The sequence below is a fragment of the Patagioenas fasciata genome, chromosome 1 (assembly GCF_037038585.1).
Source record: "Patagioenas fasciata isolate bPatFas1 chromosome 1, bPatFas1.hap1, whole genome shotgun sequence".
NCBI lineage: Eukaryota > Metazoa > Chordata > Aves > Columbiformes > Columbidae > Patagioenas > Patagioenas fasciata.
This window is the reverse complement of record NC_092520.1, coordinates 163,828,814-164,405,529: the sequence shown is the minus strand read 5'-3', so window position 1 is coordinate 164,405,529 and position 576,716 is coordinate 163,828,814. Positions and strand designations below refer to the sequence as shown.

The following is a 576,716-nucleotide window of genomic DNA, read 5'->3' as shown; positions in this document are numbered from 1 at the left end:
ATACACTCATTTAACTGTATGTATATGTGTATACACGCACACACACACACACACATATATATATATAATAAAAACTGTGTGTAACCACCCTTTATACATGGAGAGCATGCAAAAGAGTGTAGAGAGTAATACCAGACGCAGCTGTCACTCCATTCCCATGAGATAGCTCAAGCAGTGAGCTAGTATGGCATTAGAATGTAAAACATAACATCTACAGAAAAGCAATGTCTTATATCTTAACTTAAGTGATTTGTAGTATGTATACTTTTTTCCTTTGTGTGACTGTGAGATGGATACCAAATAATTCATTGGCCACGTGCTAGCAATCATCCTGAGGTCCTTGTCAAATTTTGTAATACATTCTTCTTGGTTCAGCACTTGGTTTTGGGTAATTGGAAGTCTGCCAAGTTCTGAAATTTGATTTAAAGCTTTTAGCTAATTCTACTTCTTTTCTATTAGTTTCATTTAACAAATTTGTTGCAGTGAAACTGCAGTTTATGACCTTGTTTTTCTTCTAAAGCAGAATAAGTTGCTACAAAAATATCACAGTAGGGAAGCAGCAATTGTAGCGGCAAAGCTCACACCCCTCAAAATATTAAATCAGGATCTCTTTTTCTAGGTAATGATTGCGGTTCATTATTAAAAATAAACAAATACATAAACTACTGAGATTGTGCCCACATTTCTATTGAAATTTAATTTCACAGGAACCTTGACACAAGAGATTTTTGGAAGTTCTGATGGTTCTAGGAAATAATGAAATTCAGTTTATACAATGTGAGGATATTAGCACTCCTTCTTTGCTTGAACCAATAATCTTTTCTGATTAATTAATGTTGATCAATGACTTGCTTCAAAATAAGAATCCACGGTGGAAAAGGCGACCTCCAAGATGAGAAATCAAGGGGAAGTACAAGTAGAAATATATGTATGGATCAGCTTAACTTCTTGGGAACTCCTGGGACCATCATGCAAAGTTTTGTCAAGATGCAGACTCTACACTGCACATACAACGAGTATGATGTTACTGGAGATGTGATGGAAAGTCTTTTCTGCACCTGAGGAAACTTCAGTGTGATGGGCAGCTTGTCAGTGGGGTGGGTTAAGCTGGGCCTTGGCACTAATGCTTAAAGGCAGCTTTAAGCCAAGTTTAGGCTACTGGTGGGTAGTTTCCGTTGCTGGTACACTATCCTGTACATTTCCTAAATTGCGTTGTCATCATATTAGCCCCAGCTTCTGACAGCTATGATGATAATCTAAATGTAGGTGAACTTTGCTCATTTTCTGCTGAATGTATGTGCAAATAGTTCCTCAGTAACTATTATTCAACATAACATCTAGAAAACTTTAAAAAAAAAAGTATTTTAATTTATTAGTGTGCCTGGGAAATGTTTACAAGGGAAGGTAACTAAATGTTAATTAAGCCATTAATACTTGACAGACTGCACAGTAGTTGATTTTTCTTCCATTTTTTTTTTTTTATCCAAGTCTCATGGTAAAACTTACAGACCAGCTGGCCACGCAGCTACTTTTTCATATGAAAGACCAGGAATGCCAGAATTTAATTCATTTTGTGTCTAGAACTGATGAAAGGGAACCTGCACAGACCTCCTTTTCCAATGCTTTTCACAGCTAAGAAAAAAAATAAGAACAATTCAGTTTCAAAAAAAAAGTGTTGAATGATAGATTGAATCCCAAAGCTTTTATGTCTGTTCTACAGTTGCCTGATACCACTTGCTGTAGTGCAAAAAGGGTCCATGTGATTTAACACATGACAAACTCGTGTCAATCTTTCCATCACTTACTTCAGCTGACAGTATGTTTTCACATATTCAGTTTTTAATATCTGCCCTGGAATTGGATTGTTGATTTTGACACGTCCGTTTATGCTTTCCACTTACTAGATTTTAAGGAAGTGGGAATGTGACGTATGTTACAGGTTTCCTATAGTAACTAACACAAACAGAACCTCATTTGAGGACTTCTCTCTCAGATTCATGCTTTCAGTCCCATGTTTGCAAACCATTCTCATCAGGCAGAAACCATATAGGAGACATTCAGCTTAAAAAGGGAGGGGTAATCTTATGGAAATAAGTTTCAGGCAGAACATAATTTTTATGGACAATAATAAATTATCTCAACTGTAATGTTTCTTTACCAGTTTAAAATAATTGCAACTTCTAGCTGCTACCAATTATTTCCTGGTCCGTGTGAGATACATGAAAAATGCTGAGATTCAGAGGGTCTAAAGAAGTTTGAAGTGATGTAACTTACATCCTTTTCTGGTTGTTCTTAAGAAATTGCTCTGTTGGGTTGTCATCTGTTTATCGCTGAACTCTGCAGGTTCTTATTTCACTGATTTCTTTTAGGCTCTTTTAGACCACTTTTTTTGGTCTCTATTGTACTAATTACAATTTTTAACTGCATATGTACTTAAATCACTGTCAGTTCTACTGAATGCAAATGACCAAACGGGAACTTAAATAATTTACAGCAGAAAACAACAGTTAGGAAGGAAATGTGCATCTTTGGTAAGAAAGCATCATGAAAGATTGAACCTCGAGCAGGACAACACTGCTTTTGATTCTAGCAAACATTTAGTCTGAGGTGTTTGGTATTCTCCAACAATACCAAATATGTGTTAAAATCCTCCAAACCTTCATGATCAAAAATTACTGTGCTTGCTGCTCTAAAGTAAGACTTAATCAAGTTTTAGTTGCTTAGTTAAGTTGAGAGTAATCAGATTAGGAGAAACAGTTGGCACATTCATGCAAGGGGAGAAAACACGCTACTAAAAGTCATTCTCATCCAGTAGTTTTTACTGTTGCCCGCTCTGGCATCGTTTTAAGCATATACATGCATGTTTGATCTCAGTCATTCCTTTGCTGACATAATCTCCTTCCTCCCCTGGGTAAAACAAGTTGTATTATGACAACCCAGGAGTCATAAAATTGCAAAAATTCTGGTACTGTATCAGAAGTTCACACACAATTACTATGCTGTCTTTCATATAAGTACAATCAGGCTCAAAGGTTAGATTAACTGGGATTTCTTAATGTTTGACTGTTTTGTTCAAGTTTTGGTATAACTTCTCAAGTGACTTAATTGGTGCTGGAGTTACTAAAGGTGTAGATGTTAGAGGTCTGCTATTCCAAAGTGTTTCACTGTTCCAGGTCTATCAAGAAATTAAGATACGTAACAGACAATTACCTATTTGTATGCTTACATCATGTCTGATTTATTGTCCTGGTAGACACAGGCCAGTGTAATACTCCTCCCTGTTCCAAATCAGCTCCAGAGGCAAAGGTGAGAGATTTGGGCTTTAAAGGTAGAAAGATGAGACTGGTTATAACAGCTATAAATGTCAGCACTGCATAGAAAACAACCAAACCAAACAAAACCAACAACAACAAAAACAAACAAACAACAAAAAAACAAACCAAAACAAAACACAAAAATCCCCAACAAAAACAAAGCCCCAAACAAAACAAATTAAAAAACCTGACTGTTCTTGTTAGAAAGAAAATTGGAAGTTTGATGAATGAGGGGGAAGAATATCTTCTTAATATGCCTTCCATAAGTCAATTAAATCAAGTAAATAATGATTGAATAAAGATGATGATGTGAATGCAATTGTCTGTCTGTCTGTCTTCTACCTCTGCCTTTTCTATACATCTGTGATAATGTAGTATGTTTTGAATGCCATAAACAGGTGCTTACATTATTTCATTAGCTCTGCTTGAATCAGGTAATTTTAACTAAGCAGATTACCTCAAAATATTATTTATTCAAGGTATGATAAAGCTACCTTGGATATTTTCTCATTTGTAAGGTTGAGTACATTAGTCCTGTCAGTAAAAATAACATTGCACTCCAAAAGCAAGTATTTTTAATGACTAGATTTAAATGATAAAATCCAACTATAAACTAGTTTCAAGCAGCTTCCCTGTCTGTATATAAAATATTTTCCTTTGGCTAACTTGGAGGCAATTCTACATGAAAAAACTTTAAAACAGTGGAACTTTGATTGTCTAGCTGCCAATCTTTTGTTTAAGGATCAGCATCAAAAATGTTACTCACTCCCTGAGCGTTCAGTGAGGGAATCAGCAGTTACATCCTCCTTCTTTAGGAGGAAACAAATGGTTCCTTCATATCTAACAGTATTATCAGGCAGATTGTAAATGTAGTTCATCTAATTATATCGCTCAGAAAACTAGTGTTTTAAGCTAGGAGAGCATGTGTGTCACCATAGTTTGGGAAGGACTCACACAGACCCACTCTTACATTAGTTTTGATATTGCTAGTCACACACCAGCTGAAGGAGGTATGATTATTTTTATACATATATTGGTTTATTTAGGATTTAGCTTTTTTAACAACTGCATAACTTCACTGATGATGAGTAATCTGCAGTGGAACAGAAATCTCAAAGTTTCAGGCTTTGAATCAGTTCAAATACAGATGTGGACCAAGGACAAGGATGTATGTTACATAGCAACAAGTTGTTTTCCAGGCTTGCAGAACTAACCTACTAGTAAAGAACTAAAAGTGCGGTGGTGGTGACACCCAATATAATCTAAAAAACTTTCTAAACACTATGGTCTGGATTTTTAAAAGTTCTGACAACCTGTTATTTTGACAGGAATGAATGGAAGCAGCCTCTTATAAGCTATACAGAACAGAACATCCAAGGGAAGCACTTATTATTCAAGCACACTTTAACAATAAACCACCTTCAACTTCAGTTTCTGCTGCAAAATAGATCTCCATCTTGTAACCCTATGGTTTAAGTAGGCTCTATGTAAATATATACTGCTGAAACAAACAGGCGGAAAGAGAGTAGGAGCTTGGGACCCTCTCACTCCCATGGTGATGCTCCTTCCAATATACTGAAGTTCTGACCTATGACTGCAGCTCCTAAATAAAACAGTAATATAAGTCATAACAAGGCATTGTATCTTGAATAAATGATCATAATCTTTCCTATTGCACTAGCAGCTTCTTCAAAATAATTAGATTCAAATCTCCCAGGATAACGACACTTTGAAAACACTGAGTGTATGACATGCCATGTGAGGAATACTCTCTGAAATTATTTAGTTTTAATTGCATAAGCTTTGATAACTATTCAGAGATGATTTAAGTTGGGCAAAACAAACTGATGACAGATTCACAATTTGTTAAATTAAGAAGTATATATAGTCCTTCACTCTTTACACTCACAAATTTCATTAGGAAAGTACATTGCCTCTACTGTGCTTCACTCAGTCAATTACTTGATCATAATCACATATTTTTGTGAAGCACTGGTACAATTCAGTCTCTTTCAAGAGGAAAATGTGGACATCTTGAATGGCTGTAGCATTACCAGAAACCACTCTCAGTTATTTCCTCATTTAAGGATTTTTTGCTTGGTTCTTTTCTCCTGTTCTGGACTTTGGCTACTTTAGCTGTTACCTTGGCAACTGTTTGGTCATTTATATTGCAAGCACTGTTTGTAAGCTACAAAGAGCTTTTTGAAGAAAAAAGGGAAAGATTAAATAATTATTAAAAATTTTTGTTCTCTTTAGCCTTACTGTTTCTGCGGTCTCTCACTGTTCCATGAACGAAAGCCTTGGGGAACCTACTAGAGCTTGAATTTCTGGTGAGTAGAAAGGAAAGGGATAAGGGAAAAGGATGTGTCTGTGGAGATGCATTTCTGTGATAGTAACAAGGGGGGGAAGAACAATACTGAATGCATACAATCTGGAAACATTGGAATAAAGGAATATCAGTGTTTGAAGACTCTCTAAAACCAATAAAAAATAAAATAAATAATATAATAATGATGGAAAAAAACATATTAGAACTCAGAGAGAAGAAAACTTCTAAAATGGGGTAAAGGCTGTTGCTTATTGTGTACTGTGGTCTGAAATAACACACTACTTCAGCTACTGAGAAGTCATTTCTCTGCACTGACAGTTCTACTCTATTTTAAAGCAAGTTGACAGAGCCAGTGCTGATCCCTCTCCTACTATAGTTAGACAATTTCTACCCTCTTGCTTGTTCAAAGCCGATCATAACCATAGACTATGGGTCAAACAAGTAAAAAATTCCAAACGAGATTTTTTTTACAGACTAAAAGACTAGTACAGTCAAACTCATAATTACTTACGAACCCTAGATAATAGTATTCTGCTGTTTGACATATGCTTAGGAAAGCATGATTTCAGTTGCCTTTGCTCTCCTAGCACAGTAGTTTCTGTTTCTTATCAGGACAAAACTAGTAGACCAGGTATCTCAGATAATTTGGATATCTCAAAAATGCCTTGTAAAAAGAAGAAAAGGCCACTTATGTCCAGCTATGAAGGACATACACATTCATCCCATAGGGTACAGAAGATCTGAAATCTGAATTAGCAGAAAGTGTATGTGGTTAAGATGAAGATGAAGATAACTGAAGATAAAACTGAAGATAAAGAAAATCCACTAGAAAAAAAATAAACAAGAAAATTTATACCAAAAAGCTAGTATATACGAACTCACAGTTACAATTTTGAGTCTACTTAGAAGAATACATAAAACTTGGTTTCAACATATTAAACTGACACAATTCTTTCAGCACCGTAGTATCACAGATGCAGCAAGAGTAGCTGATTATCAGACAAACTGTGCTGTGTGGGTGAAGAAACGTACAATTATATGAAAAGAAATAAATGGAAAAAATGCAAAGATGAATTAGGAAGGAAACAAAATGAAATACAAGGATAATGGTAGCAAAAAAAATCTAAAGAAAAGGCTGAAAGATAGCAAACCCATTGCTAAGTGGTGGGTTCACACTAGTAATAGTGTCTATGAAGATGAAAAAAAAAATGAAAGAGTATAATAAAATGTTTCTAAGAGCTATTTGTAGATTAGTATCAAAAAAACTATAAAGTTGTAATGGAAATTAAACATACACGATTACATAGAACCATCTCTCAGATCACAAATAATTGACACATGCAGAAAAAGGAAATTTGTGGTGACAAACTCACCACTAAAATATTTAATCCTTTTAATGAAATATGAGACTAATAAAAGCTCTCAAAAGGATGTCATTATGGACTAAGAATCAAAGAAGAGTGATTTAAGTTATTCCAATAGCTAGTGAGATATTTTATTTCTTTCAGTGATAACCAGTTTACCATAGCACCGCATTAACTAGCAAAAAAGAAGGCAACTGGTTAAAGATAAGAAGCAGGGATTTTGACCTGAAAGGTCACATATTGACCAGATTTTCAATATAAGCACAGATATCAAAAAGGCCAACAGATTAAAAAAGACATTGAAAATTCTTTAATATGCAACTTTGAGATTTTAATGAAGCATTTGGCATTCCATACTGCAATTCGCTCAAGAACATCTTTAAGTTTAAGATCTACCAACAGAAATAATTAACTTTGAAAAGGTTTCACATTAATATTAAGGTCAAACTGCACAAGTCTATAGTAACAGAAAATCATGTCAGTGAGAATTTATTCTCTTACATCTGTCTGCATTGCCCTTGATTCCAGTATGATAAAAAGCAGAGACTCATACAATACAGACAATGCTTAATTAAAAAAAAAAAATGACAGGAAAAAAAAAAGCCAGCCAGAAGAGAATATTTTCTTCCAGAATTGCACAAAGAGAGTTAATAATTAATAACAAAAAACCCAAACCACTTCTCAGCTCAGGTATTATGGTAGCAGGCAAAAGGATACATGGCATGGACTATTCATTTTCCTCACTAGTAATGTGAATTCTGATAATAACGAAAGAAAAATAATGTCTGAATTGCCACAGAAGCAGTTTCAGTTGATCATAAAAAACCTACAACTTAAGAAAAAGAACCTATGAACATAACTCCTGTGCAATTACTTTAACACAATAAAAGCCAAAGATATGCAAAAAAAGAGATGAAGACACCATGTAGTTAAGGCCAGGTATTTAAAAATGCATTCATTTTCATCAAAATACAAAATACTTTTTCTTTTCTTTTTTTTTTTTTTTTTTTTTTTCTGGAAGCTACAAATGACTAGACATATTTTAAAATTAAATCCAGAAAATCTCTAAGACAGACATGCTGTAGATGGAGGAATGCACAAAAGATAACCTACAGAAGACTGACAAAGATTGTCCTAGGATACAACAATGCTGGAGCCTGCTTTGTCTTCTGTGTCTCACTAGATGACACAGAAATGAATCACAGTTAACATCAAACAAGTGGCATGATCATCAGCTTAGCTGACTACATCACTCACATTTAATATGTACTGTGATTCTTCATGCGGTACCATATCAAATTCAGAATTTACTAACTATCACTTTCAAAATTATGTCTCTCATTGATCATGTGAGGTTTTTATTGCACTAGTGAGCAAACAATTTCATGTCTTCTTCAGAGTATCTTTTATCATTCCTTGCACACTCTACACACTTGCAATTTATAACTTCTTCCCAGATGTTCAAGGCTTTTATTCATTAAAGGCATAAATTCAGCAAGCCTTTAAAGCAAATCCATATATTTAGACATGTATTTAGTTCTATTAAGTCAATACTTCAAAGTGATCTTTAAATGAAGCTCATACCCTAAGGGGTATTTTTGAACCAGAGCTCCAAATCCTGTCAGAAATTCATTTCTCTCATGCAGATTTTGCTCCATTGTGTTTCAAGACTGTACCAGACTAATACATGTCTAAGCTGCATAGCATGTGCTCAACTGACAGTCAGAATTGCCTAACACGCATTCATGTCATTTATACACTAGTAGCATCCACATGCATTGGGAAAGCAGTAAATTTCTTAGGTCAGGAAACTTACTTCCCTTCTGTTCAAAATCAGTAAGTACTCAAGAAATCAAAAAGCTCATTAATTAAAAAAAAAAAAAAAAGTGAAAAAAATAATTTTTCTGCCATTAAGGCAAAGAACTGTGTAGTTTTAAAATGGATATACCTGCTTGAGACATTCACTTCCTCCTTGAAGCCTGAGAAATAAGATAGATTAACTGTCTTTTTAGGATTAGATAAAGCCTGTAAAATTCATCATCTGATCCAGAGTTTTGAACAGTGATCTGAGGAGCCAAGGCTACTCTTGGGGGAAGAAAATCATGGGTCTATATTCTCTTTTAATATTGATGATAAAATTCAAAGTCATTTACCTTTTTGATGTTAGTACAATGTAAATTTGTCTCCACATTTTAAAATTTGTCTGATTAAACTTTTGCAAGTGTATGAGTGGTGGAAACTGATTTGTGAGGACTAGAATTTCCTAGTGGAGCTATAGTGCTGATTTTTTTCTAGCACCAGAGCCACACAAATTTCCCATCATAAGGATAGAATAAAATAAAACCAGAGAGGTTGAAACAGCTTGAGAGAGCTAGATGTGCAAAATTCTGTGCATATTTCATCTGGCTAATGAGAGTAGGCATCGTATGATGGTCCGTATGTTTTTCTGGGCTGACAGACAAAAATTAACTGTTTCTGATTTTAGTTCATTGGAATTCAGGAATTCTATTTTTGCTTGTTAGGGAACCCAAATATGAAACCATGTTCCTAGGAATTCTACTTGTTTTCTAGGAAATGAGAAAGAAATCCAGAAAAAGAAGCTGTGCCTAGCTGTGAAAGAAACTTCTTTTGATCAGAAGTGAAAACTTTTTTTAATATAAGAGTCTTGTCAACAACCTTTTTGGTATGTCACAGAAATGCTCACCAGAGTAACAGTTGTCTGACAGTCGCTCTCTTAAATACTCAGACTAATATCACTGAATGCATTGATACCTATAGTGTTCCACAATGCTGGACTGGATATCCTAACAGGGCATCTTCTCCCCTTGCAATTTTAATTTATGCACTCTGTATTTGGGACCCACCTCAGAGAGGGCAGTGGCAACAATATGCACTCATATCTGAGCTGCATTTCTAGATTCCCCCAAATAATTACAGTTTGGATGATAAATCTATTAACCAATTCAGGAAGAAAGGAAGACAACTTAAAGGCAACTTAAACGCCTCTCTGCAAATGCACGTAGCATGGGGAATAAACAAGAGAGACGTGTGGACACTCCTGCAGGACTATGATCTTATTGGCGTCACGGAGGCATGGTGGGATGGCTCCTATGAATAGAGGGTTGGAATGGAAGGATACAGACTCTTCAGGAAGGACAGGCAAGGGAGATGGGCAGGGGGTGTTGCCTTCCATGTCAATGACAAGCTGGAGTGCAGGGAGTGTAGCTTGGGGATGGATGAGGAGCTGACTGAAAGCTGATGGGTCAGGATTAGAGGGAGGGCAGGGATGGGTGATGCTATAGTGTGGATCTGTTATAGGCCACTCAACCAGGATGACTGGGTGGATGAGACCATCTATAGACAGATAGGAGTAGCCTCATGTTCACAAGCCCTGGTCCTCAGGGGAGAGACTTCAACCACCCAGCCATCTGCTGGAGTGACAACACAGAAGGGTATAAGTAATCCAGGAGGTTCCTGGAATTTATTGATGATAACTTCCTCTCCAAGTGACAGAAGAGCCAATGAGGAGAGGTGCTACGCCAGACCTTGTTCTCACCAACAAGGAGTGGCTGGTGCAGAATGCAAAGCTCAATGGCAGCCTTGACTGCAGTGATCATGTAATGGTGGAGTTCAAGATCCTTAAGCCAGCAAGGAGTACACACAGCAAGCTCACTCCTTGACTTGAGAAGAGCAGAATTTGGCCTCTTAGATAGACAGATAGATGAAATATAATGAAGAAATTCTTCACTATGAGAGTGGTGAGGCACTGGAACAGTCTGCCCAGAGAAGCTGTGGATGCCCCATCCCTGGAAGTGTTCAAGACCAGGCTGGATGGGGCTTTAAACAAGCTGGTCTAGTGGAAGGTGTCCCTGCCCGTGGCAGGGGGTTTGGAACTAGGTGATCTTTAAGGTTCCTTTCAACTCAAAACAGTCTACTAATATTATTCTATGGTTCTGTGATTCTATGATTCCATAATTTATGTGGCTGTTTCTGCACTGAAAAAAAATAGTACCAGAACACCAGAAACTGGGGTGGAACCCTGTTCATCTAGTTGTTTTGTTCTGTCCCACTTCTAACCTCCAAGTTCTAGTGGAATCAGAAATAACCTTATTCTGTATGTATACAGACTGTGACCTCCACAGTTTCGGACTTGCTTTCAGCTCAGCTAACAGCCACCTATTTCATTAGCATGTTATTTCAGGAAAAACAGCACCTTGGACCCAAAATTTTATACACCAGCATCCTTCATCTGTAAAAATAATATCAGCAATTCACTGATGGAAAATATTGTGATACCTTGCCCAGGAGAATTTCGTTTGCTTGCTGCTGGGAATATGCTGCATGCCTGTTTGATTGTCTGTTGCTTTGCCCAAAAATCTGTCTCATGCCTGACCATTTTAATTTCATTTCCATCACAACTTCCTTCTCTGTGCTTTGGTTTAAATTAGGTTTCAGAGGCTACTTAAGCTTTTGCACTTTTTGTATATTGCTACCTTTTACTTTTTTGTCTTTTATCCCCAACAGCAGCACCTTTGGTGCTTTTTTCTTTGGCCTTGAACCAGTGTCTATCTCCTGCCAAGTGCCATAGATCCCAGAAAGTGCTTGTTCTGCAATTGCAATTTTGCTGCTTCATACAAAAGAGCAGAGCTTGCTCTGAAGCCCTTGCTATAAATAGAACAGAATTTTTCTTAGGTCTCCTACTGATTTGCCAGATTGATTGCATCTCTGCTAATCAACCTGAATAATACATTGGCATTCTACTTTTCTCTTAAAATCATACTCTATAAATATTTTGCTTAATGCTTCTGGAAGGTTATTTATATTGTTTTAAATAGAAGAATATTTTTATTAGGCCTACATGTTTTAACCCTTAATTTTATATTGAAAAACTATTATTTGTACACATCAGTTCTGTACAAATAATTGAGCTATTTGAAGGTTAAATTTGATAAGGTGACCTCAAACTACATTTTTTCCCTTCTCTTTCCATCTTTTCCTTCTTTGTGGATGTCAGTCTTCAGAACATGTCAGTAAAACCAGGAAGGTGTTTATCATGTGTTTAGTGTATGAAAAGTTGTTCTCTTCCCCTCATGCTCCCACGTAAATACCTTGAAAATCCTGTTTTAAATTATAGTTTAACATCCTGAAAAATTTTAATATTAAAAAAATCCAGTTTATATATTTCAGTGTTGAAAGGCAGAGAAATTTGGTTAACAAGGCTTTTAACAATATCATTAAGAATCCAGGACATTAAGAGAAAAATTAACAGCTGGTCATTGATATTGTAATTTCATTGTTATGAAAAGAGGAAATCTATAACTCTATTAAAAAAGTGACAGACAATATAGCCTTAAATATTTGCACCGTTTGCAAGTGCATTTACATAGAATGTAATCTAATTTCTTTTGGAAGAAAGAACTTGCACTTACAAAGTCTGCAATGGAAGATAGTTTGCACCTACAGCTGGAATCCAATCCAGTTCAAAAGCAAGTACCTGTCCCTGTACTGAGCTGTTTGAGTATTCAGAATAGATATATCAAATTTTTACCTTCAATTAAATGTCCAAGTGAGTGCAATTATTAAGAAAAGAGCCCAGAAATAGAATATTTATTCCCCATTCCTGCCTCTTCTATGAAATGCTACTTCCATGTATTTAATATGTTTTTTTCAAATTCTTCTGCACATTTAAGAAATCTTTTGAAGTCTCCTTTAGGAGTAGAGAGGAGAGCAGGTATATTTTCTGGATGTACTCAAGACACTTGCTGTTGTGCTGATGTCTCATGACAACCTGAACCATCCCAGAGCAGTTCTGCTCGCACACCTGCAACTGACGCCTGACGCACTGGAAGGCAAACACGGACTGCCTGAGCCTGGCACCAGTACCAATAGAAACCGAAAACAAACATACACAACGAAGGACACACAAGTCCATAATTTATATGCTATTAGCAGGAATATTTCCTCCATTTTGCTACCACTGTCAGATCCTCAGTAATCATTTGAATGTTGAACAGAAGACATGACAACGATATGGACAGGAGGAGGGACTTCACATGCTTTGGCCAAGTGAGGGTAAGCTCAGCATTAACCCTATATTTACTCTTATATATATGTGTATCTCAAGGTATTCCCTATAAATCAATAGGAGCAGAGAGTATCTTTAATAGCAAAAGAAAAAAAATAATCATATTTTTACTGAATCAAGGTGAGAAAGTTAATATTTCTTTTTCAGGGGAGCATAAAGAAGAATATTAATCACAGGGAGAGTATAATGCCTGATGACTCAATCATTAAAAAAGTCCAGTCATTACAATTGCCATCACACTGCAAGAATTTCTGTTATTTTCATGTTATTTACAAAGTTTTAGGATTCCTCGCACTCACTCTAATTATAGATGGGGACTTAGAACGATATGGATGTTCTGGTGCCACTGAATTCAGATATTGAACACATTTCTGAAGTTTTACACAGACAGGTAAAACAGAAAGAAGATACAGAGACAGATGCTCTGAGTTTATAAAGCTTGTCATTAACAGAGACAGGAATAGGCAATGATACTAAGTCCTCTGTGTTAAAGAGCGGACCTCATGAACTGTCTTTGCCAATGCACCTGCTACTAGATGCAGAAGGACTTCATATCATAAGAAGCACTGTCCATACCCCACTGGGAATTTGTCTGTGCAGTTCCTTATTACACAAACAAGCAGCATTAATTATTTAGGCAGCATGTGCTTAAGTTCCAAGGTAGGTCTCTGGAAGGACTGATGTCTGGAGGGATCGAATTTCTCTGTACATTGTACTTGGAACTGTAGGATATTAGACACATCTGATTTTACCTCTTTTGTGTTTACCAGTCATATTCAATATACATCTGGTATATGAAGCAAGTAATACTGCTTAAACCATTTCAATACGAAATCATTCATATGCGACTTATAATGCAGCTTTTGCATGTCAAATGGGAACTTACTGAACAAAAAAGAGTCTTATGGAATGTAGAACTGAGATTTATGCATAAAGTGAGTGAATATTAAATATATGCATGAAGAAACACTGATGGTTTTAAATATAGTTACAGAATTAAATACCTTTTTAAGACAACTTTATGTTCAAACATATTCTGTGTGTGCCCACTAGTATGTATTGAAAGTAATACAACTCAATAACAGTCCACCATAGACATTTGTTATATGTATTTAAAAGGTCTGATTTTGTCATTTAGTATGGATAAAACCTTAGTTTAAAAGATTTCTCATTGAAGTTTAAGCATGTCAACCTGAATCAAAGTTTCAGAATCCATTCAATAGTGATTACCTCAGGAGCATGTGTAAAGGATAACAACATACTCTTTAAATATGATTTGGTAAGTAAATAAACTTTATGTGAACACAAAATATGTATGTACTGAAAAATACAGTTTTAAATTATGTTTGTCAAGAGTGTGAGTCTGTTATTTAAATTGTCATACCATACCACTGATTATTCCCACAACAGTCAAACCCAGGAAAGTTATTTCTAGATTAGAGAGAAATGTCATAAATACATTACTACCTAATTCTGGAGATTACTGAGCTTGTGAAGTTAAAGTTATGTATCTAAATACACCACTGAACATCCCAGCTATCATGCTCCCAAACAGCCACGTACAAAACCAACACTTAGTAGTAGGATTCTTTAGTTGACTTTGCTAGAAGGAAATGATTCATTAGACACTACCAGAATACACCTTGCATTGCCCTGTCTTACCTACTGCAGTGATGTCCATAAGGTAGGCTCCTGAATAACATATGCTGTATAGTTGATGCAAATAAATGATGGTTGAGGTACAAGGAAATACAGGGCAAGCATAGAAAAGGCAGATTGAGAAATTAGAACACACCTGGATATGGGTGAGAAGAGACACAAAATGTTGAAGGACAGGTCAAATTTCCAGTAAGAATGTAAAGGAAAAATCATAGATAGTCAAGAAATGAAAATAAACTTTTTGAAAGAAGTATTAGAGCAAAGATTTAGATGGTCAGCTTCTGGAAATAGAAAGGAGGTAGGGTTTTAAACTTGCAGACTGATGAGTAGGATATTGAACAGTCATGATATGGGTAGTGCAGCTGCTCTTGTTAAGTCAGGATGAGACCCAGAGTGTATCAGCACACAGGTAAACTTGGTTTCTTGAGTGAAACTTCAGACATTTTGCACATAGTGATACAGATTCTGTGACATCTATTAAGGCAACACCACAGCTGGCCTTTTGTGATCTGTCTACATGTACTTATTTTGGAAGATTTTTTTATTGTTATGGTCCAAGAATCCAGTAAATGTACATTGCTTCTGGGACTGCAAGAAGACATTCTCAGCACCAGGGATTATATCCAATTCCCACCTAACCTAACCATACAGATGGAGTTGTTTGCAGGTTTTGCATTACAGAGATTCCAAAGTCCCCAAGATAGATAACACATTTGTCTTGTGCATTCTTCTTTCATTTGACTGGACTGTGAAGAGCTTGTATTTTGTGCCAATCTACAAAATGTTTTATGTTGAAGTTCCATTTAGGAGAAATGACCATTGCTACATCAGAAAATGTGCTGCAAAGTAGGGAAAGGAATACATTTAAGAAGCAAAGCAGATGTGGAGAGAATAAGGTGTTGGGGTACGCAGAAATGCTGAGACTAGAGCAGGAATTAAAATTCATTTCCCATTAGTGAGAAATGGCAATGAATGTTTGTAATCATTAGCTCCTAAAGAGAGTCTGGAGCGTATGAGTAAGGAAGCATGACAATGGTGCTATGGATAAAAAAGCTTTAAGTCACTTACCAACAGCTCTGAGTGAGGCAGTTAAAAAAATTAATGCAATGACTAGAGAGCAATCCAGCTAATCTTGAAATAGGTGTCTGATAGCTGGCCAGCAGAATGATTCTTCATACTCCATTTACTGTATCAAATGCCCATATTGATCCCCTTCTCCTGTAACACCACATTTAACGCGTGCTAGACATCTATGTTTAGACTTAATCTCAGACTGAATCTCACTCATGAAATCAACACATCTGAAAAGATGAGCAGGCCATCTGGGCTCCCCCAGTGAACAGCAGAAGGACTGAATTGGATATAAATCTCTAGAAGAAGCTGCTGAGCTGCTGTTGGAGCTCTCACTGGGGAGAAAGACCTCATGATGTCTGTATCTGGTGTCATAGGTGAAAAAACATCTTTAACTGTGAGATTTTACAGGTGGCAGATAATCAGAGGAAGGTGGTGAATGTCTAAAATTGAACTTTTGTGCTCTCAAAAAGAAACCTGCTACTTGCTAGCTGCAAATGGTACAGGCTGGTTGTAAATTTTGATAACTCCATGAGTAAAACTGAATGTCCTGAATACCCTAATATTTTATTCAAAGAGAAATGAGCCAGAAATACCATTTAGGACACCAATTTTGCATTGTACTTCTGCACAGAGACTATTTAGATTTGGGAAATGGAGGAATCAGGGCACTTGAAAATAGAGAAGGACCAAAAGAAATGTTCATGGAAAGAAGAAGCAGTTTCAGAAAGAAGGGAGTCTTGGAAGAAAAGTATGGCTGGAGAGAGGATCCTAGAAGCCAGGAGATTTCCTGACTCCAGAAGGCTGGAGATCAGGGAGACTTGTGGAGATAAATGCTGGAAGATACTTGGGTACCTTGTCCCAGTAATAATAATAGTGAGTAATGGCACATCAGAAACCAAAGGTACTTTCTGCTCAGCCTTCCCAGACGAGCAGCCATCTCTCTGATAAGAAGTTAAAAAGTGAATGTGACACTGAGGGGGAAGCAAAAGAATGTTTAAAATAAGAAAGTAGAGTAAAACCTCTAATCTGTTTGATTCTCAAATAAACTCCGGTGGTTCCAATAGAGGTTGTTGCTCGATCTGTCTCGATTGTGACAGTCACTCATATACCAGTCAAACATGATTCTCCAGCTTAGCAGGTGTGCCTTGCATGAACTGTCACATCCTGCTATACTGTGATGATCATAAAAGCTTTGCTGTTAATGGATCCCAGTACATCTGTAAGGCTTTAAATTAACTTTTTATCTGTATTTTGGTATTTTTAATGTCAGAGGTTCATTCAAGACAGAGAATGTATACCATTTTACCAAAGCATCTGAGAGATTGAGACATCAGGTTCTAGGAACATCAGCATAGATCAACTGGGTTTACATCAATACATGAAGTGGTTACATCTACTGTAGAATACAGACCCTGGCAGACATTGCTCTTCATTCTGCAGCAAATTTTTTTAGCAAAATGTTTATTTCAGATCAGAACCAGGTACAAACCAATCACAGTCAATGTTAATAATGGAGCATCTTGGATTTAAGAACAAAACAGGAACAACATGACAGTAAATAAGCACCTTTAGTGGGGTACTTTAGAGAACCAGAGTCAGCAACTGTGGTTCCAGTGAAGCTACAGTTGTTTTCTAGATGGGTCAGCATTCAGAAGGAACTGTTTAGTCCCATTGTCCCATGATTAGCCAGGAACCATATGGAAAGAAAACAGCTTAATACAGAGGTCTGCCCACCCGTTTTTTTTATTAGAAAAATGATGGGGCAGAAGAGTGGGTAGTAGTCATCAAAAAGGTAGAAATTGTTTGAAGTGTAGTCTGCTGAAACAGAAGACACAGTAGGGATCGAGAGCTGCTATATAGTAAGATAACAGAAAGTCGAAAGTGTTACATCGTCACCTACACAAGAGCAACTGGTTGCCACACAGACTGTGTGGCTGCTAACTGCCAAGGTGCACAGGTGTCATGTACACACAACAGTGATCTTCAGCCTCTGGATATACTTACTGTGGGGCTTCATCAGCCTTTTCAGTCTGTCAAGCCTCTCAGCACCAATCACAGAAGTCACAAGGAGATCAGACTTGAATATCCAGTTCTGCCCCTGGTTAATCCTCTCTGCTTTCTGGGTCTTTTAAAGCTATGTTCATCCACTATTTCAGCAACATCCCTACTTTGTTTTTGTTTCTGTTGTTCAGGTTTTTGTTTGGGTTTATTTGCCTTTTCTTTTTTCCTTAATACTTTTTTCCTTAATACTTCCCTGGTTATTAACATCTTAATCAGATGCTGGTGCTACTCTAATCTTTTAATCAAGGTCAATTTAAACATTTATTTGTTAGCATATGGTCATATAAAGATGTTAATTACCTCACTTTCATCCTATATGAAACTGGCTGTTCTATTACTATATCTGGTTTGTATTTCAGTTTAAAGATAACGTTTTATCTAAAGCAAAACAAAAAATCATCACAGGTAAGGGTCCACATACTAGGAGAATATATCAAGCAGACTCATTACAAGCCAGGTATATGAAAGTCACTGTGACCTGATAAGGCAAAGATCTGGGACAGCCACACAATAAAAAAATCTTAATATAGCTTGAGACAGCATTACTGATCATTTCACAGGGACAAAAGTGTGGGCATGCTAACTTTCCAGTCCTTGTTTTAGTTTCCCTTCCATGTAGATGCAGATATTAAAGAAAGATTATTATTATTTTTATCTGAGATGTGTAAATTAGTTTTCGTAACATTCCATACCTCTCATGTTTCTGTAGTAATAGGTGAAGGGATTTTCACTTCAAAGTTGGGACATCACAGGAATTTAAGATAAAATTAACATCTGAGCAGCTCCTTCTCAACAGAGACTCTGTGAACAGCCTGTTCTTTCATTTAAGTATATATAGCAGGTATTCATATATATGTGTGTGTGTATAGGTATATTTTAATATATATATATGCGCACATGTATATATATATGACTGGATGCATGGTTGGATAGATAGACAAATAGATAAGTATAATCTGAGGATATATATTCTGCCCTTATTTTCCCTTCATCCATCCAAACCACTATCAAGCCTTACACTTTCCTTTTCTAAGCTAGTCAGCAACCAAATATTTTTTCATGATTTCTAGACTCTTATTCTTCCTAGTTACAGCTCAATGAAGAGAGTGTATGAGCCTTTCCATTTCTCTAGCAGATTTCAATCCTTAGAGTTCAGAGAAGCAGCAAGTCTACAGATAGAGCCTTTTTTTCAGGTTCTTAGTGCAGAAGAAATGGCCAACCATTTCTGTTCTATTCCTCCCTGTTCTGTTCTGCCCTGTTCTTCATGACAGATAGCTCTTCAGCTCTCTTTTAAGAAGGTGCATGGATAAATTACTCTTTTGATTTTCCTTAGAAAGACCTTACTGATTTTCTTCAAGAAAATGTCTCTTTTTGTCTTGTTCTGTGCCACTTAACTCTGCCGATCAGATCCACCTGGGACACACGTTCAAGAACAACTGGAACTGAATCAGATTTGAGGATAGATTAACCCTTGTACAGGTCCTAAAAATGTACCTGGCAGAAAATGACCGATATTACTGTGGAGGGCAAGTGGACTGTAGGTAACATTACATGCTGGTTGTCTTATTTCTGTCTGTAATTTTGTGTCACAGTTTTATCACAAATGAATTTATTGCTCTCTTTCTATCTGTCTGAATTTGCTAGGTGATCCTACCAGTTGTGTTTTAAGTTAAGTGATGATATGCAGAGACAGATTTTTTCTTCATGCTGTTATTCTGAACTTTAGGAGTACCTGTGTATCTTTCTGTTTTGAATAATAGTAAGCACCAGGATACAGGGAGCTTAGTGTTCCTTCTTGAAGCTTACATTGTTGGGGACTAATTTGATAAACTCAGCGTCCTGTTCAGGACACTACTGTTTTGAATTATTTCTTTTTTTCCTCCAAACAATTCTTAGTTGCTGGAAAACAGGCTGGTAGGCAAAGGCTCTTATTGGATCCTACCCTGCAGGAGTGCTTGCTTTCAAGAGTGGGACATTCAGAAGTCAAAAAGAAAACACAAAAGGAAAAGACTTCCTGTGTCTTTCTATATAGTCAGAAGTAGGATTAATAGCAGCTTTTATTGCTACCCAAACAGAAGCAGTTACGCTAGTTATTATACCATTCGAGCTTTTCCCTGAACAGAGTGTGTACTGTCTTGTATTGTTCCTTTTGCAGAGGTTTGCCAAGACACCTCATTTTGAAGGAGCTGAATTAAAGTTGCTGAAGCAAAATGCCTGATTAGGTAGTGGTAAAGTGAATAGCAGGAAAAGAAGTTGAATTTTAGCTTAAGACTTTCAACTTGATAATTTTAGCTTGAAAAAAAAACCTGAGAAGTATGAAGAAGCAAGCTATGGTCTTCAGATGACGTTGTTTTTAGACAAGGAAAGAGATCTCTTTTTAGTTCTTTGACCTACTGTATTAATGAAACAATGGTAGCTATGGGCACAACTGTGAACTCACTGAAGAGTGTGACACCCCATCCCTTGTGTTGTCATTCCCTGTTGCTTGTATTTTATAATCAGCTTTATTAAACTAGTATTTTTCTTAACATCCTGAATTCAAAGATCAAGATAATATGACAGCAATGTGGTTTCTGTGTTTTAAAAGTTCTCCTGTTCTTCTCATCGGATCATTCATCCTCTAAGGAAAAGGTTCAGTTTCATACTTTTAAATCCCACCAGTCAAATAAAGACTGTATGCTTAGCTGTGTAGCTGTCGTTTTTAAATTTTTCTTATGATTTTTGAGCACTGGCATTACAATGATCAAAGAGGTTGTGACATCTCTGGGTACAATGAGAAAGATTTCTTCCTCATCTTTGTGCCGGAATTGCTTATAGAAAAAGTAGTATTGAGCACTCTTTAGAATAATTCCGTTCAAATTTCTCTTCAGATGCTTTCAGTGTTTCTTATCCTAAGTAATATGTCCAGAAGTTCAGCCTTTGCTTCTTTCCCTTGAGAGGGGAATAGTGGTGAGGAACAATCACACAAAGAACAACTAACTGAAATGCCAAGTGCTTTGTCTTCTTTTTATTTTTCATTGAGCCAAACAAAATATAGCCATATATAAAATCTATATAAATCATAGGCTGCCTGAGGCTAGTTTTTTACTTTCCCTTTTTTTTTCCCTGATTTATCTTGCTGTACAATGAGCATGCACGCTTCAAGGGATACCTCAGGAAAGAGAATAATTTTTTCCCCATTATTTCTTTGATTCAGACTACACTATCTTCACTTCTCAGTTTTACTCTTCAGTGGACAAAATGGATGAAGTCTAAATTCCTGAGGAAAGCAGATTAATTGCAAAGATAGTTTGTCTCCATAGTAGTGTTGAATCCTTGTTATTAGAGATGAAAAATCATGGGTAAATAGTGCAGAAAAGTCAAAAGCCTGGACTCTTGTCAATAATAATTCTTAACCATTTCTCCCTATCTGTTCTTATGTTTTCTTTTGAATTAAAATTTTGTATTCTTCAAACAATTATAGAATACTAACAAACTTAGGAGAGTAGCTTGAAATCTAATTGATGGACTTTTTAATTATGGTAAAATATAGTCATGTATTGATAGAAATGAATTTTTTAAAAAACCATTCCCTGGCAGAATAGAACATTTAAGATGAAAACGTAAGTTTAATATACTCTATCTTAGGAAAATAAAAAAGAAGCAACAATACCCACCCTATCAGCCTTGTTATACTTATTATCTGTGCATTACAATCTACCCACTCGTATACATTTACCACTATTGCCCCAGTTGTCTTTTATTTTAACAAAATATGAGTTTGAATGTAGCTTTTTATCGCAAACAAAAAATTTCTGGAAGAATGAGCATAATAAAAGGAAGAGAATTCAATTATTCATTCACATTCACATTTATTGAAGATATGCTTTTGTCTGCTACAAGTGAAAAGAGAAGATTCACACAAAGGGAAGCCACACTTTGCTTAGATATCCAAATTCCTTCCAAGCAGCAGCAAAAGCCATGTGCACTTTCATAACACTACAATACATATAAGTATATATGGGTTTGGTGGGAAGAAATGAAATAAAGATTCAATTTACCATGAAAGCACACTCAACAACTCATCTGAGGATTCACCGCAGACTATTGTTCAGTTTTTTCACTGAACAAAGACAAAAAGTCATGGAAATATACCAGGCTACATATGTGAGGATCTCACTTTGTATTTTTTGCTAATGGATTTCAACAAATTAACAATCACCACAGTAGTTCATACAGTTTCTAAGATCCTTTTAAGCACACACAAATTTCTGGAAGCCGTCTTGTCTGTTTGTTTTTTAACCTGTGTTTTAATGCTTATTTATATCATGTAATTAAAAAAAAATAAATAAAAAAAAAAAAGACAGCATGACATATATCTTCTCTAAGCAAATATCCCTGGTTTTGTTTTTTTTTTTTTTTTTGAAATATTCTCCCATATGTATGTTTTTCATCTTTTTGTGACTATTTTTCTTTCTCATAGCTCTTTGTTGCAGGCTGATGACTATATTACAATAAGGAACATTATGGAAGTTATCACTCATTAAACAGCTGCATGTTGTGAAGGAAACAGAAATATTAAAGAAACTTATCATAAAATGAGTTGTTTATTTTGAAGCAGAGAATGGTAAAAGCTTTTGAATGGTTTGGATTTGTTTGTTGTTTGTTTTTATTCTGTCCACATTCCTCTGGTGATTTTAAGCTACCTGGAAGGTGGTATTTTATTACTGCTTTCTTCCAACCCTGGGAAATAAGTTATTAGATATAATCACTAATCACTTTTTTCTTGATTGTTTATCTTATTCTCTTCCATTCTAAGCTGTTGTTTTTGTTCCTCATCAGCCTAGAGGTCGGCATAGACCTAAATACTATCATTGCACCATAGGGATAAATTTCCTTCTCTCTCGGTAGTTTAAGACAATATCTAGAAATGTTTGAAGAGTTAGGCTTCAAAGAAAAAACAGAGTGTTTGCATTTTATACTACCGGTATTTAATCTTCATAATAGGACACAGAATAAGATCCCCCAGGCAAGATAGTCTGATAATAGTTGATTAATGTGTAGTTTATTCTATAGCGTAGAATGACTATTAACATGTAAAGGTAAAATGAGGAGTTTCCATGTTCTTGCACTTTAAAAAAATATTTTTACTTAAAAATTGCTTGTGAACTCTGCCTATTGCTTTCAGTCTTAGGTGCATATACATAGCTATATAATCTCTAAATAAATAAAATAATTTTTAAAAGTCACTGCCAAAAAAGTGTTTTGATGTCTTCATGCAACAGACATTCTCAGACACAAAGCATGATAATTTGAAGCAAATTTTAGAGAAGAAAAGAAATCTAAAAGTTGTTAATTTTATGTATATACATGCATATATATATATGATTATATTGAACAGGATGTTAAAATGTCAGCATACCAGAATAATTCTGTCTTCTCTCAAATGAAAATAGATTTCCCAAGAAAACTATGCAGTAGTTGTATTTATCTTATGATATTATTCTCCATATTCCTTTTGCCTTTGAGTTCTGAATTATTGCATATATACTGTAAATAGAAATGAACAGCAAGATTCTGATGAAGCTTTTTTGCCCTATGAAGAATTAATTAATTAGAAAGAAAAAAATTTCATGAAAATTTTGTTAGCCTCTTTAGGAAAAGTCTCTTTTGGGAAAATTTTCCAGGGTCCAAGGTGGCACCTAGGGAAGTGTGTCACAGGGCGATGGTCTAACAGACTGATTACAGGGATTTGACCTTTAACCTGAAACCATATGGCAGATCATCTACTAGTGTCATTCTGGACTATTTGGGAAACATGCTGTTAGAAGCCCAGTGAGTTTTTTTCTTCTAAGCATCACTGTATAGTACTCATAATTTACTTATACTAATTTGCCTTATAATGGCTTTTTGCTTTCAGCTACTTGAATGTGATGTGGAACTTGCTCAAATCTCATTAGTAATAAATGCAACAGCTTTATATTAATCAAAAAATGGCAACATATTAAACTTTCTGGGTAGTGTGAAATGTTATTTATGTGTTTCTGAAGTAGTATTCTGTGTTTCTAAAATCATGATGCTAGGTAAGCTCAGTTTGTTCATCTGCTTACCTCAGATGCGTTGCTCTGATAAATAATTAACCATACATACATTTGTCAGGAATAGCCACTATTTTTCATTCTCTCTGCTGTGGTGGGGTTTTCTGTTAAATATTATTTTTCCACTTTTTATGTTCCCAAAAATAACTGAAAGTACCCAAATGCAACTTTATATGTAATATAGTTTTCTATAAAGCCCTATGTTGGAAAACATTTATCAAGAAAAACAGACAAAAAAAGGAGGGCAGAGCTGGACCATCACACGAAACGTGGAAGAAGCCAAGGTGGCACCAGGCTAAGCAGGTAGTGGGCCAAAACCAAAGGCCTATGAGACCCGACACTACTAAATAGAGCTGAACATTTCTTCACCCCATCATACAAGAGCTACACAAAGGAGCATATGGCAGCAGCCCAAGCCATATGGGTGTATCTGCAGGAGCTCCAGCAAAGATCACAGCAAAGACAGGGCACTGCTGGCAGTGTGTGAGCAGGCCCACTAGGAGCTGATGGGCTTATGCATCACAAGAGCAGACACAGAGGAAGCATCACTATCTCATCACCCTCATGTTAGTACCCTCTGACACCATTAATTCAGGAAGTTCATGTTTAAAATTCTCAAAAAGTGCACAGTATTAAAGTAAGAGATCCAGCCATCTGCCCTGATCTTTCACAGGAATGTGTACAAGTCCCAGGAGTGGGAGTTCACAGGAGGTACAAAAAATGTCAATCTGTGCACACCGACAGTCTAAAACTGCAGCCTATCTATTACTAACTCTCTTGAGAAAACAACATGGTGACTTTTGCAAATGCATTTTTTTAAATTTTGTACATTATCTATGAAGCTGATTCAAGGAGTCTTTGCGATAAGGGCTCAAGAGGAGAAGGCAGAGCAAGTGGGTGACTCTGAGTGACTCACCACCTCCACTGAATCGGAGTCCACTTCACCTGCTCGTCTCACATCTGGAATATGGGAAAGAAGGAACTACAAGTTTGGGAGCTGTCAACAGCTCAGTTAGACAGCTCTGAAGAGGCTGTCATCTGGGAAAGACATATCTGCCTGGGATAATGGTACTGTATAACATCAAGTATCTTGTGTGTATTGCTGTTTTCAATAGATTGTCTTCTGGCTTCCATAGGCACTGTTATTCTGTGCCTTATTCTGTAAGTAGGTTTTACATACAGTAATAAATTGTCGAAGTTTCACATGAAAACAAAACAGAAGATATTGTGAAATTAATTTTAAGACTAATTCCTTAATAACATATAAGTGAGTTCATGACTTGTCAAGAAACTCCTACCCAGTACTGTTGATGATAAAAATATAAATGCAATTTTCATCTGTTGCTGTTGAACTAAACACTTCTTTGTTCTGTAAACAAAATTTGAAAGATTTTTCTGAATAACTGGGTGCTTATGAATCCTGTTGCATTCAGCCATAACTACAGTGGTCAGGATCTAAAAAACCTGTCAGTACTATTAGAATCGTTCTCAGGTTTAGAAGGATAAGATTTTATAGCTGATAATCGAATATCTGTGTGCTTCCATATAATTTGACAATAGATATCAGACCTTCTTGCTTTCAGCTCTTTTGCATGTCATTTTTTGAGAATATTTAAAATATTTTGATATATTTTATATGTCACTTTGCTCTTTTTTATTTTTTTTTTTTTCATTAATTGCTTTTAACTTCCATAAATTACAAACATTTTTCTATGGAGTGGTCAAATTCCTGTTTGATCACATTCACAGATCATTGTATAATAATAATCTAAATAAATCCATAGTGTAATTTTAGAGAGTTGTTACTCATTGTCCCTGAAGGACAGTTTGTTCTTCTCATGGAAAATCTGAATTGAAACAAGCTACATGTCCCTGCAACTAATGCCACTTGGCTTGCAAGGGCTCATCTTCTACAGGGAAAAAAGACAGTATTGTAAAATATCAGGTTTCTTACAAAACTGTAATAGAAACTTTATGTATAAAATATAAATTACAGTTATTGTCTTCATACATGTCCATATTATTTACCTGAATCTTAACGTTCCCATTTGAAACACAGAATAGTAGTACATAGTCGCATGTTTCACTATATATAGATACACCAGTGATTTTAGGAAGAAGGACTAGCTCTCTTTCACTAATCCCCGTGATTTATGCATGACACAGAGAGGCTAAGCTCCATATGCCTCCTGTCTTTTCCTGCCAACTTGCTTTTTTCAAGTCGGTAGCATCTTGCGACTGACAGCATCAGAAACTCGTTGCAGGTCTCACGCTCATGCATGGCTGTTTACCCTTTATCCAAAGGCAAAATACTTTGCACTCAAAAATTGACAATAATTTTCCTGAGTTTAGGGACTCTGTTTCTGTAATCCTTGTGGATCTTTGCAAATATAATTAATCAAGGTGAAATGTAGCCTCTTCTATGGGCTGCTCGAGCGGTGATGGGAAGCAGCACATTATAGGGGTACAGTCCCAGGTGCACGCAGGTGAAAGCAGAAGACAACAGCTCGTGTGGCTCAGGTGATCCCTAGGACTGCTGTTCTCTCCCACTTCTTGTCCCAGCACAAACCTACATTAAAAACGTAGTACAATGGGCTGGGCTGAACTGGTCATAGCCTTTGGGGACTTTTCTGATGTAGGCACAAAAATGTAATATGATTTTGGCAACCTAGATCTGCTTAGAGTTGTAACATCATCTAAAGGATCACAAGCATCCTCTGAAATGTCTTTTTGACAAAGAATAAACTACTCAAAATAAACAGTCTACAATGATGATGTTTACACAGTGGATCAAAAGGATGCGTTTTTGCTGCATCAAAGGAGAACATGGCATTAGGCAATGACTTTTCAGGGTGACTGTTTCTAAGATTTCACACTCATTGTCATGGCTTGATACTTTTGCCAGCTGGAATGGAAAATATTTGCACCTCTTGAGCCTGTACAAGTAATTTTGCCAGAGGTTTGGATTTTAATTGTACAGAGCCCTGGCCAGTAGTGCTCACCCCATGGCCTCATTCTGCATATAAAGTTAATGCTGCCTCGCTTTGCATGATCTTGTAAGGAAATGCACAAAGAGCTTTGTCTGACACACATCCACCTTCTGAAATGATTAAAGAGGGAACCTTTTCTAGAGGTGCTGGATGGTTACATGCAGAACTTCTGTGCCATGTGATGCCATTTAAATCTACGATATGGCCAAAATCTCTGACAACTCTTCTGACTACATAGCAAGGTATTCAGAAAGGAGGGCAGTGGGGATCAAGGTGTCAGGAGGAGGCCACTTCAGCAGTGTAAGTACAGAGAAGTAGGAAGCACCCATGCTTAAAGTCCATGAGGACTCTACCTTTCTATCTCAATGTACGTAATGTAATTATAAAAATATTTCTCTGTGCCCTAGACACCTAACACTGGCTGCATTCCCCCAACCTCATTCACTTCTTTCCTTGCTGATAAGTGTCATCAGCCACTCCTGTGGGAATGTAACAGTGCAGGTTTGAGCCAATTCCACAGCTTCTTTTGAAATGGCCCCAGCAGCCATGATTGTCCAGCTTCCAAGAGAGCAATCTGATTTGTGACCAACAGCAATGTTGACACTGTACATGACAATGCACCCTTAGGAGCAACTATTCTTGGCAACTACTGAGAGCAAAACTCAGGCATCTCCACAGTTAAGAACCTCCTGATTTCAGTCTACATTCATGTCACTTAGATGTTGGTTGGTCTTCCTGAAGATGTCCTCAGGCCACTGGGGTCCTGCAGGGAGAACTCCAACATCTCCCATCTGCCTGACATCATTAGTGACAAGACAGATCTGGTAGCCAGAGGCTGTACAAAGTCCAGGTGTGGTCATGCAACAGATAAATATGCCTCAGAGGACACTGTAGGCACTATCTGTGCCCAATGTTCCCTTCCCAAAATGTTAGAGTGGTCTGCATTTAGTCCCAAGGGCCACATGGACAGGTAGCATGTTTAGCCCCCAGCCTGCCTTGTGATACTGCCATCAGTGTTGTGTGACCCTTAGCAAGGACTGTGCCAGTACAGTCTTACACAGAGGCAATTACAGATTTAGCAACAAAACCCTTGTGTACTAAGTACTATACAGAACAAATTAACAAAGAAAATCTTTCCTAACCTCAATGACTTAACAGTCAGGAGAAAGACAAAACTAGCATAAGGGTCAATGAGAAGATGAAGACAGGCTGACAAGGACAGAATTCCTGTCACTGTTTCTGAATATTTAAAAAACACAGACAGTGTTGGATGAATTGTGGATATTTATGAATTGAGCGGATTAAGGTGGTGTGGCTTAAGATGTGAAGCACTGTGCTACTGTTTAAACTCATCAGACCGCATATCTAGAGAGAAAAAAAAAAAAACAACTCACAACCCTAAATTACTTGCTTAAATGAACCTTTTAAAAAGACAGTGATGTACAAGAAACCCTGCAGGATTTAGGAAGCTTATCAGCCTCTATGCAGGCTTGTTTGTTTCTGCTCTGTGTCTCAAGCATCATTCTAAGGGCTGGAAATTCATTTTCTCCTGTTGCACTATGTTTTAACCATAGACTGTTGAAGTTGACAGGTTCAAAATATGTTCCAACCTTGAAAATGCTGCTTCTGTTTTTTTTTTCCTTTCAGAAATGACTTTGATAAGTTTAAATCCATGACCCTGAAATAACTGCATCAAGCTTTAAAACAGCCATGAAATGCTAGCTCCTTGGGCATGGGAAGGCAACCATTCAGCAAATCCAGGGGATCGCCTAATTGCAAGTGACCAAAACATAAGCCTTATGCTTTTTTTTTTTTTTTTCTTTTTAGAATTGGTACTGCCACTATACAGACAAATATGCCACTGGGCACATCAGAAACTGGAAACCTTGCCAGTTTAATTCCCTGTTGTTTCACTAAAATGCAAGGAAGTCCAGACGTGAATATTCATTATGCTGAAGTCACACATTCTAGATAGAGCCCATCTGACCATCGTGCAAATCCCCCAAGCGTTTCAGGGATTGTTTTAGAAGGGCTGAGAGTGAAGAATATTACATGGAACTTCAAAATTATTCCAGAATCTATGGGACCAGATTGTAGTTCAGACGATAAGCCTATGCAAGCAGAAAAAGGAAAGTAAGACATCTCATATGGCTTTCTGTAAATATCTTACTGTGCCGTGGTGTGTGCTGCGTAACTGCTCATTTTTAGGCAAAATATGTAGGAGAGTGAGGAATGGATAGTGTCAACCTTCTGTGTCCCCAGAGTGCTGGATGGCAGAGATGACCTGAGGAATGCATCATAATTAATGACAGTAAAAGTCATGCGCCTGACACGATAAGGAAGCAAAGTGGAATTGAATTTTATGAGTGTGAAACTACTTCTAAGATGGTAGAGCTTTCATACCACATTTTGCTCGGGGCTGTGCCAAAGGGCATACCAAACCTTTAATGATATGTAACAGCTTTCCTAGAGCTAAGCAGAGGTCACTTTCTTGCAGCATACCGATATGAAATGTGAGAAAATAAAAATATGAGAGGAAAAACATAATCCTAATCACCAATTTATTGTGATTCAGGAATAATAACTAACACCCATTGCAATTTATTTTGTCTCTTGACCAAAAGGCTCTTCTTCTTGCTACTGTCTTACATCTTACATCTTTTTATTTTGGAGAGACATTTTGTGTATTTTCACTCTACTCCTGAGAAGGATAAAAGATGTATTGTTTTGATATATATTCACTTAAATTTAATTGGATAGACAGTAATGTTTACACGTGCTATCAATGTCACAGTTGGAAGTCCTAGTTTCTGTGCTTCTTTTAAGGAATGGGATTCTCTGCCCAGATTTTGTCGTGCTCTGTATTCTGCAGATCGCTGTGATTTGCAAGAGCAATCCTGCTGTGCAGCCCCAGTATGGCAGCCCCTCAGAAAGGTAGAGCTTGAATATCAGAATTAAGGTAGATTTCAGTTTGATTCAACACTTAAGAGCAAAATGTTTCAAGCTAGAAATGGTTGAATATAATGGTGTGATGCAATTATTGAAAGAAAAAGAAATTCAGAATATTTATTTTAAAATGTCAGAGACTTGCTGTTCCATAAAAAAAAAAAAAAAAAGAAAAAAAAGTCTAGAAAAAACACACATTTCTGATGCTGTGAAATATGGAAACTATAGCTTTCAAGAGCCTTTGAAGGAAGTAACCATTGTATCACAATGTCCCCATAGCAAACATTCACCAGAAATTTCCCATTAAAATATCCCTATTGAAAAACTGAGTTTCTCTAATCTGATTCTCCCTAATTTATTTTCACTAAATATTTTCTACTAATCTTAACTATAATGTTGAAAGGAAAAGGAACATGGAGATGCTGTTGAAAAGATTATTTATAATTTTTAATACTTTTTACTATTGTGAATATATATTCTGCCTAGAAAATAGGAATAATAGACAACATCTTATAAGCTGTTTGCATTAATGTTAATAGCAAACATTGTTAATATCTTATTATTGAGAAGTTTAATGCAGATTAATCAAAGGAAAAGAGAGTTAACCCATCTATTTCTCCTTTATTTTCTAGATCATATTTCAGTATTCCTGACTGTTAGATGCAGGTGTGATGTTCGGGTTTTTTTTCCTTATGAATTAGGATAGTCAAAGGATCAACAAAGCTTAATGGAAGACAGAAAACAATGGAGAGTTTGAATTTCCTATGGCAAATTAGATTAGTCCTTGCTAAACCTTGTATGTGCTTAGTGTGTTTAGTAGTTTTTCCTCTGCTTTCTTTCACTGAGGACTCCAGGATGGGACCAGAGTGGCATTGTCTAGTCATGGGTGGGAAATGACACTGCCCACCGGCTGGCTGTAGCTGAGCAGTGGGTAACTGGCAGGTTGATTATCAAGCATCCCGCTGATAACTTTCAAATACAAAAGGCAATCAATATTTTCATTATATTTTGTTTCATTATTTTGTTTTGCTTTATTATTTTTGAATTTTTGCTAAGCCTATTGCCTTCTTAATGATGGCAAAGTGTAACAAGAGTTTGCAGTTTTTTAAAGTGTTCTTTCCGCAAAGCATAGACTAAATCAATGTTGAAACTATTTGAATGCATTCCCTGCTCTAATGGCAAGGTAGATGACTTTTTAATCTTCCCTTTCTGTAATTTTACTTTCTTCTGAACAGTGAAATTAGTTTTCCGCTTACCACTTCTGATTATTAATCTTCTGATATGCTGAAAAATGACTTTTCAAGAATAAATATTTGGTAGGAAATTGTAGCATCCTTGCAATCAGTGGTGTGGATGCCACCCTGTAAATCTTGAGTATCTTTGATGCTGAAACTGGCAACAATCATTGTCAACCCCTTGTGCTACATTAACCCATATAATGTGACAGACTTCAGAGGCAGTAGCATTTTAGGTTTTAGTGAAAAATCAATGGCAGAACTCCCTTTACCTGCAACATGGTTGAAATATCTTGGGTATGCATTTTATCTGGCAATAGAAAAACAGGTTGGGAAATTTCTCATCCTACTGGGGAAGCTTAGAGTTTCTGATGAAAGAAAGGCCTTAAATTGACCTTACATGTGCAAAATGTGCTTATTTGTGTTTTTTTTTTTCTATAGGAATTTGATTCTGTATTTATGACTTGCTCTTAATATTTGAGCAACACTAATATTAGAGATTTTCTTTTTGTATATACTGATTAATAAAAATACACAAACAAAATTCTTTCAGAAGTGTCACTTCTGAAACACCTCCTGGTGTATGGCAGAATGTTGAAACTTCCGAAAGTGGCTAAGTGGTGCTATCTTATAAACACAATTTTCTTCTCTGTTACAGAATAATAGATGTATTGTGATGTTTTATAATTACTTAATCCTCTTAGATACACAGACAGTTTCAAACCTGAGTATTTTCTTCTCAACACGTGGCAGATGCAGTATTAGGGAGATTGCTGCAAGCTCAAACAAGGACATGAATATATAAAAAGCTTGAAAAGAATTGTGTCCACATCATAAATATTTTAAAAACCTTTTCAAATTATTTCAAGAATCTTTGTTGGAATAATAATTCTACATTGTAAGACACACCATAATGCTATGCTGAATCAGTTCAGATTGTTGGAAGAAACAATACTATAAACCCCAGGCATCAGATAAAATAATCTCAAAATTTAATTTAGTAGTTATCAAAAGAAAATAAACAATATGTTTAAATAACCAGGAAAGAAATTTGTGATAAATGTTATAGCCAAGTTCATAGACAAGTACTGCTTTCAAAGTTATTCAAATATTTTGCTTTTAAAGTTAGCTTTTACATAAATATTGCAACTTTTAGTATTTAAGCTGTTCTTTTATGTTTTTGGTTAATACAGAAGATGTTTTTATTTCAAATAAACAGTCACTTGACATCTAGCTTGGAATCTGTTGCCAACAAAGTATGCAAAGAGTCTATTTAATATCATCTTACTCTCATTAATATATTTATTGTTCCATTTAAGAATAGTGATTGTAATAAGTTTGAGTGCCATGACAAAATAAAATTATAATTCATATTCTTAGGTTTGAACTCTAGGTCTCTGTGATTTATTTTCTGTATGGTTTGTTGGTTTTGCACTCCTTTTCTCCTTTATAGTGTGTGGGATCCATTATATTGATGGATGTAAGGAAATGAGGATTGTAAAATCTTTATTGAAAGAATTACTGATAGTAAACACTGTAGAGTTTTAGGAAAGTTATGGTGTGCGTGGGAGTTTGTTTGTTTGTTTGTTTGTTTTTTTAATCCTCATGCTTAAAACAAGTTTATCCTAAAAATTTAATTTCAGGATGCAATGTAGGGAGAATATATTTATAATTGTATTTATAACTGTAATTTACATGAAAAGAGACCACCTTTTAAAAATATAATATGTATTTTCTCTGGGAAAAAAAATGCTATTTATTCATACAGACTGGTATAGAATAGTACCCAGCTACTTAAAATAAAAGTGATGCAAATAATAAATATAACTGATGGATCACTTACCTGTAATCTAAAATATTAATTAACAGTTTTATATCAGTTTTGGTTTAAAAAGACCATGTAAGTAGAGATCTAGTTTGAACGTGCAGTTGTCTACCGCATATACATATTGGTTTTCAGAGAGTAGATAGGCAATTTCTCTTCACTGCTCAGTTCATTGGTTAAATTCAAACCAAGCAGTAAAAATGTTCATTTCTTCATGTGAACCAATGTGCAAATCACTGAACTGAAGAAAAGCTGAGTGAGCAATGCAGAAAAGATGGAATTTGTCTTAGAGATGAGAGCTAAGAACAAGGACTCAAGACATACACCATGTATCTTAAAAGTATATGGCAAATTTATGTTATATCGCCCCTTTGCAGTTCCAGTCTGGGGCAAGCTACATCACTTTCACAAGCAGAATTTAAGAGTATTGGAAGGTTTCATCATTGTCTCCTGAAGGTGCAGGGAAGGGATGGATTAGTACAATATAAGTACCACCGATTTCTGTGACAGTGGTGGGGAGTATGAAAGCAGGGACAACAGAGATGGGGGTGTGAGTTAGAGACTGTGCTGACATTAGAGATTGCATCTGTGGTGGGGCAGAAAATGGCCATAAAAAACAGTGCAAACCAAGGCCACAAAATCTTGAGGTTGCGAAAAATTTCTTTGCATGGAGGTGTCAGTGAGGCACCCCGCTTGGAGGGTAAAACCAGCCAGGGACAGCATTCCATTAATAATGTTATAATGATTTTTTTTAGTGTATTAAAAGGAAATGAAGATGCCAGGGATGCCTATAATGGAGCACAGAAAGAATTTCGCCTTTTTACCCTTTTGTGTCAGTGATCTACTTAGTGCAGAAACATGATAAAACCTTGTGCTTAATGGCAGTGCAAGAGGCATTTGCAATAGCACTCTGACATACCCTATTTTAACAACCTGTCTGGTACACTGCATGTAGGGTACTTCAAGGAAAAGCTTGTACTCTATGACATACCTACTTCTAGCGTAAATATGAGTCCAGTATCACCTGGGAAGCCTGTTACCATAAGAAAGGTGTTTGTTTTTTTGTTTTTGTTTTTGGTTTTTTTCCTCACTGTCTTTCTCTAATGAGTCAATAGATCATGCATCTCCTTTGGGATCCTCTTTCCTTTAAAACACCTCTCTCCAGGAGATAATCTCTCTCTGTGTGTCTTCTCAAAAGCATAGGCACAGCCTTCATTCTTTCTAATTTCAGCCTTTTTTTTCTAAAGATTGATTAGTAAAAGAACTAAAATAAGTAACTCACTGATATGACTTTCCCATTACCAGGACCTCCAAAAAAATGATGTATGAGATAAAATCCGAACTCAGCAGCCTGAGTCTCTTTCATGCATTAATCATTTTTATTTGCATTACTATTTGAGAGGATGGTGCAGATAAATTCAAAGGAAATACAGAGCTGAAACTGGCATTAGTCTTAGCTTTACATATTTTCAGCTCTGTAGTGAGTGCTGTTGAGCATAGCTATCTGGGACTCTTCTGAAACAATTAAAAACATCAATTCATTAAGTTATTTTGATGGTCTGATTATAAGGAAAAAAAAAAAATCTTAATCAAAACCAAATGGGGGCAAGAATGTATGCCCACAGACTGCAGCACTCCTTGACAATGGGATCTGAATCCCATCTTCTCCCAACAGCCACTGCCGGCAGGGTGCAGCTTTACCTCTAAATATCAATTTTAGCAATTTTTTTTTTTTTTAAAGTTATTAAATTCTTTACACTAGAATTGCACATGATGTAGTACTGCAAAATAAATTTCATATTCTTGCAGTACTGCTACACAATAGGAAAACAATTTTTATTCCATGAAGATTTCTAAAATATTCACAAACACAATTCCTACTTATGTTGTTCCATAAATTACTGAACACATAATTTATAATGTCCCAGCTACCTATATGATTACTGTATCAAGTATATTGCAAAACTTCAGAAAGTAATGTAAGCACCGTTAATCATGAAGTGCTGGCCTGAATGTTAGCTCTGTTTCTCTTGCCAGCCTCAGTAAACCCCCTTAATTAAGAAAGGAATATAGCATCATTTTAAAAGCTGAGGTACCATTGGCTTAAAACATCAATCACATTTCAAAAACAAATTTTGGTAGTCAGCTTCCACACCGTTGAGAATATTTCTTGCTTAAAGTAATTGTAACAGTGGATATCTGCCCCTGAAGAAGAATATGCTTTCTTTATCACTTCAAAATATTTTTGCTCCTTCCTGAAGTACAATCTTTACAGAGATCAGCTAGAAATTCTTGCCTCCCCATGGCAGTGGAAATATTTAAATTCAATTGTCATCAAAGCTATCCAAGGTCTGAAAAAGCAGTAGAATACTATAGTTAACAGGCTTTGTAAATCTTTTAAATAACTCTGTTTTCAGTAATGTAGTTTTACATTTTTTAAACCCTTGTCCATATATGTTTTCCAGACAAGATCTTGTTCAACACCTGTTATAAAATGCAAAGGTAATCTTTCTTAAGAACAGAAACAGCTTGTAAAAACAAAGCAAAAAACCAAACCCCCAACCCCCAATGAAACCAATCTGCAAAACAACACCAAAACCTAGCAGTTTTATAGTATATTTACATGAAAGGTTTCTGGGGAATAACTACTTAAGCAGAAGTTTAAGATGTTGATGTGCGAGGTGCCAGCAGGTGCAGTGAGGCGCGTGGCAGGACCGACACTGGTTCTTGTCACCCGGATACATGTCCAGAGAATGCCACTCTCCCTGGTGGTCCCTGAGACCTCCTCAGCATTTCAGCAAATAGCCACACATGGCCCATGGGCTCAGCTTTTCCTATGAGCTGTGTTTCAACCTATGCTGGAGGCAACATTCATTTGCAAGAAGCATTTCTGTCCTCTTGGCAGTGCATTTCTGCCACTGTGCTCTTGCTTTCTTTGTGCTGGTACAAGGACTTGTGTAGCCAAGCAGTGAAGTCAAGGGGTGAAATCCTAGGCATTAAAGCAAGCCTCATTAAAAAAAGATGGTTAATTTCTAAGTTTATATCAGAAATTAACAGGTAAATTGATTGACCATCCAAAAGGTTTGTGACTTGTACTATAGAATATCATTGCTGATTTAATTTTATCTTTCTAAATACTGATTCAATCATTCTTTATTTAAACATTTAAATTCTTTTCAGCTCTTACTCAAGTTGTTATATATTGGCCAACCTTATTGCTACTAAAACACCCTAAGAACAGAAAGAATAAGTCAGTGACCCTTTACCTGACCATGCAGAATAAATTAACGAGTATGAGTAGTGGCTTCATTCTGTGTTGGTCACTGCCTCCTTGATAAGAGACCAAGTTTTAAAAGGAGGATTTTTGAATATCCTTGTGCTTTTTCTGACATACAAGAGACAAACCTTCTCCAGTGTAAAAATCCAGGTTGCTGCATTCCTACTGTCAGACTCCATGAAAGCCTCACTGCAAGTCAGCATAATGGTCATGAATGGGAATATGGGAAAACAAACAGTTTGAGAAAAATCTGCAGTTATTCCAACAGTTAGGATTTAAATTGTTGCAGTGATCTAAAATAAAGAAGCATTATATAGTATAGGACAGAATAAACAGCTATTTTTTGTAATTTTAAGGTTATGTATTTAAAAACAAAGCAAATTTAATGCTTTTCAGAAACATCCAAGTCACTCAGAGCAGCCACCGTCAGGACCCCAAGGGATGACTCCAACCTACCTTTCTGATAATGTTTATAAATACCTCTTTGTCTTAACGAAACCTGCAGTCCTGCATGGTTCTCATTTCTTTTCATTGCTTTAGTGTTTAATTCCATTAGGACTAATTATCCTTTTTAGTGCCTTATTTCAGATGGCTAATACTTGCTGTAATGGCAGTCACATAAATTAACTCCCTCCTGAACTGCAAGAGAAGATTGGAAGATTTTTGGGGCAAGAATTATTATTTCTTTTTCTATCTAAACAGTCCCCAAGGGTGACTAGTCTTTCTTATCCTGGCCAAAGACTCATAAGCATTGCTGTAACAGAAACACAAATGCCTGCATGCCATTGCCAATGCGTGATTTAATGCAGCTAACATGGTGCAGAGGGAATTACAAATCCCAAGCTGGGACCACGAGTGATACTACATTGCAACTTGGCTCCTGTAATGATTACAACAACAAATTTTATTGTGCTGCCTTCCTCGGCATTGTTGACCAAAACCCTACAAAAAACCACTATAATTTGTTGACTTTACTACTATGAAATCTAATATAAGAATAATTTAATTCACATTCCTGCATTGACTTATGTTTTACAATTGTAACCCATTCTCTCAAGATTACAAAATAAATGCTTGCATGTAAAATAGGTAAATGTGTTATATTTTACATTTAGCCTCAGAGTAAAGTAAACATGTCAAAACTAACAACTCCCAGTGCCTTCATTGCTAAAACCCACATAATCTGAAAACCCCATATTTTATTTGATTTTGATGAATATTTATGCACAGATCCTTAAAAGTAAGCAACGATAGCAATAATTCCTGAGGATGCATGGTAACAAGCAGTATTAGAGGATTGTTGTATCAGTTTTATCAGAGTTTTATCTTAACCACAGTGCACAGAAAGAATTTATTTCAGCTGATCTGTATAATAGTTATGGGAATGCCCGTCACAGAGCTCCTATCCTTTAATCTCCAGGCACTTAATAATGAATAGAGTAAAAATGTGTTTGCGCACACATGCGTATGCATAAGCGTTGACAACACAGCCATCAATTAATGCTCTGGGAGGACGGCACTAAAGAGAGAAGACTTTCATAACTGTATTTCCCAATAAGTGAAAAAGTAGAAATTAAACACTGCGAAGGAGCCTGGAGCAACAGTGCAAGGGGGAGCATTTTGTATGTTTAAACCTTCAGCCTGGAAATTCAGGTATCATAGTTATATCTGCAGCCATGTATCCCTTTTGTCAGCAGCGAATAAATTGGGCCACGTGTCACAGAGGATTAAGGACAGGCCACAGCACAAAACAGCGACTGGAAAACAAAAGAAAACAATTTGGTACCCATTTGCTCAAACAGAAATAATTTTTCAGGGAGCTGTGCTTACCTCGAGCCTCTGAAAAGCATCTGTAGCAGCTGGCAAGTGGGGTGAAATTCAGTCTGTCCTAAATTTAGGTCTCTGGTGTGTAGGTACTGGCAGGAGTATTAGGGTGCCTGAGCTCCCATTTCGATCAGTTAGCGCAGTTGAGGGAAGTGGGAAATGCTCAGCAGGGTAGAGGGGAAGCTAAAACACCACAGTACCATGGCCACACCACTGCAGTCAATGGCTGGGATGGGATTTGGGTGTCCCTCCAACATCTGGTTGCCCTTCAAGCGGATAGTGTCCCCAAGTCCCACACCAAATCCTCACAGGGAACAAGACGGCTATAATGGCAGCAGGTGCCCATGTCCACCCCGGTGCCCACCCCAGTCACCTGCCCTCGGCCACCAGCCTGCAGAAGCCAGGGTGAATGGCTGACAGACTGGCACCAGGAAACAATAGGAATAGTTTAAATATACACACTAGGGGAGGTCAAAATTTCCCAGTCAAGGGATGCCTTTTAGGAGGGAGTGTCATACATCCATTTTTATGCATTTTTTTCCCCACAGAAATATTACATAGAGTACTCTACCTTAAAAGGATGTTCAGAAGGAAAAGGTAAGCATGCAAATACTAGAAAAATGCCATTATTAATTCCTACCATTAACTGACTCTTCTTTAGCACACACATGCGATGATTCAGTCTTTACTGTGCACATTTTGTCTTGCATGGCTGCTTGCATCATTTGCTAAATAAGTACCTATTCAGTATGTTTTTCTCCTCCTCATTTGACCTATGTTCCCACGGTCCATTTAACACACCCCTTATACTTCACATTTTTTGTTTTAAATGGCTTTGTTCACCTTTCTGGAGAATGCCCTGATGGAGACTGAGCCTAGCTATATTGGAAAATGCTCACAGCCCTAATACTGGGCCTCTGGGAAAAAAGTCTTGAAAAATCTCATAATTCAAGAGAAACTACAATTTTGTGATTCCCTGATTTAGTCATTCCTTAGAATGAATGAATCCTAGGTTTCATCCTCAGATGCCTGACTATTTCTTGTATTTTATCCCATAACCAGCTATTATAAAATGAAAAAACATTTCCAGTAACCTTAGTTCAAAATCTTTATTTATAGTTATTGATCTTGATTTGATAAGTTTTATGGGACTTTTTTAGGTGCTTAAAGTTTTTATTTTGATGATATGTTAATGATCATTATAGTTGTTGTTAGATATGATGACTGTAGACACTGAGACTTGAAGCCATACACGATGTTAGAAATTACAACTGATTTTAACTGTGTGCATGACTACCATTTCTGTTTGTAGGATGGAACACCTAGGACAATGTCTATTTGTGTAGGGAAATAAAAATGTAATAATGACTTTCTCTTAAGAAACAATAAATCCCTCATGAATAAAATTTGTATATAAATATTTTTAGTATATTTTTACCTGCACAAAATTGCTAAATTTTATGCATTTCTAAATCTTTGCTGAAAAGCATGAAAAGATCATTTCTGTATGGTTGCAATCTCCAGTGTATAAGTCCTCATTAGCACTGTTTTACTGTATAACAATAGATCAGTGTAGGAGTGAGAAGGAAGACAAAGACCTCAGCATAAACAGCAAAATATAGTAACAATTGCTTTTTTCATGACACTTGCAATAGTACTTAGCTTTTAAAACCTATGTAAAATGTGTACCTCGGAAGTGTATTTCCCTGCAATATATGCATTTGCTGATGCAAATTTACTGAGATTGACAGGTTTCCAATACTTTTTTGGATGACTAGTACTGGAACAAAAAGTAGAGGCCTGGATTTATTGGAAAGGACTGAGAAATAGCTACAAAGGATCACAAATTAGACTGACTGCAAGAAAATTATATTCAACAACATCCAGTGATTGCACTGAAATGATTCTTCATGAGGCTAAATTTAAAACAGATTTCTTAAGACTCAGGAAATAGCTACAGAAGGGTAAGAATGAGTGCAGGAAAATTATTTTCAGCAATGAGCAATGATTGCACTGGGAAAAAATTAATTGTGACACTAAAGTTTAAGAAAGAACTTGGGTTTTACCTTCAATTTGAGATTGAGAGGCTACTGAATGTCTAATGTGAAAATATTTGGGTCATGAAATTGTTGGGTGTCTCTTTCATTGCTATAAAAAGAATGAGAGCTTTCCTTTGAAGCCCAAATTTCCATACATAATCTATTTAGCATTCAGTGATACCTCATTATCATCACAGACTAAATGAAGCAGAATGGTCTAGTAGCTTGGTTTGCATTATTTTGCTCCATGATTCCTGACCCCAAACTTAATTCATTTGGCATAGCTGCGTTGTTACTGTCTTTTGCAAATTGGGTTGATGTCCTTCCCTTCCTACTTCTTCCAGCACTGATTTATAGCTGTATAGTAAAACATGGCTAATTGACACTTCACCTATCCCCACAACCTGCAGATTGCAAACACACAGAAAACTTATCTTTCCATGCTTTTCAAGAAAGAATTCATGTGGTAGTAAGTCTTCACAGAAAAAAAAAAAAAAAAAAAAAGAAAGAAGGACTTGTGTAGACTATTGTAAATGTAACTTTAAGTTAAATAATGACTTAGGAATCCCCAAAACAACAGGTTGTAGTACTTCTTTTTTTTTTTTTTTTTTTTAATTATTTTTATTTCTACAAAACTATAAAATTCAGAGACTCTCAAGTTATAATTCAGACCTCAATGCACAATAATAAAACTCCACTACTTGGTAAAACATGTTGGTACATATTCTAGTTTCATTTTTCAAAATAACTTGTCTTCTCTTCCATCTTACACATAAAATAATGGGAAGAGCCTATTAATATGAAAACTACACAACAAAAACACACAGATCTCTTTTCTATAAGTAAAATGTTTTCATCTGATTAAAATCTCTTTCAGTAAAGAGTTGTAATTCTTTATGCCCCACCTATCAGTTTTTATACATACACAAGCCATAAGGTGACTGGATGTATTCATTCATAGAATTAAAGCGATGAAAAAATGTTTTAATGCACATAGTAATGAGGTCCAAGACTGTAAAAATAGCTGTGACCTCCAAGGGATTCTGTTAGGACTCATTTTGTGACGGGTATATTTGCACTAATTTTCCATGCAAGAGTAGGGGTATTAACTTTTAGGCAGTTTTGGCAAGGTGTATATTATTTGGCAATTTCATTATAAACATTTATTACATAAACACGCACACACAAACAAAAAAAAAATATTCCTTCCAAGTTAGATAATTTTTTGAACAGATAAAAACCTATCTCACTTTTTTTTTTTTCAAATGAAGATTTTTTTTAAATAAAATTTTCAAATCTATTGAGGTATGAGATGTATGATATTGAAACATACTTCTACCTAAAACTAGGATGTAGTTTTCCTAAAACTAGGAAGGTCAGTATATTTCATAACATTTTTTCTTGTCGTATTTCTCAGGTCATACCTGGTTATTTTTTGCAAAGACAAAGAAGATAAAAATAAACAGTTGTATTTAAACATCTTTTAAAGTGAACATACAGTTAAATGCTTTACTGACACTTTGCATCTAGCAACATTTTCTTTTAAGTCCCAAACAGTAAACACAGGCCAAATTCTGTGCTAATAACTTCCTGTTCCAGTTTACCTAGAATCGAGTTCATTGTCTCATGCAGTTAAAATCTTCTCTCCTTCTTAGCTGGCATGGTCTTCTGTTTGGATTTAATATGAGAATAGTGAAATAACACTGCTTCTTCCCTGGAATAGAGCTAATGCTTTTCTTTCAGCAGTTAGCTGTGGGTTTGGGTTGGTGTGAAGAGAAGGTAAGAACTCCCAGATATTTTGCTGTTGTCAGGGAAACCAAGGACTTTTTCAACTGTCTGATCACAGGTGCAAATTGGTAAGAAGGGGCCACATTGACATCCAGGCTGGTTAATGAAATATTCCTTACCATTAACATCATGCTCAATACAAAATTGGGGATGGTTTTTCCAGCTGTGAGTTCAGATTTTCTGGTGTGTAAGTTCAGTTAGCTCTGCTCAGGAGTTCAGTTCTATTGGGAGTTCAGTGTTAGTTCAGTCTTCTGCTGTTCTGCCATTTTGCAGTTGGCCTTTGGCCCTTTCTGCCTTTTGCCTCTTTGCTTTCTTGCTGTGATAAGGTGTTCAGGACCAGGTTGTTCTCACCAAACTGGCTGTTCAATGTGACTGGAGTTTCGTGAGCGATTGCATTGAGTATCATTTATTTTATTTTTTATATATTAGTATTAGCATGTTATTTTTATTTTGTTGTCTTATTCAACTGTTTTTATCTCCACCCACAAGTTTCTTCCTTTTGTTTCTCTCCTCTACTTGGGGGGTTCTGGGGGGAGACAGAGTGAGTGGTTGTCATGGTCTTAATTGCTAGCTGGGGTTAAATCATGACACTTTCCAAAGTACTTACCGAATCACAGAATCATAGAAATGTTTGGGTTGGAAGGAACCCTAAGGTTCACCTAGTTCCAACCCCCCTGACATGAGCAGGGACACCTTCCACTAAACCGGGTCTCTCAAAACCCCATCCAGCCTGGCTTTGAACACTTCCAAGGATGGGGCATCCACAGCTTCTCTGGGCAGCCTGTTCCAGTGCCTCACCACCCTTACAGTAAAGAATTTCTTCCTTGTATCTCATCTAAATCTACCCTCTTTCAGTTTAAAGCCATTGCTCCTTGTCCTGTCACTACTGGCACTTGTAAAAAGTCTTTCTCCATCTTTCTTGTAGGTCCCCTTTAGGTACTGAAAGGCTGCTATAAGGCCTCCCCAGAGCCTTCTCTTCTCCAGGCTGAACAATGCCAACTCTCTCAGCCTGGCTCTATAGGAGAGGTGCTCCAGTCCTCTCATCATCTCTGCGGCCCTTCTCTGGATGCACTCCACTAGGTCCATGTCCCTTCTATGGTCGTGATCACAGAACTGAACCAGTACTCCAGGTGGGTCCCTTACAGTGACTTGTGTGCTTGAATCTTACTTGGATTACTCATTATATTTGGTAGAGGATTTTTAATTTGATAGGAAACAAGATATTCCTTATAAGAATAACAAGAATGGAAAGGATCAGTTCACTATGACTGTTTTGATTTAAAAAATCTGAAATAAAAAATTCCTTATTAATTAAAATTAGGAGTAGTTCCAACACAGAAGAGTAAGATAGAGAGAAAAAAATGGAGACAAAATGATCAGACACTTTATAAGTAAAGAAGGAATAATACCAAACCAAATTGGTTCAGGTGGTAAAGGGAACGATTCCTCTCATTTATTCTTATTTAACTGTAGTTCAGCTATTAAAAAACAAAAAAAAAGGCTCTTGAAAAGTGTGATTCACCCCACCTTGTTATCTAAAGGAGGTCTTATAAGTAGTAATTTAGAAGCCTTCATTGACCACAGGAACTTCTAGGAAATGTAGAAAAATGACTCAAGCATAAATGCTGACTTAGCAGACATCTTTAGCTAATGTCACTGTGTGGTTCCTTAGGAGGAAGGGCACCTCTACACTGAAATGTGAATGACTGAAACGGATGAAGGGAAATAAGGGGGCAACTTTCTGAAAACAGCTGGATGTGGCACACTTATCAAACATAATTTTAAAAAGTTATAAACAAGCTATTATGTAAACAAGTCTAAATTGTGGCATTATTTTCAATACAAGAATGTGATTATTTTTAAATAAAATTTAATACTTGGTTAGCATTTTTTTCACAATAAAAAAGGTTAATGAATATGCCACAAGATTCCATCAAATAAAAGAACACACACACAAACACACAAAATAAAGTGGAATTCTCTTCAACATAAGACTTTTCATAGCCAGCATTCCCCTCTGTCCATGGCAGATGTGGACACTTCCAAGTTTTGGGTCTGTTCATTACTGTTACCTCCATATGCAGCAAACTTTCCAGTCCATATAAATAAGAGGTAGCACTGGGTAAATCCCCACAAACAACCGACCATTTGTGGCGAAAGCCAGCCTCCATTGTCTGCATAAATAAGGTCCTAAGGAAGACAGTTTTGCTGACTCCTTCACAGAAAACAGGCAAAATAAATGACAAAGAAATGAGGGTACTTTTTTCAGATCCCTCTTCACTCTCCTGGAAAGTTGCAGAAAATTCAGAAAGAGCCAAGAAGGCGGCATTTCTTGTTCATACCCACTATAACAGGAAGCTGTGTATTGTCCCTCTTTCCTTGAGCAAGACCTGCAGATACCTCATGAGAATAAGGTTTCTCGTACTACTCAATAATTTACTGTTGTGCCTCCCGTCCAATTTATGCACCAAATATTATTTTTATTAATAAACAGAAAGGTTCTGACTTCATTGTTTGCACATCCTGCTCCTTGTATGCTTAGAAAGAGAAACAAGAGAAATGACAAGTAAATTAAATAAATGGAAATATTGACTCTGTGAGGGAGATTACATCAGTTTTCTTATTTGATTCATAAAAAATGAAGTAGAAAGTCAATTATCTATCCAATTCCATAGAGAATCTTCTGCCAAAAAAGATACTGGATGTTTCACGGTATGAAAGCAGGCAATGTGTAGTGCTTGTTTCAGCTTTCAAGTCTCTGCCTACGAATCAGTAGGCAGAAAAGTATTTCAGAATCCATGATTGAGATTTGTCATTGCAGCCCTGTCTTCAAAAAAATTACAGAATATAAAAATAAATTTCCTGTAGAAGTACTGATGATCTCTTCTGGGAGAACCTGAAAGAAAACTTTTTTGCTTTCTCTACAAGTAACATCTTCAATACTTTTAAAAGCCACCACTAAAAACCCTTCAAAACAAATCCATGAGTGAAAAAGTGGAAAGCTCACTTACAGCCTTTCAAATGCTCCATTTTCTATGCCATGATCTTTTATTACCTAAAAGAAGAAAGTAGGTAAATTGAAATAATACCTGTTTTGCCATATGCCTGCACAATTTTAAGAAAACCTGTCTTGGACCTTTAGCCACCGAGTTTCTGATGTGCATAGTGGCAGAACCCTTGCTTTGCTTTCAGCCAGCAAACACAGCAACACTGTATATAAAAATATTGGTTCTTACCCAATCACTCTTTGGGGGAAACAGTCTTAGGACTAGCTAACTATCCTCTGGCATGGGTCAGGAAAAACTGCTTATCAGTACAGACAGCAGACCCCATATGAGAGCATGTAGATGGATTCATTTGAATGTCAAGCTCATTTCTCCATTTCAAGTAAATGAATCTTAGGAAATATGGTACATATGTAAGTAATTAAAAGGCAGAAAATAATCAGCACCAGCAGGAGTAGTTGGGAGAAGCCTTGTGGAGGAAATTCAGAATTTGCCTTCTCATGAACAACTTGAGAGCTGAGCTGGTGCAATATGGGCCAGCTGACCTCTGTAGGCATTACAGATTGGAAATTGGTTTTTGTGTTTTACATTGAAATCCAGATGCAAAGTTAAAAGATCTTTATTCCATGAGACATGTAAAAGCAGGGACTGTTTCATAAAGGGGCTAAAGACCTAGCTCACATGTCTCTTCATGACTGAAAGTTAGTAAAAAAGGATTGTGAAGGCACAAGCCTCAGTGACTTCAGCTGTAATCACATTACCCCACAGGTCTTTTTTTTTGGTACTTAATTTAAATGTAATTGAAAACTGTTTTCAGCAACACTTGCTCCTCTCACTTGGAGTATGGTAAAAGCAAAGATGTACTTTTGTTAGAGGTTCCATTATATTCACTAGGGAATAACTAGACCTCTATCCTAGAGTTTTCACAATCTTCCTCACAAACCATGAAACTATGGAACTATGTAGAACAGTGCACAGGGACAGGCTCACATTTAAAGGATTTGCTAGACAAATTTATAAGCAATGATTACACACAAATATATCATTGACAATATTAAAGACAATCGTATTTCTTTATTATTCTACAGGTATGTATATTGAATCAAGTAGTATGCAGGTTTTTTTGAGAGTCACTGACTGCATTAAACATCCAGAAAAATTGCATTGAAAATCACATCATAGTTATCTTTGAGAATTGTAAAACCAGGTAAAATTTCTAAACAAAGAAAGAAATAAACAAACAAACACTACAATAATAAGAAATAAGAGGAAATAAAATGCAGGTACAGACATTGAACTACTTTAATAAGTTATGAATACATCTTCTCTGAGAAGTTCTCTAAGCTGAATTGTTCTCCCTCAGGTTTATTCAAACAACCTTGTTTCTTAGAATGTGAATACCACAGCAGGGAGCACTTTGTAATCATTGCATATTATTGAAAATACCGTTGAAAAGCTTTGCTTTATTGTTTTACGTGTTCATTATAGTTGCATCATTCTGCTTTCAAGTTCTTCCTCCTTTCCTTTCTGTAACTAACAAGCAAAAATAAACAAAGCTTGAAAAAAAAAGTTCGACACGGCCCTCACTACGGAGACTGTTATCCAGTCTTGTTTACCTGAATTCCTGAAATAAATTAATAACTTGTATATAAGAGAGGAAGTGTATATTAAATTAAATTTATAAGTTATATAATTTGAGACAAATTTGTAAATCTAAACATCCGAAGAAAATAAATTGTGTATTTGTCCAGGATCTTCAGGGGATGCTGAATAAGCTATAGATATTCAGTGTCCCATCCTTACTATATAATGCTTTAAAATATCAGCTAGTTTGCAGACGAAAATATTGTATCCAGTTAGGAGGTAAGGTAAAAGTGACTACAGGAACTTCTGTCCTTACATTCCCAGGCACTGGAGAAGCAAAAATCCTCCCTTCTCCAGTGTACCACTTCATACTGAGTACTGAAGAAGAGAGTGACCTAGTTACTCTGTGCTTCCCACAACCCAACTAAGTCAGTCAATGCCTTCCACCCTCTTTACAGATAAACGACCATGTTCCACATTCTGCTGGGATGGCTCAGGGAGGCTCATGGAAGAATTCTGCCATATTGTGAATTTTGTTGTAGATACCAAAACCCTTTCTGAGATTAGTCATCACCTAAACTCTATGTTATTTTCACTCCTGTTTCTTGGCAACTGGATATTATATAGAACATCTAGTTTTTCCACACCAAAGATTTATCAGCTCAAGTTTTAAGTTTGTATTCTACCAAAGACTTAGTGAGGTATGATGATACAAAGAGCACTACATAATATAGCAGTCTCCATACAAGTTCAGTCTATGTGTTTTTTTTCAATTTAAGATGAACAGAAATTGTATTAAAATTGAAACTTGACCTTATTGTATTCTTCTAAGTGTCATTTGAAAGCGTCCTTCAGTGTGCTACATCATTCTGTGAAAGTTATGTCTAAGTATTCCACTTAATGATAACAGTAACCAGTGAACAGAAGCAATAGAATTCTTTAAAATATTTGAAATTGCAGTGGAATAAGTTAATAAAGACTAAAACCATTTTTTTGTCAGCTTGAGGTAGAATAAGAATTTCAGTATCTTATATTAGCCTTTTCAGAGTAGCTTTCCAGTTTCCCAGGGTAACTCATGTAAATTTGGTATTAAAAAAAAATACCAGAATTGCAGATCATATGAATTTTCTAAAGGGGCAATGATAGATGGTACTGGCAATGAAAACTCATAAATCACTAGTTATGTTTTCCAAGTTGTTAAATATTTTTATGTGTTTTTAAATTATTATTTCTTCTCCCCATTCTTTTTAATTGCTAGCTATTTGTGAAAGCTAAGAAATAAGCCAGAAGGTATTGCATATAAAGGCATTAATTTGTCATTTTAATTTAGACACTTGAGGTATGCAATTTATATTGTTGCCATCAATCACTAGCAATGCATGAAGAGTCCAGAATACATGAACTATTGGGTCCTTCAAACATAAGGCAGCATCGCTCACCCAAAGAGTTCAGTAGGGGAAGTACTTAGAGTGCAGTGTGAGCTCTTTTGTTCGATTGTATTTCTTTACATTTTTCCAGGACAGTGATTTGAATAAAAGGGTGCATGGACATGTACTGAAAAGGAATACTTCGGGGTAGTCTATCTTTTCTTTCTGCAGTGCACCAAGAAAGTGAAAAGGGAGAAGACCCAAAGTGTTGAGGCCAGTCTTTTGAAAAACAGCTGAAGTAACAGATTTTACACTTTCTGGTGGAAAACGGCTGAAAATCTCAGCTGACTGCATGCTTCACACTATGAAACTTCATTCCAGAAATTCTAGAAAATTTATTTCTCAATGTGGAATACACTCACCTCCTGGTTACTGAGCAGGATGAACTACTGCTTTAAACACCGCTATTCCCAAGGGTGGCGCAGGAAAATTCCTGTTGTCTTCCGCAGGAGTAAGAAAGGATTTTTCTGTCTTAAGTTGTCTGAGAGAAGATACCCAAACATAATCACACCACCAAATTCACCTATGACATGACATTCTTCCCTATCTAGACTCCCTAGTCAGGAAAGGTAATACAGACTGCCTGAATCATATTTCTGCTTTGAACAGCTTTCTCCTGGAGCTGAACTATCTCCAACAAACGTAGTGAGAGTCTAGGGACTGGTCTGACTGGTCTGCTGTATGGGGCAAAACAGTATTCTGGGCAATTTTGGTTTACTCTCAGTTTTTAGATACAGTAATTGAGCAATTCTGCTTATTTTTTTTTGTTTATGGTTCTGTCAATTGCTTTTTCCCACTCATCATTATGAGGAAATCATGCATGTTTTAGAAAAGATTCATTGGCATTTGAGCTGCATTTCATTTTATTTAAACTATTATTAATTCCAATGAAGACAGAAGGAACAGGTATAGGGAGAAGATTTCTCCCAAACATCCAATGTTTAGATTATTATTTTGTTGCTGCAGTTTCATCTCTCTGTTAGAAAAAAATATTGGGGGGGGGGGAATCTTCTAAGGTAAAGGTTCAGCTGAACGTTGAATACTGTTAAGAAAACACAGTAATGTGGTTCATTGCTTAAATCAGTCCCTAGAACTATGGATTTTCTGTTGCTAACTTCATTAAAATCTTCTTCAGAGGGCAGCTAAAGCGATTGTTGAAATGGTTTTAAATCTTGAATAGAAAGAAGAAATAGTATTGAGAATATTGTAAAGGAAACTACCCAAGCTAAAGCAAAATTCTCTGTCAAACAGTTCAGAAGTTGAGAAACTGCATCTAAATATTTTGAAAACTTACTAGTAAGAAAAAAGTATACTTTTTGAACCTTTATTGTAATAGAAAAATTGACTGTTTCCATGTCCAGTTAGTAGAAAAACATACCAGGTTCATTCAGTAATTTTGTATTGGTTTTGGCATTCAACTAACAATTGCTCAGAGAAAGATACAGACGTGAGTAGGAGTCTTCAGTAAATAAGCTATTCTGCAAAAATCTGTTTCCGATAGTACACATCTACGGTAAAGTTTTAATAACCTTCTTTGTTGATGGAAGCTTCCAATCTTCTGCATTTACTCAAAGTGTAAGTATTCTAAACTGTATCACAGTCAATTCTCTTTCAAAAACTTGTCTTTTATCTAATCTGTAATCTCAATTTCTCTTGTTGGTAAGGAGGTTGTTCCACAGTCTTGTGAAGATGGTGTGAAAAGGTCTTACTGACGTTAGTAAGAACCGAATTGAACTTAGAAACCCCTATGTCTGATTTTTTCCTTCAGCCTTTAGTGTTTGTCAGTGCTTCATCTTCCTTTTTCCAGATAATTGATGATTCCAAAATATTTTCTTAGTGTTAGATACTCCAAAGAAGGTATACAGGACAGAACCTTCTGCTGTAGTACTTCAAAACTAATTTACTCCTGATACTTATATTTGGGTTACTGTTACCTCAGAATCTAAAAGTAAAGAATGTGCTAAAATTACATAAATAGCCTAATTCTTAGGAGACACCCAAGCTTTCTCATTAATTCTATTCCAAAAGTCCTGGAGGAAGACCTAAAAGGACAAGAATCTTTATGGTAATCTTTTCATCTGTCATTATTCAGAAATTGCAACACTTTAAAAATACGTATCTTTATTAAAATGCATACTTTTGAAAGTTTATTGAATCGAGGAGGTGTACAGGGAGGGATATTTAAAATATTGTTTTCATAAAAATAAGGCATCATCAAAATGACTGATGCTCCTTATTCATAGTACTCCATGAGAAAAAAAAAATAGTCTTCCCTGTGCATGATACCTTCATTTTTTTCCAATAAAATAAATTAAAAAATTAAGTCTACTGTATCTGAGATGTGGAGGTTTCAGTTTGCTGGGGAACTTGCTTTCTTGGTATTGGCATCATTATGCAAGAAATCCTGTCCCTCAGCTGACAGAGTGCTTTATTTTGAACTGCTGGCATCTGTGGGAAATTTTTTACCAAATGGTGGCACTCATATTGTCCTTTCTAAAGATGAAGACAGATTTTTTTTTCAGTATGGCTTATTAGCACTTCTACTTGTCATGATTTAACCTCAGTCAGCAGCTACTCCCCACACAACTGCTACCTCACTCCCCCCTGCAGTGGGGTGGGGCGAGAGAATTGGATGGGTAAAAGTGAGAAAACGCATGATTTAACATAAAGACAGTTTAATATTTTAAATAAAATAATAATAATAATAAATCATAATGAAAAGGAAAGTAACAATGAGAAAAAAATAAAACCCAAGAAAGACAACTGATGCAAATGAAAACAATAGCTCATCACCAACTGACTGAAGCCCAGCCAGTTCTCAAGCAGCGGTCCCCCTGCCAAATTCACCCCTAGTTTTGTTGCTGAGTACGATGTCATATGGTACAAAACATCCCTGTGGTCAGCTGGGCTCACCTGTCATCTCCCAAACTCTTGTGCACCCCCGGCCTACTTTCTGGTGTGGTGGTGTGAGAAGCAGAATGGCCTTAATGTTAAGTGAGCACTGCCCAGCAGTGCCAAAAACACCCTTGTGTTACCAGCACTGTTTCCAGCACAAATCCAAATTACAGCCCCTTAGTAACTACTATGAAGAAATGAACTCCATCCCAGCTAAAACCAGGGCACTGCTCTTTCTATTTTGAAAAAAATACAAGAGATAACAGTGCTGATGCTAAGATTCTGCAGAAATGCATGTCCTGATGTGCTTAAAAACGCTTGGCCGAGTTTAAAGCCTGACCAAATGAGTTAGCTTCATGTTGCAACTCACAGAGTTATGATCTGATATTTCCTTTTAAAACTGGAATTTTATTAATATTGGTATTGTAAGCATAAATTATTTTCTTTTTAATGAAATAAACTGAGATCTATGGTAGATGCAAATCTGTGTGACTCCTCAGCACAAGTGAGCAATGTACATGAAGGATCTGGCCTAAGTAGACAGTACAGGCCATACAGTGACCAAAGAAAAATTACCATAACTACAACTTCTGCTATAACATCAGATTTCTTAAAAGTAACAACAAGTTTGCATAACAAGCCTTAATTACTAAAAGTATTCTACTCACTGGAATAATACTTGAAAAAGTCAGAATGGGTTTTTTCCATTAAAGGAATCTTGCAATATATATTCTGTTCTTTTGTTGGGGCCCAACTTTTCTTTTGCTCAAATCTTATCTAAGAAATGTCATTAAACAAGCATTTTGGGCTGGATTTAAAAGCAATCTTCTTCAAGGATATATAGTGGGAAGCAAGGGGATTATGAAGAGAGGAGAACTAGTATTAACAGGATTTACTAATTCTGGAATATGTATTTTATATTTGTGCTTTTGATTAAAAAACTGCTGGCTAATAGGAAAGCCCTTGTTTCTCCATTCCTAACTGCAAGATGATCCATTGAAAAGGAATTCCAGCCGCCACCTTTCTATAGTGAAGTTACCATCATAAAACTTCATCTTTGTGAAAATGGTTTTAGAAACTATACCACTAAGTTACTAACCATTATTTTTGCACTGTTTATGTGAAATATCCAGAATAATTATAAGTTATTATCCCAGAAAACAGAAGATAGTTTTCCACTGTATTTGATTCATGACTGCAAAAGGTTTGGTGGTTTTTTTGTTTTGTGTTTTTTTGTTTTGTTTTTGTTTTGTTTTTATTTTGTGGGTGTTTTTTTGTTTGTTTGTGGGGTTTTGTTGTTGCTGTTGTTGTTTTGTTGTTGTTGTTTTTTAAAATAAAATAGGATATAAAATTCTACCGAGGGATACACCTGATCTGGAAGGAGGCCCATTGAAGTAGAAAAGGAATGGAGAGACACCACATTTATTTGAGAAAGTCATTGACTAAATCATTTATGTCTAACAAATATGAGACTGTACCAGGTGTCATGAAACTCCAGTGAAAGGAAAAACCATTTATTTTGGTTGGAGGAGCAGTTCTATCTCCTGAACAAGGTAGAAGTAAACATGTTTTGAGGAGGAAGATTACTCCTGACCAGTTCCCTTTTAAAGTGTTTGCTGTGGGACGGTCCTTTGATGACCCAGGATGAGTCAGGAAGATCTCTGGCAGTCAGTTCATACAATGAGGACTGTGCCTAGACCCAAACGTTCCTCCAGAATATTGTCACGAAGTAACTCATTATTTCTATACATTTCTCAAAACACTTTCTTTCACTTTGAAAGGACTGCTTTTCAGGGATCTTGACATATTATGGCAAATATTAACATTTACTGAAGTTCTGTATCTCAGCACTTTTAAAGTGTAGATGCATATGCCTTCTGAGAGATATTACAGCTGCCCTGTTTACCCAATTAATTTAGCAACTACTTAACTGCTCATTTTTGTGGACTAGTTAATTAGTCAGCTATCAGATATATTATTTTCTGACATAACATTTGCAATTTCTTCTTCCTTCTAGCTCAGTAGGTAGGTTTCCCTTACTTTTTCCTTCATTTATCCAGCAGTTAAAAAAAAGCCTTGATTAAAATTTAAGAATCTATTTCTATTTTAGATTTACTCTTTTTTTTTTTTTTTTTTTTAATTTGTCTTAATTTAAACTTTTAGATAGATTAAAAAATACTCTGTGGCTATAGAACTCCCTGAGCAGGTGTAATAAAAATCTGGGCTTACTAATACATATTGGGCTGTAATGGGTTGACCTTGGCTGACAGCCAAGCCCTCCTCCAACCACTCATCCACTCCATCTCCCACGGTGAGATAGGACAGAATAGGAAGATGAAAGTGAGGAAACTCATTGGTCAAAATAAAGGCAGTTTAATAGATGAAGGAAAGGAAAGGGAAGGGAAGGGAAGGGAAGGGAAGGGAAGGGAAGGGAAGGGAAGGGAAGGGAAGGGAAGGGAAGGGAAGGGAAGGGAAGGGAAGGGAAGGGAAGGGAAGGGAAGGGAAGGGAAGGGAAGGGAAGGGAAGGAAATACCCAAGTGAAATAAAGAAAATCTTGCACCATCTCCCAGAGACAGGCAGATGCCCAGCCAGACTCTGAGCAATACCCACCTTGAAAGGGAAAACCCCCTCTTCTTCTTCTACTCTAGTTTTTGTTGCCAAGTTATGACGTTATATGCCATTGGAATATCCCTTCGGCCAATTTGGGCCAGGTCTCCCAGCTGTGTCCCCTTCTTCTATCCACCCTTCAGCCTACTCACTGAGGTAGGAACAGAGTGGTAAACAGAAAAGACTTTGAAACTGCACAATCACTATTCAGCAACAGCCAAAACATTGGTATGTTATCAACCTTGTTTTAGTCACAGCACCATAGGGAATGTGAAGAAAACCAACAGCCAGTGGCATATCCCAGGTTCATTCAGCTGTGTAGATTGCTCTTCACCCTGTTTACATATCAAATCATATTGAACTGACCAGCAGAGATAACAGATTTACACATGATTTTCTGGTGTTTTGAAAAAAAAAAAAAAAACAAAAACAAACTGTAAAGGTCACTGACCAAGTCTCAACCTCTTTAGGAATAATGCTGAATATGAAAGGGAAGAGGTTGTGGAGCTGTTTAAATGCCAACAGATTGTCACTGGCTGTTTTTCCTACAAGCTTTACAAGTAGATGATTATATTGTACACAGTTGTACATTCTTTAAACAATATAATTGTTCAAGTGAATTTTGCTGTTTAGGCTACAGCTGTTTCATTCAGTGTATAATCAGTGCTAATAAAACCTAATAATACTGAATAATTGGTCATGCCATAATTAGATTTGACTCAGCATACTTTTGTGTTTTAATATACTCTAGATACAGATTAAGTTTTATTCTCTTGAAACAAGTAATTCAAATGATGAGGCAGGTGCTTTCTCCAGTTTCATTACAATTCCTCTATTTTCAGACTTCGTTTTCTTTTTGTTTCAGTCAGATGATGGCTATAAATCTTTCTATGGACAGAGACAACAGCCATGACTTACTCTTCCAGTCCAAACCTGAGAAAACCAGACTACTTCTTTAGCTAAACTTTAATCTGTAACATAGATCTTCACAGAGATGTTGCAAAGCTCACCTTCATAATACCTCTACAACTGGTAGTTCTGGCAGGTAAAAAGCAATTAATGAAGAATTATTTTAACCATTCATGGAAGAGCAGTTTTGGCACAGGACATTCACATTCACTTATCTTGAAGTTGAATGTTGTAGCCAGTTGTACTGAGCATGTCTTAAATCCCTTAAATGCCCTTCGACTCCAAGCTTTCTCTTTTGAACTTGCTTTTGAAGTTTTGTGATTGTATGTGGCATTTTTGATTCACAACTACTAATCCGGTAGAAGATCACATGTAGACAAGAACTATCTCTGTCAACTTTTAATCACCATTTGTGGTTCATGTTGATATATAGAAAGATTAAAAATCAACAAGAACAACTCATAATAAAAGATGTTTGGGTTCTCTGAATTTACCTATTGCCTCTTTGAAGGACACTAACATTTCCTATTTAAATAACTAGACTAATTATCATATCATCATTTTCTCACAATAAGAACCACGTAGAATCTTTACTACAGGGCAGAGTAACAAAATATGCCCACATTTTAAGACCCCGGAATGAAAATGCTTCAAAATGTATAGAAGGACATATTTTTACTACAGATACTAAGAGAGTATGCTGTGTCTCTAGCCTAGTGACCTCACTGGGAAATACGTGCGCTTCTCTCTGTTAAGCTACACCTTGGGGTGTACACTCAGGTTTTGCCAAAGGATCATGTCCCTGGGGGCTGAGACCTGCCTCGTATTGACAGAGCACTGCTATACCTCCCCTCCGCCCTGCCCCCCTCTCAACTTTAGAGTATCTTTATTCCAATTTTATTTTGTAACCCAAAAATCTGGTGAACTAGAAAATCAGAACCTGTTTGTTTGTTTGTTTGTTTAAAACATGATTCATACTCTGACCTCCAGATATCAAAAGTGGGAATACGCTGTTGTACGTCCTCCTCGGTATGTGCTTACTTATAAATCAGCTCACAGAAGATATTGTCACTGCCTACAGAGACTGCGAAGGGTAGCGTCCTGGTGTTAAATATTTATACTCCAAATACAGTTTGTATTAATATAAAATTATTGCCACAAACTGAAGTATTCACATTTTGAATAGCTATTACAATTTATAGTTAACTTGGTAAATGTACATAAGAGCTACTACCTCTTTTTCCTGTAGCATTTACCAAAACAGGAAAGATTTTTTTTAAGTTCTCCATGAGCTGCAAGATTTGTGACGTGATTTAAAGTATAAAATAATTATTTTGAGGATCTGGGGCTTGGATTTGTCTTTTTTGTTGTTGTTTTTTTCATTTGGGGTGTTTGGTTTTTGGTTTTTTTTGTTTGTTTGTTTGGTTGGTTGGTTGGTTTTTGGTTTTTGTTTTTGGACTGCTACTTCATTCCCAGTATTTTATATTTTAAAGGATGTTAGTGTGTGCCCTAACCAAATATTTCATAAAAGTTTACTTTCTTTGAACAGAATATACTTTGTTCACATGACAAAAAGCAATGCATCCACTGTACAGTACTATCTGAAATCATTATTATGGGTATTGTATTTGTGAAATATGTGAACAATAAAGAGTACTTTTCTGAAGAGCAATTTGGTATAAAAATGGTACTATACAATACAGTTCTGCATGTGGCAATGTATTGAACCCCTTATTAATAGCTGGGGTGTTTCATCTCAAATTTATCTTTTATAAATGTCATTATGTAGGCATTGTTATAGAGAAGAAAAGGAATCTGCTCCATTTTTCTTTCTGTTGTAGTACGAAACATGGTGGATGACAGCTACATTTTTCTAGAGATGGAGAAGCAAGCAAGTACAGAAAGACAAGAAAGATCAGAGTGAGGCTCAAAGCCTCGTCCAGTTGCAGCTGAAAATGGGCTCTTAGGCTGTTTCAAGGCAGTGATGTGCTCAGCGACTGGTTTATGCACAGCAACTCTGGTTCTGTAACCAAATCAAAACCACATGAAAGCTGCTTCTGATAGAAAGTGCTCAGGGCTCCCATCCCTCTTCCTCACTGCCAAAAAGGCGATGTTGCCTGAGGGTTTCTGGAAAAGGCTGGCTCGCGGATTCATCACTGGACGCAGCAAACTCGCTGCCCCATCAGATACAACCTCAACACTCTGTGAAGAAGCAGCAGCTTTCCTGCCCACCTCTCATCAATCTCCATTTCCACTCCACACCTGCTCATTCAGTTCACACAAAAGCTGCAAATTACACAACATGGCCCACAGGGTTAAACTGTGGAAGAAATATGAAACTCTTTAATGTAGCTTCTGAGACCCACTGTGTTATAAAAAGGGAATTATTCTCATTCTAAGATACATTTTAATAAAGGTAATGTTCAAGATGCATAAGACACACCATGTATTATGTTTTATATTTCAAGATCCCAATTCCTTAGTGACAACAACTGTTTTAGAGATGTGACTATGACTTGTGCTCATGCAGATAAGTTTTTTGAGGACTTTCACTTATATTTATTCCACTGCAGTGTTAAGTTACCCTCTGCTAAGTCAAATAATTTCAGTTACATACAGGCACCTTACAGGTCTTTATAAGTAGTTTTTTAATATGATTTCATTTGGGACATCTACCCAAACAAGTGAGATTCAGTGGATCAAAATCAAGACTGGGTACAAACTCCTGTAACATTAGTACTATGAGATTATTTTCTACTGCAAGAACAGTTAATGTAAGCCACATTCTGGAAAGAAAAAGAAGTTTGAAACACAGACTACCATAATATGCAGAATTAAGAAAATATTTTGAAAACAGTATATTCAAAGTCTTTACCTTTATGACAAGTTTTAATGTCAGTTTTCTAGATTAGACTGATAAAATTTAATATAATAATCTTTAAAACTAATGCACTGTAATGTGTATTTTGTGTTGAATTCGGTTTATTAGAAAGGAACTTGATAAGTATATTAAAAAAATCTCACCTTCACTATAATTTATATCCCAAAACATTTCCTGAACACAGGATACACTTCATCATAAAATGAAGTGAACTTATGATTAGAATAGAGGCTAATACTTAGAAAAAAAGCAAAACATAAAAGACATGGTAGAACAAAAAAAAAAAGAAAGAAAAATTAAAGTTTGTTTTAAAGAAGATGCAGGACAGACAATAACTGTTTATAACAATTTTGACTCTGATACAGTACAAATAAATGTCTCTCCCAACAGGAATTAATTTTCCTTTTCCTTTTCCTTTTCCTTTTCCTTTTCCTTTTCCTTTTCCTTTTCCTTTTCCTTTTCCTTTTCCTTTTCCTTTTCCTTTTCCTTTTCCTCTCCCTTTCCCTTTCCCTTTTTCTTCTTTCTCTGGAGGGCTGTAGGGATTAGGAATAAGTCTCTCCACAGACAGAGTGAACATACCTGCTGTTGCAAGCAATGAGAGAATGGATAATAGGAGCTCCCATCTTCCTCATTTTCTGTACAACAGGTGGTGAGACTCCTGACCTGTTTTGCAGATGCACTCAGGAGAACAAAAGCAATTAGTGGAAGCTCTGTTTTGAACCTAGGAAAGTATCACATGCTGCCAAATCTTAGTTATTTTGGCATTATCTGAATACTTCAGTTCCAGGTGTGTAAGTAGGTATAATAATTCCACATTTTTTTGCAGAGGTGGTACTAAAATGCATGCCTTGACATCTGCTATCTATTTAATATTTTGTGGAAACAGAAATCCTAAAAAAAAAACAAGTAGTTAAGTTTTCTGTTCAGGACATAGAGAATATGTTAGCGAAAAGGGCATTTGGCCAAGAACTGATTGATGTTTGTGAAAAGTAACATTGAAAAACTATGCATTCAGTGAAGGAAGTTAGAACACTCTGATGAAAGAATATAATGAGAGCTTGTAGATGAAATCTGGTTTCCATTATCACAGAAGATCCAAATTATTGTTGTATACACAGGAAGAGAAATTATGTGCTTCTTAAAATTTGGCTGCTTGATCCAGCACTTAAAGATCACAAAGTTCTTTCAGAATAGGTAATCTTTTATGTAATATTCATATACCTTAGAGAGCAATTATTCCCACTTATATTGAGTAAGTTGGTGCTGGTTGACAATAAATCTCATGGCAGCACAATTTCTACAAGCTGTGCTCTGCTCCTGAGGGTGCCTGAAAAGCTGAAACTGTAGAAAATTGATATTTTGCCTAGCTGTTGAAAGACATGCTCCTCTACCACTCAGAAGACAACATCTGACAGCCTCACCAAGATTTAGGCATTCATATGAAAGACAAAGTTAATTCAAAGATTCTGTAAAATACTGCCAGGATTTGAACAATGTGTGACAGTGTAAAACAACAATTTATTAATTAGTCATCAGAATCTGCAAACATTTATTCAGGATTATTTCCATACAGCTCTTTCAGGAGTTGCAATTTGGAGTTGCCTATTCATTTCTGTTCACATACTAGCTTCAGAAAAGTATTTTCAAATATGAGACAAAGAATGGATTAATATTTTCTCCTGAGATTCTGTTGAAATTTCTAGGATAAACACCTTTATATTCTACCCATTCACCCTTAAAGGTGAGGTCAGTCTGTGTGTAGGAAGAGCCTTATTAAACTATTTCACAGGTGAAAGGTATTTACTTTCAGAAATCCCCAGTGCACTGACTAGGGGCAAACTTATCTATTGCATATCCTATTAAAAAAAATTCTTAAATTCGTTCACTCCTAATTCCTTAGGTAATTGATTGCATTTCTACCAACCATCTGTAAGTTTTTCCCTTAATAAATCTGACTTCTTGATGCAATGTTGAAAGTTGATGTAGTCAAGAAATACAACAGATCTGCTTTATTTAATATATTATGTAGCTCAATAACGAGGAAAGAGAGACCTGTCTATGTACATCAAACAAGAACATCAGTTATAGCAGAATATATTTTTCCATGTAAAGGTTCCCATGTTGTGCTTCCTGAAGCTATGGTGGCAACCTGTTTGGTGTTGCTTCTTGAGGGCTTGTGCTTCTCACTTCAATGGCCTAGTTGCACCAAAGACTACAGAAGATGGTTAAAAACAGCATTTATTTTATAAGGGATGAGTATTTTATAAAGTCCAAGAACTAAATGTAAAGCGTAGGGGCATTTTAGACACTTTAGATCAGGGGTGTCCAACTCGTTTTCCCTGGGGGCCACATCAGTCTCGCGGTTACCTTCAAAGGGCCGAATGCCATTTGAAGCTGTATAAATGTAACTGGACTGTATAAATGTAACTACTCCTACATTTATGCAGTCCTAAAATTACATTCGGCCCTTTGAAGGCAATTGCGAAACTGATGTGGCCCATGGTGAAAATGAGTTTGACATCCCTGCTTTAGAGTATCTTGCCCATTCTCCAGCATTTTGTTGCAGTGGGCACAAGTTACTCACAGAAGGAGAAGCCTCAGACACTGTTGCGCAGTAAAGGCAGAACTAGACGCAACATCTTTATGTGTGAACTGGTCCAGAGACCTCCAAATTCCTTTAAAATTCTGGCATATGGAAGATGAGGTGTTTTTCTTATTTTCTTCTCAGTTACAGTGTTGAGGTCATGACGCTGATTTATGGTGGAGTAAATGTAAAGAGTCATACAGTCCTACAAAGCACACTGATGTCTTTTATCATTTTTGTGCTCTGCCACTCTTGGAAGTCCCATTTCTAAAAGGCATGTGATATTTCCATCTTTGGTCCTCCTGATAATGTATTTGTTTATAATTTTTTACGTTACAATTGTAGCTATTATCAAGTGTAGCTGGATGCTAATAAAACTTAAATGGATTTAAATAACAAAGACTAGAGATCTGATTACGACCGATACCTTTATTATATTCCCCACAACATTCAATAAAATGTGTATAATTCCATAAGGTTTTAGGAGCAGTAGAATTTGAAGAAAAGATGTAATTTGAGGTGTGTAGGTAGGAAATTGCAGTGCACTTTGCACTTGTAAGGGACAGCAGAAGGGCCGTACCAGAAGAACTCTTTGTCTGCTCTAACTAGCTGGCCTGGAGAGTGCTAATGGCTATGTCTACTTCACTGATTTTGTTCAGAGTAGAAATACAGTTTTGAAGCTAATCCCCTGCTTGTCTCCATTTACCACGTGTTGCTTCACTGCTGAAAGCAGTTTTGGTGTTCTCGAAATAGCTTTTTTTTTTTTTTTTTCAGAGGAAACTAAATCAGATGCTTTGCTCTCTTAAGTGCTTCAGTTCTAATGGGGACATTATGCTCCGAACCAGTGTTCAGGTTGTGCCACCACAAGATCATCCACCATGTACTTAACATTTTTTTTTTTTTTTTTTACAAAAAGATTCCAACCACACGAGTAGCTGAAACACTCAACCCAAAGAATGAGTTAAATTGCTCAATCCAGACTGAATTTAAACTGAAATAACCCCTGCACCATCATATGGTGGGAGTGAGAGTGGGAATAGTCTCAGCTTCAGTTACTTCTGTTTACAGATCCTTTCCCGTTGTGCTGCATTGCCTACTAATCTAGGCATAGAGATAGGTTAAGTTTAACTTTTCAACATTTAAATAAACTTTGATTATTTTAGAAACCCAGGAACAAGCACCCCTATGGCTTTCTCTTTTTAGCAATGACAGGAAATCTGTCAGGAAACGCAGCAGTTCCTTTCCTCGTTCCATCTTGCAATAGATAGAGAAAACTAATCCTATCCTTGCCGTTACAGTTAAGTAGTGTATTGCAAAAACACACGTAAACAAAAACAGAGTAAATTATTAACACTAGTTTCTCAGATATGTTTCAGAATTTCTGACAATTAGAAGGTCTTTTCAGTGTCTCTGATTTCTTATGAAATAAAGATGAGGAATCCAAGCTTCTATGCATGATGGCACAGAGAGTTTATTGTAAAATTTGATATAAATACCTCGAGAAATGCCTTCAATAGTGCTTGAGGAAATCATTCTGAGAGCAGATACTTGGAAAACTCTGGCTATTGCTGATCCAGAAGTTGATTAGAAGATATCTGGTTTATAGAAGTATTGAGTTGCAAGGCACCTCAGCAAAACCAATATCTTTCTATCGATGCAACAGTAAGATCCTACACTGACAATTGTTAGAAATCAGGAAATATAAACATGGAAGTAACTCCTACAAGATTAAGTTCGCTGTCTAGCATCTTCTGTAAGTTCTGGAATATGTATAGACAAGGTTACCCAGAAAGTAAAGCAGCTGTTAGCTTCAGATCTTGAAAAGTGCTGGCACTCCTAGTGATTGTGATATAATTCAGATTCAAGCAAAAAAATTATAATTACTCTACAAGTTTTAAAATAAGACAACAATTATTTTAATTGGTTTAATATTCTGTTTGTTGTAAATATACAGATCAGGTTTTTTTCCTATAGCTTTTTACATATTATTCTTCCTCAAAACGAAAGAAAAAAATTTTTTTTCAAAAGACTAGTCTTTTCTTACATAAAATATTTCAAATCAGTAAAATAACACCTTACAATATTAAAGAGAAGACAGATGATTTCATGAGCAGTAGCTAAATTTTCTCTTCTGCTAGCCCAGCCCACGTTGCTTAGATAAGGATTGCCTATGTTCATGCTCTCATTAAAGTCACTAGGAATTAGCAGCTGAAGTTGATTAGTGCCTCCTAGCAAATGCAAGTCATCGGTCCCTTGGAGCAGTGAATCTGCCTGGCAGAGCTGTGCAGCCACACAAAACAGCCTCAGCTCTTGTGTTGCTGTGGGGGGCTGAGAACTAACTAGCAAGTGTTGCCTGGGTGAGAGATGTGCCTTGAACATCCTCCCTTCTGCCACGACAGGTATGACAGAAACCCACAGCGAGCAGCCGACTGCTTTCACACGGGCAGAGCAAGTCCATTCACAGCTGAGAAAGAAGATTGAGCTTCCAAGAGTTTTCTCATATCTCCTTTGAATTATGAAATATTCTTTTTTTTCTTTTTTTCTTTTTCCTATCCATGAGCACTGTACAATAATAGATGCACTGTAAAGGGATTTATTGTCCTCTGGAACATCTGATGGCCACTTCTGTAGCTAATAATAAGGTCTAGTTGTAGTCAGAGCTTTTCAGTGATAACTCTGAATCCTTTACAAATGAGGCCTCATTATCTCCACTTTATAAACAGAGAAATGGATGTACAAAAATGACTTGTACGAGTCATCACTGTCAAAGCTGGGAAGAGATATAAAATAGAAAATATTCCCCTTGAAGAATGGCTACATAATATGTGCAATACATGCACCTGAGGGCTGAGGCAGCAAAACAATTGTTAGTGGATTTTGCCTTAAATTTAATGGGAAGAATGGGCTTTCTCCTCATCATTTTACGCTTGTTTGGAAGTGGATACTTAGCAGCAGTAGGGAATGAAGGTTTTGTTGAAGAAATAATAGCAGGCTGATGGTAGGCACAGTATGGTCCTTTTCTGGTCTGCATTCAGCCCAGCAGGAGTGCCAGAACTGCACTGCTCACTCACTTATAACTGTGTGTTAAAATATCAGTTAGAGTCTTTAAAATATTTTTATTATATTACTATTTTCAAGTGGTTTTCAATGTGTGGGGCTGTCAGCTGCGTACAAACTCTTTCAGAAAACAATCTTTCCATTTCTGTCACTTCATATATTGCATATTGAAATTTTGTAAAATGCAGGGTACAGTATCTTCCCAACTTGAAAAACAGGAGTTATTTTTCATTGCATCTGTGTGCTGTCATTATAGCATTCAAATGATGTTCAGCAAATCAAAAGCAGGTTGCAAAGTAATGTTTCAATTCTGAAACCTGAGGTTCTTGTGTGTTATATGTTTGATCTGTGTAATCTCTACTTTTTCCTTTGCCTTATGAGCTGACACTACTTCAACACAATTTTAATTAAATCCCATTGCATGTGCAAAACTAAAATACCGGATAAAGGACAGAGGACTCTGCCATTTGTAGACTCGGTTCCCAAGACACTGCAACACTCTTTGCAAATACCAACTGCTTCACAGCTGTCAGTACTCAAACGATGTTTATTTATTAATAACAAGAATGTTTTTAGTTGTATGTCTCTCTAGTATTCTGGAAGCTGTTGTGCTTCCAGTCTAACACGATGCTCCGTGTTTTCATAGTTTATACACCTGGTCATTTATGTAGGAGGAGAAAATTGAAATAACTCTTATAGTGGCATTTGCTTTACATTCATCACCATTCACCATTATTCCAAAATATCTGAGAAGGCATATGCATGGCTGTGTCTGCCCCTCTCTTATTAATTTCTTCTCATTTTATGGTCCCTCTCGATCTTTCAGACTGAGTTTTAAGAAATACTTCATTTGCACCTGACTGTCTTAAATTTCCTATTGAAAATTTAAGATTCTGGCATTTGTAGTTTAAAAGTATACCAATGAATTCACATGGCAGACATAGTGAAACAATATCATAATAAAATAACTTTTCCACTAACATCAGCAGAAAATTTAGTGTTTATTGAAAAAATAAAAATCTGAGAGATAATTAGGGTCTTACAGGCATTAATGCCTGGTGTAACAAACATTTTAAATTCTTTAATTGATGAATAAAACAATGTGACTTTTTTGTGTGTCTTCTAAATACTGTGGGTGACAAATAATTGGAAGAAAAACATGCTCATCCTAGAGAGTATGTACAGGGCACATAAAGTATTGTGGGATATTTAAAGTGTAAAGGCACTCAGATACACAAAAGATGTAATGTTTTCTTGGAACTGAGTACTCAGTGAATCACATAATTAATTTAAATAATGGAATAGAGTGTCTGTAAAATTCTATAGGGAATTAACCAAAATGAAGTATTTCCAAGAGACAATGTTTTCCTGCTGATTTATATACTCAACCTTTGGAGAATTATTACGTTTAATAGTATCAGTCAATATTCCTTCTAATAAATAAAATTGCTAATTCCAGCACAGAAATATTAGAAACAGTGAATTATAATTGCTCGATTGACTACTATAAGTGGTGGCTGTCAGCCAGTCAAAACACATATGTCATCTTATTATTTGAAACAATAATCTAAGGCAGAACTCCAGTAGAAATCATAATACATATTGCTTAATTAAAGAATATGAAAGTGTATTATCATGCAGACAATGGCTCAATGTTAGGACAATAAATGTACTCTTAATGTTAATATTTCCTAACTTTTGAGTGCTTCACTTTGCAGGATTAACATTACAGCAGAAACATTTTCAAGATCGAATTTCGTAGCAAGGTCTGAATGCAAGTTACCATATCAGGTGAGAACAGAGAGCCTCTAATCCATGACGGTGCTCCAGGAGCTGCAAGATCCACCTGAACGACAGGGCTGTGCTTCAAAGCAGACAACTGCTGAGCAACACACACCTTCCCAATCCAGTACTCCAAGAATAGAAAATGCCACGACATCACTGTTTGCATCTCTTCTAACTTTTGACCAGTGTCTCTGGACACTAAATTTGCTGTCCCCAGAAATTATATGCCCTGACTTTATTACAGTTCTGCTAAACTTTGTACTCAGTGTTTTTGTATGGCCATCATTTCACCAGTCCTTTTTTTCTTTTGTGACTAAAGCTACCTAATCACAGTGATTTCAACCCCCTGTTCTTTGTTTATAACATTCTCTGCACAAATTTCAAAACTGCAAGTCAGTCCTTTCATGATTTCACATGCCATTCAAGAGAACTGAACTAAACATCTCCCTGTAGCACAGGGGACCTAAAATCTCTTTGCCACCTTCTCTTTGTGACAGGTTTGAAGGTGTGCAGTTCAGAAGTGTGCTTTCATGAGTGGGGATATCAAAGGCAAATTCATTGCATAAGTCCTAATGCAATGTCAGTGTTACATGCTGTCGGTTAGTACACATTTTAAATGGGTTTTGGTTCAAACCATACCTTATTAATCCCGCTGAAAGCTATGTCCATTTACCAAAACTGGTAATGAATTAGAGGATATGGGGACAAAATCCTCACCTTTGAGGAAGTTTCTTTAGTCTTTTAAAATAGTAAACTTTGGTAGCTGTTGTACAATGAGAATTATCTGTGGAAATTTATATATGTACAGGAAGGAAACACATTACTCAAGTTTTCTTTCAGTAAATGAATCATTAAATCCCATTATTGAAAAAGTGTTATGAAGCCCCTCTCTAATGGAACTTAAGTCCCTTTGTACATCTTTCACCTTCCCATTTCCCTTTTTAGAAGGTGTAGTTGCAGGCTGCAGTTCTCCATGTAGTATGTGCTGACACTGCTTGTGGACCCTGTCCCTCTGACCTTGAAATGTTCAGGCTTTTTGAAAAAATTCCAGGAATTCTAAGGGCTGCAAGTGAGAAAGCAAACAAACAAATGAAACAAAACAAAACAACAAAAACCAGACAATAACAAACAACAGCAACAACAACAAAAACACTGGCTGCTTTGTATCACTTGTAATTGGTAACTTGACCGAGACAAATCTACATGTAAGCTTATTTTTTATAACTTGTAATAACTTGAATGTAGTTACTAACCAATTACTACTTGTTAGTGTAAAAAAAACCTGCATGCTGATACTGGAATGAAGAGGAATCGTTATAACCGAAATTTTTAGGGATTGTAGATTATTAGCTTCTCTTCTAATATCTAATAATTGTCAACTCTACACTTTATTAAGTTATCTGAAATGCATAATGTATATTAAGTATAATATTTTAGGTGGAATTTCTAGCATTTCAGACATTTAACTGACTTTCTACTACATGGCAAACATAGAAGCATCTATAAATATTAGACCTGAAAAATCTTGTTATCAAGGGAAGAGAAAATATACAGGTAACTCAAAGACTCTAAAAAAGTGCAATGGTGCTGTAAAATATAAAAGCAAAAAGTAAAAGAACACATAAACAAAACTTGTTTGTCAAGTACAGATGTTTTTTCTTGTGAGGATACTGTATCTGACTCCCTAGCAGTGAGCGATGCTCTCAGAATGAAGCAGCATTGCAATGCTACCAGCATCAGAGCCTCAGAAGACAGGCAGAACACAAGTACTACAAAAATAAAGAAATAATTGCAATACATAGGTGTATACCTATGATTGGATTGTAAGAAATGATTATGGGTTGCCACAACCGGGTGAAAAGTCATCTTCTGAAAATAAACATTTCAGTAGCAAATTGGCCACTCTGAATTTGTAATGCTCGTTTCCTAGTTCTTTTCTTAGAAAATCTAATTCATAGTGATTTCCTGTAACAAGCAAAACATCCCTAAGGAAAAATATGCTGTTTTAACCTCAAACCATACATTATTTATATGGCTGCTACCATTTTATTGACCATGGCTGCTATTTGTTTTTACTGTGGCATCTGTGTTCCTTTAAAATAAAGCAAGCTTGTTCAATGTGAACAGTGGCTATGAAACACTTTGTTAAAATTTCATCTTCTCATAGAACAGGTTTGCTTTCGAGCATTTCTACTTTCTCTCTGAAACCAGTGACATGATTTTCAGCTGGTGGAAATCAGCAGAGTTCTGTGGCCTTCCCTCAGAGCTGTAAATCAGAGCTACCTGGACAAGTATTAAAAATTGTTTGGTTTGCAGTTCAACATCTACAGAGGTTATTGCATCCTAGTAAACAAGATTTCTTCTTCAAGGTGTTTTTGAAATACTTTTGTAAAGAAACAAGGAAAAAAAAGACCGTGATCTTAGAAAAGATAAAAATACTTTGGGTTTCCCTGCAAGAATTCATATTGTTCACTGAAACACACTTTTTAACTCCTTATGTGCACTTCTACAGGAATATCTGCAGAATGACGATGTTGTCTTGTGTATGTCAGATGTCAGTGTGAATGGAAGCAACTGTTGCACTGACGTTCATGAGAAGTGAAGTGGCAGAGGGTGAATCATGTGTATTGGCAGAAGTGCCTTTTGGTGTCCTCTAGTATGTCACTGCTTGTTGACCTACACTATTGCTTTCTGGAGTAAAATCCAATAAAATGGTGGCAGTGTCTAGTGTTATTATATAATGCTAAGCATGCTGTAGAAATGAATGGTAAAACAGAAAAAAAAAAAAAAAGAAGAAAAACCAAACAAACCTAAGCTGATTTAAAACCGGTGTTTCCTCAGTGCATCTCCAAGTGATGCAAGAGCAGAGGACCTTGTTGTTAAGCTCTGATAGATGACTCAGAAAATGTGGGTGAAATTTCCAGTTTGGCAGATTTTCTGTGACCTTGAGAAAGACCTGCAACACTAATGTCTCTCAACTTCTTCAACTTATTACAGAAATAATACCTTGTTTAAAAAGCTTATGTGGGGAAAAATTCACTGTCTTTTCAAGATTCTGCACAAAAGCGAAGGAATGTACTGTTGTGTGTTAGGATAAAACCTCCTCTGAACTCCTCTGAAATTTCTTTTGGTGGCTTCGGTTTAGATTGAACACGTAGAAACTGTATGTGCAGTGCTGTGCAGTAGAAATACGGGGATCAGAAAAATATTTGACCTCAAGAAAAACGTAAAAAGCGAATGGACTTTCTATATTGTATGTTGAAAGCTTAGTTATATTTCACTGATCTGATGGAATTTTTAAGCATGTAGGGTTCCCAGTAGCTTGCCAGCCCCAAACCATTATTAGAATAAAAGCAATGCCCCACATTTTAGGGAAAGTGTAAAAAAAGAGGTAAAAATGGACACTTCCACTTTGGTGAAGGAGGGAACTCATGAGACCAGTTATGATGCCAACACTGAGCAGGACAGAGGGTTTTATACACACATTTCTCAGAGCCAAAACTCTTCTAAAGATGGCAGTAGCACTCACATGCCACAACACCTGTAGATTGCTTTGACTGAGTACACATCCCACAGCCCTTTGAGCTTGCTCATGCTCCATATACTTCTCTGATATATTTGTTCTCTGTGCAACACTTCGTGTCATAATCCTCATAAAAAAATGTTGCAGTCCTACATATCTTTGGAGTCTCTGCTTATCCATCTCCAAAGCTTGATGTTGCCCGTAGTTGTTGTGAACATAGAGATCACTGCTGCTGCGAGTGCAACCGTCATCTCTTCAGGTAGTAGCCATGGATAAGTCAGCAAATGTTTGATGCAGTTTTCGACCCAACCATGACTATATCACACTCTGCAGCGTGTTACCTTTTTTTCCTTTTGGAAACAGCTTGTGGGATGACCGAGGTGAGATTCGGGGCCTGGAAGTCCAATGTTCAGCAATGGGAAAATGTACTCTGCATACATAGGATAAACAGAAGTTCTGGGTGCACCTGTGAGGCTCTGCAGGCAACTGGTGGCCACTGGGCAGCAGCAGAGTGGCAGCGTCACTTTGCAGTCCCTGGTGCATAACTATGGGCAAAAGGAGACAAGCAGATGACTTCTTGGAGTACAAGACAGATTTGGGCCACAGGTAACTCAGAAATCAGGAAATCCTACTTTATGAACAGCAGAAAATGTTTATTTAAATGACACGTTAGAAACAAATCAACTTTCCAAGTACTATCAAGAAATGTTGATTAATGACTGTATTTTCTACAGCTCATGGGAACCTTTTTCTGTAACAAATGTGGATCTTTATTGGATGTTTCACTGTTATGAAAAGATTAAGAACCAGAAAAATGCAAAAGATGTGGTTTCTATCTTGGATTCACTTCAGTGAAGAGTACAGCTTTATCTAAACACGTGGTCTCTATCTAAATATATAGATCTTTCTCTCAAAAGTAGATTTACAACTATCTTATCTGAATGAGCTAGTCTTACCAGATATCTTTGTTATTTAGTCAATACTTTTTGTGAAGTGAAAATTTTCCTCTGGTGTCTTTGTCTTGAGACTAGCTTTTAAATAGAAGAATATGAATATATTTACTTTTTCAAAAAGATCTCACAGATGTGATGATTAAGAAACTCCAGTGTATCCTTCTTAAACAATCTAGATGTGACTAAGTATTTTCTCAAATGCATATGAAATTTTCTTAGCTGTTTGTTTTTTTCTGAGGTGATGATACGAGAAAAGGGTGGAAGAAGAATGAGGATTATTTCTGGGATCTCTAGGGTACTTCCCTGGAAACATCTGAAATTTGAGCTTTTCTGCATTTGACTGTTTATTTAAATTGTTTGTGTTCCTTGATTAGATGGGTGTGATTGCATTCTGTTGTTTCTTTCACGTTGACAAGTAGTGGCTCCTAGGAGAATTTCAACTAATGTCCCCTGACAGGAAATCTGGCAGGATGGAAAGATGAAAAGCCTTAAAGTTGTAAACATTCCTTTCAGATAGACAGAGCTGTCTATTGTTGTGCAATATGAGGGAAATTTAGAATAATTTTAATCATGATACATTTAGCTTTTCCTCTAGGTAGTCCTTATTCATATTCTTAAAAAAAAATCAAACAACTATGTCACATTAAGATTTGTCAGTAAGTTGAAAAGAATAAAGGATATCTTTTTACATGGCAAGACATTTAACAATATACAAATTGCCCAAAAAAGGATACAATTCTTAACAGTTGAGGTATGAGTATTTCCTTTGACTTTAATGGAGATGTAACCATTTTCCCAATGGAGACCTTGAAGAATCTTTCTTTACATCCATGCCTGGTGAGATTTCTCCAGGATTACTGGATTGCACTTGTCTCTGTTTCTCTGAGACGCAGCTCCAAAGCATGTATTTTCATGAATTTTTGTGCAACACCTGCTTCCAAAGGCTGCGGTGCTGTTTCAAACTTCATTCATTTCACACTGTCTCTTTAATACAATAAGCTATGGGGGTCTTCCCTTGACATCATACAGTCTCATGCAAGTCATGGACCCCATTACTGTAACAGGAGCACTGTGCTTGCTTGGCCACCTGCTCTTTCAGTTTGAACTAAGACCATCTCTCCTCCATTCTATTAAAAAGAATAGAAAACTCTTTCCATTAGTAACAATAGGGACAACAAATGATATGGCATAGTACACTTCATTGGATTTTTTTCTTGCAGTTGTGATCAGGAAACAATACGACAATTATAACAAGGACAAGACAGCACAGAGCAAAGGAAGAAAAGTCTATAAAGGAATACTTCAGTATAAGACTTTATTTGTGGTTTGTATTGAAGTACCAAGTATATAAAAATTAAAGCATTTTTCCTTCTGATTTGTCCTTTAGGACAGAATTCCTATTCAAGATTTAGCAGAAACTCTACTTTCAATTTTTCCCCACAACTTCTGTATCTGTAATCGCTTCTGAGGGCAAGTATATCATTAACTGCAACACACCCCTTGCTTATCACAGTTAAAATTAGATTTGCCCTTTGAACCTCAAATGTACCAAGGTTAAATGTTTCTTTATGAAGAAAGAATTGTTTGCTTCAGAGAACAGATGGAGTGTCAATAATACATCTCTTTGAAATAGCATTGCATATTTTATCTGTTCCCAGCTGTTTGTGTCATTTTGTTTAGGGGAAAATATGAAATATAAATACAATTTATTACCTATGGCTTCTTGCATAGGAATAGGTTTGGAACAAGACTGGTAAGTGGACTGATAGAGATTGTTCACATACTGCTCATCATGCAGCTATTGTCAGGTAACAGACAGAGGCGGATGTTCTCAGCACCGTAATTCCATCATAAATCAAAACTGAAAGCTAAATCAGTCAAGCAATTAAAATTCATGTCATTTTTACACCCCATAATTCCTTGCAGGTGTGCATGGTCTTGCTTAACTGTACACCTCAGGGAGAGTTAAAGTTCTCAATTCTTTTTGAGTCAGATTTTTTATTTCTCAGCTGAAATTGAACAAGACAAAATGTAAGTTCATATTTCTGGAAAATACAATAAAGAAGTGCTAGTTGATTAAAACATTTTTTGGGGCCATGAAAGTAACAATACTCTCCTGAGGTCTCAATGCTATGTATAATTCTGTTCAAGAAAGATCTTAGAATTACATAGGAATAAACTGATAATAAGAATTAATTGTTTCCTATACAGGGACTAAAAAAGGTTAAGTTCTTTCTTTTATTAAATGTAGGTTGAAAAGCGAAGAAAATCTTTGCACTGAGAGCCAGGACTAGCACAAAAGAAAAATGGCACCACAAGAAAAATTTGCTCCAGAAACTAGAAAAATAAACCCATAATAATTCCATTTTGGAACACATATAAAATGGAAGTCGTGGTCCCAAAATTTGTTATTGTTTTGTGGATGAAGGTCATACAGACCTGCTCTCTCTGAGAGCAAGGTGTTGGAATCTGTGACTCAGGAGAGTCATCCTTCTTTCCAACCTCATCAACTGCTAAAAGACATTTCTGGGTTGCTCCCCCTGCCATATCTTTCAAGGTCCATCTGTTTGAACACAACAGTAACTCTTGATTATAGGATTCTAGTGAACTGGGACAAAATTTAAACATGGAGTTTCTCTATGTATTTACTTACAAACAGATTAATTCCTGTGTGTGAGGAGAACAGAGGTTAATAAGGTAAAACTTGCAACAATGTGCACACGTGCACACATGCACACATAACACACATACATTTCTGCATAGTTGCACAGTTCAATACAAACTAATATAATATAATGAGGCAGACACTGTTATTAAATCACAGATAGGTCTCCTAATTTTCTTGTTTCCAAATAAAAAAAAAAAGATTGTTGTTAAAATCAGTTGAGGGCTCTGAATAATTACTACAAATGTACTTGTCAGTCATTTACAAAGAAAGAAAATGCATAATTAAATCTATCATACAGAAATGAATTCACTAAAATTTTCTTAGTTATCAAAAATTAATTCATGTTTCACTGTAGGATCCTTTACTGTGACTGATATACAAAAGCTCCATCAGCCCTGGCAGAAATTTCCCATCCAGAATAAGCAAGCACGAGTCTTTGTGTATTAACACTCTCTAATTTACAGTTCCATTTCGAAAAACAGTAGAAGCAACTGGACCGTGGAATAAATTATCAAGGGAAGTGGTCATGGCAACATCACTTCAGAGAGTGAAGTCTGTGACATTAGCAACAACGGCTTAATGAACTGCTGTGCCAAATGTAGGTCGAGTTGTATCATACAGATAGCTGGATTATCTGACCCTGAAGCCAGAGACTTCAGTTTCTACCACTATCAGCCTGTCCTTTTTCTTTTCCTCATCCTTCCTGTCTCATTCTCAAGTTTTTTTCCAGCTGGACATGGTTGCCAGTGGTGGGGGATGGCTGCGTCTCTGCTGTAGCCCCCACCCCAGGGGTAACCAGCAGTTGGATTGCCTGACTGCCTCCAATGCCTTCCACACCCCTGGAGAATTCTTGTTTCTTGTTTTGCCCCAATGAGAAAGCCACAAACAAACCTCATGAGCACACCAGCCTGACAGCCTGCATCTGCCTGTGCAGTCGAGGAGATGAAGCAGGTGGCATAAGATAGCTCTTCTTCTCAAGGAAAAGGAAAGAAAAGAGATAAGAAAAGAAGAGAAAATGAAAGAAAAAAAAAAGAAAAGAAAGAAAGAAAAGAAAAGAAAAGAAAAGAAAAAAGAAAAGAAAAGAAAAGAAAAGAAAAGAAAAGAAAAGAAAAGAAAAGAAAAGAAAAGAAAAGAAAAGAAAAGAAAAGAAAAGAAAAGAAAAGAAAAGAAAAGAAAAGAAAAGAAAAGAGAAGAGAAGGAGAAAAGACAAGAGAAAAGAGAAGAGAAGAGAAAAGGGAAGAGAAAAGGGAAGAGAAAAGAGAAGAGAAAAGAGAAGAGAAGAGAAAAGAGAGGGAGAAACTGGCTCCTTCAGAAAATAAACAGAGGAGGAAGAACAGCCTTATTTTCATGGCCTCTTAGGGCAAATCCTGGATATATGTTGTTTCAGGAACTTTGTCTGTGCATATTTTAAGCTACTTCTGGTTGCTACGGGCTAGACCTGTGCCAGTGATCATGTTCACAACTAAATAGTAGAGATGATGTCGGAAAAATGCCTGTGCCTACACCATACCCCATTTTGTTAGTGTAGGTCAGCTACACAGGGAAATAGTCTGGCAGGCACGTGTGCTCTTATAGTTTTGACACCATCACCTCACAGTTTTTGTTTCCCTTTCTCTTTTGTATTGCTGTCCCCAATGTCAAATCGATTGAGGAAGGAAAAACAGTGCTTGCAGCTGTCAATGTGGAGTGATAAGCACAGTCTCAGTGCCTGGATGTACCACATGGTGTTATATGGGTGAATATATTCATTGTGAATCTAATTATTCCCTTGGCCCCTTTTCTAAAACCTTGTCTACCAGAATAACTTTCTTTGGACAAGGAAACTCCTCAAAGGAGAAATCTCTCTGGTTTTTGTTTTGTTTTGCTTTGTTTGTTTGTTTTCTTTTCCCTAAGTGTCCATTACTGACTATAGCTGGAGACAAGACAGAGGTTGGGTCAAATTTTGGGTCCTGATCCAGTATTGCCATTTTGTTCCATGGTCTACTCTTACCACAGGATCTTACCATAGGATTCAAGCAGAGTTTAGTTGCTTCCTATTTCTTTAAATGGGTGGGTATTTATAAAAATTGTAGTATTACTAAAGCTGCAAAAGGGTAATTTTAGTGAAGTGTAGTTTCTAAAATAAAGTCTTTGCATGATATTTGCAATAACTTATTTTGTAGCTGAAGACTAATTACTGCACCTCTTGAAGATCCTTAACAAAAACAAACAAACAAACAAAACCCAAACAAACAAAAACACAACCAAACCAACAAACAGAACCAAAACAAAAATGTGTCTGCAAGAATGTGGAAGTGATATTCACAGTTCACTGAAACTGCTTTGATTATTTTCCTTCCAGACTGTCTTTTGTTTTAGTAAGTGTACCACAAGCTCTAGCTATGAAATGTGAAACGTGAAAGGCCAAGGAGAGTTAAACTTTCAATCAAAAAATGTATTTCTCACAATAACAGAAAATATTCATTCACATTAAAGTGAAAAATTAAATATATGTCTTCGAATGTTGTGATAGGTACTGGTAAGAATGAGGTATTAAGAAGGACTGACCGGTCCCAGACTACATGAATTCATGCGAGAGGAGGCCTGATGCATCTATTAGAAATATAAACCAACCAAACTTCTACACCCTATAGTTACCTGAAATGCAGTCATGGCTGTATAATGCAATTTACCTCCTCAGTAACAACAGAGTAGTATTCTGATGACCGAGGACAACTAGAAAGAAAATATTTTGACTTTATTTTTCTTTTGTAATCAATAACACCTTTTCTGTCCACTTCATGACCTTTTATTAGTTTAATGATTGGAACAGGTTGCCTAAAGAGGCTACATATGCTGTTCCCATCCTTGGAGGTTTTCAAGACCTACCTGGATAAAACCCAGAGCAATCTAGTCTGATCTCAGAATTGACCCCACTTTGAGCAGGAGGTTGGCCTAGAGACATCCTAAGGCCCAACCTAAATTATCCTATAATCTTTTGAGTCCTTGGAACTTAAAACTTTATACTGCCTTTAATACATGCTTAGATAACTCCTCTTAATTTTCCTGCTTGTCTTGTTTCATATTCATTACTTTTTATACAATCTAAGAATGTTATTGTATTTTGATTGCAATAAAATTTCAAATATATGTGGTTTTCATACAGTTAATTTTAGGTTTTTACTTCTACATTGATTTGAAGTTTACATATTAGAAAACAATTTTCCTAACTCAGCTACACAATAGCTCATACTTTATAGCTTTGCAATAAATATTATCTATATTACCTAATATAATTTTCCTAAATATAAACTATAAAAATGCAAGCTAATTTCATGAATAACAAAAGCTTATCCATTTATTAAACTGAAAAAGAGTATTTGACTCTAGTAGCTATCCCCCAAGCCATCTGTTTCAGAAGTTTCATTTAGTGAGTAGTAATTTGCGCAAACACAATTCCAAACATCTTCATTAGTTAATCCACAGGTATAGTACCATAAAAGTATCTCTTTTGTGCTTATTAGACTGTGATAAACTCTATAGCTTTTCCTGCAAAATAAATTACTCTTTTGCACAGTGATACACCGTTCAAACGGTACAAACAATTCCTCAAATTACCTTGATCTACAGTTCAGATTTTTTTTTCCTTGTATAATTCAACCTCATTTACTTTGTATCTTCCTTATTCATACACTCGTTTATATTTTTCGTAGATCTTACAGAGTTATATCTGTTACCTGTTTCCCCAACTCTTTGAAAGCACAGTTTCTCCCTCTCCCTGGGACAGGTGTCCTTTTGAAGAAAGAGTGCAAAACATGAGACTTCTCCAAAATAAATAGCTTAGATCAAACGATGACTTCTGCTTATATTGGTGGTGACAGCCACATGTGTGTTGTACAGAAGATTTAGACAAAATGTGGTTTTATTCCTGTTTGAACAAAAAGGCACTTGGAATTAAATTTGGGAAACACACACACACAGACACATATGTCCACCAGATATGTGGACCTCAAAAATGCAAATTCTGGTTTCTCATGTCATCGCTTGTGGATAGAAACTGAATCAAAACCTGAGCTTTTGACCAAAGGAATGACACTAGTTGCCATGCAATATAATAAGCAAACTGCACTCTTCAGAATGGATTCTTTTTTCAGCAGTGAAACCAGTGTGAATGGGCCCTTTTCCTGAATTAGAATCCAGGCTCGCAAAATTATAGGCTGAGGGTTTGCTAGTAGGTGTCATTAACAAGTACATTTATGCAGGGAGTTTCTATAGGCAGTTATCTGCTTTGTGTAGCCCTTATAGGCTGGGAATGCAAACAGCCAGTTGAAGGACAATGAATACCTAAGTGTTGTATAGCTGTAGAGAAGGGAAGGCAAAATCTGGGCAAAAAATTCTCATTGAACTCTTAAGTGCAGACTGCGTGATCTCCGTTATTTATTATAACAAGAATAACTCACAGTCCTTTTAGGTCTCAGTCAAAAGCAGCATATATTTAATGGCATAGCAGGTGGTTTGACAACTCAAGGAAAGATATTCTCTGTAATTCCTGCTAGCATTCAAACCTATGTTTTGAAACTATTTTGTCACTTTGCATTCATACATCATTATTTTTACAGTTAAGTAATACTAGTTCAATTAACTATTTTTGTTACTTAGACCAAGTAATCATGAGGAATGGACCTACTGAATCTTTATCCAGAATTGAGAACAAAGGACTTCAAAAGACACTTTTTGATACATCAACAAGTTACTATGAACTTACTAATGTGAGATACTACTTTCTAGCCCACACAACATGCTTATTGCTAAATTGGAGAGATATGGGTTTGATGGACAGACTATTTGATAGATAAAGAGTAGTCTGGATGGCTGCATCCAAAGAGTTGGATGCAACAGCTCAGTGCCCAAATGGAGATCAAGAACAAGTAGTGTCTCTCAGGGATCTATATTGGGACCAGCACTGTTTAATACCTTTATTGATGACACTGATGGGTGGACTGAAAGTACCATCAGCAAGTTTGCAGATGACACCAAGCTGCACAGTGCAGTTGATGTGCTTGAGGGATGGAATGCCATCCAGAGGAATATTCACAGGCTTGAGAAGTGAGCTAACGTGACCCTCATGAAGCTCAACAACGCCAAATGCAAGGTCCTGCACATGGGCCAGGGAAATGCCCAATATTAGTACAGACTAGTGGATGAATGCACTGAGAACAGCTCTGCAGAGAAGGACATGGGAATACTGGTGCATGAAAAATTGGACATGAGGAGGTAATCTGAGTTTGTAGCCCAGAAGGCCTGCTGTATCCTGAGCTGCATCAAAAGAAGTCTGGCCAGCAGCTTGAGGGAGGAGATTCTCCCCCTCCACTCTGCTCTGTTGAGAACACACCTGGAGTGCTGTGTCCAGCTCTGGTGTTCCCAGTACAAGTAAGATATGGCCCCAGGGGAGGGCCATGAAAATGATAGGAGGGTTGGAACACCTATGAGGACAGGCTGAGAAAGTTGGGGTTGTTCAGTCTGGAGAAGAGAAGGCTCCAGGGAGACCTTGTTGCAGCCTTTCAATGCTTAAAGGGGGCTTATAAGAAAGATGGAGAAAGACTATTTTACCAGGATCTGCACTGACAGGGCAAGGGGCAGTGGTTTTAAACTAAAAGAGAGTAGATTTAGATTTGCTATAAGGAAGACATTTTTTTTCAATAAGGGTGGTGAAACATGGAAATGGGTTGCACTGTGGATGCCCCGTCCCTGGAGGTGTTCCAGGTCAGATTGGATGGGGCTTTGAGGTACCTGATCTAGCTGAAGATGTTCCTGTCTAAGGGGGATTGGACTAGATGATCTTTTAAGGTCCCTTCCAACCCAGACATTCTACAGTTTTGTTTATGTCTATCCATTCATTTATTCATCCAAAACAGTTCAAAATATAATAACATAATTACTTGTCTTGTAGTTTCCTGGTGCCTTTAGAGTGAATAAAGGCAGACAGAAAAAATGTAAAGGAGCATAGTTCAATTATATTTGCTTCTGGCACATGAATATTTTATTGAAGCAAGGCATTTCGGTAGGTCATCATTTTTCAATCTAAGGCATTTTCTTTATCTTTGCCCTCATTCACTGAAGAGAATTAAATGAGAAATCTCAGCATTCCAGTGCAAGTATAATATAAATGTGTCACTATTTTGAATGTGTATGAACTCACGACTCCATATTCTTGTTTTTAACAAAGCAGTAGTACATACTGCAGATTGAATAATGACGGTATTCTTCGCTTTCTCATTTTCTTTTAATATTGTTTCCTTATTATACTGAATTATGTGAATTTGAGTTCTCCAAAAGAATAAAAGAGGACTAGGATTCTCTGCATGCCTGTATCTCCTGTATTCATTTATATCACCATTGGAAAATGGTTGTAAAGCATTCCTGAGAGTAGCAAATGGAATTTTATACTCACACATTTTACCTCAAATGAAAACAGAAGAAGAAGAGCAGTGTGAATCAAACAATTTATGAGGGGTGGCTGTAGTGGTAAAAGCCATTTGCTGATAAACACCTGTCAGCATACAGCTGACTCCAGACCGATTTCTCTCTTGAAAGCATCTTGTGTTCTTTTGGAAACAATTCTAGGAAGTTTAAAATGGTTTTGAATCCTGGACACAGTGTTTAGAAAGATGCTTTCCAGCCTGTCAGGTCTTCAAGGAAACTCAGGGAAAGATATGTTCAGTAACTCCTGCTAGGATCTGAAGTTGTGGTTCGAGAGAATTTTGCAACCTTTTACTTATATATTAGCATTTCATAGTTTGTTTAAACAATTCAGTTAATTAGACCAAAGCCATCCTCACCTTGCCCTTAAAATAATCGACATCTTTTGACACCAATATACTGGTCCTGTAAGGTTATGGCTTTCTTTCATGCCAAGGTAACTTGTGGAAAGTAAAGAGTAAACTGACTTCACCTACATTCTTCTCATCATGAGAGGTGGTCAGCATCCTGTAATAATTGAATAACATGTCTATGGCCACTGTGCAGCTAACAGCAGCAATATTATTAGTGGGAAATTGCTCTGTTATAGTGTTTACTGACAAGCTATCTGTTTCTGTTTGTGTTATTTCAATTGAATATATCTTATTCTAAAAGCATGCAAATAGACTAACAGAACATTTTTCTCTTACTTTCTCCCATTTATTACTAAAAAAACATGTACTTTATTATTAAAAAATGTTTCTAATACTGAAGTTAGAAAATATTGCTTTACGGAGTTTTAAAATGGGTTTACATTGAATCCAATGTGTGCATGATGCAGGAGAAAAATGCAAAAGTTCAAAGTGTTCTAGTGGAACAAATCAGCAACAGATTTGCTTTTCATGCTTATACAATAAAACTGTTTGTTACAGGTGGTGTAAGTACTAAAGCCTGTACTTAAGAATGCCTACTACTTTCCATTAAAAGACTCAGTCTGTAATTACTTTTACTCTTGTCAAACTTAATGTACTGCTCAGACTGGAATTTTCCATGCTATGCCTACTAAAGAGAGAATTTGCTGAGAAAATATCAGTTAAAATACTCTAGCCTTTGCTCAGGAAGAGATAAGGGAAAATATTTTGATTCTTTTTATTAATGACACTTTTAAAGCAGAGATTTGTTTCTTTTGAAAGATGTCATGCTTTCTTTTTATATTAAGTATACCAAAATAACAATAATTTATTGTTTTTCTTAATGTTTTCCCAAACTCGGTCAATTGATAAAACGTTAATATATTACAATGCACAGTTGGCAATTAATGTTCTACTCTGCTTGCTGTGACCCATCCACTCTCAGCTCATTTGTGTATATGAGGTTGGACTGGGAATATAGAATATACCTAGGCTGTTGGCATAGTAATTGATAGCAACAGGGGAAATGTAAGAAGCATCTGACTCCAGAAATTTTGCAGGAAAGCAGGGCTGCTTGGCTTCACAGAGGCCACTGCTGATCCCTTTTGGAAACATGAGTGTATTTGTTTGCTCCTGGGAAGTGGGAGGAGCAGTTGAGGGCTGGAGCTAGTGGGATATCACCATCCTGTCAAGTCACTAAGTGGAAAGGGAAGAGATAGTTACTGGTGAACATGTACAAGGATAAAGATGGCCAGGTTCCCTGAAGGGACAGCACTTGGTGCTCTTCCCTTTTGTTAAGTGCCTCATACCACTTCTACTTCCTTCTTCCTTCAGGAAATGGGCTATGTGCAATTCTTCCTGGAAGGGTCTACTAACTAAACTGATGCAGTTACAGAACCTGAGGGATGGTGATACAACACAATTAAATTAAACACTATTGCCTGAAAGTAAAATAAAGAGTTTCAGAACAAATATGAGGCCTTGGTACTTATTTTTAAAATGTTGTTTGAACTTCAATGATTGTTTGCTGCCATCCTTATCTACAGTCATGTTGAATAAAGCTATAACTAAATGGAAAGTTAAATGTACTCACAAGATGTTAATGTCTACATCTTATTATTTGCAGTCTCTCAGAGAAAGCAAAAGTAACTACAACTAGCGCTATGTCAGAAGTTGGTTTCTTGACCAACAATGTTGCTTCAGAATGCAATGAACCGGACTACAATGTTCCCTCCTGAGAAGCATCAACACTGTTTGACCCAGAAGGGTTTTGAAGTGCCATTGACCAGCAGGAGAGAGGGACGTGCTGAATGGCAAGAGCTGAGTCACCCAGGGGAAAGGAAGAAGAGTTGGATAGCAACAGCAACTGCAGAAGGATTTTGGAGGACAGGATGTAGGAAAACATGCTGGGATGGTCTGGAGATTGAGGGAGGAAGATCGGAAAGAAGAGCTAAGAAGGAACATGAGGGAAAGGAGTTTGGAGTGATACAGGAGGGATGGGCTCAGGAAGGCAAGAGCCTCAGAGGAAGATGGGTTCAGACATGCCCATGGAGAGGGATAAAAAGAGAGTGCTCACAGAAGCATGGTGGTTGCCTCCACCACACCAAAAGAGTGAGACTGAAGATGGAGACAAAAAGGAGAATCTGAGAACAGAGACAGCTCTAGAAGTGTTTTCTCCCCATGAGGACTACATGTTCATGGAATATGTGTCAAACAAATTATTACAGAGTATTTGTTATGCAATACATAATTATGTGATCATGAGCATGATCACCCCTTTCCGCAAGATCCTGATCTTATTTAGTATGAAGAAAAAAAAGAAGGAACTAGTAGGACAGCAGTAGGGCAAGAATAATAATAGGTTTGTGGTCAAAACATCTTTGTTGCATCCACTCAGAAGCTCAGTGACCAAGAAGGTGTGTGTGGGGGGGGAGATGATGCCTTAGAGGAGCGGAGGATATCTTTTTATCTTTTCTTCTGCCACTCAGTGCCTGTGTGAGAGGCTGGACAGTTCATTTAAACCGGACTGTTAACATGTGGTTTTGGATACCTCGAAGAACACACCTTAGCTCTGTTTTGCACAGAAAAACAAGGAGCTCTGCTTTCAGCATGTAAAGATATAAAATGCATACAAATGCTATCAGAGTACTAAGTATTCTGAAAAACTCACCTCTGTGTTTTTCATATTAGCAGCATGAAGAATGGGTACTTTGGATAATTTGGGCCATCAGCTACTTATGGTAATTCCCCACATGTGAAATGGAATTACCTCACAGACAGCCTGTGTAGATAATTTCATTAGCATCTTTAAAAAATGTACTGGATGCACAGGCAAGCGTTTAGAAAAGATCATGACAGAATGAGCAATTCTGTGTTCAGAATGGGTTCAGTAAATAATGGATGATTCCATACACCTAGAATAATGAAGAATAAACAAATTAAATAACATCAAGCTATCCTTTTAAGGAATACTCTATTCTTGTGCTTCAGCAGGCAGTGTTCTGGGAAAAAAAATAGATACATATACATATTTTTCTACTGTTTTATCATATATAGGACCCCTAGTTAATGTAGTCTGAGCCAATTTTGCAATTTCAATGTGGATTTCAGGAGTGAGAGGAAATGTGTTATTATATAGTACTGGAGATTTCAATTACTACTTAATTCTTTGGTGTGAATACAGCAAGTACAGTTCCAGAAAGTTTTTCCTTAGTAGGTAGTTTCATTAAAAGAAAATGTTTTCTTCTGGGCCTCCACTCAGGTGGAGGTAAAGCTCTCATTTAGTTTCATAGATGGGAAGACTGAAGCTATTTACTGTGCTCCTGAGTGTACTGTACTCATCTGAATTTTCTGTCATTGTTATGACTATTTGATAAAAGTCAGACTTTGGAACTTCCCTGCTGTGTAAACATTTTCTGGTGCTTTTTAAATGAATAATGTAATCTGTGTGTATCTTTGGCACACTTTCCAATCTATCTTTTTTAGAAAGGATTGCATTTAGTTACTCCATCTCGAATAATAATAATATATTGAAATATATTGCTGCTTTAGCATGAGGAAAATAAGATAAACCTGAATTTGTTTTCTTATAATTTTTCTGAGTGTTAGACACAACCTTCAATACAGAATTGACAGCATTTGTATGGGTTTTTTTAAGTTTCGATGAATGTAATAAATCACTTGAGCTCAGCTTCTCTACTTGGCAGATTCACCTTGATCCCTTCCTACAAATAAAAGTTTATACTCTGATCTTCAGGGACAGCTTATGTAAATGAAAACACTCTCAAAGCAAAGTGGTGACGTAGTTAGCTGTATCATTAAAACCTTTCTGAAAATAATGATCACTGTCAGGCACATAGGAAATAGAGACTACTGCGCTTCTTTCGGTTTTAAATTATAGTTTCAGAATATGCTGCCGGAAAACCACCACACAGAGTCAGCACTGACCACCTACTCCATAAACTACCTACTCTATCATTTCATTATAATTCAAACAGTAACATCAGTTTGACAGTTCATGAAGGAAGAGTGAAAATTTTTGATATAGGAAAATAATTTATTTACTTTCCATGTCCTGATTCATTGTTAGTGTGAGTGAGTGAGAGCTCAGAAAATAAAGATATGCTCATGTACTTTGTCTTAAGTGTCTGTTTAGATTAGCCATGAGAGTGTTTGGGAAGTACTGACTTGTCACTTATTACTTGTTCATAGAGATGATGTGAATTCAACTCTGTGTTTTGAATAGTTTCATGGATACGGTTACAGAAAGCACAGTATGTACCTGTATACATTGCTTTTATATACTGTGTTAATTTTTTAAGGAGCATGATACCTTTGAAAGTCCCAATGATTGCAGCTATTGAAGAATTTTATAGTGCGTGAACAGCTGTGGCATGTATTTTGGTTTTACACAACATAGTGTGACGTAACAGAAAATAATGAATAACTTCAGATGAACCAAGTGTTGTAAGCACTAATGAAGAAATCAATAAAAGATAATTTGTATGAACTGACCTAATTGTTATTAGCTTAGGGCCACATTCTTAATCAGGATCACCAGTGTTCTGCTTTCTATTTGAAATGAGCTGGTACACTTCAGTTGGTATTTTTGCAGTCAACAAATATTTTCTGCATAGTTCCTTGTACGGAGGGAATCTCTGTTTTCTACTTTGAGAGTAGTTCTTTCACTGAAGAAATATTTAGAGATATGCCAACATGAATGAAATTGCTTATGGTCTTGTAGCACTGTTCCTTATGTTCAGATAATATAGATTGAGGCCCCAAGAACAAAAAAGTGCAATAAATCACCACCTAAACTGCATATATGAAGCAAAGGTAGCTTTTGTAAAAGTAAACATATTTACACTGTAATATGATTTGTAATTCATATACACAATGTAAAATGAAGAAGATAAATGTGGTCAGATTCATTACAGTCTTGGATTGGTTAGTGTGATGCTAATTAATCCTATATTTAGAAACATTTCTACATAGGGGCAAGTATGTATCCTAAATCCTTTATAGTCTTATGCAAGCAACAAATAGTTGAAGAAGAAAAACATTAATCTCTTTGAAAAATAGAAAACTCACATAACATTCTTGTTTTCCTGTTGTTTAGTTGTCTTGATTACAATAAGCTAAAAGTACAAAAAAAATCCTTAGTAAAATACATTACATTAGAAATGCGATAGACAATTATGCTATAGTAAAATTTATAGCAAAATTTTAATAAAATTTCATATTATTAATAATCTTTCAGGCATATTCTAACAAAACAGAATTCCCTTGTCTTTGGAACTGAATGTTACAGTTGAAATATTACTGGAAATCCTGAGAAATGCCACCAGAAAAAAAGCAATAACTGCTTTGACTACAATGCGAAGCATGGAAACATAGAGTATGTAGGTGTCTAAAAATGGGAGTAATCCAGCCATGATACCCATAGACATAGCAATGAGCAGGTTTGATGAATGATCAGCTTTAGCCTAACTTTACTTTCACTGAAATGAGTAACAAAATTGCAGGAAATTCCTTGGGAGTGCTGCTAGTACGGGGCAGAGAGTCTTTGAAAACCATACCCTGGAAATTTGAGAAGTATTCCTGGTAAACGATCCTTTCCATCTACTTAGTGTCTTTTCATCCTCATTATTTGGGCATCTCTAAAATGTGGGATGCAAGCCTACTTCTGACTCTGGAGCTGTGGTGTGTTTCCCACCTGTACCCTCACGCCGTGCTGGGTGCAGCTCAGCACTTCACCGCTCTGCTCCTCACTTTGCTTTCCAAGGAAAAATAACAGCATGAGGCGGAAGACCAGGGAGCTGCAGCAGTCCCTGGAGAGGATCTCATCATGGTGACTGATACCCTCAGCCCATTGTGCTCACCTGCTGGTCAGTTTAGAGGCTGTTTAGGATGAGCCTCTGGCAAGTTGAACATACGAGTAGAGGCAGGACATATAGAAGAAAGTAAAAATGCTTACATGTGTCCACATGTATACACTCGTACACATCCTCTTCCAAGTATCACAGGGAAAGTTTGCATTATTTAATTTTCATTGCTGGTCCATATCTGTTTCTATTTAAAGTGTGTAAGTGATTTCTGCTTCTCCAGATGCCATGGTCCCCTCTTGCAATCCGTCACAGATTTAGGCAAGTCTAATGCAGCTGAATTTCCTTGTAATTATTGTTTATGCAGTAAAGCAGGAAAAAGCTATTTAAATGTTACAGTCTTTCCAGGTTTTATCATCTTGTCTCTGTAGGAGGACTTTTCTGTCCAATCTGGCTCTATTTGATCTAACTGCTTGTATGGGCCCAGATTCAGTGTAGCTACCAAACACTTATTCTTCTTCAAACAGAAAAATCATAGAATCATAGAATGTTTCGGGTTGGAAAGGACCTTAAAGATCGTCTAGTTCCATCCCCCCTGCCATGTGCAGGGACACCTTCCACTAGCCCAGGTTGCTCAAAGCCCCTCCAGCCTGGCCTTGAACAGTTCCAGGGGCCTGTCCTGTGCCTCAATACCCTAGAAAATCCTTCTACCCTCACAAAATGTGATTGCTTTTACATACAAAATGTATGTATGTTTCCTTTTCATACAAAATGAAACTTGTACCTCAATACTCTGTTCACTCAGGATAACTGTCATGTTAGTAAAACACATCCTGCCTGTGATAGCTTTATTGTTGTAGACACACAGTTAGTACTTTAGCTTCCTTCTACTTTGGTTATGTGGTTTTGTTCTCCAAACAACTTCTCATGACTTCCAGAGTCAACAAAAAGTCTTTAAAATAATCCTGACTTTTACCTTGTCTTTACGTAAGAATCTTCTTTCAGAGGTCTAACAAGTCCTTCAGTATGGCTATCATGGCAGCACATTCATTTGAGCCTACAGAGTCCTAATAGAGTTCAGATTCCCTTATTTTTGTGAAGTATAACCTTGGATAAGTTAGGAACCTACCTGTTCTATTTCATAAATATCTTTATTTTTCCTCTACACTAAGTTCTTATACAGTATGCGATGAGGATAATCCTGAGAAGACAACCTATAAACAGCTGTCCACTCTGTGCTTTGTCAAATCACCTTATAAACTCAGGAATGGAAGTGAACAACTACTAAAGTGTCTTCTGGAAATTATGTAATGATTCTTCTTCCTAGTACTACATGTCACCTATTATTCCCAGAGCATATTTGTTGGTCAGCAATTCTTATATTGGGAGTAAAGGTGAACCTCAGAAACATTTTTAGGTTTTTGAGAAAGCTACACATAATTTGGCAAATAAAATGTGGTAGCTTAAAGTATATCTTGGAGCACACCAGTGTGTTGCAGTGTCCTTGGTGCCCTAGTGCCGTTAAGGGTTTTCTATCCTCAGCTCTGTAACCTGCCTTTTTTTTTTTTTCCCTGACAGCCACTGAGGAGTTTTTTTTCACATTTTTTTCTCCCTTTCTCTATCTCCTCTTTTGTTTTCTTGCTTTTCCCAGGAAGTAACTTCCACCATTAAAGTCAATCTATGCCATCAGCTATTGAGACCACTAATAAATCTTCGTACATGTAAACATCCAGTTTGTTCAATGTAAGAAAACAGGAATTAAAGTCTAACACCTCTGAGTTTTAGATTACTGCCTTTTGCACATTTGTTGCTTCCTAAAATTTCTGCAAATTTAGAAAATTTATGAAACACTTGTTGATCCACTTTGAAATGTTCAAAAGGCTTTGATACTTTCTCATGATAGTAGAGGTTAATTACATTATATGAAGTAGAAATTTGTTTACCAAAGAGAAGACTTCATGTGCTGTTTAACAGAATCAAGGAAGTCTGTCAAAAGATAGAGTATATTTTAACACCATCCTTAGATTCTGAAATGCATCTTTCAAAATAAATTCCCATTAGGGTGGAAAGCTTCTCAATTCAAGTACTTTAAGAAATAATAGATAAACCTCATGTTGTCAGAAATAAATTCCAGAAATTAGGTTTTATCTTTAACCACCTGCCAGCTGATTTCTCTGGCAGCAATCGCATTGAATCGTAAGAGCTCTTTTTAAACCTAGGTGAAAAGGTTTTTTACTACTAGCATGAAAATACAAATCCCCAGTGTAGCTAAATAGCACACTTGGAAAGAATAAATATTAGAAACAGTCTCAATGGAATGGTGCAAAACTCAAATGGATTATTACATTCATCACTGTTGCCACCTAATAGTCATATTTACATTAAAATGGGTGGAAAAAGAACTGAAAATTATATCCTGGCATAAACACAAGCAATTATCCAAATGCTAAGAAATGAATTCACATTTGAAAGCTTGATTATCTCAGAGTTAAAATGCATTTTATCTATTTGCTCATTAATCCAAAGAAATAAAGCGACGGGTTTTATATAACATTAGGATTTTTTTCATGATTCCTGTCAAATCTTCAAAACCATTGTAAAGAACAAAAACATTGATAGTGAGCTTCAGAAAGTAAAACTGTAAGTCTAATGCGACGTTCCAGATTTCAGCAAACAAAAAATTTATCTTTTATTGCAAGCTTAAAAAATATGTCTACAATTTTAGTGTTTCAAAAGAGCCCAGGTGACTGTAAAACCAGTGATTAGAATGTTAGGTAGTAGTAGACAGCCAGACTCTTAAAAGTCTTGTAGAATCAATATGCTAACATGAGTCAGAAGATTAATGTGGTCTTTTGGTCAAGGAAATGGATTTGGAATTAAGACATCCGAGTGCAATCAGGGGTCTTTTACATTGAGCTTAAATACATTTGCTGGCTGCCCACAAGTAATTCTTTCATTTCCATGTCCGTTTTCTGTCCCGTACTGTTGTAAACTATTAAGGACAGAGCTCTTGTGAAGAAAGAAATTTCCTGCTTTCCCAGCAAGAGGGAGAAATCAGAGACATCACTCTGCAATGAGATTGTCATGTGGAAAAGGTTATTTGAAAACTAACAGTCATTAAAAAATATACTGGTCTGATATTGGTAAAGAAGGAGTGTGGATGTTAAACACAGACCTTTTTACTTGTTACTGTTTAGCCCTAGACAAAGGCTAAACCAGTAAGCAGCTACTCTCTCTTGCCTTTCTTTCCCCAAAGGGAAAGAAGGGAAAAGGAGGAAAGACTAATGGGTTGAAATGAAAAATAAATGAATGAATGAATGAATGAATAAATAAATAAATAAATAAATAAAAGAAGCGTGAATAATAATACTGTGATTACCATAAGCTATTCCAGAGCAATAAGCCACTGGAACACCCACTCACAGCAATGAATGCCAGAGGACAGACTCTGCTGGCACAGCAAGTCCAGTAAAACAGAGATCAGAATGGGCTCAGGAGCAGGAACAGGAGCAGGAGGAGGAATAAGAGAGGAAGCTCACCCGAACAGTGGCCATCAAGGAAAGGGGGAAGTCCCCAGCAACTTCCCATTTATATGTGAAACATGACGTTTATGATATGGAATACTTCTGTCGGCCAGCTCGGGTCAGCTGTCGTGGATCTGCTCCTCCCTGGTGCTACCTTGTACCTGCAGTTGGGCAGCTGGAAAGCTCTTCATCCCCTTGGCAACAGCCAAGATATCAGTGAATCCTTATATTCTTTTCATACCATATCCCAAACACTGGAAAGCTACTTGGAGAAAACATTATCCCAGGGTGAAAACTTTCTAACTGCATGAAGAAAATTAACCCAATTTCAATCAAACCAGCACAGTATTCAAGTATTCTAAACCCTGAAGCCAGTGAACTCAAAAATAAAGAATTGGTGCTTATGGAAACATGTTATCTGAAACACCCGTGCTTTTTCTAAATGAATGAGGCTTTTAGTCCAATTATTCTAGACTGAGCTGCTAGGAGCTCAGCAGTAGCCAAATTTCAGCTGTAAATTACGTTGCATCTTTTGTTACTTTGGGAATGTAACTCTAAGTAACACAATCATCGATTCTTTTGATTTTATAAAAACTCAATATTTCTAATATTCTTGTTTTCTAGCAAACTTCAAGTTCAGACAAATTATATACTACAGGTCTATTTACAACATTGCTATAACATGAAATGCCCATCCACCTTTGAACTAACCAAAAAATGTCATTGTTGCTATTACCAATGTGTAGTGAAAAAGAAAGACATTCAAATAATCCAATTCCTGGAAAACCCCTTGTTGCTCACTGCACATAACGAGAATGAAAAGGAAATATTTGTGGAATTGAAACAGACAGAGTAATGGATCAGCGTAAAAATTCCCCATTCAAAAGTTATCAGTTTTACCCGTCGATCTCAGTGAGAGGCAAAATGCAGATAAATCACTTAAAATCATCTTGTTTAATCACTTGTGAGGCTAAATATGTTGATAAAAGGATCAACTATTGTATTTAGGTAAAAAATAGCATTGGAAATAAGTACTGTACTCTCTTGAACACAAATATATTAAAATTCTAAATCATATTTCAGTAGCTTGAAAACAGGCTTTGTGTTTGCATAATTTCAGGCAGTATCAACTCCAAGCCATGTTTTGCACACGGTTATGTGCCTATATTTTAAATAATCTACTGTTTTGGTTTATCTATATTTCTCATTTGGGTCACTGTGATTTTATTCTCTTGCAGCGTGACAGAAGGGAAAAATCTTTAACAACCTATTACAAATCAAACTAGTTTGTCTCTGAGCTGTGGTATTCAAAGTGATACACATAAGCAGTTTGATGGAGTTATCTGAAAATCACACAGCAATTGTCATCACTCTAGCTCCTTGAGAACTATTCCTTATTCATACTAATAAAACTATGAAACTTTGTAAAAGAAAATCTCAGTGAGAACTCAGAATTTGTTCAAAAATACTTATGGTTTAAAAAGACATAAATACTCTAAAATTGTTGTGGAGAACTTACAGTTCCACTTAGGTTATTCACATAAGCAACAGCTGAAGATTTAGTGTCTCTTAACCTTAAATGTTTCTACCTGTCATGCCTGTTTGAGAGAACCATCTTATGAATGTCATACTATAAAAATCTCTAAGTGAGCCTTTGGATGTTTTTTTTCCCCCTTTTTTGCCATGTTCTCGGTTTTCTGAAGAGTAGATGTGAGATTCTCTATTTTTTTCAAGACCGTGATACATAGTAAATAACAACTAGTATGTTACTTTAGTTTCCAGTGATTCTAAGGTTTAAAATAGAGGCTGTATCTGAAGTTGAGGTCAATTAATAATGTCGCCCAAGAGAAAAGAAAAAAGAAGATGTATGTATTAAATGAGCTAACTTTTCAAATGTTCTTGATGTGTAAAAATAACATGGTTGCTGTGTTCCAGTTACAGTACTGACATGCAATAAACACAGATGTCTAACAGAGAAAACAGATGTTTTCAAAAATAGGCCAGAAACAAAACACTCTGACAACCTCCAGCAATGACAAAATCTGACAAGACATAGAATGCTCAATTCAGTCAGCTAAATTGAGGTCTCTAGTGCCCTCTGAGATTCTCTTGTGTATCTGAAGCACTTACCTGGGGCTGTCCCCCGTGCATCGCCTAAAGGAGTCCCGTAGCTCTCTTGACTGGCAAAGCTCAAATACGATGCCACAAATGGCGCAATATGTTCTGTGTTTACAATAGAAACTCGTGGACTTGCCCTTAGATCAGCATCTGCCCTATGATCTTGGAAACACTATTAACAAATCAGAAGCTGGATCTGCCTCTCACAAGCCAAAGACAAAGCAAACTAGACTAAACAGGAATCAAGGAAGGGTTTGAACTTAGGTGAGAAGATGCAAGTTTCTGTCTTTGAAGCTGCATACGCTTGAACAAACAATGCTTTGTTTTAGAGGCATCAATTTGATTTGCCTGCATTCTACCTGGTTCTGGAGGAATGATGTCAAATACATTTAGTCTATCCAATCAATGTTATTAGTAAATGTGCCCTAGTCTGAGATTGGTGAAATGATGTGTTTCCATGGAAATGTAGGGGAAGGTAGCCAAATCTGTCCCTACAATAATGTTGTTCTGCATGTGTAAAACAACACAAAAATATAACTCAAACTGCAACCATTGTGCAGGTTGATTAGGACAAATAGCTTTTATTTGCTTTCAAATGAATGTTTCCAGTTTGTGTGAAATAATTGAGCATCTTTCATTCTTTAAGCTGTGGCTCTCAAGATTTCTAAAACTTTTTTTTGCAAACTCATCTGCAAAGTAGCAAACAGTTTGTAGCATGCCTTCTGTGCAAGTTTGCTGCTGCTTCTCTTGCTTTGTCAGGGCTTTCTTTGGTGTAAATTCAACTCTGAATAAATTTGTAGGTCACAGCAGAACTGAAGAGGTAAACCCATACAAAGCTGCAAAGAGACTTGAGAAAAAAAAACTATAAGGAAAGTTGAGATATGCAAAGACATTTTTGTACTACTAACTACCTCCAAATAAGCAATACCTCAGATATACCATAGAAGCATATAACTAACCAAGCAGCTACATTGATCTTTCTGTTCATTGAAAACCTGTTCTTTAAAATATGTGGTGGCTTAATTCAGAGCTTCAGTCTTTTAATTTCTCTTAAGAGAATGCTTTGATGCCAGTTTATCTGACAAGGTAAGACTTCAATAAATCAGGGCAAGAGCTTAGCAGACAGAAGTGTAATCAGTACACAGTGCAATTAGTCAAAGCTCTGTATCTGCTCAAAAAAGCAACTGATAATAATGCAAGAAATACTCATTCTCTTTTCTGCTGTATGGGGACATACCGGAAGATTTGGTGAGGAGGTTAGTTAAATGTAAATGCGCTCAAGTGACTTGCACCTGTTTGTAGAATAAGCACATACATCATACTTATTGTTTTACTGACCTTGTGTGCTTGATGAGTAGGACCTCTGTGTTAGATAACATAGGCCTGTGAGAAACTCCAGGCACCTTATCACTGTGTCTGAGGTTCCTGCTTTGTTGTGAGAAAAAGCGGGAGGCTGCGCCTGCCTGAAGCCTTGAAATACAGGTGAGCTCAGCAGGCCCAGTGATCTTCCAGCAGGGCTGAACTGACCAGCGCCTGCGTCCCCGCTGGTGTCACCTCTGCCTGGGAGCTTAGGTGTGGCTTCGGAGATCCCCCAGTAGAGAGGTAACTAAAATAAAACTTGCTTTTTACAACGCATTCATGGACTCTGGCTCTCCTTGCAACATGCCTGTGTATGTGTACACATCTGCTTTATGAAATTCACACTTTTACTCAACTATACAGGAAAATAAACAAACAAACAAAAATTACTCTGAAATTAGAGTGGAATAACTTCCACATCAGGATCATCTTTATTGAAAGATTGACAGTGTTCTTAAATTGTACATTTCTATATACATAAGATAGTTCTAAGATGGTATTAGACAGTGAGGGTTTGACACACTTTAGGAAATAAGAAGAGATAGCAAAATAGAACAGATTGTTTTTCTCATTCAAAACCATTTTGGAGGAAGATGTAAAAGGGACTCATCTGGATAGCGCTGTTGCAGACCTCCAGGATTGAATATGAATATGAGTAACATTATTAGAGGTATCAAAACTGCCAAGAATATTTTATTATGAGAAACTGTAGCTTCTGATAGGACAAAATCAATATTAGGCTTTTCTGCAATGTGCATAATAATACCTTAGTCACTGAACCAAAGAGAGACTATCTTATTTTAAATATGGTTTTCTTAAATAATGAGGTCATTAAAAAAAGAGCTAGAAGTAAAAGAGCAAACAAAAAAGTCTTAATTGAATATGGTTTGATTGAATTGAATAAAAGTATATCTATAACTTAAGTTTTCCAGGCTGACTGATTTATCATCAAATTTCTCTAGGGAGAATGTCATTTTGCATTAAGAGTTAAATCAGGGTAGCTATTGGTAAGCAAGTGGGAAGGCAAAACAGTGACTCAGAATAACATCCCACAGCAAACATTTGAGGGTAGTTTGAAGATGAGTCACTGAAGAGGCTAGTTCAACCTCCTGAATTCACTGAATTATTTAAAAAAAAAAAAAACAAACCAAAAACAAACCAAACACACACACACACACAAAACCACAAAAAACCAAAACCCCAAACAACAACAACAAAAACACAAATCAAAAACAAAAACAAAAACCAAAAACCAACCACAAGCAAACAAAAACTAAAATCAGGCTGAGAAACAGAAATTCAGTCAAAAGTGAAATTCAAAATGGAAAAGTAATGGAAGGACTATTCAAAGGACTGATAAAGAAGTGGAGAACACAGCTGTCTTTACTGAACAGTGAAGTTCAGAGGTAACTTATATTTGTGTACACACTCTGGTGTTTTAGGTACCTTTTTCTTCAATACAATGTTTGAACCTGTTATTTAGATTAAATAATATTTTAATTTGAAGAAAACTGTCCATTTAGTCTGTATATCACTAATTAGAGCCTCCCAAAGGGAAGAACACAATCATAAATGCTGGCTAAGAACAATTGATCCAGAAGGTATTGTTAACTAGAGTTTTGTTTGAAAACAAGAAGATTGGGTATCACAAGAGATGGAGGATGAAAGGTGGTAGCCAAGATGCTGTCTTCATATTCCTGAAAAATGATCCCGTTGTGCCAGAAGGCCTAGATACTGCTTTTGACACTGAGGTCAGACAGCACTGAGTGGTTGTCTCCACATTACATGGTATTTGGCTTGGGGTATTTCCCCAACCCCCCACCATGAGGAATCCCTGACTTTAGATTAGCATTTTTTGTTTACTCTTTCCAGTTTATGATGTGTGTAACAACGTGAGGAATGTGTTGCACTCCATCAGAATGGTGCTATTTCATACCATGAAACTGTTTATTATCATTTGTATATTTCATTGCACTTCAGAATCACATGTCAAGGACATAAAGGCTTAACGAGATGGAAACTGGTTGTCCTACCCCAGGGCACTGGAAGCCCATGCTAGGAATTCTCATATGTAGCTTAAATTTCTACTGACAACTGGAAAGAAATCATAAGAATAGCTGATTAGAAAGAAGTAATTTTATATGATGATTCTTTTACTCAATGTGCACTCACAGGGAGGAGAAAGACCTGATGCTGACAAGTCATGGAAGTTCTCAGGAAGAGTGGCTGTTGGAAGGCTTCTCTCTGTCATCCAGGTAGAGACTGAAATGGAAAGATTAAGTCAGGAAATGAATCACAAAATTATAGGCAACGAATAGAGAAAAATAAGAAAGAAAAAATAAAAAAAGTAAAAAAAATAGACAAACTAACTGAATACAGTGGAAGTTAACCCACTGCGTGTATGGAAAAGTATGTTACTTGTATGTGAAATACGTGGAAGAGCATCAATTATAATCAGGCATATGCAATAAGTCAGGCTCAGCTTGTTCCCCTCTAGCAGCATCTCTTTTCTATACAGCTGTTTCCATGAAACTTTCAGGAACTTATTATATTTGATATATCTTCCCTCCAGGGGAAACAAACAGACGTACCACATACAGTGTGTAATCATGAAATTTATTATTGCATTTAAAATGAAATATATTTCATTATCACAGTAGTGAAATCTTGTTGATGTCATTAGCACAATGAATTATGGCTGAAGATTTCAACTAAAACAATCAAGATTAGCTAGTAATGAAGGTTTATAGTAGTTATGAAAGAAATCATAGAGCCATAGAACATATTGAGTTGGAAGGGACTGATAAGGATCAAATCCAGTTAGGATTTAGAGAATTTTTCTAACAAAAAAATACTTCAACTCTACTGATAATAAAGCCAGCTCCAGTTATATCAGTGCAACTTTTTCATTTAGAATAGGTCAAAGACCTAAAAATGAAAGATCATGCTTTGCAGAATTGGAAGGAACTGGATTTAGACAAGACACATGGAAGTAAGTAATTTAAATAATCTCATTTTGTTAAAAACTTCAATTACCAGATTTGCTTAAATTACTTGGCAATTAGTAAGAAAATCAGCTGGTAGCTCTGTGAAGCTAATGACCAAAAAACTAATTTAAGTCCACTGATGTCATGAAAAATCAAGGCAAAAAAACCCCTTTCTTGAACCTCTACATTTATTAATGCTTCCAGGGAAAGACTATATTATTCATGTATTCTCAATTAAAAACAAATGTTTCATTGGATTCCCTTGTGTCTACCAAGAAATAAGCTTACTAGCAGTTTTCTCCATGGGAACAGTAATAAGATGTCTTTGCTCTATACAACTATCTATTTTCATAAATCATATATTTCTGATATTCTGAAGAGCCCAGTTTGGCTGAAACTGGTCAATGTGATCCAAAAGTACTGGCTGAAGGCAGAAGAGATGTCTCACACACTCAGACATACACAAAGCTAGGACAAAAATAGATTTGGTAGTGTCTTCACTCAAGTATACATTCTGGTTTCTTACCTTTCATCATGATAGTTTCAAGTTCATTCAATGAAACTATGAGTAAAAGCTCAGAAATGCAATCACACTGTAAAATTTCACACCTCTCTACCCTCAGGGGGCCACATGGGAAATAACTGAAGTTTATCAAAGCCAGGAAGAGGGAAAGTGATAAAGGCTGATGCCAGGCAAGGAATGCAATAATGTTTTCCTCAGAGAAAAACAGGAAACGTTGGAACTTGAGTTTCTCAACAGATGCTCACTGAGATGAGGCTAATGAAAACAACTTGCACAGTGAATTTAGTAGTCAGAAAACTGCATCTGTTTTAAATAAAATCATCTACTCTCAGCTTGTGCAATCATATTGCAACACAAATAAATTCATATCATTTCTGTAAAAAGGTGCCTTTATAGTGGAGCTGAGGATTTTTGCTGTGTATCCAGAAGGCTGAAGATGAGTCTCACTTCACACTGATGTTAAGGTTGACCTTCAGCAGCCCAGCTCTAAGGGATGCAGGTTATCAGGTGGGGAAACAAAGCTGACTGGAATGTCACTCATACACCAACAACTATAGAAACTCTTAGCATTAACTATTCTTACCCAACAAACTGCTGGGGTTTAAGATAGATAATTTTTCATGTGTTCAGAATACCAGTGATGTAATTTTAACCATTATTTTAGAATTTTCTAACTCTTGCGTAGTGGCTTGCAATGCATTTATGAAGTGATTTGTGCTGCCATCATACTGCTCTTCCAAGTCTTCTGGAAAATATTAATTTTTTGTAGCATATAGGACACAGAGTACATGAAGATCCCACTTATACAACAATGCCTTAATACGCCTTCTGTATCACAATATACAAGATATTCCATAAAAACCATGAAAAAGAGGTCCCCAGCCTCAACAGATCTTGCAGTTGACTGTTATATGATCCAATCTTGACTTTGAAGCAATTTTTAGCACTTTTTGTGCTGTTTTGTGACACTGCATGAGAGAAAATGCTGCATACTCAGATCTGTGTGGGGGCAATGTCCCATGCTAGAGACTATGGGAACATCTGTCACTAGCGTAAATGAAGTTGTATAATAAATTAATTGTTTCAGGTACCTTAAAGATGAAAAATGGTATGTGCTATTATTGCTTGCTGATAGTTTATGATAAATGTATTAAATGCAAGTCTTTCTGTTAGTTAATAAAATCTCAGAAGGAATCTTTTGCTAAAAGATTAAGATATTGGAACCTTATTCTACAGGTAAACAAAAAAGAAAAGTAGGTTATTTGTTTTTGGCTTATCATCTGTAAAATGAATATTTTATTTTTTCCTTAAATTCAACAAAAGAAACATGAGTTAAACCAAAATAAAACACTTAGGAATTTTACCTACTGTGCGATATATATTTTTACTTTTTTTTACTCCTAACTGATATGTTTCATTACTAAAAAGTGAAATGGTTTTCATTGATAACTAAATGCACTGTCAACAGTCTTCACTTGAGTTAATTGGTACCAGGGTCAAACACTCTCTGCGACTCTGTGAAATGGCATGGGTAACAACACCCTGACTGGTATAATTACGTGGAATACACAGAATGTGTTGGAAATCTCAACTGCTAGCGCAATTATTTGCTGGATTTCAACAGAAAATAATAAATCGACTATCAGAGCAAAGACAGTCTCTTGCTTCCTCAGATGAGATGTATATTTGAGAAAAGAGCAACTCATTTTTTTTGTGTTGCAACACTGAAGAAAGATCATTTAGTTTCAGAACTCCTAGTTATTAAAAATGGTTATCAGTTATATTGTAAAGTGCATCGATATGTGGAAGAATAATGTATACACAGAAAAGATGCAACATAATTTAATTTTTTTAATTATCTATTTTTTGGGAAAGTGGTATAAAAATGGAATTCATTTCACTTTTATCAAGAAGGGGAAGAAGGGAGACAAATGTTTTTTTTTCATTTTAGGACAAGACCGAGCATTATTTTCCCCAAGGAGCCTCCTCAGAATTAATTTCTAAAATTTCTAAATTTATTTTAACAGTTGCTTTAATTTCAGAGTGTATTAGCTACATTGGTTTGTATGTCTGTTTGTGTATTATCCTACAAAGGCTGTTGATGCACCTATTTAATTTTTTTTCTAGATTTTCTAAGCTTTTGTCTTTTCAATATTCTAATTTTCAATTTTTTTTTCTGGTTCCTTCTCATAGAAGCATCGAGGTCCTACTTCTGGAAATACATGGGAGAAACAAATATGTCTCCATTTTGAAATTAATATCTCTGTCTTTCCACTAGAAATTTCGTGAGTATCTCTGTGTTTCATACCTACAGATGTGAAATGTTTGAAAGTGGAGTTTGGGTGCTGCTTGGCTCTAGCAAAATATGGTTTTTTGCCCATCACATTTTTATTTTGTCTCCCAAGTAGATCAAGCAGACTAGTAAAATCTGTTTCTTAATTTACATCAGTCAAGAATCCTCTGGGGCTGATGACAGTGACTGTAATATTGCACACACACACACACACTCAGCATCAGCCTGTTGTATGGTGAAGTATTTGAGCAATAATAGATTTGATGAGGGCATAAATCTGCTAATGGTGATTTGATGTTCTGCTTCCTTCTCCTAAGAGGGTAATAGGTTAGGGAGGAAAGGGAGGTCATATGGCAGCAGGGAAGACATTTAGAAATGAGATGATCAGAGAGTCAGGTTCCCTGGGGAGACGGGTGTTGTTTAAGCTGGAGTTGTCGCGGGTTGGTGGTTGAGTGCACTCGGACACCCATCAGGAGGCTGAGACAACAACTTACCTGGTGGCCTGAGCAGCGATGCACTGTGCATGCAACTACTCAAATTTCTGAACAGGGATGTTAAATGAAATTATTCACTAACCACGCAAACTGAACTGATGGTAGCAATTATGGAAGTGTCCACATTAGTGAGTGGTAGAGAATTTTTCCACCAGAACTTCCTGCCAAAAGAAAACAAAGTTTTCTTAACTAAGCAGTACCACTGCTTCTCTCAAAAGCATTAAACTTATCCTAGAGGAATAACTATTTTCCAAATAGTTTTTAAATGACATATTAATTCTGATATGTAAAACTAAACATGCGACATATGTAAGGGAGAACCTTTTTAACAAATCGATATTTTTTAAAATGAGAACATACACTCAGAAACTTAACTACTGGTAGGATGTTTGAGGAATGAATGCTTCAGCCAGATAGATTAAAGCAAGTTTAAGTATAGTTACAGTTGCTTCAATCATGCACCCAGTTGCAATGTAGACATAAGGTCTCCTGTGAAGAGAGAAATCAAACTCTGAAAGTCAAATGTATTTGGTTTCTCAGATATATGTTTCATGTAATTTAAAATTGTAAAATTTGCACAGTAGGACTTCTGCTTCAACATGATATTAGCTCTTCTGTTGTGCTACACCAGTTATCTCTACAAAAGGGAAAACAAGGATAAGAAGTTATTTTAAATTAGAAAAAGAGATGCTAAACCAAGAAACTAATCTGAAACAACACTTTCAGACATGCACAGATCAAATCTTCTGTGCAATATTAAATTCTACATTGAAAAGAGAGCTAAGGAAGCATGCTTTTTCTTTCCTCACTTTCTGTCCTCAACAGAAATCTGCATTATTTGACTCAATGATTTTTCATGTCACAAAATGCATAAACACATCTGCTATTATGTTTATAGTTGCATTAATTTGTGCAGTTATACCTATTACTGGTACTAATATAGTGATTTTTAAATTTCCTTTCTCTAATTACTCAGAGAGCAATACAAAACAAGCAAAAAAACCTTTCTGTAATAAATAGAAGAATTTACAACAGAATCTATTAGATTACTTCAATGTTTTCAGTGATCAGTTATAAAATGGTATAATAACTTCATGTTTCATACATTTTTCTTATCCTTGTGACAGACAAAAATGTGAAGCTAGTAAAATATACTAGCGAAGTTCAAAGAACAATAACTTAATTGATAACAGTCTGCTTCTAATTAACTAATAATTAATACAACCGTATGACAGATGTACATTAGCAAAATATATATGTTAGCCCTTCAATGGATTAAACTAGAATACTCTATTCAAAAGTGGATAGTATAGGATATAAAAGCCTTGCGACCTCTTTTGTGAGACAGCACTTCAGGCTACAAGTCTAAAGCATTCATTCATCTTGCTTAAAATCTAAAATACACTCTCTATGTGACAGTCCTTTCCCCCTGACTGCAAAAGTTCACAGTTATTACACATCCAGATCCACCAAAAAGGAAACATGTTTTAACACACACTAATTGACACAGGATTATGAGAAATAATGAATAGCCAAATGAAGACAAAAATATTCCTTACCCAAGCTGATGGACATTTTTATGTCATGATTAGCAGGAGTCTGATCCATTCAGTTTTGAAGGCAGTGGAAATTCTTTGGCTTTGCTGAGACTGACAGACTCTCAGAGCACTATGGACATTTTAATATTCTTTGCTTGGTTGTTAAATTCATAAACAGTCCTCTCACTGTCAGAAAAAAAAAAAAAAAAAGTAATTGGTAAGAAGCATTCTGCTGTTTGAAAGTAATTAGCTTCCTACAGTTACTCAAAGCTATTTATGAGCAATTTTGTGTAGTTTCATGTACTTTCAAACGCCAGCTAAGGCTATATAGGTGTTGCCATCATTATCTTCCACTGGTAAAATATTGTTCTTCACTGTCAATTCTTTTAGAAATGTCAATTCTTTTAAAAATGCTGGTGCTCAATTTAAGCACCAGCAGTAAACACACCACCCCCAGAAGAAGCACTGAAATTGAAATTAGCAAGGGTTGTAGGCAATTTAATGTTGATACTGAAGTATCACCTGTCTGTGGCTTCCTTTGGATCACGTGGATGTTTTGTAAAAAAGCTAAATTTCCACAGAAGACATGACTGGGTTCTCTGTAAAATTATCATACTTCAGTAAAAGAAAGAACTTGGAGTAAATGAACAGCACTGATATTCTGTATTGTTTTCAATTTAAGGGTATGTGTCCATGCAGCTAGATGTAGAATGTGACAGACTCATTGCAATCATGATCTGAGCAAACTGGACCTCACCAGCAAGGTCTGGAAGGCATGGACACCCAACAGCACAGACCTGTGCTGTGAATGAGCTAATCCAGCTAATCCCAAGTAACAAAAGAGGATAAAATGGGGTGGGGGGTTATACAGAGAGGACAGGAGAAGTATATGCATAACCGCACCCCCAAATCCCATGCAGGGTCTGTAGTAGCTTCCAGTACTTTCTGCCTCAGGGGCCTCCAGCTCTCTCAGAACTTCAGACTTTCTGCTCTAGAGCTTATCCCCAAGTTCTTCCTTTCCAGAACTTTCAAATCCCCATTTCCTCTATGCTAACACCTCTCTCATTCAACTTAGTAGTGCCCTAAGTTTATCCTATTTGAGAGCTACTCAGCCATCACCAACCCCTCTCTTATGACTTGTCCTCACAATGAACCATACTATGAAATACTTCTTTCCATATTTGCTTATCCGACCCTTTCCACTGAGAACCTCATGTATCTTCCATTCACATCAACTTCCTGGAGCTTATTCACAGAATTACATTAAACATTATCATTAATTTCTCGTACTAAGTAGACAATTGGGTGTCCTACTGTGTCCTACTGTGATTCCTAAAGAAACGTGCCAGTGATTTAACAAAATATATGGGTCCCAAAACATATTTGATGATACAGGCTCCAATGTTCTATAGGTGACAGAGGAAGTTAATGGCAGGGGTAGAAATTACAGAGGAATACAAACTGCAAAATCATCTTCGTTTTTTTATATAAGTGCCCTAGCTTTAATAATGCATTGCAGAAAATTTATTGTATTCTCAGATATACTTCACTGAGTATTAAACTTTTTCCAACTTTTCAGATGCGTCTTTCCTCCATTCCATGCCTCCTTATTTATCCACCTTCTTCTCTTTGAGTTTCTGTTTTGTCTTTAGACACTTGTAAAAGTACAGTCTCTAGCCTTGCAAAAAATTGTTTTTATGTCTTGTGTACAATAATAGGGCTCAATGTTACAGCATTTCTTCCAAACAGGCTCTGATTTACAGCACTCAGAGAATGGAATTAAAAGTAACAGATCCATGTGTGTATATATTTTTACTGTTGGCTTTCCCTCAAGCCTTACATAGACAGAATTTCATTTTGATGTTTCCAGTTGTCATCAGGACAAAATGATTCTGCTATAGTCTAAATATTTTACTGGGACATCTGTTCATCCTCTCCTTTTTTTTTTTTTTTTAGATTGAATCTTTTTCTCCATTGATTCTTTTGTTCTGCAGATTCTGATTCTAAGCAAAAGAAAATGTAATATTGGGGTTCTGCTGCTTATCAAAGCCATTCTTAAGCTTTTCCTGCTAATAGCCTTTCACTATCCCTACACTAATTTAGCTTAAATAACAACCATAGCTGCTTAAAGTAATATAGATATTTGCTGTTATTCACAATGTTCATCTCATTAGCATCGTAGCATTATGATTTTTAAGCAATGTGTCTAAATTTGAGGTTTAACCAGGAATAGATAAGCCTATCACAAAGTGTCATGTTTCCACTTTATTTTTGTTTTACTGATGAATACAATGACCGAACAGTCTTATCTTCTTTTAGTTGCCATTTAATATTTTTCAGTTATGACTCATACATTAAAAATAAAAAATCAATATTTATGTGTATCCTGAGTGTGCTCTTATAAGGAAAGACAAAGATGTTCTCTCAGAAGATATGAACCATTCTGTAGGCAAGTTATTTTTAAAAAATGACATCTTTTTGTGTAAGTGGAGATCCTGCTGCTGTGGGAATATTTGACTGCATGCAATCTTGGCATTGATTCCACCCACCTCAGGCAGAGTTATTTATTATAATGCTTATCATTGCACAATAGCTAGTTAAGGGCACTGTTTCCTTTTATTTATTTTTTTTTCCAATGCAGCAAAACCCTTTACATCTTCATTTTTGTTTTAATATAGCAATCAGATAACTAAAGAAAGTATGCTTCAGTTCTGGAACCTATAGACGTACGTGAATAGGCCTGTGATGGAGATTCCAACCAAGGCATTTTCTGTCCTGCTACTGAGCAGTTCAAACTCAGTCAGAATATGACAGTAACTTCTATGTAAATGAAACAAAACTGACACTAAGTAATGAGTCATCTTTCAAACCAATTAAATCTCTGTATATACAATCCTTTATCAATTGTATAGATCAACTTGTAAAGATATCAGTCTAATCTGCTCCTTCCATATTAGCAACAGAAGTCAAAAATTCATAGATTTTGTACTGCAATCCAAATGATATGAGAAGAGAAATAATTGTAAGGAGTACTTTTTCTAGTAGTGGATCTATATGCTTTTTAACTTGTGGCTGGCAAGATAAAAACATGTAAAATGAGATTTCTGATGCCATGAGGAGCTTATTTGGCTTCTGTCCTGTGTGCTGGTGAGGACACACCCACACAGCTTGGCTCATTAGCTCTAAGCATGACTGATTCATTTTTGATGGAAAAAATTGCACAACACTACAAATTAGTCAACTGAAGCTATAATTGAAAGAAAGTAGAGCACATGAAAGACTTGCTTTGAATGCCCAGATGAATCCCCTTGACTTCCACTACTAGCATCTGACAAAGCTGGCAAATACTCTGGTGCTATAAAAGCTTAAGACATGCACAAGCCTTTGATGCCTCATTTGTCAGAACAAGTGGTGTAAAATCCCGTTTCAGAGCAGCAAGATGAATGGCCTGAAATGTGATGAGTTTGTTTTGCACAGGTTGTATCTGACTTTTACTTAGTGATTTACAGTCAATACAAGCTCCAGAAATTTTCCTTAACTTCAGCCTAGTACTACCATTTCTGTCCACCACAGGATCCTGGAATATAGGCTGTAGTTTACATTGACTATACTAATTAAGCAACCTCTTAGAATTTACCATGGTACGATATTTTTTATTCAGCATTACAACAAGTAGGTTATTGAGGACGTGACTCACACAAGTAAGACAAAATGTTGGGAAATAAAGTACATTTTGGTACAAAATCATGACAACACAAAAGCACAATAACACTTGACAGAGGAAAAGAATCAATATAAATTATCAGTATCTGTAGATGTACTACAATCTCACCATCTCAAATGTGAACTAATACAGGTAATGTCTCACTACAATTACAGATGACTGCTCCAGGAAAGTATCGATCTAGTTTGCCTGAATTCCCAGTCAACAGAATGAAACAAGCACCTCTGAAGACCTAGAGAGGCAGATCCATTCCATCTAACACAGCTCCTTTCTTTTTTTTTTGGCCACATTGCAGATATACTTGACATGTTTTTTACTTAAATCTCAATCTCAGCAGAACTCTGCTTGTGAGACAGGTGATCACTCTGTCCAAAGCAGCCAGCTTTAAGTATCAACAACGAATGTAAAGTGCCAAGGGAACTATTAAAAAATTAAGGAGAGTTCTGGAAAATAAATGGGCTGCATTGTGATTTGGAACAAAGAAAATTTTGAAATGGACCCAATTTGTAACTTAGGCAGGATTTAGTACGTGACTAAATCTGAATATATACTACCTAGACAATCCTTATGAGGTGTTATATGATGGTAAACAGCATTCTGAAGAATTTTCCTCCCAATGACACTATGCTGAGACATTTCCTTTTCAGAGTCAGTTCTATCTGTACTCCTCTCATTATGAATTTCAGAAGCATTATCTTTTATTACATGTATTTATATGTTATATCTATGCTAACTACATATGATAATTATGCAAATAAAAATGTTAAAAATTATTACAGAAATCTAGGATGTTATGGTACGAGTATTTTTACTGTGATTTACTCTTCTTCCATTAGCAGTTCATCATTTTTCACAATGTCTTAGCAAATCTTCTATATTATTCAGCATTGCAGTAATAATACTAAGTTGTATAAGAAGTATTTGTTAGGTATCTGGCAAACTTGGATTGAATTTCTATCTAATACAGGTCTCCAGGCCTGTTTGCTCTCTGCTCACCATCTAGCCTGGCTGTGTGTAATTAGCTGTGGATGTGATCTAATATCTATTTTCCTAAAAATCAGTGAAAACAGGCCAATATTCAGGCTTTGTCATAAAGGTTTAGTAGCTTTCACTGGAAAATATTTGCTATTAAAGAAACTCACATCTTACACTTAAGCACCCAAAGAAATACAATTATTGCAATTCTGACCATCATGATCTCAAATCTTCTGCTATCTCAGATTTGCCATCTCTAATTTAAGTGTGCAAGCCTGCCAAACTATGCAACAACATGCTTAAAGGGAAAGTCTGGAAGTAATGGTTTATCCGCTTAAGCCAACCACTAATTGGAATGCTGAAAAACTGAGTGGAACTCAAGAATCCACTCTTTATTAGAGATCAACGTCTAAATCTATCCAGGTAGGCAATTCATTCTGACTGAGATAGCTGGAAGGAATCCTCTCTGATTAATTGTCCAGAGATTAGTTTTCAGTTAGGAGGAACACAACATTATGTATAACAGAATAGCCAATACCTTAGCAGTTAAAGCTCCTCAGCTAAGTAATGTAAAAGTCAGTGTCAAAATCCTGTTTGACACAACTTGAAGCAGGAACTTCATCACCAAAATTAGTGGTAAAATTGCTGGATGGGTGCAGCTCTCTTTCAGAGGTCTTTCTTCTTGTACTCTTTTCCATAAATTGAAATTATTGCAGAGGACTTTTTTCCATCTCTTCATCTCTGTTTAGAGTTTGATGAAAGCAATATAAAATACAGTATTAATCAATGCAAATGGTGTTGCCCCACTAGAATATATTAGAACATAAGTAAAATACAGTAAGTTCTATTAAGTTTATTTATACGGGACATATTATGCTCTTCCACTTAATAGACAGCTTCTTTTTTTGATCTTTAAGGGTTCTCCAGGTATGGTCCTGCATGCAACATTTCCCTTAAACATTGCTATATAAATTTAGTTTTGTTTTTTTTTTTTTTTTTTAGTTATTTACCTTTTTGTGGGGGAAAGTCGCAGAACTAATTTAAGCGGAACTGGATTTTTGAATTCCTGTCCACAAAATCAATTTGACTAAGTAGAATTTATAACTTACTCTCAAAATAATGAAATAATAATAATAATAATAATAATGGGAGATTTCTTAAAACCCCTGCGAATTATAAAAGGAGTTTCTTTCAGCTCTACTACCATCCGCTGTTCACATTCCCCAAAGCAACAGAAAATGACAACCAAACACATCCAAATAAACCTTTTATACAATTCAGGAAACAGTGTAGAAAGCAACCTGCTCTTGAAACAAATAACAATTTTTATTTGACTAAAAAATCTACCAAGCAGTTCTGATTTCTGTTCCAGATCACTCCCACACACTTACAAGGAGCCTGCTGTATTTTGTGGACTGCACAAGACAGAAGGATTTGTATTTCTTCCAGTTGCACATCGGCATAAATGACATGGAGCCAAATTTCTTGTTATTGCAATGCTTGCTATTGTAAGGCAGTTATCTACTAAAGAAATGTACATTCGTGCTTCCAATTCTAAAGTATAACAACATGACTAAGAGAATATATATAATTAGTAACGCAACTTACTGAAACCTAAATTAATGTATAGATTTTTTGTTTGTTTCTGAAGCCAGGAAAAAACTTAGAATTAGGGAGTCAAAACATGGAAACATTTTCCTCCTTTAATCCAGGTATTGTTCCTTCTTTGTTTCACATTAATTTCAAACTTTTTTCTTAGATCTAGTCTTGTTACTGCCAGAAGTACAAAGAACCCTTCATATGATCTAATTTTTTATTTGGTTCAGCTGAAGATATAAGATATAATTTTAGTTAAACCAGTGTAAATTTTATATCTAGGCAAGGTCTACATTCTAAATGTTAAATATTTTTCACTGGTAGTAGTATGACTCAAGAGGATGCCACTGCTTGCTTATAATTGCAAGTGAGAACATTCATGCTTTCTCATTTTCCTTCCAGCCATAGCTAACAGGTCTTAGTTTTCAAGCATTGCTCATTCAACACAGGACATTAAGTAGTGACAAGAAATATAATATCAATAATGCTATTTTTGCAGAGGTATTTCTGAGACCATTGGTCATTTCTTAACAGGTGACAAAATTTGGCTGCATTACAGGTTATTAGATCATGTTTTTATTTCTAATAAATTCATTTGCTTTTACATTTCCTTTTATTGTTCTTGTTGGAATTATACTATTTCTGATAAAGGTTTTGTTTTGTTGTTGTTGTTGTTGTTTTTATGAGGCTGTTTTAGTTTTACTGCAATTTGTGTTTGCTATTCTGAATCCATCTTTTTGCAGCTTTGCCAGTGTAAATTCAATATTTACAGATATTCCAAAGATGGAACCTTTCCTTTAGCTCTCTTTCCAAATTATTTTCAGAACTTGAGATCGAATGTTTCCGTGGATGTACAGAGTAGAAAGAGAAATTAAAAAGTCTGTAGATACTTGAGAGATGTTGGGTTTAAAGATGAACAGCATTCTTCACACATCCAACCTAATCATCTATCTTCCTAAGGGAGTAAAACATCACAGAGCAACAGAGGCTGCACTTTTCAGTAGCCATAATGATAACTAGAAAGCTTTTCCTTTGTGTGCAGGAAAAAAAGTCGTATTTTCAGATATAAACACTTCATTTGTGTTAGACTACAGAAAATAAGTAACCCTAAAACAGCCCAGATGGAAAATAAAATAGATTGGACAGCTTTTACCTTTTCTGTATCTGATCAAATTATCTTATCTAAAGATTTATGGTTTTAAAAAGAATGAGCTGGTACTTTCCTGAATTAAAATACCTTAGTTCAGTGCTCACAACTCCTTTATTGCTGATCTGCATTAGGAAACAGGCCTTCTCATGTTGTCCCACTTGTTTCCTCTTTCCTCTGTTAGAGCTTCTTCAAGTTTTCTTTCTTTTTTCCATTCTTACTTCATGACATTTTTAGCTGTGCAACTCACTTCTATATTTTTCATATTCTAATGACTATCCTTTTTATTGTTTTCATCCTGCTTTTCTCCTTTAGTTCTCTTCTCAGTCCATCCTCTAGTCACTGGAAAACTACAGAGTTGGCATGATCCAAAACTGAGTTCTGCAGATGTAGCAACATGGAAGTGCCACTGTTGTCTCCACAGCCCTAGTCAGTACTCATACAATTCTATATACATCAGTACAAAGCAGGAGCTAGAAGAAAAGTTAGACATATTCACACCAGACAGAAAACCTGTTTGCTTTTTTAGCAGACATGAGAAGGATGGATTTGGATGGTTTGTGATTATTTGAAATCAGTTTTCCCAATCAATACTAAAATTTTTCTATTCAGTATGTAATCTGCTTTCCCAAAAGAGAGGACAACAAATTGTTAAATTGTTAAATTTCATTATAAAGTTTCAAAAAGTTAAAAGCATCCAAAATACGGAATGTGTACAAGCCTGCATTTCTGACTCGGTGGTTTTCAGGTGATCAGAATATTTCTAGTGCTATGGTACAGTACAGTGCACAACACTACTCACTAAGGCATGCTGAATAAAGACATGCAATTAAACATACATAATTCCTGCAGGTATAGCAGCACTCTTCAATTCTTCAAAATCCTTTTTGGACAAGTCTGAACTCACCCTTTTCGGGGGGCTCAATAATTCAGGTTTTTTGAGATGAGGAATCTGCTCCATGTAGAGAATATCATCTTTATTTGTCTTGGGAATTTACGGGGTTTTTGTTTGTTTGTTTGTTTGCTTTTGTCTTAGTGTAGTGCATAAACTACATCATTGGGAAAAATATGGTATAACACAAAATTAGAAGTGATAATGAATGCATAGAAATCCCTAAACAGACCACCCTACTCCCAAATTTCTCAAAACTAAAACAAGTTGTTTCTAAAGGACTGAGTTGTGATACCACTACATGTTCTGAATATACCATTAATCTACAATTAGACTCACCATCTTCAAGAGGGATGCCAGAGTAGTTATTAAAAAAGTATGTCCAAGTGTAGTCCAAGAAAGAGGCAAGTGTGCTGTAAAAGTACATGCAAATGAAATTCAAGCCCTGTAGCTGTAAATGTCATCCTGTGTTCAGCAAAATTTGAATATGAAAGATTTCGTTTTCTGCTCTATTTGCTGTCTTGGTGCAGAAGATATAAATATCCTGGGAAGAGATGATTAATTTGTTTTGAAAAGTGATATATCCAATGATTTATTTGCTGACCATCTAGAATCATATTCTAGCACGTTTTAAACTCCTGCTGATTAGTATTTTACTTCGAGAATGGTTTCATTGATTTTTGGTCTGGCCCTGAGTCCAGGGAGAAAAGTGCCTAGCATGTGTCCTGATTTGGTTTTGCTTTACATCAATGATGCAGAAGGAAGGACAACGGATATGTCATCTAAAAAGAAGTGATGTCAAGTCAGCATGTTTCCTTCTTGAAGAGTCACAAGGGCATATTTAGACTTTTGAAGCTTGATAACACTTTCTTTAACTCTTTTTCTCAAAATAAGACCATAGCTAGGTACCTGAATGATATCCCATCCTCTCTTTCTAAATACCAGAGCAACTGCTACTACTTGAGAAGCTGGATACATGCCCGCATTGAAGGACACAACAAAAATGAAAAGAAATTAACAGTGATGCAGTTACAACTTATTTCCACTGTAACCATGGTTTCATCAGTGAGTACTTCTATTGTTAGTGCACCATTTTAAAAGCAAAGAGGAAAGCAGCAGGTCTTTCTGATAGCAAGATAGATTTGAATCCAACATGACAGAATGTCTTACATAAGGAAGACACAAGACTTAGGGGAGTGTATCATAGCTCTCATTAGTGTCAGGACATCCCTGAATTACTGAAAAAAAAATCTCATGCTTGAAAACACTGTATGCCCTAAGTGACTTGCTAATACTCCATAGAATACTCTGAAATTATGAAGATTGCATCATGCAGTGAAAATCTAAAATAGGCCAGTATATGCAGATATTTTCTAGTACGATCATCGGTATTCTATATGCCCATAAAATATTTTCTTTCAGTCATCAGATCTAACAAGCAGTTTTGGATTTAGTGAATTTAAACTACATGCATTCCCAAAAAGACATTTTATAGCAAGTCATATTAACACATTTTAAAGATATTTCTGTTCCTCTTGAAATATTATCTGAAACTCCGAAAACTACATCTTTAATCCCCACAATTGGTATCCACTTCAGATATAATGGCAAGGATTAATGCAATATAGAACGAAAAGCAAAAACCAGTGAGGGAAGTTGTCAGAAGAAAAATACACATGAAGGTGTCACTATTTTCTAGAAATACTGACTATGAAATAATTAAACTTAATATAGTACAAGGGCTGAAACTTCAAGCACTCAGGTGGCAAGAAATTACAGACATCAAGATAAAAACAAGCAAACAAACAAAACCAAACCCAAAGCAACACAGGGAGTATTAGTATAGCTATATTTTACTAGTCTATATTTTAAAAATCCCTTTTATGAGTTATCTATAAATATAATGGGTAAAAAGAATCAACTGTCTGAAAGCAAATAGAGTCAGGGTAGAAACTTAGTAAGAAAGTTTTATCCCTTTATATACATATCAATGAAATAATGACAGACTCTATCAAAGTAATATAAGTTTTTAGAAATTCTGCTATAGGAGTTCCTGTTTGTCACCTGCAGAAGACATCTGGGCTGCAGGACAAACAGCTTACATGGGCCTCAGAACCGCTGACAGACTGTGGTGTCTCCCTTGATTTTAACACTTTCGGAGGTGATGTTTAACAACACATAAATGATGTATGTTTAGGCCAGGCTACCTGCTGTGGGGTTTACTATTTGCATGAAGAAGTTAGGACAAAGACTTAACTATTTGTCATGCTATTTTTACTCTCTTCCCTAATTCTCCCAGGTTGATACCGCGGTTCCATTCTCCTCAGAACTGTTTCATGCAGGTTAAGACGCACTGACCCATGTTTAAAAGGAAAACAAAACAATATGAAAGAAGACAGTTATGTACTAAACATTTTTTTTTTCACAAGCACCACTCTAGTTGTCCTTATTCTGTCTCTTTCTTCCTCTCTACTCAAGAGTCCTAGTTAAACTCCAGGTTTGACATGCCTATCACTTCAAATTCCAGAGTCATAGGATTGCATGAGAGTAAATTTATTTTTAAACTAAACATGAAACTCTCGGCTTCCGTTATGTTGCAAAAGAAGTCTTGAAAACACAACCAAATGTAACAAACACAGCAATATGTGCATAAAACCTGAAACCCAAGTTCTGAAATCTGTCACAATCAGATACAGGCAGAGAGAAGGGCATGGACCTCACAATCCTGTGCCTTCTGCCATGCCACGCTTCTGACAGCGGTCCTGAGAGCTGGAGGCAAAAGGCTACCCCATCCTGCCTCCCTCCTGTGCACACCATGGATGTGCCTCCCTTCAACTCAGTAGATCGTTAATGGGGACCTAGCGACAGTGTGGTAGCAATGACAGGAGAAGATAAGATGTCTCTCTGAAGGTGAACAGCAGAGAAACGTTCCAAAGTGAATGCCTGGCTTGCCCTGAGAGGGATCCTTCAAGACCATTGACTTGTGTTGCGCATCAAGGCCACAGAGGGTTGCCATAACAAAGCACAGGGCACTGGCTGAAAGGATCAGTGCTGGGATCACAGGTTGACATAGACGCTCTGTGACACCTCTCTTATCACCAGCGTACCCACGTACACTGCTCCCTGACAAAGACCAGTCACCTTAGGTGAACCCTTACTTCAAAACAACAAAAAAGCAAGAAAGCTGCATGTACTTCAGTCCATCATGTAGTTTGTTCCTCATTTATGTGGCTCACTATTTAAAGCATTCAGTCTTTGTGTACAGTCAGTATGAAGTTATTTGTAAAAATAATGTGTGGTAAATTGGCAGACAAGTACAGTTTAAAATATAGACAATCTGTTGAGTGCTTTAGGAGAGCTGCCATAAAATTTCATTTCTTACATTATAATATGTTTAACACTTTATGCAACATAGTACTTCAAGAAAAATGACAAAATTAAACAGTAAAGATTCTTTGAAAATGCTCTGTAGCACAGTCACAGCAGAGTGACTGTCAGGGCACATGGGGGGACAGGGCTGGGGGTAGCAGGGACTTTCCAGGGTAGCAGGGCAGGGGTTGGTGTCGGGGCCCGTCCAAGCCCCAGACAGGGGCAGCCGGGGGGCACCAGGGTAGCCCCAGCCCCAGGAGTTGGGCACCTCCCTGGAGATGGGGATCAGCTCAGGCCAGGCCAGGATGTGGGCCCGGCTCAGTGGGGCACATGGCCGGGCAGGGCTGTGGGGAGATGGAGACTGGCCCTGCTGCGGCATCACTGGGGTGGGAACTGATGGCCCCAGGGCGCCAATATGGGGTCCAGGGGTGAGGGGAGGGTGGGAGAGGCCTGGGAGGGATCAGGGACAATCAGGGCTGATGATGCCCTTGGGCAAAAAGTACGATCTTAATCTTTACAAAAAGAAAATCTGTAACTGATATTCTATAATTCACAGAAAAAAATCTCCAGTGTATTTTTTGAGGGTGCAGTTGACAGTATTGTGATCTGATGAGTTTATGAAATAATAGGATTCCAGTATTTGCACTGACCTACAGAAGATTGCAAATATCTTATAATATATTTTGGTCCTGAAGACCCTGACAGTAGCTATTAACAAACACTGGTATCTTCCTACTTAGATTCATCACATGTTAAAATTTCAGAAAGACTCAGAAAACAATAATAATTTTCTACACTCAGAATACATAATATGGTAGTCAACATACCAAGTTGTTCAGACATGTGAAGAAAAGACAATACCAATTGTTTTTGTAATTGTAACTAAAAAATAAACAGGCATGACAAATGACTCATTCAAACATCTAAAGACTTTGGAATCCAAAGTCCACTGAGGCTAAAACCCGTGCCTATGTAGAGCCAGAACTTCACCCCAGTTCTTTACTTCAATATCTAGAATGCAGTGTACTCTTTATGTTGTCATTGTTCTGCACTAAAAACTATCTCAAGAAAAGTAGTGAGTCTACAAAACATTCTTACTTTAGTTAAACTCAGTAGGTTTGATTTTTAAGGAAAGTAAATCATAAATGCAGGGGAGAAGAGTTGTTGGGAAGCTTTCACTGTTTGGACATGGTTTGGCAAAACGCTTGATGTATTTTTAAGTTCAAGACCTGCAGAAACTTTCTCCACGTTTAAGTATGTGATTCGCTATTGGTTTACTACAGTTTTTCTTTCATCAGTAAAATATTTCCTATGCCAAACTCGGTTTTCTTTAATCTCTTTCTTGGCAAGTGTACACTTGAATGCTTTTTACCCATGTGCATCTGTAGCAATGAGGATCCATAGCAGGGAAGTTCTCAGCTTTGTAAGACCTAATTGACCCCACCATATTCTTCGGGTCTGAGTTGTGTTAGGTGATGAGGTATCTTATTGCTTCTAATGGAATTCACGTAAGAACACAAGCTAAGGACAGTTTGTCTATATCAAACAGTAGGAGATGTCTGGAAAGAAAACAGAGTTTAGTCTAGTATTCTAAGCGGTGTAAAGGGTGTAAGTATTCTAACACAGCATCATGGGGTGAGGCCTGTCAATAAATATTTATTAAATCAGGGGATGGGAAAAAAGCATCCTGTACTTTGTTAGAGCTTTGACCACTGAACTCTGATGCTATTGGTAGCCAGAGTCTTACTCTTCTCTCTCTGTCTAGCAAAATGAGGATTATGAGTGTCATCTTTTTAACACAACTTCAACTTAATTGGAAATAACTAATTCTATTAATCACCCTATGAATGATAATGGTTGCTTTTTCTTTCTAAGAAGGCGATGTAAGATATACTCATTCGTCAACTACATATCTCTCTTATTTTCTGGTCTGGTGTTTGAAATCTTATTTGTGCAGAGTTGTGGTTTGGTTTTTTGTTTGTTTTATTTGTTTGTTTACTGCACGTTTCTCCATTGCAAATTTCAGATAGCCTTTTTCCTATCATTTAAAGGATTTTATATTTTGTATAGTTATTTATGTGTATTAGATTTGATTTGCTTTTATCTCGGCAAAAGAAAATACACAGAAATGGGCTACCTGGAAGCAAAAGGTGGACTTGCTTTCTTAAAAAAAGATTAATAATAAATAATAACTCTTAATCTAGACCTGCCTGAAGATTAAGCTTTCCAATAGTATACTGAAAAATTATTCTTACCAAAATGAAACAAATGCTAAAAAAGTAGGAACCAAAAAAAATCTCCAAGATATAAAAGAGACATGAAGAAGTAGAATGTGAATAAAAGATAGTTTCTTACATGTGTAAAGATTTCATTCTAAAATTGAATTTATATCTGTCACATTTTATAGTAAGATTTGCTCATTTTCATATAATTAATATTGCAAAAAATACTTTAAAAATATTTGGGGGTTTGATAAATTTATCTGGTAATTTTCAGGAGAATTCTTACTGCATTGAGATTCAGTAGGCATGATTTTTTTCTTTTTAATTCTCTCGGGGATCTGTTGGTAGGCGTATATGCAAGTGTGTGTATGCATGAAATGTGACAAGTCTCCTTCAGCTGGGATCTTGAGTTCTGCAAACAATGACTTTTTGTTCATCTCTGCTCTTCTTCTTGCCTTTCCTTTCCTCCTTCTGTTAACTAATGGTAGGAGAAGTGTGAAGCTTGTCATGCATACAGATGTTAAGAAATCTTTGCCATGACAGAAAAAGTTTGAAAGTAACAAAATAAATTGCTAGCAGCAATGCGCATAATTAGTGAAAAATATGACTCACTTAGGTAAAACTTAGAAATATTGCAAATACATGCATTTCTCCCTACTACAGAATTTCTAGTCCATTACTATTTTCTACTGTGAATTTTCATTCTGATAATTGAAAAAAGTAGAAACAACATTTTAATATTTTTCATTAAATATAATTGACATTAAATAACACTAAACATTATAAACAGAAGTAACATATTTGACAACGTGTGTTCTAGAATAGCTTATCTTTTGTGTAACGTAATCCATAGCAATCTAACATACAGACAACAAAATAAAGAGCAGTTTCATGTAAATTTAAATTCGTACTGCTTCATGTTTAATGACACCACAAGCACTCATGGTTCTTTGTTCATGGACGACTGATTATTTGTGTTACTGTATAAGCATATAAAGGAGTACAGAAAAAAAGCAAACCCAAGAGCCCTGTGTTGATCTGACAAGGGGAGAAGCTGAAAACTACCAACCCTACTGCAGTTCATGCTGCTTGGGCCACTGTCCTGGTTTTGTTGAAGGGCAAGTTTCTCTTTTAGTGAATTTCCCTGTCAGCTAAAGCCTTCATATTAGCTGCATTTTCCTGGAGAACCAGATACATGTTTTGGTAAACATAACAATGGAATGCAAACTTATTGATAAGAATGGATGGACATCTCGCGAGAGGGACAATGAGAAACAAGTGACCAAGGAACTGACCAACGATGTATAACATTCCACTCACATGAATACTTCATATAAAAGTGGGAGATCACGAGGATCTTGTCCCTTTCCCTTCTTCGTCATGGCTGACATTAGGAGAGGACCTTGCTGGTCGTCCCTGCGAATTGAGGCCTAGTGAGAGACTGAATCCAGCTCCGGTTGACTGCACAGTCCAATCCAGGACTTTGGGTGCTGGCTCTGCAGTTGCTGAGACTTTTCAAGATTGGTTTTGTATATTTTCTATTATTTTCTCTATTCTTATTAGTAGCATTAGTAAAACATTTTTAATTTTTCCAACTCTCTTCTCTCTGTCCTTCTTTTCCCACTCGATCGCCTGTCCTGAGTGGGAAGAGGGGAGAGGGAGGGGCAAATGGGGGAAGGGTGGGGGAGAGGAGGTTAACAATACATCTGCCAGGGTTTGATTGTCACCCCGCAATCCTAACCCTCGACAGCCACATTATGAAATACACTTTTCTGGTTGCAGGAACAGTAGCATTCAAATAACTTTTTTTCTCTCTCCTTTTTTCTCCTTTTTTTTTTTTTTGTTCTTGTCTGTTGTTTGTTTGGGTTTATTTTTTTGGGTTTTTTTTCAATTACTATTCGAGATTCTTTGTCAGGTATATTTTGTAGGCAGCAAACTCAACAGGTACGTAATAAGCGGTTTGTGTATGAAAACAACGTGTGAGTACCTGACCTATCAAAACAAGAAACTACTTTTGGCTTTTTGTACTCCCACACCTTCCAAGTTTTTCTCTTATTGATGACTGTGAACCTAAGCTTGTGCCATAAAGAAGATGTATGGTTCATCTATTAGCTTCTCTTTCTCAGTTGTACAGTAATTAATAAAACACCTTGTACAGGTGGAACTCTTGCAGTCAGTCTGCTTTTCCTGGAAATGAAACTGGAAACCTCTTCGAAGTATCTGTTTATAAACAGGACTGTTAGACTCCACAGTGAATAAAGAATCTGGTTTCTTTTTCTTGTTCTCCTTTTTTCTTTTTTCTTTCTTTTTTTTTTTAATGCCTGATTTCATAGTTGGCTCCATGTACTAAACAAAAGTAATGTACATTGTCCAGAAAGCAAGAAAACTACTTTATTTTGCTTTAATGTAATTCCTTTAACCAACAATTTGCACACAAAAGAGAAGTTTAAAAAAACCAAAAAACAAAAAAACAAAAAAAACCAAACCAACAAAAAAAAACAAAAAACAAACAAACAAAAACAAACAAAAAACAAACAAAAACAAACAAACAAAAAAAACAAACAAAAAACCCAAAAAAACCCAACCAAACAAAAAAAAACAAACCCCAACCTTGAAACAGTGAGAAAGAGACAATATCTGTGTACGGTAAAGCTAAAATAATACTTCGGTGGAGAAAGATTTAAAATTGTATCGCTATTTTGTTTCACTGTAAGCATATGACTTGTTTATTAAAAAAAAAAAAAATTAGAAAGTGTTATTTTGCACATCTTTGAAGATTTCTCAGCCATAACACAGCCCCATAAACAACTCAGCATTCTTTGAAAGTTTTAACACACAGAAGGAATGAACAACAGCAGATATTGGAATGCAGTGCTGGAATCTCCTAATTATTGAATTTGTCTCCTGACAAAGAAAGACTTTATTCTGTTAGTAACCGATAATCTTATTAATTTCTTTCTGAGCATCAGAAGTTACCACTCTCTTAACTGCACGAAAGTGGCAGTGGCCATGCCTTGGCTACATATGAAAGTGAGCGGTTGAGAGGTGGGGAAATATTTTTAAAGTAAACAGATAATTTTTTCTGAAAATCTGTTTAACATTACAAGTAAGGTATTTAACCTGTACAGTTCCTTATATCCCATTCTCTAGCATAACATTCATATACTTTCAAAATAATTCACCAAGCATTTTCAGTAGCATTTTTTTTAGCCAGCATCTTGTGCATTTTTTTTATTTGTCTTGTCACAGGCAGAAGGTGTACAATGAAGTGTCTTACTTCAGCATGTTTTCCTGTGTGTCTTTGTTTTGGCATGTTTATACACTACTACATTCAGCCCAGCAGCTAAGAAAATCCTACGAGAATCCTTCATTTTATTATTTTTGCTGAGCAAACGACATTTTTCTCAATAATGAAACATTCTGTTATAACCAAAGAACATAACTGTCAAACCCCAAACTTTAATTAATCAAAACTACAGACATCCAAAAAAACCTATGGAATATTTGAAAGTAATGCGAATCAGAACATGTTTTAAAATTCCACTTGCCTGTGCTTAAAACCTAGTACCAGAAGTGGATGGTATATTTTGGCTTTCCATGAGTAACCTGCCTAGGTGAGGAGTCATATTGCACCATAGTGGGGTACTTGCAGTTTCCTGATTACAGAAGGATTGAATCAAACTTTTGTAGCAAAACTGAGAGATTACGGAAGTCTAAGTAGTTGATGCTCTCTCATTGACATTACACTGAGATAGAGTTTACCCACAATCTAGTGATGGAAATTCTAATTTGAATACTGCTTCACATGGGTTTAGTGTAAACAGATTTGATTTATTTGTGTGTGAAGGAGCCAGGCATGACCTGAAACACCTGTGAGATGCCTCAATGTCTTGACATTTTCAGATGGAGATGTCCTTGGTCTTTACCTTATTATCTTTTTCATGGTTGTGATGGAGCATGAATCCTAGGGTGAAAAGGTAGACTAAGGGTGTAGTTAGGTTAGTTTGTCATGATGCTGACTATGATGGCTGCTTTATTGCCAATGGCAGTACAGATTGGATGGTTTCTTACTGTTCATCAGCATAGGTTTGGCTCATGTTATTCTTTGCTGATACACTCAGTCAACATCTACTTTGTTGTTCTCATGCTTGACTTTGGATTTAGTTCCTCCTTCTTTAACTGTCGATGTTTGATGAAGTGCAATATGAATTGAATGATCTTTCAGAAATGCATTATGACTACAAACTTTAAAGTGTGTAAAGTTGCTTGTTTTGTTTGTTTGCTTGTTTGTTTGTTTGTTTTTTAATAATGATAAATTGTTTCTTGATCGCAGTTTCTATTTTGGCTGTCTGCATCATTTTACATTTCCATATATGAAAAGGAAGCTCCTTAGCTGAGCAATAACATGAATTTCTCATTTGCCTGGATTTCAGTGACTTTTAAAAACATCACTGTTATCCATTCAGATCTGTTCCATGCCATTCGCAAACACCAGTTTAGAGCAATTTGTAAAAGAATTGAAACTAGACAAATGGAAAAATTATGCCAGAAATGGGAGGATTTTTTCCTTGCCTTCATGCAGTTTGTTGCTGGCACCTATACATTAGAGATAATTAAAAAACAATTACATTGTCATCTGAGAATCTGATAGCACAGCTAGCTACTCTCAGTATGGCTGAATACCATTTTTTATTTTTTTATGGTAACCATGGTAGAGTGAAATTTTCTATTACATGTTAAGTATTTCAATAGCAGACTGAATTATTATAAAATGTTTACTCATATTTTATGCCACGTTAGTTGCAAGCAGCACTTCAGCTGAGTAATATTAGACACAGTGGAAAAAACAAAACAAAAAAACCCAGAAAAACTGCTTTTAGGCAATGTTCCAAATCTCAGATCACCAAAAAATAAGTTCCCCCTCAGTTTACAGGTCTCATATACAACAGTATGTGAGTAACTGGGATTTTCAAGCAGGTCCTTAGCAGCCCTTAAATTACATCTCCAGAAAAAGTATCCTGAAGGGGTGTAATAAGACCAGAAGATTCTGGTCCAATCAACCATTCTGTAGCTGGGAACTAGAGTCTGCTCTGAAGATCAGAGTAACTGAGACAGAAATAAAACCTGTCCTTTCCCAGCTGAGGACTTCCGGTTGTGCTGAAAGGTGTTAACTATGCTATCAAACTCTTGAGCATGACATTCATTGGTCTTTAGTTGGCCTTGAACAATTCACATCTAAGCTAAGGGTATGTTCCCATTCTAAACTTTCTCTCCCCTCATCAAATGTCTGCAATGAGAGATTGTTAAGACTAGCATGATGATTTTTGAGGCCACAAGTGGAATGTTTGCTTTCAGTGAGAAAACCAGATTTATGACACTTCTAGTGAAACACAGCAATCAAATTTTGGAAGGTAAAAGCTACAGCTGAAACAGGTAAGAAATTTAAAGTGAAGAACTACCGAGAAACCCTTAAAGCTATGATAATACACAGAGCACCTTTGGGAAATAAGCATGAATGTAATTGTAAAGTACAATTGGAATTAGAACTCCAATTACATTGGAATGTAATTTATTCACACAATATTACGTTTCTTTTCTTCAGTCTCAGCCAAGATCCTCTGAACATTTTTTTTTTGCACTCTTCTCTTAGTCTCTAATGGCTTCGTCATCAAGTGAAGACTGGCTCTAAATATTGCTGTTTTTTCTTTTTCTTCCTATGTAACATTTCTAAGACAGGTTCTTCTGTCTTCATCTCCATAAAAAACTGATGCAGGCCTGCATCATGCTGCAGTAGCTGCTGGCAGACTTTAACAAATGAAGTGCGGCATCATTCATATCATTCAAAACAAGGCTACAGGAATCACTTGCCTTTCTTATTTATTTGACTACATCACCTATCTTTGCAACTATTACTGGCTCCTCAGTTTGCACTGTATGTCTTGAAACTAAAGGCAAATATTTTCCAAGTTGGTTCTTCACCTCCCTATATGATCAGTTATTCCTTGAGAGTATGGTGGTACCAGTTCCCTCTTTTGCTCTGTTCATAGTAAGAGATTTCATAAATCTCCATTTTCTCTTTCTTGCAGACAGCATGTGAGAAAGACCCATGGCAAGACTTACACAGGGAGGAAGCCAGATTTCAGACATGTCTTTAAAGTATTCTTTCTGTCATAAGATTATATCTTATTTTTTAAAATAACCTGGCAAACAGTAAGGAGGACTTCCTGTTGTAATGAACAGTACAGTCTCAGTGCAGTCTTCCAACCTGTCTTTACTCACTTAATTTATCTCATATGAGTTCCATGTGCTCAAATATCAAATGAAACTGAGCCAGTTGACACAGAGACTTGAAATTTCATACTTTTGGGGAAATTTATAGATTTGGTTGGCATCCTTGGAGTTCAGATAAGCAAAAAAGTATGTTTTGGAGATATGACTGTCAAATTCCATTCAAGGGAAGCTTAAGCTCATAAATGAATAGTACATTCAGTACCTTTCACTACTAAAAGATGCCCCCTACTGTAGGGAGCATTCCCTTACTATGGCAAAGCCCAAAGTACTTGCTCCATCACAGTTTTCATGGTTCTTCCACAGTTCTTCATTTTCCAGTCTTCAGAGTTTTTCCTTCTTCTTCCATTGCATTGACCTCAAAAGCCTACATGCTTGAATAGAAGGAGGCTCCTGATTAAACTGGCACCACAAAGCACAGGTACTAATTGGCACTTTCTGCACTCTGCAGTAAGCTCCGCACTGTGAAACATGATGCTTCAGCCACCTACTCCTCTGTGAATCTGGCACCAGAAAAGCAAAGGGCAGCAGGTCAACTAGGCCAATCCTATGAGGAGCAATAATAGTCTTTCTGTGCTGGATTTTTGCTTTGACGATTGAAAGGCAGTAGGGAGGATGGGCACAAGCAGCTGAGGGGCCAACAGCCTTCCCAAAGTATTCCACAAATGTTTATAAATGAAATTACTGTGAAGGTAGCCTGTCTGCTCTACAGCTCTGCAAATAATGGACTCCTCCAGTCCATGGAACAGGGACTGGAATATTTTCAAAGGTGAGTGCTGAAAACAGCCACCTTGGATCTCCCATGTCCTTGGCAAATGCTTTAATCAGCAAATTGCTGTTTGAAAGAGGGGAAGAAAGAAGGATGTCATCAGCAATACTCATCTTTCTCAATGCTTCGAAAAGAGTGATACTTCCATGCATATAGATATTGTTACAAAAAATAACAGTGCTGAGTTCTAGAGAGTCTGAAGCTGCAAATTCTGATCTGTCCTCCATATCTTATTTTACAGAGAGTAATGTTCTTTAACTAAAAAAAAAATTAAAAAAACCCCTCCAAAACAAACAAACAAACAAACAAAAACACAAAAAACCCAACCCAAACCAACCAACCAACCAAAAAAAGTAGGAGGTAGGGGGGAATTAGATATACCCTTCTTTGAAAAGGTTCATACTAGCTAGGCTACATGGCTGCCTGCTAAGCATGCTTTATGAGCTGTTAGTTTTTCCTCACTTGCCCAATGCAAAGCTCAGACTTATTGTGATAGCCATGTATGCAAGTCTCTGATGGATGATGGATCTTGCCCTCACTTACGCTGTGATTGTCAGGCAACTGGTCTAATGGTTTCTATACTGAAGATAAATTAAGTTAGGATAAGGATCTAGAATAGCCAAGAAATGTGACAAAAAGCCACTTGAAATACTGGCACAGTTGGAGGGAAAGAGATTGTGGGTTTTTTGCCTCTTAACCCGTGCATTGTGCTGAAAGGCCAGGCTCTATCAACAAACTCTGTTGTGGCACCAGTGCTTTCTTTGCACCTATTTTTAAGATGTCTATGTGGTCAACTCTTCTCAGCCACTTGCCTTCTACCATACATGGGCATCCTCTGTGCATTTACATTTCCCACAATAATGTGTTAAACTTACTGGGAAACCACCACAGCAGCACCACTGAGCCTGAACCCACTGCTGGCTGTGGCTCTCCTGTCTCTCCAGCACCTTTCTAAAGCAGATGAAGCCATCAGACACATGGTGTCAATGGTGGGGTTGTCATGTGCAGGGACAGGAGTTGGACTTGATGATCCTTGTGGGTTCCTTACAACTCAGGGCATTCTATGATTCTAAGTGACTTCAGGCTTCTGAAGCAGTAGTCATTCCTGCATGGTCAAAATATTTTTCAATGTGTGGAAGGAATATAAACAAATACTGAGATGTTTCCTGCAAGGGCAAAGTTTGTGTAGTTGATACCAGCACATCATCATCCAACTGGGATGAATTACGAATAAACACTCTGAAACCCCTGACCTCAAATCTTTTTCTGGTACCCATTTATTCACAACGTCAAATTCCTACAGGACATCCCCCGCCACCGTCCAGCTTCCACGTCCCTTTTCCACCCGCCCACCTCGGGCCACACGGACCAGCATTGCCGGGTGAGAAGGAGCAATTTAATTTTTTAATTTTTTTTTTTTTTAAGGAGTGGGTGTGAGGGAATTAGCGCCCTGCGAGCCGCGAAGCAGCAGCTGCATCCGAGGAGCCGTGTGCGTGAGGCAGGGGGAGCAACAGACGTGATTACTTCAGAATTTATTTAAGGACTGGTGGAAACCACTGCAGCGGCTTCCAGGGGAAGTCCCCGCCGAGGAGGAGCAGCGGACCGAGCCCAGCAGCGCCCGTAGCCGCTCCCTTCTCCTCCACCCACGGTGGTGCCGCACTCCGGGGCTTCGGCCCCGGGGAGGGTGCGCTTGCCCACACCCAGCGTTTCCAAATGCGTAATATTAATTACACGCCTGGACTATTCAGATTATAGCAGATTTTTACCACTGCTTTGTCACGGTCGGATTACAGCAGATGATACGTTTTATTACACTGTATATCCGATTAGCCAAGATGTACTGGCGTTTGCCTGGGCTGTTTAAATTACAGAATACGGCAGTTTAGAGCTCCGACACAGCTCTCACACGCGTCCCCCAGCAGTTAGCCGGGACTAGAGCGGTACGGCGGTCTGGGGCGGCAGTCCCAGGCCCCTGGAGGGCGGGGAGCCGGTAGCGGTGCCGCGAGTGCGGCCGGTTCTGCCCCACGGAGCCGCACGGGACGCGCCGGCTGGTGGGCAGCCGTGCTGTGGGTGACCTGCCGGAGCTCTCCTAGCCCCGCGACTACGCCGCCACGGCTAAACCGGCTCTGCTCCGCTGAGATCAGGCTCTGTGCGGTGCCTGCCAGGCAGCGGTGAGATGTGGGTAGAGGATTTCTTTCTGTACAACAGAAAACCGCGTTTGCTTTGGATCATGCCGGCAGTCGGGCGTGCGTGTGGGCTTCAATCACGCACAGAGGCGTAATTAGCCTGGGAGGTATTGAAGAAGCAGGGAAGCCAGATATCGCTCAGTTAAGTTTAACAAAAGGTGAGAAATAAAAGAAAGATGCTTTCGCCTTGGCCCCTCCCCCCTGTAATCGCCTGCCTCCAGCTGCAAAGATGCTGTTGCTCGAAAGGGGCTGCTGGAGCTTTAAGAGCCGCTCCCCCCTCCCTGCTCCTGACAATGGTCTGAGCCGAGCTCTGCTTCCCAAAGCAAAATTTGTAATATGCCATTTTTCCCATGGATGCTTCTCCTCTTGGCTGCTGACGAAGTGACCGAAGAAAATGCTGAGGTGCCAGACAGCCAGTCTTGCCGGAGGACGGGTGCAGGGGCTTGGGGTTCCTCGGAGCAACGCCTGTGTCACCATTGCTAAGAAGATGGTCCAGGAGTGCTCGGCTGTGTGAGTCCCCGCTCGAAGCCGGTGGAGACTGCGGTTGTTATTGATCAAGTGAAACAGAGACGCCGAAATAAAAGCCACTAGGTACTGAACCTTCTATTTCTGAGTTAGACATTGCCTCCTTGGCCCCAATACCCTCCGGGAGGTGAGGTGCAAATGAAAAATCTTGCTGCCTGCCTCTTGCTGTAGTACTTGTGTGGTATTATTTAAATGCATATCTGTAATGGGAGTTGGGGAATTTCAGGCTAAAAACCGTGAAGCCAACTTTTTTTTTTTTTTTTTGTGTGTGTGGTTGAAGGAGATTTGAGGCTGGAAGGGTGACATGAGGACCAAATAGTTGGAAAGAGTCCTTTTTTTAAAGCACAGTGTTGATCACCCCTCCTGTGTGGAAGTAGTGCAGGATGCTTCTGTTAAAGGTGATATCATAGTTTAGTGGAGACTGGCAGGTAAGGAGTTAACTAGGAGGAGGAATATGCATGTAATGCAACTCAGACAATAGGAAGGATTTTCCTTTTGGAATTAAACCATGCTGCCTAAGAGCGATCTTGCTGAGAACATCTGAAAAGACATAATTGCAGTAAGAACTGGTTTTATCAGCCACTGTATTTAACGATTTGCAGAAAAATAGCTTGTAAATGCAAAATATCCGGAATGATCCAATGAAATGAGTTTTCAAGCTGATGTCACTGTTGGACAGGCATAGAATGTATGGCAGTTAGATTTCTACTTCTTTATCCTGCAGCAAAATTACAAGTAACTTGAAATGACACCTCAACCTTGCTGTGCAAATCAAACATCTGAATACACAGAAAACAAGCTTTTAAAACCACTTATGGACAGAAAGGTGAGAGAGTAAAATTAGATTCACATCTAAGGTGGTAGCCTTCAAGGTGAGCAAAATGAGTGCTTGTCTTCAGAGCCTTTGTCAGGCAGAAGCCAAGTAGTATTCTGACCTCTCATTCCCAGAGCTTGCCCAAGAAGTCCAGCTGGTAAATTATTCCCAGGTTACATGAGGTAGCAGAAGTGTTTGTTACAGCATTCACTTTAAAATAAATAATACCAAGACTCTCAGACAAATGAGATAACGGAGGATGTCAAATAGGGTGGGGTCCAATGAGAAGAAAGATGACAACTTTTAAATTTTCTACCTTTATAGTATACATACCACAGAAATTTCAAGTAGTTTTAGAAAAAGTCGGTATTGAGGATGTCAGTATTCACACCCGGTTTGTACAAGATTATCAGCATCTGTAGATAGAAGATACGTAAGACAATTGTTATCAGTGTAGTTGTTAATGGAGGAGCTCCTGAAAAGGAGCTTTATATAACTCTTAACCAAGGGTGGGCATATCGTGTATTGTTTGCTGTGATATTTGTCCGTTCACTCACTGGATGTCTAAACTGAGCTGCAGGCTTCCTAACTGAGCCAATATTTTCATTCTTGATGGAGACATAATGCAGCTAATGCTATAGATTTGCTGTGACATTTTGTTCATACAACCTGAAAAATCTGTAATGCAGTGACAATGAACCACATTCTTTCTCCTTTCATAGAACAGATCACTTTAAACAGTCATTGCTTTTTGCTAGTTAAATGTTGTGTTTAGAGGGGAACCTGTTCATGATTTCTCGTAATATTGTAAGCAATGGTCACATTAAAATCCAGCATGCTCCCTAGTCATGCATAACATACATCTGTGATATTTATGCTCCTGTTTGGAGGTAGTAAAATGACAGGATGTTGATGGCTTGCCTGCACTAGTGACTTTTCCAACCATCCACACTGATTCAAACTCACTGAGGTCCATGATAGAAATTCAATGTTATTGGATTAGGCTCCATGCGAATTATTGGAGAAAACACTGAAATTGGAGCCAATCATCCTGGAATAGATTTTGCAGTAGATACTGTAGTAGATACACAATGGACACAGAGGAGAATGTATTTAGATAACCTCAATGTGCTGCTTCACAAACTGCCATTGTGTATGGCTGTGATACCTGAGCACTTTAGGTCTAGAACTACTATTAAAGTAAGTGCTAAGGCTTTGTTTCAAATTAGAAGAATTCTAAAGTTATTAAATTGCCTAGAAGTCTGTATGTACTACACAGATATTAAGGGAAGCAGGAAATTGTCAGTAACCTGCTCCCCTTTCAGAACCTCTCAGAGAGTTTGGGATAGTCTTTAGGTGCCACAAAGTTCCAGTATCCTTTGCAAGTCCTTGAGAGTTTTGGGCACCTGGTGTGCTCCCTGAGCAAGGAAATTGTAATATCTACTCTGCAGCTTCTGATGAATCTAAGGAACAGTGTTTGTATATTAACAGGAAAATGCTGACGACTGAAAGTAAATGCATATTGAATTTTGCACTTTTCCTTCACTTCTTCCTCTTCTTTTCAGTCCTGGCTGTATGGGGAGTATTGCACAAAATAAGGTACATGAGGTTTTCATGGACCTCTGTGGTCTTGAAGATACAGGACAGAGGTGTTTAATCCACCACTTGCAGTTCCTAACACCCACTGAAAGAAATTTCAGCTCCCTCAATGTTCTTTCTTGGATGATTTCAGTCATATCCTGACAGAGGAAGATAGCTGCCGCTTAGTAGTGGGTTGATGCTGCTGTGAATATCTGGTCTGTTCCTTATCTGCTCCTGAGAAACAGGATAGTTAATGAATGTCTTCATTATATTTTCCCTCTCCTCTTCATTCCTCCCCCAACTCCTTTTCTGACTCAGTTTTCTGGGGGCAACACCCTGCAGTTCTTCTCTAGTGGCACAAAGAGCTGCATGGACTTGCTAGATGCATGGTTGGACACCACTGATATAATTAAGTAGCATTTGAGGCATCAGATTAGGAAACCACATTGGATGCCTGAAGTAGTCCGTCTTTATATTTTTCTCCTTTTTTCATGTGAGCAGAGCCTTGGTACTGAAATCCTTAGTAAATTACTTCTGTGGGAATTTACTCAGACTCTGCAAAGCTGATTCCTGATAACTCGTTACAGATTTCTGAGTTTATTCCATTCAACACCATGTATCTTTCTTTTGAGAAGAAAGTAAGTCTGTGTTTCTTGGTTCTTGGGTTTGTTTGTTTATTTGCTTGTTTATTTTTTGAGAGAGTGGTGTTAGGAAAGCTTTATATTTTCTCCTGATGAGAATATGATGTATTCATATTTTTATTCCTCAATAACTTCCTAAATGTACCAAACTCATCATGGCTTTACATGTATTGTAAACAATGACTTGATAACAGATTATGACCTTGAATAGGAACAAATTCAACATTGGAATTTTGGGGAAAAATATTTATTTATGTATCCTGCTTCTTCTATTGTGATTCTGGGAGGAGCTTAACCTCTTAACTACTGTCATATGATACATGTTACTTTGCCAACTTTGGCTTTAACAGTTTTTCAGTCTCTATTCTAAACATTTTTTTTTTTCATTATTTGCTTTGCTATGATTCATGGGATAGGTGAAAAAAATGAAAAAAATTAAAATCTTTCTTCAAACTTTTCTTTTGTTTAAACCATTTGAATGATAAGTAAAGCCAGCATAGAAGTGAGGCCATAAAAGTTGAGTTGTAAAACTTTTCAAACTTTTTAATTGAAGATGTTCTGAAATGTGACATTTTATCAGCCAGTATAATATTTTAGTTTTTTTTTTTGTGTATATTTTCTGACAATGAGTGATTGCCTACATTTCCAAAAATAAGCATAGATTTTTGTTTAAATTTGAATGTCTAAAAAGCACATGTTAATTTCTCATCCTCGTGTTATGTGTTCAGATTTCTCTGCCTCATGGGTTTTTTGGGCTGATTTTTCTTTTTTTTTTTTTTTAATGTCACTCGGAGATTTATGATATTTAGTGTAAACAGCAATACATGAAAATGTGGCCATACTTGTAATCAAGTATAACTGAGATTTATTTTTTTTTTTTTAATGACAATTTTATTTAATTTTGTAGCAATCTTCTAAGTATATAAAGTCCCATATTCTTCACAGGGCAGGCCATCCTAATAAAATTAATGTGGATTTTTTTTGTATGAATGCAATGAGATGAGCCACAATTTTGTTGGTTGGTTGGGTGTGTTTGGTTTTGTTTGTTGTTGTTGTTTTTTTTTAATTTTTCTTCCGACTGATTTAAATCTATATTAAATTTCAGTGTCTCTGTGGTAAATGAGTGAATTCTTTGAACTTAAAACTTTCTCCAGTCACATGGAATTCACTGTGGAAGGGGTCTTTGGAGGTTATTTGTGCCAACCCCTTGTGCAGTGCTGACACAACAGCAAAATAAGATCAGGTTGCTCAGGGTAGGTTTGGAAAATAAGAGGGAGATTCAGCGATCACTGTAAATTTCTGAAGCTTAAGGCGGATATTTATACACTCCAATTTTGCTTATATTTTGTCACATTACCAGACAATTATAAGAGAAGTTACTTTGCAATTTACAATTGTGGCGATGCAATTCAAGCTTTTGTTTGTAAACTTCAGATAAAGGATTCTGATGCTTTGTGCACATTGTTTTTGGTCTTTGCTAATCCTTCCTTTACTGTTACTGTGAGATCTGAATTATTTTTCCCTAATAGGACTCATCAAAGATATATAACTGTAATTGCCTTGTAGCAGCTGATAGGAATGCATTGATTAGTGAAAGGAATACTACCCTGGGATAACAAAAATCTTAACATAGAAGCTGGCACGTGCAGACCGCATGGAGAGATTAAAATATATATACACAGACTCAATGAAGATATTTTTGCATCTGAATTTCAGTGTGCATGTGGAGTTGAATGAGGAACTAACAGCCTATTACATGGTATAAAACAAATTCAGAAGAGTAGAGGGCTGGGAAACTTCATCCTGATCTTTGACCTTTTGAGAGTGCCTCTGGTTATATAGTTACATACAGTCAATTGTATTATGGGACCAGGATCTCAAATCGTCTAATAAACACAATTAGAAAACATGGAGTATCCAGATGTTGGTTTATGACTGCATTTGGTCTATCCAAAAGTTATGGTTTAAAAAATCAAGCCCTCTGAGCCTAACTAGTCTTTGAAGCAGTAAGAATGGTGGATGAAAAGGAAGGTTAAAGATGGTCCATTATTTTTCCTTCTAAGTTATTCTCTAAAAATTGATTTCTACATAAATTAGTAAGAACTGTATCCTTGAGACAAATACCTGCCACTTGTGTATGGGTCTGTTATTTATGAACTGCATATATATCCAGTAAGTCCAGGATGCATTTGTCTGGTCTATCTGAAAGTTGATTCATGCATATATAGTGAAAGGTATCTAAAATGTATCAAAAGTTTTGTGAAGTCACAGATCAGCTACAACAAGGCATGGTAGGTCTAAAATGTGATAGAAACGGGCCTGCCAACTGCTTTATTCTGAGCCTTTAAGGACTACAGCATTGAATGTGGCTGTCTCTCCCCTATAAATACAGTTGAAAAAGGCATATATTTTTCACAGAAGGAATTACTAATTCAGGTTATTTTACTAGAGAGATCACTTTCAGTGTTTAATGGTCAAAATCCTTCCTCTATAAAGTATACCTAAGCTTAACACAGATTTATGGTCTGTGATTAGTGGGACAAGAGAAGGTAGTTACAGTAATTCCTTTTGATTTTAGTGTATGTAATATTTCAGTGATTATGTTACAAAGCCAGAGTAAAAATTGTTGGGGTTTTGGTGGTTTTTAATCACAAAAATTAGGTTTAAAATTCAAAGTTACAAAGAAGGAAAATCAGAAGTTGCTCTCTTCCCCCATAAGAAATTTTAAAATATAGTTAAAATTACTCAGGGTATGACCACGTTACACCTAATTATTCAGGGCAATGCTATTTTCATTTTATGTTTTAATGTGAATCTCTCACTTGTTTCCATCTGCATTGTGTTGGCTTGGTTCTCTATGTGCTTTTGGTGTCTGCAAACTAAATTCCTTTCAGCTATAATTAAACTGGCAGCTTACTCTTAAAACTAATGTCTTGACCCCTGTGTGAACCACATCATCATGTGGTTAACCAAGGGTTGTCTAATACATGCACACCATCAGAAGGCTCTGGAAACTTCAAGAACTCTTGTAACTCCCCAATGTGTGATTCATTTGCTATATAAAGATCCAAATGCATATGTCCCCTCCAATTTGTCCTCAGCTGCCAATCATCTTCTACTACTAAACTGTGATCAGTCTGTTTGCTGACGTTCTTCCACTGCTTCTGTTGAAGTCCTTTCTCTGTTTTACCTACCCTAGCATTTGTTGCAGCTTCTCTTGGTGAGCCTCCGTTTTCTTTTTTCCCTTTTTTTCTTCCTTTTAAAATTTTTCAGATATTCTCAGTATTTTGGTTCCTTCCTGCTATCAAGCAGAAAATTCATAAAGGGTGCAGTAAGGTCCTGAGGAAGTGGCTTTGTTCTTGAACATGTGTTGGAAGAAGGCCAGCATTTCTTGGGAACAGTGTTAAATGGTGGCAGCCTCAGGACATTGAAAGCATACAATCTTCTGGCAGGTGTAAGAGTGATAAACGCCAGATTCAAATAAAGAAAAGAGAAAGCATGCTTTTCTAAAGACGAGAACACACAAATCAAAGTAAATTGTAACAGTATGGCATATGTCTTTCATGAAGAGCTACAAGAAGTCTTTATTAGTGAACCCCACAACAAACCTGCAGTTGTTCAAAGTTTCCTTCCATTTTTCTCGGTTGCTGACCCAGGAACACCCTGAAAAGCCAGGTTCCCTTCAGAGTTGTTCCAGGGTCCCCATTGCTGGCTCCCACAGAAGATCCATGTGAGGACATGGTCCAGGATTCCCTTTTTCCCTGCTCCTCACTGTTGCAAGTATCAATGCATTCCTTTCTGGCACACCCTACCAGCATTTCTGATCCAGCCCAGGTTAGCATACTCCTTTTCTATATTTGTCTCTGAGCTGAGGGTGGGGAAAGGGAGAGGATGCCTGTGGTTCCAATGGAATAATGGCATTGATCTCCAAACTGCCAGAAAGCAATTTACATCACCAGTCTGACTGCAAGAACAGTTGTACCTTTTAAAGATTCTCCTGGGGCTGTGAGCTGTGGGAGAAAACATCCAAATAGCAACTGCCTACATCAGGAACTTCCCACGTGTTCCCTGCCTTTTCTGTGGTCTTACTCATAGCTCAGGTTTGTTACTTGTGCCGTGTCAGGATAATGCAGCCCAGGTTTTCAAAACAAGTGTGCTGAATGGTCCACTCCACTCCCTGAATGCAGCAGATTAGAGGGAGAAGAGGTTTTAGTAGTGCCGTGAGCATTCAACCTATGTATTCTATTGCTCCTCCACAACCACTTGCATATATGGCTTCCCACATCCCCGTAATGACTATACAAGGAGATTTTCTGTCTAGTTTGAACACGGAGTGCTAAAGTAGCAATAGCTGTCTGCACAGATTTTTCCCTACCTATTGCCACACATACACACCAGCATGAGTGAAAAATTGCACCACTCTCACTCTGCCACCGCCTGTGAGCAGTGGTAATGTGTGCTGTGCCATTCAGACCATAAACTTGATCTGCATGTGCAGGACATCGGAGGTAATTTCTTGATCAAGGTTCACCAAAGAGAATCCCCTGAGGCGGGAAGCATGCCCCATGAGATGTTGATGATCGTGATGCAGGAAAGGTTCAGTGACAATCTGAATTGTTTTCTTTGGTCTTGAAGAATGGGCATGTAGAGACCTTGGTCTCTGGCCACCTGCTGCATACTGAAAAGTTATGATTAAACTGAGCAAGTGGCAGATGGCCTTGGATGTTTTAGTTGTCCCTTTGCTGACTGTGAACTCAGCCGTCTCGAACTGGTTAGCCACAGGTGGAACCTGGGTGGAGACACTCCACAAAGTGATGACCACTTTCTGAGTGAAAATTACTCCCGCAACCTTCTGAGAGGATCGAGGAGGCAAGGCAGTGGCTCCTCCCTGCAGGCAGTCCCACATTTAAAGATATCTGTGGACAGTGGACAACATCAAATCAGATAATTCTGAGTAACTACACCTGACCTAAATATACTGGAGATGTGAGAAACTTTTCACTATCACTTCAAGCTATTAGCTACTTCTCTTGCATCTAATTAATTACTAAGTGGATAGTAGCCATAAACAACCTTTACCTTGCCTCCAGTTCAGACACTTTAAAAATCAGATCAAGACCTACCCGAAATCTCAGCAATGAAGCTATTGCCTATGAAAGCAACACAGCAGTAGCTGATAATTCATGCTGAAATACTAATGCTTGGTGCCAGCTTTGCTACTTATCACATCTGCTGAAAAAGCAAAAATTAGGAAAACTAAATTCTGCCTGAAAATTCAGAATGTGATCAAGGCCAGCTAATCTTAATGAAGCTATGTAATTTTCCCAGTAGATCTTAGCAGTAAGAAGTGTTACTGCAAGGATTGCTTGTGACTTGGTGGTGGTAGTAGGCATTGGTTTTAATGAATTAGGTTCAGGTGTCATAGCTCTTTTGTTCCCTGGTATATGACCTGTTTTCAAGTTACACTCTGTAACAGCCAGATTTTCCTTTTTTTCATAAATTCTACTTTCACAAGTTCCATCTTCCTACTTTGGAAAGCAGACCAGGTTTAAGAATATGTAGAGCTAATCCATCATAGTATTGAGACCAAAATGGTGAGAATTTTAAATGATGGCACACTTAACTGTGGAAGTGTGTCAACCACAGGTACTGTAGACAAAATTCACATCCAGAATATCCACAGCAAACTCCTAAGTAAAATATCTTAACTTCCAGTAGATGAACCAAAAGCACCTTGATTCCCACTTGCTAAGACAGAAGGTTTCCAATCGTTAGTACAATAAAAGAATTTCCAGAAATTAACCCCTAACTATGTATAAGGTTATATCTTCTGTGCTTCTTCAGTTATACTAGAAAAACAATTTCTGATCCTTTGGGTAGATATCATTTATTATTAACACAGCCCTTCCAGGTAAGAAAAAAAAAAAAATAATCTGAGCTTTGAGACCTGTTGGATCTTCTTTTTTTCTCATTTGCTGGACCCAGTATCTCATAGCATAAGCTTGTCCCCATACAGAAACTGAGGTTTTGAGATTTACATGAGAAGCTTCATATCTGAAGAATGAAACTGGGTGATATTATTTGCTTTGCTTAGGACTGTTTTTAGGAAACAAACAACAGGGATTCTGTCCCTGGTAATTCAATTAGCACAAGATATCACAAGGATGGTAATTAGCTGAGAGTTTCTAGTTCTTGACCTCTTACTGAATGAGCTCACTGGAGAATAAGTTCCCCTAAGGGTGGGAATAACCAGATAGAAAAATAGATTAACCTGGCATTGTTAAGGCAGCATGATACTGGATCAATGGTTATCCTGATCTGTACTGTAGAAATGCTTAGAGCACGACCAAATCTGGCAATTAATGGCAGCTATTGGCATCAATACCAACAATTCAACAATGACATGAAGTAAGAGAGGAGAGAAAGTCAACGATAAAGGAGACTACAATTGCAGCGCAAGTATTTTCAGTCATTTTAATAGAGCATTATTTGCAAAGCTATTAATAATTAAAAATATACTGTTACTGTCCATCTCCTTCCAGTCATTCTTCTCTCAGTTTAGGAAGCATATTCAAAGTCTTTGCTGTGTGGAATTAGTCACTGTATTTAATCCCTGTCTATCGACCATCTGATTAACATTGAAAGCACAAAGTTGAAAGAGGGAACAATGCAATAATCTACTGACTGTGTCCATGTGACAGAGTTAATTCCTCTTATGAAATCCCCTCAAATGTTTTTCTACTGAAGAGCTTTTCTTTGATTTGTGTTTCTCTAAAGAAATGATGTGTGAAGTGATGCCAACGATAAACGAGGACACCCCGATGAGTCAACGGGGGTCCCAAAGCAGCGGCTCGGACTCGGATTCTCACTTTGAGCAGCTGATGGTGAACATGCTGGATGAAAGGGACCGTCTCCTTGATACTCTTCGGGAGACGCAGGAAAGCTTGTCACTTGCACAGCAACGCCTACAGGATGTCATCTATGACAGAGATTCCCTCCAGCGACAGCTTAACTCAGCACTGCCTCAGGTATGTACTTAATAAAGAATTTTTTTTTTCAGGTTCACCAATTTTCTACTTTATGGTACCAACTTTTACCTTAGTCAGTATTTATACCTTGAGGCCCAAATTCTGCTCTCATTGAGGTCACCTGCAGAACTCCTATCAATTAAAAAGTACATTTTTAGACCTCTGTGGTACCTGTCTTCAAGGTTACAAGTATGAATAATGCTGTTGACTTCAAGGAGAGCAAGATGAAGACCTGTAGCTACTGGTTCTTTTGGCTGTTGCTCTAACACTTACAACAGATGAGGGATTGTTTAAATTAAAGATCTAATGGTTTCTAAATAGCATTACAACAAATAAAACTAGCTTGTGTAGGTCAAATAAGGAACTATGCACAAAACTAAAACCAAATGATATCTTAGTATATTTATTCATTTTAAAAATAATTATATAAATTTCATTAAAGTTACCTTGGTCTTCTTTTTAGGAACTGAGGAATACATTACTTCAGTTAAAATAATAATACAATATCGTATTTCAGAAATCTATATCAATATAGCATGATCTTTCAGTATACTAGGATTAAAAGCAAAGAAACATCATAATTCAGGATGTGTATCTGGCCAGAGATTTAAAATACTCCATGAGTCAAAACACAGATTTTCTCCATATATTTTCTTTGCATCTCCCAGGTGTCACTTGCAACAGAATTTGATTGTAATTTTGAGTGCCAGGACGTACTTACCCAGGCAAAGTTGCGTACCTGTTAGTTGCTAGAGAGGAAGGAAGACAGATTCAGCTGTGTGAATGGAATAAAGAGATGGTAAGGATGAATCAAATCAGTGAGAAAGTACTTAAAGACAGAAAAGGAAAAAGGCACCCACGGGAGTAGGGAACAGAAGCAGTTGCATAGGATTAACTATGGTTATAGGAATATCCTGGGGTAGGGCTGAAAAAGAGAGAGAGGTGGTAATAATTTGAAGAATAGCATTAGCAACTTCAGCATTAGGTCCAGGCAAAAAGAATGACTACACTTGGCTTGGGTCAAACACAAAGGAGTAGTAATGATCTTGATATACAGTAGAACCAAGTTTGGTGGTGTGATTATTATTTTTTTTTTTTTACTTCTAATTTGTGGGCAGTTGATCTTTTCTGCTGGTGTCTCGTCATAGGAGAGTGTAAAAGAGAAAGACAGCATAGAGCCTTCATTCAAAGATTTATTGCTAGAAATCTGAAGAAGAGAGGAGGTTCTGTACCTGTGAACCCCCATTTGGTGTGCTGCTTAGTACAGAGGCACTCTTCACAGCCTATAGTGAGGTATTTCTGTTGAGCAAGGTTTCCAAGCCTTAATGTTTCTGTGATTCATGTACGCAAAACTCCTGCTAAAATGCAGGAGACTAGCTAAGGGAAGTAATATTCAGCATAAATCTGATAAAGAGCCTAAAAGAAACAGAAATTCTGAGGAGCTGGATCATGATATGATTTTAATATTTACTTCTTCAAGTAAACATTGATGGCGTGTGTTTTTCTGTGATAGCTGTACAACCTCTAAAAGTAATTGATTTGTCAGGAGAAAACTTTACATTACCATGTACCATTGAGAATGTGTATTTCAGGCAGCATTCATCCATCTGTCAAAGTAGAGATGTGGGTTTCCTGTATGAGAAACTGTGTGACATACTGCTTAAACTTTAAAGCGGAACTCGACTTTTTTTTTTTTTTTTTTTTCCTATCAATTAGCTAGTCTAGATCTTCATGTAAGTAATTCAGTTCTGTAGAAATCTGTTTTCACAAGTACAGAACACTGGCCTAGTAATAGAACATTCTAATAATAAAGCCTTCCAAGAACTAACTTCCATATGACTGCCATATTATTTAGCTTCCTTTCTGGACTTGAGATATTCTACATATTATTTTTATAATCTTATTTTTTGTTTACTATTTTATGAATGGCAAGCTTGCATTGCTACCTGCCTGACATAGCCCATGACAAAGTGCTTCCCTGTGGAGAGGAAGAATTCCTTGTTCACTTAATTTTTAAGAGAAGAATACATAAATATACAGTAGCTATACAATGATTATTATTTAGTTATAATGTAACATCTAGTGAGTCTTGTTTTATCAGAATCCAATTTTTTAGCTCTTCATTTCCTGAGTGGTTTTCAAAATTCAATTATTTCTTTGTATTTACATAGCGCTTTGCATGTAGGAAATGTGTATTGATACAGTTACGTTCTGAAGCATTTTTTTGTTAGGACTCTGTTTTTGTTTATTGTCTTAAACAGTTAAAAATAGGATCTGGAAAAGCCATTGAATTTTTCATAAATAGAATCTGAACAAACAGAACCTGCATGAAAACTGAAGTAATGAATGAGCCATTGAAAAATCTTGTCTGATTGGAAATAGGAAATAATTAATAACTCTAAATAGGGAGCTTGAGATATGAATTAATACTGCTACAGCTACAGCTGTTAATGCTGTAACCATAATCCGAAATAAGACTGTCGATGGGTCTAAGTTTTTATACTGATCTATACAATAGAACAGTATATAGTTCACCGTCTTTCGAGTTACAGAAATATAGTTGGTTTGTAATCACTGTCACTGAAGTTATTTTTATGTCCATTAAATTAGCAGTCTTAACTTTATGAAGATCTATGTTTAACTGAACAGCTATGTTTGAAGAAGGAGGGGAAAAGTGAGCAGGCAACTACAGACCCGTTACACGACATGTAACAACAAAGAAGTTTTAAAAACTTATTTTGGAGGAAAAAGTTATAATAAGTCAAAAAGTTAACTTAAGAATATGACAAGGGTTTATCAAAATAATTTTAATAAAGAATGACTCAACATCATTCTTTGATACCAGAATTGTTGGACTGGGGAACTGTGATATCCCTAAAATAGATATCTTTTGAAGTGGCCACATTTAAATTACTAGTAGATGTGACGTGAGTAATGAAAAGTAAGATAATTAGTAAGGTAAGTAATACAAGAGAGAGAGGGAAAAAAACTCAGTTACAGTAGACAGTGACAGGATGGAAGGAGGCTAGTAGTAGCAGGTGATCAAGAATGTGGTTTGGGATCAGTTTTTGATAATTTGAGCATAAGAAGTAGGAGCATGCTAGTGGAAATTTTAGACAACACAAAATTGCATTGAATAGTCAGCTAATGGAACTATTATAATACACAAGAACAAGAGTAACAGAGGTAGGATAATATTGCATGATAAAAAGATGAAGGCCTTATATCTATCAGTTAATAACAAAACCATATGCTTTGACCTTTTAGGTAGCAGTACTAGAGAAGGAAAACATATGTTATAGAGTGCTTGTAGGCAGCCAATGGGATGTGGGTATAAAAAAGACTAATGTCATTCTGAAATGTATTATGTAAGAGATTTGTATTAGAAATAGATAAGTGCTAATGCAGTTAAACCAAAAGGTGTTTTGAACCCTATTGTCTGGATTTTGGCTCAGTAGTGACTGGGAGGCACCCTCAGGTTGGAAGAGATTCAGAAAAGGCCTCCTAGAGCAAAGAGCCAATGACACCTTCTGCATGAGAAGACTAATTGAAGTTTTCTTACTTCTGGGGAAAATGGAGTTGAGAGGGAATGTGAGTGATTTAATTAGTTTTCTTGGAGAGGAAGAAAGATTGAATGACTAAGTAAAGGTGAAAGACATGGTTTAAGCCAAAAGTAATGTTAATAGAAGAAATAATGAATATAAGGTACTATGAATAAAGATATATCACTCACTGGAAGAATGTCTTGAATTATCAAGGAATGACATTCAGAATCCATCTTTCTTAGACAAAGACAGCATCAAAACCTCAAACTGTTCCCAAGATGAACCTGTTGTGAAAGATGTTCTATATCATAATACCTTTGGTTACTCTCTGAACTTGACCCAGAACACCCCTCCCTGTTCTGATGTCAGACTTTACTGTGGGGAGATTCCACTTTGTGTGGGATCATCCACACAAAGGATGAAACATGAGTCTGAGTATTTTTACTAAAACTGTTAGAATTATGTGATAGTACAGTTAAGTTGAGAAGTGTAACTCCTGTTTTGAGTGGTAGAAAGAAGAAAAAGTTCAATTACAACTTTCTCAAGCAAATTTCACCATAATCTTCTTTAAGCTAAATTGTCTAGAAAATGTCACCTATATTAGTTGCCTTCTAAACAAACACTGAAAAAATACTATTTATGTCATTGCAAGACTTATAATGAATCATAAGAATCATAAGAGTTGTAATAATTATAAATGTGCTTTGATAATGCTGAACTAGGCTTGTTTTGTAGTTAATATTTCTCATAGTATTTTAAAAATAAGATAAAATAAGATATGGAAGATGCTGAGTTATTATTTATAAGAAGATGTTCGTAAGTCATCACTCTTTAGTCAAATATGTGTATTTTGTTCATTAATAATGTACTTGCTCAGTGATTTACTTAGAAACTAATCTAATAGTCACAGAGTCACATAATGGTTGAAGTTGGAAGGGACTTCTGAAATAATTTATACTGAGGGGGACTGTTTGAACTCAAGTGGTCCAAACTCCCTGCAAAGCAGTACTAGCACTACCAGCTGTCCAAACCTAGGAAAAGGTCTATTTTTGAAACAGCATCCTCCTCCAAGAAATTGTACAGCAATAATAAACAACTCTGTTAATGGTAGCTAGCAAACAAATGTGCAGCTTTTCATTTGATGAAATGGTTAAAATAATTTACAACTTTATGAAAGACCTTCTAATATTATATGTACAATAGACCAATTGTCTTGCCTGTTTCTATACTAGCCTCTTCAGAATTTTATTTAAAGTATCTTTACTATGGATCTCTACAACAGAAAGGGAAACATCCAGTACTAAAAAATTAAAGTCACCCTTCTTTGTGCTCTTGATAAGGAACATGGAGAAGAAACTGCTTCAGTTTCTTAACCTATTTGTGTTTAATTTTTTTTGTTTCCAGCAACTTCGAGTGTATTGTGATTCGTGTGAATCTCTCTGATGGAGATCCAAACACCCAGTACTAATTAAGTATAAATTCTTCAAGATGTTGCAAAAAATGTTTGTTTTTTTTTTCTCTCTCTAATAAATATTATCATCAGCACTATTTGAATATCTGCTCTTTCTAGATATGGATAGTAGCATTGTTTGGGATGTGGGACTGCAATGCTAAAAAGAATCTTTTGATATCTCCTCTTACCTCATAGATTTTGGCTAAACTCTAATTCTTAGCTACAGTAACTCAGTAATAAAAACAGTAATAGAAATATACTGGCAATCATTAAGGTTTTATTTCATCCAATAAGATACCACTTATTTAGAAATGCTTACTGGAGGCATGATAGAAAGAAAAATCCAAAGAGGGAAATGTAATGACCTTGTTTTATTGAACCAGTTTATGTAATTTGATCAATATTAAGCTTTAATAGGATTGTGATTAGAAAATTTTGTTGATAGCCTTGCAGTTTCTTCCAATACTGATGAATAATGAATGTTTTACTGCCAGGGACAGGGAAGGTACAGGAAGACAACAGTAAGCCAGCAGGGCCTTATCCTGAGGTAGTATTTTCTTTTTAAATGTGTGTGCATATAGTGCATAGGCATAAAATGGTGACATACATATAGATACATGTAGTGACATAGACCAAAACCAAAATAACCCACCAGAAAAAAATAAACACATTTAAAAATAATTGAACAGAAATTTTGTTTATTAAAGACTGGACACTTGCTAAGCAATTTCAGGTGTTTGTTGATTGGGTCCCACAGCACTATTCCTAAAATAGGTCTTGTTCTTGTGATGAAGATTGAATGACGGCTTTTCTCCCCATTTTATTTCTTTCTGGCTATGCTGAAGAAAATAGAGCATTAATGGCATCCTGTATATTTGAATGAATAATCAGTACTTTTTCTGAAGGACTAAAAACCTTCCCTTCTCTTGTATGAAGGGCTTTTTCAAGATCTCCATTAATTTTCTATATATTTCAAGGTAAAATACTTTTAATCACATTTCCACAAAATAATTTAAAAATCATTGTGAGAAGTGGAACAGAGATCCTATCCCATGTGTCTGAGGTGGAAGTTTGAAGTTTTCTGCTAAATATGGACATAAATATTTTCATAAATAATTTGCAATGATGCTTTTTGCTAGGTAACTGTTTACCTCAATATATTAATATTAAGGAAAGCATATTGATATGTATGCAAAAGACTAGAAATTAAACCTATTTTTTTAATTAATTATAAGAGAGTAAATATAAAGGTAAGTACATTTTGTTATAGGATTTTAATGTATGATGGAGACAGTACACCTGGAATTCCAAGGAAATGACATTATTAAGTCACCATGGTTTAAGTGGAACACGGTTGTGAAATATTAGTTGTGTGCAACCTCAGAAACATTTAGGAAAGATTTAAGTGTTATCTTTCTCAGTTACTTAAAGAACATGTATACATGGCTGTTCTTTTTCTACATAAAAGTGAACAGAAGCTGTTTGCATAGTATTAAACACCAATTTTATTAAGGTTGATGACTTCTAACTAATATTATCCATCAAAAACCAGACTGTCTCTGTCAGTGGTATAAGTAGGACAATGTTTTAGCTGGCTCTAGACTCTCTTTTTTAAACTGCCAGCATATTCCTATCAGAGCACAATCATGGGTAAAATTGTATGTACAAGTAATTGAATTGTTTTCAAGTATGAATTGATTTCCTTGCTCTTGAGAAGTTCTCCGTATAAGGAGGAGATTTTCTCTTAAAAGCTGTAGACTTTGTAATAAATACTTGATGACTGACAAAGACTAATATGACAGTCCAGCAGGAGAAAAAGCTGGGATATGAGAAAAAAGACACAAACATAAATATTTAGAGGAGGAGGAACATGTGGTGAATGCCTGAAGCCAGTAACAAGACTATGTACTCCCATTTCAGTCTACATCTTCTTCATAAATATTGCTATCGATTATTTTAGCTTGAGTCAGGCACGTAAACTGTTGCATTAACTATTGATGGCTCATTATCTGAATGTTTATAAAGACACATGACTGAATATGAGATAAAAATACAGTAGTGCTGGTCAAAGAGAATAGAGCAGAGGTGGTTATCTATGTCCTTACAAATTAAGTTGTTGCCATGAAAACTGTAGACACTAGTTTTCATTACAGCAATAGTCATGTTTTTTTCCTAGTTTTGTAATAGTTGTAGTCGTAACAGTTATAGTTATGTCAGATAGTAAGAGGCATTTGGACAGTGGCCTTAATAATATGATATAACTTGGTCAGCCCTAAAGTGGTCAGTCAGCTGGGCTAGATGATTGCTACAGGTCACTTCCAATAGAACTATTCTGTTCTTTTGTGAAGAAAAACTGGAAAAAATAAATCAATGTTATAAATCTTAACTCTGATGGAATACTCCTTGCTTATGTCCTTGAAAGGGGATGGTAGAGGCTCAGACATCATCAAAGAGCAGCACATCAACATAAAAGCTACAAAACAAAAGAATGTAGCTTCTTGAAAATGTGCATTCCTTCCATAATAATTTCTCTATTGAAAACAATGAAAATGTGGGATATTTAAGAATCAGCTTTGAGAAGTGTCTTATTTGGACTATCTTCCATCACAGAATACCAGGCTGAAAGGGACCTCAAGGATCATCTGCTCCAACCTTTCTTGGCAAAAGCTTAGTCTAGACAAGATGGCCCAGCACCCTGTCCAGATGGATCTTAAAATTGTCCAATGCTGGTGAATCCTCCACTTCCCTGGGGAGATTATTCCAATGGCTGATTGTTCTCACAGTGAAAAATTTCCCTCTTGTGTCCAATCAGAATCTCCCCAGGAGCAACTTGTAGCCATTACCTCATATCTTTTCCATGTGACTCCTTGTAAAAAAGGACTCTCCGTCTTCTTTGTAGCCACCCTTTAAATACTGGAATGTGGTGATGAGCTCTCCCCCAAGCCTTCTTTTCTCAAGGCTGAACAAACCCAGTTCTCTCAGCTTTCCCTCATGTGGTGGATTTCCAGTCCTTTGATCAACTTTGTGGCCCTTCTGGACCCTCTCCAGCCTTTACACACTTTTTTCCATAGTGAGGATGGAAATGGAACACGGTATTCTATATTAAGAAATATTTGTCCATATTAACAAGTATTTGCTCAAAAACATTAAATTATTTTAAGGACATGATTTTTTTCCAAAGTATACATGATTTAGCTCTCACTGTTGACTCGGAAGAAAACAGATTTGTTTATATTGTTGGATGTGTATCTTTCACATGACCCCCAGGAATCTGATCTTCTATGGGTAGAAGTTAAGGGCCAGGTGAAGAAGTAACCTTGTTCTATATTATATAACATCTCTACAGTCTACTCAAGAATCTGCTCCAAATAATCATTTGCTGTGTTTATCTTATCCTTTAAATGTGTTTTTTTCCTAGTTAGGATCAGATTCTAATATTGGTTTTGTTTGTTTGTTTTTATTATTGTTGGTCTGCTGCATTCTTTATCATGTATGAGTTCTAAAAGAAAACAAATTATACTGTGACAGTCGATTTGTTATCACAATGTGTTAAAACATACTATATTAAATAAATCTTGGAGACCTACATAAGGTCCTCTATTGGTAGGTTGGTTTATTGGTTTATTTGAAATTATGAAGTAAGCAAAATTACAGATTTTCTTTTCCCAGGGTGTTTTTCATTTTGTTTTGTGAGATACAAAGCAGAAGGGAACATAATGTTAAATAAGGAAAGGAGTAATGATTTGAAAACATAATGAATAAGTAGATAGACTATAATTCTGCATCAAAGTGGTAGAACTCAGTAAGAAGGATAGAATGACGGTCTTCACAGGAATTAAAACCCTACAGCAGAGTTCATGGAAGTCAGTATTGAAGTTTATCCATGTATTTCAATCTGTGATAGAAATAGTCCTTAAAGAACAAGTAGTTAAGAAGCAAAGGGGCAGAGAGTCTGTGAACCTGTTCTCATGTTTTTTTCACTAGCTGTTTCACACTGAAGTTACAATCCTGAAGTTTTATAAGTGGAAATTCATCCTGTCTTGGAACAACTTTCCTGTCTATGATTTTTTTGTATGCTGATCTTCTGCATCAATAGACCATGTCTACAGTTTTGTGGGTTATGTGGAAGACTGGGCACATGCATGAGAGTGCAGTGCTCCTTGAAATCCAAGCAATTACTTCAGGAGTTCTTTGGACAGTGTTTTAGACATATCCTAGTGAGTTAGGGAAGAAATACGCAGGCGCTGCTACAAGGTGTTTTGGTTGGGCAAGACCATTTGTGATTGTTAATGTTTAGCTTGCCTAATGTGAATACTTGTGCTGTCCACACATCAAAAGTGCTCTGACAGTCTTGCTATCGAAACAAGGCTCATGAGCGTATTTGAGTCTGCAGTGCAAAATGCTGATTTTTTTTTTTTCTTCTGTTATTATGACAAATACTGTATAGGGATTGAACTCTCTGAGATAAATACTGTGTTCAGAAAATAGATTTTCTGACCTCATGAAAAAATAGAAATAACTCCTTCTTTAGTTCTGATAACTAAAAGTGCCATCTGGACAAATGTGTTTCAGAGGTGGAATTTGGAGACTTTATTAATACACTAAGTTTGTGTATTGTACTTCTTTTGCTTAATAATATTAAATTCTGCATTAACAATGGAAATAATGAATATCCAAGACACTAAGAAATGCTGAAAATATTTGCAATGTTTTCTTTCCTAAAAGGTGAAGGGTGAATGCTACCTCATATAGTTGGTGCTTGAGCACATAATTGTACATCTTTGGTCAAAAGATGTAGAAGATCATGTTTGTGAAATAATGAACACTGCATAGATAGAATTACCCCTATTCAATTAATTTGTTAGCAGTAAAATCTTGATAACAGAAGCATTCCAAGAAAAAATGAGATATTTTAAGATAGCAAATTTCTTATTATTCAGTAATTTATAGACATTCATAGTAGATCCAGATACCTGACTATTATTTGAGCTGCTATTTCAGTCTGCTATAAACTAACACAAACTTTGTCAAACAAAAATTATTCAAAATTCTAACACTGTCCATGTGGAGTGTAAATTATTTGGCTTGTCTCATTTCTTTATCCCATTTTATTGAATATTCGGCTAAGTTTTGTGGCTTTCCATCTAAGTCTACTTGGGTTCTTAGCTATAATATAAAACAAATTTAATTGTGTCCTGTGTTAAGAAATAAATTAGTATTAATTTTTGTGCAGTCCCACTGATCTATTTTCAGTGTGAACTACTACTGCTTGAGGCCACAACTGTGGCACAGAGTTCTAAGCATATATTAATAACTCATATATTATAAAGGTTGACTACAGACACTCAATTTTTGGATGGTAAGGGTGGATTTGAGGAGATGTTGTTTAGTGAAATTAGTACATTTTTCAAAAAAATGCTTTCAAGAAGAAGCACAAGTTTTCACAAACTTGAAGCTATCTATGCATTTATAAATTCTCAGATTAAGTAGATTAAGTCTTTAGAAATAATACTGTGCATGGGCAGATGTTCGTTGTATTTCTGTGCAAACAGAAACTTCTGCATACTTCATAAGGATCAGTGAAGATTATTTGGAAACCTACATTTAAGTCTGGAAGTTGATAATCTGATTTCCAAAACAAGTAGTTACACAAGATCTCAAGTAACCTGAAACAGACAAGCTAAAATGTGTACATTTGCCACTAGAAATATCACTATGTATTTCTAATTTCTCTATTTCAGCTGGTGACAATTCTTTATAATTAAGTCACACTTGAATCTGAACAATACACTGACAGTTATTTTCTGTTTGAATACATCCTCGATAATTTTGCTTCTTTTGTATTACAGAGCTATGATAGCTAGGATTCCAAAAAGATCAGTAACACTTTAAGGTAATAAAAAAATCAATACTTTGATCTATATTAGAAGATACAGAAAAAGAAAATTATTGTTGATAATCGTTATTTGTATTATCAGACGTTATAGAAAGAAAATTGAGAATGATCATTTTTGCTCTGAACAGTATAAAACCAAAAGCACCTGTCTCCTAAAAGAATACTCACAGATATGTATTAAACATCTGAAATGCTGCTTGTCCTAGCTCGGTGCTGTATTTTTGAGTCCTTCACCATGATGTCTCTTTGTTTTTCGAAGTAACTTTCCTATATTATCTAATTTGCATGGTAGAGATATGCTAATAATCCCCTGAAAGAAGTCACAAAAGTGTTTATTTTATTTATAGTTTAAAAAAGAAAGAGTTTACACATATAATACATATGTTGCTAGGTGTGTTTTAAAGATACCTTCCAGATGAGAATAAAATTCTTGTTTCTTACTGGTTATTTAAACAAACAAAAAAGTACTTTATTTGGAGTCGTATGGTACTAAACTGAATCTAAAGCAGAGTTTTTCTAGGCCTATACATTAAGAACTGTTTTAGCTTTACAGTTTGTTCTTTGTTTTTTCCAGAGATGGGAGAATTACTTCAGGCATAACAGACAGGGAAGTGTTGCCAAGTTCATAACCCCATAGTGCTCATTTCTAGAGTGCACACATACCAGCTGCTCACAAAGAGATGTACTGTTGCCCTAATGCTTTAATGTGGATATCAACTGCTGGAAGATAAAACATGCTCCTATGTTTCCTTTCATGCTGCATCCCTTTGGAAACTTTGCAAGCTTATAAACATTTATCTGATATAGAACAAGCACTTATTACTTTCCTACCTGAATAAAAATCCTTTGCTATTTCTAGAGTACAAGAACTAGGGGAGACCAAAGCTCTGTTTTACCCAGAGTCCTTTCTCCAGCAATGGTTGGAGCAAAGGTCTAACAAGAAGAGTAATGACAGAACAAGAACTGTACTCTGAGATCTCCAGAATGCTTTCCCAAAATTCTATAATTTGCAGCTGAGGGTAGGTTTTCAACTTCAACTTAAGCTTATATGCTGCTTCTAAGATAGAAGTGTTTGTGTTCCAAAACTGGTCTGTTCACTTTTGAACCCATGTAGAATTTTTAAAAAAACATAGCATAGACTTCCACTTGCTTTGTTTGGTTTTTTGGTTTTGGTTTGTTTTTTTTTTTTAACTTATCACTTAGGTTGTCACCAGCTGATATCCTCACTTCCACAAAGACCTAAATGATATGAAAAATCAGCCTTGCTAGCACTTTTTAAAAGAAAGTATTTAGATATTTGTAAACATGCCAGTCTTGTACACTACCGTGCTCATCTGCATGCAAGCAATGAAATAAATAAAAGAATGCATACATTATATTATTAAAGATGAGATCCTGATCCAGATGCAATTAAAAATCTGAAAACAGATGTGACCAAGTCCAGCAGCAAGTTAAATTTAATGGACTAATCAATTCAAGTGTTTTAGCCAAGTAGGAAGCAAAAATTAGCAGGTATGGATATTACTGAATACAAAACACTTCTTGATTTCTCTTCATGACTCTGCTTCTGAGAAGAGCAACATTGTTCTTGCAAAATTGTTCAGTTGTCATTTTCGTACAGAACATATCCTTGAGTAAGAATGTAACCTGCCTGCCTCCTCTTTTTCCATGAGTCAGTTGTGACTCAAGATTGTTGTACATTGTCCTCCAAAAGTGAGTTATTTTATGAGTATGAAATATGCTATGTATGAAGAACTGTGACACAAGTCAAAGTCATAGTAGGTGGTGTTAGAATATGCACACAGAATGTTGTACATTAACAGAATTTTAAATGGCTTGTGACATCATCTGGTTTGGAGAGGATGATGCTCTGTATGCCGAAGTTAAGTAATATATTTGTTTTTCTCACAGGGGGGGTCAGTTTGTAATGTAATAGTGTAAGTTAATACAATTTAATTATGTGGTGCCCTCAGTATTCTTCAGGATCCTTCTTTTCATTTCTAGTAGTGAAATTGATATTGGTATCTATTTAGACTGTTACTGGAGATTTAAATGCCTTTCTTTTATGTCTGACCTTTTTTTCCCCAAAAACTTCTGCACCTTGTTGCTTTTGAGAGCAATTTTTTCACTCATAATATACACAATTGTTGGAAACAGTTTTAATCACTCATGACAGTAGGTTTCCCTGAAATATGGATAAAACATGGACAGCTGCATGTGCCCAGTCTCAGATACACTGCCATTGCTGGTGCTGTTCTGTACTAATAATACACTTGTGCAATTAACTGAGAATTTAGATTAAAATTCTATTGCTACAGCACAAAAATTTCTACTGGTTTTTGTTTAAAAAAAATTCCAAAAGTAATCTGATTGCATAATCATCCAATGACTGTTATTATCTAAAACATTATTTTTAAATCATTATAGTTTGGATTTTCCATGAAAGAAAAACTCTTAAATATTTTTCAGTCTTTATTTCTGCAGTTTTAGAAAAATATTTTGCAACCATTTAATATAAATCAATCATTGAAAAAATAATTTATTGGGGAAAAATGCAATTCTGTATTACCAGAAGAGGTTGTGTTTTACAAAGAAAGAAATGATTCACTAAAAGTTATTGTTTTGACAGCCAGACCTATTTTTCAGAGCATGTATTGACTGGGATATCATTTTTAAGGAAAAAAAAATTAGAAAAGTTGAAGACTTTTTTTTTTACAGACATTGAAGAATTTTTGAACACCTTAGTGAAATCTTTATAGTTTTGATTTAGAAATATTCTTCTGTTTTGAATTTTCCTATTTGAAAAGAGAAATATTAACTTTAGCTGGAATAAAACATCGAAATGAAAAGAAGGTTTTGAGGATTTGTCTGGTTTTTGTTATCAAGGAAATCGGTAAAAAATGCCTCTATAGTGTAGAAGGTTAAAACTTTATTAGAAATTGAATTTTTAAAACAGTTAATTGCTACGTTTTAATTTTAAAGCAGTGAAATTGGCATAAGTACATTTTGTTACTTACCATGCTCTATTTCACTGCACTCTTCTTACTTATGTAAGTATGATGATTTCAGAATGAAGAATGGCTAGGACTCTGCCTAGCCATTGACATTTCACTGTTGGTACTGATTGCTTTAGGAGGATATACTACATATGTGCCGTCTTTTTTTAATGGGACATAAAATAGATTGGTATTTCATGAAGACGTAAAAATTACTATCTGCCCATTTCTCTTCTGTTTTAGTAAAACATGGATGCTGGTTATTTTGCCTTCCACTACCATTTTGTTTGTTACCTTTCTTCCTGAAAAACACTTCCTGGTCAAACATGTTGCTTCCAACTTTACTTGGTATTATTCAATGGCGGAGTTGATTGCCTCTGTTCATAGCTTGAGACAAAAAGAAGAAGAAATACTATGGCTGTGGTCTGATGTTTGTAATTCTACCTTTCTTAAAGGTAAAATATTTAGAAATAAAGGGGGCAGCCTTTTATTTAGTCATTATTCTGTGGTTTGAAATAAAATGTTTCCTCTCTGTTTTTTAATTGAACTCAGCCTATATCCCCTTATGAATTTCCAGTAGTTAAATATTTTGTGCGCGGTTTATTTAAGAAGCTCTCAGTTGATTGTTTAAGGACATTTCTCTGTCCTTTACCATCTAACCAGTCTAGTCTCCCAACCCTTTGTCTTTAAAAGTAATTAATGCACTGCTTTTGACATTAGTGGCTTTATTCTTGAGTCAAATTCTAATTGGAAGTCTTTCCTACAACTAACATGACATATACAAACCTTTTGGCTTGAAAATCTAATTAATATTCTGTTTGGAACTTCAGAGACAGTTGGCCTTTAAGACCTTCAGGAACTGCGTAGGAGCATTTCTTATTAAGCTTTGGATAGACATCTTTTAAAGCTTATTTTAGTGCATTCTTTAAATCTGCAACTCAGTGAACTTAAGCAATACCTTGCAGTTCCTTCCACATTTTGGGCACAGCAGTAACTGATGCCTTTAATTCTCATTTAGTAACTGTGAGGTACTCGGAATTACTGGGTACATGGAGAGAAAGGAAGGAGAACAGACTATAGTTGAGAGGTTTGCAAGTTCAGCAAAGCATTTGGAGAACATTGGGAATAACACTTAAGATGTTCTCTACTTTAAATTCTTGCCTTATGGCATTTTGTAGTGAGTTTGGTTTCAACTAATTGAAACAGGTTGCCAATTTACATCTGAAATATAACATGAAGTTTAGTTTAACAATGTTTCATACTTTTTCAGTGTTCTGTACCAGGGTAAAATGTTACGGAAATCAAAATGTGATATTTCTACAGAGCAGTTTATGTATATATATGTATACATATATATTTCTTTTTAATTGCAACCTGTTTGTTGGCAGGAATGCCCTGAAACAACCAAATTCTTATTTGTCTAGAAGATGGCTCTTTTTCTTCATATTAAACTGTCTGCTCTGGTAAACTGAGAAACTTGTATTTTTTTTCTTTCTTGAACAGATAGAAGTCACTTCCATGCTTACTTTCATTAAAAAAATTTAAAACATTTTGAAAAAGTTAATCTGCATTTATGCAGTAGAACTGAAGAGCAATTGCATCAAAGACTGAGGAGACAACTCATTGTAGATCATTGCTTAATTTTTTTTTCAGGGTCACTCAGATGGTAGAAACATTGCAGGAAAATTGAGGGTCATTTTACAGCTGCATTCAGTCAGTGATGAACAGATTGCCTTTGTAGACGGCAGATATGCCTTTCCTGTTCCAAACTAACTGTATCCTCTCTCTTCCAAAAAGTAAGGCTGAAGACTGTGAGGCAGTGCGTTTTTTTGAGGGAAAAAGGTCTTAAATATCCCAAAGCCTGTATCTCTCGTGCATGAGTAATCAAAGTACTGATTATTGTTGCATAATTTCTAGTTACTTTAAAAATTGTACTGATTTTTAAAGTGCTTTTAACAAAACAGATACCTAATTAGAAAACATAGGGGTTTTTTAATTATAAGTGGCTGCATTTTGAAAGAGCAGCCTTCTTTGGAAGGTATAGCTTGTGCTTACAGGATAAAAGCACACATGCAGTTCTTTCTAGCCAGTTATGGATAATATTACTTTGTACTTCTAACTGCCTACATATGAATTTAAATAGAGCAGTGAAAAATGGCAGTATTCACATTTCCTTCTAATAATTCAGTCTGTGGAAGTAGTTTGAATCTAAGAAAAAAAGTGGGACTATATGCTTGGGAGTCTGTACTTGAAATGTAAGTGCACAGCAAGAAAATAAGTCTTGTAAAACAAGACAGTAGACTGTGATTTAGAAAAGCTCAGAAGTACTTAGTTCTGCCTCTAATGCCCAACAAAACCTAAGTTAGTCACTTAAATTTGCTGGTTTTCATATCTCTGAAATGGTTTCCTTTCTGTTTTACCTTTTCAATGTTTCTCACATGTAGCCCAGGCTTTGATGTAACTGGTCATTCATTTCCTCTGTCACTCAAGAAAACGCAAGCTCTCCATGCACTAAGATGCACATTATTCTAGTTTTTTAATATTGAATTCTATTAAGGTATACAGTCATCTTCCAAAGAGAACAGCAGAGCGCTATCCACATGTACTGTTTGAAAATAGGTTGAAAAAGTATTTTACATAAAACTTTGAGCTGGCTTTTGGAATGAACATAGACTGTATGGGCATACCTATAGCAGATTTAAATACCTTTTCCTGTTCAAACATAGGTGCAAAGTTCTACCAAGAAACCTTTTATAATAAAGCTTTTGAGTTACTTTTGAAAGGGAATATGGGGAGCATGTTAGTGTTAACAACTAGTGAAAGGTGATCTGTGCAAGACCAGGAAGGCTTAATGCCAGTTCTGGGTGACACTAAGTGAAGCTGAAACTTCAGATTTATGCTACAGGCAAATGAGCGCTGTAGGTTTTACATTGTGGAAACTACTCGTGAGATAGCTAAGAAAGCAAGATTTGTATTTCATTGCTTACTCGGTCGGTTCATTGCACATCTGAGTACTTTGAAAGATTTTGGAACATTCAGCTTTCCAGTAAATGGGAATACATGTGTAGCAGTGACTCTCAAGGAATGGAGCTATGTATCATTTATTAACATGTGGCAATGAAATAATTTCAGTATATAAATTAATACACATCTTAAATCCATATTTATAACCAGAGGAAAATTTATACAGCATATAATTCCTACTTCATATTAATACTGATTCAGTCATTGATGCCATTATGGTTTATGATAGGGCCAAATAAGTCTTTGCATTTATACTGTCCCAGTAGGGAAGTGGGTGCTTTTCAGGTTTTCATCATTTCATCAAACTCTCAGAAAAATGCTTCATGTTGAAGACTTTTTGCAAAAGTCTTTTCTTTTTGCATCTTTTATCTGTTCCATTTAGGCGTCTGTTACTTTTCTGCTTATTTTTGGGTTATAGTCTTAAAAAAAGGGAACTGTTTGCTGTCTTTTCTGAACTTCATTTACTTTTAAGTTTAGGTGTGTAAAATCTCTAGCTGCCTTGAAGCAATAAAAAAGAGCCACAGATATGGTGAAATATTTGAAAAACTGTAATAAAAAGCAAAGCCTTTGCAGCATTGGTTGATAAAAAAATCTATGAGAAAATTATATGAATATCTATTAAATGGGTATATTTAACATACAAATTTATTTTGCTGATACGCAATCTTGCCTGATTTCTGTGGTCTTTCATTTAGTATTCAAAAGCAATGCAAAAAATATAAGATGAACTTACAAATTTATATACTTATGGCAGATTGACCCTGGCTGGATGGCAGGTCCTCTTGTCACTCTCCTTCTTATCTGGACAGTGAAGAAGATGAAAGGCTCATGGGTCAAGATAAGGAAAGAGAGAGGTGGCTCCCCTGTTACCATCACAGGCAAAACACACTTGACTTGTGGAGATGAATTTATTATCAATCAAATCTGAGAAGGGTTATGTTAAAAACCACTAAATCTTAAAACACCTTCCCCCTACCCCTCTCTTCTTCTCGTGCTCAAGTTCATTCCCAATTTTCCTCTCCCTCCTTTTCCTGAACGGTGCAGGGGGACAGGGAATAGGGGTTGTGGTCAATTCAACACATGCTCTCTCTACCAGTCCTTCCTCATCATGCTCTTCCTATGCTCCAGGGTGGGGTTCCCTCCCATGGGAGACAGTCCTCCACAAACTTCTCCAACATGTTCCTTCCCATGGGCTGCCGTTCTTCACAAACTGCTCCAGAGTGGTCCCTTTCCATGGGGTGCAGTCCTTCAGGAACACAGTGCTCCAGGATGGGGGGCAGGTCACAAGTCCTGCCAGCAAACCTGCTCCAGCCTGGGCTCCTCTATGCACAGTTGTGCAGTTTCTGCCAGGAGACTGCTCCAGCGTGAGCTTCCCATGGGGTCACAGCCTCCTTCAGACACTCACCTGCTCCAGTGTGGGGTCCTCCATGGGCTGCAGGTGGATCTCTGCTCCACCAGGAGCCTCCCTGGGCTGCAGGTGGACAGCTTGCCTCACCATGGTCTGCACCATGGGCTGCAGGGGAATCTCTGCTCCAGCACCTGGAGCCCTCCTCCTCTTTCTGTTCAGCCCATTTGTCTTCAGCAGCCTTCAAATAGCTGGTAGGGCAGTGCTCTTTTGAAGAAGAAGGAGGCCTTGGGGTTTGCAGATAGGTAACATTTTTAGAAGTTTAAGAAGAGTTAGATTCTGTTACCCAGAGACTTCAAAATCATTTGGCTGCCTTTTTAAACTCTGCTAGCCAGAACATGATGAGCCTAAAAGAGTATATTAGTGTGTTTTGTTATCAATACCCAATTAAGGTTATAACTGAGGCTTATTAGAGATGGCGATTCTCACTGAGGTTTTGAAACAAAAATACTTCTCAACTGAAATGAGTCCTGAAATTCCTTCATGTGGGATATAAATTAGTCATTAATATACTAGTGAACTTGGTCACAGATGATCATATCTAGTGGTTTAGAGTTTAACCATCTGGAGGCATTCCTTTTATTACAATGGAGATACTTCATGTAATTACTTGACTAAGAGATATAATGTACTTAGGTTTATAAACCATATACTATTTTATAGTCTTTGTTACATCATCATTTTAGTAGTTGTCTAACATACAGAAAAAAAGAGCACTTCATTTAATAAGAAAGAATAAAATAATAAGGAAAAATACAGTATTATTGTCCCTGTAAAAGACGGTTAATGTATATTTTAACACTTTCAAATGACTGCCCTTCCTTTCAAAGCATTTTAGGCTGGTGGGATACTGTCTTAATGTGACAGCTCTAATTATAAAAGTGTCACTTCTGGAAATTAATAAAAATGTCATTAAGAGCTTAGTGATTATATTTGTAAAGGTTGTCTGGCTAATGTAAGTTTCAAAGGTACAGGTTGCTATTAAGTGGTAATCTCATGCATTTTAATAGTTGTGTAATTCTGAATAATTTCAAGGAGACTGTTAAACAAGTTGTATGATACAGTTAAAGATACTTCTAACACAGTAGATTGTTCATACGCCATTCAATGTCAGCTTCCAAATATAAATTGGAAAACAGGTGTAAGTTAAATCACTTGAGAGGCTGGGTGATTAACCTAGTTCGCAGGCTCATACAGTCATTGCTGCTCTACATAACAGTAGTCAGATGGGCATACATCAGTAGGGCGACTTTGTGTCCTGGTGGGACAGTTTGCCCTCATTCTTTGGGGCACCCGCATCATCCCTATTAGTTTTGCTGACTTTAAAAAATGGCCCAGATCCTTAGAGGTATGTTTTGCCTGAGTGCCTCTGGTTACTCTGAAAGGTTAAACTTCATGTGTGCTGTTAAGCACAACATTATTCAAACCTCCAGTCTTCATCTGTGAGCCTTGTATGTCACTTTTAACACACCCTGGCTTCAGTGAAATACTCCTCACTGTGTTGGTAATTAACTCAGAGTGGCCAGCAGCTCAGCTGCAGTCTCTATACTGCTGCAAGTTCTTGGGAAAAGAACTGTGATTCTCACCTTGTCCTTGTCTGTTTGGGGGGAAATTAAAACCCTATAATTTTGCTTCATTGCTTTAATGCTAAAAAATACAAACCTGGTACAAAATGTAGGTCTCTAGAGTACCATATGTTATTTTTTTATTGCTTACAGGCTGGCCAACTGAGCCTAATTGGCTAAGAATCAATGTATTTTTTGGCTTCTCAGGCTGCTCAAAACTAATGGTGAACTGTTTATAAGAGAGGTCACAGAAAGTGCACAGTACATTACACTGGCTGTTCATCTCCTCTAGGCAGGTATGCAAATGCATATAACTTTGCACTCTGTCATGTTTCTTCTGAGTGGATTTATTTCAAAAGAAAGTTGAGCTTTTCTAAGCTGTAATAATGATTTCCCTTGTAGTCTAGGTCACTTATTCTGTGGCCACCCTCACTAAGGGAATACAGTTGCCTGTAAAGTAAAGCTAACTTTTGGGAGTAGTATCATCTGAATTTGTTTTCCTGATTTTGTGGACTTGTAGTAATATTCATATGAAACGGGACCAAATAAAAAGAAAAAACAAACAAACAATAACAAAATTAATCTAGCTCTCCACTAATGAACAAGAGAGAACTCTCTATCAGGAGCATATAGGTACTTTTTATGATATATATATATATATGTGTGTGTGTGTGTACAGTTGTCACAGAAACACTCTAACTGGACTGTTACAATTATAGAGCTCTAATTAAGCAATATGTTTTCCTAAAAAGCTTTCGAAGTATAGACTTAGGCTTACAATAACTGTTAGCCGAGGGCTATAGAATTTGAACTGATAATCTAACTTGCAAAACACATTACCAACTTCTTAAACTATATAGGGGCACCAAAGTCAACCCAAAGACAGGACAACAAAATCTTGAAACAGCATCTCTAATAAATCTTGTTTTTCTAGACTAGGATGGGGAACTAAAGTCACTAGGTCAGGTGTGGTAACATGCTGATGTAAAATGAGTCAAATATATTTTGAGATTTTTTTTAGGTTTTTGATTTTTTTTCAAAATTGGTGGTCCATTAATAACAGAGCGTATTTTTAAGGCAGTGTGGGGACAGGGAGCAGTATAGTCTGCCTCATGCACACATCTTGCTCCTGCCATCCCATTATGTGCTTCAGACAAATCCTGTGGGCCTGAGTATAAATAGAAACAGTAGCTTCATGTTGGTTGTTTGTGGAATGAGAACGTGACCTATTCCAGAAACACAAAATTGCCTAGTTTAAAAGGAAGGATTTGGGGAATTAAGTAATTGTTGATAGTTTAGTTATTATATTCATTTTATATTATCATCTTGGCTTTTTGGGGAAGTAAAAAAATTTCTGATTTGATACATTTTACTCATTTTAAAACTGAGTGCAGGAGAAGCTGACAATCCTGAAATGAGCAGGGGAATATTTGACATTGCTGATTTTTATCTCAAGCTCATTGTGCACTTTTCTTCCTCAGATTGTTGATTTATTGCTTTCAACCCACATCAACAGCTGTGTTACACAGTTAGCTCCAGGTCCCTTTGAATTATACATGTTTGAATGTTCTTTTTTTTAATAAATAAAAGCACTTCTGGCACCTAATATATATATATATGCTCCATTGCAGCTAAAAATTTGGGTATGTTTCAGTTTGGGAGGAAGTTCTTTGCATAAGAAAAGCAACATCTGCAAATGTTAGAAGTATTAATAAGCTAATAATAATTAAAAAGTGGCTGGTGATAGAGTAAAGAACCAATGTTAGAAGCTGATTTAGAGTGAAATTACAGGTGCTTTTTTAATGTATTTTTTGATTATGTTTACAAAGTAGACTTTTTTGCATGCAACGAACACTTGGTTTGCATGTTCTGGAAAAGTGAAGAAGCAGAGGGCTGGCTAGATCCACCTGAGGGGCTTTGGTGTCAGGGAGGGAGCTGCTCTCATTTTGGTTGTAGAGCAAACTTGCGCATCCCTGCTGGCTCCTACAGACTGGTTACTGAAGTCTGAGTAATACATCAGGAGTGGTGTTCCCATGAATGCAGGAAGATGTTGCAGGAGATCTGTTGAGCTCCTTGTGAGCTACTGGATGGTGAAGTTGTGACATGGTGTCCTGTTTACCATTGTCGTGCTTCTGCCTCAACAGGCTTATTTTTTTTTAACCTCAGTGCTTCCCTCTGTTAATGCTCTCTTTGCCTTATCTCTCATTTGCTTTCTTGTGGAAATGATGATGTTTTCATTAGCTTAAATTAATTTAGCATGCGAATTTAACTATAGTAGCCCTAATTTTTTAATAGAAGTCCTTAGGTATGACTTTTCAGGTATAAATTCACAACACTGTGTTTTAACAACTTTAGTTCTTATTCTGATCTTCATTACTGTAAAGTCAAAAATAATATCTGCCTTCTGTCAACCTCATAAGTGACCTTCTAACTTGCGGAGAGAACTTCTTATCTGCTTCTGTGGGGATGGCAAATCACCCATAACTAAATTTCAACTCTCCTTTTGCATGATTTATTGATCATACCAATAATTTACCATTGTTGTTAAGCTAGTGATTCAAAATCTTGATGAAATGTTGTTTCTGTTCAGAATTACCAGAAAAAATAGTTTTCTGTAGGTCTATCTCACTCAATTATGTCTGTCTAAAATGTGCCTAATTGTGACACCAGGCTATGTGTTGGTGGCAGTGGATTCAGAAATGTATTGCTTTCTTCTACAGGCAAAAGAATTTCATTAGACAAAGAAAAGTAGTATTGGGATGGGCCTGCCTGTTTCTTTTCCTGTTCTCTTGTAGGATGTTTGTTAGCTTTGCCTCTAATAAGAACTGTATGAACACCTGCACGCTCTTAAATTTGTCGCCACTTTCAAAATGCGTTAGTTTCTCTTTTAGTTTTCATTTTCCATCAAAAAGGACATATTCAGTTACTTTAAATTTTCTTCTCATAGTATGGACATAATATATATTGTTTTGTGCTTTATTTTAGTCAGGCAATGACAGCTGTCTTCTGTCAATGCTTTGTAGAAATACTTGTATTTTTTCTAATAACAGCTCTTTTAATATTTCAGATTAGTATTAATGTTTAATACCAAATAAAGAAGTTAAAACCTTGTAGTCTTGTGTTTATGCTACCACTGAATTTCTGAAAATAATTAAGTATTTGGGGTTTTGCTTACTGATACATAATTTCAAGTGCTTTTCTAGAAAAACATTTGCGCAATATTCAGTATCTAGTTCCCTGGAAATCATTCAATAAGCACTTAAATGTCCTTGTGGGGATGATGCAGATTCTACAATTTTGTGCTGCATTTTCTTTGAATATATGCCATGCCTTATGAAGTTGTTTATTATATTTTGTATCATGATTAAGTTATACAACCCCATTAATTAGCTTTATTACAGTAAGACCTTTACATGAAGTAGACTGCTTTGGATGATGATCTAGCAACTGTAGAAGGCAAATGGAAGGGAGAGAAATCTCATGTTTTGAACTTCTATTTATCTTTAAGATCAGTAAAGATTATTGTCTGAACTTATCCTTACAATGCTCTAATATGAAGAAGTCAAATAATTTAAGAAGTTTGATTAGTCTGATATGCATACCAACAACTCTCAACTTAAAATCTGGTCACTTTGTTACATTTGATTTTATCTCTTTATTGTATAGATTTGTATTCAGTTGGATGTACCACCATGGCAACTTTTTGTAGTAGTTGGGTGAAAGGAATTTTTATTACCATTCAGGCTATAGCTATACAAAGCTTTAAGTGAAGAAGTTAGGATAGTATTTGTAAGAAAAAGGTAAATCACTGTTAGTTTTCCTCTAGTTTATGATGGAAATGTTGGGGGATGCAAATTCTGATTTTTATTTTGAAGTTGTTCTGTGATTTGTATTTTGACAACATCATGCACACTGCCACTGAAAGTAATAGCTTGATGCACATGTAATATCTCGATATGGAAGCTGTGCTTCAAAAATTCAAAAGAAGAGAAATACTAAAACTGAAGTTTAGGTTTCTAACAATACTACATGATATGCAAGAGTCCAGTGAAACTAACCTAAATGCTGAAGAGAGCTCTTGGTTTTCACATCCTTTTTATTATGCTTCTTCGTTGTGGTAAGTAATAGACTAATTTTCTTAAGATTTTGGGGTTGTTTTGTTTTGGTGTTTGTTTGTGTTAGCCCTGTAAAACTAGGCAGTTGAAGATATTTCTGTTGACTTGCATTAGAGTCTACAGTTCTGATAATGAAGCTTTTTCTCGGAATGTATCATGTTTGCTATCTTCTTGAAACATACCACTTAAAAGATCATTAGTGCTAGGCAGCATGCTGCACCTGTGTTTTCAGGAGGTCAGAAAATGAAACGAAAATGTCTTTGTGAGTATATGCCTGCATGCTTTTTGATTTTGCTTTTTTGTTTAGCTTCCTATGGGTACATGAGGCAATTTTGAAGAAAGACTTTTGATTTCCCTGTGTGACTTACACTTAGAAATCTCAGCAATGTCAGGTGTTTTCTTAAATCAGACTGTGCTTTTACCTCCAGACTTACATTAAAACATTAGATTTTGAAGAATCAAATAGTATCCCGCTGTTTGCAGTGATTGGATAGGAAGAACAGTGTGTTCAATTCTTATTAAGGAAGATAACTTTTTTGCTGAGGAGGACCATCTCCAATAAATTTCTCCCTTGGGAGGATGGGGCAGTGGGAAAAAAACAGGAAGATAGCATCTCTTAGACTTGGTGGCTAAATTAAGTTGTATTTTTTTCTCTCTGTCTTAATGTGCAGATTAGGTACATTTGCAGAACTGTAGACAGTTCTGCATTATCAGGGGAATGCAAATTGTCTATTTCAGTGACAAACTTCTTCATTCTCTCCCTGTTGTGTATTACATCAAAGCAATGAGATGTGTAGTTTGTCTAAACTCTTCTTGTTTTAATAATGTGCCACCCACAAAACTTATAACAGGAAGAAATTGAACCATTTTGTCTCCAACTGGCTGCTTTTCCTATTTTAACAAGATAGTTTAAAAACAAATAAACAAAAAACCCCACTGGGCTTAATGGGACACTTATTTGTTCCTCAGATCCTGCAAGGTAGCTTTTCTACCATATCAAGTTTTTTAGATATCATTGAACTGAGAACACTTAATAGTGTTCAAAATCAAAACCAGTAGCATTTTACCTGAGACTTTTTACCCATTTGGAATCCTCTTGTTCTTTGTTCTTTTTCTTCTTTAACTATGGGAGATTTTTTTCAAGGCCTATGTATGTTTCTATATGTTACTTGTATGCACAGCAATATCTTAAATTCTGGGCCTGACCAGAATTACTGTGGATATATGTATTAAGCTATGAATATATTTAATTACAGCCTGGTTTTGTCTGTCTTTTTCATTTGGATTGGGAAATGTACACTGTTCTTCCTCAAATCAAATCTAATAGTATTTTACTCATCTGCTCATTCCTACTAACACAACAGACTTATTATTTCCATGGGAGTGTCTTTGGCTTCAGAGAAGAGCTAAGGTCAGCAGATGGTGCTGTGTATTCCATGGCTGTCAACATTAAATCAAGACCTCAGTTTAACCAAAGCAAATCAGATAGGCCATCGATAGTCTGACACTTTTGATCTGAACTTAAAAGGACCTCGAAACTTTTTAGTGTTAGAAATTGATAGTGCCACGTCTACATGTCTTCTAAATATCTCCAGGGATGGTGACTCAACCGCTTCCCTGAGCAGCCTGTTCCAATGACTGATACCCCCTTCAGTGAAGAAGTATTTCGTAATATCCAATCTAAACCTGCCCTGGCGGAACTTGAGACTGTTTCTTCTTATGCTTGTTAACTGGGAGAAAAGAACATCACCTACCTCTCTACAACCTCCTTTCAGATAGTTGTAGAGAGTGATAAGGTCTCCCTGAACCTGCTTTCCTCCAGGCTAAACAGCCTCAGTTCCCTCAGTTGCTCCTCATAAGACTTGTGCTCCAGACTCCTCACCAACTTCATTGCTCTTCTTTGGACATGTTCCAACCTCTCGGGGATTTCTTGTAGTGAGAGGCCCCAAACTAAACACAGTAGTGAAGGTGTGGCCTCACCAGTTTACCTTATTAGAGACAGAATGGGTGGCAGTATGTGTGAAAATTGCCTCATAGTTTTGACTCCTTAAGGAATTCTGAGGAGTTTTTAAGCACTGGAATGCACCTTAATTGTATTTCTCTGACACTGAAGTAGTTCTGGTTATCATTCTGTTTGGTATTTCATATAAAGTGTCCTATTTCCCTTCTTCCTGCACATTTAAACTATAGCTTGGTTGTCATTGTAGTTTAGAAGCACTAAGTCTGTCAGTCAACAATGAAACATAGATTATCATGGCCAGAACTTGTCTAAACAGATGACACAGAAGTGCAGTTTTCTTTATTGAAGCATCTGGGTTTTTTCACATGAGAAGAATCCAGCGTTCTTGCAACACTGAAATGACACAGATTACAACATGGTTCTTCTTTTACCTCCTGAAATGAATACATTTTGTCATAATGTTTGCATAGATTCTAAACTCCTATAGAGCATTAATATTAAATATTTAATCATACGCACGTTATACTATGCTGGCTGGAAGCAAAACATTACATAGGAGATGCTCTGCAATATGCAAGTCCATAATATGCCATGCTGGGCACTTTCTGACAGGTACATGACTTCTCTCACTTCCTACTAGGTTCTTTTTCTTTAATGCATTCCAGCTCTGTCACAAGTTATCATTCATGTTATTGCTCTGTTTAGCATTTCTTCCTATCCCTAACACTTTTTATCTTGGAAGTGCAATGACCCTTGAAACCTAACTTTCTATGTAAAAACTTTAAAGGGTGATGTACACTGACATATAGGAAAGCAGATCATGAATGTCTAAGAGACTCAGGATACCTGTTGTCATCTTACTTACCAAGTCCTGTAAAATGGATATAAATGATAACTGCCTATATATTTCATAGACATCATTATTCTCTCCCTGCCAGCATTTACATGCCCATTGTGTCCAGTTTGGTGACTTAGTAGAGGAGGGTACAGCAGGATTCTGTGTACGGAAGTCAAAACAGAAATGAGAAATGTTATATAGGTCTATTTAGATTCAGAGCTACCAAACAAATAATAAAGATAAGTTATTCTGAATATGTCTCTTAAAACTGAAAGAGGGTGACATGTTTTAACCACAGGAACAGTGTTTGTATGGTGCTAATAGGACTACCAGGCAGACCTTAGAAATTCAGTCTTATGGAGGTGGTGGGAGGGGGTGACAGTCATCTAGTACAGTGCCTCCCATTCTTTACTGTTCAGACTTGATTTCATTTAATTGAGAACTTTTTCATGCTTCATTACAGTACTTGGCTCCTGAAGAATGAGTAACAGATTTGGAAGGTGACAGACTCGCTCCATGTTTGTACTGCCATTGAGAGAAGCTCTGACCCAATAGTCCATTCCTGTCTAGTCACACTAACTGTAAACTAAGGTGTGGATCTTTTCAGTCTGAGGGTGTAGGTTAACAGTGAAGGTGAGGAATGAGTGATGAAGCTTCATGGCGGCTGTAAGATAAAAACAGTGCAAACTGCACTGCAGATGAAGTAATTAATGCAGCTATGTCGTATGTTGGCTTTGTATTCTTCCCCCTCTACCCCTCCTTGACTATAAATTGCTCTGACAAACCCAGAAGCTGACATCCAAGTCACCTATATGCTTCCTGGTTCACAGGTAGGAATTCAGTTTGATGCATTGTTCTGCCTTCTAAATGGGATGTGAGGGTTCATCATGTACATGTGAGAGCAACATGTGAGGCTCCTCTGCTTGTGCTGATTTTGATGCTGCCAGTGTGGGGTTTTTAAGAAATGGCTGTGTGTCCTCCGCAGCTGCAAACTACTATTGTGCAGAAATCTTGATCTACATTTTATTCTTCAAGGAGTGCATTTAATTAAGAATTGGAAGTGCGTCAGTCCCTTTTGTCCTTATCAATGCACGGCAGATCCATCATTTTATGAGATGTGACTCTCTCACTCTTTTTTTTTTTTTTTCCACCCCTCCCTAGTGGAATAGTTCTGTATCTTATGTTAGGAGATACTGTTTGTAGCATAAACCAGGATTTCATAAAGCAATGGTAAATAAACCTGAACTTTTGTGTGTACAGTAAAGATTTGCTAAACAATGGGAGACACTTAAGATTTTTCCTACCTATGAAAAGTCTGAAGTTTTGGGGTGTGTGGGCTTGTTTTGTTTTGTTTGGTTTTAATTTTTGTTCTCCTCAAAATGAAAAACATTCTCACCTCATGCTTTCCTTTTGTAATTCTAAATCATACTAGTCAATTAAAATTTGCTGAATTAATTAACATCAGCTTTAACTGCTTAAGAGTCTTGGCTCTTACCCTTCTTTTTCATCTTTTCCAGTGGCTGAATGACACATGTTGGGTTAAAAGCTCTGAGTAGCTCTTTTTTATTCTACAAGATGGTTTATTTCCAGTTGATCTCTTATAACATTAATCCTCTAATCATAGTGATTGGGAAACAGGATGTAAGTTGGGAATTGGGAAAAGTGTATGTCCCTCTATCCTGCTCTGCATTTAAGTATTCTCATTAAGAATCTACTCTACATTTGAAATTAACTTTCTTAATTATAAAAGTTTCAAATCTTAATTTGAAATTGACTTGCTTAATTTGCATGGTGCTTCTTTAGTTGTAGTTTTCTAAAAATAACATGAAAACATTTTTCATTGTATAGAGTTATTAGTTGCTACATAATTATTTTAGATATTTCTTCTGTCAGCTTCAGATAAAAAGTAAATATGTGAGTTTGGAAAATGCTTCATTTAAAATGTGGAGAATTTTAGGAGCACTCTTCTGCTCCAACAGCTACTTAAATATTTTTCTTCTCTGCTTCTACTTACATGTTTTTTTAAAAAAATTGCCTTAGGCCCCTCTCATCCCACTAGGAACAGGAAGGCACTAAAGCAAAGGCAAGCCGTGTCAAATGCCACACAAAATGGAAGTATATCAGTAGATAATGCTAGTCCTGTCAGTTCATTTTTGTGGTATAAGGAGTTTATGTGACAGTGTTTATCACTGATGAATGCTGAACTATAGAAAATCTGAGTTTGGGCAGCGGAAGAGAAAGAGATGCTCAGGCTATATCTGGCATTGTTCATTAATATTATGTGTAAATCTAGGTGAGTTTCTTCCTTGGAAATTGTTTAATTCTGACACTTTTTAGAAATGTATCTGTGTGAATTAAAAGCTTATTGTATTTCTTTGTCTTTAATTGACATTTCCTGGTACATCAGTTTTGCATATAAACCAACCTTTCATACTTAGTCAGAAAAACACATTGACTGCATAATATTGATCACATTGTGAGAACATATTGATGTTATTGTCAATTTGCCTGGCCATATGCTTGGACTTGAACAGACTGATGTAATTCTTGTCTTCTTAATGTCTTAAAGATGAAGATTTTAATGTGGAATAGACTACAAATTATGCAGGGAAAATTCTAAGGATATTTTTAAAGTCATTTTTAACACAAAGGGATTGTTGAAGTGAGGTAGCCTCAGCTTATGTAAGCAACTTGTAGGGGGAAACATTTGGGATGACTGCATCATTCTGATTGTGTGCCCGCCTAAATTAAAAAAAAAAAAAGGCATCAGCCCATTACTGGGAGACTGTTCAGGAAGATTTCAGTCGTTAAAATATTGCTATGTTAGTCTCATCGCTAGCCACATCTCCAACACTGCAATGTATCTGTAGCTTTTTTCTACACCTGCGCCTATTTTGTTCACTAGTAACAAACCTTGAAGTGTTTTTATGTATTCATCCTTTACTCCAATGAGCCTTTCAACATTTTAAATTGTTCAATTTATGGGACAATAGAATGGCAACTCTGCCAGTTGTTGTCTTCACTATGATTTGAGTACTTTGTGAACGTTGGTATATTACTTCACTGATAAAAAATGGATTTGCTGCAGTAATTCTCTCATACTTGAAGCAAATCATAACATTTGAAGGTGACTTTTATTTACTTCAGTATAAAATTATGTCTTTATTTCCTTATCCTGCATCTCTTCCATTATTAAAATGTCCTATAGGAAATCAAAGAATCTATAAAAATGTTAATTTTTGCTTTTCTGTAGAACTTGATTGTCAATTTTTTAAGACTAGAGATTCAGGCTCTACATTCTGTCATCACCTTTTGTTTGATTCCTATTTTTTTTTTTTTTTCATAAAATTAAGGAGAAGTTATGATAAAAAGTATTCATTTAGAACTTGGTGTGGAAAACTGTGGAATGGTTGAGGACAGAACGGACCCCAGATGACCTTCTAGTCTAATCACCCTGCTTAAAGTAGAGTCAGCTAGAGCAGGATACTCAGGACCATGTCTGGTTGAGTTTTGAATATCTGCAGGGACAGAGACATCTCAGCCTCTCTCAGCAAATTGTTCCAGTGTTTGATCACCATTACAGTAAGAAACCTTTCTTTTTTTTCTTCCCCTAATGTTTAAACAGATTTTTTTTATATTCCACTTTGTGCCCATTGCCTCTTGTCTGTTCACTGTGCATCACTAAGAAGAGTCTGGCTCCATCTTCTTTTTGCACTCCTGTTCAGTGTTTATACACATTGGTAAGATACCCATGAGCCTTCTCTTCTCCAGACTAAGCAATCACTTTGAACTCCAAACAATTGAGATGGTACTATTTATGTGTGTACCTTAGAATTTGCTGGAAAGTAACAATTTCAGCAAAGACATATTTTCATCTATTTGGTAATTTTCTGTTTGGCATTGTGCCTGTACATTGTGGCTGGTGTTTACACAGCCGTTAGGAATTGCTCACATAGAAACTTGCAGTAGGGAATCTAACTCGTAATGTTCAATTCAGAAGAGCTAACCTTTCAAAAAATCTGTAGATTTTCATTCAAAAGAAAACCTTTTTACAGTATTTTAAACCCCACCTCTAGTAATTTCAGTTCATTATGTTCTATGAAGTTTTTAAAAAACACATTTATGTTTGCTGTGGAATTTAGGAATACTAGTCCTGTCTGCTAGATGCTTTGCAGTGAACAGGGATATGATTTCTACACCAAAGGCACAGTATTAAGATGGTGAGTTGAGGTAGCAAGAGGAATTGAACTTGCTGGTGTCGATTGACAGAAGACAATATTGATCACAAAGATAATCCAGGGTGTGCCCACAGCAGCCATCGCACAAGTTTTTATTCTTACTGCAACAAAACATATTTTTATTTGTTTATTTGAACAGAAGTAGTAAAATCACAAAAATTTGTGAGGAATTAATTTCAAAAATGAGAAACTATTTCAGATTCAACTCAAAGATGTGGATTATAGAATGTCACAAGTTAGCAGAGTTTTGTGTAGTGGTATGCTTAATGGTCATCTCCCATTGAATCCTGTGTGGAATTCCAGTTAGGAATTCAGGTAGCTATCAAACTGGTGCTGTAGTTAGAGAGAGAGAGACGTGAAGAAATATTTGGAAATTAATGTTTCCTTTTGGAAACTTCCCTTTGGAAAATAAATACATCATGAATCAAGCAACTACCTATCACACTTAGGTGCACAAGAGACGTGACTTGGTTTTTTTGTTTGTTTTGCTTGTTTTTTATTTTTAGTTAGTTTGGTTGTTTTTCTCCGCTAGTCTAGGCAGTCTCTCTTATGTCTCTGTAGCCCACTTTGATGCATCATTTTCTGTTGCATTCAGTCTTCTACTCAGTATCTGGTATAATGGGGCTGCCACTTCATTTACTGAAGGGTAGTTTCACAGTGTGTTTAAGACACTTCCCACCAATAACATCTCAAAAGTGAATGTGTGTGGGAAGGCTCAGCTGAAAACTGTGTCTGAATATGTTTGCTGTGCATACAAGAAATGCTTAGAGAGTCCCAGAAAGAAGAGTTCCTCCTGATTTTGGGACACTTTTTTTTTGCTTTGGTAGCTGAATCTTTTCCAGCCAAACAGTGGAGCCTCCCTTCCAGTCTGTGTTCCTTGATGTCCTTCTCCTGGACATTCAGAACAGGAAGGGGAGTTTGAACATACCAGATTCCTTTCTGACATGGAGCTCAGAAGGAAATCTAGAACTAAGTTCCTTGTTCTGCACACTGATGGAAATCTGGTATATCTTTAAGTTACAGCTTGAAGTGAAGGAAAAATACAATCTAAGGACAATCCATAAGTTGTTTTGCTTTTACCTACAGATGTCAATGTTCATTTTTATAAAAAGAAGGAGAATTTGTATTCACAAACAGGTTTCTAGCGCTATTGTGTGGTTGTGAGAGAGAAATGACTAAGCATTGCCACAAAGAGAATTAAACATTAAAGACTGCTGGATGTTCTGTTTCTGTAAACACTTCTGTATTCTGAGTTAAATAGCATGCAGGTTTTCAAAGCCAATCTGTTCCAACTTCTGGGCCAGTTAGTGATGAAACTTACTGAGATTTAGATGTCATATTTGATACAGAGTTCAGCTGAATCTGCATGTGTGATGATCTGCTTTAGGGCCTAATGCAAGAGCTCTTTTGAGCAACCTGTCACATTACTGAGATGCTCTGGTAAGAACAGCCAGATTGAATGAACACAGATTCCAGTCTATTGGAGAACATTGTGATCAGCATTTCTGCAACTTGGTCATAGTTTTGTTTTAGCCCACATTATGTTACTTTTAGTGACACACTTATCTTTGCTCTGTCCTTTAGAGTTGCGAAAAGCTTTTAACCACAGAGTGGGGTCAGTGGAATATTCCTTTGGCTTAGCAACTTTGGCACTAATGTAGGAAAAGGCATCAGGAGCGGGAAAGATGGAGTTGCATACTCTTGTACTTCAGCTCTGGACAGCCCTGCTACCAAGGGGAACCCATTATTTCTTGCTGTAACTTAGATGTGCCAAAAGACATAATGAGCACTGGAGCAACATGAATTTAGGAATGTGCAATGCCCTTGGCTCTCACCTCCCTGAGGTCTATCAGAAACAGTGGTCATACCATAATTGTCTTGTGTTTCTGACTTCTGGGAGAGCTGGTGGTGCTCACAATGCAGGTCTGAGGCTGGAAAGTGGAGGCTCCTGACTTGTTTTTGCTTTCCATTCTCATCGCTTAATACCTTAATCTATTCAAATGCTGTCAAATATAAATACAGATATATTCACCAAACTTCTTAGTTCTGCTTATCTACGTGCAAGCAGTGCTCATTTGAATAAACACAAGTAAATATTATGGGAACTTCCTCATCAATGTTCAATTGTCTAGAGGAAAGAAAGTTCAGACACATTTTATGGGGCACGTAAGAAATGATGTCTTGTAACAGTCAATGGTCAGATTTGTTTGTTTTGCTTACAAACAAAAAGGAAATCTCAAAAGAACAAGAAAATTCTCCAATTAACTTCAAGTTTAATTAGAGTGTAATTAATTAGAGTATGTGAATTATCACTCATCTGCATTTTTTACATTTTTTCACATTGCTGTGTCTTTTTATGTCAAATCAGAATAGACTGCCTCCAGTTTTACTTATTCAAAAATGTAAGTAATAAAGACTGATAGGCATAGTGTGCTGAAATATGTCAGCATACATGTTTATACACACTGAAAAAGAAAGGAAATTATATTACAAAGACAAACAGCAGTGAGAAATCAAACAAAACTCTCCATGCATGTTGGGACTTAAGCAGAGTAAGAGAGAAAAAAAAAGAATCATTAGCAAAAGAACAGCTGGCAGAAACACATGCTTATTCTTTATGTCCCTCGTGAGATACACAGTTTTCTTCTCTTACTGGAAAATTTAAATTGATACTGTCATTTGTAATAGAAACAGTTCATTTAGTTTGACTTCATGTGATGTATATACAGGAAGATAGCATATTCTTTACAGTCCTTTGGGATAGCAATATCTATTATAAGAGTAAAAAAGAACACTTACTAAAAGCCACGTAGTGACAATTTCATACCAAATCTTGTAGATAACTTTTAAAAATTAAAGTCTGGAATAGATATACTCCTGTCCCTGTCTGAAGCAGGGTGGTGTAGGGAGGTCAAATGATTTTGTCACAGCTTAGCGATTTAACTCTCGTCATAGTTTCTTTTACCTATTCCACTTCAGTTATAGCCCTTCCTTGAAATTAAACTGCAAAATATGCTGAGACTGTGATTTTATTTTATTTCTAAAGATCTGTTAACTTATTTTTGTAAATGATCATGAATAGAATTTCTCTATTGATCATTGAACTGGAGTGAAGGATCACTAATAAAAGATACTCTGTGCAGTGTCCGAAGGCTGTAATATTTTTTATGATAAAAAAAATTAAGAGGTTAGATCCTCTCTCTTCCTGTCCCTCATTATCTTTTAGTAGGTACATAAAATATAATTAAAGATTAAATTAAAACAAGAAGCTTACTCTCTGCAAGCTCTGTCGTGTTCCCTCAAGATGGAAAAGCATGCTTGTATGCATAAAGCATCTATCAAGAATTTATGATCTGGAGGGTGCAACTTACTGGACTGGTGGTCAAACATGGTCGATTTGACTTAATGTAATTTCCCTGGAGTATTGCTTGACTAAAGAGAATACAAACTATTGCTATACATGAAGTATTTAGTTTGTTGTACATATTTTGACGATGGATTATTTCTGTTTTTTTTTTTTGTCATTTCCTATGAATTTTGTCATCTTGAATAAGCATTACAAATGACTTTCTGTTGTATTTTATTTTAGCATCATTCCTTGTTTGGTTGATATAAAAACATGTTAAAATAGATTTGGTAGTTTTGTGAGTCAGACAACCTTTTTTTTTGCCTTATGCTTAACAAACACTTATTGCTTTTTGCCCTGCAAAAATTTTTAATGTAACTATTACTGTTCTTAGTTATGCATCCCTGTGGTACCTGAAACCTTACCATGTACTTTTCAGAGATTAATTTTCAAGTATGAACACAGTAATAAAACACTAGCCATCCAAATATGTATGCTTATTATTAAAAAAAAAAAAAAAAAAACGACTTTCAAATGGCTACATCAAAATCTAATGTAAGATCACTTTCATCCAGTTCCTGCATTTATTGTAGCTGAAATAACTGCATATAAGTAAATAAAGTTTTTGAGAGGTACTAGTGAAAAATAAAATGGTAAAAAATAAGAATTAAGAAATATATTTCTCATGTACCAATCCTGTATTTGCATTAAATTTCAGCACCTGTGAGTCTGGATGTCTTAATTCAGATAAATTCTGTATCAAGTTAAAAAAAAAAAAAAAAAGAAAAGAAAAAAAAAAGTAGCTAGAAAAGATGGAATCTGTCAGGATATTCATTGTTAAAATTGTTTTTCTGTGACAGCTAGGAGTTATGTGGTATTTCTTAACCTAATGTGCCTAATGCATTGATACAGGGATAGGACAATTTGGATAAAAATAAACTACAAAACATTATCTGGTAGAGCTCATTAAATATTGAATTTATTTTGTGTTTCTATATAGTGAAATGGTGGATGAGAGGATATTTGGTTTTGACTATATTAAAAATAATCTGCTAGATGTTTCCTCCAATAATTCAAAATTTCATGTTTCACTTTTAATGAATTAAAAATACTTAATTTGATCAAAACCAAAAGCTTGCTTGCTTAAAAAAATATATTTTGGGGAGTTTGTTGTTATGGGTTTGTTTGTTTGTTGGAGTTTTTTTGTTTGTTGTTTTTTTGGTTTGGGTTTTTTTTTTGTAGGGGTGGGGCTTGGGGGTCTGTAGTTTTGGGGTTTTTTGTGGTGTTGTTTTTTTTTTTTCCCCCAATTTAAGTCAGTTTTGGTCTAATGCTGATTAGGAACAGACAGGCAGGGTTTTTTTTGTTTTGTTTTGGTTTGGTTTGGTTTTGGTTTTTCTTTTAATTAAGATTCCTGTCCTTTATTTATATGAGTGTAATTACAAAGTAAAGGCATCTGTGATTCTCATGTCACTTAAGTTTTGTTACATTGCCATTTTGAATGTCAGAGAAAAAAACATTAAAACGTACCCGCTATACATTGTTCAGAATGCAAACAGGCAATAACACTAATTAATGTTTCTGGAACTAAGATATTTAACTGAATAGGTAACTATAGTTAGAGTAGTTCATTTTAAAGCTCCTTGTGTGGTCTTAATGAAACCAAATGGCCTGGCTTTGCTTGTCTAATTGGTGCTTATTACTCTGGACAGGTATTCCTGGAGCTCCCCTCACACCAGTGGGAGGTAAAGCTGTTCAAACGTAGGACCAGTGAGGATTGTTTTAGCAGGAAAGGTGGCACAAGATGAGGCCTAGGCTACCAATTAACCTTAATTAGGAGCAATTTGTTTATAATTGGAAGTTTTATAGCCTACACTAAGTGTTTCAGTCCTCTCTGTGGTGGATCTTTTCAGGAATTACCAGAGGAGACCTGTATAATGCTTTGAATGCATGTTGTATCTGAATGTCTGTGTCATCTTCACATGTACAGAGTACAAAACCTTCCTTTACACTGAAGGAAAACTTGGGGTTTTTTTGGTAGTAGTAGTAACTGCTGCTACACAGCATTTTTTATTGTATTCTATTTTACGAAGATCACATCAGAACTGCACAGACATTTGAGAGGCAAAACTAGACTTGCTGCACTGTGGTGCTTTTCAGTAAAAAAAAATAACTCAAGGTGGTTTACAAAAGCTGTAGCAAAGTCCATTCCAAAATCTATGGAATAAGGACTCCTGAGGTTTTGCAAGGTCTGAGGTCTAGGCTGTAGCTTCATTTTTCCTCCTGTGGTGTTCGTCTTTTTGAACCTGCTACTTGTGAGATTTGTAGTTGTATCTTCCAGGACGTACTAGAGACCTTTTGAAAGAATTGTAGCTAACAGAGGAACAGTTGAAAACAGAGATGTAAAGACAGCTAGAGGGATTTTAGAGCTACCTGCAATATGGCATATTTAATATCCAGATGTAGTGCTTTCCAGCCCTGAAAATTTTCCTGAAGGGACTGAGGTTGCTATGCTTGTGTAGAAATACTTTCTCAAAGGTTCAGGAATGGGTTAGGTATTTTAAATATCCCATGTGAGGTACAGTAGGCACTGAAAAATGAAAGGGCATGGAAATTGTAGGAAAATACAATAATTTGCATTGCAGTACAAGGATCAGTTTATACTTACCTGAATTAAACTGGATGGAAAACAAGTAACAGCTTTATAGCACTTAAATTACAGATTATAAGCTCTAATATGCTTTTGATAGCGAAAGCAAACAAGGTCACAAATATTTCTTCTCATTTTACAAAGGCGTTAATTTGAGGTGGTCGACTGTAGTGGTCTATCTAGCATATAGTAAAAAACCCTGAAATGTCTCACAAAAACAAAACAAAACAAGACAAAACAAAACAAACAAACAAACAAACAAAATTAGGCTGAGGTTAGAGACTGGAAAAAGTTGTGTACCTCTTTAGGGTTAGTACAGACATTCATATCGCTACTTCCTTTTTAAATTTTCCACATTACCATAAATTAAGAGCATGGGCTTTCATCAAAATATGTTTTTTTGAGGTGGGGATGAAGGAGTTAGGGCTTCTGGAGCTGAGACCTTCCGGCAGCAGATTTGATCTTGCTTACCTTATGCAAACTGGAACAATCCCAGCTGGTAGAGAGTTCATGCACCATGATTCCAGGCAAATGAACTGAAATGTAAGTTTGAACTCCATCCCAAGCTGCTGTCCTTGATGTCATTGTCCTCTGGAGAAAGGATTATTGGAATCAGAGTTATGGTAGTGTCTAGATCAAGACACTGCCATGAAACCACAGCAGTCAGTAAGCACAAGCAGGAGTGCTTCCATGGGGAAAGGGGCACTACCTCCTGACAATTCTGAAATCCAGTGTCTGGCTTTCCAAGTCTCAGAACCGACACATCACTTGAGGTGGATCAGTCCTTTACCCTTTCTTGAATCATAGTTGGGAAAGCCTGGTGATGGAAAGCCTTCAAGCTGATAATGTTTTTTGTTACAGTACACCTACAGCCAGTGAGATTAACAGTGTCCAGCCCTGGATCTCCTCATAGTCATAAATGCCATCTCTCCCTCCAAACTGACTGACCCTTGTGTAGAATTATTCATATGGATGTTGACACATGGTTTACAACAAAGTCAATGAGCAGAAGAAGGAACTAGTACAGCCACAAGTAAAGGGGGAAAGTACTAATGAAAATGTGAGCCAGCAAAGTTATTCTAATGCCTGTCTCCTTGTTAGACAGATAATTATCCATTACAGGGTTTGCTGGCAGACAGTTAAAACAAGGTGACTTTGTGGTGTTTCCCCATCCTGTTGTGTTCTCAAACTCTCCAAGTACCCTTTATGTTACTGAGAATTCCATTTATTTCACAGTATGATTTAGGCTTCTCTGTTTCTTTTAAAGAGGATAGAGCATTACATTGACATAAAGACTGTAAAATACATTAATTCAATAGATGAGCCATGTGAGCCATGGTGTCACCATAGCACATAGTAGTGAGACACAGCTTATCAGTTTTCCCACTGCATAGTCAAGGAAATCTCCTTCTGTGTTTTTAGGTGTATGGCTTACATTAATTTGTTAATTGCTACCACAAGGCTACAGAGTTTCCATTGCTAACCCATTCCTACTGCGTCCTTCACTCAAAATTCCTTTCTGTGACATCTCCATTCAAAAATGTAGAGCTATATGTGAAGGTACTGGTCTATTCCTGCCGATTGCCCTTCCCTCCCATCCATTATCTTTCTGTTGATGCACTTAACTCTCACCTCAGGTGACCTCCTGGCTCTAATGAATGGTTCCTATACAAATTAGGAAGTATTTAAAAAAATGTTTCCTCACTCTGCTCTTTAGCCTGCAAAAGTCTGTGACAGTGCTAATTTCCTTGATTGTAAAAAAACTTGCATTATTATCCACTGGAGATTATCAGCTGTAAAGTGTTTTCATCCTTTTCCTTCTGTAATAGCTGACATGTAACAGCATCCACAGACAGAGATGCCACTTTTCGGCTGAAGCAAACACGGGGAAAAAGCAATTAGGAACTTATACAGCAGTAGCTTGCCTCTGGAACATGCCACTTAGCAGAGGAATGCTTCAAAACTAGAATTCTCTTTATCTGTCCAACAACAGAAATCAGAAACATAAATGCTTGCTTACTGAGTGAAGAGATTGCAAAGGAATGCTCTGTAACCTTTGTCAGCTAAAGTGGTGAATTAAATGCCACATCTTGAATTACTCAAGATATCAACAAACTCACAGTCAGGCAAGGCTAAAAGTGTGATAGTCCAGATACCATTTCTTTCCAATCCTCTGTTTGAATAGATCACATATGGTCTAATTGTAGGCAAAGTAGTACTTTCCACCAAAAGTCCTCCATATCCTGACAATAACTTTTAAACATGGGCATGGTGCTGAATATTAGTAGAATTACAACATACAGGATATTTATTTTAATTGAATGAAAAAATCATGACATAAATCTTAATCTGTTTTTGCTATATCATGTTGGTATTAGTGATCTGTTGCTCAGCTTGAAGTTTAACCCTAAATATTAGGGGAAGTTTATTGGGTTTTTTTAATGTACTTCTGAAGTGACAGTTTCAGGCATTAACAGGGTACTGTCAGAAAATCATGTCATATTATCCCATATCAGGGAACTACCTGTCAGGAATACCAGGGGATGAAGATATGGATATGGAAAACTAACTGAGATTTAAAACTTTGGGTGTCATGTGTATCACAAATGCTTTTGTTAAAGATACACATTTCTGTTGGTAGCTTTTGGAGAAAGAAGAAAAAAAATCAAAGCATCACTTCCAGTTTTTTAATAACTTTATTTTCATTGGATTCCAGAAATTAGTCATAGATATAACATCTAAGTCTCGGAAGATAATTTCATCCTCTGAAGAAGAAAAGAGGATGTTGAAATTGATATTCTGCCTGTTTTTTTCTTCTTTTTCTATGTGTAGTCTTTCAAATCTGTATTGTTTAATTTTAAAATTGAACATCTTAATTGACTGACACTGAAGTACTTCGTTGAAGTGCATTGTTGCTTTTCAAATCTGTGTTTACATTTGGCAAGATGGGTACATAAACTAAATAAGGTTTCTTAATACTGTCTTTCTTGCTAGTCTCAGAAAATGCATGCATGCTTCAATTTAAATGAGAGATGTGAAACGCAAGGTTTTGATATATCATAGTACGATAGAACATGGCGTAACTGTGTCGGAGCAACATGATGGTACATTGGAAAAGGGAATAAGAAGGGACAAAAACCAGCAAGGTTGCTACTGAGAAATATTGCATGCCTTGTAGCCTTTGAAGAATTCTTATGGAGTTGGAATTAGTGACCATGTTCTGAGACATCCCTGAATTGGTGTTTCTTCATTTTCTGGGAGGAACGAGTCCTGGTTTTTTCCTTCCCCCTTCTCCTTCCCCAGGATGTGGAAAGCCTTATTTTGCAAAATATCATGTGAAGTAACTACTTTTCTTAGAATTGTTAACAAGTGTAAAGAACACACTGAAGACAAGTAAGGTCTGAGAGTATTAAAGAGATGGAGAAAAAAAATCCTGCACTTTACAGAGACTGGTCAGTTTATGGAAAATGTTATATAAAGTGTATGAAGTGTTCATCTTCATTGGCACTAATATGGGTATTTCTGGCACAGGTTGATCTTACACAGTTCCATAATTTGTAGTAATCTAGTTGAATTTTTGTCAGCTTCTTTCAGGGTCAGGAATTGTTTCATTGTTTGTTTTTATTGCCTTCTTTTTTTTTCTTTTTTTTTTTCCATCAGAGAAAGTAGAGGAGATAGATGAACACTTAAAAAATAATACCCACTGGAAAAAACACGAGGCTGGAAGTTAGAAATATGAAATAAAAAGTGCTAAAATGGATACTGTTTGTTACTATGTAATTGTTCTTATTTATTCAGCTTGGAAAAAAGAACATAAATAAATAGAAACTATTGCATAGAATTTTGTAAGAGACTAAATAGTTGACTACACAATTTTAACCATTATCTCCTCCTGTGTCTGAAGTTAAGCCTGTGTTGGATTATTGTCTCCACTTACTTTCACAATAGTAAATATAATAACAGAACTTCAGGGTTTTTTAGCCATTTTAACCATAAAATTCAAGATAATTAAGGAGACAATTTGGATAAAGAGAGAATATTCAATTCTCTGGACATTACAGTGAACATGTTGTGCTGTTGAAACAGTGTTAAAAGAACAAAACACAGAATAAAACCTTTTTTTTTTCTCAATGTTATGCCACGTCTTTTTCCCTTTAAAAGACTGAAGTCCAAATATCAAAGAAACAGAGTAGACAAAGGAAAATAAAATTATTGCATGTAAGGAAGTAAAGAAGTAAGTGTGATTATAGAAATTACTAAGAAGCAATTACACTTGGTGTGGTGCTATGCTTTCAGTGGAATTCCTACTGTCGTTTTATTCTAAATCTTTGCTTTCATCAAAGGTGTATAAAAGGAGACAGTGCTTAATTAAGTCCAGTGGTTGCACTTACACCCAGGAAATGGCTGAATAAGGCTTTCATATAGAAATTTGCATTATGGTAGTTTAACTATTGTTTAAAGTATTTTCTATGTAAACAACTATTAATATATCTAAGCTTTTTATTTTGAAAGTTCTATAATCTCTACTGTGATTTGTGGGAAACTGAGTAACATTTCTTGGAACAACTGTAACTTTTCAGGGCAAAGAGAAGCATGTGAACTGTATGTTCTTCCATAGACTCTTTCTTGCAAAACACAAAGTCTTTTACCCCAAAGGTTGTAATGTACTTGGTGTTTTTTGTTTGTTTGTTTAGCCAAATGAAATAAATATTTATGTATTTGACATATGTGTTCCACAAATGAACATTTCCATCAGGACATATCCATTTTCATTCCCATCTGTAATCTCTGTGAACCTCTCTAAAGTCACAAGTGGTAATTTACTGTTTTGAAATATTTTAAATCAATTGTAAGAATTATGTGAATTATGCACACACAACAAACCTTTTAAGAAAATAAATCTGTGCCTTGTACAGCAGGTAGTGTTTACATGTTTACTGTGACACCAAGGTGACTGATTTTTAAAGAAGAGCAACATCTGCTACTTATTTGCATGCATTTTTTTTTTTTATAGAAGTGTTAAAATTATTACCACATCAGAAATCTGCCTTGTTAGCATTATGGTTGTAATAATCACATGAAAACTTGGTGTTCTCTTCAGCATATTATTTAGAAAATAGGACATAAACTTCTGAAATTGCTCCTTCCTCTGTGTAGGCCCTGCTTAAATTATTTTAAGATTCAGATAGCAACTAAATACTAGGCATTAATATTAATGTATTATATCACCTTGAAGCTGATCATACAGTGAATTACTTAAGATGCTAATATTTTTTTCTGCTTTAACTTGCAAGCAACGCTTTCCCAGTTTCTAACAACAATTTTCATCCAATTGTGAAGAGGATAATGAGAAACATTATTTCTCTCACGCTTTTTCTCCAGTAAATACTTTGAATTATGAACAAACAAGTAATATGCTGCAGTTTAAATTTGGAAAATATAGATTTCCACTGTTTTTCTGAAAGAAATGTGGTGCTTACCTCTCTAAAAGAAGACTGTGGCAAAAGTATACACTTTACACATATATATACAAATACACACATGCAGATGCACCTATTCTTACATCTGAACTATCTGGCATTTATGTGAAGTATTCATTGCACTGAATTTTGTTAAAGTGAAAAAAGGATTACTTTGTGGTAAACAAATATGCTTTTGATCAAAAGCTACTAAAAGGTAATTTTATGTATGATGAAGTTATGGTGATAGCAATTTCCTAATCCTCAGTGAGGCAACCATTATTTTGCAAAAAAAATATTTAGAAATAAATCAAAAGTCTAATTTTTGAACAATATCTTTGTCGCTTCAGAAGCTATGGCACTGTTCATGTAAAGAAGGTTTAACACAACACCTCAAAAGTTCTGTCAACCTTATTTAAGGTTCTGGGCTTTTATCCAGTGAAATTTTCTGTTTTTGAAAACGTGTTAGACTAGATTTAACTGCAGTTGGTGACTAGTCGTAGAGGAAATTGCCACTGTAGAAGAATAGAAGTTTACAAGCAGTCTAATTCATAGATGTTCAAAAACCAAGAAACTTCTTTTGTTACCTGAAAGGCTTTTAAGTATAGTTTTCAAGTAGAAATTTATATCCAAGTTAGTTCTTTCTGAAATAATATATTTTGGGAAAAGACAGGTTTAGTTTGACTAGATATCTTAATATTACATGGTCTCTTCACAGCTGCACTTTTATTAGACAACCTGAATTGTACCATTCACGTAAATAAAAAAATCTGCTTTTCTCTGCTTAGAAAGGCATGCTGTATTTTATGATATAGTTAGAGATAAAAATATACATTTATAGTGTTTTTAGAAGTGACTTTTGATAAAAATGGGAAAGTGCTGCTGAGGTAAGCAGCTTCTACTGAAACTGAGTTTCTGATCCTTTACTTGAAAGCCAACTGTTGCCAAAATACAACAAAATTAGGATCCAGTAAGCAAATGACAGTCAATATTTTAATCAAAACACCTAAAGAGGAAAAACATTAGAAATAAATGCAATATGTATACCAAAATCATAAATACCTACTAGGAGAACCAAATATTCCCTACATGATAACCTGGTAGATATGAACTGCTAATTTGTAAACTGTCAAAAAACTCATGTCCTGCTTTCATACCACTGATTCAAGAGAAGTTCAGGTAGTTCAAAAGCAATCCTACAAAGTCCAAATTATGGGGGTTTTGAAGTAGGGATTTATGTTTGGCCAGTAGCTCATGTCTGTTGGTGAAACCTGGAGAGTGTGACTAGAGATGATGAATTCGAAACTTCCAAACTCTTGGCAGCTCCAAGAGAATGCTGTCGCACTAGCATGAGGATGCAGAGTGATCTGAGGCTCTCTTTAAAAACAGTAGGCAGGGTGTCTGCAAACTTTGGTCTGTATTGTTAATTTTAACTATACCATATGTTTAATCTTTCTGCCCTTTTCAGAAAGACAGTCTGAGGGAACGATGTTTCTGTGGAAGCTGAAAAGACCATGTATGTTATACACATTTGTGGGAAACTGTGAAAACAAGGATGACTTTATCTTAAAATGGTGCATGTCTTAAGCATTCAGTGAAAGAGATTGTCAGAGAAAATCAGTTTCCTCTCTCCTGCCCTGCTTTGTGTGTACAATTAAGAAAAAATGCTGAAATGCAAATCATGAGTTAATAAGAGATATCTTAAGCCAACTATAGCATGTCTCAAAATCCACTAACAGTTAACTACTTGTTCATTTTCTCTGTTTTTTTATTATCAAACACAGTGTTTGGAGTCAGTGTAAGGATGGGTAAATATCAAATGCTATGTAATATTATACATATCAAGAATGATCTAACTACATGTGTTCACAACCTAAAAACTTACTTGAATTTTCTTTTAAGTAGCATAAGAGTAAGAGCACTATCTCTAGATTTGACATGCTCCATGAAGATAAATCAGATTTTCTTTCTGTGTAATGAAACACGTCTGGTTTAGCTTTGAAACTTCTAAGGCCTTAATTAGATTTCTTTGTCTTATTAACAGTTAAAATATTCAAGACCAAATTTAGGTAGAGTTGTCTGGAAAAAAAAATTCAATTGCTGCCATAATATGGATGGATGTGTGTTACTCATCCATCTACACAGTTTTACAATAGGCAGGGAGTATTAAAGTAATTTCAAGCAGATTATTTGTCCTTAGACTTTTTGTTTTAACAACCTACTGCCTACAAAAAGAATTCTGAGATTTCTTTAAGGAAGTTAAACCATCTAGAGAGGAAATGCTCTTTCTTTTAGTTTCCTGACTTCATAACAGAAATTTATAGTTCTATTAAACACACCTTTACTCTTCCATTTGATAGCTTTGTGTTTTGATGGGAAAATCCTGAAGACTAGACTTGTGCAGGAAGTACAACATCACTGATAGGAAAGTTTGTGATCTGAACAGTCTTCTGAGCTGAACGTTTTAGGGACTAAAATTTTAACCTTTCTTGCAAATCTACACTTACAGAAGTACTTAAATATTGGTCAATTAAAATGCTTAGTTTTGAAATTAAAATATTTGTATTTATCATACTTAAAAGCATATCTGAAATATATTTTAAATTTTGTTTGTAGGAATCCAAAATCTTTAGTTTGGAAAAATGTTAATGGAGTATTTCAGAAGTAAGTGCTGTGTGACATTTCTGCTCAAAGCTCAAGTGAAGTGAATGTTGAAAATCTATGTTCGTACAAAATGGTTTATTTTTTTGGACGGAACAATATCCCCCAGAAGATCTTATAAAAAAACCCTCTGCTTAAATGGAGAAGTACTGCTTCTGTTCCCGTGTCTGCACAATGACATGTGACATACATTCACAATTTATTTTACCTTCCTCAGTCCATCAAACAAGCTTTTTACATTTTTCTCCACTGAAATTATTTATTTGCACTTAAGTGATCAACAGCTGGGTTCTAAGCCTCACATGACCTCACTTGCACATCAGTGCTTTACTTAGGCAGCTTGTGTATATAACGCTATTCTCCACACATGTAGTGCATGCTTTTTGCAATTATGAAGTGTGAGGTATACTTTGTGCATTTCATCTGTAAACAATACTGTATATTTCCTATTTCTTTGGCCTTCATTATTCTGCTTATTAATGTGCACTGTGATTGTATAGAGAAGTCCTCATTCTAGCTGAAAGAAATGTCTCTTCTTGCAACCATCTGTTTTAACCTATGCCCATTCTGTGCATTGTAAGCAGTAAAGTTACCTGTAAAAAAACTTCCTGGAAGTAATGGCTGTATTTTGACACACAAATAAAAATGACCTTGGGCACTCGCCCAAGGAGAGAGAGTAGTGGAGAGATATTAGTGTTCTTGGTCCTCTCTTTCAGGCTTCCAATATCACAGAATCATAGAATCATTTTGGTTGGAAGAGACCCTCAGGATCATTGAGTCCAACCATAACCTAACCTAACTCTAGCACTAAACCATGTCCCTAAGAACCTCATCTAAAAGCCTTTGAAACACCTCCAGGGATGGTGACTCCACCACTTCCCTGGGCAGCCTGTTCCAATGTCTGACAACACTTCATGGCAAGGTTTTTTTTCCTAATATCCAATCTAAACCTCCCCTGGCACAACTTGAGGCCATTTCCTTTTCTCCTGTCACTTGCTATGAGAGAATCTCTCCAAAAATTCTCACAGCACTCCAAAATTGCATTGAGTTCACAAGTTGCCAGATAAGTCTGCTCCAAGTTAAAGGAACTACTACGGTCATTTTAAATTATACTGGCATTTCTGCTGTTACTGGTACCTGGAGTTTCTCTCAGAGCTGTACAAGGAGTTTCACTACTGGATGAAGTTCAGTCTAAAAGAAGTCTGAAAAAGGATTAGGACATACTTCTGACTGGCCAACAAGAGAAAGGTATGCAAAGAAAACAGCCTGCAGCCAAAGAGGAAAAATGGATTTTTCACAGTGATACTAACACAGGAAGCTGATGAGCTGCTCTGCACTCATCAGCCTATTCCCTTATGTGAACCCATGTCCAAAGGGATAACTGTAATTTCTGCCTTGTCAAATTCTCCCCTTCTTTCTGATTATCCTTGCACCACTGATTTAATCATCCAACATTCTGTTGCACGTTAATTCCCCCCTCGTGGCTTTTTTTTTCATGCAGAACAGGGTATGGTTTCAATACTGAAATACAGGTTGAGTAAGTGCAAGATTATAGTATTAGAATGCTCCTTTATGGTCCAATGTTATTATATCAGCAGAAGAAAAAGGGAAGTAGGAGGGAGATAACTGAGAGGAGGTGATTTGGAAGAGAGGGTGTGGTGGAGAAATTGCGTTCTGGATAAAATGTCAAGAGGATTGGGACGTGGAAAGTTGCTCTTTGTGTGTCATTTCCAGGAAGCGGCATGAAAGGATTAAGTCTCCTGCAAATAGCAGTACTGGATCCTTGAGAGTGTTTTGTCACTCTGAAAGGAGCACACAGAAACATCGAATGTGAATTAAAATATCAAACAACCTGTAGGCAATAACAGACCTCAAAAACACACAGCAATTCTAAGACTAATCACTGAGGAGAGTAAGGCACAAAGAAGCTGAAGCATGGATCTGGATCTTTACACTCCATTTTTGTGCATTCCTCTCTCCAGTAGTATCAAAAAAGCTCAAAGAGAAAGAGAGACATTTGATGTGTATAAGAACTGGAGAAGTTCTGAATAACTGTATGGCCCCATAGATTATTGAGAGACTTGGGGCTGTTCAGCCTAGAGAAGGCCCCAGGGAGACCTTATTGCTGCCTTTAGATGTATAAAGAGGGCTTGTAAGAAAGGTGGAAAGAGACTTTTTACCAAGGCCTGTAGTGACAGGACAAGGGGTGATGGTTGTAAACTGAAAGAGGGTAAATTTAAATCAGATATATGGAAGAAATTTTTTATGCTGAGGCTGGTGAGACACTTGAACAGATTGCCCAGAGAAGCTGTGGATGCCTCATACCTGGAAGCGTTCAAGGTGAGGCTGGATGGGTCTTTGAGCAGTTTGGTTTAGTGAAAGGTGTCCCTGCCCATGGCAAGGGGGTTGGAACTAGATGATCTTTACAGGTCCTTTCTAAGCTAAACCATTCCAGGATTCCATTATTATTATAAGTGCTAGATATAGCATTCAAATTTGCCACCATCTTTCAGAACTTTGAGCACAGCAGAAATTAATTGAAAAATTATGTGTCCGTTGAAGGCATTAGCTATACATAGGAACTAACTGCATATTTTTCTTTTATGTTGGTGGTATCCAACCAGGAAAATATCAGGTGTGTTAGGAAGCTCTGTCTCCAAATCTCCTTATTGTTAAAACTTCATTGTGCAAAATATTCACTGTATTTAACCAACTTTTTCACCCTTTAGAAGAATTTGAGTGTAGATATTAGATAAGAGATTTAAGGATCCACAAGTGTGGATCATAAATTCTACATGGAAAGAAAGCCCATAGCTCGTATTTTGAACTTCTAACCTTCTTTTCTACTACAGTAGTTTAATTCCAACCAGAACTTTTTAAACAATTATGTATTTTAGTCTTTCTTGGGAAATATTCTTTAAACAAATTAGAAAAAAAACAGTTGCTCATTTTGCAGAATCTTTGGCGAAGACACCATTTTATACATCTTATCAAAAGGACAAAATTGAACATTTTATTTAAAAGTTTAGTGCCCTAAGCTATCAGTCCACTAAAAGGAAAGCAGTTTTTACAAACATATTGCTTAAGAGCTTTCATGTGAAAATAATTTATTCAAAAGAATAAACACTACCACCCAAAAGTGATAGGACTGTTTATTTGCAATATATAGTAGATAAGGAGCTTAAGTTAATGAATATATTTCTATAAATGTAAAATTAATAATGGGAAACATGAACTGTTATGAAGATCTTGAGGTCCGCGTAGGCCATCCAACATTTGGAATCCTTTTATAATTTCTAATACTTTTCCATAAGCATCCCAGGCCAGCTACATGCACCGTGGCATCTGTCAGCTAAATCATGCACAGTATTGGGAAAGATGGGAATATTTAAGTTATTAAACTATCTGGAATAGATGATTCCATATATCAGGAGCACTGTTCTTTGTCCCAGTGAAACAGTACAGTTCTGAAGTCAATGCAGGACAGCAGTGCGAGATATCCAGTGTGGGAGATCCTCTAAGAACACAGACTATAATAATTCCTGCAGTGCGTCTGGGCTGGGAACTCCTGTCAGCAACAGCCACGTGTTGGCGGTTTTAGAAAATCTCTAAGGCATTCCATCAGATTAACCTCACAGAAGATGGTATGGGAGGAGGCCCTTTGCAAATCCTCTCCAAGTATTTTGGGGTGTACTGGAACTTCAGGTGTTTTTCATTTAACGTGGAAGGTTGGGTTCATGTGCTTCAGCTATGATTCTTAATTGTTAAAAAATAATAATAGCACTTTTTTAAATGTTTTTCATTTCTTAGAGAGATTTGTTCTCAGACATGATGAGCCAAAGCCATGCACACTGTGAAGCTACTAATGATGTGTGATGAAAGTGACATGCTTGCTTCAAGCTAGTGATTTGACTGACATTTCTCTTAAAAACAAAACAAACTCATTTTCATGTGCATTCAGAAAGGAGTGTAAATACTTTATGTTATGCATGAAGAACAGTTTCAATAATCTTTACTTTTCCAGTTATCCCACTTCCTAGTGGGAGTTGGGTATGTATTTATTTTTGAACAAAAATGAAAAATATTCCTACTTCTGTATGATCTTTCTGAATCTGTTTATAAATACATACATATACAGGGAAATTATGCAGTAGTAACAGAGGCACATCATTATTAAAAATCTATGTAATATTATTTATGAAATCTGTACTAAAAAAAAAAAATTGGATGTCTAAACCAGGAATTTAGGAACAGCTTGAAGCCGTCTGTCATTATTAAAGTAACTGCAATTAATAAGCACAGAATAAGGCAATGTTAGAACCAATAATCAAAAGGGAAAACATGTCCAACTCGACAAAGTTTTTGCTTACTTCCTTTACATGCTCCTGACTCCTGCATTTTTTTCTTTTAAAGGACTTACATTATTATCACATTATTTCCTAAACCAAAATTCATATTGTTTATAACTGATCATCTCAGGAGAATGGAGGCAGTAAAATGCAGTTATATTTGCATTCCTACTGCTTACAGACATGACGAAAAAGCAAAGCTGTGCCTGTAAGACATGGACCCGAACTGCGAGAAGCACAGCTACGGTTTTCAAGGGAAATGCAGGGAGGCATTGTGTGCCTCAGGGAGGGAGAGGCAAAAAGAACAACTCATTCAACAGGAAATGTGCTTAGAGCAATGCCCTGAGAAAGACGTCACCCACTGCTGAAGGTGATGGGGGAGAGGAACACTTTGCTGCCCCTGATGGCTTGCATTGTTTGCAAGGCTGCATTCCGATTTGTGCTACAACTGAGTGACCTTCCAAGAGCTCCAATAGTTGCAGTTACACATTGCCCTGTGTACCTCACTTTTAATGATGCCCCAAGAATGACTCCTGACTATATAAATTACACAGAAGAGATCATGGCATGCCCTCTATGTTGGACCTCCTGTGTCATCAACAGTGAATTGTGAGAGTACAAAAGTGGTGGTTATAATTTGGGAAAAATTCACAGTATGAGTGATTAACTTTTCTTTTGACATTTTAATCATCATAAAGGCTCATTGCTGCTTTGTTGCACAGAAACCTTTGTGAATTGGATAATAAATACATGTCATATATTTGAAGGATGACTCCTTTCCCTGAAATTAGTTAACCTTGACTAGATGTTGAAAATGCTACAATGCTATCAGTTGATAAATAGGCTGGTTTCTTAGAAATGTTCTTAGACTGTACAACACATTTATTTTAAAATATCATGCAACACTTATTTTAAAAGCAATACTATATATTTTCTTGAAAGTTAACTGCTAGTAGACAGTTTATTTGAACAGGCAATTACCATGATAACCAATGTAACATACTGTAGCTTTTCTTAGAAGTGCTTTTGGGAATTGACTTTATCCCAGAACAATTTAAATGGATTTCAGAACAACTTGCAGTGGATTTGGACAATATGCTTTCCATCAGCACCTAGTTATTAGGAAATAATTAGTACAAAAGGAGTTCTTCAAAAAGTTGATTTCTTGTAAGTGTGCTAAAATACCTGAATAATTCTGCATGGCATTACACAGTGTCTATGGTATAAATAATCCCATTCAGGCTACTGAGACTAGTGAACCAAGTAGATTTAACTTTCAGACATTGCTAACGAACTACTTTATGAAGGCCATATAGGAAAACATTCTCCAACTGGGTGTCCTAAATCAGTAGATACTTTTTTGAAATTCAGGCTTGGATTTTACTTTGTAGATAGCTATGTCTTGACTTACAAGTTGCATGTCTACAAGCACTGATAAAGAAATTTGGGCTTTATATTCTAATAACAACCCAGACATTATTTCTAAAAGTTTGCCATGAGCATTTAGGACCAATTTTAATACAGCCAGTTGTTCTTTTACAGTACCTAATATTTTTATATGCTCCTTAATATATGTTTTGTTTGCAAAAATATGTATAAAACATATTTGCTTCTTGTTCAAAACAGTTTTAGCACAAATTAGGACATAAATAGTGACTATTATTAATGCTGGCATTAGTCTGGAATCATTTGTTATACCCACTCATCTATACTTTGCATGCTGATCAAGTTGAAAGTCAATGAAGCATGTGAAATTGTAAACGACAAAGTGGAAGCATTTGGAATTCTATTCACTTCTGCTCACAATCTTCAAAAAATAAAATCCCCATGATACTGAACGCAAACAATATGGGGTCTAGCCGTGTGAAATTTGTGATGCCCACAAATGGAGATTTTTACCTGTTGGACCAAAATTTCACATAAGGGTTTTTGAATGATAAAACAGCGATAGTGATGCACATTTTTGTGTGTTGTAGACGCTTTGCACACATTGATTTATACCCACTATTTTGCTTGTATAGTGTGTAAGTTTGTGTTGGTAGAACAGGAGGAAAGGGAATGAAACAGTGTGGCTGAATGGCTCAAGGTCACTTTTATGAAGTTTGTAGCAGAGGTGAGACTAGAAGTCAACCGTTTTTTGTAATTGTGCTGCAGAATAGTCATTCCCAGAATTCCATCTAGGTGATTATATCCACCTTACATTACAGTGCCTTTCCTAAAGGGCATTGAACTCCAAGCTTGATTAATGGTGACACATTACTTTCTGTGACAGAAGCATAAGCTCTGAATGAACAATTATTTAAATGTTCTCAGCTGAGAATCATGCCCTCGTCATCCATGCTTGATGTACAAACATGGTCTCCTGACTGTCTACGCTTTTGCCCATCTGTTTGGATGGCATAATGCCTGTTCTCAAGTAGGTCAAAACCTTGCTGTAGGGCATGTATGCCAGTCAACAATGGCTTTCAATGGAAGACTGCATAACTCTGAAAGTGTCTTCACTTCTGCAGGAAGTCCTTCCTTTGGTGTGGGATTGAGTCCTTAGCTTCTCCAGTTTATATACTTATCCACAGATATTGTAACAGTGTAGTTTTAATGGTTTAAAGTGTGGAGCCTGTCAGGCCGAGGGGAGAATCTGGCATGGTGTCTTGTGTTAGGTTTCTCTGACTACTTCTACTCCAGATATTCAGGACCCTGAGGCTGAAAAACAGGGGACTGTTGGTCAGTGCACAGACCTTGGATTTGTCAAGAAGACTACTTACTGTAGGAGGTATTGTATAGAGAGCAGATTGTCTTAAAATAATTGTCATCCATGAAATGACTGGGGATATGTACATCATTTTAATTAGTCTGACTTTGATACTTGCCTTGTTTATAGCTGGCACATAAAAAGGCAGCGTAAGAAATGTGGTAATGGAATTGCCATGTGGTATGACTTACTCATTGTATGGACACTTACCTATAGACAGCAATATACGTATCTCTTTGCACAAGATGATAGCAAAGTGAGTAAACTATCTGGTATATGTTTGTGAATGTTGGTCTTCTCTCAATAGACTAGACAGGAGTTGATCTTCTAAGCCCAATAGCTGCTCTACTCTGCAAAATATAAGCTAAACTCTTTTAGGTTATAATATCATAGAATCATAGAATGGTTTGGGTTGGAAGGCACCTCAAGGATCATGTAGTGTCAACCCCCCTGCCATGGCAGGAGACGCTTTCCGCTAGACCAGGTTGCTCAAAGACCAACCTGGTCTTGAACACTTCCAGGGATGAGGCATGCACAGCTTCTCTGGGCAGCCTGTTCCAGTGCCTCACCATCCTCATGGTGAAGAAATTAAATATTAAATTTTAAATATGAAATAATTTGTAAATATTTAATATTATGATGTTATATATTGTATAAATACATACATATAGATAAAGTATATATAGTATATATCAGGACATATAGTATTATATATCTAAATATTAAATATTAAGTTAAAGTTTATGTTACAAATTATGTGAGATACTGTCTTGTTTCTTTTATTTCCAGCCAGTATATACTAGCATAGAAATATAAGCACAAAAATAGTTAAGATTATGGTTTCATTTCAATGGCTTCAGTACCCTGAAAGTCATTGAAAGGATTTAGACTGGGCGTCTGCCCTATTTTTTCCCCTGCAATTTAAGATCTGCAGGGTTATCTCAGATATGTACTCACCGAAATTGATATTCACCTTAATATACTTATTGCAAAAAGCCAACAGCACTATTATAAAAGCTTCTGGAGTTCAAACACTGCAGAAAACTCCATGCAGGTTATAGTGCACTAATGCTATGAAATACAAGGGAATAAGTAAAGTGCCCTCTAGCGTAAAAAGTTTAGCAGTGCCTGTTTATGAAGTGAGTATAATATATATATAGAATCATCCACTTCATTTTTGATCTAGTAAGGGCATGGATAGAGCTCAACTTTTCTGATTTTGCTAGCAATTCAGAACCTATTTTTTCATTAGCACATTAGTCTGACTTATTGATTATAAAAGCAGTTTCAGGCACACCACCAGGAAAAATCAAACACAACAAGAATAAAAAGCTCAAAAACAGTATTAGGCTTATGCTGTCCTAAAGAAACATCAGTTTCCATTATGAAATACTTCAAGCAATGTCAGTCCTGGTGGTCTCTGCCAATCTGTTGGCTAATATTTCTTCTTCTTCTTCCTGCTTGCTTCATGCTGTAAAGCTTGAGCTGCAGTTGTCAGGGTTGTTGGCTGTCTAGAGTAGACAGAAAAAGTTTGAGAACTAACATCACCAAGGTGTGTACCTACGCTTCCTCACATATACCTTGTAACTGATCAGCTGTTCCTTTCTAGCCATAATCCAATGCAATCTTTTAATTAAATTGTCCAAGTTCTCCATATGAACAATAGCTACATATTTGTATAAATCTTCAGATGGGCAGTTCAAAGTGCTTAAAGCAAGAGTCCAAGTCTCAGGATTAGTTTCAGAAATGGTCTTGCTCTGTAAAGTGATTTGATGCATCTGCATGCTGGCCTGGAAGTCTTAAGACAGCTGGAAGGAAATCTTACATACCAAGTATTTCTCTGCATACACATGACTCAGTGCTTCTCAGAATTACTCAGGACTCAGTTATCTTTTGAGATGGCAGGCTATTTAGTAGTCTAAAGTTCAGAAAATGACATTTGGGGTTTTGGTTCTTCTCAGCTTGGATCCATAGCTATGTTACCTTAACTGAATGACCTAGCCAACAGAATGACCTAGCCAACTGAATGACCTAGCAGCTGTGAGTGGGGCCCCTCAGCATCCTGCCCAGAGAAGCTGTGCTACTATGCGGGCACAACTGCAAGAACCTCTCAGATGGAACAAGGGTGAGCCAGAGCACAGCACAAGCCTGGTGAGGCTGGCCAGCTGGGAAGGGGCAGCCTGACAGTTCCAGCACCTGCTGCTCGGGCTGCTATAATCCCATAGAAAACCACTGAACTAACCGTCTTTCAACCAAGTGACCTAAATTCCTGCAGTGCCTTTGTGCCAAGGTTCTTCTTGCTGGCCATGTTTCTGGATGCTTCTATTGTTTTGCAGTCCCAGCATCAGCAAGAGTCATGGCAGGAGCTCTCAAGCGGAACATGCATTTGCCTGGAAGTTAAGGCTATCTTCTTGAATTTGGGAGCTCCGGTTCACAGCCACCTAGGCTGTGTGTTTTTACCATTAGGACATTAATTCAATTCAGTTTAATCACATTATGATAGTGTATTGTTTGTCCACATACCTCACACCTAAAAATTCTGCAGGGACCTAGAGATGAAATCTGACCTGCCAATAATTAAAAAAGGACTAGGAAGTGCTGAGTCTTTGGAATGCACTGCAGTATACCTCCATGAAGCAGCAGACTGTCAGAGAATCAAAACCAAGTCAGAGAGATGGAAACGATTTCCCTGATGGTTCTTCAGAGCTGCTTCAAAACTGCTTGCCAAGCCTGAAGAGCTATGCAGTGTTTTGGATATTCTCAGAGCAGTTTAGAAGGACTTTAGAAAATACCCTTTTGTCTGCTTTCTCTCACCATATCCCAGAAATAACAGGCAGCTTCCAAAGAAGCCCAAACAGTTGTGCTTAAAACATTAGACCAAGTCTGTCTTAATAAAATTCAGGAATGTACTACAGATGTCTTGGGGTATGTTAGCAGTGTGTGGTCAGTAAGGATGGCCTTTTGCAGCCTAAAGAATTGTTACGATAGACCATAGGAAATGAAACAGCCTACTTTAAAGCACAAGGGGAGAGCTGTTTTCTGCCCCCATTGTCCTAACAAATGATGGGCTGCAACAGATTACCAAGTTTCATCAGAACTTTCTATAGGTTTATCTCTCTACAACTTTAAACCACTTTCCTTTAAGCATATGGTTCATTTAAATTATAGTACGTAGTCTGGAGGTCAGAGGAAGATCTATAGAGGAAGTGTTAGGAAAACTAGCTGCCCAAATGTTAAGGTTACTTAACTGTGAATAATCCTCTGTTCTTCCTAAATTTAAACCTGTCAGTGGTGGCATTATAATAAGGAGCACTTGTGGTTTGCCTTGCACTTCTGTTATTAGTACTAAGGAGGAGCCAATCTTTTCACAGATCTTGCAACTTCCCAGTCAGCAGGTCTGTATTTATGGATGCTATTCTGAGACACTTAATTTCCTGTGCACTCTGTGAAGCCTTGGTGCCTAATACAGGGTTTTGGATTCCACCCCAGTGACCAGGTGCCTCCAAGTTACTTGTATAAGCACCTGACACTTTTTTTTTTTTTTTTTTTAATGTCTAGCTGTTTAAAGAGAGAGTTAATCACTGTTGAACTTCAGGGTCTTATGTCCAGTGACATGAGATAGCTGGATGTGAGGAAACAATAGGGTGAAGAAGCCCCTGATCAGAGACAAATTGGACAAATTTTACACAAGGAAACAAAAAAAAGCTATAAGTGGATTTATTTTATTTTAAAAAAATTCATAGTGTAAAAATCAGAGTAGTATAGGTCAAACCTATGCAAATGTTGTGGTGGATGCACTCAGCGCCTCCCGTCCAATCACTCCCCCACGACAAATGTATATATCAGCCTTCATTTAAATACATCATTAAGGAGATATAATAAGAGTAACAGATAACCAAAGCTTGAATTCAAGAGCGAATCCTTTTGAATTAAAAGTATTTCACGGAATGTTGAAACTTTGCATGCCAGTCTGGCCAGAAGATACGCGGTACAGGTTTTAGTTAACACCACATGAAACACCTGACATTAATCACTATTAATAATAAGGATTATTGTAGATAATGAAGGAACCATTGTTTGCAAGAAAATTAGTCAGGCTTCTGAAATGTTTATGACTGTCAGGCTTAATCATTCCTGGATTCATCAGGTATGTGATAGATCTGATAAAACATTATTTAGTCTCATTAAATTAATTCGGGCAAGGTTGCTGGTACTGAAAATCAAAAGTACTTGATCTGTAGCCATCTGTGGAAAACGGAGCTCTTTACAGTAAAGGTCAAGTATCAGTTGTTCTGAAAACTGTCCTACCAAGTGAAACAACTCTTGCTGTTGATATTCAGTAGCTGTATAAAAGTGGGGAAATATAGTCATGCTGTTGCTATCAAGAAGCAGCAGCACAAACAAAAGCATCTTGAAAAAAGTAGGTTAAATCAAAACTCTGAGGGAGAAAGGTCTGTTATCTGTTTTTCCTGCTATCATCCCTGCTACTTCTGTTGTCTTTCCTTCTGTGCTAGAAGTGGTAAAAATTATAAGGTGAACTCCAATGTGCTACATTTTTGATTGCTATTTTATTATCTGCATCCCATATTCAGGATATTTTTTCCTTGCTGTTTATCTCTCAGCTAAATTTGGAAAGCTGTCTGCAGGTTGGTGTTCTGTTGAATGAGCTGGCTGCCTGAATAGATACATGACATGATTTTGCACCAGTTAGGGACAGGAAAGTAAGAGTACTGTTCTCTCGCTTGCCAAGGGTATCTTCATGTATATTAAATCTTGTTTCCGCATACCACATGAAAAGGCAAAACTAAACCAATGATCCATTTTCTGATTAATTTTCAGATTTAGCAGATAAATAATTTGGAGGAAGGGAGGAAGGGGAGATGCCTCAAGCTCTAACATAACAAATCCAGGATATCATTAGAAAGTAAGTCTAGAAAGGGACCACTAAGATCAGCTACACAGATCTGCCCATAGAATTCCTCCTAGGTACTGCCACACATTGTGTCTGAAGTAGAGGTGGCTGAAATCTCTTCATTTTAGAGACTCAGACTGAACATATCAAATTATGTAGTAAGTTATTTTGGTTCATAATTTCTAAACAGTGAAGTGTTCTTGCATCTTAATTCTAGTCTCATATATACATATATATATATATATATATATATATATATATACACTACAGTGCCAGAGACAAGAATGAAGCAAATGTATATCTTATATCTAAAATCTTCAGATTTTGCCCTTTTGTTTTCCCCCGTAACCAACATTAACAAAGTGCTTAGTTAAATTTCACACACATTTTCAGATTTGTCCAAGCTTGGGTTTGCAGAGACATTATTTCACAAGTTTTGGCACAAAGCTGCTTCTGTGGGAAAAATCAAACAAAACACAGTGCTAGAGAAGAGATGATGAACAGGAGGAAATGATAGAGAGGACAGAAACAGGGCAGAGCTCTGAGGCACTTCAGCTGTGAGGATCTTGCCTATGATACAAAAGGGAATATGAGATGTCTTTGCCCAGTTCTTCGGCTAAATTTAAAGTGCTATGTTTTTGAAGTCCATACCTGGCTCTAATGGAGGTGCTTTTGGGAATCCTCTAATCGATTCCTTTTTGGTTGTACATTAACCACCTTGTCAGAACACCCCAATTTCTAGTCATCCCATTTTGAGTTATACATAAAATACTGTTCTTCCAGTATCTAATTTTAGATACCATTCCCACAATGTTTCCTTTATTAAGTGAAAGATCTACCATATAAAAGTAAACAGATTTATATCATGTTGTTGCAACTCTATAGTACAACAGGAACAAAATGAAAACACATAAGTTTTTAAAGGCATCAGTTATGAGTGCTACTGGCAGATACCCAGAAATGCTGTAAAGCCAACTACCACATACTGCCAGCAAATCAGAACAAGCACACTCAAATCTTTACATAATATTTCCCCTTTGAATATGTTGCTTTTAACATCTGGAAGTAATACTATTACTATTCCCTGAATTTTTGCTGGAGGAAATACAGAAATTTCCAATACCATGTTTGCTTGTTGAAGACTTCTAATAAATGAGTTTATTAACAGAAATGTTCAGTGATATGAGGAATTTTATTAGTTATGCAAAGTGAATTTTGTAATTATAATTGTGAATGATGACATCAGAAATTGATTTATGTTACATACAGAAGATATAAATATGTCCATTTAAAACAACGGATGTCAGATGAGAATACTCATCTATGTTCAGAAAAAGCAACAACCAAAAGTTGTTCATAAAAATCATTAGCACCCCACCCAATATTAAATAAATACTGAAAAAACTCCTTTTCACAGATTTAAAAAACAACAATAGAGATAGAGTGCGTTCATTAAGTATGTCACCCTCATGCAGTAGTTATTATTAGTAATAATAGCTGTCTCACAATATTTGGACCCTGAATTTGGATTAACTTTTGCAGTTGCTTATCAAATAAAACTCCTTAATTAGGCAAAGCTTTGGAAGGAATAATTAGGAACTGTTGACTAAACATAGCTGGGACTTTGTGGAGACATGAACCATATTTTTTTACTAGCTCTTCCAGAGCAAGTGTCTGCCTCAAAGTCACAGGAGATGTATTGTCATTTTCCCTGTATGGTAGCTGTAGCATTTCCTTTGTCCTCTCTGGCTTTTGTCCCAAACAGCTGTTCACAGTATCTCACATGATAAAATTGCTATTAGTAGTAGGAGACTTGGAAGGATCCAATTCTGCATCACGCTGTCTTGGGATATCTTCAAACATAGGGGTTAGGAGCAGTGTAGCTTTGCATTGTATCATATGCAAAACAGCATCCCAAATGATGTTTAAGGATTAAAATTTTCCTGTGCATCATGGAATACAGCAATCCATATGGCCCCCACCAGCCCTGGGTCCAGATGGGATGCACCCACGGGTGCTGAGGGAACTGGCTGAGGTCATTGCTAGACCACTCTCCATCATCTTTGCTAAGTCTTGGGAAACGGGAGAGGTGCCTGAGGAGTGGAGGAAAGCAAATGTCACTCCAGTCTTCAAAAAGGGCAAGAAGGAGGACCCAGGTAACTATAGACTGATCAGCCTCACCTCCATCCCTGGGAAAGTGATGGAACAACTTATCCTTGGTGCCATCTCAAGGCATATCAAGGATAACAGGGTCATTAGGGGCAGTTAACATGGCTTCACCAAAGGGAAGGCATGCTTGACCAACCTCATTACCTTTTATGAGGACATAATGAAGTGAATGGATGATGGCAGAGCAGTGGATGTGGTCTACCTTGACTTCAATAAAGCATTTGACACAGTCTCCCACAGCATCCTTACAGCTAAACTCATGGAGTGCAATCTGGATGACTGGGTAGTGAGGTGGACTGCAAACTGGCTGAAGAAAAGAAGCCAGAGAGTCGTGGTCAATGGAGCGGAGTCCAGTTGGAGGCCTGTATCTGGTGGAGTGCCTCAAGGGTCAGTACTGGCGCCTGTATTATTCAATATATTCATCAATGATTTTGATGAGGGAATAGAGTGCACTGTCAGCAAGTTTGCTGATGACATCAAGCTGGGGAGAGTGGCTGACCTGCCAGAAGACTGTGCTGCCATCCAGCGAGACCTGGACAGGCTGGAGAGTTGATCAGGGAAAAATTTGATGAAATATAACAAGGGCAAGTGTAGAGTCTTGCATCTGGGTAGGAACAACCCCAGGTTCCACTATAGGTTGGGAAATGACCTATTAGAGAGTAGTGTAGGGGAAAGGGACCTGTGGGTCCTAGTGGACAGCAGGATGACCATGAGCCAGCACTGTGTCCTTGTGGCCAAGAAGGCCAATGGCATCCTGGGGTGTATTAGAAGGAGAGTGGTCAGTAGGTCCAGAGAGGTTCCTCCTCCCCTCTACTCTGCCCTGGTGAGACCACACCTGGAATATTGTGTCTGGTTCTGCGCCCCTCAGTTCAAGAAGGACAGAGAACTGCTGGAGAGAGTCCAGTGCAGGACAACAAAGATGATCAAGATGATCAAGAGCATCTCCCTTATGAGGAAAGACTGAGAGAGCTGCGGCTCTTTAGTTTGGAGAAGAGGAGGCTGAGGAGTGACCTTATTAATGTTTACAAATATATAAAGGGTGAGTGTCATGAGGATGAAGCCAGGGTCTTCTCAGTGACAACCAAAGGTAGGACAAGGGGTAATGCATTCTAACTGGAACACAGAAGGTTCCGCTTAAATTTGAGAAGAAACTTCTTCTCAGTGAGGGTGAGAGAGCACTGGAACAGGCTGCCCAGGGAGGTTGTGGAGTCTCTTACTCTAGAGACATTCAAAATCCACCTGGACACATTCCTGTGTAACCTCATCTAAGTGTTCCTGCTCTGGCAGGGGGATTAGACTAGATCATCTTTTGAGGTCCCTTCCAATCCCTAACATTCTGTGATTCTGTGAAAAAAAGTTTATGCTACCTTTTTTTGCTTTCTACTCTCTCTCCTTGCTCCCTGTTTAATTGGTTTCCTCTTTTCCTCCCCAGCTGCTCAGAGATTGTTCTGTCCTTGTGGCTTTGCTCTATGTGGCTTCACACTCTTGATTTGCTCTTTGCAGTTGTCTCCTCTGCTGCTCCGCTTTGCGTGTGAGCCACAGCGAACTGTCATTGGCAAATCTCAGAGAACATTAGGAGCCAGAATTTTCATTCTTTCCCCTCACTGTGCCTACACGTGGAAAAGCAAGAAAACAAGGATGGGGGAGCGTATCATGTTGATGTTTATTCTATTCCCCCACTCTGTCCTGTCTAAATGATGATACATATTGTGCTTATATGTGCCTAAAGCATAGCACAATCAGGATACAGACAGTGGCAGTGTATTGAAACTAAATAAATCAGACAAGAGTTTTTTTCAAAACCCTGTCAGTGATTTCCTTTAAAAGATTGCCATAAATCCCCATTTGCTTCATAAAAACAACTTCTGCTGCATATCTCCAGTAATGTTGCAGAGAGACGGTCTTAACACATTGCCAGAGGGTTTTTCTGGCTGAGTCAAACCATGTTCATCGAAGAAAATTGAAATTATAATCGTATTGGGAGATTCTGTGATCCATGCTAGAAGAAATTACATTTCAAATGTAGCATTTATGTTAGACAAAACTATTTCCAATTTTGATATTTTTATTGATAGTATATTTCAAGAGAAATGAATTTAACTTAATTTCATAGAATACATTTGCTTAAATTTATTAAGAAGTAATAAGGTCCCATGTGCTTGTGTAAAGCTTTCTTATTTCTTGTATATTTAATTAAAAATTATAAAATACCCCAAAAATGTCTGTAAAATAGCCATGCTGCTTCAAGTTTTTGCTTATCAATTCTCAGGCATCAACAATGCTCATTTCAGATAGTATAGTGATCTTAGGGGAAAATTTGTTTACCAGCATATTTGGAAAAATTAACTGTATAAACTGTCATAGATTAAGGCAAGAAATTACAGATAATTATTATTTCTGTGATTAATCTTTGCAATTCCATAGTGGAAAACATCTCACCTCCACTGTGCTGCTATGTACATATTTAACACAAAGACATGGGACTAAAGCTTAATCCTGAATCTTTCCACCTCAGACTGGAACTTTGAATTCTTATTTTCAAGAAGATTTAATAATTTACCCATTGATTAATTCCCATTTTCTTGCATATACCTACTATGAATCAAAATTAATTGAAATTACAATCTCAGTGAGCACTTCAATTCTGATCATCCACAGATGAAGCTGGACAAAGTTCTGATGTGAATGGGGGAAATGAGCATAGACCTTGTGGTGGGGATGACCCTTCAGTATGAGACTTCAGCTAGACTTGAATTCATCCCCTAATCCCTATAACATGGTCTCACTGAGCTGGCAGCACTCGTGTTTACAAAAGGGTTCTATGTTTTCTCTGTAAGTTTGTAAATCTGGAACCTGGGCTGAGGCAGCTGGTGAGACCTGCAGGGTCTGCACAGCATCAGTGGGTTGATAGAGGTGACAGCGATATTAAGTCCCATTTCTCTTCTGCAGTATTTCTGCACACTGTAGCTGGAAAGTCTCCTGCTAGTTGAGCTCTCTTGGTACTAGAATTGAGAGAGCTACAGGAAACCAGCCACCTGCAGCATTAATTATTGAGACATTTACAGCTACTCGGAAAACTTCCTTAGCTTCCTGGACCACATCAATGTTGTAATTTCAAATAATTATTGGGTCATTCTGTTCACTGAACCAGCCAGCTTGGAACAAACGAAGACTTCAGGTTAGCTGAAATTCGAGACACTGCAACTCATTAGTCGTCCGAAGTATTATTGATCAGGAAAGGATGTTGTATTAAGCTTCCCTGACATTAGATTTCTTTCAAAAAGAAAGGCTGAGCCACCTAAGCACGATTCCCTCACCAGCAGGAGGGAGAGTGAAACTGGCAGTAGCACCCTGTGGCATGAGGTGACAACTCTCAGGAACTGGCAGATGCTTGGGGCAAAACCGCCCTCCTGGGGCACGGAGGTACTGGTTGCATTCCATGTTCAAGTGGGCATTTGTAAGGCTGGAGACAGGTGATAATCCCTTCACACGCTGGCATCTTTTGGATACTTTCTTTGGAGGGATAGGGGACAGCTAGAGGGAAAATTATATGCACAATGGATAGAGCATCTTGGAGCACTTTCCTGTGAAATCTGCATTTCTCCTGTTAATCTGCATTTCTCTTTAGGCTGGGTCCATTGATATGAGGGATCAGACTGTTTTCTATGAGCTGATCCAAGTTACAGCCATCACAATGAAAAAGGAAGTAGAAAGTGGCTTTCCTCTTGTTTTATTTTTTTCTCTTGATTACTTACCCATCAATGCAAGTGAATCTCTATAGCTTTATGAGTATGAGATGACTAAAGAGAATGGTACAGGTCTGGTTACAGGGAATTCTATTTGCCCAGCATTTGCCTGGGAAAAGAGGAGACAACCCTACTTGTTCCAGCAAGCTATGTTCCTAGTCATCTAGATGCTGGAGATGCTGTGAGGAGAAATGTGGCTGATCCTTGACAGCATCAGAAGCAGATGATTTTGGTCTTTGGATCTTTGGACTCCCAATCTCTGTCCTTGCAACTGCCCATAAGCCCTAGGAGAAGGAGACAGTCCTGTGCTGAAGCTTTCCTGCCAGCTTCAGGGGAGGAATTGTGTGCCCTGTGTTAGTAAGGAAAGAGGATAACATGGGGACAAGTAGAGAAGGAAGGAGAGTGTTTTTAAGGGGAAAAGAGCTCCTGAAAGTGCATCTGTCTCCCTAGCTTCCCCATTGCCTATCTAACATACTTCTGCTTCCCACTCCATAAAAATATTTTACCTGTGTAGCTGAGAAGTCTTAAGGTACCTTTTAATTCTTCCCAGTAGCTACTTCTACCATCATTCAATATTATTTGCTGCTTAACCTCCTGTTCCATAGCACTCCAACAATCAGCTAGACTTTCTGCTGCGAAGATCTGATTTTTACAGTGTCTCTGCTTGTTACCATTTACAGTTAAAGATTATTTATTGGTGAAAAATTTTTTCATATAGCTAAGAGCAGTTCAAGTCCCAAGAGGAAGAATTTTTTTTTTCAAGGAAAACAGATGTCAACATCTGTAAATGTTGTTAACTTAATGAAAATGGGCTAAAATCAATAAGTATAACATACTGCTCATTGGACCAGAGTTTCAGGTTTCAGAGATATTTCTACAATTCCCACCGAAGCCTAACTTTTTCATCAAAAGCAGAACTTTACCTGTCTATTAATATTTTACTTTTCTATGTGTGTTTTTGTTATTTATATGTCCCTATGAGTAACTCATGACTTTATTGGATTTGTGCTAACCTCATTCCCACAAGATTCAGACATGTAATTGTCTTACATTTCCCAAGTGAAGAAATAAAATGAAGATAGATCAAAGTCCTGGTTTTGACAATTCCACTTACCCTGTGGAGTTCCTGATGCTGGCAATAACCTTGTTGCTGCCAGTCAGGCTTTTTCATGGAGCAAATCACAGCTGTTACAGGCTCAAAGGGCATGGTCTTCATCTTTCTGGAACCCATCTGAGCCAGCTCCTTAGTGACAGGATCAAAACCAGCAAGAGGAAATGGGCTCCAGGCTCCCCACACCGAGTCTGATAGTGTGAAGCCAAGCGACCTGTTTCCATCACATACTTGTGCAGGCCACCTGTGTCGCCCGTGAAAGGTGTGGGATGAAACTCCCCAGGACACACAGGAGCTGTGGAGCTGTGTCTTCTGGCCTGCAGCCCAAGGCTGATCCCTGCCTCACCCTGGCATCCAGCACCCCATCCCCGTGCCTCAACACTCACTACTATTGCTGCCGTGGTGAACATCGTCTCAGGAAACGAGGGACAAGACACCTGTTATGTGACCTCGGCTGGATTTCCAGGAGGTCACTGGTCAGAGACAACAGTGTTTTAAATCCCATTTTCACAAGCAAATTGGTCTCCTTGAAGTGTTTTTCTTCTTCTTTGTTTCCTAGTCAAAATGTTTTCTTGTGCAAACTCAGGTGTCTTATCATTGAAAATACTTGCACATGTAAAATGGAGTTGAACTCTTTATAGTTTCTTGGTATTTTAGCTTGTTAGCCACATGAAAGTAGGATTTTTTAAGAAAGGGCACCATCTTGTGGAAGTAAATGTTCTGAGTGTGCTGAAGAGCCTGTTGAAAGCCTTGCAGTTAAGCTCAGACATTGGAAGTTTCAGCATCAGTAGTCTATACAGTTGCAGTTTTACTGCTGCAAAGTAAGGAAATAAAAAATAAAAGAGGAAGATAAACTAACATATTTCTTCTGTGTTATCATAGGGATTCATGAAGACTAATTTGGAAGCATAAAAACTATTTCAGAGCTTATAGACATAGATAAACTTTAAATTAGGAGATATTTCTTTACATAGTCTAGAATGACAGAGTGACAAAACTGGATTTGAGGCTAATTCCTTAGAACATTAATTTTTTACTAAGGGTTTATGATTGTGGCATAGAAGTTAGTTTAGACTGTAAGTTTTGGCTATGCACTTTCATACAATTGTTTGCTACAGCAAGACAATGGCCTTAAAAGGGAAGCCATCATACTGTCTTTTTCAGTAGACCCAGCTATTAGAGCCTGGATTTAAGCCTGTAGTGCATTCATTGTAAAGTAGTCACTTTGGTACTAGATGTTATTATGCTGTAGGTGAAGTGCAGTCTTCTTAGAGTTGCTGTTATGTTTGGTATTTCTCAGTACCTCTCTTGTACTGTCTGGCTGTTTTCATGTTTTGTTTTCCAGAGTCAATTGGTATAAAAATGTCAAATGGTACTACTTTATTAAATGAAAATGAGATGCTAAATTGACTCTGTTTACATAAGCTAATCAGTTTTCTCCAGCTGTCACTTATTTACATAAAATTGAAACAAATCAGCACTCAAAATTTAAATTTTTACTGCACTTTATTTCATGTGTGTGTGGCACTCTCAAATCATCTAGTGCAGTTGCTGTGGCTCTTAACATAGAGCTGTTAACACAGAGTAGCTGTTGAAATCAGGTCTGTTATTGCGTGCCCATGATCAAGTCTGCACAAGTGTCCCAGGTTGAATACTGTCATCCACCAGGCAACTGCATCACACTGACACCAATCATTTGATATATCAGAAATAAAACCTTTGTATAGGAGCATAAAGATATCTTGCTTTAAAAGTAAATACAGGATTTCTTTTGCCTTCACTTAACAGTAGAAGTGATTCTCGTATGACAAATATTCTGTTGCACTGATATTATTTTAAAATTTTATATATGTGCATATATATATATGAAAAATGCAGTTGTATATTTTCAGATATGTACATATATATATATCTGCAGAATAATTCCTCAAAGTTGATGCCTCTTTCCAGCATAAAACAACCTTGCGATAACTGTTTTGTTAGTGGAAATGCAGTTCAAAATGGGTATAATTTAATTGCTTGCAAAAGTACTTAGAAGTCCCTTTTGTGTTACCAGAGAGGACTTGATAGCCATGAAAACCTTTTTATATTCTCATTAAATGTCCTAGCCATCCTGTGTAGCCATTGATTGTTACTGTTATTTCATAACAAATGGTGTGTGTTTAAAGCAAGCATTAAATCAGACTGAAACACATGCTTTGATATGTGAATCACTCTTTAAGCAGAAAATTTCCATTTAAGCTTTTGAAGGCATTAGATTATTTCTGATGGATTCCTGAAAAACTTTTGCAAACTGTAGTTTTCTTTGTAGAAAGCAGCTTGTTCTTATTGAAGGGCAGGCTAACATGAGCAATCACGGTGCTAGCTTTGTTCCTGTCCTGGTAAGTGTATTTCGTCTGTGTTCTGGTAATGGTTGTGTGTGTGTTTAGGCTAAAAGCAAATATTAAAGCCTTAAAGTTTGATGTGTCTACCTCTAGTGAACACAGATCAAAATGAGCACAAGCTATGTATTAGATTCTCATCTGAGAGATTAACGAGTGAGACTTTTTGACCAAATAAGAGAAAAACACAGGTGCTGCCAAGTAGAGGAGGCTGGAGATCAAACAGTCTGGTATGCCTTTCAGCCATACTTAGGGATACATACTTCCACAGAAAATGCAAGACATTTTTAAGGAATTTTTGACTATCCATTTACAATAGGAATTCTAAATGGAGTAGAATTGGTGGGGTTTTTTGTAGCGGTATCGTTTTGTTTTAAAACTTTGAATTAAAGATAGAAATTAGCATCTTATAATTGGGAAAGCTATGATTTTTTCCAAGGTTTTTTAACATTTGTTTTATCTTATAATTCTAACTGTTCTGTGCATGTACATAAATGATCATTCTTCAACTTGAAACTTACTTAGTGCTGGAAGTAAAAACTCACAGAAATAGGCTGTACATATTCTAAACTCTCTGGCTTTGAATGGCTAGTCTACTGAATTTGACATTTGTTACTTTTCACTCTTTAATTGCTGCCACTCTGCAGTTTTGGAGAGAATGTGGTATCTCTTACTTTGTTCAAAAACTATTGACACATATTCTGAAACAAATGCCTGCAGCAGCTTCAGATATTGTCACCTGTCTACCTGGTGAGAGATACCTCCCCTTGATCTGGGTCACCTCATGTTTTGACAGAAATGAAGATGTACTTTCATCTCAGCCACTGCAAATCACAATCCAGTGCAGCAGTGCAAATAATTTTATTAGTAGTTTGGGCAAAGGTTGCAGTCTACAAAGAGTAATGTGTGTGAATCTCCATTTGTGAAAAAGACAGAGTACTGTAAATGGGTATACATACCACTCTATAGTTTAAGAAAATCATTGCCTTTACTCACGTCTGTTCATGTTTAAGATGTGTGAAAAGTTTCTCAGTGTTAGGAACAGCTTTTCCTCTTTTGGTTGTATATGTGATGGGTGCCTCCTTCTGAAATCACACATCTAAATACATCTGCTTGGAATCTAACAGGCACAACTCATTGGAGATGGAAGTAAGGTGGTGTAATTTTATCTTTGTTTTCTCTGAGGGCTTTTTCTTCCATGGTTTGTTATTTCTCATTTAGAAGACTGCTTGTTCTGTTTTGTTCTCTGTTTTATATATTCTGCAGTCGCTGCATAATATTGAGATTCCAATGTGCACAGTAAATACATTAAAACAAATGAGAAAATGACCTTCTTTTTCTCTTCCTTCCCCAAATAAAAGAAATTCTAGTTACTGTAATGATCCTGGCTTTGTAGAGTTGCCCAAACTTGTAAAAGACTGTGGGGTGTGTATTTATACCAGGAATAGTTGTTAACTTCCATTTTATTATATGTATCAAAGTCATTTCAAGAATTCGACCCTGTATTATGTAATTTGTCAGGACTCATACTAATCCAAAGAGGTCATTAAAACAATTACATGCAAGCTGACAGGAAAGCTATGTTTAACATTCAACGTGAAGCACTTACTTTTGCATATGCTTGTAAGGAAATGTTTCCTTGACAAAAGCTGGGTAAAACTTTCTGGTATGTTTTGATGAAGTGAACTTTACGGTGTCGCCTGTTATTTGGCTAACAAAAAAAAATGGAGTCATCAGCTACTTAAATTTAAGTCATAGTCTTTGTGTGGCAAACAAATCACAGTTTCCCTACTGTACTGCGTGTTATCTTTGATAATTTCTGTAAATTCGTCCCAGTCCTGGCAAGGACAGTCCCTAATGCTGCTGCCTAGTGCTTTTCCTTGTTAGACCCTGGAGTCAATAAGCTTCAGTTTGCCTGAGTTTGCTTTTGTATAGGACAATCTTTGCCCAATTTTTTTAAAAATCACAGTTAGTTCTGAGATCCATTGGCTTTCCAGTGAGGCCCACAAGTTCTTTACCTTGATTCCACATGACACGAAGTCTGTGTTTGCAGCTGGGCATTTGAGAGCTTTAAGAGCATGTGTAGTATACAACACGTGCATAGACTTTTTACGCATAAGTCGATTACTTCTGGCTTCAACACAGCTGGAAGTCTAGAGAAACTCTGCACCTGACACAAATTTCCCCATCTGAGATCCTGTTGTTTCAGGTTTTTTACTCTTCTTGAATGGGGATTTTTGGGTTTATTTTTGGTTGCTGTAAGCTTTCGCTGTTCCGTTTGGCCTGGTTGGGTGCTGTGGTGGATCCCATGATCCTGCAGCTCAAAGAAGAGGTGATTCCAACCAGAATTTGCTTTCCTTCTCATGTGCTTTCTTTGTCTTTTGCCACCCTGTCATGGTCCATTCGGTGATGGACTCATGATGGTTCTTTTACCTTGATCTCAAAGCACAAAATTAAGGCAACCAAAATGCCAAGAGGTTATAAGTCAATCAAGCAGTGTTACTTTATTAATTTTTCCATAAAGTGGCACGTGATAGAGAGAGAGAGTAAGAAAAAGAAAAGGGAAAAGAAACGGGGAAAGGTAAAAGTGAAGATGAGAAATGAGATTGTGTTTATCACCAGTCCAGTTCCAGAAGCATCCCTCTGGTCTCCAGTCCTGTGGAGTCCCGCCAGTCCTTCGTTGTGGTTTGGGATCCTCTGGCAGGAAGATCTTCAAAGTGTCCATTTTGGAGTCATCTCTTATGCTTCTTCACTCCTTCTCACTCCCATTGTTTGAGGCCAGTCTTCGCCTTGATTTTGCAACCCAGGCTTGTACTGCGCAGGCTCAAAAGATTCATGCTTTCTTTTGCCAACGCTTACGTGTCCAGCATTCAGGGGTCTTTATGTGGTCCATTGGGTGACCTCAGGACCCTTGGCGAGCTGCTGGGCATGCTCCTTTTCGTTGCCATTGTTTGAGGGAGCAGGTGAGGGACACATGTGACTGAGACTGCAGGTGAGAACACATCATCTGCATGGCAGCTCTTGTCCCTGGGTCGAAGAGACCCTTGTAACAATCACTTTCATGAGGCTGAGGCTGGTTTGGCTGAAGCAGCAGGTGAAGTCCACACAGCAGCCATTGTAAGTAGCAGTCGCCCCAGTATCAGAGAAACCAGTGCAACACAATGCTTCTCCTCGGGCCTCTCTCCAAGCCATTGTCCATGCGTTCTTTCTGTCAGGGCCCCAGTTCTCTCAGTTCTTGATGGTGATGTTCAGGCAAATACTGCTCCGTCTTCGGACCAACTCTCACACACACCCTTGCAGAGGAGAAAACTTGTTCTCCCAGATCGCCACTCCATCATTTTGCATATGGTATAATAACTGAATCAAGATTGCTGGCAACAAATGGCAGAATCTGCATGTTTTGATACTCTTATGATTTAACAATTCCACCGTAATAAATTTAACAAGAAATGTTAGCACCAACCTTTTTCTGCGAAGAGTTAGAAAATTTTGAATCATAATCCTAATGCAAGGACAATTCTGAGAAAATATTGTCTTTATTGCTCTTCATAGCATTGTTGTTATTAAATATATATCATATATAAGTAACACAGTAAATACCTCTAGAGAACACACATGATTATGTCTTTTGTACTGTTTATCTTCCATGAAACAGAAGCACACATAGTTCTGTACAAATTTGTCACAAGGAATATAAATACTTGTCCCACTCATCTGAGCTTTAAAACTCATTACAAATACTATAATTTTTATTTGCTATTTTAATGAGTTCAGTAGTCTAGCAACAAACTGAGAAAAATTCCCTGAGAAATTCTTGGTACTCCTATTAGTGATTTTGAAGGCTCATCTTAAAACTTTACCGAAAAAATCTACTATAGACAACTGCTGAGCAAAGTTGTTTATGTGCAAATATGTTTGCAAGACTGAAACTCTAGAGAATTATCATGAGTTAATATCTGGCCTGTTTGCCAAAGTTTAAAATATTCAGAAATTTGGAAAACAATAATCCAAAATAATGTTCCATATTTTTACAGATGAAACATTTTATGTATGTATTAAAACTAGTTTACAATTCACCTTCCTGCATTTTCTTTTGAATGAGGCAAAAACCTACTTAATTTTGCTAATAACCATAATAACACTTCAAAGGACTCCTGATTTACTTCCTCTGTAATTGCCTTCTGCTTCCATTAGAATGGTTTATCACTAATTTTAAGCAATACATAACACAAAAGGTTTCTGAAATTATCGTAACTGTGTGCATTAGCAGTGGAAGGATTATAAATTTGAATTAACTAAATGTTGGCATGTATTTTTGTCAAAAAGAAATCAAGACACAGCTAGCAGAAAAGTTTGATTTTGTATCTAGTTTCTATTTATTGCCCGTTACAGTAATGATGAAACAGTGATGACCAGTGACTGAGTTAGAAGTTTAACAGTTAATATAAAGTTGCCAAGCTGACACCAGTGAGTCAGGGGCACATATACTTAACTGTCTCCTGTTTTTCTTCGATCTGCACCAAAAAAAAAGAATTGAGTAATCTGTATATATAACAAGTGCCCATCTCTGTCTGAGCTCTTCACAGATATCTTTTTCAAGAAGCAAGCACTTTGCTGGGGAACCACAGGTAGTAGCAAAACCCCAATGTCCATCACTTTTTCCAACAATTATCCTTGTTCCAGTGAAAGACTTCACATCTCTCCAGAATTATTGTCTGTCTTCACCTCTTACAGCCCCCTTTTCATTTACTGATGACCTGAAAGAACACCCTTAAAGGAAGTGGAAGAGTCTTTGGGGGAAAGACCCATTCGATGCACAGTCCGCGGTGTGAGGCAGCGGGATCGGCCTCGCTGCGCTACTGTGACAGGACCGACAGCAGATGGCAGTCGGTGGATGAGGAGCGGTGGATGTTTTGCTGGTGTTCGGGGGTGTTACACAAACCGAGAACATGGGCGTGCAGGAGAAGGTTTTGAGAGATTTCAAAAAAAATCACTCTTTCACCTTGTCAAGCCTGGAAATGAATAGGTTGTTTTCGTGCTTCAGTATAGTATCTTTAACTAGAAATAATGACTTATAATGTTTTAATGTCTTACAGTTTATCAGTGGTTGCTTCAGGCTTAAATCCTGCCTAAATTGTTATATTTTGCTAGAAAGATGTCTGCTTTCCTGATGTCATTTAACAAATAACTCTGGCTCGGAATAAAATGAATCGTGCACATACATCCTCACTTCCGTGTCCATTAAAATGAAAAGAGGCCGCTAGAGCATCAGTGTCAACTTGGCTATTCATACCCTAAAGATTTACAGCCAAAGTCCATGTTAAATTTGTGACATATATCACTGCAAATGACCTGATTCACATGTGTTGTGATAGTGAATGTTTGTAGATGTCTGTTAACTGCATCCTGCTTGACGGAGATTAGAAAGTGGGCCCTTACGTTTTAAATAGGATATGTGTATACTTAAAGAAAAGCCTGCTTAGTGACTGAAGGGCCACTTTCTAATCTCAGATACATAGCATGCTCTGCCTGTTCACTATATGTAGAAAACTGTGACACTGAGTGGAGGTTAGTGTGATATTAAACCTCTGCATTCTCCAGTAAATTACCTGTTGAATGATAAACATTTTAAAATAATTTCTTGAACCATGAAGTGTTGGTTTTGTGGTTTTTTTTCTTCTATATATCAGCAGCTTCTCTAAGCATTTCTCTAAAACCTCCATTTAAAGGCCAGTATGCAGCCTTTATAGGACCTTTGGTAGGATGATTCATGGATTATTTTTGCATGAATAGTTTGATACACACATTTGTTCTCTTTGTATCTGAAATTGTAAGTCTTATGGAGATAATTAGTTTTGTTTTAGAAGCAACCACAATGCAGTGAGAATGCTGCCTCTTTCATATAAGGTTAATTCCTTTCAAGTATCTCCCTTTTTACTTGTTTTTGGCTTTGACTTTCTTTCTGAAAAAACATCCTCATCTTTCTGAAGACATTCTCAACACTACACAATTATCACAGAGGGCTGATGGTGACAAAGTAATATTTAAATGTTTGTAAGAGTGTGATAAAGAATTTACATCAGTACAGAAGCCAAAACCTAAAGCTTTGTCTTCCAATGATATCATCTTTCAGCAACAAGAAACCAGAAAGTTTGCTGGGTTTTGGCTTGAACTTTGGAGGGGCTGCTGTTCACCCTGCACAGCGCTGCTGTACTCATCTGCTGCTCACAGACCCCTCCCTCTGCTGATTTAGTAGTATAAAAAAAAGCTGGCTTCTAGTTTTTTATTAGATGAAGTAGAAAAAGCACTTTTTAGCATTGGTTGTGCTGGACAATTCCTTTGAGCACCTAAATGTACATTAAGATGTTTGGTTGCTGAATTGCAGGGAAGACCCAACACAATAGGGATAAGTCCTCACTTGGAAGGCATATGCAGTGGCTTTTTATTGTTGTTGTTGGTAATTGTGTCCTTCTGTTTATGTAGCCTAGTTTCATGGAGAAAGTTCCTCATCTTCTGATCTAAGCCACTTTGCATATAAAATAGTATCTATGCAGCAATACATTGTTCTGTAAGGCAGCCTTTGCTTTGTAACAGTTTTGAGACCTACTCATATAATGAAATATTTATTTTACTTAGCTTACTACTTAATTGTAAGTCATTGAAGGATGCATTTGGTAGTTGCAGTGTTCACAGTGTATCTGTTCATTGCAGGGTTTAAGTCAGTGGTATTTTCTGTACCATCTGGAGAAAGGGAGTCAAAGTACTTTATTTTCTCTACGTATACTTCCACAGCTGACGAATCTCAATATACAGAGCAGAAAGGCCTGCATGGAATTATATCATTTTGGACTTTTTATGGGCAGTAACATGTCTGAATAGCCATAGCCACAACTCCTGTGTTCTGCCATCTTCAGAACAAAATATCAAAAAAATGGGGTCTGAGCCAAGTACTTTTTAATGAAAGCAACATTTTGTTAATTGTTTCTATAAAATCTAGCTCACCAAATTCTTAAAGAAGGCAATAAACAACAAGAAGAAACTCCAGGTTTATCAATGCCTAAAAGAAGACTTTCATTGTGTAACCTACCAAATCCGTAGAACAAAAACACTGATGTTGAAAATAATTCTTCTGATGGAAAGAATCCAGTGCAGTTTTTAGAGCAGCATTTTTAAAGACATTATACTTAATTGCTGTTTTCTTAAATGGATGAATGAGCAAAAACATTCAGTGCTCTGAACTTAGCTACATGATTCCAGCTCAAACTTCGGTCCTAAACCTCCAAACAATATGAAGTGAATTATTATGAATGCATAAGTATTGCACCTTCAAAAGTTGATTTGGGAAACGCTGAAAACTGTTAAATCATGAACGTAATGTCAAAAGTTATTTACCATTATAACCAAACTTTTCTTCTGTACTTCTAGATTTTTAGGGCAATATTATTCCTGGCTGGAAGTGTGTTTTTTTAAATGAAGAACCGATTACTTCTCAGTGAATAGTTTTCACTTAGCACAGCTCAGCTGCCAGAGAAATATGTATGTCGTCTCATATCATAGATGATGAGCACCCATAATTTCTGTGGAATGTGATAGGACATGAGAATGCTCAGAATGTATTGGAAAGGGCCTGTGGTAATCAACACCTTCTGGCAATCGTTAACTGAAACAAAAGGAGGGGGGAAAACAGGTTTTAATTAAAAATTGCTTCTCCAGAGTCAACTGCTTGTAGCTGCGTATTGCTGAAAGGTGAAATCATCTGTGAAACAAGCAGACTGAGGGAAAAAGAAAAAAAAAAAAGGTTAAAAAAAAGTTTAAAAAACTTCAACATTTACAAGCAGAGGTGCCTACAATTTTATGCAGTACTCCCATCTTCACGATTCAATCTGATCTGTACTGCAGTGATTAAATCAGAAACCCAGAGTGAAGGACAGTGTTGTCCTTTGGACTCTGCTGTGCCACTGATTACAGCTATTAAGATCCTGGGGTGTGGCAAGAGAACAGAAAAAAGAAAAAGCCTGCCCTCTGGCTTAAGTAGTTGAATGCTTCTCTGAAGCATGCCCTACTGCCTCTGTTACAGGCTACTTGTGTGATTTTGGTCAAATCACATAAACATGCATCTTAACAGCTGGTCTTGACAAACGTTCCTCATTCTTAACTCAAGACAGTCTAAGATTTGCAGGTCTCAAGCAGTCCCAGTAAGAATGACAAAATTTCTTCGGTCATTATTGAGTTAGCTGAAAAAATTGTGTAAGGTGCTTCATGTTGAATTTAAAATTAATCGATGCTTTTGATTTCACCAATGTCATTCCATTTGAATTACTTGTATATACTGGAAAGTAAAAACTAACCTGATTTCAAGTTGCATAAAAGAAATGAGACTTTGAATCAGCAGGATGCAATGGCAGTGTAGAGAAATACAGATTCTTCTGGGTGGGTGTTAGCAAGACTAAATTAATTGTAAGGCGAGGTCTTAATCAGTTGCATACCTTCTTATTCAGAGAGCAACATCAGAATGTTGAAAACATTTTTTAAATCCTGTCAGAAGAAAATAAAAGTGATTAGTCCACAAAAAGCGTTATTGTCCAGAGTAGTTATTTATGCTGAATTTTAGGATATTTAAAAGAAATCTGGAAACTTTTCATGATGGTCTCTGGAAACACTCAAGGCCAGGCTCTCAGAGCAACCTGATCTAGTAGAATATGTGCCTGCTTATTGCAGGGGGCTTGGACTAGATGATCTTTTAAGGTCCTTTCCAATCCAAAACATTCTATGATTTCTCCTGTCAAATCAACAAAACAAGCCAACCTAAAAGTATTATGCAACTGCTGCTTTCTTTTTTCCATAAGATAAGAAACACTTCCATACTAGACCAATTTAAAGCTTAGAATTACATAAATAATAAATACATAAAAGGAAACATGGACCTGCTGCATCAGTGGGCCAGGGCCAGGTGCATAAGGTTCAACAAGGCCAACTGCCAAAACCTGTACTTGGGTCACAACAACCCCAGGCAGCGCTACAGGCTCAGGGAACAGTGGCTGGGAAGCTGCCTGGAGGAAAAGGATCTGGGCTGTTGATTGACAGCAGCTGAACATGAGCCAGAAGTGTGCCCAGGTGGGCAAAAAGGCCAACAGCATCCTGGCTTGTATCAGGAACAATGTGGCCAGCAGGACCAGGGAAATGATTGTCCCCCTGTCCTCAACACTGGTGAGGCCCCACCTTGAATCCTCTGTTCAGTTTTGGGCCCTTCATCATAAGAAAGACATTGAGGTGCTGGAGGGAGTTCAGAGAAGGGCAATGAAGCTGGTGAGGGGTCTGAAGCACAAGTCTGATGAGGAGCAGCTGAGGGAACTGGGGCTGTTCAGCCTGGAGAAAAGGAGGCTGAGGGGAGAATTTATTGCAGTCTGCAGCTACCTGAAAGGAGGTTGTAGCATAGAGGGGGTTGGTCTCTTCTCCCAAATAACAAGACGAACCAGCCTGAAGTTGTGCCCGGGGAGGATTAGATTGGATATTAGGAAAAAAATTCTTCCTAGAAAGGGTAGTGAAGCACTGAAACAGGCTGCCCAGGGAAGTGGTTGTGTCACTATCCCTGGAGATATTTAAAAGAAGTGAAGACATGGTGCTTAGGAACATATTTTAGTGGTGGACTTGGCAGTTCTAGGTTTACAGTTGGCTTTGATCTTAAGAGTTTTTTCTGATCTAAATGATTCAAACATTATATTGTGGTTCGTATGTATGTTTGTTTCCTTCTGCAATCATATCCCAAAGATTAAGATAGACTTTTGCTGCTGCAGGGCTATTTCTACTGTCTAAGAAGTTGCAAAAAGTGATGTTTCTTGAGCCAATCATATTCTAAAAGAATTAGCAGTTGTCAAAAGATACTTTGAATAGGAACATCTTTCCCTTTCTTAGTCTGAGAAAAGATGTGAAATGGCTCCTCTATTTCAATAAAAATCTCATTCCTTAGGAATAAGGTCAAATCTTTTATGACTGAGCTCAACACCATGAAAACAAAGCAAAACATCATCACCAGCAGCACAACAGATCTGCTATGTCACTCTTTGGCTTGGCTGTTACATAATCCAAATGTTGTCTTTCGCTGACACGTTTTTCAGCTATTTCTGTAGTACCTATGCAACTATTGTGGAACGGTTTTCAACTTTTTCTTTTTTTCCTTTTACATTTTTGGCATGTTCTTCTCATGTTTCAACAGTTTTGTGTAATCCTCCATTAGTATTTCAAAGATTTATTCTTTTCTAGGGGTGTCTGCTTACGACATAGTCCCTTGGCTAGACCATGCACATTGTTGTAATTTACATTACAGAAGTTGAATGTTCTCCAAGATTAGTTATTTTTCACACTGAGCTACTGTTCTCCTATTTCAGGACTGAAACTTGCACCTAACTTCAAGATACTTTTAAGATTTATACTTCCTTTGGCCAATTCTATTTCTGTATCATTAACTGTATTCACCTGAGTTCTGACATCTGATTACAAGAAACATGTAAACCTTGTGCAATATTTGCTTATATCTTTTTACCTTTGTGTTTTCCTGTGGGAGCTTTGCAAACAGTTTTAGCTGTAACAGGAAAAAGTCTTCTATTATCTTTTTAATTTGTTTTCTTTCCTGCTTTATCTTCTCATTTTTTAAGATTAGGAGGATATATTAATTTCTAAATATTTCCTTGAAATATAAAGTATTTTCTATGCTTTTGACAATTCCCATGTAACTTGCACTGTATATTTTTTTCCTCCTGCCTGTCTGTTGGGTTTTGTCTCTTTGCATTGTTTGTATTTCTGGTATATTTCCCATTTGTTTTTTAACTCTGCTGTACACATTATGTGCTTTGTGTTAGTTTGAGACTTCTGTGTGGTTTTTTCTCTCCTTGTGTGCTGTTTGTGGTAAGCTCATGCCTGAATCTTGAGTCACCTTTCACATGCTGTTTCATTATTAACTGTGGAAAGTCTTCCAAATATTCTACATGGATGAGCATAGAAAAAATTGTAAAGTTTTGACAACTTCAGTCTTCCCAGTCTCTCAGGTTTCATTGCAGACTACACGCACTCTGTATTCAGGAGATATGATTGCAATATATCTAGATAATATTACATGTGCCAAGTTTGTTCTAGATGGCTTCCATATAAAGAGCCTTGAAGACTTGTTAGCACAGCTGCCAGGAATCAATGATCTTCTGTAGACAATACAGGCAGAGCACATACTGGTTTACATCAACAGTGAAGGACAAGTGAGTGAGATGAATTAAAGTTATCCATCAATCTACAGTCTCTCCGCAATTACAGTTTTGTGTTCTTCAGTCAAAAATGCAACTACTACACTGCATCCAGTATGATTTATCTTGATTGAAGTTTTAGAAGGAGTTGATTAATAATTGATCATTCATAATCTATTGTTGAATATTGCCCTAAACACCCAATGATTTTCAACAGCAAGACTGGAAATGCATTAAATTTTTTATTATGTGCCATAACTTTAAACCTTCTGGTAAGGCTTGGCATGTTTATATGCTAGAAAATCAAAAAGTACTGAGTAATGTTCGTGTGTTCCTGAATAGTCAAACACAATCATCTGTAGTAGTAATCTATTGGCCTAGACCATGGCACACTTTTCATTCACACTAAATTACTCTTCTTCCAGGCAGTTCCTAAGTACAGTCTGGGAATAGGACTGTCACAGGGACCATTCCAAATAAGCAGTTTGCAAGCAGCCTCTTTGGACACTTCAGGATTGACTGGTATATTTGTATGCTATTCCATGCCACTTGGCCAGAAAGAATGGGAACTTTCCCAAACACATTTAGTTTACTCCTATAAATACAGCTTTCCATTCCCCTCTAATGGTGTCACAGCCTCCATACCAAATCTGCCACCTCTTCTGTTTTAGCTTTGACAGGTTGTGCTTGCCTCTTTCTAGCCCCATTAATGTCGCCAGCGACTTGGAAAGCAACTCCAGAGATGGGCAGTAACAGCAAAACACAGAACATTTGGGATGGGATTGCTTAGGAGGCTGATCTTTGTCTAAACTGAAACAAACAACAACTGAGTTGAAAAAGAGTCTGTGAGAGAGTATCCATGAAACAGATTTGTCCTTGTTGAAAGTTATTGATAATAGCAAAAGCTTATTTTTAGCCCTCATGAAAAGGGATGATTTTTAACCCTGGAGCTTGATCTAACATGTTGTTTCTAGACTAACTATAGCATTTAGCATTCCACAACATACATTTTGTTCTCTAATAACTTTTCATGATTTTACCTTTTAGATGCATTATTGCCAAAGTGGAATTGCGGAAATTAGGAAGATTTTTTCAAGATTTTGTAAAGCAAATGAAGAGTTCACTGGTTAATTTAGTATGTGAACAGTTCAAATGCATATGAAGTGATAGAATATCTTGTTTAGCTTGAATAGAGACCAAGTTCATCTGTTCAGATATTAGGAGGTGGAGTATATGTGACTGAAATTTATGGGGGATAATAATGAATGAGTCATTTGAAATTTTTAAAAAATAAAATCACAAGTTTTATTTAAATTGTTGACTCATCTGTGGTTTATTAATATTTCCCCAACTGTTCTATCTTGCTGTCTGTCAAACCACGTTCATGATCATCTTAGTTTCTTCAGTTAAAAAGTACAAATGTAGAGTGCAAATGTAGAAAACTGTTCTACCATTTAACGAGATTTCTTTCTTGGTCAGTGTCCGAAAGCTTTGAGTTACAATTTGTGTTTGTCTAAATTGGTTCACATGGCACATGTTTATTCTGAGGTATAGTGTTGTTCATTCTTAGCAAATCACAGTTAACTGCAATTTCAGTGCCATTTTCCATGTGCCAACTAGAAGGTTTGGAGTCTTGTTAAAGGGACGGGAGTAGGAGTAAGATAAAATGTTTCCCTTTCATTTCCATCTGGATGTGCAGAGAAGGAGCAAGACATACTCTGTCATGGTAAGCTACTATCTGGAGAAGTAGAGACACTGAAAATGGTTAGGGGCAAGAAGGAGTTTTTAAGTGAAGACAGGATCTCAGGATTAGCACTGTTAGGTTAAAGGAGAAACAAACCATGATGTATTTATGTCACATATAACTGCTATAGAGGAGCTACACCAGATGTATCTATTTATTTTCTTAACAGAACAGAGGCCAGTGGGTGAAGTTGAAAGGTGAAAATAATTAAAACTGATGAAGTCAAACAAATTCTAATCTGTGTACAATTTTTCTATGCGTATCTTTCTCATAAGTTCTTGCTGAGAATACATACTATATCAGACTCAGGAAAGGACTAAACTTTCATATGGATAATGCAGGTCGAATCTGTGGTTGGCGTGTCACACTTTTTTTTTTTTCCTAATGAAAAGTCTTCTTCATTTACTTTAATTAGGAAAATTTTCTACACATGACAATACTGTCATTTGGCTATTCTATTAACCATAAGTGTATGTATTTTATATACATCTTAAGTTCATTAGATATCTGGTGCTCTACAATTTTTTAAGGATCTCCTATGCCATCTTAAGAACATACTAATTAACATTTCCATTACTTGAGACATCAAAATTTAAGGCTACTTGATACTATATGAAAGTCTAAACGCAATTCTGTGGTTTTAATTGTAATAGTATCAATTTAATATACAAAGAGCTGTGTTCATGCTTCAGTGAACATGAAATAAGTGCATATGTAGGACTAAGAATTAGGAATGGCCTGGCCTGAGATTTCTATGTTATTTAACCTTGTAGGTGTGATTTAAATTGTTAGTGTTACAATATATTTTTTTATAAAACATGAGTAATTTTGCAGTTAATTTTGCCGTGCTCCATAACGTTCTGTATCTTAGTCTGGGATGTTAATCTTGCAAGTGATTATAACAGCAGACTGAACCTGGATGTAACTGTGAATTTGTTGCTGCAGATGTTGTTTTTCACATCATTTGTTTTAGGAAAGTATGAAAAACCATTTTCAGGTTTATGTGGTTTTAGTTTTGTTTCAGATAGTTATAAGAATAGTTATTTCTAATAGTAAATTTCCCTCAGGTGTGCATAATCTGTGGTGGGTTTTTTGTCCTTGATTATAATATTTTCTTGTCATATTTTGGTGACTTGTTTAACATTCAGTTCAGGCTCACAGGGTAGGACTCACTGCACTCAACTTCAGACATGTACAGCGTAGGCATTTCTGTTTTACTGCCTCCCACCTCTGTGGTGTGATTCATCGCAAACTAAAATAGACATCTAAAATAGGTCAGGAGCTGTGCCCCTTGAAACTGCCTGTCTTTATTGACTTTAAAGGGAGCCTGTGGTAATGCACAGAGACACTGGCCCTTACACTGCAGATAAAGCCCACCAGAAGATGCTGATGTTCATTGCCTCCTTGAAAGAAAGAAATGGAAAAGCTGCCTTACGTACATTGACGAGGAGATTTCCATGTGGGGGTGTAGTCCTCGCGCAATAGCATCCACATAATTCTCAGCTTCCCACCTGGTATCATTCCACCTGCGGTTCTCTGTCCATGAACAATGCTCTTCTTCTGATCTAGCAGCATTTTCCAAATGAGCTGTGAGTGCAGAACACCAGGCACTAGTCATCCGCTACCATGCAGAAGGGACAGGATTTTGTTTGAAGATGAGAGCAGTACTGTCCCAGTATCAGTTTAGCTTTGACTACATTTTTGTTCTTGTCAAGTAGCTGTTTTTCCTGACCATCCAGTCCAAGTGTATGTTTTTAGGCCATGATCTTTAATAGCAACAGTTCTTTCTTCACTTAATATTGGCACACACATTTGGTAATTATCAGTTCATCTTCATCTCAATTTTCTAGCCAGACATATGGATTAAACCATAAGAATGTTAAGAACATGTATGTTACACTGCTTAGAAGTTTATGACACTTTTTAGATGCATGGCAAGATAAATAATGAATAATGCTGCTTAGACACTTGTTTGATAAATATTGAAGGGAATTCTTTTCCCCTTTTTATGTAATCCAGACAGAATGCAGAAAGGAAATAAATAACTTATTTTTCCTATGTCCTATAAATACCACCTTACTTACTTAATATCCTATCCTACCATTCTTCTTGGTTGGTTTTTGTTTGTTTTTTTTTTTCCAAAATGTGTTTAATAAAGAATAAAGGTGGATATCATGAAGATACAGATTTAGAAAGTATTTTTTTGGGATTTAGCATATTTTGAAGCCATTCAACCCAAAGGTTAGGAACAGTGTGTTTTTATATTGTTGGCTTTTAACTTGTCTTCTGGCAGGAACAGGAGTTGAACTTGATGATATTGGTGGGTCCCTTCCAACTCAGGACATTCTATGATTCTATAATTCTTTCAGAATTTTCAGAAAGATAAATAGGATAATTGAAAATCAATGTTAAATCAGCATTAATCAGCACAGCATAGTCTATGATTGCCCAAGTCTAAATAATGAAGGAAATAGAAAATAAAAAACATTTATTTTTATTTGAATTCACATTTCCTAACACTGGAAAATTATCTCTCAGCTATCTTTGTATATTATAATTCTCTTCCCAGAAAAATGCAATGTTTGCTTCTACTTAATAGGTATGCAGTTGCTGGATCTTTCTACATTTTTATAATAGCTTGTAAAGGGAATTGAAATCTGCTGAATCAATAGCTGCAACACCCATTTGCCCTCAGGACAGTATTACCTGTTTTGTTTTATAATCCAATATCTTTCCTGTGTTGGAAAGATGATTTTAGACAATATCAGTACAGAAACACTCCCAAAACACGTTTGTAAGGGAAAATGCCACCAAGAGGCTAATGGGAAATGCAGAAGAAGTAAGGTACATTTTTAGAAGAGACACTTTTTCTCCTTTCTACCATGACCACTTATCTTTCAAAGACTGTGTATATGCGAATGAAGAGCTGTGCACTATAGCAAAGTCTTGAAGTCTTTTCAAGCTGCTATGTTATTACTGATTTGTGGTATGTACTTAAAAAAGAAGCGTTAGAGGGTTTGATTACTTGTCTTTAGCAATAAATGGGAGTATTGCCTCATCTGTAAAATATGACATTTTGTGAATAGAGTTGGAGCAACAGGTCTGACATTTTCAAACTTGCTCAGTCACTCCAAGTACGTGACCTGTTTGGCGCACACCAGTGAGACCTGATGCTCAAAATGGCAAATAACAGCATCAAGCAGGGCTGGAGCAACTTGGAGAGGCTGTTCAAAGACTGAGCATCCTTGAAAATTAGATGAAAGATGTCTTCAATTAAACAACCGAATTAATTACTGCTTTTGGAAGTATGAATATAAATATTGTTCCCATTAACAATCCTTTAGCAGATTCCAGTTCCAAGAGTTGTAATCCCATTCAGAATCATTGCTCTAGTTAGCTTCAGGACAGAAAAGCCACTATGGTAAATCAGCTTCTGGGAATTTTATTAGAACGTCAGTGATATATCAAGTCTTACACAATGTGAAAGAAGGAATGATTGTGCAGAGGTTTTTTTGTTTGGTTGGTTTTGTGGGTTTGTTTGTTTGGGGTTTTTTGTTGGAGTTTTTTGTTTGTTTTGGTTTTTTTTCTTTTTCTGATTATTTGTGTTTCTCCAGTTTACGTTCATTGCATTCAGAAATATGTTCACTGACACTACAGAAAAATTATGAAATTGTAATGGAGAAAGAATACAAACAGACTTTCTTTTGCAAAGGTCTCTGTTCCCAGTTCCCATGTGAAATTTAGGACTGATCAGTTGTGATTTTTAGCTTTTGATTTAGATCTTTAAGTTTGTACTCATTAACACAAAAGATATTTTCCAGATGGAGCAGAAACAGAAATAAATGACAAAGGCAATTGACTTGGCACAAGCTTTCCTGACAGCCTTTATCTTCTAGATATAGTTCTGCTACTCATTTTCATTAGTCATTTACTGTCTGGGTAGTTTTTATACTTGTGGAACAGGATATATCTCAGTGCATATAAAGATTACAGAATCATTATAAAATCAATGAATGAAATTCAAATGAATTAAAAAATGCCTTTATGAAGAAAAAATACTTTTGAAGGGGGGAGATGCAGGTTAGAGAGGGTATCTATTAGTAGTGAACTGTGCTAAGTAGTAGTGCTTGAACATGTTATCTCAAATTTGTATCTTTTGTTTTTCCATGGTACGCCCTCGTACTATTTTTAACCTCATGATGAGGCATATAATGTAAGATGTTAACTAGAAAAAGCCACTCTGCTGAGGATGATACATAGGCAATGATTATTATCTCTTATGTTCTTTCATAATTTCTCTCATCCTTAATGTACTGTGATCCTTTGCAGTAATTTAAGTGATTTAAATGCCACATTTACTGGTAAGAAACTATTCTTATTTTGCCAAGTGCAGTGATACCACTGTGTATAATGTTACAATATAAAAAACTTAAGGGACATAAATAACAAAAGTGATACCTAAGTGATATAGTGCAGGGTGAAATAACAAGCTGAGTGTTTTAATTATATTTTTGCTACCATCTGGAATCACATTATTTTGTAGTTTTTGGTGTTGATTCATCAAGAGTTAATTTTAGATTCGACTGGAATTGTATTAAAAATACTACGATTCTACATTAAAAAATATCTTTAATTCTAAAAAGCCTTGGAACTTTTTAATGAAATATGTAGTTATGCCACAAAACAGAAATGCAGTCGTTCCTGGCATCAGAAGTGAATGGCGGAGGACACAGTTTGTGGACTAAATATAGCTTAGTGTCTGTGCTTTTGGAGTTGAAGCCCAAAAGTTGTGGAGAAAAGTATGTATCTTTTCAAAACAGGTAAGATAGAAATTAGTGAAACAGACATAACATTTCCCTTGATTTTTTTGTTGTTTTGTTTCATTACACATTCTTGCAATTCTGCCATCCTCTTGTCCTTTAATTCTCACATTATGCTCAATGTCCAGAACACTTCTCTATATTCAAGTGTTATGTTTTCACTCAGTTTCTATTTTAGATTCACTTACTGAGTCACTGTCATTAACATATAACTTAAAAATAGATAAAAACAGTGTTTATATTGAGTTCAGTTACCTAATAAGCTTCTGTGCACAATCTTGATTTACTCATGGTCAGTTATATAGATGAAACACAGATCCAGCGCTGAGGACTTGAAGTGTTTCAAAAAAACCAGAATGGTACTTTGGATATTTCATCCCAGCTTTGTTGAACCATGCAGAAAGGGAGTCAGATATAGCACTATTTTATCAATAAATCTTGAGAGTGTGAGAATTAATTTCTCACACCTGTGATGACCAGAATATTGTAGGTCACTGCTGCACAAGAGTCCTGGCTGCAGTCAACAATTGCCTGTCCAGAATGTACAAAAGGAAGGGAAATACTACTTCTTGTAAGCAAACAAATTGCAAATCAGACATTGTATCTTTTGGAAATATTTGCATTGTGGTTGCATTTGATGATTGTTGGTTATGGGCTACATGCTTGATAGGTTGTAGAAAATGTATTCTGGATTCGCTCCTGTATTCTTAAACTCACTTAGACATTGAATCAGTGATTTTAATTTTATTGTCCTTTTGTAGCACATAAATAGTTAGTGTTAGAAAAATGAATTCTGAAGTTAGCCATTTAAAAGAGAAAGGGTTTTTAAAGTTTGAAGCTGATTAGTTGATGTTGACTGTTTTTTCCAAAATAATTGCAATATTTGGTAAAATGCCTGAACATATACAACAAAGCAAGGGTATTTCGAAAAGGAGTTGCATTAATATTTGCATTTCCTCTGAAAGTTGGAGTTGTTAATCTTGTGCTTGAAAGGGAAGCCATTGTACAGAATGCACCTGTTGGGACATGTTGTATCCTTTATGGTTGCTGACACACAGTTTATGCAGCTAACAGAAGACAGTTTGTTCTGGAGTTTACTTCCCTTCATAGGTCACACAAAACCTTGTGCTTGAGGTTCAGATAGAGCTCGTAAGTGCATACTGACTTGGTACCAGCACTTGCTCTTGTAAGACATGCTTCTCTGTACAAGTATTGGTATTTTTATAGCCAAAATATAAGGCAAAGGGAAAAATGATTAAGAACAATGATAGAAACAGGATGAATAACAGGCTTTACTTATCAGTAAGATGAGCTGATCTGTTTCTCCAAGTCTCCCATTCTAGCAGGATTTGCTGTTTGTACCAGATGGTGGAAAGGGAGTAAAAACTTCCTTGTACTATGCTTCATTTGCCTTAATCCTCCCTCCCACTTTGCCTTCTGGGAGCTAAACCAGCTGGGAAAGGTTAGTTTCTGAAACTTGATATGTATGAGTTTTATACATTTTTTTAAAGTATTTGTCAAATAATACATTTTTGTGTTGCTTTTTTAATGAAAAAAATGAAATACTTTTGGTCTAGAATGTCATTAAATAACCTAAAAGGAATTGTAAATTCTTTTGGATATGGAGAAAAATTAGATCTGATGTGTGAATTTATGAAGATATTAATTGCAGTTTGATTATGCAATATCAGTATCTTTTGTCAGAAGTGAGGTAAAGTTTAACATCTTTTTATCCATTAATAGTTGCACATCAGAACTCTTTACACATTAACCGTTTTCAGTGTAAAGTAAATTCAGGGAATTTTAGCCAGATGAGTAATGTATCATATGATACTCCCTTTGTATTGATGTCTGCAGCAACAGATTTTAAAGAAACACCAGTTCAAGTACAGTATTGTACATTTTGGAAGCTTAGTAGGGCTTGTGGGAGTCTGTGAAGTAAAAATGATTTGATCTAAGTTTAATGTGAAAGCTCTTTAGTGTTCTAAAAATGACACACTCTCACTGGTCCTGGAGGAAGGCATGTTTCTTTAACATGTTTTTTTCCCTAATAGAGACAGAAATGAGAACAGTATGTGGTATAAAGTACATGTTTCTGGATAATTACTCACATAATTTAATAAGAGCTGGTGATTTAAATCTTAACTCAAAACATCTGCTTTTCTATTGCACTACATATTCTGAAGAGAAACTGTATCACACAAGGACTAGCATATTAAAAATCTAAGTGTGTTTGTCAATTTTAAAAAAGTACATCTTGTCTCTGCAGTCAGAGATATAAGTTTTTGTATTAGCGTCACTAAATTTTTGAAGTACTTCACATAATCGTCTGACATAGCTATATATGTTTCTTCTTTTTGCTGTGTAGCTTCCTGAGGTTTTCTGTTACATATATATTTATTTACATAGATCAACGTATATGTACATTTTTGTATCTACTATAAAAATAGTAGGCTACACATCCAAAAGAACAATATTGTTCTAAAAAAATTTATACCACACTAAACGTTTTGGAGAGGGAGTATCTAAATCGAATGCAGAGTCAACATAACACATACTCAGAGCTTGGTAACTCATACATTCAAAAGCAATTGAAACTCAAGCCATCTCAGAAGCATTACCACATCTCATACTTTTAAGCATGTAGGATTTCTTTTCATGCAAGAGATTTTTTTCCCTTCACTACAACTCTTTCACTTCATGGAATAATTAAAGCATTCATTGGAAGGCTCATTGGAGCAAGTATTTGAATTGGAATTACATCCTTTGTGAGCACTTCTACCACTGAGCTACAGTCATGGTCTGTAGGTCTGTTTCTCTGTTTGACATGTTGGGTCTTTTCAGTTTATTTTGTTCCACTTTCTGCTTGCTTTCAGACCGTATTGCTTGATACCCAGCTTAGAGGTTGCAGCATTCAATTAGGCATGGGAGACCTGGTTTCAGCTCCTTGATCCAAGGAGATTGTTGAATCCCAGCTTTGTGGCTGGTGGCTTTTCTGAAATGTGACTGTCTCCCTCAGTAACTGCAAACATGCATTTTGCTGTGCATCAGTTGATACTTTACTGAATTTACCTATACTATGACCGGCTCCTGAGAGGAGGCTGGTTTCATGTATTTCAGAAAAACACAATGTGACACAGATGTTTTCAAACTGTTTGAGTGTTACATCAAAATTATGTTTTGATTCCATGAGAGTCTTGCAAGAGCATGGTGTCAGCCTGTTTTGCAGTGAGCTAAAAGAAAACTTACAGTCACTACTGGGAGCATTTTTACATGTAGTAAAAGTTAGTGGAGAGAAAGAACAGCAGTTATAATGCTATGCCCTCTCTCCAGATCTATACCATTTAGCTAGGGAAATGTGTTTATTGGAACTCAAATTCAAGGGGAGGAGGGATTGTTGTGGTTTTGGTGGTGGTGGTGATTTTTTAAAGTGCAAATTTATTCACCTAAGCAGGAAAGCCAAAACAACAGATAAAAGGTTTGGAAGAGTATTTTGAAATGCAGTATTTTTTTAAAAAATAATAGGCAGCTAAGTCATGGTGGACAGTGATCTCAATAAGAGCACCCAGTGGAAGGCTGCAGCTAGAAGATGTGCAGTCCTTGAGGAACAAATTGGGAATGAGCAAGTCAAAATACGGTGATAGTGTTATGATCATGGAAGATGTTCTGGAGACTGTCACGAGAGCAGTTATGTGTAACTTTATTATTGACCATTTCTTAAACATATTGATGATATTTTTTTAGGACTGAACTAGCTTAAGGTTTAGCAAATGCCAGTATAGGAAGATGAACTGAGTTTCCTTGAGATAGAAACGAGGATTAAGAAGTTGTGAAAGTTGCAGCAAGAGAAGTTCAAACTAATAAGTACAGTTATTTAGTAGTGTTTAGTAGTGTCTCCAATTGCTTATTGGAGAATTTTACATGAGATTTTGCACATGAATTCTTCAAACTATACATTTGGTGAGAAAACTAAGAGGTAAATTTCTGACATCTTTCAGGGCAAACAATTTTAAGTGCCCATAAAATAAACTTCATTCATTGCACAGCAGGGAAATAATGTACATTTGGTAGGTAGTTTATAAAGAGGAAAGTATCAGATCAGAATAAAAGGTTCTATGCTCAAATTACCAGCAATTTGGTATCTTTCCTTTGACCAGCTGAGGGAACCCTTTGCTAATACCAGCATCTAGATCTTCTGGAAGAGAACTGTAAGAGGGGAGAATAATCCATAATCTGAAATGTGGATTTCAATTAAATGTTCTGGATAGTAGCTTTGCTTTGATTCAGTAAATGTTAAAGAAGAAATATCATGGCAATTATAAGAAATTGTTAGACATGACTGGGATTTAAGAGGATTTTTTTCTCTTTGGCTTACAAAATATGATTATTGTGCTATGCACCACACTGGCATACACATTTAAACAGGCAGACATCTCTGCATCTATCTCAACTCCTTTCACAGTCATTTTACTTTAGAAACTGTATTATCTTCAGTTGCTAAAAGCATTAAGATAAAACAGAATAAAAAAACAGAGGCAGCCTTGTAACTCGCCAGGCTTTTAGATTTTTGACAAGTTTCATTTTGAACGTACCACTTTTTAAGTGATTTCTCTGTCTCTCTTTCAAGCCTTATGAATAAAATACAAAGTGCTTGACAGAATGTGTAAAGTTAATTTTCCAACCTCTTTACATTTTTCTACCCTTTACTGAAACCCTACTTTTCAATTTTTGTAAATGGAACACTTATTTTTTTGTTGCTAAAAGGTGTCAAGTTCTTTGAATATTACTTCCTTTAATGTCTTCATGTAGTTCAAGTGATCTGTGTGTGAAGGAAAAATGCAGTGAATGCTTTTTGGATGTTCAATGCAGGTGTTCAAAGTATCATCAACTTTAAAAACTATCTTTTTAAAGATACTGTGTATATATAATGAGTGAAGCTGTAGGTCTGTAGTTTTGTGAAGCACAGTAAGGCTCAGAATAAAATTTCAACCTTAGTAATGTTAGGTAAACCTTCCCTAAAGATAGATTCAGACCAGAGATGAGAAAAAAGAAATAGAAAAGAATGAGAAAAGAGTGGCTTGTAATGTGTGTTATATTTAATTTGACAGTAGCTCTGCAAACAGTCTCACAAATATGTATTTCCCATCATTTGCAATCTGTAGTAGCACTGAAATATTAAGAAATATAAAAAATAGCAATTTGTATAGCAATGCACTGTTTCTTTCATCTAGGCAAGACAGTCAAAACAAAAACAACACACCATGTTATTTAAAGCAAGTTGTTACGTGTTAACATAGCTGTCAGCAATCGAAATGGCAAAATTATCATTGTTGTCAAATAGAGCTATAAACTGAACACAAGGCGTGCTTCAGGTTAGTCAGAAGAGGTCCTCTGCTTTTCACTGTGCATGCTAGCTTGAAATGAAACTGTATGTTATTGGTTAACTGGGATGCTTAGCATAATCACTTTGCAAGGCTGTGGTAGAGGGAGGTGATTATCACGGGGAACAGATGGGCAGGTCCAAAGCATTGCCAGATTCTGCACAAGCTCGATGTACTGTGGGTTCTATCTCTCTTTTCTTTGGCATTTCTAATTTTTATTCATTGTGCATATTTTAAAGGGCTAGCTGAGCTAGAGGTCAGGGAGCGATGACCTTACAGTTTAGCTCACAAAGGTAGTGGTGTCACTGTACGTCTGAACGGATGGGACAGACTGCATTTTGTCCGATTGCCTCCCTAAATGTATGAAAGGATTTATCTCTGAGCTTAGTACTCCACTCTGCGTCTGTAGCTCTCTGTGGATTGTATCGTGTGTGTGACCAGAAATGATATTCTTGGATATGAACACTGTCTCTGCCTCTCCTAAAGTGCATCCTCCTAATGGGACCCGGTTTTATACTTTTCAGGTAAGTGAACTTTAATAAAACTGAACCACTTTTTCTTGGTATTTAAACCATAGTTAAAGTTTGAGTAAGAGTAGCTAATAGGTTAATAAGCTTATGTGTTAATTAGTTTTGTGTCAGTAGGAGAAAACATGTAGGAAACAATATTATCACAGTAAGTTTGCTGCCTTAAAATCAGCATGTAAATTGTTCCTAAACAAACATAGAATTGTGTTCACAAAGATTTTGCTATTGATTGTTTTACCCAATAATATTATCATCTTACAGTTCCTTAGATTTACAGTTCCTTAGATTTATAGTTCCTTAGGTGGACCCACACTGTCTTTCTGTTTAGTTCAGATAAGCACTGTGTTGGCATTATCAGAAATTCCAAATTTATGTTATACAAAAAAATATTTTAAAACTTTGTCTGTTGTACCTGTCTGAATTTTTTAATATTAATCCCAAATGTGGTTTCATGCTAGCTGATGCTTGATTTGATTTACATGGACAGCAATCATACATGTGCAATTGATAGAACAGCAGAAGCTGTTGTTAGGATTATTAAGGTTCTCAGTTTTAAGCCAAGTTTTGCCTCACTCAGGTAAATAAGCTTATGTGCTTAGATAAAGGTAGGAGTTTATTATATACTCTAAATCTAATGTGTAAAACAGTCTAATTACAAACATCTTTCAGTAGCATTTAATTAAGAGAAATCTTCAGTGCTTTAGCTCTGAAAAAGTATGTAATCCTACATTAAAATGTAACCATAATAAAAAGCCCCACAACTCCCTTGCCCCAGCTGTTCCTTCTAGCACTCTAGCCCTGCAGGACAATTCAAACACTGCACTACTTAAAGTGGCAATACATATTTCATCTCAGCCTCTGATATAGTTAAGATTTAAATAATCATACCATTCCTGATCCTGTAACACTTTTGTCTTTCTGATTACTTTATGCTATTGTAGAGTGATGTCTTTAATATGTAATAAATCCTGTGTATGCTACGAGACCAAACAATCTGAGGCAATTAAAAATTGATCTCAAAATGCATGGCAAACTTCTTTCACAAAATACAGGTATCCCATTCTTTGGGTCCAATAACTGCCTTTCACTCTTGTCTTCTTTTAATCTGTTGTTTTTAATTGTACTGCCTTGCCCTTCTTACAGTGTTGTCAAATGATAGTTGAGGGCTATGCAGAAAGAGTGGCATCCTCCTAACAGTGACGATCTGCTGATCCTGGCAGTGATTCAGAGACATGAATGCCCCAGGCCTGTTCCTCTGCAGCATGACTACTTTTTTCACACACTGACATCTAAATATTCTGTACAGCCTCCTGTAGCTATGCTCTTAAACACGGTTCCTGACGTCAGGTATTCTATCTGAACATGTCGAGTTGAAAAAGTCACTAAAATTAGGATGCATGGTTGTGATACCAAATTGACTATTTTATAGTATGCTGCGTTATGGAAGTAAGCACTAACAATGAAGTATATAATTTTTTTACAGCGTGTATTGTTGCTACTAGCAATCTCTGTGATTACTGTAGACATTATCCCACATACAGAAATTTCTTCCACTGATTTTTAAGCTGAGGGGACAATAAATAAAAGAAAAATATGGCTGAATTTCCTGTTGCATTCTGGATACTTCAGTGAACAATGTAGACTTAAGTGACCTCGGAACGTAAAGCTGCTAATTCAGGACAGTCTGTGTTTGTGTTCTAGAACAACTTAGTGTTATCAGTGCTAAAGGGATCTCTGAAAATTTTTGAAAAATTATGGAAGAAAGCCTGTATCTTCCTGTGATGCCCTTTTGAAATTATTTTTTCTATTTATTTGTTTACATACGTGCTATATAAAGAAAGATATATGAAACAACTTTGCAGTTCTTGCCTTGGCTTCCTCTGTCATTCCTTGTTTTCTAGCTTTTGACCACCATGTTTGTGGTATCTTCTTCATATGGCTCTTGTTACTCTCGTTACTTTTTTTGATCTGTTTTAAACTACTTTCACATTTTGCTTTCTTACCTATTTTATTGTTTCTGTATGTTACGTTGTAATCTCTTTAAGCCAAAGAATCTCTCATTTAAATAGTTTGCAAAGTTGTGGGACACCTTTATGGTTCTTAATTTGGAATACATATGTGCTGAGTTTTCAACTAAACATGTGACAATACTCTTAGCAAAGCCAATATCCAGCGTGTTTTAAACTGAATAAATAAAAGAACTGTCAAATGAGATCTTGAACTCTGACTGATGTAGGGTAATGAGTGATTAAGCTACTGAATTAATTGTTCATTGATGTAATGATTAAGCAGGTGAATTAATTGTACAGCAGTTCAAAACCACAGCATATTAATTCTTTCAGCAGCAAAAATGGTACTAAAGAAGCACAAAGCTTGTGTGCAAGTTGTAACTTTATTATTGGCATTTCGCTGATGTTCTTGGGAAATAAGACTGAATTGGCCTCTACTGGCCAAGAAATCAGAGTGGCCATACAGGGCTGCATCCAGCAGAGCATTTGGGCTGGGAAGAATCATAATTAGTGGAAATCTCTACAAGCTTTTAAGCATTTATTAAGCTCTCAATCAAATGATTTGAATAGTATGCTTTACAATCAGCATTATAAAGTGTGTTCACTTTATAGATAAGCGTTAATTGAAATTACAAGTCTGCCATAAATTTCCAAATTCAGATATTTTCCTGCCTTATGGACTTTATTTATAGTAGATGAAAATAACAAGGAATTTCTTGAAAACAAATTGCAGCATTTAAAACTATATTTTCACCTGCAATGACGTAGGATGAATAAAGAGTTTTTTTCATTTTCTCCTTCTCTCTCAGTTTCTGTATTTTATTAGTTTCTTTGGTCTCCAGGACACCTACTATTCAGAAAAAGTACTGCATTTGAAAATTACATCAATACCTGCAACTACCTAGAACATAGGAATATACTAGTACTTTTGTTCTGCTCAGGAAATCTGTCCTGAAGTTCTGCAAATGTTAAAAACCTGGTCTGTTTTTGTATATTTGCTGAATCAACTGGCATAGTTACTAGAAGCTTAAGCTTTGATCCCTAGACTATGCTTGATTAAAGCAATTAAAATAGAAAAGGATATGGGACGAGGTCATCTGAAGAAGTTATATACTGTATGAAAGGAAGGAGTTGGAATGCTGTAATGAACAAGGTTTAATTTTATAATGACCAGGGCAATACCAAAGTTTAGTGCTTTGTATTTCAATATCTCTCTGTTTCATCTCAATTTGCTTGTGCCAACCTTGGCAAACTTCTGCATCTGTATAACAGAAAGCAGTGATTGTCTGTCTTTTTTGTCTTCAACCCTGTGAAAAAGATAGCTTTTTGCTACTCTGTGTGGATATATTAGTTTGCCAGCAGTCCCACAGTGAGAATGTATCTTTCATGACCATTGTAAACATCAAAGTCCATGTAATAACATTTCCTTCTCACTGGTTGGTCTGGTATTTTACTATATTTAGAAATTAGTTGCATAAAATAATGATACAGGTGGAAAAGTTTGGATTAGAAAGGAGATATTTTAATTTTGATTCTTGATTATAAAACTGTAAATTTTAATGTACTGAAAAAATATTTTTCAATCAAGCTGTTTTTATAGACAACTTGAGGGTGGTTTCTTTTTTATGAAAGCATAGCACAAAGGAACTTATGTTTGAAAGTTCAGTTTTCTTTTTTGAAAGTTGTACAATACTGCTTTGACTATTTAAAAGCAACTTAGTTATACATTGATGTTTATCATATCACATAAATATTTTTTCTTATATTGGTTGTCTACAGTAATCCATGTGAATACTAACTTTCACAATTTCTAAACATTCAAAATATCTTCACATTGTACACAATGTTTATTTCAACAGAATTTTGAAACTGAGAGTCTCTTTTCTTTGCAAAAGTATTTCTAAGAACAGTATTTTTAGCTCTTGTAACTTTCAATTATTAAGCTTAGCATGCACTTAAAGCACAGATGTGAGCACAGACCTAAATGAGGGCTAAAAGGAGTTGCCATTAGGTAGAGCTTAGGAGTTAGGCATCTGTGGTAGGGAGAGACAAACACACCAGTTTGTGGTGGTACATGAGGTCTCATGGATCTGGTTGCATCTCTAGCTTTCAAATCAGCAGGATGTAGTAACAGTTTCCATAAATGTGTAACACGAACTTTCAAAATATTTGCAAGCAATATTAGCCCATTTTACATTTAGATGAGATTCGTGGCTTGTAAATTAACACTTAGGACAACTAGAGGATAGAGTTTTTTGATAGCAGGTAGTGTAGTAAGGGCTGGTCTTTTCTGAAGCCTTGGGGGATTTAAGCAGTTTTTTAAAGTTATCTGATGATCAGAAGGTCTATAAAGAAATAAAATTACTTTCTTACAAAACCTGCAGAGAAATCCTAAAATATTCCTATGACATAAAAATGTTAAGTATGCTATGAACCACTGTAAAAGTGCATTGCTGATCAAAGGTTTGAAACTGGGTACTGGGAAACTGGGAAACATTTCTAAATGTAAAACATATATCACCATGATACTGATTACTACTGGTTTTTATTTCTTAGCAACTAGATGTTACACTCCAATGACAGTGAATTAACAACAGAATGCAAAAAAAATATATTACTTTCTGGTATAGAATGTGCTTTGAGCTGTGTGAAAAAAAAAAGTATTCTACAAGAATAATGGATGCACTCATTAATTTTCCTATTAATTCCTATATTAATAGTTTAAATGAACTGTATATAAAACTTCTGTTTTATACTGTCTTGTAGTTTTAGTATTTTAGTAATCTTGTTCTTTCATGTATCTATTTATTTGGAAATAGTAAATGCAGTGAAAAGCCTATCCTATAGGAGAAAGTGTCTTGTTGAAATTCATAATTGCACTTATTAGTGTACATTTATCATTAGATTGTGCTTTGGGCAGGTATGCCTTGCTACTCTGTTTAGTAGACCATAACTTTTCTTTTTGACTATTTTGTTTCTTCACATATTTCTATGCATTGTAATTTAATATCAGACAACAGCTTTTGAGTTTCTTTGCAGAAAACCTCAGTTCTATGAAAAAAACCCCATATTTTTAGTGGTGGAGATGGGATACTAGTCATCTTCTCTCTGGTGTGATCATTCATACCACTATGAAGTTCTTGTAAAATGTGTATTTGATGACTCTCTTCCTACTCTGTGCAGACTTAATTGCATGTGTAGAATATACACTATATAGAACATGCAGAATAGGGCCAAAAATTTGCATGTACTTTCAAAGCTGTGTCACCTGGTCCACAAAAAAACTGTGGAAACTGATCTTACCATGAACCCTTCAGCTGGCCAACCATGTGGGCAGCTCCTTCCAGCAACCCTCTGCCAGGCAGGGGATTTCTTCCATAGTTTTGCCTAAATAAAGATGTTTCTCTTCTTAATGCATTGGCACAGTATGTTTCTTTTACAAACATCACATAAAAGTAGTACAGGCAAGATCTTTGTGAAAGCTGCAAATACATAGCAAATAGGTAACTTGCATCAGTAATGACAGTAAACATCAGTAAAATGCCAACTAGAATAGGAGTCAACTGAGTAATTGGTTTTGTGTGCAAAAAGTTGTACAGATTATGTAGGTTGTTGTAGACTTCAGAAGGTTTGAAAGCTGTATTAGTGAATATAAATTCACTGGCTGTCAGTGAAGTGTTTTTAAAGATTTCTGACAGGTTAACAGTGACAGAAAATAGTGATGCTGGACCAGTGCTTTACCCTGTAGCCAAAAAAAAATTTGTTAAAAAGTCTGGGCAGTATCAAAGAAAGAGGACAATAATAAAGCAATTTGCATTGCAAATAGTTTGGAAATATTTATAGCTGTATAAGTGGGTTTTATATAATTTTGGAATTTGGAATTTCAGAGGAATATGCTTACAGGCTCTTTTACTCAGAAATAGATGACAAATGGCAATAGAAGCTGGTCTTACATTACAAGTGAGTGTTATTCATTCTCATTTACTATTATTATTCTGTGATATGTATTTTTATTGCCTGTTTTGTGAAGAACAAATTTTTCTGCTCAAATACAGACATTAATGCAGTGTTGATCTGAATGTGCACGAAAATATTAATGTTCTTGGTATTCAAAAAAATTACAGAATTTTGAAGGAAAAATATTTTTTTAAAATATACATTAAAACATGATATTCCAAATAAACTTTCAGTAAGTCTCATCATTCTTTTTTTTTTGTAGAAAGGAGAAGGCTGAGCATTAGTTCGTCATCCCAGCTATAAAGACAACTAGTTGGTTTAATCATTTTACTGAGTTGGTGAGAATGTGGCATTTGAACACCAAAAACGAGAGAGGATTATTCAGACTGACAGGAAAATAAGAACATCGACTAAGTGTTTGGCTAAAAAACCCTACAATTGTGTTACTGTGAAGTATTTGCTGTAACGTGCCTTAAGTATCTAGAGAAATAATTTTGTTTGCATAGAATTTTGTTTTGTTTTGTTTTTTTGCATAATTCTGTTGTGCCAGAGAACGGTGATTTGTGGCCATCATAGCTCACAAAGGACCGTGTCCTCAACACCAACAATCCTGTCCCTACCCATGACATGAGGAGTATCTTTGAAAAGCTACTTGGTTTCTGGTTAGCTTCTGAATTTTAGCTGAAATCATGCTGAGATCTGCCCCAACTGCCAACTTATATCCTTTTCTTACTGAAAAATCAGTAGCACTGCATGGCCCCACATTTTCAGTAGTTTTTTTTCCAGCTAGTCAATAAAATGCTCTGATAGTTTTTATGAACATTCTGCTCTGCACTGAACTGGGAAGGGTGACTTGACTGAATATGAGCTGCCTGTTTCGCTCTATAGATACATTTGCATCCTTCTCTGGGTGGAAACATGTTGCTTAAGGAAGAAATGAGAAACAGTATGGTTCTAAGAGAAGCCCAATTATCATGAATGTGGTAGTGGAAATCAGGAAAACTAATCCTTCTTCCCAAAAGCCACAAGATGAAACTAGACATATGTTCACACACAGACACATAATTTCCAAAAAAGAGTTAAGAAAATAATAGAATATAGAAGGATTCACTCTATAGTATTTTTCAGTTGTAAACTTAGTAAATTATGTTGTTTACTTCAAAAATATTATAATTAGAGTAAGCAAAGAATACAGGCCCTTAAAACATATGCATAAAACAAAGAGTTTAAAGACTTTGTGTCTTAAGTCAATATTCATGTAAATTTTTCTTTTGCATATCATACAAAAATATTTTGTCCGTATAATAGGATTTCTGCCTGTGTTAGAACTGCACAGTAACAAAGCAGAGCAGTCAATGCACCTTTCCCATGCAGAATTCCTGTCATGGAAAGTGTGACTGATTCTTCTTTATAAAATAGTGGAGTTAAGAGACAGAAAGCGCCTTTCCTCTCTCTGTCAGAAGCACTGGAGCTAAAACAGAGCTGCGGGGTTTTTTGCAGCTGGGTGGATGTGACCAATAAAAGCAACAGACTAGTAAGAGGAATAGCAATAGTAGTGATTTCCTGACATTCCAGAAATAGGATCATGGTACACTATCTGAATCATAGCTAGAATTCGTGTTTCTGACTCAATTTCAGAAATGCTTTCAGTGTTGGATTCTGAACTTGGGCTTCTTTTGCCATTATTTGTGTGGAAAATAAAACTAGAGGAAGGAATATAGGGGTATTTTCCAGAATAGTCAGAATATTAGGGACGTGTATTGGCTTGATACTGGTTGGTCCATTCTCTTAACTAAACACAAGCTGTATAGAGACACAGAATGCTTGGATAATAAGCTATCCTCAGAGGGAAAAATAGAACAGTATAGGGATAGCCTGTTCTCAGAGCACAGATTGCATCTCTGTAGATGGGTGTCCTGAACATCATGTATAAATTGTCATGACAATCTATTGGAATTGGCATGGTTTTTCCCATGGTAAGTATTACCAATCTTGCTATGCAGCACTGCTGAAACTTTCCCATCCCTGTCTGAGAGGAGACAATAAGTAATATCCTTCTTTCATTGTATATTTCAAATATATTCCTAGGAGTTGTCTCAGATCTAGATCATACTGCCTCTTTCTTCTTGTTTAGCTGGACATTGGACCAAGTAGAGAACAGTACCACTTTCTGGTATTTAGTAAAAGAGAGTGTTTAGTCTGGAAGCTTTTAGTGCCACTTCAGTCTTGACTAGTTATTAGTACCATGTAAAACTTCAGCTTCAGAATTTTTCTCAGTGTAGCTTTTACTGTCTGAAAGACTGAATTAGTCAGCTATAAGAATATAAATGTATCCCTCTGTATCAACTGATAAGCTTATGCTAATTAGATATCCTTCGGGAATTGGAAATCAGCGCTCAAAAATATTTTTCATTTGGAAAAGATATAGTCTAGAGCAAGATATAGTTGCATAGAAGCAACTTATTTGTCTTGGAATAATAAAAAAAAAAGGAATAAGCTTAATTAATACTTAACACAGTATTCACTTTCTTTTACATGAAGCATTTTGTCCTCATAGTCTTTTTGTATGTAGTTCATAAATTTGAATGGCAATAGGATCTGTTACTGGCCTATTATTCATATAGTATTTACTTATACAGTCTTCATTATTAACAGCATCAGCTAATTATGTTGAGAGGTGGGTTGATCAACCTGGAAATTTCTTATTCTTTTTCTTACATCTATCTTAAGGCAAGGAAAAAACAGGTGAAGACAAACAATGTGAAGTACTTGGAATGTTGAACTGTCCTGTGATTGAAAGCAAGCAATAAAATGTGTGATTTTAATGGTTTTAAGTAAGTTGAGATGTGAGTAAGCACTTTTTCTTTTTCTTTTTTTTTTTTTTTCCTGAGGAACTTATTACCCTATAGATATATCTATTTTGGAGAAATGACTCTGATAGAAACATTAAAGTAAATATTCCAAATTTACCTTTATTCACAGATTGCATTTCATTATGAATTGAGTAGTGTTAACATATATCACAAGATTTTTAATACCAAATTTATTACTGGTGATTTTAGTAAATTAATTTTACTTTGCATCTTCTATTCCTAGTCTAGTTCAATATTCAGTTGGCAGTTATGCTTAGCATAACATTTATGGAGGACTATGAGGCTAGGGTTGTTTTGAAATGACAGCTGAAATAATTCAGTTGATATTGTGATTCACTCAAATATGTAAACAAATGAGAAAAATAGGGATTAAGTATTTCCACTGAAAGAATTAGAATTACTGATTCATGGAAATTTAAGTGAGCTGTTTATATTTTTTCACAAGAAGAATTATGCAGTTTCACATGACTAAGAGTGCTTGTTCCTGTGAAATGTGTTATTTGTAGTGATAGGTCTAACTAAGTATGAGTAGATTTTATTTTATTTTGAATAACGTATTCTAATACTGCATGAACGGTGGTGGCACAGTGTGAGGAATGACTTTGTCTACAGTGTCAGCCATAACAGTGTTGGTACTGAGCAAAGCCAGAGTTGTGAGGAGATGCCAATGGCACTGGAAATTCATTGAGGATGTGATTACATGTAGAGATACGCTTCTGCTGTAAGCCGAGGTGTAGGGGAAGCTACTTGATCTGGATTCCTGTGCTCCTGTCTCCATCAGTAAGTACTGTGGCAGAATAAAAGTTAATATCTAGAGCAAAAGTGGAGGATCAGAAGTCTGTGTCATCCACATTTTGGGGCTAGGTGGGTTATTTTGGAATAGGTCTAGTAGGGTACCATTGGCTGAACGTCCATGAATGGATGGAAAGCATTAGGTGCGCTCTCAGAGATTATCTTTCAATTATGTGTCATCCAGGAGGCATCCAGTTCAGGCACTCTGGAACCATGGTGCAAGTTAAGACAATGGGGAAATCTGCTTCAGACCTGATGCAGACTAAAATGCTAACGTAGGCTTGATTTCTCTAACAACAGGCTCTGATAAACAGAATTTCAGAATAAGAGATGAGTCTGGTGAGTCCCAAATCATATTATGGGGGAGTGTATTCCTCTGGAAGCGTCCAGAAAGATAAGCTTCCCTATGTTGAGCTAATCTTTGTCAATATAACTATATTGATAAAGGCTATGTTGACTCTCTAATGTCATACAGTCATTTCGGATGGATCTTTACACATTATTTGCAGTGTGGTTTATTGTTTTCCTAGGACTCCATTACTAAAATAAATATTATATGGAGAAAATTATTATTAGGTTGTTACTTTTCTGGCAAAAAAAAAAAAAAAAGTGTTAATGTACCATTTTGATGAAGAAAAGTATTTTTTGACATTAAGTTATGGAAACCTCTTTTCTTTATCATAGTTTTATATTATTGATAGGCAGATAGAAAATTATTTCAAGTTAGTAATTTGGTCTCTGTTTCATGTATTTGAGGACCTGAATAACATCTTGGTTCAGTGGATGGGTTTGATGTGTCTCATATGGTTTGAAAACATATCTGGCCTGTTGGCCTGAAGCCTTGGATGGCCTAGCTAGCACTGTAATGGACAGTGGAGTATAGAGCTAAATATCTGCTACACTGTGCTCAGCAAAAGAATGAAATTAGTAACTAACACTAAATACACACACACACATCTATTGCTTGTAGTAAAGCTGTCAACGTCAACCTTTGTACTTCGAATAAAGACCTGGTGACAGCAGTGTGGATGTTCATCTAGTCGGACTGGGAACATTGTCACTTCCTTGAGATGGTCAGTAGAAGAGACCAAAAGAATTTTAAGTTTGAATAAACCAAGGGGTGATATTAAAACCAGATTTGGAATTCTCCATCAGCTTCCAGTTTAGTACCACAAGAAGCAATCCTCTCTCCTTTCAGTCACCATCATGTTTCTCACATACATAAAACTATAATAACACAGGTCACATAACAACTACAATTCAATGAAGATTGAATTAATAGTTTTGAAACAATCTCAGAGAGGAAGTGATCAGAAATAGTTTGTTGCTTGCTTGTTTGTGTTTTGGTTTGGTTTTGTTTGTTTGGTTGGTTTGGGTTTGGTTTTGGTTGTTTGTTTGGTTTGGTTTGGTTTTGGTATTTGTTTGTTTGTTTCAGATAGTAGTATGAAATCCAATGCATTTAACAAAACTATTGATCAAGGAACCAAGGAAAAATTCAGGTCAGTAGGGAGCATAAACACCAAACTAAAAGTTACACATTAAACTAAAGAATCTGTCAATTCTACAAAGATCTTCCTTCAAGAAACATTAGTTTTACTTCTATTTCTAAACAGAGTATGTTTCCAAGCACACATAAAGCTTCTTTACAGATATCATTTATAAGAGATTTATGAGGATTCTAGAGGTATGATGGAAAGCTGTAACAGGTTCATTATGGAAGAGCAGCTCTTTGAATTGCTTCTCAGAGCTGGATTGCCAGCGAGTCATGGAACAGCTATTGTCTTTGATTCAAAGTAGTTTTGGAAGCATCAGTCATGGTTTTTAGTTAAAGCCTAATTGGATTTTGTATTTACCATAGTATAATCATGTTCAGTACTCAATACGGCTTTTTTTTCTCTCTCTCCCTCTCACAAGGCACTATTGTTGCATCCTTTTGTATAGTAAGAAAACACAATGTAAAACTTATGTTGAGATATTTTCTACCATGTTCCCTTTTTCTACAGCGACTCAGTGAACAGTATGCAGAATACAGCTGATACTGAATGCAGTAGAATCAAATAATCTTTTCTTCCAATGCTGTGCTCTGCCACAGCACAGCACATCTCTGGTGACTTGAAGTCAGACAATACTTACCATGGCTAATATGAGAGACTGTCCCAGTTTGTTATGTGTCATAAACGAACTTTTGCAGAGCTCTGCCACTAAAGAAGTCATATCTGAAGTCAATTGACTCTTCGCTTTGTAAATATTCACTACTAACTGGTGCTGATTCCAGTTTTTCAGACAAAGGAACTTCAGAAAAGTAATCTTACCCTTTGGTGGCTCTCTGAAATAAATAGATGCAAACTGACACAAAAATATGCCTTGATCAAGTAACAGAATGTATTTAGTTTTTCTGTATGGAGTCCAGCAGTATTTTAAATTTAAGAACATTTGTTTTCTCCTGACAAGACAGAGCTCATATTTTTCACTGCATTTTGCTTTTGCCCTCTTATTACCAGCATTACAGACCCAGCAGGATGCTACATTGTGCACAGCACCTTTGATGTTTGTGGAATTAGAGCTCCTGAGGGTGATGTTCCAGGTGGACTAGAATTGTAACATATTTTGGGTGTTTATATATTAAATAAATAGATATACTTTTTACATTTATCCCAATATTTAAAAACTTCTAGTCTGTTTTTACTACCTGTTAAAGGTACATTTAATTGAATTCTTCATGTAGTTCTTATTCATCTTTGATGCTTTTATTACATGATCTTCTAAAAACACCAAGGTTTGGGGTGAAGTTCCTCAATAAATGTATTTTTTAGCCTGCTCTCCTATAGGGCATTTTCTTGTCATAGACTTTTAATAATTTCAACTTACAGTTTAAAGCTGCACACTTTTGGTCAGGTATTGGCATGCAGTTGTTGTAAATTATCTTTTTGGGAGTTAGACAGCAGATGAGCCAAATAGCTTTTATGCAGAATTACACTCTCAAGCTCAGAGTAAATCAGCAGAGACCATGAGGAAAAAAACACTGACCCAAAACAAAACTATTATTGGAAGTTTCTCACAGTTCCTCTCTTCCTTTCTTACTCATCCAGGAACAGCAACGCATGGCAACACTTCATACACTGCAGCTCATTTCCCAATTCTGAGCAGCACAACTGCTTTAAAGGTTTGAGGTTAAGGACAAATTTTATCCTATCTCTCACCTTTGGCTTGTGAAGAGATTCATAATAGGTCTCTGAAAACAACTGTCCTTCTATTACACATGATTTTTTAATATTGATAGGCTATTTATAGAAGGAAGCTTAGTCCTCCTGAAGCATGAAAAGTATCAGTAATGTATTAGTGTCAAGTTTAATTGCTAATCTTTGTAAAACAACCGAGAGACTAGTCAATCTTTTTTATTCAATAGTGTAGGATTTCATTAGATTATCTAATTTCCAATGCCCTTCCCTTTTCTACTTAAATGAAACGCTTATCTGTAAGAATTCATGAATGCAATTGCTAAAAGTGGAAAATAAGGGAAACAAATATATTCTGTTATTCTGCAATTTGCATCAGCTCTTTGCTTTGCTGTACAAGCAGAAATATCTTGTGCGCATTGAAATCTTCTCACACCAGCTCCTGGTCCTGTTTGAGTCTCATTCATGTTCACTGGAATATACTGAGAACTTTTCTGGACCCATAGTCCCCTGATTTGTGAGTGAGGGCATCTTTAATTTAAAAAACTATGCTAAGGAAATGTGGTGGCCTGAAAATAGGCAGTATTAAATCTAACACGGCTTTAAGTTAATTCTCATCTCTGAATTAAAAAGAACATGATTTTATCTCTTCAGAGAACTATTACGTACTGGAGACAGAGCAGTTTGCAGTCTTCTAGTCAATTGCAATCACCGAATTAAATTATCATGACTCCAGCATGGTCTGTGACTCTGTCTCTAGAGTAACAGTGGTGGGTGTTAGTAGAACAATTGTATATCTAGGGTATCGTAAGCATTTAAAGAGTAAAGGAAAATCAAAAGTTCAAAGGAAATGCTCATGCCTAAATCTGTGCTCTTATTTATCAGTCTTCTAAACTGAAAGTTTAAAGGGGGAGTTAGCTGTTTATGTCTATGATTGTAAAATCAGTTTTTATACTAACTTTATAAAGACCCTAAATCTGCAAAAAATGCAGAAGAATATAGATCTCCCCCCTCTGTATGCCAGACCATTGATTTCAATCTGTGTTTGTGTATCTTCATAGGATCAAAGCCTGTCTGCCTTGTAAATTTACTGTCTGTCTAGCTTATGCTAAAAATTATATGTCAAGTTAAGTGAAATGAGGAAGATGGTTATTTCATCAGCTCTCAGATACTTTTTCAGAAAAGTGATGCTTGTACCTGTAGCTCAGTTTGCATAACCACTATGCCTAGTAACACAGTGAAACATTGCTGTTGTCAAGATTTCCTGCTTTCATTGCAGGACTTGTCTGCTATATTAATTTTTTGGGGATATTTTTCTAAAGTACCATAATGATGTGAAACTTCAACACGAGTGTTTTGGAGCAGTTTCTAGGTCAATGGTAAATTAATGCATTTATGCTTTCAAGAGCATTGACTTTTTAAAATAATATATGGTTTGTATTTTAAGGTAAATTATATGAGATAGATCAGTACTTCCAGTATGTTGTGAGTTGATACTATAAAAGATTTTTTTTTTTCCTGACATTTATTTTGAAATGTTTTGCTAAAGCTTTACCCTGCAAAATTTGGGAATTACACTTGAGAAATATTTCTTACGGTAAGACTTATGTAGTCACTTTTTCACTGGAATATTTTTCCCCAGTAATTATATCTAAAATAATTACATGTACATATATATATATATATTTCACTATGAAATAATAGTGCTTTGGAATCCAATATACATGGCAGGATATGGCAAATCTTTGGAGAACTGAAAGAATTCTCTAGATAAGGTGGTGGGGTTTTTTTTGTAATTTTGAGGGATTTAAGCATACAGAGTTTAAAAATATCTCTGAGAAAGCATGAGCTGTTACAGCAATGCAGCTGTCATTAGCTGTCACAGACCATGGAAATATGGTGTTGAGTATTATTTAATTACTGACAGTATTCATAAGAAAAGTTTTGTGGTTTTGTAGACGAATGTGAGGGAATGGCAATCTAGCCTGGATTTGCATAGGTGCAGGCAGCTAAAGGCTTATTGTGTGGCCTCTGAGTAAAATAATACACTGATAACTTTCTAATATCCTGATGGAAGTGCAGCCGAAGTGTCTGTAATAGAGTCCAGGACAGGAGCTTAGGCTTATATGCTGGACTTCATCGTATCCCTAACCCTGAGGAGCTGAGGGCCAGATATACAAGGAGATATCATCATAACCTTCATTTTGGCTCATAGACTTCACTAAAAAGGTAGGAACATTGGTATAGCTAAGTCTAGATCCGCAATTAAGCGACAGAGAAAATTTGGATCAAATATACAATTAAGCACCTGTAAGACTTGAAAATCACTTTTAGCCTATCGCTTTCCCACCAAGTTAGCCAGAACCAGGGAATGAGGTACACCGATCACCACATTTCCCTCCATAAATATGCCAAGACCAAATGTGTTTGCTTTTGGCAAGTCAGAATTTCCAAAATCATAGCTGGTAATTCTCTGTGCAGCAAACAAAAACTTCAATCTCTTTGCTCTCTGCAATTGGGCCAAGGGCTATAATTAGGTCTTTTGAAGACCACCAATTCTTGTAGAAGGAAGAATTTAGAGACAGGATTTTTTTAATTTTTGGTTTTTTTTTTATTAGGGAGAGGATTTTACCAGGAGATGGTGAGCATTCATTTTGATCTTGAGAAGCTTAAATGAGAAAGATACATCATGTGGTTAAAGAATATGCTGGAAGCTTTTCTATGGCATCTGCAGCATGTGAGATCCAAATCACAAATTGGATCACATTTCTTTCGCACACAAGAAAGGATATGGATATTTTCAAATCTAAGTCCCACTCATTTAATGTACCAGCTGCTTTATCACCATTTAGTTTCCTTTTATTCCACTTACAGTTCTGATATAGTTACAGTTCTTTTAACATCTCATTGAGCATGACAAAAATACACATTCAGATAGCTGCTGAGTGTACAATATAGTATGGTATAATCTACTAAAGGAATAAAAAAAAAGTTTTCATTATATATGTTCTGCATATCTGGGAAAAACAGGCATGTCAGCTCTGATTTTTCACCTCACATTTGCATGAAACAAGTGTAAGAGTGGAAAGTCAAACCTATTATTTTCTTCCACTTAATTTCCTTCAAATAACAGTGTTTTATTACTTCCTGACAGGGTTTAATTAAAGGCTCCAGAGGTTTTTCTAAACTGAGGTTTGAGATTCTTCAGAAAATTCAACAGTGAATTTGTCTGACCAGGAGAAAGCTAGCAGATCTGTTGTCTTCATTATTTTATTTACAGTATGTATATGTCTTTGTGAATGATGTGTGAGAATTAAAATTAATTTAATTGTATGAACATTTTTTGTAATCAGGTGAGCACAGCTAAGACTGATTTTCTGCCAAGTCAAGGTACAATTCTACTTTTCTCTTTTCAGAAACAAATTTGAATTAGAAGTCAAGGGAAAATATAGATTCCCCCAATTTGACCATGTTCTGGGGTCCTCTGAGGACTCACCTTTCTAATATAAATGCTCCACCTTCACTTTCAGGACAAGGTTCATCTCATTTGATGTTCAATATCTGTACTGTGAAGCTCTACCTAGATTTCTAAGCCTACTTCCAATTCCACCAACCTTTTTTTTGTGTACTTTGTAAAGGTATAAACTACTCTAAAAGTACCCATTTCTAAGATTTCGAGGGCAGATAAATGCTTATCTTAGGTTTTTTACGTGCTGATTTTTGGTCAAATCAAGCTTACCCACAACATCCAGAGGCTAAATAATGGGTATTTGTTTTGGTTTTAAACTTAGCTCGTATTTTTACATTTTTAAGCCTTAAGGAGTGGGTTATTCTTGCTGAAAACTTAGTGTGTGTGTCCACTATATACTTACTTGCAGGAAAGCAAATCTGAATATGAAAAATGTTTATTCCAATCACCTTCTGAAAAAATGGATAAAAATAAGCTGATAGCAAGGTTTGATGTGTGTTTGTCTGATTCTTTCTTGCCTAACATTGCTTTAGAAAGTATGATATAGACATGGAAAAATGATCTTGTGCCTCTGAAATAAACACTGTTCATGGATTTTTACATCAAATGTTATGTATATAACCATGGGGTTTCTAGTGAAATAGTTTGAGACTTTAGATCAATCTTTCTTTAAAGAACACATCTAAAAATACTGTTTACTTACATTTGTAGTAGAATTGGCTATGCATTCAAATTTGAATACTCTCTACAATGTTTTTGCTTACATTGCTGAAGGAAATTTCTGTCTTTTTGATATTCAAAATAGTTTTGATATATTACTATCAAGAATTGAGAGACGAAGCAAACTAAAATGAATTATGTCAAAATTTTCATCTCAAGAGATCCATTTTGACTTAATAAATAGTATGCTCTGTAAGAACCATATATTAAAATTGAAAGCCCTTTTAAAAGCTGTGTGATCCTTTTTGGTTAAAACCAGAAGAACTGCAGAGGTCAGTTTTAAGAAGTTAGAGTGTTTAAGGGAAACTTCTTCAATTTTTGTACATTTTGTCTAATATTGACATCAGACATCAACTTTCAGTAAAATGAAACCCTTTGCTTTGTTGAAAGAGTACACTCAGGTTAGTAAGAGCAAAATTAGACATATTGCTGAAATTCAGTGGATTTTTTCACTTTTCTACAGTGATCAAGAGACATATTTGCAGAATACAAGTAATGATCTATTGGATAAAAACTATATAAGGAGCTGCTTGATTATGGAAAATGAACATTATTTCTCCTATTAAAGTGTAATTGTGAAAATAATTGTAGATTTCACCATGCAGTATGGCCAAAAGTTAAAATCTATCTGAATTTGCTCTTTTCTTCCATCCTATTTGATTCCATACTGAAATCCATCATAGGAAGAAGACAATAAATTCTACCAGTGCATCTGTCAAATAAAAGCATACATCCAGTGAACAAAAGCGTGCATCAGGCATAACAGCTTGAGAGGCAATTTTCCTTTTGTTTTCTGCCTCTGAAAAGTAAGCTTTTTCTTAAGTAGAAGTAAAAAGACCTGAAGAACTGCAGATTTTTTTCATTATTTCAAACTATCTGTGACGGTAACAGCGCTGATCTACAGCAGTTTATGAACTTGCATAGTAAGATAAAATGTGTATGGATCTACTAGGTTTTTGAAATGTTTAATGATGTGTTTCTAGCATAGTGGAGTTAGGCAGTTTGTAGCAAATAAATGCATTTAGATAAGCATCCGTCTGGAAAATGTTTTACTAGGTCTAGGAAACTGTCCTCTAAAGAACCATATCCGTACAACTGCAGGGTCTAAGGATTTCTGTTGAAACTAGGAATGGCAGATTAATAAGGAAATTAAGGAGTTACTGTCTAGAAAGAGAAGGAGAACTGGTTAGTGACTGTCACAGGGTAAAAAAGTACATAGACCCTGGATTTTCAAAGGCTGAGACTGTACAGGCCTAGTAATACTTTAGATAAGAAAATATATTCTTTTTTTTTTCCTTTAGTCATTGATGTTGAATGTTTTTTCAATATCTCAAGGATTTTAAAAGTCCTGTATTTCAAGTAAGATGCTCTGAATGGAATTTTTTAGGATCTGTTGGTTGAGTATTTGATGCAGAAGGTACCACAATCCGTTAGCTTAAGATGACTTTCAGAGAGACAGAAAATGCAACTCATTCTCAAAAGGATTCTGTGAAATTTGTCTTTCTAAATATCGGTTGACTCCAATTCTCCATTGCTTAAGGTCAAAACTGTCTGAAGTCCATATAAGACAGGAGAAAGTGGAGGGATTTTTGTAGGTAAAAATATAAACTTTGCTTTCAGCATGGAGTGGCAGCACTTCAAGACTCACTTGATTAGACATATAGCAAGAACTATAGCTGTGATACTCTCTAGTTTGCAAATACAATTTACTCCCATATAAAAATAAAACATTCTGAAAATTGTTAAAAGCTGATCAGGATCTGCCACTGTATCAAATGTTTTGTGAATCAGAGCTGTAGGTGAAAGATTTATTCTGAACAAGCCATTAGGTAAAAGGCAAATTGATCATTATCTAGGGTTTTTTTTCCAAACTATCAGATAAATTGCTTTCTTTAATGCAGTTTTGAAAATGTTTAAGAAAGTTGTTTTCTACAAAACAGTAACACTGGAGAACAGGGCTCCAAAATTAAATAATCATCTGCTCTTGCAAGACAGGTATTGAAGCAGAATGACTTTGTTTGTAGACCCACAAATCCAAGAAACAGTATTTATTGCAGCCTCTGGCAGAACAGATGGAACTCTGTGTTTCTCGACTTGCTAATTAAACACAAATTAAGTCTTGTTTCATGTCAGCTATTGTTTTTCTTTCTCTTTCTTTGTTCAGAGCAGTGACAAAAGACATGTAATTCTCTTTACTTCCCCCTTCTCTTTTCTTGTTTCTGCCCACCTTGTGTGCTGATTTTCTTAAGAAAAGCTAAACTTTTGCACATGGTCTTTTAAATTGTTGTTATTATCATTATTACTTTTAAGGGATAGAAATACTTTAAAGTATAGAAATACTTTAAGAAATATAAGATTCCTTCACAGCCTAAAAAAATTTGACATTTTTATGGTTTGTGGTGTAGAAAGAACATTCCCATTCAAAGTCATGCTGTGGTAATGAGAGCTCTACCACCTACAAAGTAAGGGTAGCTCTGTGGCAAGTCTTCAGAATGAACAATTTCTGATCTGACCTTTTCCATCTCTCAGAGGAAGAATTCATGACAAAGGCTGGCATATCTTGTTCAGATTGCCAGTGTTTTCAGAGACTATGAGCCTCCAAAGCTTTGACACTTTCATGGAGCTTACTCATTGTGTAAGTGACATAGTACTCAAAAAAACAGTACTTTGGAGGAAAGCTGATGGAAATATGTAAGATAAATTGCTTCTTTGCGTCTGCGTTTGAATATTTTTAATATAAAATTTTACATGAAATTATATCAATATATTCCATAATTCAGTATCCTATGAATTATTTTTTATTGGATTTTTGTCAAATACACATTAAAGTAAATAGTCTTTATGCTTTTTTATGAACTAAATATTACATTCTGGTATCATTATAATTTTATTTTAAAATTATTAAACTTTAAGGGTTAACTCTGTCAGTCTTAGAAATGCTTGAATTTGATGGCAGTATTGTATCTAAGTTTTTAAATATATGAGATACCTTGGCTGACAAAACTGCAAAGGCCCACAAATATATCATTCTGTTAATTTATTTCTATTTCCTTTAAATTGTTTTCATTGTCCTGCTAGTTGCAGTTGTTGGAAATTAGCAGTACTGAAGGTACGACATTAAAAACAAATAATCGTTCTCTAACTTTCCCCATGATCATGCAGAATCTCTATTTCCAGTATTCCTAAAACACTAAACATATACTTGATTGGAGGTATGAGAAGTGATTGCCATGGTGCATTTTTTTTTTAGTATGAGATTAAATATCCTATCTGTAATCTTTCTAGATGGAAAACTGCAGCTGACTTCAGTGACTCTCTAAGAGCTCCAAAATAGGCTTTTAAAAATGTGCTTTATAGTGCTATTTTAAGACAATAAGAACAAATAGGTAAGACATTAAGCTTACAAAGCTACATCTGATTTAGTTTCACTCTTACTGTTTTATAGAAGGTTAAAATGTTAAGGAATGTAATTTTCACAGATTTTCTTTATATTGAATATTATTCAAATAAATTTTTATATATCATTTACAATAATTACATTTTGTACACTATATGTATGCAGCCTTTTTTCCTAAGATCTATATCAGATATATAGTTTTATTGAAACTGTATTTGAAATTATTATTTTTCAAAGAAGTTTAAACATCTCATAATGTTTAGCATTATTTATGTACAGCAAAAAGACTGATAGAGTCTCAGAAATAACTACATAATATTGGCTAACCATGTGAAGTTTTTACAAACATTTCTGCTAGAGAAATAGAACCAGCACTTTGGTGTGTGGTCTGTGGTGTTTCTCCTTTGTGAAGAAGACAAAAGTGCTTGACACAGATCAGTGAACTGAGCAATACTTTTGCTATTGGACACTTTCCAGAATCTTTATTTGAACCCTTCACTTAAATGAAAACAAAACAAACAGAACAGAACAAAAATTCAATAAGACACTCTAATCACATGTATATACACAATAAAATTAAAAATTAGTTTTGAAGATTGATACTAACTAGGTCATTAATACAATGTAAATGAAGACATTAAAAATTCAATGCTTCATCCAGGGAGAAAAATAAAACAGAAAAAACCTGAGGCCTCCCATAATTCTCTTTTTGCTTTCATATATTTGAAACAAAATATTTTCAAATGTTACCTAGACAGAAAAAGAGATAGTAGTCTTTCTTTCTTTGCCTAAGCCAAGCTGAGCTGGTGAGCAGAGATGTAACCATTAAATTTAGCTTCAACCATTACCAGATCATAATCACACATAAATATTAAATATTTCTTCTAAAGGTTTTAAGAAATAGACTAGATCTGCTTTAAACATTGTTGTGTTTTATTCCAGTTCAACTTGATATTTAATAGAAATGTGTCAGAGGTTCAGTCCACAGGCATATTTCAGTATAAAAGGAATGTAAAGATAGAAAGGATGAGCAGAGCCATTACAATAAACAAGAAGCTAGGACCTGTACTTTATTTTCAGCATTGTTGGGAGCTTACGGGTAATTGAAGAGTACTAGAATTGTTAAGCAAAAATAGCTAGTTTTCCTTTGCTAGTAGAGGGGGAATAAACGCAGGCTAGTGTCAGGAAAAAAGACAGAAAAGTAGTCGGCGTGGGTCCATGGTTTGTTGACTTTCTTAGCTGCCTCTTTCAACTTTCATTTTCACTCTGTCAAAGGATGACATCCTATGGACAGAAAAATAAATAAAAAAGAAAAATAAAATCCGTGGTCATATATACAAGAAAATGACTGCTGCAGCTGGTATTGCATAAAGGACAGTATACACAACAAGATGAAGATTTTGTGAACCTCTGTCTTCTTTTATTAGGAATTTAAAACATCTTCCAGTGACTTCAGCTGTCATTTTTCTCCCCTCTGAAGCTTGTCTTAAGAACAAAGACTCTTTAGGGAACCTTTGTGATCCAGGAGCAATGAGAGGGTTTTGGTTTTTTGTATGCTATAAATACAAGCCAAAATACTAAATAATAGGTTTCTTAATCTCCCCTAATCCAAAAAGCAAAGTCTAAGGTCCCAATTTATTTTCATAATGCATTTAATAACAATATAGGACTACAGAACAAGTTTGTGAAATTTTTCTGGTTAATTAATATCTCACTGTTTATTTCCCAGTCAGAACTTATGTCCAGTTTCCTTCAGCACATTGGGTGCATTATGAAAAGTATTTTAGATTAACAACCCAGAAGGACCATATTTTACTTTGTTTTCCCTCTCTGTCTGTAACTGACTTGTGCATATTTTATCTTTGCATACCATATTTTCCTTATTCTGGTGGGTTTTGAAAATACATGTCTTTAACTGTAGATTTAAGAAACTTGTTTTCTTTATAACACCATATCAACAGAAATTGTGTCTCAGTTATGACCTGATAATGCCCTTTAAAAAAGGGCATTTTTAAACAAAATCCAACATTAATAATATATGAAATGCAATGCAACATTTTTTTTTCAGTACATTGTTTTCATATTCTTGACTATGTGAACATGTACTTTGATTTAAACTGTAAAACATTCTCCAACATTTACATGGGAAGTTTGAAAGCATACCACCAAGTGTATTTTTCCAATAATTCTGCAAATGAAACAAAGCTGCCCAGAATAATCAGTAAAAAATTTAATCTTAGTTTTGATCAGTCTCTTGTGTTTTACTTTAGGCTTGACAGTTATGATTAATTTTATATTATGAGACTATTAACTCAAAATTCAAAGATCTATCAGAAGAACAAGCACTTTTATCTGTGAGAGTGCTTTGAATCTTGTGGAAGGAGAAAAGATTCATCAGTGCTCTCAATCTAAACCTTTTCACAATGTTGACTTCAATAAGGTTTGTGTTGAGGGAATAGTGCAAAGCCATCCAGATCTCCTCTAACTTTCTCTACTCACCTTTCCAATTTTTCCCACTTCTTATATGCTCTTCAGAGAACAGATATTTCGGAAAGGATGTTATCTTCAGACTTCTCTAATGAAACATTTTCAGTGGAGTCCTGACATAAAAGGCTGTGGGAATGATAAAAGATTTTAGCCATGGGAATATTTTGGCACCATATGCTTAGCAGGAAGTTTTATTGTCAGACATTGATGTTGCAGCTAAGTTAAAATTAAACTGGCATAAGACTGATGAGACAAAGGTAATGTTATGAAGAGGCCAAAGTAATTCCACATTTGGAAGTCTAGCTCTAGGTAGGAAGCCTTTTCTTAGATTAAAAAAAATAGAAGCAATTTTAAAAAAAACCATTTCTTACTTTTCCATCACTTTTCCTTGTTCCTAATTCACATCACATGACATTTCTTTGTTTTTTTTTTTTTTCTAAATTTTAACTTTACAACCTTTTTTTGGAAGAAAGTAATATAACAATCGTCCCAGTTCTTCATGTCTTTTTGGCCCTACTCCGGCCTCCTCCCCTTTTAGAAGCAGAAATCTGCTACAGACAAATTATAAGACATTTGTGCTTCCCTCATGTGCATGGGCTGACTCACCTGTGCTACCAGCTGACTGGGAAGCGGAGACTCATACAATCACAGAATTATATTATGTCCTGAGTTGGAAGGGACCCACAAGGATCATCAAGTCCAACTCCTGTCCCTGCATAGGACAACCCCACAGTTCACACCATGTGTCTGAGGGAGTTGTCCAGTCGCTTCTTGGAGACTGTCAGGCTTGGGGCCGTGACACCTGCCTGGGGAGCCTGTTCCAGTGCTCCACCACCCTCTGGGGGAAGAACCTTTTCCTAATGTCCAACCTAAACCTCCCCTGGCACATCTGGGTTTTGTCATTGGTCACTAAAGAAAAGAGTTTGGCACCTGCCCTTCCTCCTCCCCTAGTGAGAGAAATCTCCACAGGTTCTCTGCCCTTCTTCTGCACTGCTCAGTCATTTGAATAAGGGACTTGCATTAAATGTGCTGTGATTGAAATGCAAGACTTGCAGGAAGAAAGCTCGATGGTGTAAGAAATATAGAGGCTATGTACGCTAGACAGACTAAGTACAGAGCTGTGCACTGAGTCCTGTTGAACTCTGCCAGTGGTGATTTCCATTCGTACTATTTAGCATTGTTAGACTTGAAGAATGCGCTTCAAGACAAGACAGCTTTGTTACCTTGCAAACATCCAGCTGTCCATGGATAATCTGCCCAGCACTTCTGCCACTTTTCAGAGCTTATCAACATTTACTGAAACAGCACCTTTGACTGAAACTAGAACTTATGGAAAAATCACCATTAGCCACTCTGGATTTTTGAGTACACTTCAGTAGCCTGACTGGGAAAAACAAGTTTCTTATGCAAGAGCACATCTTCTATCTATCCAAAGCCTGAATGTTGTCTCATTTATTCTTTATTTATTCTCCCTGTTCACCCACAGATACTACTATTATTGCAATAGTTTGAAAAATTTAGCCTATTCCACTTCTTGAGGATAGCCTCCAAGGTGGCATCATATTTCTGGGACAATTATCAGACACCGTATTACTTACTTACTTATTACTTACATATTACCAGATTACTTACTGTCAAGTTACTGTTGAGATTTGGAGTTGTGTGTCTCAACACAATACAGAGCATGAAACTTCTGCCTACTGCTGCTGCTGCTACTGGTCTCAGTTGTAGCACACACACAAATCAAATTGAAGGACATCAGACTGAGCACAACGTTCTATAACGTTCTATATTTTTGAGAAAGCATCAAATGTATCCTAAGGGTCGAACTTCATATTTTTCTTAAACAGTCTGGCTTAATGAGTCAGTTTAAACTGAATCACTCAACAGTGATCCTGAAAATCTGTTACGAACTTCTCATATGGACTCAGGCAATTTACTTGACTTTCCTTAAATCTGCAGGTGTAAAATGAGACGAAAATCCCCTTTCTCCCATCCTTTGTTCATGTGATGTGTTTAGATTGAAGATAGGAGAGGAAGTATGGCCATTGACCACAACTTTTATTGCTTTAAATGTCCAAATTTCCATTTAGAAACAACTTGTGGTTAGCCTTCCTGAGACATTTCTCTCCCGTGTACTAGCACCAAAGATGTTATTAGCAGAGCTACTGCAACTAGATATCCATGAAGATGAATAAGAGAGGGAGGGAGAGACTGAGGACAGGGCCAAACTGCTTCAGAAAGACCTGATGGCCCCAAATTACTATCTCTGATAGTCTGGTTTTGGTGACTATGCGGGGCTCTCTTTTCACCTGGAATCAAGAAAAAGATAGCGGCTTGGCTGCTAACCAAGTATTGCTCTTCATAATCCATGTGGCATTACTTTTAAGTACCTGTAGACTTCCTGCAGTTTGTGAATGAAGTGTGCTTTCTCTCTTACAAATTTAGCAACCTGTTTGTACTAAGCAAATTGTTTTTTAGCCTTGCATTTGGCCTTTATGCACCATCATAATTAATGATAGTAGAAATTCGTCCAAATAAAGATGAAATACATGCTAAAAAGAACCTGTGGACTTGTCCTGTGTTTTATTTTTGATAAAAATAAAGCACTTTACATTCAAACTAAAGTCAGCCTAAAAATCCATTCTTGGCTTTTGAAATGCTACTGATTTAGATTTGAAGATATTCTCATTTTTCTAATAACACACTGAATTATATATGCATCAAAAAAATGACTGCATTAGCAGTAGTATTAGGTTTTGCTTTTCTTGAATCTGTTAGTATTTATTTTGAAATATAAGCAACAAAAACAAAAAAGAAAGTTTCACTATAGCATTTAGCGGAGGTAATTTGACATATGAAATGATATTTCTTATACATCTCAAGATGGGAAAATGCCAGTAGGATCAATCCACTAGAACCCCTTAGATGCTTCTTGGTTTCAAGGATAATGAAGTGGAGGTATATGGCAAATTTCCTCTCAGAAGGTGAAGTTTGTCACCTGCCTATGACTCTTATCAAAGCTACTTCACAGAGAAGCTATAGGGAAGGTGTGGCTTAGATGAAGAAATATCAGATCGTATCGTATGGAATAGAGACTGCCTAAGGAGACTTTCTAATTTGGATCACAGATGCGGTTATTTATTTTAAAAGATAAGTTTCATATAGAGCAATAAAGGAAATTCAAGTAAGGATGAGAGTGGAGATCATGTTTTTGCTCCTTGCTATATGACATTTTTCATCCTACACCATAATCATGCTTAGTTCATCACATATCAGATATCTCTGGGCACATCTCATCTTATGTATTTTAGTGGGAGCATGTCAAGTCATGCAGTATTTTAGCAGGTTTGACCAATAAAATTGAAGGGGAGATATTTGTTTGCGAAATGTGTATATATATCTATATATATCTATATATATCTACCAATGAATTCTCTATGTATATGTGTATATATATATATATATATATCTACCAACGAATTCTCTATGTAGCAAGGTCAGAAAGTTATGATCCTATGTCACGAGTTTTTTGTGTTAGCCATAGTGAGTGTCAGGTTTAAGAATCCAATATGGGATGAACAGAATAAATATGGATTGCTCTGCAGTAATTAATCCTTAAGGGAGCAATTTTACTTTATTCCTGTCTTAATAGCAACATGTCTTTTAAATACAGGTTTGTATTGAATTTGTATATAATTTGTAGTGATTTGTTTGGTGGTGTTTGTTTGCTTGTTTGTATGTTAAAGTAACATTTATATTATAGGTCAGTTATTGTATAAGCAATGTTCCCCCTGAAACTGAAGTGTAACCTGGTCAATTACTACACCAGTGCTATGAATTGTTAATGTACTACTTGTAAAATCAGGGTTGTAAATAATCCACTCTGATTAAGACTGTCAAAAGGACACTATCAGTCCTTTAAGTCTATAAAACCCTTTTATGAAATGTGAACCTCATCGTATGTCAGCTTTAAAACTGATAACCTTGTTTTTCCTTTTCCAGTTTTTGGAGAAACTAATCCCACATAAAGGGTCTGTCTTTACCCACACTATGCTGTGACAAATTCCTTAGGAAATGCTACTAAGGAACCTTGATTTCATTTGTGACTTCTTGATTAGTCATGGACAAGGCATTTTCCTTGTAGAAAAGGACAGAGGAAAAGGTCTGATATAGAATGCTTCTCCATATAGACTCTTCTAGGAACATGAGAAAGAATAGCAAAACCCAGCATAGAAAAAGAACTGCAGCGGTCCTATTTTTAAAGTGCTTTTCCAACTTTCTGGAAATACAAGATTTTTGTTGATGATTTTTAGAACGAACTACACAAAGAATTATCAAAGAAAATGTTCTCTGGTGGACTTGGAGAAATGTCTCACATTGCTCTCAGTATCAAAAGTTGCTGGGAAAAATACACTAGCCACTAGAGCCTGCGCTTTGGAAACACAATAAAAGAGACAAATGTTTAGGGGACAGTCAGTTCTAAGGTACATTAGAAGGACAGTATAGGTATCTAAATTTAAAAAAACGTGGGGCACAATGAGGTGGAATAATCTGACATCATGGAGTAATACCTGGTATGTATGACTGAATCTTATGCATATAAACAGAGAATCTTCCTGTTTCCAAAGCTACCTATTGGTGCAAATTGCCTATACTGTTTGGCTGCAAACTTTCACTGCCATGTTTTAGCCCATAACTATTTTTTTTTTTAATCTGAAAAAGATAAATTTGAGTAGAAAAGCTTTTTCCTTTGTGTGATATTTAGATAAAATTTTCAGAGCTCTACATGCTGTCCTTACAAAATCACTCATTTAAAAATAAAATCTATAAGAAAAGGGTATTAATCAGATTTTTAAATATTAACTACTTTGTTAATTTTTATTTGTAGTTTTCAGCATATAAAACAGATATCTGAATATCACATGTATATAATCAAACAGCTGAGTAGATCAAGGGATGTCAGGCTTGTTTGGTATCCCATCTATGCAGATCATGCCTTGTAAGTTTATTGTAATTAAGGTGGATGATTCTTTTAAATGGTAGAATTACATGAATAAATCCAATTGCATTGCTACCACAGGAATTGAATTCAAAGTCCACTGTAGGCCTAAGGGAGCTGGCAGTGTCGAATTAAATGAAAAACTTGTCTACTACTAAGTGGCTAATAGAAACATAATTACCATGGATAACTAGAAGTAACAGGATTAGGAATCAAAAATTGCACATTGTAATTCTGATCCTGAATTTATTGTGTATGAATTCAGTAGTGAACCCATGCGTAGCAAATATCAGGATTGAGACTTGCATAAGAATGGATCAACTTTTATTACTGTCTTTTGAGGAAGCAGGAAAATACGGGACCAGTTGGTACATACACATTTACCTTCCTGATGCTCCAGCTAAAATCACTGCTTTAACTAACAAAAACGCTGCTGAAGTCTTGCTGGAGGCATGCTTAGACCACCACAGACCCACCCTTTAGTATGGTCTAATTCACAGATTTGTTCTTGCTGATGTTCTTGCAGCTGTGGGGGATCTTTTTACTGCTATGTTGGATTTTAGGGGGTATTATCAGCTTGTTGAAATAAAACTGCTTTTGATACAAAACCAGGGCTACGTCAGCTACAACTAGGATGACTTCATTGTGTTGCCACAAATACGTGTTCTGATGAGGCCGACCGTGTTTTGTCCATGTGCATGAAGAAACTAATGAGGAAGAACATGTAGTTAGTGTAGGACTAGCAAAACAAACTATTTTGAACTCCTTTTAAAGAGGGGTGAGACAAGAACCAGGCATGAGGAGTCTTTCTGTCCCACAGAAGAGAATACCAACTGGCCAGTGACTGCTTTAGTTAGGTTAGTTCAAGGGTGGGTTTACAATGTATACAATGTATGCTCATTAGCAATGGTTTTTAATGTGTCTCATATCTGTCTTCCACAACTGCCTTGATGCCCTGACACAATTCCTGATTGTAATACTTGTTCTGCCTTTCTTCCTTCAAGCAGTCGTGAGAAATAGTCTACTGTTCCTGAATTTTACTTTTAAATTCATTTAGTCTTTTTCTCCTAGACCGCTCAGCTTTCCACTGTACATTACCTGGATAATCCATTATAACACGCAAAAGACTGTATAATTTGATCTTGAAATGCTTCTATTTATACTGACCTTATCCAATTAAAAATAGTAAAGGCTTAATGAATCCTTACAGCTTTATACAACATGGTTTAGTTACTGGAATATAGTATTGGCAAGAAAAATACTAGTCATATACCTTTAGTATATCTACAACTACTAATGTGTTCAATTTAACTCTTTTTAGGCCCAAATGTTTATCTTGTTATTCCAAGGAAACTTATATGAGAGCCATCAGTAATTTTTATTGTGTCCAGAGGTAAATCTTTGAAATAGATTCTCTTAATACGCAAGAATAATTAAACCTCAGACTTAATATCCTCTATGCATGGATCATAGATCAGAATTTATTGTACTAAGGAAGGGTACATCAAGGTTACAAAATCAGAACATCAAAGTACTTACATGTTTCTCAAAGCAAATCTCTAATTCCACCTTCTCAAGAATACATGGCTATTGAAAGCCACCACATACTTAGTTTTGTTTTGATTCTTTTTTTATTGCAGAACATATGAAGTATTTGTAAATTAGATAATACCTTCTATTTCATATTCATGCTTCTCTTCTTGTCTTCTACATTCTGAATAACTTTATCATTTTGACAACTGCTGTGATATTACCAATAGAGCAAATGAGGCTTCCATAAGGTAACAAACCCATCTGGTCTGTAACAAAAATATTACTGAACTTCCTAGTTTTGAGTCCATGTGCCCATAGTAAACCATTTTTGTGTATAACTTTTAAAAGCAGGGTGTTTCATTGAAGTGGACTGACCCAGACATTTACCCAGCATTTGATGCTAGGTTTGAGTTTTGTGATGTTTGACCTAAATTTAATTCAGCCTTCCCCAGGCTGGTTGAGCTGCAGCTCCGTGTCTCCTTACTGGACGACTGTTTTCCCAGCGGCCCAGCCTCCTTGCACTGGGTACCAAAGCTGCCTCACAGCCCCTTCGTCCAGAAATGCTTGATTTTTGGTACTCCAGCTCCAATCCAGTTATCCACCTGTCTGAGCACACAGACACAGACACAGACACAGAGTCTTGCAGGTATTCCAACGTTGACCATCTCTAACTTTAGCGAGGCCAAGAAAATAATTATTTAAGCAGAACAACAGAAGAGATGAATGTGTTTCCTCACAGCATTTAATTACTGCTTCTTAGATATGCTCTGGACTTGGAGGCTCATGATTTAAAAATTTAACATCCTTCTCACTTTTGCCTTCTCCGGGCATCTTTTTCTTTTACAATACCGATCTCCAGATTCTCTCCTCAGATACCGATTTTTTCTTCTCTTATTCTAAACAACTGGAAAGAGTCTTCTTTATAGCTTCAACCTATTTTAGATAGCCTTTTTATTAGTTTCACTCAGTCACCCGCCTTAAGTATCTGTTGCCTGGCTCCTGCTTCTCTGATACTGAGTTTTGAAAAACTCATTAAATTCAGAGGACTGGCTATTTACAGTTTCATTTTGTTACTATTACATCATTGTTTCGTACAGAAGTTAAAAAGGAAACAAGTAAGGCTCCACATTCAAATACCTTTTTTCTTTTTTTTTTCTTTTTATTTTTTTAAATGATGTTAGTTGTACTTCAGATCAGGATACCAATGCCAATCTATTTTCAAATGTAACATGGTGACTTTTTGTGCCATTTAGAAAGAAGTAATACTGATTGCTACTACCAGAAGGCTTACATCTGGGAAAACTCTCTGAAATCTGTGTAATACACTTTAGCAACCCACAGTATTCTGTTGGTGAGGCCTGGAAAGCTTTCTTGAAGCTAGCTGTGTAATCAAAGTATATGCAAGTATTATTTATTTTTGTGGTAAAAAATAATCTCTACTGACAGCCAAAGCTAAAACTGTATGCTACCAAAGACATCAGAAGAGAGGTAACTGGCTTTCTGTATATGGACAGATTTAAAAAAAAATATTTAGCATGTAGACAGCATCTTGGTGGTCCACAGAGTCTGTAAGAGACATATACTCTGAGGTGTATCTCTTAATGTAAGTACCTGTTGCTACCCAACCAACAAACAGCTGCAGCTGCGATTAAAAAGAGAAATATAGATGTAAAGCACTTTACTAACACGCTGCTGTTTAATTTGAACATTCCTTATTGCTTTAGTAATCAGGTTTTTTCATGTAGTGTTTTATTGGATCTGAATATGCAAATGAAGAAGACTGAAGTATGCATGAAGATGAGGGAAAAGTATAATAGCAAAAAAAAAAAACCACAAACAACAATATTAAGAGAAGATAATTATGCTAACTATATTTCCATGATGCTTGTATTATTCTTTTTTAATCCTAAACCATCTGCATAAAGAATGTTAAAATGTTTTTCAGGCTAATTAATAACATACTGAAGTCACATTTACTATTTATTGATCAGTTCATGGTTTTGATTGGACAAATGAAGCCACTATTTTGTTAGTGAATTATAAAGACTGAAGCTTTAGGTTAATCCAAGTGTATTAGACATCCTTAACTTACTTGAACGTGATGACCTTCTGAAGCTGATGAGATTCCTTGTGCTTAAAATTAAGCACATGGGCTAGTAATTTGCAAGGTCAGAGACCTTGAAGGTTGGCACCCATAAAAGAAGTGAAAGAAGAACAAGTCTAGTGTGCCTAGAAGCTGTTAAAAGTATTCAATTTTTAGCAATAATACTTTTGGTAAGCACAGAATATCATAAATGAACCCAAGATATTTATCTAACTGACTTCACATAATCTACAGAAAGACTACCCAACTTAAACTCATTGTCACTGTGCAAAACAATTCATTAAAAAAATAGAAATTCTATCTATAAAAAGTAAGACAGAGCTAAGAACGAGTCATCTTGAACAGGTGTTAAAAAAGCATCTGGTAGATAATGAAATTTACATTCACAAAAGAATATTCAGTAAGTAAGATAAAATCATGTATTTTTAATCCAGCTATCATAAGGTTTGTTTTGTTCTGGTTTTAATTTGTTTAATAAAATACCAATGCTAAAGCAATTAATGTATCTTCTAATGGAGAAAAATTAAAGCAAAGTTATTTAAACAATAAAATCCCTTTTAAAATTCTTTTAATATTATTAAAGTTGTCATTGCATATTGACATAATTCTTATGTAGCCTGTACTCACAAGTATTTTTTTCTCAGATTTCTCAGGAAAATAAATTACTCAGTGCCTTCCATATGTTGTTCTTTATTGAACAGCACCTACATCGTTGATGCAGCAATGCTATAGACTTGAAAAATGACTACCATTGAAGACAAGTGGTTTGACTCAAAAAGATAAAAGAGGTTCTTTAAAGAACAAGCCTGAATACCTTCTTCTTCCTCACGTGGAATCTGTTTCCAGGTGGTTTGGAAGATATTTTGGTTTATTAACTGTTTCTTTTGCCCAGGAAGAGCATTTGGCTACTTGAGGACTTGATCGACTCCTCCATGCTGACTCTTTCAGAGAGCACTGTGCCAGATTTGGCTTTTGCAAGGTGGACAAGCACTTCTCCTTTCTCAGCTGATGCACAGGGAATGGCCTTTCACTCTGCTCTGCAATGGCTCAGTACCGTGATTTTTTTTCTTGCTAACTCCTAAGTACAAATCAATAACTCATGCCACTTTCATTCTTCAAATTGGTCTGTTTGACCTACATCAAGAAGAACCAAGATTTTTATGTTCCTCTCAACAGTTAGAAATCACTATTCTGAACATTTAAGTGCTCTCCCCTCTTGGTCAAGTGGCTGACTTAAGGTTAAGTAAATCCTACCCCAGCTTTTCGTTGCACCGTGGAGAGGAGTGAGATTTTAGTTTCTGGACAAGTCCAGTGTTACAGGGGTCAGTGGTCAGGAGGCTGCAGTCACGGTGTATGTATGGAATAAACAGTTGCTTTGAGAGAAGGAGCTAAAAACCAAACAAACCAACAAAACAAAAAAACAACACCAAAAACACACACAAAAAAAAACCCCTAAAACAAAAAACCAAACAAAATAAAACAAAACACCAAACACCTGTAAAAGCTGACTAGACATCCAGAAATTTTCTTGGCTTGGCTTGATTCTCTATTTTTTTTTCATTCTTGTTGATGTAACAAAATTAGCATGATAGTTCTACAACCATGTTGTGGCCTCCAGGGCAGGTTATTTGAAGTCCAAAAGCTGCCAAGCTGTTGTGCAATTACACAAATAAGCACCAACAGACAAAGGTTAAACTTGGCTGGTGGACCATGACTTTGGGAAATAAGATTAAGGAATTTTAGGTCCAGCAAATGAAATATCTTCAGTCCAGTGTGACCCCTAAGGGAATTGAAGATTTTTTGCTCACATGTTTATGCAAAACAAACAGTGCTTTTATTACCAACACCTGGATATGCACAGTTTATGCCTGGTTATTATTATTTCATGTGTACATTCAAGAGAGCTATGACCTGTCATTCAAGCCTTCCCCTGCATTTGTGTTGTGGTGCTTTGTGTATCTAGGCCAGTTCAGCACTTTCAGAGTCCTTATGTATGCAGCTAAAATCTGAGTGAAGCCCTCAAGGATTGCTATTTATAGTTTTGTTTTGGTGTGTTCTATTATTGCTCTGTGCATGTTTGTTTTGTTGTATGAAATGCAAAACTCCTTGTTTACTTTCTGACAAGGGATTTAGCTTCATCTAGAGTAAAGGAATGCTTTGAATGAGCTTCTGCTGCTAACAGTGAGGAGGATCCTAAGCTCCAAGTCTTTAAACCTTTTATGTGAAGGGATCAGTGGGGATTTTTAAGTTGACTAAACTGATGGAGATTACCATACTGAGGAACCCCCAAATAGCTGAAAAGGTTAGACATATGTTTCAGACAAATGTACTTCAGTTGAGTAATTGGAAAGCAATGCAGTGAAGAGGTACAAAATATCATGAAGACAATTATAGCAAAAAATGCATAGCATTTTTTACAGGATTTTACCTGAAACTTCATGTGCTGAGTATAATCTAGCTGTTATATATGAAAAAGAACATTTTTCCTGATGTCTTTGGAATGCCACTCTTGAATTATAAATAACATGAATATGTTATCCATTAGATAACTGGATTAATCTGTAATTGAAAGAAAAAATATGCTGCTAAATTATCTAGGTAGCCAAAATAAATATCAAGATAATGGTATGTGTTCGTATAATAAAACCAATCTCAGATAGATTTAGAAAGATTATTATTATGAAATCCTGATTTACCCCTCTTTGTGTACTATGTTCACATGGAATTTACTGTATTCACCCACTACCATAGGACTTAATTAACCGCCAGTAATGTTTTATTCAGACTTCAAGGTGGAATGACCAAAGGAAATTTTTAATACTGAAAAAGGTTAGTTATGCATTATTAAAGATACTCAAGGCCTTTAAAAAGTATAATCTACTCCTGTCCATATATTATGAAATTGTTCAAACCACACTGTACATCTTCATTGCATTGGGATTCTAGACAATAAATTTGTTTGTGGAGGGGTTATTCAATTTTAACAAGGTTAATTAATCAAAGTGCTTTTCTCCACTGGAGTTCAACTATGTTTTCTAGACAAAACTGCAAGTTCAAAGCTGCAAACTATAAGTGTGTATCTGAGCAGTTTTAACTTCTTCAGAAACAGCTATATTGCTTAATTTGAAAGTGACATTTTTTTTTCCCCCCTCATAGAATACAAAAATATATACTGGAAAGTTTTTATTGTACTTTAAGAAGCTGAAATGAGTTTTGCTCCATAGCATCATAAATTCCCTTTTCAGCCTCCAGTACTTCTGGGACACTCATGCTGGTGTGTAGATTTGACAGGCAGGGGAAACCCAAGGCTGCCCTCTAATGGCACTTCCTCCAGTGATCCAGTAGCACAGCCAACCAAAACTGCCTGGTAATTGCCATACTGTAGGTTACACAATCCATTTCCAGTAATTATAGCTCTTCCTTATTTCTGCAGAACACCTGTAAGAAAATGTACTTTTCAACAAATGAAGCCACAGTTGAAAATGTCTGTGGCGTTTTTAATATTAAAGAATTCACAGGGAGGAGAATGGTTTTCACTCTTCAGAAAATGCTTCTGTATAAGAAAATAAAATAAAAGACAAAGGTACTTGATTTGTGAAGCAGTAGGCTCTGTTTATTACTGAAATGAATTTCATTTTATCAGTGCACTGCAATTAGAGAATATTAAGAGAGTGATTATGGCTGTGCTTTATTTTGTATCTTGATGCATGTTAGAGCTGTTAACTTCTAACAGCTGGATATCATCCCCAAATTAGGGAAAGAACATGTTCTGGCAGGACTCCAGACACACTACTGCCAACTAGTGCACCTGTGTGCTGGATGTGAGCAATACAGAACCTAATTCACTGTAATTGTGGTGGGTTTTCTTTGTTAGGTTTTCAGAGGCTTTTTTTGAGGAAACGATTGCCTTTTGATGGGAAATGTCCCTGCAATATGAAATATCAGAGGGCTAGGTTCTGCTTCAAAATCAGCACAAGTCTTATTTTGCATTATTATTTAAAAAAGGGAGGAGAACTGTTGGGCAGATGGAACTGTGCAGAGCATTTCCATTGCTTTTGAGTACCTAGATAATGCATTTTACACATGCTTATTTTTGTGTACTACTGGTTGACTCTGAGAGATAATTTCTGCTACCAGAATATACACAAACATATTCCTGTGTTGCAAGTGACTATGTCTTTGCAGAATACATTCATTTGATCAAATACGGCTTTTAAAAATATCACACTGATGCTGGCCAATAACATTGGCTTTTTTAATTTTTAGAACTTTCAGCATTACCTAAGAAAAGTTTTGAGTATATTACTCTCACCAAAGCTGCCTGTTGATCCAGAGAAGACATGCCAGACTGAGCCAAAGCTGAAGCTTGGGAGCAGCAGTAAAATGTCTCATGCTCCCTCAGAGAATTGTCAGTATTTCCAACGAAAAGCTGTACTAAAATGTAGTTAACTCTGGTTTTCTTCCAGAGGAACAAAAGGCACACAGTAATAGAGTGGTAAGAGCTATGTCTATGGTTATGCCTACTGCAGAAGCAGTGTGATCACACAAAGTATAACTCAGAAATGCAGACCCTCTCATGAATGACCCTATCATTTTGTAGGTTTAAGAGAAACTTTCCTGTAAGTACTTAATCCTGTGTTGGATTTTCATGCTTTTTCCATACAGCATCTGGAAGATTATAAAGCTTGTAATTATTAGGAGAGTAAAAACTGCAAACTCCCTAAACTCAAAATCATGAACTGTAATTTTCTCAAGACTTCCCCTGTGTGAGTATATGACCGAGCTGTTGACAACAGGTAGGGTAGCTGATGTGTGCTGAGATGATAACTACTCTCTTGGATCTATCTGTTTCCCCATGTTCTTCTCCAGTCCATTTTGAAAGACAGAATTATTTCCAAGGATATTTCACTGTAGAACCTTCTGTCAAATTAATATTTCTTATAAAATAGAAGCTATGTAAATTTCTAATTTGTGTTGCACCACTTGGACACACGAGGTAATAGAAAAAGAAACTTTCAATTATTTTAAAATAAATTTTAAAAATATTCTGTTATGTTAAAATAAAAATAAAACCAAAAAATAATTTACTGAGACAAGGGCATGACAGTGGGAACCTTGCAAAATCATAAGCTGAATTTTTTTATCATTGGCAAAGTCGTATTACAAAAGTATTACCAAAATAAGGGCTACTTCTGAGTTCATGGAGAAGGTACAATCTGTCAGGGGCATTAGAACTGAGAAGGGAAATTTTGGAGCTTATAGCTTATTAGGAATACTTTGTTTCTGTGAAAATCAGGTACCAAGTTAATGTAAGTTTGAATTCCACAGATACCAGAGAACTATGAGCTTCTCCAGTTTTGATGGTGGTGGAGTTCAGGTTTTATTCACTGAATGCTTTGCGTTGATAGTGTTCCAGTGAGGTAGTGGGGAAAGTATTTACATTGCTTAGGTCTGGTGTTTACAGTAGCTTTCCTGATAAGAGAGACAGAGATGCTTCTCCACAAGACTAAGCTTAGGATTCGTTTCTCCTTGAGGCTGTGATCATGCAGACCCCTAACCTGACAGACCAGCTGCCTGATGAACCTGCTTTAGCAGGTGGGTTGGACCAGATGATCTCCAGAGGTACCTTCCAATCCTAACCATTCTGTGATTCTGTGGCCCTCCTGAGGCCACAGGTTGGAGGTTACTTTCCCCCTGAATATTTCTGACTTTATCAAGTTAAATGATCTCACAGAGGAGTCAAGTAAGCTTCAGAGGTGCATATGGTCAGGTACTTGTATGTTGGTGTGGAAGTGGGACCTCCCCTTTCAGAACCTGTAAAGTCTTACGTCAGCTTGTTGACATCTTCTGAAAGTGTACTTCTCAATCAGCCTGGCAGAAATCCACCCTGCCCACTGTCCGCTGGGAATGCCGCTGGGGCAGTTTGGCTTCTAACATATACACTCCAGTTGGATAGCATTATTTTTCCTCCCCACCCGAAAAATCAGTGAACAAGCTGTCTGATTTCCTCTTTGGCAGCTTGCACTTTGCCACCCTCTGAAGCTGATGGCCTGTTTCTACTTGTCATACAGTCTTGAACCGCTAAATTTGTGTAATTTCTCATGTCATTGCAGCAGTCCTTTGGGATGTTGTACAGGAATTTTGATTATTTTAATTACAACACCATTTTAATTGGGCTTATGAACGATACTTTTCAAAACTCAAAATAATTACAGAGCATAATCTATATTTAGAAAGAGCGCATAGCTCATAATAGTAAATACATTTACTTGTCCTGAAGCTCTTTCAGTTATGTTACGCTGATTCAGATAGCTTCTCATATCTTTTATGTCAGTTCTCAGATGAGTGAGTTTTGAGGTTTTATGGGCTTGGGGTCATTTTTTATGTCAAGTCTACCTAGAGGCTAAAGATTAAAAGAAAAGAATCTCTGAGGTGTTTCTCTGTAAAGTGATTAAATAATCTCCCTGCCTAACTCAGATCTATAGGTATGCAATTAAAATGATAATGTAACTATTCTGTTGGTCTTACCATATACAAGCTAATTCATTTGTTCCTCTATGTTTATCAGTGTTTTCTAGTTGAATATAAGCTGTCAAGACTTTTCTGGTTTGCAACTTAACTTGAATAGATATATTTTAGTATCAAGCCAAATCATGATTGCTGCTTCCTATATTAAAAGTATCATTGGAATCTAGTAGTTGTAGAAAAAAAAAAAATAATAAGAAATAGCTTTCTATAAGTAATACTATCATTTTCTGTTGGTAGTCTGTATATAACAAGAACACAGAAGATCAGTAACTTTTCTTCCAAAATAAAAACAGATACTCCATAATTAGGTCTTCCTAATAACCCAGATCTTCAAATGCATACATGCTTGTGATTATTTCACAGTATAAAGCCTGGATGGCCTGTATCCCCATTTTCAGTATTTAAATAATAGGGTACTACTGTAATACATTCTTAACCTGATAAGAGTGAGTTACACCTATGTATAGAATCTAATTATCCAGTATAATGAATAAATTTCATGCCTAAGATATTGTAATTATTGGTTATGGTGATACATCAGGGACACTGGGAAATTTTCCGTTACATCCAAGAAATTGTTTATAATTGTCAAAATATCAACTGATTTTTTAATCTGAAAATTCTTACTGCAAAAGTCATTCTACATGTTCATTCTGTGCATTTCTCTTAAATTGGTTTTGGAATAATTGAGTCCACCGCAGTGGCTTCAAGGGAAGCTTGTAATTGGTAAGCACAAAGTCAGATTTTATTTTATTTTGAAAAATAAATTCTGTCCTAAAATATTAATACATGGATTATTCATGCGGTTACATAATAATCTGCCCACTTTTTAAAAAATGCATTCTGAGATAAGGTCACAGTTCTAAGAGATTTGGACAGTTAAATTTAAGGTAAAATTATATTTCAGAAGAAAGCTGAGGGAAAGATACTTCTCTTCCTGCATATGAAGGGATAATAATTTTGTTGCTTATTTTCTGGCTATGTCATAAGAGTTTTTATCAGAGAGAGAGTGTGCTCACTGTATCTACATAGCAGATTGGTCCAGTTACACTAAGTTACTATTACTCACAGACTATGTTAGAGAAATTGTGTAGTTATATGCAAGCTGCTCGCCAGAAAGCATCCTTGTCTTCCAAAGTCATAGGATTTTTCACCTTACTTATCTCTGAGAAACCTGACCTGGTGCAACTGTACCTGTGTATTGAAATTAAAGCTGATTTTTTTATATACTAAACTAATTTGACTTACCTGATGAAGTGGCTCTCTTGTAAATCCCGCTCTCCAACAGTGCAGTGCTTCCATGCTGAACAATTACTGTTCGGTTTTCATCAAAGTGATTCCATTTTCTCCTAATATAACATTATATTAGGGATATTTTTAGTTCGTCATCATTAGACACAGCCTCCTTTCCCAATAATATCCCCCGCTCCTGCTCTCAAACCTCCTCATATTCTGAAGTTGTATCTTTTGACATGTTGGTAAAATTAGCTGGTAGGAAGTAGGGGTTGCTGTAGCTTAACTATCAAGACAATGGGAGGACAGACATGACTTTATATAATCTCTTTCATCTTGATGTTATTATATAGTTGAAGATTAGGCTAATAATTTTGACATTTCCCGTGTTTCAGTGCCTAACATTAATACACTACTGACCTTCTTATTTCTTCTAGGTGTTCTAATAGGAAAACAGTAGGTAGGAACAAGTGCATGTGAAATGTTTTTATTAAAATAGCATATGAAAATAAATAAATCTTATTTTATTAACAGTTGCCTCAGCACTCTTTTGTTTCATTTGTGGAAAGAGTCTGAAGAAACTAAAGGTATGTGCTGCTTCTCCATAGAAAGTCAAAGGTAGAACATAGTCATTATTAACTTTAGTAGGCATAGGTCGGCCATCACGTTCTTTCTTTCATTGTTAAAATCGTTTTCAAATTTACCAGAATTCAAATTTATTTAAAGTACAGCAGTGACTCTGGATACATATAAAAAGGGAGTAGGACTCTTGGATATTAAGACTGGACGAGAACAGTGTACCCATGAGAACATTCACAGGTCTGTTTTGACAGTTCTTTTCCTGTTAGAAGGGTGTTGTGTATATTTATAGATTACATCTCCCAAATGGATGTGTCTGTTTTGAGACAGATGGGAGAGTGGGCACTCTGTACCAGCTGTAGGGAGACAGGCATTAAGCAGCCAGAACTTGGCTCCACTGTTATTTGCACATCTTGTGTCCTCTTAGAAGAAGTTGTCTTTCTTAACCACATATTTACAATTTCTAGCTGTGACATACAGTTGTTTTTCTGGAAGTCACTTTCGCACTTTTATTGTTAAGCATTTGTTGTAGCAGACCATTGTTCACATATGTTCACAGCAGTAGGTATAACTAGATCTTAAAAGTAATATATTAAATGAGGTTAAATATGCAATACAGAATTCAATGATACCTGGATACAAAGCTACAACAGGACACAGGATGATTTTAGAGCATAATATAACCTTTAGTAAATATTATTCATAATGGACGTGAAGTGGTAGTTCTTCTAATTCTATTTAGATACTGTTGTTAATACCTTTATAATTTAAATATAAAGATATTCAACATCAGTATTGTGTTGTTCAAGTAACATTGTGTTACTTGGATAACACATAGGGACTATGGTAGTAACTTCCATACAAAGGTTACTTTTCCTTAGGCTGAGGAGGTGGAAATAGCACCAAAAAGTGGGTGGGATTCTACCAAAATGTCCTTCTACGATTCTGAATAACAGTGTAAACATGTTTTAAGTACTGTGTCTGGAAGCTACACATCTATCTACTTGATCAAGTAACCTGCAAAATGTTCTGTTAAATCCACCATTGTAATATGTAACATCCACTGCTTCCTCAGCAAGCAAGCTTAGGGAACGGGGATATATAGGGACTCACAGTGCATGCCTTAAGTCAGTGATCCATCCTATTTCACTCGCGGTGTTTGTTTTAATGCAAGAAAAACTTTGGAGTACTAGGTGTGTGATTTGACTTATGAAATACTATAATACCAATATGTATATAAATGTGTATAATATAACCATGTATAAATGTGTATAATAATACACATTTCTTCTTTAACACATCTCTTAAATGAGGCATCTCAAAATTTCCTGCACAAACACATCCTCTTTCCTGCACAGCATGTGCTTAAGGTTAAATTTAGGAATATATGCCCAGTATAACTATCAGCCTTGCTATTGTGAATTTGTGTGACATCTGTTGAAAGTTCCCTCTGCTGAACATGATACTGGAGTGTGTTTGAGACTTGGGCTCTCAGAGGCCCCTGATGAATACAGATGTCAACCTTTTTTGTAAGGAAAAAGTTGGTTTAAATTTAATAACCACAAAGACCTTTAAAGTATAACATTGTTTACAGAAAGCAAGAAATAATAACTAAGAGAGCAGGAGTGACTCCATTAATCCAGATATGTTATGAATTTAATGGGCAGACCTTTGCCAATGGTATCCCAGCCCTCATCACTCTCAGTAGCTCATGGTTTAAGTGAGAATGTTTGTTTGATAAGGGAGCTGGAGCATGAATCATCTTTTCTTTGAAATTGACTTTAAATGCTGTTGTGGTGTGGAGAAAGTCAAGGACAGACTAAAAAAACCTTGTGATGCTTTTTGAAAGCTTTTCTTATGCATTCCTGAAACTCAATTCAGATATTATGCGCCGGGTGTTGTGCTGTACTTAATAGGACTCTGTTGTAATGAGGCACTTCTAGAATAACACTTGAACAAAGTGGGTTTCCATATTGCCAAAGAAAATCCAGTAGATAGAAGCAGATAAAAAACAGCCTTAGGAATTTGTTTGCAAGAGCAAAACAGGCAATAATGATAAGAAAACAAGCAACAGAGGTGTAAAATGAATAAAAGAACCAAGTGTTGATCCATAGCTCCTAATGATAGTGTTTACCTCCATCATATATTGTCATGGCTATGAGGTAGCTAACACCCTAGTAACCTCCCTATTCCTCTGAGACTCCAGACAATTGACCTTCAGCTCCACTTAAGCTAGCAAATTCTGACCCACTTCAAATCTTACATGTGATTAATGTAAAACCAAATCAATTCAATACTGCATGATGCACTTATCGCACATTTGAACGCAACAATTGAACACAGCATCTCAGATCTGCTGAAGTAAAAGTCCTTTTGAAATAAAAGCAATTTTTATCTATAAACCAAAAAAATTTATTATAAATGCCAATTAAATAAAAATAGTTTACTCAACCCCCTTTTGAACACTACTTTACAGAGTTTCTTTTCATTTTCTTTTTCCTTGTTAGTACTTCTACTTTGATCTTCTAGTTAATAGAATGGAGTACATCTAAAAACAATTACTGATTTAAAGACTTATGTATGCTCTTGGTGACACATGAGAAAACTTTCAGTTGGAGAAGAAATTCTGAAAACAATGCAAAAACTGAACCAGCTACTTTTATACCATTATTTTCTGGAATCTTCCAAATGATTGGTATCAAGGGTCTTCCATGTGGAGGTGGGAGCAAGATAAGTGTAACACAGCTCCCTCAAGGGGGAATATTTTGGGAAAACTAATGCAGAGGGAATAACAGAGTCCTAAATTAGACTTAGCATTATAATGTCTTCTTACCATCATAACTTCCCAACTATGTTGTCAGACACGTGATACTGAGAGATCAAGGGATTAGACAAAAGGCTTTGTATGTTGAAAACATACAAATGGCACTGAATGCTTACACATTCATAATTAGAGAGTATTATTGCATGTTTCTGAGAGAGGAAAGTCTCCTGAATACACACTGTTTAAGCAGAAAGATAAAGGGAAATTCTTCATTTGCAGCTTGAGGAAGTGAAAGGGACAATAGGGACCAAAATCATTCACGAAGTTTGGTCTCTTGCTCTCACAGGGTTGAAGTCATTTTATTTTTACAGTTATAACTGAAAATAATCTTAAAGCTTCTCTTCTCTGTAAAGGAGCTGTGTATAAACAGCACCTTCTCACTCCACTGATCTGTCTCTGGCACACATTCTGAGTCATGCACATGCACTTCAGTGATAACTATTTTTTCTCTCCTCTGTAGAATTCTAATATCAACAGCACTCTAGGGAAGGGAGGTGCAATATATTGCACCCAGCATATCATCCCCATTAACACCATTCTGATTCCAAAATGTTAATTGTTCTTGGTTGCCAAGATAAAAATAATCGTTTCTGACTTTCAGGTTCCAGTGTCAACCTGCATGCAGTGGATTTCTGTATGCCTTTTAACTGATGTGTGGATTTCATACTAGAATATTTTTTCAGTAATTTTTAATAACAATATCAACTGTTTCACCTTAAATGGAGGGAATTTTTGTTACTTTTCTCTGTGTTCCTCAGAAATCAGTGCAGAGAAAAAAAAAAAACAAACAACAAAACAATCCAGCATTTAATTTGAAGAGAGTAGAATTTGAAGTAGCTTTTGTCATCTTTCTTCTTTTATTGGAAAAATCATTCTTGAGGATTGCTATTTAAGCATTTTCATAAGAAATGCATGAGATATAAGTATATAAAACTGTAAAGGTTTGTAGTCATGTGTATCATAGAATCATGTAATAGTTTGGGTTGGAAGAGACTTTTAAAGGTCATCTAGTCCAACCACTCCTGCAATGAGCAGGGACATCTTCAGCTAGACCAGGTTGCTCAGATATATGTACCTACTCCATGTAGTTTAATTCATAGGAGTAGTTTTCAGTATTTATGGACTTTCATACAAGTTTTAAGTTATTTTTGTAGTGCTGATATGGTTCCATATTGTTAGACTTCAAAAATTCTAAAGAAATCTTCAGAAAAACCTCTATTGAAGAAGTTTCATAGTCAAACACAAAAATTCAAAAGCAATCACCAACCTTAAAATGTTTTGTGGTTGCTTTTCTGGCTGCATGCCGATTTCCTAGAATATCTGAAAGAGCTGAATATGCAGCTTGACTCTTATTTTGATATTTTGATGCTATCTGCATCATTACCAAAATAAAAATGAATTGGAAGTTGAATCACAGAAAGATTTTCCTTGGGAATCCCTGTAACTCTATTCCAATTTACTTACTTATTTATGTGTTTAAATGGAATAGAGATATAAAACTGCACTCATTAGTAGCTTACCCCTTCAAAATCTGATGGAATTGAAAGACTTAAATGTTTACAAAAGGAGGATAGCTGGGAAATAGATTGTTATTAAATATCAAATCTAAATCTATGTCATTTTGTTCCAAACATAAGAGGGTTAAGTAGACTACCAGCAGTACTGTTCAATTAAAAATGGCTTATATCCCATAGTTCTGCTATTACACTCTATCTGTTTGACTTAATTCCACAATAAAATCGTTCTGTTAAAAATTCTTGTAACAGCATATGGACGGGGTTTTATGTTACTCAAGCAGACACACAGAGAATTCTAATATGTACTTAAGGAGATACCCTTTAACAATATAAAGACTTAACCTATATTTACAGCTGGGATTTGCATGAGGTTTTATTCAGTGAGGTATTACTGGCAACCATCTTGCTGCACATGGAATTTCTTTTTGTGGGTATATTCAAATAAGAAAACTTTAAATAAGGACAATGAGGATTATGTCAGAAATATCCTTTTACTTTGATTTATATACCTGTATGTTTATATGTGTGCATACATATATATATCTATAAAACTCTAAATCAAACTCAGGCTGTGAACAAATACTATGAATGCTTTATGACTAATTCAGCACACTGCCAGCTGTCAAAAAGCCTTTAGTCTCAAATGTGTTTCTCAGTACTGCTCCGAAAAGCAAGTGATGTGGCTTTTAAAAGTGGCTTAGATGCCTCAAACTCTTATATGATAAAGCTGCCAAGCAAGGTGCCATACATGAAGCTTGTGATAAGGGGATATAGAGAAGTGGTCATAGGACATGTGACATTTGTAAGCTGACTCCCCTTGACTTGAACTTCGGATGTACCCATGAGCCCCAGTCAAGTATTTGTTCGTGTTGTGGTAGGTATTGGACACAAACTCTGTATAACCCAGAAGCATATGCAAGTTAGGTTAGACAATTTATTGTGGTTTTAGTGAACACAAAATCTTTAAGCAACGTGACAGACAGTAAGAACAGCATAATGGGAGGTGGGCAGGGTACACTGCCTTCCAGGCCATTAGTATAATAAATTGCTTTTAGAGGTTACAGGAGAATACAAAATGCAAGGAGTACCAATGTGTGAGAGCTGTGAATCTAAGCGGGAGTCTTCTCAGGTCTTTAAGTTGTTCCTGAGCAGAATGATTTCCAGTATTTGAGGAGAGGTTGGACTGATACATGGCAGAACAGCAACTGCTGGCAGATTAAAAATGAGAAAAAAGGTTAGGAGTATTTAAACAAAAACATGGACAATGAAACAAAGACATAGCTACCTAATCTCTTCTATCTTAGCAAAATAAAATTACCATTTTCACAATAGCTCTCTGTTCATGTAGATAAATCCGGTGTATTAGAATTCTGGACAAAATAGTTGGGTTTATTTTATAAAATAAAGCATAATACAAGATTTAATTTACATTGTTTATAAGCTTTTAGTTTAGATCAGATATGAGTTCCACTTAGCTTTGTATGTGAGCCCAGAGAGGTACTGGGTATGATGGGTATAGTGTGGGCTTAATATATGTAACATAGCAGATGTTTTTATTAATGTACTGAGAAATAGAGAGGCATTCTTAGAACCCGTGACTCTCACAATGGTGTTTTTTTCTTTCATAAAAATCATTCTGTTTTGTGCTGTGAAGTAAAATGACACCATTCAGTATATATTTTCAAGTTAACCTAGCTGTGCAAAGGCTGCAGTTCAATACATTTTATTTTCAGTGGCAAAAATTCTTATCTCCAAGCTGAATGCTTATACAAAGGACCCTTCCTTTTTTTTTTTTCCATCTGTCCAGACTCATTGTTCAGCTTTGCAGTTCTTTAACCCCTGCAGAAATGCAGAAGTGAAGTTTTCTCTAATGGGCAGTTGGCCAGCAGTGATGAGCCGTGTTCAGAAACGCTGCCTGCTGCTCTGCTTCTGCCTGTGATTTTACAGATCGCTAATCCGCAGGATCCTTCTTAATCCATCCCTGCTGGCTTTCATTTTTAAGGTTTTATTATAAGGTTATACCTGATGGAAAGACCTTGAACGAACTAAAATATTTGTAAAGAACCATTTTATACATTCATCATTGTGACATGTTACATTTGTATTCTTCAGAAATACTGCATCTCTTTTTAACATCAGGACTGTCATGCACCCTATATAGTGTGTGCACTCTTCAATGCCATGAACAAGGAAACCTCACCCTTAATTCAGGTATCTAAGTATTATCACCAATACTGAAGAGTGCACACACTATATAGGGTGCATGACAGTCCTGATGTTAAAAAGAGATGCAGTATTTCTGAAGAATACAAATGTTATGGCTACAAAGAGCACACAGTGTTGACAATTTGGTTCATCAAATTAAGGCTGAAACAGAGGTGTAAAAGCAGAAAAGAATGCATTACTGCGTAAGATGTTCTGCTTATTGTACTTGCAAATATTGTTTCCAAATTTCTAGGGTTTTAAGGCATTTTATGTGTTTCGTGGTTGGGATTTATGAGCTGTGAATGTTTCTAGAACTATAATTTGTACTCTAAAAGCTCAATACTCCATAGTAATTTAGGAAAGATAAAATTCTATTAGAAGTGACAGAAGCCTGTAGTTCAGAAGATAAAGAATAATGAAAGTCTTAAGTGAAGTACTCAAAACCATAATAAAACATGAGCAGGTGAAGATGTGACACTTTATTCCCATCCAAGAAATGTTAAAACCTAGACATCATTCCATCTTGCTTTCAATGTATAAGTAGGTTTTTCCGTGCAAGTTCTTTCATCTAGTGGCAGGAAGTGACATGGAAAAAAGTATGCACACAAATTTGTGGATATTACAAAGGGATATATGATTTTTTTTCCAGTCTGAGTTCACTTATAAGAAAGTGATCTTGTTGCTTTAAGCCATTATGTTCTCCTAAGTGTGGTTTCAGAATGCTAGAGTACCAAGTACAGCACAGTGTCTTCATGTGTTTGGAAAAGTATCAGATCCATCACCTCATGCTGACAGCTTTGAAAGTTTTGGAAGTCTAGAAATGATAGTGTTGTTAACTCCACAGAAGGATACATATTGGTAACAGTTCTTGGGATGACAGTCTCATCTCTCTCTTGTCTTTCTGACAAGATACTTGTCTATTAAATAAATCTCGGGTACTGAAAGACTTGGTAATCAACCATTTGGAAGGTATCTATTAACAGCTTTTCATTAGCCTTTGTGGATTTAAAAGCATTGATTATATCTATTCTACCGCCTTGTGGCCTTGTGGTTGCAATGTGTTGAGCAAAAGTATGCGCTTGTGATGGCTTAAAATGTTAAGGGTTATGCTTTTAATCACTCAGGTATTTTGGGTATTTCACAAAGCTCTAGTTAGGAAATTTGGGAGAGAGGTTAAATACATTTTATCTGGAATTCCCTTAGAATAATCTACAGCCCTTTAAAGATTTTGAGAACATCTCTTGTGATTTGTGTTGACCTAAAGCTGGAAATGAAGTTTCAGAACACATTTACAAGAATAATCTTAAAAGATACTTTTCAAGAAGTAAAAATTGCAGTTAGTCCATCTCTTATATGACTGGAAATAGACAAAAGTTTGCAGCAGGAGCTCCGATAATAGTTCATTTGTAATATTCCTGAAGTTACTAACTAAGAATTTCTTGTTTAATTTCTCCAGAACTGGTGAACTTGCTCCTGCTGATCTTGAATGTGAAAAATGAGAGAGCTTCATTTATGTCTCTTTCATTTATTTTGTGTTTCTGTTGACACAACAGACAAATCTGTTATATCAAGTTGTTATTTTGGTTTCTTGATATGCATCCAGTGAAGTTAAAAGGAAAATTTCAGAAGCCTTAAGGCCAGTTTTTTAGTGTATGCTTCAGGTGTTACAGGGAGCTCTTCATATGTTAGCAACATGGTTTTGAGAAGTTGCAGTCTGCATCTTCCTCTTTATTGAAGTTCAAGTACTCAGATCACATACTTTGAAGTAGTTGACTTGTCTTACCTGCATATTGAATTGGGCACCTTTGGAGCAGCTTTCTCATGTGGGTGGCATGGTTTTATTCTACACAGCATGCAAGGATTTAGTGTTTGTATTCTATATGGCAAAGTTCAGTGGAGCTGGTTCAGAGCAATAGATTCGTTTATTCTTCTTCTGACAGCTATAGGGATTGGGATTATTTCTTACTTAGAGCAATATGTGCAAACGGAACATTAATTTTTAACAGGTAATTCTATCATTATTGAAATGAAATGGTTAAAGTTGAAGCTTTAAAGTAATCTATAAGCCTACATATAGAGGTGAAAACCAACACTGTATTTGATTTCTCGTTGGATTAGTCAATAGTGTTTATACTACTAATCTCAATGATAATATATTTTATAATATAGTATATGAAATACATCCCTAAGAAGCAATGCTGGAAACCTGATAAAACAAATGTTTAAAATCTAAGGACTCCATGTACTGTGTTCATGGACATTTTTTTAAAGCTTTACTTAAGAATCTCTACCTACATTTTTCAAAATGCAAATTTCTGTCTTTTTTAATTTTGAAGGTTATAGTAAGTGTCAATTAAGTCATCAGAGATCTTAGAAACAACTAATATGAGGTGCAAACTATTTTATCTTCTGTTTTGGAGCCCAATGAATTTGTACAGCACACTGTGGTCCCAGTCGAGTTAACACCTCAGCAGAGCATGGTGCAAAGCAATGTCAAAAAACCTGCTTTGTATCCAAAAGCAGGATGTTATTTTATTGTTCCTTACTCAACACTTCTTTTTCATAGGGATCATACGCCACTGGTGTGCTGGTATGGTTATGCTGCTTTCCATTCTGGAGTTAGAGAGCTAGGTCATTCAGGACTTGGTTTTTCCTTAAAAATTCCTTTCTTTTTTTTTTTTTTTTTTTTTTTTTTTTTTAATGGCTGACATATTTTGTTTAGTTTCTGTGTCTGGTTGGTACAGTCCAGGCTGAGTTTCTTTTTGACTCTTACTCTTTGCCTATGTTTATAAGGAATAAGTCCTAAAATGTACATTTTGTTCTGTGTGCAACTTGCACATATACCCAGAGAGCAGGAGGCTCCAGATGAGCAGACTGAAGAAGTTTAGTTGAGCTGGAGAGCTGTGTAGCACCTGAAGCTTGAGGGCTGCTGTCACTGGCTACAGATACAGGCCTTTACTGATACGTAGTATTGCCAAGCTACCTAGTGATAAAAACAGATCAAAACTTATCAGTTTCCTCTCTAAAGCCTGCTGATGAATGCTGCTATATGTGAACCTAGTATTCTTGGTTTTCTGCTGTGAGAGTTAACAAAATTTCAGCAAAGTGTAAACACTGCGAAAGAAAAATTAGATATCCCATCTGCTTTCCTCTGACTAACATTTCTTCCATCACATGTTTAACACTAAGCCTCTCTGATAGAATTAAAAATAGATCGCTACAGAGGAGCCCACATCTATTCATTGACAGTCTTTGAAACTTACAATCATAAAATCACTGGAGTAACAGACTCAACCAGGCATTTATATAAAAGCCAGATTTTCATTAATTGTTCCAGTTTTGCTGTTTCTGTATCTCATCCTCTTGGGAAAACTATGTTGGTAAGTTCAAATACAAAGACAAATTGATGAGGCTTACACAAACAGGACAAGTGAAAGGGGTTAATTTTAATTCCTCAGGACGGTGAAAGGCAGAAAGTTTCATTTATTCTGGCTCTCATACCAGCCCATCATGGCAGTATCTGATCACCTCAGAATCACTGTTATAGTGACAGTGAATAATTGATCTTTTTTTGGCAGCATATTACAGAAATGGAAGAAGATTGCCGTTCCACTCTGAGCTTGTCACAGCCTGAATGGTTACCTGGCCTTCAGGTGCATAGAGATTGCAGGTGTGGGTTCATAGGATGCAGAGGCTTTATCTTTTAAATCTCTACTGTATTACAGATTACCACAAATACGACAGAAGTCACCACTAGCAAGAATACCTAAGATTAATAAAGCAAATCTCTCTCTCTCTCTCAAGCTATTATAAATTAGCAGCAATCAACAGCATAGCAGTGAACAATCATAGCAACAATCAATAATAGTAGCAGCCACTAATAGCAGCAATCAAGTATATATATAGTATTATAGTTTACTACAAAATTACAACTAGAGAAGCAAATTCATCAATAATATAACAGCAAATATACTGATGACAGATTACTTACATGTATCTCTATGCTATTGAGCACATTAAACAGATTCCAGAAGAGGCCAAACTATCGCAGAGGAGAGGGCCAACCCATCTCAGAAGGGAACCAAACCATCCAGAAGTTGGAGGACAAAACAAACTGACCCAAATATTTATTTTTCCAGACTGTTTTCCTGTTCTTGCAGTTAGAACATCCAATGGCAATTACTGATACTTTCTCAGGATGTTTTCCCCTTTTTCCTGACCATTTTTCACACTTTCAGACAATCAGTTGCCATTATAGTTGTTGTATTTCCAAATACTTTATCTTGACTGCTGTGCTCTGAAGAATATGGTCTTCAAACATGAGATTCACAGATGAAATGTTTCATGTAGATGAGGTTCTTAGGGACATGGTTCAGTGGTGGACTTGGCAGTGGTAGGTTAATGGTTGGAGTCGATGATCTTCATCTTTTCCAACCCAAATGATTCTATGATTCTGCATTGGTTTTGTGCTTATCACTGGTATCTCAGGATGTCTCTGATTTCTGTGTACCCATCTGTACCCAAAGATGCCAGCTGTGCTTCTCAGGGATGCTTCTGGTTCGTAGGCCTCGTTCCCAGGCTCACAGCTTCCAGGCTGGCAGGTGTGTTCTTTGTCAGTATTTCAACAGACATTTTCTTCTGTTCAGTAATTTTCCCTTCTAACCATGTCACTTTCATGGCTCTTAACATCACAGCTGTAAGTGCAAGTTTTAATTTTTCTATTAAAAATAATTTGTCAGAAAAAAGTGAGATATTTTGTTACAAAGCTGATAGCTTACTTAGGTAATCTAAGTAAACTAAGAATGTGTGATATGGTCCTCTTTTTTGCCTGTTGTTTAGTAGCAGCCACATTGATCCAGGATCAGACAATAAATCCAAGCAGCCTTTAGATTCCTTCTGTGCTTGGGAAGATTTGCCTCCACTCTTGCTGTCCTTGCAGCAGCTGGGCTGTCCCCTGACCTGTGCTGATCTCCTGCTCCTCACTGAACCATTGTGTGGAAACAGTTCACGAGCAAGTAGGACAGGGTTGGAAATTCAAATGTGCCATTACTGCAGGAAAGCAGCCCAACTGATGTGAATGTCATTTTCTCTTCTGGAGGAGTAAACCGTGTATAAAGGGGAATAACTCCAATAGGAGAGATTAAAGTTCACAAATATTTTGTGAATTTAATCCTGTGAACATTCATCTGAGAGGTAGCAGACTTTGGTTTGTCTCCATGTAGAGACTAAACTTGGCGTGAGTGTCCTTTCTGTCGTGTGACTGTCTTAGCCATAATGTGCATTGACATGGGGGTCTCTGCTTTATATTGGAAATACTCGTAGTAATTAAGACAGAAGTAAAAGAGATGCTCTTGCAAGGTGACAGTGGAGGACTGGAGACAGGTGTCTTTAGGGCCTGAGTGCTAACTAAGTACTGGAATGTCACACACCTGGCAGTCTGATTGTATAGACATTCTTTCAGTCTCTGAATGCATCATTTACAAATAGTTAGCAACTCGTTCACATTTTGCTTGAGATGGGAATTCAGCTCATCTTCCCTCTGACAGAGCTGTGGTAATCTTCAATGACAACCAGAAAATCCAGTGTATTTGGCACCTACTAAAGTTTTCCTTTCCTGTGCTTGCCTGTGGACAGTGATGCACCAATGATAAGGAAACAGATTTTCAAAGCAGAGTATTGTGTTTTGACAAGAAAAATGGAATTAAATAACAAAATGCCTTGTCTATGGTTGGCATGTCTTCAGAAGAAATGCTCTTGGCTTTTTGGCTGAGAGATGACTGTGCTGTATTCAAACTATCTAACTTTAGGCAGTTCACTCAGATTTTAAGAATCACCTTTGAAGGTACCTGCCTTTCTCACTCACAGGTCAGGAGTCTCAAGCTTTTAACTTCAAGTACTCTGAACTACAGATAATTTGGATGAGATGGAATAATTCAATCTCAGCTTTCTTGGTACAGATTTTGGATCATAGCTGTCCTTCACTGCTCTGAGCTCTCTCCATTTATTCTCTTTCGGACTTGTCTTTTAGCAGATCAGGGTATTTTGATCTGCCATTTACCAACTGCTAGAAAACTTGCCCTATTTACAAAGCAAAGATCTTCATTCCACCATGGTGACTGGTAGTATGTTTTATGGGGAATTCTTCTTGTAGGGGCTATTAATTCATATATTTCTTTTCCCTTTCTAACTACAGTTTATGATCACTTCTTAGCTTATAAAAATAATACTTGAAGTACACATAACACACAGAAAAAATAATATGATAATTTACTAGGCTGTTACAGTAGCCACCTTTCAGTGGCAATACGATGTATTTTTTTTTTAATATTGGAAAGCTGTATTTCTTTTTTTCTAGCCCCAAAATCATGTTCAACAAATCATATTTTTTTATTAAAGCTACAAAATTTTGTGTTATTGTCGGACGCTTGTGGTTTAAATTTGGATTTTTACACTGATCAACAGAATACCTCTGTTTTGCAAACTAGATTCTGTGTTTTTATATATGCACTTGTCTGTATCTGCAGCTATGATGTACTCAAAAATACTGGTTTTGTCTGGATCTGCAGTCTTTAGTGTTGCTGTGTGGGTGAGTCTGAGAAAAAATACAACCAGTATTTATCCAGTGATGCTTTGATGCTAGTTCTTTGGCTCTTTGAGTAAGTGTTGCCAGGGTAATGTTTTACTCTTTTTTATTGCATTCTTTTCATTGTGGTCAGTGAAGTGTGTGCTCTTGAATTTAACATTTTAAGTTGTGCTGTAGTCTCAGTTTTATGAGGACATGATAATTATTCTTGTACTTTAAAATCCTGATGCTTAGCTAGGTAGAGTGGCTGTATACAGAGGTAGGTATCAGAAAACCTTTTCTTCTCTGGACAACTGCTTGGTCACTGCTGCAGCATTAGGGACCAGTACTGCCTTGGCAAAAAACAATGGGTTTGTGGTCATGACCAGATGTCTTTCTCCCTTTCCCCAAGTCTTCTGGTGTACATGCAAGTTGAGTACCTTTCTCATTATTTTCAACAGATTTTCAACATCCATGTCTTTTCATTATAAAGACATGTGTTCTGCTAGGAAGTTTGGTCTGATTCATGCTTCAAGAAGCTGAAGGGAATATTACATGTAGAGAAAATAAACTGTTTGCAGACAGGTTCCCAAAGCTTTTTTTGTTGTTGTTGTTGTTGTTTTTTTTTTTCCCTGAGGATTTTAGATTTGGGCTTTCAGTCAGTGTTGTCTTGAGTTATAAACCAGTGTAAAAAATGACAGTTGAAAAAGAAGTTTTAAAAAGCTTTTGTGAATAAACATGCTGGTTTAACACATAAAGACAAGCAATCCTCAGTCTTCTAGTCTTCACCTGCAAAATTTCATGTTTAATTTAAATCAAATTTGTTTCAGGTCTTTCATTTACAGTTAGAATTTCATTTAATTTTTGAATGTGTTTATATTTTAATGGCATGGATTTACTTGGGTTTGGGTTTTTTTCAGCTCCTTGAACTCTGTGGATGAACACATTATTTCCCTGCCCTGGTGCAATATAAGAGATGAAAGTATATTTGAGGACTAATGCAAATAATCTTTAGTTTTCTATCACGTAGATATAATACACTTCTTTCCAGATTATTTCAGGAGATAATAGTAAAACAGAGGCTTTTGTTTTGCCTCTTCCTCACTCATAGCTCTTTGTTATTTTCAGTGGAAGCCCTCCACCTTCTCTCTACTGAAATCCTCCACCTTTGGGTTGTTTCTTCAAGGTATAGTTTCGCTGCCTATGTCTGCCACAGCTCTTGGCTTTTTCAAATGACACTAATGTGAAACTGAACTGATTTCTGACATCTGGCTGTTGCCCAAAGGTGAGGAACAGCTGAGAAGAAGTCCAAAGTCTTGTTAACTTGTCTTTGCTGCTGCTTGGCAGCATCCTAAGCAGCCTTAGTTCTTGAAACTGTGTAAATCATGAATGTATCACTTCACTGGTGTATATTTGGTATTTGGATGTCCTTTGGTATCTCAAAGGATTGGGAAGGTCTTTAAGGGCAATTACTGCTGCTGAAGTTTGTGGCTTAAGGTTCTATACTTTCCAGCAAAAGCAAATAAAGCAAAACCAGACAAGTGCATCCAACCAATGTACAGTGAATCATAGGATAGTTTGGGTTGAAAAGGACCATTAAAGATCATCTAGTCCAACCCCCCTGCAACATGTATCCTAAGCAGACATTGTTTATACACGTGTGAAATAATCCCTTCTGCCTTTGTTTCAGAGAATAAAAATTCTCAGAGTTACTCTTGCACAGTGCTTAGCAAACATGGTGGCAAGTTCTAATATAAATTCATTTAAATGATAATGGCTGCAAGACAGCAGGAATGCATGTGATGGCCCTGACCTGTCCAGGACCTGCAGAATGTTTTACAGTCATAAATGAGACGAGGAGGAAGAGAACCAGATTGCTTGAAAGCTGGCCCAACAGAGTAGCATGAAGTCCCCCAGGAATTACCAGTATCATATGCCTGTCCCACTTGTATCTTCAAGAGCAAGCTCTATTTTTTCAGCAATGTCTTCTCTAGAAGGATAAACATATAAAACAAACCACCAAACTAAGAAAAGTTGTATAGAAACACTTTGCAGGCTACAGATTCTATGTATTTGTAAATGTTTTTCTCTTAGGGGACAGACTAGGAAAAAAAATCGGTGTACTACAATGTCAGCCGTATTTACTGGGCTTGTATAATAGAATGAGGTTATAGTTATAAAAATGGTACTTGTACAAAAAAAGAAGATAGAATATAGAATTATTTTTGTGGGTTCTGGGATTTACAGTGATATTCTCAAGAGACCTATTGTTGCTGGAATTAGAATGGGAAAACCTTTAATAATAATAAAAAAATTGCACTTGCATCATCAGGTCAGAGAGAGAGTATTTTTATGTACTCTCTATTTTCCTCTTTAACTTCTTCCCACTCTATAGTTTTTAAAACATATGTTTCTCTTATTCTTCTACAGCTAAAGAAAGACCAGAAATAAATTATCTTAATCACTATGTAGCCAAATGCCAAAAAGGAAACCATCTTAAATGAAAAGAAGCATTTCATTTGTTGTGGATACCTTTAAATCAAAGAGGTGGAGAGGGAAGAAACTGTATTCTTTGTAATACTTTTCATAAAGTATTTCCTTAGACAATAGCAAAAAATGTCTATCATCTCAGCAGAAATTACCAATGATATGATATGATGATATCGAAGACTGAAGTTTGTGCTTTGAGAGGCTGGTAACTACATATCAAAGCTATACCAATACAATTTGCCGTTACATATTCCATTTATGCAAGGTTATTACATTTTACCTTGCATTCACAACCTTTGTGCTTAAAATTTAATGAGCCATTCAAAAAGCATTAAATGTGGCCTTTTCTCTATCCCCTACCCCTGAACTGTGTTGCAGAGTCTGGGATGGGGGATGTAAAGCTGTGCTTGCTCTCGATTTGTGCCTGTTGAAGCAGTTTTCTCCACTGAGTTGCTCTGGGTTTGTGCGGATCTCTTGGCAGAGCAGCGCTGAGCGCAGCAGTGCAGTGGGCATGGGGTCAGCCCTTCATGACTGGCCTCCCTGGACACAGGGGATGGACTGTGTCAAGTCATTTCTTTTTCATCCTGCACCATGGGACTGGGTTCAGGGAAGACACTACCTTACTTTTCCTTTGTAAAAGGAAGAAAATGGTAGTTTTCCACTTCACTCTCTGAAGAGAGGACTTCTATTACCTCATATTTCTTCTCTTATTTTTCCTAGAAAGGAGTTCTTGGTCTACATTTAAAGTCCAATGTCTTGGAGATTCATAAACCTACATAGCATAGACGGTACAAGCTCACATATGACAATGCAGGCAATGACTTGCGGGAGGAGGGTAGGGCTGTATGGTAGGAAGTTCCCAGGCAGATTTAGGAAGCTCTAAATTAATACAAGTTGTTTTCTTATATTGTTATAGCTCTTCTTTGAATATGAAGGTTAAACCATTACTGAAGCTTGTCCATCTATTATTACAATTTCCAGACAGACTTATCTTGAAGGCTGTTTTTGAAGAACCAGTTTGCAGTTGGTCATAATAATTCAGTCTGTATTCTGCTGATTTGGCTTGGTGTGGATATTTCAACTGATCAGGCACAACACATTCTCTTATGTATACATATGTACAACTAATTGATAAAGACGTTTCAAGTGCCTTCGAAGAGTACCCTAACTTGTACTTTCCTAAGTAAATACGCAAGCTAGAAATAGCAAAGCACAAAACTCTTCTTTTAAGATGCAATCAGCTTGCCCTTAATGTTGATGTTTGAGAATTTATAGTGATGGGAATTTTTTAAATGATTTTCACATCGTAAGAACACTTATCTAGTCATGAAGACAGATAACATGGTGCTTAAATCAAAAGTACAAGCAGTGATTAGCTTCTTCTGGAAAACGTCATTCTCCTCTTACCTAGTGGGAATGCATAGCTGCAGAATTCCTCAACATTGTCTTTCAAGTTTTTCATCATCATTACACGCTTTCATGCAGTGAGGTTTATTTTTAGCTGTTCTGTTACTAGAAAATTACAGAAAAAAAAAAAAAAAAGAGCTTATTTTAGCTTTTATGCTATATTTTCCCTGAAAATATATACATACTAAATGATATAAAAACACTGTTGTGAATCTGAATTCTATCTGTCTGCAGCCTAAAAGTCCCTGATAAGAACACAAAAAATGAGCACTGGGAAGACTGACATGATCACAAGCCTGAATGAAGACTTCTGTGCTTTATCCCTTTCATCTTACCTTCTCCTTGCACATATTACTTGAGTGTTGAGGTATACCCTTCTGAGCCTTCCAGATGTACATGGGGAAGTCATACTGGTTGTTTGTTTTTGTTTGCTCACATTCATACACAATCGCCATGTCCCAGAGTACTCCATAGCCCAGGCAGAGCAGCATATCTCTCAGGAGTCCAAGCAGGCACTGCATTCTGTGCTCGCCCAAGGGCACGTTTTCTTCTGCCTCATCCTGCTTCCAGGAGATCAGAGGGCAAATTGTCCCTCTGAGAAGACTCAACAGGCTGACACATGTATTCAGGAAAATAAGGGAAGTATTTATTACTACAAAATAAAACCGTGATTCAGTCTCTTCTATTTTTTTTTCCTATAGAGAAATTTGAGGACTGGAATGGGAACAGCCTTTGAATAGGCTTCACCTGACATTTGTGGGACAAGTAAAGTTGTATGCTGTTGCTGAAGATTATTTAGAAGTGCTTTTGAGGCTCCTCAGGTGCTCTCAAGTTATGCCTAACCTGGATCTGTGAGAAGTCTGATCTCCTGGAACCAAGTGCACAGTTTAGCATCATTCTTAACACACCTTCCTAAACCACATTTGTCTTATTGCAGGGCAGTATGCTGACACATGTGCACTGCTGGATGTTCCCCACAGCCTGGGCTTCAGTGACTAGAAAGATGGTTACTGCAGGCTGGGAACAGGTCTGTCAGTGGCATGATTAGAGGAGCAGGATTTTAGGGATTGCAAGAAAGCACTGTAGGTGTAGCCAATTGATTTGTTTTTCTGTTGTTTTTGTTTCTCCTTCCTTCCTTCCTTCCTTCCTTCCTTCCTTCCTTCCTTCCTTCCTTCCTCCCTTCCTTCCTCCCTTCCTCCCTTCCTTCCTCCCTTCCTTCCTCCCTTCCTTCCTCCCTTCCTTCCTCCCTTCCTTCCTCCCTTCCTCCCTTCCTCCCTTCCTCCCTTCCTCCCTTCCTCCCTTCCTCCCTTCCTCCCTTCCTCCCTCCCTTCCTGCCTCCCTCCCTCCCTTCCTGCCTCCCTCCCTCCCTTCCCTCCTCCCTTCCCTCCTTCCTCAACCTTCTTCCCTCCCTCCCTCCCTCTACTTACAAATCATTGATACAATTACTTGGAACTGGACCCAAAATGTAAATATCAGACTCTTAATAATTCATTAAATAGAGCAAAAGAGTACTCGGCATGATTTCCACAGACCTAGTTTGAAAACCAATTTGCATAATATTCCGACATGTTCATCTAGTTTCATATTTTTAGATGGTGTTAAATAAGCATTTTGTTTGTTTTCTACACTTGCAAAAAAAAAAAAAAAATCTTGTGGTTTGAAAAGACTTTATGCAAAGGAAATTCTGACAATTTGGCAAAGAAATATTCTTCTTTTTGATGAAGAACTATTCAGACAGTTCCTTTCTAGACTCTTTTTATTAACTAAATTTTTAATGATGGAGTACATGCCTGATTTATTTCTATGCCTTCATACAACACAGAGGCATGATCTTGAGTTATTTTAGTGGCTATATGAACTCAAACTCTGATTCTGTGATCATTGTTCTGAATCTTTATTTGCTATAATAAATTTTTCCTAAGTTAAATACATTTAAATTAATATTTTGTAGTGCAAATATAAGGTTATTTTAACTGTGGCAATTTTCAGCATTCACATCTCAAAGTATTTTTAAATGATCAATCAAAGAATAATTAAACAGTTCAGCCACTGTGATACAGTTAAACCAATAAATACGGATCCTATTATCTCTTTAAAATGCTCGCTTAATGATGTATTTCTTTATCCTTTATTGTCATGTAACAGTCCTGTGGAAGGATTACTATACAGACCTGCAAGGTCTTTCTTTCTGCATATTAGGCTTTAAGGGTCGGAACATGCAAATTTTTGCATGTAGATTTAACTCTGCAGAGATAACAAGTGGGAATATTCCCATGAACAAAGTCAAGTATGTACAACTAAATATACATACCAGAGAGCCACTATTGATGTAGATGGTTCTAGAGGGTGTTTTTTGTTTTTTCTTTTTACTTTTTTCCTGCAGGTTATTGTCACCAAGTATATAATAATTATTAATTTAGTGTGTGCATGTGTACACATATGCAGGCACGTCGCAAGAAGAGCCAGAGGCCACGAATGCATTTGCAAAGAGCAAGTTTTATTTTAGTTACCTCTCTACTGGGGGATCTCTGAAGCCACACCTAAGCTCCCAGGCAGAGGTGACACAGGCAGGGACGCAGGCGCTGATCAGTTCAGCCCTGCTGGAAGATCACTGAGCCTGCTGAGCTCGCCTGTATTTCAAGGCTTCAGGCAGGCGCAGCCTCCCGCTCTTTCTCTCAACAAAGCAGGAACCTCAGACATAGTGATAAGGTGCCTGGAGTTTCTCACAGGCCTATGTTATCTAACACAGAGATTCTACTCATCAAGCACACAAGGTCAGTAGAACAATTAGTGTGATGTATGTGCTTTTTCTACAGACAGGTGCAAGTCACTTGAGCGTATTTACATTTAACTAACCTCCTCGCCAAATCTTCCGCTATATCCCCATACAGTGTGTACATATATATGTGAATGGATGCAGTTGTGTATGTACAATATATATCAAATCATAGAATCATAGAATAGTTTGGTTTGGAAGGGACCTGTAAAGATCATTAAACCCTGCAATGTGCAGGGACATCTTCAACTAGATCAGGTTGCTTAGAGCCCTGTCCACCCTGGCCTTGAACATTTCCAGGGATGGGGCATCTACCACCCCTCTGGGAGACATGTTCCGATGTTTCACCACCCTCACCAGAGAAAAAAAATAAATTCTTCCTTATATCTAGTCTGAATCTCTCTTCTTTTAGTTTAAAACCATTACCACTTGTCCAATTACAACAGACCTATTAAAAAGTCCATTCCCATATTTATTACAAGCCCCTTTTAAGTATAGCAAGGCCAGAATAAGATCTCCCCAGAGCCTTGTCTTCACCAGGCTAAACATCCTTATATGCTTCTTTGTATATATTGCATCATATATGTACAAAATTATTATATATTTATATGTACACACGCATGCATAGACGCACCAATTCTGGTCATACAAATGAAGACTCCTTTTGATTCGCTTAACTTCAGAGTAAGAACACTTTCAAGTCTGTTGAGTTAAGCATTAAGTTGATAATTTAGGACTGTTCATTTAGTTCCCATATTTACAATGTCATTGCATGTAACTGAATAGTTAACTGAATGAGAAAGTATAATTAAATGGTCTTTTAGATGGAGGAAAAAAATAAATTATGTATGTTTTGGTTCAACAATAAAAGATCACTTTCTGCACAGAACCAGCTGAGAGCTTCAGATAAGAGGCCACTCGCAAAAACAACTTTGATAAAGTAAGGGCAGGTGATAGTAAGATGGGGCAATATAAAGCATTAGATTTGGTGAAAACGTTATTGTTGATGGGTTTGTTGGATTTTTTTGAAGAAACTATCTAACGTTTTTTAGTACATATGTTAAGAGAAATTACAGTGTCTTTTTGTTTGTTTAATTTTGTTTGTTTGTTTAATTTAAATGGTATATTAAGAGGTCAAACTCATTTTTCAGGGTTAGTTATGCATTTCCATTGAATAAACAGCGTTGGGATTTCACAGATTTTACTGAGAACTTGCATGCTGTGTCATGCTCATTCAGGTGGAGTTTCAGTGACAGGGATAGGCTCTGGTTTTGTTGTATACTCAGAAGTGTGTTTTACTGAGATTTAACTATTAATTTGTAGTTTAGATTGATTTTAGTTATATTACTTCTTTTTCAGTCTGAGATACCAATGCTAATATGTATTTTCCAAAAGAGTGGAGTTTCAATGCATCAACCTGCTTGGCTGATTTTCCAAAACAAATACCAACTTATTTTGTTAGTTAAGTCCTCTGCTTGAGTAGTCAGGAGAGATTCAAATGGCCTCCCTGTTTGTGTGTCTGTTACACTACAGGACCGTGCTTCTCAACAGATCTAAGTCTGGTACGGTCTGACTTCCACCTTCTTTTCCGCCCAAAAGTCTACCTTGCAAGTGGGATGTGAGTCTGAGCCACCTAGTGGCATTCAGCTTTTCTGCTGAGTCTCAAACTATTGGGTTCCACATGTCCCAGAGACTGCAGTAAACCCTTACCGAAGAGCATGTTGCATATGACTGGCAAGTTTGGTCTTCACTGGACCTGCAACACTTGTCCTCATTGCTGCATTGCTTTCTAAACCAGACTTTGCAGACAGTTTTAAAAGTTAAAGCCTTATCCCTGGTGCCTTCTCAAGGCATGTCAGGGATAAGAGGGTCATTAGGGGCAGTCAACATGGCTTCACCAAGGGGAAGTCATGCATGACCAACCTCATCACCTTTATGAGGACATAACGAGGTGGATAGATGATGGCTGAGTGGTGGACGTGGTCTACCTTGACTTCAGGAAAACATTTGACACAGTCTTCCACAGGATCCTTACAGCTAAACTGAGGGAGTGAGGTCTGGACGATAGGGTAGTGAGGTGGACTGCGAACTGTCTGAAGGAAAGAAACCAGAGAGTCGTGGTCAATGGGGCGGAGTCCAGTTGGAGGACTGTACCTAGTGGAGTGCCTCAAGAGTCAGTACTGAGGCCAGTATTCAAAATATTCATCAATTATTTGGATGAGGGAATAGAGTGTACTATCATCAAGTTTGCTGATGACACAGAGCTGGGAGGAGTGGCTGACACACCAGAAGGCTGTGCTGCCATCCAGCGAGACCTGGACAGGCTGGAGAGTTGGGCGGGGAAAAATTTAATGAAATATAACAAGGGAAAATGTAGAGTCTTGCATCTGGGTAGGAACAACCCCAGGTTCCACTATAGGTTGGGGAATGACCTATTAGAGAGCAGTGTAGGGGAAAGGGACCTGTGGGTCCTGGTGGACAGCAGGATGACCATGAGCCAGCACTGTGTCCTTGTGGCCAAGAAGGCCAATGGCATCCTGGGGTGTATTAGGAGTGTGGTTAGTAGGTCAAGGGAGGTTCTCCTTCCCCTCTACTCTGCAAGGATGAGACCACATCTGGAATATTGTGTCTGGTTCTGAATTTTTTTTTTTTTTTTTTTCTGAGAGAAGAACTATTATTATTTTTCCACTAAGTAGGTTTCACCTGTCAGATACCTACATTAGCGAAGTCAAAGAATTGTGGTGATTCTGCACTGGTTTCTTCAATCTGTCAACAAAATAGATTTATTCAGTGAATATATTTGAATTTGTTAGCAACTTTGGATACCACTGATTATAAAACCTGACTTTTTAAAAATTTCATTTCCTTGTTTTGGATATGGCCTTGAAATTAGTGCCATTCTGCTCACATCAGAACTGAGAGCAGGAGTTTCTCTTTTACCAGAGCTCAGACTGGGGACATGCTAAGAAGGTTAGGATTATAAAAATGTTGGTATTTAGGCAAATATGTCCTGTTTCATGTGAACTAAACAGTGAGATCACTTGAAAGCCTGGTGTAAATACCCAGTTAAAAATGAAGTTGCTACATGGTGTAAATTCAGGAATATTGAGGTTAGACTTCATTAATTTTCACCTATTTCTCATCAGTTAATCTACAGAATTAGCTAGACTTTGTTTAATTTAATGCTTCCATGAAAGCTTGAAATTGAAGTCTCATATATCCTTTGTCACTATTTCCATCCAGTTTAGAAATGCACGTCAGTTTGGTGCTTGTGTGGGCCATTACTCATTATTATTGTCTGATGCAATCTTGGAAAGGCCAGGAGGTGCAGCTTGGCTGTGTATGTACCTAGAGGGACTTTTGTGATTCCTGAAAATGTTTTCAGATATGCCACAGTCTCACACAAGGCTTTTGTGTGGAATCTCAAAACAGAGAGGAAAAGGAGCCTGGAAACATTTCTGGGTCCGTCTTTTAGGACAGAGCTTGAAAATCTGCCCTTGTGCATGTGGTTCACAGCAAACAACTGAAGTGCTTATCCCAAGCAAGAACATATTCATATAGTTGAGCTTCATTTTCAGAATTTTCTCTCCATGTTGACCCTGTTTTCTCCTTGGGTAAATAGTAAAGCTTATGCGTTTTCTCAGGGAGGAAGACCAAACTGTAATAGAAAGTTTCATTAATATTAATTCTAATAGGTTATAGTTACTACAGTACAAAGTACTAAGTAGAAGATATAATATTAGATGCATTCCTGAATGGAATAAATATTTTATTAACATGCATGAGATGGGAATTGCTGCATTACTTAAACTGCATAACTCATTCATGGATTTTGTATCTCGAATGATTGCCATTAAAATGTTCATGACAATACAACGTATTTACCTTGACATTCATAGTTTGAAGACAAATAATTTTAGAATTAATGCACAGATTTTATACTTTTTATTGGATATTTTTCTTTCATTTCTCCTCTTTTACACTTGACATTTTAGGTACTATGAATCCAATTGGATAGGAAATTACCATAGCTATGCCATTGTATTATGACATTGAAATATCAGGGATTGCTCATTTCCAGTTATGTAGAATTTCCCATGATGGGCCTGAAGAGTTGAAATACTGAACCTTAAACCAGCCGCTGGAAGTGAACACTGTTAGTTTTATACTTTTCATCAATAAACCTTTAATCACAATTTAAAAGAGGAAAGAGGGGAGAAACTGTTTTAAAAGATAATTTGAAAAATTAGATCAAAGTTACTTAGAGATTATTGCTGTTAACAGTGAAGGACAGCAAAGATGAATTAGTTAACAGAGCTCAGATGCAGCAGTCAAAAGTATACAGTAGATCTACTTTTTCACACAAAAGTGCAAAATTCTCAGAAAACATCATATATGAGATGTATGTAAACTTAAAAATGTACAAAACTGTGTGAGCTATTTACACAGTTATCCAGGTGCATTTTTCAGCCCTTTCTTAGTAGCTGTCTGTAAATAAATATTGAGATTAAATTTAATAAGCATTAAACTCTTATTAAATAAAGATGTGTGAGACTGAAACAATGAATGGATACTGTTTATAACATTTATATTTTCTTGTGATGAGTTATTGTTTATTTAAAACAGTGTCATGCTGACATAATGTGGGCTGCATTGTCCTTACAAAATTCTGGAGCAACAGTAGTTTTAAAGATACATCTAAACAAAAATGTTTTCAAATATTTAAGGATGTAAATCTAAAGAAGAGAAATCTGACAAAAGCAAGTTAAGAACTTGCCAGTACCATGGAGAGTTTTGCTTAAAATTCAAGATTTACTTTTCTTGTTCCCTTGAATGACACTGAAACTTTATTTTTTTTTAATATTTAAAAGTTGTTACAAATTATAATGTGAAGTTCATTGGCAATATGTGGTTTGTAGATAGATGAACATGGATACATGCCTGTGACTGTTATTAAATATATTCATAATGTACACATTTTTGTTTACTGCAAAAGCAATACTATACAGTCAGGTTTAACTTCCTCATAAATTATAACAGTAAAGTCATTTTAAAACATGTCTTGCAAGATGATGTATTTTCCAAATGTTATATTGTGATGTTAGAAATGCTTGAATCCAAAAAATAGTGTCTGTCAGTTCTGAATATCAAATTTACTGAACTGACTTGGTAAACAGTCACAGAAATGAAGCTTAGGTAAATATTTACTTTGAGAGTTGGTGCTCAACTATAATTAGCATGAACATTGTATGTATTGTTACATATGCTCTCAACAGTGGAAATAATTTGTTTAGAGGTTTAATCAAGAACTGTGGTTTGGTTTGTAAATTGAACCAGAGGTTTAAAAAGTACTTCTAGAACTTTTTGAAAACTTCCGTTGTTAATTTCCCTTGAAGTCAATCTTAAGATCTGAAGAAATGTCATCTGGTCAGATTGCCCTAGTAGTCAGAGTCTTTCTAAAGAAGAATGTGAGATGTTGGGCTCTGCAAAAATAAATTAAAAAGTCATTAAAAAATGGAGGAAAAATATCATTCAATGCTAAAATATATTCTTCAGATAGCTGAAGGGACTTCCAGATTCTTAACTGCACATAGCTTTTTTCCTACTATTTTTCCACTCTCATGATTGTCTGGTGCAACAGAGAAGTCTGAAAAAACATGAAAAAAATTATCAATTTAATAGGTAAATTTGCCTAATAATTTAATAGATTTACTTCTTTTGATGTCTTCCTATGAGATGGTTTAACATGGGGGAGAAGAGCCTACTTTCTTCAAACCTCACAAGCAGGTATACTTCTTGCTTTACATGGAGACCTCAGATTAAAGTTATCCATGGAACAATGTTTATTTCTCCCTAGTTTTCTGACTGTTTGACAGTGCTTCAGAGTTCACTTCTGTGAATGAAGCACAGAACACCAAAGTGACTTACGGTTTGGTTGTTCTCAGTGCCTCGTGAGTCAGGAGATGTAACAATACTTCCAATTTTTTTTTTGTGTGAATTTCAGTTGAGCCACATTTTTGTTCTCTTAGATCAGCTTGCTTAAATGATAACAACATTCATCTTGTAAGCATGGTGTATTTTAAATATACTGTAGCACTGTACAAAATTCTGTTCCTTTCAGCGGAATCTCTGTTGACACCTTTTTCAGATGACGGTTGCTGCTGGTACGAGCATTGAGAATAACATTCAAAGGACCATATCCTGCCCTAATGTATGTTCAAAATATCTTGGATTTTTGTGTAATTTAAATGTGAAGCCTCCTTATGTGAATTTGATATTTTCTTGCCCGCAGAAGCTTGTGAATCTTGAGGTTACTTCACATTATATATTTCAGGGTCAATGATTATTGTACTACAAGTGAGGTCTCAGCCTACCAAAATTACCAAATTACTCTCATTTTTTTTTTCATATGGGTTGATGGTGCAGCTAAATAAAGACAATGATAATATATTCACAGTTCCTTCTGCATTTACCTTGCTTCCCACCCAACTCAATACTCCCATCAGTTGAACTCAGTAGAACAGTGACAGACGAAACGAGGAAAGTAATGAGAGGCTATATTTATTCTACCTAACCTTGTTCAAAATTGGAGTTTGTTATGAAGATCTGTCATATTTCTTTGCTTAAACAAGTATACCCCATGAAAAATAAAAGAAGAGAGGAGTTACTCTTGCTTATGAAAGGTAGAAGAGAAATCTATTTTGTTAAGAAAATAAGCAAATTATTCACTTGTAGTATAATAGGTCATTTTTTTTTACCAAAACTATTCAGATAATGGAAAGCTATTGGGCCAAAATTAACCTCTTATCTATTAATGGGGAAACATTAATGAGAATTTAAGATGTACCACTGAGAAAAGACTTTGGCTCTGCATTATATAGAAGCTATGTTTATCATTTAATGTGTTTGACAATTTATTTTTCAACTAAAGATTCTTGTGTTTATAGGGGAACTGGCAGAAGGAGTTCTGGATAAACATTTCCATCACCTTGAGTTCTTCTAAGATATAACAAATAATCAAAATACACACCAAATATAGTTAAAATAACTAATAGCTAAGAGAAAAAAAATACTGTGATTTAATATTGGCAAGAAGTTAGTTTGCTCTCCCTACCTGGGAGAAAAATTCTACGCCGTAAAACAATATCTTTTCTGGAAAGTTTGTGCTCTTAAGGAAGCAATGAGAAATTCTTTACACTGCATTCTTAGAAGATACTGCATCTGACTATCTGAATTATTGTGGATTTCTGAATATATTACTTGAATGGGCCAATATTATACATTCTTGGCTATGATTTTGGCTGTTCAGTTTCAGACTTGCTTCTATGCAGAGGAAAAAAGCTTCAATACATAATGTATGATTACTCTCCAATCTCTTCTGGATTTTCAACACTACTTTAACTTTTCCCAGGCAATTTTAGTATTTCAGTCTGCAAATAGTACCATTTTTAATGAAACATACTAATAGGAAGGATAATAATATGACAGAATTGGCAAGAATAGAAAAATGCAGGATTTCAGTCATAGAATTCTGTAGCATTACTTCAGTATTGTTTGGGGTCTTTTAGTTTGTTTTATTTTTCTGAAAACAACATTAAGACAGGCTCTATATAGGCGCTTTCTTAAAATAATGAAATAAACCTTCAACTGAGATGTTATCTTTTATTCTTTGGATTATATCCATTATCACTAAAATTAGTAAGCAATTAATTAACTGCCGTTGAACAAGAATATCCTTATTCTTGGCTATAGAGATCACAAAAGCTGTCATTGGAAACTACAGTTCTGATTTATCACCCATTTTTACTTTTGTTCCTTCTCTTTGAACTTCTGAGAGGTTTGTGGGGTTTTTTCTCCAGAAATAAATATATCAACATCTACAAGAAAGGGATAAAAGTCATTAAATGCTCTTCTAACTCTATCTTCTCATTTTTCCTGTCTAAATTTTAATGTTGAATTTAATGTTGTTCTCTCTTCTCTAGAGACAGTGGAGGCTTGAGTCAGTCTCACCTGTTGGGTATCTGAAGCTATCAGTCTTTCTCCATTGACTAAAAAGGGGACCTGAAAGGCCACCTTGGCTTACATATCTTGTTTATAGGTGATTAAAATTAAGTAATAAAGACAAAACCATTTTTCCCAATATAAGATGATGTTTAGGACAAGAATTACATCACCGAAGTGTAGCCTCCTAACAGCCTCATGTTCAACTAAGCTACGATGCAGTTGCTTTCAATGAAGAAAATAAGGGAGGTGTAGCATTTGAAGAATCATCTTCTCTTAAAATAGCTTGGATGGATGTTAGCTAGTTCCCACTCTAGATTGCACTTTTAGAGTAAAAGAACTAAAAATAAAAACTTTCATTTTTAAGATTACTGTTCATTTCTTCCCCAGGGGAAAATAAGTGTTCAGTCACAAAGGGTGTGAAAGAAGCTCTTGCCATTAATTTTTACTTATACCCAAAGTCATTGTCAAGTGGTCATGAGGTCTAATTTTAGATTCTCATTTTATAAATAGGTGCAAACAACCCAATACTTAACTCTGAAGACTCTCAACAAGGAGATAAAGTATTTGTTCTGTTTCAGACTTCCAGATAATTCTCAGTGTAAGTTTGTCTTACGCAGATTATTTTTTTTGTACTTGAATTCCTCAGATTTCTTTTCAGTTTTATCAGATGTTTTATTTTATAATTAATAATGACCAAAAGTCCAGTTAGATACAAAAGAATCCTGTTCAGAGACACAATATAATCCTTACCAACATCTAGACATCATCCAAATGCACAAAGCCTTCAGCAAAAGCAGTCACCCTTTCACCCAGCATCTTGCAGCAAGGACAGTTCTGCTTTACAGGGACTGTTCTTGACACCAGATCTTCCTGGGGGACTGTAACTATTGCAAAAGCAGATCCAGATTCAGTTTAGATAAATACTGTAACAGAAGAGAGTCATCCAAAACTTTAATAATTACAAAGCATTTTATTAATTCCAAAATCCTCTAGTTTCCTGCTGATTGGAAACTCTTTATGTAGTCATTCATTACTGAATAAATCTTAAGTCCTTAGACTTTTTCACAAGAACACTTTTATATTATGACTGATTGTTCTTATGCTAACTAGAAAAAATTACTAAAGGAATAACTTATTGCACTTTGTAATATATGAGAAAGAAAATTAATGAAATCATTTATTTTATTCCATTAAATTCCAAACCTGTAATTACCTGTGTGAAGCATAGTTTTAATAACTGGCATTAAGGCTGTCGAATCTACAGCTGAAACTGTTTGAATGCATGGCAACTTTTCAATTATTGGGCTACATTATTCTGAAATGTTTTGTGGTTTCTTCTAATTACTGTGAATTGCACAACTTTGTATTTCTGCCTTTTGTAATAGGGATAGCTGTGGAGGATGCTTTCAGAAGCATAACATTTTCAGTTAGTGTATATTGCACTGGCTCAGAATTTAATTGCATGGCATTAATTATACGGTTATAATTAATTATAAAACTCAGTTACTTAGTCAAAAAAGGCACAATACATTTGATTTGGCTTTTCTGTCTCTTAATGTCAGACCTAAAATATGTTTCTAGAAGCAGGGTTTGAGATGCTAAAACTCTGAAGAAAATTTAGAATAGATTATTCATGAAACATATATGCTAAAATATTTTTAAAAGGCATTATTAAACCTGAGTAACATCTCTTAATTTTATTAATAACAATTGTAAGCAGTTTTTTAGATATAAAGGGAGTGTACTACATAATTTTAATTAACAGAAATACACTGAAAACCTTGCAATAAAACTGAAAAAAACTGCAGTATGTTCAAAACTGAGAACTCAGATACTATTATGATTTGCAAGTTACAATTTTGTGGGCAGTTTTCCACAAATGGAAAAATCTAATTTGCATACTATTACTCTGTGAAGTTTACACCTCCACAATCTTCATTACAGGCCTCAATTTACCTTTGCTCCCACATAAACTTTCTGTTTTCTATTTCTCATTATTATGAACTGTTTACATGACAGAAGCTGAGTGAAGAAATTTATATTGTATACAATAGTAATATGCAATTGCACTTTATTCCCTTTTCTTATGCATTGTTTAGTGGGATAAAAAGAGACATGCTAGGTTTGCTGTTTTTCATGCAAGATATCCCAAATCTCAACTATATCTATATATGGCATTTTATAGATTAATCTTCAAACAACCACTACAGTTGCTGTATACTCTGAAAACACTGTTTCTTGAGAAGAAGTAATTTCTGTAGATGTACTCTTAAGGTACACATGCATTCTAATGTTCCTGGATGGACATTACTGATGGATATAGAATCATTTAGACAGAACAGTCTATCATACTTTGATATCTCAATGCCATCACTTGATGCCCCGAAACAGTGCAAGCTAATTGTCAGAACAAAAACAGGACACTTTGTATGCAGATCTAGTTCCTGTGGTTACATGACCTTAAGCTTCTGAAAAATGTCAGTATTAATACTCCTAATATTTTTTACAGCTCTTTAAGGTCCCAAGTAAAAATTTTAACAACAAAATACAGAAGAAAATAGTGGCAACGACTAAACATGCTGTGCTTCCTTAATTCAAGAATAGCTTAAGCAGAACTTTAGTGCGTGGTGTTTTAAAAAAGAGACACATTTGTTCTGTCTAAAGGGATGCGTACCTTCAGGAATTCTTCATAGGGTGAGTCACAGTTTTAGGGTAATAATTTTGAAAATTCAGGTGTTTTAAATCCCAGCAGATGTGATTCAGGCTGTTTTGTTAGGGTAGGTGTTTTTATTAATTACATAGCTTAATGTGTGTAAAATTTTCAGAACAATGGTATTTATTATCTTATGGCTTTAGACAAGATACCGAGTGTATATATAGACATTTTCTACAGTAGTTCCATAGGAAAGAATAATCCAGAACTATTATACTACTCATAGGAACAAAAAGTCAGAAGCACAAACATAATTACAACCCCCAACCTTTCTCAGGTTGCTATGGAAGCTCCCCGAGCTTTCAGCTCAACTCCTTCAGCTCTTTTTCAACTTCCATAGGATTCAGAGTTTTACCAAATCGTGACCTACCACTTGAGGCTATAAACCCATTTTATGTGATCACCTAACACTTTCAGCTGTCAGACTCTGTTGGCACACAGAGGTCTTATTTTTGTCCATGGAAGGAAAAAATATGTAGGGAGGTTTTCTTTCTCTGCTTTTACCCAAACTCTGTAGTTCTAACTCTTCTGGCATTACTTCATTAACAAATAACCTTGCAAGCAGAAAAGCAACTTCAGTTCATTCTCACTGCTAATGACTCTGCAGTCCTATATTTTGAGCTTGACACTAATCTTTTGGCCTTCATGTCCTCTTTCCCTGCCACAAGGCCAGCAAATTTCACTGTGCAGCTCAACATTTCTGCCTCTGCTCCAGACTTTGTGACAGGCTGTCACCTGGCAGGTCTGCCACCTGGAAAGCTGTGCCAAACATGTTAAATCCTAAGGCAGAAAGAGCAGCAATCTGCTGAAACTACAAGATGCATCACTGGGAAATGTATGTTTTAGCAACAGTATGGTGTACTGGTCGAGCATGTGACTGCACACTCATGATAATGCTGTTATGTGCACGGTGTCAGTGTCCCAATAGAGATTTGCAAGCACTCTAATGCTTCTCCATGCCATTTGGATTGACAGAGGCCCAGCACATTGATACCACTCATCTGAGAGAATGAAAATTTCAAGATGAAAATCAGGAATTAGGATTTGTAGCAGTGTTAGAAAGGGATATGCAAGAAACAATGCTCAGATAATACCTAAATTGTTCCACACCCTTTTAATTTTTATGTGTACCCTGGGAATGGACACAGTACCATATAATCGGCTCTCTTTTCAACTACAGCATGCCAATTTACAGGTGCTTATCTGTTGCATCCTGGAAGAGGAAACAGCTTTAAAATCAGTACATCAATATCATGATGAAGAGTAATAGATGAAAAAAATCTTGCTTGGGTTCACAGAAACTGGATGTTACTAGGCAACTTTACCAAGCAGATCCACTGGAGTGAAATAGCCAGAATCCTTAAGATCAGCATTCCTCTCTGTGTCCCCCTGAGAGCTTCACCATTGTGGTGGGCTGAGCTTGGCCAGCAGCCAGGCACCCACCCAGCTGCCCCCTCATTCGCCCTCTTCAACAGGGGAGAAAACAGAATGACAAAGCTTGTAGGTTGAGATAGTGATGGCGAGATCGCATACCAGTTACCACATGGGCAAAACAGACTTGACTTGGGGAAAATTAGACAGATTAATGCATAGGAAAAAGATTTCTAGAAAACAGTGAAGCTCCCAGGTACTTTCATTTGCTACTCCTCTGAAATTTTCATTTGTCATGGAAAACAGAGCTACAGAAGAGCCACCAGCTGTTAATGACTGAGTAATAACTCATTTGGCAAAGGCCAATTGGCAAATTCCTTTGCAAGAATAAAATAACACCTTCCATCACTTTGCTCTACTCTCGTCCAAATGTTACTGCTGACACTTTCCTGAATACTTTTTATGCTGAGCTAAGAGAGATGGAATGAGAGCTTGACACTTTGCTGCAGCCATTAGTGATCTCAGTCATCACCCCCTTTTAATAACCTCAGTTTTATTTGGTTTCAGGGAGCTGTATTCACTTTGATACCATTATGAATCAAAATTAAGTTTACATCCTAGCATTCTTACTGTCCTTACAAAAAACAAACAAACAAACAAAAAACCACACACACAAAAACAACCCACCAAACTCAAAGCCAGCTAAGGTCAAAACTGCCCCCCAACCCATGAAACACTGAGAGAAACTGTCCTCAAAAGATGACTGGTGTGCTTCTTGGAAAATATGAGCCTAAACAGATCTAGAAAATCCTTTTTAATTTATCTGTCTTAGCCACATGGCTGTCAAGTACTGTGATTCTGTTAGCATTACAATGTAAAGTCATTTTTAATCTATTCAAGGCAAGTATAATTGCCACTCACTGTGATCAGTGAAAGTCTGTGATAAAATGCTCACCTGGGATATCTAACAATTCCTTAGTCATAATCTTGTTTGGTTTTTTATTTGTTTGTTTTAAATACTGTGCATTTATATGTTGATATTTCCATTAAATGGAAGTATCTGACTAAATAGCTTCAGCTCTCATTTTAGTAAAAAAGAATTAACTTTGGTTACTTGTAACTTGATCAGCACATCAAATCACAGGCTTACTTTTCTGCAGCCAGTAACACTACTCTTTCTTGCTTTGATTACATGTAAATTTTATAGCTACTGAAGATGTTGACTGACTTTTGGCAGTTTAAATAGTTGGTTATTGTGAAAAGAATATTATTCAACATTTACAAAACTTTTCAATCTCCTAAAAGATGAAATTCCCCAAATAGTAGGCCATGTCATTCCCAGCATGTCTGAAAACAGGTTCACAATTTCATACTTTCAATTCTACACTTTCAATTTCTTATCTACACTTTTCTGCACTACAGATTTGTAAAGTCGTACTAAGTTAGGTTCTACTCTGGGGAAGTGAGTTTTAAGACAGAAAAAAAAGAAATCAGCTCAGATTCAGTTTATTTTTATGTTTAGATCTCAAGGAATCCTTCAGTTAAACTAAGTACTAAATACTTGAAATTCTGTGTTTTGGTGGGGTTTAAAATGACAACAGAAGCAACTTAGTTTTTTCTTCCTATTATACTGAAATAGTTGATGGCAAAGATTATTGTTTTATGAAACAATCAGGTGTTCTTCCATGATAATATTATAATATATTAATATGTACGAAATACACTTTTAGAATCACTGCCCAGCAGGTCGAAAGTATTTGAATTATATTAAACAGACCATGCAAAGTCTCAAACTGGGATTACTCAAAGTCTTGATATTTATGAAAGTTTAATCTTACATAAACTTATGAACATACAATTTTTTTTAGAAATTATGATGATAAAGTTTTTCATTGATTCTTCTAACATATTTTAAAGCTGAAATCAAATATACCTGTTGAGGATGAACAGTCATAATTTGTGTTGAGGAAAAGTTTTAAAAAATATTTTTCTACACCTATTTTTTATTAAAATATATACATAAGATGTATAATGAAAGTGTAAAAGGACAGCCAAAAAAAGACAGTAGACGGTTAGTTCACAGAGCATCAGTATCAGTCATGTTCATGCTACTTACTTTTAGTATTGATGTTCAACGCTTCAACACTGCTGTCCTGCTCCTAAACCTTCACATAGCAGCAAATTGTGTATTTCCCTTGTGAAGTCTATGAACACAAAGTTTATGTTGAAAATGGGCTTCAGGTGTTGGACAGGTCAGTGCACCCACCCTGTGGTTCCTGTTCCCTGCTCTTGCCTGTGATCTGAGCCCATCGCTGTCCCCCCTGCCCTGCTTGCTGGGGTGTTCCTGTCCCAGGAACAGCAGGGGTGATATAAACCACTCTGACTTACGTGAGGCTGTGCCTGGGGCACATCCAGTACCCTGTCTGGGAAGAGTATCTTTTCGCCAGCATACATGTTGCTGAGATGAATATACAGCCACGCAAATTTGATTTTAAATGGAACCAGTTTCTAAAACCATTCAGCATTTGTTTCTAAAAATGTAACTCTAATCTATGTAAGTGCATATAAATTCCTCAAAAGATGGTTGAAGGAATTGTATGTGTGACAGAAAATGAGACAAATCAGTTGCTTTAGTGGGTTGAAACAGTGTTTCTTCAGTGTAAATCCCATAATACAAAACTTTGTCATTTTAAATGTCAGTAGATGCTGGTGTGATTGCTAGTTGTAACAACAGCACCAGCGCAGGGTTTGAGAATAACACGGTTTTGAGGACAACATAACCCCTGCAGATGTTCAGGAAACCCAATCAAGCTTTGCTCCTGTGCTTAGAGCAACTCAGACAGTTGAAATTACAGTCACTGTGGCCTCTAAAATGAAGACATTTGATGGATTATATAATCAGATTAGAGGTAGGGTTTCAGTACTGCTCATGGTTAGTGTTGATTGATGTTCATTGCTGAGGGTCTTCTGGTCTCTCTGGCTTTTGGTGTGCAGCTTTTGCTTAAGGAACCTGGGAGCCTTCCTCCCCCTTGCTGGTGTGGTGCCTTTGCTGGAACTAAGGGGAAGCAGAGGAGGAAGCTCTCTGATACAAAGGGAAAAAATCCTGAACTAGAGACAAAGATTGGGTTGAAAAGGGCAGTCAGGGACTAGAGGGGGAAAATAATGATAAATCATTAAACATGGAGTCTGAAAGAAGGAAGAAGATCAGCGACCCCAGTGGGAACAAGAGCTGGTGGCTGCGGGGGAGGGACATGAACTGAGACAGATGAGAAGTAAAAGTGGAGAAAGAAATTTTAAATGATGGCTTTCCCAACTGAAAAAGTAGATAATTGAAATGAAAACTTTTCATGGCGTGTATCGGGTTTTATAAGAAAGATGTCTCCAGCCTTGAGGCTGAGAAAGGGTGAAAGCATGACAGAGGTGCCCCCTCAGAAGTTATAGAGAGTTCCAATAGAGAAAACTGTGAATGACTGTGTAATAGTGCTTGTGTGCATGAGGCACTTCTGCAGACAACCATGATCCTGGTATTGGCACCTAAATAACACTCTGGCACTCTTCTAATATAGCCCTTTTGCTGTAATTATATATACATACAATTACATCACATTTTGAGCAGGGATACAGAAATTTTGTTGTAATTGGTTCCCTGACCAATCGTTTTGGTTTATTAAATTGCTAATAGTTGTCTGCTGAGAAGAAACAAACATGCCCCAAAGAAAGAAAAGGAATTATTATAAAAGTATTACTTAAGCACTTTTTTTTTTCTCACAGCAGATTGCAGTTAGAAATAATTGGAAAGCATGACGATATTGCAAGTGGTGGTTCGAAGGAAAAAGCTTACACCAATGATTATGCTTTGAATTTCCTCAGTGCCTCAAGGAAGTCATTCGCTTGGAAATGCATAAATGATTTGTATAATAATGATTGAATATAATACTAATGCAAGAAATAAACTTGATTTGAGTTACCCAAATGCCAGGGAAAAAAATCTATACTACGAGAACTCTTAACTGTGTATCTCAGACATAGCATAATTGTTTTCTTTATCTGAAGAGCCATGATGACAGACATTAAAAGAAATTTATTAAGAGGAACTCTCCCTACAGCGTTACGTTTACATTCTAATACTGCTGCGGTGTTAATTAGTTCATGTTTGCAAAAAGATAGAAATGGGAATCCTTCTGTAGAGTCTGAATTTCACCAGACCTTTGAATTGCACTATTACTTTTTTATTCCTATGTCGTCAGCCTATTAAAGGTTACCTGAGTAGTAATACAATGAATTTTGCAAATCTTTTCTTTTTCTGATTAAATTGTTGATGCACTTTAATCTAGATAAATAAAACGGGCACTAAAAAACCTTCAGAAGAGCCTGTCACCCGTCAGTTATTTGTTGTCTCAGCTTTCTTACATCTAGTTACTGTACATATGTAAAATATTATTTTGATCTAGATATGTCCATCCTTTGTATTACATGTCTTTGAGACCCACAATATCAAATTATTAGCATCAGCTGACTTCTTATTGCATTATTCCCTATTGTATATTATACATAATAAAAGGCATAGTTATACAGTAATTACAGGGTAAGAGAGAGGTGCAAAAAGATAGATTATTTGAAATAAGATGGATATTTTAAAATAAAACAGAACAAAAATAAACATATTAGAGACAAGTAAGCAAAAAGAAACCTTTCAAAAATACTTCTGGAAAGGCATCTAGTGATCTGCTAAATATGTTAAACTTTCTCTCTCTTAAACATACATTTTAAAATATGTATAGATTATTATTTCTATATGTATAGATTATTATTATGTATTGTTGTGTATAGGTTGTTATTATTATGCATATAGATTATTATTACTACTATCACTTCTTGATTTTGATTCATATTGACTGACTTGGCTTTATTATTCTTGCAGTTAGACTTAATCCAAATTGTATACATATGGAAAAAGAATCCTTTACAGATCCTAATTTTAAAAACTTTGTGGGATTAGTCTGATGAACACAATGCTGAAAACTGGACAGTAATAAAACATTATAAATTTTATATTAAGTGAATAATTTATCATTTTTTTTAATTCTAATTTTAAAAATACCTTTAAAGAAATAATTTTATTTTTATAAAATAAAAAGTAAAATGAGTTTTCCTGTCTTCTCTATGGTCACATCCTCCAGCTGAGGATTGAAAATTCTTAACAAAATGTCATGATTTATGTAATCAACTAGTACTGCCATTGAGGAATAGATAGGTTAATTTTGAGACAATTGAAAAAGAATCAATTGAGGATACTTTGAAGTATGGATGCACAGTAGATTTAGATGTGGAACATGTTCTCTGAGGCTGGTTTGCTCTTCTAAGTCCTTAACTGCTTGTTCTGAGCTCATTCTGTGCCTCCCCTTGAAGAGCATGATCTCTGCCAGGGAAAGGGGGAAAGAGAGCAAGAGTGCATTTGATTACAAGCAGAACTGTTTCCTCTTTTCAAGATTATCAAAGAAGTAAAAACAGCTTGTGCATATTGTGAAAAAAAACCTTACTGGATTTCAAAATTGATAAAAATAGCTCTTAAAATGGTCTAATTTTTTGGTGTATTAAATAAGTGCTTTACTACTGCCTTCAATATATTTTGCTCATTTTCATCAGATGAAAATTTGGCATTGTTTCTTTGATCAACTATTTTTGCTAAAGCAAAATACTTAGACAATTACTGAAATATTAGCTGAAGCTTACACAGCTAATCTATCATTTCTTCTTGCATTCATGTAAAAGAAGTTTTAGAAGAATTTTTTTGAGGTTTATTTTTCAGACAAATATCATTACCGAAGCTTTATTAGGAACTGATACCTTTAAATTAGTTTTCTTTTTCAAATATCATCCTCAAATTTCATAATGCATTTTTATTTGCTTCATAAACAGTGTCTTTGATATTTCTCTTAAAGTAGATGAAAATAGATACAGAACTAACCACTTCTTGAACTCCACTGATTTTTGAAATATCGGGTAAGCATCAGTATTTATCTTGGAAAGGGATATATTTTGATTGATAACTATATGCTTAAACAACGTCTTTGAAAAGATGCAGTTTCTCCAGATGTATTGTTCACTATTAGATCCAGTTAATCAATTTGTCATTTACCTGAATAGCTATTAAAAAGAACATGTTTTGTCATAAATTACATGGAAGTCTTGACATGACTCTGTGCTGTCACACTGGATATGTTCCCCCATTTTTATTTTCTCGCACAGTTATACCTGTTTTAACTCAGTACCCAAATCAAAATGAAGTTGGTAAAAGCAGATGAAGGGTAAAAATAGGACTAAGACATCACAATATGTTTAATATTTCTAAATTGAAATATATAATGTGATCTATATGACATAGCCTGTATCAAATCATATTTTGCAGTCACAATTAGTATATAGTAGGTCCATTTTTCCTCCAGGAGGCATGAAAAGACTGGAAATGTAACTGAGTTTCAATCCTGTGAATTACAGTTTTAACATGCAATAGGTTTAGTTTCTTCTGCAAAGAAAATATGCCTTACAGGGTAAGGAGGCAGGTTTTCAGGGACTATCTTGTAGTTTAATTCCTTTTTGGTAACTATAAATGTGTCACCTCTATCTATATATTTTGGGTAGTCAAAAATCCTCCAAAGGTATCCCAGAAGGCATGTCATTTCTGCACTTCTTGGTCTCTCCTTAAAATATTCTATTCTCATATGACAAAAATCATGCCATTTTTGTGGTTATTTATGTATTAGTGTGTCTAAGGAACAAAAAGGATTTGTACAGGGTCTCATGGAAAATCACACTGTTATGAAGATCTGACCTCTAGCAAACTGTGTTCTTTTCTTCTTTACTCTAGAGCTGCACCTGAGGATGAGATCTTCTTCAAACTGTATCTCTGTCACAACTTGTGCTGTCATGCACTCTCCAGTTGTGATCAGGGGAAACTAGGTTATTCTGATTGTATAAATGAACTTTATCTGGCCTGAAATAAAGCGTTTTCCCAAGATCAGGATCAGGAAGGAGAATGGAGTGGCAATGCTACGGCAAACGCTCTCAGGAATTCCTAGCACAGTCAGGGACTGAAAGCTGCTGTAGGACATCTTGAGTCTTAACTTTCAACCAGATGTTACAACAGCCATCTGCAGATTATTTTTTTATTCTGCTAGCCATTTGGAGATTTTAGGATGAAGTTTGGTACTTGCAGGCTGCGGAGGCTGACACCTCTGTAACCGGCATGAATGTACATTGCTGCTTAGCCTGGAAGGCATCCGAAGGGAAGGGAAGCACAAAACAGGTTTTTCTTGTTGTTCTATCCTATACATTTCTATCCTTGGATGCAAGGATCTCCTAGTCTTTGTTTACTCTGTCTCCAGGAACACTGCATTGGTGAAGGACAGCTCTGACTAAGCTACTGCTGGGAGATTCCCTGTGGCTGGAGGTGATTGTCCGTAGCTGTAAGCTGCTATTGACAGAATGGTCCCAGCACAATTCACTCCCAGGACAACTAGGTCTCACTGAAAGCAATTCCCAGGTTTGGTTTGAGAGTTGTTACAATCGAGAGATAGCAACCCACTGAGAAATTTACCAGTAATTACTTTGTTCTGAAGGCTAAGGCAGTGTAATGAGCACAGGCTTGGCCAGAGTGTGTAATTTTGCCTTTACCCTAGAAGTTAATAAAGTTTCCTCTCGCACCTTTTGGTGGGCTAAGGAAGAATGTGCTGTTCCTTAGGTCTTCATAAACACGAGCAGGCATGGTTAATTTTCATGCCTGTCAGAACGGCCACATGCCTTGAAGTAATATATTTGTTTTTATATTCTTCATTGCTGTTTTTATATACTATTCTTTTACTTAAATGTTACACATTTTAAGTAATTGTTATGCCATTCTATAGTAGAAGATGGCTGAACTCTGGATGTTAATTCTATCTTGTTGAATTTCTTATCCTGGGATTTTTTTTTATTTTTTTTTTCCCCACTTATAACACTTTTAGCTACTGCTTACATATTTTACTTTTAATTACCATCAATTTCAGTTAGTGTTCATATTTCTGCTGTTAATTCATTCATTTGCTTTACTCCTTACAATTTAATTCACTTTTCAAAACTGCTTCATTTTGCTGAAGTCCTTACTGTTAATTAGGAAAAGGAAGAATGTATTTCCCGTGTTTGTACTCACAGTGTTATTTTGACATAAAGACAAGAAAGAGAATGGAGATGAGAGTTCCCACTGAAAAGTCAGCTGTGTCAAAAGTAGAATGGTCCACATTGCTGGCTCAGAACTTTGTAAAGGAAGAGTGAGTAATCAAAGCACTGACACAAAACAGACCCATCAGGCTCTAGATTCTACTATATGAAAGTGTGTAATTCAGCTCTTCCCTGGAATTACTGTTTGTTTGTCAGCTCAGGTGACTGTGATGTCTGTCTTTTCTCATTTCTGTTGGTTTATCAGGAAAATTGATTACGTAGTATGCAGCTGAAACTGATTGTCTGTCATGTTGTCACATTGTCTCTGACTTGTCCCTTGCAATTTACTGCCTCTTTTTTAATACTTACACTGTAAATTCCTTTGGAGAGAAACCATATATTTCTCTGCTTTCATACCATACAGTAAGATTAAATACTAGGCCTTGGGGTAGGGTTTCTAGTAGAGATTTATAAAAGTGTACTAATATGGAATAAATTTGTTATGTGTATGGAGAGTTATAGTATAATGACTGTAGAGAAAGTTATATTCCTTTCACTTGGATCAGCCAGAGAAAATGTGTAATGTATTTGACCTTAACGAGAGTGTGTTTCCAAGTATCGTACTGCTGGTGGCAAAAATTTTCATAGCTATGTATGCATAGGATGATATATTTGGGTTTCTTAATATTTTCAAATTATATAAAAGCACCAGCTGTCTTTTTCAAGTTTTGACAGTTTTGTTCTAGTCCTTCAAAAGAAGTTTACTGGTTTAGGCTTCTAAGACTGACTGACTTTTGAGAGAGACATTTGAAGTCAGACTTAAATCAGGATAGAGGAATTCCAACTATGTAAATTGATAACTCCATCCTTGAGGACAAATCCATCCATTGGATTTAGGTATTAAGATGCAGGTTACTTTTGGGAATTAAAAGTTCCTGAAGTATTAGGGCATTCTTAGGATTTAGTTTAGCAAGATTTACTGTGAGGGGCTAACTTTCTGACATTAACAGATCCAGTGGAGGTATGGGTGATGATGCATATCTTTCATCTGGGTCCCAGCATGATTTATTTTCCTGGTTGAAAATAGTACAGTAGGTGCTAGAGGCATTGCTGCCTCATATTTTTAAGCCATGGGGAATCATTTATGACATTACTGCTACCATAGAAACCTATTTCAACTCAACAGAAATTCAATTCATGGAAAAAGCTTTTGAGTCTGAATCATTCATATGCTGTTACTCCTAAGAGATTTGCCAATGCAGTTGAGATTTCTGGAAATATTTTGCAGTTCCTCAGAGCGGTAATTTTATTCAGATGAGTTGAAACTCTGACTGTATCCACAATGTGATCCCTTGGTCCCTTTAGCAGAGCCTCAACATAAACTAACATCCTCCACACTTGCCTACATAATATCATCAGTCTCTGAAGAAGTGAAGAGATCTGAGACAGCTATTTGATTTCTACTGCTGAGTTTTCAGAATATCGGAACCCAATACTCTCTGACCAAGTTCTTTTACATATTACATGTGAGGAGTGTTTAATGTTTAATACCAGATTTACTTCTCTGAAGATATTTGACATTACCTGGGATTTTGATTTAGAAAAGTGATACGGCAATATTCTGAAATCGCAACGCAAGCACAATGTAGGAATCACACTATGCAGTGAAATCACCTAATGAGCATAATTCTCATTACTGTTCTCTGTATGCTAGCTCTCATGACAGTGGGCATCCCTAGTTGCTGGGAGGGAATACAGAGGTTGAACCTAGCTCAAACCTGTTGCTCTCTTTTAATTTTGTTGTTTGCTCAATATTTATACTCTTTGTTGGGCTGAGCCACTTATACAGCACCGCATGCTGGTCTGTCTGTATCAGGAAGATAATGCTTCCTATTGGTTATTTTAGATATGGCCATTTATATAGCCAGTTGACCCACTCAACTGATACAGCCATTTATCTACAATAAAGGCCCTCTGGTCTCCTCAGTGTTGTAGGTAAGTTCAGCTTCCTTTATGATAGCTGTGGCCAATTCCAACATTGGTTTCTGATCTTCATGAGCACATCATCCTTATCAGACTTCTCTGAGATTTATTTCACCGTAGGGGTTCATTGATCGATCATATAAAATCAGCAATATTGCAAATTACAGCAAATTTTCTTGGAAGAACAAAAATAATATGTTAAGCAGGTCATACATGCATCTCCCTCTTTATTTAACAAGTCCAAATGACCTCGTTCAGATAACAAGGCTGAAGTCTGTCAGATTCACCTTTTTGGTCAAGTTTTCTGGAATACAGAAGTCCAAATATGGAAATTTCATCAATAGACAGAAATATGACACTACACATAAGAAAGGGGAAGAAGATATCATTCATATGAATAATTGTTTTTTATTACATAATTAATTTGGTGGTACCAAAACAAAGATTTGCATTTAAACATTTTATAAAGATATCTACAAAATACTATCCAATTATTACAGAGAAGGCATTTAGACAATAATTTAAAAGAAATAAAACTTTTGATTTAAATTTTAAAACTAAGATGCATGTAAGTTCTTATGCAAACTCTTGTTTGAAGATCTAGTAAACACTGCATGCATATATGTTCATACAGTTTTACAAAAGCTACCTAATAACAGACAAGTAGAATTACTTAAACATAATCTGCATTAAAAGAGCAAATCAAGTTGAATAGGTCTCCTGAGGCAAAACAGAAGATACAACTTTATGTAGAGCTCTCAGCATGATCAGAAAGAGAGGATATTTTCAAATATTTCTATTTCAGCAGATATGGGCTTGTGTGTCTATGTATAATATATAAAGTGCAAAAAAGGATAGCTTGTGTTTTCCCCTTTAATTTTTTGAAGGTGGCCTTGTTCAGTTCTCATATTTCGTTTTTTCCACTTGAGAAGATCTTTTGGAATGATTGTAATGCTTGGGGTTTTGGTTTGTTTGTGTTTTAGCTTTTTTTTCCAAAAAGATCTAAAAGGGGGTAATGGACACTGAAATGTTGCCACTGGATTTTAGGTCATTTGGTCTTGTTATTTTTGTCCACTGAATGAAGCTGAAAAATAACTCCAAAATTTAAAGAAGGAATTGTACGTTTCTTAGATGTCCATTTTCTCTCTCTCATGTTAGAAGACATTGCTTTCTTAGTGTATAAGGTATATATATTTCACTTTAAATAAAAATATTGTATTAACTTACACTGTATTACACTATAGCTCAGTGGCTTATTCATGAAGTTGGTAATAAAATTTTGAATAGAGACTGGAAATTGAAATGTTAGATAATGAACAGCTTTACAAAATATGAAAACCAATTGATTCATATGAGAAGGAAAAGAGATGCCTCGAGGTGCCACCTTCAGTTCCATAATATGAACTGATTTTTTTGCATTCCAGTAGTGCTAAAATGGATGTCTACCTACATAGATACCTTCAGGATTTCTAGAAAATTGATGCATGATGATTGTATACTAAATATAATGTAGGCAACTAGCCTCTTGGCTGACAAAGAAGTCAGATTTCCAGTTCATCAAGCAGGTCACGACACAAGTAGGGTGCTCTACCCAGGTACATTGAGGCATTACCTTTCCAAACTGTGGGGTGGTTTAGCACCCAGGCAGGGATTTTGCCAGCCAGGTTACCTGCAGACAGACTAACTGAGACGGCTACGGGGCCGGGAATTGCTGAAGGCCAGCTGAGCTGTGGCTGCTTGGCCACACCTGGGAGAGTGTTTTACAGGCAGCTATGATGTAGACTTTGGCACACAGCAAGAAGCTCTGGAGTTATCTTCTGCTTTATTTCTGTTACCTGAGATTCTTTCATTTTTTACCTTCTTGTCATGACCTTTGTTAAAATAAATGCAGAAGTGCTAAACTAAATGATTGCCTTAAACAGATATATTCAAGATTTTTTTGTAAACTAAAGGTTGATGGCGATATACTAAAGATATTCCAAGCAATTACTTTCTGTAATGACAGAGATTTCATGGCTTCAGACTGAGAGGACTGCATGTCTCTAAATCAAAGATTACAAAGCATAGTATAGGATGGTCGCTGTAATTATTAGTTATCTTCACTACACTTACCTAGGTCTCACTGCTTTTTTACAAGTAGCAAAGTGCATACATTCCCTAGAGACTGGGGAACTACTGAGGTATCATTTTCTGCAGGATTTACGTTCTTCCTGCTAAGAAAAGTCTTGCTTTTATGACCAGGAAATTTATTTTCATATATGAGTGGCATGATGCAATGCTGTAGCCTTCTTTCATTGTCTGCTTTATTCTGTATCAAAAGTATCAAATCCTATTTATCTTGATTGAAATATTTCTCTACCATTATAAGAAATTTTTCTCTTTTACTAAAGAACTAAAAGGTAGATGTTTCACATACATGGCTTACTATAGAGTTTTGTTGGTAATTTATGCAAACAAGCAACTGTTCAGTTTTACCAACTAATACAAAAAATTCTCCTCTGGAAAGACTGTAATCTATTAAATTTTACTTTTCACTCTTGATTGCAATGATAACTTTTTTCTCAGCTTTCTCACATGATGCCTATGTTTTTTATATATAACAGTTGAGTGAACGTAGGTTCCTTTATTTTATTTACTTTACTTACTTTATTTACTCTCAGTTTCCTGGAAGAGATACTTCCAGATGATTATGTACAAATTTATCTGCCTCCTCTTTTTGCCCTGTTGCCCATCAAAGAAAGCGTTAGTTACATTCAGAAACCCAACAGAGTAAGCCGACTGAGTTAATTGCCATTAGCTATGTTTTGCTTATTAATTTATCAGAGCAAGCACAGAGTTTAATACAGGCCTACCATCATGGATATTTTCATGATACTTAAAACTAACAATCTTAATTTCATTGGTAAGTGCTGGCACTTAGAGTCCCGTTGTGGCATCATCACCTTCTCCACTGCTACCGGTCTGGGAAAGGTATCGGAGTAAGAGTAAATCATCCCGGCTAAAAAAGGAGGAAAGAGTAGCCTAAGAGCTGCCCCTAAGTTCATGGGCTCTTCCTGTGGCTTTCTGCTGAGCTAATCTGAAAATTTCTCTCTTAATGCTTTTCATGAATGCTTTTCATTTATAAATTGGCTTCAAAGAATTGGTGATTGGGTCCAGGGACCGACTTTTTAGAAACCAAATCCTTCAAAAATTTTCCACTGTTGTGATTGAGTTTGATTTCTTTGTGCCCACAGGCTGCAGGAGGATGGGTACCAGGGCAAAAGGAGGAGAATATAGCCCTAATGTTTGGAAGCACTCTGAACAGCTATGGGACCTTAAGCTTCAGCACACATCTAGTTGTATTTTATACTCAATGTCTTGTGGTTGTCATGAGAAATATAAGCAGCCAATTTGAAAAGTAGAATGCTATCTGATTTAGCAATATTGAAGGATAAAGTATAGTTAAGCCAACAACTTTGGAAAGGTTTATGAGGTTAGAGTACTGACACATTTTGATCCAGCTGGCAAGTATAAGTATGCTCTAAAACAAGTCTTCTACTTCTGTTGGATTTCTGGTATTTGCCTTTGTTTGGATATTTGCTGGTCATTTTTATAATGCTCTTGTTTCTGGAAATATACTGTTAATAAATATACCCAGGGAAAAATAGGTATTTAACATACACTTTTTTACACTTTAGCTATTTTAATTTTTTTGGTTTGGTGTGGATTTTTTTTTTAATTTCTGAACTTTGGGGAGTAGCACAACTTGCAGAAATACAAATCATAAATGGAATATTATACAGTAAAATGCAAGAAGTTTGTGAAGTATTTCTGTGCAGTCAACCTGATAGATGTATCTCTGACCAGGTAGGAATGAGTCTGTATGCATTCTGTTTCACAGGGGATGTATAGGATAAACATGGTTTGTTTATGTTGCAAATACACCAGGATTTCTGAGAATCGGTGTTATTAAAATGTTTTCCGTTTCTCTCAATGTTAGCTACTGCGGATACAGAGTGATAAAGAAGGGCTAAGCTATAGCCTGAGTCTAGTGGTTTATGAGATTTAAACATATCTGGTATTTAATAGCCTGTAGATGTCCAATTGTGAATGTGTATGTTTTTCACTAAAACACTAAATTTAAAAAGTAATTTTTATTTTCTCTCCCCTTCATATCACTCTTTCAGATCTTGTGGTGACACATGTAATCCTAAACTGAGCTTTACTGAACGGAAGAGCTCAAAGCTGTTGCATAAACACTGTCCTGACCATTATCATCTGTGTTTCTTTAGTTACCTGGAGACACAATGTAGTAAAAGCGGACAGATGTAATATTGAATTGGTGGCAATGTAGTAGGATAATGAACTTCAAACAGAAACAGTACCTCTACAGCACCTCAAAGGCAACTGGCCTTGTTTGAAGTATAACTTTCATTTAGAGCACTGCATTGGGATCAGCAAATCTGATTTAGTTTTCAAAGTGATAGTCGCACTTCAAACAAGCCCAACTGCTTCTGAAGTGCATGTGTGAAGATTAGGTAGCAAACCTTTCTGTGACACACAGTTGTAGTAAGTATTTTAAACAGAACTTAAAAAAGAAAAATCTGTGTTTGTCCATTTCTGATTTTTCCTTATTATGGAGAAACAGAAATAGTGTTCAGTGCAGTCATCTAAGTTGTATAAATAAATTAACACAACTTTCTTCTAGTTCATATATTGTGTAATGTTAATGTGAGGTGACCGCATACATACATAAGTAGTTCTGGCAAGATGTGCAACATAACTCAGGAAAATGGATATATTTGTCATCGGACCAGATAACACACCGCTCTTTAGAAGTCACGGACTAGGTTACCATTTTGGGGTACTGTCCTGCTGGTAGTCACGCTGTTCTCCAGCGTTGCGCAAGCACCACCCATGCCTGAAGGACTAAATAACAAGATGTGGACAGAGAGGCAGGAATTGCCTGGGCTCTGGGCAGAATCAGCCTCTGGACCACTTGTCCAGTGGGCAGCTCGAAAATTTATTGCTACTGAGGCCTTATTTTGATGTAAATTTTGTATGTACTGAATGTAGTCAACAGGGTCCTGCAGAGCTCTTGATAAGCAGTACTTTTTCTTACATGTTGAACTACTTCTCATACCCAAGAGTACACAATGTGTAGAAAATGTAATTTAGAAGCTTTTTGCTCCTTTAATGACTGCAGCACATTATTGAACGTCAGTGAAAATTATCTCTTATCAAAATTTCTGATTTAGTGTCCTGTTTTTCTGAAATCAATGAGACTCCTATTTTTTTTTTCCGATTCAAAATAAATAAAATACTTTAGGATAACAAATATTTTTAATATTAGCATTATTAACTGCTGGGCTTTATCAACTTATTTATTTAGAGAGAAAAGGGTAAGTTTACTGCATTTTTGGAATTTAAAAACTGCTATGTGTTTTACATCAAATATCCAGAATTCTTAAAAAAAAAAAAAAAAGCTTTAAGATATTTTATTAGTGGGTGGCAGCATATCGACGAGTTTGCCAGTGCCTGAATGTTAAATTAAGATATTTTATTATTCCTTTATCTTCAATGTGTGAGGCACAGAGACCAATCAGATCTTTGTGGCTGTGTGATTTCTGATAAAGAAAATGCCATTCCGTAATTTGATGTTCTTGGCATCTGTAAGAACATTGTATATTTTCTCTCAGGACAAAGTCTCTGTCACTAATTGCCAATTTACCAACTAAATATATTTGTTGATGAAGAATGTCTGCAAGTAATTTTCTTGTTTTCTCTTCTGAAGTTTTTAGTTAATTGTTATACAATAGACCAAAGAAAAGATTACTGATAACAATCTCAGTATATAAAACAAGGTTTGAGCAAACTTTAATGTTACTTCTATTGTATATAAAGAAGCAAAATATTAGATTGCTGGAAACAGCAAAATTTTGATTCCTTCTTGAGGTACATATTTGTACTTGGTGGATATTAGATGACTGTTTAGACTAGCTGGAAAGAGTGAATCAACATAATAAGAAAAAGTCATTTATTTGCAGTGTAAGGATCAATAAAACATTTCTACAAAACAAACCACATACATCTTACATTTCTTATCAAATAGAAAGCAAGTGAGTGAAATCCATGGCATAAGTTAACTCCAGTGGAGATGCCAAGAAAGTGCTTTGTGTAAATGCAATTTCATCATAAAAGTCAATATACATTGTTGTCTTCTAAATTAAAGGATCTACCAACAGAAAGTAAAGTAGAATTCACAGCAGTGAAACTACATTCATTGTCATGGACTCAAAAAATTGATATATCCTCCAAATGTCATTTATTCTTCATTCTTCGAGACATGATAAAACCTCATGGATATTTGTCTGAATTGTCACTGAGACAATGTCACTGCAGAATTTCTGTACAGCCAGCTTTGTTGCTTAACTATTCCTATAAAGGGTTTTCCTAATACTGCCCTGAACTGCCATAGCTGCAATTTGACCTGATTATTTATGCCTCACTCTCAGTGCACACAGAGAATAATCACTCTTGTCATTATAACAACCAACCTTTGTCCCCAGTTAAACTTTTATTTTTTAGAGAAAAACAATCTGTTCTTTTTAAACCATTGTACAGATGCCCTCTCCTCTACATTTTGTTATATTCTCATTTGAACTTTCTGGTATTAATCCTGACTCTGGTCACTTCTCTTGATATCTTCCTCAAGAATAAAACCACCCCATACTGCTCCAGTTGAATGTGAGCACCTAGAAGAGTGGGATAATTACTACCAATCTATATTTGTTATTTCTACAATTTTGTTTTCAGAGGCAGGATGGGGGAGGTGATTACTACCAGTTATACCAACTATAATGATGATAGTGAAAGTTGGGAATTTTACTTAGGTCTCTCAAACAAGATTTAGTAAGGTGAGTCAGACGAGAGGCGCATGTCTATAGTGTAGGAGAGATAGTTTTCCCTGTTGTCTTCATAGAAACCCTATTTAGAAAAATAAGCAATTCAAAGATGCAGTTCTTTTCAACCTAAAAGAGGAATCTGTAGCACATTGGGTGTTATAAATCACATCCTATCCTATAAGTGCCTTTATTCTCATTTGCTACTTTTGAGCGACCAGCTCAGATACAGATTTTATTACAACATACCTTTCAAATTATTTAAAGTAAATCCAGCTCAGAAGATCTAATATTTGCATACTCAAGCATCAGTTACCACCTGTTCTTGCCAGGAAAAAGATCAAATGTAGTTTACGTGAAGAGATACATTGATGGATGAGGTCAGTTAGTAGACTTAATTCTGGTTTTAGCTTGACAAAACTTCTTCTGATAAAAAGAAGAAAAAATCTATTTTTTAAACTATTATTATTTCTTAGTACTGAATATGTATAATATTCTGAAATTTGGCAGTTTTTATTAAAAGCAATAGAATTAAGTATATTTACACATTCTTTGTCCTTTTCCTTCTGTATAATTTTTTACAGACTGAGCAAATTCATTAATAAATAAGAAAGAGTGGAAAACAACCAAAATATAATGTACTTTTCACTTGGTTTTACAAAGTGATGATTTTTAAAAATTATTATTTGTAAGTATATTTAAAATATTTCATAATTTAATGTCAGTTACTTAGTACACTATTTCAAATTCTGAAAGGGGAAAATTCTGATTTTACTGTGGAATGTAGGACATGTTCTGGATCACAACAGCAGACTTGTTGACCTGTTATTAATAACTGAATGAGTGATCATGGATAAAATTTACCCAGAGACAATTCTGAGGAAGAAGAGAAGGAGACAAGTGTCAAAACAGTATGTGTTCCCCAAAATGAGGGAGAAGAGAAGGTCATGCTATATTTTGTTAAGTTTGCCTGGAAGAAAACAACAAGATGCTATGTGGAGTGAGAACTCGAAGCAAGAGAAGTAAAGAGTTTGAAAAGTGAGGTGGGCATGCTAAGACTCAACCAGACTTGTAAACTGGAATTGACACCAAAATAAGCTGCACATTCCTTACCAATGTTATGAGACAAGGCCTATTCTGTTTACATATGTGTTGCTTCTTACAGTCAACCTTCACATATCCTCACTGTCAGGATTTATTTTAGGTTATTTCTCAGGGCCATGTGCTGACCTCAATCTGCCTTCTAATGAGTTGTGTGTAAGCGTGTATGTGCTGAAACCACTGTACAGTCTGTAAAGTGCTTCAATAATTTACATATTGTCCAGGGTGATTCCCTTTATAACTTTGTGTTTACTTGAATTTTGCAAAAAAAAAGTAGGATGATAAGCATAAAATAAAACTCCATGCTGGCAATGGGAGGTTGTAGTCATGTAATTCTATGCAACAATTTGTTCATTGCTTGTGATACTTCTCTGTGATCATTTCACATATTTAATATTTAAATGTATGGAATAATATACTTCTGATGAATTGGGAAAAAATCGATCTCATTTGCCAAAACAAATATTTTATGAATTAGTCTGCCATTTTAGACCTTATTTTACTCTTTATTCATAGGTGATAAATTTCTAACCGTGGAATAGTAAATTGTCATCAGTTTTGATGCAGTACAATATTTAATCAGTCAAGACATACTAATATAAATATCTTTTACATTAAAGGGCATCACTTGAAGATAATAATATACTCCAGTCTGCAATGTAACCATATCTGCAAATTATTTATGTGCTTTCAGAAGTGAATACAAATATCTGTAAAACAAAGGCATTGATCATTAAATGGAAAAAAAGTTGATGGTGCAATTTCCCTTACTATATAGCTGATTCACTTCCATACTTCAGTGTATAATTTCATCCTGCTTCTGAAAATCATGCTGCCATAGTACCTCAGTTGAGTAATACCTCTGTAAAACACAGTACGGTATATATAGTAGAACCTTGTGAAATGTGACCAATTAAAACACGTTGGAAGCCAGTTTGCAGTTTCATTCTACACAGGGAAAAAAACAAACAAACAAACAAAAAAAACCAACAAACCAACCACAAAACAAAACAAAGAAACAAACAAAACCTTTAGTTTGGTATAATTGGATTTGCTACATTATAATAATAAAATAGTATTTAAAAGTAGGCTATATTTTTATTAGCTTTAGATTTTACTTTTTTATGGACAGAGGCAGTCAGGTCCTTTGAAGATTTAAGCTTTATAACTTGATACTAAGAGTGACAAATAAGGAATGCTGAATTTTTAGCATCTACTGCCTTGTGCTGTTGAATTTTTTGCATATATTGCCTTGTGCTTGAGATAATCCTTTTAAAGCTTTTGTGAACTCTCATCTGTTATCATAATCTCAAGAGTCCCACAGAACATGGGAAATTTTAGGTAAAAACATAAAAATTTGCTGTCAGTTTTATCAAGTACTTTTTCCCTTGTTCTTCTATTATTACTGTAAGTGTGAAGCCTACCTTTGTTTTAACAGATCAATACCCACTGGGTGGATATCATTCTTTAGAAAGCATAAATTTCAGTGATCAGTATACAACAGATAATACAGAGCACTAAATCGAAATTATTTAAAAATAGAGGAAGTGGGAAAACATTGTTAAAACAGCAGATTGCGTACTTTATTCAGCAGTTTTCCATTACAGAGAAATTGACTGTGATGAAACCAGGAATGCCAACTGGGCACTTTTTAGCTGGAGTCATGTAAAATTTACATTTTTACGTGACAATTTTGCAGGGTAATTTGGGAAATAATGGAACACAGATTTGAGCTTGGCTGTTTGGTACTGATTATAGAGTTATACTTAGGTCATTGCTTGTGGTTATACTACATTTTAGCAAAGATTCTAAAATCATGTGAATTACATTCGTATTATTATTGCCATAATTTCAAGTGGAAACTCTCATAGCAGATTTGTACCCATGTCTTCTGTGTGTAGTGTCAGATCTCTTCCTGAAGTAATCCTGTGTGAGAAACGCATTGACAAAAATTGAGCCTTTGTCATAATACTCATTTTGCTGGGGAGATTCGCGTTGGTTTCAAAAATCTGTGGGAATTTATATGGCAAGTATGTCTTATAGCAGGAAAATTAGGCATATTCCATCACAAGTTATGAAAGTGGTACGTTCTTCCCATTATCTTCAAATTTATCTAGAAGTACTATCACATGGACTAACATTTAAGCAGATAACATCTTTTGGTGATTTTTGAAATACAGTTTTGAATACTTTTGGTACTTTTGTTCTTCTAAAAAATCATGAAAGTAACATGATACAGCTGTTGAATTTAGATGACATTTATATAAAAGTCAGGTTACATATGCTGCAAAACTAAACACAATATGTATATCCACATTATTCAATATGTGCAATGACCTTAATCAGATATATCTATTATTCTTTTTTGGTCTTTCAGAAGCAAATTTTTTTATTGTGATGTTTTTTTGGTTGGTTGAGGGGTTTTGTTTGTTTTGGGGTTTTGTTTGTTTTGTTTTATGGTTGGTTGGCTGGGTTTTCTTTTTTTTTTTTTTCTTTTCTTTTTTAAGGTACTGAAATAGAATTTGGGGTATTTTCTTTTTGCTCAGAAAAAAAAAAAAACAAACGAACAGTTATATTTCTTTTAATTTGGGACCACAATCATAATGATAAATAATTCATTCATGATACTAGGCCATCCACAGAGAGGCTACACTTGTTTGAGTTTATTTCTTCTACTCAGAAAGAGATGGCTGAATAAGTAAATACTCGCAAGACTTCGTTCAAAATCTGATGCAGATTCAATGAAGTATTTAAAGAAGGAATTATTTCTTGATGGAAAGCTCTATAGCAGTTCTCCATTTGTCTACTTTTCTGTTCAGTGAATGGATTTGGATTATTAATTCTGGTAGATGTTAACATGGGCTCTGAGTCTGTGAAAAGTTTTTTTGGTTTTCTGGTTTTGTGTGTGTTGTTTGTTTGTTTGTTTGTTTGTTTTTGTTTGGTTGGTTGGTTTTGGTTTTGGATTTGTTTTTTTTTCCAAGGAGCATTGACTGTGTGCTTATGCTGGGTAAGTGCCTACATATTTCAAAATTTCAGTGCCCACATTTCTAAAAAAAAAATATAGAGCATGTGTGGTGTTACCCACTGTGTTACCCAACTAGTTCTGTTACATAACAGAAATGTCATCCTCTTAATTTTTCTCTATGATTTAATGAACACTCACTTTGTCACATTTAATCATACTTTTAATCACACAGTCCACATTTTAGATGTCATGCAGACCAATTAATAACCCAAACCAGCACTGGTAATTCCTTGATATTTTGAACTTTGTTTAGCGGCTGTGTAAGAGCCACTAAAATCATACCTGAATAAAAGCACCTCATTCCCTATCTGTGACAGCACGGTGCAAGTCAAATGAAGTAACACAGTTAGATTAGAGATTCAGTACTTCAATATGATGTGGCCCACTCACATCATATTTATTGTATCATTTACTACTCGTGGCCAATTTCTTGAAGGGATAAAAAAAAAAAGCACACTTCATAGAAATGGGGAAAAGGGAGACTGAATCAATTATTTTGCTTACATTTGAAGAGAATAGAATAGAATAGAATAGAATAGAATAGAATAGAATAGAATAGAATAGAATAGAATAGAATAGAATAGAATAGAATAATTTCAGTTGGAAGAGACCCTCAGGATCATCGAGTCCAACAATAACATAACCTAACTCTAGCTCTAAACCATGTCCCTAAGAACCTTGTCGAAATGTCTCTTAAACACCTCCAAGGATGGTGACTCCACCACTTCCCTGGACAGCCTGTTCCAATGACTGACAACCCTTTCCATGAAGAAATTTTTTCCTAGTATCCAATCTAAACCTCCCCTGGCACAACTTGAGGCCATTTCCTCTTGCCCTATCACTTGTTATGTGGGAGAAGAGACCAACACTCTCCATGCTACAACCTCCTTTCAAGTAGCTGTAGACAGCGATAAGGTCTCCCCTCAGCCTCCTTTTCTCCAGGCTCAGATCCCTCAGCTGCTCCTCATCAGACTTGTGCTCCAGACCCCTCACCACCTTTGTCACTCTCCTCTGCACTCTCCCTAGTACCTCAATGTTCTTCTTATGATGAGGAGCCCAAAACTGAAGACAGAATTCAAGGCAAGGCCTCATCAGTACACTGGCACAATCACTTCTCTAGTCCTGCTGGCCACACTATTCCTGATTTGTGGAGAAGTACAGAAAACTCTCCATACAAACAGCATGATAGTACAAACTGACCCGATAATTTTTTAAAGAGATTAATTCAGTGACTACTGTATGCTTTTCAAAGTACAGCTTTTATATGAATGAAGAGAACGCAGTTTTAGTCCTGAGAAGCAAACAGGTTTCCCGTTTTTACCTGGGTCCTGTTACAATATGTCAGGGTACATGTTTTCCAACCTAAAACTTGTGTGAAAATGGACTCTCATTTTGAGCAGAAATGTAGAAATAAACATTTCAGAAGACTGACACTAAACCCACATGATTAAATCTTGCATTCAACTTAATCTAAAATCAAGGACTATTATTATGGCTCTTCTCTAGTAAGAAGATAAACAGTGATTTGCATTCAGAATTTTGTAGTGTTTTGTCTTTTTAATAGGGATCAACAAGATTGAAATTTGTGTGCTGGTAATGGCAAAGTTGATAAAATAAATCCTTGTTCACTTAAAAGGCATGGACAATTTCCATCAATATTTCCAAATAAAAGAATAATAAGAAAGAAAGTTCAGTTTACGGGTTTTTTTACAAAATTGGATAGGACGAAAATATAATAAATGAAAGATTGAAACTCCAAGGAAAATGTAGTAGATAATTATTTCCTATGTTAAATGAGTTGTATCTAAATTTGTAAGAAAGCAAATCATTTGACATAGCTTGTGTTGAATGTAAAATAAAAATGATAAAGCCTCACCATTCTTTCTCCATGCAAAGATTAATTCCCTTGTTCATTCCTGAAATGAACTGTGGTTCAAAAATGGAAAATCCAGAGATTTTAGGCTGAATCTCCCTAGTGTCTCTGAATCTGAATTATGTGTGGTCTGGGGTTTTTTTCGGTCTTACAAAATTTATCTTTTCTTTCAGTAGAGTGGAGCTTGGTTGGTTGGTTGGTTGATTGGTTGTTTTGGGTTTTGTTTGTTTGTTTGAGAATTTTTTTTTGGGGGGTGGATTCTGCAAGGCTGTGGGTATTTTTATTTCATTTCTACTCACTCAGTACTGAACTGTGTGCACAGCTGAGCATTGAGGCTATGAGGTCTCATAATTTCTGTGGCATACCCTCAGCTTAGCAACTTAGTTATATACGTTTTCTGCATATTAGGTCACCAAAAATAAACCTCATAGGCATTTCCTGGGAACAATAAGCAAAGAAAGCAGCAGTTGTTACAGCAGTCCCTAGAGGCAGAGATTGAATGGCGAGCGAGCTATGCTGTCCCTCCCCTGCACAGTCCTGCTGGCAACACATCTGGCAGCACCGTCCGCCTGTCCCCAGGGCCTCCGCTCCCGGGCGCCCCTTCAGCCTCTGCTCCAACTGCATCTCAACTGCTTCACCAGGTCAAGACCTTGACTTTTTTTGTTTGTTTGTTTGTTTTTTAAAATTTGTAATGCCTTTCAGCAGCTACATATTTCAGGAGAATTTGTTTTCAAGGCTTCAGCCTTCTCTTCAAAGACAAACATGGGATACATGAAGAGCTGTCATTTTGAGTCAGCTGTTTTTCAGTCAGATCGAGTGTTATAGCCCAAGTTTTAAGACAAAAAGAGAAACAGCAGCTAAGATAGGCTCTGAGCTAATGTTTATTCACACGGCATCTTTTCTTCCTTGGGTTATCATGAAAAACACTTGTTAGTATCCTCATGTTATAGTATAACATAAAAACAGTGCAACCAACTGAATAATTTTCATATAGTTTTAATTCACTTGGGTTCTCAATTGACTTTATAGCCACACAACTTCTACATAAGCTTTAAGAGTGCAGTTGTGCCTGTCAAACCATATTAATTATGCAACAGCTACTACCTTCAGGGCTTCCAAAGTATGACTGACCATGCAAGATTTCTGCTGCAAACAATAATTCCAGATGACAGTATTCCTTTGATCCCTGTGTATGTAGGAGGGAATTGCATGAGCAGAGGTCATTATCATCACATGTCATTTATTACATAACTGGATTATAAAAAAAAAAACATATGGTTTGCTTTGCTTCCAACCTGTGGGAGAAACGCGTTCCCTGGAGCATTCCTTTGTCATATCTCAGGGACACCTTGGATGAAAAGGGTATATTTGAAATCAGTTTTACTTGTAGTTTTGGAAGCATAAACTGAAAAATGAGTTGTTATGAAGTTTAATCTAGTTATTAATTCATCAAAGCAGATATGACAAAAATGATAATTTGTAAAGCTCTAAGGCAAACTCAGTTTTACTTTGGGACTTTCCCTGTAAAAGGCTTATGATACAGACACCAAAAAAAAAAAAAAAAAAAAACAACGAAAACAACAACTCTGCTGTCATCATTCAGTTCAGAGACAGCCAAAGCTCTTCGCGACCGAGCAGTCTCTGGTATTTCAGATGAAGAAAGTTGGCCACTTTAGCTCCAGAGGTATGAAGAGGTGACTGCCTGTTATAAATGCTGGTACTGCAGAGAGCACAGAAGAATTTCAAAGAGCAGCAGCAACTGAATAATTAAAGGCCTTGAAGAGACTGTGCCAGCAACTCAAGTAAAATACTGGACAAAACAGCTCAGCTAAAGTGGACACGAGGAGTTACTATGAATATAAGCTGAAGATATTCCAATGCTGAGAGGGCACTGTGTTAGGTATGGGACTCTCTGAAAGCTGAATTTTGAATAATCTTTTGTTTTTAAGCAAGGGAAAACTTAAGCTGATGACCAAACAAAATTCCCCTAAGAACAAGCTCCATGCTGCTCAGCAAACTAGTAGGAACTCCATTCCTTAATTCTTTGACATTATATTGACCAAAGCATTAGGAACTGTACTGCTGGTAGTAGGCTTGCCTTGGCACAGCAAAGAACATAAAATTTGATAAACTCCTGTCTTCCTATGTTTCCCAGGAAAGCAACAAAATCATGTTATCAGACTACTTGGCCTTACTGTAGTTAAGAACTGGAATTGTAAGTCACCAGATGATGCTTGTTATCCTTTTCACCACCTGTCACCCATCCGGTTGCCCAAGCATATGCCAAAATGTCTATTTTAGTTCCAACTGAAACAATGTAAAGAAATGAGAAAATGTAAATAACAATGGCATACTACACAGTTTACACAGCAAGTTTATTCCGTGAGATTCTGAAAATATTATAGACATCTATCTGTGCTTACAAACTCTATGTTAGTAACAGGAATTCCACCCATAGCGCTGTAAAGTGTCTCTTAGAGGAATATGAAGAAAGAAATATATATATATGTGTGTGATTTTGTGCTTCACAATTCTGATTCAATCTGTCTTGAGATTGCTGGCTTTCTATTAAACATAATATTTTCATTTGATATGTAGCATTAGTTATAACCCTAAGGACAGGAGTTTTTTAAATAAAAATCTGGACAACATAACACTGCTGGACTGGCAGTTTCTGAATCCTAGAGTAAGACCTACATGCAGACATTTTAATGGTAGTTTTGAAAAGTGAGAGAGAAGTTTTTAAATGTAAATCTCATTTTCAAAGCTAAGTTAAGGGCTTTAACATCAAAATACACTACATAGCCTTACAAGTTCATGACTACTAGCGTGTGAAATGAAAATACTGATTAGGAGGTATGACACAGAACATCACTACATGATTCATGTGATCAATAGCTGATCTAAACCAAAATCTACTGAGGATATTAGAACAACACTTTCCTTACTACCATGTGATTTGCATGGAGATTTACTGTGAATCCAGTTTCAGCTGCTGAAAAATGAAAACAAAAAAGAAAAAAACACACAGCTTATTTACGCATTGTTAGAATATCACTTGAAATTTATTTGAATACTTTTTAATATGTTATTAACAGTACCATAGACCATTAACTATTTAGAACCTTGATGGAAACAGGAATAGCTACCGATCTTCCCTCGATCACACTTCAGTTCAGATAAAAGCTGCTTTCAGCAAGTCAAGCGGAAGCAGCAAACCAAGCCCTTTTGAGATCATTGTTAGCTTTTGTCTTGAATAAGTAGATTTAGCCTCAGCTTCATCTTACTGACTGATAGGATAAACCACCTGGACATGTGTTTTTCTTAAACCGCTTTCTTTGGGGGCAGGAGGAAGGCATTAGGAATGACTTCAGTTTAACACCAGGTGCTTGTGGGTGCTCTTAAGCACTGACTATTTTGATCAAACTAAAATTAACTTAATATTTAAAAATATGTATATATCTTTGTTAAACAGTGATGCTGTTCATCAAGACATTTTCTCAACACATGATCACAAATTTTAAAGGCTTTTCATTTTTTGTATCAATGTTTTTGTGAGACATGTAGCATTTTTTTTCTGTAAAGGATAGTATGAACCACTATAGTTTAGAATATGTTGTGCCTATCAAAAATAAACACATATGCAGTGAAACCTTTTCATTATTCAAATGAATGACAAACTTGTGTCTGCCCTTTATACAGAAAAAAAAATAATGCTTATTGTTGACGAGTAATGGCAATGCTAACATCAAGACATTTCAATAGAAATTTTGGCAACTGAAAGATGTGGTTTGAAGAAAACCTATTAGTTGTATGTGTAAAACTTATGATTGGAAGCAACTTAAAATCCAGTTTCATTTTATGTTGTTATTATTTCATAGGAAACTCATTTTAGATTAACAAATATGAATGTTGTTCTGACTCATCACAGCCTTTCGCTATAATGCCCAAATGCATTTTTATAGTTCAAGTCACATATAGAGTAAAAATGAAGGGTTGTGGGGTTTTGTTTGTTTTGCTTTGGTTTGTTTTTTTTTCCCCACAACACATATATTACTTATGTTAATCTGATATTAGATGGATTTTATCAGTGAACACCTTAGCTTTTTTCTCTCATATCATATTGCAACAGCTGCTTTACAGAGAGGCAAGAACACCTACTATGTAGATGAGTTTCTTAGGGACATGGTTTAGAGGTGGACTGGGCAGTGTTATGTTAATGGTTGTCCCCGAAGATTTTAAAGGGAATTTCCAACCAAAGCGATTCTGTAATTCTACGTTGAGTTGAACCTCATTATGTGTAAAACGTGGTGTCTCTGTTGCTATGAAATAGGCCAATTCTGTTCTTCTGGTGTGGTTCTGGTAGCTTATGTATGGGAGATGTTGCCACCATCTTGAACCTACTTTTGTTTCTAAAATTAAATCAGTGTTTCTCATAGGTGTTTTTTTATTAGATATGCTTAGACTTTAAATGGTTTTGGTAGATGCCGATGCTTACATATGCTATTTTAGCTTTGATTATTTCTTAATATCATCGAAATTCTTAAAGTCTAGAATGAATATGTATTTGATTATTCTTGTGTTTACATCTTGAGTAACTTCATATATAATTTTCTTCCACAGGAATTTGCTGCACTGACAAAAGAACTAAATGCATGCAGGGAACAGCTGCTTGAAAAAGAGGAGGAGATTTCAGAACTAAAAGCTGAAAGAAACAACACAAGAGTAAGTATACAGCAGATCTTTTCTCGATAACGTGTGTATGTAAAACAGGAAGAATATACTTGTATATAAACTTAGATATTAATTTGTATAAACAAGACAACAAAATTCCAGCCTTTTAACAAGTATATGAGACTTGCAAGGTTCTAAGTAGCAGCACATATCTACCATGCTACAGTCCTGGAGGAAATAACTGTGTGCGTTTGCAAGATATATTACAAAACCACCAGATTTTGTATATAGCATGGTAAGTTAATTCAGTTTAAATGCTTTCTAAAGCAAGGGACTCATGCAGCTTTCCAGTCTCCAGGATCTGCCTAAGTGGTCTGCACGTATCCTTATCCCTTATCAAGGCAAAAGGCAAGGTTACAACAGACCCAGCTTTCCCTTGTGCCTTGGATTTGATGTGAATAAGGATGAGATGAAGGCTGCCACACATATCACAGTCAGTCTGTTGTTTAGTCTAGATGCAGTCATGTGACCCTTGAAGTAAATGTCATTTGCCATACAGCTGACTGAGGACAAGATTTCAGCCTTAAATTTACTATATTCTAATTCAGTCAGAAAATATTATTGTGTCTGGGAACAAGAATATGTGATAGCACCCTCTGAAAATTCTCAGAATAAAATAATTTGCATGCAAATGTCTGGCTAAGACAGAAAAGGCAGAATTGAGGAAGAAATGGACGATGGGAGCAGAAGAGGCTTTATGGGGTGTGGAAAGGTATGAGAAAAGAGATGGAGTAGTCCCAGATCAGACAGAAGTCAGACTGGTAATGAACATATGGAATAGATCTCAGAGACTCTGAACACCAAGAATGTATCGAAGAATGAAAAGTATTGAAGATGAGAAGATTTAGGCTATGAAAAAGTATGGGAAAAGGAGGAGATGTTACAGCAAACAAGAGGGGAAGATATAGTCCAAGTATTAATGTGAAAGGAGAGAGAAAAATTTGGAGACATGCCTTACCAAACCTTTTCATTTAATAAGTTATCACCCTATCATGTCACTCATACATTCTTGCCAGGATGTAAGCTGTCATATACTACATTAGTTGCCAGAATTTGCTGTACAAGTCATGCTGTCTTTTGTAGTCTCATGTCTGCTTCTTTTATAGAGAAAAACCAGCATTTTATATGCAAAGCTGTTGTCATCATAATACAGTCTCAATGACGTTAGTTTGGAGATTTCTAGCAACTTTCATTGAGAAGCCATTGCCTATAAAGTGCACTTTGCAAACTGAGATTTATGCTGTTATTAACGCGAAACAGTGTGAATATTTTGTAAGAGAAAGTTGCTCCAAAAACTTTCTGTTAATTAAGTACAGATTCTGATAAAGTAATAGTGTGTGGAGGACTGCTGATACACATTTGCAATGTGGAAAGTTAGTCCAGCTAATGCTTCTTTCTTTGATCCCACTTGTGTTCACACTTAGCCCAGCTCTAACTTGACTGTGCTAGCGAGGCTTACCTACCCTCCCAGGACACACTCATGTAGAACCACATGTACTGGAACTACTGACTACAACAACTTTTGTCCCAAGTAGCACTTCCTACTACTTTTAAATAAAGATGCTGAGTTCCAAATGCTCAGATTGCTGTTTCTGAATTTTTTAATCCAACCTTTTATTTCCCTGGGATAACAGTATAAAGATACTGTTTGAAGTAACTGCTGCTTCAAACTGGAGATCAACAAGAAGAAATGAAAGTGGCAACTCTGTCAGGTTCTGACTACATTTCAATTATGCCTCACCAGCAGATACTCTTTATTCTAGACACACACCTATGTGTTTGTTTATTTCTTGGCAACAGCCTCATACGGTTTCTGCCAATCTCCACCAGAATAAACAAAAAAAAACCAAAATAACATTGAAAATTACAACTGCTCTATGCCAAGCTGCACTGGCAGACCCTGACAGTAACGTGTATTAGAGAAACACCACAATGGAATTATCTTATTTGGGGCCCATGCACTCCAGGCCTCAGCCAAAATACCAGAGTTTAATTTTTTACCTAAATACATAATCAAGTTCCTACTTAATCCTTCTAGCAGCATTCTTAAGCAAAGCTTCCTAGTGACATCCTGAATATGTCTTTTTAGTGCATATCGTGATTAAATTTTTCTGACATAATACAGTAGAAAATTGTCAATAACTTTGTACTTTCTTCAAGTAGAAACAAGTCAAGAACTTAGTTGGCAACTTTATCAATACATAAGGTAAAATAGAAAATGCAGGAGCATATGTGTATGTATTGATTGGTGTGGCATTGCTGACAGGAAGACAAACGGGTTCTCTCTGGAAAATCATTGCATGGGACTTTGTATACATATACAAAAATATCCTAATAGAAACTGTTCCAGCTAGAGTATTCTCTAACTAGAATTATCATTGATAGCACGTCTAAAGACATTGTCTTTTCTGAAGCTGGAACACAGGTCTATGTGATCTAGCATATTTAATGGAAATTCTAAATATTTTAAGAACTAAGTTTAAATTAAAACTGGAAGCTATTTTTGTCTCAAACTGTATTCTTTAAAAGTAGAAAAAGTTTGTAGAAGTAACTTATTAAATCGGAATATAATTATGAGGAAATTTGGGCTATGGTTTGACAGCTGAAACAAAGAATCCGTTACAATACTGATATGGATTAATCTGATGATGTATTTTTCACTACAACAACAACAAAAAAAAGCCAGACACATACATATGCTTTTTGCATAGAGCTTGAAATGTTTCTTAAATTGGTCTGAAATATTTTAGTTCAAGTGGTTTTAGAAACAAAAATTAAGCCTATATTCATGAATGAAACAGCAGTAACAGAGACAGTGTCATTGCCTTTCTTTTACTTAATACCTCAGGAGCTCAACCATTTATTAAAGTGAACAAGGGTGACTTAGATTTCCTTTTATTCATATTTTATTGTCTCAATTCCTTAGTGAATGGTTTATGAAATATCTTCAATTAGGCATTACAGTCTCATAATACCCACAGATAAGAAATTAACCCTATATTTTATTATTAAATTTCCCTTTTATTGTGTTGCAAAACTCTAAGAACATATTTCAAAGTATGGGTTTAACTCCTTTATTTAGCTTCTTTTCTTAGAGGTCCTTTTACTTACATCAGTTTCATAGGTGCTGAAACTCAATTGGGCACTCATTTTCTTTTTAAAAATGATAACGTGAGTTCTTATATTCTGAAAGCACTATACACATAAAAATAAGTGTAACTGTTTCCCAAAGTTCTGTAAAGGCAAAATCATTGTTTCACTAATGGAAATGACGGTAATTTTCATTATTTTTGCCTCAATATTATGATCTATCTTCTAGACTCAAGTATTTTTTCTTTCAAAATAAGGACTTCTGTCAGAGAAAACAGGGTGACAATAGGTAGTAATGTAATATATAGTAATTCAATACCTATATTCTCAGACACTGTATAATAGTTATTATATTTATATTCATTATTCTCACAAAAGCCCTTTTCTTTATTTCTATTACTTTCTCTCATTATCCTGATTATTACATTTTCTTTCCTACTTTTGCTTCCTATATATGTGTTTCCATTAACGTTCTAGGCTGCCAGTATTTTCATTCCTGTCTTGGAGGTACAGAAGGACAGACATTGGACAAATGCTGTAGTTAGGCTGTAACTTTCTTCTTTCAAAGAAAGATTTTCACCAGCAATTTACCATTATAACGATTTGAGGTCACCCCAGATGACCACAGGTGCAAATTTCCACCACTTCAGAACAATGAAGAAAATGGCTGGTTTTGTGACTGGGTTTAGAGTTGATCTTCAGCTCCATGTCTGCTTATTTTACTTGTCTTCTTTGCTTGTGCCAGAGATGGAGATTCACTGAACAATGTTCGTTCCCAATATAGATTGAAAGGAAATTCAATATTGCCTGTGCTTGTGAGAATTTTAATCTGCACCACAAAAGTGAATTGCCTTCTAATTGGGTTGCCCCATTCCTCCAAGGAATCCCTTAAGCTAAATGTGTCTCATTTGAGTAAATCCCTTATATTTTATATTTTTCCCTGTATTCCATTATTTACACCTTTTCTCTCCATCGCTCTCTCCTGATTCTTTTGTTTCTCAATTTGTTATCCTGCTGTGACCTGTTTTTTGTATTACAAACAGGTTTGTTGAAAACTAAGTTTAGATAAAATATTTTGTATTGATTAAAATCCAAGTCCTGTAGTAATACAAACTCCACTGAGTCACACTAATTTCAACTTACTGAGTCATCATTCCTGAAAAAGAATGTTTTAAGTTTTTTCATTTTCCATATGCAAATCAGTGTCCATGTAGTAAAGACGGTATAGTATCATATAGGTAGGTGACAAGCTATACTGATGTAGTTTATATCATTAAATTTAAGCACGCATTTTACAGAAATCAACCTCTTCCATAAGTGCTTTGGAAGTGATTCGACAAATAGAGGAATCTGGGTATATTCTAACAATTTTCTCTGGTTTTCATTAGCATTTTAAGGATGCTTCATTCACTTCACAATATATGCACTAGAGCATTTTTTAGTCCTTAAATAATTATTTTGAAACATTCTCTAAATCCAGAGCTCCAGAAGCCTTCATCCCATTCAGCTAATTATCAGCAGAGCATCTTGAGCATCCTAGAATTTGCCTAGCATAAGAGTAAAAATCATTTGTCAGATTATTCCATAATTCATTGTCAAGCTTATGGTTTTCAGTAGGAAAAGCACAGCAATGATACGTGGGTGATTCTGTCCTGCCTGCTGCCCTTGATCTTCGCCTTCTTTTCTCTGCAAGTTGTCTGTCCCTCCGAGTGCTCGACAACTGTAGCAGCTTGACACAATGTGAAGGAGCAGAACATGCTCAGCAGCCCATGGTCTTCCTTAATGCCAGAGTTTAATTGCAACATACTAAAAGCCCCAAAGCTGTTTCTAGCAATTCTTTTGTAGTTCAAGTGAACTATCAATATTGTGATGATGTTACGTGGTGTTCTCACAAATATTTGGAATAGTAATTATTGAACTCTATAGGGGGACAAGACCTCAGCGTGCCCACATACCCACAAGATATTGCAATTTACTTCAGTCATTAAACTTCAACATTGCTTGGACACACCGTTATCTTTAATGTCAATTTTATATGTTTATATGTCCTTTCTCCCATCATCGTAGCAATGGGACACTTTGTAGTTCTGACAGTGTAGTTACATTTGCTGTTCTCAGGGAAGTAGGGAAGATCTCTTACTCCTTTTTTTTTTACTTTTTTTTTTTTTTAATATAATTGTAACTGGGGCACAGATGGATAAAATAGCAGTATCATTTTAGCAGAGCAGGGGGAAAGGATTTGCCATCAGGTGCTCAGTCACAGTCAGGTGTTCTAACCCGTGGGTTATACTTCCCTTTCAGCACAGCTGGGGCTAATGTGGCACTTGGAGACCTGGTTAATATAATAATTCTCTCTGCTCAGCTGGATTTGCTTTAAGCAGTGCTCACGGAATTTTAGAGAAATAGAGTTGACTTTTGTTGAAAAGCAAAAATAAGAAATTTTTTCGTGCCAGAAACCGATGTCAGCATGCCATCTTGAGAATACCTAGGGCTGACAGTAGAGAAAATTCCAGTGTTAGGAGGTAGTTTCTGGAAAAATGTACTGCTGCAAACTGACTAGCTTGAGTGAAAAAGAACAGGAAGAAAAAGCATGAAATGTTCAGAACTAGTGAAGTAATTCTTCATGAGTATTTTGACACTTAGCTATGGCATCAGCTCATCTGTCTTTATGTAGTGCAGGTATTGAAATATGGCTTTGTCACCTCTAAAACTGTAATTCTAATCTAAAGGCAAAATTAACTTTTGTGTATATTAAATGGATGACTTTCATTAGGGTTAGTTTTATGTATTGTACCTGTTTTGATCATGTCAGTAACTTAACCTAAAGTTAAATGTTATCTGTTGCTGTACAAAGGTCTAAGGTGCTGCTCTGTTCGTCCCACATGGTAACCTCGTTCATGTTCAACCCATTAGAAATTCTGAGTTCCCACCACCCTACCCTCTTCTTGTACTTGGAACCTTATTTAACTTTTTTTCCCTTTTCATCACTCTTTTCAATCTTCATTCTTCCTTCTCTTAACAGGATTCTTGTCTTCTATCAAATTCCCTCTTGAGATTGTCTACACCAGTTCAAAATGGGGTGCTGCTTATATATATGTATTTTTTTTCCTGTGGTCCTTATTTATCTCTGTGCTATAGGTTATTCATAATTCCTTCTATCATTAAAGTCTTTATGTCAATAATTTTGTGTCACCTTCACTTTTCCTCCCTCCTAAACCAGATTTTCTCATCTTCCCTTCCAACTAAGACTTGTACACAGGCTCTCAGAATTCTCCTTTCCAACCATCACAGTGTTTGTTTGGGAAATAAGTTTTTCAGGATAGTAGGCCATCAAACATGAAAAATTTGCCCAGTGTTAGGCAAAAAAATAGTTACAAAGGTTTTGGTAGGTGTCAGTTTGAGCTTCAGACAACTGCAGAAAAATGGAAGGAATGACCATGCTAGAAGCTGTACTGTGGTTCAACGTTTTCCTTTTTTTCCCAATTTTCCTCAGAATTTCATAGCATTTTGACCAGTTATAGAATATTCCAGAGGTAGCTATCATGCATTCAAAATTTTCTGCATAAAGAAAGTCAGACAAGACAGAAAACAGAGCAGGATGGGCCAGGCTTAGCCAAAAAGTGGGAATGTGTGTGAAGAAATTAAGGCTACCTCAGGGCTACAGAGCGGGGCAGAGTCCTGCTGCAGAGAGAAGGAAATGTTGCAGCCACAAAGTCTCTTTCAAGAGAGTAGGCCACAGCATTAGAAATCAACTATTGACTTGCTTTCCTCCAGCTATCTATCTCCTAAATAACTAGCTGTCCTAGAAATTTCACAAAGATAAGTGAATTTAGACAAAAATTCAGAAGTTCACTTCTGTTCATGGTAACACTTAACTGTGTATTTAAGTACTGCTATGAACAGATACATTCTGTAAGTATCTGGAAGCTATTCTTATCTCATCTGTGTTACAACCTTACCATATCCCCATACCGAGTTAATGATGCCTCTGTAATTAAGAGTTCTCTTCACATTTGCCTGCTACTTTGGACTGCCTCAAATAAGTAAAAATTCACCTATATTTGATGTCAGCCCTACAGGGATCAGATGACAAAGATTGTGAATTTCTTGCTGATTTGGTCTCGATAAACACAGGCTATCACTTGAGTTGAGAAATGGCAGAAATACCCTCCTGTCTTGGACCATATGGAGTTATTACAATTCTTAATTTATTAACATTGTTTGCATATGTGTTCACTGTTTTTTGTGAATAATACAGTTATTGTAACATAATAACCAGGTGCAAATCCAGAAGCGAGAACCAAGTTTGAAGCAAAGATAACATCAAAACCTAATAATTCCTAACTTAATAGCAATACATTATAACTATAATGTGATTATGATCTGATTTTGCTCTTCTGTGTCTATTAATTCGTGTAACAATGAAGGTCATTATGAGACTGAGAATAACTATGGATTACAGATAAATATATATCTTTAGTAACAGTAGCTATATTAAGAACCACATTGAAGGAGAAATAACAAACAATTATCCACGTAACTTTCAAATTTCCAGTTCAATGACTTAGATATAATTGTATTTGCTAATTACAATACATTCAATGTGCATTGTGATTCATGCTTTTAGCTACTCTGTTTAAACCTTACGGCTGACCAATTCTCTTCTATGTTCAGACAGTAAGAACAGCAATGGTAGATCTATGGAAGTACAGACAAATGCAGAGCTTTCTATGCAACATCAACATGTCATTTTAGTTTTTCATTTAACCTCTGAGTAATATTGAAAAATAATTGAATTGAAATTGAAAAATTTCTCTCTTGTTTTTATAACAGGTTATTTACAGGTTACTTTACAGATATTTATGATAGCCTAGAGTTTATCTTCATAAGCCTTTTCTATCATGTTTGTAATACAAAGTCACAAACACCATTAGCATTTAGAATGAGTAGTCTTATAAAATGTAATAAAATATAAAGTTTGCTTTTACATATTTTTTAAGTAACTTCCAGTATAAATTAAAATATATTACAGTTAATGTGAATTAATTATAAACTTATTTAGTATTTTTGAATTATGCTTTAGGCTGACTTTGGTTGTTATTTGCTTGTTAATGCTCATCATTTATCACAAATAATATTGTAAATATGTATTTAATTTAGTTACATACTTAAATACCTTATGCTGAGTGATTTGTTGTTCTCGATTTTCATACCAGAGTTTTAAGTGAAATCATGAGTAGATTTCCTATTTGTCTATTTATTCCCTCTGATTTAGAATCATTAAATGTTGTCAATAATTCTTGCAGTCTCTCCCACAATGAAGTGGCCAAGAAAATCGCCATTCGGTACCGTACACTTTGTAGTTAAAATTTCTGTGACACTTAGATGCACAAAAATTGATAACCTTTTATGTCAAATCCAATAGCTGTTACTGGAGCATTTGGAGTGCCTTGTCTCAAGACACGAAAGGTCACTGAGGATGACAGTGGTGAAACGACAAGCACAGTCTCCCTCAGGAGTTTCCAGTGAAGTTGAGGTCCTCAAAGCTCTGAAATCTCTGTTTGAGCACCACAAGGCTTTGGATGAAAAGGTACAGTATGGAAAAAAGCTTACTAAATACACTCTTCAGCTTACTTAACTTTGCCTTACAATGCAGCAGAGCAACAGTGTTCTTTATTTACTTCATGGAATATGTCCTGTACTTACAGCATTTACACATGTACAGAGAAATTCATAAGAATGTATGACCAATAGCTGTAATGCACTTCAGGTCATTTTAGCTGTCTTTTGGAGGCAATAGTACTGACTATTCAAAATAAGTAAATCTCACCCCCCACCAGACATGATTCTCCTATTTAGCATGAAATAAACATGACACCATGGAAATTATTGTCTGTACAACATGTTTTTAAGTTATTGCTGGGGAAACGCATGTATCTCAGATTTCAAAAACACAGGGTAAAAAGGCAGAACAAGATCTTTCCAACTACATAAAGGAATTGCCTCTTAAATTTTTTTAGGAGGAAAACCTCCTGAGTTTCAGAGGTGTTTTTAGCATTTAATATGTAATCACAGTGTTCCCTCTACAAGTAGGGTAACCTAAAATAGACCCTTCGTTATCAGAAGTAATGAAGGGCTTGAATAATCAAGATAAAAACCACTGATGATAACTGCATCTAGTCATGCAAATGAAGGGAGTCTTTCCACTGGATTCATCATGTGTCCTGTGCTGGAAAGACTCTTTTGTGTGAATGAAACTTTCTGCAACTATGGGGTATCACCTTGAGCGTTGCTTTACATGAGTTCAGAAATCCAGTTTATGTCTAGAAACATGCTCAGAAGGTGATGTATCTGAATTATAAGTGCTTCAAAACTACACATGCAGGGAGCATGTGAGAACGGTTGCTCACAAGCAAAGAACCTGGTTTCTTATGCGGTCTGTCTTGGCTGATTTGCTTGGGCTCATCTCTGTGGCTGAGTTGCTTCTCCTGTTGAGACGGATGGGTTAGCAGAGCAGACGCTGTGCAGCACAGCATCTGAAGCTGATGATCACACAGTTGAGCTGTGTTGTGTAGAAGCAGTTAATCGGTCTCATAGCAATACATTTAACTTTTTTAAACTCAGAAATATGCTCAGAAAGTTGGCTATATTTAAGGAATTATTAAAAAACCCCAACTTTATAAATAGGGTATCTGTAGTTATATAATAATATTTATTTTCATTGATAATACAGATGTGAAACACTGTGAGTTATGAGTCATACTATATGAACTATCAGGTTCAAAGTTAAATGAGTAAGTTATGAGTAAGTCCAAGCTTATTTTGTGTTTAGCTATACCTCTTCAGTTATATGTTCTATTCAGTTATGTAGCATGAAAGCATAAGCAATTTATTCTGGTAAGCTTTTGGATGTCATTAAGACTTTCAAAATCCTAAACTATTAAAAATACCTTCTGAGGATTTATAGGGTTTATGGTCTGAGCCTTGATCTTTTATCCAGCACTTTAAACAATGATAAAACTGTAAAAATATTAGGGAGCTCTCCTGTTTTAATGCTTTTTGACTCTGTATTGGATAAATATCAGAAATAATAAGTACTAATCTTTAAATAGATTCTGATTATTCAGCAGTTATGTACTTCTTACACATTTTCTTTTGTGAATGTTTCAGTGTGTAGGTACCATGCACTTTATTTTATATCTCATTTCTAAAATTATTGTACAGAATTAGATTGAAGTTGCATATGATATTTTGACCTATACTTCTGAAAATTCTATTTTTATATTTCTTTAATGTAACTTGTTAAAATCAGTATTCAGTTCATTTAAAATTTTTGGAGTGGCACAGATACACATATTATGTACATAATGGGTCTCTGTCCCAGTGGTAATAATAATTATCAGTGTAGAAAAATCGGCCATCTGCAATCATATTAACGAGAGATTTGTTCCATTATAAAACGCATTTTAAAATTGATTAGCAAAAAATACCTTTTCCTGTGCGCTACTCATCTATGCATTGAACCTCTTAAAAATTTTGATATAATAAGTAATATTTTTATAATATAATCCAAGATCAATAAAGAAAAGAGTTTTAGATGTTAAAGTAATTTGTTATAATCCTAGCACACGTTATTTTTGGTTATGAATCCTGTATAAAATTATGTGTTTGTCTTATGGTATCTCTCTTTAGAAGGATTGGATCAAAGACATTTTATATATCACCCAGATACCTGATGATATAATGCTATCACATTATACCACACATTGTCAGCATTATTGGTATTTTTATTCAAAAATAATGGAAATGAAAAAGACTGCATACACCCAAATGTGCTAAAAAAACTTTATACCATGTGAGGCACCTACTCTACACTTTCTTTAACAGAAAAATTATATGTTAGATTCATTTCAGACCCTTCAGAAATAAGATATTACTCCACCTATGGAAATCAGTTAAAGTTATTAAGAGGTTAATAGAATAATGTACATTAAAGTTCCTAGAGGCCAACTGGCCCAACCTGCTCAAAGCAGAGCCAACTGTTTCAGGTTGCTAAGGGTCTTATCTAATCAACTTCTGAGTATCTCCTGGGAGAAAACCTATGCTGGTGTTTCACTGCCTCCACTGTAATTTTTTTCCCATAATACCTAGCTGGAATTTCCCTTGTTCAGTCTTGTACCTATTTCCTCTTGTGCTGTCACTGTCCATCTACAAGAAGAATCTGGCTCTGTTTTCTCCACATCTTCTGGTTAGCTCATTATAGACAGCAATGAGATCTCCTATGAACTTTCTTTTCTTAAGTTTAACCTGACCTAGCTCCACAGCCTGTCCTCATACGCCATGTGTTCCAGCCCATGACCAACTTGGTGAGCCTTCATTGAATGCTGTCAGTGTCTTTCTTGTACAAGGGAGCCCAAAACCAGATACAGTCTCAGAAGTCCTGAGGGGAATAATCGTTTCCCTCAACTTGCTGACTGAACTTTTGCTGACGTAATCTTATGTATGTCTGGCTTTATTCAACCCTCAGTCTTTTCTGCAAAATTGCTTTCCACTCCCCAAGCCTGTCTTGTTGCCTGGGGTTATTCCATTCGTAGCAATGGGACTCCACTTGGACTTTGTGCCACTGATTACAAACCTCTGAGCCTTGCAGTACAGCCGGTTTTCAATGTGCTGTATAATCCACTTATCCAATTCATATCTCACCCTTTTTTTTCTATAGGGATAAACGGAAGGTCTTGCAGAAGGCCTTGGTAAAGACAAAGTAAAAAACATTCACTGTTCTCCCCTCACCCATGGAGACAGTCATCTCATCACACAAGCCAACAAGGATGACCAGATGTCATTTGCATTTGAAAAAGTCATAGTGGCTTTTCTCAATCACCATCTTGTCCTTTATATGCCTGGAAATGGCTTCCAGAAAAATTTGCTCCATAACCTTTCCAACACTGGCCAGCTTGTACTTCCCTGGATCTTCCCAGGATAACTCCTGCCTTTCATGATGGTGGACATGACATATTGTCATTTGTGGATTTTCCTCTCATCAGGAATCTCCCCTGACACCTTGCAAAGACGAAAAAGACCTCACTATGGCAAGTTAATCAAGTCTCTCAGCACACTTGGATGCAGCCAATCTACTCCCTTTCACTTAAGTATGTCTGAGTCAAAAGGGTCCTATCCTTCTGTAGTATGGGTTATGCTTCACTCCCACAGACTCTGCTGCTATGCTCAGAGGGAACTGAGGGTAGAAGTTTGCAGAAAATACTGAGGCAAAAAAAAAGCATGGTATACGATATACTTCTGTCACAGGAAGTAAGTGTTGCCCCATCAGAAAATGCACCCAAAACCAAAGTAGATTAATGGATAAAAAGTAATGAAAACTTTCAAAAATGCATTGAAAATGTATCATGATACTTTGCAAATGGATAATGGAAACTTTTCTTATTTTTTTAATTCACAAAAAATGTTGACATTGAAGCCAATAATTTAACCCTTACCTCCTTGAAAATGTGTAGCAAGATATTTTCATTAAAATATTTGCCGATTAAACCTGTAAAAAGTCTTTGTGTTCTTCCTAAATGCAAATTTTCTTTCATGCCTTCACTTCCTACACTAAAACACCTTGAGGTGTTGTAACAAGCTCTGTCACAAAACTTGACTGATTGTGCAAGGATTGCTATGTACACAGTATGAGAACTACAAAAACATCCTCATTACTAGAACAAAATGCAATGAAAAATACAAAACAGACTGGAAGTTGGAAAAGAAAAGATATCAGTTCAGGATTCATATTTCCATGGAGGCCTGCTTAAGTATAAGGAGAACCTGGAATGATAACTTAACTTATTTCAAAAAACCTATTGACTTTATACATATTACAAGAAGTCTGGTCTTTGCCTTTACCTTTTGTCTAAAAGATAGACCAGCAGAGAGAAATCATGGCCATGATTGCATTATTCAGAGAAAGTGTGAGGGAACTGCTGGAGAGAGTCCAGCGCAGGGCAACAAAGATGATGAAGGGAGTGGAGCATCTCCCTTATGAGGAAAGGCTGAGGGAGCTGGGGCTCTTCAGCTTGGAGGAGACTGAGGGGTGACCTCGTTAATGTTTACAAATATATAAAGGGTGAGTGTCACAAGGATGGAACCAGGCTCTTCTCGGTGGCAAACAATGATAGGACAAGGGGTAACGAGTTCAAACTGGAACACAAGAGGTTCCACTTAAATTTGAGAATAAACTTTTCCTCAGTAAGGGTAGCAGAACACTGGAACAGGCTGCCCAGGGGGGTTGTGGAGTCTCCTTCTCTGGAGACATTCAAAACCCGCCTGGACGCATTCCTGTGTAACCTCATCTAGGTCTTCCTGCCGACAGGGGGATTAGACTAGATGGTCTTTCAAGGTCCCTTCCAATCCCTAACATTCTGTGATTCTGTGACAGTTATTTCCGTATCTGACAGCTGCTTCAGCATCCCTTCACTCTCTGGACAAGGAAAGCTTGGGATGAGGTTCCCACACAAGAGAGCTAGTTCTGTATGGCTGAACTCAATAGGTACATCCTAGTGAGTAGAAGGTAGTAAAACTTCTTACCCCGCTATCCATGTGAGATCCCAGCCGTGCCGAACAACAGTCTTCGTAGTCTGCTCTTACATAGTTGTAGTGTATTTTGTGAGAATTTTCACTTTATGACATGGAGATAATGAAAAAGTTAATCTAGTTTATAAAGATTTATTGTTTTTTGTGTATCTCAGATCTCATTGTGTCTCCTTGGGCAAGCGAATTCTGCCACAGCAAATGAAATTGATACTGCACTAACTGTATTATTGTTCTTATTTAGAAATTTAATTTGACAGAAGCTATACATATTTTCAAACATATTCATATATCTAATTATGGTAATTTTTTTAGAAATCTGAAAACACAGGACATCAGCAGTTCTGCTATCATTTCTAGATGTTCTTCATGTTCAAAGTTAAGTTGTTTTTTTCTAAGTGTATGGTTAGGTTATATCCTACAAATAATGAGCACTGTTAAAAAAATGGACAAATTTTAAACCCTGGAGGTTAAGACTGGTTACAACTTGGACTGAGGTGAAAATTTGACTTGATATTTCTAATAGCCTTTGTTATTGCAGAATTCACTTGAGATTTGCAGCTATATTCATAGGGATGATAGTTTGTATGGAAAATTCAGTTAATCAGCCCTGACCTTCCTAATGCTTCAGATTTCACAGACTTCTCTTACTGCTACTAAGTAGCTGGTATCTTTCTTTGTGTTATTTCATGCAATTAAAAGCTGTAGAAATAATGTAAGACAGTACTATGAAATATTTTGGAGTATTATATATGAATATACACGGCATAGTTTATAATACAGCAAGTGAAGATGAGGTTTATTCGACATCATTAGAGTTGAACAGAACAGAGAAGCTCAAATTAACTTAATGTCTAGAATAGATGAGTACAGAGTAGGTCAGGGAGAACAAATTACTTATATGCAATTCAGGAAGAGTAAAAACTAGAAAAGTTATTATTTCATTTATATCATTATATACCTATAAGTGACTTGTAATATCTGTCTGAACACAATTCTTTTCCTGCAGCCTTTTTTCATATTTTGATTTAAACTTGTGGTTCAACATTTAAATTGTACATTTGGAAAGAAGAAACTGTTTCAAGCAATTTCTTTTCCAAATCCTTTTTCTAATCGATTTAAGAAAAATGTGCAGTTGATCTTGAGAGAGGAAAGCAACTACAAGGCTTTATTGTCCTAGCTAAGAGTCAAAAAACATTGGTTCTCATAAGATTAATTCACAGCAGAAAAGTATACCTAATATTCTCGTAGATAAAAACAACCTATTCATGTCAACATTATCACTACCTTTTTATTCATTAGCAGGTAGCTAGGAGAGCTTTTATTCAATAGACTGTTCATGAAAAAGGTTATTCAATTCTAGCATGTGCAAGTGTTTTTTAAAAGCTCTTTGTGGGCTGCAGATCTGGAGAGAAAGAAGAAAGAATTTGACAGCAAGGAAAAAAGTGGGAAGTGGTTGCTAGGAGACGGAGAAAGATGAGTGATGTTTTGCACCGACAGCAGTGCTAACATGACATTGACTATGTTACATTTCAAGATAATGTGGTTGCATTTAAAAGCCAGAGGAATACCCGGTCATCTGGGCACATGCTGGATACCCCCTCTAACATGGAGTGAGCAACTCTTTCCTTCAGTGTCTGTGGCACTGTCATGGGAATCTGTCCTTTAAAAATGCATACTATAGCATCTTCTGATCAGGAGACACCTGGTTAGACTTACTTTGTGAAACCTTGTTTAGTAAAGCTTTATCTAGTGCCAATAAAACAGAAATACATTGAAGGACCGTATGAAATTTAAGTAGTATGTTATATCTGAAGGGATAAACAATCTAAGACAATGCTTAATTCTGTGAACTATATTTACTCACTTACTGTATTTGACTTCTAAAAAGGAGAAGACAATGTAATATTCTAATAATTAATCTGCATTCATCATATGAAAAATCAGAATTATTAATCTTTTGCATTTGTTCCTGCTCCTTTGTCTCTATCAGGATAGTGACCAAGAACAACATCCTTTCCTGCACCTCTCTTAAATTAGGATGTATCTCTTTGGCTTTTTGCTGTAACATAAATTTGAAGAGAGAATCCAATACAAAATTCTTTGCAATATCTTTGTATATGGATTTTCAGAGGCTTTGGCTGTTGCCCTGTATTTAGATTCAAAGGTTATTCAAATGAACTTACAAAGTTCAGGAAAACATGAATAAAATTGCTAACTGGTAAATATTGCTCAGAGTAAAATATTTTTCAAATTATATGTATGCTGCATATGTTAGTATGGCAATTTTAGCTTGTATTCTTTCCTGGAATGTGAATGACCCAACCTGAAATCTTTATTCAGCTTTTACATTCTTTTATATTCTCCCTCAAGTTTATTTTGAAATCAATTGAAGACTGAGAAATAAATTTAAATTAAGAAATAAAGTTACAGTGTCTGGGCTGTAAACCAGAATTGGTTTCTCCTTCAGATCAGACAACTGCTGTACCACTTTTTTCTCTTTTTCGCTGATAGGATCACACATTTCCCTCAACTTTAACAGCTGCTAGGCATGTGGTTGAACATGAAGAATTAGTTGCAACATTTCCAGTGTCACCATGGCAAATGTGAATCTGAACTCCTTGTTCACTGGTCAGATGACAGCAAAAAGAGTTTTGTGCCAAGGCAAGTTGAACAAATAGAGGGCATTAGACCGCAATTTTTGATAGGTGATTATAGAAAAGGCAGCACATTAACTTACTACATACAAGGGAGGGGAGGGAAGGCAAAGCAAGTCATGGCAAGGCAAGACAAAGGAAACAATTTCCAACTGTTGCTCAGTGTTCACACTGGCACTGTTTCATGTTCTGAGTAACAACAGGGCAAGAATGAAAAAAAGTTGAATTTGAATATAACAGCTTGACATTCAGAAAAAAGACATCAATTCTCTACTTATTTTTTCTGAAGTGCCACGTAAAAAGTGTGTCTCTTAAATTTTCTTTGAAACAAATGCCTAATATTTCCTGGGACTGTTGTTTTCAGGGTTTAAAATGTCTGTATGAAACCCACTGGGATTCAGTTCTACAGTGCCACAGCATATAAAGGTGAAGGATAATTTTTCTAATTCCAGCTCCTTGTGCAGCTATGACCTTCTCAGCAATGTGGCCTGGTTGGTTTGCAAATTCTAACATGATTCAAAGTGAATGCCAGTGTTAGACGCCCTACAACATATTTTTTAAATGTGTATTCTCATTTATAAAACACTAAGTCTTGAAGACATGGAAATTTCAGGAAACTTATGAAAATTAAAGTACAATTGCCAACTCCATTTCATTTCATTTCATTTCATTTCATTTCATTTCATTTCATTTCATTTCATGTCATGTCATCTATTTACAACTGCTGTCTTGTGAATTTTCTCTCAGTCATCTTATCCCCCAGTAGTACTTATAGCCAAGAGGACTGAAGCCAGAAAGATGACTGTCATTTTTCCATGTATTTTTTACATCTAAGCTGAGATTTCCATTCAGAAATTGTTATTTGCCAACTCCCACTGTGGTTAGAGAGATTGAAATCAGGCCTTTTGAAGATGGGACCACACCGCTCGCTGGTAGGACATGAAGTTTAATGGTGGAGAGCTAGTGAAAGGCAGAAATGGTGGTGGGAAGAGATGCAGGATACAAAAAGGGAGTTTTGAGATCCACAGGGGAATTGGGGGAACCTCTGGGAAGGTGCAGAGCATGGTAGCAGTAGAGACAGAGGAAAGATGTGAGTACCAGGTAATGGACTCATGGTGCCTTGGACTTTTTGTCCTTCTGGACAGAGAAACAGGTCATGGAGCAGCCCTTGGAAGCTGATAGAAGAACTGGAGAAATGATACTGTTTTTCAAGCAGAATATGATATAAAAAAATAGGAAAAAGGAAAAGCAAATGAAGTAGGAAATATTTTTTCAGTTATTTAAACAATTAAAGATTTTCAACCACAGGCAGAATAACTGATATATTATGAATTTGAGGTGAAGTATTTTTATGAAAAATATAATTAAATGGGAATTATAAATAAATTAGAATTAGTAAGTATAATATTTCAAATCAATTTTACATATTGCAAAAGTAATATAATTTCATACTAAAATTATATATATATATAATTACTGTTATGAGCTTACATACTATCATAAATTGGAAGCTTTATGAAGATGTTTCCCAGGAATTATGTAGCTCATTTTGGAAAGCAAGCTTCATGATTAAAGATTTTTACATATATCTTTGATGAAAAATAGTACAAAAATTTAATAAATAGCAAAAACATTTTGGGTTTATTGCATGTTTTCACTGCATTCTGTTGTCCAGGTGTATGGAAACAGTTGAAACAGTCATGAAAATTTGCAGCAATTTTCACTCTTATCAGTGGCACTCAGAGATGGCTCCATCCCTGCCACTTCAGTATATCTTAAACTTCATTTACATCAGATGAGGAACAGGCACAGCCAGTTACTGCAGCTCAGCTATTGCTTGTGCAGTCACACCCTATAGATCTCCATTTAAACTACAACATGGATCTCTGGGAACGTTAACACTTGATTTTTTTAGTCTTATAGTGCTAAAGAAATAGGTGGAAATTAATAAATCAGAAATTGGATTAAAGAAATGAGGATTCTTTCTATTCTTGACAATACCTTAATATTTCTTATACCTTAATGCTCTTCAACTCATTTTTCTTTTACTACTTTGAGCACCCATCACTTGTGATTTCTGTTCTGTTAAGTTAGCAATATTGTTTAGTGTATAGTAAAACTATAGTTACCTGAGAGCCTTCAAATAATTTATGTGAATATATAAAATACATTTTCAATATTTGTTTCTTTTAATAAAGCCGAAGTATGTAAAGAGAATGAAAAAACTCAAAGTACTGCATATTTGTGTTTGTTAGAAAGGCTGAATAGTTGGGGTTTTTTCTTAGTGTTAATTTCCTGAATATGTATCTATCTGATCTTTACATTTGGTTAGTTTTAAAGTATAGTCAACATGCTATGTTATAGTTTTGCTAAGTAATTTTCATCGGTGAAAATCTAAGCCATTCTTTGGATGTAGTGAGTCTATTTGCAAAATTTCACTTATATCAGTGGTAATGGAAAACAAAGTATGTAAGGAAAGGTAATATTTATTAGACTGAGAGGTATCACTGGAAAAAGTATGAAAGCATTAGGATATACACAACATTTCTAGGGTTCTCCTGTATTTGTCAACCATGTGAAAACAATTGTACATACATGAAAATGTACAATGTTCCATCGTACATGAAAGGCTGATTTTTGTTTTGCTTTGTTTTCCAGCTACATTTGTTGGTCTAATAGAATATGCTGACTTTCCCTACAAACATTGGTAACAGCCTAAAATTTCCTTGGATCATCAGCTGGAACAGCATTGCCACAGTGTAGCTGTAATGTGTATAGAAATGAATCCTGAGCTTTGACTGATCAGCCAGGTTGTAAAGTCATTTAATGTGAGGTGCCTAATGTGTAGATTAGGAGAGGAGCTGCCATAGAGTCCCTGCATAATCAGGAGAGACAGAGTCACCTACACGCAGCACTGAAGATCACTTTAGGTCAGACTTCCCTTTGGTCATATCGGGAGACTGACTGGTGGCTAAATTGCCAGCTTACGTTGCCTATTGCTACCTGAGCTGATGATGAGCCAGAGCACTCAAACAACAGTAAACATGTCTTCAGAGGTATTAAATTGTTCTTTAATATCAATAACTAACATGTAATAATAATAATAATAATAATAATAATAATAATAATAATAATAATAATAATGTAGAACATAGATATCCTGTGAACAGAATCGACCAACTCTGAAACTGGTACAAACACAACAGTCTTTTCTGCTTATGAGAGTATATCTTGTTTATGAGTTTTTGCAAAACCCAAACAAACTGCATGATGATATAAAAAATCTTTAGTATATGTGCCTGAAGCCAATGCTGCAAGTTATTTTTTCAGAGAATTTGTTGCATTAAATTAATATGAACAGATTAGTCATCTTCCACAGAGTGGACTTAAAACATCTGTAAATGTTTTTTTTTCTTATTCTTTGTAAAAGATGCCTGTGAACAATGTTTTATTTCAATGCCTAATGTGGTCTTAGAATATTTGCATTTGCTGTGTATTCCATAACATTGTAGGTAAACTGTGGAACAGCAGTATGGCATCTAAAGCTTGACACCTATTGTTGTGGGTTTAATCTTCCTACAGTTAGGTTTAAATGTTTAATACCACAGCATGTCTCATGAAAGGATGCAACACACATGCCTGCAAATGGAGGGCATACAGCAGTGCATATGGCAGATTATGTAATCTTTAAAGACTGATAGAAATTACGTTACTGTACATATTTTGATTTTTCTTCTAGGTAAGGGAACGACTGAGGGTTTCTTTAGAAAGAGTCTCTGCACTGGAAGAAGAACTAGCTGCTGCTAACCAGGAGGTAACATAAAACACTTTCTCCCATTTTGAGGTTCAATTTCTCTAATACTCTGTCCCATGTGTTCCCTGTCACTCTCCTTAAACTGTCAGAAAAAAAAAAAAAAAAGGAAAATAAAAAAAGATAAATTACATTCTGAGTAAGTTGCTCAGTGAAGATTGTTGAAAGTGGTTGTACAATTAATACAACCTTCTGTTTACTGATTGATTCCTTTCTCCTATTCCCTTTTGAGCAAGCCAAAATCCAAGAGCTAGTGATAGATTTCCAAATTTCGTACTGGACATGAAAAATGAGTGAACCAACAAATATGTCAGATACTATAAACTATAGCCTGAATTCCCATTTTACCATAAAATCAAGTAAAACACACCATACTTATATGCACATTATATTATATAAATGTTAACCCTGGTGGAGGAAGAATTATGGATGACATTGACATTTAGGTTTATTTCTTTGCTTTTAATTGCACTGTATCATGGTGAACTGTGGTCTCACATAACTATTGTGAACTTGAACAAGATATTTTTTTCCTGTATGGTAGTTTGCAGACTGTTCTCTTGTGTTGGAAATGGTGAATAGCATCACACAATTGTCTTGCACACACAATTGTGCACATGTATGGAGATGAATTTTGCTCCCCAGAGAGAGAATTCTGAGGCCAGAAAATATCAGTGATGGTGTCTGCTAGTGACTTTACCATTACCATCGTGTTCTGAATCTCCACCTGATGTGTGCGTCTCACTCTGTTAAAAATCAGTCAGAGAAGCAATATAATTGAATAAATGCTATTTTGGGTTATGTCTGTTTATTGGTGTTATTTTACTCAGGCTTAGGACAGAAGCTGAAAACAGCCACAAATAAACTTAAAGAACTACCAAGTAATTCTGGAAAAGTGGAATACCTGTGATTCAGGATATGTTATAATGTAAAATAAAGACTCCTAAAATATTTTTTTTTCTTAAAACAACTTCTTAAAAATGTGATCTGCAATTAAGATACCAGTACTTCCTTTTTATAAACTAGGAACAAGATATTTTGAATCATCCCTTTCTTCTCTGAAGTAACTGCATGTATCTGTCCAAAAATAAAATCCTTCTTTTATTCTTCCATTTCATAATGTGCAGAATACTTGGGTTCAAATGACTTAGTTACACTGTGTTGCATAATCTGTTATTTGCACTAGTGTTTATTAACTAGAAAGCAGCCCTTTTGGTCAGTCAGGCCAACTGAGATGCATCACACTCCTCTAATCCCTCCCATTCATGATCCAATTAAACTGAAGTTCACTTCACCGGGCATGGGACCAGGTCGTTAGAGCATGGCCTTGTTATTTGGAGTTTTAAAGTGAAACTTACATTGATAGTAAGGAGTAAAAACATACACAATGAAATCAAAATGAAATAGGACTTTCGTAGCCTTCCTTGCCCCATGTCCTTAGAAATGTTGTGCCAACCTTGTGTCTACATTATATTAAAATCACTTAGAGGCACATTTAATGAACCTAGCATAACATGACCACTGATGCAATTCAAATACTGTTATTCTAGTTTCCTGTGAGGTGCTGTTAAAACTGAAAAAGGGAAATTCAATTAAATAATAATGAAAAAAAGAGCTAGATGGGAAGAGACACGGAAGAGAATGAGTGGATTATTTTCAAACAGATAATGCATTTGATCAAGAGTTCAGATAATGTTCACACAATTAGTTATTTAAACAAGACAAAATTAATTCAAGAACTGCAATACAGAAGCTTGGTTTTATACTACATTCCACAGTGAATACACAGGCAAAAAAAAAAAAAAAAGGCTTTAAATAATTATTGTACTGTACATGAAAATAAATGGGCCAAGTTTCCAAGGGACTTGAATGTATGCTTTTCAGTGATTTCTGTATTCCCGTCACTCAGTGCCTCTTCTCCCAAGAGAAGTCATATTTTTCTTTTGTTTCCATTTTCTTATACTGATTGTAACAGTGTACTACATATTCTGGACTATACCTAAACATAAAATGATGACAGTAAATTGGTCCCCTGATTAAACAAGTATATGATTAGGGAGATACCAAGTATATGATTCAGGGACAAAAAAAATGTGTATGTTATGAAGGCACCTTTCTCTGAAAGCTTATGGTTGTGGCTCTGACACAGAACAACAATGAGAAACTGGAGACACTCTTGAGTGCTTATTGGAAATATCCTTATATAGAAGAGAAAAAGGAGAGAGAGAGAATATAGCTTTCCATCATTAGATGGTAAATAAGCTCTCATTTAACAGTCTTCGCAGCATGTTACATACATAGCAAAGGGAGTGAAAGTATCTGTAAACCTGGCAAAGCTGATTTCATCTCTTGTTGCCAACACCATCCCACAAAGCACTTCATATTTGATAGGGAGTAGTAACACATATTGACTTTAAACTGCAGAGGCAATTGAGATGGACAGTTGGACTCGTTGGGAGAACTTAGCTTTTGTAGCTAATATTTACATATAATCACACAAAGGTAACAAAGTGAGTATTCATATGGCATAAGTCACTGTTGTTGGTTCAGCTGAGCTTTTCAGAAACAAGAATGGTTGATTTCTCTTTTGATTCTGCAAAGGAGCTAGTTTCTATTAAAAGTGAATATGCAGTTTATCTCCTTTTCAAATAAATGTTACACAGAAATTATTTTGATTTGATGTACTATTTTTAATATGCTAGCAGTTCACAATATTTTTAAAAAGTCAATTCTCTATAAATTACAATATAAAATATACATCAAATTATCAAGGGAATCCTTATTTTTACTACAGGTTTAATAATGCTATAGGGATGGAATTAACTGACATTAACTGTTCTACTGAATATGAAGTTTAAATTGTGTCCAGCTAGAGGATACTTACAGGCTACATCAGCTCCTTATTAAAACATGTTTACAAATGGTGAACCTTATACTGTATCCTACAGAGCACAGGTTTCAGCTCAGAATTAGGACTCTTGAATTTGAGTGTCACCATGTGAGCCAGTATCTAAAATTTGACTGTAATCCGTGGAGCTCTAGTAAATCCAGTCTGCCAGCTAACCTGGCAGTTAATCTACACAAAATTGGTAGGGCACCTGTGTCTGTCTGGAGCTAGGGGGCAGGGGGAAGGAACACCTGTTGTCACTGCAATGACACCAGATGCCTAGATTAGGTAACTGACTCTGACAACAAGCTCATATGTAGACACCTAATGCACAGACAGCAAAAATTAGATGTCTTACTCCTTACAAACAGCAGCTCTCTGAATCAGGCAGTAGGCTTCCAAATATGGGGGAGATACAAAATGGACCTATATTACACTTAAAGATTCGAGTGAAATTCTCTAAATATGTGTTTTACTAGGGGAAAAAGTTATTTGACTATATGGTTTATTTTACTGCAACTGATTGCTGGCAGTAGAAGGGATCTTTAAACACAGCAGCAATCTGGACTGCTGTTCAGAGTGTTTTCATGCAGACTAGGGCAAGAGAATTGCCTACAGTCATTAAATTCCATAGTCATCCTTATAATATTTTCTTTTTATTGGTTAAAATTATCACATTTTATTCTTTTATGCTTGCACTGGAAGCTATTATGTTTTCACAACTGATAGATTTTGTTCTATACATTGTGTCTGTTGTAGCTAAGATGAATGGTAGATACTGTTAATTTTCTGAAAAAAATTACCTCCCATTTTTTAGTGACAATTACTGTAAAACTGAACTACTTTCACTTTTCCCTCAGACACTTTTAAAATGATGCTGGTTTTGATCTGGTTCCACATAACCCATGGTCTCTCCAAATAGTTTTGTTCCTGAAGGTTATGATTTGCACATAGCAATTAGCAAACTGCAAGTGGTATATCCGATACAAAAGCTCAGTGGTACAATAATCTCTGTCTATGGTTGTTCTGAAGGTAAATGTGACATTTTTCAATGACTGTATGAACATTTTCAAATTCCAACAAGGTTCTGCTAACCATCTTCTTTTTTACACATTAACTTGAGAAGAATGAGTTTCTTTTACAAAGGAAGTGGAATGCAACCTTTCCTTCCTTGTTTTGTCATTTATGATCATCACAGAAATTAATATTGAAATTACTTGCAAGATAACCACTTTTGTTCCACAGCTTCTGAAATCCTCTTATTAGCCTTAAGGGTGTGAGTCTTTGTTAGAAGTTTGCTAAACTACAGCATATGCAAACACCACACTGAGATATTTCATTAGCACCATATATCACCAGGAACTCAAACTCTAGTGGCTTCCACAGAGCACGGATACACAGATTATAGACAGGTGGTGCCATGGCCCATAGTGATGCTTTTAAATCCATTTCTGCTGCCATATGCAGTGTTAAATGACAACTGTTGTGGTTTCCATTCACAGATTTCACTGTTTCCCAGAACTCTCAACAGTTTCCCAAAAAATGCCATTAAAGAGCTTTTTCCCCGAGGCTTGTATGTAAAGTTAAGCTTTAAACATAGTTAATACTGTACTGGGAAAAAGTAATTTTTTAAATAACCGTGCTTACTTTGCACACAAATTTTATCTTACCCTTCTTAAACACTTATCCAAGTCTTGTGAAATCTTCCTGTGTTAATATGAATCATATGATAAGAGGCATTACGAAACCCTTTCCTGTTTCTGGTTAATATGCTGGCTTTTTCATCTTCCCTCATTAGTAGAAAATGTACATGGAAAATACAACTTTAATTACATTTATCTTCTGAAAGATATAGTTTAGGAACCAAGAAAAAAATGGGACTGTGTAGAATTTGGAATTAGAGAAGTTACTGGTTTGAGTTTACATATGATTGTACTGCCATATGCTTTTCTTCAGCATTTGTTGAAAATGCCAATGCTGTTTGCAAATGCCACAAAACATTATATTGCTTCTGTCAAATGACACATAGATTATATTTTAAACACTCAGGCTTCCATTTAAAACCTCATTGTTACAGTTTCCACTTGTTTCTACAGACTTTTACTCAACCTTTGAGGATAAATTTAACTCCTGGAGCTATCAGACAGATTACAGGAGATTTGCACCATAGATCTCTGCTTCACACAACTGCATCCATTCTCTTATTGGGGCAATGTGTTTCTTCCTGACAGTGGGTTAGTTTCTTCATTAGGGTGCCTTAATGCTATTTTTATAGTATCCATGAAAGCATTTATAAATGATTGACAGCACAGCAGAGAAAGGATGATTTGAAATTTATGATTCTTCATATTCTGTACCAGAAACACCAGAAAGTAGCTGCTTATTCATCAAAGAACTTTCAAATACCATGTTAGTTACCTGAATTTTGTATGCAGGGCAAATCAATAAACCAGTAAAAAATGCAGTTACTTCTAACAGTTGAGCATAGTTGTGATTCTGACCATGAGGGATGCTGCAGACATGATTGTAGTATCATTACTGCTGATGAAATATTATTTAATGTTTATGTATTTGAAAGTAAAACTTGAGCAAACTGTGGTGTGTGCTTTGTACCTATTGTTGCAGATGAAAACATATTTTATCCCCAGCTGTTTCAGGCCCTGTTAGTTTAAGGCACTTTTTGTTACAGAAGTTTCTTGGTGGCCTTTGTATGTATTTTTTGAGTAGAAATGTTGTTAAAGGAATAGTTTGCTGAGAATAATAGCATGTGCATCTATTGAAAGTGTAACGAACACTTAATTTCATCAATCTGAAATTCAGAAATTATGGAGATCAAATCTCTGGATGAAACTGGGTGAAATCCAGTGACTTTTCTTCTGGAGAAGACCAGGCTAGATGACTTATACCTGTTTCTGGTGACTTTAGGTATAATTTTGCGAGAAGTCTGAGACAGCCTTCATCTATAGTACCTCATTTTACCATGTTGTCTCAGAATGCTGTAACTGAAAGTTATTGCTTTGTAAACTCTCTCCAACATTTTTTTTCTTTTAGGCTATAACTTTAGACATGTCTAACTCTGGAGAGACCTTCTTTGTGGTCTGAAATTCAATTTTAAATATCTGTGTAAATGTGCCAAATTATATTTTTCTGCAACGGTGCACATAATTAAAAATAGTTTTGTTTGAAATGTAATCTTTATGTGCTGTATATAATTGCTTTTCATTCTGACTTCAAACTTAGCCATCTAGTTTAATGTTAACTATGCAAAAAGTTATTGTTGCCCACAAGTTTTAAATCTGGTAATGAACAAAATGTTTTGGGTTTCTTTGGTGGCAGTTTTTCATAATCCATGTTCCACAGCAGTAATTTCTGTCTTTACACATTTGAATTAGATGTGTGGCATGGCAACTTACTTAAGTACACATATCAGGACATTTTTAAAATCACTTTTTTTTTTTTAATTTTACTGCAGACAAGTTGCCATTATCTGTCTGAAAGAGAAATAAGTATATAAATAATTTTACTTGGGATCCAAAACTGTAAAAAATGTTCTTGTGTTTGATGAGGCAAAATTAGGTACTCATATTTCTTTGGGGTCTTGACTGGAGAATGTCAGCATTAGGAAATTTTAAATTATCTTAATTAATATTGATAGAGACTATTAATTTACAGGTGGAATTATTCCAATAGAAGTTATAGAGGACTTGTTTTACTTGGTTCAGTCCATAAGAAATGACCCAGCCTGTTCGACACTGCACCTGGAGAGTGTAGTTTGGACACCTTTAGTTGTGTAGAATCCATGGTTACAAAAAAATAAGAAAAAGAGGAAAACACATATTCATTCCTTTGCATTAGAAAATGGCTATAATTTTAGTTTATATTCTGCAGTAATCATAGAATAAAAACATTATTTTAGAAGTTGCACTTCAGAAGAATGTTCTTTATCATTAACAATATATATAAGAATTGTATCAGTGAGGAACACATATTGGATTTTTGATGGAAAAAGCTGTGGAAAAAAAATTACTTCCAGTAAGAATGTCATTGAAAATTATGAAGATCTTGACTAAATTAAATGAATACAGTTGGTTTAATATTTGAAATATAGACTTTAATTCACTCTACTGTGCTTTGCTTTCAACAGACTTGGAGTAAGATTTAAGCTGAGATTTCTTCAGTTTGTGAATGCAGATCAGGGCTTTGATATTCTTTAATTACAATTCTGGGGTGAGGTTCATTTCCTTTCTGGATTTTTACTCATATCCTATCATCTGTTGTATTTTCATGTTTTGTACAACCAGTAGCACAGATGGTGATTTTAATACAGATACACTGTATAGGAAAATCTAATAAAACTGCCTACACATGGAGAATAGTGGGGTTTTTGTAACAGATGTGTCCAATCAAAATAAATCTAAACAATCTCATAGTCTCTACGTGACAATATGCAGACAAAGAATACAAAATTTCATTTGGGCAAGACTGTTTTTACTTTGTGAGAAATATATTATTGTAATCAGCAGAAGAAAACAGATCTGCAGTACAAATAGCCAAATACTTAGTTTTAACCTGAGTAGGATTTTCAAACTGAATTTTATACCTTAAGCATAGGTAGTTTTCAATTAAATGCGTAAGTACTAAGAGCACCTACATAAAGCCCTAGAGGCAGATTACTTTATTTATGATCAATGTCCTGGATACTAAAAATATGTTTGTATGTACAAACATATGTATGCATATATAATTATATATATGCAGTGTTTGTATATATATCTATATAAAACACCATGTATACATTATCGTATATATAATATCTATGCACACACCATATAGATATATATCAATAACTCATGTATTGTTGAAAATAATGAAGATCATGATATTTCTGCCAAATTCATCTTCAGCTCTGACCATCTGGAAGTCAGTGCCTGTGCTACCAACAAACTCCAGGGCTTTTGTGCCTTGGTTTGGATACCTTACTAGTGCCCTTGTGAGAGGAATAATGAAAGAATGATAAGTTTGCTACTATTTTTTGAGTTTGGTTAGGGAAAAAAAGCAAGATTAGTTAGTCAAATACACACTGTAATGAAACCATTGTGCGTCTCAGTAAAAGGCTGTTCTTTCATGTTTCTGACAAATTAAAAGTAGCACATTTTTGTTTACTTAGATAACGGTTTCTGAAGAAAATGTACTGAAATGTACCTGATTATATTCTGTAAAAAATCTTGACAGATACTCTTTTTCATAACAGCAACTGCACAATTGCTTTAAATGACTCCTATTTACAAGGTGTTGCCAGTACACCATGGAAATAAATGGTGCATGCTGTAGACTACGTGCAAGAGCACAAGACAGTTACTTACACAGTAACACTTAATTTGCTTCAAGAGTCATAATGAAACAGAGACTAATAGACCTTATTACCTTATTACCAGTGTATTATTACATTTAAAGCACAAAAATGACTGCTGATCCAGACACTTAGTGTTCAGAAGGAGTCAGCGCTCAGAGATGGTGTAAAGGGGTGGCAGGAGGTCCCATGAGCGGTCCCCTGCTGCAGCCGGCTGAGTGCCACAGCTGTGGGCTACCCCTGGACCACACACAGTACCCTTGTCACCAACAGAAGTAACCTTCGTAGGCATGTCAATAAAACTCCGAGAGCCAGGACCTGTCAACAGCAAAAGATCACACATGTAGTTAGTACTTTCATGTTTTTCGGTTAAAATTATGGATCTGCCACAGATTCAGAGCATCTCTAGTCAGCTTGGCACCTTGTCATTCATTATTTACACTTCAGTGACATGAAAACAGAGTCTGAAAGTGCTAGCCACCATACAAGCAGGGTCACAGAGAACAGCGCCTGCATCAAGATTGTAAGAATACAGCGACCAAGACATACCAGAAATTGCAAAAACAAGATGTTTTATCTTTCTTTGATAGAACTTGAAGCATAGAAGGTAAACACTTACTTAAACCATTAAAGAACTGTAACCGAGGGCTCAGTGTACTACCTCCCCCTTTTGCTACAAGGTGAAGACCCTCTGACTTTTTAAGTCAACTATCTTTTACAATGCTCCTCTGATCAGCTTAAAAAGTGTTCTTGTAAATCTGAATGCACATTGCCTTGCAAAGCTCTCTGTCAAATGCTGGATTTCTGGCAATGATAAGGCAACACTTCTTGGCCATTCAGGAGTAAGAGTGTAGAGGTTCTATTTCAATTTCTGCTTATTTAAGCTCTGTACCAAATGTATAAGGTTTGTTTTCATTAGACTTACTACCATCTAATCTCCAAGAGTTAAAAAGATTCCCTCGTGAGGATGATTTCACCTAAATAAGTATTTGCTCCATAGCAATGAAAGTTAAAGAGCAACATATCTGAAAGATCAACAATATCAAAAATGAAGGAAGATAAGAATTTCTGATGTTAAAATGTTGAAAATATGTATTACTCATAACTCCTACAGTTTTTTCCTTAGAATAATGTAGTATTTTTCTTGACACATCAAGACATGTTTTAAAGGGCTCAATTGTGTAAAGTTTCTGAAAAGCTCACCACTTAAATAGCAATAAAATACACTGGAGTCAAGACACATATAAAGTAAACCTAACTGAGGTTGTCAGTCAGACATGAACTCTTAGTTCACAAGTTAATTTTCAGAGTGCTACAAAAGCTCTGTAAATTTGTCTGATTATTTTTGTTTTAAGTAGTTGAATGGGAGAGAAGACAAAGTGCTAAGTTAAAGAAAAAAAACAGAACAAAACAAAACAAAATTTTTATGTTTTTTTCTTTCCCCAAAGTGAGCCCAAAGTGCCTTGTTAGTGCTGAAGGTTTCATTGCCTGCCTTCCAAAGATATTTTTGCCACCTGAAAAGGCTTTTTTTCTTTTATTTTGTTCTGTCAAATCGTGGCTAATGTTGATTACAAAGCTGTGTGGTCCATAGCTATTTTAACTCCCACCTGTTGTGAAAATAAAGCTCTGAGTCCATATTTGCACTTTTCAATATAACTGGTTGCAAAGCTCAGAACTTGCATTGCTGGATGGAAAAACTAAAGCATTTTAGCACTAGAGCTATCTTCAGGGAGATTAATTTTTATCTGATGTTTTAAAAGCCTCTGTATGGATTTATGAGAATTTTGGTTTATGAAATCAGAGTGTGAATTTATAATAGCCTGAAGAGCATCTATGCTCTGTATACAGCCAGTCATCAATCCCATGCAGTTAATTTGATCATGATACTGAAATGTACAGATACTTTATCTACCACTGTGGGGAGAAAGTTGTCCCTCCCACCACAACAAACCAACCCCTCACTTTTCCAAGTGTAGTTATTAACTTCATTTTATACATGGATAGCTCCAAAATTCTGTATGTGCTTGTCTGTTGATATTAAAAAATAAATAAATAAATAAAAAGGTCTGTTTCTTGCCTTAAACATTTCTTTAGCCCATCTGCCAAAGTCGGACATTTCAGTAGATGAGAAGGAATTTACATTATTTGACAAGTTTGTGATTCTTAGACTTTCATCTGCTGTTGTCTAGTGAAGAATGTTGAGAAGGTAGTGGAGCCACACACACCACCTCTTCCCCTGGGTTTTCAGGAACACTTTGGTGGTCTTATTACTGGACCATCTCACTAGTACATGCTTCATCACTGTTATTCAAAGATGAGGCAAGCTCCCTACTTGGGCTCTTCCTCTGGTCAATGTAAAAAATGAAGGCAATCAGAATTTGTGAACCAGTGCCATTAATTGCTGGAAATAATTAAAAATTTATTGATCTGAGAAAGTCATAAGGCTGAGAAAGTCATTAGCGGATGACTAAATAGAGTTAGTTCAGTGATGTTCATTAGTATATAAATTTGTATTGGGGAAAAGGAAGACTCTGGAGAGTTTAAATGGCAGGTGTCAGGATGATACCTGCCAAAAACACCTAAGGCAGTGCACTGCTTTATGTATTGATATTCAAATAGGTTGTGTTGCAGTGCAGTCAAGCTGTGAATCCTGAGATCCTTTGCAGTTCTCCAAGCGTTCCTTTTCAGGGCAGCTGGCACTTGGTTGGTACCTTTGCTTCCTGCAGTGAGAGTTTGTGATCCAGCCACTGTCCTGTGGGCCGGTGGTTGCATCCACTTCCATGTTTTTTACTGGAAGACCCTGTAGCTTGGGACATTCAAGGTTTCCTCTGAGATCCTGCAAACACTGATAGCATGAGGTAAATTAAAAGCAGTTTCTTTGGTGCAAAATATGATTTATTGTGCCAAAAGGTGTTGTGTTATGATTTTACCTTTCCTACCTGGTTTCTTATCTCATTCCAGAGCACAAAATAAACAAATATGCAGGAAAATGTGCAATGCTCGCATGTGTGAATGTAGGGGTTTCCCCCAGTTCTTCAGGACGTATATTTTAGGCATGTTTGAAAATAGGACTGTTCAAGTGCAATATGTTTAAAGCCTAGAAATGGCTAATCTTGCCGGAACAAATTAAAACTATTAATAATGTATCTATTTTCAGGAAAAAATCAATTGTTTATTCAAAAAAACACTATACTGTAAAAAGAGATTTCCATTCAAATATCTTCATACCAGTTTGACTACTTCTAAACTGTAACATTATAACACCTGTACAGAGTTCTTGTTAGTCTTTTTCTGAGTGGTGTCACACAAACTTATCAGTGACATATTCAGTCATATGAATGTGATGAAAACATATGCAGGTAAGTGTATACTATGCTATGCTGGATTTGCTATAATTTGGCAGTCATGGGGCTGCAAGTACAAAGCAGTGGGGCAAGAGGGAGTATAAGCTGGAAAGTGGGGGACAATTTGTTTTGTCTTTGGTTTGTAAATTGCATTACTGTTGTGGACTGGATGAATCTGCTGAGAAATTTCAAATCCCCAGTAGATTTTTCTCCGCACTTGTATAATATCCCCTGCCCCTATAACAGAGAATGCATTTCTGCACCTTGGGTACCACAGTTCCTAGTTTTGCATCCTATATGAAACTGTGTTGAAGTGGAAACTCGTGACCAGCAACTCCTGAGCACTTACTCATGCTTTTTGTTATATTCTGCTGATAAACTCAGACTGAGAGGATAGAGGCACAGATGTCTTTAGGTATTACAGCTAAATCTGTCACACCTCAACTGACAGAGTCATTAAAATTGCAGTAAAAGCTGAAACTATCCAGTGGGATTCAAATTAAATATTGAAAGTCTCAATGAATATGATTATTAAGAGATTCCTTCTACTCATGGAGGAATACAATTAAAATTAATATTTTGACATATCTGAGTTTTATATGTAAGTCCTGTTCTTACAATTTACAGCAGGCATCTAGGTGACCCGCACCAAATGAGCTGCATCCTTCCTAAACTTGCCCTCAGAATCACATAAAATATCACATAATTGTCTTTGGTTAAAACGCCATTCCTCTCACAATAAATTCTCTTTTTATAATATCTATTTTTTATTCAAAAAAGGATCAATTTTTTTTTTTTCATGAATAAGTTTTGCAGGTGTACATCCTATGCTGTGTTTTTTTCTCTATCAAAGAATGAAAGAAATGTGGTGTATTGTTTATATTTGATTCTGATAATCAAAATGTTGATTACCATTATAATTTATTTCAAAAGTTACATATATGATGCCAAGAAAAAGTTGGTGCATTTCATACCCTATAACTAAAACAGAATATTAATAATGATAAATTTATTGTATAATTGAAATTATTTCAGTCACTTTATTTAAATGTCTCTGAACTTTCTAACCAGTGCTCTGAAAGGCAGTGTTGAGAGCAATACGAATTAGAAATATAACTGGAAAATACAATGTTTACATTTATGAATCAGGGTTTAAATTTCCATTGAAGCAGAAGGAAATCACCTCAGTGTCTAAGCATTTTTATTCTCTGTGCTACACTTAATTTTTACTGTATAAAATTATAGGCATTGATTAACGCTTAACACAAGCTATCCCTGTCAAAATTAAAGCAAAGTCAGAAGGTGGACCAGGAGTCTGAGTTATGTTCTCAGTAGATTGAGATCTGATATTTAGCACTGTTTTAATATAGACTTATGACAGAATAATGTAGGAGTACATCCAAATAGGGAATTTCACTCTTCTCTGAAAGACTTACATAAATAAGAGCCAAATGACAGAACATAGTCACAAGAAGTTTGATTTAGCATATTATCAATGTAAAAAGAAACACCTTTTTGATAAGAAGAGGTTAAATAAAAAGCCTTCTAGATCTGTCAGCTGTAGCTCAGTGAAAAACAGTTATCAATGAGTTTAATTGCCTAGAACAGATTTGTTTCAGTGTTGAAATATCAAGGAAACAAGTTCAATGGTTTATGGTAGGGGAAGTTTGTTATAATAGCTTTTCAAAAACTTAAAATCATTTACTTCCTTTACTGTTTTCCATTCTTGAGGTGACCCAGATTCTTACTGGTTTTAGGGGATGTCCTAACATTGTATACATGTGTTTAGAGCATCTGTTAACAAAAAAACATTATATTTTACTCATTCTAAAAATATTTAAATCAATTATAAATAAATTCAAAGTGAAAAAAAAAAAAGAAATAATTAAGTAAAAAACATCCTACTGTTTTAATTATTAGGAAGAGTCCTACAAAAAGAAACCTCTGTAAACATTTAGCCTTTAATGTTTATTAATTAAATTAAATATCTTTATATCATAGAACCATAGAATAGTTTGGGTTGGGAGGGAACTTCAAAGCTCATCTAGTCCGATCACCCTACCATGAGCAGGGACATCTTCAACTAGATCAGGTTGCTCAGAGCCCCGTCCAGCCTGGCCTTGAATGTCTCCAGGAATGAGGCATCTACCACCTCTCCAGGCAACATGTTCCATCCTCACTGTAAAAAATTTAATCCTTGTATCTAGTCTGAATCTGCTCGCCTTTAGTTTAAAACCATTACCCCTTGTCCTATTGCAACAGGCTCTACTAAGTCTGTCCCCATCTTTCTCATAGGCTCCTTTTAAGTACTGAAAGGCAACAATATGGTCTCCCCAGAGCCTTCTCTTCTTCAGGGTGAACAACCCCAAATCTCTCTGCCTGTCCTCACAGCAGAGCTGTTCCAGCCCTCTGATCATTTTTGTGGCCTCCTCTGGACCTTCTCCAACAGGTCCATGTCTTCCTGTGTTGAGGACTCCAGCATCTATATCTCTACATATGGTATTAATTTATCCAGTAGAATGCAAAATTCAGTCAAGATGATTGCAGTAATTACATTCAAATCCTTTACTGGCAGATAGTTTTAAATACAATTTAAATAGCAAAAGCATTAAGGAAAAAATCAGTAGAAAAATTGATTATACAACTAGTTTAAGAATTAGAATAGGATTTTATTTATCCTACACAGAGCCAATATACTTTTGAAAACATATAACTGATTTTTTTTTATACCATACTGTGTGCAGTACTCTGTATTGTATACACACTGTGAGAAGAGAAACGTGCACCTATAAGATAGCTGAAACAGTTTTCCCTGCCATGTCTAAAAAGTGTGCAGGACCAGTTTAGTGTATAGTACCATATTGCAAGCATACTTTTTCACTTCATAACGTGAGTTATTTCTGGAATTTCTTTCGTCCTTTAATGGTATCTATTTTGCTTAACTTCAGCTGTTGTAGTGAGAGTTTTTAGTTTAAGATAGTAGTCTGTTTTCCCTTCAGTCAGGAGAAGAGATATACATGTCATTCATCTCACCTGTTTCAGACACAGAAGACCCACTGGCAATGTTTCTCTCTCCAATGTTTCTAGAAGGAATGAGATAACCACTTTAACCTAAGTATTCAACTTTCTGGCTTTTCAGTTATCCTGCTCTGTGCCAGCCAGATAAGTCCAAGATTTTCAGCTCAGTTCTTGTAATTCTGATTTATGTCACTGGGTGCTACAGGATGCCAAAGACCGAAACCTACCATTTTTGCTCTAAGGAGACTATGCTCTAAGTAGACCGTGCTGGGGTCAGAGATGGAGAACTCACTTTTTACAGAACAGCAGCACTGGGAACATGGCCTCAGGAACCAAGATTTAAAGCAAAGGAAATTTTTATGTTTAGGAAAAGTACCCAGAATACCATGCTTGTCATTTACAGTATATGATATACATTGATAGTAACAACAACTTCTCCCTGAGGACGACAGAACACTTATAGAGAAAGCCTAGTGGTGAGGATGTTATTTTGTCTCGTCCCTAACTAGTCAATATTCTCTGATTCACCCCAAATCTTATCAGATAACTCCATTCACCCCAAATCGTACCAAATACTATCACCAGCGATCACCTCAGGCTTCCAAACCCTGAGGCCCACAGAGCTTTCAACTACAAAATAATTCTTTTTGTCTAAAGTTAACATTCCTACTTCCTGAAGTTCTCATCAGTATATGGGTCAAATATCAGGATAATTCATAAACAGAAAAATGAATACTTTTAGCTCCTTTCCACCAACCTGAAGGGATTTCAATTTAATATGATTTGAACAAGGAAATACTTTCTTACATATTTTTGTCTTATATCTAAGTCATATCTGCAAGGTTTATCAGTGTTTTGTAGGTTATGTGCTGCTTTCTTACTTAAAGTAATTTGACCAAGAAAATAAGAAACTAATTCAGGTTTGTACTTATGTGTCTGGTTGCAAAGTAGCAGTCATCTTTCTTTCAGTACCTGCTCACAAAAAAGTCCAAAACACCAAAACACAGGGTGTTTACAACTACTAGTAATCAGATTGGTTTTCTTGCTAAATAGATGGAAATAATGCTGTTGCTTACTGATTCACAGTCTTGTGTAATCTTTATTTTTTTATTCATTATGTTGTCTTTTTTCAGTATGAGTGATGGGTGTGATTTCATAACGTCAGGTACTTCTTCAGATCAGTTCTGTTTTAGGTATTGATATCGTGTTCTATTGTATATTTTAATAACTGACATTAATATTCCCTTATCACATTAATTCAGACTACTAATTTCAGCTTTACAGGCGTGAGATGCAGATTTGGTCATTTATGGAAATGAAAAACAGTTGTAATTTTGAATCTGAATTCTTGAATCCTAACTTAATTCAGTGATGTCTGTAAATAATGGACATAAATACTACTAAGATCTTGGAAGTAATTTATATTGGTAATATAGTAGGGATGTTTACCAAAACTGTAATTGAGAAAGCTGGACTTTAGGAAAGTTGAAGAGATTTTGGAGTTGAGACAAAAGAGTATAATTTGTGTAAGGTCATGTTCAGAATTATTATGACAACGTGGGACTTTAGAAATCTTGCCACTGGTTTCTGTATAACTTTGAAATCCAGAAGACTGAATCTAAATAGATGGAAGTTCTTAAAAGCTTCAGTGTAATAAAATTGTCCCTTGTCAGTCACAAAAACTGACTACAAAGTAAGAAGAATGTTGAAGATCAACATGCTTGTGAGAAGAGAACAAGCTAAAGGAGCATTTATTTCGGTTATAGGATATTTTCATGGCCTTAAACCACAAAAGTTAGAAAGGTCCAGCTACATTTAAATCTTCTTAAATTCACAACTGTTGTCTCCTTTTTCTTAATTAAGAAACAACTTTTCAGTTCAGTTGACTGAGTTTGGCAAAGTTGGCAGGGAGCCCAATTTAGGCTTGTGACAGGAAGCTGTCCTTAGACTTAACCACGGAGACCCCAGTTCTACACTCACTTCAGATTACAGTCACGTTGAAATATATTGCTGTGGTCCAGGTCAAATCTTGACAAGTGTGCTGAACAGGAAAACAATGTCTGTGATAGCAGTTTAGAAAAGGAAAATAATGATGTGAGGTCCACAATCAGAAGCTGATAAGGAAAAAAATATGTGAATGTTTGATCATATCTTAGCAGGTATTATTTGGACATGAATGTTTAGGTTGGTTACACAATTTTGGGTACAACAATGGTAAACACAGTGGTATTTGTCTAGATTTATTTTCTAATAAAGTGTCTTTTTTAAATTTTGGTTTGGTTTGGTTTGGTTTTAGCAGATATGACACCATCACAAAGAATTTTACCCTTTACTTTTTCATAAACAAACTTAGCATGAAAACCATCAAGAATTACATCAGGAGTTATTACCTTAGAGGATTAAATAGTATTTAGGTACTTGGAAAGCTATCTGTAAACATGTTTTGTAGTAGATACATTGAACTGGATATCATAAACATAAAAGCATCAATATAATAAACACACATTTCTCAAAAATAATATTACCGAGTTTTATCTATATTGAACAATTGGTTTCTTACCTAATTCTGTGCTATGATCACTGTTAACTGTAGTAATGTTCATTAGAATTTTAAGATTCAGAAGCTACCTAGGAAGTTAAATAAGCAGTAACTAAGTAATAAACACTACTGTGATGGCAATTAAAAACCTTTTACTTCAACTAACTGCAAAGTAAAAATTCATGTTTATTTGTAAGACACAGGAGAGTTGCCATGCTCCCTTGGGAACATTAATTTTGCCTTAATTTATTGATTAAATTAAGAAGGTAGAACGAGTATGAAAGCAAGTTACCTGTGTGGTTCTTCACAACTCAGATCTGTAATGACTACCCTAGAGCTGAAACTTTTAAGACATGCCAGACTTCAAACTGTTGTTCCGGTCTATAGTTACTCTGCAGTCATTACAATAATAAAACCATTGAAACAATAAGCTTTAACGGTGATGGATTTTTGACAAATAAATTGTTCCCAAACATTCAAAAATCAAGGAAAAACCCCAACATAATGATGCACAGTATTATATTCCTTTACTTGCCTTTCATGTTGAAGGGATTTTTTTTTTAATATTTATTTATTTATTTAGAAAGTGATGATTCAAGGATACCTAAGGACCAACCAGAGGCTAAGAAAAAATAAACTGTTATGGAATATTTGATGAAATTATAAAATTTTGCAGTAGCATTTATGCAATATTCTTATTGAGCTAAAGGACGATTAAGGCTTTTATATTAGACATAGGTGATATTTCAAAATATAGGCATAATGAACGCTGCATTTTAATGGATCAATGACAGATTAGCGTATTTAAATCCAGGTCTGTTGTTGGCTGTCAGTTAACATATGCTGTGAGTTTACATTTGTTTCACATGATGTATAATTACTCTCCATAAATCACAATTTAATAATATATACATTGAAGTATCTCTCTTAATCTACCCAAAAGTCACTTATAGCACTAACTGATGGGTGATTTGTTTGTTGGGGACCATAATTTCTTTCGTTTAGGTTTGAGAACCATTTGAACCATAAAGAGAAAGAAATAACTGAAGCTATTCAGAAAAAAAAAAGAAAAAGTTATTAAGTTATGATAACCATTTATGAAGGGAATCTATGGTAATTAAATTATAACAACTTTTTTTCTCAGACCTAATTCTCTTATTTAGGCAAAACATTTTAAAACTTGGTGTATTTGTTTAATGTCAGAAGATACAGATTGTCTCAGTTTTAATTCCCACTCTTATATTTTCCTATAATTGCTCTGGGTGAAATATTGCCCTCAAATCTCAGCCTTGGCACTGAAATCAGTGGGAGTCACACGAGTTCGACAACGGCTGTAACTTGAAACTTAGTGAGCAGTGAATCATCCTGACTCATATCACAACAGCTTTCAACATTTATATTAAGGAAGAGTTGCTTAAAGGGGTGTGTCCCTGAGATCTCATATACTGGTCAGAGCTGATTCAGATGATCTTCAAAATCAGAATTTGAATATAAGTTAAAAAACACATTTGAAGAACAATTATTTTCAAACTAAATTATTAAGATCAAAGTAAATATTTTTCTAATCTAAATTAAAATTAAACTACAGACCAGGTAATCCTGCCTTAATTCTTCCCTCCTACTCCATGCTTTTTTATTCTAGGACAGGACAGTGTTTTAGGGTGGTTTTGAAATAATACAGTGATAGAAGCCTTTAAATTTACACCAGCTTTCCTAAAATGGCAGCTATACATTCTACCAGTATTCTACTGGTTTTAATATGTACTAGTGTGATCCATGGGTAAATCATTTATTATGAGGGCTTATGAAACAGAGGGTACAGAGAGACTGAACTGTGCAATTATCAAAGTAAGTAAGTTTTATATTAGCCAGATTTTCCAACACATCATAGGACCTGAATCTTTCCGTGCTGTGCATTGTCTGAGAGTATGCTACAAAGTCACAGAGAAAGAAACTTATTTTCCAGCAGCTGGATGGGATTTTAATAGCACTACCAAGAAATAAAATAATATTTTTAATACAACAAAACAATGAACAATGAACTTTTATGGACATGTTTTTCTTGACAAGAAACACTTAAAACGTATGTTGCAGCTACTAACAGATGGAAAGTTGACAGAAAGCTAGCACTTTATTTTACATCACTTGGTTTTAATTTTTAGCCTTGTGACACTGATTTCCTGTAACACCAGTTACTGCCGTTGTGTTCTGTATGAAAGAATGAGACTTGTTCTTCCATGCATGACAGGTCTTTCATCTTACAAGCTATAAAAGCAAAACAAACCAAACAAACAAACACACAAAAAAACCAAACCAAGCAAAACAAAACAACATCAAAAAACAAAACAACATCAAAAAACAAAACATCAAAAAACAAAACAAAACAAAAAAACCCACAACACAGTTCCCTAGCACAAAGTAATGATAGAAGATGAAACAAGACAGTGTTGACTATCCTGTCATTTATAGGTTTCTATGTATCTTTAATGCCCTTTAGTCAATATTAATATGTTTGGGGTTTTTTTAAACCTCTCTGCACGTATAGACATAATTTTGCAAACGCTATAAGTGGCCAATTTTTGGATCACAATGTTAATAGATTTGACAAATTGTATGCTCAGTACTTTGTCCTTTTATTATGTATATTGACCACTTATTTATTTTCTTTTGCAGATTGTAGCTTTGCGTGAACAAAATGCACACATTCAAAGGAAAATGGCAGCTGGTGAAGGGGCTGCTGAATCAGAACATATTGAAGGAATGGAGCCAGGGCAAAAGGTTCATGAAAAGGTATAAAATGTTAGTTTTCATTGGATCACGTGATCAATATGACAAATAATCAGCTGTAAGATATTTGTAATTTGAACATTTCAGGGGAATTCCCTTCAGAATACTGCCTGCCTACTGAAACTAGCATAAAAAATGAGCTTGTTTAAATGGAAAGGAAATGCAAATAGGCAGGTCCTTGCTTTTTGGTGGGGTATTGAGTTCAACCAACATCTTATAAGAAGCTTTTCTTGGAATTTTTTTGCTTTAAGGCTGAAAGAGAAAAAAAAGGTACAAAATAACTGATTTATAAACAAGGCTTTCTTCTAAGGCTTAGTTTTCCAGACTGATCAAAACCAAGTTGCATATCTCCCTTTTTTTCTTCACACTTATTGAATTAAACTGAAAGCATAACATAACATTTGGCAGACAGTCGATATGAGTAGAGCAGCTGCTTGGATCTTTAATTGTGTGCTTTTTTCTAATGGCATGTGATGAGCAGTATCATACGTCATACTTATAAAAATAACAGTCATCATTACCGATTTATTTTATAGGCAGTCTAATTTACTAGGGCGCACTTGCACAGCAAGCATTAATTTTGCATCTTTTCCGGTTTATGTTAAGTACGTATTTTTCTTTGCGTAATCTTTCTGGCTGAGAAGCATACAGTAAATACTGTTCAGCTACTTTCCCCTTCCTTGCAAAATCTAACTCTTGGGCACATCTGTGCAGTTTTGTTAAAACAGTGAACATCCCACTCATGCTTTTAAATACAACCACATTGGTTAGCTGAAAATCTTTAATTTTGCACTTTCTTTGCAAGATATGTCTTCTGTTTTGAGCCACAGGGCACATTTCTTGTAAGCAGAAACAGGTGGAAATAAGAATATTTGTCCTTTAAGAAAGTTGCATATTTAAACATTAATGAAAGAGGAATGAAGGCAAATGTAACATATTATTTTCATTTTATATTAAATGTTTCTCAAATACTATGTCCAGAAACTTTCTGTGCTTCATAATAAAAACAATTTAAGTTGATCCTGTTAAGCTGAATTGAAGGCTTGTTCTAACTAATTTTTGCTCCTTATAGTAATTAAAACATAATGGATAGGGAGTTAACAGGAGGCTATATTGACACCAGATCAACAGGTACACTCATATCCTCTGCACTAGCTGCTCTCTACCTTTCTACTTTAGTGCCCACCATCAGTTGCGTCTTATTTTGTGAAAAAAAGTTATCATTTCTTAAAGTACTTCAGCCTAAGCTCAGAATTAAACATTTCAAAATAAAATAATGATAAAATAGAAGTAATGAGAAGTATTAACTATGAATATTCATTACTGAAAAAAAAAAAAAGAAAAAATTCTAAGAAGACAATGTTTTCACAAAATTCCAAAGACATCTGCAATAGGAAAGTATTAAGGATTTCAGCATGGAATTATCCCAATTAAAAAAAAAACAAAAAACAAAAAACAAAACCAAAAAAAAAAAAAAACAAAAAAAAACAAACAAAACAAAACAAACAAAAGCCAAACCAACCAAACAAACAAAAAAGCAGCTTTTTGGGTTTAGCTTTTTGTGCCTGGAACATCTGCAGATTGCACTGAGTTGCTTTGATTAGCAGGAAGATGCCAGGTCATTAAACAGGTTCTCTAGGGGGAACAGGTCACACAGGCTCTCTAGGGGGAACTTCTACTGGCACAGTAAAATTTCTTCTCTATGACAATAAAGCTTCTGAGATATATCATTTAGGCAAGAGATATTTACAAGCTAGCAAATACAGAAGCTTGAAAAGAGGCCAACTAGCACGAACAGAAGAGCTTAAAAGGACTTTGAAAATCTGTTTAAAAACCTGACAAAGATCACCTGCTATGGGAATTAAGATGCAGCCATTTCTATTATCGGATGTTCTCCTACCTAGATGTGTCACCACTGGACACAAGTTGCCACCATCCAGAACCTTAAAACAGCTGTGTTAATATGATTTACTTTCTTTTAAACCTTTTTTGTGCATGTATCATTTGAATGGAATAGGGGTGGAAAAGCTCCATATTGTAGTAAAGAATATTTTCTGGTAACTATTGTTATTCATTTATTCTTACATCTCAAACAGCCTCAGTAAATGTTATTCCTTTAAGCATTACATTTTACTTTCATGAAGTCAGGTGATGAGTATAATTTAGCTTCCTTTGCTAATTATTTTATTTCTTTTTTAGTATTTCTATACTAGGGAATTCAGAAAAATTATTTGTCCTGGGAAACATACAGTATTTCTATTTCTTTATTTGTCCTGGGAAATATACAGTATTTCAATCTCTCCCCTGACAACCTGGCCTTCATGGCCAGCTTTTCTAAGTTGGAAGGAACATCTCCACCACTGCCAGTGTTTAAAGTAGTCTTTTTTCCCTGGGATTTCAGGCAATATTTACCAGGGTTGGGTTTTTTTTTTTTGCCTAAACCTAGCTATTTAAAAGCTTTTAAAGGTGCTATGACATTTCTTGCCTACTGTTCCTCACGCTGAATTTTCTCTACATGTATTATTTGTAGGAATTATTTTGGTTCAAAGAGAGTCTAAGCATAACTTGGGTATTAAAACTGGTACTACTACTGGTGATGTTGAATTTTCAAAATATTTCTAAAGTGACTTATACCACTGAAATTCTGCATATTGTGTATGAAGTACAGGAAAGCTTTCATATCTAAGCTGCCATATCAGCAGTTGACTGACCAAAAGTCCGAGCAACTGACCAAATACATCCATATTTAACAGAGAAACAGCTGGCACCAGCCTTAGTAGAAGATGAAGGGACTATTCTCACAAAATTAAGTGAGTCAGTGATGTTTCATAAGGCTGAGATGCCATCCTAGAATAACAGTGAGTGAAAGACTGATATCTTGAAGTCCAGTCACCATGAGTGTTAAGGTCACAGGCTTATGGCAGATACGAGGATATGCCATATCTGGAGGCAGGTAACAGTATATTCCAGTTTCCAAGAACTTCTGCAGCAATTTAGATAGTGTCTTAGTAAAGAGCAGACATAAGGCAACAACTTTTAGTTGTTTTGTGTGGTTTGTTTTTGTTTTGGTTGTTGTTTGGTTTAGGGTTTTGTCTGTTGTTTTTTTTTGTTTCAAAGACAACACACACAAACACACAAAGCCAACAGTGCACCATAAAAATACTAGTTTCCTCTAAGAATTCTAAAATACCAGTTCTGAATTTCAAGATTACTGTCAATTATTCCAAGGTACTTTGTGGTTAGACAGAACTTAATTTGGTCCTCAGGCATAGTGATGTTTGTGCACCTGGGCATCATGAGAATCACCTGTGCTCATACTACCACAGACTATGCTGATGAGGAGCTCTATCAAATAAATCAATCCTATCTCCACTGTTTGTTTGGAGGTAACCCCATGATGTTATTTGTTTCCCTCTCACCACTCTCCTAGGTTAAATCCTAGTGCAAAATTTATGATTAATTGCTGGTTGATAGTATTTAGACTGAACAAATCTGTGTCAGATGTTTTGCAACTGGAGATAAAAAATCTTACTTGGAGGTACTTTTTTACTACTCTTGGGATTAATCTTTATAAAACTAGATTACTGTGTATATTTTGCCACGTATGTTGCCAACTGTGAGGTTCTTTCTAAAAAATAGAAAGGAAAAGTACCTTGCAATCAATAGCCTTACAATTTGCCAACTGCTATAGTCTGGTGTCCTTACTCTATTTTTGTAATTTAAGTGCACTTTCCTTCCTTTACTTAGTTTGCCTTCAGTGTTATTGCTGAGGCTCTGGATTGAAAGGGCAATATGAAATGAATTAACAGAGGGTACAATATTCTGGGTTAGTCTTATTTTATGCTTTCTCCTGATGTTCCTTTTACCATCATTATTGGTTTTTGCTAGTAAGCCAGTCTGTTGGTGGTTTTCCTTTTATTATTTTGTGGTAGAGGGAATACGGGAGAGAAGTAGTGATCTAGGAGGGATTTATTATGTGTGATGCTCCAATTTGCTGTCCTTCTCCCTGCTGACGCTCCTATACAAGCAGCAGATTGTCTTACTGCTGTGCTTTTTGGATCTTGAAAGAAAGAAAATCTGATACCAGGGATGCTGGTTTCCTTTTCATACTGTTCGGCAGTAGGGGACATGAACATTTATTTCCCTCCTCCATTTCCACAGACTATAAACAATTCAATTTTATTTTTTTTTTCCCAGACATTTCTTGTTTAGTCCGTATTACCCTTTATGGCACTCAGTCCTACAGGATATTTTTGAATTTTGATTCCTCTGCAGAGTACCTTCTCTGTTGTAGTTAATACCATCACTGTCATGAGACTTGATGATTCTTTCATCTCCTTTCTGGTTCTCTCCCTAAAGCTTTCTTCATAAAGTAAAAGTATCTCTGAAACAGTTATTGTGGGCTGTGATTCCTCAGCTATTTATCTTCTGTGTGGTGATCTAACACACACACAAAAAAAAAAAAAAACCAAACAACAAAAAAAAAACTCCACAGCAGGCCTTCCTCTTGCTTTTGCAATTTCTCCAATTCTTCCCAGTAATGAGGAAAGCAAGTGCTGCATTGCTGGGTGCAGATGTAATCGCCTGTTTACCTTTGTTTGCTCTGAACCAGCCCAAGCAAAGACGTCTGAGGTTGTATTAGGTCTTTCAGACTGAGACCAACCAGGTTTCTCATCTGGCTGAGAAACCCTTGGAAAGGAGCAGGGGGACAGGGCAGGGAGCTTTTCGGCCTGTGTAACAGGGCAGGGAGCTTTTCGGCCTGTGTAGCAGATGTGCACAATTGCAGCTCTGGTACCTGTTCTGTCTGTAGAAAATGAAGAAGAGTAAGTCAAGAATATATGTTGATACTATTTCTGCAGCATTGTGGTCTAAATAAGTAAATATGATAGAAATGGATTATATTTGTTGAATAAACTAGTTAGTAAAAAAGAGCGAAGCATTGGAGCATGTGAGCTATTTGCCAGTTTTCTCTCTTTTTTAAAATTTTTTTCCCCAAGGAAAAATAGCCATTGTTAGTAGACACTTTTATGTAAAAATATTGGAATTAAGGAGTGTGTCCATATGTACCTTTTGCATGACCACATTTAATGTAATCATAAAATTTATTGGAGGCTTTATCTGGATGACCAACTTGTAAGCCAGATCTGCAGACCATGTATGTTTTTCTTTCTCTCTGCTAGAATATTTCAACCAGTTAGAAAGTTTTCCTTCATGTCTCTGCCCTCCTTTCAAGACTTGCCAGTTGTTTCAGCTTACTTTTAGTACTTTCTTTTCCCCCACTCTGTACTGATTTGCCACAATTTTCTGCAAATATTGGGGATTTGGGCTAGTCTAGGGATATGAATGTCTACTTTGAAACTTCTTTTGTGCATGCTCTTTTGAGAATATTTGCCAGAGCGCTTCAGGTAAAAAAAAAAAAAAAAAAAAAAAAAAATCAGAGTTTTGAAGAGATCTCTGTTAATTATTATAAGCATTCAACTAACAGTTTATTTACAAACGGATTGTGATGAGTACTCTTTGAGTATCAGAAATATTTCAGCACAGAAAATTCAACCTGATTACAAAACAAAACAGAAAAAAAAAAAATAAAGAGGAACATGGACATTCCTCACAAAACCAGTAATAGATGCTGCAGTTTTGTCCCCCAGCTTATTCCATAGGGAATTCCTCTGGGACATGGGAGGTTCCTCCTCCTTTCACTAATGAATAAAATGTGCTTGAATCCACTTCCTCTACAGAATGCTTTTGTTTCTACCAGCATAGAATATTTTCGTATTCTTGTTCAAGCATTTTTTCGTTTGGGAGAGGGGACAGTATGACCTTAAAACTGTTGGCAAAAACTCTCCTGAGAACCTGAGGAATGTTATGTCAGTTGTTTCTTTAATTGATACTTAATAACTTCCTGCCTGTGGTCCTTTGGAGTGATTACTCCATGTGATGTACCCATGTAGCAGATAAATCATAAAATGGTACCAAGCCATAAAAGTGACAAAATGTTAGTTAAAATCCTTAGGTAAACTTTTAAAGTGCACTTCAACGTTCTAAAAATACCAACTTTTAAGCTGAGGTTTTTGCTTTTAATAGTACATAGAATGGTTTTGGTTGGAAAAGACCTTTAAGATCATCGAGTCCAGCCATTTACCTGTCACTGCCAAATCCAACTCTAAACCATGTCCCTCAGAACCGGATCCACATGTCTTTTAAACCCCTCCAGGGACAGCCTGTTCCAATGCCTGACAACCACTTCTGTGACGAAATTTTTCCTAATATCCAATCTAACCCTCCTCTCTGTTGACTTTTTTGTAAATTGGAAATTTTAGATGCCAACCAGCTCTATATATAAATACAGGAATAATGTAAAGCAAAAGTGAACTATGACTAGAATTAAAGCAACTTGTACAAAGAGTTCATCAAAGAATTATAATGAAAGTTTATGTGCATAAATCAGAATATATGCATGAATAACTGGCAATCTAATGGTCAGAGATTAATTCTAAATATGTTTTTGTCTTTCCATAAATCCAGGTATTAAGTAAATAAACTAACTTCACAGTTAGTTTATATATGTTTTGGTTATTAACATATTTAGGAAAAAATATTAATAAAATATTAATAAATATTAATTTAAAATTCTCTGCCATTGGGCATACTCCTAGATATCGAAGCTTGCCATTTCAAAATGACCATGGTCTATATGCCATAAGGTATGTGATCACATGCCATTTATTGCTTTTCAGATTTGATATTTGGCTTATTATAACCTTGCAGCAATTCCTAGACCACTATGTAGAAAATTGTAGGGCAAATTCAATGCATAGTAAAATTTCTTTATCTGTGTTAACCACTAAAATTGCTGTATCATATTAAAAATATAAAACAAATTATAATAATCATAGATAATAAATCTCAAATTTACACAGTGGAATAAAGCATGACAGGATGTTTTATTCTGTTTGAGTACTGTTTTGTTTACATGTGTGATTGCTGCATATTAATGGGATTTTGATTAAAGTAGACTAACTGAACACTTTCCAAACAACAAACTAAGTGTAAATGAGTTTTCAAATTGCTATTGTCATTTTACCATGGTATCCTCAAGGTAGATCTATGATGGTTCAGTGGCTAACATAGAACGTCAAGATAATATAATTAACTACTGTAAAGAAAGCAATTTTGGAATGGAATTATTCGATGTAATGAATTTTTGGAGTAAAATAGTTTTATTCAATGATCCACAGAGGGGCAGGTGATCTTGTTCTGGGTTCATTTTATGGATGGTTGAGGAAAGAATGTGGCTAAAGACATTAAACAAAGTAATGTTCTTTGAATTTTCTGGAAGATTTCTGTATAAATATATTTTGACAATAGTAATATGGAAATATTAATGAAAGCAAGCTTGGTTTCCTCTCAGATCTTGCTAGGAATATTTCATATATACATTGCTATACACCGTACCATCTGAAGGACACACAGCACCCTTTAGAAGCAATATTCCTGTATGATGCTTTCTGAGATCCATAACCTATATAAAATGGCTGTTACAGTGAAATACTTTTTTCCCATACTGCATAATATAAATTTAACTGATAAAATTGCACCTAATCAAGAAAGTTACTGACAGGTTGCCCTATTTTGGTTTTATTTTTTCATGTTGCAGTTCAAAACCAAATCATTTTGGGTTTCCTTGTTCTTTTTGCATATGTTTTTGTCATGAGATAATTAAATTTGGATGAAAACATGCTTTGCCTTTGCTGGAAAAGGCTAGTGTGACTGTTATAATGAGGCAATGCCAGGAACTCCTCCTAGTGAATGCACTTCTTTCCCGAAATCATTTATTTGAAATATAGATCATATTCCTGAGATAATATTCCAAATGCTTTGTGAGTTCTAGACTCTTGATTCTTTTTCTTTGTAACTGTATTTATGTCAGGGCTTTCAGCAAGCACACAAATAACTTCAGCAGACCTTGTTTCTAATGTAGATTCAACCAGTGTGTTGTCCAGCCTCTAAGCACTTTCTGGTAGAGTGAATTTGTGATTTATTAGTGTTGCTTCCTCTCTGCAGCATGACCTATTTTGGAAGTGAAATAGACTTTGATTAAGTTTAAATGCTGTGTAAGTTTAGCCAAGATGTATACCCGCAATTTGGTGATTTTTAGTTGTTTTGTTGCAATTTGTACTTGAACAGCCATTATGCCAAACTAAAGCTATTTTTGTATAGTCTTCTGCTCTTAATGCAAATGTTTACTTTTCTATGTGATGTTACACTCTGGAATTCCTTGAAATGAATGAATACTAATATTTTGCGGGTTTTTTTCAGAACTACATCTGCCTTATCTACAGTGAAAATTGTGGTTTTCTTCGCCTAGTTTATTTTGTAACATTTAAAATAGTCTTTGTTTTAGAAATTATTTAGATAGATTCCACATTAAAAGATAATTAATAAATATTGTCACTTCTCTGTTAACAGCGCCTATCAAATGGCTCCATAGACTCAAACGATGAAGCCAGTCAAGTTGTTGAACTTCAGGAACTACTGGAAAAGCAAAACTATGAAATGGCACAAATGAAAGAGCGTTTGGCTGCCCTGTCTTCCCGGGTGGGAGAGGTAGAGCAGGAGGCAGAGACCACCAGAAAAGAGCTCGTTAAAACAGAAGAAATGAACAGTAAATATCAGAGAGACATCAGAGAGGTAAGGAGTTCATCACACCCACCTCCTGTTTCTTGACTGCTCTTCCTGTGATACCCTGTACTAACTGATGGAGGCCAATAAATATGGGAAGCAAAAGTCGAGCACTGATAAAAGCCCTCATACATAGGAAACACAAAATGTACATTAAGAAATAGTGTTAGAAATATCTTTATAAAATCATGTTTGTAAAAGTCGGTGTGTATATGTGGAACTCTAATGGGAGCAAGGACAACTCCGTTGTGGTTTAGCATTACTAGAGTAAATTCTGGCAAGTTTTCAACTATTTTAGGTTTTTAAGATGAACTCAATTAAATAGAGATGCTGGTCAGGTAGCTAGTCTAAAGTACATTTTTAAAACATCTGAGCTTTTTTATAAAATGGTGTTATTTATATAATCAATTATAATATTTACTCATGTGTGGTAACTTCATTATCTCTGTTATAATATACTGCTATTTCTCTCTTAAATGCCACGTTACACCATCTACAGGCTTACTTGCTCTCAGCCTTTCATTTCCTGAGGAAAGTAGCCACTAATACATTTGCATGCAGAATAATTAGCAAACATCAGTGCCAAATCTGCTGAGAAAGGTACTTGTAGAATGGAAGTCCCTGTAGTTATTTCATACTACCACAAAAGATAGTCTTCCTAATGCAGAAAGTTAAATACCTGCAACAAGAAGGATAGATTAGTATTGTTAACTTGGATAAATTATAGGATATTTTTCTGTAAGTTTTAATTAATTACATACATAATTACTTTTTTTCTTTTTCTCAGCAATATGCAAAAGGATCACTTGGATATGGTCCATTTTGGGACTAGCTATTTGGATCAATTGATACGTTCATTGAATCTTACTTCAATAATAATCTTTCTTCAACACTGCTTTCATAGTGTAATATAACACAAGCAACAAGACATGCTCATCAGTGAATATTTTCATTGTGAAATATTACACGGTAACATGCAAGCCAGACACAATTTTAAAACTAATAGAATTTCCTGCTTTCACTAAAATTAATTGAAGAGAAATAAATAATGTAATAGACAGACTAATGTATACTTGATCTAAATTACAGCTATTTGCTTCAGTGAGGCCAGCTTGTAATACACGAATAAAAACACCTCAATATTTTAAATAAATCCTTATCCATAACATATATGGATAACATACCCCAGTGTTATGGTTATGTTATGTATTCAACATTGTGGTCACTTGTTTTCTGGAAACTTCAGGATATGTTGCCTGCTGTCTTCAACATGTACTTCAGCAGAAAATACTAGCAGGACCCAAGAATAAGTGTGGAAATGCAGATTTACATTTTTCCCCATATTGCTGCCCTATAGTTCTACTGTTGTATGACTATATGAGTTTTTCTATTTTCTGATCAAGCATACTGTTGTGTAATAAGCAAACAAGTGAATGTGAGCAGCATTTGCTATGTGTTTTTTCACTGAAAAATACAGAAACTAGGAAAATATACAAAAGATGAGATTTGTTACTGTTTGCTCTACTCAACAGGTACCATTCAACAAATTTTCCTTAAAACAAAAAAGTTACTGCTGAGCATACTTTACACCTCTGTCTCCTCTTAGCATGAAAATTAAACAGGTATAAAATTATGTGGCATTTTAATTGCATGGTTCCTTATAGTGTGTTTTTGTCATGTTAGGCAATGGCACAAAAGGAAGATATGGAAGAAAGAATAACTACGCTGGAGAAGCGCTACCTCAGTGCTCAGAGAGAATCCACCTCCATACATGACATGAATGATAAGCTGGAAAATGAACTTGCAAACAAGGAAGCCATCCTACGTCAGGTGCAGTATCCGTGTTAGTTGCTTTCTTCATAACAATGAAGATAAATGCGAAAAAGGGAGAAGATCTACAGTAGGAGGTTTCCATTAGGTTAATCTGTTCATTTTTAATCAAAAGATCAGGTGGTTTTTTTTGTTTTTTGTTTTTTGTTTTTTTTTTTTTTTAAAAAAAAAAGCTCCATATCACCCATCACAACTCTGAATCCCGAATCAACATGTACCTTCAACATTGTAAAATAACTGTGTTTTTTAACAGCGTCTTGCATATTTGCGCACGATCATATTGCATAAGTAAAGGTGTATGTTTGCTTCCTATGTAATGATTTTCTGAATTTTATTTTTAAATAAAATATCAAAAAATAGTGTCAGCAAAAGAAATTCCCTTCCACAGGAAAGACCAAAATTTGCATACAATAAGTTCTAGTGATTTCACAAATTAGTAGTATGTAAATAAAATTTTACAATATCTTTCAGAAAGGTATATAACATGATTGTGCAGTTTTCTCCCAGACTACTTTGTTTCCACGGTGATTCCAGAAGCTGAAGTGTAAAGTGAAGGGAAAAGAATGTTTTGTGATTTGAAGAATACAATGTGAACAGAAAGCTAACACGAAATGTATATTATTCACACTGTAAAAGATTAAATTGCTCCTCAGCCTCAGTATCAGACCTTTATTATTTTTCACCTATCATATCTTCGCACAATATAAAATGCTATATGAGAAACAAGCCTGTGTGACCTGAAAATCTCTGCTTCTATGACTGTATGCAGAAATACTTACACACACGCACACATCCCTCTATATGTGTATATATATGTACCTGCATACCTCTTCAGGGAAAGGAAAGCATCAGAACTCAAACTCTCTGGCTTCTGCCAACTTCATTGGAGTATTTTAAGAAGTATCTTCAATTGTTAGGAAGAAAAAACACCCAATAATGGACAAGTAGAGTATCAGCATCTGAAATTTTATTGCTGTCGGTGTAAGTCATGCAGTGCTGCAGAGGTTTTCCTACTCAAAGCAGTAATCAATAGAACTAGGCCTAGAATATATACAGGCAGACTTAAAGTTGATTTGCAGAACTATGAGGTAGAAAGCCTAGTTTTTCATGCCTTTAAAGGATTAAAAAGGCATCTAAAAGCATACTTCTTTTTCATGTCTTTCATTTCCTCGAATGAACAGGAAAGCAGGAAATATCAGGTCATTAAAAAATTCTTGATCGTATGGTGCATCTCAGTAGGACAGAAAATACTGCAGTTATCAAAAGTCCTGTTTAATGTTTATCACAGATTAAACAATTTCACTTGTGTAAAATGAGACTTAATTGCAGGTTCATAGTGAAAAATATCACTGCAACCTTAAGCACGTAGCAACCAGGTTATGATCATGTATTAAATGTAAGTTTTAACATTTTCTAATATATGACTGGCATTTGTTCAGAAAATTGTGTTTGGCAATTTGTTGAGAAACTTTGCTGGGAATTCTGTGCTTTTGGAATTGTACTTCTTTTCCGTTTTAGCTCATACATAAACTTTTCTCTGAGATAGACTCAATATTTCGACATAGAAAATTCTCATTTTACTGGCACCAATACTATTATTTTGCTTAGATAAACAACACATTGATCAGAGAAGCTTTTTGTTCATCTTCATTAGTGCCAATTTACAGCTCCTTTTCTTCACCTTCTCATGATCCTTGGGTTCATTTATCTTTAGTAAGACTGGCAGCCTAGACTGTTCGTGCTCGAATTAATACTTTTCCAATGAGGCCTCCCATCCTGTGGAGTATCTATGTGTATGTAGTGAGTTTTGCTTGCTTCTCTGATACTTAAAAAGCTGAAGAAAAACATCTTAATTCTGATTCTTTTTTTTTTTTTTTTTTTTTTTTAATACCTGTTTATCTATCTTTGGCCTTCAGTTGGAAGACAAAAACAGACAGCTGCAAGAGCGTCTAGAGCTGGCAGAACAGAAGCTGCAGCAGACGATGAGGAAGGCTGAAACCTTACCTGAAGTGGAGGCTGAGCTGGCTCAGAGAATTGCAGCTCTGACTAAGGTACTGCCCTGAGAAATAGGTTCATTTCAGAAGCCCCGTTGTTGTATGTTGATTTGCATCCTGATTCCTCAACTCAACACCTAAACAAAAGTAGTTTCAAGCTGATTTGAAAGGAGAAAATGTTTCCTGATGACTGTGTGCCACAAGTTTAACCAGGAATGGTCTCAATGCCTTGTTTGTAATTCTTAGCATTTTGGTAACAGGAAGAATACTTATCTGTAAGGTACCCTAGACTATATTTACAAAGGAGTCATATATTTCCAATGCACATGGGCATTACTTATCCTAGAAGGATTCATTTTACTATGTACGCATTTCTAATTTAAGGGAAGATAGGGGGCAGTCCCATTCCTACACTTACTTCATTCTTCTAGACGTTTTCTTTGACAATGCATATGAAACAACAATTATTTATATTCCAGTAAGAGCTATAAAATCAAATTTTAGTGGCAGCTGGGATCATTTGTAGGACATAAGTGAAAACAACGTGCAGTGCATACTTAAATGATTTGTTTTGAATGATTCTTTGCACCATGTATCTAAAAAGACAAATCTGAAACCCTGAGACGATTTCAAACTGTTTTTTCTGATAAATTTATTATTTGACAGCTTTCTTGCAGTAAAAATAAGAAAATAAAAATAAATATTCAGTAGTGTGGTTTTCATGTTTGGCCTCTAATATTTTCAGGTGTGCATGTAGTTACTACTACAACTCGGTTATTATCAGTTTCATAAAGATGTGATAATATGTTTATTTTTCATCTCTTAAGATCAGACAAATAAAGAAAAATGCATTGAAGAGATTGTATTACATATCACTCTGATGTATCTAAGCTTTCCCTTTTCTGTTACCAAGGAATGTTTCTAGCTATTTATGTACCTAGCCATTTTGATATTTGATGGATTGTTTTCAATTCTCATGTTTTTCTATTTATAGTGAAGCCTTAAGTGCTGAGCAGCTCACTACTGCAGTCCAATTTTTAAGTAATTTAGTTAAGGAGTAGAAAGGAAGAGAAACTTTGGGGAGATTTGATGGTTGAATGGTTGAGGTTGTTTTATTATTTTAGTAAGGCAAGATCATTATTCAGTAATCAAGATTTTGTGCTGTCCATAGGTTTATATGAACGGGTGGGAATTTGAGAGACTGAAAATAGGGGCAGGGGGATGGGAAGAAAGAATCAGCAAAAAGGGAGCTACATGAAATACCAAATATATATCATTTCAGTTTGATAAAAACTCAGGTGTGCATAAGGGCAGTATCTTGGCATTTCAATTTCTTTTTTTTTCAGTTGTTTCTGATTCAACAAATAATCACATATTGTAATTCCCTCAGTAGCTTAAGAATATCATTTTCTATTTTAAGAAAATTTTTCCTGAGTAATTTCTCCAGCAATTAGACACCTGTAAGTATTTTGCAGTCTCAAGCATGTCTTTTCTTGCAACTGCATTTTTCCTTGAATATATGTTAATTTCAAATAGTGTAAGAAGAAATCCCATTTCAACCATGCAGAGCACTCAGGCACTTCCATAAGATATTGTTATTGTGACCATAAAGCTGCAGTATACATCTCTGTCCACTTACATTATTTCATGGGATGTGGTTAGAGAACAGTGAACAGAGCTGACGCTCTGTCCCATTTCACTTTAATGTACTTTATCAAAGTTTTTGCCAAGCAGAAAACTCCAAGAAGTATGTTAGGTTGTAATGCCAGTTCTGTTCATTTCTCTGTGATTACATGAAAAACTGAAGTAATTTCATTTAAAATTATGTCTTCTTGGAATACATGACATGAAGAAACCTATATTTTATATATCTTGTACATAATGTCTTTGCAAACTGTAGATCTTATTAAAGTGCTGGTTTGACAGCTCCGAAGTTCAAAGTCCAGTACTTTTCATGGGTCACATAAATGTAGCTTGGAGTCAAGGATGGTACTGTAGTCACTGCAGCTTACTCTAAGTAGTTTTAAATTAGCTAGCTATTGTACTATTACCAAACTAGCTATTCAATGAAAGCTGCAAGACCTACATAAGAGGCTGAATAATCCTTAATTTTTCCTTTGTTGAGGTTTGTGCCAGCATATACCTTGTCAGTAAGGCTCAAATTAGCTCACTTCTCACTACCTTAAGTCTGCCTGCCCTGAGCTATGGTCACTGCATGTACATGTATAATGAGTAAAAGATGAGTCCCCTGAATCAGCTAGTCTTTCTGTGCTGCAAAAAAGTCAAAACTGATTCTCCTTTTTTTTGTACTACCTCAATGAAAGTGGCTTCTCTGAGATTAATGGGGTTACAATCATATGAAAGAGGTGAGTTAAGCCTAATATTGTACATGTTTTTTTAAAGGGAAGTAGTATGGGATAACTGGAAATAATGACTGCTTCACTGTGGGGAAAATATAAGGCCAAATATTTACATGTGGAGATAAAACAGAACTAACATGATGTGGATGTGATTTCCTCCCCCTGCCCTCAAATTTGAAATGCACGTTACAATTCTGCATTCAATTTATTATACTCTTCCTCACAAGAAGTCTGGGTTGGGATTCTGCAAAAGAAGGATGTTGAATGAGATCCCTCTATGTTATCAGTTTTTAAAATGAGTTGGTTTTCTTTTTATATCTATACGGGCTAGTGAATGTTTTTTTGCTACTTTTCCATGACCAAACTAGTCCATAAGGAGTGAACTTCCAAAAATTTGGACTTTGCAGTGAACTAAGATAAGTACCCATAAATTTACCTGAATCATTTGAGCTTTTCTTTGGCTTTGTTTTCACTGTGTTCTGCCCATTGGGTGAGCAACTGGAGGGTTAGTCAGCCTGTGGCAAACTAACCTGGAACAGCATGATCCCATGTACTCTGCTGTCCTGCCTGGCCGTCGCACTTGTATCTGTCTGGTCATGACAAGTAGCACAGCTCTCAGCATGTATCCCAAGATTTAGACTACCATGACTCATTGAGCCACCTTGTATTCACTCTCACAGTATTGGTCTGTTTGCCTTCCCTGAAGAAGAGGCAGTTGGTTGTAGAAAGAACTTCCCTCCTAATATTAACTAAACCTTTCTTTATCCTACAAGATGTTTATTTTCCTCAGAAGGGAAAGACATTGGAGCATCTAGAATCTTCAGATGATCAGTCTGTCAAACACAGTTTCTCCTTCCATGAATTCAAGGAGGGGTCTAGTGGAGACAACCAGCATCCACCTACTTCCGTTCATTCACTCCCACTAGTAGTCACTCTCCCCCTTGGGTGCTTGTGCAGCAGAGGTGACATGTCACTTCTCTGATCACAAGACAGCAGTCAGCATTTTACTCCATCATTCCTGTATGCAGGTCACCAGAAATACCAGCAGTGCTTTTCAGCTCCATTAGAGAAGCACTGACATGGAGAAAAGGAAACCATAATCATAATAGATCACATTTGGCATAATAGCGTATTCAGCTTATTTTAAAGGTAATAAAAAATGACTTGAAAGTTGGAGGCAAGTGGGACACAATGCTGGTTTTGTGACAATGTGGGGATCTGATTTGCATTAAGTAGGGAAGAAGTTGCAAGGAAGTGAAAGGAGGTCTGCAGTGAAAAGGAAACAAAGAGGGGAAAAAAGTTCTTCTGTAAGAAGTGGATGTGGTTAAGACAGAAATGTATCTGAGAACAAGGGAGAGAGAGAGGATGATGTGTTAGCTGAAAAAGGAAGTTGATAAATCTTCTGAGGGGAAAAAAAAAGAGAGAGAGAACATCTTTTAGGGGGAGGGAAGCCCAAGAAACCTCCACATTTACAATACATTACTGTCTTCTCAAGCCATCCCTCTTCTTGTGCTTTCCTTTCTACAGAAGATTTTCTTCTGATAGAAGGAAGGAATGAAATAAACAAGTTTGACAGAGCTAAATAGAAGGAGTTACTAAACCTACAAGGTGTAGAACGTAGTGAGGGAATGAAGGAGGAGCATATCTAGTGGGTACTGAAAATTTGGATTTCAGAAAAGGGGGTGACTTAAGCCAACATATTTTGTCACATTTGTAACACGTTAGAAGTGAGTTCATGAACAAGTTGATAACTTTGTGAGCTGTTGTGACTCAGTCACCATGGTCATCTATTTCCACCTTGGATTGCATAGCTCAATTCAATAAGGCATTCTTTATTCTTGAATAACTAACTCATTCAAAGGATAGCCAAAGGAATGTGTGCCATAAGAAGCCAGTAGGAAATCTGGAGACAGCATATGTGCAAAAGTCAAGGTCTCAAAACTGTGGAAATGGGCTTGTACCATTAGAAAATTTTAGATTTGTTCCTGCAGCTCAGCATGAGGAAGAAAAATGATAGCACCTGTGCTGTACAGGTGCTTTCTGCATCTGAAATTGGATTATTTTTTCAACTGAGATGCAAAGACCTAGAAAATGTGCAGTGCCAACAGCAACAGATGATGTGAAAGCAACTTTTTTTTTTTTGTGGGCGCATTAGCAGTAGGAGCAGCAGCAGAGTTTTAACAGGGTTAGAGAGCAATGATAGAAGCTGCTTCGGTATTCCCTCAAAGTAAAATTTTCCTATTACTGGCTTATATTAGCTATTTCTTTGCTATTTCATAGCATATAGAGTGCAAAGTGAGCATTAAGACTCTTGCTGGTATCTCATAGGGGTCAGACATTGTTAGTTTTTGTCCATATATTTTTAATCCAGTCTGATGCACAACTTCACAAATCTATTTATAACTGAATGTGGTGGTTAAATGCTAGTTGCTGAATACCGCACCATGTGTTTTACTAATCCTTCTGTACAGAGTACTGTTGAACAGGCGTGCAAGTCATATATTAAGAAGAAGAATGTAGGGTAAGGTCTACCAAGAAGTAGTCATGCAAGTGCCACTTCAGCAAGTTTTTAACTTGGTTAACTCTTAGCAAGGCAAATCAGAAGAAATCCAATTTCTCTTTATGAATCTCACAGGCCACAGATGCTCCTTCTGTCTCACATGTATCTTATATTCTGCTACAGCAAGATGACTAAAACTGATGTCTTGGCCTCTGCTTCATGACACAAGACAGAGACTGAGACATTCAATATTTTTATGGTAGGCTCCCAAGTCTCCTGAAGAGCCTGTTCCAGTGCGACTGTCTGGAGCTGAATAACGCATTTGAACAACAAAAAAGTATAGCCACCAGTGGTGTGTCAATTCTAACAGTGTCGCTTGGGAAAGCCTATGCAGGAGGTATTTGCAAATCCATTAGGGAATAGCTGAATTGCTAGGTTATTTTTGTCTGGAAAGGTCTCAAAGCAGGGAGTATATACGTGTGTTTCTGTCTCCCCAGCCCCTACAGAGGACACCATTTTCATTCATGTCCCTGTTGCAGGGGCTGCACATGCATTTGGCACCTAAGAACTGGTGGTTAAAACCACCAAGCTGCATTGGAGCCCAGGGGAGGTACTAAGGCTACACACTTGTGCTTGTCCTCTGCCAGGCAAACAGTTGAGCCTAATTGTTTAATGTCTCAGTGATGAAATAATTCGATTCTTTTAGAATAATACAGAATAACACTTTAGGAATTAGCAAATGAAATTCACATAAAGGAAACACAGAATAATCAAATACATTTGAAGTGTTTAGGATAGTGACATTCATTTTTATTCTAGTCAATTTTAATTAATTTTCATGCATCTTTATGCTACAAAAGAGAGGTAAAGGGAGATGAGTTTTCAGATCAACTGTGTTTTGTTTTATACTGGAAAACAAAGTAGAGGTATTCTGAGCCACATTCAAGAAGGTTTGTTAGCAAGGATGTATCTATCAACATTTTAATATTCTTAGTGAAATAACTGAAAACTATAATGCAAAAGGTTTTATATAAATCTTAAACATATACCTTACTAATTTATTAAAGCAGTAGAAGGTTATGAAGCAGTCGAACTAGATAGCTCTAAGAACCTTAAAATAACATCATGTTCTTTCAAGAATGTTCTCTATATAAAGATTCAGATAACTTTTAGTTCTGACAATAATTTTATTCCTCTTCTTCCAAATAATAGCTACACCTAATACCACCATTATTTTATGCCTTGAAAAAGACTGTTTCCTGCTAAGGAATAATGTATGGCATGGTTTGGACTGAAAATCTATTTTTCAGTTTGATAAATAAATGTGAATGATATAGCTAGCTAGACCAATTTCCCAAGAACAGGTTATGACAGACAGCACCACATATCAAAAGAATTAAATGAGATCCCCTTTGAACTCAGAATTATTAGTTTGGTTATCTTCATATTTTGCATTAACCTGCAATTAAGCGCATAGAAGCAGTGAAGATTAAGTAATTTCCTTTTAAAATTTGAAGTCAACTAATGAAGCTTCCAAGTAGTTTAATTTTGTAGTATGAAGCTCCCAATGGGTTCTATATCTCCCTCAATGAAAATGGTTTCAAAAGAGGTAGTGTTTCTTAAGCCTTCTCCATCATCAGCTCAGAGCTTTGATGATTTTGAATCTTTTCCTCACCCTTTGAGACACATTAATGGAAGGACTTTAACTAATACCACAAGCAGGACTCAGAAAGGGAAAAAGGAGAAGGATAAGGTTTGGTCATTTTGTGGAAGAGTTAAAGTGGTCTGGTTTTCTACAGTTGCAGGGACTGAAGTTTTTTAATCCTGTCTTCCTATTTATCCAGTTGGGAGAGGAAGCCATGCATTAACACTTGTGTACTAAAACAAACTAATATGTAAAACTAAAATATAAGATAAAATCATAAAGGGGTTGTCACTGGTCCAACTCGTAATGAATAGACAAAAGTTTCAGATAATAAATAAATTCAAATACATCACAATAAGCCTACTTCATGATCAGAAACAGTAAGTGCACTTACTAAATGAACTTAGTTCCAAAGTATACTGACTTCTTAAATTTTGCAAGAATCTGAGTTTTGTGCATATACTTACTCTGAAAAGAATAGTAGTGATCCTAAAAGTTAAGCATTATCTTTGTATTTATACAAAGCAGGATTTTCTCTTATGAATGTCTTCCTATCAAAAGCTGCAATTTATATTAATAAATCTCAAGACCACAGGTTTGTTTTCTGTCTGAATTTTTTGGTTATCAGTTATCAGTAATTTTAAGTTATGATATACAGCTGGAATCACTTTGGTATCTATTCCTAATTATTCTGATAAAACGTTAGTAGACAATAGCATGAAAAACAGTCTTAGTAAAAAAAAAATACAGTTGTAAAATTGGTCTTTCTTGTGCATATTAAAGTTTGCTCATCTAAAGATGGAGTTCAAGGTCTCTTTTTGAGAGATGCTAGATCTGACAGAGTGAAATAGCATTTGACAAGCACGAGCTCACAACTCAGTCATCAGTAGCATTGTCTATACTCCTTGTGCCCATTCCTGTTTCCATAGCAACAAATCCATTATAGCATTTCCCTTTCCTTAAGGTTTTCTTTTTTTCATTTTGAATTATAACATAGACGTGTTTGATATGACAATAACAAGAATATTCATGTTTTGCAACAAACAACCTAATTAAGATCAACTTCTGTCAGAAGTAGTAATGAATCTTTGGATGGATTACCATTTCTGTACTCAGTAATGACTTTTCATTCCTATTAATGAATTTTTATTTATAGGTTCTTCTTTTATCTGGTGACCTTGAACTTCCAAAGAGATCCACCAGGGTGGATCCTTTCAAAGGGATCAAAACCATATTATTTATTTGGATGAAAGGGCTTATGTAGTCTATTCTAAAATGGAATACTAAAATTTGAGCAATGTCTTTTTTGATGTTCTTTCTGTTTTCTAGAAATTAGGGAATGTACCATAACATTGCACAGTTCTGTAACTGACCAATCCATTAATTTGGTATTTATGCATTGTTTTCATTCTTAGAAAATTATAGAAGAATTATAAAGGACTTTGTGACATTGGCCTCATAGAGTCCTGTTTTGGTGTTTAGTTGGCCATAATAAAGAAAAAAAATATATATATATTTATATGTATATAGATAGATAGATTAGACAGTATTGCTCTGAATCCACTTTGTAGTAATACGTCATCAGCCAGCCATCACTAACCTTGAATTTCATGTGTAGGTTGATAGCTTTTTTTAGCATTCCATTATTTTCAGTTTCTCCACATCAACTGCATCATATTCACCAAGTATCAGTGTAGTTTATTCCATAAAAAAATCTGTCAGCTAAAGTATTAAATTTTCAGTCACACTTTTATTTTAAGCATTCTGTGCTGTGTTCTGTTCAGTGTCAGTGTCTTTAGTTCTGATTTTTCAATTTTGTCCCTCTCCTTTTCCTTGACTTGTTAGTCTGATCCAACCTCTTCTACCTCATCTGATGATTATCAATATGTTATGGAAGCTAAGCTACAAGAAATGATCTCCATACGTAGGAAGGTAGTCCTACTGGACTTTACTTTCTATTGCTAAATAGAATCCATCTGATTTGTTTTCATTTTCTTTAACTTTTTTTTTTCTTTACTTTTTGTTATTGATAATCAACCATCGTGCAGTTCAGTGCTTCAGGAGCTTACGATTTTACGATGGCAGGTTTGTGTTCAAACCATGCACAGTCTGCATGTTACATTTGGCTGATTTCATTGCTCATAAATAACTCCAATGTTTTGCTGATGCTTGGATGTAACAGGCCTTTGTAGCTGACACATTTCAAGCAATGCTGTTCAGCTGCCTGTTTAAATAAAGTTTCTTTTTGGAAAACTAAGTTTGCAGTTAGTAGTAGCTTGCTTTATGTTTTGGTTAAACTTTACCGAGATAAAGACTTCCAAAGCCACTTAAATTACAGAAAGAGTCTTTATTTTTTTACAGGCAGAAGAAAGACATGGAAATATTGAGGAACGTATGAGACACTTAGAAGCTCAACTTGAAGAGAAGAATCAGGAACTTCAAAGAGTATGTATATTTCAGACAATTTCTGTGCACTTTTCTTCTTTTAATTTGTCAATATAGCGCTACATTATGCACTCCAGCAAACAAATATATCTACCAGTAAATGTTTTATTTATAACAGTGATGGCAGTGTCTTCCCACTTTACTTAGCCATCTCAATATACTAGTTTACATCTAGTTGCAGCTTTTTAAGTATTCTGCTGATATAAGAATGAGTGTGCATTAATAACTGTAATTATGTTTCCTGTGGAATTTCTTTAAATGGCTACGGTTACCATATTTTTTCTTTAATTTAATAATGATACAAGTCTGTACAGGTTAATTTGGGACCCTACCAATCTGTCTCTTCTACATTAAAGGCAAGGCAAAGAGAAAAAATGAATGAGGAGCACAACAAAAGATTATCGGATACCGTAGACAGACTTTTGACAGAATCCAATGAGCGTCTGCAGCTACACTTGAAAGAGAGAATGGCAGCACTTGAAGAAAAGGTACGGTGCAAAGGCTGCTATAAAGTTTGGCTTAATAAAGATTCTCCTGTGCAAAACTTGTTCTGCTTTTATCAGGATGGAGGCATCGTGCTGATTTTGTATTAGCAAATATTATCAGAAATATGGTCTAATTTATAGATTCAACTCTTAATTCTAGGGTGCACTTAAGAATCTTTCCAAAACTACTGTGAGCTGGATATACTGAACATTATGACCTCATTTAATCAGTGGGGTGTCTGATGAAGAGCTTGTCAAAGACCAGAGCACAACACAGCATAAGGCAGTGAGAGAAAGTGGACGAGAACTGAGGTGTGGCCACATTTTGGATGTGCTCTCATTCCCATATTTTAGCCAACTGATTTTGCCTTGCTTCCTCTGGGCAGAGTAAAATGTTGTCACCACAGGAGAAGGAGAATTTACCCTTGGAGAGGGAATGCTATTTAGAGGTTTTGCATCATGTGAGACACAATGGGCCTGCAAAATTTAAATCCCATGACCTTCGTATCCACCCTCCTTAATCCCTCTTCTAATTATTCACCTTTGGGTTGAGCTGAGAGGAATCTTTCAGTGTCTTTCAGAAGGACATTTCAGAAGCTTCGGAGGATGTACTTCTCTTATATCCTTGAAACTAAATATCATACAAAGCAATAGGCCTGCCAAAAGAAAAACCCAGGAGAAATAGTTGTGTAGGAGTATAACCATTGCTCGGTTCAAGGAAAATGCAAAGTTTGTGCAGTTCTTAAAAAAACAAGGTCCTACATATTTGGATTATTTCCAGTGTTTAAAATCTAATGTATACTTAAACTGAAGCACTAAAATATTTTAGTTGTAAAATCCAGTGAATATGAAAGTTCATTCGTTACTTAACGTTGCTAACTTGTACGTAGAGGTTATATGTATATGGTGATATCTGATACTTAACATATCCCAATCCCTTTCTGGTTTATCTATGGGGTTTTTTCTTCTAATTTCTAGAACGTTTTGATTCAAGAATCTGAAAGTTTCAGGAAAAATCTGGAAGAGTCTTTACATGACAAGGTACTGTAAAATACTGCAATTCTGTTTTTAACAGAAGTTATATATTTATTATTTGGAAATATGTGTATGGTATATTAATTATCCAACTACCATGTGAAATCTTCATGGCATCAATGATAATTCCTTTAATCACCCACATGTCTTAACTAGCCTTTGAGGGTCTTTAATAATTGTTCTGAGCTAAGTTCATGGTTGAGATCCTAGCCCCAGGAAGACAGTACTAAAATTCATATTAATTTCAACTGGCTCTGGAATTTGTGTTCTATCAGTTTTAATTCTGAAAAACTCTTGTTTAACAGAGATGTATGCATAACTGGTTATACTTTCATAGTGAAAAACATAATTGCTTGATTCGATGCAATTCTTCTTAACAGGTGCAGTGGCATTATGCTAAATATAGCTGGAAGCGGCCTTTCTTAGTTCATTGCTGTTCATTACTGTTTAGTGAATCAGTCAAATTAGTAATGAATATTTATTCCAATCCCAAATGTTAGGATTTTATTTTGAATTTATGCTTACCTTGAGTGCAGTAGGACAGACAAATGTATGTGCCTTCAGATTCACAGAAGTGTTTTGTAATGTGACAGATTCATTTAAAAGTGCTTGTATAGAATTTAAAAAGTGTAGCTCCATCCGGTGCTAATAAATCATGTCACATCTAAAATTAAGAACTTCAAGAAAAATAACAAAAAAAAGTATCTGTTGAAATAAATTGTTATTTTCATCTACATTCAGATAACCTTATTGAAAGGCAGATACATTAAAGTCCCAGAAAGGACCTTGTAGGGCATTTAAAATAAATAAAATTTTTGCTCTCTACTACCAGAGTTATAAGATGATTCAGCTGTTGCAAAATGGGAATCACAGTTCACCATCAAGGTAGATGACAAAAAGGACATTTCTAAAGCTGTGTCAATTGAAACAAAAGTTTATATAATTTTGCTTGATTATGTTACCTCCAACATAACTTTATTGTTTTAATATTATCAGAGTGAAAGTGAATACAGTGCCTAATTCTTTTTCCATCTATTTTCTGGCTTGAGTGTACATATCAACTCTAGACAAAGGTGAAAAACTGGTATAAAAATCTACATTTGTATCAAAAGTATTTTGCAAAGATATTCTTATTTATTATATTTCTTGATTCTTACTTAAGGGTGGAAAGTGAAATAGAACACCTCCACTACTGCTCTGTGCAACTGAAGATGAATTCTCGTTACACACAACCACATACATCTGATTCCAGAGCTTCTAAGTTCCTACTTTTAAGGGTTTATTTGTTTCACCTCAATGAAGAAACTGATTAAGCAATTTGCAGATAGATGGACATAACACCATATATTAATAACCTCTAGATAACTAGTGAATGATACAAGCAGAGTTACCACCAAGTCTCAGTAATTCTATTCAGTGAAGAAATAGTGTAAAAATACTGTAAAAACAGTTACTGAATCTGATAGTGATGAAGTGCAGATCCTTTTCCTTCCTAGCATTTTGGAATCCTGAACATTTTAAACTGTAAGAACAGCAGCCTTACTTCATCCCATGCTCTCTCTTAGTTAGTTTTAAAATTCTTTCTTTTCATTTTCTTAGTAGACTGTCATTGTTTGTAGAATTTGGGAACAGCGCTGGTTTCCCTCGTGGTTGCTGTCAATAGTCTTTGGTTAGTTGGTTCCAAAAATGGTGGCATTGTCATTTTTTACCAGCAGCACCTCATACTGGGATTTCATCAGTCCCCAAGAGCGACCTGTGAAGCTGCAGTTCAATAAAGCACCTAAAATGTGGTTCTCTCTATTTCTATATCTCTATTTGTAAATAAAAACCCGGGACACAACCTCTGTCTGTCAAGGCCAAATGGCATTTTGCATGCTGTGCTGTGCCTGGCATGGAGGGTGCAGTTAGAGCCCAAATCAGTGCTCGTTCTTTTCCTGACCTTAGCTGTTTAAAAAGAAGAAATTCAGTTAGAAGTACAAACCTGTCCTGCGATCACTTCCAGCTAGTGGCAGAACACAAAAGTATGCTATACAATCTTTTCTTGATGCATCTCCTATTGACAATAAGAAATTTGAACAATTGCGCTGCCTTTTCTTATATAGTCAGTGATACATTTGTTTAGTTTTACAAGAGCAATATCTCACAAAGTAAAAGTGTTTTGTATCACAAGTACGTGTATCTTACTATTTTCATTTCCAGGAAAGACTTGCCGAAGAAATTGAGAAACTGAGATCTGAACTGGATCAAATGAAGTTGAGGGCTGGTTCTTTAATCGAACCCACATTGTCAAGGTAATATTTAATGATAAAAGTTTCCTCAATTTGCATTGGAGTAGAAGATAAATACAAGTTTCGAGCCTTTACAACAGGGATCTGTTTAGACTATGCAGAAAAATAACTTATTTCTTTAAAAATGTAATATCTGTGCTATGATTATTACTGTCGCTTTTCACTTTTTTTCATAGGTAAACAGGTCCTTATAGAAATGAGTATAAACTTAAATATTACTGAGATTAATGAAAGTCTCTTTGATTGTGGAATGTTTTCAAAAGTACATCCAACTACTCAGTTTTTCCCAGAAGAGCTTAGTAATAAAACCATTGTCTTTAATGCTGAAACTAATCAGCCTATTTATGATCATATTTATTTATTCTATATGGTATATCTAATGATTTTTTTTAATTATCATGAAATAACTCAGCTTTGCTTAGCGTGTGAGATAAGACCACAGATCTTCAGCTGTGAAGAAGGCAGTATTCAGAAAGATCTGACAATATCATAATAGAACATTAAACATTATGCTTCTTTTTGGCAGAAAAGCAATATGGGAACAATAGTGAGACAGGTAACACAGAAATAGCTACTAACAGCTGGAAGTAATTTATAATTCTAAAAAGTCCTTCTGACCCAAAAGTATCCTTCTTAATAAAATCATTACTTTATTGATAATTGTGTGCCATGTCCTGTTTTCAGAACAAGCAACATGTTGACTTTTAAAACATGCCACCCAAAGCTCCAGGGCCCAGATTAAATTCAGAGCACTGTAATCCTCTAAACTTATTCTTGTTGGATAATTTTTGTGCTGCATCAGATATTGTCTGCCCGTTGTTTCCTTAGACATCTTGCTCAGTACCTGGACATGGTTTCTCCCTCAACCTTTTACTGTGTCTTGGAGTAGTATTTTTCTACACATGGAGAAGTGTAAATCAATGAAATTCAGAATGTGATGCTTGTAACTGTTCATGTCTTTGTTCCTGTGGGAGTGTAGGTGTTTTTGAGAGTGCTTGCAAGGATATAGACTATTGACCTGTTTTAACAAACCAACAAAACAGCAGAGATATTTTCGAAACAGCCTTTCTTGCTGGGTAGATGATTGTCGTTAGCTTGTACTCTGTGAATAGGAGTCTGATTGGCTCTTGTCAAAGAACTGTTTGAACTTGATCAGCTGTCTAAATGTCTTGGGAATTCAGCAGATTCCCTCAAAACAGTATATTTCCCCTTCCATGACCTCACCTCACAAAGCTACCAGCCCTCTCAAAAATAGGGAGGTATCAGCATTAAATACTTATTGTTCTAAGCACATATTCAGTTCTGTATTTGCAGGAGTTTGTTCTTCGAGTAGGAGAATAATGAAGCTAGTTAGCAGAAAGGTATTTGCTGCCAGAGACTTGAACCTGAGCTGTTTCTTTTCTCTTGCCAACTTTCTACACAAAGTACCAAGTATTATCAATTATCAGAGCAAGGTTCTATTACAGCAAATGTGAGCAAGTTTGCTGATGACACCAAGCTGGGAGGAGTGGCTGACAGGCCAGAAGGCTGTGCTGCCATCCAGCAGGACCTGGACAGGCTGGAGAGTTGGGCGGGGAAAAATTTAATGAAATATAACAAGGGAAAGTGTAGAGTCTTGCATCTGGGCAGGAACAACCCCAGGTTCCAGTATAAGTTGGGGAACAAATGTTGGAGAGCAGTGTAGGGGAAAGGGACCTGGGGGTCCTGGTGAACAACAGGATGACCATGATCCAGCACTGTGCCCTTGTGGCCAAGAAGGCCAATGGCATCCTGGGGTGCACTAGAAGGGGGGTTGTTAGTAGGTCAAGAGAGGTTCTCCTTCCCCTCTACTCTGCCCTGGTAAGACCACACCTGGAATATTGTGTCCAGTTCTCGGCCCCTCTGTTCTAGAAGGACAGGGAACTGCTGGAGAGAGTCCAGCGCAGGGCAACAAAGATGATTAAGGGAGTGGAGCATCTCCCTTATGAGGAAAGGCTGAGGGAGCTGGGTCTCTTTAGCTTGGAGGAGACTGAGGGGTGACCTTATTAATGTTTATAAATATGTAAAGGGTGAGTGTCACAAGGATGGAGCCAGGTTCTTCTCAGTGACAACCAATGGTAGGACAAGGGGCAATGGGTATAAACTGGAACATGGGAGGTTCCATTTAAATATGAGAAAAAACTTCTTCATAGCAAGGATGACAGAACACTGGACCCACAGGCTGCCCAGGGAGGTTGTGGAGTCAGCTTCCCTGGAGACATTCAAAACCCACCTGGACACCTTCCTGTGTAACCTCATCTAGGTGTTCCTGCTCCAGCAGGGGGATTGGACTAGATGATCTTTTGCGATCCCTTCCAATCCCAAACATTTTGTAATCCTGTGAAAAGATTATTGACTGGTGCTGTAGATGGAGGGCTGAGGATATTTGTAGCCCAACTGTTGTCAAGTATTTTTGGTACAATGAAAAAAGTGAGTTTTAGAGAATTTTTTAAAGGGTAAAATAATAATTTTTCTAATATTATGGAAGTTCCTACAGGGAATGATGGAAACATAAGAGAAGATAAACTGATGACTGGTCAGAAAAGGCCATTTATGACAACAGTATGTGCTCTGATACATGCTTTATCCAAAACCTAAAACCTTAATCATTTTTCGGTATCTGTGACATTTTTATATATCCAATTTTATTATTATAGCACATGGTCACATTTCAGAAATCCAGCTACCTCTTTTTAATGTGGCGGTAGCAAATTCGACGAATCCAGACGCCGGCATAAGCTCTTTGATCGAACGGGCGGGCCGGGCGAGAGTAGGGAGTCTAATTCAATGTGAATTTACCATCCGTACTCTTTAATGAACTCTTAAACAACACTGAATATCAATGTCCCCGAGACCACGTTTTTCCAAGCCTTATATACTCTATACCAAAAGGCCATGCGGCAAGTGCAGGCTACAATTGGTTACACTCACAGTCACTCATCCCCCCCCACTATGGTGATTGGCTGCAGGGCACTGTTCACAGACTGTTCATGCGCAGCGGCAACGCCCCTCCTGCAGCCTGGGTTGAGGGCAGACCAGCTTCTGTTTACTTTCCTTTTGTCTCTGGTGTCTCAGGGAAATCCTTCCGTGTAGCACAGCCGCATCAAGCCCTGGCTTGTTCACAGCACACAGCCAGTAACTCTCCACAATTCCTCCTTTTTTTTTTTTTTTTTTTTTTTTTTTTTTTTCTTTTTGGACAAGCCAGGATTGATTAGCTGTGTGTTCCTTTTTTGATATGTGATAAAAAACAACTTATACATAACATATAAATAACAACAACAATCAACATAAACAGTGCACTTTGCAATAAACCTGAGGTATTCCATTGCCATTTAAATATCGCAATGGATTGATTAAACAAATTCCAAGAACTTTGGTTTAAAGATACTCAACTTATAACAAACGATGTGCTGGGTGTTGATAAACTTACTCAAGAGGTAGTGGTGTTTAAAAATCTACTTATATAACTATAGTACGCATACATGTCACAGCTAAATGATTGCAAAGGTTACACCTCGCTCTGTGACCTCCAAAGGTTCTGCTGCAGGGAGTTGACTTGGTTGAGTTTGTTTCAACTCCGGCTTTACTGCTCGGCTTGGAACCCATAATGGACCTTGATCTGTGGAGAGACACATATACCCTCTACCATTAAAAATAACAGGTACTGGTCCTTTCCACAATCCAGTGGTGGGATCACGGTATCTCACCATGAATTCCGGTAAAGTGTTTTTCCTTCCTAGTCTGATCTGATAATGATGAATGATCACAGGAGGCTCCTCATGATCTCCAGTTAGACATAAATAATTCAAGGTAAACAACACCTTTGCTAAACGCTGTTGACAATCTAACTCTTCCTGCTTCTGTTTGCTCAAATACCCTTTAATCATTTGATGTGCTCTCTCGATGATTCCTTGGCCTGTTGGGGAATGAGGTATACCTGTAACGTGTTTCACTCCCCATTTCATTAGAAAAGTTCTAACTTTCTGGCTAACATAGGCAGGGCCATTGTCTGTCTTAATCTTTTCTGGGACACCCATTACAGCAAAACAAGCTGTAAGATGTTTACATACATGTAGTGCTTTTTCTCCTGGTAAAGCAGTAGCCCATATCATTTTTGAAAAAGTATCAATTGTGACATGCACATATTTAAGTCTTCCGAATTCTGGCACATGTGTCACATCCATTTGCCATACTTCTAAGGCTTTTAAACCTCGAGGATTGACACCAATTCCTATACCTAACATCTGGCTTCCACACTGAGGACATGCCTGTACAATACTTCTTGCTTCATTTAAAGTTAAACCGAATTGTCTTTGGAGACCTCTGGCATTCTGATGAAAGCTCTCATGACTTTGTCTCGCTTGTTGGAATTTATCTGTTGGAGGCATGTGCTGTACTGAACTTACTAAACTATCTGCAATTTGATTTCCTTCACCTAGACCAAGATTCCATTGATGACTGCGGATGTGAATCACACAACAGGGTTCTTTTCTTTGATTTAAAATAGCTCTCAATTGTACAAACAATTTTCCTAATCGAGGATTATTCGATTGTCTTAACAGGGCATTTTCCATTCTGGGTATTACACCTGCTACATACAAAGAATCTGTGACAACATTTAAAGCAAATTTCAGCCAATTATTTAAGGCCCATATTACTGCTGTGAGCTCTAAAGTCTGCAATGAATCCTCTTTTGAACCTTCAGTTAAATGGTGTTTCCATTGACTATTCTCTTGCCAGACACATGCTGCCTGGTGTCTTCGTTTTCCTGCATCTGTATATACTGTAAGGCCTTCAACAGGTTTTGCTTTTACTTTGCTTCTCTCTAACCACTGATTTGTTCTAAGGAATTGCCATAGTTTACCTTTTGGTTGTCATGAATGTACCTTGCCTATAAATCCTAATAATGCATTCTGAATAGGCATCGAATGTCTCAGCCACCATTCTAAATCGGCTCCATTTATCGGAATACTGATATCATCTGGTTCCTGACCACTAATTTCTAATATTCGAGATCTTCCTTTTCGAATCAATTCTCCAATTGCTTCTGGTCTCGTTTGAATACTGAATTTTGGTTGGACACTGAGAAAAATCCACTCTAATAATCGCAAATCATTTTCTGTTTTCAATCTGACAGTGGCACAAAAGGAAGAATCTGTAGCAACATCTATGGGGAATTCCCCGTTTTTGTTTTGCCACTGGCAGATGATTGCACACGGATGTTCTAGATTGCTAATAAGGAGGGAAATTGGTCGATCAGAAAGTCTTCGGCTAGACCAATTTGTCTGTACTTTTTGTATAATATCAGAAAGACATTTGAGATGCACGGACTCTAAGCTTATTTTCTTAGCTGGATCACCTCCTTTTAGAAGTGAAGTAAGAGGTGCTATATCATTGTTAGTAATGCCTACGCAATTTCTAATCCATTGTATGTCCCCTAACAATTTTTGGACATCATTTAATGTTTGTAAATCAGTATGTAATTCAATTTTTTGTGGACGAATCTGTGCATCACAAATGGACCAACCAAGGTATTTCCAAGGTGCAGACTTTTGAACTTTCTCTGGAGCTATAACCAACCCCTTTTCTTTGAGTTTGATTGTAATTTGGACTATGGAACTTTCTGTGAACTCAGCTTGTTGACAGAACAGAATATCATCCATATAATGATAAATAATTGTTTGTTTCCATGATGCACGAATAGGTTGAAGTGCCCATACAATATACATTTGGCACAGTGTAGGAGAATTTTTCATACCTTGCGGTAGCACTACCCACTCATACCTTTTAGCTGGTTCCGCTTTGTTTACTGAAGGCAGTGTAAATGCAAAACGCTGTGTATCTTGCTCATGTAAAGGAATGGTAAAGAAACAATCCTTTAAATCTATAATTAGAATATGCCAATTTTCTGGTAACATTACAGGTGATGGTAATCCAGGCTGTAAAGCACCCATGGCTTGCATTTGATCATTTACCTTTCGCAAGTCATGTAATAATCGCCACTTTCCACTCTTTTTTGGTATTACAAAAATTGGGGTATTCCATGGACTAGTAGAAGGCTTGATATGGCCTGCAACTAATTGCTCTTCTACTAATTCACGTGCCTTTTGCAGTCGCTCTTCTGTTAATGGCCACTGGTCAACCCAAACTGGGCTATCTGTTAACCAGGTCAATGGAGGGTTGGGCAACTGCTTTCCAGTGACCACTAAGGAAAAGGTGAAGTAGTTAACACGGCACCAAGTTGCCCCAAGACGTCACGGCCAATAAGCGCCTCAAGGCTGCTTGGCAATTCCATTACATGCACCCTAAGGGTAACACATTGACCTTCAGGGAAACTAATCGAAATGGGATCAACACTTATATTTGGAGTAGTTTGACCACCTACTCCAGCTACAGTGGAAGAGATTGATTTTTGAAGTTTCCAATTTCGTGGCCATTTGAATTGACTAATGATGGAGACATCAGCTCCAGTATCAAGCATTGCATTTACCTCTACAACAACAGTAGAATCAGACTGAAATAGTTGCACACGTAACATGGGACGCTGAGTCATTGATGAGGTGAAGCGAACTGCAGGACCTGTCGATCCAAATCCTTTATCATGCCTTTGTGTTGAGGATGCTGGAGGAACTCCTGGAAGCATTGGTAGGCAGTTTTCCAGTGCTACTACCTGAGCTATTCTACTCCCAGAAGGAATAAAAATTGGCGGATGCAGAGTGTAGGCCAGGATTTGAACAGTTCCTGTGAAATCTGCATCAATTATACCTGGTATTACTATAAGACCTTTGATACTAGCAGAAGAACGGCCAATCAATAGGCCTCCAATGAGACTATCTTGTCTAAATAAAGGTCCTTTAGCATTCGTTGGTATTCTATGAATTGCAGTATTGGTCAATGTTATATCTACTGCTGTCTCCACATCAACTCCAAGGCTTCCTGCGGTGCTTGGCTTGTTGAGGTGAAAGAAGCCTGGTTCATGGTTGGTCGCTGATTGTGATACAGGTTCGGAGATGTTCTTTGTGTCTGGTAGCTGCTGAACGTATACCATAGCTTGTGGTTGTTTGTTTTGCTTGCTGCAAAATTTTCCAATTGTGTGGTTCCCATACCGCTGTCTGAGTGTTCATATTTTGAATTACCGGTAGGGCTAATTTTGCTGGAGACCAATCACCTTCTAGAATGGCATCTTTGATGACCCCTGACCATCTGCCACGTCGGAGCTGTGGTTGGTCAGTAGAATCTATAGGCACTTTTGATTGCATTGTTTGTGAAGGGCAAGCTGGTTTTTGAAACTCAATTTGTTCCTTATTTTTCTCTACATTTGACACTTTTAAGTTAAGTTGTTCAAGCTTGATGGTAGTAACTTGCAGTAACTGCTCTACTGCTTGGGGTGAGCCCAATGATGTAGGAGGAGGCTCACAAAAAACTTCCGCGGGTGCTTGCGGAGGCAAAGTTTGAGGCGGCCCCGGCCCCGGCGGCTGCGCCGGCCCGGCCTCCACGCTTTTCTCGGAGGCAGGGGGGGCGTCCGGCTCGGGGCAGGGCAGAGGCGGAGCGGTAGGAGGAGGGCGGCACTCAGGGCCTCCCACATCCGGACAGTCGACTAGTTGCACTTCCGCCTTCTTGGCGCATTGCCCCAGAGACTCGGAGGGGGAAACTTCCGGTTCTTTGTTTACGAGCCGCGCAGTTTCTAATCCGCGTTGCAGATCGGATTGTGAAAGTATTGGCTGAGCCGGGACCCCGCGACCACCCCGAACGGCAGGCAGACCCCACAGAGTAGCCCACAGGCCCCTCTTTTCTTTTGGACGACAAGTTTTATCAGTCCAGGTTTGTTCTTGGACAAGCGCCTCCGCGGCTCTTAGGGCGGCACGTTGTTCCGATTTCAAAACTTCTAATGATTCTAATACGGTTTTCCACAATTCTCTCACAGCTTTAATTTCTTTCTCTTCTTCTCCTCTGATAGTTTTGTCCCACATAGTGTCCCCCACTGATCTCCATTCTGTTGGGGAAAACAAAAGTGGAACTTCCCCAAAGTGTCCCCACTTCTGAGCTAAAAAAATCAATGTGATTAGCTTTTCCTGTGACGATTCAATACCTCTCTTAGAGAGAATAGTCGTCAGCAGTGCCGCGGCTGTTTCAATATCCATTATCTTATCAGCGCGGTCTTAACGTAGGATGCGAGTGGCCAGCTCGACTGGTGCCCGTCTTTTGATACCGGACTAAGCACACTATCCCACACCCCGGCTTGGCTCCGTTTTTATGAACGCTGCTCACCGCAGTAATTTCGATCCGGAGCGATATGCTTTGCTAACGATCCATCTTTCTGCTACCATATGTAGATCCGAAGCGTTATGCTCTGCTAACGAACCATCCTCTGCTACCAAATGTGGCGGTAGCAAATTCGACGAATCCAGACGCCGGCATAAGCTCTTTGATCGAACGGGCGGGCCGGGCGAGAGTAGGGAGTCTAATTCAATGTGAATTTACCATCCGTACTCTTTAATGAACTCTTAAACAACACTGAATATCAATGTCCCCGAGACCACGTTTTTCCAAGCCTTATATACTCTATACCAAAAGGCCATGCGGCAAGTGCAGGCTACAATTGGTTACACTCACAGTCACTCATCCCCCCCCACTATGGTGATTGGCTGCAGGGCACTGTTCACAGACTGTTCATGCGCAGCGGCAACGCCCCTCCTGCAGCCTGGGTTGAGGGCAGACCAGCTTCTGTTTACTTTCCTTTTGTCTCTGGTGTCTCAGGGAAATCCTTCCGTGTAGCACAGCCGCATCAAGCCCTGGCTTGTTCACAGCACACAGCCAGTAACTCTCCACATTTTAATTTTTTTTTCTTACAGTATTTATTTTTTATAAATCAAACTGTATTAGTGCTTCACATCCCTCCATTATTCTTTTAGAATTGTCACAGGACTTATAACACCAGACAGTAAAATGTTACTTCATACTACTCTGTCAAAGTAGCTTGTAGTAGAGGCTTTCATGTTTATCATGATGTTTTCACATTTCCCATTTATCAATATAGTGGCATCACAGTTACCATGTGTTGTCTTTCACTTCTACCTTTAATAAAAGTGATGTTTGAAATGTGAGACCAATACTTAAGTCTACCAAGTATGAGTATGTTTTAATTCAAATTAAGTTACTCTCAAAGAAAGATGGATCTCTGTGTTTAGAATAAGACATATAACTAGTGCTCAGGAAAACAGTCACACAACCTGCGGTTTTCAGCATAGATATACCTGATTTTCTGAATTACATTACCCATTACCCATTTTGGAAAGCAGACATTCTCTTACTTAGCTTATTTATGTCTAGGAATAAAGCCATCATTTTCTTGAACAGCATTCTTTTCAAAGTGAGGAAAGTGTTTAAGAACAAAACTTACTCCTATTCTGTTTCCCATAACTTATTATTAACATTGTTGTGAAACCTTTAAGTTTTCTGTAGGTGACTGTAAGCAAATTTTAAAAAAGAAAATGTAAGTACAGCATGAAACTCTTATAGGTAGTGAAATGTCAAATATTTTTAGGAGTTGCTATAAACAAAGACACATTTAGTTGTCTTATTAGTATAGTAGTTGTTACATTTCATTTTTCTACTACAAGCATGCTGTTCATATATTTTTATGTGGAGATTGCTTATGTGTTAACTCTCAAAAGCATCATCAAATAAATATGAATCATTCATAACTGATGTTATATATTGCAGGGCAGTTCACTAGTATTTTCATAATGCAGAGCACAGATTTACAGTAGGAAAGTGTTATAGATATCCTCACATGTGAACAAGCAACATGCTTGCAGTACCCTCGGGCACATTTATTCAGGAAATTAATGGAAGGAAAATATACAGGATCGTACGTTGAGCAGCCGTTTTGTTCATCATCTTGTTCTTTAATCTGCTTGTTTTTTCATATTGTAGTTTTGGACAATGAGTTTTGCTATGCAAGTCCTTCATTTTGAAAAATCAAAGTTTCGGTTTTTTAATTATTCTCTTCATTAATTTTCTCATTATTTCAACTTTTCAGTTATAAATTATATTTTGTGTCATGTTTTTGTCATTTATTCTGATACATAGTAATCTGTTTGTTTAAAAACATATATCTGTGTTCCTAGACGGAAGGTCATTGGATTGTTGCTGTTATTATTACTATTACTCTCTCAGTTTCCTTCCATGACTTTTTTTGTAGGCCTCACCTTGACACATCAGCAGAGCTGAGGTATTCTGTGGGCTCACTGGTTGACAGCCAGTCTGATTATCGGTCAACTAAAGTCATAAGGCGACCTAGAAGGGGCCGGATGGGAGTACGCAGAGATGAACCAAAGGTTAATCCCAAATTTCTTCTCATATATTCTCTGATAAGATAATGTATTTCAGGCTGTTAAGCTTAAAAAAAAAAAAAAAAAAAAAAAAAAAAAACACCACGAATACCACCAAGTGGCAGGTTAGTTTTCTATGCATACTTAGACAAGAGTACTGTTGTACTAAAATGAAGGCAGAAAAGGCTGAAGTTCAGACATCAAAGTTCAAGCATATTTGACTGTCTGTCTTTTCTGGGTATCTTTTTGTGTAAATTTTCCTGATAGTTAATTTTACACAGCATTAGAAATTATGTGAAAATACATAATCTGCAGTAACATTTCAAATATTAATGGAGAATTGATTGTTGAATAAGTGTTCTTAAATGTTACTTGCTTTCCTTTCCCATTTTATAGAAGGTCAACTTTGTAGTTATTTTCCATGGTATAAGCCATATACATCCTAATTCCTGCTCAGGTAAAATCACTTGGCGATCATGAGTGGAATAGGACTCAGCAGATTGGCGTTTTGAGCAGCCATCCATTTGAAAGCGACACTGAAATGTCTGACATCGATGATGATGACAGAGAAACACTTTTCAGCTCCATGGACCTCCTGTCCCCCAGTGGCCATTCTGATGCCCAAACTCTGGCTATGATGCTTCAGGAACAGCTAGATGCAATCAATAAAGAAATCAGGTCAGTAGCCTGAACTGGCTGTGACAGCTGCAAGCTACCTTTAGTTCATGAGTTCAGATACTGTTCATAACAATTAAGAAACCACTTGTACATTTAAAAGATTAATAATGTGTCCACTCTTCATGTGAGAGTATTGATTGTGTGAAGATAACAATTGCCTTTTCATTTCCTAACCATAGAAATTTCTTTCAAAAAATGTTCCAAGCAAGGAACTCATGGTCAATTAAAGAGAAATACTTTAGAGAAAGCTAGCACATGGCAGATTTGATAGATCACTATTCATAGTCCTTTTTTCAAGGTCTTTTTCACTGTTCTGCATGACTCCTCTTACTCATTAATGACATCCTATAAGAAATGTTTTATTTCAGTGCTCTTCATGCTTTCTTCTGATAATTATTCCTGTGTTACATATCATATAAGCCACATTTTCCAAGACATAGTTTTGATTTTCTATGGAGGCATAGAATGTGATTTTTCATGCTTCAAGTTGGGCTATAATTCTTGAAAATAGGTGGTGAATTGAATGTATCTTAATAATTTCTATGCAAATTTAATGGAGTGATAGAGAATCCAATGTCATCTATTAATTGAGTTTTATAAACTAAACTGTATCTTAGACTTAAAGCATTCCTATGTGGTTTTCAGGAAGAGTAACTTTTAAAAAAGTGTATGAAAAACATCCTCTCATGTGTGTTTCTCTAGAAAGAGATGGAAGAGATTACTAAATACATTTGTGGCTTTCTGGTAATACTATAGACAAAAATACTGGTTAGAAATATAATCAAAACCAGATTACCTTTTGCCAGATCTCAGTCATTCTCTGAGCAAGGTAACTTTAAAGAGAGAACCCTATTTGAATATATTGAATCTTAAGAACTTTTCTGTACACAGGGGAGACTTTTTGTTACGCATCTACAGCTTTGCGTTTTCCCTACTCCCAGAATTTCTTCAGACAGAATTGCTGTGCTGTTTTCTAAAATACCTTTTTACAGCCATCAAGATGGAGAGACACAGAGGAATTTTGTTGTTGGGAGGGTAAATCTCCTTAAAACAGTGTGTGTAAAATAGAGAACCTTATCCATATTTTCTGTTATGGCAAAGAATTCAACACTATGGACCAATTCAGGAGGCTGTAGATACAACAAATACGTTTTTTTAAAAAATACTAGCATTTTGGCAATTTAACAAGTAATTAGGTGATGAAGCAAATGGTTTTCAAAAGAAATTGTACCTGCAGTTGACATAGGGGGATATTATTTGTGCCATTCTGAATCAGAACACTGTTTTACTTAACACAGGATCTTGACTTACATGTCAAGTACGTTTTGATCTCAAAAAGGAAGCGAGGGTGCATATTGTGTATAGCCATTTCTGCTGGAGGTCCACTGAGAGTAGTTTATTTCCCCTACTGCTAAGCTTATACTGAAGTATAGGCCTTCATTACCATTGTCATCATTCATAAAGAACCAGGTAACTAATTTTGTATTTATCTTTTAATGTGTTTCAGGGAAAATGGTTCTATAAGCATAATCTTATAAGTTTTTACCATATTTCATATTTTCTTGGGTTGTTTTTGTTTGTTTTATTTTCCTCACAAACACTGTAAAGATTTATCAAATGATTGGAGATATCAAATGAGCTAAAAATGTGGCTTGGTTTAAATTTGGTTTATTATATAAGGTGTTTCAGAATTTAGATTACTAAGATTAAAAGTCTCTTATGATTCCTTTTGAAAATATTATTTGCCTTTAAGTTCCTGCCATGCCTCATTTCAGAAAGAACTGTAAACATTTTATAGGAATTTTGAAATGGATGTTAGAGAAGAAGATTTATCACAGCACAGGAATTTGCAGGTTTATATTTTCAATGTATTATGGTTTCATTTATTGTACTTGCCTCATTTCACTCATAAAAGCCTGGTTCACAGTTTCAGCCTCCCCAAACTTCATGTGCTCTGATTTGACCTTGATCCTTCATGCTTTTTCCTCATCTTCACAGAAAAAAAAACAAAACAAAACAAAAAAACACCCCACTATTTTTAGGACAAGTGTATGGACAAAGGACTTCTAAACAAATGTTTTATTTTAAACACATTTTTCCATTCTAGGTGCAATCACAATTACAACTAAAACTAAAGAGTCTTAAAACTAAAACTAAAGAGCCCAATGGAAGAATACTATTGAGGCTCTATATGCTTAAGAAACATATTTGTTGCCAACAAGAGAGCTGTTTTAATGAAATACACTTGAAACCACAATGCTTTAGAAACAACTGTCATTTTGTCATCAGTTTGCAGGGATGAAACGGGTAAATTGTTTTGCATGATCTCTTGTTTTATTAATATGGATTATCTTAGCAATTCCCTACTTAAAGCCCCATTTTCATTTGGCTTTAAATTTGTGTTCATGCTTTAGCAACAGAAAATCAGATGAAGCCAACTTAAGACTGGAATTAGTTTCCTGTGGTAAATCGGATTGTTAACTCCCCCCTCCCCTATACTGTCTCCTTTGTAAAGGAACCAATCTTCCTGAGATGTCATATGGCAAGTCTTGTTGTGGGGCAGATTCTTCAAACAGTTTTTGAGGACAGAGGAATTAAGAAAAATAATTTTGTAATTCTGGTGATTAAGAAATACACTTTTTGGTATTATTTTTGAGTTGATCTACAATATTCATCCTTGTTTCCTTTTACTTCCAAATCTCATTTGATATGAGACATTTTTTAGCTATGCTTTCAGAGTATGCAGAGACAAATAAACCACATTCCTTTATTTAATAAGGTTAATCCAAGAAGAGAAAGAGTCGACAGAACTGCGTGCCGAAGAGATAGAGAACAGAGTGGCTAGCGTGAGTCTGGAAGGCTTAAATCTGGCCAGAGTCCACCAAGGTACCTCCATTACTGGCTCGGTGACAGCATCGTCACTTGCAAGCTCATCTCCTCCCAGCGGACACTCAACTCCTAAACTCACCCCTCGCAGTCCAGCCAGGGAGATGGACAGAATGGGGGTTATGACGCTGGTAAGAAACTTTGTGATGCGAGTTTTAGATGAGATCTTTCTAGTATTAAATACTTCATCTTTTCACTGTATGAATGGCTCATCTCTCTAATTCTTTACTCACCTCTTCATCAAACAGACAGATAGCAAATTCCCTAGAATATGGATGTTTGGGCAGTTTTAGGTTTTGTTATTGTGTTTTTGAGTATTCCATAATTTGCCAGGGGCATAGTTGTCTGAGGATCAAAGGCCTTCAGCACACAGGCTGAATTAATGAGAAACAGAACTGATCACTGGAATTACTGTAATGAATTGATATATAAAAAATGTTTACTAATGAAAAGCTCTGAAGTAATACAGCTATTACACAGTAGTATGTGGGGCTATTGCTGTGTTTAAACCTTCAAGAAATATCTAGAAGACATTAAAACCTTCTACTACACCATATAATATATGATCATTTGGATATACTTCTGTGTTTGGTACACACCTTTACACTTGAAGCATTTTGTATGTATTCTTTATGACAGTATATCAAGCACTTGAAATAAGTGCTTTGTTTTCCAATAATCCATTAAATTACTATATTTCAACATTGAAAGCAACACATATAAATAGATATAATGCCATCAAATTATCATGCAAAGCATTTCTAACATTGCTGTACGTTTGAAAATAGACTCTGAAATGTCTGGTTTGATGTGAAAAGGAATTTGCAAAGAAAATTATTTTGGTCCTAGACAAAGGAAACAGTGCAACAGTCAAGTAAGTAAAAGCAGTATGTGTTGACATATTCAAGATGTACAATTCTGATACTGCTAAGAGTGCAGATGCAGGGTGAAGTGTTCAGTGAGGGCTACAAACCAGTTTGGAGCCCGTGAATTCATCCCTTTAAGCACTAGGTGAGAATCAAAGCAGCCCTCCCTGCTAATCTCTATATACAGGTAGGAGAATAGGATATGTGCAACCTCATTGTTTTATTTGCTGTTTACCTGATAATCTGAATGACAGCAATGTCCCCTTGTGGTCCATTCCTGGGAAGCAGCAGCACTGGTTCCCTGTGGAGCCTCCCAGCAGAGGGGGAATGAGCCTTGATCTCAATCAGAAAGCAGAAATTCATTCTTCTAGCTGAGAAGGTGCCTAAGAACAGCTGGGAGTGGAGCCTAGGCATTCATTCTGCTCAGCTGGGAGTAGGGACTTTTGTCTAGCATCATCTAGCTGAGTACTCTCTTTTCCTGGGAGCTGATAGCTACTTGTATCCACCTCTACCCCTCCCAGTTCAGGATGGTGTTTGCTGCCTTCCTGGGAACTAAAGTGGTTTCTTATTGCAAGAGGAGGTCAGGGCTGGCAGTTGTGCCAGACTCTGGCAATGATTCCTTGCTGCCTCCAGTTCTCACTGCTGAACAGCAGAAATGAAGATGTTGGTGGCACAGGCTGTCGCAGAGGAGCTGGATACACAGGCTGCCGTGGTGCCACCCACTTCACCAAAGCAGTACCTTCCTGAATATGCAGTTTGGTTCCATTTCACCACCTGTTTCAACTGCAAATAAATGGCAATGGTTAAACTGATCTTCCAGCACATACCTCCACTGCCTGGTTGCCTTGATTTGGACACAGTAGCTTTGGATCTGTAGGTTCATCAGATTCAAATAGAAAATGACAGCAAAGCCTCTTTACCTGAGGTTGCCATGGCCTCACTGGCATCTAGCGATAGCTGTGCTATAGCTCAGATGGATGTGTCTGTCTGAGTTGCAGTTGAACTCTTGACTTATCTTAAGACATAGAGGTGACACCCCACTGTGTCCTCAGCAGCACAGCCCACAGCTTTGCTCTCACTCACTGGAAAACACATCAGCCACTTCAGATTGCATCTGCCCTGCACTGTTTCAGCAGTAGTTGAATGTCTCCATAGTGGCTGGTGACACATGCAGCGGGCTATCAGTTTGGAAAAGCTCCGTAGAGGTCTATTCTCTAGAGACCATGTTGCCAAATGATCCTGAAGGAGCAGGACTGCATGAGTTTCCATGGCATAGGTCCAGGCAGTAAAGAAATTCTGCAGACTTTCTTCAGCTTTACTTGAATGCATGAGACATCTATCAAAGATAAAAATGAAAAGAGGGTTGAACAAGACACATTCTAGCAGCCTTCTTATGCCAAATAGTGCTGCATTACAGAAGATGGGTGAATTTGTATCCATTGACTGAAAATGCCCATCATTTCCCATTGTCATGGGATAGTTGAAAAGAATTACCCCTTTTTCAGACATATGATTTGTTACTGATATTTTGTGTTTATACTTGGTGAGACACTAATGCGTTTGTAATATTAGATAAAACTTAAGAAAACAATCTCTGTGTTTAGGGTAGTGGAAAGATTTATGTTAAAACTCAAAAAATGACAAGTGCCACTGTAAGTTTGCAATTTCATTTTCTTTTCTAAGGTTATGAAAATGAAGGAGATGGTAACCTTAGAAAAAATAACTGCTTTCCCAGAATGACATGTTTGTCAGGGGTTATGTTGTGACACCAAGTGTATAATTAGTATACAATATGGTATTATTAGGTTCACGAAATCTCTGCTTCCCACTTCTGAATGTGAGAAGAATGAATATGTGGTATTTTGTTATTCTCAGATAAAATTTATTAATCCTTCTTTCTTTGTTGTTGCTGCATTTGTTATCAATCTAAGCCAAGCGACCTAAGGAAACATCGGAGAAAGGTATGATACTGTTGTGGTTTTGTGGGTTTTTTTTAAGTTTGGGAGAGCACATTTATCATATTCCTCTGCTATGTAGATCACTGGGTTCCTTGCCAGACACTGCATTTCCTCTGCTCCTTTTCATGAACATAATGATTTTACTTCTACCTGGAAAATCTTGCGAAGGTCACGGATGAGCCACAGAATCAAGGTCCACCAGTGATATCTGCGAGTAGCAGCCTCTGAAGCACAAAAAATAAAGGAAAAACAAATTCTGGACACAAAAAAATTACTTTCCAATGTATCTTGGCCATTCTTGTTGCTGGAGAAACCATAGTCAGACTGCTTGAAATCTTCTGGGGCAACATAAACTTATTCAGAGAAATGGCACTGAATATGGCATTTAACTTTACATGAGAGGAGAAATTTAAGATAAATCATTACATGCTGAGACAAAAGTCTGTTTTGTTCATGCTTATTTTCAAGCATTCTGACCATTCAGTTAACAAGCTATAGAGAGAATGGTCCCCTGTATTTACCTTCTCCCTTACTTTCCTAAGAAACTTTGTTTACATAAATAATCCTCCTTAATGCAAGAGGCATGGTCATGTATAAGGTTGTTTTCATGTTTAGACCTTTACTGGATCAACCTGTTTGTCATAAAAGCAAGTAATTTCCTCTCCAAATGTCATTTCTTGCCTTTCAAATACATGCTTGCCATACTTAGGCACTTGGTCTTTCCCTATAGCCTATTTCAAAAGTAAGAATCCTTACAATTTGGTTAAAAAATTGTACTTGAATCCATACGTGCTTCAGTACACTTGACAATTTCATGCAGCATATGTTGAAACTTTCTCGAAAAACTCATCTACTCTCAATGGAGTCTCTCTCTCCCCTAGATTGCAGTTGTTGAAGAAGATGGGCGTGAAGATAAAGCCACAATCAAATGTGAAACTTCTCCTCCTCCAACACCCAGAGCTATCAGAATGACTCATACCCTACCTTCTTCATACCACAATGATGCCAGAAGGTAAGATGATGGTAACTTGAATTGGTGCTTCACTGGTTTACCTTGTATTACTATTTTCAAATCTTGTTGTTTAACTATTCCAAAATAACCTGATTTCTTCATGTTTCTAAATCATTTAAGGAAGAAGATGTGATTATGTCACTTGTGGGGATATTATTACTAAAGTCTAACCTATTAGTTTGAAAGAAAAGATTACCTGCAAATTTTGACATTATCTTTTCCATGTCTTTATTATCATTTTGTAGTAGTTTGCCTGCTTCACTGGAGCCAGAAAGCATTGGTCTTGGCAGTGTCAATAGCAGCCAGGACTCCCTGCACAAAGCTCCCAAGAAGAAAGGAATCAAGTCTTCAATAGGACGTTTGTTCGGTAAAAAAGAGAAGGCTCGACTTGGACAGCTCAGTAAGGAATTAGTGGTAACAAGCCAAGATGACCATTTCACAGTCATTTTTCCATTTTTAATTTTGCTTCTTTTCAGTTTTCCAATTTGCTTATTTTTGTCTTTAGTCTGACAGAACCTTCCTATTAAACTTCATTGCTATCACCAATTATATTTGTCAGGAGTTTGCTATGACTATAATGCAAATGAAAAGAGACTTCTGGCACAAATTACTAGAGTCATCCTCTTCACTGAAACTACTGCTTCGATAATTACGGTAAAAGTGCTAACAGTGTACTCTCAAATAACCAAAATAAACAGGAAGTGAGAAAATAGTAAGTAACAAACCACTACAATAGGTGTAACTATGTGATATGGAAGATCCTTGCAAGTAAGTGTAGTTGCTTTCTGGTAAAGTCTCATAGCCTTAGCTGCCATCTCTGTTGCTAGGCTATCACATTTAGCTGTATTAACAATAGTATATATACACATTCCAATGCAAGAATCAAATTGGTATAGATGTGTCAGTAAAAGAGAAATACTAGCTCTTTCCTAGTCACAAAGATGTCACATAGTACGAATTTGTGAGACACTAAATTTTTACTTCCTTGTTCACCACATAGTCCCTGCAAAGGAATTTTCAGAGTTTGCAGTAACTGTAAATGGTTAAGCAATATGTAAGCCTGAAATTAAAAAGCTAAATTCATATTAAAACGTATCCTTGTCACAGCTAACAAACCCATGACTGAAATCGTAAAGAATAAATAAAGTAATATTAAGGTCAAAGTATCAGAGTAAAATCAAGTAACTGAGCATTCTCCATTTATACTCCAACATTTCTCCCTACTGCCTGTGAGAACCTTGTGTTCTTAAAAAAAAAAATACAATCACAATTTAAATTCCCTTTTTTCTCACTATGGGAAGAATAAACTGCTTTATTGAATTTTTTTCATAGAGCAATGTATTTCAGAATCTATTAAATGAGTCTCTCAAATACACCTGCATGTCACCATCTGCAGGGATGGAGAATTCTATAACTTTAGACTGCATTATTAATTCACATTTACATCCCATAAAACCAGTTTTATTGATACTGATGGATTATGCAGAATAATCTATGATTTCACAGTAACTCAGGAACATAGAGGACAAAGATGTAATAAATGTGTTGGTCTTCTCTGCAATTCCTTACAATGTGGAACACAAGTAAAATAACTGCAAAAATTGTCTCAGGAGCAATGTAATCTGGCAATAGATTAATTTCTTAATAATACCCACATGATTAATAATTGGATAAAGCTTATTTATAATTCTCAACACTAGGTCACGAAATTGCAAAAATATATTAGTGAAAATTTGCAATTAAATGAAATTCATTTAGCTTCCATCTTTTAGCTCAACAGCAAAGACATCATTATAATGCAGACTTTAGTTAAGCAAACTAGGTTTATAAGCATGTATGAAATTAACAGTAGGACTGTTAACTGACCAAAAAGTATGGGCAAAATATTTTTAGAAATTGAAATGACATTGAGCAGCTGACTTGTAGAGTAGGTTTTCTTATCTTTATTTTTAAGATACCAAAAAAAGAAAAAAAAAAAAATGGAGTGGCAATTTTGATTCAATGGCAGTACTTTAAAGAAAAAACAAAATTTAAAAGATAGCAGTCATGGTAGTACTTGAAACAATTCCATGATGGGTACACCATCTGTGCAGCGATATGATTAATAGATCTATTTATAGTAAGATACTATAACACAGAAATCTAGATAGTAAGTCCTATGATCACTGCACTGCAGTATATTTCTATGGTTTTCATAACCTAAATTTATAATGCAAAATCTATAGAAGACTCTTATTTATTTCCTTGCTTAACCACTCTAATTTGCTATTGATACATAATACTTATATTTTTGAATATGCAAAATACCTTTTCTTCAATAGCACATCAAATACTGAAGAGGTAATAAATTTAATTTTGAGCATCAGAAACATTAATTTGTTTTCTTAAACTCATATTTGCACATGCACACAGTTATGCTTAAAGGATCACTTTAAAAGTTCATGTCAATGCAGAGGGTATTAGGAACACCAGTGATATCATATATTGTAAGCACACATAATACTTCTGTAACTCAATCTATAGTATCTCTAAAATCACATGCAGTATATACTCTTATTTAAGAAGCAACATTGGAACCTCCAGAGTTTTATCACTAACTTCAACAGTCTCAGGCTGTCACGCAAAAGATTTCCTTGTTCTATGTTCCCTGCAAAACTCTGAAATTATTAGTTTTTAACTACTAAAATTGCCACAGTTTTGTTATCTTATAATTTGCTACTTCTACATCTCTGCTAAACCATTTGCATTATTGTTCAAAGGCAAATTCATGACTTGGGAGATATTTCTTTGATTCAAGATTTCTAGATTCTTCAAGATTTCTTTTAGTTATTAGAGAGGGGAAAATGAATGTTACAGGGAACACGAGCACCTTTTCTTTTATTTTGGTTATTTATTTATTTGCTCGGTTTAAATTTATCCAGTGTTCTCTCACTTGGGGAATACAACACTAGACACTTATATTTTCTTCCCATGTTACATTTTAAATTTTCTAGTCCCTAAACCAAACAATACAATATAGGGATTTTTAGCCCTGCACGGGCAAGCTGATCTCTGTGGCGTTTGCGAAGGTCAGTGTGTTAGGAAACATTTATTGTGGCCATCTGTGTGCTTAAAATACTGACACGCACAATCACTGCATCCAGTACAATGTACCCTGGGTTCTTCAAAGGGCCAGATGTGTTTGGTTTATGGTGAAGTCCATTACACCAGGAATACTTTCCAATCTGTGATAAACCTTTGTTCCACTGCATTCGTACCATCTCTAACATGCTGCAAGCTGCTCTCTCAGAAAGGTGTGCTACATTGATATAGCAGTTTGTTAAATTAAAAACTTACTCCAGAGTCAGCAAGAAACATTTCCTGAAATATTCTGTTACACTTCAAAAAAGTAAAGCAAAGCACGGGGTCATGTTCTTTGCACTGTGATTAGAGGCATCATTCTCATCATGAGACATGCGGAAGTAGTGTCCTCTAACAATGAAAAAATCTGTCTAGACAAGCAGGAGTGTTAAGTCTACACCTGCTTTGAAAGATCAGCTTAAAACCAGGCTTTTCTAAGTTAATATCATGAACATAATAGAGCAGTAGGTTTTGTTCTCACTTGATTGAGGTGCATGTATATTTGACTTGTAAAAACCTGTGATGCTATTTCACTATACAAAATTTAAGCATTATTTTGTGGTTAAAATCAATGAATCAGAATAGAAATCTTTTAATTAATACTGTGCTTTCTCAATTATGCCAGTGTCCACTCTACAATTGCTCACTATCAATTAGCTGAGAAACAAGAAATTGCCATTGCCAAATGGAGTCAAGCACCAGCATTTACTGTGCTGTTGTCTTCTTTCTTGTGCCACTTACCTTCTGAATAGCAGGACAGGAGGAAAGCAGCCTTCAGGAAAGTGCTGCAGCCCTTCTGTCTACATGCATACATGTGCAAATGGGAGGACAGCATGGAGCCAGAGACGGGAGACTGTACTGACAGCTCCATGAGCAGGTCTCTTCTTCCTTCAATCCAGGCAGCGCTAAAAAATCAGAGCATCTTTCCACTTCTGCACCAGGAAAGTCACATTAGTGGACATATTGTGTGATCACCATGGATCATACAATACCAGTTGTGTCCTTAATTTTTAATACCATTTTATTTTCATCCACACATCCTTGCTTACTGGAAGCTTCTGTTGTCACTCTGTGGAAGATATTCAAGTTCCCATCACTCTGACAGGAATTAGGTGTCTTTGAGACACCTCCAGAGAGACATGAGAAGCTTTTTACTTCTCTGGTGGATTCTTCATCATCTTTGGCTTGGATGTTCTAAGGGATAACTACACAAAAGAGTCTAAGACTCTCTATGAGAGCAAAATGAAGGCAAGACTGTTCTTTAAAGACCTTTTTGTTTGTACATTTGCCAACTAAGATTAAAAAAGCAGTGAGAGCGTTCCTTACTTAGAACCATGAGATTGAACATTAGGAGGCAAAAATAAAAAACGGGCAAAGGACACCAGGGTGCTTTTCTCATATATTTCTGTTAAACAAAAGGAGGAGGAAACAGTTTTTCCCTCTACTTCTACTCCTTTCCATGTAGCAAACACTTGCCAGAATTTACTTCTGTGTGTGATAGATGTTCTCCATAAACACCAGATGTCATGGCTTAAGGAAACAAACATAGATGATGGTGGTGGGTGGGACGGTGATTGAAGGGTTGAGGAGGTGAACAACTGGGAAAAAGCTATAGGAAAATATGGTGGGGTTTGTTTTGTTATGTTTTCCAGGAGGTTACATGGAAACAGAGGCAGCAGCTCAGGAATCCCTGGGATTAGGCAAACTTGGAACCCAAGCAGAAAAGGATCGAAGACTAAAGAAAAAGTTAGTACCTTTTTCATGTGACTTTCATCGGCTCAAACTTGATTCAAATGTCAGTTCTTGTGTTGGTTTTATGCAGACATGTCATGAGAAGCAAGACTATCTACAGTGGCAGTTTACCACTTTTCACGGTTTTTCCAACATAAAAGTTTTTAAAGCTGCATATAAAATACAGGGAAAATATTTAGAGTCTGTCAATTGTACAGTGTTGTTTCATTTGTGAAAGAAATTGTTTATGAGAAAGAGAGATTTTCTGTTTCACATTGTTGTTAATTCCTTGCCTTTTGCCATCCGTGCCTTTTACCTTCCATGCAATTCTAAGAAAACATGCAGGCACTTAATGACTCACTGCATAGATTTTTGAGAAGGGAAATTTGCATTATCTATTGAACACATGATTACTTTTGTCTATACAGGTCAAAGGCTCCCCTAGCAGCTTCACTTTGTTTTCATCTGTCACCAAATGGCAACCTCGGTTCTTGTTCATATAGACTATATCACAATTTAATGCTGTCTTTGATGCACCTCCTTGTAAAACCAGTACACTGACTCATAGCAGCTGCCAGGAGCTAAGGAGAACCCTTAAAATAAAGCTGCAAACACAAAAGAAACCTCTTGGCAGCATCACAGTTCCAGTGTAATTAGAGGGTGTCAGAGAAAAAAAGATGGTATTTAAAAATGACTTTGCAAATGCATTCTGTAAACAAACAGGTTTATTTTTCATCCATAACCATTACCTTTAGTACTATTATTTGGATTCTGAAAGCCCCATTTTTTAAAATTTGCAGTTTTCAGGTTAAAGTCTTTTAATGTTCCTTTGTAAAGTTTCAGGAGAATTTGTAATTCTAATCCAAAGAATCTAGGGATAATGTTTCAGCTTCTCTTTAAATCTATAGGAAAAATATTTTTAATTACTACTTTCATATCCAGCTCATGACGAAAGAGAACTTTACATGTACACATCTATGTAATGTACAAATGTGTTTCTCTTAAATCAACCTCAATTTAGCAATTAGAGAGAGAAAAGCAGTCATTGTGCTAGCCAAGAGAGAAGAAATGTTTTAAATTAGTTTAAGAAACTCACAATAACAGCCACAGGCACATTGCAGTTGATGAGTCTTGTCCCTGCATTACCTATCTATAAATTTAGTCACTCATTAGTCATTTAGAAAAATACAGATGTAAAGAGTATATTACTATGCTTTTTTACTACATCTAGGAAGTACATTGAGACCATCATAACCATTCATAATGAATATAATTGAATTTTCAGTAGCCCTTTTTTTTTTTGCAGTCCCTGTTTATCTTCCAGCTCTGTAGACTGAAGGAACCACAGTATTGAAATCACTTTGAAGGGATTAATGTGTTCTCTCTGATATGACAGTTCTTTAAACTGCATAAAGTGACATGGGACTTGACGCATACTACTGTATATATGACATGACTACTTCATATAAGAGAGTGCCTACCAAGCTGGGGGCTGAAAATAGTAGGTGTATAGGTAATCTGTTATTAGACTTCTGTCTAATCTCACACAATTAAACTTTTCCATGCCTTCTGCTGCTCCAGTCTTTCCTTTTTTTTCTCCTGTGTCTGTCTGCCCTCGGTTCTTTACAGATTAGATATAATCAAAATGTTCTCTGATGGAAGGAAATAAGTCTTTCTCTCGTGACTAAGACTATTCATCTGGTCTGAACTATTTAGTATTTATCCTAAGTATATGTTATATGCCTATGTCATGAAAATTTTTTATTTTTTCCCCATTCCTTTAGATTTGTCTGTCTTGAAAGCTTCTCATTTTGCCATCCTTACAACTGCTTTTAAGATTCCTCTTAATTAACTGTCAGAGAAAGGTTAACCTACATTGCTAGTTTATATATTTTGTATAGTTGCAGAGGAACTGTAATATGGGGAAAATGTAGCATTTTACATTAGAAATAATTCAGTAGAATCTCACTTACATGATAGTCATTAGGGTGCTGAGCTATCAATAGGGTATACTAGAATTAACTTTTTATTGTAAAAAATGCAGGCAGGCAGGCAGGCATTTACGTGCTTTACCTTGGAAAGTATGAAGTTGAAACAGTCCAGAAAGTAATTTAAATACAAAGTTTGTCTCAGCAGGTCAGGTCCTTTTTGCTGATACTTAACAACACATTAATCTCCCTGGAATTAGAGCCTTGAAACACATAGGCTAGATGCAAGATCTGGGTAGCACAAATGAGAATATGATGCTATGTAACATAATTATAGCAATGTGCATAAGGTCCTTATAAGAGGTAATAAGAGAATTCTGCGAATCATTTGCTATCTTGTGGTGTAGCAGTAAGATTTAAGTCCAACTATTTGATTCCTTTGTACTGCTAAACAAAACTGCCTTACAAACCTTGTGGAGACAGCGAGCCCAGTTGCTGCTACAGAGAGAGCAGAGCACTTCGCCTTGTAAGGGCTAGTTTGGGTTAGGACATAAAACCCAAAGAGCACCAGATCCACCAAAAGGACAGTTAAAGGATAGGCTAAAGCAGAGAAGCACTCCTTTGTATTTCATTTCAGGTCTGTGAGAGCTTTACTTATGCTGGCTTTGTCCTTTCCTTAGAAAACAAACAGTGATCTCAAGCCAATTCTCTTTTCTGTAAGACAGGAATAATACCACATGCTGAACTGGGTTTTCTCTCTTACACACTAAGCCCAGTGAAATTACTTTCAACCCTGTTAAGAGCTCAGCGAACTTCTCTTTCAGTTCAATGGCAATGCTGGTGCAGGAAAGCAAGAATTCTTCCCTTGACATGAAACCAGAGGTCTGATTCATCGCTGTGAACAACACCTGAGTACTGTGAGCGGTATTCATGACCTTCACCAGAGTTTGCAGTTAGCTTTGTGTCTGTAAATTAAAATTAGATAAAAGTTTTATAAAATGATTCCTATTAAAATGTTATCCATAGTATTTCTTTCAGTTGAATTAATCTCTTAAGTGAAAAATACCTCAAAATCCTAAATTTCTAATTTTGCTTTTTTGAATGTATTCAACTTCATCACCAATTAAGCAAGGATGTCCCTACCCCAGGGATGTAGCAGTACCGTGTTTCCAATCATCAGCTGCTGCAGCCTGTAGGTACTAATGGTCTCCCTGGTGTCCTGGCCACCTGCACCGCGAGGAGCAAACATGTGCATTGACCCTGCTCTGGCCTCGTGGAGTACAACACTGCAGCCTGTTATACTATTTTAGCGTGATTTACATGCGTACAATAGATTACTGAATGACACATTTCACTCTGAAAAGTTTCCTGAGAGAATATGATAATTCTGGAGACCAGTTCTCTCTAGTGATTATAGTGTCATTAACCTAAATTTCAAAGTTTTCCTGCTTCTTGCTCAGAAGATGCTATTCAAATGTAAAATTTATTTCAGTTTCAATTGACTACTTAGGCATCATTAAAATGTAATTAACAGTTTGTCTCAGTGATGCGCCAGACATTTATAAACCTCAAACGAGTATTCATCCAACATTTGGTTATTACAGTAGATTTATTAGGAACAAATCCTTCTCCTAAGGCATCAAAGAAAAATTAAGAAAGCTGTGTAGAATTTTTTAATTAGGCACTGTCTCATTCCTAGAATCATCCGAAAATATGAACTTAAGTTGGCTGAACCATCCATAGGTGTTTATTCTCAGACATTAAATACATGGCAGCTCTAGTTAATATTGAAAATTTTTAAGTCTTACTATTTGTAAATTGAGCACGCAGTCCTAGAAAACAAATAAACAAAAAAAATATCAGGGGTATTTGGAGTGTTTAGGGTATTATTCTGTTGTTTGGTGAAAACAAATTGTGTTGAGATGTGGCAAAGAATAATGCACCTTAAACTTTGTTTGGATTTTATATTTTACTTCTGTTGTTATATGTAACATATAACTGTTAAAGCTTTATATATAATGTCTTCTACCTTTAGCCTGTTTGCCTAGTGAGTAACTTCTTCAAGAAAACACAGAGTAAAAGCATTCATAGTGCTGATGCCCTTTATGTCACTGTTACCTTCATTTGAGTTCCATAGTGAACCAAATGATTTGCAATAATCTAAATCATAAATGGTATTTGGCTAAGGTTTACTCTGCAGAAGACACCCATCACTGAAATTAAGAATGGAGCTTTTCTCTTAGTATTTTTCTTAGTAGTGAGTGATCAGTCTATCTGTGAAAAATGGCCGCCTAATTTCCAATTCTGAATTTTGTAGTCAACAGCTCCAGCTGCCATTTATCAGCGACTATGTGTTCACTATCCCAGCTGTTTCTAACATCCTCATTGCACCAAATCTGAGTGTGCACGATTGCTCAGTTGTGGTATTCACTGGGGGCTGCCTTGATAGTCTGAGCTGGGACCAAGCACAGGACATTTCAGGTCAATCCATTTCCTGTCACAACACAGAGAGGTTCATGGAGGATTTGGATGTGGGCGTAGTGTCCTCTGTGACAGCAAAAGTTGATCAGCGTGTGTCCCACAAGATAATTTATGCCTTGGAAAGAGAGTAGATAACACTCTACCTGAAATCAAATAATCTGTATCCCACTTAAAAAATGCATATCTACATGGGCTTCATCTCAGGCAGAAAATTAATAAGGCACTTAAAAGAAGCTGAATAAATGTTTTATTCTCCTTTGCAGTAAAACTCATAGGATGAGTTCTTTATAAATATTTTCTTTGACAAGAAACTCAGCGAAGCTTGAATTATTTTCAACAAATATATATATATATAACTGTTCTATTGAATATCAGTTGTAATTTCCTTGTCTACAGTTTTGCTCAGGAGTGATGCCAAGTTGTCCTTACCCAAAAGCCTCACTGGTGGCAAATGAACATTGAGGTAGCAGAGCAGCTCTCAAGGGTCTGCTTTTGTCTTTCAAACCACAGCATATCTCTGAATGCCAATAATATACATCCTTTTCAAATGTAATGGTTAATTTGATCTGAAACAACATTCAATGAAACAGCAAATGAGTATCTGCCTGAAGAAGGGAGCAGGCTGAAAAAAGACAAGACATATATTTCTTCTGTCTAGCATAAAAGTATGTAATGATTGGTCATAATCACTGGCATTTCACAGGATGTTTTATTTCATCCTGCACAAGGCACCAGCATAAGTTTTGAGAGAGCTTGAAGTGCTACTTAGTCCTAGATTGCCACACAGAGGTGGATCTGACCTCACACATCTTGCTGGGACAGTTTGAAATTGATCTATGCCATCGCTTCCCCAGAAATTACCTTTATGAATGAAACTTTATGTGCAAGTCAGCTAGCCTGGATCATACTGACAGGATTCCAGTCCAGAAGCTGATAAATTCTCCAGTTTATTAATATGAGTGTCAGAATAACAATCATTACTTACCTCATAGCCAATAAAATAAGTGCACTTTCATAATGCTGTCACTCCTGGTCATCTGGCAATGTTTGGATGAGTCAAGAGCAGAGCTTTCAGCTTCACTATTTCCTCCTATTTTGTTTCATTTGAGTCTGGACAGGAATTTGTTAATTATGCATTTCCAAAACAAGCTTAAGATGTGGGTTTTATATTTGCCAAGGAAAAACAAAATAAAACAATTCTTTCCTATGAACCTGTTTTGGGGAGATTTCTCCACAGGTACAGGTTTTTGTTTGCAAGTTATAAACTCCTGCCTTCAAGTGGATTGCAGAAAAGCTTTGATGTGCCAGGCCACATACATAGTCTTATGTGTACAAATAAAATCTTTTAAAATCAAGACTTAAGTAGTTCTCATATATAAAATTATGGAGTAAAAATAAATTCTTAGTATTCATAGCCTTATAGTTAACCTTGCAAAGAAAATTACTATTCTGTTAAGTCTCACCTGACTACAGTGATGTACATATTAAACAGCATAAACTTCCACATGAACAGGAGAACATGTGGTAGTAATCGACTCTTCTTCCTTTCTACGTAGGAAAAAAAATATAAATATTGATAAATTCCTGTAATAATGTATTGTTGGAGGGGCATCATTTGTTTATGTCCTTCAAAAATTGGGAGATGATAAAGAGAAGCCAGAGAAAATAGGCTTCATCTTTTTGTAATCCACATTTAAATAAAATCAGTAAAAGAAAACAGAATACTGGGGCTAAGATTTACCTGTAGAAAATGGAAGTTTTAGATCCCTGTCAACAAACTACTTGAAAAAGTGTCTAGGTAGACCTTTTTGTGGAATAACAGTTTGAAATTCTGTAGGTATCATTTAGTTGCTTTTGAATCCACACAATGCCCCTTTAATTAGGTTTTATGTGTGCAACTGCAATTAGAATTTGACATAGTGTATTTATGACTACAAATAATCTCTATCCTCTGCAGTATGCAAATAGCTGTTTTTAACGATTTTCGTAATTACACACATTTTGTAAAAATTAATCCAATTGGATTAATTAAGGTTTTTTCTGTGACATCCATCTAATGTTCCTGTACACTTAATGGTTATTAAACACCATTATATCCTAAACGTGCATGATTTATTTTTTTCAGTAGCTCTTAAAAATATGATGCCTTTTTCCCCCAATCTTTAATTTACTAAATCTTTAAGAATACTCAAGTTTTGCATTTAATTTCTTCCCTTCCTACCTCATATATGAGAAACTGCCTTATGTTGTTTGTAGCTTTCAAACTGACCTGTAGATCTTCCCACTTTTCTAGCAAACAATATTGTGTTCAGTAACTTTTATTTTCTATTTTCTTGTTCCAGTGGAGGAAGGAGAGTTATTCAGTGTTCTGTTATGCAGTTCAGAATTGTCAGCTGTGTCCAACATGGTTTTCTAGATGGTTGGCTAGATCGGTGTCTAATCCTTGAGACACACATGAAGACGAATTTTCTTTTCAAATGTAATTCCTTTAACAAACATTTTTAACACTTACTGGAAGACCTTTTCAAATTGTTAGTCAGTTGAAGCTTTTGCAGAGTTAAAAATGTATCTTGCTTTTACAGTAGATACTTGGAGCCTTTTTAGCATTACAAATGTAAGGATATATGTGTATTTATTTTGCAGGGGATCATTAAACCTTAGATATTCCAAGGATGAAAAAATTGATACAGAGTATTTTATTCTATATCTAACTCATATTTTTTAAAAAATCTTGTGTTTAAAAATAATATTTTTATTCTTTGCCGAGTTGGTTTTGTTCTTTTCCTCATAAAAGATAAGGCTATTTGTATCAACAAACTGAAAATTTTAATGAAAGAAAAAGAGAACAAAGCCTCAGTCCCTGTCTTATCTACACATATAGGCCTTTCTATTGCAATTTGGGATTTCTGGATAAATATAAGCATCTACCCTCATGCATGCAGCTGGCTTTCTAAACTATGATCTCCAGCAGATGTAAATATCATGTCAGATTAACTGTAGAATTAGGGTTTAAGGGAAGAATGGATAAAACACAGCAGAGGGAAATAAATCTACATATCTTTTAGTTTAATATATGTCTAAGGGAAATCATTGTGTTCCTCCAATAAAATGGTGATAAAATGGTGGTTGTATGGAAAGGTGAAAGCTAGAATTCAAAGATCTGGTTTTTTTCTGCTGTATTATATTTTTCTGAGGACAAGATGCTCAGGAAGTGATCGAATGTCCCCTGATCCTCTGTTTCTGTAATGGGGGGACTGGAACGGCCTTCATGTCCCATAAATTATCCCCAAGCAATTACAAACTAGAGCTCATTTGAGCTGCCAGAAAATTACTTGCATTCAAATTAATGCCCCTGTTTCTTTCTCTTTACCCGTACCCAAAGGAGTATTCAGATGTAAGAAGTGGGAGTTCTGGTTCAAAAGACTCTGGAAGATCCAAAATTAAAAGCCTTTCTAGCAAAAGTGTTCAAGTCAGTCTTTATAGTTAGCTCAGTAGAAAATTAGCATGATGGAGAATTTGGGAACAAATCAGAAATTCATATTCAATTCTAATGGTACTTCTATCAGACTTGGCAATTTTTTGAATAATTCTCTAGTCCTTTATTTATATTGCATGCCTTTGTTGACCCTCCTTTCCTTAGTTTTCCTTTCTTCTGTGTATAAATATGTCAATTGTTTCCATCTACTTTCCTGTATCACGCTTTCTTTCTTCTCTCCTAGCCATTCTGCTGACCTCACATACCTGAAAACAAAATTTAAGATTTTTAAACCAGTCCCCTCCTGAACTCACTGAAATGTCTGCAATCTCTTCTTAATTAATCAGAGCACAGGCTTTTCACTTCCAAGTTTTCTACAGCTACATCTACCAAGCATTTTTATATCTCAGTAAATCATTTGTTAATAGGAATGTAATTTTCTGAGATGTTTCATTGAGGCATATAATTTTCTTTTTATGATGGCAATTAAAGGATGCTGAAGAAAGTTTATTATCAGTGATAGCATCCTGCTTTCTCTTACAGATACCATTATATTGGCAAGAATAGGTTACCTAGAGGGCAAATTACTCATATCAGTGTTGCTACTAAACTAGTATTAATATGACTGCTCAAATTAAAATACTGCACAGCAGGAATAACCATCACAAACATCAGTCACCTACGTGCATGAAATCTGCATATAAAAAAATTTTTAAATAAAAAATAATTTAAAAAAAAGTAAAACAACAAAACCACAAATACTCAAGTCTGAGTCATTTCTGATAACTGTAAGATATTTTGCTAAAATATTAGTAAAGTACACATAGAAAAGTATATCGTGGTTTGTAGTCCACTCAATTTTACTGTGTTTCTATGATAATTTACTTAAATCCACAGGTTTGGCATTTTCAGGATTTTTGGTGTTACACAAAAAATCATTATGAAATTATTAAAATATGGGCAAAATGCTTAGATTTTAAAATGTATTCAACATTCACTGTGTTCACAGATCTTTAGCATGAATATGTATTGTAGATGGTAGATGTGCTGTGCTGAGTGGTACCTAATAAATAGCCAACATCAGTTTAACGAAAATCTCATTTTGAAAGATGCATCTGTTCTTCACAAGAACATTTAACTTCTTTTAAGTGGTCAAAGACCAGTTAGAAAGATTTCTGTAGTTATAATTATTGTATTAGTTTATCTATCACATGATTTATTTTTTTTTTTATGGACTACTATAAGTTCATTAACATTTATGTGCTTTTTTTTTTTTTCCATTCATCTCTCTCCATCTCATGAAAAGCATATCTGGGTAAGTTAAAACACCATGGCTGCTGAACATATTCATTTTCAGCACCATGTTTATCTTCTATGTTTTACTCTTATTTCTTTTTGTTTTTCTGTGAGCCTTATGTAACAAATTCATGCAGAAAACTGGTCCAAATGAAAACTTTCAAGGTATTCAAAATAATGGTAAACCTCAAGAGCAGAAACAAATTCAGTTCAGAACTTGCTCCTATGAGACTTAACATAGTGGATTAACTACTTGGAGATAACTGCTGTCTTTTTTTTTTTTTTTTTAATAAACACATGCTGGGAGGTCTAAAGCCCAGAATCACAAAGACATTTTGATGTTTCAGTCAGTGAAAAAGGACTCAAACTTGTAAACACTTTAGTAATCCAGAGTATACAATTTCTTTTTTCTTCTGTTTGAGGCCTCATGGTCTATAGCAGTGTAATAATATTATATTTGTGCATATAATTTTACTATTTTCCTTTTCACCAGTTCATTTTTTTCATTGTTAACCTGGTATCAAGTTTAAAAATCTTCATCTCCTCTTTGATCTATCATACAAATGTTATTTTTTCTTGAATAATTTTTTTTTTTCATTTAGAAAATTTCATCCATTCAAAGCATGCATAAGCTATAACTTTCTAAAAGTGTAAAGATAAAAACCTCAAAGAGAACAGGGATTACCACATTAATTTAGAATATGTGATTATTAAATGGCTTTATAAAAATAGATTTTATAACATTCCATTGATAGCGGAAATCTGGAGGTGTCTACTGATATGTATTATGCAAGTCTGTTTATTTCACAGGTGGTTTATTATTTTTCAGTAATAGCTCTCTGCAGTTCTAATAGTTAGGGACTGTATTAAGCATCCTGAACATGCTTCACGTTATATGTCTTCAGAAAAAAAGGATGCTGTCTTTTACTTTGCAAACATTTGAAATGTACACCTGTATAGAGTAATAGGAGCATTGTTAAATCTACTTTGCTAATCTGTGTTATCTGAGATGCTGTTAAATTTATACTTGCTTGGTTTATAGATTTTAAAACTTCTGTTTATTAGGTGCATCTTGATTTACGTATTTCAGTCTTTTCTTTCTGAAAATTCATTAAAGTTGAATACAAAACGTTTTGTAAAAAATTGGAAATTAATTTTGCCCATTGTTTTCAGTTTGACTATTATGTCAAGTATTAAAAAGGAGAAAGAATGGAAATTTCAAATTATTTAAAAGTCACCGTGGTGCCAAAGTTGAAACAAGATCTGACCCAGTTTTTAATTAGTGCAGTCTTTAAGTCATATGGATCCTTTCAGACTAAATGTAATCAGCTTTATATGACAATGTCAAGTCTGAGTCTTTATTTTTTTTTCTACTTGCTACTTCAAAAAAAATTAATAGGCTTGCAGAAAATAAATAAACGAAATGTAACAGTATTTTTATTAGACTTTTAATGTCATTAATAATTTATACAAATTCAATTACCTTATTTTGTTATACAATTACCTGAGCTACAGGTTTCTAACTTGTCTTAAATACTTAGCAAATGACAACAGAAAAGCTAAAATGCAAATCCAGTTTAATTCATTAGAAATCCTCTCTCCTGAATGGAGTCTTTGAATGTATGATAGCTTTCGAGAGATGGATGTGTTTAGTCATAACTTGAAATCATAGGATTGCTCAGATGAATGTAGCATATTTGATCTATTGTTTCTGTCTATTTCTCTTCTAGAAATCAATCATGTATAGCATTTTGTTGCAAATTAAACATTCTAGTATTCCTGATAATAAGATTCATCATGATAGTGTCAGTAACAATAATAGTAACCAGAGGGTCTGCTAGGTAAACAATTTTGTTTGTTATCTTTTTGAGAAAATGTCTATGAGCAAAGGTCATTTCATAGGATCTAAATTGCCCGTTAGCCAAAATTTTTAAATACTGCTTATATTTTACTAACATGATTTGGCTCTTGCCTTCACTGTGCCTCCTTTTCAATTTATCTCACGTTTATGATTACAAGATTACCAAGAGACATTATAGTATGTACAATATAATATCCCTGAGGGCTTTTCATGTGAACCCTGCTAGAACTATCAGAGTGAATGTTATTATTTGCAGAAATATGAAGATCTAAGTTGAAACGTTGTTCAAGTTTCATCAAGACAGTCTCTGGACTTTGGGTACTACACAGAGTGTTTGCATTATGTGTATCAGAAACCTGAGGCTGTTATTTCTTGCTTGTTTCATAGGGCAAGCCTCATCTTCGTAAAGAAAATTGAATGACACTGAACAATATGTATTAAATCAAGATCCATTTAAAGATTATTCTTATTTTAATAAAGTTCATTAAGATTTATGCGATGAGTTGGTGAGGGCTACTGGTACAGAGCTAGAATTTTCCCAGTGTAGGGAAGGTTATATATGAAATAGAAAATTTGCAGGATGATAACATAGTTTTGCTCTTATCATTTCCCCCTTTTGGTCCCATGTACCTCTGCTGTCCTGAGGGACACTGAAGCCTTGACAGTCCCCATGGTATGAGACAGTTGTGCTCTCAGCTTGGTAGGTTGATCAGGATAGCTGTACTTGGCTCTCGGAAGAATGGTGCTAAAGAAAGTGACCCAGTGTAGCAGTATCTTTAGGAAGTAATTTTAGGGAGGTTGAAATGTCAGAAGTCAGTGCTAGGGAGGCAACCTCACTTCTCTGACACACAACTCCACATCACAGCTTGACATGATGCGATTATTTTCTGTGTGTGGTAAAAGAGTGAAGACAGCCCACTTGTGAGGCACTCTCTCTAAGACAAACAAATACAGGCACTTCTCAAATTTTGCATGAATGCTAAGCAGTTTATGAAATTTCCTGACTTTGCAAAACCAGGCTCAGGGTAATGATATATTTTAAACAGCATATTGAAGTTACTCATATAATATCTCCAGGAAGAGGTTTTTATTTTTGAACAGTAATGTTATTTTTAAAAATATGGCTTTAATTTGGAATTTATTCCAGTGGTTTAAAGCCTTATCTGCAAAATAATAGCAATTATAGTAGTGCCTAATTAATGTCAATTCTTCTTTATCAGCTTGTTTTCAGATGTTGCCAAAAAAACTAAATTAGTGTGGAAATAATTACATTTAAATTCCCTAAGTCCTTCCCAATGAAAAATTGACAAGTTTTAACATGTAGTAATTTCCTGACAAAGTCTTAGGAGGAGAAAATCCCCACATTCCCCTGCAAAGCATCTTCCAAATTAGTGAACCTGTATAATGCTATTCACAAGCTCTAAACCCTACCTTTGTAACAAAAGGAAGAGTGAGTGACAAGATACTTGTCTCTTCTTCCTCCTGTGATCAGTTACATGTCTTTGTAAGGAAAACTGAGCTGCAGTTGTCAATATTTGGCTGTGGGGACCTTCTGTTTTCAGGAAGCCAGTGACTATGCCATAAGGGCAACAGTACATTCAGGCTGTTCTAAAATATGTAAATTATATCATGAAATAGGCAGATCACCATAATAATTTTTCTGATGATTTGCACGGTTGATCAAAACGATACGTTTTTTCCTACACAGCACTTTTCACTTATTTTGAAAGAGTGACCTTTTTTTCATAGTGCTATAATAGTTCATATAAAAACCCCCAGCATTTTCTTTGACTGCCAACTAAGGAATAGTCCTCTGAGTTAAAAAAAATAGAAATTCTGGATTTAGTTCTGGGTTAGAAATTGAAGGGTCAGGTTCGGCAGATCTCCTAGTGTGTGTATTAAAAAGTAGTCAAAGAATACTGTTCAGAAAGTAAAATATAATTTAGATCAGCTTTAATATTGGAGAAGTGTTTGAATGAAACATCTGGGGGAAGAAAGTATAACTTCTGAAGCATAAAATTATTTTAAGGGAAAGAAATATTATAAAAATCCTTTTAGTATTCCACATCAGTAAATGAGGCACAAGCCTTATGATGGCTGTGTTCCTTGTTCATGTACAAATAAAGGATTTTAACTTTCCACTAAAATTGTTTTCAACCCAAAACCACTTTCCTTCTCCATGCCAAGACCCTTTGGATTATGTTTATTATACTGTAGTCTTTGGCTACAGTATATATATATATAGGGTATTCCATTTCTGGCCTGGCCCAATTTTCTTCAGCCAAAATCAATAACCAGAACTGTATTTTCCTTTAGCTCTGTGAGCCAGACTGCCTGTGAAGTAACAGAAGGGCTTTCCTTCTCTGGGAGAGTATATTGGTTTGAGAAGCACTGGAATAATGCTAAGCCTCCACACCAAGCCTCAGGGCACTTCAGATGTTGCAAAGTCACAGGGGACTCCCTAGAAATGTGCATTTTATAATTCCAGCATAAAGGAATTAAGTTTTTCATGGAAGTGAGAACTTAGAGTTCAAATGCCTCTTCTGCAGGCACCTGGTTCCCCGAGGCCACACAGTGATTTAACACCAATCAAAGAAACAGGCCAAAAGTTCCTCCCCATCTTGTAGTTCATGTGCTATGGCTCTCCAGCTTGGCGCAGGAGCCCAACACATGCAAGAAGGCCAGTGGCCCTCAAGGCCACATTTTTTACTTACTGTGATAGCCAGCCCTGCTCCTTCAACTGGTATGAGTGAAGAGAATACCCCAGATAAGGAAAAAATCTGGGATCAGGTTCCTCCAAGGATGGTGCCTCCATGGGACTCCCAGCTGCAGAAGGGGCTGCTGCCTGGTCTTGGGCCAGCTTTGGGGAAGGAGCAAGCCATGCAGGGTTTTGCGGAGTCCATGCTTTGCCATGGGACACCAAAACCAGCCAAGTGAAGAAGAGGCATCCCTGAAATTTTGGCTTTCCCTGAGGACAGCCATGCCAGCTCACAGCTCTGGTGGCAGCTGGAGCCATGCAGCCCCATGGTAGCACCTGGGGGAGGTACAGCACTGCCGTACCTTCACAGGCATCCTGTAGAACCAACTCCCAGGGAAGGCTGCAACTCAGATACCTCATCCACAGGTATCTGGGAGACGGCCATGCCTTAATTCTATTTTCCTAAGCAGCCAAGTGTCTACTGGCCCTTACTGTTTGTGTCCCTGTGAATATGGGATTTCTGCACCTTCTCCAGCTACTGAAAGTGACATGGTGTTTGTGAACAACAGTGAACAACATTTTCTCATTTTTACTGATGATTTTGCTTTCACAAAAAGCAAGGATAGCTTTACAGTGTCTTTGGACATCTGAGTGACAAAGGGTAAGGTATGCTGGTATGTGTGGGAGGAGAAGGTAGATAAACTTCACTAATGCTGTCACGTATTTGTAGTGTTACACATTACCACAGCAGAAACAGAAAGTAACAGTTAGCTTCCTATTAATATTCAGAGTGTGGGATTTAAACACATATGCAAAATTGCTATTTGAGATCTGTTTTCTACTAAAGCCAAATTTGCTCAGTCTGAGCCCTTGTCAGTGCAAAAATCCCGAAAGGAATACTACTCACAAGTAAGATCACTCCATCACTTCTATCTGTTGTGATTTTGTAGTACATATATTTGAAAGCCTGCTAAGGCAGTGAAGAATTGCCAAGGGATAACTTAGCCACAAAAGGCTGTAGTAATAAAGATTCCAAGATTTCCTTGTTATATGGGAATGTAAGCAAATTTGAATATTACATTAGCATAGTTCATGTCTAATTTGTTTTTCACTACAGGTTGTTGCTGAGAGCATTCCTTTGTGTTTGACTCAGTAGGAGGAAGATGAAAACATGTTGTTAAATAGCAGAAAAATAGACTTTTCAAGGACTGTTTTTTCTATGCCTCAACCACAGTGGGTTCTTTATTCCTGCTCCAGGAATAAAAATGTCTGGTCTAATGGGTGAACATGTTCAATATAGAGTATTCTCCTGACAGTCTAGCTAACTGGTCTATATGTAACTTTATCAAATAATTAACACTGCTTTATTAAAAGTATATTTTAAGTTTTGAGAATTATGTTTTACATAACACGCTCATTGCCATCCAGAGAAGCTGCTGATGTCAGAATTGGATTGATATCTGATCAACTCTATAGAAAAATAGCTATGTATATATGTATATAAATAACATGGAGAAATCACATCAATTCTATAATTCTAAAAAATGTATACATACGTAAACTATGAGGATTTCTTGTGTATATAAGCAACAACAATAATAATACAAACAAAAAAGCATGGAACTATTAAAGATACAACCATTAATTAGCCATGAATAGCTTATTTAAGATGCAAAATAAGTGTACTCCAGAGACCCTAGAATTAGGCACAGCTGGTCCAGCATGGATTAGTGTTTCAAAAGCAGAGTGCTTTAATATCTAACTGCATTACATCCATGTTTAGCTAAGAAGTCTCAGAAGGAACTCCTCAGTTTTCTCTCTTCACTGATGTCCTCTATTATATGGGTAATCCTTTTATACAGGGTTTGCAAATTCTGTATTGCTTCAGCTAAGAGTAGACAGAAACCTCACCTTTTGTATGTTAAGTGTTTCAAGGGATGTCAAAATGCATCAAGAAGAAAAAAGAGTTGCGAATAGATTAATATATTCAAAAAGGGGAAGGAACTGTATTGTCCATTCATGTTTTCTATGCCTGCCATCATGCTTTGCTGTTGTTACCCTTAACAAAAAGGCATGGTTGCATCTATATTGTCCCTTACACTTACTTCTGCATGTTTAACAATTTTTGATCCATTTCTAGACATGAACTTCTGGAAGAAGCTCGGAGAAAGGGTTTGCCTTTTGCACAGTGGGATGGGCCTACAGTGGTTGCCTGGCTGGAGGTAAGTGTTGGCCATAACTTGGAAATGTGAGTCACATTTGTAGACTACTTCTGTGTGCTTGTCCTTACAAATTCTAAACCAGACAGTTAAGTCCTCTCCTCTCTTCCCAGCACACTGTGCCATGAACACTAAGCAGATTTTGACACTGGATGGAGCCTGGAGCTGAAAAAGTCAGACCAGGTTACACAGGTGGATGAGGACAGGAAAAAAAAAGACTTAGCAGATGTACTCTAACTCCAAATTTTTGAAATCTTGTAATTACTCAGTCTCTACCTAGGAACTCCACAGACAGGGTTTAAGTATGATGGTGTGCGAAGGAGAAAACAAAAAATTAGCTATCAAATTTTTTTGAGGTTAACACAGAAGCTCCATCTTCAGAATTTTTAATAAATTTAAAGAATTCATAACTTTCTGTCTTAAAATATAATGAGAAAGGGCTGATTTACCCACATATCGCTCAGAACAGGAAAAAAGAGGTGTTTCTCTCAGCGCTTTTACCTTGTATATGAGAGATCCAGGTTGGAATCTCTTTTATTTGACAAGCAGTGCCTTCATCCCTGAAATCTGCTCTGCAGAGATCTCTCCTTTATTTGGAGAGCCTAAGTGAATGGACTTTGGAACCCATCTATAGAAACATTCAGCAGAGCTGTCCATCAATTTTGACAAAAAACAATGAATGGTTTAGGTGAAGGAATTATTAAAGAAAAATACCCAGATGCTGAGGGGAGGAGACGTCAGAAAGTAAGGATGTTCTTTTACAAATACACAGTCACTGTTACATGGCAAGGCTGTATCATTTTAGTAGAGGTACAAGCTCTCTGTTAGCTCAGGGAATAGCTGTCTATTCCTAGTCTACATCAAGTATCTCCATGTATTCCTACCTATTCTCATGTCTGCTGTGGGCATCATCCATTAATCATCAGTTAGAATTTGTAGAATTTTTCCTTCAATTTAAAAAAAAAAAAAGTCCCTTTCGTCCCTTTCCAAAGCTTTAACAAGAATATGTTCAGGGAATAAACGGAAGGATGAAGAATGAAAGCGGCTAATGTCTACAAAATTTCTGCTTCATGTTGGAACTGCTGAAGGTACCTAATGGAAAAGTTGAAATGAAAACTGCAGAAATGCAGTTCAAGCATTCAGGCATGACCTTGGAAAATGGGATGATATCTTCCTTCCCTCCCAGAAATATCTCTCTTAATACAGAACATATATACTACCTGACTTTTTCGTGTGACTTTGAGAGTTCTGTACCCAGATTTGTGTCAGTCAGAAATATTCAGTATAATAGTCAAAGCTGGAAATGTGAACATACAAAGGCCTATACATTTCTGAATACTGTGAAAAATCTGCCCTTTATGTCCTCCTCGGTGATCCAAAACTGAAGACATTTTTGACAAGTTAAGCCCCTATCCTTTTTTACCTTGATTTTTAGTTGCAAAATAGAATATGTATTCCACTGTCGGAGAGAGTGGCTGTAAAGATAAATTGATGTTTATGAACTTCTGAGAAAATATGATGAGAGTACGAGAGGGAAGCTCATGAGGAAGTTTATATTGCAATATTCAATGCAGATTGAATACTGATGATAATAAGATATGAGGGCAGAAGTACTGAATTTATTCAGTGAGCATCAGTGCATTCAGTCATCAGATGGACACTGTGTGCATTTCATACTCTCCTGGGGAAAATATACTATGTGATCCTTGAACTAAAGCAATATTAATATTAATATTAATATTAAAGGAGACAAAGGCCCAAATTAAAGAAGTATATGTGATTGCACTTGTGACATCTCCAATCTTTTCAGGGCTTAACTTTTCAGCCTTAGCTGAAAACCTTAGCTTAGGTTGTTTGTATGTAGTAAAGACATAGTTGAGCTATATTTTAAGAAATGTGGGTTTTCTTAAATAATTCTGGAAAAGTGTATCAATCTTGATATCTGGGTTCTCTCCCTGGAATAATTACTGTGCCCTCTTTTCAGAGACTGCTTTAATCTAACTGCATTTTCTGGTAGAGACAGCTGTTTGTTAAGTAACTAATTTACCTAATTTGTTAAAGAACTAATTTCCCTAATGAGTGGCAAATGTTTCAATCTATTTCTGCAGGGTGAATAACTCCCAGTATTTACACTTCCCTGCTTTTCAAGTGCATGTATGAAAAAAAATAATGTCAAATTAAATGAGAATATTAAATACATTTTAAAGCCATGCATGGTTTCCTCATGGCCCTTTGCTTAAGTGCAGCTGAGTGTAATCTACATGGGGTTTTTTTAAGGTTTGACTTTCATTAAACTTTGTATTTCATTACAGTTAGTTGGAATTAGATTATATTTTTTAAGGTTCAGACCAGCATTGGATGGAGGGCAGTGGATCATCCCATCAGTGGGAAGGGATTTTTGAAATGTATTGCAATTGTTCCTCAAGTTCATACATCAGGAGCCACTACAGAGAAGACTGACTGAGCTCTATTGGAATCTGCCATTCGAGTCTGTTTTCTCTGTGACATAAAACTGATTTAACACCTTTCTCTTAAGTTAATATGTCCCAGATAAAGTATAGACATGTTAATAACCACACAGTACTTCCTTGTACTGTGAGAAATAAAGTAAAAATCCTTTCAGTTTGTCTCTGCTTTCCAGATTCGCTGCTGAATTTACTGATGGCATGTTTTTAATAATTTCTTAGACCTTGTGTCCTCTTTTAGTAAGCCATTATGAGGAGAAAAAAATAAAATCATGAGATCAGTTAATTCTGAAGGAGTATTTGAAATGCTCAAAGGGATAGAGTTCTCAATTACTTCACTGACAGTCACAGATGCTCTGTCCTACTGAAATTCAAATAAAATTATTAATTGCCATCTACCCAGAATTAATTAAAAAAAAATCTGAAAATGTAGAATATAATAGTTGCTATTACATAGGATCACTGCATGGATGGATGGGATTTTATTTCAAAAACCATAGAACAGAATAAGATGCTACTAAAAGCGATCAGTAATTGATCAGTATATTTGAAAAGTGCTTTTGACAATTTATATTTAAAGGAATATTATATAACAGTACAGTGAAGTACAACAGAAATATTCTTAAAAAAAAAAAAGGTAGGTGTATAAATGTGCGTATAAATTTTATGTATACTCAGATACACTGAAGGTTAAGTAGTGACGGGTGATTTGTGCACTTTGACACTCAGGAAACTTAGAGTTTTAAGTGTTTTGCTGCCTAGTGGAAGTCTTTGTTAAACATTATGCTTCTTCATCACAGTGGGCGATCTATATACTAAAAATGTAATTCACAGCACCAACCCATATGCAATAGTGATTGGGGAAAGGGTGGGGAGAGAGGACAGGAAAGGGCTGCTCTCCATAGGGAAGTATCTTCTTCTCTCAGGTTTCACAGAGACTGGCAGTCAGCAGGAGTTAAGCACCTAGTGAGGGATGTCTTTGTCTTCCATTGTCTTATCCCCAAAATCTCAGTGATTGTGGCATTTGCTACTTACATCCTTCTCACACTATATAGTGTAATGTGTTTCACACTGTGACAGACTTCCCACAAGTATGTATCCCTGCTAGGGAATTATCTCCTTTAGGAGCAAAGATCTGTAGATACCAACAATCATATTAATAAGGGAGCACAAAATGACAAAGCTGTGAAAACCAGGAATAATTCATACTCAGTAGGTCCCAAGAAAGACTGCTGGAAGTGGAGAGTACCTCTTACAATAAAAGAATAAGTGGTGAAGCAAGAAGCTGCTGCTGACCTAGGCTAGTGATACTAACATAAGGAGAGGAAAAATGTGAATTGGCAAGTACCTGTCTTCTGAATCCACAGGCGATACAGCCATGCTTATATTGTGCTGCAACTTCTAAACAGTATTTCTAGCTGGGTTCTGGCACCATACCAATCTGTTCCCAAACTTACAGTAAGCTCTGTCCTCACTAGGTAGGTTACCTGAACTATGTTTCATTTATTTCTACGAAGAAAATAGAAGCTGAGAAGTGTAAGATTATGTCCCATGAGTAAACCATGGGGACCAACGTGGAAAAAGAGAGAGCCATTTTAGTACAGAAGTTAAAAAATTACTTAATCAATTCCTTTTAGATTGTTTTCTGCATATGATAAGACTACCAAATGGGCAGTGACACTGAGTTATGCTACTATTTGCTCATTATAGGCCTGTGAAAACATTAGCCCAGGTGGTGGAAGTGCACAGCTCTAAAAATAACTCAAAGTACCCCTTGCTTTAAAGTTCTGGTTACAGTAAAAGCAACAGAAAGAGTTCACATGAAGTCATGGCAATTTCAAAGGTTCTGAAACAATTTCTTTTTTTTTTTTTTAAAGACTGTGATATTCATACTCATTTGTGTGCATTGCCATGCTTATTCAGATTGATAAGTGTCTTGGTGATTAATTTAATTTGAGAAATGGAGCAAGGCTTTGGATGAATGTGTCCTTTCTCTCAACAGCTCTGGCTAGGCATGCCAGCCTGGTATGTTGCTGCCTGCCGTGCCAACGTGAAGAGCGGAGCGATTATGTCTGCTTTGTCTGACACTGAAATTCAAAGAGAAATAGGAATCAGCAATCCTCTTCATCGCTTAAAGCTCCGATTAGCAATCCAGGAGATGGTATCACTGACGAGTCCATCAGCACCTCCAACATCCAGAACAGTGAGTCCTGTTCAGCTGACTTTTTCTTTCCCACTTTACCCTGCAGGCATCTGCAGAAAGACTTCTGCAGTACGAGAGTGGCTCTGTGGTAACACGCACTTCACAATCAGTGGAAACTGTCCTGTAGAGACTTAGAAGGACCTGTTCATCACTCACTTGATTGTTGATCACTGATATTTTTCCTTTAGCAGATTTTTTTAAGTCGTGCTTTTGATTAACTGTGACGTTGTCTTAATGATCACTATTGAGCATCTTATTTGTAATTTTGCCTGTATTTTTGCCTTTCTCTTCCTTCAAGTCATCTCTCCCAACAAAATCAGATTGTGTTTTTCTTTTTTGTTTCTTTTCCAGAGTTGGGGCCAGGCAAGAGCAGATAGAGGTTATTTAGGAACACAGCTCTTTTGAATCTTGATCCCAAATGTTATCTAATCTGAGTCAGTTGGCTTGAGGTTCTTCCTGCTTTTAAGAGAAGCAGTGATTGGAGGCATGAAGGGAGAGTCTGGAAGGGAGAAGTGGAGCGTGTGCGTCCGGTGAGGAAGGGAGGGAAGGGGGAGAGTGGCAGCAAATGGGAAGGAAGCAAGTAAAGAAGAAACACAGAGATACAGGTCTGAAAGGGAAGAGAAATATATCAAAAAGAGTAAGAAACTAGATTAAGGGAGAGTAAGAATATACGTGCTATAGATAAAAGGCACTTTTTAGTGGAAAATGAAGAAAACCAGGCCAACTGATGAGGAGAAAAACACAGAAGATAATCAAAGGGGAGGTGATAGGCTGATGGTGATGGCTATGAAAAAGGCAACAGAGGCTATAACAAAAAAAAAAAAAAGAAAAAAGGAGCCTTGATCAGATGGGAAACATGTCACAGAAATGAAGGACAAAGACTAGTGAAATAGTGCAGTTCAGATTTCTGACAGTAAGATAATAATAATGTTCCTAATAATATTTATATTTATAATTGCTTGTCTTCATGGAGAATCCTTTGGTGGAAAGTAGAACTGAGATACCTTTGAGGGGTACCAGATCCACTGAGCTAAATAAGCAACTGGGCAACAGGACTCTAATGTTCCTATTGACTGGCCATTTATCTTCATGTTGCTAAAGTTCTTTAAATATTGTAATTCCTCATCTGATATTTTCTCCTGTCAGAACAACTGTGTATGTCATAATCATGGTAATACCATGAATCGTAACGGATTTCAGTTAAGTAAAGCAGTATAACTCAACATTATGTTGAATTACTAAACAAAATTTTTATTTTAAGAGCATGAGAGCATATTTCAAAGCGCAATCACATTGGAACTTATGAAATGAGAAAGCCATACATTCAAGCTAGAAACAACAGGAATAATTTTGCCTTGATTTTTAAATTCTCCCTGAGTAATTGGCAGCACAAGCCTGGCACATGCATTTCTGTGTCCCAAGTCTTTCTGCTTCCCTCTTTCTCAGGGAAAGGATTTAGTTTACTTCAGCTCTCAAGAAAACACAACACATTTCACCTTATGTGCACAGCAAACTTCCTCACCCCTTCCCTGCCTCATCTCATTGTCCTAGTAGTAATCTGACTGAAAACAACAGGATGAAGAAAAACAGTTTTACATCTGACCTCTCTTTACATGTTTGATATAAAGAAATGTGGAGGAAGTAATCATTATTTAGATTACAATATGAGTCTGTGATGTGTGCAGAATATTTAGGCTGGAAAATCTTTGAGAACTGAAGCTTACCACTAGACAGAGCTATGAACTAAAGGTTGTGTTTACCACTTGCGCGTGAAATGCAGCTTTAATTATTATTCTTTCCTTTGTGACGGTGCTCTGCTGGATTTCATCCATCAGTTCTAGTTGAAATACGTCATCACGTCTGTTCAGAATCCTCTAACGAAAGACGCAAAGCAAGTTGTCTAAAGTTGTCTCTAGTTGCAGCTGTGTAGAGGCAAGAACGTGGTTGTGCTGATGGTGATGCTATACGCTGTTAACTTACAGTGGTGCTGCCTTTCTTCTTTACCACTGCTTACCTAATGTGGATCCCACCTGCCTCCCTGCGGGCCTTGTCCATAGCCCTCAGGCAATGTTTGGGTGACCCATGAAGAAATGGAAAACCTTGCTGCTCCAGCTAAAACGGTTAGTTTTTCCACTTCCACTTCAAATGGTTTCAGTGCTCGAAAAATGACTAGGATGTATCAGCTTTAACACAGACCTGCTGTAGGATGCTTCCCAAGCATTCCATTAGAAAGTCGCAGGGAGGAGCGGAATTTAATTTAAAGAACAGTTACATAATTTCTCAGCTGAAACAACTGCAAACTGTATTGCAATCCCCAAAATTGAATTAACTTAAAACCAATATTGGAGTTTTACAGTACATAACGGTTTCACTGCCAGTGTGAAACCTCATTTAGTGAAATGAAATTGTCGCGGTTACCAGTGCAACAATTCCCCTGTACTCTGCTCCCTAGTACCTCTTCTAAACATAGTTCTGTATCTGCTGCAAGAAAAAGAAATAAGAAAAGGCTAGAGAATGGTGCATTACACAAATCAGTGTTTTCATTAATGCTGAGTCTTTCATGTCTATACTTGCATATTCATGTTTTTTGATTTAGGGTGCATGGCGTGTGTCATTTATTTATTGATTTTTGTCAAACCTCTCCCTGCTTTGGGGGGAGATAAATTTTAATAGATTTTATTCAATAGTTCTGACTTTCTTCTTTTACTTGGAACATATGTTAAGTTTTTGCATTACGTCATGACAACTCCATAACAGTGTTCATAAAACATGATACAATTCTACAGCAAGATGTCTGAAAAACCTATCTTCAGTTTGGAAAACTTTATAATCAACCCAACCCATAAATGGTGGGGGAGGTACTGAAGATAAATTTTGATGCAAGAGACTTATTCCTTAGAAACTTATGCTTGCTATGCTATTTTAAGTTATCTCATGAACATTCATGAAGCAGATTCTTATAAATATTTTTTTTCAACTGAGCTAATTTTCAATTTATTATTATTGGTAAAGATAAACACAAATATAACAAGGCTCAACTGACGAGAAGTAGAGTTGGTCCTGTTTAACTGGCCAGCCATAAAATACAGTTTTTGCCATTAAAAATGTTGTGTAAAAAGCTCTTTTACAATACATTCACATGAAGACAGCTTTTTATTGTGAATGTTGCAAAATCTAACTAGAAACAAAAAACGGTGTCTCTAATGCCCAATTTTGTAAGTAAACAGTTGTGTTTTGATTGTGAAACCATAAAAAGTGTTTAACATAATGCTGTAAAGTTTCACCAAGCTAAAATGGTTTTATATCTTGAAAACTTAACTAGATTTGCCCTACTAAGATTTTATGGTTTTGGTCTTGTAATTTTAAGGTAGTTTAGCCCAGGGCATTGCCACTGACTGAAGTTATTTTATCAGCATGTTTTACGTGTATGTTCTCATTTGTACTAAGAATAACCTACACATGAAAACCACAACTTTTTATAACTGTTTTTTATTGTCTTTTTACAACTCTTTTTTATTGTCTTTTTACCTGCTTTACTAATTGCTTCCTGCTGATAACACAGAAAGAGTCTGAAGAAGGCAGCTGGGCCCAGGTATGACGCTTTCACATGATATTTTTGGACAGAACCCTAATTATAATGTAATTAACAGTGTATCAATACACATAGAGTATTGTGACAGTATCTCAATGATTGAATTATGATTTAAACATTTTGGAGTTCTTCTAATACAAAAAAAATATCCTCTGGATGGGTTTGCTAGGTCAAGCACAGAGAGGTACATATGCTGTAAATATTTCTTAAAAGAAATGGCTACATTCCAAAGACATTTTTGACCTCCCAGCTAAAGCTAAAAAAAAAATATTTATGTCATTTTTGAGAATATGCTAAGAATTGGAGATCTAACATTTCTAAAATTATACCAGTTTTTTTTTTAGAACAATTGTATCAATCACACCCAAGTATCAGTCTAGAAATAGTCTTGTATAATTGGGAACAATTTTTTTCACTTCAGTTAGACTATAAATTACTTATATTTTTCAGCTTCTTTCTCTCTAATATATGCACAATCTTACACAATCTTACTGTCTTTACTTATGGCACTCCTTTTCTCTTCAAAATCTCACAAGAGATGAGGGGACTATATTTCCCCCTGTAGAAAATACAGCCAGCTTGCAGTGTTATCTTTTTCTCTATGATGGCAGGAGAAGACATTAAAAACAAAACAGAAAACCTAGGCCTGGAAATGGTGCTCAAAGCTGAGCTGATCCTATTGAGAAGGTGTAAATCTTGCAATTTATGAGTTCTCTTTTCTGTTAAGTTTCAGTAGTACCAAAATAATTTACAATAGTGAGACGTAAAATCTATTTATTTGGCATCTTATTTGTGCAATTAAAACAAAAATGCTCAACATGCATATGTTGGGTTTTTTTTTTCATATACTTTCTTCCTCACCCTATTGAAATTTTAGCTGAACAATGAAGTAGCGTAATGCCTGAATGCCAGCTTTTAGGAGGTATCTGATTTTCTCCCATCTCAAAGAATTAATTTATTGAGCTCCACATATGATGCACTTAGGTTTAATCTGTTCACAGCTGAAAATATCTCCTTAATAGAAAGTATTTGGTCACCTGTTCTGACTGGCGGTAAAGACTGATGGTGAACATAAGTTTGGCTGACAAACAACTGAAATTAACTTTTAGGGTCAAAAGGACTACAGGTGTATAACTGTAACGTGTAATTAGATTCTATTTAGGAATCCCCCCCGAACAGTGACACAAACTTCAGTTGATTCCTTGGACCCCTGTTTGTATTACCAAATCCAGTGGAGGATTTACGTAGCATAAATATTCTAGGTCAATTGAAAGCAAGTGAGATTACGAAACAGACACATTTTGATTGTGTAATAAGTTTGCCTGCATTTAAAACTCAAAATTGAAACTATGATTTCTTATGACAAAGAAAAATGCTTAAAATTTACAAGGATAGAAAACAAAACGCGACGCTCAATACTGCTATCAGTAAGAAATACCTCACAGTGGCTTCAACCTCCAATGTCAAAATGATGTAAAAGAAATAATAGCCGATATATAATCTGTCTTCAGTCTGTGGTGCAACCTTGAGCAAACTCAACAATTCATTCCCCCTCTCTCTTTTTTTTTCTTTCTTTCCCCTGTAGACCCTGGCTTATGGTGACATGAACCACGAATGGATAGGTAACGAATGGCTCCCCAGTCTGGGTTTACCTCAGTACCGAAGTTATTTTATGGAATGCCTGGTAGATGCGAGGATGTTAGACCACCTGACAAAGAAAGATCTGCGTGTGCACTTAAAAATGGTGGATAGCTTTCATCGGTATGTTGGCATAAAGACTACACCTATATGAAGATGTTTAAGTGTCTGACATAGAGCTCAGTGCTGCACAGCATCAAAACACTTTCTGTTGTTCTGTGGAAAACCACACAGAAAAGCGAGTGTTGAGTGTCAGAAATCTGTATTGAGAGATTCCTTTAGTAATAGCAACCACATTGCAGTGATGTCTCTCAAAAGTAAGGTATTGGTAGAGATAATTTTCATAATGAGCAGGGAACCATCAAGATATACATAAAGCCTTGAAAAGTACAGAAACAATAATGGTTTATTTAGTGTTTTAAAGTATCAGAAAATGGTATACTAAGATCTGAAGCCCTGAGATCTCTTGATAATGAAAAGGTATTGTGTGTACCACATAAAAGCTGTTAACAGTACAAGCAAGTTGACAGTTATTCAGGTTATCTAGGGATATAGCCAAGAAGCTAAATTGGAAATATGGAAATAAAGGCATTTAGACTTCAGGGAGAATGATGTTTATGTGACAAGTAGTGTTGGTTTTGTTTGTTCTTTGTTTTTATTTAAGAAGGTACTGTCTGATTTGTCATTTTTTTGAGGCCTGATTTGACAAAACATTTCCTGGCTCACAAGGGCTGACCTTTTCTGAATACGAGTTTTAATGGTTTGGGTTTTGTATGCTAGAAGTCTGTGGAGTTTTTAAAATGGTTTTGCTCTCACCTCTATTCTCAAGATTTCCTACATGGGCATCATGAAACACCTCATGTGAAATGCAGGAAATCAATCCTACGTATGTTCCCATCTTCAGAATTATCTTTATTAACTCTGTAAATGTTTCTCTTTAAATGACAGAACAAGCTTGCAATATGGAATCATGTGTTTAAAGAGGTTGAATTATGATAGAAAAGAACTGGAAAAGCGAAGAGAAATGAGTCAGCATGAAATAAAAGGTGATAGTTCCTGGAAATGTTTCTTCTTTTGAAGCTTGAAACTATTAACCCCTTGTCATGCCATTTTAGCAAAGCATTTAAGCATGTGCTTTAAGTAAAACTACTCTAAGTCCATCTCTCTTCAGCACACAAATTATCTCCTTGAATTAGGCACAGTTAAGTACTTTGCTAAATTGGGGCTACAATTCCAAATGGTGGTTTGATAGGTACCTTTTCCTAATTAGGTTTTGGGGGCATATCTTACCCTAGCCTCTTTCAGCCTGAGAAGCAGAAGGCCAAATACCCAGCAGCTCAGTGGGACCTGCTGGGGGCAACACGGGGAAATCAGAGCACTCAGGACCCAAACACTGCACTCCTGCTTTTGAAAACCTTTACCTTTGATTTCTTACTTCACAATGTGTATCATAGAAAATGTTGCTTAGACGGGTGGCCACTGAGGCGGTTGGTTGGTATATAAGAATAGTTACTAATAGAACTGGCTTTATTAGGAGATTTAACAGCTGATTTTAAAGTATTTTTCTCTGTAAAGCTGTCTAGAGCAGTTGCAGGCCCACTGCATGGTTCCTTCTATACTTAACAATTAGGGTTGGTTTTTTCACCCTTATCAGAAGTGAATCGTTTGATTTCCTTAAGCATTTCCAGGTCTAGCGAATACAGCAGTTAACACTTTTCAAGCACCATGCTGACTGGAAGAGCTGGGAAAAACAAAAAAAGAAAGGGAATTAGAAGGGGAAAATGGCTACAGAGAAGTGTGAAATTGCTCAAGGCAGATGATGGCATTGCACTGATGCAAAAGACTGATGTGGAGGCATCAGTGTCAGCCTGAGTGGGCCTAGCTGGAGACTGATGTGGGGCAATTGGGTGTTGGTCTTAAATTCTGGGGTTGCTTCAATGCTACTCACCACTAGGACCATAGTAATAACTCATAGTCTCATTCACCCTATCATGCCTCAGTCAGCTAGACATGGTCTGGGGCGGGATTTGGTCTGCCATGCTGTGTGTCAGCCCATCCTGACCCCAAAGTTTGGGATGCTCTTGGTCAGGCGATGGAGAATTTCTGCTCCTGAACAGCTACAGTAGCTGGATTGCTAAAGGTTCAGGAAAAAGCCCGATCACATAGTAACACAAAACTCACTATAAGCAACTTCCTTTTAATCTTACAGGCAGGGTAGGATACTTTTTTCTATAACAAACAGCCAAATCCTCAAAAATGGTTTCCTAGCTCATTTTGTTGCCTTAGCTTTATAATTGGCATGGACCTTAACAGCTCAAGCAGCTTTCTGAACTAAAAATAGTTTTAGTCTCTAAAATGGTGAACTCATCATTTGCTTTGTGGCATGTTATTAGATGGTAGGTGCTGACCTGACTCTCAGAATGTTTAATACAAAACTCCCGAGCGAAGCCTTGAGGAACGGATATTTCTCCTGTTCCCTTGCACTGTTAAACTGTAAAATCTTGCCTAAGAATTGAAAATAATATCTATAGGAGGCGGGAAGAATTGCATTCTGGAGATGCCCTCTGGAGGCACCTTTCTCCTTCGGAAACGTATTTTACAAAAAGACACGTATCTTGAAGGCAGATAAAAATCCCACAGTTGCTCCCACACCCTGGGTTTTGAATAGGAGATATCAAAGCTGTATGAGTAGTCTGCTGACATTCCTTGTGTAAGAAATAAAGCAGGATGACATCTACAGTGCACGCATCACTACATGCATGCACCTGTACAGTTTGGTAGGTTTCGGCTACAAGGAGACTGAACCGGTGTTGTGTCCTTACAGATGTGCTGGTGTGGAGCAACGATCGAGTCATACGCTGGATACAAGCTATTGGCCTCCGAGAATATGCAAACAATATTCTAGAAAGTGGTGTGCACGGTTCGCTGATAGCACTGGATGAAAACTTTGATTACAGCAGTTTAGCTTTATTATTACAGATTCCAACACAAAACACCCAGGCAAGTTTGCTCATGCTACTTCTGGTTAATCTGTATCCATTATTGCCTTTTCTTCATCTTCAACTATTTTAATTTTTTACTTTGGTATCTCTAGGCACGGCAGATCCTTGAGAGAGAATACAACAACCTATTAGCACTAGGAACTGAAAGACGGCTTGAGGAAGTAATTAATTTTATTTTCAGTATTTATAAAATATCACAGTAAAATATAAAAATTGAATGCATGAAGACATTAATTGACACACTGTGAAAAGAAAAAAAGAGTCAGTTACAGCTGTATAAAAAAAAACTAGCAGATGCTAGTCAAGGTTTTTAAAGTAATCTCAGTATGGCTATATATTCACATCATTTCGGATGCTAAATTTTGCACTGCACTTTTTCATTAAGATGAACATTTTCCATAGAGGAAACATTCAGAAAGGAGGGGAAGTTTCCCTGGCCAGAGCACATGGCAGCAGATGCATGTGCAATCTATTCTTTACGACACTTACATCCTTTCTGTAAAAATGAAGAAAAGTGGATTTTTGGTGATGTTTGCATTTTTGTTGATTGGTTGGTTGGGTTGGGTTTTTTTGTTGTTGTTCTTCAAAGTTTATATGTAATAGAGTGAGATTTGGGGCTGTTATGTAGGCTAAGAAATCTCAAATCCACCTATGAAAAATATTCATCTTAAGGTAAAAGTCCAGTGCAAAAATATTCAAGTCTTGGATTTCTGCATGTGAGGAGGAATAAAACTTTTAAGGACTTGCTGAAAATGTGAGATGCCTATGAATTCTGTGCATGCACGAGTGTTTAATTCTTTATGTAACCCTCCTAATGCAGTAACAAACCACTACACTTTCTGTCACTGTCTTTGGAAGAGATCTGTCTTTCGAGAAAGTTCTGCTTTAGCTGATACATTATAACCCTCTACTATATCAAACCAGAGATTTAAGAAGGGTTTTCCACCCCAGAATTTAATATTTCTAAAGCATTTACTTTTACAAGGGTGTCTCTAATGCATTGCAGTTACTAGATGCAGTGCAACACAGCAGGGTAGTTGTTGTGGAATACATTTGACAGTGGGAGGGGCAGCAGACAGCAGGACAACTAATCAAAAAAACTTCCGTTTGCTTAATCAAATACGACCCTGTGTCTTGACAGAGCGACGACAAGAACTTCAGACGTGGCCCCTCGTGGCGACGACAGTTCCCCCCGCGCGAGGTTCACGGGATCAGCATGATGCCGGGCTCCTCGGAAACGCTGCCGGCCGGGTTCAGGTTAACCACCACGTCGGGGCAGTCACGCAAGATGGCGAGCGACGGTACGCAGTCCTTTCTGCACTTACCCTTGAAAAGCAGGTGGCTCGTTCTAGCGTGCTAATCTGACTTTTAGTGCATGTCTGTCTTGCACCAGAATGGCTGTGTTCGCGTAACTAAGATGAACGGAGTCTGGGAGAGTTGAATTATGAAATAGTAAAGCACTGTCTTGGCATATTATTGATTTTTTTTAGGTTTTCTTCAGATTGTCAGTGTTTATGCTAAAAAATAGAAGGGGGGGGGTGGGGAGGAGCTGCAGTCTAGCCATCCTAGATCTGCAAAGGAAAACATTCAGAACATTCAGCAAGGAATTATTTTACTGACTTTCATCTAAGATTGCGTATAACATCTAAGCAAATTTTTCAGCTTGTTAAGCTCTCTAGCAGGTGAAGTGTATTTTAGAGAACAAACTTATAAAGGGCTATTACCTTTATGTTCCTATTTGACTTTCAAACTAGCTAGATTGGCCTTGATCATCAAATAACTCAAGTTGCTAACTATTAATAAAAATCAGATGGGTAGTGTAGTTATGAGATACTGAACTTCAAGTACTAATTGAGTTACTGTATACCAGTCTTAATTTTCTCAGGAAGTCTTTTAATTTCCAAAAGATGCACTAACTCAGCAATGATTGGAAAAGTAACAATAAGATCATAATTAAAAAATAAGTAAAATTTTAAAATCACTGGAAGAGGGAAGGGACAAAAGGGACAAATCCTATTCCAGCTATTCCTTTAGGTATACGGATGATAAAGCCAAGTATACCTGTTTGAAGTTCTGAGAAGTACCAGTACAAAGACTGGCCCATTTCACATACTGCTGTTTATTTCCTCATGAGAGAACTGAGGTCTATGAATAGACTTCCCTCAAAATAATTTAATACACTGTTCGTAGTGATTACATCCTGTAACTCTTGAATGAACTTGGTATGACAATATTGCCATGTAAATTCCATTAAAGCCATCTAAATTCCATCAAAGTTTCTCACCGTTAAAAACAATACTTCATATTTGCAGTTACAGATGGAATAATCTACTGATTGCATCACTGAATTCCATTGACTCCACTGCTCATGTGCACGCTTTGCTTTTAATCCTGCACTTTCTGTCAGTGATGGAGCTGTAAGACAGGAATCCATTCCACGGCCAATTCCATGTAGAAACAAATGTAGTAGCTCCCCAGGCATTTCCATGGCCCACATTACTGTACTAGCCAAGAACCTTATCAACATTAATGGATTTAATCTTCTAGCCAGGCTATGACGTAGAAGGTATTATTCGTATTTTACAGACAGGGAACTAAGACACAAGGAAAATGTAGTGATTTAGCTGAGGTCTTCCAGACAGTTTATTATTGGTCTGGGTACTGAACTTGGTAGACTTAAAGGTATCTTCATCCAGGATTTGGCTTCCTGTCTTCCAGGGCTAAGAACAATATAGTATTTAAACAGCATGATATGTACAGTATTAGGACTTCCAACAAAATAAAGACAAAATTGAGTTTTAAACTATTCACGTAAGATAGATTTCAATAGTACATCAGACATGAAGGAACTCTGAGTTCTGAACTAGGCCATACCCAGATCATATCATAGAAGCCACAGAACAATTTAATAGACTTCCTTCCAGTGGGAAACAGACTGATTTATTTTCTTTATGATTCTAAAGAGGTTCTGGTTTCTTTTTTTTTTGTTTTTTTTTTTGTTTTTTTTGTTTTTGCAATTTGCAGTTGCTTCATCACGACTGCAGAGGTTAGACAGCTCAACAGTTCGCACATACTCATGCTGACAAGGCCTCGCAAAGAAGCCAGCACTGAATTGTTGTGAGTATTCATAAGGGGCCATCATGAAAGCTCTTTATAACTGTTTGCTGCACCCAGTATCCCTTGGCATTATTCAAGCAAGAGCCAGCATGGAGCAGAGGACCTAACTCAGACTCACTAGGGTGGTCATTTGATCATGACAACAGTCTTGACCTCAGTCCAGGAGACGCTACGCTATTCTTTTCCACCTCTCAAACAGCAGGTTCTTTCTGCTGAGACCACTTTAGCAGATAAGGCAAAGGTTTTCAGTCAACTCTGTTCAGATGATAGCTCACCAACCATAACATTTTGCATGCTCTCAGAGCTGGAACTGGAGAGAGATCAGTAAGCACAGGGTGTGAATTGACTTTATGAAACTTGAAGTAGTTCTAGCAGAAGCTAAGGAGAGGAAAAAACAAAACAAAACAGAAGAGTTTTATTTTAAAAAAATGATAGATATGGCTCAATTTTGAACATCAGGCAGCTGCATAAAGCTGGAACAAAACTTCCCCTATACAGAAAGTCTTCCACAGTTATCTATTACAGAGATTCTTGCACTTCTCAGGTAATTCAGAATTGACCAATGGCAAAGAAAAGAGATTCTGAGCTGGATGCAACTTTGGATTAAATCTAGTACTGGAATTCATGTTGCACTTCTCACCACTTATCTTTAGAGTAATGCTATGAATCTCACAGATTCACTCTTCAGAAGTTCTGCAGAAATAGACAGTTTTCTGCTACATCACAAGGTTTGCAAAAAATAATAACATGATGAGCGCTTTCATTAATATGGCACCATTTCATGCTAATATTTTCTCAGTAAAACAGTTCTCTTTTCCATTTAGTTACCCAGGGGACTGTTGGAGAGCCAGAAAGCATATTTGCATAGCACCAAAACCTCACCAGCCATTAAACATGCCTCGGTAGCTGTTACACATCGTAGGCAAGACATGCCAGGCTCTGCAAGAAAGTCCTTTTATTTTTAGATTCCTAAGACTGCAATACATCAGTAGTTGTGTTACTCTGCTGATTAAACTATCTGAATGCACAGACTCAGGAACTGATTCTAACTGAGCAGCAGAGGGGATGGATAGCTGGGTGAGCTCTCACACAACAGCAAGAGAAGATAATTTTTTTAATAAGGGGAATATGCATCTGAAGAGCAGACTGAAAAGAGCTGCAAGCAGGTTGCACACGTAACAAGTGAGATGGCCTGTGATCGCAGCAGGTTGCAGATTCTTGCATTCTGCTGCTCACCTTTCTTACACAGAACATCAAAGCTTCGCATTTCAAAATACTTTCTGCCAAGAATACCAACTAGGTACAACCTAACAGTGTCTTACAGTGTTTCTTCACAACAGCTGGGTTCAGTTAATATGCTTTCAAGTTGTGTCTCAGGTATTTTTTTGAACACCACAATAAGCAGCCAGAAACCAGGAACTGACATTCTCATGATTACATGATCATACTCCACACAGCCCAGTTTGACTGCACTCTCCAGATCAGAATTTAAGAATGTTTTAAGTCGGCTGGTGTCTCACCATTTAATCTTGCAAAGAAGTTTACCACAGAGCACAGGGGACAGGTCAAGCTTTCTGCTGTGCTGCCTGTATGTTGCCCAGCTGGGCATCTGCAAAGCCGCTACACAGGATTTAGCACTCACACTATCTGAGCTTTTCCAAAGCTCTTCTCTTGCGAAACACTTGTCACCGCCAAGTCAGAGACTCAGCCAGGACAGTTTCATTGACACTGGATGGGGCAATAGAACATACCAGTTTCACTTTTATTCTAATGACATGTCAAAGGGGATTTGGCAGAATCAACAATGTACTTTATCAATGAAGGGTTCAAAGAGGATTTGTAAAGACAGATGGAGAATAAGAGTTCCAAAAAGATGCGAATGATAATCCAGAAACAGCTGGTCCATAGCAAAGAAATCGTCAGGGTGAAAAAGGTAAATGCTGCAGCAAACAAGGAGAATCAGAGAGTACATCAGCAAGGTCTATACACTTAAAATATGTGTTCGGCCTTGTGCCACACAGGCCAAAGTCTCCAGATGAAGGAAACTAAACCCCAGTACTGAATCAAGAGAGTTAGAAGACAACTGTAAAATGAACATAAGCAGGAGTCTGTTTTGATCTAGGACAAAAATCAGTATACATTAGTAAAATCTTAAATGCATTACTAATAGCTTTATGTTGCAGATCTAAAATTAAACAACAAATGCATGTCACCCTCAGATACTCAAAACCCATGTTTTAGTAAAACATGCAATAGCTTACTTAGTGCTATGATACTTTTTGGTGTCACTACAACCTAGACAAAATTAGAATCAAAGAATCTCACTAATTAACGTTTGTTTATTTTTTCCCTTAGATGTCATCTCTTTCTTCTACTTTACCTGAAGTGCACTACCACTACTTAGGAAAAAGAGCATTAAAACTCTCTGCAAGAACAGGGTAATAGGGAAGAGAACACATAAGGTTTATCAGACAAACAGATATGATGTCCCTTTCATGTACTGGTTAGTCCAAAACAAGAATTAAAAAATACCTAATTGCTACAACAAACAAAACAAAACAACCTCCCCCTTTCCTCTCAGCATCTCTGTCATCAGAAATTTGGCAGTAGTGCACATCCAAAGCCTTTTTCAAATGAAGCCACTCATTTTTACATTGTTCCATCTGTTTTATTGTAAAATACTAGACATTTACGTATTTACTGTGTATGTATTTCTTTTAAAATGTGTAAGTCTTATGTAAATGGATATAAATATGATTTTTTTAAAAATAAAATCTATGGTACATGGGGTCTCAGTGCAAACATTTGACAATACAGTGTCAATAATACTGTTTGTATCTTTCCATTCCACCATTTTTACAGTTTTTGGATTGTAACAGTCAAATGAATATGTTTAGCAGAGTTAGAAGCTTCAACATGTTCCTACTGAGAAAAATCTGTCAATATTTAAAGCTGAACACCTGCCTCTGATGATGTATAATAGAATGACATAACCTGGAACTGGAGCCAAAATGGACCTCTAAAGACAAAAATGGAAATGTCAGGTATCTGTAGAGAAGCTCCATGATGGTTCACTTCTTAAAAAACTAACAAATAAACCCAGAAGAACTTTTTACAAAAACAAAAAAGGCAATTTAATAAAACATTATTTATAAAAAAAAAATAAAGGAAAAAAAAAAAAAAAACACCACCAAAAAATTTCTTCTCTGTTACCTGTGGACCAAGAAGAATCTTGCTTTACCAAGAGCCACCTTTTCATTCCAGGATCTCCAGACACCAGCCAGCATTGGAAAATTAAATCTAATATTCGCATAGAATTAGTTTCTCGTTTCAACAAAGAAAACAAAAGAAAGAAAGAAAGAAAGAAAAGCCAAACCCCACCATTTCTTCATTATACCAGGGCATTAGACAGGCTCCTGTCTAACGTTATGCTTTTAGCCAAGACGGCCTTGCTGAGACTTCACCGAAGTCAGTTTTATCAGAGGAAATAACTGAAAGACAGAGCGATTAATATATAGTGTATAAAAGTTTAGAAGAGCAACTATTATCTGCTGTGGCTTTATTTGGTGGTGTTATTGTTGTTTATTCTTTGTTTAAATGGGAAGTTTCAAAGTAAGACCTACTTAATAGTCATTTACCTATTTGCTATTTTTCTGCTGCTTGATCTTAGCTCAAGACCTGTCTTTTAGTTATTTCTTTTAGCAGTTTGATCTGCAATGTTTGCACGTACATAAACATTTGTTTTGTCTATTTTCATTTGGCGAACTTCAGTCAATCAGATGGTGAAAGATTTTTCTCCCCCAATGTCAATAAAAAAAAAGATAATTCAGTGCTATTTGTGTTTATAAGTCTATTAAGCTTGGTACGTAGTAGCATTAAAATATTTTGGATGCCAGATACTTCTCATAGCCAAGCACAAGCGCATTTTGCCACTAACAGGTGTGCGTTACGATGGATTAACTGGTCAGAATCTGCCACGAGAGGGAGCACTGGACTTGCTGATGGGTGCGCTCCTATCACTTGTTCAATGTTTCTAAAGTCTCTTTCTGATGTGATGGTGTAACCAGGTTGCTGCGCAGCCCCTGAGCCATGCACAAGAATCACAGCTCCAAGCTGAAGCTGCAGACAAATCATTCTGCACTCAGCATGCCTCAGCAAAAGGCTCCTCAGGAAAACAAAAGCAATGCCCATGAAACAACTGTTTTTCCCTAGTGTACTGCTGCAATAAGGTGGCTTTCTTAGTCTGAACGCTTATGATTAAGACATTTGGCATTTCTACAATCAGCCACATTACTGGGGTGGTAGCAGAGTGAGTACACTTGACCACTCTGCCCCCTCCCTTTTATCCCAGTCTTGATTTTGAAGGATCCTCACCAAAAGAGGGGGGAACAGAGAAAGAAAAGATTAAAAAAACAAATAAACAAAAAAAACCCCACCAAACAAAAAACCAACCAAACAACAACAAAAAACAAATAAACAAAAAAAAAAAAAAAAAAAAAAACCAAAACCTCAGGCTTTGTCAGAAAACACAAGTAAGTTATTACAAACATTTTTGTCATGAAGACACTTTAAGACTGCTAACTATTCAAGCTCTTCACAAACAGTTCAGATGATACATAATTGTTTCTTGTCTATTAATATGAGCAAATAATAGCAAATAGCCCCTCAAAAAGGTAAGTGCCTAAATGTCCATTACTATTTCATTTTTTTTAAGTCTGATATTAATCCTCTCTTCCTTAAAAAAAGAGCTCAAACTAGAAAACAGGTTACCTTACCTTATGAATGGGGACACTGGTGTGGGAACATGAGGTGTCATTGGGAAAACTATATGAGATCTAGGAAATTAATCCTCCTTTCCTACATCCTCTTCTTTATTAGAGGACCTGTGCTCTGACTAATTGGTTCCCCTCCCCTGCTTCTGCAATTGCAACGTGATAACTGCAGCTGGGATAACTACACTGAATATGCACAACTTAGCATCACAGCTTGCATTGTATACAAATGTAATGACCATGCACCTCATGAATCTGGCACATTTTTCTCTGTGGTAAGACCCTTGTAGTTTCTCACCGATTTCAAAGAACCCGTCTGTGACAACTTCTCTGATGTCTCTCTTGCCCTGTAGCTGTTCAGCGTAGGTTGCCAAGTTGCAGCATCGTGAAATTGAAAAATACTCAGCAGTCTCTACAAGGCACTACATGATCTGGCATGAGCCTCCTATTAAACCTTGGTATTTGAATAATCCATCCCGAAGGAAATAACATCTATAACTAACTGCAGTTTATATAAGAAATATTTCAATAAAGTTATCAGGACATCTCTGAGGAGCAAAACTACTCCCACATATAAATCACTAGCCTGTACACTTAGTGTATCTACCAGACAGCACCATCAGCCTTTACTCAGTCTTTAAATGTGTTTACCCCCTGTTCAGATTGTGATTTTCAACTAAATTAAATAGCGGAGCAGGGTGGCTACCTTACTGTGCAATTATTTGGCAAAAAACAAGCACAGCACAGACTGAAGCTAGGCTGTTTCACTACATGACTGTACGATCCATTTCAACACGGTTGGCTCAGCTGCCTGCAGTCCCTGGTTGAAAAAAACACACTGACTTTCTTTCCTATGGCACTGGTAGAGCTCACTGACTCTACGAGAAGTCACAGGCACAAGACAACATGGGAGTATGGCTCATGTTAATTAGCACGTGTTTATCGCCTTTTAGCTCCTACACCAGTCTGCTGGTTTACTTCATCACTTCACAGTGCTATCATCCTTACCCCTACCCAGCAGGAGATAACAGTGTTTCTGGACCCTTGAGGACTCACTGCCACAGCAAAATATGTCTAGACTTCTACCTAAGCTTCGCTTAAGTACAGGACCTCTCTTTTATACCAACATCACCTGAGTTTGTGTATTGCTTACTGTTTCTTCCTCTGGAAAACACTGCTGAGTTTGAGTAACTTCTCTGCTTTTAAACTTCTCTGTCAATGTGTATTTTTTAGAGGATTTGTACATCTATTGTTCAGTTAAAACCCTGCAGCTTGAGAAGTAATGCATTTGGAGTGTGTAACCTCCATCTCCTGGTTTGTTGAGAACCACATAAGTATTTTGAAATGGTGTATAAAGCCAAGAATTGGCTGCCTGGTATCTGCATTTGCTAAATTCCTTGGTTATATATATCACAACAAGCCTGAAATGTCTAATTATGTCAGCAAAAGCACATCCTGGTTATCCTTATCATCAATGATACAAACCACTGAAACAAAATTACCAAAAAAAAAGGCTAAGAGTAAATGCCGGCCTTTATTTAAAATATGTGGTCATTATTGAATACTACTAAGGACAAATAAAGATTTCCACAGATTTTAAAGCCAGAAATCATCTATCACTCTATAAAAAAGACATTTCAGAAAGTTATTGAGTAAAAAAAAAATACAGGAATTCAATTTATAGCGGAAAGACTTAGGAAAAAAAAATCAGTGAAATCGAGAAAATGAATTTAAAAATCCTAAAATGTATAAAAATGTTAAAGACATAAAAGCTCATAATTTACAGGTGAGGACAATTTATGTCTGCAATAATTTTCACATTAGAATTCCTATTTATCGCTGCCCTTGGTTCATGGCTTACCTTTTGTAAGCTGTTTCAGCCAAACTCAAGTTAATGGTCACATTATACAATAATGGATTGAAAAGTAAGGTTACGTGACGACATATGAGATAATCCAGTTACTCCTTCCCTTTAAGGCTATAGAAATGTATGAATTCTATTTGCAATTCTTAGCAATCTTAATATCCAGCATATAATGACAACATTGGAGTCTTTAGTATGCTTCACTGGCTGTGACAATAAGGCAAAGAACACAGTAACATTTCTGAAGTAAAAAAAATATAGTCCCAAATCATTACTACTTTTTAAAATGTGGTATTTTCTAACAGAAAGTCTCTTTGTGTTCTTCAGTAACTGACATGTTTGTTATCAACCTATTATCTCATTTAATTTTTCTTTAGCACTTCTTCAATGTGTTTAAACACACTAGCATCTTCAATGGTTGGTGTTATCTGAAAAGGAAGAATATACGTAAGCATGTGATAGTAGATCGCTGTTTTTCAACAGTAAGACAGAATTTAGTAGAGAAAATGGTCTAAACCTAGCCTTCAAAAGCAATCCATAAAAAAGGTATCTGGAAAGGTCTGCAACATAAAATTAAGACACAGTATGATGTGCTACCTGATGTCACGGACCAGTTGCAGAATGGTCTAGAGAACTGAAACCATGATGTTGTGTCTTGGAATGTGCACATGTGCCCAATTAATTAAAGCACGTATCTCCAACTTACCTTGTATGGCTTTCCACTGACAAGTGCAGAAAGAGCCGAACGTGGTATCTTGCCAGAACGTGTTTTTGGCAGCTGTTTCACAAACACCCCCTTCTGGAAAGCTGCTACTGGGCCAATGGTAGTTCGAACTCGCTCAACAATTTCTTCCAAAATCTTCTCCTCTTCTGTCTTTACACCTAGTGAAGAAGTTCATATCCTTTACCTTTTCTGGGACTATTGCAAGTCTCAGTAACATCAGTAGCATCAAGCTCTCACCTTCTCTCAGTACACACAGGGCAAAGGGAACGTGTCCTTTTAAAGCATCCTCCTGGCCCACAACAGCACAGTCTGCCACACCGTGATGGAAGAGAATACACTGAAAGACAGGAAAAAAACTAAACACAATAATAACTGAACATTTCAGTGAAAAATTCCATAGGCATGGACATAAGAAACAGACTTCTTTTTTACGTTTTGACAGCAAAAAGTATTTAGTCAGTACACCTCAGGATTCCAATTACACATGTTGCAGATGCACATATGTGTATACTTTCATACACATTTATGTGTAGTTTTCAAACAAATGTAAGAAATGAAAACTACAGCAGCACAAGATACAAATGCAGAACAAAGCAAAGCTGATTTCCTTACAGCTTTGGGAGAGTATCACATCTTTGTTTTTGTTAGTGAGATCTTTGCTAGAACAAATAGCATTAGTCTAACATGAATAGCATAGAGTTATAGCATGTGGAGTAAGGACCAAAACCACAGAAGCACTCCTACTACAGGGCTATAAAGTCAGATTGATTTTTTCTGACTCTTTCATTCTTTGTTGCACAAAGGCATCGTTTCAACCAAAGCCAAACACAGGCGCAACCTGAGCTTGCAGCCAGCCTAGTTTAGCCGACTTCCTTGGAAACATTAGGTCTCAGCCTCCTTAGACAAAAATGGGAATTAAACCAGAGTCCCCTCCTTCCTACTACACGTTTACACATTATACAAGTGATGGACAATAGCACTAGTATCTCAAATTCTCTTTTAGGAAAAAATGTGAGAGATGCTGCTTTTTTCCCAATTAGCCAGCTGAGGTTCTCCCTTCCTGGAAAAATGTCACCAAGATGTCTCAGTACATACTGAGAAGTGTGTCACTAAGTCTGGGACAAAGCTGGACTTATGATACCAGCAGCTGTGAATCCACTTTCAAAGCAAGGGGCTCTTTTCATGTATACATCAGTGTCACTTAGGACATCTTGCTGTCAACAGTACTTTCAACATATCCTCTGTACTCAGCAACAAAGAGGACCTAACGCGATCCTACACAAAGGCCACACTGAGATCACATAATGTGACTGTGCGTATTAATTTATTTGTGCATACAAGGACTATATGTTTGCCAATAACATATCTTAACAGACCGTGCTGTCAAAATCAAAGGCAGCGGGATGATTGAAAGGAAGACTAACTAAAAGAAGTTTTAAGAATAATTACTTGTTTGGAGTGGGGAGAGTGGGTTTTGTTTGTTTGTTTGTTTTAAGTAGGCATGCCACCTTTGCATTGGCTACTCATAAAATGGCATGAGCAAGAGGAAGAAGACAGGAGAAAAAAACCTGAAGGAAAAGCTGAATCACTGCTGTTCCATTTAACAGAAGGGAGGCTCTTGAGTGGCTTGATTGTGAAATCAATGGTGGAAGGAACAATTCAAAGGGTCTCCCATAACCCATCCTAAATGCAGATTTCACCATCCTTAAGATTTGTAGGAAGCAAAAACCATCCCTCTGTGCCATGTCACTACAACACACATCAAGTAGTTTTTAGCAAAATAAATCTGCACAAAGTGTTTCTGGCACACTTTGTTGGACAGAAGCTACACTCATTTCACAAATTACGATCCCAGAAGTTTCATGTCTGTTGCCTCAGATAGGCAAGATTTGATTTGTGCTTTTTCAGAAAGGGACACGGCAAGCAGGGACTCCAGAGATGCACAGACAAGAGAGATGCATGGATTGACACAAGCTGAGGTTAACACAATGGCCAGCATTCACTGATCAGCAAGGTAAACAGTAACATCTCCAGCACTGCAGTAGAGATGGAGCCCCAAGGATACTAACTGACACCTTAGAAAAAGAAACTAATTGTTTGGAACATAATGAAGACGAAAATCTTAGTCAAAGGAAAAACTTGTTAAACTTATAATGCAGCTTTAATGTAAATGTAGATAATATACTTGCTCAATAAGGTGACTGTCACTTAATTAGAATGGCGATTCAATGAACCTCTAATTCTGTATTTACTGATCTTACTGAAGAGCTAATCATGGTCTTGTTAATGCTTTCCCATTTAACTAGCAATTTGCTGTGCATGCTTTAACAACAATCTTGGTTTTTAGCTTTGTTCAAAAGGTGAATAGAAAAGCTTCTAGAATTTCATAGTGATGAAACATTTTTTGTTTCTAGGGGAAAAACCGAACTAGCAGGGAGAAAAACAGAGACACTGAGCTCAGGATGATCGTTACGAAGGTAATACAGCTGAGGAGGTGATTCAATTAATCATTTGTTATACCAGCTTCAGATTCAGCCTGAAGCGAAGAAGCAACACCCAGCCCTTGAGCAGCGGAGCAGTAAGGGGTGCCATGAGATTCCATGCTGCACTTTAGCAAAGCAACACAAAAAAAAATGACTTCAAAAGGAAAGAGGTTTAAGCAGACTGAAAGCCACTTTTATGGCTTCATAGATCCAAATCAAGGCAGTGACTGGTTCAGCTCCTTGGCTGACCCAACCTCAAAGGATTGCCTGTGTTTGTCTGAATTTGTTCACTTCTGTATAATCCAAATTTCTTCTATTCTCTTTAAAGTTTTCTCGCCTTTAAAATATATAATCACTAGACTAATAAACAGTATAAAGCAAAAAATGACTAATAGATTAGTTTGTGATTCAGTGAACAGTTAAATTCAGAGTTCTTGAAAGTGTAGTTTTGCCTTGTACATGCCCAGCACACCTTTTCCTGTACTCCCTGAATAAGCAATTGATATGTCATCAGGGAAATTTGTAACTGGCAATCAATCACAGCGGTTCCAGAGAGGTGAGTGAACAATGATATGAAATTCAGATACTATTATGAACTGCACTATTTTCAACTTTTTGAGTTGCCTGGGTTTTACATTAATGACTTTCAATTTAACAGCGGGGGTTTTTTTTAACAGAAATTTTCATTGTTCATTTAGCACTCATACAATAAGAGACAAAACAGCTCTCAGGAAACTGTGAAAGAAACTCTTCAAATCAAGAAAAAGCACTGAATGTGAGCCTATGTGAACTAAAAACTGTACTTTAGGAATAAAAGTTTCTACTCCTGACAAACTAGAGTAGCTGGTGAAGGTACGTCGCACACTGATCCTACATCATCTTCATGTATTCCCAAATAAATATGTTATCAGAGCTTACAGGAATGCGTTCCATGCTACCATGGTGCCCCTTAACTCCACCTTCAAACATCAAATCATGCCTGTTCTATCAATCCCATGGTACAAACAGCTTATTGTTGGACTAAGTTTATTATGGTCTTCGAAAGCACCTTAATAGGAAGGACCTGAAGCAATTAATGTTTTTGATAAAAGTACTAATGCAAATGTAATCAATAAAAAGCAGATAGAAAATGAGAGATTTTGTGAGATTTTCAACTTTTGCCTTCTATTTTACCGTCAGGCAATACCCACCTCTTCAATGGCACCTGCAGAAATTCTGTGTCCAGCAACATTGATCACATCATCAGCTCGAGACAGGACATACAAATAGCCATCTTCATCCATATAACCTGCATCCATAGTATCATAATATCCCTAGATACCACACAACCAAAAGTGAACTCAGAATCAGTACTAGGAACAGCCGTCCATGTCCCATGAAACTAATAAATGAAAGTGATTGTTTCAAATGAAATACTTTTTTAGTGCCCGACAGATTTAATTCACAAACATTTTTCACTGTTCTTCTGTCATTATATACCATGCAGCTCCCTTTACAGAAAAGGTTTTGTAGTCTTTGTTAAGACAGAACAGAAGAAAATACATAAACCTGGATATTTTCCTACTCTGCTTTCTTTGACCCCTGACAGCCTGGAGAAGGATGTTGCCTGAATCTACACAAGGAAAATGGAATTGTTACAATACAATGAGAGTCATCACATTGCCCCCAAAGATATTCCTGCTTGCTGGATGCAAACAGACATCAGCAGCAGCATGATGGAAGAGCACATAGAAAATAATTCGCCTCATTATTTTGCTCATTTACCTTTTTTGAACAAGGTCTTCCATTTTGGACATGCACATAGGACCAGTCTATATATTTCTATAAGCCAAGGAGGAAGCCAATCTTTGTATAATTCATCTGACCAGGAAACAATTCAGTAAAAAGCCTCTAATGTATCTACATGCACAGCGGTCAAGTGCATATATTGGACTGATAACAGTTAAAATGACTGCATGTCAACAGCAGTAGTGTAATTGAAGCTATGCTAGTCTAAGGTTGAAATGCTTTTATCTTTTATTAGATCAAATGCTGACTTTTAGGTCTGGAAGCTTGAGGTTTACTTCTGATTCAGATGCTAAAAAAAAAAAAACAAAAAACAAAAAACAAACAAAACCAAAACCAACACAAACAAAAAAACAACCAACCAACCGATGAAAACCAACAAAGCCAAAAATACACCACTGTGTGCCCAAACTTTTAAAGTATATCTGAAGAAACTTTTACCTTGAAATGTTTTTAATTCTGTAACACATATATCAAAGATCTTCCACTAAAATAAGATACGATAATTTTTAATGTTATCTAGTTTCAATCTACTGTTACTAAGTTCTGCAGGATTACCAAAAGTTTATATAATTCATCTTGTAATTCTTACTGGGAATTTTTGGAAATACAACTTCTGGAATGTTTCCTGATTTTCCCAAAGGCCTGAGAATGCTCCAGGAGGCAAAGGCAACCTTAAATTAAGAAGAGCAGAGGGAAGTAGTTAGAAACACAGATATAACACATACAACTCATGCTCTCCATTCATACTTTATATTCAGATAAATAATCATATGCTACACAATCAGAAAACACTTCTGTTTAATAATACGCTAATAACACATCAAAAAGAACACATATATTTGTTGTGATCACATGCATATAGCGCTGAACTGTATCTAGACCCGTTTTATATAACATAAACATCTCTCACATTCAGTAAAATAGTGTTTGGTCTAGTAAATACCACATGCTGTATTATGAACATGTTATCAGTGTCCATCTTTCAATCCTTTTCAAGGATTAAGTATCTGTCAGAAATGTGTGGGTATATGCTATGATACAGACAATTTCATTATTATAGGTGTCTCTTTCTCTAACACACATACACACTCACAATGCAAAGACATGAACTGAATTATCAGCCACACAGACCTTCAGTTTCCGTAGAAAGATAATTCAAATTACTTCACTCATGAGAATCTGAATATTTTTTTTTATTATTTTAGCAGTGCATGCTATTATTGGAATTATTGGAGGAATTCTTTGAAAGTGTATTGATGAGTCACTCAGAACTTTCTGAAATAACTGGACTTCTTTTTATTTTTTTAAGAAGTGAAGCTGCTAAGTTTTGAATGGCTTTATTAGCTGAGTTTTCAATGCATACTATACACCCATTCTTCAACCAAAGATATGTGCATGACAAAATATGGGACACTCCACATGCCTATCTGCCAAAAGAAAACAAGCTACAGAAGTCTCAGCTAACAGAGAAGCAGTTGTTTTCTCCCTCAAAGCTCTGATAGGGTTAAACACAGCATACTTGAACTGCCCAAGACACATATTCAGGCACCTCAACACAAGGTTTATGAAGCTCAAATGTAGTAACAACGAGAAAACACGCAAGCAAGGATGTTTATACAGATAAAATCATAAATGCTTCATACAGATTTTGCTACTGCATGTCTGCATTCCTAACAAGCAGATTTTTAGCCAAGGGTATTTTGTTTCCTACTTTGCTAGTGCCCGTATGACACCAAAAGGCAACATCTCCAGCAGTGAAACACCCCTCTGTAGCGTAGCAACACTGATAGAGTTACAAGTCTCCCTGTGATGTTCAGGTCACAAGAAAATGGTGCAACCAACTCAGTGACATTTATTCACCCTGGAGAACAGAAGGTTCTGGGGAGACCTTACTGTGGCCTTTCAGTACTTAAAAGGGGCCTGTAAGCAATACGGGGACAGACATTTTAGCAGGGCCTGTTGTGATAAGACAAGGGGTAATGGCTTTAAACTAAAGGAGAGGAGATTCAGGCCAGACATGAGGGAGATTTTTTTTACAATGAGGGTGGTAAAACACTGGAACATACTGCCCAGAGAGGTGGTAGTTGCCCCATCCCTAGAAAAACTCAAGTCTAGGCTGAACAGGGCTCTGAGCAACCTGATCTAGTTGAAGATGTCCCTGCTCATTGCAGGGGGGTTGGACTAGATAAGCTTTAAAGGTCCCTTCTAACCCAAACTATTTTACGGTTCTACGCTTACATTTACAAAAAGAATAATACTCTCTCTCTCTCTCTCTCTCTCTCTCTCTATCTATATATATATAACCTTAATTATAAATAGTACAAGCTGCATTGAAAAGTCTATATCATCTAGTAATTATTCAAATAGATGATTTTTCACATTCCAGGTCTTCTTCATCTTAATTCAGCTCTATTAGCATAATAGAATACACTACTATAAATATTATAACACTACTTTCTCTGATTGTTCGGGTTCAACACCTCCACATTCTCTGAAAATACAGTCAAGGTAAAGCCAGAAATGCCAAGACACTGCCCGGGCAGTCACCAGGTTCCAGGAGGGCAGCTTGGCCTCTGCCCATCTGGAGGGAATTCATTGGCCTATTTTAAGCCTTCCAAGCTTAGTAAGCATCCCTGTGATACACAAACATGACGTATAGAGTATTTGCCTTGAAAGAAATAAATCAGAAAAACAATATATTGATCCTAGTGTTTGTGTATGCAGGAGTTTAAAAGAAAAATCTCTTGTTTAGATTCAAGAAAAACCGCTAAAGAATGGCAGTTACTATGGTTGTTGCCTGGTTGATAACAGCACAGAAGTTTGTAACTGCCTCAGTCATTGAAAATTTTGCAGTCTGAAACATTCTTGTGATAGGAAAGAAAAACTCATATTGACAAAGTCCTTAATAATTTCTCCACAGCTCTATTAAGTACTTCACAGTCACTACACAAAAGAATCAATTTTACTGCTGAAATCAGAAGAAAAAAAAAAAACATTTTTCTTTCTTTAACTGTAATTGTTTAGAAATCTAAACACATCAGTATGCAACACATCACCAAAAATATAATCCTCCCACCATTTTGGGTTTTGGTTGTTTGGTTGGTTTGTTTGTGGCTTTTGTTTTTAAAAGCAAATTGCAATGATAAGTGCATCCAAAGAGCATATTTCATGAGTCTATGGAATCCATATGCCTGAACTACTGGCTACCGCAGGTATCTCTATAGCGCAATCTGAAAATGTGCCTCCATGACTTTCTGTAAAAGATTACTTGCAGTTAGATGACTTTCTGTAAAAGATTACTTGCAGTTAGGACTCCATTCCATCTATGAAGTAAAAAACTGAATGCTGTCTTCCATGTGTCCATCTTTCAGGCAAAATAATTCCAGAGTAACAGGCACATACAATTCTTCCACGACAGTAAAGTTCTTAACATCATGACTGACTAGAATTTCTAGGTGCTAGGCAAACACAAATAATTAATAAAATTAATAAAGGTAGAATTCAACTTCCCAGAACATAATTACATGTATTGGAATTTTGCCAGGACATTAGGATTAAAATGCCCAGAGCCAAAAACACCTCCATCCCACTGTTGTCAGGGGGAATGCTGCCATGAATTCCAAAGGGAGCAGAATTAGATAATAATCATGTGAAAGGAGCCAGAAGAGAGAAAATCAGATAGAAAATAACAGCAACCTGAAAGCCAACATCTCTTCCTTTCCTCAGCCCCTCCATAAAAATGGAACATCTTTAGATGTTGGGTTTGGGTCTGGGTTTATGTTTCCCTAGGAAACATAACACACACACCTATAAAAGTTCTGTGTTTAAAACCTGCTGTCTCTTTGTCCAAACATTGAGTTGATACTCAAGGCCTTTTGGGGTTATTTTTATCAAGTTGATATATTACCAAAAAATGCCGGCTATACATAAGTGAGTATGACTGACCCAGACATGATCCTGCTTTCCTTTCACAAGCAACAGGAGCACAGAAGACCAAGACAGAAGGAGGTAGACTCCTTCATCACCATTTCCACAATTTATAAAAAGGTTGCTTTGCTTGGTTTCCTTTTGGGAGGTATTTGCTTTATTTCTCTAGTTTCTCTCCCATCCTGCACACCAAGCCGCAAACCAGCCGGTGTTGAGCCTTTGCATCTGCTATCAGTTTAAACATAAGCCCTCCCTTATGCTATTCTTGCTTGGGTTTTTTATATGGTCCTAACTCTGGCAGCGTCCTCCATCTCATCATTGCTTCTTCCTTCTGGACAGTCAGGAGCTTCAACAGATACAAATTTAAGACAAGTTTGCCAGTTTTTTCTGAAATACAAATGTGTTACCAGCTACACTGGATCAGGCTAACTACACCCAAGTCATTCCATTTAACTAGCAAAGAATAGGCGCAGATTCAAACCCAGGCAAGGTTTAAGTCAAAAACCTACACTGAGCTGAATCAATGCACCTGAAATTGAGAAAAGTTTACCTTTGGATTTCAAACTTCAAAAAACATGTATAAGTGTGAACTGTGATCTCAGTCATGCCAATTTTTCACCAGTGGAGCAACAGCAGTACCAATGATGCTATTCTCCATTTACTCCAAATAAATTAAGGTGACAATTGCAGGAATACAGATCCAGGCCCGTTTCTCATTTCAAGGTTGGATACATTTAGAACAGCATCAGGAAAACCAGGTAAACTCTGTAAATTAATCATATCCATTATACAGGTTCAATTTTACAAAGATCCGCTCTGGCTACATTTTACAAAGATAAGAAGGAAATTTCAGTATAAAGTGGAGAATCTAAAACAGATTACATGAGCTTGGCAGCTCATCTAGCTTGCAGTAAAACTCTGAACTGCTTTCACAGTAACTGTTGTCTGCTGGAGAATTTTAAACACCAACTATTATCTTTTTTTAAGCATTCTTTTACAGTTCATTTATTTTTTCATACATTGGTGGCTGACCTTACACAGAACAGCCCACCTTTAGCTTAGCTCAAGAAAATCTGAGTCTGTGTGTCACGTCCTTTCAGGACGCCACTCATCACAATGATGTAAGATTCCTTGTTGACAGAACAAAGCAATTATATACACAGCACTCAAAAGATAATTTACAGAGAAAAGCAGATTTTGGAAAGTACGAATGAAAGTGAAAAACTTTCATGCTACCTTGCTGAGTTTCAGAAAAGACACCCCTTTATTTTATGGCAGACAATGGTACTCACAAGCTGTTCATTACAGCCAGTCAAAGCAAGTACAAACCATTGTTAAATGAGTTCAGGTTTGTGAATGGAGCTCAATCATCTCGACTGGCAGCTATATTATTACCCAGCATTTATGTAGTGCTGCACATAAACATCGCTCTTAAAATTTTTGATTGCAAGTTCAAAAGTCATCTGGAATCTAGAAGCTTTTTCAGACACAAGGAACAACAGTAATGGAAAAACGGGGGAGAAGGCACAAGAGAAGAGAGAGCATCTCAAACAGCCACCTGTCTGCACCAAATATTCATTCAATTAGCTGAAAGAGGTCCCACAGGTAGTTGCCTTCAGTGTGGATTTTGCAGAAAAATAAATCTATAGTTTAGTGAGGAAGAGAGAAAGCATCAAAAACTAGCAAAAGTGCTTGGAAAAGGTTAAAAGTAAAGAAAGTTCAAATGCTACTCACATGTACATAGCCAGGAATCTGTTAGAAAACCCACCTTTGGCCAAACTGCTCCCGCATCAAAAGCCCTACTCATTCTTTTATTTGTAAAGGGAAAAGACAAAGCTGACAAAAAACATGTGGGAGGCTGGCAGAGACAGAAATCTTTTGCACAGATTCATCATGATCATCTAATCTGACTTCCCTTATAACACCGTTTAAAGGACATAATCTACTAAATCTTGTCTCAAGCCTGCGACTTTTGGTTAAACGACACTGTGTCTTTAAGATAGATATTCAGATTTGACCTAGAGGTGTCAAGGAAAACCATCATATTCTCAAGAATTTGTTCCAATGGTTTTAATATTCACTGCTAAAATTATGTGTTTTACTTCTCATTTGAGTATATCCAGCTTCAGCTTCCAATCTCTTCATGCTGAATTAAACAGCAGCCTCTCAGAGATGTCTTTGTCCTGTGGGTATTTCCTGACCTTGATAAAGTCATCACTTAACTGATCTTGGATAAACTATATACCACAAGATAACTGTAAGTTTCTTCAAGGCAAGTTTTCCAGCACTCAAGTCACTCTCATTCATATTTTCTTCCAAACCCAGCCAGTTTCTCAATAGCCTTTTGAAATATGGACATAAGAACTGACCATAATGCATTAACCGTTTTACTACCATCATATCCACAGATAATAAAAATAGCTCCATTCCAGTTTCCCTACTGAATAAAAAGGGATCATATTGCCTGCTTAGTTACACTAGCAGCTACATTTCATTCAAAGATCTTGCGTTTTCAGAGGTTTATCCACTGCAACATCAAAAGCTCCTTTGAAAGTGCTGCTTTTTAGAGTACTGTCCTTCATCTTCTAAGTCTAGCAAATTTTCAGTGTTCCTAGGTATATGACCTTTACTGACAATAACATATTGCAAGTGGTCTATGCAGGATCACACACTTTCTTTACACTGTTCTACAAGCAACAGTCTTCTCCCTCCAGCAATCTTCTTGAGGGCAACCACTCAGATGGGTCTGCAACTGGCCCTCTATTAGGCTGACTTTAATCTTCTGCTAGCTTATGTCATTTTTTTATTTATTTTCCTCTATTTTAAAAATCAACACCACTTGTAAGATGGTAAAGCACATCATTAAAATGACAAAAAATAAAAACAACTCAAGCAATGGAGATACAGCTTAATCCCCTTCAGACATTGTCAACCATCACATATGAGAGAGACATTTCTTAGAGTGTCTAAATACAAAACTGAGTTTCCCACTGCACTGGAATTTAAATGGGATTTCTCTTTGCCAATGCTCCTTATGAGAACGGACAGATCTGAAAATTCTGATGGCTAATCATGATTACATACACACACATACACATATTTTCAATCGTGTATTAATTACAGGCAGGTCAGCACAATGCAAGCAGAAGTGTGTCACCAAATCAGACTGGTCTTGCTAATGGAAATGGAGGTCACTGCTGCTATCACTTTCACTTCAGAATAAGTCCTTGGTTAATTATCTTTCATGTTCAAAGATTCTAGCTCAAAAAAAAAGTAAATTCAGAAACAATTCATACAAGACCACCCCCATAGGCTGCAGTCATCTTTATTTTCCCTTCATCATCAACATTGTGACACTGTATTTGATTACTTTATCCTGAAAGACTTGTGAAATCAAAAAGATTATTGCATTGTCCAGATAAATTAGCCTGGATGAGAGTTCTTGTGAGCAAAAATCTTTCCAAAGGGCATAGACAAAAAAAAAAAAAAAACACACCAACACACCAGGTGTCAGTTGGCAGATGAGTAAAGAAAAGAGTGTACTTGGGGCAGAAAGATGGAGTAACTACCCTATTGCAATGATATTTTAAATACTATACTTATTAGCACTGCAGACCTCAAGCAGCTCCCAAAAATCTTTACCAGGAGTTAGACTGGGATAGAAATAACCAAAAGCAGCAGCAAATCACTTCTGCACAGCCGGTATTGTAGGCAGTGTGTGGCCACTCTCCTCTCCAAGAAAGAACTGAAGGCTATTTCTCAACTCACATGCACTGCAGATAAAACAAATACGTGCTTTTTTCTAAAACGGTAGCTACACCATATTTTGCTGCTGAGTGTATGACAAGAGTAATAGTCAAAACTACCCTGACTCCCACATTTTCTTGTAGCAGCATGGGGACATGTCCCTGGGACGAGAAACAAACCCTGCTTGTGACAAGGATCATCCCCACTATTTTTGAGGGGTCTTTACTGAAAACCAGCCCTAATAAAAAATGAAAAGTTTTATAGCTAAGTAGCTGCTTAGCTGAAAGAAGATAGAAAATGTGATGCCTTAACCTAACAAACATAGATTTTTATGACTAAAAAATGACTAAACACTGCAGCAAATTGTCATTTACCAGAATGAAACCTGGAACAAAATGTTAAGGCACTGTGAACCATATATCCTAAAACTAATTTCTGTTAATTTCTCTCCACAGATTCAAATGTTAGAAGTGTTAAAAAAAAAACAAAAAAAAAAAACAAAACCAAAACATAACGGGCCTCCTAAAGCTCATCAATACCTTTGCCTTATTTTCATTTTTCTGTTTGAGTTTTTGTGGTTTTAGGGTTTTTTATGGGGTGTTTGTTAAGCTGCAGAATGAATTTTAAGAGATCCTATTATTTCAAAATATTAAGTCAGAAAATAGATTGGAAGAGAAAGAGGGGTGATATTTAACCTCTCTCAGAATCACTTTCATAGTGACTATTTTAATGACACCATGTAATTTCTTCCCCAATACTCTCCTCTCTATATCAGAGTGGATATTACAATAAATATGGACATGATAAAATAATAGCGTCCCTGTCCCACTACTCTTTCTTGAATGATCTAATGCAAGAAAACCAACCAACCAACACAAAAAAAAACAAAACAAACAAAAAACCACAACCAACCAACAAAAAATTCCCCCTTTTCTCCCTATCAATTTCTTTGACTGCAACAAAAGTCATGCTGGGCAAGATAAAACAAAACAAACAACAACAACAACCAATCAATACATAAACACTTTGGTAATGCCTTAAGATTAATGCCTAAATGTGAGGCCACAGTAGGAAAGAAAAATTCTGGCTTTAAGAGTTTGACAACCCAAGCAGGATCTTCTAATATGGCAATATCCACTCCTGAGAGGCACTTAAAGATAGTAATGACTCAGAAATGCATGCACACATCTGTCAAGATTACCCCTTAGTAGATCTAATTCAGCTTGTTTGGCAGAGTTGCTAGGGATGGAGTTAATTTCACTTCACTTTTGCAAGAAAACGCTGAGCACATGCCCCAGGCTGTAATATCTGTGGCACTCCTGCAGTCACTGGAAAGAGATGAGCACATCTGGAAGGTGATATATTCCATTCTAGCTGAATGTCTAAGACCGCTAGGATCAATTTTCTTACAAAACACCTTTCTCTGTCTCTGTTGATTACAAGCCTACATTTTATTATGGCATCAGGCACTACGGAGGTGAGAGCTTTGGAAGACAGCCCTCCACTCTGACGTGGATCACTGATACCGGAAAGCAGTCTGCTAAAGGCTGAAGCAATTTTAATTATTCATATTTGGCAATGGAATGAATGCACAATCTCACATGTGCCACAGGAAAACTTCGACTAACTATGAGTCCGTTGATTCAGGGGAGATCGCGTGAGCCAGTGTGTCTTGGTGGCTTAGCCTGAGATGCTGAAAATAAGTCAGGGAATAGACTTAATCCTGAAAACAAATGTCTGTGTCACATGGTACAATAACTTAATGTGAAACTATCTTATTCTCCACGGCGGTCTGGTTACATGAGATCAGTAGTACAGCTGAGCAGAAAACCTTCGCACCTTGGCAGCCCTGACTCCCAGGCAGCCAGTTCACAGTTTCAGGGCTGGACATCTGCAGCTCGCTCCAGTGCCTGCAGCTCTCGCGTGTCTCATCTCCAGCTCACATGGCCACTGTCTCAAACCTCAACTAACTTCTCTCTTTAACAACTCATCAAAGTTGGTACATCTGTTCAAACACTTCGACTTTTGATAGAATTTCAATTCACTGAAAGTTAATGCTAATCTTTATATTTTCTTCCATTCATCTAAGCATGCAGTGAAGACTCCGAGTCACCACAACTCTCCTAAATTTACCACAAAAGTGGATCATATAATCATACATAGTTTCGGTTAGAAGGGACCTTCAAAGGCCCTTTAGTCCAACCGCCCTGCAATGGGCAGGGACATCTTCAACTAGATCAGGTTGTTCAGAGCCCCGTCCAGCCTGGCCTTGAACGTCTTCTGGGATGGGGCATCTACCACCTCTCTGTTTTACCATCTTAATTGTAAAAAATTCTTTCTCATCTCTAGAGTTCATTTCTTCTGGGACTTGTATTTATGGGCAGATAGGAAGTGTTCAGAACTGAAGTACTTTATGTGACTGAAAACAGAGGTGGTTATAGCTAACACACTAATCACAATGTAGGTATCTGTCTTCGAAAAATGCCATTTGCCTAAAAGCCTGTGGAACGTCCAGTGTACAGAGCTGATGTGGGCGGTGGGGAGCTATCGAGCTTTACAGAAGGAAAGGTTCTGCCAGAAGGTAAGATAAGAAAAATGTAATTGATGTTCACAGTGTTATCTAAAAAGAGGCCTCTATCTCAGAAAAGGTGCTAAGAAAGGTGTACTTTCAGAAAGAATATTATAGCTTATGGAACTCATCTGATAGGAGTCTGGTAAATGGTACTAAAATCACCTATATGATTAACAGCAGGGTTTCTTTCTGTCTTTCTTTCTGTCTTTCTGACTTTTTTTCTGGAGTCTTTTCTGTATGTATTTTGTCTAAGTACTACCACAGCTGAACAGTTTGTTTCAAGCAAAGCACATGCAGAGACATCTTGCTGTTTTTACAGAGATCAGAAAACACACATTCTCCCTCTAGGAATGTGCATTGCTTCAGATTAGGAGATAGTGAAAGAGGAGGTTGCATCACACCAGTAAATCAAAGCATGTAAATCTGTACTGCTGTACTGTTTCACTAAACCAAAATACAAAGTAGTGAAGAGAATGATTCAGGATCTTGCACATATATCACAACAGGAAGGCTTCATCCTGTGCCAACAGGCTTATAATTAAGAAAATGGTAAACCTTGCTGTAGTCTAAGAAAAAAAAAAAAACAAACAGCAATCCACACTCACAGAATTTCATTTGCAATTTTTCAGCATTAATGGACATAAACATGTCTGGCAGTTTGGCATCAGTATCAGAGACAGCCATGCTTTCAACCCTCGTTACTTCAATTATTCCTATATAAAAAAACTTTAGTCAAAAGACAACACATGTAGGAACCTTCTCATAACTGTAAGATATTTAGTTTGCTTACTTTACCACAATATTTCCCAAAGTATTTGCCTTCACTGGTTCCTTATTTTCATCCAGAATCATCACTGTAAAAAAATGTAATATAGGAAGAGAACTGTTAAGTAGTGTATTTTTAGATGGAAGACATTGTCTTCATGAATATCAACTTATGTCACACTTCAGAATGGAAATACACCAAGCAACAAAAGGAATTAAGTAATTTGGGAGTTCCAAACTGGATAATCTCTTGACTTTATTAACATTCAGCCTTAAGTACAAAAAGTCTTAAATAATTCTTCTTCTTTGGGAGCAGAAATAGCACAACGACCCAAAAGGCAAAAATATAGAACTGAAAATTAAAAGACACCTTTAAACTGGAAAACGTAAACTTCCAAATAGCAAAGGGCCCTTCAGATACATGACAAATACAAGAAAAAGTGTGCAGGTAATATGAGCAAGAAATAACAACTAAGATTACTGGAGGCTAACCGAGTTAATGAGAGAAATACTATTAGCAGTAAACAGTGTGTTTGGTTTGCAAAGGCTCTCAGGAGAACGAGAAGATCCTCCCCAGCTGACAAGGCTTATTCTAATCTAGCACAAAGAGTTAAAGTAACTCGTGAACTACCCAAAGCCGCACAGCGGGGTAATTCTAGAGTACAGCGAAGAATCCAGACGTCCCAACAGAAACCTTTTCCCTGGGTGACAATGGCCCATCACCTTCAGGGAAAGCACCATACCCTGGTGCTGGGCTTTCTGAGGAACAAAGCCTGGAACAGCCTCTCCTGTGCTGTCATCTGGGAAATTTGCTACAACCACCCATTCTATCTGAAGGTGTGGGCATAAGGAATGAATGGCAGGTATCAACTTGGCCTGTGATAAATGGAATTAAAGAAAGTGAAATGACATAACCACGAAAAAACAGGGAAGGAAGGTTTTGACAGGCTGACATGGATTTAAACACGTGCTTTTTGAAGCCTGCCCAAGCCAAGAAAGCAATGTTCAGCTGGATCTAAATTACTACAAATAATCTTACATTCTGTATTAAAAAGTTCCAGAGGAAATGGGGAAAAGAGGATGACAGACTTCTGACTAAAACCCTGCTAAGTCTCTTACATGTAATATCACATCCTCCCTATCCAAAGAATGCCAACATCTGTAATTTACTATTTCTGGCTGAAGCCACTCCTTCAGAGAATGGTAATTTTTAAGTAATGGAAGAACCTGCTGAGAGCCATGGCTCAGCACATAGACACAAGCAAGTACACAATGACAGTTTTACAAATCAGTGACTTGGAAGGAGTAACTGGAATAGGAAATCAAAACAACGAATAGGCACATAGAAGGCACTTCTGAAAAACAGCAAGAACGGCATAAATAAATCCATTTATAATCTTCAAACATATTTTTTCTTACATATTTTTAGAAGGTGTGAGAACGTATTATCGTTAGATTTGGAGAATTTAGGCTTAGAACGCACAATGAAAAAGACCCACTTACATGTAGCTTTTAATGTTTTTTTTTTCCTTTTTCTTCCATATTTTCATTATAGTAAAGTAAAATCTAATCAGTTTATTATAATGATTTTATCAAGGTAGCAATTCCAGCATTTATTCTCCTCTTTGCAAACAGTGTACTTCAATGTACAAAAATTTAGGGAAGGAAGATATTAAACTGCTCACTCCTGAATTACTGAAGAACTGACTTAATTCTTCAAAATGTGGGACTGGCTTCAGTTTGAAAAAATGGAATGAAATTATCTGGAAAGGGTTCAAGTAGATCAAAGGGAAAGCTCAATATAATGTCTGACTTAAGGCAACAGAGCTAGAAATTAATATGATATCTTGATTCACTTTTAAATGCAGTTTATGCCACTGCACTTCAATGACATGTCTAAGTACTGCTTTTATTCTTTATATTCTAAAAATCAGCAAAGAAATAAGTTTATTTTAGCAACACTGTGACAGGGAAGAATTTGGCTATATTAAAAAAAAAAAAGTAGGTTTTAACTTTCTATTTATAGCACAGCATAAATACAACAATTTTAATTAATGTAGCAACAGCAGCAAAACAACATCAAAACAGAACTGGGTGACAGCAAGAGAGTGGCCAGTACAGAACAATTTCAAGATCCACTATTTTATGAATGGCTGCATTACAGGCCACAATTGGCCTCAAACCAAAGACTGAAAGGTGTAAAGTTTTTTCATGAATCTTCAGTCAGTTTGAGTGCTTATTGTATGTTTCCCTTTTAAGTCATGCTAAACATATTTCCTTCATTCTATTTGAATACATTCTCTACTTATGCTAGGCCAAATGTTCCAAAAAAAGTTGTAGGAAATTTTTATATTCTTGCTACTCGTACTTTTTTCTAGGCCTGTCTATCATGTGTGATGCAATTACATGCTTTCACTCTTCCCTATTTATTACAATTCTGGACAAACTTCACGGCTTTGTCTTAACATTGTTTTTGAGCTATTGCTTGTCTTCTTGCCATGATTGTAAATACCAAAACCAGAGCTGCTGAAAATATTTATTTTCTTTCATATTCATTTCCACGTGTAAGTATTAGAAGAAAAAACAGCTCAGCTCTTTCTGCCCCGTGATATGAGAGCTTTTCCTGAAAAGGGTTTGATCTTTAATGTAATTATTTTTCAAACTTCAAGTATTTCCTGAAAACTGTGTCAAAATCAGGGTTCCCAGGTATGAAAATATTTTTGCATACTTAATTCTGTGGCTGCATCCTCTGCATGCAAATACCTTCCAGACAAGGGGTGCTCTTCCTTTTAATGTTGGTCCATAGCCTATCATTTCTCCCAGATGGAAATAAAAATGCTCCACAAGCACTGAAAGATAAGGTGCTGAACAACTGGCTCAAATATGAGCCCATATACCATAAAACTGACTTTGATTTTCTTTAAAAAAATATAAGATGAGTTCAAATGGAAGATTTACATCCTTGCCAAGCTGTTTCCTAGCTCACTATGATGTATTTGTGGAAAACACAGACCTCAGTAAGAATTTTCTTTATATGCTTCAGCATAGTTCTCATGAAAATTGTAGGGCCAAAATAAAATCCAATCAATCTAATCAATGTGTCCCTGAGACACAATTATTTCATTTAGATATCCAAAACCAAAATTATTTAGGCTCTGAAAACTGAAAACACAGCTATAACAGAACAAAGTGCAAGTTATAGCAATTATTTGCCTAGTTACCATTCCCTTTTTGCTGACAGTTATTACTAACATTTTTCTTCCTGATTTGCCAATACAAATTTTACAGCTGCTCTTATTTAAAACAGCGCAACTGTAGATAAAGCCTTCAAGCACAGTATTTTTTTTGTAACTTTGCTAAGTCCAGTGCAGAAGTATGTACCAGCCCTTTCATATAATAAAGGCAGGAGTAGTTTATCAATTTTCTTGAACACAATTCTGAATTTTCTTATTCAGACTCACATTCCACAACACAGAAAAAAAAAACAGCTTCCTGTTACCAGAAGGGGGACAGTAAGACTGTAATTTGTTTTCCCTTTGAGATACAAAAATTAAAGAGCACTTACTCAGGAATGTAAGCAATAAACTTTTCTAGGAGAATGTTTAGCAGAGTCTTACCATTGTATCCTGGCACTGGTTTTCCTGCCTGTCCAGGTGGAGGTGTCGTAGAGTTCCCCAAACCAATACAAGAAGCGGTAATTGCAGAACCAGATTCTGTTAAGAGAACACAGATATTGTCAGTTAAGATTGTTCTTAGTGTCATAAAGTATTTATTGGTTCCAAGTTTTGCTTCTAGTTCAGCACATCAAAATAATACAGTAAAATAAAAATCCCAGACTAACAATGGAAGATCTAGAATTCAGGAGCTTTTATGTTTTTTTCTAATTAAAGTTCATTACAGAAATTTGCATTATTCAAAAGGCAACTTTTTCCACTCCACATAAGACAGTCAGATTCTGCATTACACCTGTAACCTATTCTGCTGTGGGTATAAGCTTACACAACACCAGTAAGAAATCACCTACAGCAAAGCCATTAAATACTTTGTAGGGTACTTCAGGGGTTATTTCACAAGCCAATATACTCAGGAAGCATAAATTCCAAGAGAAAAAAAAAAAAAAGAAAAAATAATCAGTCCATTCTTGATTATCTTTCCCCTGTAAAGGAATATCAAAGTGTCTGTTGTTCTACTTTGGAGCTACACATTCAGAGGTTTAGAAGGTGAACATATGCCAAATGTCCGTGAAAATATTGGTCAGAAAAATCAGAGAAGAGATGAACTGGGAACTGAAAGATCTTCCTTGAATTGGGAATTGACAGATATTTCTAATCAAGACCTCTCAATCAAAAAAAACCTGAGGGGAGAGGAAGAATCTGAAATTTCTGAAAATTATTTGGATTTGCCTCTCTAATATGCTGCTAATAAAAACAACATAAACTAGAAAGGAAACTTCATCATAGTAATTTATCTGTATTTGTGCCTGCTTTTTGAACAACAGTGAATAAGACAATGAATTTCCAATTATCGTAACCAAGAATCACAAGTTCTAAAACTTTGTGAATAGGTGTTTATAATTGCTGCTATTTCTTCTATTGTCTTCTCAACTACCAGTGGATACATCATTGTCTTATTTACCCAGTGCTCTGATCTCCAAGTGGTATATTAAGTTCCCATGTGTCAGTAAGACTTTTTATATACATGGAAAAAAATGTGCTTTTTTTGGTTCTTGGACCAGATATTAATTCAGAGATGGAATCCCAAAAGCATTTGTTCTTTGTGTTAGGTTAACAGTTTCTGAATACTAAAGATTCCCTTACAATGTAGAAGCACAAAGGAGAGCCGTCAAAGGATAACATGAATCTTTGTGATGTACATTTCTTGGGAAATCAATGCATATCTGCCAAACGGGATGCTGGATTGAAATATCAATTTCACAAACCTACTGGGAAAATGTAACTCCTTTCCAGGACAGCACGTCTTATGACAGAAAAAAAAAAGTGGTTTGATTTGGAAGTGGAATTCCTTTCAAAATCCTGCTGAAAATAAATCAGTAGTGTTCAGAAGAATACAGAAAAATAAGTACTGATGATAAATTTTCTTTAGCAATTATGTGTAATACAAGTACTGTGTGGCCCTTCAATATATGTCCAATAGATAAAGGTGATCAAGAATCTTTGGTTTCAATTAAGGTTGGTTTCTTTACAATTCAAGTTAAGACCTATATGCAAGTAGCAAGACCCTGGTCTGAAAGTTAAAACAGCAACAGTTTGAAGAAAGACAACTCTTGTCAAATGGATGTTGTACAGAGTGTTTCAAAAGGATGGGCCTAGTTTGGAATCACTATATCTTTGAAATTGAGTCCATCCTTTTGAAACACCCTGTATTCCACCTACTCCTTACATCAGGTTTCTGAATGTACAGACAGGCATCCCTTATCTGATACTCACTTGTTTATAGTTGCAGATTCTCTGAGATTAATGCACAGCATCTAGACAGATTCCCAACGCTGAAGTTTTTAGGAACTTGCATATTTTTAACATAAGGAACAGAACAGTAGATCTGTCTTCCAGTCAGTCCCTCCGGCAAACACTTAGGCACTAACCTTCCACTGACTGCACTAGCAAGTTAACTCACCCTTTGGCTGTGGTGGAAGGGTTTTCAGAGACAACTGGATCATAAAAACAATTTCCTTTATGCATAACACCTTATAATGTGACAATGAAACAGCTATTTGGAAGAGTAATGCTTCACACTGGAAGAGCAATGTTGCACAACTAGTCTGGTAACTGCATTCAACATCTGCTCTAAGTTATAATAGGATGAATATAGATACCTCTGAGAATAATGAAAAGCACTTCACTGAGACTTGGAAGAGAGAGTTAGTGAGAGATCATCTTAAAATCATAGCTGTTAAAGTGTCCCAAGTCCCTCTTCAGGTTTTCACTCCCATGGAGAGGGCTGATGTAAAGAAATAGCCCCTGAAATTCAAAGATGTGACCTTCTTTGTTTTGTCCCACTCTATATCTATGCGAAAGATATTATTTTAAAGATATTTCAGTATTATTGAGCTACACTGGACACTTGATGAATAGGCTGACATAGGCATTTTTGTTAGATTTGTGCCTCTGAAAGTAATTCTTATGCCAGAGAAGGTGCTCTTGACACAGGACCAAAATGCACACTCCCTTACAAGCAGCCAGGAGAGCCTGCCTGTGTGGATACACCGGACTTCAGTCATCGGAAAGCTTCCAACCACCCGTGTGCCTGACTCGCAGAAGCTGCACTCTGCCAAATTATGCAGAGCAACAGACAGCAAGTTCTGTACTCAAAATTGTCTTGCTTATTCACAGCCAACAGTCAAGTTCAATCAAAATAAACAGATCTGAAATAACTCAAGACTTTAAAGATTAAAAACACCCTGCACCACTTACATTCCTGATAGATTATAATTTCTAGACCATGTCTCATGTTCTTCAACATAATAGCTTGTCACAATGCTGAAATATTGTGTTTTCTGGTAGGAGGTACTTATGGAAAATACACTGTATTCTGACAGGACTCTGAGTTTCGGCTGCACGAAGTGAGTAATGTAAGGCTGCCTGCCTTGAATTTCCTAGGATGCAATGGACAGACACTAGAAGCATGCAAAAGAGGTGGGAAGTTGTTACGTAGCAGGAGAAAAGAAAAGAAGAAAAAGGAGAAACTGTCATACATTAACAAATTAATGAATGCAATAAATACATTAAATTCTCACTGTGGCAGTGCTGTTTTGAGCCATTCTCTTGGTAAAGCTGTCACTTTGGTTGAGAGTAATTAAAGGAATTACTACAGCAGAAGAGAACACTGATAAAAACAAGAGGAGGGTCTATGGAAGGTAAAAAGCTTAGGCAGCAACTGATAACAAATCCATCCACATAGCAAGAATGCAGCTCTGAAGAAACTAAGAAATTCCTTTCACATGGTCCCTCCACACACTGGTCATTGTAATTATGCCCAAAAGGGTGGAATGAAGAACCCACTGAAGCTACAGCAACATGCTTTCTAGTACAACAACAACTACAGGGCATCCAGAAACAGAAAACCACAGTACTAGGTGAATTATAGCACTCAAAATCTGCATCAGAGCATACCATACTGCTTCCTTATAATAAAACCAAATCTAACACACCACAGAAATAATATGTACTGGGAGGGTCTTGAATATTCAGGGACCAGGTCATCAAGTACTCACACGGACATGATTTCCTTCATCCAGCAGGGGGATTGCACTAGATGATCTTTCGAGGTCCATTCCAATCCCTAACATTCTGTGATTCTGTGATCCTTTAGTGTATGACTGTGCACAGCAAAGAAAGTTTCCCAGTCAGTTCATCACCACTGAAACCCAAGCAAGTTTCTAAGTCTCTCACTGCACTAGCAGTAGGTGGCCTCACTCACAACATGTGATCAAACACTGCTAACCCTGACAAATTCTGTCTAGATAGCCATGCTGCAGGCTGGTAGATCAAGCACCGCTTTAGTCTTATGCTTACTGGTCTTGTAAGATAATTTGAGATAGTCATTTTAGTCTCTGTACAGTACAGCTCAGCCATGCCCTCTGCAAGGACTCAAAAATACCCACTGTATAATTTTTCCATGAACTTCTCTTTATCTATTCTCTGGAAGAGACCTGCATTCTCTGCAGAGCTCCAGCTTGGTGCATGAGACATGATACAGTATTAATGTGTAGAATGACCAAGTACACCTGGCTAGTGCTGAGTATTTAACTACAAGTAGTCTGATGTTAAATTTCCACCAACACTAAAACAAGGCGATGAGACCTGGCTACTATTACCCCAGGGCACTAAAGGGCACAGAGGAGAAGAGGTCAGATAATCCCAATGCAAAGTGACATGTGATGCTGGGCTGTCAGCTGGCAGACTGCCACAAAAGTCCATAGCTGCACCCACATTATTAGTATATGTTGATATGCCATGATTTTTGCCACCTCCTACGTGTAAAGACTACTGAAAATTACTTTTCAGTTCTGTATATCTATTATATCTATTATATCCTGAACTTCCCCATCCTTTTTACTCATTTCCTCTTCATTTTGCTTAAGCTTGTTATCAAATGAAGTATAATTTAATGACAGAGCTTATATCTACTGAAATTCTCATTTTCTAATATATTTAGCAGGGTACTGCACTAACTCATAACAGAGAAGTGAGAGGAGCTCCAAGGAGACAACAACGACTGAAGAATCTGGAGAACTGTAAATTCTTAAGGATTCCCTGATTCGGTTTTACCAACTGTCAGAAAGCAAGTATAAAATTAAATCCAATTCACACATTATGCACAATTAGGTTAGATTAAAGACAATCTGTCATCCTAAACTCTGAAAGGCTTTGCTGGCTGGTAGTGAAACTTCAAAAAACTCTTTCATGCATCATTTGGTATTTCATTTCGCCCCTTATTTCTGAGGAGTATGACAGATGCAGCAGAAAAACTCTTGAACAGTGATGGCAATTATCATTTATTTTTCCTCCATCTGACTTCATTCTTAACTTATTCCTCTTGTGAATTAAACACATGCAGCATCAAAACAATAAATACCACATGCACACAAAATGCCAAAATATGGTAAGCAAGCAGCAGGGTTCTATCTTAGCAAAACCCACAAGAAGTATCGAATTTTAAGTGAGGTATGCAAGCTGAGTGATTTGCAACCAAGATTTTAATACTTGTTTTACATGGAGTTTTTCAGCTCCTTACAAACTTAAGTAAAGTGAGGGTAAAAAACATGCAGTAAACCAACTAGAAAGAATTTCAGTTAAGACTTTCTTGCTCAGACTTTATTTAGAGAGACTACCACATTTGAAGCATGACCTTGTCCATCAGGCTGCTTACAGTTTAATTTACATTCATTTGGCAGAAGATCAGAACAATTTGTTACCTTGAGGTGGGATGGCTGCAAAACATGTTCGTTCATCCAAGCAGTGCCCTACAAAACAGAGTGTAAAACCTCTACAAGCTAACTGTAAGCCTCATGAAAAAAGTGTTTTTCACCTATTCTTCACATCGAAATGAAATTAAACTTGACCTTTCTCACTTGCTTAAATTGTATGCACAGCCTCAAAAAAACTCCACTTCACTGCTTATTTTTACTCAGAAACTATAATGTAGAAACTTCAATCACAAAACATGGAAAAGAGATATAAATAGGAAATGAACCAATCAATTTTTTAAATAGTGACTAAGGAAACCAGAAAGATCAGTTAATTAAACAGACTCTCCACTACAGATATATTTGCATAATAGGACCAGTGCACTGCATAGAATCTTGCTTTTTTTTCTGGTTATGACTATTTGCTGTTCAGTATTCACTTCCACTTGAAGTTCTCCTTATTCTCTATATTCTTTGTTGTACGGCAGCACCAAGGGTGCTCAATCATCAATGGGGCCATACACTACAGACACCACAGAAATTGGTTACTGTCTGAAAGATCAGCACAGACAAAAGCCAAAAGGGACAACGATGTGACAGCCGTATTCATTTTCATTATTCACTGTATGAAGAAGGATGACTTTGTAATTAAAATGCACAACTGGACACTGCACAGTTGACTTGAGCTGATTTAAACGCACATTAGTGAAGATAACTATAAAAAAGTGTCTCATTATCCTTCTACGCTTCAGTTGTACATTCCCATCTATGTTTTTCCCCCGTTTTGACATGAAATTGAACTGATTCAGATTTAGAAAAAAAATAAACAAAACAAAATAATTCTTTCAGCCAGGTTAGTTTCTGCCTAAATCAGTGCTCCAATTCTGCTCTCCACACAACCACATAGATGGTAGGACTGGCCTAAGAGCACGGGTACCCAGGCAGTAACAGAGATGAAGGAGAGATGTTCTGCTTCACTCCCTCCTTCACTGATGGTTTGCACTAATTAGACCATGCACAAATCCCACACCCAGCAACACGCCGCCACCACCGAGCTATTTATCTCTGTATGTTTCATTTAAAACAGGAATAGTATCGCAAATACTTCCTCCCCCACAATCAATTTGTCCATTTAATCTAATTCACGGCTTAGGATATCGCTTTACATTTTAAATGTCAAATGAAATGCAGGTACACGTTTAAGTGCTTTCATAAGCCAGGTAATTTTTCTGAAATAGAGCTTTGGTGACAAATAGCTTTCTGAAAGCTATTGGTTTAACTTTACATCAGATCTCAATCTGCAGTGGTATCGATGAATGCCTCCCACTCCCTGGTTCCAATGAAGCTGGGAAATTAAACCACAAATTTGGGACACCACTTCCAATCTTTAAAAGGAAATACTGTATTATATTCAGTGTTGCACTAATTAAAGTATATTCATTTAAATAAATAGGCAAGCATTCCGATATTATTATGCACTTATGCAGCCCTGAGAATGACAGCTTCAAGCTTGTTTGCACAATCTAGGAATTATGATGTTAGTATTAACCTGGCTGTGGAGCCATATTAATACGTATACAACAACTGCTATGTACAGCTAGCAAGAGCGTTTCCCTTATTTATTGCGAATGTACAGAAGCACATGAAAAAATAATCACAAAATAAGCTAAAGGTATTTGAAAATCTGAAGCCTTTTTCTCAAAATAAAATCCATTTGGTTTGTAAAGTAATATATTTTCTGAAAGTACCTGGGTTTCCATGCTTATTCTTAACAAGAGAAACCAGCAATTCTTTTAGTATTTTTTTAAATGCTTCAAACCACTTGTAGTCATAATGCATCTCTTACCATGAATACATATGACACTTGTGAAGGCCAAATATTTCCTGTATAATGGTTCTATTGCTATATTCAGCCTACCCCTTTGAAACAAAAATCAATCCCTCAAATCATTAAAATTCCCCCAAGGCTCCCTTTTATGATCTTACCCAAACACAGAACGTATTTACAAACTGTGCTCATTGTGGTATCATACATATATACAAGGCCTCTGAAGATTCCAAAGCACATCCAAATAAAAATCTCCAAAATAAACATTTAAAATGTAACTATAAAGAAGCTCTAACTAGCTCAGTTAAATGTTGGGGGCCATGACAAATATTAAAACCAAAGAAGGAAATAAGTTCAGTTATCACAAACTGGCAAGCTAGTCTTAAAGCACCAGAAGTTTATGCATTCATTTTGTAGGTATAGCAGGTTCCTTTGCCTTCAAATGGTAATTTATAACGTGCATCTTCTGAGTTGCCTCTAGCAAAATGACAGCCAAGGTAATCAGAGAATAAAAAGCTTTTCGGTCGTATTTTGAATATGTCAGGTTGCATGTTTAAACGTGCATTAAGTTGGGCAATGCATTGAATTATAATACATTTTCAGACTAAAACCGAATTTCCAATTTTTATTTTCCTCCTACATCATAACTGACACATGAAGAAATACTATGAGATACAGAAAGTAATTACACATCTCAGTGCTAACCATTTACTGTTTAATCATTTCAGAGAATTTTAATATATTGTCTGCATAGTAATACTGCAGAGATGGAAAAGATAGATAAAACTACTACTATGCAATTCAAATATATTTTCTGTACCAGGGTCTAGTATCTTAGAAACTCCTGTTCTCTTTCTTTCTGCCTTCACTGGGCAGCCTTAAGTCCCACACAGGACCATTCCTTCCATGCAGTAGATCCATGCAGCTTACTACTAGGTTTCCTGTTCTTAAATCATCAGGAAAATCATCTACTTTGCACTAACGAGCACTTTATTCTCTGAGCAAGAACAACAACAAAAAAAGCAGTTGCCATGCAACAAGAATGAGATCAGTAACCTGTTAACATCTCCACACATACAAACTGGAGGTGCTGTCACAGCTCATCTCCTGCAGGCAGGTGGGACTGCACTGTTCTTATTTAACATACTCGTTCCTAAACGCGTCCCCTCTTCTTCATTTGCCTATTCAGTGCACACTAAACATCGTTCATGGCTGAGCTCCCTAACTTAAGACTGCTTTACAGTTCTTTTATTTTCAATCATCTAACCACATCAATGAAATTTTAAAAAGGAGGAAAACATTTATAATACTTCATTCATATTAATGCATCTCCCCGGCTGCATGTGGAAAGACGATCAAAAAAGATTAAGATTAATAAGCACTGAGAAACTGAAGTCAAACGGGAACAGAAAAGCTTAATACATACTTTCTATCCATTCTAAATTAGAAAATACCAGCACAAATGAGAGAGAGTGTCTACAGCACAGCTGATACTGAATCTGTATCAACACAGAGGGGGTCCTGACCCATGGGAATAGCCAGGAGGAAAAGAGAACCTTACCACCAATTTAAAGAACAGAAGTGCATGGGTTTTTTACCAGAAGCTAATGTGCTTACTGACTTAACCATGCCCAAACTGTCATCAGTTCCATAAATAAAAACAAAAGGGAAACATCTTTTTATCAAGCTACAACACTCCTTCCATCTCTGATCCAGTATCATCTTTGCAACATGGTGCATTTCCCCAAATCCATGGAAGAACTGAAAGCCATGTGAAATGCCCATCTGAAATCATTCTAAAGAAAGAAGCGTTTTTGGAGGAGAAAACACACTTCATGAAATGGGGGAGACAGTGACCAGCACCGAAGGTCACAATAAACCTATGGAACTGTAATTATTCATTCAGAGTAAAAACACCTTAGAGAATATGTATATAATCCAGATGTACATTCTTTCATGTCCAAAACACACATAAGCAATACACAGCAATAAACAAGACATTTCTGTAAAGAAAATATTTCTCACCTAAGCAAATACAACCTACATTTCTGAAGGAGAATCCTCTTCACATGGATTGCATGGAGAAAACTCATAAAAATTCAAGACTGGAAGATGAGTATAGATGACTCTAAGTCTGAAATGCTACAGAGGGCAGCACAATCAGAGAAGCTACATCACCCATATTACTAAGGATGGAGATGCTAAACTCTGTTAGCATGAGCAGAAATTCAATATTTCACCATTAGATTAACAAGGATGACAGCAATAAAATGCCCAGTTCTGAGCACTGGCAGTCTTTAACGCTTAATTCTCTTCTCTGCCTACCTGGAAACAGGGTGCTCCAATTTAAGGTTTTCACAAGTAACCTTTTTTACCACATTTAGAAATACAGGCTCATTTCAGAAAATTCTGTAATTCCAATGTTTCATGTGACTGCCCATATTAAGGCTAAATTAGTTTATATCATAATGAAACATCAACAACAACAACAAAAAGGTGGGGTGGAAGGAGAGTGAGGCTGAGGAAATTCTACCTCTGCAATTATAGCAGTCTGGGATGCACACACAGATTGAGGGCTGCAATGTCCCACACTGAGGAGGGGCCAGTTTTGTTCCCCCTTGCTCCACATCTGAGTGGTAACATGAGCAGAATACCGGGACAGAGAGGCACAACTGTTCTTCACAGGTTTAAGAGACTGGTTGACTCCTCTGAAGCAATTTAGCCCAAATTACCTGGCTCATTATAAAACAAGAGTGTCAAATCCTAATTTAAATCCATGTCTAACTCCTTTAAGTTATGTTAAATTATAATAAGATAAAACTTGCAAGAACTATCAATGCTCTAGCCTCAACAGATAAGCCAATCATCAGGATAAGGTAGGAAAAAGCTCTCTGATTTTGACCAGACAGACAAATAAAAAAATACATACAAGTTCTGTTCTTTTTCCTTTCTCCCAAGCTAATGGTAAAGGTCACAGTACAGAATAAGACAGCTCTGCACTACTGAAAGGTCAGTCTCCCTTGGCGATGCCTGTGGCCCTTGAAAACACTTCCTCCTCTCTCTCCTCCAATAAGGACTAAAACCTATTTGAACTGGGTGTCCTAACATGACACTGAAGGAATGACGAGCTGCTATAGCTAGTGACAGACAGTCCGCATCTGCACAAGTCTGATTTCTGAGCAACAAACTATGGCTGAAACAACCTTTATGTTCACACCCTTAAAGGACAGAATGCAAGCCCCCAGGTAGAGACATGATAAATAACCACTTTTCTCCTCTTCCTCTACATGAATGCCTGATAAAAGTTCAGTTATACCAGAAATTATGCTCAGAGGACTCTGTAACTCAGGGCTGCAGTGCTGCAGAAGTTTCTGCAGAGTAAATCCCACATCTGTAGGATTGTTCTGAAGGATATCAGCTTCCCCTTAAAAAAATATGATCCCTACCTTGACAGGATACACGTCTTTAAAAAGCATGAATTGCATCTACACAGAGGCACTACCTGATAACAATCAGTAGCCTGGACTTTTGTTCCATCTCTTTCATCTCAGCTTCAGATTCTTGGGCTCTCTAACTACAGAACTGTATTTCTGGCACTCAAAAGAAGATTTCCAAGAATTCCAAGACTCTTTTGCTGCAAATTAAATAGCTGTCCTTTGTTTAGTTCACCTTTCCTGCTGCCTCTTGGTCTGAAAATCTCACCATATTAAAGGAATACGCTGGACTGATCTGTACAGTTTTGGATGGGGCAAAGCAGAAGTCGATTGAAGAACAAAATCTGGCATCTAATTGTCAAATGTGAGGAGACAGAAGTCTAGACTGACAAGGTAATTCACCCAAAGAACAGTTCAATAGTGGAAACCTGGAAAAATTAGCTAACAGAATTCAGCTGCAAAATCTACCTTTCCCGATACTCACGAGAAGAAGATTCTGCACAACGTTGCCAAGACAACAAAATGGAAACTGAAGACTGGGGACCACGTGATGCTGCTTGGAGACCACATTAATAAAATCCTCCCCATGCATGATTGTGGTAGGAAGTACTTCATTTAAATATATTACAGTGAGTACACTTAACCACGATTCATATTTTCTACACCAAATTCAATGATATAGTTATTTTGTTTTTATAATCCTAATAAAAGGTCTGTATTACCATAAACCCCATGTGGAATTACATAATAATAGTATGTTTCATTAAAAACATTACCAATATACTATTTGCATGTTTTAGAGGTAAGACACAGAAAAGGAACAATTTTTTTAAGTGACAGAGTATATTATTTAATTGTGCTACAGAACTTGGAAAACCCTACTAGTAAATTTTATCACACTATGTCTCAGCGTATCCAAGATCCTGTTAGAATGTGTGCATACATAACCTTATTTTTCAGCAGTCATACTACAGCAAGCACTATGTGGTTTTTGTCTTAATGTCTGCTGCAGGCACCAATTCCTAACTGGATAAAGCAGCTTTTTTCCAAGAAAACAGAAAACACACACAATCTTCTCATAGTTCTGCCTGCTACTGAGCTGATGCTCAGGATGTAGCAGATACCTCCAATTTCAACCTGTTACACTGGCATACTCTGTAGCTTTGATTCCCATAGTACTCAACCAAAAAAGGCACAGGGAAACATCTCTTGACTGGGATTTTATGCACGTGAAATTTTATCACTGAATTTTCAGTTTCTGTTATGCTTCATCTGAATTTTCCTATACATTCTCACAATCTCAAAATGTTTCTATTTAGAAATATCAAGAGAAAAAAACTCCTCACATCCTATAGTTCTTATGAAGAAATGGAAATCTGACTTCTTAACATTTTTTTAAATGTCAAAAACAATGTGGTAGAGTTTCACTTTATTTCTTTTTACTACAAAATACTGAATAGCAGTTGAGGATGTTTAACACAAGTTTTCAGAGCCTTCATGCTTCCACAACTCATTACAACCTCATGGCTGTTACCCTTTTATTCTTCTGGAATTCAATTACAAAACCAAAGTAAAGCAAACTCATATTTCTTTGTGTATTGAGGCCTCTCCCAAGGACGTGACACAGCAGGTACAACCCAAACACTGTTCGGGCTATTTCAAATAGATTTGGCAAGGTACCCTGTAAGGTACTTAGCTGAAATACTGAAACAGAGATAGTGTATCGTTTCCTTAAAACATAACAACACACAAAGGCAGAACAAGGTCCCAAATGTGCATTCCTGTTGCCTTTCAGACAAAATATCACAAAACATGCAAATATGACAAGAAAATTTATCTCTGAGCAAGAAAAGCTCCATTTTCTAGAAAACGAATTTGCAATGGCTTCCTGGATAGATTGTAGCAAGATACTTGTCTTTCTCAATTTAATGTCTCCAAGACTAGAATAACTTTACTTCACAGGGGTGTGAAAAGAATTAATGGCATGTGTTTGCACAACTACTTTGAAGATGAAAATTGCTTTTCAAATGCTAAGTGTCATTCCCTATAAATAACCAAAAACTAAACACCTGCACAAATCCAAAACAAGACTATCCTGTCTCCAGGTACAGATGAACCCAGGATCTGAAAGTATCGTTCTTTCATCCATTGCCATGCCTCCAAAGAAAACAGCAAGTGCTCATCAGTCCTTACTGCCTCAAATGCTACTTGCTGCTCATTGATCCTGTGACATACAGGTCACAGCTTGTAAGATGCGCTTATTTTAAATGTTAATATTTGTGTTACAAATATAGTAAGTGTTATTGATGAAAGTGTATTGACACAAATTGAAGTTTTAATCAGGCTTTACAGGTGTAGTTGCTTTGAAGTCCTCTAATGAAAGTGTTCTTCTGATTCAAAGTACTGTTTCAATTCAGTGACTTCATATATGCCATATATCTTCCAAAGACAAAATGAAAGAAAACTCTGTCGACATTTCTTTGTCCATACTGATTTATTTCTAGTTCCAATGTATGGCAAAGGTGCCAAAAGCTTTGAAGATACCTTACTACACCTGAAGAAGCAAGGGATTTACACACTCATTTTATAATGCTTCTGTTCATCAGTGTTTTCCTTTCAGTCATATGCATTTCCACCTCCAAATACTGACTCAGTTGCTTCTCATCTCTACAAAGCTGATCTCTTCCCTCCTTTTCTCTATCATAAACAAGGGAAACAATGACCCCATCATAAAAGAAGCATATTCAGATACTGGAATGCCCTCCTCCTCCATCCTCCACTTTCGCCTCAGTTGAAAGGGCCAACTAAGACATAAATGCATTAGGAAGATCTAGAGTATTCAGGTAAATTAAGATGCTGCCATTTCTCACAGTTTTGCAATGCTCTTGCTTTGGAAGAATGTGGACAAATATTGAATTGGGGAATAAGCAGCAACTTTCTAAATTATTGAAGCTCAAAAGCATTTTCGTATCTATAAGTAAATCAGAAATTTTCAATCTCAGGCATAACAAAACAACAGGTTATATCTTTGTGTGCAATTTAATTACAAAAAAAAAGAGGTAATTAATAAAATCTAATAGTTTTGGTTTTTGAATTGAATTTTGTTATAAGAAAAATTCATTAAAAAAACTTATTAGCTTTATGTAAAATAAGTAATGGTCTCAACCTCTTCCTGCTAGAAGTGATTAGGGTTTTTTATTCTGTGATTATAGTTGTGCTATTTTATTTTTTTAGGTAGTTTGGAAAATTGTTATTTCTGAATTTTTGGGTCATCTACTGGATCATCAGTCACTAATCTTGACTATTTCCAACATGAAGTGAAACAGTCAGTTATCTACTCTGTAAAATATTTTACATTCAGCACCTTTAACCTAGTGTACTGAAATCCAGAACTATCGGATTGAAAAGGCTTTTCGAGCAAGGAAATCCACTTTCAGCAATATTTTACCAAGTCATGGACACAGCTAAATGTAACACAAATGCTTGTGTTTTCACAGTTAACAGGATACATTTTGTATTCTGCTAAAAAAGAGGTGGCTGAACAGCAGAAGGGAAGGCTGCTTTCATCTGCTGCCCTGGCTGCTGTGCTCCAGGACAAGCAAAGCCTTTCAGAGGGAGAAGGATCCATTTCTTCCCCATGGGCATTTCAGCATGTTAATCCCAAGGGAAGCTCAAGAACACGGGACAGTGTTGGGAGAAGCATTTCTGTTTCATCTCACTTACCAGACCTGACCATTCTCTATGTTAAAAGTTATACAAATCTCGTTTATTGTCTTGTGTTCTATTAAGCACTTTTTCCTATGCCTAGGAAGCAAAGAGGGGATGTTGCACTTTACATGAAGAGGGGCTCTGCCTTGTCAGAGGTCAGGTCAGGAGCCAGTTGAGAACTTACCAGTGAAGACCAGCAGGAAGACCAACATTCATGCTGTTGTAGTGAGATTCTGCTGGAGACCTGATCAGGGTGAGGCCTGTAGACAAGGCCTCCTTCAAACAAATGGAAAAAGTCTCACATTCACAGAATCACAGAATGGTTTGGGTTAGAAGGGACCTCTAGAGATCATCTAGTCCAACCCACCTGCTAAAGCAGGTTCACCAGAGTAGATCACACAGGAATGTGTCCAGCTGGGTTCTGAATGTCTCCAGAGGAGACTCCACAACCTCTCTGGGCAGCCTGTTCCAGCGCTCTGGCACCCTCAAAGTAAAGAAGCTTTTCCTCATATTCAGATGGCACCTCCTATGCTTTGGTCTGTGCCTGATGCCCCTCATCCTATTATTTAGCACCACTGAAAAGGGTCTAGTCCACAGACTCTCATCCTAATGGGAGACTTTAACCACTCTGACATCTTCTGGAAGGACAACACAGCAAGGCACAAGTAATTCAGATTTATGCAGTGCATTGATGACAACTTCCTGGCAAAGGTGGTCATAGAGCCAATGAGGAAAGGTGGTCTAATTGAATACTATTCAAAATGGGAAACAGTGTGGCCCCCTCAAGTTTGCAGATTACGTACTACTAGTAGGAATGGCTGATACATCAGATGGGTGTGCTGCCATTCAGAGGCATCTCAACAGGCTGGAATAATAGGTCAGCAGGAACCTGATGAAGTTCAACAAAGGGAAATGCAAAGTCTGACATCTGGGGAGGAATAACCCTAACGCCACTGCACACTGGGGACCAGTGAGCTGAAAAGAGAAAGATCTGCAGGGAATGAATGACCTTTGGATCCTGGTGGACAGTAAGACGACTATGAGGTACCAATGCATCCTCACAGCAAAGAAGGTCAAAAGCATCCTAGGCTGCAAAAGGAAAAAAGTGTCAGCAGGTTGAGGAAGATGATCCTTCTTCTCAGCATTAGTGGGTCCACATCTAGAGGGGCCAGTTCTGGGCTCCCCAGTATAAGAGATGGAGCTACTGGAGAGAATCCAGTGAATAGCCAGGAAAACTGACATCTTTTATATGGAGGAAGGCTGAGAACACAAGGACTGTTCAGTTTGGACAAGGCTCAGAGGAGATCTTACCCATACTGGAAGGGAGGGAATAAAGAAGAGGCAGACAGATGTCTCAGTGGTGCCAACTGACAGGACAAGAGACAACAGGCACAAACTAAAGCATAGGAAATTCCAGCTGAGTACAAAAAAAATGTTTTTACTGCCAAACAAAGGCAAAGGCTGCCCCCAGAAAGGTTGTACAATCCCTATCTATAGAGATACTCAAAACTGCAGAGGATCCTGGGAAACTCTTTCTAGGTGACCCTGCTTTAGCAAGGGGAGGGTGAACTAGATGACCCAAAGAGGTCCTCATCAACCCCAATAATTTTGTGATCCTTCCTTCCATCTCTCTCATTATCCCTTGAAATTCAGTTCTCTGATTTGAACTCTGACTTACTATTTTTTTTCCTTCAGACTGAATGCCTTGGTTACATTCAACAACGTACATTTCTACAGAAAGCACTTGGAAACAAAAATGGGTCTTCATGCTAATCAAATTATTAAATGCTCTCAAACACTGTAGTTGAAATGGCCTCAGCTCATTAAGTTGTGCTACAATTTAAGAGCACACCATGAATATAAAAATCAAGCATACTATACTCTGAGCTGGGCTTGTGCTCTTCTTCAAAAAGACTCTCAAACACAGTCCTGCCTCTACACACTATAATTACATCCACATGCTTAAGATCTCTCATTGATACTTGAGATACATCCAAATGAATGCAGTAATATTAAACCTTTGCTCTAAATATACATCAAAGCTACAGGCAATTTTATATATATGTATGTGCACAGACACAGACAGATAAAAACACATGCAAAATTACATATAGTAATACTGTTTACTGCCAGTTCAGTCGGTAATCAAAGACATTATTTGATCTTTTAATCTTTTTCAGTTAATTGCTTATTCTGCATCACTGAGGCCTGTTCTTGTCTACGGACATTAGGATCATAGAGAAGTGAGCAAAATATAGATAAATAAAACAAATAAATAAAAAATGACACTCCTAATCTTCCAGTACTTTCTCAGTATTTATCTAAGATTGTGGGGCTTTTTAATAAAAATGATACATATTAAGCCTCCTCAATTTATTTCATTTCATAACATACATTCCAGATGAACCAAAGAGTCTTCCACTTTTTATTCTAATCTTATATATCTGTTATCTGACTCATCATGGAGGAACCAAAATGTTTTCCTCCATATAGAAAGAGACCAAAGAAATTTTGCATCTCAAAACAATGACACACAGAAAACCGAAGCGGCATTCTGAGAAGGGAGCAGAGGAGGGGAGGAGCAGAGCGAGCTTTCATAATTCCCTCATTTAGCTTAGATATCAGTAATGTGTGTGAGAAGCAAAAGCTGAATCTGATCTTGTAATAGTGAAATTTTAAAATATCTTAATCCATAGTTATTAGGAGATATATTTGGTCAAACCTTAATTCAGAATTCAATTGGGATTTTTGCAGTTACACACAGATTGGTCGTCTGATTCCTTCCTTGAAGTCAAAGTATTGCATCTAATCCTCCTCCAGTGGAATCAATGGGAGATGTTCCAAAATAATCAATAGAAATTGGATGAGATCCATACAGAACAGTATTAAAAACCAAGGAGTCTGCTTTGTGTGTTTTTAATTACACAAATTATATGTGCAAAAAATGTAATTAAACCTGAAAGCTTCCCTAAATACCAAATTTTCTGTCACAAAATAGTCAAACATGCAAACAACATAAAAATACACCTGGAAAAAATAGTGATGCAACCTCTTTTTTTAAACACAGGCATTAGAGAATACCTTTTTTATTTTCTATACAGTTTTTAAAAATGCTGTGTTTTAATTATATCCTGAAGTAATTTTTTAGACCACTTCCAAAAACTTTCTTCCTGCTTGATTTTTTATTTCCATAGTTTACCCTGCCTATTTAAACGTTCATGGAAAGGAAAACCAGTTCTACCTGGAGACTCAGGAAACAATTCTGAAAAAAATCTCCTCACTATATCTTACAATTGGTAATTTAAAACACTCACCAGTTTGCCACCAGTGGTCCAAGACAGGTACCTTGAAGACCTTTTTTGACCATTCTAGCGTGTCCACATCACAGTGCTCACCAGCTACAAATAACGTTCTGAACCTTTAAATAAAAATGAAAAAGTATGTATCTTGATCTGGATGGAAAAAGGAAAACAAGAAAACAAATTTAATAAATGTCTGTCGTTGGTTTCTCAGATGAGATAAAGAGAAAAGGGGAGGGAGAACTCTTACTCCTTTTATGCTCCATCCTACTGAGTAAAAAATAGAATCTTAGAAATATTAATCCATGCTGCTTAAAATATCATGTAAAAAAGCTTTATTTTCAGAATGCAAAGAGCCTGGTAGACCAGGGGAAGCAATTTTTAGTGGAAGTAACAAATAAATGTTCTATACACGGAACCAGGTAGATATCTGTTGGAATGAAATACCAAAAAAGGATCAGAAAGAGACACCAGAAAAATTAGTAAAGAAATAAAGAGAGCTAAAAGGAAATAACTGTAGCATAGCTTTTAGCTTTAATTTGTTAGTAATGTTTTCTTTAAACAGATTTTAGTAGTTTTCAAGCTGTTTTGGGGAAACAATGGGACATAAAGCCATTTTTCTGTGGAGAGGCTAGCTACATACCCATTTAAAAAAAAAAAAGTAATCCTACTGTCCTACTAGATGATGCTGATGGCAGAACAATATTCAGCAGCACTGGGTATATGATCATAGTACTAGAATTCAGCTCATTTCACTGGACATGTTGCAGCGAACTTCAGCAGAGAAGAGATGCAACATCGGGCAGTTCTGACCTTGTACCATTTTGTACCATCGAATTAGGCAGTGCTATATAACTGGGCATTACAGCCATACAGTCTAACTTCATCATCTTTTATTGGATGCTTAGTCACACTTCATTGTCCTTTAATAAGCATTACAAATTCACTTCATGCCTTGTTTAAAATTATAAGATCCTCTTTGTCACTGGTAGTTCTCTTAAATATGACTATCAGTACTCAGAGGCCAGATGTTACTGTATATTACTGCATGTTGCCAAGGTTCTGATCTTTCCAACACTTGCACAGTCGCTTTATTCATGTCATAGCAGACTTTTTGCACTTATTTCCTAATAAGCAACTTAAATCCCTGTTAAACTGCATATAAACTCATGGATTCTCATGACACTGGACAGACAATGTCATCTAATAAGAAGGTACTAAAGAGAAGAATCATTTACAATCCTGCCTCACACCTCCAAATAACAAATAAGTAATCTTCTTCAGGTAGAAACACAGAACTTGGAATTCAGATTCATGACAAACAGATGAAAATGAACAGCTGACTATACTCAGATGAACCACTGATTTATATTCAATACTTTATCATTAGTCTGTGTTGTGATAGCATGGTTTATACTGAGAGCAATGCATGGTACTTATCTTACTTGGCTCTTATCATCAGAAATATACGTCTATGCTGAAATAGTTCTCTAGGTTTCTTCCATAGTACACGAAGAACAAGAGGCAACTTTAGAGAGTAATTTACCTTGAAGAGACTCAAAAGGTAAGATTTATTTTTCACATAACAAAATCAAGTTTAAAACCATAATGAAAAGAAAATCCAAGGCCCTAGAGCAACACTAACAAACACATGACTAAGCTACAGTATGAAGACTTTGTTAAGTTACTGTTTAAAAAGGTTGTGATAGATACAGCTATTAGATTACTGCATTGTAACTTGGAAGGGATGTTCCTGCATCTCAGAAAAAGGAAATCAGGAACACCTGATATTTTGGACATTTTGCTGAGCACCTAAGCATACTCCTATTTATACAAGATTTTGAAACAGAAATAATCTATTTGGGAAATAAAATCTCAACCAGGGAAATTTAAGACATAGCCTTTCTGGTTTACTTCTACAGATATATCAGAATGGAAAACTGCACCTCCTCCCCTGGAAGGCTGGTGTGGCAACCTGAAACACTTCAGCCACGTTAATGCCTGTCTGTAACCCCCGATGCAATCCTGCCACAAGGAATAATGTGAATTCTGAATGCAGAGCTGTCACACACACATGCCCTGTTGTTTCACTTTTGCAGTATGTGCATGGGTGGGCTCATGCCTTCCCTCTCCCAAAACCTCTGTACTAGGTGTATGACCAACAAAGACAGCACTTCCATTTTAGCCAGGGGAGCAATTCAAAACCTCAAAGGATTGAGGGAAGACAGGACATATAAGGAAGATAAGGAAACATAGATTCAGATCCCACATCAGAAGAACTCTGTTTACCAGCAAATAACCTTTCGTTCTTTGAGTGACAGTGCACAGGTATACACTCACACCACAAGTGACTAAACATTTTATGAACAGCCTGTCACGTTAACAGAAACTACAGAGACACTCTGCCAAGTACTGCATCAATCCTCAAGGCTTCTGAGATGACTGTATGCCTCATTAAGGTATGAATGGAGCTTCACATGGCCCAATAACACACTTCTCCAAAATGCCCCCTTATTAGGATTGCAGCATGCCCTTCCACAGCCAGATTAATGTCAGGGACATTTTGTCATCTCTAGGAACCTAAAGGCTGACCTCTCAATAGCAAAGGCTTCTTATCTACAGACCACAGACCTCCTACAGCAAGGCTGCCTAAACCAAAAGGCATACTTTGAATATTCTCACCCCATTCCTCTCCAGAGGACAGGCACGTCCTGCTATCAGAAAAACCAGCCTCTCGCTGTGTAAGGACAAGTGACCTGCTTGCTGTGCAGATACAAGGCAGAAGAATATACAGAGTAAAGCTACATTTGGAAGCAACATAAGTGAAACATGGGATGAAACATTATTAATTGCAATAAGCTATGTGCCCTAGAATTTAAAAGCCTTTTTTTTCAGTGCTGTTTAGCCTCAACATCAAAAACATGACGAGTTTATTGTATTTTAGATCCATTTACAGATCCATAGTTAAGACTACAGGAAGAGAAACTTCCACAAGCAAAAGTTATTGGGAACTCTAATAACCAAGGTAGGAACGCTGCACATGTTAAATATAATGAACTGAGAATGGTCTTATCTGTGAATTAAGCAGAAGTAACAATCATAGAGGTAGTCAACTTTGATATATGAAAATCAACTGACAGTACATTTAGACATGAACTTCTGAACATCAGAACATCAAGTTCATCCTGAACTTGAACATGCAGACAAAATAATTCTATTTCCTTAAGTTCAGAAGAGCGTTTCAACCAACATTCTTTTCTGACAATCCAAGATGGGTTGGAGTAAGTTCCTTCTTGGAACAGAAGGTAGAGAGTCAAAGGTATAAGCACCTTTCACATCAAATAAGCATAGTTTTCTATACCCGTAACTATTCAACACCACTGGCAAACTGCTTTCTGAGCACATCTCCCACATTAGGAGATAATTATTATAATGAGTGTGACCCCAATCAACATCTCACACCTGAATGCTTTTTACTGTAAAGTACGAGCCAGTGCTGATAATTACAGTTAATAGCTAACTGGAAGTTATATCATAGATCAACACTTACGATAGGGGAGAACGAAATATTGCGTAAGTAAAAACCACAAATACGTATTTTATGAAAAGTTTTTTAAGATTCATTTTTACATGCAGGACACTCCTGTTAAGTACTTCTCAATTTACACTCTATGGAATATTCTATAATTAGGCATATTAAACACAACATTTCAGCTATAATGTAAAACCTACATGTATTAATTTCTTAACTTCATAAACTGGTGAAAAATTCTGTTCAATGACCTTATTTTAAAAATAGGGCTATTAAAATACCAAGAATTTAACAGACTTGGTGAAAAAGTTAAGACGTCACGTTCTCCTCTGAGCCAAAACTAGAATTCCTCTCTTCTGAATTTAACAATCAGATTTAATAATTTGCAGGCTCAAGAACAACCTCACGATGCGAAAAGGAGAGGGATTAGCTCCTTGGCAAATTTACAGCACAAAACCATCAAAAAGCATACGAGAGCAAAGTGCCACAAGCCTAACAAAGCGTAAGAACTATGGAATTATTTTCTCCTGTCACACAGTATAGCAAGAAAGAGAGATGGCAATGGTTACAAGATGTCCCACTGAACAATTTTTTAACAGTCCACTTAAAACTTGAAAGCATGTCACTGCACCTGCTACTGCAATCATCTGTCACTGCAATGGAGTTAAAGGGGAAGAAAAAGTCTTAAAACCTCTCTGTTAAATATATATGTCCTAAGCTGTTGTTCTGAAAAACTTACACTCTTAATATAAAATTCAGTGCAATCAAGCTTTTAGGCCCTATTCAAGAGTCCAGCAGATTGGACTTGAAGTATCACCTGATATAGGGGACAGATCAAGGTCCCTAATAGCCCTGATGCAGTTTAAATTGTTCAATACAGCATGTACATTTTGGTGTCACTCCAAGCACAAAAGAAACCACATCTCCAAACCATTTCCCAAAAGCAGGAGTGTTCACATGGGTAATAACTTGAGCTGCACTTTTCCAAATTAAAAGATCATGGCAGTTCTTTTAATTCTGGAAGGCATACCCAAGTCTTTTTCTGGAAAATAAAAACTCTATTTGCATCATGTTAAAAAAGTGTTTCTTCCTGCAAAGACAGCGATAAAGAGTCATTTGCACTTCTTAATTTAAACTGGAAAGGAAGAGTTCTTACTAATTCTTAATGCACCTGGAGACTGCAGACACATTAACATGTAAAATAATTAAATAATATTTTCAGGTCATCTGCTTTTTCTCCATTGATGAGGGATGGAACACCTCTCCTATGAAGAAAGGTTGAGAGAGTTGGGCTTATTCAGCCTGGAGAAGAGAAGGCTCTGGAGAGACCTTTTTGTGGGCTTTCAGTACTTAAAAGGGGCCTATGAGAAAGACGGGGACAGAGTTTTTAGCAAGGCTTGTCGCAATAGGACAAGGGGTGATGGTTTTAAACTAAAGGAGGGGAGATTCAGGCAAGACATGAGAAAGTGTTTTCTTCTAATAGTTATGAATTTGCTGCTTTAATTTCATGTCCTCTTGTTCCTGTGTTATGAGACAGAACATGAGAGTTCCTAATCTACTTTGTACTCATTATTTTTACACAGTTTTTATGCATTCTCATATTTCTTTCTAATCAAGTGCATTAATATCTGGTATCAGGTGAATAAGCTAGAATCTCTAGATCCTCTTGATATAAAATGGCAGAACATTCGCAATTGATCTTAAGTCAAGAAAGCCAAGGAAGCTTGTAACTACTCCTACATGTACAGAGTCCTAAAATTACATTCAGCCCTTTGAACACAACTGCAAGGCTGATGTGGCCCCCAGTGAAAATGAGTTTGATACTCCTGCTCCAGCAGCATGTGGCTGAACAAGGATTTTATCCTATAGTATTACAAATTAAACATCTGGGTCGTGCTTAAGACATAGGTAATGTTTCATGTAAAGGCAAACAAATTTCAAAATTTTACTCCGATAGCCAACAAGGAATTTGAGACGTGCACTAGAACCTTTTGAAACCTCACATATAATTTTGCACCGAGGACATCAACGCCACCACCATCAGTTCTTAACAGATTTTTTTTTACCTTATGTTATTTCAAAAGAATGCAAGTCTGCTTAAAATTCTGTTAACTTCTGTAAATCAAGTAGTCCCTTGTATACTGGAAGTTGGCATTGCCTACCAACTCTGTCCCTTCTTAGTATTATCTTTTGTTATCTTTTCTTTATCATTTTATTATCTTTCTTTTAACGTGGTTTTTAAAAAGTGATATTGACTTTTATTAGTTTTTTAATAGAAGTTTTCAGGAATGAAATGTACTATGTGGAAACCTCTTTCAGGACTGCTTTCTTGAACATGTGTTCTGGAGTCTCTGTAGAGCAGGTAAAGATACAAAAAAAAAAAGCAGGTAACAGAAAGACATCGCAGTTTCAAAGATTTTGCACCATATAACAGTGAAGAAAGCATCATAGATCAAGGAAATGAACTAAAAATAAGACTGATTTCAAACTGAAACAGACAGAATTCATTTCACCTTGAATTGAAAAGTCCATCCAAGTAATACCCACAAGCAAGGATTTCCCTAAAATTGAATTTTTAGTCACCTGTTGGACTCAATTTCTTAACAACTGCACCTTAAAATGGACATACACTATAACTAGTTGGATGTTAATACTGAAATAATCTCAAAACAGATGGAAGAAAGTAATGATTAACTTGTAATGAATCCTGCAGGAATAAATCCAGCTTACTAACAGACAAAATTTTACTGAGGAATAAAGAACGTGAAGGTCTAATGAAGCTACATGGCTTTGTATCTTCCCCTTCTCTTTGGACAAGTGTTATAAAAGACATCTTATGACTGAATATTGCCTGTACAGTCTGACACAGTCCTTGTTTGATCTGAACAAACTATTCAAGAATTGATGTGGGCCAAACCCCCATATTTTTCATATGTAGTCTGTTTGCCATAAGATACAGAAACTTGGTCTGTCGAAGTACTAAACACTCACAGATGCAAGCCAGTGTGAGAGGCATTTTATTAATAACATGTTAATAACACATTTTAACCATATAATGCTAAAAATTCTGAAATAGTGGTAGTTCAGTGGCTCAGACTGGATATTCAAAACTAATAGAAGACTTTGACCTTAATCTCTCCATGCCTCAGCTTCCCATCTGCAAAATACAGATAATACCACTCTCTCGTCTCACTGGGGATTTGTGAGGATGAACTCAGTCACGATTTTGAAGCGTGCTGCTACAATAGTGATAAACACCTTAAAAAGAGTACAAGAAAGCAAACAGCTCGGTCTTTGGAGCACATAAGCATAAGGAGTAACTAAGTTACAGGGAGATAAATGAAACATTGACTAGCTGCTGATTAAAGGAACACTAAAATCCTGTGCACTCAATGAAATGAGGTCATGTGGGAAAACAGTACAGGATCATGTAATCCAGGACTGTATTACAGGGTATAAATAAGCACAGTGGGGTAAAATAAGGGTTGAGCAAGTAACCCTAACTCAGTAAGAGCTCTTAACCTTAGAGTTGTAATCTTTTTTAATAGATTTCATCTTCTCCAAACTAACAATATAAACTTATAAGCAAATACACGTACACCTGAAGTGCCAGGAATACATTCGAATTCTGCTATACAGAGGTGGGCAAAGCCCCAGACACTCTGCTATTCTTAGTTCATCCAGCCTGTTTCTGTAAGAAACTGCTTCCAGCGTATCCTTAGTTCACCTTTTCAGAGAGTACTGCTTTCCCAAGGCTGCCTCAGGGTCCTGCTGACGGATTGCTCTAATTGCAGTTGGTGAAGTAAAGGCGGCAGCTACTTCATGCTCTCCTAGCACTCGGAAATAGGCACCAGCATCTGGCGTTCCCACAGGCTTCCCCTATGGAGAGAATAATTTAAAATGTCACAGGATAAAAATACTTCATAATTCCTTGACAGTTCAAGGCTTGAGTGTGTAACAGTAGCGGTAGCACAGCAACAGAAGTAATTTCAAGTAAGACTGTAAAGAAGGCTTTGTTAAAAATAATACACTGTGAGTGTATTCTCTTGTAGAAATACTAATAAATTCACAAGCTTTGAGCACAATCTCTCACATGAACACAGCACATACTAGCTGCTACCTCAAAAAATAAGACAAATGGACATGGGAATGAAAAGACAGCCACAAAGAGCTGTTATTACACTGGCAGCAGAAAGAGTCATGTCTCCATCTACCCTTATTGCAAAACAGCCTGTAAAACACACAGAGTCCCTCTGAAGCAGGAGTCTCTGGACACAGCAGCACTCCAGCTATATCCCTCATGCACAGCCCCACAGGACATAATGCCAGCTTTTTCTTACCTAGTAATTTCCTCCCAATTCTGGAAAAATTCCCACTTAGCTGCTTACAGCTGGCTTCTTGGCATCTTTGTGCTGCTGCCCCACATGAAGACTGTAAAGAAGCCAAAGACTCCTTTTCTGTTTTAGTGCACTGCCAGGTTTGTGGTTGGGTTTTTTTTAAACCAAACATTGTCTTGAGCTAGGGGACATAGGGGAATTACAAACAAAAGTAATCAGATGTGATGAATAGTCCAATGGTAAGTACTACTAAAAAAAATAATAAAAAATACTTTTCCGTGGTGCTGCAAATAGGAAAAGCAGTTGGCACAGGATCATATAATCACAGTGTTGCTGTATGCAATTACCACAGTGCACAAACTGCTCCAGACACATTCTGAACTTATGAAAATCTGATGTTAATGTAGAATGAGCTTTTGCTCTACGGATATTGCCATAACCTTTTCACTAGAAAGGCCACACTTGGAAGATGAAATCTGACAGAGCACCCAAGTTAGGAAAGACATGCGCTTTTCATACTGCAAACACAGCTTTGTCAGCGGTCTAATGCAAGAAGTCACAACACAGAGAAAGTTTCACTAATGAAACTTCCACTGTCTTTACAGTAGCTCACAGGCACATTCATACCTTTCATCTTTGTGTCAAAGGCAAATTTGGAACAGACAAATCAATAGGACCAGTGGAAAGAAAACAGCATATGAAACTCTAATTAATACTTTCATTTTACCAAAATGCAAAATGAACACAGGCATTTGAACACCTTGAAGAATTTGCTAAATCCACTAGTTTTACTCTGCTAATGAGGCACTACTAACACAGTAAATGTCCTTATGAAAACACACACTCATCATGTTCGATGCCCTGTCCCCACACAAAAAGCAGCACGGTGGCTGTGACACAGCTCCCGGGAACTCATCCCTTTACCTCGCTCCTACCTGCTCTCCCACTGCAACCTCCCCCTGCTTACTCTGCATCCACCTGCGCCTCAACACTGGCAAGAACACCAATGAACCATTTGGCAGATTTAAAGAATGCAGGATCCCTGAGGTCAGACAGGTACAGTGGGCTTTGCAGCCCTACAGTGAGATATAGCCGGTGAGAAGAGCGCTGCAGCAGAGGATCACCGTAGAAAAAGAAAAAAAAAGGCAAAATAATGCACAATTGAAAAGCCTTTTTTTAAAGGATGGAGTAGTAAATGGAGAGAAAATGAACAAAATAAACAGTCCTCAGCCAAAGGAGTAAGGAGGAATATCACCAACACCAAAAACTCTCCTTTTGCTAATATTCTACCGTAAATTAACAAAAAGAAAAGAATGATAATCGCTTGCCAAAAAAGTGAATTATGCCCTTTCTTCTGTCATATAATACACAGTTCCCAAAGAAAAATCTTTCACAAAACTGTCTTTAGCGTTCTCCTAGCACACTTCTTCATCACAACTTTCATATATTCATTCAAGTGCCCACCAATATCTGTTCTTGAACCTCTTTATTCAAGTTCATGTCACCTCCCTATAAGGTTCACTATACCTGCAGATCTGCTACCATCTGGCTAGGATTTCAAGCCCACATCACTAACGTACATGTAAATTATCTCAGACTGGAAAATTATATTATTTCCATAAACTTCTCATTCATTAATTATGTAATTGAGCTAGCACCATTTATAATCATCCTGAACAACAACAAACCTACCTGTGGAGCAATCTAAAATTGGTAGATTGCCAGTAGTAATGCAGGCTGTTATTTTTCACAGAATTACAAAATGTTTGGGATTGGAAGGGACCTCGAAAGATCATCTAGTCCAATCCCCCTGCTGGAGGAGGAACACCTAGATGAGGTTACACAGGAATGTGTCCAGGTGGGTTTTGAATGTTTCCAGAGTAGGAGACTCCACAACCTCCCTGGGCAGCCTGTTCCAGTGTTCTGTTACCCTTACCGACAAGAAGTTTCTTCTCAAATTTAAGTGGAACCTCTTGTGTTCCAGTTTGAACCCATTACCCCTTGTCCTATCATTGTTTGTCACCGAGAAGAGCCTGGCTCCATCCTCGTGACGCTCACCCTTTATATATTTGTAAACGGTAATAAGGTCACCCCTCAGTCTCCTCTTCTCCAAACTAAAGAGACCCAGCTCCTTCAGCCTTTCCTCATAACAGAGATGTTCCACTCCTTTAATCAGCATTTTTAACCAAAGGAAAGTTTCCAAAGCCTATAAAAGGGCCGTGTCCAGCCCTGAGCACATCGAGTCACTCCTATGGGCTTGGCTGCTGGAGCTCAAGCCCAGGTTTGCCACGGTGCAGCTGTGTAACCTTGGACCACACCACCAGGAAAACAGCAGAGTTGTGACAAGAGCCACAAGGAGCTTCCCCTTGCTCAGGAGGTGATTGACACTCAGGTTGTCACCCCTGGTCCCTCACTGAGCTACAATGCAGCCGTGCCTGGGCCTCACACCTCCAGCAAGTTCAAGCCTGAGCCCTGGAGCATCTTCAACACAAGCAGCTGAACCTTCAGGAGGGTGTGGGGATGCCCGCAGGGCTCCGACAGATTGACATTTACATGTCACAGGTAAGATACAATGGTTTTGGTTTGGAGAAGCACCATTCTCAGATCTAAGAGGAAAAACAAATAAAACAACACAAAGAGCATAAGTAAAGGAACAGAAAATTCCTCTGACAGTCAATAACAAATAATACCCAAAAAATAAGGCACCACTTAAAATATCCATTTAGGAAAAAAAATAACAACAACAAAAAAAATAATCTGTCCCAGCTCTAAAATATTCTTACTGATTCTGCAGAAAAACTTCCCCTGTGCCTTGGCAGCTGTTCACAGTTTAGAAAATGCATAAACAAAAACTGACATAAGCAAAACAAATCTGAGACAGTACGAAATGATTTCAAAGCCAAAAACAACTACAAATAAAATCGCCAAAGAGAGTTCTCATTTATTATACTAAAATTTTAAGAACTACTGTGAGATGCCATGAGTGGCTTATTATCACTTGCAATTTTGATTTTTAAAAAGTTAGCAATATAAACAAGAAAGCACAGGGTAACTGAATTCAGAATACGCTGACAGATTGCTGAGTCAATTGGGGACAATGAGCAACTGAAATGTTACCACTGCATTTCTGCAGGGATCAGATCAAGACCTGTTGCTATTCAGTATTTGCATCAATACTGGAAATGAACATTTATTTTAAAAGCTACTGGAAATTATATCTGTGGTTGTCAGGAACCAAGAGCATGGTAAACAAGAACAAGTCAGAAAGTGGTCCACCTCACCTAATTTCAAAAAAAGAAAATTAGACACAGACACTTCTTGTATCAGCTAGAAGGATTCAAGTAGAAAATACTTTCTCTCAATAATATATCAAGAGACTCTATGACACAGACAGACAGATATGAACATCCTTCTGGAAGTACCTAGATTTAGCACGTAATTTGTCAGATGTCTACCAGCTGAGCAAACATCCTCAGGCAGAATGTGTTGATGGATAATACATGATTATGAAACAAGATTCATAGTCAGGCAGCAAGAACGATCAAGGGGATAGAAATGTTCTCCTATGGAGAAAGTTGGAAGCCACTGGGATGGATCATTTGAGGGAAGAGGCATATAAAAGGAGCTATAATAAAATAACCAGCAATGTATCAGTGACAGCTCAGTGATGCCTTTTCTGTTCAATTCCTAACAACAAGGGGCTATTCAATTAAATTCAAAATTATGAGGAGGAAATTCTCTGCATAGCAAATATTTCACATGGAACTCCTTGCCACCAAAACCTGCTGACACCAAAGCAAACACCAAATCCTGACACATCAGGATTCAAAACGAAATGTTCACAGAGGCATTCATCCTCCCGCTGCTGGTCCTGTTGCCAAACCTCCACTAAGGACTTGAGATGATGCATCCTACTGAACTCACTCCACAAATACAGCCAGTGTTGATGGTGGCAGAAACATCACAAAACTGGCAAACTTCAGAGACAAGTGTCTGCTTTGTAAGCTGATGATAATGGCTTACAATAACTGTAGAAAGACTGGGTGTCTCAAAGAACTGTGCCAAATGAGAGCAATTTTGAAGATGTTGCTCTTGTTTTCCACCCTTCAGATTTGCTGCAACTCCAGGGACTGGAAGAACCCCAGAGAGCACTGTGAGGAAGGCTCTATGTGTCCTCTTACAGCTCAGTGTGTGGCAACAGCTCCTTCGCTGTCCTGGACCACTCAAATGCAGCACGGCTTCTTGGCAAGCGCGGGCATCCTCTTCCTCACCCGAGCTTCAACACAAAGTCCGAAGCATTGCAGTAGCTATTAACAAAATGCTGCCTCTTTCCTGAGATCTCAGGTAGCAGCTACACTTTCTCTTTGTGCTGCCCTGTTGCTTACAGCCTGCAATTCCATTAGCGACAGCAACCCAGAGCGGGCTGTGAGACTTCAAGTAGCTTATTTATAGCTGAAGTTTGTCAAGTTTGTCATTCCTTGGAGAAAAACAATCCAGGAGAGATTAAAAAAAAAACAAAAAACAACACAACAAAAAACACACCACACAACAACCTTGCTGTATTTGAAGGAATTCATTACTGTTTTCGCGTTCCTGACAATGGTGTTACAGCAAGCTAAAACTGAAAGCAGGTAGTTTCCACAGCAATTGTTAAAATGACAAGTTGTCACCCACTAAGTAATTTAAAAATAAACAAATCACTTCAAGAAGTGAGGGTATGAAGTCAGCCCAGTTGATATTCACTAGCGGTCATTCCTTGGCAAAGGGATGAGGTGTTCCTTCCCTGTACCTAAATAGCATACTGATACTCCCTAACCCAAAACCCATTATTAGGCTATCACTTAGGAAAAGCTTTGGCTACAAATTTATGAATAGTCACCATTAAGAAAGTCTTCTGAGCAGAGGAAAAATTATACACTGATGTCATGAATACTGTCTGAAGACTGAATTGGTGGCATCCCAAAAAAAGAAAACTGGGAAATGTACAATCACCATTTAATAATGTTCTCACAAAGAGCAAAAGTCATAAAGCAGACATGCAGGTCAACTCTGATTTTTCTTTGACATTCACTTTTAAAGAAATAGCATTTTTACTCTTTATTTTCCAAAACCACCACATCTTAAATTCAGAGGTGCCTTTATAACGATAATATCGCCACACATTCACACAGAGACAAAACTTCACTGTAAGACAACTGTGTAACAGAGACTCATCACTCTCCTCTGTTCTTTGTCTTACTCTACACTTGCTAGAATGAAAACGTCTTCATTGCCATATTTACTTTAGTGATTCTTTCCTGTTAAATCCAAGCAACAATTTTAATGTGGCCCAGTGTACCAGTGGTCAAAAATAGCTACTATGAAACTATCAAAGTCTTTTCCTTATCTCCGATAAACTGCCATTTTTCTCACATGGCTCTCCTTTTCTATTTAACTAGTGTGGTGGTGGCAAGTTAATCCCTTTGGAATGAAGAGTCTAATTAAGATCTATTAGATGTTTAAACATTAATTAGACTATAGTAATTTAACACTCAAGCTAATATGGTATTTCATTCTATAAATGTGTATTTCTGCTACTGGGTGATGTTTTTGTTCCTTATCATTCAGAATAGCAGAGAAATCAATCACAGTGGTCCCCAGTCTTAAAATACTATGAATTTAGTGGAAAACCACTGGAGGTTTTCCGGATAAAACAGAAAATGGAACTCTTTTCTAATAGAATTAAACTTGAAAAGGAATAAAAACTATGTCTATTTATTTTTTACTATTTCATTTCTATTTTTCTACTGGAAGTCATTTATAACTGCAGTTCTGTGATTAATTGTTTGTAAAGATTCTGAAGCCACTGAAACCCCCAAAATTGCATACTAGAACTATATTGAGCATCTAGAGGTGGTATAGAGATGGGGTTTGAAAAGTACCCAACATTAGACAAATTGTGCAAGTTACGAATACAGCCTAGAAAAGAACTCAATTTCTTTCTTATCCAAATTTCAGCTAAAGTCACACATTTAGTGTCAATACACTTCAAATAAGTACGATCACTGTCTCCAAAATTCCTTGATTAAAAAGCAAAGGAACTTAAAAGAAGAGATTATTCATAAAGTAAAAGGATTCTAAAATTAAAAAAAAAAAAAGAAAAATCAAAGCAATACTTCTTGACTAGTAGACAGAACAGTTGAATACACCAACTGAAAACTGTGGATGATTTAATATACTTAGAAATATACGCAACAGTCATGCACAAGGGGAAAAAAAAGATTACTATCTATACTGGTATACTTACATAGCACATAGGCTTACCTTTATGAACACCCATCTGCATAGGGGAATGCACATATATGACACACACTGACACTTCAAGGAGCTCTTAGCAGAATATGCTGAGATTTCTCACATGCCTACACACACAAATAAGAATTTGGCCTACAAAGTCCTTAGTCAAAACAGCTGACAGTTTACCATTTCTTATCCCACAGACCCAGCAATGATCCTAACCAGAGGACTATTCCATACTGCAGAGTTGGTGACCCACGTAACAGTTGATCTGAGAAGGCACAACCCTGTGCTGTGTTTGTCTGCCTCTTCACTTTGCCCAGAATATTTATCTGTGCAAATAGATCCAAGTGAAGTAAGAAAACAAATATTTCTGTCTTGCGTGCGGAGCATATATTAGTATCAGAAAATTAACCTCACATACTGATCCACACTATCTAACACAAAAAATGTCATCAATTATAAGACTGGCAAAGAATAGATATTATTTTCCTAGAGTATATTTCTGCCTCATAAATCTTGAGCATCCTTATTAACTCCGATTACCTATACAAATAATATAAGTTGCTGGGAAAGCAGATTCAAGATTGAAGGACAGCATGATAGTGCTTAATTAAACATAGCTTACAGTGATGTCCACATATCCTTTTAAGTCTTCACTTCCAGACAACTGAACAAGGTTTTTTTGAACCGTTTTTTTTGCTTAAGGATACTGAATTTCCAAAGATTTTGCAGGGTCTCTACATACTATAAAGATGTAACAGCCAAGATGGTTACCACCTGACAAGAGAGGGACAAATGGAGTCCTGCAAGATCTGCATGTAGGACAGACTGTTCTTCCTCGCCCTTTCACCTCAGGAAAAGGTAGGTGAAAAATGTACACTGAATACCTCAGTATGCAAAGCCATGCATACTTCAGTTCATTTTTCAGAGCCAAAGCTCACTCCTCTTGTTCACAGTGGTCTCTTCTGCTACCACAATAATGCAGAAAAGAGTGTTCAGACTGTTTCTCTTGTTCACATGAAAAATGGTATTTTTATGTGCGATAGAAATCTCGTTCTTTCATTAGCAGTTAATTGAGAGCCTACATGATTTAACTCATGATAGTTAAATCAATCCCCAAATTAGTCAGTGAATGTTGAGGAGTTCTCACAGATGTATCCATGCTTGCCCTACATAAACAAACACCACACAGGAAGAATATGACAAAAATGACCTCTGGGATGAGCAAAAGTTGTAGCACAGTGGTAGAGTATGTGCCCATACTACAAAATGTCACAAATCCACCTCTGCGTCTGAAGTTATTTGCAAGTTCAAGTACACAAGTATATAGTGTTAGTTCTTCTGGACATTTTTGTCCATCTATACAAATGTAGGTATATATATGTATTTGAACATATGAATTCTTGGAAAATTACTGTACTCCCTTTTCCACATAAAGTTACTACAAAATCCTTTCTGCAAGGGAGTCTACCTTATTAGTTTAACATGTTATTTCACTTACCCATTCCTCTTGAATTCTACCTTTTTTCCTTTTCCATTTCCATTTCCATCCTTTTCCAACATTGCCCCACCACTTTCAGACAAATTCTTTCCTCCTTTGTTTTAAAACTACTTGATTACTTTTAATTTGTAATGTCCTAGAAAGAACTTTGCTTCATAATGTTCAGAACTTTCTTATGTTCCATCACATCATAGGTCCCAGCCCACAGCTGTATCATGCACTAAGAACCAAGCCTCACTCCTGCAATCAGCAAGCAGACACTTGTAATTGACACAAAAGCTTTCAGAAGTCCCATGGTGACCCAGTTTGTAAATTCACAGCAGCAAGTGGATTCCACCAGGTCAGTATATCAGAGACTCTTCAAAAAAGAGCTAAACTTAAGCAAGTCTCAAACGAATGGTTGATTTTTATTGCCATAGTTGCATTGCAGATATTCTCTGTGTCATGTATTTCAGTCATACACTCATTGCAAGATTTCATGCCCAACACTAACATAGTAAGCAAGTTAGTAAACTTTATCTAGACAGAAAGTACAAAACAGCCATTTGTTTTCAGTTTTCTTCAGCTGCTGCAGTTGTTGGCCGGGAGCATTAAAGCATTTGAGTTTCTCTGTCCAAGCCATTTAGGGAAAAAAAAACAAACAACACATCATGCTTGTTATCACTTTGTGTACTTTAATATTTAACAAAAAAAATATTTGTTTTGCAAACTTGCTTTTCTGAGAGAGAATTGAAAAAATCAAGTCAATGTCTAGAAGCTAAAAAACCAAAGCTATATGCCTCAGATCCTACAGATCTCAAAATAATGTGGTAGAAAAACATCCTGACAAAATCTCATTTCTGTTTCATAGAACAACTTAACACGTTTCCCCACAGTCTTTCCATTAAAATAAGTTAACACTTTTTAAAAAGTTAACCACGAAGACAATAACAAATACCAAACCACAGCTTCAAGACCTCAGAATTTCCTTTGCTTTTAAACACTGCATTTTGCTTTTTATTTTACATTCTTCTGTTATTAAAATGATAAAGAACAGGATTTTGCACAAAGCAACATACACAGGTGTCAGCTAGGCACAATCTCCTGCTCTATGAGAGATTACCAGTCTTCTTCCTTTTACATGCACTGGTACAAATACACGTAGTACCAGGTGAATTAATAACATGAAACACAAATGTGAGCGCATATGGTGCCACAGACGTCGTTTACATAGCAAGTAGCAAGGTGAATTAGAGCAGATTAGTAGATCAAACCATTTAATTCCAGTGCTCCTCACATTTTCCATTGGATGTTATTTGTGGTTTATTTTACACTACATTTATCCTTGTTCACTGGACCAAAAATGCAGTTCAAATAATCCTACAGATCTTTGCTGTCCTGACTGAAGGCTCTTCAAGCTGTTAAGCTGTCCATTTCATCCACTTCATGCAGATGACAGTAGCACATCAGTTCAAACATCATCAGTAGGCTCCACCATAAAATCTCTACAAGCCCTATATTCCATATCTCTGGTCACAGAACCAAAACATATGCCAGCGCCCTCTTGCCAGGAAGGGACAGCATCACTCATGATGTCCTCAATGCCAAGGAGCATCATGAGAGCTACCACATACCCCTGCATCCCTACACATAAAATACACTCTGGCCATGTTGCAGCACAGGCCTTACCTGGTTGCGCAAACAGCAAAGGATTGTCCTGATGATGCTTGTTCCTGCAAACAGTAACAATCCATTTCTGTTCTAGTATGGTCATCTTCGCTTGTGTGGTGTATTAGCAGGAAGATGAAGAAAGTTTAATCATAATACACATGCCCTTATGCAGAACTTCTGTACTTCTGATGGTCTGTAAACCAGTATGTTTTCACCATGTCCCCTGCTCCACAAACACTGGCTAAAAATGGTCCTCTAACAACTGCTGTATTCACAGTGTCATCAAAGCTTGTTTTGTAAGCTCTTTTCATGCCCTCAGTATCAACACATTCACTACACTTTTACAGCTCTTCCATGCTCTCCCATGAGTTACCACTGAATTTCCTTTAACAGTTCACAGGTTTCTAATTACTACTGCAAATCAACACAGGTGATAAGCATGCCACAATAGCAGAGCTAAAAGAACTTCTGCCCCTAGGACTGTTAAAAAAGACAGAACAATTACTAAATGGGCTTCACTCTGCATGGTATTGCAGAAGCTGGGATATATCCAGAATACCTAATGTCAGGTGATCACAGGCAACCAAGTTTCAGCATGCTTCAGAGCTAAAGGCATTGGTGCTTTTACATAAAATGTCTTTCACTGATGGATACTGGATTCACTCTCTGAAGAATAAAGACATTGCAAACAACACTGTATCTTCTTGGCTAGTGATTAGAGAATCAACAATAATTTCTGAAAAAATAACCATGTAAAGCAGTGTGATTGCTTTTGTGAACACCAAAGTTAGAGTGCAGCAGGCCACTCTAACCGGACCAATCTTCTCTCCATCCCACTGAGTTTCATCCCCCAATGAGAAGGGCCAAGCCCTGAATGTCATCTGAGTCTTGGCGTCAGATGCCTTGAGTGGTAGAGGGGGGAAAGAAAAGACAAATCCTAAAGAGTTCTGGCTACAGTTGCCTCCAACTCAGATCCAGTAAGAATTTGTCATCTCCAGACACGCAAAACACATCATCCTCTCCTAGATCCTTAATAGAGGCAGTATAATGGCCTGTGGCTGAAGCCTCAGCAACAAAAGTACACCCCAACAAGTGTCATTTCTAGGTCTGCTGTTTTGGTGTTCCTTGCCCCACCAACCATGACCAGTCACCCAGACGAAGTAGATAAGTTGGAAAGATGGTGAAGTAAGTTTTCCTTAGGAATTACTGTTAGAAGAGTATAAACACTGAAGATATAGATGCAATTTAAATATATATGTCATGAAGAATGGACAGGCATAAACAGGATCTGGAAGACCATCAATGGGAGGAGATTCTGCCTTTTCAAAGGCTGACTTTTTAGAATGGATCATACCTCATACAAAACTGTAGTATTCCCACGAAGAAGAGGTCCATAGCAAATATAGGAATGACCAACAACCCAGCCTAAATCAGAAGCTGCCCACCACACCTAAAATGAAATAAAAACATAAATATACTAAGGCATTTTTGAGAGGAGTTAAAAAAAAATATACATGACATTTAAACAGAATTACCTCACCAGGCTTGAGTCCATATACAGCTGACATTGTCCAGTTCAGCATAACTGCATAGCCACCTGTTGGTCTGACAACACCCTAAATAAGAAAATTTGAATACTTAAGATCATTTGAAGAATGCAATGATATTCCTGTCTTCAATGAAACTTTGTGGGTTTTATCAGTAATAGACTTAAAGTTGTTTCATTTCAACACTCCTCACTTAAGAAAAGGATCCATTCCAGTAAGTACATGCTTATGCTAGCATTCTCACTGAAGAAGTAATTTTGGAAAACAAACTAACAAACATACAAAAAAAAACAAACAAACAGACAAAACAACACACACACACACACCCCAAAACAAACAAACAAAACAACAAACAAAACAAAACACACACACACAAAAAACCCACAAAACACCAACCCAAGCCCTTGATGACAATAGTTCTCAGAAGATAACTAACAAAGCCTAGAATTCTCTCATTAAAATCAGGTATACAAATATTTAGACAACATATACTGACCAAAAAAAAAAAGAGATGTGAATGTTTACCTCAATTAAACTGTGGCCATCTAAATGCTAGGCATGTTCCAAACTCATCACTGAAAAAGAGGTGCACTTGCGGAGTAGTCGATGCCTAAAATAGCTAGAGTGAATTACTCCCTGAAATGTATCCCTCTTTCTGCATTGGCTCTTTTTAAAGATGTTATAAAACTGGCTTAAACCAGATGTCTATTTTTGAAAGGTTTAATATCTAGCCTGAAGTATACATACAAAAGCAAACAAAGAACATCCCAGTCTTAGTAAAAAGCGGGATTAGAAAACTAGAACAAGAGAGTAGCAATAGCACTGTGCACCTCAGTAAGCCAAAAACCGGCTTTGGGACACCATTAATTAGACAAATTTTGAAATATTTTGTAATATTTTTACGTTTAATATACATTTCATCATCTTCTAGTATGCTGTTCCTAGAATAAAGAATTAAGTAAACTATATCCTGGACAAAAATTTAGGTGAGATTCCTCTAACAAAAAAAAATGTCTACAGTGTAGACATTACAATGCAGCGCTCTGCCTGTGCTGGGCGTGATACATTCTCTTTATGTAGTTAATAGAATGAAATAGTCACTTTCAGTCCTGGTCCAAGAGAGGAGGGACTGTAGACACACACTAACTCAGTCAAATAGAGATTGCCACAGCAGAGGACAGTTAACCAATGCTTCACAAGTTTCAGAAAGCAGATTGCCTGTGTCAGGCTCAGCTTCTAACTTAGTTCTTGCTCTGAGATTAAAAGAGGTTTTGTTATGAAGGTCATAACTGAGTAATTTTACTTCCACGAACATTTAAAACTAATTTCTTCACATGAATAAAAAAGTTATTTTATTCATTAAGCTACTCATTGTAGCATGGTACTAGTTAACACTCTCCCTTTTAGAAGGGTGCTTCATTCAAGGTGTCTGTATTTTTCTCTGTGGAGAGCCAACACAGTCAAGTAACCTTCCAACACCTTTTATCTCCGAGATACTGTATTTTGAAACTAGCAGTTGAGCAAAACACCTTTCGTAACAAAGGATCTTATATTGGACTTTGTGACATTACAATGAAATTATTAATTTGTTTTAAAGTGCTCGGTATCACACGTCGCTGGATGTGGGAGTGCTCAGACTAGTACTGGCTGTGTGATACGTGTCTCTAAATTTGTGGTGGTAAGATCACTGCCTGAAAATTATACTGAGCTTTAAAATAAAATTTTAAGTATCAAGCAAACACTCAAGAGTTTGCTTTTAAAATAAGATCTTTTAACAAATAATCATTGTAAGACTAATTGATATTTTAAAGCAAACATTTTCAAGCAATACCCTCTGTCAGTTTTCACTTAATCTAAACTTCCATTTTCACAGGAATTATTTTCTCAGAACTGTTCAGTATCACAAGACTTCAGAACATGCTTAATTACATTTAATCTGTAATGCCACTCATTACATCTTATTTATGGGAAGATTAGCTAACATGGAAACAACAAATAAGCAAAGACTATTCAGCAATAAATGCTATCACACAAGTGATACATGAACTAATCTTGCCATTAAGTAACTACACTATGCTCATCTCAAACAGTTAGAACACAGAAGATATTAATAAATAAAAGACATTCTGCTGTCCTCACAAGTTTATACTGTCCTTTTTGAAGTAAATGCAGTTTATCTTTATATTACTTACATTTAAATAAACAAACGTCGTTTATTCCTAGACATTGACTTTAAAGTAATGAAATGTGAATAAATGAGATTAAACCATTTCTAGCAATGATTATCATTCATAGCACTGAGCACTGGCAAACATTTCCAACCTTTTTAATTAACTATTTTCTCAAGTGGAACTGCAAATAGGTTGGTCACAAACACTCAAACTACAGATAGTCCTTCACCTTGGGCAAGCCCGTTGTTCCAGATGTATACAGAATATAAAGCGGATGGTCTGAGGAAACGGAGACACATTTATAACACTGTGCTTTTGCAAGCTCTTCTTCCCAGTCAAGATCGCGTCCTGGGGTAAGAGGAACAGGGCCCTGCCCATTGAAAAATAGAAAAGCAGCGAAAGAAAAACAGGCAATCAATGGAAGCCAATCAAAAAACATATACTATTCAATTTCCTGGAAAGTATTGTTCAATTTTCTGTACCGTAATCTCTCTGCTGCATTATTTTTATTTACTATTTAAATCTTATGAATACAAAGTTCCCCCATAAAATTCAAAGACAAACTACAAACCAAAATTTTACTTTTAGTGAGAAGGCATGTACATCTGAAAGTTAACATAAAGGCACAACTATTGTACACCCACCAAATTAGGTCGCTTGTAAACAAGAACTTTATCAGGTTTTCTCTGTACCATTGCCAGTGCTGCTTCTAGGAGGGATAGGTATTCCACTTTCCTTTTTGGTTCTACTCCAAAACTTGCCGTCACAATAAGCTTGGGCTAAAATAAAGAATTTAGATTGTTAATACATACATTTGCAATATGCAACCTAATAATATCTTTTCCATGAAACTCTTTGATTAATGACACTAAATGTATACAGTCTATCTTCACATAATTAGAAACAGGGTTTAGATCAGCTTTGTAAGGAAGTCAAGCTTGTGTGATCTTGCTGTCCGCGCATACGTTTTTTTGTTCAGGAGCACACTAACAACTTCTGACACTCCTCACCATTTTCAAACAAATTTGAGTAAGAAATCAGCAGCATTAAGTTCTTTCAAGTTGCATGAAAAGTAATGAACTGAGAGAAAAGCCCATCTCCATCTTAGTCTCTCCATTAAGAAAAAGCGGTACGGTGATGTCAACAATTATCTGTCCTCTTCAGCCTGTTTTCTAATTATCTGCCTGCACGCAATGGCATATTTCAAAGCTAGCTATAGCACTTTGCTGGCTCTTTTCCAGCCTGTAATTAAATGGAACGGGAGGGAAAACAGCAGAAAGAGAAAAAAGAAGGCAAACAAGAGTTGACAGGAAAGTAGAAACACAGGAAGGAAATAAGCTAAAGTCATAAGGCACATGAAAGAAATAAAGCAAGTGATGGCTGCAGGATTTAGGATGGGAAACCACTAAAAATCAGATTTCTGTAGTTCTGGGGTGTTTTTAGAATAATTTATATTTGCAAACGTGGATTTAGCATCTTTGTTATTAAATTAACGTCAGGTTTTACACAAGATTTCTTAAGTCAAGAAATCTGCATACAAACTACTTTGACTTAGCTCCAAAATCAGTATTTTTATTTCTTGTCTTTCAGGAAACAAAAGGTAACACCAAAGAAACGATGTGTTAGAACATATTTTAATTGGAGAAGAATGAGTCTTCAATCTCCTTGCTTTTGGAGCTTTAAAAGTGTGTTTATCTTATGCCCCTCAGTTTGATCAAACTGGTTTGCTAATTGTATGCATTAGCATAAATCTCATTATGTAGGCACAAACCACTATGCCACAGTTAAGGCTGCATTAAACTCAGAACAGAAAGCACAGATTAAACTGTTTTCTTTTGCAATAATAAAATGTTTCCTGTCCAAATCTGCCATTCAGGGAAGTTTGCCAATTAGTTTGTATTCAAAATAAAGATTTCAGATGAGCTTTAAAATTTCAGCATTTGTCATCTTTCTGTTTTGCAATGTACTGATTTTATGAAAGATGACACAATACAGCGCAGTTAAGCTGAAAATTCATCTGGAGGCTACCCTGAAATTAGACTGTAATTAATGAAAGATATTAACACAGTTCTATTCAATTGTTAAGATGAAAGACTGTTGTCAATGCCAGGTTTACAGCCATTTGTAAGTAGTGCCGCCTCTGCACATCAAGTACTTTGTATGCCGCAAGGAAGTCTAAAAATAACCAATCCTAAATTGCCTATGGTGATGTATTTCCCAAGTGAGGGGTACGACTTGGAAGCATCATGGATCACTCTGTGCAAATCAAAGCTCCATTACTGGCTTTAACTGCTATTTTCCAGTGTTTTACCACTCTGCCTACTGACTTTACTTTCCCTGCATTTCTGTTCCCAAGTTGCTTTTATACACCCATCTCCCACCTCTTCTGTGGCTCCATGTAGTCCTGCACCATAGGATTAGACTGAAATATAGCTAGTCTGAAGGAAAAGAAGGAAAGTTCAAAGGTTTGTTGGTAAAGGAATGCCAGCGACAGTGAGCTGTAGGAAAAAAAAAATTTAAACAGTACAAAAAAGTAGAAATGAGACAAAACAAGGCCAAATAGTACCAAACCAATAATTTTATTCTGTTGTAAAGAGACCTGCTACAAATTTTTGTATAGTCTCTAATAGCACACAAGGCAAAGTTTAGGAAAATAAATATATTTTATTGGGTCAACTAATGAAGCTGCAAAAAGCCCACACAGAAAACCTTCGGGGCACAAAATGTCAAGAGTTTCATGAAGAGGTTTACAAAGAGATCCAGCACTCAGTCCCTCACTGTTCAACACAAAAAACTCTTTTCTCCTTGTGCTGCAGCCACACATCTGATCACAAGGCTATGCTCAAACTTACTGCACTTTTGTTGTGCTTCTCTCCTCCTTAAAAAAAGTGACAGGCATTTTAAGATATCTGGTGCTTATGCAGTCATTATATAGTTCTGCTGCACCTGCTGGTACTGCTCTGGCTTTGCAGCTAGATGATCCATGTCAGATTAACATGCACATGTAGTTCTGCCAGATATTACCCAGTGCTCTAAAGAAAGAGACCCAAACCATACCATACAAGTAGTTAAAAATAAAAAGCAAGACACTGCCTTCTAATCTACAATACACATGCCAAAAATAACGGTGCTTCAAGAGAAGCCAAGACAGGACTGCAACTATTATAAGGCAATTGGGCATCTTCTGTATCAGCAGCTGAGCTTTCTGCCTAATCACTCAGAAGGCTGGATTGTCTTATGATGAGAAGTAGGAGTAACCATTCATAGCCATACTTGTGTGCAGGAGCTATGCCTTATTCAGAATAAACCATTAAAAAAATATTAGCTCATTTTCTCAAGGAACTCCTTAAAATCTCCAAATGTGCCAACTCTAAATAACTGAGGAATACAGTGTTTTCGACCTTAATGGAAGACAGTAATAGCCAGTTTTGAATAACTTGGGTGTCTCATACACTTTGTATTTCAAAGAATTATTCTTCACTTGCAAATCATGACACTGCTTTGCTGAAGCATTTCTGAAAATCCCATGTCTGAAAAACTCCATTACTTGCACTTTATTTTGCAGGGTTTGGACTTAAAATCTAAAAAACCCTCTGGAATTGCTATATAATTATTGTGATTCATAAAAACATGAGAAAATTTGGTTGCTGAAGGCATAGCAACTACCCTGTCAAACATGCGTATAAACATATTATATTACTAAGATAAAATGCTTAAACAGATGCTATGTCAATTTCTCAAAATATAGTTAATGTCCTTCAAAACTATGCATTGTTTCGATATTGCAAATTATATATTCCTAGATTCGGGTGAAAAGAAAGGTGACAAGAAATGCCTGTTCTCACGCTCTGTATCACTTCATCACAATTCACTGCAGAACGTCAGTAACTGCCAACACCTGACAAGAGTAAAAATTAATAGGTGCAGGATTTTGAAGCATTCCCAAACCTATTTAAAATTCAAGATAAATTAAGGTAAGCTGGTAAAGTATATGTACATTTTCATAGTCACCAAGAAGTGCTTGTTATTTCTTTCACTTACAACTTCCAGTAAAATGTGAAGTTTGACCTTGCTTCCACAGGAACATCTCACAGCCAGCTTTCCATTTCACATCTTTAACTCTTTCTAATTAATCTTAACAACATCAGGTCCTACACTGCAGCATCTAAACCAAGTCACATAAAAGCCTAATAGAATGGTTAGGGGGTTTTGAGACTGCTTCAATTAACTTCTGAGTTCAGCAAAATACCATCTCTCAGAGCTACTTATATACATATTTTAAATATAACCTCAGTAGTGTGCAATTCACTTATCAATAAAGCTTTACAGTATTGCAAAACTGGGGCATGTTTTGAAATTTAGATTGAGGATGTGCCTCTCCTCTTTACTTACACTGTTATTACACATCGGATGGTGTAAAAAATCATCCAAAATATTGAGGTGTGCCTTTTAAAGAAAAAGGAAGAAGGCAGTGTAAATTAGGATTTAGTCCATGGCCTGCAGCTGGTAACTCTATAGCTAACCCAGCAAAAGATTTGCTGTGTGACCTTGAGTAAATCAAACTTTCTCTGTTTTCTTTTCAATGCATGAAGTAAGGATTATGGTTACTGTGCTGTCTCCCTTTGTTCCTCAGATAGAGTCCACTGGGATTAATTATCCAATATTTGCAAAATGCTCTAAAAGTAAACATCCATATTGTAGCAACTTCCATTTTTAAAGTCTACCAGTTTTTCTTCTACATTATGTTTTCCTAATCAAAAGCTTCTATGAAGTAAAATTAATTTTTAGAGCTCATTGAAAAAGTGAGGGAGCAGGAAGAAAGAGAAAACTATGGAGCTGCCATTAGTCTTCTCTAGCTCTTTTTCACAATTCCAACAAACCATTTCAGCTGTTTTATTAACTTCTGCTTTGTTAAAATATCAAGAGGGAGTAGGGGGAATGCATTTAACTTCCTATTTACAAATATTCATAAAATTCAAGCCTTAGGGATCTGAAAAGCACTTCTGTACACAAAAAAACTAAGTAAAAGTTCCAAAAATCCTGTGGACTTCACCCTGCATAATGTTTTGGCTTATATACCTAACCAATGTGATTCAGTGATAGGCAGTGACCACAGATGGTCTGAGTGATCCAGGTGACTTAACAACACGACAAGGACTTTCGTCTTGTTCACTGGTAGAAAACAAGAACAGAACCTTCTAGTACAAACACCACTAGCTGGTTTGAAACTAATGCATACACAAGCTACTAATATGCACATATAAGCTACTATGTAGGTTATTAAAGTACTATTTGCATTTTCACTTACAGAGACTTAACATAATGTTTCAATAACAAGTTCAACTTGTGCGAAACATGGAAGCCTTTAAGGTATTCACCTCTATTAAATATGTTCTCTGCAGAGTCACTTAAGACAACTGGTTCTCTAGCTGCCTTGATTCATGTACAAAATACATGAAGTAGCTATGTAGTTGAAAAAGGTACTACTTAATATGTATAAACATCAAGTAAACCAATTAAGTCATTTAGGGCTGGCAGCATTTTCCTCATACACTTGAGGAAAATGCTGGGTGAAAAACTCATTTTAAGGTGATGCTTGGAAAGACAAAGATTGACAAACACGAGAAGAAAGTATGCTCTAAACAGACAACAGTGTGTTATTAATAAAATTATGCTTTTTAAAAGAGGTCAAAATGTGTATCTCAATGTCTGCCATAAAAGTATCACTGTCAGTACAGATGTAATACTTCACATTTCATTGTTAGATATTATAAACAAACTGAGACTCTGCCACACAAAGAGAAATGTTACCCTCTCTGGAAGAGAAGGGTTTTGGCAGTGATTCATATGAATAACTAATGCAATGGTGTTTGTTGTTCCAAATATGTATTACCTTTGCATGATCAATGCGAACAGAAAGCTCTTTAGATGCAAATCCACCAAAAATCAGGCTATGGATGGCTCCTATTCTTGCACAAGCCAGCATACAGTACACTGTCTGTGGAATCATGGGCATGTAGATGACCACACGGTCGCCTGTCTTCACACCATGTCTGACCATGACATCAGCTAACTTGGAGACCTGTACTGACAAAACATTCACAACATATTAAAAATTTTCCCAGGTCTTCTGTTTCCCCACGAAAGATAACTTTCACACAATCAACAGACACAGGACATTAAGGAGATAAGCCAGTGTGATACAGAAAGGAGATGAATTATGTAATCCAGGTTCAATAAATTTAAGACAATTTCTTTTTGCAAAAAACACTGTAATACATCTCTCTGTTTTTGTAAAATTAGAATGGACTGAAGCTGATTATTTTACGCATTAGAGCAAAAAATCATTAGCAATGTTTTGCAAAATTTTGAGTTATGCAAACCGTTATTTCTTTTATCCTGATAACTGCTTTTAAGAATGGATATAAACAGGGCATTTCATAACTCAAATTCTGTCCTAACCTGATAAGTTTGAAACACAAATCAATATGTAGTAATATTTTCTCTACTACAGTGTTGCAAACTTCTCAGAACCCGAGACAAGAAATCTTATTCCCTGAACCAAATGTAAATACAAATTCAGAGAAATTCATTTAGATTTAAACAATCATTTTCCCCCTTACTTTCACATTTTCATGTTTGGTATGCAGAAGCCTGAAGACAGAATGTGAATGGCAGCAAAGGACTGGAACTCTAGAAACATGACAGATGAGCAGCAATGTCAGCCATCTGTATCACCATGAGAAAATATTTATTAACTTGGCAGTGTATAGTTATCTGTCACAAAACTAGCATTGAATATTTCATTAGTACAGCAGGACATACAATTTACCACCTAGTAAGTTCTGTTAGAGTGAGCACAGGAGCCTGTGACAAGCACTATGCATTTGTCCCGACCTGCTTGTTCTGGCATGGAAACATGGCATCTTCCAGAGGAAAAGCAAACACCTAATTCCCCTAGAGCAACCGAATGAACCCAGCTGTCAGAGGTTTCTCGAATCCCAGAGGCTGACAGTTGCGTAACATTCAGTATCTAAACCTGCTCATTGTCTTTAAATGTTCTAATTGGACATCAGCATGTAGAGGTGTGCAAGTAATAGAGGTAAAACTGCATTAGCTGTGCATAAAACACAGGCTAACAGGAAAAAAAAAAAAATACTAAAAAGAAACAAAGTAAACTAATAACCTAATAGGAAACAGGGCAGAAGTAGAACCACCCCGGGAAGTGTAAACTGGAATACTCTATACGCACGGTTACATGCCAGTCAGATGTAACAAGAACAGTTCTGCTTGCAAAAACTTTACATTCGTGATAGGGCAAAAAAGTTAAATTCTCCAGGAAGTTCTTAGGATAACTGAAGACATATAAATCCAAGTTCAGAACAAAGGAGTTGCTCTGTCTTGCAGCAGAACTCTTCTTACCTACAGCAGTAAAACTCTTCTTTAAGAGGTTGCCATTCACTAGAAAATACTACAATAAACATAAGTTTACACATTCTAATTTCTTTCACTATCAGTGTAACATAAGTTGACTCCTATATTAATTCCTCACATCTTACCTGCACTGCATTATTCCTTATTTATTCATTATATCACATAGATAAGGTGTCAAGTAAAATTCAGTCTCGTGAAAGACGTTCTTCAGGTGCTATAAGACTGGAGAGAAAGGAAAGGGGAGACAAACCTCTTGAGAGCAGCAGGGGGTTGTTGCCTGTAGAATACAAAATACCCAAGCTTCTGAAGCAGTAAGAGACATTTTCAGTGACCCAGCAAATAATGCAAGCAATAGGAGCAGCCTAGGCCGTAATTCACATTGTGCCAGCAGGACAGGAGGGAAGGACCCACTTTTTCAAGGATGATCTACTCAGGAGGGTACATTTTCTTTGAAATATTTTACTTACATTTATATTATTCAACAAATTTGAGTTTTCTTTATTTCGAGTTACCTTATTCCAGTTAATTATTCCAAATTCTAATACCACTGTTACTTTTCAAGATCTGTAGGCATTAGGCTCTTTCCTTCACAGTCATATTCAAGAAAACTTGGGGCAATTACCTCTAATCCTAGAAGCCTATCTGATACATGTACTGAAGAAGACAATAATATAGCATTACTCACTCTTCTGTCTTCAGTGTGAACACCTGTTCATACTTTCAGCAACCTGTGACAGTAACAACCAGCAGCTCTAGATGCATCTGACCTGTGTTTGCATTAAATCCACAGCTCATCCACAATCACACTATGCATATTTCTACGCTTCTGCCCAAGGATATAAGGAAATGCAAACACAAAAGCCCCAAGCATGCATGCTTGCATCAGAAGATAACAGTATAACTTCCATTTTGCATAAACAATGCATAAATCCCTGCTGTTATTTTCAGCTGCAAGAGAGAATATGTTCATAAGGCAAAGTCATCACCATATCAAGCTGAAAACTCACACAAACTAAGGTATGTATATGATTTATTTGTAACAAACCTGTTCTACTAAATGTTATGGATTATCAAAAGAAAGTATCTTTAATTATAGACCTATCAATACTTTATGAAACTAACATATGCTATCAAAAACCAACAAAAATCAACAAGGTCTGGACATGTAAACAACTAGAATTTATTGCCATACCACTAGCATTTACTGTCATTTCTAAATAGGATTGGTGAAAAAAAATTGTAAGAATAACTCTATTTTCAAAGGCGAATCCTTTTTCTATACTTCCTACTGTGAAAACATTAAAATCTGCAAAGTCACTGTAATACAGCTAATATCACCTTATCTCAAAGAACTGAGAAAACTAATCCTTATCTTTGCTGCTTGTGAGACTCTCAAGCAGAGCATTGACAAAAGGCCACAGGCAATGAAAACAATATTTAATGACTGATTTTATATTCAGTGCAAGTGTGGATAGTAGGCAATAAGCAGTTAAACACAATGGATTAGTATTATAATTAATTATTATCATTTTTTTATATTAATGACAATAAAAAGGCAATGTTTGGCTGTTAAAGGAAAAAGGCATCATTTAAAGATCATAGTTAGTAACTTTGTAATAGAAGACTCCCAGTGCCTATACACGAGCTATATAACTTTGGTTCCTGGCTGTAAGAGGGAGACAGTTAAGAGATCTGCATGTATGTATGTGATTTTTATTGAAACCTATCATGCGTAAATTGTACTTAGAGCAAAATATATGTAGCATGCTGTAGACAGGAACCACATGTCTTCCATGCAAACCCAGTAACAACTTGCCTGCACTTAACCTCCCCACCCTAGAGAGTTTAATGTCACCAAAGTCAATACCCCAATACAATAATCAGTTATCTATGATTCGCCTTAAGCCCTTTCCCTCATTCTTCTGACAGTGAGGGAGCATTTGGACTACGTAATATACACTGTCTCTACGTGCACCTATTTGGAAGACTACAGAACATCATAAAACATGTTTACATTGCCCTTATGATTGATGTGGAAACCCTGAAACATCCAAGCAATTACTCTTTCTAAGAAAGGATGGGAAGAGTGAGTAGAGACATTCATTAAACTGTTAAAAGCCATGGAACCTTCCACTTTCTTACAGTGTACTGTCATTTATGGTTTACATTAAGACAGCATACTTTATCACTCAAGATTTTACAGTCGCTATTTTCCCACTAGCATGCTATTTCTCTGCTTTTCTTCAAGTTTAAGATTGCTCTATCATTTTAATATATTTGACACTTCAGTAATAAAATCACTTGAGACCAAGTGATATAATAAGAAACTCAAGTAGGCTTTCAGTTTTGAAGATCTGGGCTCAAATTACACTTCTATCAAATATAAGTCTGTAGTGAACATGGCTTCATTTTTACCCAGCCACCAAACAAACACTACATCTGTATTAGCTGTTCAGGTTTGGAGAAGTGCTGCAGTTCCAAAGTAAATTACCTGGCTGTCACCAGTAGTTACAAAAAGCAGTTTTGATCCATGCCCAAACAATTCTCCTTACAAGTCACTAATAGAGAAATTCCACTCCAAATGCTCAAAAGAGGAATTTCACATCTTTCCAGGTTGAATAACGACTGAGTCTTGCCAGTGTTGAGTCCTTCAGTGCAACTTAAACAACCAAAAGGATTCTTCAAATACCGAGAGCTCCTGAAACATCCTGAAATGCATCTCATGGTGTAAAAAGAGCCATATCACCTATGCATTCCTCTAAACCAAAGGAGCAAGTTGCCTTATGCTCTTCAGCTTCTTCATTGTGTCATTTTTCCAAGACTATAAAGACAGTACTCTTCGCTGCTTTTCCCTGGCCCTTGATCAGCTGTTGCACTCTTCTATAGGGTGCTTCAAAGAGACGGACCTCATTTGAAATCCAATCCAATTTGAAACTGGGTCCAACTTTTTGAAACAACCTGTATTATTCTTCTTAATTATTGTTTCCTCCTTTTCCTACCACTGCAAAAGTTTCTCCAGCATACACATCACCCTGTTGTTACTGTCAAGCCTGCTGGCAGGTGGGAGAAGACTGACAAGTGGTGCTGCATTCATTTCAAATAGAGGAAGGCCATGTTCTTGTTGAGGTGTCAAAACCATACTTCCAAGGTGGCACACGTCGCGTGCCCCTGCCACAGGGATCTTGAAGAGATCTTCAGGGGAGGGGAAAACACTCCACCAAGCCCACAGCTCATCCACAGGCATCCAAGGACCTTCATGCCCTTGGTTCCAGGATCAAGAGTCCTGGGACACAGCCTAGGGAAAAGCAGAACAATGGTGCTGCACTTGCCTATGTGCCTGCAAGCCCCAGAGGACCACCACAAGACAACACACAGGAACATCCCCTTGACCCATTCTCTGCCCCGGCAGGCAATGGGAACTGTACACCAGTGATCCGGATGACCACCTGAGTTCATGTGCATACTCGTTTCTTATACATGTGTTGAGTGCGGGGCTGTGTTTAGGAGGTTTCTAGTAGAATTCGGGCACCAGTCACAGAGACATGGAAAGAGCTACTGCACCTTGACAGATGATTCCCCATGGGTCGTGAGCTGTGATGGAAGCTCTGTGGTGCAACAAGCTCTGCCAGAGACTATCTGGCCCGTCCCAGCTCTGCCCGTGTGCCAGGCACAGCCCTGGCAACTGCATAAGCCATGGACATGGCATGCCTTAATAACAGCCCTCCTAGGCTTCTGTACAAAACCCGAGCCACATTGTCTCAAATGCAGTGTACAAAGGACATACTCAGTGGTGGCAGTGGTGCTGGTATATCCTTCCACCTATAATGAGAAAAAATATAAATCCAGATGATTTCTATTTCTCTCTCACACAGACAGACAGCTGCCAGGATTGCATTTAGTTGCAGTAATTTCTCCTTCCTTCTTTCAGATTTCAAGAAGTTCTTTGGATTGAGAGAAAGCAGGGAATTTTGGGGAAGGACCGTTTTCCTTTCTAGTTTGGGAGATCAGCTGTGGACTGTGTGTCTCCAAGGAGGGACTGGGTTGAGATGGGAACTATGTAATGCTTATCATCTTGGCATTGATTTAATGTTTGATCAGAAGTGATGCCATGGCATTCACTCTGCCAAAGAGACATGCCTCAAACATTTGCCCCAGCAGGAATTTCCAGCACTTGTGAAGGATAGCCCACAGCATTCTGCACAACTCCTACAGCATCTCTGTTCCTCTAAAAGTCCATTATTTGGACAACATCCACTCGGAGTGGAGGGAGAAACCAAGCAGCAGTGAGACAGATGAAGAGTGACCATGGCATTTCCGAAAGGAATCCACAGGTCAAGGAAGCAAAGATTTCTGGGACAGTTATGTTCAGATGGCTTTGAAGTGAGCTATGGGACATTCTATTCAAAGGATGAAAATAAACCTAGTCCAAAGTAAAACTCACGAACCACATACAGTGGAAATGTCAGGAGCCTCAGCAGTTAATTCAGCATGGCTTTGCTTTCCTCATCTGCCCAAGCTGCACCACATTACAGCAGGCATCGCTGGCGTTGATGTGCCGCAGTGGAACCTCCTTTAGTCAGAGGAGATCAAGTTCCAGCTGCTTCTTCCAACTTGTACAGTGTCATTTGGAAGTCTTTTGTGTGGAATGTGAAAAACCCAAGACACCACTCTTTGTAAATTCCTTATTAGTCTCATCCTTTAAAGAATACTAATATTGATATTTTTGAAGATCTATCTCAGTGACATCGAAGTTAAATCTTTCCAGGGCATGCACTGAACAATGACATTTGAGATTTAAATAAGGAAAATGAGCAGTAAAGAAGTCTAAGACACAGTTTTATTAAGATATTGTTGCTTTACCAGATAAAGAGGATAAAACATTGGGTTCACAGTCTCAGTAGGATTTTCTGTCTATATTCTAGTTTTGATTATAAATTAACTCTGAGAAAACATATCTTGAAAGTCCCTATTTCTAGCTGAGAAAGAATTGGCCATTTTTCAAGAAAGAAGTCAAAGAAAGAAGACAGAGTAACGCATGAAGAATGATAAAGACTACTAGAAACAGAACAATCTGGGTGATTCCTCAGTCATATATAGGCAATATGAGCAGAGCAAGACAGAAGCACAAATAAATCCAAACTGACAATGGCTAATACAGCTATTTCGGAAGAAGATGCTTTTAGGTAATTACGGAAAAAACCTTCCTACAGAAGAAATTACATCCTAGCCCATTGTTGATAACATGAAGCCCTTATTTCTCATCCATGTTCTTGTAACATTAAATGCTGTCAGTGGCTTTGGCGTGGGGTGGGTATTGGTTTTACTAATCCCGTCACATTACTGCACTCAGAAATTATTTATTACAGCACTGAATTCAACACATAAACTGTGCATTGCTATTTGAAAGAATCACAGACAGAAATCATACTGCTCTTGTGTATATGACCTGTCAGGCGTCACCGCCCGAAAATAATGAGTCAAATCCTTGAGACTCCTTTTTAGCAACTGAGGCATTGTAGAGAATACACTCAATGATGCATACAGAAAGTTTTTCATCCACCTAACAACTTTAGCCTTAATCTGAAAATGGCAGTCTTTTCCAACACAATCAAAAAATTGTTTTTAAATTAACAGAAGCCATTGCTTCTTATTTCTTTCAAGTATTTTTTTATTTCCCTCATACTACACAGATTCAATAGCATTTCTAACAGAATTTGTGTTTCCCTTATCATTCCTTGCCATCTCACTACTGGAATTAGAGAATCTGCCAAATTATACTCAAAACTTTCACCTACATCCCCATTTTACTGGGTTCAGTCCAACACGGTAATCCTCATCTAGAGGCCTATAAAGAAAAAAGTCCAATCAGTACATTCTGGAAGACTGTTATGCCTTAAATTGGCCAAATTCCTCCTCTCTGCATTTGGAAGGTTTCACCTGTAATAAAATATCATTAACACACTTAAAATGCAACTTTATGCACTATGTACAACTTCACTTTAGCTGTAACTCTCAAGAGTCTGAAGACAGTATAGTTGTACAGAATATCAACATAAACTGATCTTGCCATTATTTACATCAACAAAGAATTGCTGAAATTATCCTGTAATCCTTCTATTCCAGTTCTGCCAAAAAACAAACAAACAAAACAAAACAAACAAAAACAGAAAAAAAAGGCAAAACAAAACAAAGCACCACCACATTCCTATAGGTTGAGTACTAAAAATCCACAAGCTTCCAACATTTCCCTCAATTATTTAGTTGAGATTTAACTTCAAACTTGCAGCATCACTGTAGCTCTTAGATCTGAACAGCAGTGCAACAAGTAGAAAGGACAGTGATAATCTGAAAACGGGCTTCCTGAGCACATAGCTCAAACTACCCTATCCTCCCTAAGGAGCCTTAATGTATCCAACCAAGCACTTATGTTATTTTTTTCTTCCTCACCACGAGTTTGATCCTGGAACAAATGATCCAACCTACTACAAAACTCTGCATCTTCCCACCCTGTGACCCACAGTTATCCTACATAACTTCCACCTATAAACTTCACTTTATTACCAAAAAACAGAAGGAATTCCACTACTTCAAGCACTCATCTCTCGTAGAGACATTTTGAACAGGCAGCCTCTCTGAAAATACATCCTCACTGCACCACCAGCTTACTGTCCAGACAGACTACTAAACATTTGTTGGATGTGGACAGTCCAGTCAACAGTCAGAACACCAATACACACTGTCAGGCTATTTTCAATTGGGAGAGGAACTTGGGAAAGAATTCAAAAGGCTTTTTTCCCCCACCAGGAGGTTCATCAACTTTGGTCACACGCCTGATTTGCACTTATACTGTTCTATAAGGGAACATGCAAAACACAGAAAGCCTATTTCAAAATGACACCAGATATAACAGCACTGAGCAGAATGAGATCACAGTGAGAAGCAGTGACTTAGGGCTATGAGCCAAATGTCATCACCCACACCTCACTGTGGTTTGGTCGGCCTCTTGCCAAAGTCTCTCTTAGATCCTACAAGATCTATGACACAAAATACACCAGCCCATGTCTTTCCCACTTTCAGCAAATTTCTTTGTAAATACCTTTGTTACCAGGTGTCCAGTAGTTACTAGGCAAACCAAGTTACATTTATTCCACTGAATGGACCAGACAGCTTCAACAGACATGATAATAATCCCAAATCATGTCTTTCGCTTATATTCCCTTTTGATTTAGGACAAGAGCAAACTATAGAGAATTCAAAAGCAGTATTCAGATAGAACTCAGCTACCAGTTATTCCAGTTGGTTTGGTGATGCTGCTGTAAGAGGAAATGTGTAGGAAAGGATGTGTATGTCATGCAGCAAAACTTTCCCATTCTACACAAATCTGCTATATCCTAAAACATTTAATACACATAGAGAATGCAGATACACAAACAGGAGACTTAATGCCAACATCAAGCTTGAAAAGCAAAACAAAGGCTACTTTTCAAGTGCTTTTCAGAGGAAATTTCTACAGAGAGAATCCACTAAAGACAATTTCCATTAAAACATTATATTATTTCATTAAAATACACACATGTATGTAAATTGATTTTATATATACATGTTTTGCCTATATTATGTATATATTATATGTATATATGGCACATGACACATTGTATATATAAAATCATATTTTTTGTATATAACATGCTGTATCTATAAAGTGTATATATATATATATGTATAAAATAAATAGAATTAGATAAGGAGCTGCACCCTTTTAGAGCCTCCTCATTTCTTGAAACACTGAAGCTACTTGTTCGAGCTCTAGCATACTGTATGGTAACTTTCAAGTTCTTTTTTGGACTTGGTAAATCAACAGAAAACTGCTGAGGAGTAAATGTTTTCTATATTTTCCTTAAAAGGCAGAGTGCAGCACAGGTTCATAATTTTTTGTAGCTGTACGACTCCTCCTTCAACAGTGGAATAAAACCCTCACAAACTGAATTCCTATATTATGAACCTCATTTCAGACTTTAAACCCTATGTTTACATTACTCCAGACACTACGCGCATATCTGAAGCAGAGCGTGTTCCATCCAACATAATGCACCTTGCACACTGAAATACATTAAGGGAGAACACGAGTCTGACTCCAACATTCCTTTGCACTCAGCATTAAGTGCAACTGCTGCATGTAACTGTATATATACTACATATATAACTGCTGCATATAACTGGAAGAAAAAAGCCAGCTGAACAGAGGATGACATGAGGGCAAACCATCAGCTGACGGCTGTGAGAGCAGAGAACCTTGAACAGGTCAGGCTGCAAACACTCATGGTGGCAACGACCCCCAGTTAGGCACTGAGTAAACCCAAAGGGGCTGATGTAGAACTTAGTATTCGCAACCCCAGCTGGGGGTAAGCGACCTCACCAACGGGGAAGTCAAAACAGACTGGATTCCAGACAGAAAACTCATGTGGGGCCACCAGCATTCCCACTACAGCCTACAACATGGCAGGTGACACAGCTCTTCTCAGAGCTCCTCCCTGTTAAATTTCATTTGGTTTTATGCTCAATTATGTGCAACAGTCGCCAAGGTACATATCTTCATTTCCACTGGAACAGTACTTTTGTTAATCGTAGCAACTGTCAAGTGACCTGACTAATACTTTGCTTTACCTTTTAAGTATGAAATAAGAACTGCTAGGGAAACAAAACAAAATAAATAAACAAACAAAATCCAATAAAGTTCAAAATTTAACCAACCAGGAAAAACAATTACTAACTGTAGAAGAAAAAGAACTAGATTAATATCAAACCTCTCAGACACAGTATAATTGGGCACAGGTAGCGAAGCTTATAAATCAATACTGAGCACAGCAAAAAGAATTAACCAGCAAGGCAAACCATTTCTACCTCTCTAGTATCTAATCGGTGTGCAATATTTACTGGCCTTTTTCAGCACAAGGCTGTTCTCAAACATACCTGTTCAAGAAGTTCCTTATATGTTATTTTCTCTTTGGTATTTGTTACAGGACTGTCATAAATAATAGCAATTTGGTCTCCTCGTCCATTCTCAACATGACGATCTACAGCATTGTAACAGACATTCAGCTCTCCACCTACAAACCTAAAAAAGAAGTTAGAATTCTATAACAGTCAGCCTTCCAACATAAGATGACTATTTTTTTGCATTTTATATTTTTTTTAAGGAATGAGAGCATTCTATTAAAATATAGCTCATAAAACATTATACTCAGTTCAGGAAGTCATTTTGTATTCTATAACTTCACTATCTACTCAAAAAGCTAAATAAGCCTATTAGTCAAAAATGTGAAAGTACCTTAATTGACTTAACTAACAGTCTGCTAAACTTGATCTTGATTTAACTTACTTTTCATCAATCATTCTGACTTTCATAGCCAAGGTTTCACAGAAAAAGCACACATTCACATAAAATGACCTGACATTATGTAAATATGTTATGACACTACTTTGTATTGGCATGCATACATTATCTTTTTCAAGAAGAATGGGTTCATGACTCAAAATATTCTTATCCATCTCTTGGCAGTGGCAGTTAAGCATACAAGTATCTGAATCTAAATGAAACTGACCCCAAGGTATAAAATCTTATATATTTGTCTGACATTCATAATGCATTTGACATCATTGTGTTTTACACAAATGACTCAAAATCCCCTGTAAAGCAGTGTGAGTCATTGCCTCTTCAACAGCCAGACATTTACAGAAAATTCTCATCTTCTAATTAACACTTCACAAACTTAGGTGTCATTTTTATTGTCATTTTAAACACACACACAAAAAAGGAAAATCTAAGTGCAGCATAATCCTCAAATGAGAAAATACAGAAGGTATCAGACACAAAGACGACTCTACTAACTGAAAGATGACACAGAATCTAAAAATTTAAGTTCACTCTAAATAATGTTCTTTGTGTTTGTTCTCCTACCTGCATATATGTCTCTACAGCCAGAAGAAGAGCAACACACAGTAAAAACAAACTTGAGAGTTTCCAAAAAGTTCTATGGAGACACTCACTGTGATAATGTATTATAATGTAATTAGAAATAAAAACAGATGGCCTAAAGTAACCCAGTGCTAGTTAAAAAAGTATTTCCTTCACCTTTTCTGTCTAATAAAGGACTGCTCTAAATTAGGACTTTATATATATTATCCATATATCCATATGCATAGATATCACAGGATAAGTCCATAGGTCTTTATTGTCAAAGAATGGCAATTATTAAACCAAAACCAGCTAGGATGTTTAGAATGCAGCAATTTTTTATCGTGACACCTTTACAACACCATTAATAGGAGTAAGTGGGGACCAGGAAAGCAAGAAAAACATTCTGTACTACAAACCCCTTCCCATAAAAGAACTGTACAAACAACAAAGGACTAGGACTTGTTTCTTGTAATATAGAGAAACTCTGTATTATTGCCATGAAAGTTGTGTAGGATTCAGGTCACCCATTGATTTTTATTCCAAATCACTCTAGGATGATATGAACAAGGGACCAGGGGAGCACCGTGCCTGAGCTGCTGTGCACAATCACTCAAGAACAGCCAAAACACAAGCAAGTACTGGAGTTTGAATTCTTCTAAGGATACACAGCAACATCACCACTGCCACACAAAGTTTTAACAAGCGCTTGCAAAGTATGCCAAAAAGATGTGACTGCAGACGAAACAAAACAAAACAAAATAAAACGAAAAAAACCACAAGACTATCTGAACAGTGAGATGAGAGCTTTGCTACCCTGTTCAAAAGGAGGAATGCTCTTACAGGATCAGAAAGGCAGAGAGGCACCCACCATGACCACAACTACAAGACTTTCACTTTTCTACCATCACCCAAGAACATGCTCAAATTTGCATGTCAATTCCAGCTGACAAACAAAAGCTGCCTGGCTTTGAAAAGCCATCCTATGCTGCTACAAACTTCTGTTGATTCAGTGATTCCCAAGGAGAGGAATACTCACGAGGAACTTGGATTTGCTTGAATAAGCTTTAGTTGGAAAGACACAGCAGCGTGAAACCAGGACTCAGTCTTAGAATAAGGACATCAATGAGATGCTCCTATTTAAAACTAAAATTGAGGTCTAAAATTGAAAAGAAAATATTCCAATAGGCTGTAGAAGATCAGAAGTGGATCTGCAGGATGTTTGTAAGAGCTGCCAGTAAATCTTGCCATAATAAGCAGGGCTGCAAAATGCTGATCTGTTGCTAACCAGACAGTTATCTCGATGTGGCTTACCACATGAATTCAAGTCTGAAGAACCTTTTTTTACACTGTGTTCCTAATGCTGAGAAATCAGTAACATTCAACAAATGGAGCAGAGGAAGAGTAAAACAAATCTGAAGAGTAAACAGTAACAACCCTAACACATAAAAGAAACTGGATTTAGTTCACTAGCAGTTTCTTTGGAGAGCTGATCTACAGTGGGGTGAAAAAAATCACAGGGTTTTCCTGTCAAAAATCACAGCAGAGTTTCAAACTGGTTATTATATCAGAACAGCTTACTTCACAGCAAAATTTTAAACTGATACTCTGACAATACCTACTTATCCTTTTGATAAGTCTTTTTCCCTGTACATCCATGAAAGCAGCAGCCTTCAATAATCCACAACACTCATCACTTAGATCTAATAAGGCATCTTTTTAGTGATTTGAGTGTGGTTACCCACACTAGATCCCCTTGAGCCTCTTTAAAGCTGCCTGCAGCAGTCACTCAGGCATTACTGCCACTTAGCATCTCCTGTCCCACTCTGGCCTTGACGTTTCACAGAGTTTCTGTTGTTTCATAAAGAGGTATCTCAAGCACACACACTTACCTCTTTAATCGTGCTTTAAAATGACTACTCTAGTAACCTCTTAGAAAAGAGCAAGAAACCGTTGACCTTCTCTTCATGATTAGGAGCCTAGAGCACCTTTCTTATGAGGAAAAAACAAGCGAGCTGGCTCTGGTCAGCCTGGAGAAGAGAAGGCTGAGAGCGGAGCTCATCAATGTTTATAAATATCTCAAGGGTGAATGGCAAGAGGATTGGACCAGACTCCTTTTACTGGTGCCCAACGACAGGACTGGGGATCATGGGCACAGACTGAAGCACAGGAGGTTCCATCTGAATATGAGGAGAAACTTCTTTACTCTGAGGGTGCCAGAGCCCTGGAACAGGCTGCCCAGGGAGGTTGTGGAGTCTCCTTCTCTGGAGACATTCAAAGACTGCCTGGACACATTCGGGTGCAATCTGCTCTGGTGAACCTGCTTTAGCAGGTGGGTTGGACTAGATCATCTCCAGAGGTCCCTTCTGGAGGTCCCAACCATTCTGTGAGTCATGTTTACTTTTGGCAAGTAAGTTAGTTGGGTTTCCCACAGCGGAACTCCTGATACATACAGCTTGGCATCTGTCATCTATGACCTGCAATTTTTTTTACTGTTCTCAGTATTTTTTGGATGCAACAACAGTCTATTTGCTAGGAACGGAATAAGTAAAGTAGTGAAGAAGGCAACATATCATTATGCCTTAATTCACTCCACTGAAATATTCAAAAGTTAAGTTTTTAATTCTACCACTATCTGCTGTCTTAAGAATCAAAGTAGCTCTTTTAAGAGACAATTTTTAGTCTTCATTCAACAGCCCAAAACCAAAGATTTTTAAGAATAAAAAAAGCTCTGAATAAAGCTGGCATATATGCAAAAGAAAAAAACTACAATAAAATTATTTTGCGCCATAACTGCAAAAAAAGCATATTGTTAAAATCCTTTTAGGCCATGCCAGGTACATATACTTCTGCAGGACAAGTTCCCAGGAATCAACTGGATTTTTGTTTGTTTGTTTGGTTTTTGTTTAGTTTGTCTAGATGACGAACAGAAATTGAGTAAATTGTTAGACGAAACCACTACAATATTAGATATTTTAAGATAATATTATGTTAATAGATCCAGCCACATTTTTTAAAAGTGAGCAACATTTGAAAAGCAATCGGTGCAACATTCCTGAACTTCAAAGATGATTTCATATTGCACTTATGTCTTAGAATCAGAGAAAAACGTAACTTGCAAAATTGCCCTTTGCCTGTATGCAGTAGGAAAAACTCTTTCTACATTCCAAAAGAAATCATTGCTTAACCTTTCTAACCGGGATTCCACAACATCCCAAAATCTCTTGAAGAGTGTCACTACCATTAGCGTGAGTTTTTCTTTCTAATGTCTAAAGTCTACATCTCCTGTGCTGCAATTTAAGACCTCTAGTTTTGAACTCTTTGAAGCCAGCTCCAAGAACAGCTTTTCCTTCAACTTTGTAGCCAAATTCTCTGTAGCCAAATTTTACGTGTTAGTTCTCCTTTTTGGTTTCTACACCAAACAATTCCAATTTCTTCCTCCTTTTCTTGAACAATCAATCTTTATTTCTCTTCTCATTATTTTTGATGTGGGCAAAACAAGATGATGTTTGTGCCGTACCAACCAGTGATGCAGGCTAGAACAGCCAACAGTACCTGGAATTACTGCTTCAACAAAAAAGGCAGGGGACAGTGACACTGATCACATACCTTTTGGAAATCACTTTGCATGCCACTGACATAGCACTAGGATTTCCAATGGAAGAGACTATAGAAAATGCACTAGGGAATGCTGCAGATTTCTTTTATGCTCTCACAGTATTTAGAGAGGCCGAACTGGCATTTGCCTTACAGCTGTATTTTAAATATGCTAACCGGCTCCTTCAACTACTTCAACTGAAGTAAACGAGACTGGAAAATATATGAAAAGTATCTGTTTCCGTAAGTCGCAGGTGTGGCAACCAAAACCAAAGATACTGAAAACAAATGGATATTTATTAATTGACCTAATAATACATCTCCAAAACAGTAGATAAATTCTCACTCAAGAAGAACATACACAAACGGCTATCATGGTTTTGATTGCTAGCTGGGGTTAAACCACAACAACATCTTAATAATGCTTTTAAGGTCTCCATAAACTGCTTCATATGTAAACCTCAGAACCAGAATTACACCTTTACCCTGTTAGACCAGTGACCTATGTTTTCTTGGAAACCTGGACCCTTCCTCAGTTCTGACCTCTGTTTCCTCTTCAGCATGTTCTCTGAAAGAGCCTCCTGTGTCATCTTTGTCTCTTATATTCAGTCTTTTTCTCAAAGAACTTATCTAGCTGTTGGCCTGCCAAGCACATGGAATGCTGGTAACCATGTGGGACTTCAAAGGCATTAGACTACTATACTAGTATCACATGCAGCCTGTTATCATTTAACAAGAACTTAAATTAAAAAAAAAAGAAAGAAAATTGCATGTTGCACATTAAGACATTAAAGGGGATTACACAAGTTGAATTGCTTAATGTTTTATTACCCACAAGTGAGCAAAAGATATCTGTCATCCAAACAATTATTAGGGCTTGATGTTGAGTCTTCAGAGACTTGTATCTTTGTATAATCCCACAGGACCACAGATTGATTGAAGTTGGAAGAGACCTCTGGAGGACACCTGACCCAATCCCCCTGCTCAAGCAGGGCCACCGGAGCCACGGACAGGACCATGTCCAGATGACTTCTGAATATCTCCAAGGATGGAGACTCCACAACACACTCTGTGCCAGCACCCAGTCACCCTCACAGTAAAAAAGTGTTTCCTCATATTCAGATGGAACCCCCTGCGCTTCAGTTTGTGCCCACTGCCTTTGGTCCTGCCACTGGGCACCACTGAAAAGATCCTGGCTCCTCTTTCTGGACACCCTCCCTTCAGGTATTTAAATACAACAGTGAAGAAATTCCAGTTTATGGAACTCTGCATCCACAGAGGGTGAAAGATGCAAGTGAGGTATGAGGCCAGAAAAGAACCCTGGAAGAGAAGTCTTGACTTCAGCCCATGAAACTTTATCCAGTTATCCCCGCCATAAGACTAACAAACTTCCATCTGAGAAGTCACAATGCTTCACAAAGACCTAGCCCTGTTACAGTCAGCAAGCAAGCTTATCGCGCCCAGCAAATCAAACCACATTTGTCTGACAGAATCCAATAGCAAAAGCATGCTCACTAGTGTGTATTGTATTCTCATTCTTTAGTTCTTAAAAGGTAACCACTGTATTGGCTTCTTCATTAATATATTCAGGAATGCCAGAGCCAGTGAGATTTACAGGTCTTTAATTATGCAGGCAATCCTAATTGCCCTTCTGAGTAGAGCCATGACCGAGAAATTAAGGTCAGTGGACCACAGGTCTTCTTATCCATCCACTTTAGGACTTCTGACTATTATAGAGCCCTGCTGACTTAAAGAGCTTTATCGTGGCTGGGTGCTGTTTAACATTCAGCTTAAGACATGCAAACAATTTTCATTCCTAGAGGTGCCAAATCATCATATCAGACACCAATAAGAAAGCAAGCTCCAGGCTACTGGTTCTGTATATCCTCAGTCAGGCAGATTTCACAGTGATTATTTTTTAAATTATATTTTGAAAATTATTAGTATTTTTAAATTAAAATCAAAACAGAAAAATATAAAAATGACAAAGAACATCAATGTACCAAAGACAACCCTCATCCTATGTTGCCTTTTTTATCCTATATCTGCTTCTCCTTAAGAAAAGATCAAAAAGCATGACGTAAACTTGCCAAGAAAGAGAGGATGGTGGTCAACTCAAAATTTGAACAATAAGTCCCCTTTGAGAAAGTACTGAAAATCCTATCCTGTAGTTTATAATAAGGATATTGTGATATTCTTAGGTCAGTTTGCCATTCACTGTGTGGATACTTGTATTACAATGCCAGTGCTTTTGCCAAACATTACCTTAACCACATCCTCTAAATTATGATGTATTTCAAATGTATTAGTTTCAAAGATTAACCAAGTCTGAAAGTTTCTATGTTTCACTCACATGGCTCCCCTGGCACTCAGTGCCCAGTGTCCCACGCTCAGAGCAGCTGTTCCCAAGGCGGGCCCAGAAAGGGCTGGATGGGGAGCACCCAGCACACCCACTCGCGTCACCCAGACACGCACGGACATCCCACCCACACTCGTGTCTGTCACACCTCCCACAGCGCTCGCTAACTCCCCTCTCGCCCCCACACACTCATCCACGCTGCATTTAATCATTAAGGTTAACGAAGTGTAATCATTAAACTCCTCTATACACTGCAGCCACCTCCTTCAGCATTGCCGGCGTGCTGAACCCCCAAAAGCCGTGCTGGGGTGCTTCTGTGTTAACCGCCCGGCCCCCACACCCAGCAGACCCCCAGCCCCTCGGCGGGCAGCTCTCCCCGCTACAGCTAAGCTGCGCCCTCCGGTGTCCGGCAGTACCCGCCCGGTCCCGGTCCTGGTGCCGGTCCCGGTGCCGGTCCCGGTCCCGGTCCCGGTCCCGGCCGCTCCGCCGCAGCGGGGGCATACAGACTCACCAGGAGGCGCTGCCGGGGCGACCCGTGTCCAGGACCCTGGCCCAGGGCTTGTACCACTGGATCTGCTCGGCGACTGCTCCCCAGAGTTTCTCGGGCTCCGCCACAGAGCACCTGAAAACTTGGTCGTACTCGCCCAGCGCTCGGGAGGAGGCGAAACGGCCGCCGGCCGGCAGGCTGGAGGGGGCGGCGGCCCAGCCGGGGAGCGCGTTCCCCACGCGGGGCCGCCCCCAGGCACCGCCGCCCCGGGCCGCCGCCGCCCCGGAGAGTTTTGGCAGCGCCGCCAGCCTGCCCAGGAAACCCATCTTCCACGGGCTCCGGTGAGGCTCCAGAAAGCCCTCGGACGGCACAAGACGGAGCAGCGGCACAAGCGACCTGGTGCCAGCGGGACGGGCCGAATCGCACGGCCCCCGCCCCGCGCTCCGGCGCTGCCCCGGACGTCGACTCCCCCTCGGCCTGGAGCCAGAGGGTGCGGAAGCGGCTCGGGGCAGCGCGGCGAGCGCCGCCTCGGCCCGGGGGGACCGCGCTGAGCGAGGGGGAAGAGAGACCGAACACTTGAGGTGGCTTTTGACTTAATGATTCGGATGACATGTAGTCATAATACTCAAGTGTTTCTTTTGAAAGACATTCTTTTTTTGAGGAAACTTTCTGTGATGAGGCATAATGTTCGTCCCAGGAAAAACAAACAAACAAACCCACAAAACAAAACAAATTTCATTCTGTTTTCCAGAAGACCTCCATCATCTGTAGTGGATCTTTTGTTTTGCACATCTTGATACATATTTAGAAACCCTTACTGAGTTTCGGTGATGATATTTCAAGAGTACTGTAATGCACAAGTCAGCTAAGACACACACCCTCTTCTAAGACAGTATTTTGTCCATTTTGAAATTATTTTAGTGCTATAATAGGTTTATCCATTACAAGTTCCTCAGGAAATTTCTTCTGCAGTCACGTTATAAAAAACGTCATATGGCTAAGGAGAACTCTATAGTATGTTTCATATTCATGGTAAACTTCGACATCTGTTACCTGACTGCTGTTGAAATAGTGCAATAGGAACATAACAATATATCACATTACAGGTAAAGGAATAAGGGGATGAGAAGAACTAGTCTGTTGATCCAGTACAGTAGGTTTATAGACAAAATAAATTTCTTATCTTGGCTCGGGAAAAAAAAAAAAAAGGGTGGAGGATTTGTCCTATAGAGTTCAAGTTCATCAGAACTTCTAGGTCACATTCAAAGTCACTAGTAGTCTTTCAGCATAAGGACCGGATGCTGCTTTTGTTTCTGAGGCACATATAATTAGCTCACAGAGAGTTTCCAATGGTTTGCAAAGGCTATTAGCGTTGTCCAGTGCTATATGAACTACCTGTCCTACACTGCACTGCAGTTCACTTCTTTCTTCCCCATCAATGCCACAATAACATACAGCCCTGAGTAGCATAATGAGACTTCCAAAATGCTCAAGTTAAGGATCAGAGACTTATTTCTAAAAAGTAGTTAATACCCCCAAAACCTAAACAACCTGATCATGTGGACATTTTATGAAAACTTGCCTGCTGCAAGGTAAAGGTTATAGCATGCCAACAAAGCAAGAAAATAAAAAAATACATATTCTCAAATATAATAGCTTTATTATTACATTTGAGATTTTCAACACTATGACAGGACAATTGCTGTCAATAGAGTCCACTACCAAAATTTTAAAAATAAATGAACTAAAAAGAGAAGCTTGCAGGGACTGTCAACATTGTGACACCATGACAGCCCTGAAGTCAGATGCCATTGTTGGATGCCTGGTAGCATTGCCGTGCATTGTACAAATGTGCCTGAAGAACACAACTTCCCAGTTAGGTCACACATAGCTGATCTTAGCATTTTAAAAATATTCCCAGAATTGTATCTTTTATTTCCTACCTTTATGATGGCTGGGCTAATTTTGACTTAAAAGAACAATTCTGACTGTAAATTGTCATGGAAATGTGATTAATTTGTTTTGGTGCCTGCTCAGAAATCGACATGCGCAGCCTCAGACTTGCAGGCATTCACAAGCCCACTGTGGCTGAATCCAGTGCAATGACCTGAGGTGTGCAACTGGCAGACGTAATGAGAGGTATGAGTTGCCTCAGCCCAATTTGTGAACCCAAATCAAATTGTTAGAGGTACATTATGTCCACTCCCGAGGGGCAACTCTTCATATTAAGTGCCTTACAAGCTGCGTTCTTCAGATCACCAACACCTTCATGCCCATCAGGTTAGGAAGGGACCTCTAGCAATTGGATGCAGCCAGCCTCTGGGTGGTTATAGCAATCAGCTTCTGAGCTGGAACAACATCTGTCTTTTCCCTGCTGGGGAGAAAACTGTCAAGGCCAGGCTAGCCAAAATCTTTAGGTATGTGTGTTCTCTAACATGTTAGTTCTAGGCACTAACACTGAAAGAAGTATCCTGAAATTTGAACACCGGATGGGTTGTGTCTGGTGATGCTTAATATTTCTCGTGGTGTTGAAGAGGACTGCTAACGATTTTTCCAGTGTGTGTTTAATGTGAAGGTATAAGCATTTGGCAAAGGAATCTGCATTGCAACAGTACACGCTCTGGTATTCATTTTGAATATACATCCTACTAGAAATGATACACCAGGGGTCTAGAGGATACAAATGAATTTAATCGGAACATAAAGTGCATTAAATTCCTGTTTTAGCTAACATCCTAATATCTGTTCCTGAAGGAATGTTGCTAATGCGTATCTGTGGAATGTACTTCATTAATTAAACTACTCACAGCCCATACTGATAGCTAAAAGGGTAAAGAAGGGATTGCTAGTTCTCCCAGTTGGAAGCTAGTAATTTAAGGTTCACTTACAAATGCTATCATAGCAGATTTCTGAACTGATGAATTTTCCCTCTAAGGACTTATTTCTTTTTGCCAAACTTGATACTCCTGAAATTTGCACTCCACAAAGGATTTTAAAGTAATGTCAAGTGATGTTTGTAGCAATTACCTTTGTAGCTGTAGACTTCATTGAAAAACATACGTATGTTTGTAGGCATAGATCTCACAAAGAAAAAACTATGAAACATGGTCTGGGTGCTTCTTCAATTGCAAAATAATTTATCTGAAGCCTTTCTTTTGTTTAAAAAAACTTTTTTTCTGCAACTGTATCCTTTAGTGTAAGGCATGCATGTTTAAAGATGTATGTATGTTGAAAAAAGATTAGCAGAAAAGTATTAGAAATATGGTCTCCTGTATATGAAGTGTTCTGACTATTCTAGTGCCCAAGACTTCCAAACCTTGGTAATTCAAATTTCAGTCCTTTCATAAGCACAAAGTAAAACTGTAGTTAAACAGTTAGTTAAATCACTTTTTGATGGTCCTAGGAACTGCCAGTCTTGTATGAGAAAGTTTCACTGTCCTGTATACCACCGATGACTGAAAAATAGAGGCATTCACAGTTTTCCACAATATAGAATCATAGAACAGTTTGGGTTGGAAGGGACCTTCAAACGTCATCTAGTCCAACCTCCCTGCAGTGAGCAGGGACATCTTCGACTAGATAGATGCATATATGCAGTAGTCTGCAGAGTTAAGTTCAAATCAAAATAAAATTTGTCATTTTCCTGAAAGGTGATGGAAGTAGTAGTGGCAACTGGCACCTTCTAAGGCATGTAAGTAAATATAATTATTCCTCCAGTTTTCTTTCTAGTCATAGAATAGCGAGCATATCACAGCCGCTTCACTTGCAATCCACTAAAAATCTTGTATAGAATTCAAAATAATTAATTTATTACTTGAAAAAAATACATATTTGGATAGAAATTTTCAAGTGGGTATTTTGACTATTTTTCATGAATATAAAAGATGCCATTGTTTGTTCTGCAATAGTAAGATCTGGTCATAGCAGAAACCAAAGCAAATCAAATTAAAACAGGTAAACCAAAACAAAACAATAAACTCCCACAGAAATACCTATACTCACCACTCTTCTTTGTTTGACTACTGCCTTCCAGCCTAGAGATTCCTTTGTGTCAGAGGTCTTAGGTGGAGTTAGTTTTTGCAGCACTCAAAATCGTGATGCAGTGCTGAAATCAATGTGTCCATGGTGGATCACCTGTCTGCCTGCTGCAGTTCTGGGAATTCATGAACTCCTGTTTATTTCTGTCTTTTGGAAATGAGTGTGTGTACTGTGCTGAGAGACGAATGACGAGAACTTATAAAAATGCTAAAATATCTGTCTCTGCAGGCAGAAGCCACTTTTTACAGACTTCTGGAAAGTGCTGAAATGAAACTCTGTGACTCAATGCAGGTGAGAATGTGTTAAGAGATCCCCTGGGATGAAAATACAATTTTAGTATCAATTATTACTGAAGTTATCATTTGATTCCTCCCTGAGGAGGTTGTACAGTTCAGGACAACCTGCATTTCATCCATATTTTTCCAGATCTAAGTTCTCTTTCAGGAAGTTTCTCAGGCATACACCTAGCTTTATTCACTTAAGTAGTCTTACTCACATGAGACCCTGCTAAATCTGAGTCAAATGTTCAGGCAGCTTTGATAAAACTCTGCTGGGCAATGAACTTTTATACTTCTCAATTCTAAGACTTTGAAAAAGTGAGAAACAAAACCAGACAGATAATGAGGATTTCTTATTTTTTAAAGAAACACTTTAAAAAACCCCTATGCCACGTAACAGATGATGCACATGAAAGCAAAACAGTTTCATGCAAAAGCAAAATTTATATATTCTTCAGTACTTAGGTGCATTTGAGGAAAAGAGTCCGTGGTAAAATTCCATGGAGGACAAGTAGAATTTTAGTTTCTGCTTTGCATTTCAGTTATGGATTTAACTAACACATTTGATGATGTAATTTTATAAACCTTGTCATTGAGCTTTGATTTTTTATGTAATCCATGTCCCTGAGCTGCCCAGCTCCCTGAAACTGCAGATTATCAATTATTTGTCTCTAGAAGTAAAATCTGCTTGTCTATCCAAAGCTATCCCTGTTTCTTTGATATACCACTACCACCATTTTCCAAATCATTGCATCAAAACCATCACAGGCACAAGCAGTGTTATTACAAAACGTTCAACTTTCAACATATATTCTTTGAAGGGAACAAAAGGACTTCAGATACTGGCATTCTTATTGATATTCCTTTTGAACTTGATTGCAAAAATAACCACATATTTCACAACTGTTTTTTTACCCAGAAAGTTGTGTTTTTCACAGAACTATGAAAGAGTCCGTTAACCCTACGTGTTAATGTCACTGTTGGCATAAAAATAAAGTAATTTTAATATTACCTGTTGTATCATTATTTCTTATCAGCACACTTACTACACTTTCTCAAGTTGAGAATACAGTCCAAGAAGTATGAAGAAGTTACCCGCTACTGGAGGAACTCTGTGCTTAAAAGTTGCAATGACTCTAAGTCCTTTTTTCAATCTTGGTTGTGTAAGATCAAACTGGAAAACTGATTTTTTCCAGTATACCCAGACTTGCTTTGGTCTAATGTACAGAGATTGTGTCTCCTGTCTTGCAGGGCTTTGGGAGGGTGGGTGCGATATGGTTTGTATGTGGCTAAAGATATAAAGAAAAAGACATATGCTTGAAACTTTCAAAACAATACCTAAAATCTAGTACTGAGTTGCTTTTGCGCTCAAAGCATTTAGTGCAAGAGCTTTGGGTGCACAGGACGTGCAAAACTTGCATTATTTGTTGGGTTAAAGAGTGTTAGGGTGCTCCTAGAAGCACAGAGTTAGTTGGCACAGCTTCAGTATTTATCTCGTCACCTGTCACATCCCTCTACAAGAAGCCATCAGTCATATTCCAAGGGCAGCAAACATGCCTAGGAGCCTGGCCCATGGTAAATTATGGCTCAGCATATTTTAACGTATACCAAAGGGTGCCTTTTAGTATCACTGGTGTTTGCTTGGTCTGTTCCATTTCTGGTTATCTCCAAAAGTTTCATTCTTACAATCCCATTCTCAACAGTTGCTGGATTTTGTCCTTGTGACATATTTCGTGATACTTACTTCACTACATAATTATATTCACCGTGTGACAAGAGAAACTAGTGTTCAAAGACTGTGGCAATGTGCTGGTTTAGTTTGTCTGCAGAATTATCTTGCAAGCAAGCCAGAAATTAACACCTAAATTGACTAAGTGCAAAGTCAATAGCATATTCCATTACAACTGCCATTTATTGATGTGTGGTATATTTTTATGAATGCAAGTTCATCCAGAGCCATACAACAAAAAATTCTGTGAATTTCTTGAATGATCCTGGTTTTGAACAGCTCAGATTGGTGAAGAATGGATGAAATTTCATAGCAGCTTAGAGAAGAAATTGTAGCTGTCACTCAGTTTGCCCCAAATAACATCAGTAATAATCTCTGGAAAGAGCTTTTTCCATAGGTCATCTTGCAAATTAGCATTTCACAGGATTCTGGAAGAATCTAAATAAGAAAAGTAGCCATGAATTCAGGTCCAGGAATCATTGCATATGCAGTAGAAAAACTCTTACTGGTAAGCCAGCAGCAATACCATATGTCCAAATACATTCAGTTGTACATTCAAGTCCACATTTTCTCATGGTCTCACTCTCTTATGATGCTGAACTAGACTGCCAAACATTTCATCATAGAATCACAGAATATCAAATTGGAAGGGATATCAAGGATCATCTGGTCCAGCCTTCCTTGGCAAAAGTGCAGCCTAGACAAGATGGCCCAATACCCCATCCAGATGAATCTTTACATTTGCACCCTTGGAAATACGATTCCAGAATTAAAAATCTTCTCTATGTGGATTTTATATTGCAAGGTAAACCTTTAGGCTCACTGAACCTGGCTGCCAGAAGTAATTAATTATAACAGAGCAAAGACTAATTGTGCACCCTCAATGAACTGTGGTGTGTTTTTGTTTTGTTTTTTTTTTTTAATTTGCAGTCTCTATAACTGTTCATATTACTGTATAATGAGTGTAGCAGATCCATGGACACTTATCCTACTTTTCACACATCAAGGAGAAACGCAGGGTAAAAGGCAGTGAAGAATCTTCTGTCGTCAGATAATCTATTTACATAAGCTCTCTGGAACTGGAAAAAGGCAGGAAAGCCAATTTCTCTGTTGAATCAGTATCATAGAAGTGGAATTCAATGAGGCAAACATCCCAAATTGAAACCTGGTCATTTTCCCTATCATTTATGTCCTATTTTTCCTTTTCCAAGCACCCTGAATTTTACTCAAAGTACTAATACAGTTCTGCTTTTTCGGGTTCAAAGGTAGGAATTTCAACGTACACACCGCATGTTTAAATATTTGCTCATTCCTGTTAAGGAAAAGCAGTGAAGAACATCCAGCTCTATGTTTGCACAATATATGCACAATATTGAATCTTCAGGATTTATTTTTCAGTAACAGCTTTAGAAGGCTTATACTCAGTATTTCTGCTCACTGGAATAGCTGGGTTAGTTACAATTCTACAGGGCATTCAGGTAGTTCCTGTTCAGTTATACAGCGTATGAATTTGGAATTACATAGCAAACTATATTTTACTGTGTAATTTAATATCAGAGGCTAAATTTCCCATTCATTTTGAAGGTCTAGATCGCAAGTGAAGTCTTCGTAAGCCATGTAGCTGTTATCCCAGCCTTTGAGAAGACTGAATTCTTGAATATTTGTGTGGAAAGTTCAGATGTGCGTTACAGAAGGCAGTTTAAGCATCCAGTGTAAGGTTGGGAATTTGTTAGAATTTGAGAGCCAAGTCTTATGGGCACTACTCAAATAAATTGCTTTATGAGCTGTCAGACCCCAAACAGCCCATGTATATTGTCATGTCCATGTATAATGGTCTCTAGAAATCAGTGTCCAAAGTTTGACTTCTTGACCTCTGGGAATATTAGGCCAGCAAAATCAATGTCTAGGCTTCACACCTCATGGTGAATAAAAAAAAAAAAAAAAAAATCCTTGAGTAAAAGCCAAGTCTTTACTTTTACATAGATTTGGTTTTCATCTCACATAAAAATTTCACATGGACTCATTAACAGCTGAAAATCATTTTTATATGTAGCTAATTATTTGATATTTTTAAGTCTCTTTTCTTGTAAAGAACAGCCCTGAAGAATGGTTCTCCCTCTAGAGAACATTATGATATTTCATACAAAATAAACAAAAAAGCATCCTTCCTTGCAACAAGGGGAAAAGCCAGATGGTATCTTCTGTAAAATTCAATTCCCAAAAAGTTGACCTATTTTCTTGACAGATAATGTATTTAATGAAAGATGAACTCACAGATTCTGTTTTCCAGTAAAAATATTTCCTCCCTTTTTTCATCATTTATGGCTTTCTACTAAGCATCTTTCTTTCCTTTTAGGTTAAATATAGGTGAATTTGGAAAACAAAACCTAAAAAGCTGTCTCATACCATTCTGGTAGTAGCATAGATGTGACAGTAGATAAAACAGCGTGAATAAAATAGAAAAGCTTGCTATTTCTGCCTGCTAGCTACATCATAACCAAATATCACAAGGTTCAGTATTAATACTTACACAAACAATTTAGACCCTGTAAGCTACACAATCTCTGACCAATCTGAACTACTTTTTAAATTGTAGGAAAGAACTTGTTATAAATAATATGAAATTATTGTGGATATTTTGTGAGTCTAGTTTGATCAGGTCTTACTTTCTGTTTCTGGCAATCAAGAGGTTTGAACACTAGGAAAAACGATGAATACCATATCATCTCTCCTTCCAAAGCTGACAGAATGCATGTATATAGGTTAACATTTTTAGGACAATTACAGGGTGGGTTTCTGTACCATCACTACCTATTTTCTTATGGGGTTTAATAATCTTTAGATCAAAGAATCCCTGTGTATGGGAAAATATTCCAATCATAGACATATCTTTAAATTTTAGCAACAAAACAGCCTGGCTAAACAAAAAGTATGGTAAAATCTATGGATGAATGTAAATAACCAAATTACAGGGTGTTTCAAAAAGAGAGACCCAATTTCAAGTGGTAAGAGTTTCAAATTTGGTCCTTTTTAAAACACCGTGTGATTTTAAATAAAGTTAATCAGATAAACAAATGCTTCTTCATAAGATTTGTCTGATAATTTGTGGCAGTAAGTTCTTATTTCCCTAGCAGCTCCAAACATAAGAATAAGATCACAGTCTCAAAATCAACCAATAGATTTATTTCTGGCCATCAGATCAAGGATGTGTTAGGGTACGGATCAATCCCCTTTGATGGATGTTGCAATACCTGTAGTGCCAATTCATGCAATGGGCTTGCCTGTAGACTAATCAGCTCAAAAACAACCATTATCCTCAGCCTTACTCTTCAGTATAAAGGCTCATGATAATTCCATTGTAATTTCAATTATGATAGTTTGGGAAAAATAATCCTTTTTAATATGCTGAATATTTTTGCATACATTTTCAAGGCTTTTAGAATTTTTGCAAGGTTACCTCTATGTCTATGAGCATTTTGCAAAGCAACATTTTAATGCAGAAAAAAAGGTGTTGTAATATACAGAATGCAAGCAAGTGACATAATCACAATTATTAGTTGTTATAATAACTTGTTTGCATCTTAGCCAAATAAATAATTACTCCTTTATAACATGTTTTCACATATATTGGCCATCAAATTTTGTTTTTTCTCTGTACTGCTATATCATAAGGATTAGGCAGTGTCATGCAACAATAACAAAATTAAAAGTAGACTCTAGTATAACTTCAATTCAACAAGCTATCCTAACTCAAAATTGTGTTCTCTGTCATAAACTTTGCAACAAAACAAAGAGCTGCCAATTCCACTTTCCATATTCCTTACACCTTTGAAGCTACAGACAGAAAGCTCCCTGGGACAGAACTATTTATGATCCAGTTTCACCCATTCAGTTACACAAAATCTCTCTTAATCTTCCATTTTATTTTTTTTTTCCAGCTGTCCTAACCTTTTGTGTCTTTTTTTCTGACAGAGTTCAGTCTTGGTATTATTTTCTTGTCCTCTGAGGTTTTAAAGACCATCTCAGTTTCATTGAACTGATATATACACTATTCTTTAGAGCACTTCATGCTCAAGTCCAAACTTTTCTCTGTTTTGGTTTCCATGAGTCAATATCACTTCTAGAGCTCCAACTTTTAATGTTTTGCAAATGGTCATCATTGCAATGCAGAGAAAAATACAGAGGCTTTAATATGCCTCTGAACACTTCCCACACATACAAAATTAACTGGGTATTGGACATGTCAAAAAATTGCCAGCTGAATTTTAAATGTCAAGATTCTTTTAGATAATAACATTGCATTTTGAATGCCTTCATTTGAGGGCCATAACCATCCTATGAACATTAATGAATTTACTGTCTCAGTAATCCTGTGAGTTAGTTAGTACGGATTAGAACCATATTTACACTAGGGTAAAGTAAAACATTAAATACTCCAGTGTTATATGAATATAGCTCCACTAGCCATAATGATCCTTTTTCCCAATTTACAACCATCACAAGTTAAAACAAGTCAGGCACCGCTCCTTAGCCAAAATCAAACAGGAAGGCTTATGTCTAAGAAAGCATTTAGTTACGTATCCAAGTAAATATTTAGTCAGAATCTCTGCATCTAAATTCAAGAGATCAATCAAAGAAAGCCCTGAGGTACCATAAACTAAGCTCCTGTATTGCCCAGTATGGTTGCTGATGACAACAAATATATGGGATACCTAGACTGTTCTCAAAGGCACTAGGTAGCCTAAGTTGGGAATCTGGATTGTTCCCTAACTTTACCTCCTGCTGTATGAGCAGGCTAATCTGATACAACCCAGGCTGTGGACAAGAGTACTACCTCTTTCTCTTACACCGTTAACAGAGAACAGTTACTTTAAAGAACTTTTGCACACATTGTTTTTTCAAGAGAAGATTTTAGGGTCAAAAACCAATGGCAGCATCAAGCTACAACCTTGATCTGGGTGCCTAAATTCCAGGAACAGGGAGGGAAAGGGAACTCAGACATAGATGTCTACTCATTTTTTCCTTTTGGCTCTCTGTAGGACCCTGTTTTGCTGTTGTGGTTGTCTGAAGAAAGTAAAGATATGAGTATGAAGGAAAATCTTTGGCAGTTAAACTTTCTGTAAATCAAAAGTAACTAAAGCAGTCCTTTGTCAGTATGAAGCAGCTCCAGCCCACATCTCCTCTCTCCTAATTGCTGTAGCCAACCTGTGCAATGCAAAGGGGAGTTGAGACAGGAGGAAGAAGCAACCTCATTATGTTGTCCAAGGGTAGGAGTGTGACTTGGAGATACGAGCTGGGTTTGCATTCCAGGCTTAGCTCTCAGGGTTATTTCACAGAATAACAGAATGGTTGAGGTTGGAAGAGACCTCTGGAGAGCACATGGTCCAACACCCCTGCTCAGGCAGGGCCACCTGGAGCCAGTAAACCAGGACTATGTCCAGATGGCTTTAGAGTATCTCAAATGATGTACCAGTGCTCAGTCACCTTCACATTAAAAAAGTGTTTCCTGATGTTTGAAGGGAACCTCCTGTGTTTCAGCTTGTGCCCAACTCTTGTCCTGTCACTGAGCACCACTGAAAAGAACCTGGCTCCATCCTCTATGCACTCTTCCTTCAGGTATTTATACACACTGATAAGATCCTCCCTGAGCCTTCTCTTCTTCAAATTCAACAGTACCAGCTCTCCCAGCCTTTTCACAGAGATGTTCCAGCCTCTTCGTCATCTTAGTGGCCCTTCGTTGGACCCTCTCCAGTATGTCCATGTCCCTTTTGTACTGGAGAGCCCAGAACTGGACACAGTACTCAAGACGTGGCCGCACCAGGGCTGAGGAGAGGGGAAGGATCACCTCCCTCAACCTGCTGGCAGCCCAAGACATCATTAACCTTCTTGGCCACAAGGGCACATTGCTGTCTCATGTTCAATTTGGCTTTTCTGCCAAGCTGCTTTCCAGCTCGGTGGTCCCCAGAATATACTGCTGTGTTCCTTTCCCTGTGCAGAACTTTCACCTTGTTGAATTTAATGAGCTTCCTGCCAGCCCATTTCTCCAGTCTGTTGAGGTCCCTCCAGATGGCAGCATGAGCCTGTGGCATATTAGCCATTCCTGCTGGTTTGGTGTCATCCACAAACATGCTGAGGGTACATTTGGCTCCATCACCCAGACCACTAGTGAAGATGTATTGACCCTTGAGGCACACTGCTAGTTACTGGCCTCCAACTAGAGTTTGCCTCACTGACCACCACCCTCTGGGCTCAGACAGTCACTCAGTTTTCAGTCCACCTCACTGTCTGCTCCTTCAGCCCATTCAGGCATCAACAGCTTGTCTTTGAGGATCTTATAAGAGACAGTGTCAAATGCCTTACTGAAGCCAAGTACACGATATCCATTGCTAGCCCCTCACATACCAGGCCAGTAATTTAATCATAGAAGTTTATCAAGTTGGTCAAGCATGGCTTCCCATTGGTGAAGCCATGCTGATTAGTCCTGATGATTTTTTTTTGTCCTTGATGATCCTGGCAATGGCTTTATCACCTTCCTGGGGATGAAGGTGAGACTGACTAGCCTGTAGTTCCGTGGGTTCTCCTTCTTGCCCTTCTTGAAGACATGAGTGACATTTGCTTTCCTCCAGTCTTTGGGCACTTCTCCCAGTTGCCATGACTGATCAAAGATTATAGAGAGCGGCCTCACAAAGGCATCAGCGAGTTCCCTCAGCACTTGTGGGTGCAACCCATCAGAGCCCATGGAATTAAGTATATCCAGTTTGCTTAAGTATTCTCTGGCCTGATCTTCTTCAACCACGGGTACATCTTCCTTGCTCCAGACTTTTCCTGTGGTGTCTGGGATCCTGGATTCCTGAAGGATGGTCTTGCTAGTAAAGACTGAGATAAAGGAGGCATTTGCCCTGTGTAATCAGGTCTCTGGTCTCATTGAGCACTGAGCCCACATTTTCCCTAGTCTTTCTTTTGTCACTTATCTACTTACAGAAGCCCTTCTTCTTGTCTTTGACATCCCTGTCCAGATTCAATTACATTTAGGCTTCATCCCTGGATGCTCGGACAATGTTTCTCTATTCCTCCCACATTACCCACCCTTCCTTTCACCCTCTATATGCTTCTCTTTTGTGTTTTGAGTTTGGTCAGGAGTTCATTCTTAATCCACAACAGTCTTCTGGCATTTTTGTGTGCCTTGATATTCTTTGGGATAGAACTCTCTTGAGCTTGGAGGAGGAGATTTCTGGTTTTATTCTATGGGTTTTATATAAAATCCACAAAAGGGAAAAGAGACAAAGCCATTCCTCACCTATTGCCATTCTCACAAAAGACACGCATGTGTGAGACACACCTGCAGTGTTCCCCCAGCCTTTAAAAAGAGAAAGTTCAGACTCCAGGTTTGGAGTTAATTGCCTCATGTACCTAAACACGGATTCAGACATCTCAAACTTTTTCAAAAAATGTTAAACCCCTATAGCCCTTACATAGTTGCACTTCAGTTAGTTGAACCTGAGAAATCTTAAGTAGAAGAATGTATGTTTAGATGCTCTGTTGAACTGGAACTCTCAATAGCCTTGTAAAAAGTATACAACACAGTTGTATTAGAATGTGTCCTGGTTTATACACAGTACAGCATTTTCATATCTGTTTTGCATGGGTCTCATGATTAAATAAAGCACAAAGCAATAACAAATTCTCATTTTTGTTTTTGAACTTGTGATCTAGAGATGATTAATGGTAGCTCATTAATCAGGCTGAGCTATTTATTTCACTAAATTCTAAGACTTATGTTCTAATGAATCCTTTACAAGAAAAACACATACTGGTTATGTTATAGCTGTACGTGCTTGAGAGGGTATTTGTGCTTTGTTGTTGCTTTTTAATCATCTTTAAATTCACTGCTTCTTGTAATGGACACTTGTGTATTTATAACAATATTCTGTTTACCCCTTAGATTATTCATGCCTGAGTGGCTAGCCTACTGCAGAAAAAGGTTTAATGAGTTTCAAGGGGATAGCACTGTAAAAACAGGAAAAACATAAAACAAGTGCCTGAATACTAATGTAAGCCTCTGGCTAGAACTTATTGTCCAAGCCTATGATAACAGACATTCCTCTGATGATGTACCTCATTTTTTAATAGGATACCTTTATTCCTAACAGTAAAGTATCTCCGTACCTAACATCTTGCTAAATAAGCCACACTGTAGCTAAGCATTTTAAGAACACCCTAAAACTGAGATGGTTGCCCCTCACTTGAATCTTTCACATGTAACAGATCCATGTATTACCAGGATGTTCTGTTTCACCTATTGACTTTCAGAAAACTCAACTGGTTTGTCATGGTGACTCCTATTGACAATGGACAACTGCCACAATGAAATCAAATACTGTCATATTCACGTTTGAATTAGACACACAATCCCATAATTTGTTTGCTTCAATTGTTTTTACTCAGGAAAACATAGATTTCACTTAGCTAGTTATTTATTTTGGTAAAATATGTTCACTGTTTCTCCTCATGCTAAATTTATGATTAATCTTCACGACATTTTATCTAATTGTGTTTTCCCGGAGCTAAATAACTTTTTTGCTAAAAAATGCAAAATCAGAATGTCCAATTTGCCACAAAACTAAAATCTACATATTCACATCAGTAGTTCATATTTCATATTTAGTTCTGTCTCTCACTCACCTACAAGAATTTTGAGATTTCTTTAAGCTTTTTTTCTATTTCTGCTCTCCTGTAGGATTCCTGAAGTCTTCTCTGATCTCAGTAGTGCCACAAAGTATCCTGCAATTGGCTTCTAAGGTATGTTAAATATGCTACCACAGCAAACTCTTCTGATCCTGCATTATTGAAGGCTCCAAAAAATTTTTTTTCACTTCTTCCACAGTTAATCTGGCCTCTCATTCTGCTGTCTTTGAAATGTAAAGTTTATCTCTCTACTGACTACTAGACAAAAAGCTTCACAGTGCATGCTATATCTTCAGCTCTTCTTAAATTCACTTCAGTTTCTCATTTCCTTTTAACACACAATTTCGCAAAAGAACAAAAATTAACAGGATGAAATCACCTATACAATATTCTTATCCACCATCTGTTGATGTCATTGCCTACCTCTTCTTATTTTCAAAGGTTCCTTGTGTTATTCACTAATGCTTCAGTAAAACACCTTGAGACTGAGGCCACCCTGTCCCTTGTCCTGGGTTACTGAATTCTTCATCCTCCCTTGCACAGCAGAGGCTGGCGTTACACATCTGAGGAAACAATGCCATGGAAAGCTGGAAGAAAGAAAGGAAGTGTTGGCTATCATTTGCGTCTGATAGAATGTCTATTGTGGTACTTTCACCACATCTTTTCTGATTAACGATAAGGCTTTGTATATTTATACACATAGAGGCTGCAGGGAAGGGCCTTTATTCCACATAGTCATTATACTGATCCCACAAAAATAACTCACATTAATGAACATAAAGAAAATCAGTTTGAGTAACGACATATGTGTCATATAATCTGTCACCTCCCATTTTACGTAGATCTGGAAAGGCTCACGTTGCTTTATGGATAAGGGTATCACAGAGACGCCATAGCCAAAGATTAGCAATGGGAAAACACAACTTGGAGGGTCTAATCCACCAACCCATTTGTGAGGTAATTTACAGGCTGAATTTGTACAGCATTTGTACAGTGATCTATTCACAGTTGCCCCCCAAAAGCTGAGAACTCTGTGAAAAGATGTTTTCAGAACAAAATGCCAGTTTTCTAATTGTGGACAAAAGCTGACGGTGGGGCTACTACTTCCATCTATTGCCACTTCAGGATTGCTACACATGGTCACACAAGATGAATCCAGGGCCATAGAATCAACAGGCTGAATTACTGTCATGAAACTGCTAGCAAGCTAACAGCTATCCACAGAGGAATGTAATGCATCTACCATGCTTTTGAATTTTTGATACTTCCCCTCCATCCAGACCCAGATGAATGACTTTTGAAGGAGTTCCTGCATTGCATGGGGAGATTGCAAAAAGATTTTTATCCCCAGGGCCCCTTACCATTGTTGGAAGTGGTTATGAAAAGAGCTGTGTGAGGTGTGCTCCTGAAAAGGGGATTTTATTACCAGTTTTATATCTAATAACTTTGTGCTGGATGCCTACACTGTGGTAAGCCTTTGGAGAACTCCAGAAGAAGACATGGCACTACCAGTAGTATAACAAACAGACAATTAATAGGACTCAAGAGACCAATGTTTACCCCTGAACTGCTAGCGAGTAATTTAAACTCTGTGCTTTAGCCTCTTCCTCTATTAAATGCAGTCTTGACAGTTATCTCCCTTGGAAGTATTTTCAGGTCAATTGGTAATGTCTGATCTATTAACCATTGCTTCTGTGCAGCAGCATGACAATCACTGTATTCTCTGTCTACAGGTTTCCACATCATGAGTTTCTTTGCGAGTTCCCCCAGTTACTGTGGGCCACTGATAACAAGACTATTTGAGTAAGTTCATACTGAAAAGTAAGACACCTCTCTGGATGCTTGTCTTTCTATCTTCATGCTGGGCTTCGATAAATGGCACTTTCTGATATACACCTTTCCTCCTCCTTCCACATTAATCACAACAATGCTGCCAAACTTGGGGATACTTGTAATGACAAATGACTTCTCAGTTGTCATTTTAACTGGCTTTTGCTTCTGCCTGCCTTTAACGCAAACAACAAAAACTCTAAGTCAAGAAGATTCAATCAGAAGCTAGACAGCAGATCCATCACTTTCCCAGAACTAGCTGTATTAAATACTAGGAAAGGAAAAATAGTCATAATATGGTGTCACAAGAGCACAGCCTTCTTTTTGCACAGCCCAGGAAAACTTCTACATGAAGCTTCACTCCAAAACTCTTTTCTATTTCTCATCTAGGAATCAGGAAGTTCTAACAGATATTAAATGCATATTTCTAAGTCACAGGATTAATAATAAACATAACCTATAATCACAAGTGTTTTACTTGTACAGGCAACCAGCCATGTGTGCAGAGCTATACATATAAATATCCCAAACAGTGATGAATTTTTACAATAGTTTCTAGGACAACCTCTCTTGGGTAATAGATTGTGTATTTAAATTAGCACATGAGGCACAACGGGAATGGATATATAGAAGGAAAAAGATGGCACTGAGAGCCTTAAAGGCCAAAATACACTTTTTTTTTTTTTTTTTTTTTAAAGAAATCTTACTTTGGATTCACTTTAACATGGTCTCAAGCATTAAATTGCTATTAAGACCTGAAATGCATCAAGTGCACCTTGGAGCATTATCACTTGTTTTATCATCATCTGAAGGGAACTCCACTGGCCTGCCCAAGGTCTGGCCTGTCACATGAGATTCCAGAAGTTGTTTGTTACGGAATATGCCTTGCTGAAATTCTTTCCGGACATTTAACAGAAGTTTTGAACTTCAGACTGTGGCTTTGCACAAAATGTTAAAATAAGGTGTTGGAAGGTTTTGTGGCACCAGCCTTCCTCCTCTCTAACAGAAAAGAAGTGCTGCCCAAGGCCATGAACCATAGCTAAATGCACCACTGGCCAGCTGGTGCTCAGGCACTGCTCAAACGTGCAACGTGAAAAAGCACACTGTGGGAGATTTAAGGGAATTTCTTAAGGTTGTTGTGTGGATGGGTTTCTGTTAGGTAGAGATTTATTTCTGAACTAGACAAAGCAACTCCAAGGGCGGCGCCAAGGCTGAAAAACAACACCTGTTATGAGAGTGAGGTAATTCTATAATAACAAGACCTGAAAATGGACAATATCCGATCAGCCAATGCGTGTTTGGAACGTGGATGCGTGATCACGAAATAGCTGCGTATATAAGGAAGCTTGTCTCTGTAATAAATGGCTTCGCTTGAATTCATATTGGATTGTGTGGAGTCCATGATTTTTCACCCTCGCAGCACACTGCCAAAATTATTTAAGGACTCGAATGTACTGAATTGTTTTCCGATTGCTTAAGAAATACTTTTGTGGTTAACAAACAAAACAGATGTTAATTTTACAGTGTGCATTTTCTGTTGGTTTTATAACATGAATTACAATGCTAGTAAATAAAAGTTTTATTTCAGTGCAGTACTTTAAAAGGGGAATGACAACAAAGGCCAATTTCTTCCTGCAATATTATCCTCTTGCTTACTAATACTAAACTGGTTTTGTATCAACCAGAATTCTTTGCAGTAGCAGAGACTTTGATAGCTTCCCTAGTGTTGATAATGATGCAAGAAACAAGAGATATGTTTATTCCTACTAGTTCTGATGAAAGAACAGAAGAAAGTGGAAAAGAGCAAGAAAGAGAAATTTTTCTCACAAGGCAGGCAGCTAAAGCTCAAGAAGTCAGTACTTAAGTGAACAGATAATTGAATATATTGAGTTGGACTGATACAGAGAAACTTAGTGAATCTTGTGCAGACATGAACAAGAGGCAATCAGAGGCAGCACATCTGACCCCCCCTTCCTAAGAACAGAGAAGAAATTAACCACTCATTTAGTCACCCTTGAGCACGTACCACAAAAATCTGTCCAACCACAATGAAAATTAGCACAATCAGAAATAGACTTTTTTTTTAATGAAACACATTTTCAAATAGAAAGACAAACTTCAAAAACTCTGCAGAAATTACATTTTGTTGCAATCTATGATTTTAGCATCTCTAGGCTGATGCAGTTTGATTCCTGTTTGTCATGGAAATGCTTAACTGCCAAATTGAATGTTATATTAAAATAGCTTTATAGCCAATCACGGCAATTATTTCAGTCACATTAAATCATCTGCTGCTGTTTTTCCTTCTCCATGACATTTTTATAGACTATCTTTGACACATTTATTTTTCCTAAAAAAAAAGCCCTGATGGAGTGATAAGGCCAGGATAATATTTATGCAATCAGGTTTTGTTTTGGCTAGTATCAGCAAGATTACATTTAATCCAAATATAAAAAATACAAAGCCTGCCCATCTACAAAAAGCAATCTCTTTTTCTACTTTGGACTTTTCCTTTCCTATTTTAAATACAAAACTGTCACATACTTTATACTCGTGTTATGTATACCAAATCAATACAATTACAATCAACATTCTCCTTATGAAAAAAAGAAGTTATCACAAAGACCAGGCATTATTTAAGATTTTCATTTAAAAACAGCATAAATCCTAATTTTGAAATGAGATATGTCAACAAATCATACATCTTTATTAGATTTTCATTTATTTGCATTTAAAATGAATAAAAACTTTTGAGATACTGTTCTTGCCATTTGAAATTCTTGAAGTGTTTCTAAGGATCTAATGACCTGCTGCTTTGATATTGCTGCTACTCATTCACAGAACTATCAAAACTCAAGCCTGAAAACTTTACTTCTTTTTCTCTAAAACTACCAGTATAATGACTTTAAAAAAAAAAAAAAAAAAAGTATTGCAATTTTAAGTTAATGCAGCAGGGTTTTTATAATATAATACAGCATTAAAGAGGAAAATAAATAAAAATTTAAAAACAGTCTTGACTTATTTCTAAATTATACTTCATCATCTAGAAAGACTTACAAGAAAAGTAGTATAGAAATTATTTGAGAACACTTTCTCAAATCGTTAAAGAAAAGTCAAAGTAAGCCATCTTCATAATACCGTACTTCATTTCTATTCAGTTGAATAAACTCATATTTGTTTTCTTCCTCTGTTTTTCTAATTCTTGTGTATTGTGTTTTGCTGGTGACTTCTTTGTCCTTATAAACTTCCATGCTGCACTCTCTCCATGTTTGTTTTACAGAGATGAGTGTCTGAAAAGTTTTATTTAAGGTCTTTGGAAAAATAGTAAGAGGATCTATTTGGGTTTGTCATTTTCTAGTTATTTGTGCTCTTTGCCTTATTTTATGAATACAGCATAGCATAAACATTTGGCAGGTTCCAAAAAGACTTTCTACAAATGTTTTCAAAATAACAATGCGGTGGTTCATGCCTTCTGGTTTGCTTGGCATGCCTCAACACTCATCAGCAAACCTGACCCTCTTGATTTTTGTTAGTTTTATTTTCAACTTTCCTAACAACTCCATTGTTCTGAAATGTAGGTGGGTTGGACTGGGTTTCTGTTGTTTTGGTTTGGCTGGGGTTTTTTGACAGAATATTAGATTGTCTTGCTATGGAAAAATCTACTAAGATAGAAACACAGAGTTCAGAAGTACGTATATAATGACTGAATCCCTCTGTTAAGGATGCAATTACTGGAACTCAGACAATTCAAACATATTTTTCTTCATTCAAAACTAACCTCATTTAATGTTAATCTTCACTCATTTAATTTGCTGAAGTGGAAGATATTTAAAAATGTATTTTAATATTAAATATATATTTTTCCTTCCCATCGCAGACATTTCCTGAGAATTAGGGTATGACAGGAAAGACAAGAATTTATTAAAGTGTCTCAGTGTCCCTCCTGGGAACTGTGGATGTAACTCTCTACAGAATACAGGACTGCTGATGGAGTTTACATATTATGGTATGCTAGATTTCCCCTTTTGCTCCCTGCTACATACAATGTTACAGTCCAGAGCCTTGGGGGACAGAAGTCTTGAGCATGGAAATATGTTGACAACCAAGACCTTTGGAAGTCATCCCATCCCTTCACCACAAAGACAACTGAGTGCGCCTGGACCCGAGACGTGGCTTGTTAGGCTGCTTTGCAGAACATCCACCAACACTGGCTCCAGGATTTCCCTTTGTGTTCTGCTCCTCTTCTCCACAGCCAATAGGCTTTCCCTCATATCCTACCTACAACTTCTTTATGGTAAGGTGAGCTCATCATCATCCACCGTGCTACCAGACATACAGAATGTATGATCGCAGTCTTCAACGGAACAACTTCCCACTTATTTGGAGACAACTCTTATATCTTCTCACAGACTTCTAGTTTCAAGACCAGCTCTTTGAACCTGCTTTCATGTTTTATAATCCTTTTATTTTTCTTGCCCTTTTTTGAACTCTCTTCAGTTTGCCTACATGTCTAAAATAGTTACAGCATTTCAGATGGCAGGTGAGGATGACTTCCTTGTATCAAGCAGAGCAAAATATTGATTATCCAAGTCTTTTTTCCCTTTTTTGCATCAATAACATACAGTAATTGATAATCTGATTCTTTTGTATAGTACTTGGTCAATTATTTTCCATTCTCTGTTTGAAAGTAGGATTTTGTTTTAGACAAGTCATACTTTATAAATGCAAACGTTCTGCACCAGGCTTGGGGGGAGAGAGAGAGATGTGGAAGGGTTTTTTGGGGGAAGCTCAGTAAAAAAGGCCCAACAAAAATGGCATAATGACATGGCTGTTTTAATAAGATAGAGTAAAAAGAGGACTATAGATAGATGGTAAACCTTTCATCCTATCAGATCCTGGGAAGCCCTTTTCATGCAGCATCAGACAGACTGCAGACACATTGCTGCCTGGCACGCTGTGCAGAACCCATCTGTGGAGAGGTTCCTCCTCCCTCTCATGACACAGTGCCTTTTATCATGTGTAACAATCAAAGCCATGCATCTCCTGACAGGCTGGACTGTTACATCTGTCATAACATCCGCTATCACCCAACAGAAGTCAGCACAGAGCAGTCCAGCAGATTCCATGGTAACATATAGGCTGCTCCAGCTTTAAACCCTAAGCCCAACAGAGCAGATATGACCTGGTCAAGATCACTAAGTCCTCAAATACAATGTCTTCCACAAGCCCCCCAATATAATGAAGGACACTTGATTTTGCATTGTTGATTTCAAACAATTTCTCTAGTTTTATCAAAATAATACTCTATGTGAGCACTCAAGTCCACTTTTCAGAATCTGCCATGGCCTCCCATTCATAATGCTCTCACTCAGTCTCTGAGGCGGGTAAGCGTAACGGACCTCGTGAAGCATCTGCTAGGAAAGAGCTCGGCATCACCTTTGTCCACCTTTTATTTCATCAAACACGTACATGGGATGGTCTTCCCTGCCTGTGGAGAAAAATGAGAAAATCCACTTTCTTATTCATCACTTTTGCCCACTGTTTTTACTGGGGTAGGGTAAAGGATTCAGAAATGCATGCATTTTTTCCTTTTGCTTTGTAGTGATGAAAATAATTCAAAATAAGTATTCAGCTGGGCAAAGAAAAAGTTCACATACTCAACATTTAGAGCTCCATTAAGTTTCTGTCCTTTCAGAGGTCTAGAGATCCAGGTAAAAGTAATCAGTTGTCCTGGTGATAGAATTTCAAATCTTAATCTTGTTTTTAAAATTCAGAATATGGGTTGCCTGCTTAGTTTATCACTTAGACATTGTCAGGTACTGCAATGAACAAATTCATAAGAAATCAAATCTCTGCAGTTTTGCAGAATACAAGGACTATCTTTATGTCAATCAGAGGAAATGTGGGTTTGTCCAGCAAATTCTTTATTACTACTGAGAGGATAAGGATTACAGAAACAGGCTCAAAATTTGTTCTTACTGGGTGTAGATTTGTTTTTAGCCATTGAACTGCTGTTGCAAAAGATGTCAAAAAAACTTACACAAACAGAAAATTGAAAAGTAGCATGTGTGATTCTTCAATCAATTGCAAAGTGAAGTAAGGAACTGAATAACTTTTTTTTTTTTACTCTTTTTGTTGTTGTTGCTTGAGTCTAGTGGCAATGGTCCTGCAGCTTACGTCTCTATATGTGTTTACTAGAATCAGGAAGAAAGGTCAGTATGTATTGTACTAGCATGCATAAAAATACATAGAAAATACTAAAGAAAGTACTAATAATGAAATGGCTAGATAAATTAAAACATACACCTTCACCTGCAGTGTCAGCAGCAAAGGACATTAGAAATGAATGCAGAGTGCCATATGATGCAATTCTAAAACTATGTGAATTGTATAATTCAAAGAGAAAGAAAAGAAATAATATTGTTAGAAGTATAGAAGAGAATGGATAGTGTAAGTAGGTTACTTAGCTGTTCCTATGTACACTCTCAGAATATAAAAGTCAGTAATAGGTGTTGAAAATGAAAGAAAACACCTATCTTGTTAAGGTTCCATTTCATTCTCACCCCTTCATAAGAACAATATTTCCAGAATGGAAAAAGTACTATGACACATCTTTTTTTTTCACATGCTCTTTCAAGTCCATTTTTTTGATGCTTTGTCTCATTTCTGCCCATCCACACACCTACACATCACCATTAGCTGCATGACTACAATGAAAGATTCAGCAGCAAAGGGCTGCCCACTGCCCCTGATCTGACAGCTCTTTCTGTGGCAAGCAACACGGACAGCACGAGGACCCTTTCATCCAGTTCTGTAGAGCAGCATGATAAAATTATAGCTGGCCTGAGGACCAGGTATTTCATTGTTCACCCTGCTTCACATACTTCTCAACCATAATGTTCCTCACATGGACACCTCCAGTTTTCTTAAGGAATTTAAAAAAGGAACCCCAAAAGAAAGCTCATTTTTGTATTTTCAACAGAGTGTCATACAGTTGTCCTATTCACAGTGTGACAGTACATTTGTCTCCCCAGGTAGCACCTGTTCAAGACTATAAGTGGTTTTTTTTATTTTGGGACAATATTTTTCTGTAAACAGTCTTGACTCAAAAATAATTGAGCTGCTTCAATGCAGACGGACAAGATTCTTCCCTGCTTAGAAGACAGAAATAGAAAATTACAACACAAGAGCTAATGAGTCACAAAATCATTACTTGAAATCAGGTTTTAAAGCAAAAAACATTTTGCAACCTCAGTATCACTAGTGCCCATGCAGGAATAAAAGTTATTAAAATCAAAAGCATAAGGGAGCAAAGCAGGACAAGCAAGATAGGTTGTTTTGAACCTGTCTGTAATAGCACCAACAAGAGTATTGCTTATAGATTTCTCAGCTGGAAAAAGAGAAAATGGAATTGTAACATAGATTTTCTCCCTCTAAACCTATTCATGTTTCATGGTGGATTTTTTCCATGAAAAGCTTTAGCTTTATTTGAGCATATAGGTATCAAATACAGGGTGAATGAAAGCCAATATTTAGACAGGACAGCACAGACTTGCAAACAGACTTCGGTGGCTAACATAGGGTATAGGCTGAAATAGGAGTCTAATGTATTTGCTGGTATCACTGTTCTGGGGGATTTATGCAAAAGTGACAGACTCATGCAAACTAAGTACTTTTCATAATAAAATTCAAGCACAGGCTAGTATCTTTCAATCAAAAGCACAATAGGTTGAGTTACTTCATTTTGCTGGTTTTATATTGTCGGTTTACCTTACTAATACTCAAACAGCTGAATCTCTTGAGTATTTTTGCAGTGCTAAGATAACCTCTAAGTAATTTCTGGCATTGCACTAGGAGACTACCAGGAAGTTAAATTTCTGCCAAGCAAGCAAACAAGAAAGCACTGAATTTTCATTCATGTACCAAAATAATTTCAAATGCCACAATACACATCAAAAAGAATTTCAGTCCTTTCATAGAAGTCAATATGATGTAGTAATGATACAGGAGTGTTGAAGAGGGACTCACTAAAGGACACATGTTTTGAAATTAAAAGAAAATGAAACCATTGCTCCCTAAAGATTAGTATTCCACTTCAGGCACATAGAATCAACATTAAATCATCTTTTAAAGTACTCAAGGCCTGCCACACAGATGTAAAACTGCAAGATTTTATAACTCAGTCAAGACCTTTCTGTTCTCTTATTGAAACAAGAAAGGAAAATGAGAGTGTGTAGGCGATGCAGAGATGAAAAGAAAGGTTCAAGGAGGCCACTGGGCAAAGCGCATACTAGTTCCTAAAATTTCTATTTTTTTTTTCTTTTTTTTTACAGCTTGCAGAGCATGCTTATGGAAAGACTCTCATCAAGCCGCATTGTACCTGTTCCCCAGCCTGCATATGGAAGAGACACATTTTAAGCAGTGCCCATTGAGGGCAGCAAGGCTTACCTTTCTCCACCAGTCTAGGGAACATTTTCAAGGTTGGGTACAGTTATGTGGCCAGCCGAGATAGGAAGTATAGTGATGATGAACAAAAAGTCATATTCCTTGACAATGTATTAGAGGGAGAAGTTGTGCTGCCTCTGTCATTCTCCTAGATTACTAGAAAGTAGGGCTGCTTTCCTGCTGCACTTCAGTTTGGCTGCAGACCAGTATGCCTAGTATGACTTGGGTGGCCTAGGGTCTTATTATGAGCGTCTCTCCACCTAACATTACCATTAGAAAAAGTCCATTCCGGCCCTCTAAACAGGAAGACTAAGCTGCTGAAAATCGAAGCACATGTTATTCCTTTTGCCTGTGTGTTTTATTTTGTTTTCCTTTGGCTGCTGATCAAGGCTGCCATTTTCCTGCTACAATCATCCAACTGGAGTGCACAACATGACAGTTCACACAATTCTCACATAAGACCATAACCCTCTCTTCCTGACCTCACAAGTTAACAAAAACATTTTGCATGAATACTTACAGTGTCAAAAGGAGCTAGCTAACAAACAGCTAACCTCTGTGTAGCTACCACCTCCATGCATTTTTTTTTCTAGTTTTTCCTTTAGAAATAAAACAAACCACTCACCACAGATAAAAAAAACTTGATCACTCACAATTAAAAGGGGCTGAGTTTCAAAGCAACACTTCTGGTGAACTCTTGCTCCCTATCAACCTCTTTTATGGTTTACACTTGAAGTTTTCAGCTCAAGATTCTCAGTTGAATTTTTTCAGCTGTTCATCTGAAAAGCCACCTACTCATAAATAAAACTGACTATTACAAAAATAAAATCGTGACAAGAAACTAATGAAATTCATAACTTGAGAACAAAACTAGTGCTTTATTTTCAGAAGTAGCTTTTTTTCATTTACTACTTTACTCTTTCTCCACTAAATAAATATTAATTATGGTGTTTATCTATACAAGTGCTTCATTCTCTGTTTCCTGGAGTTCACAAAGTTATCCTTGGATTTGTGATGACAGGAAGTGCTTTTAAACAGAATTGTATTTTTCCATGTGATTTAACAGTTGCAGAGAACATCATGAATCAGGCAGGAATCTGTATGTATTTAATTAATACTACCAATCTGTCAGTCCTATGGCATTCACCTTTAATTGTGTTCATTATATAGCTTGATTGTGTTTGATATTGTTAGGCTGCTAAACTTAGTATATGCCATAAATAGTGTTGCCCATGGCACAGGTCTCCTATTCAGTATTCAGGTCTCCTTGCAGTACTCAGGTCAGCAGTTTTGCAGTTGTCCTGTACCATAAATAAAAAAAAGACATTAAAAACTAACCTTTCTAGTGCACACAATTTTTCTAAACTTAGAAATTTATTCAAAAAAAGAAGCAGACATAGCATGATAGTTGCGTCCCGTAAGAAATTATCCATACCAAGAAACTGATAATGTGTACAAAATGTCTTGCTATGTTAAATCTTTTTTGGGGTTAAAAAAATGCAACAAGAAAAACGAAGGTAGGATTTATTCCAAAGCCTGTTAATGATATTTGCAAAGAGCATTTATGAGTCAGAATGCAAACTTTGCTCCATGGTGACAAGTGCTCTCAAGCTTTGCTAATCAAAAGATTGAAATGCAGCCTTTGGGATCAGGCTGAGCCTTTTATTCAGAAGCGGAGAAAATTTAGTTGAGTTACCTGACCGGTCTTAGAATCTTTCTCCCAAAATACCATTAGTTTTTATGCTCTGCGATGCCAGCAGAATGAAATCTCAGCACAATGCAAGACAGATTAGACATGTAAATGCCTGTTAATAACAAAGACAGGTAGGTGGATCTCTTTCACAGTTCAGGAAAATTACCATGGTTTCCAAGGGCCTTCAGAAGCCTGTTGCTGAATATACCATAATCTAGTTATTCAAAGGTTAGATGACAAATCAGTGAGACAGTTGGCTGTATGAAGAATATTGTTTTCAAATAGATGTCTTCTAATGCAATGATTTTATTACAATCTTCTAACATAATTTCTTGGTTTGCCGTGTTTAGAAAGTTAAAAAAACAACACATCACACATCTCTCCTCTTACTTGTTCTGTCATGTAATCACACATAAAGGTCCTTCAAAACACTCAAGTGCACATATTAAATATCACTGCATAAATAATTACTGGCATAAATAAGAAGGTGCTTTGGTACTTCCAGGTCTCAGGACCAGTATTTCTAAATTTCTTTTCAATTATTGTACTGGATATGCCAACAGCAATTATTTTATTAAAACAAACCGTGTGATATATTCACCTGTTACATGTAACTCTGTGCAAATGTACATATCTATATTTCATATAGGAAAGAGATATTCAGAAGAGCCCAGTTATCCTGAATTTAGTATCATTTTATGCAGAGTCTCAGCTTGCTCTGTGTTACCATAGGGTTTAAGTCTTTGTTGAATAATTCAACACTATACTTTTCACTGTTGGAATTTTCATTTATGCTGCTATTAGGTTCTGATGTGACAGATAGCTACGGTCCTTGTAACTCTCTTCTTATCGGGGGAAGTAACTTTATTTTCTTACCCAGTGCTCATGCCAACCATGCATATCATTTCCCTTGTCTCTCCTTCTGTAAAGATATTTTTTCTGACATTTACCTCTTGAATTTCTTAATTTTAGAGAAGATTCTTGCCAGTGACTACTCAAATCATCTTCAGGTATATACATTCTCCAGCAGCTGTTTCTATTTAGCCATGCTTCTTGAACTTCAAGGAATGATCTATGAGAGACTCGTAAGATGTTTTTTTTTCTGCTGATCCATAAAATCATGTACTTATCTGAGTTTTAATATCTTCTCTTTGCATAGCCCAGCAGAGGTATCTTAGTAATTCTTGTACACAATTTTAAAAGGGTTGCAAGATTAACATGTAAACAAACAAGCAAAATAATATATGTATAGTGTACAAAGAAAGATTAATCTTTTCCACAAGAAACCACCAAAGAAAGCCCTGTGAGTGTTACACAATTCTAAAGAAGTAAGTCACTTTTTCTAAAAGAAAAAAAAAAAAGGACTCTTTTCTTTGAGGACTGTTGTCAGTCATCTATGTAATTTAATAAGTGCCCAGGTAAATGGTCATGATATGCACTTAAAAGTAACCATCCTCAAAAAATGAATCAGAGTTTTGATAGCCTCCTGCCATCTACAAACACTCAAGTTGACAGGTACCTTCAGAACTCTCAATTATGCTTTCCTGATTTTTATCACATTTAGATCTCCATGATAAGACTTTATCCTTGATGTGTCAGTAAATACAGCAACGGGTAAAACTGGAATTTTATATGTTTCAGATTACATCTGTCAATATTTTATGTTTAAATACAAATAGTATCAACCTGTCTGTGGTGAACTGATGTTACTTATTACATCAGTTCTATATAAGAGAAATGTTTGTTGGAAGGAAAAATTTGGATATATTCAAGAGAAAATCTTACTAGAAATTTGTTCATATTGATTTCAGGGCCATGCAAACATACATAGGAGTCGTCTTCTTGTCAGAAAATCTGCTGTTATCAGAAGGTTTTCTTCAGATGTTTGCTACTTTTCTTCAATTATATTAATAAAGTAACTTCAAAAACTACTCGGTTTTAATATTATAATAAATTCTGCCAGGAAATGATCAGGCAGGATCTGAATATTAAGCAGAAGCAGCATACAGAGTTTTATATCACAATTTCTTTTACTTTTAAAAATTAAATACTTTGGTAATGGAATAGTTCAACGAAGCATTCATCTGAGATACCCAAGATTAAAAATACCACAATAATTAGTACAACTGTTTGTTATGAGAAAATAATATAAATAGGACGAATAAGGAGAAGACATTTTGCTCTCTCATAACAAGAACTGAACTGTCAATCAGGACTTAGAGGGACCTACACTCCATGAATACAGAAAAAGTAAAGCTATAATGCCAAACTTCTGTTTCCGGAATTGACAATAAAAAGAAAAGCAGTAATATTGGTACTAAAAGTAAGTCATACTAAAAGCTGAGGAAAACTTATCAAGCAGTAAAAACGAAATAGCTCAATACTAACATTATTAACTTTGGTAAATATCTATATTAGTGAAAAAAAACACATTTGAAGGTAAATCAGAATCAATTCCAGTCTTTAGTACTTCACAATTTGAGAAAGAGTGCATTAGCCTGCACAACCACAACAAAAGTACCATTGAATGTCTAGTTTAAACCTCAATCAAGATCCACCTTAGGCTAAGAAATAATACCCCAATACACTATGCAAGAGATCCAGTTATGTTATGACCCAGGCATTTTAGAATAGCTGTGTTATGAAATTTAGAATTTGTTATGAAAGACTTCTGCTATCAGGGAAGAAGTTTACAAACGGCAGATTAGATGGGACTTAAAACCATGCAGGAATCAGGTACATACACGTAATCCTGTAACATAGAAAGAGAGCTAGCCAGTCAGTCCTCCTCACATCCTAAACTGGATTTTTTCACCTGTCTTTGGCTTAGCACCTAATCCAGTACATATTCTCAAAACACACGTGCAGAACAGGACCTGGGAAAGAAAGAGGTCGATCCCCACCCGATGCTGAGTAGCATATGATCTGCTTGCGGCTCTGTTCACAACCTCTGCGAGCAGATCTGCAGCCATGAAAGACAGGATTCCCTCTGCTTGCAGACCACAGGCACCATGCTAAGCTACTGACACAGACCTCAAGTTTTGTGAGGCTTTGGTCTTGTCCTGGATTGTCTGGAGCCATGTTTTTGTTTGTTTAGTTGCAACAGCAATTATTGAACAACGAGAGGACTGTTATTCTTTTAGTTTTTGCTAAGATTTCATAGAATCATGGAATCATTTAGCTTGGAAAAGACCCTTAAGATCATGAAGTCTGACCATTAACATAACATTGCCAAGTCCACCTCTAAACCATGTCCCTAAGCACCACATTTACATGTCTTTCAAATACCTTCAGGGATGATGACTTAACCACTTTACTGCACAGCAGGTTTCAGTGCTTGATAACCCTTTCAGTGAATAATTTTTTTCCTAATATCCAATGGTATCTTTGGAGAGAAGGAGACTGAGGGGAGACCTCATTGCAGCCTACAGTTTCCTCACAAGGGGAAAAGGAGAGGCAGGTGCTGATCTCTCTGGTGATCAATGACAGAATTTGAGGGAATGGCAGGAAAATGTGCCAGGGGAGATTTAAGTTGGACATTAGGAAAAGATGCTTCCCCCAGAGGGTGGTGGAGCACTGGAACAGGCTCCCCAAGGAGGCAGTCACGGCCCCAAGCCTGACAGTGTTCAAGAAGACATTGGCCAATAGCCTCAAACACACGGTGTGAGCTGTGGGGTTGTCACATGCAGGGACAGGAGTTGGACTCGATGATCCTTATGGGTCCCTTCCAACTCAGGACATTCTATGATTCTACAAAACCTCTCCTGGTGCAACAATTGTACAATAGTGTGATGAATATCTTCATATATTTCTCATATCTTTCTGTAACTAATAGATTATAATAACAAATAGTTACTGTAGGGCGTGTACTACTTTTTATACTAAAATAATGTAGTATGAAGGAATACAAGTATGAGATGACAGCAGGCACTTCAAAAGTGTGAGCACAAGATGATACTGGAGACCACAGGGCTATAAACATCTCACCAGCAGTCAGATACTGGTTATTGAAGGAATGCAACTTTGGGAGCTGTGCAAAACTAGTGTTAGGCCTAACAAAACATGCATATCCAGCATACATACCACAACATGCATTGAAAACCCAGATGTAATGCCATATTGCAGATTAATGAAGAAAAAGCAAGGAGTAGCATGTATTAGCCAGCACATGAAAAAGAGCCCAGGAGTGAGGAGAAAGAAGCCATTAACATCTGCATCATACTCATCCTACAAAACGTCTTGGGATGTTGATACCTTGCTGATTAAACTGATACGACTTTGATTAGATTAAGAATAAATTCTTCTTGGTTTCACCTATGAAGTCCTCCTTCTTTTCCCGTAACAAGATTTTGAGTGAAAAAAGTTGGTGGGACTTCAAGCACCTATTCTGTAATGCAGATGCAACAGATTGGGAACAGACTGAAACAGTTTGAGATTGCAAAGGGGTGAATGGCACCACCACATGTTAAAAGGAAGAAAAGTATAGCTGCCATATTCAAACGTACAGAAATATCTTTTATTAGTTACATAAATATATTTTAAATAATTGTTTTAATATATATGCCTGCATAAAGGGAGAATAAATTGTTGTACAGTGTGCCAAAGTAACAAATACCCTTTTCTTAAAGATCTGGAGAAGCAAAAAACTTGAGTCCTAATAACACGGTTCAAAACTAAGATATAAATGATGAAGAGGTCTGTAAGAAAGGGAGAGGTGATAATATAATTCATGCGATTTTGCTGACAGTCAGCTTCACAACCTGCTCTGCCTATCACCAAGAACAGCAGCAGTCACCCAGCAAGGAGAAGTGATTGCAGGCAGAGAAGGGTAAGGACAAAGAATATGCTCCTTTGCTGGGAGTCCTGGCTGAATATTTATGTTAACTTATCACTGCAGTTCACATACTTCAAGTACAATGCATAATTTTTTCTGTGTTTTACTGAAAAATAAATGGCATTTTCTTTGTAGTTAGCTATTCTGGACACAATAAAGTAAATTTTGGCTAAATAATTGATGGTTTTGTTGGTTGTCTTTTCTAATCCTGTGAGTGGCTAGTGAGAGCAGTGATTTAAATTTCTAATTATGATGAAACTCTATTGCCTGTGGAAAACACACCAATTCAGGTAGCTGCAGTCACAAGCCACATGTGAGATGACATCACCTAGTCCTAAAAGGCTACAAACACAACATACGCTTTAAAGGTGCATATACCAAATCAGTCTGCTATTGCCTGAGACTGTGGTGTGTTGCTAATAGACACCCCAAACATAATTAGAGAAAGGCCCACAAGCATTTCCTTGCTCTTTTTTTTGTTTTGTTTTCTTTTCTTTCTTCTTCTCTGAGAGACTTCAGAAATTACTCACATCCTTTCAGAGTGAACCCTGAGTTCTGTCTTCACCACCAAAGCTCTCATCTATGCAGTTTCGTAAGTCTTTCCTCAACTTTTCCCCAACTAGTCCCACATTTTTGGAACCTTGTCAGACTGCTGACAGGATTAAATACACAGCAGTTCTCAGAGACATTCCTTGCTTCCCATAAGCTATGTGAAGACAGCAGTATAATCCATGTTTCTTGATACATCCCAAAGTCTGACAGACTCAAATGTTACAGCAGTTGTCTAAAGCTGAAGCTCCGCTGTGTTCAGAGAGAAGTAAAAGAAAAGGAAATAGTTCTGAAAGAGTTTGCTTCCTTTGAAACATCCTCCGTTACTGATGATCTCTCCTATTGTATTTTAAGTCTGACTGCACTCAAAAAATCCTTTTGGATTAATTCAGTGTTTCTTGATCTGCAAACATCAGTCAGGAAAAGAAAAAAAAGAAAAAAAAAGAGTAATCAAAAGGCTCAAAAGGCTGTAATCAAGTGTGATCTATCATAGACACAGTGATGCAGACTGTCAAGATCATCAAGTCTCATTCCTGCAATCTAAACAGAAAAAAAGGCCCAAAGTCAGCAAAATTCATCTCGGCACAGCTGTCACATTCCTTTGCTAGCGATGTGCTGGAGCCCTCTGCGGCAAGGCTGTCCTTTAACTAGACCGTGATGGCACTCCCTTTAATGGCTGAAAGACCAAGGATGGAACCTTACAGGAAGCCTGATGAGACAGAAGAGTCATGCTAGATTCAAATATTGCAGGAAAACAGAGCAGCCTGAATGTGACCTCTAGGACTATCACTGACCAGTCCAAAGCAGAAAGCTGATGTTTACCATTTCTGAAATCTCTGTCCATCTGTTCTCTAAAGTTTTACAATATTCTGCACATGTCTAAGCAACAAGGCCAGCTTTGTAGCTGACTCATAACCCCACTCCCTGAAATTACTTCTTTACGTTAGGAAAGTAGTCTTAATAAAAATGGGGCTGGGAACCCTTTCCCTTTTAAATGGACGCATTTAACATCTGGAATATGCCCATCTTTGTTTATGCTGTTCTATATGACTGAAACCAAGACCTTAATTAATATCAGTTAATGCCTGCAGTGTCCTGACATTGTACTGGTAGAAATATTTAAGTTCCAGTTTTTGAGCTAATTGAAGCTTGGCTTAAACAGGCTCCACAACATTTTGGTATGAACAAAACAATCATTTTTCTCTTTTTTAAATTCTCAGTGATGCAAAGCTAACATGCCTTCCAGTGCCAGCTACATTTTGTTATGGAGTTAATAAAAAGTGAAGTAATGCCTTTAAAATGCCTAACAGCTGGTGGTAAAAACCTCATCATGGACATTCTCAGCACCTGCAGTTCTTTGTCCTAGAGTATTGACCATCTCTGTATTGAAATATTTACCAACCCACTGATGGGCAAAACACATCTTTGCCCAATCTCTTGGATTTCTTCAGTTCTTCAATTTTGGTGAATGTGTTGTGAATCTACTCCATTACTAATAACATCAACCCTATGAACTAATGAATGCAATTGATAAATTCCATCTCAGAGTACTTACTATGCCCAGTATAAAGGCTAACTGTTCTTCTTTGCTTCTCCATAATGCTCTTTTGTTTAGCTAGCCTGTAAAATAATGCCTGTTGTGTATTCTTTAGCTGCACTCCATGTAATTTGTGTTTGCATGGGGGAGAAGGAGGAGTGGTTTTGAATAATGCAAGTTCAAAAGCCCAAGAGTTCTCCACAGAAGCATTCCCTTACTCAGCTTTCCAGGGAATTAGCACAGCTCAATATCTTGCAGCACTGGATCCTAAAATATCCTTCATGCCTCGCTGCAATTTATTTGGTGCGTACACAAGTACACAGAGATTCAGTTCCTGCATGTATCACTGAAAGTGGTTTTAGACTTAATTTCTCAGGGGTTGCATGCCATAGAAACACAGTTAAAAAGCATTTTCTGCACTTATTATTAACAAAGTCCTTTAGCAGCACAGTCTCACAGCGCAACATCTACTTAAATACTCTACTGAATACACTGTAGTAGATTTATGGATGTAAATAGCCTTTAGCTTTTATCACAAATACCAACACAGGCATAAAGAAACAGTAGCTTTGGGACCTCTAGATACATCAAGCATGGCATTTAACTGAACTGGGGGGGAGCAAGTAATAATAGCATAACTACCAAAAAACCTGGGCCTGGGAGAGAATCCAGCTTTCACAGTCTGTCTCCAGAGAAACAGTCTTACTGCATCAAGCCATCAGACCTGACAGAGCTGGCCAAGGGATATTTATTGTGACACAAAACCAGATTAAAAATTGACTTTTTTTATAACAAAGCATTTGTGTTTAAACTCACTTTTTGCTGCCAGACCTTTTGAATCATAGTAACTTTCCAAACTGCAAAATGTTTCAAAGTTTAAGACATATCTGTTTATCAAACCTTGTATCAAATGCCTGGGTCAGCTGCAGACCAATCCTACTTCTCAGCCCAGCAACATGGTTCAGCAGAAAGAGAAGGAGATAGCTAATGGCCCTCCTCTCTCCTGCTGGAAATGCCTTTTAAAGGGGAAGGCCAGCCAACACATGGTCCCAGGAAGTGAAAAGGTGTCATCTTGTAGAGCAAAGAGGATATTACTGCTTTTTGGGCTCCTCAGCCAGTACCAGCTGAGGAGCCTCTGTGGTCTGTGACACAACGATTTAGCTTGCTTTATTACTCCTGCAGGCTCTCTCAAGTTTTTTTTGGGACATTCTCCTTTAATTTTAGGACATTCCTAATGAACACCAAAAGCAAAGAGTCTCACCACAGCTCAGCTCTGCCCCGCAGACCATATACTGACTACCATGTTATGCTGTATCAAGCCATCTCCTTCAATACAGAAAGACAAAGCAAAACTATTTTGATATCTCCAGCCCTTGGCCTTGCAACAGTATCCAGTTTTAGACCACTAGCAGAGCAACAGCCACAGCAGTTGTGACAACCTTGAAGTGCTCCCCCCACCCTTAGCAGAAAAAGGGCTATGTTATGCCTTAAATGTCTGGGTTTTGTTACATTGGGAGGAAAAGATAAATGGCTATGGAGGCAGGCATCTTACCCTTCCCAAGTTTTTGTGATTGATACTTTGGGCGGAAAAGATAGATGTCCATGGAGGAAGAAGATGAAGGCAATTAACAGTGTTGCTGTGAAAGGCCTCGTGGCCTAATTGGGATGATAGAGATGAACCATCTGGTGGACAATCAGCTACCAGAAGGAACCATGAACCAACAGCTACCCCTGACGGGCAAAACAACTCACTTCTGGTCAGTACTGTGAACTTTCCCCTAGTATGAAGACCCCAGACCCATTTCCAGAAGAGTCTTCCTAATTAGCATGAAGAGCAAACAGAGGGAGGAGACGAACTGCCCTCTCCTATCTCATATGTAAATGAACTGCATTATAAAACAACCCCATGCATGATTTGAGGTGGTGGTGTGTAAATCCTCAACATGCCTCCCCCACTCCAGAGGTCGTCACTGGACCAATGTACCAGTGGAGCAGTGATATCTTACTCTCTCTCTCTTGCTGATATCTTAGTTTTCCTTGTCTCTCTCTCTTTTCCTTTCTCTTGAACATATCAAAGTAATATCATTGCAAGTTCTTCTACTAAAGTCTTGTTAAGTTTTGCATTATAGTTACTAATCGTTGTCAATCCACCGTTTTTAGAGGGGCTTTTGCTGTCAATGTTTTGATAAGTTTTGTAATATTATAACATACTTTTGCCAAGTCACTAATCGCTGTAATTTGTATTGCACCACGTGCTTTTATTCGTACATGAGTTGGACCCCCAGGAGTGATAGTCTGTCATTCACTTCACATAAACGTGCAGAAATACCCAGAGTTAACTCACACCTGATCTCATCTGTTGAGTCAGGGTGCGTGTCGCGTTCAGAGTTAACTTATCCCTCATCCCATCTGTTGGGATGAGACAGCAGTGGAGGAGGCCAGAGCAGGTCGAAGTGGCCAGGCATGGCTCCAGGGGCTGTGGGTAGATGATGAGGTCCCACATTTTCTTCTCCTACTAAACAATGGAAGGATCTACCCTGCCAGCAGACAGCACTTTTTCTTCTAACGGGGGCTGTCAGAGCTCTGTCAGGACTACTGTCTCTTGCAGAGTTCCCCACAAGGAGGGACCACTCGCCATGGCCATGACTGTGGGGTTCAGGGAGGCAGTCATAGGGTAGGGGTATGCTGTGCACTGCTGTGTTTATTTTGTTGCCCAAGTTGGTTATGCTTAAAGTCAGCTCTGCCTCTACATTATCAGCCTTGAAGATGAGCATTGTGTCGTGGGAAAAGCTTCTCCTTCAACAGCTACACTGACTGAAAATGCAAAGCACACATAATTGGTGAGGGATGGTGTTACAAGGTCTGGATACAGAGAGGAAAATCCTTCCAGCTCCCCACCTTATGGTTCTAATCCCTCACCAGAAGATTAATCTGAATCAAAACACTGAAATCCCCTGCTCTTCTGAAATTGTTGTCTGTTCACAATAATAGTCCTGTTCTCTTGGAAATACCCTGGAGTACAGACAGGTTCCACAGTTTTACATAAAGACAGTTCCGAAATCCCTCCCAAGCTGGTAAAACAGACACAACTCTTCTTCTGCGTGGATACTAAGAATCTACAGGTATCTCTAGAGGCAAAAAAAGAAAACAGACTTTAAATCTCTCACTGGCTCACCTGTGAGATAAAGTTTCCCTTCTTGCTGCCAGAGAACTCAAAATAGTCTGTCCAGTCTCACTTCAGGAGGAGAAAAAAGAAAAAAAAAGTGAATAAACTGCGAAACTGAGACCTTTTGCAGGCAGAGAGCAAAATAAAAAATGACAAGCCTGGCAAATTCCCATCCCACAGCCTGCTGATAGCAGTGACCTTCTCTTGCTATTGCCCTGACTTAGTTTCCGGGCTATCCAGTGTTCTGATACCCAGTTCTCCCAATCTGAAATCCACTGACATTGCTTCATTCATGCATATCTGAGTCAAACCCTGCCTGTGCAGGTTTCACACACAGCACTGGAGAGTGCAACACAGGGGCGTTCAACCCTGTGAAGTTCTCTTGGGTTCTAATAAGCAAAGCTTAATAGTTCAGTCTTAGTAAATGACAGACATCGTGCAGGTCTCATGCTCCATTCTGGTTGGTAACTCAGAATGGTAGGGAAGGTCAGAGGACATTCCACAGATGAACCAGATCTGGAGACAAGAGGTAGAGCTGCTGAACTCAAACTTATTCTGATCAAAAAGACTTCTCAAGTTCTTCCCTCTCTCCTAGCATGTGAGATTATCATCAAGGGATAAAAAGAACAGCTCACATGACATAGGAGGAACTGCAGAAATAGGCTCTAGTAACAGTATTAGGCTGGTTCAGGTGCCTTGTAGCTACATGTCACTGTATATGAGGTCTCATTCTGCTACGTTTTCAGTGCTGCGCCTCCAGTACACGCTGGTAGATAGCAGATTAGGTCAATGGGTGTATCTAGCAGAGAGGATCCTGGACAAGGAAACTAAATGTATTACTGATGCAGATGAGTGAGATGCAAGTGTAAGTGCAGGAAGGGTGCTGGACAAGAGCTAGATATGAAAGGCTTGCTCTCAGGGTATGAAATTTTCCAGGTAAAGAAGAGGTGAAAATAAAGATCAGCAGCACTTCTGCTTTTCTTTAGCCTAATCCTTTCAAGAATTGTGAGGATTCATTCCTCTACCATATAATCAGTGCTGTTCCTTTGCTAATATTATTAGCTAATTTTATTAGCTTCATGGCTGGATCAGCAGAAGTGGACTCAGCTATCTATGCATAACAGAATATGTAATTAACCACATAGGGCAGATCCTTAACACGACTGGGGCAATTCAGCACATGAAGTGCATATGGTGAAGGTACAGGAGGGCATTGCACAGAAACAAAACCAAAAAAACCCAACCAACCAACCAAAAGTATTACTTAAGTCACAGAATAAAGTTGGATTCAGAAAAAATAAGCAGAGCAGAATCATGTCATTACATTTCTCTCTGACAGCTGGGTCTGCTCAGCCTCGAGGAGAGAAGGCTGAGAGGGGATCTCATCAATGTTTATAAATATCTCAAGGGTGGGTGTCAAGAGGATGTGACCATACTCCTTTCAGTGGTGCCCAACGACAGGATGAGGAGCAACAGGCACAGACTAAAGCACAGGAGGTTCCATCTGAGTATGAGGAGAAACTTCTTTACTTCGAGGGTGCCAGAACACTGGAACAGGCTGCCCAGAGAGGTTGTGGAGTCTCCTTCTCTGGAGACATTCAAGAGCCACCTGGACACAATCCTGTGCAATCTGCTCTGGTGAACCTGCTTTAGCAGGTGGGTTTGACTAGAAGATCTCCAGAGGTCACTTCCAACCCCAACCATTCCGTGATTCTGTGATTTCTCTCCCACACCCTGCCACCTCACCGTCTGGCATAGCAAAAGGTCATGTTTAGGGATACTCTTATGGTCTACTTTCCTGTGCTACTGCAGTGAACAGCTCAGAGGCTAGAAGTAAATAGGTCCCTGTGGCCACGCTTGACCCCAGTACAATTCCCCAATTCATGTAACACCAACTTAGTCAGGAGTGACTGCTTTGTCTCCTATTCTCAATATAGGCAGTGTCAGGAATCTTGAGTTTCACCGTTGGTCAGAGCAAAAAGTCATTACTGGAAAGATGCTAAAGAGGCCTGTGAATCATTGCGAGACTGAACATGTTCTTGGAGGAGACACAGTGTGCAGCCTAGGATGCCCTCACATAAATTATCATCAGGAACAAGCTGCCAGCTGTACAGTGGTCATGATGCTCAGAGCTACTGCATCCAAGGGCTGCTCGTCGGGCACAATTAACTGTGTATCCATGAGGAGAATTTGCTAGGTTAGGTAAAGAGATGCAAAAAAAGATGGCTTCTTGTGCTAATGCAGGGAGATGGTACCATCAAACAGAGCTTCTCTATGAAGCACTTACGGGCTCATTGCAGGCACTGACTAGATGAGAGTGTTCTGTCACTGCAGCGACTAAGACAGACCTGGAGAAGAACTGGAGGCTCGTTGTTTGATAATAGCTGTTGATGTGATGGTAGTGCTGCTCCAGTGGGCCCTGTTCATTGTCAGTGGTTGTGGAGAAAGCAGGGGAGAAGACCCCTGTGACCTGGTGTTAATCCCAGCAGTATTTGTTTATTTCTTGGTTTTTGTTTGTTTGTTTAAGGTAGATATAAATTGTTGACAGTGCTGCAGCCATTAGAGTGGAAAAAATCGAGAATTTGTTCTCTGGCCTAGAAAGGAACATGGGTCAACTTGAAGGCAAATTTGATGGCTTTGAATGTGAACAAAGAGCAAATTTACCAGAACGATGTCATCTGAGGGCTCTGAGCAGATGGACATCAGCAGGTGCTGGAGAACACTGTTAGCAGAGTGCCAAGAGGAAATGTTCCTCTGAATATTAAAAATAAGTTGTGAAAAAAATTGGCCAAAAACCTTACATCTGTACATTTCAGGCTTCCCTCAAGGCCTTCCGTGAGGAAAATGTTGTATATGTTATTCAATTAGATACTGAACAGACTCAGGCATGTGTTCTCACATTAGTTAACTGCACTGAAACAAGTAACTTCGCCATAAGCGCAAAGATAGAATATGCCCAGATGTTTGTGAGATTAGTCTTGCTCTCTGCAGCTCAGGAACTAAGACTTCAAACTGCCTCTAGACAAACAAGTTTACTGAAATAGGGGGACTGCACACAGTCGTATCAGCATCTGCATGTATCTAAAATCCACACATGTCCTGAAGCTGGTTTTGCCTCTGGGATACACAAGGAAATAGAACAACTTGCCAAGTGAGTTTGACTGCATTGCAGTCACCAGATGTGATATAATTGTTCTCAGCGTCACAGAGATCAGCCCTGAAGTGATATTGATTGGAGATGTGGAGATGACCATTAAACTGCTTCTTAGACCAAGACACCTTGATCATATTTTCCCTTAGCTCTCTCTCCTTCTGTAGACAAAGTATTATTCTCAAAAATAATCATCAGTAACACTGGTATTCTTGTCCCCAGCAGTATCTAAATACTGTCGTCTCCTGTGAGCCTGTCACTAAAAAAACAGGGGAAAGCTTCAGTGCAATCATTACCTGTCTTTTGAAATCTAAAATAAAACTAATTTTTTTTTTTAATAAAAAGCAAGACTGAAACTGCTGAGCTTCATTTTAGTCACAACACTGTCTCTCCAAGTTGCCAGTTTTTTATTCTTCTTTGGTTTGTTGGTGCTTTTTAATCATCAGGTTCACAAACCTGGTTATGTGTGTAGCTTCATCAGGTAACCGATTATTTCAGATAATAGTTAAGCTGAACTTAAACCTCAGATATCTGTAAGCACATCAGCTTTACAAGCAGCTTGCTTTTCTTCACTTCTCAATTAAAATCTGAAAAAGCACTCTAGATCCAAAAAGGGCTTTTAAATCATATTTTAATTTTTATGGCTCAAAAAGGTACTTACGCAGTATACTAAAATTAGAGTTAATTACAATAACTCCTTGCAATCAAGGTCCCACCCATTTTCAGATGCATATCATAATGTCACTGATCCCACATGAAAATGAATAAAGGACTAACAGTTTCAGTAAATAAATTGTTGATAGCCAGTGTTATCTGTTGTACTGTTCACACTCAGAAATTAGTTACTTGTGGCAATTTTATGGAATTTGTCCTTGCACTTCTTTATTTTCTCTACACCTACATACTTGACTATGCACCTCCTTGTAACTATCACTATTAGTTCATCATAACTATTATAAACTATATAAATTGTATATTCTGCTGTTTTGACATACTTTAAAGGTAAGATAGTCTATTTCACGACTATATATTCTGTCTCTGTCATCATTCTCTATAGGAATGTTTTGATGGAAACAATGAGAAACTCAGTGAAACACAATCAATAAACATATTTCCATGGACAAGTCTATATTTTTTTCTTTCTTTCATTCAAAAGGTTCTTGTTAAGAAATCACATTGATCCAGAAATTCTCTCCAAAATGTATATTAACAGACTGGACAAGTAAGTGCATAATTCATTATGCTGGTCTATGAGGAGGGCAAATCAATGCTTTTGTTCAGTTGTTCAAATAACTAAAAACACTAGCTGCAGTCTGTGTGAATTAATGTATTATGGGAATATTAAGACTACAGTTACAGTGTTTGCAGACAAAGCCTGAACTGGCATTAAACCAGCTAAGTGAAGATGGATGTGGCCTCACAGAGGGTAGTTTATACTCTTCTTAAAGGTCCCCAGTACTGACAAACTTAAGGTCAAGACCCAATCCTTAAAACAGCCAAAACAAGTAAGTCACGGTAACAAAGGGAAATAGATTCAAGTTTCAGATTTCAGGAATATCCAAAGGTGATCATGAATTGAAGGTCTGATTTGTAACTGCTTTTAAACTGCCTCCCTGCCTAAAAAAAAAAGGGTGGACCCTGCCCACCAAGGTACACCCCAGTTCCCCAACTAAAAAACATAAGGCTACCAGTGACAGGCTTGCTTTTCTTAGCTTTTGCAGTAGTTACTTTTAGAGAGAGCATACAGACCTTTGGGTAGACTACTCAGTGGACTAAGCAGGCCCTCCACCTGAATTTCGATCGGGCCAAAGGAGAATCTTTCAGCAAAGCTTAAGCCTGTTCTCCATGATGTCAGTTGGAGTTTTTTTAGAAAAAAATAATGTATTTTTAAAGGCCAAATTGGTTTCAGTGTTTGGGAAAGCACCAGTTGCAGTATCTACAAAAAATATTCCATTACACAATATTAGAATGTAAAATGAGTCCCATAGGAAAGTATGGTCCTGTGGTACAGGGTAGCACAGTGGAAGATTACTGACCTATACAGAGCTATGCACCTGTAGTAGGGTCTTCCAGCTCACCTGAAATATTTTTTGAGATGGTATGGCTCTCCTGGGACAAAAAGAAATATACATATGTGTAATGCATGTAATTCTCAGAAAGCACTAAATCACATAAGCGGGTAACTGATACAGTTCTTTTCCCAATAAACCAACTGCTGTTGAACCCTTAGATTTCTCAAATAGCAAATTCAACCATGGAAACTGCACGGAAATAACTGATAGTTTTTAAAAAATGGATTCTTTCCCCTGTAGATGCAAAATACCACTCAAAAAGCAAATCTGAATTATGACAAAAAAGCTCAGTCTTTTGTGAATTCACAGTCCGTATTACAACACTAATGCAATCTCTGCTTTTAGTTGTGCTGAAGTCCATGGTATAAGTAAAGCACATAGAAAAGATAAAAGGCCAAATGCACCTTCTGAATCAGTCCTAAGACATGATCTAGGGTCTTGGAAGTTTTCTGTACCTGGAATCTCCTCTGAAATAACCGGGAGTTTCATGCAATGTGCAAACATAACCAAACCATGTTTGATGGGGGAATGATTGATACAGCTGATCATCCTGCAAACTGAGTATGTGGCAATCCCTAGAGCCATCAAGTGGATACAAGAACAGTGGAATAACACATTGCATTTAACAAAATAGCCATAAACAAGATATAACTGTATCATATAATAAGAACTATCTATTTTGTAGCCTTGGTGTAAAATAAAGTAGTTGCTCAACAAAATTTCCAGTGTAAAGGTAGATATGAAAATTCCTACAGCAAACTGAAATTTCCCAGGAACCCACATGTAAGTACCCAAGGTGAAGTTTAGCCCTAACAAGACATTTAGTCCAATCACTAATAGCCAGAAAACGACTAAAAGGCATAAAACAGCACTGTGTAACCCAAACAACAATTTTTTGTGCCACTGCTGTATGGCCTCTTGCCCCACACCTCTGTGGCCATCATAAACAGAGGTGGCTCTGGTACTGAAGCAAGTAGCTGCATTTACCACAGTATTACAGTCATAGGGGGGCATCTTATTTAATTACCCCATGCAAAGCTCAGGACAAGGGGAGGTTGTGCTCCTCTGGCAGCCAAGGAGTGTGTTCTGAGGTGTGTTGGGGTTCTCCACATTGCATTGTGCTGTGCCATGCAGAAATCATTCTCTGGCCCTTTGTAGCACCAATTCTTGAGGGAAGCCAAAGGCTCATAAAAGTCACGACAAACAGATCACAATCATTATCTCATCTAACTTCCTGAATACCTTGGCCATTTTATTTTTCTTTACAAGCAAGCTTTGTAGAAAGACCTCTGATTTTTGTTAAGATTTCAAGCAACAGTGAGTAAATGCTCTCTATGTTATCCTTATTGCTAGAATAGTACATCTTACTCGAGGTTGAATTTGTTAAACTTCCAGTCACAGCATCACCTTAAGCCATAGGACTATGAATTTAAACACTATCAACCCCTTCACCTTTATGCCTCTTCCACATACACAAACCTACAAACAGCAATTTGGTTCCTTCTTAACCTTTTCTTTGATAAACTTTGACCGAGGTCCTTAGACCTCACACCAAAGCTCATTTTCCATATTGAAAGCCAGATCTGGACACAGTATTCCAGTCAGTTGTTTTATTGATGCTAAGTTCACAAGAAAGATCATTTCCCTGGTGTTATTTACCATTCCACTTTTTACATATTCAAGGATCACATCAGTCCTTTTGGCAACATCACATGAAGCACTTAGTGCTGAAACTAATATGTAAGAATATTCCTCGCAAAACCGATCTCCATTCCTGGAAGTAACCATTGTGTTGTCAATCGCTTTCAGCAGCATTAAAATACAGTATTTTTAAAGGCAACAATTTAGTACAGCTATTCAGAGAATTATTACCAGTAATTTGGGCATTTTATTACAGAATCATATAGTTTGAAAAGCACTTGAAGGACACCCAGTCCAACCTCTTGCTCAAAGCAGGGCTAACTTCACAGTAAGAGCAGGTTGCCTAGGTCCCTTCCCAGTCAGGTTTGAAAATCTTGAAGGATGGAGATTTCACAGCCTTTTCAGACAACTTGCTTCAAGGTTTACCCACTTTCATGGTGATTTTTTTTATAACCTGTGTTATCTAAAAGCATAGCCACTGAAGCCTCTATATCCACATTTTAGGTCTCTGAATGAAACAAAATTTTGTTTAAAAAATGTAACCAGAAAAAGGTTGCAGGCTTCTTATTAGAAATAGCCTTGTTCACTGGTACCTGATCACTGACTATATGTTGAAGATGCCTCAGTGAGCCAGTTTTCAGTCCATACAGTATAAAATCTGTTAATTCGGTTTGGTAAACATCATGTAATATTGAATGAAAAGCTCCAGTACAGCCCCAGGAATCAACAAGACTGGGAGTCAGACCAGTTGCTTCTCTCTAAAGCACCTGGTCTTTCCTTCCAAGGTCCATCTCCCAAGACAGCGAGGTAGCTGGCACTCGTTCTCTCTGATGACTTTTGCTATGAGTCTTCACTGTTTCTCCTGGGAACTGGTGCTGGAAAGCAAGAGCTACCGCCCAGCTTCCTGCTTCATTCTGAGCCCCCTTCTCAGTTGCTGAATTAAGCTGGGCAACTTCTGAAATTTTCCCAGTTCAGCTGCTTAAGCTGAGGAACACCTCAGCTAGGTCTTCAAAGTTCTTGAGCATTAACTAGGCAGCTATGCTGATTAGGAAATGTTTAATTTCAGCAAATGCTGCTTGTAATCTTCCTTGAGTGCAGCTATATAGTCCCATTCAAGTCTCTCATCCAAGTGCCAATTAGCTGTTGCAGCAGAGCACACGAAATCTGACCGCGGTAGATAGTAAAGGACACACGCAAAGTAAGCTTATTGCTTTCTGTAGGCACCCTGCTCAAGCCCAAACATTGATTTTTCTAAAGTTATGTGTTTCTGAAAAGCTATATATTTGACATTAACAGTACATATTTGCTAATAGAAAAGTTGCTGTTATAACTGTATTTTGCTTCAAAATGTCTGTTCACAAAACATCAGTTTAAAAGAACAAGTCTGAGGGTTATTAAGTCCTACATGGAAAACAACCTGTTTGGCTAATTAACTTGACACCTTGCTTTTAATATTATTTAAACACACTTTTATACCCGTAATAGGTTTTTTAAGTGTCATAACCGTTTGAGAGCTGTCACATTACATTGTTATAGCTCCAAACATGTACTTCTTCTCTGTTCAGGACTACGAATCCAATATATAGTAAAGTGACTACTTCAGAAGAGCTGTTAGACTTTAAGTCAGTCCAGCTGCTGTGCAAGTAGATAAAA

At 36.7% G+C, this 576,716-nt stretch overlaps 2 protein-coding genes across 13 annotated transcripts; one reads left to right on the top strand and one right to left on the bottom strand.

Moving 5' to 3' along the window:
* Nucleotides 1-122,440: 122,440 nt before the first annotated feature.
* PPFIA2 (PTPRF interacting protein alpha 2) lies at nt 122,441-446,558 on the top strand. 10 transcript variants are annotated; one of them, XM_065837649.2, is made up of 32 exons: nt 122,444-123,033; nt 132,781-133,031; nt 289,088-289,150; nt 322,710-322,811; nt 331,336-331,500; nt 342,891-342,965; nt 362,774-362,890; nt 371,357-371,578; nt 373,253-373,399; nt 375,316-375,450; nt 384,260-384,343; nt 384,700-384,831; nt 385,807-385,869; nt 388,063-388,154; nt 398,374-398,509; nt 398,961-399,181; nt 401,961-402,198; nt 404,865-404,894; nt 405,773-405,903; nt 406,149-406,303; nt 410,676-410,769; nt 426,634-426,715; nt 431,180-431,380; nt 433,438-433,500; nt 434,943-434,972; nt 436,558-436,733; nt 437,559-437,656; nt 439,435-439,610; nt 439,705-439,773; nt 440,754-440,913; nt 442,637-442,729; nt 445,085-446,558. In XM_065837649.2, exons 2-31 carry the CDS (start codon nt 132,783-132,785, stop codon nt 442,693-442,695), a joined length of 3,765 nt encoding a protein of 1,254 aa, XP_065693721.1. In that variant the 5' UTR covers nt 122,444-123,033; nt 132,781-132,782; the 3' UTR covers nt 442,696-442,729; nt 445,085-446,558. The 10 variants fall into 10 exon arrangements, 8 of the variants coding, with proteins under 8 accessions (XP_071655697.1, XP_065693721.1, XP_071655696.1 ...); XM_071799596.1 differs by lacking the exon at nt 342,891-342,965 and having other exon boundaries at nt 122,443-123,033; XM_071799595.1 differs by lacking the exon at nt 439,705-439,773.
* A 2,458-nt stretch (nt 446,559-449,016) lies between these two features.
* ACSS3 (acyl-CoA synthetase short chain family member 3) lies at nt 449,017-531,885 on the bottom strand. 3 transcript variants are annotated; one of them, XM_065861119.2, is made up of 16 exons: nt 531,440-531,885; nt 523,988-524,132; nt 513,477-513,665; nt 508,276-508,362; nt 507,813-507,953; nt 505,401-505,481; nt 505,220-505,315; nt 493,826-493,977; nt 486,582-486,685; nt 468,989-469,084; nt 465,397-465,460; nt 454,950-455,031; nt 453,763-453,885; nt 450,327-450,426; nt 450,072-450,247; nt 449,017-449,793 (listed from the first exon to the last, which is right to left on the bottom strand). In XM_065861119.2, exons 1-16 carry the CDS (start codon nt 531,739-531,741, stop codon nt 449,728-449,730), a joined length of 2,004 nt encoding a protein of 667 aa, XP_065717191.1. In that variant the 5' UTR covers nt 531,742-531,885; the 3' UTR covers nt 449,017-449,727. The 3 variants fall into 3 exon arrangements, with proteins under 3 accessions (XP_065717191.1, XP_065717183.1, XP_065717200.1); XM_065861111.2 differs by having other exon boundaries at nt 508,228-508,362; nt 531,440-531,872; XM_065861128.2 differs by lacking the exon at nt 513,477-513,665 and having other exon boundaries at nt 508,228-508,362.
* Nucleotides 531,886-576,716: the final 44,831 nt, after the last annotated feature.

What these genes read in the sequence shown, in the direction of transcription:
- PPFIA2 (XM_065837649.2), top strand. Translation starts at nt 132,783, where the DNA reads ATGATGTGTGAAGTGATGCCAACGATAAACGAGGACACCCCGATGAGT. An exon ending in GGCAAAAGGTTCATGAAAAG is followed by an intron (nt 362,891 to 371,356) that starts GTATAAAATGTT and finishes CTCTGTTAACAG; the next exon opens with CGCCTATCAAATGGCTCCAT. An exon ending in TTCCAACACAAAACACCCAG is followed by an intron (nt 439,611 to 439,704) that starts GCAAGTTTGCTC and finishes TGGTATCTCTAG; the next exon opens with GCACGGCAGATCCTTGAGAG.
- ACSS3 (XM_065861111.2), bottom strand. Translation starts at nt 531,741, where the DNA reads ATGGGTTTCCTGGGCAGGCTGGCGGCGCTGCCAAAACTCTCCGGGGCG. An exon ending in TTTACAAGCGACCTAATTTG is followed by an intron (nt 507,954 to 508,227) that starts GTGGGTGTACAA and finishes TTCAATGGGCAG; the next exon opens with GGCCCTGTTCCTCTTACCCC. An exon ending in CTGCAGGTGCCATTGAAGAG is followed by an intron (nt 450,427 to 453,762) that starts GTGGGTATTGCC and finishes CCTGTCTTTCAG; the next exon opens with TGTATTCTCTTCCATCACGG.